We start from the raw sequence: 576,716 nt of genomic DNA, 5'->3' as shown, positions 1-576,716 counted from the left end.
CACCCCTTCCTTCCGCCTCCTTGATTTCTATCTCACCATCTATGGCCGACCTATCGCCCTCACTCCCACCCTTAAGTACCTTGGCGTCACTCTTGACCGTCGCCTCTCCTGGACTCCCCATCTCTGGACAATCCAAGCCAAGGCACGATCCTGACTCCGTCTCCTCAAGCTCCTCTCCGGCCGTACGTGGTGTCTGGACCCCTCCACCATCCTCCACACCTATAAATCCCTCATCTGCCCTATCCTTTGTTACGCCCATCTGGCCTGGATCTCTGCCCCCCCCCCCTACCTTTTATAAATTCCTCCAAATCCTTGAACGCCTCACCTATCGCATCCGTCTCCCCTCCCCCACGCGGATCCTGTACAATCTCATCCCCTTCCCCCACCTCCTCCTTTTCCTTGAAAGGATGCAGATCCTGTACACCTCCCGCAAACTCGATCCAACTCATCCGCTTGTCTCACCCATCCTCTACCACCCCCGCCCGCTGCCGCACCTGTATTCCCACGTCCCACCCGGCCTCATCTCTCCACCCTCCTTACCCTCTCCCAACGTGGCTTCTGCAGCTCCCCCTCCCTGATGATTGTCCTCCTCCCCTCCATCTACCCCTCCTATCAACTTTGATCCTCCCACCCACTTCCTGTGTCCTTTCCTTTAGGCACCCTTCCTCCCATCTCTTTCCTTTTCCCCCGTCCCCTCCCTCCACCCCTCTTCCCCTGGGCTTCCCCTCCCCCTTCCTCCCTCCCCCTTCCTCCATCCCCCTATCTCCCCTGCCCCTGGCATCTCTGCTCTCCCCTCTCCCTCTCCGACTCCCCTTCCTCCTTCTCCTCCTCTCTTGGCAGGTCCCCGGACTCGCACACGCTCAGTGAACATTCGCGCGCCGGAGATCATCACCATCAGTGTCTCGTGTGTGTGCCTTCGTTTGTGCTTAGTGTTTGTTCGCCGTCACGCCACCACTGTTCACGTGTGCCGTTGCCATCATCCATGTTATGTACGCCGTGTCAACTAGTGTTAGTGATGTTTCTCGTCCAGCGTGAATGGCTCCATGTTTTTTTTTTGTTTTTTAGTGTCTACATTTTTTGCCCGCCGTTTTGATTGTATTCTCTGTGCCACCTATATGTACTACTTATTGTCAAACTCAAGGCTGAAGAGCGGCGTACTGTGCTGCTGACAGCCCGCCTTTGTATAAGGTGTTTAAAATCACAATAAAGAAAAAAAATTAGTTGATTATCGTAGTATGTTACCAAACAAAGCAAAGTAGGCGTTGGGTACACTGGTGGGCCCATGCCTTTTGGCTTTGTAAATTTCTAACTCTTCCAGCAAGTCGAGAGCGCGACCCTTCTCTGCCCTGTGTAAAATACGAATATATCTCTCGATATTGTCTACAGTGTGGCCGGTTTCTGCTAAATGCATTCCTAATGCAGTTTTGTTATGTGCTTGCAAATGCTCCCTGAATCTAATTTTAAAGGAGCGGCCAGTTTGACCGATGCAGAATTTGTCATAACTACTACAAATGATTTTGAAAACCCCATAACCGTCAAATTTATCAGAGTCTTTACTCAAACTGTGTTTTAAACGGAGTTTCAGAGTGTTGTTAACTTAAAAACCACATCTAACCTTAGATTTATTCAAACACTTTTCTATTTGTTGGGACACTTTTCCGTAAAATTTCATTGGAATAGTTTTCAGGTTTTCTTTATTCTTTCTTTTTTCTAGATGATTGTGGGTCGGCCTATTATTTACTTTCTGTTTTTTTATCCTATTGTATGGGCGCATAACATCTTTAGCTGAAAAACCGTTGGCTACTGCAATTTGCTTTAATATACTAAGTTCTTGGCGTATTTCACTGTCGGCCAATGGTAATCTAAAAAGTCGGTGAAAAAAGAGGTGAAAAAAAAAGCCCTATTATATCGAGGTGGATGGCATGAACTGGCTCCAATAATAGTATCTGTACATGTAGGCTTTCTGAAAATCGAAAATTTATGTCTGTTATCAGCCTTCTTAATGGTAAGGTCTAAATAGTTAATTGAGCCCGCGTCTTCTATTTCTGTAGTAAACGCTATTTTTTGGTGCATGTTGCCTATGGCTTGAGCAAATGCGGTAACCTCATTCTCGTTCCCCTCTAACAGTTAAATAGGTAACTGCATTCATCTTTTAATGTATCACAATTGGTTTCTATGATAGTCATCAATTTTAATAAGTCTGCTACATGCATTTTATCAAATGTGCTTTTATCAGATTATGTTTTTGCGTAAATGATGACTACATATAAGCAAGCCCACAGTAGCGACATCTAGGGAAGGTGTAGGCAAACAGGTTTCTAGATTATACTGTACCTCAGTAGCTAGTTGGCAATAATCACTATGTACACGATGTGGCCTATTCTACACCATATTTTAAATTTATGTGACGATGCTATGCTGACTATATTTATATGTTTTGACGATACAATTATGGCCGTATCACTTTAGGACATGGTGTAAGAAAAGGTACGTTATACCATATTTTATCTGTAATTTTCCCTAGTGTATGACAGTATATTGTGATACATATTGCTGTTTTATTTTAAAAGACACACTGCTCACCAGTTGTATATATTTATATATTTTAGATCTGAAGATGGTCATTACAGACTGAAACCGGTCATCATCTAAAGAATTCATTTGTGTCAGAGACTAGAATAATAAAGCAACAAAAATGTACACCACACAATACAAAGTAATGCAACAACCTTCAGACGAAACACTGTACTGTGAGTTGATCTTCGTCACTGCAGAACAGCTCAGCATAGAATGTCAAATCAAAGACCTTTCACCCGTCTAAATTCCAAATTTATTTTATTTGGCTACCAGTTTCGGCGATTTACTACGCTGAGCCCCACGAACATCTCTGAGAAGATGGACGTACGGAGAGCTCAGTGTAGTGTCATTGTGTCGCTCTCCCACTGCATTCAGTGAACCCACGCACGAGGGGCATATCGGTCAACTATTCATCTGTAAAACTATCCATATAGCTGTGTATCACTGTTAATCTAGAGCTAGCACTGCCAGAAAAACAAACCCAAAACAGAACCAAACAGCACTGAATGCAAGTTTGAAGGCAAAGAGCAAAATAGATACTCCTGTTGTCAATAGCAGGTATCGCGAGCGAATGGGAACAAGAAACATACTGCATACTGTTGACATTTGCACTGTTGTGAACTATTTTCAGTACAGTTCAGATACAAAGCTAAATGGGGCAAGAAACCAAACGAAACACACAATAATTCTGTAACGAGCCGCACAGAGACCAAAGGTCTCTCACACCAGGATACCCACAAGGTATCCCTGAACAACACCTGAAAGTTTGTCGGTAGCGTTCTCGTTCGCCCTGTATACAGGATGTTCGGAAATACTCGTTACAGACTTCTAGGTCTTGTAGAGCGGAGTGATTACATAATACACTGGTGTTCGAAATTAAAACAACAAACGGAAATTTTTGCAAGGTTACGTTTATTTTGCCACAAAACAGTACAAAGAGGTGAAAGTAAAGTAGTGACAATGTTAAGAATACAGAACGTAAACAACTGCATCATGCATAGAGGTTAACAATCATGTTCTTCGTTTTTTCCAACTTCTCGGATTTGCACACACGTTCTGACAACTGGTTAAAGTTGGGTGTGACTTCCTCTGGCAGCAATACAGGCCTGACAACGACGGGGCATGCTGTAAGTGATGTCATCAGTCTCATGTTGATGCAATAACGCCCGCTCTTCCTGCAGAGCTGCTCGCAAGTCTTGGAGAGTGGTTGGTGGATGCTGTAGTGATGCAACGTGTCTCCCTAGTGCATCCCAGACATTCTCCGTGGGATTCAAATCAGGGGAGCGAGCAGGCTATGCCGTGCGTGCAATATCTTTCGTTTCCAAGGAGACATCAACCACCTGTGCTCTATGAGATCGATCTATCAGTACGAAGTCCTCGCAACAACCGTACGTGAGGTCCCAAGACCTCGTCACGATACCTGACAGCAGTTAAACCTTGCTGATTCACCCATACAATTTCATGAAGAGGTGTTCGATTGCTCAACATAATCCCTGCCCACACCATTAGGGATCCTCCTCGCTATTGGTAAGTTTCCACAATGTTTGGGTACCGAAATCGTATTCCACGTTCACGCCAGATGCGAATCCATCGGAAATCACTCTCCAGACAAAATCGGAGCTGATCTATGACAAGAACATTGGCCCACTGTTCGACTGTCCAGGTTGCATCTTAACGACTCCGCCCTAGACGTGCTCTTCTGTGAAGACGCGTCAGAGGTAAACATACAGCATGTCTGTGACAATAAAGTCCGTCTCGATAGCTGAGTGGTCAGCGTGACGGATTGCCGTCCTACGGGCCCGGGTTCGATTCCCGGCTAGGTCGGAGATTTTCTCCGCTCAGGGACTGGGTGTTGTGTTGTCTTCATCATTTCATCCCCGTCCGGCGCGCAGGGTGCCCACTGTGGCGTCGAATGTAATAAGACCTGCACCAAGGCGGCTGGACCTGCCCCACAAGGGGCCTCTGGGCCAATGACGCCAAATGTTCATTTCCATTTTTTTTTCTGAGAATAAGCAACACTCTGCCGAAGCCTTCTGTACACAATTTTCCTCGATACAACACGTCCAGCGGATGCTGCGAGGTCAGATACCACTTGCTGTGAAGTAATAAGACGGTACCGTTGTGCCCTTACACCCAAATAACGGTCCTCTTCTCTGATGTCACACGTGGTCGGCACTGTCCTGGTCTCTATAAATTGTCGCCACGTCCGAGAAAGAACAGAACGATTCACCTAAGTCACTGGACCACACCAGTTTGCGACTGTCCTGCTTCCAATCCTCCTATGGCCCTCCACCGCAGAGAATCTGGTAGGCGTCTTCTCTGTGCCATACTGCACCGTCTGTGGCCGTGTATACGGTATTGTGGAGGTGGGACTACCCGGCAAACACTACCCTGTTTGAGAGGTACCCTGATGCCAAGGTTGGCATTGTTGTCCGTTGACCAGAATACCATCTTCCGTTCAGAACACAGTCGTAAGGATATCTGTTGACAGTTTGTATGATTACATCGTGAATTAAACACATGATTACATCGTAAATTAAACACATGCCGGGGAAATAGAGGTTTGTTGCTTTAATTTTGGACACCAGTGTATTTTGAATTGGAACCCATGTTCAGAAAGGTACCGTTTCCGCTCTACAACGGTTTTAAATAAGATATGTAACGCATCCACATCTGCTGAGGAAAGTCTCAGAGTTGCTTGTCCTGGTATACAATAGGGTAAACAGAATGACGTTTACTTCGTCAGACGGTCAGTTAATGTCACTTAACGTCTGCCTTGCTGCGAGACCTATTCGACGCCTGTGCATCTCCGATAACAGTATACATGGTTCGGCGCACGTTTTCGGAATACAAAGACATGCTCCTTGTGTATGGCGAAGCTCGAGGTAGCGGAAGAGCTCCTAGTCGGCTGTATCTCGAACGTTTCCCGCAATGTAGCACGCCAGTGCACAAACTTTTTGCCCAAGCTACGCAGCGGCTCCGAGAAACAGGTACCTTCACCGTGCGCAGGCAGGACTGTGGGGTGCTCCATGGCAACGCCGCACGCCCGAAAGATATACTGCATCGCGGTGAGGAGAAACCGTTAATGAGTACTAGAACACTTGTGCGTGCAATGAGTGTTAGTCACAATATCGTCTGGGACGTTCTGCGGGATCAACAATTACATCCGTACCAGTTACAAAGGGCACACGCTATGAATCCAGCTGATTTTCCACAACGCGTTGCTTGCTACACTTGGCACTTGGTTCCTGCACCACTGCATCGACACACCCCCGTTTCCACGTCGAGTTCTGTTCACAGATGAATGTAAGTTCACTAGGGACTGTGTTCTGAGTGTGCGGGATTAACCGAGCGGTCTGGGACGCTGCAGTCATGGACTGTGGGGCTGGTCGCGGCGGAGGTTCGAGTCCTCCCTCGAGCATGGGTGTGTGTGTTTGCCCTTAGGATAATTTAGGTTAAGTAGTGTGTAAACTTAGGGACTGATGACCTTAGCAGTTAAGTCCCATAAGATTTCACACACATTTGGCCATTTTTTTGTGTTCTGAATTCGCGAAATAGCCAAGTCTGGGCAGACGAAAACTCCTGTACCAAGCACGTTCAAGGTTTTCAGCATCGGTTTTTGGCCATGTATTCTGGGCAGTCATGTGATTGGGTCATACCTTCTTCCACTCATGCTAACTGATCGTGCATAACTGATCTTCCTACGAAACGTAATTGACTGCCAGTGAATGTTCATCAGGAAACGTGGTTTCAACACAATGATGCACGACTTCCATTCTCACATGCAGCTCTGATACATCTCAACAGACGATACGGTGAAAGATGGATAGGCCGAGGTGACCCAATCACGTGGCCGCCCCTAACGCGGGATTTAACTCCTATGGACTAGTTACTGTGGGATCTCATACAAATTTTAATTTATCATATTCCTGTAGAGACAGAGAAATATCTGCTGGCACGAGTTCTGGCCGCTTCACTAGAAACTGAAGTGACACCAGTTGGGATGGAGAGTGGGCACCAGAACGTGCTTCGTAGGTACAACGTCTGTAACAACGCTGATGGTCGCCACATCGAACCGCTGTTGTAATGCATCAGTACTGTTCTGTACGTACAGTGTGCTGGTTTCTTTTTTGTGTTGGAATAATGTAAACACCTAACGTTTAAGTGTTAATACAAACACATGTTTTTAAGTGGTAAATGGATGTTTCGCTATGTTTCCTTTCGAATCGTTGTCTAATAATTGTACTGCGTCACGCCTCTCTCTCTCTCTCTCTCTGTCTGTCTCTCTCTCTCTCATACACACACACACACACACACACACACACACACACACACACACACACTTACAGACAAATGGAGGGGCCCCAACAACCATTTCGCCCATCCCTTAGTAAGAAGCGGTTACGAAGTATTTAATTTATATAAAATCCAATCACAGATTCGATCCCTAGAAGAGATTATGATCAACTTAATCACAGATCGGCTACCTTTATAATCAATGAGATAATGAATTTGATAGGAAAATTTCCCCCACAAAAGTAATTTTCCCAACTGTTCTGAACTAACGAAGGTGATGCCAAAGAAAAAGACCGTAGGGTGAAAAGGTCCGAATAATTTTGAGAGTAGTGGAAATCACTTTATTAAAATAGTCAGAAGATGTTGTATTAGTTAAAAAGGAAAAAAAGAAGCCGTTGCATCAAACTTACTTCCTGGTCATTCTGTCGTGAAAGAACACCTTTTTTTCAGTGTCTCTGGGTTGCCGTTACACTGGCCTACTCAAACTAAGAAACTAAAATTCCATTGTTGTTCAGCAATAAAACAGCACAAGAGGCCAGCACAATCTCCCCCGTAAAACTGGTGGTGCAGACTACGTTTTGCAAGAGAAGCACACCGAATGAGGAAAGAAAACCGACTGAAGCACGCTCTCCAGCACACTCTGAAGCAGTATCTAGTCGCAATCAATTGATTATGATTCGTCATGAAGATTGGCGCGCAAGTCTGCTGTCATCTTAGTTGCAACTTGTGCTGAGCATCATTACCTTGGAGTCATAAGTGTCATGGAAGCTGACGATGGACATCTGCTCGTATCTCGAGAAGAGGCACGCTGTTTCCGCGGTCACTGAAACAAGCCTATCAACAGAATGCTAATGCTCCCATGGCAAGTTAAGCACACATGCATCCACGCCCTCGTTCTTGTCTCTACTACTCTCAGGGCCCATTAAATCAGGTTCGTTCTCTCTCGTCGGCAGCTCAAATGTACAGCGAAGTATGGTGCCATAAGAGAAATGGCGGCAAAGGAATGGGAAGGAACGCCATGTGCACTTAGTGTGTCTGGGGGCCTCCGCCAACATCTCGAAGAGGCTATTCCGGCAGCTATTGAGGGAACAGGGTGCAACAGGCTGTAGATTGTGGTGCATGTTGGGACAAATTATGCCTGTTATATAGTCTCTGACACCATACTTGGATCATTCCAGCGATGGTGGAGGTGGTTGAAAAAACCGGCTTTGCTCACGGAGTTTGAATTAGCTCACAACCTGCAACGTTGTCCCCATAACTTATCGTAGCCCCTGAGTCTGCGTCGAGTGGATGGCTTGAACCAGTGACTGCAAAGTTTCTGTGACAAGTTAAGCTGCGACTTCTTAGACTTGCGCCATAGGGCTGAGAACTGTAGTGTACACCTAAACAGGTTAGGTGTGCACCACAAACCAGGGGCTACTATCCAGGCAGATGACTGTTTTTTAGAGAAGCCGACTTTCCAACTGGCCCAGATAACGATAGCTGTAGATGGCCCATAAGTATCAGTGTAAGATCCAAAGAAATGCCCCCACTGGCTACAGTATTAAAATCCTAGTGTAAAATTTCGGAAGCACTCGCAACAAAGTGACAGAGTTTGAAGCACTTCTACAAAAGCAGCAAATTTCTTATAATAATGGTTACAGAAATCTGCTTAAAACACAAAATTGGGAGCAGTGAGATTTGTAGGAAAAACTAAAGTTTATATCGACAGGATTGATAAATTGAAAATAGAGGTGGTGTACTTGTCCCAGTAGATAAGAAACTCAAATTCACCTCTGCCCCAACCCACTCTGCATGCCTCTTTAATTTTCCGACAGCGGTCTTTCCACGGCAGTTCCTGTATTTCAGTCCTTCCTAGATCTTTCTTCCAGAAGTCCTCAACGCCCATATTTCTGAAGTCTTCTGTTACCATCCACACGCGTCATATGATTAAAGTATTCTAGTTTCCTTTCTGAACACAGTACCAATGTATCTATCCCCATCATTAGCTTGATGTCTTCATTCTTTACCCTGTCCAGTACTGCTATTTTGCAGCACTTTCTCCAGTACATCATTTCCTATGCGTGGATTCTTTCTTTCATTTACTTTGTCAGTGCCCCCACTATCACCCCATATAACACAGTCTTTTCCACAAAACTCTTACACAGTCACTGCTGTGGATCTCTGGAGATACTGCATTTCCATAATAGCGTATACAGCTGATTAGTTATAACTTTTTCTCTCCTTATTTTGTTCTGATCGTCTCCTCCATTCCCTGTCAATGTGACGTTCAAGTAGCTACAGGAGCTTATATTTTTAATAAGTCCCCTCCTATGACCATATACCGCGTGTTTTCAACATTTATAACATCGTATCCCTCAACTAATCTTCTGAACATGTAACTTGTGTCTTCCTCATCCTCGGCTGCAGTAACTTAGTCGTATGCTAACAGCAGACTGTATATACTCCCACTTCCTACTCACAGATGCATACTTTGTCATTTCTTCTTCCAGTTTTTATGGGCCTTATCAATATACATTATGTTTTTAACAGTGTATTAGAGATACCCCCTCCCCACCCTACTTTCCGCGAAACATGGACCTTGGTGCTGTGGAGTGGCTTGTGTGCGTCAACGATGGAGTACCGTAGATGCATATGCATGGGAAGGATTGTGTGGAGCGGCCAGACGTAATTCCTGAAGAGGGACAGCAGGAGTTGGAATAGCAGCAGTCTGGACGGTTGACTGATGTGGCCTTGTAACATTAGCCAACATGGCCTTGATGTACGCGTATTGACACTTCGAAAGGGTGAAAGCAAGAGGAAACTACAGTCATATTTTCCTACGATACGCAGCTGTACAGTACAGCTTAATGATAATGGCATCCTTTTGGGTAAAATTGTACCTCATTCGGATCTCCAAACAGACGATCAACTGTAGCGTTGTATGGCTTGGATCGTTGAATGTTAGATCTTATAATCTCATAATAGGTTAGAGAGCTAGTTAAGTACAGTGGAAGAAAGAACAGGATATATGACCAGATAAGTGCAGAATTTTCAGCTCAAAATTAAACAGAAGTAATGCAGAAATGTAATATATAGAATCAAAAGCTAAGAGTGGCAGCGATGTGAACATCAAGAGCTAGAATAGCAATCCACTACTAAGCAATGAAGAGAAAGCTGAAAAGTGGAAAGCGTGTGTGAAAAGGATGTACAGATTGGAAGAGAAAAGAACTTGAAGACAATATTATAGAAAATAGAAGAGAAAGTGGATGAAGATGAGTTGGGTGATGCGATAACGCTAGAAGAATTTGGTAAAATACTGAAAAACTCTTGGGAGGACCAGCCATGAGAAAACTGTTCCACCTAGTATTCAAGAGACATAAAATAGGCGAAATGCCATCAGATATCAAGAATAACTTAATAATCTCAGTTCCGAAAAGAAAGGTGCTGATAGATGTAAACATCACCGAACCATCTAGTGTCACAGCTCATACTCATGATTGCAAAATACTAACACGCATTATTTACAGAAGAATGGAGAAAATGGTAGAAGCCAATCTCGAAGATGATCAGTCTGGGTTCCTTAGAAATGTAGGGACACGCTAAGGAAATATTCTTCCTACGCCTTATTTGAGATGATAGATTTTAATAAGGGCAAACCTGGATTTGTATCATTTGTTGATTTTGAGAAAGCCTTTGACAATTTTGACTGCAATACAGAATTATGAAATCATCAGGGAAAAATACAGAAAGTGAAACGTACGCTACAATTTGTACAAACACCAGACAGCAGTTATAAGAGTCGAAAGACATGAAAGAGCGGCAGTAATTCAGATGGGCGTGAAACAGGTTTGCAGATGTTCTTCAGTTTGTTGACTGTGCAAGTAGTAAAGTAAACTAAGGAGAAGCTGGGGAAGGAAGTAAAAGTTCAGGCAGAGAAAATGAAGATTTTAAGACTTTCCAGTGACATTGTAATTATGTTAGAAACAGTGTAGGGCGTAGAAGATCAGTTGAGAATTGATAGTGAGCAATTAAGTCAGATAATGCTGACAGAATTAAATTAAGAAGTGAGACGCTGAATGTAGTAGATGAGTTTTGCTATTTGCTCAGCAAATTATCTGACGACGAGAAACGTAAAAATGATATAAAATATAGACAGGCGACAACAGTAAAAGCTTACTAAAAAGAGAATTACGAATTATATAGAAATAAAGGAGACGACTTACCAAAAGGTAAAAGCGGTGCGTCATCAATTGGTACACAAAAAAAGGTACAGAGCTATCCTCCGGAATGCACTTCCTTTGTCAAGCTAGTTGATGAGCACAATGTATGGAGACAGGAGTGTGCATGTGAGTGTGTGTGTATGTGTGTGTGTGTTTTCTATATAAGCTTGAAAAAGGAAGTGTATTTCGAAAGTTAGCAAAGGTCTGTGCCTTTTGCTTGTGTGCCTATCGACGATGCTGCGCTTCTGCCTTTCGGTGGGTCGTCTCCTTTATCCGTAAATAATTCGTAATTCTCAACCAGGGCTTACCGTACGTTATTACTAAAAAGAGAATTAGAGAGCGAGAAGTTACGTGTATCAGTCTTTTCTGAAAACTTTTAATTGGAGTGTAGCTTTATATGTATGCGATGATCGGTACAGACTAGAAGAGGATAGAGGCTGTTGATATGGGCTTGGGCTGCTGCAGAACGACGCTGAAAATTAAATAGCTAGATCGAGAAATTAATGAAGAGTTGGGGAGAAGAGAGCTTTATGTTACTATTTGTTGACAGGGCACATCATAAGGCATCAAGAAATTCTGAATTTGGTAAGGAAGGTACTAAAAAGGGGTAGTAAAATGGGTAGACACTGTATAATAGAACCAAGAAAATCAAGTTCAGATGGATGTAGGGTGCCGTTTCTACGCAGTTATGTAGACACACAGGGTAGACTAGAATGGGGAGTTGCAGCAAACTATTCTTTGGAATGAGAATAACAACAGAAGGAAAGATGAAACATAGTCTCAGTCCCTTATTAATGGGTTTTCTGTCTTCCATTGGCTCCCATAAACTTTTAATTGATACATAAGACTTCCTGAAAACAATAAATATTATAAACATTTCCATTCTATATGCAGTCTGATGCAGAATGTATTGCCTATGCATCATGTAACAGCCCTAAATCCACTTCACTGCTCCATATACGTATACAGGATGCTCAGAAACAGTCTGAAAGGCTTGTAAGAGTGTTGCAGGTTATGGTGTGCTGAGAAATGATTATTAAAAAATAAAAAAGTAAATAAATTCGACAGGTTGCGACTTTTCCAAGTTCATTAGGATTTAAGTTAGCGAATCAAGCCGTTTCGCACGCAAATTCAAGTGGTCCTCCATTGACGGGGTCGGGAAACGCATCCTTCGTTTGGTTTTTAAAACCCAACAAGAGATCAGTTCAAAAATTAGCTATCGGGCAGTAGTAAGGATCGGACTTGAGCCAAAGGCTGATTAGTCTCGTGCACTACCATCTACGCTATGAGAACAACTGACACTAATTGTATCTGGCGGGCTACTTGAATTTGAGCCTACAGTGGCCTGATTGGCTAACTTCAATGCTAATCAACTCCGAAACGGCGCAAAGCATCGACTTTTTCTCGTAACAATTATTTCTCAGCACAACCTACACTGAAACACCCTTAGAAACTTTTCAGACTGTTTCTGGCCACCCAGTATACCTGTTGTTCTGTTATTATTTATATCATTCGATCATAGAGTCTACTAACAGATGATTGTTACGTATTACGATATACTACTTATATTACGGTATACACTTATTACGGTATAGTTATTGCAATCTGTTATACCGCCTTTTTTATTAACTGAACTTACATAAGCTAAAATTCATCGCTCAGCGATTTCCTCTCCATTCACATAGGTGTCAAAGACGTCTACAAGAAATTCTAATACCACCTAAGGGGAACTCTTCACCATCTCTATCGGTATTCCTCCAGGGTCAGATGCTTTGTTATTCTTCATATTTTTAATCCTCGGTTCGCCTCTGGTACTCATCCATAATTAACTTGCCCCTTGGCCTGTTGCATTTGGTTGCTAATTACTTAGAAAAGCCTCTTAGCTTTTATCAACAGTTTCCTGTAATATTTTCGCCGTGCGTTCCTCGATCTTGAACATCCTAAGGATCTATAATTAAAAGTATTAATTTAATTCTGGGGAACACTGTGATGGAAACCGATGTTTTCAATAAGATGTCTAGTCAGGATCAGTATTGAACATATCGGCCGGCAAAGTGAAAGCCTGAAGAGTCACAACATGTCTAAAGAAGGTAACTGGGGATTTCACTTGTTTGTAGGAATCTCATCTATGGGTTACTGTTCCAAATTCTTTTCTTTATTCTCTCTGTGCGAGCGCTTAGTAACCACAAACTTGAATGACGCTGTTAACTAATTTTATCCCTAAGCCACTCACTCACTTGCATGAGGGTGATGCACGTTGCCAATAGAACTGTGACGTGTTTTACTTAAGTCCTATTAACAGAAGCAAAACATGTTGTTTCCGAAAAAAAGGAAGATTACAGTTAAGCGTCCTGCTGTTGATTTCTGAAAATAGATCACGTAACTCAACTTTTTTGTCACCGTCCCGTTTTTTCCATAAAATATGCCAGCTGCTGCTTCCCGCTTCAAAGTTTTCAGTAACACAACACTGTATCTGTACGTTTCATACCTTTGGGATGAATGAAAATTGCTTTGAATGGCGTCACGTTATTATCAGTAAACCTACACTCAAGTGACGTAATCAGAGAGTCGAAGCAAGGAATAAAAAGAGCTGCTATGTAACAAGTAAGTTGAGCTGCCACAGGAATGATCCAATGATGAGGATTTTTTTCTGTAGTTTTAGATCAGGGTACTCAACCTTTTTCACCTGCCACGCACTTTTGTACCTCTGTTAGTAGTAAAATTTTCTAACCGCCCACCAGTTCCACAGTGACGCCGATTTATGAAGTAGGGAAGTAACTTAACGTTACAAAATTTTTAAAGCAGAGCTGCAGCAAATTAAAGTATATCATAATAATTACTTACCAAATACTTTGTCAAAATACTATGAAAAATCACTGCTGGAACGTCCAGTAGTGGACGGAAGGGACCAGGTTGACTATCACTGTACTACATGTATGAAATGAGTTTCCATAAAACCACACGTGTGTTTACGTTTCAAGAAAGTTTCAGGAAATTAGAGTTACTATTGCTCACAATATCAGGGAATTCCATTTGTGATTGTGGGTGCAAATACAAGTATAAATCCACATATTCTTATTTATTCAAGACTAACTGCTCAAGATATGATTTTAGCACAGGATGAACGTCACGGAGAATGTAGCGTTTAACTGAAAGGCTTGTGAACGTGTTTCTGGATTCCCCTCATACTCAGTTAAATAACTTCATACAGCTTCGTTGATGGCCATAAAGTATTTAGAAAAAAAAGTCATTTGGATGTGTATTTTTTCTGATTATCTTGTTTCACACAAAACCGAAACGCTTGGAATTTTTTATTTTCTACATCCATATCTACATCTATACTCTACGAACCACTGTGAAGTGCGTGGCAGAGGATACGTCCCATTGTACGAGTTATCAGGGCTTTTCCCATTTCTATTCACGAATGGGGCGCTGGAAAATGATAGTTTAAATGCTTGTGTGCGTGCTGTAATTAATCTAATCTTACCGTCACGATCCCTATGGGAATGACATTTGGGGGATTGTAGTATATTCCTAGAGTCTTCATTTAAAGCCAGTTTTTGAAACTTTGTCAGTAGACTTTCTTGGGATAGTTTACATCTGTCTTCAAGAGTCTGCCAGTTGAGTTCTTTTAACACCTCAGTGACGCTCTCCCGCAGGTCAAACATACTTATGACCATTCGTGCTGCCCAAACGTTCAATACCCCCTCCTAGGCTTATTTGGTATGGATCCCACACACTAGAGAAAGTGTCTAGGCTGGATAGCACTAGTGATTTGTAAGCAATCTCTTTTGTAGATTGATTGCATTTCCGTAGTATTCTACCAACAAGCCGAATCTGTTACCAAAAGAGATGATTTACTTTATTGTTACAACAATGTTTCTATATTCTAGCACTTTATTAAGGTCACTGAAAACTAGGTTCAAGCGATGGCTTGAACAATGAAAATTCACAGCTCTTGGAAATTCATTTCTAATCTTTTGCTGAGCATCATTATCTTTACTTGTCATTGTGATGCTTCCGTCAAACCCTAAGACAATAAGCTTAGTCAGAATAACGTCTGTAATACTATCTGCATAAAATTAATCAAACTGAAGGAAATTTATGAATTCTTCTTTTACTATAGTGCCAACATGAACATGTCTTATACACATCTTATTCCAAAAGTCGCTGCTTACGGCTAATGTCAGCAGTCCCACCACCCGAAAGAGAAAATGTTTCAGTTTCATTGCCCTGGTTTGTGATCGTTTTTTTTTTTAATTATGCAGTCGCAAATACCGATCAGATTTTATGAATATCACAAAATATTACTGTTTTCAAAATAGTCTGAAATTTGGTTCTGTTGACTTGTTACTTCAGTTGTTAAATTCAAATGCTCAGATTTGCTCTTTCCATCTTGACAGAATGACATAAGATTTTGAGAACAGAGTGAGGTGGTGCCGTGTTACGACAATGGAGGAGGGCGATTACAATCCCCGTGTGACAATGCAGACTTGATTTTTCCGTCGTCTCCCCAAATTCCGGGATGGTTGTTTCCCTTTCCTCCCCAACGCGATTTTGTGCTCCTTCCCTAATTATCTCGTCGTCAACGTTGCTTTAAACCACTTTCTTCTTTCCTTCTTACCAGTCAATTTTTCTTGGGACACTGCGATCTGCAATTTGCCTTTGCATCTTCATGTAAATGTTTAAAGTCCTTGCGTGTGCTAAACCCAAACACCTCGTTTTAGAGTTTATTTGAACAATACGCAATGTTCACAAATTTTTGCATTTAAAGAAAGATAATGTAACCAGGTCTACGTTCCAAGTCAACTCCTCTGAACCTGCCGTTTATCTTTAATAAACCAGGATACACCATTTTTCAATCAAAATAAAAGTCTTTACGCGTGAGTTATTTAACAGCTGTGACTTAACGTCATTTGAAGCATATTTATTACCCTAATATTGGGCTGGAAACATTTTGCTGCGTCTTTATTGTAACCGAATTTTTTTAAGGCACAAAAAATGTTTCTGGACAATACTCACATGAGGAAGTTCGTAATGAACTACAGCAGCATTTATATTTTAAAGAAGAAGGAAGATTAGGGCTTAACGTCTCCTCGACATCGAGGTCATTAGAGGCGGAGCACAAGCTCGGATGGGGGAGGAAATCGCCCATGCCACTTCAAAGGAATCATCGCAGCATTTGCCTGAAGCTATTTAGGGAAATCACGGAAAACCCTAAATCTGGATGGCAGGACACGGATTTGAATAGACGTGCTCTCGAAAGCGAGTCCATTGTACACTACTGGCCATTAAAATTGGTACACCACGAAGATGGCCTGCTACAGACGCGATATTTAACCGACAGGAAGAAGATGCTGTGATATACAAATGATTCGCTTTTCAGAGTATTCACACAAGGTTGGCGCCGGTGGCGACACCTACAACGTGCTGACATGTGGAAAGTTTCCAACCGATTTCTCATATACAAACAGCAGTTGACCGCCGTTGCCTGGTGAAACGTTGTTGTGATGCCTCGTGTAAGGAGGAGAAATGCTTACCATTACGTTTCCGACTTTGATAAAGGTCGGATTGTAGCCTATCGCGATTGCGGTTTATCGTATCGCGACATTGCTGCACGCGTTGGTCGAGATCCAATAACTGTTAACAGAATATGGAATCGGTGGGTTCAGGAGGGTAATACGGAACGCCGTGCTGGATCCCAACGGCCTCGTATCACTAGCAGTCGAGATGACAGGCATCTTATCCGCATGGCCGTAACGGATCGTGCAGCCACGTCTCGATCCCTGAGTCAACAGATGGGGACGTTTGCAAGACAACAACCATCTGCACGAACAGTTCGACGACGTTTGCAGCAGCATGGACTATCAGCTCGGAGACCATGGCTGCGGTTACCCTTGACGCTGCACCACAGACAGGAGCGCCTGCGATGGTGTACTCAACGACGAACCTGGGTGCACGAATGGCAAAACGTCATTTTTTCGGATGAATCCAAGTTCTGTTTACAACATCATGATGGTCGCATCCGTGTTTGGCGACATCGCGGCGAACGCACATTGGAAGCGTGTATTCGTCATCGTCACACTGGCGTATCACCCGGCGTGATGGTATGGGGTGCCGCCGGCCGAAGTGGCCGTGCGGTTAAAGGCGCTGCAGTCTGGAACCGCAAGACCGCTACGGTCGCAGGTTCGAATCCTGCCTCGGGCATGGATGTGTGTGATGTCCTTAGGTTAGTTAGGTTTAACTAGTTCTAAGTTCTAGGGGACTAATGACCTCAGCAGTTGAGTCCCATATTGCTCAGAGCCATTTGAACCATTTTTGATGGTATGGGGTGCCATTGGTTACACGTCTCGGTCACCTCTTGTTCGCATTGACGACACTTTGAACAGGGGACGTTACATTTTAGATGTGTTACGACCCGTGGCTCTACCCTTCATTCGATCCCTGCAAAACCCTACATTTCAGCAGGATAATGCACGACCGCATGTTGCAGGTCCTGTACGGGCCTTTCTGGATACAGAAAATGTTCGACTGCTGCCATGGCCAGCACATTCTCCAGATCCCTCAGCAAATGAAAACGTCTGGTCAATGGTGGCCGAGCAACTGGCTCGTCACAATACGCCAGTCACTACTCTTGATGAACTGTGGTATCGTATTGAAGCTGCATGGGCAGCTGTACCTGTACACGCCATCCAAGCTCTGTTTGACTCAATGCCCAGGGGTATCAAGGCCATTATTACGGCCAGAGGGGGTTGTTCTGAGTACTGATTTCTCAGGATCTATGGACCCAAATTGAGTGAAAATGTAATCACATGTCAGTTCTAGTATAATATATTTGTCCAATGAATACTCGTTTATCATCTGCATTTCTTATTGGTGTAGCAATTTTAATGGCCAGTAGGTTAGTTCGAAATAAATTCGCCGGATGTGAATATCTTGGCATTGGTTATATGAGGTATAGATATGCTAACTGTTAATTTGTGCCAGGCCGGGAACTGAACCCAGACTTGCCAATTATTGTCTCCAGCTACCCAAGCAAACCTCCAGGACCGATCCAGATTTCCATGTCACATTGTCTACATCCTTGTACCATAGGCCCTTACATTCATGAGCAAGGAGACGCGCACGGATAGTCGAAGTTGTTAAGGCGACCACTTGCTGTAAGCTGGAAACCTGTGTTCGAGTCCTGTTCCATTACTTATTTTCATATGTCACTAACGGGCGGTACATCCAGCCGATGCTAAGGTATTCACACTGAGTTTATTTCGAGCTAATTTTATACAGCTGTCGATCGGCAGTAATGTCTGTTTTTTCAGACATGCAAGTAAGTATTACATACCAAGGAGGGAAAAAGATGATAACATCATTGGTCACGATTCCTCATAGTCTCATTCTCACTGGTATGGGAATCCAGAGTAATGCTGCGAGCATCAAGTCATAAGTGTAAGGCATTATGGTACAAGGATGTAGACAATGTTACATGTGGAAATTTGGATCAGTCCAGGAGGCGTACACGGATTCGCGATAAGCGGGAAATCCGTTTTCGAGCCCCAGTCTGGCACAAATTTTCGTATGTCACTAAAAGGTAGTATTTCCATACATAATACAGCCAATGACAAGATATTAGCACTCAGTGAATTTATTTCAAACTAATCTTATAATATTGTTGTGTGTGTTATCTCTGAGCATACATGTATCTACTTTACCTAAAAATTTCATTTTAGGTTGGCTGTATTTTTTGTTCTTCATTCTTAATGAATTTATAGGATTCACTTCCGTATGTTACTACAGGAGCAGTCATTATTTTATACAATCTTAGCTTAGTATCAATATTGTCTTGTCATCTAATGTCCTGTGTATACTACCACAAATCATTTCAAATTAGCCAGTTTATTAGTAGCTTCGTTTCCATTCGTGTAGCTAATACCTCAGCCTGAATATCTATGGGGTTCGAATAAAAATGAATGGTGTGAGGGATAAACTTCAGGTTTATGGAATGAAGGGATTCCTCGCAGCGCTCTCCATTTGCTCCAAACATTACTGTATTTCTTTGCAGTCCTCCAGAACGAATCTCTTATTAGTCATGGCTCTGTAATCAGCATTTTGTGAACAAAATATAGTCATCCTTTCAACGACCTTATATCTATCGCTCATATGGCGCCGCGGTGACTGAGAAAAAAATTAAAATTTAAAAGCATTAGAATTTAGTCTCAGATTCCACAACTAAGCTTTCCAGCGTGAAATTTACACTGTAATTCAAGTTCGTTGTTATATGTTTTGCTTGGTGTCTACAAACATTACTTCAGTCTTTGAGTGCAAAAGTTAAAAAAAAACGCAAGTTAGAGATAGGAAGATCAAATAAAGACGGTGTAAGAACTCAGATAGGACAAAACGAAATAAATGTCTGAGCAACCATCAAATCTTCACGTTAATTTTTAAGTTTACTTTAGGGAAAACAGACAGATTCTGAGAAAATGGTGATTACATCTCCATTTACTTAATATTAGAACCTTTTTTTTTTGCTATAAAGTAAATGTTGTGTTATAGTGTTTGTAGGAAGCCTTTTACTTACATTACGCGTGATTTAAGCTACAGCTTTTCAAAGTTGGAGGGAGTGTAACCATTAGAGCTATTATCCTGTACAAGTGCTTCGTACAAGGAGTCCATAAGTAACACAATGTGTAACATACACGATCCTGAAACATCTACCATTTCAGCACTCAGCGAGTTATTTTGTGGTAGGAGGTGAAGTCGTTTGCCAGAGTACGGAGTTCTGCTGTGGCTCAGCACTTATCCTGCAGTACAGCGTGCATGCGGTTATCGTTAAAGCAAATACCATGAATTGCAAGAAAAGCGAAGCCTATCTAATCTTGTGCGTCTACCTGAACTTTGTTCAAGGCAAATTTTGAGTGATATAACTTTGTTTATACAGCCCATAGCTTCTCGAACGATACAATGATAACACTTAATGTAGCAGATAGTACCAAAGAACGCGACATTTAGAGAATGTCGTTCGATTTCGTCCCAATTACGAGCCATGAACTGTTTCATTACTAACAAAGCTAAAATGGAAAATGGTTGTGAAATGGAGATGATTAACGATAGTACAGATGTAAGTTTCCCTTTGTGTAACTTGTCTTGCGTTCATATCTGTGTCAGATCATCAATCGTGGATAATACTCCATCTTCGTGTCGACAATAACGTTTCAAATGATTTTATACTTTAAAAAAATAATGGTCAAGACATTTGCAGATTACTGCGCTAAAGGTACAGGACACGTGAGTAAGTATAGGATACAATTGAGTTTTCAATCACACAGCAATACCACTAATATATTTGAACAAAATAGGTGGTTATAATGTCATTGTGCATCCTACTTGGATATCTACAAAAACATTAAAACTTCTGAAGTGAAACAGTCTCGTGACAAGAACCGCAATACCTTTATCTGGACAAAAAACAAGAAAAGAAACCGGCTTGAAATCCGCATGGTTGGAAGAGTTATGCTTACTTAAGTAAATTGTACTTTTTAACATTACTAATTGTTCCATAGCAAATCACAAAATTACACTAGTTTAAATTTGAGATCAGGAAAACATCTGAATGACATTTTTAATGTACTGATAGTGGTACCCATTAACACAAAATAATTTTTCAACATCTTCGTGTTATATTCAAATGTACCTATTTGCGTAACAAGTTCTTTTGACATGCCCAGTCTTAATTATCCAATATTTATTTAAAAACAGCCACTTCACGTGAGTTATAATGTCGTTGCTTCCTCTGTGCCCAATGCTAAATATCACAATATTCGTTGGACAGTTAACATTCTTACTCAGTCATTCACGAACGAAAAGTTTTGCAGTAGTTTACTGTTTACTTCACATACAAATTTCCCCCACAGTAAACACTGGCAATATTGTAATACCACTTACCAACACCATAGCTGCAAATACTGGAAGCAGCTATGATTTAAACTATAACATATATATCACAGTGATGGGCAATCCTACAAACGAAAACTGTGAAATCCTCGATTCTAACGAGTTCTTGTTGTTCTGGGAAACCGACCTCGGTCTTCCGTTTTCAGTTCTCACCTTGAAGTTCTCGGTTTTCGGTTCTCGCTCTTCATTTCTCGTTTCTTAGCTCTCGTTTCCTAGTTCTCTTTTCTCGGTTCTTAGTTCTCGCTTTTCAGGTCTAGGCTGTGTATTCGTTACTGTTGACCTAAACGAAATCAAAGTTCGCGGATCTCAGATTAGTATTTATTAAACGAATTAGAATGTTGAACTGAATTATGTGTTACAACATACAATAGATTTGCAATAGCAAAGACATATAATTATGAAATGAAATGTTCCATAACATTCAAAAATTATTGTGAAAATGCAAGTGGGTAAAATATTTTGCAAATATGCTGAGATGAAAAGTATTAAGTTGCTTAAGGACTGATGATTTCTGTTTAAAAGGTGATGCATGCTGCACCAGTGTGACAATAAACTCCAACAACATTTCATCTGCTCAACTTCAAATGGCACACACATATAAACAAAATTAATGAAACACTAAAGAAAATATGTTACAGTCTGCATTTACTCTCTGTCAAAGCAAGTTACAGTACTGTCCGAACTGCCTACTTTCCCCAATTCCCAAGCATCCCACTGTACGGAACTGTTTTCTGGGGTAATACACCACCTAGTTCAGTCATCTACTTAACTCAAAAAAGAACTGTAAGAGCAATGCAACATGCTCGACAAACAGATTCTTGCAAACCCCTCTTTCAAAAGTCATCAATTCTCCCTCTTCCCTGCATGTATATACTAGAAATCTGTAAATACATTAGAAAGAATTTAAAAGATGTAAATGAAAATTTTAATATCCATGAACACGATACAAGACAAAAGAAAAAGTTTCATGTCCAGTCAATAAGGACATCAGCCTATAAAACCTCCACAGTAAACAGCGCTATTCAAATTTACAGTAGTCTTTCGTATAAACTAAAAGACATATCATCACTCTTACTCTTTTGTAAAACCGTAAGGGCATTCTTATTGGATCATTGCTTCTATTCAGTAGCTGAATTTCTAGATCATTTAAGATACAAAAGATTTGAAACAAGACAGTGCAGCTACTACTAGAACCTTTGTGGATAAAGCTAAAATACATGTATCTGCTGATATATATATATATATATATATATATATATGTGTGTGTGTGTGTGTGTGTGTGTGTGTGTGTGTGTGTGTGTGTGTGTGTGTGTGTGTGTCCCACAATCTGGAAAGATTTATAGGATGAGTGAATAAATGTTGTAACAGTGGCAACAATCTCGGTTGACGCTCCGCAAATACGGGTAAAAGCCGCCAGGAAGCGTCACATCCACTGGTTTGTCTGCCCAGTCGCCAAGTGAAAAAGAGCAGGGCCTATCTTGTCTCTCAAGGTGAGTGGGGTCGTGGGTTCGATTCTTGCATGGATATGGATTTTGACTAGTTCTAATGGAAATAACCCATAAAATGCTATGCATATTCTAGCAGCGTTGACCAAATTCAAATGTATGTGTGGATACATATTTTTCTGTATTTCTGGAAGGCTTTTACCAATATTAACCAGACTACTCACTATCTGGAAAAAGTACTATGGGAATACGATTATCCTAGAACACTTATTTGGGAAGGGGAGGGGGGAGGGCATTAGGAAAGAACTTGTGTGTATCGAAAAGACATTAGTTTCAAGTCTACAATTATCAGGGCCTCTAGGCCAGTTGATAACATTCCTGATTGTCATCGATTAGAACATTACGAAAATTAATGAAATTCCAACATACTGATGGAGGATAGGACCAGCAACTTGGATATTAAGTTATTATTTTCTTGCAATATCCGTGACTGTTGTGACTGTAGTCATTTCTTTGTAGTGACTGGTTTGGGACCATTACGTCCATTTTCAAACCATGGTATTATACAGTGTTATCATACAATTCCCACCAGTGTACATGTAACAAAATATTTATTATTCCTCACTAGCAATCACAACCACAGCCTAACGTAAGACTGTGGTATGAATACACAGCGAACTTGCGATTGCTATATTCGACTAGTAAGAAAAAAAAAAGTCGGAGGAATTACTTTTCAGCGCGCCTTGGTAATTTCATTTTAATCTTGTATGAAGCACTCTTAATTTTCTATTTGGTTATGTGCCATTTAAACTAATAAAATAAAAAAAGCTCTGTTTACAAAAAATAAATGCATTTTTCATTTTGGTACGGCTCACACTGCTAACAGCGCCACATTTACCAGCGTCAGTTATTAGTGTTTTAACAAGAAGTTGTAACACGAGCTAAATGAAAGCAAAAAAAATGGCTCTGAGCACTATGGGACTCAACTGCTGTGGTCATAAGTCCCCTAGAACTTAGAACTACTTAAACCTAACTAACCTAAGGACATCACACACATCCATGCCCGAGGCAGGATTCGAGCCTGCGACCGTAGCGGTCGTGCGGTTCCAGACTGTAGTGCCTTTAACCGCTCGGCCACTCCGGCCGGCTAAATGAAAGCAATAACGTGATGAAGAGACTGGTAACTCATGATGTGAAGACACTTTTGGCGATATGAATAAAAATTCGTCTGTGGCGAAAATTATATCAACAGAAAACATGTAGTTCCCACTTTCTGTAACTGATCATAAGATATGGTACGGAATTTTCTTGCGTGAAATATTTTCAAGTCCTAGCTGAAAACAAATGCAGCAATTTCAAACTACATTGTACCCTATGGAGGATTCAGTGTCCCATCAACGGTGAGGTGATAGAGGAGGATAGCAAGGTCTAAGTGGACAATTGGTTCGGGCGCGCCCCCTTATTCTCTGTAACGGGACTAGAATTTGAACTGAACGTGAATCCAGTGTGGTGATCAAAGTGGCCCCTACTCGGCCTCAGCTAATGGTTTTCTCGATCTGTCTTTCGATACAAAACACAATGATAAAGACGCAGATCGAATCTCTGTTACAGATAAGAAATTACGCATTATGTATGAAAGTCTGACCTATCATGTAAACAACTGCAGCTATCTTTGAATTATTTTCTGGCGTTTACTGTTTGCGCTCTGAACATTAAGCCAATGTGTGCAAACCAAGTATTGAAACGTAGGAAACAGTATAACGTACGGGAACTATGGAAGAGTTCTGTATTACAGTAACAAATAATAAACTCGTATAACAAGATTGGCGAGGAGTCCCCCAAGAGGGACATACAGCCGCCAGTTTGAAAGACCGTTCAATTGGACGCCACTTCGACGATTTGCACTCCCTGAACCTACCCCAATAATCCCACAGGGGAAATCAGATCCACGGTTTAACGTCGAATCCAAACCACGTGTCGTTGTTGGCACATCTTCACGTCGTTTAGAGGTGAAGACTAGAATAAATGCAGAGTGAGAAACTCTAGTGCCTGGCCAGGTTTCGATCCCGCGATCTTTAGTCTCCAGGTTCCCAATTTGCCACTAAACTATTAAGCCCACATTAATTCAGTATTTACATTATTTATCAATGTCCAGAAATGAAGTCTTATAACAAGCTGGCTGTTCTGTCGATGGATTATTTACATTTACATCTACAACTGTACTTCTCAGGGCGTGTAGCAGATGATGCATAGTGTACCAGTACCGTATTCCTCCTTCTTATTCCATATGTGGGAGGAAAGATTATAGGCACCCTTCTGTATGAACCTAAAATCTCTAATTTTAGCGGAGTATTTTTCTTGACACATTTTGAAACGTGGGCTCTCGGAATTTTCTAGATAAGACCTTCCATGAGGCACAAAATCTTTCTTGTAACGTCTCCCACCGAAATTTGTCGAGCATTTCTGCGATACTCTTACACCGACTACAGAAACCCATGTCGATCTGGGGATAATCTTTACAGAGGACGCATCATGTGAGGCAGAAATTGAAGTGAGGATCCCAACTGCAAATCGATCATACTTCAGTCTGAAGCAGATTTTTAATGCACGCGGTCTCTCAAGGAATTTCGAACTCGAGCTATAAAACACAATGATCCAGCCGTGGGCTATATTGATGCAAAACGTGGAGTGTCTGGAAAAAGACGTAAATAACCTTCTCGTTTTCGAGCGGAAAGTCTTAAGGAAGATGCATGGTCTGCTTGAGGTACCGGTAACTAGGGAATGGAGGATCCGACACTATTGCGAGCTCGATAATATCTACGACAGGCCAAATATTATAGGTCAGATAAGAACCAAGTGGCTTGTATGGACAGGACACATCACAGGGGTGGATAAACACTGTTGGTCTTTGAATCCATGGATTTTACCCCCCATGGGAGAAGACCACTAGGCATACCAGAGAAAAGGCGGAGAGATGGAATTTGTGAGGATTTGCTGCAGATAGGTAGAAAGAATGAAGGATAACTGATAACAGAAAGTAGGAAATAGAAGCCAGTGGAAGAGGAGCCTTGTAGCAGGATGCAGTCCACTGTGCCTGATCATGTGAAGCAAAGAAGAAGGGTATATTCTACCTTCTCTGTCAACCAATTTGGTAAGGACCCCAGACTGATGAACGAAACTCAAGAACTGGTCGGATGCGGGTTTTGTGTGCAACCTCTTTCATGTGAGAATTAGGCACATGCCTCCCTAGGATTCTTACAATAAAACTAGATCTGGTATCTTCCTTCACCAGAACTATGTTTGTGTTATCGTTCCACCTTCAGTCCCCATCGACAAAAGTTCCAAGATACATGAACACTATGACTGATCACCAATCATGTAATAAATCTCCATGTTCACAACTCTGTCATCTGCAAACGGCCATGTAGAGTGATGGACATTTTCCACCAGTTCATTTATATACTGAAACACTACTGAGCATTAAAACTGCAACACCAAGAGTTATTACATTTGTGAGTGATTTGGGGTATGCAGGTTGTGAAATTTAGTACACAGAGTTGCCATCTATGGCCGCAACAATGGCTCTAACCCAGCTGGCTATCAAGTCTCAAACTGAGCTTGGATGATGTGAGTACATCATTCTGTGCTGCTTCAGCTTTATGCCTGAGTTCATCAATCATAGTGGTTGGGAAGTGGTGGCATGCCAGCCTTTCAGCAACCCCTGAACAGATGTTTTCCATCTGTGAGATATCTGGAGAATATGTTGGCTAGTGCAACTGTGAACACCCCTGTATCGAGATTAGTCACAACACATACAAATACTTCCATTGTAATGCTGTACACAGAACTGAAATGGCAACTTGGTGCCATTTCTGTGTCCATTGTTGGCCATAAAGATACTGCACGGAACTGAGCATGGCCCTCTTGAATCCATGGATTCCATATTTGCATGGCAGTCTCAGGATCCTGACAAACATGAGCAGTGAGCAGCACTAAACTGCAGTCTCGATAGCCCAAAATCTTGCCACTGTTGAATTCCAACGCATGCTAGTAGATAAGTCTTCTTCTTAAAGGAGACATAACACAAACTTCTCACAAACAATCAACATTTGAATGTACTTTCTCAATGTGAAACATGCTGCATAATATTTCCTTATATTCAGAATGTGGCAGCATTCCTCAAACCTACTTTGTGTGGTTGCACTGAAATGCTAATCATTTGCATATCTAAGTGTGTAGCACATTTCATGCCAACTTGACGTGTTCTGGATGTCTTCTTCATTGTCTTGTAATTTTAATGGTGAGTACTATACCCCTTCAGTCCAAAACGATTTGAGACTGGATTAATAAAAAAAAGTTAAGATGTTGGTTTTAATATTTCAGGTGTTCTACATAGTACATCTTGAGTACAATGCACAGAAAGTTCAAACAACCATATGAAACTATCAGAAAAATTATTCTCTGGGAAGCTGTTCATCTCATACTCATGTTCTTGAATGTCAGTTATGTCATAAAAACATTAAGCCTCCCTGTGACTTTCTCCACATTATCGATCTGTGGTAAGTCTGTACTGATAAAAAAGAACTGTCCACAGCTTGTGTTTCAGTCAAGTCATGCCAGACATACACATTTTATTCAGCAGTCAAGGTATGTGAAACAAACTTTGCACACACTATTATATTCTTCAAAACATTCTGCAGAATATCTTGAGCACTTGATAAAGAGATGTTGCTCCATTACAACTTGTGCCACAAAGACATTGACAAATGACAGCCACATGTCCACCACTTAACACTGCCTGCTAACAACTGACTGCTCAAATCACATCTGTTGTTTACACTTGCTAGTCAAGTTGCAAACACAGTTACTGCACTGACATTGCCTCTGCACCAAAACTATAAAATTTGTCTCTGAACTTTTTGGATGGATGGTGTATATCGTGAACAGCAGCTGCTATGCCACACAATAATGAAATCAAAATATGCAACTCAGACGTTGCAAATTGGTTTCTCTCAAACTATATAAGAACAAAAGTCCAAAAAACAATTACTATGAATCTTCACACAATGCAGAATAAGCATCAATTAATGGTACTTATAAAGTTATAAACCAGAACCGTGGAAAATGTAAGGCTATAAAGTTTCTTGGAGGATGGAGCCAGGATGATCAAGATGGATCCAACATACAAAATACATAACCAATAAAATGAACACCATCTTTTACTGCATAAAAATTATTTCACACTGCACGTCAAAGGAAAGAATAAAAATATGTACTTTGCCAAACCAGAATGTACAGTGATATGACACAGTCATCTGGAGTGATTTGAGTGCTACAACATTCATTTCAGAGACTGAAACAGAATTGTATGAGCCATGGAAGGTGCAGCTCCAAGGAGCCCATGCAAGCCTATAATTGAAAAACATCAAGTCCTTTCATTGCCTTATTTATATATTTTGCAAGTAATACTCTTCATTACCTCCCCCCATGAACCATGGACCTTGCCGTTAGTGGAGAGGCTTGCGTGCCTCAGCGATACAGATGGCTGTACCGTAGGTGCAACCACAACGGAGGGGTATCTGTTGAGGGGCCAGACAAACGTGTGGTTCCTCAAGAGGGGCAGCAGCCTTTTCAGTAGTTGCAGGGGCAACAGTCTGGATGATTGACTGACCTGGCCTTGTAACACTAACCAAAACAGCCTTGCTGTGCTGATACTGCGAATGGCTGAAAGCAAGGGAAAACTACAGCCACAATTTTTCCTGAGGGCATGCAGCTTTACTGTATGATTAAATGATGATGGCGTCCTCTTGGGTAAAATATTCCGGAGGTAAAATAGTTCCCCATTCGGACTACTCAAGAGGACGTCGTTATCAGGAGAAAGAAAACTGGCATTCTATGGATCGGAGCATGGAATATCAGATCCCTTAATCGGGCAGGTAGGTTAGAAAATTTAAAAAGGGAAATGGATAGGTTAAAGTTAGATATAGTGGGAATTAGTGAAGTTCAGTGGCAGGAGGAACAAGACTTTTGGTCAGGTGAATACAGGGTCATAAATACAAAACAAATAGGGGTAATGCAGGAGTAGGTGTAATAATGAATAAAAAAATAGGTGTGCGGGTAAGCTACTACAAACAGCATAGTGAACACATTATTGTGGCCAAGATAGACACGAAGCCCACGCCTACTACAGTAGTACAAGTTTATATGCCAACTAGCTCTGCAGATGATGAAGAAATTGAAGAAATGTATGAGGAGATAAAAGAAATTATTCAAATAGTGAAGGGAGACGAAAATTTAATAGTCATGGGTGACTGGAATTCAGTAGTAGGAAAAGGAAGAGAAGGAAACGTAGTAGGTGATTATGGATTGGGGGGAAGAAATGAAAGAGGAAGCTGTCTGGTAGAATTTTGCACAGAGCATAACTTAATCATAGCTAACACCTGGTTCAAGAACCACAAAAGACGGTTGTATACATGGAAGAAGCCTGGAGATACTGACAGGTTTCAGATAGATTATATAATGGTAAGACAGAGATTTAGGAACCAGGTTTTAAATTGTAAGACATTTCCAGGGGCAGATGTGGACCCTGACCACAATCTATTGGTTACAAACTGCAGATTCAAACTGAAGAAACTGCTAAAAGGTGGGAATTTAAGGAGATGGGACCTGGATAAATTGACTAAACCAGAGGTTGTACAGACGTTCAGGGAGAGTATAATGGCAAAATTGACAGGAATGGGGGAAAGAAATACAGTAGAAGAAGAATGGATAGCTTTGAGGGAGGAAGTAGTGAAGGCAGCAGAGGATCAAGTAGGTAAAAAGATGAGGGCTAGTAGAAATCCTTGGGTAACAGAAGAAATATTGAATTTAATTGATGAAAGGAGAAAATATAAAAATGCAATAAATGAAGCAGGTAAAAAGGAATACAAACGTCTCAAAAATGAGATGGACAGGAAGTGCAAAATGGCTAAGCAGGCATGGCTAGAGGACAAATGTAAGGATGTAGAGGCTTATCTCACTAGGGGTAAGATAGATACTGCCTACAGGAAAATTAAAGAGACCTTTGGAGAAAAGAGAACCACTTGTATGAATATCAAGAGCTCAGATGGAAACCCAGTTCTAAGCAAAGAAGGGAAAGCAGAAAGGTGGAAAGAGTATATAGAGGGTCTATACTTGAGGACAGTATTATGGAAATGGAAGAGGATGTAGATAAAGATGAAATTGGAAATATGATACTGCGTGAAGAGCTTGACAGAGCACTGAAAGACCTGAGTCGAAACAAGGCCCCGGGAGTAGACAACATTACATTAGAACTACTGACGGCCTTGGGAGAGCCAGTCCTGACAAAACTCTACCATCTGGTGAGCAAGATGTATGAGACAGGCGAAATACCCTCAGACTTCAAGAAGAATATAATAATTCCAATCCCAAACAAAGCAGGTGTTGACAGATGCGAAAATTACCGAACTATCAGTTTAATAAGTCACAGCTACAAAATACTAACGCGAATTCTTTACAGACGAATGGAAAAACTGGTAGAAGCGGACCTCGGGGAAGATCAGTTTGGATTCCGTAGAAATACTGGAACACATGAGGCAATACTGACCTTACGACTCACCTTAGAAGAAAGATTAAGGAAAGGCAAACCTACATTCCTAGCATTTGTAGACTTAGAGAAAGCTTTTGACAATGTTGACTGGAATACTCGCTTTCAAATTCTAGGTGGCAGGGGTAAAATACAGGGAGCGAAAGGCTATTTACAATTTGTACAGAAACTAGATGGCAGTTATAAGAGTCGAGGGGCATGAAAGGGTAGCAGTGGTTGGGAAGGGAGTGAGACAGGGTTGTAGCCTCTCCCCGATGTTATTCAATCTGTATATTGAGCAAGCAGTAAAGGAAACAAAAGAAAAATTCAGAGTAGGTATTAAAATCCATGGAGAAGAAACAAAAACTTTGAGGTTCGCCGATGACATTGTAATTCTGTCAGAGACAGCAAAGGACTTGGAAGAGCAGTTGAATGGAATGGATAGTGTCTTGAAAGGAGAGTATAAGATGAATGTCAACAAAAGCAAAACGAGGATAATTGAATGTAGTCGAATTAAGTCTGGTCATGCTGAGGGAATTAGATTAGGAAATGAGACACTGAAAGTAGTAAAGGAGTTTTGCTATTTGGGGAGCAAAATAACTGTTGATGGTCGAAGTAGAGAGGATATAAAATGTACACTGGCAATGGCAAGGAAAGCGTTTCTGAAGAAGAGAAATTTGTTAACATCCAGTATTGATTTAAGTGTCAGGAAGTCCTTTCTGAAAGTATTTGTATGGAGTGTAGCCATGTATGGAAGTGAAATGTGGACGATAAATTGTTTGGACAAGAAGAGAATAGAAGCTTTCGAAATGTGGTGCTACAGAAGAGTGCTGAAGATTAGATGGGTAGATCACATAACTAATGAGGAGGTATTGAACAGGATTGGAGAGAAGAGGAGTTTGTGGCACAACTTGACTAGAAGAAGGGCTCAGTTGGTAGGACATGTTCTGTGGCATCAAGGGATCACCAATTTAGTATTGGATGGTAGTGTGGAGGGTAAAAATCGTAGAGGGAGACCAAGAGATGAATACACGAAGCAGATTCAGAAGGATGTAGGTTGCAGTAGGTACTGGGAGATGAAGAAGCTTGCACAGGATAGAGTAGCATGAAGAGCTGCATCAAGTCAGTCTTGGGACTCAAGACCAGAACAACAACAACTCTTCATTAGGTAAATATAAGATGATTTAACCAGCTTGTAATTAAAAACCAGTATATTCACTCACACAACACAAGAAGAAACCAGAATACATATGACAAACATCCAAATACAATACTAAATCAAAACGGACTATTCCAAGCATGAAACAAGCTGTCCACTATGATGAAGATTATATATCTACACATGTAAATCTGATTAGAACTTTTTAAAGTGAGTACTCTATGGCATTGGCCTCTTACTTACCTTCCATTTATCATGAATCTCTCACCCAGCACAAAATCCCAAGTGACTGGAGAAAGGGCGGGTGACTTTTGCATATAAGATAACTAGAAGTATGGATCCACAAAATTAAAGACTAATATCTGACAGAATTCTTCAACATATTCTCAGTTCAAATATAATACATTTCCTTGAGATGGAGGAGCTTCTGTCCACAAATCAGCCCAGATTTAGAAAGCACAGTTCATGGGAAACTCAGCTTGCCCTTTTCTCACATGATATCCTGTGGACTATGGATGAATGTCAGCAAGCAGGTTCCACATTCCTAGATTTTCAGAAAGCATTTAACACGGAGCGTCATTGCAGGCTGTTAATGAAGGTATTGCGTATGGAATAGATTCCCATGTAGGAGAGTGGCTTGATGACTTCTTAAGTAATGGAACTCAGAATGTTGTCCACCTGACTGGCAAGGTGTGCGGTACCCTGTGGCTATTTGCTGTGATGTACAGGATGGTGTCATTGTTGAGTGACTGTAGGAGGATACAAGGCAATTAGAAAAAAATTCTATTTAGTGTTATGAATGACAGCTTGCTCTAATTTGGAATACTGTAAGTTAGTGTAAATGAACAGGAAAAACAATCCCCTAAAGTTAAAATACAGCATTAGTAGCGTACTGCTTGGCGCAGCCGCATTGATTAAATATCAAGATGTAATGTTGCAAAGCGATGTGAAAAGGAATGAGCATCTAAGATTGGGAATAGGGAAGGCAAATGATTGACTTCGGTGTATTGGGAAAATTTTATGAAAGTGTTGTTCATCTGTGAAGGAGACCATATATAGATCACTAGTATTTAAATCTGCAAGTTTTTGGAGCCAGTGGCTCCTTTTTCTGGCAGAAGGGTTGAAGGGGAAGGGAGAGGGATGAAGGAAAAGGACTCACAGGAACAGGGCTCTAATAGGCTAAAGACCCAAATGTGTACATTATTATTGTAATAATGCAATGATGCAGAAAATTTGTATAGATTTTGTTAAATGTGAAATGGTTGAATGTGTTGTATGCTGTAGAAATAGAGCTAACTGAACACCTGTGACTACCATTGTCTGCTATGATGAATATAATATATCTATACATATAAAACTCATTAGAAGTTTTTGACAATAATCGTAATGTTTAAATACATATGATTTCTTTTGGATGGTCAGGATTTGTGTATTATGATATAAAAAGGTGACCTGTCCAATTTCACAATGTACATGCTGTCCAAAAATGATTTAAGGGGCTCCGGAAAGGCTTAAAATCATGAACAGTTCAATTTTTACTTTTTTGCGTTTTCTGAATCTGCAGACTATTACCTTTTAATAGGTATATAATTTATTCAATTCCGAAGACTACAACTATTTTTAAATTTTTTTTGAAATGTGTTCTACATGGGCGTGACCCACTGTGGCGCTGTTAAACTGCTGTCAAATGGTGTTATTATTAACGTCCGTGTTCATCAGGTACATTTTAGTGATGTGAGATAAAGTATGTGTTGTGGCTAACCTGTGATGGTTCAATATATATCGCTGGTGTGATTGTCGATTGTTTCATGTTTATTTACTCTGTCGTTATCTCGATTCTGTTTCTTGAGTCTCTGTTTTGTTGAAGTATCATAATGAGTAAAAGTAAAGTTATTAGAAATCCTGTGAAGGCTTTTAAGAAAAGGAGAAATGTTGGAAAGCCAAAGGTATGTGTTATTACTGTAAACAATAAAGACGATAACCAAGTGAGTGAACCTAACCTCTCAAGTACACCTGCCCATAGCAGTCAAAGTGGGAAAGAAATTACTTCACAGAAGAAGCTTGGTTCAATGAGTGAAAACTATGAATGTTTTATGGGCGAATCGGATGTGAATGAAATATTTGATATGTCGGTTCTCAAAGGAATTTTTTCAAACTGTGTAAGATGTATTCATTGTAGTGAAGTTGGTCTGGAACTCTCCATAATAAAGCACGTAGGACTTGCTAGTGAAATACAACTGAAATGTGATAAGTGTTCATACATGACCACCTTTTGGAACAGTGTTGCAGTAACTGCAACTGAAGAAAATGGTAGCAAAATCTGTGAACACAACATTAGATTTGTTTATTCCTTGCGTTCAGTTGGTAAGGGTGCTAATGCAGGTGCAATTTTCTGTGGCATCATGAATCTTCCAAATCCCCCAACCAGGTTTACGATCTATAATAAATTAATAGGGTCTAAAGTAGAAGATGTCTGTATAGAATCTATGAAGAACGCTGTGGAAGAGGCAGTAATGGAAAATAATGGTAACAGAGATTTGACTGCAGCGTTCGATGGTACCTGGCATAAACGGGGACACACATCTCTTCATGGTGTAGTATCTGCCAACAGTATGTATACAGGGAAAGTTTTAGATGTAGTAGTAATATCAAAGTATTGTAGATGTCCACAAAAATATAAAGGTACACATGAAAATAATTGCAAAGCCAACTATAGTGGCAGTAGTGGAGGAATGGAAGTGGCTGGTGTTGCCAGTATATTCCAGCGTTCTGAGGCGTGTGATAAAGTGTGATATGTTAATTACCTTGGTGACGGTGATTCTAAAAGTTTCAAACATGTTCAAGGACTGAAGCCCTATGGTGATGATGTTGTAGTGCAGAAATTTGAGTGTATTGGACACGTACAGAAGCGAATGGGAACAAGACTTCAGCGACTGAAAGCTTCGTACAAAAAACAAAAACTCAGTGATGCTAAAGGGTTGGATGGGAAGGGAAGGTTAACTGACAGTGTAATTGACAAAATACAGAACTATTATGGAATGGCTATTAGGCAAAATACACAAAGTGTCGACGAAATGAAGAAGGCTGTTTGCGCTCTTTTTTTCATACTTCTTCAACCAATGAAAATCCCCAACATAGCTTGTGTCCCAAACAAGACAGTTGGTGTAAATATAACAAAGGACTGCTAATGGTGAAGTGTACACTCATAAGCATAGTCTGCCTCATACAATAATGGAGGTGATAAAACCTATTTTCAGAGACTTAGCAGCACCTGAACTGTTGAAAAAGTGTATTCACGGAAAAACTCAAAACCCCAATGAAAGTGTAAATAGTGTTATATGGTCGAGAATCCCCAAGACTATATTTGTTGGAATAGAAACACTTCACTTTGGTGTGTATGATGCTGTTGCGACTTTCAATGATGGCAACATTGTAAGGTGCAAGGTATTTAGAAATATGGGAATGAAGATAGGTTCTAACATGGTACGAGTGATGCTTGCTTTAGACAAGGAATGCCTTCGGACTGCAGACAGGGCTGTAAAGAGTCTAGAAATACAAGCAAGAGTAAACAGGAGGAGGAACAAGAGGAAGCTGGAGGAGGAGTTTGCAGAGGATGAAGATAATCCATCCTATGGACCTGGAATGCACTAAAAAGTTAATCCAATCTTTGTCACTCGATTCCCAAAACTTTTATTTTCTCATACTAATTACATGTTTTCTAAGGATCTTCCAAACATATTTGTTTCAAACTTTCAGTAAATGTTACACAGTACCTTCTGCATAATTTTACACAGCCTTTTTCCAAAAAACTGTATATTTTTGAATATATAAATAAAAAATTGCAAAAAAATGTTGTGAATTTTCATTACAATTGAAAAAAAATCATCTTTAATAACTGAACTAAAATTTTGTAAAATCCCAGTGTTAAGTTGTAGCCCATATTCCAATAAATAATCTGTAAAAAGTTCAACTTCCTACCTCAAATACTTCGTGAGGAAAGATGTAATTTATAAGCGTTATTTTAACGTGTGTGTGTGTGTGTGTGTGTGTGTGTGTGTGTGTGTGTGTGTGTGTGAGTGACAGAGTGTTTCAAACATATATGTGTTCAGATATTCCATATACATGTATTTTACTCATTAGGTAATGGAACAGAACTGTGTTGAAGGTGTATTTTAGTCATTAGGCAATGTTACAAAACTGTATCAAAAGCTTTCTGTAGCAGCCTGAGCTCCATTATCAACTGCCAAATGGATCGCATGAACAAACAAAGCACAACTGATGATTGCAGAAGCTATGTCGATTCTTACATACTTATGTAAACTGTATAATTATCCATCTGTGATGAAAAAAACTGAGAAAGTGTTACCTGTAAAGGCAGCAACTTTACTGTATGTTTTTGTTGATAAGTCTAGGCAAGGTAGCTTGACAGTCAGTCAAGTCTTTAGCTGTTAGATCATGATGCTGTAATTCTGCTATGTTTCAGTTCAGTCTTAAGATAACATTGAACCTCTCTGGAAAACCACGAGATTAATAAATCAAGAAACAATAGAGTCAGTCGGGTAGAAGCTAAAGTTAGTAGACTGGTTTGAAGTATATAATGCAGCCAGTGTGTGAATCTTTCCTTTTACCTCTGGCATCCTAGTGGGGTAGTATACTTTTATGCACTGCTGGAAAAAAGTTACTACATTCTTTTAGAGGTTTCCTTTTCACTCAAGATTTATTGTTGCAACAGTGCATATGGAGTACATGAAGAGATTACAGTTACAGTTCAATAGCACTAATGGTTCTGAAGTATCAGGTATTGACCCATGCTGAAACTCCCATATTATAACGTGGTGTAGCCTCCATGGGTGGCAATGCAGGCACTGACTCTGGCATTCAGTTGATCATATAGATGGCAAATAATCTCCTGGGACATGTTGTGCCATGCCTGCTCAAACCACTCATGTAGTTTGTTGGTTGATGAGTCACATGAGCAACTTCTCATCCCATATTATCCCACATGTGCCTGATTGGAGACAAGTCAGGATATCATACTGGCCAGGGAAGTTGCTGCACATCTTGCAGAACACATTGTGTGTCATGGACAGTGTGTAGGCAAGCCTTATCCTGTTGGAACAACACATCACCTTCCTGCTGCAAGAATGGAAAAAGAATGGGTCTAACAACTTTCTGCACATACTGAGTGCTGGTTATCATCCCCTCCAGAAACACCAAACATGAACAAAAGTTGCAGCTTATTGCACCACAGACCAAAAGACATGGAATGGGGCCAGTGTGTGTTGGATGAATGCACTCTACGAGACAGTACTCACTGTGCCTACATCATGCGTGCAAACAACCATCACATGCATGCAGGCAAAATTTGCTTTCATTGATGAAGACCATGCTACGCCATTCCATCTCCCACATGATCTTCTGATGGCAACAGTCGAGCCGTGCATGTCAGTGCTGTGGTGTGAGTGGAAGAGGGGCAACAGGTGTGCATACCTGTAGCCCCACTGCTAATAACCAGTTTGCAACAGTTTGTGTTGACATGTCTGGGCTCACAAGCCCTCTTATCTGCACTGTGGTAGCTGTATGATCTGCCACTGCTGCCCTTACAATATGATGATCCAGGCAGGTGTCTGTGCTACGTGGATATCCAGAACCTCATCTTCAGGTGTGAGGATGTTCACGTGAACACTGATTCTAGCATCATTGTACAACTGATCCAGCACATCCAACTTGTGTGGCTATTCTCTGAAAGGACCATCTGATCACTCAGAAGACCACAATTTGACCCCTTTTGAACTCACTCAGTTGGCTGTAGGAAGCATGAGCGCATCTCTGTGGCATGGTTGCCTGCTCATGTCACTCATCTGCACCACACTGAACCTCCCAGCTGTGGGTGGGCATTCCCTATTAAAGGGTAGACACAGACACTCTAGTAGCTATGTCTCTGTGCTGTCTGTTGGCACGTGACACTACATCTACATCCATACTCCGCAAGCCACCTGACAGCGTGTGGCGGAGGGTACCTTGAGTACCTCTATCGGTTCTCCCTCCTATTCCATTCTCGTATTGTTCGTGGAAAGAAGGATTGTCGGTATGCCTCTGTGTGGGCTCTAATCTCTCTGATTTTATCCTCATGGTCTCTTCGCGAGATATACGTAGGAGGGAGCAATATACTACTTGACTCTTCGGTGAAGGTATGTTCTCGAAACTTTGACAAAAGCCCGTACCGAGCTACTGAGCGTCTCTCCTGCAGAGTCTTCCACTGGAGTTTATCTATCATCTCCGTAACACTTTCGCGATTACTAAATGATCCTGTAACGAAGCGCGCTGCTCTCCGTTGGATCTTCTCTATATCTTCTATCAACCCTATCTGGTACGGATTCCACACTGCTGAGCAGTATTCAAGCAGTGGGCGAACAAGCGTACTGTAACCTACTTCCTTTGTTTTCGGATTGCATTTCCTTAGGATTCTTCCAATGAATCTCAGTCTGGCATCTGCTTTACCGACGATCAACATTATATGATCATTCCATTTTAAATCACTCCTAATGCGTACTCCCAGATAATTTATGGTATTAACTGCTTCCAGTTGCTGACCTGCTATTTTGTAGCTAAATGATAAAGGATCTATCTTTCTGTGTATTCGCAGCACATTACACTTGTCTACATTGAGATTCAATTGCCATTCCCTGCACCATGCGTCAATTCGCTGCAGATCCTCCTGCATTTCAGTACAATTTTCCATTGTTACAACCTCTCGATACACCACAGCATCATCCGCAAAAAGCCTCAGTGAACTTCCGATGTCATCCACAAGGTCATTTATGTATATTGTGAATAGCAACGGTCCTATGACACTCCCCTGTGGCACACCTGAAATCACTCTTACTTCGGAAGACTTCTCTCCATTGAGAATGACATGCTGCGTCCTGTTATCTAGGAACTCCTCAATCCAATCACACAATTGGTCTGATAGTCCATATGCTCTTACTTTGTTCATTAAATGACTGTGGGGAACTGTATCGAATGCCTTGCGGAAGTCAAGAAACACGGCATCTACCTGTGAACCCGTATCTATGGCCCTCTGAGTCTCGTGAACGAATAGCGCGAGCTGGGTTTCACATGACCGTCTTTTTCGAAACCCATGCTGATTCCTACAGAGTAGATTTCTAGTCTCCAGAAAAGTCATTATACTCGAACACAATACGTGTTCCAAAATTCTACAACTGATCGACGTTAGAGATATAGGTCTATAGTTCTGCACATCTGCTCGACGTCCCTTCTTGAAAACGGGGATGACCTGTGCCCTTTTCCATTCCTTTGGAACGCTACGCTCTTCTAGAGACCTACGGTACACCGCTGCAAGAAGGGGGGCAAGTTCCTTCGCGTACTCTGTGTAAAATTGAACTGGTATCCCATCAGGTCCAGAGGCCTTTCCTCTTTTGAGCGATTTTAATTGTTTCTCTATCCCTCTGTCGTCTATTTCGATATCTACCATTCTGTCATCTGTGCAACAATCTAGAGAAGGAACTACAGTGCAATCTTCCTCTGTGAAACAACTTTGGAAAAAGACATTTAGTATTTCGGCCATTAGTCTGTCATCCTCTGTTTCAGTACCATTTTGGTCACAGAGTGTCTGGACATTTTGTTTTGATCCACCTACCGCTTTGACATAAGACCAAAATTTCTTAGGATTTTCTGCCAAGTCAGTACATAGAACTTTACTTTCGAATTCATTGAACGCCTCTCGCATAGCCCTCCTCACACTACATTTCGCTTCGCACTGAAATCATTATCAGTACATCTACTCCCTCCAGGTTGCATATGCCGTCATTGGATCAAAAGTGATATTGCCTTTCCAGGTGCACTAATTTTTTTCCAGAGGTATATTTTTCTTGTCTATGATGCCTATTAATTACTGATATATAATTTGTGATTACCTTCTTAAAAGTACTTTATCCATCATGACACTAAAGTTTGTACCAGATTCTTCTCCTACAAACATAATGATATTCTTGGCATGAGTGCTCAGAATGAAGCATATTACTGACTGATAAACCATTAATCTGTTTTACGTTGACTACTGTGGTATATAACGTGAATGATAATTTGTGTTTAGCTATTATATATGTGAATCTGAACAACAAGCTGTAGTGATTCCTTTTTCTCGATGTTGCTTTCTCCACAACTTGATATTTTCAGTCATGCATTTTTCCATACTATGCTATCTATGATTCCTACACATGTCATATGTAATATGAACTTTACAGGATCTCCAATTATAGCCTTGTTTTTTGCCATTATTAGCAAAAACACCAGAAAAAAATGTGTTGCCTATACAAACATGTTTCGTGCTTTCCACCGTAAGTCCAAGAACTTTCGAACACACTTTACATATTACCAAGTTTTTCTTGTTTTCAGGTAGCCATGGCTTGGTCTTTTGCCAATTTTGAAAACTTTATAAAGTAATTTCAAGCATACTGTTACTCTCATTCCTACCTTGAGACTCCTCACAGTTTTCAGTCCCTGAGGATTCACTATATTTCTGTTTGTTAACCCCATCAGTACTATTTTATTTTTTAGACTCAACATCTATTTTAACTTTTGCCAATGCCCTTGCCACAGTGGTAACACCGGTTCCCGTCACATCACTGAAGTTAACTGCTGTCAGGCTTTGCTAGCACTTGGATGGGTAACTGTTCAGGTCTACCAAGCACTGTTGGCAAGTGGGATACACTCAGCCCTTGTGAGGCCAATTGAGGAGCTACTTGATGGAGAAGTAGTGGCTGCAGTCACAAAAACTGACAACGGCCAGGAGAGAAGTGTGCTGACCACATGTGCTTCCATATTTGCACCCAGTGATGCCTACCAACTGAGGATGATTCAGCCGTCGAACAGTACCGAAGGGCCTTCTGAGACTTCTCCATATGGAATTTTAGTTTTATAACCACTGTCAATGTTTGCACATTTTTCACATGTCTCAAATATTGCACTGCTGTTAAACAATGATGAGATTTTTGCTTTGTTTGAAGAAAGACATGCTGAAATTCCAAAGTTCTCAAAAAATCCACAGGTACTCTCTCTCTCTCTCTCTCTCTCTCTCTCTCTCTCTCTCTCTCTCTCTCTCTCTCTCTCTCTTTTTTGTCATCAGTCTACTGACTGGTTTGATGCAGCCCCCCATGAATTCCTTTCCTGTGCTAACCTCTTCATCTCAGAGTTGCACTTGCAACCTACGTCCTCAATTATTTGCTTGACGTATTCCAATCTCTGTCTTCCTCTACAGTTTTTGCCCTCTACAGCTCCCTCTAGTACCATGGAAGTCATTCCCTCATGTCTTAGCAGATGTCCTATCATCCTGTCCCTTCTCCTTATCAGTGTTTTCCACATATTCCTTTCCTCTCCGATTCTGCGTAGAACCTCCTCATTCCTTACCTTATCAGTCCACCTAATTTTCAACATTCGTCTATAGCACCACATCTCAAATGCTTCGATTCTCTCCTGTTCCGGTTTTCCCACAGTCCACGTTTCACTACCATACAATGCTGTACTCCAGACGTACATCCTCAGAAATTTCTTCCTCAAATTAAGGCCTGTATTTGATATTAGTAGACTTCTCTTGGCCAGAAATGCCTTTTTTGCCATAGCGAGTCTGCTTTTGACGTCCTCCTTGCTCCATCCGTCATTGGTTATTTTACTGCCTAGGTAGCAGAATTCCTTAACTTCATTGACTTCATGACCATCAATCCTGATGTTAAGTTTCTCACTGTTGTCATTTCTACTACTTCTCATTACCTTCGTCTTTCTCCGATTTACTCTCAAACCATACTGTGTACTCATTAGACTGTTCATTCCATTCAGCATATCATTTAATTCTTCTTCACTTTCACTCACGATAGCAATGTCATCAGCGAATTGTATCATTGATATCCTTTCACCTTGTATTTTAATTCCACTCCTGAACCTTTCTTTTATTTCCATCATTGCTTCCTCGATGTACAGATTGAACAGTAGGGGCGAAAGGCTACAGCCTTGTCTTACACCCTTCTTAATACAAGCACTTCATTCTTGATCGTCCACTCTTATTATTCCCTCTTGGTGGTTGTACATATTGTATATGACCCGTCTCTCCCTATAGCTTACCCCTACTTTTTTCAGAATCTCGAACAGCTTGCACCATTTTATATTGTTGAACGCTTTTTCCAGGTTGACAAATCCTATGAAAGTGTCTTGATTTTTCATTAGCCTTGCTTCCATTATTAGCCGTAACGTCAGAATTGCCTCTCTCGTCCCTTTACTTTTCCTAAAGCCAAACTGATTGTCACCTAGCGCATTCTCAATTTTCTTTTCCATTCTTCTGCATATTATTCTTGTAAGCAGCTTCGATGCATGAGCTGTTAAGCTGATTGTGCGATAATTCTCGCACTTGTCAGCTCTTGCCGTCTTCGGAATTGTGTGGATGATGCTTTTCCGAAAGTCAGATGGTATATCGCCAGACTCGTATATTCTACACACCAATGTGAATAGTCATTTTGTTGCCACTTCCCCCAATGATTTTGGAAATTCTGATGGAATGTTATCTATCCCTTCTGCCTTATTTGACCGTAAGTCCTCCAAAGCTCTTTTAAATTCCGATTCTAATACTGGATCCCCTATCTCTTCTAAATCGACTCCCGTTTCTTCTTCTATCACATCAGACAAATCTTCACCCTCATAGAGGCTTTCAATGTATTCTTTCCACCTATCTGCTCTCTCCTCTGCATTTAACAGTGGAATTCCCATTGCACTCTTAATGTTACCACCATTGCTTTTAATGTCACCAAAGGTTGTTTTGACTTTCCTGTATGCTGAGTCTGTCCTTCCAACAATCATATCTTTTTCGATGTCTTCACATTTTTCCTGCAGCCATTTCATCTTAGCTTCCCTGCCCTTCCTATTTATTTCATTCCTCAGCAACTTGTATTTCTGTATTCCTGATTTTCCCGGAACATGTTTGTACTTCCTCCTTTCATCAATCAACTGAAGTATTTCTTCTGTTACCCATGGTTTCTTCGCAGCTACCTTCTTTGTACCTATGTTTTCCTTCCCAACTTCTGTGATGGCCCTTTTTAAAGATGTCCATTCCTCTTCAACTGTACTGCCTACTGCGCTATTCCTTATTGCTGTATCTATAGCGTTAGAGAACTTCAAACGTGTCTCGTCATTCCTTAGTACTTCCGTATCCCACTTCTTTGCATATTGATTCTTCCTGACTAATGTCTTGAACTTCAGCCTACTCTTCATCACTACTATATTGTGATCTGAGTCTATATCTGCTCCTGGGTACGCCTTACAATCCAGTATCTGATTTCGGAATCTCTGTCTGACCATGATGTAATCTAACTGAAATCTTCTCGTATCTCCCAGCCTTTTCCAAGTATACCTCCTTCTCTTGTGATTCTTGAACAGGGTATTCGCTATTACTAGCTGAAACTTGTTACAGAACTCAATATTCTCCTGTAACGTTTTCTTCTACTCCTTCCCCTACAACTGCTTTCCAGTCGCCCATGACTATTAGATTTTCGTCCCCCTTTACATACTGCATTACCCTTTCAATATCCTCATACACTTTCTCTATCTGTTCATCTTCAGCTTGCGACGTCGGCATGTATACCTGAACTATTGTTGTCGGTGTTGGTCTGCTGTCGATTCTGATTAGAACAACCCGGTCACTGAACTGTTCATAGTAACGCACCCTCTGCCCTACCTTCCTATTCATAACGAATCCTACACCTGTTATACCATTTTCTGCTGCTGTTGATATTACCCGATACTCATCTGACCAGAAATCCTTGTCTTCCTTCCACTTCACTTCACTTCACTGACCCCTACTATATCTAGATTGAGCCTTTGCATTTCCCTTTTCAGATTTTCTAGTTTCCCTACCACATTCAAGCTTCTGACATTCCACGCCCCGACTCGTAGAACGTTATCCTTTCGTTGATTATTCAATCTTTTTCTCATGGTAACCTCCCCCTTGGCAGTCCCCTCCCAGAGATCCAAATGGGGGACTATTCCGGAATCTTTTGCCAATGGAGAGGTCATCATGACACTTCTTCAAATACAGCCACATGTCCTGTGGATACACGTTACATGTCTTTAATGCAATGGTTTCCATTGCCTTCTGCATCCTCATGTCATTGATCAGTGCTGATTCTTCCACCTTTAGGGGCAATTTCCCACCCCTAGGACAAGAGAGTGCCCTGAACCTCTATCCGCTCCTCCACCCTCTTTGACAAGGCCGTTGGCGGAATGAGGCTGACTTCTTATGCCGGAAGTCTTCGGCCGCCAATGCTGATTATTTATCAAAATTTAGGCAGTGGCGGGGATCGAACCCGGGACCGAAGGCATTTTGATTACGAATCAAAGACGCTACCCCTAGCCCACGGGTACTCAACTAACTAATAATGCGACTTGCCTTGCAAGCTTGCAAGTAATGGATATTGGAGGTTAGATTAAATCAACAATGACAGCACGAGAATGACAATCCACTTTGGAATGTCTGAATACAAATTGTTTTCTTCAAAATGAATGAGCAAATATGTTAATGTTAAAATAGTAATAGTGTACTAATACTTTATGTGTAAAAATAAAATAAATAAACATCTCTGGTTGGGATAGATAATTTAAAATCAAACGATGGGATGGTTTGATACAGAAGGGGAGGGGGTTTGGCTAGAGGGTCCAAACCCCCCTTACCACCAGCAAATCACACACTTAATATAGCAGATCTTAATTTACGAGTCTTTTTGACACTATGAAACTTCCTGGCAGGTTAAAACTGTGTGCCCGACCGAGACTCGAACTTGGGACCTTTGCCTTTCGCGGGCAAGTGCTCTACCATCTGAGCTACCGAAGCACGACTCACGCCCAGTACTCACAGCCTTACTTCTGCCAGTATCTCGTCTCCTACCTTCCAAGGCTGTGAGTACCAGCCGTGAGTCGTGCTTCGGTAGCTCAGATGGTAGAGCACTTGCCCACGAAAGGCAAAGGTCCCGAGTTCGAGTCTCCTCGGGCACACAGTTTTAATCTGCCAGGAAGTTTCATATCAGTGCACACTCCGCTGCAGAGTGAAAATCTCATTCATTTTTGACACTATGTTTCCTAAGGAAAGAGTTAGAGAAAACCAGTGTAACACTACATTTAAGTGATGGATTACTCCAGAGATACAAATTTCATGTAAAATGAAGAAGGAAGTGTATCAATCAGCCAGACTGTCTAACAATTCTGAAATGATGTGGCAATATAAAGTGAACTCTCAGATATTAAGGAATCTGATACAAAAATCCAAAAGTACCTATTTAAAACAGGAAAGTGATAAATCTAATAACAACATGAAACCCATATGTAAACGTGTGAACAATGAGTCATGGAATAGTTCAGCCGCCAAAGAAATGATTAGCTTAAGAAATGGGTGCAATAAAATGGCTGATCCTGTAATGATGGCTAATATCATTTCTTGTTATTCTTCCTGTAGTGGTCTTCAGTCTGAAGACTGGTTTGATGCAGCTCTCCATGCTACTATATCCTGTGCAAGCCTCTTCATCTCCAAGTAACCACTGCAACCTACATCCTACCAAATCTACTTAGTGTATTCATCTCTTGGTCCCCTTCAATGATTTTTACCCACCATGCTTCCCTCCAATACTAAATTGGTGATCCCTTGATGCTTCAGTATGTATCCTACCAACTGATCCCTTCTTCTAGTCAAGTTGTGCCACAAATTTCTCTTCTACCCAATTCTGTTCAGTAGCTCCTCATTAGCTACATGATCTACCCATCCAATCTCCAGTATTCTTCTGCAGCACCACATTTCAAAAGCTTCTATTCTCTTCATGTCTGAACTGTTTATCATCCATGTTTCACTTCCATACATGGCTGCACTCCATACAAATACTTTCAGGAAAGACTTCCTGACACTTAAATCTACAGTGTGTTTCAAAAATGGCCGGTATATTTGAAACGGTAATAAAAACTAAACGAGCAGCGATAGAAATACACCGTTTGTTGTAATATGCTTGGGACAACAGTACATTTTCAGGCAGACAAACTTTCGAAATTACAGTAGTTACAATTTTCAACAACAGATGGCGCTGCGGTCTGGGAAACTCTATAGTAAGATATTTTCCACATATCCACCATGCGTAGCAATAATATGGCGTAGTCTCTGAATGAAATTACCCGAAACCTTTGACAACGTGTCTGGCGGAATGGCTTCACATGCAGATGAGATGTACTGCTTCAGCTGTTCAATTGTTTCTGGATTCTGGCGGTACACCTGGTCTTTCAAGTGTCCCCACAGAAAGAAGTCACAGGGGTTCATGTCTGGCAAATAGGGAGGCCAATCCACGCCGCCTCCTGTATGTTTCGGATAGCCCAAAGCAATCACATGATCATCAAAATATTCATTCAGGAAATTAAAGACGTCGGCCGTGCGATGTGGCCGGGCACCATCTTGCATAAACCACGAGGTGTTCGCAGTGTCGTCTAAGGCAGTTTGTACCGCCACAAATTCACGAAGAATGTCCAGATAGCGTGATGCAGTAATCATTTCAGATCTGAAAAATGGGCCAATGATTCCTTTGGAAGAAACGGCGGCCCAGACCAGTACTTTTTGAGGATGCAGGGACGATGGGACTGCAACATGGGGCTTTTCGGTTCCCCATATGCGCCAGTTCTGTTTATTGACGAAGCCGTCCAGGTAAAAATAAGCTTCGTGAGTAAACCAAATGCTGCCCACATGCATATCGCCGTCATCAATCCTGTGCACTATATCGTTAGCGAATGTCTCTCGTGCAGCAATGGCAGCGGCGCTGAGTGGTTGCCGCGTTTGAATTTTGTATGGATAGAGGTGTAAACTCTGGCGCATGAGACGATACATGGATGTTGGCGTCATTTGGACCGCAGCTGCAACACGGCGAACGGAAACCCGAGGCCGCTGTTGGATCACCTGCTGCACTAGCTGCGCGATGCCCTCTGTGGTTGCCGTACGCGGTCGCCCTACCTTTCCAGCACGTTCATCCGTCACGTTCCCAGTCCATTGAAATTTTCAAACAGATCCTCTATTGTATCGCTTTTCGGTCCTTTGGTTACATTAAACCTCCGTTGAAAACTTCATCTTGTTGCAACAACACTGTGTTCTAGGCAGTGGAATTCCAACACCAGAAAAATCCTCTGTTCTAAGGAATAAACCATGTTGTCTACAGCACACTTGCACGTTGTGAACAGCACACACTTACAGCAGAAAGACGACGTACAGAATGGTGCACCCACAGACTGCGTTGTCTTCTATATCATTCACATCACTTGCAGCGCCATCTGTTGTCGAAAATTGTAACTACTGTAATTTCGAAAGTTTGTCCGCCTGAAAATGTACTGTTGTTCCAAGCATATTGCAACAAACGGTGTATTTCTATCGCTGCTCGTTTAGTTTTTATTGCCGTTTCAAATATACCGGTCATTTTTGAAACACCCTGTATACTCAATGTTAACAAATTTCTCTTCTTCAGAAACACTTTACCTGTCATTGCCAGTCTTCATTTTATATGCTCTCTACTTCGACCGTCATCAGTTTTTTGCTGCCCAAATACACAAAAACTTGAAAGCTATGGTATTCATGGACATGCAGCCAAGTGGATAAAATCATACATCAGCAACAGAAAGCAGTTTCTGAAAACAGAAACTGGATGCAGATCTGAAATCATAAAAATTAAATACGGAATGTCTCAAGGATCTGTACTTGGCCCACTTCTGTTCAGCCTATTTGTAAACAATATTGATGTCAGTGAGAAAGATAAAAAAAAGTACTATAGGCAGATGACATGACACTAATGATGTAGAAAAAAATTGGAAACACTTGAAACAAGTGCATTTATGTTAATAAATAACACAGTACAGTGGCTTATAAAATATGACTTAATCTTAAATCTAAAAAAGACAATGTTCATGGTGTTCACAAACAGAGAAAAGAAGAAATACATAGATATATTCATAGATGAAACAAGACTGGAAGAAGTTACCACTACTAAATTTTTGGGGATTACAGTCGACAATAAACTCCATTGGAGTCAACATATAGATAATGTTGCTGTAAAATTAAGCACTGCAATATTTGTTATGGAACAGCTAGCACATTATGCCAAAAAGGAGCTTGTACGTACAGCGTACCATGCTCTATTTGAGCCATACCTGCAATATGGAATTACTGTTTGTGGAAATTCCAGCAACAAAAATACAAAAAGAATATTTACATTGAAAAAAAAAATACTGACATTTCCATCTCTATACATTTACAAAACAATAATATCATTAATAAAAGGAAATGCAGTACTAGAAAGAAATGTAGAACCTCATACATATGAAACAAACAGTTGAGAGTATACAACACCAACTGAAAGTATCTGAAAAAGGTCCTTGATACATGAGTGTCAGACTCATAAAGTACCTTCCAAAGAGTTTGCAGGACAATGTGATCAAAAAGACATTCCAAAAAATTTTAAAGGATTATTTAATGGGAAAAGAATTTTATAGTGTCAAAGAGTACATGTATCAATGAATGAAAAATGCTACTATTGCTGTTATAGAGGTACTGTAACTAATTGAACACCTTATGATATGTAAATAACTTTAGAAAATGAATACTGAGAGAAAAATGTAAATATGAGTATGATGTAGTATGTAAATTGTTGTGTCTAGACAATACAGCCTAGACACAATGAGAGGAAGCCGAAAGGCACGCACTAAGCTAAAGCTGGATGCCGTGAGGTCTGAAACAGGATACGTAATGAATGCTATAAAGAAAAGTACGTAGCTTGTGGAATACTTAACTTTAATCCATCCTTTTGGTACATCTGGAGATTGTGGAGATACAAGTGAGACTCTTTAGATACATGCAATGTTACTAATGGCGCCTTGCTAGGTCGTAGCCATGGACTTAGCTGAAGGCTAATCTAAGTATCTGCTCTGCAAAGGAGCGAGGCTTCATCAGTGTAGTCTCTAGCAAAGTCGTCCGTACAACTGGGCCGAGTTGCTATCCCGTATCTCGAGACCTGCCTTGTGGTGGCGCTCGGTCTGCGATCACACAGTGGCGACACGCGGGTCCGACATGTACTAATGGACCGCGGCCGATTTAAAGCTACCACCTAGCAAGTGTGGTGTCTGGCGGTGACACCACATAAATAATTTTCAGGACCTAAAAAATGGGTGAAAAATGTGTGCATCATTATTATAAGAATTGCCACTTTTAGGTATTAAATTGCAATAAATAGGTTAATATTGCAAGAAAATAGGTTTATGTTGACTTGTCCTATATGACAAGTACACACTTTGTACAAAATGTAATCAAACGGGAGCAAATAAAAATCAGATCAAATCAAACCACTGTTTAAAACACTGAAAGTGCTACGATTATTATGCATGCATATTATGGATATGTACATTAATGTATATTTTTAATAAATGTGGTTGACAGTGATAGTAGTAAAAGAAAAACAACTGACTTACACAATCACAATACTAGAGCAAAAAGAAATATGCATGTAATCCCAGCTAATACAAGGTGTTTCAGAACGATTGGCCTACATGCTAAATGGAAATAAAATTGTCCTTCGAGTTACCAGAACACATTATATGTATACTAAATATAAACGTGTTTCAAATATCTATTAGAGAGTCTCTACAGTACCATTGCTTCTATTCACTGAGTGATTACATGAACTTCACTATCTGTAATTTGTAATAAGTAAGCCCATATGTAATTTGGGTTATTTTTCTCCATAAACAGGTGATCTGTAATTTGTAATACCATAAGTAAACCCATATGTAATTTGTGTTATTATTCTCCATAAACTGTTGATTGAAGTGCAGCATCAGTTTCTCCACATTTTATGGGTACCACAGTGTCAGGATCTCCACATCTCACTACCTGTTTTTTTGCGGGAAAATAAACTGCTGTGTTGAAATGAAAATTATAGCACTGTTTATAATTATATGCACACAATTATGAAGTATATTTAAGGAACTGAAATAATAGATTACCTGGAAATAATTGTGTGTATTTTTGAATTTTTAGGAACACATTTAATGTAATTATATTTTACCAAACTACAATGACAGAAAAAGAATCGAAACACCAAGAAGGAGTTGTGCGGCATAAATGGATGTTGGTGCTGCATAGTAGTGGTGCTAGTAGTGCCACTATGAGGATGCAAATAAGGTTTGCTTTAAATACATGATATAATGGTCATGAGCACTAGTTATCTTCAAGACCAGATGTGATGAGTAGATGTTAGTCAAGAATGCCTTTAAGTCGACAAAGATGCCATTATAAACATCTCACTGAGTTTGAATGAGGTCATCTAATATGGATATGAGAAGCTGGATGTTCCTTCTGCAATATTGTGGAAAAACTTGGCAGGAACATCGTCACTGTACACGATTGCAGGCAGCAGTGGTCACGACAATGTATGGTCACGAGAAGACCGGCCTCCAGATGGCCAAATGGCACTACACAGAGGGAAGACCGTCACATTCAGCGTGTGGTTCTGGTGCATTGTACTACATGTGCAATAGCAATTTGAGCAGCAGTTGGCACCATAGACACAATGAATTGTTACAAATCAGTTACTTCAAGGACAGCTCTGAGCCAGAGGCCCCGACCCCAAACCACCATCATTTGCAACTTCAATGATGTCAAGCAAGAGCTCATTGGATGTTAGGTTGGAGTCCTGTTGTGTTTTCTGATGAAATCTGGTTCTGCCTTGGTGCCAGTAATAGCCATGTATTGGTTATAAGGAGGCCAGCTGAGGGCTTGCAACCAACCTGTCTGCATGGTAGACACATTGGACCTACACCTGGAGTTATGGTTTGGGGTATGATTTTGTATGACAGCAGGAGTGATGTCATATTTATCCCATGCATGCTGACTGCAAATTTGTATGTCAGCTCAGTGATTTGACCTGCTATGCTGCCATTCATGAACAGCATTCCAGGAGATGTTTTTCAACAGGATAAACGCTTGCCCATATACCACTGTAATAATCTGTCATAATCTACAGAGTGTCGGCCTGTTTCCTTGGGCTACTTGATCACCAGATCCATCTCCAATCAAGCAAATATGAGATGTCATCGGATGACAACTCCAGTGTCATCCATTAACAGCATTAACCATCCCTGTGTTGACCGACAAAGTGCAACAGGCAAGGAACTCCATCCCACAAACTCACATCCGGCACTTGTACAACACTTGCATTCACCATTCTGGCTGTTACGCCGGTTATTAATGTACCAGCATTTCACATTAACAGTGGTTTATCTCATGCTTACATTAACCTTGTAATGTTAATCACTTAAATACGTTACTTAGACAAAGGTTTTCATGAAATTTCAGTACTTTACATTAATTACTTTTTGGAGTTCTGATTCTTTTCTGTCAGTTTATATTTTGCATGTTATAAACTGATACACCAGTTTAATTTATATTCTCTATTCCATAATGGTATTCCATGCATTGTGACAAACCAGCTTCCACATAAATGTTGCCAGATAGCCTTTGTTGATATATAGTCACACTAGATGACATAGGCTGCTCGTATCAGACCACTATTCATATGAATTAAGGTTAGTGATAATTTAACTCACACGCTGCTGTTATTGCAAACCTCTTCTATGTTCCTTTCACTAATTTCCGTTCAGACAGGATATGTCTTCACAGTATGCCTGTCATTTTTCAAATCATTCCTGTGGTTTTCATGTAGGAGAGACTTGAGGAATACTGACATACCAGGCAATGCCAACACAATTGTTTTCTCAAATGGTAGTAGAGGAGATGGTGGTGATACACTTGGGTTACTGGAAAGTGATATCAAAATGACATGTCACTCGATGCAATAGAGGCCATATTGATTTTGCCATATTTTACTGTTTTTTATTGTAATTTGCAGTACCCTGTTTCAAGGAAATGATACATTTAAGATTTATCACTAGCACATTACCTTTGATGCAGTTTCTTGTAATTAAATGCCAGTTAATGATGCACCAACAGTAAAAGCCTTCAGGAGATATTAAGACAAACATCAGTGAAGTTGAAAGTTGTGTGTCTTCGGCATAGCATAGTAGTTAAGGACATGGATTCCAAAGATGAAGGAAGGAAGTTTGTGTCCTGTTATATGTTAATATTTCTTTTTGATCTTGGACTTTTTAACACACTATGCAACTTTCTTATGAATGTAATACAAGTGTATTCTGCAATGTTCAATATTATTTATAAATAAGAGTGCACTCTCTTAGGAATGGGTTTCTTTCACATTCTGTCTAATCAGAAAAAGAAGGATGAAATTTATGTTAGTGAAATGACCAGCAAGACATTTATATTCTTCCTCATAACAAATATTTGGCCATTTTTTCAAAATATCTTGCAATTTCCAGTGGTGCGGTTAGGCAGGAACCTGAGAGGACAACTTCAATTCCTCACCCATTAGGGGAGCTGGTATCAGTGTCACCTTCAGCTTATTCAAAATATACTGCTAGATGCATAAAGATCATTCTGACATCATTTATGCATAAGTTTAGTGTCTGAGTAGCTTCTTCCATTGAGTAGCACTTAAGTCAGTGGGAGAAAGTGCAGCAGTATAGTGGACTATGCCAGAAATAGGATGCATGGGCAATGAGTTTATTTTTAATAATAGTCTTATTGTGACAGTAAAAAACAATTTTTATTGAATTTTAATGTAATATTTTGTTGATGCTTAAACTGAAGTAAGCATTTCAATACTCTTTTAACTGAAATAACTTTAAGGTATTGGTACCAGTAGGTAGATAGCATATTTTCTAGTGTTCCTTTCAGCATGAGTTTTGTAACTTTTCAAGCAATAACAAAACAAACCATGTTGTCATTGTGGCTTTGTACAGTGCAGCAGATGAGATATTACTACAGGAAATAATTGTGCATATGCAGAAGAAAACATCATGGCTGCATTACATCAAGAGCTTCAAATGACTAGAAACCACATTTGCACATTGAATTGCAAATGACACATCTCAGTGATAATTTTTTTTGCGGAAAAAGAATTCAAAGTGATGATTACATCACCCCAAAAAATGCAAATTGTGTGAATCATGATGAATCACTTTTTAACTTAGAATCTGATGATGTTGAAAGAAGACTGTAAGCACAAGGTAGAGAAAAATAGTATAAATACACACACATCACCAGACACTGAAAAGTTGTATTCATGCAACTTAACTGTAAATAAGAGAGATAGCAATCAAAGCCCAGTGAGAAACAACAAGATACAGACTAAATCAAGTTCACATGTGAGTGAAAATCAATCTACATTCTACAAGGCTATGCTACAGGGTAAAAGCTTGACTACAAGTACCGATAAAAATGAAATATTCATTCATTCTGGTGAGCATGGTCGAGGCATGGCAAAAATGAACTGGAAGCCTGTGGATACATGAAATCAAGAGCACCAGTGTGAGAAATAGCAAAAAACATAAACACATGGGAAGAAAACCATAGCAGGAGGGAATGACATCTATAAAAATGACGTGAGTAGCACAACACATAGTCAAGAATCATTGCTAAAACTCAGGGGAGAGAAACATCTTATGGTTGTAGGAATTCCATAAAGCCATAATTTAATTCCTACATCATGCTTAAACACAGAAAAACACAAAGCAAATCAACTGTTCACTGAAATATGTAAACAATACGGTGTGTGTTATATAAACGTGGATTATTTAGAGGGAGACTGTTACACTAAGCTTGGTAAGCACATGAATGGCAAAGACAAGAGAATTATCTCCCAAAAGATTTCTGAAATAATAGCAGCATCAGATCGTGAAGAAGAAATAGACACTGAAGCACTGACAACAACAAACACCTCTGCAGACACAGCAATTTCCACTCCAACCTCTGTGCCAAATCAAACCTCAACAAAACCCACAATGCCAACAGCAGTAGCAATTGAAAATTCACCACTAGCTGAAAGTTTACCAGCAACAAGGACCCCACATCATCATCACCTACAACAGTAAAAGTCACACCTACAACAGCAGTAACAACGTCAACATCAACTACAAACACCCCAGCAACAGGAGGAAGTTAAGTAATTCCAGTGAGAAGAAATGTGAGGCATCCATGTCATCTGTAAGATTTTTTTTTATTTCCAAAAGGCCTCAACACCAGATTAGGATAAAAAGTGCACTTATCAACATCTCCAGTAGCAGTCCTTGCAGCAAAAACAGAAACCACATCAGCATCATCCACACAAGAAGAACCAACAAAGAGACGGGGAACTGCCCCTTTTCACCATCAGGATGTTTTCTTACGACCAACACAGAAAACCAACTCACACTTACAGATGAGAAGGAACATTTCCCACATAATTTAAATTTAGGAATAAAGATAAGTTGTCAGCAAAGTACAATTGGAACAAACTAAAATCTCACCAGGTCACTCTTCTTCATCAGATTATACAGTCACTTAGGAATAAAGTAAGAGAGCTGGAAATCTCGCTATCAAGTGAACTCAGATATGTTAATATACTTTGCTTACCTGAACACTGACTGAAAGAAAATGAGTTAAAGACAGTGAAAATAACGTATTGTGCATTAGCAGCACAAATGTGTAGAAATGAGTTTACACATGGAGGGAATTGCATATACATACAGAAAGATATCAAATTCAGTAACTTAGACAATGCTGAATCCTTAAACACAGAAAGATTTTGAAATATCACACATAGAAATTCCAGCATTAAGTTAATTATAATCTGTTTATATAGATCTTCAGATAGCCACTTAAAAAATTCAACACTCATCTTGATACTTTGCTAAACAAAGTAGGAACAAACCGCAAAACAGTTTTTATATGTGGAGACCTAAATGTAGACTTTAATGAATCAAGCAATTCAAAATCTGAGTTGTTGAACATATTAACAGCCAAATACTTGGAGATTACAATCCACTCCCCTACATGTGAAACGAATCACTCTAGTACCATATAATAATCAGCTCCAAAGAAAATATAAATCATTAGAAATTAAAGCTCGACTGGCAGACTGTCATGCGCAGGCTATAAGCTGTTGTGTAAATACTAATTCATCTTATAAGTCTATGAGCAAGACTACACACATGGGCAGAACTCTCAGTAATGCTATAGTGCAAACATTCCAGAAGTATCTCCAACAAGAATCATGGGAGTTAGTGTATAGTACAGAAAATATTTCTGATAAGTTTCAGGACACCCATGAATATATTTAGATATTATTTTGATCTTGCTTTTCCACTGAAAGCCAAAACAACCCAAACTGCTAATTGCAACAAGTGGATTGGTAGTGGTATAATGAAATCTTGTGCTAGAAAACGCAACTGCAAAAAGTTGCAACACAAATCCAGAGTTTGATAGTTACTTCAAAAAATATAAATCTATCTTAAATAAAATAATAAAGGAGGTAAAGAAATGAGACAATGACAAATACATAGAAAATGCTTCAAACAGAACCAAAGCATTCTCGCAAGTTGTAAAGAATGAAACCCAATCTGAGAAAAATAGAGTTAATAATATGGTACTAAAGATTGGCTTGGAAAACATTAATAACCTAGAGGAAGTAGCTAATATGTTTAATAACTATTTTATAAATGTAACAGAGAAACTACTACAACAAACCTCCAATAGAAAACAGCATACAGAAAAGGGAAAAAAAGTCTCAAGCAAATCAGTGTTCCTGTAAACAACAAATGCAGAAGAAGTCTCAAAACAAAACAATCCACAGGAGTAGATGATATACCTGATTTTATTTATAAAGAAATATAGGGACCTGATTATTGAGCCCTTAACTTACCTATGTAACCTATCTTTTGCTACAGGCACTTTTCATTCATGTTTGAAAATAGCAAATGTAAAACCATTGTACAAGAAAGGAAACAAACTGCTTTCTCAAAAATATTAGAAAGGCTCTTCAATAAGAGACTAATAGACTTCTTAGAGGATAATGGCTTTCTGTCAGAATCTCACCATGGATTTAGAGCAAGCTGTTCAACCAAATCAGCAGTTCAATCCTTTCTATTTGAGGTGCTGTTAGCATTAGACAACAAAAAATTTACCATGGACATATTTTTAGGTTTGTCAGATGCATTTGATTCCATAAATCATGATAAATTGCTAGAAAATCTTGGCACCAGAGGAACAGCTAACAACTGGCTCAGCTCTTATCTTAAGAACAGGGAATAATATACGGAAATAGATCAGGAAAGGGATAATGTAAATAGGAAATATAATTCCAAGCAACCAACTGTTAAATATGGTGTGCCACAAGGATAAGGAATGGGTCCTATTCTGTTCTTACTCTATGTATTTTACACAGAGTACACGAAGGAACTTGCCCCCCTTCTTGCAGCGGTGTACCGTAGGTCTCTAGAAGAACGTAGCATTCCAAAGGATTGGAAAAGGGCACAGGTCATCCCTGTTTTCAAGAAGGGACATCGAACAGATGTGCAGAACTATAGACCTATATCTCTAACGTCAATCAGTTGTAGAATTTTGGAACACGTATTATGTTCAAGTATAACGACTTTTCTAGAGACTAGAAATCTACTCTGTAGGCATCAGCATGGGTTTCGAAAAAGACAATCGTGTGAAACCCACCTTGCGCTGTTCGTCCATGTGACTCAGAGGGCCATAGACACGGGTTCCCAAGTAGATGCCGTGTTTCTTGAATTCCGCAAGGTGTTTGATACAGTTCCCCACAGTCGTTTAATGAACAAAGTAAGAGCATACGGACTATCAGACCAATTGTGGGATTGGATTGGAGAGTTCCTAGATAACAGAATGCACCATGTCATTCTCAATGGAGAGAAGTCTTCTGAAGTAAGAGTGATTTCAGGTGTGCCTCAGGGGAGTGTCTTAGGACAATATACATGAATGGCCTAGTGGATGACATCGGAAGTTCACTGAGGCTTTTTGCGGATGATGCTGTGGTGTATCGAGAGGTTGTAACAATGGAAAATTGTACTGAAATGCAGGAGGATCTGCAGCGAATTGACACATGGTGCAGAGAATAGCAATTGAATCTCAATGTAGACAAGTGTAATGTGCTGCGAATACATAGAAAGAAAGATCCCTTATCATTTAGCTACAATATAGCAGGTCAGCAACTGGAAGCAGTTAATACCATAAATTATCTGGGAGTACGCATTAGGAGTGATTTAAAATGGAATGATCACATGAAGTTGATCATTGGTAAAGCAGATAAAAGACTGAGATTCATTGGAAGAATCCTAAGGAAATGCAATCCAAAAACAAATGAAGTAGGATACAGTACGCTTGTTCACCCACTGCTTGAATACTGCTCAGCAGTGTGGGATCCGTACCAGATAGGGTTGGTAGAAGATATAGAGAAGATCCAACAGAGAGCAGCGCTCTTCATTACAGGATCATTTAGTAATCGCAAAAGCATTACGGAGATGATAGATAAACTCCAGTGGAAGACTCTGCAAGAGAGACGCTCAGTAGCTCGGTACAGGCTTTTGTTGAAGTTTCGAGAACATACCTTCACCCAGGAGTCAAGCAGTATATTGCTTCCTCCTATGTATATCTCACAAAGAGACCAAGAGGATAAAATCAGAGAGATTAGAGCCAACACAGAGGCATACCGACAATCCTTCTTTCCACGAACAATAGGAGACTGGAATAGAAGGGAGAACCGATAGAGGTACTCAAGGTACCCTCCGCCACACACCATCAGGTGGCTTGTGGAGTATGGATGTAGATGTGGTGTAGATATGTAAATGACCTAAACATAAGCAATGATAGCAGTAAAATATTCCAACTTGGTGATGATAAAAGCATTTTAATTACAGGAAACTCATAAAAACTCTTGTAAGAAACATAAGAGAAGCCCCTAACAGGCTAACATGTTACTTTGATAACAATGACTTAATAATATACACTGGAAAAACTGTAGCTATGGTAACACAGCACAAACAAAAAATCTGATATCATCCAGTTTAGAGCTATATGGACAGACAACTGCCAAAACAGCCTGTACCAAATTTTTTGGACTTCATCTAGAAGACAACTTGTAATAGCAAGCATGTATTGAGAAAACAAACAAAAAATTAAGTACTTCTTGTTTTGTGTTGCGGACATTAAAAAAATGTACCACCTACAACACACTTCAGTTTGTATATTATGCAGTCATACAATCTCACCTCCAGTATGCGATTGTGTTCTGGGAAAATTCTGGAGATGCCATAAAAAAATTATAACAATAATGGAAATGGTAGATATTCAAAAATCATGTAGACCATTGTTTCAAAAAAGTATGATCCTGCCTCATTTTAATGTGCTGAAAACAAAACTTACACACAAAAAGACCACCCATCACTCAAAATCACACAGTACACAGCTATGATACAAGACAAAAATTGGATGCATATCTTCAAAGTGCCAACACAAATTTATTTCAAAACAGTCTTATCCATCCTAGTATCAAACTCTACTCTGCATTACCAGATATCATAACACATGTACAGAACATTGCTCATTTCAAATCGAAATTGAAGTTGTACTTGATCGATCAATGCTTTTACACAGTAAATGAATATCTACAGAAATAAATTTTTCTGTGTTAACCCAATGGAGTCTCATACAGAAGATCATTTGTATATTATCTCTCTGTATACATGGTGTTACAAAAAGGTACGGCCAAACTATCAGGAAACATTCCTCACACACATAGAAAGAAAATATGTTATGTGGACATGTGTCCGGAAACGCTTACTTTCCATGTTAGAGCTCATTTTATTGCTTCTCTTCACATCACATTAATCATGGAATGGAAACACGCAGCAACAGAACGTACCAGTGTGAGTTCAAACACTTTGTTACAGGAAATGTTCAAAATGTCCTCCATTAGCGAGGATATATGCATCCACCCTCTGTCGCATGGAATCCCTGATGCGCTGATGCAGCCCTGGAGAATGGCATATTGTATCACAGCTGTCCACAATACGAGCATGAAGAGTTTTTACATTTGATACCAGGATTGCATAGACAAGAGCTTTCAAATGCTCCCATAAATATAAGTCAAGAGGGTTGAGCTCAGGAGAGCGTGGAGGCCATGGAATTGGTCCGCCTCTACCAATCCATCGGTCACCGAATCTGTTGTTGAGAAGCGTACGAACACTTCGACTGAAATGTGCAGGAGCTCCATCGTGCATGAACCACATGTTGTGTTGTACTTGTAAAGACACATGTTCTAGCAGCACAGGTAGAGTACCCTGTATGAAATCATGATAACATGCTCCATCGAGCATAGGTGGAAGAACATGGGGACCAATCAAGACATCACCAACAATGCCTGCCCAAACGTTTACAGAAAATCTGTGTTGATGACATGATTGCACGATTGAGTGCAGATTCTCATCAGCCCACACATGTTGACAGTGAAAATTTACAATTTTATCATGTTGGAATGAAGCCTCATCTGTAAAGAGAACATTTGCACTGAAATGAGGATTGACACATTGTTGGATGAACCATTCGCAGAAGTATATCTGTGGAGGCCAATCAGCTGCTGATAGTGCCTGCACATGCTGTACATGGTACGGAAACAACCGGTTCTCCTGTAGCACTCTCCATACAGTGACGTGGTCAATGTTACCTTGTACAGCAGCAACTTCTCTGACGCTGACATTAGGGTTATCATCAACTGCATGAAGAATTGCATCGTCCATTGCAGGTGTCCTCATCATTCTAGGTCTTCCCCAGTCGCAAGTCATAGGCTGGAATGTTCCGTGCTCCCTAAGACGCTGATCAATTGCATCGAACGTCTTCCTGTCGGGACACCTTCGTTCTGGAAATCTGTCTCAATACAAACGTACCGCGCCACGGCTATTGCCCCGTGCTAATCCATACATCAAATGGGCATCTGCCAACTCCACATTTGTAAACATTGCACTGACTGCAAAACCACGTTCGTGATGAACACTAACCTGTTGATGCTACGTACTGAAGTGCTTGATGCTAGTACTGTAGAGCAATGAGTCGCATGTCAACACAAGCACTGAAGTCAACATTACCTTCCTTCAATTGGGCCAACTGGCAGTGAATCGAGGAAGTACAGGACATACTGATGAAACTAAAATGAGCTCTAACATGGAAATTAAGCGTTTCCGGACACATGTTCACATAACATCTTTTCTTTATTTGTGTGTGAGGAATGTTTCCTGAAAGTTTGGCCATACCTTTTTGTAACACCCTGTATAGTGTAACAACATTTATTCAAGTATTAATTGATGTATTAATGTGTGCTGTTTTACCTAAAAAGGTATAATTATATATAAAATCGTTAATATTAACAAAAAAATCCAAATATCTCTTGAACATTGTGCAGCTGTAAATGAAATGGACCAATAAATCAATAATCAATAAAGATTGACCTCTGTCATGTTGTCTGAGTAGAGCAATTTTTATTTATTTATTAATTTATTTGTTAAATATACATAGAGTTACATAGGATCAAATTGAGCAGCAATTTTCCAAGGTCATGGAACGTGTCAATACATGAAATTACAACATAATAGTAATAACAGATAAAAATAAAATGTTTATAAATCTGAAAAAAGTCAAGCAATAAATTCAAGTAAACACAATCAACAATACAACAAAAATCAGCTTAATTTTCAAGGAACTCCTCAACAAAATAGAAGGAGTGACCAATGAGGAAACTCTTCAGTTTCAGTTTGATTGCACGTGGATTACTGCTAAGATTTTTTAATTCTAGTGGTAGCTTACTGAAAATGGATGCAGCAGTATACTGCACATCTATCTGCACAACAGTTAAGGAAGTGCGATCCAAATGCATGCTTGATTTCTGCTGAGTATTAACTGAGTGAAACCTGCATATTCTTGAGAATAAGCTAACACTGTTAACAAGAAATGACAGTAAGGAATATATATATTGAGAGGTCGATGTCAAAATATCCAGACTCATGAACAGGGGTTGACAAGAGGTTCGTGAACTTACACCACCTATTGCCCGAACTGTCGGTTTCTGAGTCAAAAATATCCTTTTAGAATTGGAAGACGTACCCCAAAATATAATACCATATGACATAAGCAAATGAAAATACGCAAAGTAGACTACTTTTCATGTCAAACGATCACTTACTTCAGATACCATTCGGGGAGTAAAAATATCAGCATTAAGTCTTTGAACAAGATCATGAACATGGGCTTTCAATGACAGTTTACTATCTATCTGAACACCTAGAAATTTGAACTGTTCAGTTTCACTAATCATATGCCCATTCTGTGAAATTAAAAGTCAGGATTTGTTGAACTGCATGTTAGAAACTGTAAAAATGAGTCTTACTGTGATTTAGCATTAGTTTATTTTCTACAAGCCATGAACTTATGTCATAAGCTCCACTATTTGATATCAAACCAATGTTGCACACAACATCCTTTACTACCAAGCTAGTGTCATCAGCAAACAGAAATATTTTAGAGTTACCTGTAATACTAGAGGGTACATTATTTATATAAATAAGGAACAGGAGTGGCCCCACGCTGATCCCTGGGGCATCCCCCACTTAACCGTACCCCACTCAGACCCCACATCACAGCCATTCTCAACACCGTACATAATGACTTTTTTCTGTCTGTTGCTAAAGTAAGAGGTGAACCAATTGTGAGGTACTCCCTGTATTCTGTAATGGTCCAACTTTGGTAGCGATATTCCGTGATCAACAAAATCAAACACCTTACTTAATTCAAAAGAATGTGGCTAGCATTTGAAACCTTTTGTTTAACACATCAAGTACCTCACAGAGGAAAGAGAATATAGCATTTTGAGTTATAAAGCGGCTTTACTACTGGTTACTTTAATCTTTCAGGACACTGACCATTCCTAAAGGAAAAATTACAAACATGGCTAAATACAGGGCTAAATACAGTACTTCAATATTTTCCTAGGCACTCCATCATATCCATGAGAGTCCTTAGTCTTCAGTGATTTAATTATTGACTCAATCTCCCCCTTGCCAGAATCACAGAGGGGTATTTCAGACATCAATCTCGGAAAAGCATTTGCCAAGAGAGTTATATGACTCCCTGTAGAAACTAAATTTTTATTTAATTCACCAGCAATGCTCAGAAAATGAATGTTAATTACTGTACATATATCTGATTTATCTGTAACATAAATATTTTTACTGCAAACTCACGTTATATCATTGAACTTGTGCTGCTGATCAGATACTTCCTTCACAACTGACCATATGGTTTTATTTTTAACCTGTGAATTGGTTATTCTATTTGCATACCACATACTCTTTGCCTTCCTAATAACATTTTTAAGCACCTTACAGAACTGCTTATAATGGGTTACTGTAGCTTAATTGTGACTACTTCTAATATTTTGATATAATTCCCACTTTGTTCTGCATGATATCCTTATCCCACTAGTCAGCCACCCGGGCTGCCTTTTACTGTTAGCACCTCGTTTAGAATGTTCTTATGGAAAGCAACTCTCAAAGAGTATGAGAAATGTGTTAAGGAAAGCATTATATTTGTTATCTATGTTATTTTGCACTATAAACAGCCTGCCACTCTTCTTCCCTGACGAGGTTTAAAAAAACTCTCTATTGTTGTCAGATTAACTTTCCTACATAGTTTGTAATTATATGTGACAAGTGTACAAAAGCCTTTTAGTGTTAAAATTTGTGCATCATGGTCTTAAAAGCCATTCACCATTTTATCAACAAATGAATCTAAGGCAATGTCAATAGAGTGTTGATAATTTCTCATTCTGTAAACTTCATAGAAATGTTTTTTATACATAAGTAAGGTCTTATATCTAATTTCGAATTGCAAAAACGAGAAAACCAGAGAGGGCTAAGAAAAAAACAGTAAAAAAAAGGCACTAAGTTTAGTGAAGTGAGGGAGATCACTGAATAGTATATCAAAGGAACTGAACATACCGAGAATTACACTTTATGAATAATCACCTTCCTTGGGGGAGAAGATTTTTGCTCCTAAACATGAACAATAATTATTTTATGGCATTATCCTGGTTGAGTTGTGGCAAATTGTCTATGACTTTCCTGTTACCAAAATGGCTGAAGAAGACTGTCTGTCTTATTTTAAAAATAGAAATCTTACAAGAAGCTTAAGAAAACCATAAGCTACAAATATCAACAGAGTTCTAGGTTTCAATAAAGGTGAACTTTTTACTGTTTTCAAAGTTGGACAGAATTTCGAAAAATACTTTTTCCAGGCAACAAGAATTTATTGTAGCAAATAAATAGGCGTATCCACAGAATAAGAAAATGGGAAAATTTCAGCACCTATGTATCAAAAAGAGATTGGTGTAGTTGTAAGCTGGGAGAGAGGATGGAATGTTACTGTTGTGAATGCTATCAGTGTTGCAGGAGCTTTCATAACATCAATGTTCTATATCTCCTCTTCGGGAAAAAAGGTGGCCCAACTGGTTTCCTCTACAAACGTTCCTTCAATGGCTGGTCAAATGAAGTTCTGTTTATGGACTGGCTACATCATTTGAGCACAGCACCAAGCTGACAACAGATGACCCTGTGTTACTAATATTGGATACTCATAGCTGCCACATTGTGCTTGAGAGCAACTTATTCCATAAAGAGAACAACATTCACATTATTTCCATTCCACCACACACATCTCACTGTCTTCAGCACTAGATGTTGCACTCTATGGGCGCTCAGAAAGATCTTTGAATACAGCTTGTGACAGGCTCTTGAGGGCTAGCAGGTATCAGAAAATAACTATGTATGACATAGCATCTATTTGTAATGAAACATATCTGAAAGCAGCAACTATGGACAACTATGTACCTGATTTCCAGTAAAAAGAAATTTTTTTAGTCCATCCAGACATGGTGATTTCATTCCAGAACACAAATCTGTAGCATATTTACTAACAGATCACCAGAAACATGAACCAACTACAAATTTATGTAGTGGTGTTTCTCATGATGAAGCTGCATTATCTCCCTATGAGCCAGTCAGTGAAAATAAAAATCTTCAGCAGACAGAATAATCAGTAACTGACTAAGATATGGGGGAAAGATAAAAGGAATACCAAATAAAAATCAACTTAGTAAGTGTAAACTTGATTTTTCTGATATACGCTATGTGATCAAAAGTATCTGGACAAAATGACTTAACAATTCTTGGTGCCCTCCATCAGTAAAGTAATTCAATATGGTGTTGGCCCACCCTTAGCCTTGATGACAGATTCCACTCTCGCAGGCATATGTTCAATCAGGTGCTGGAAGGCCTCTTGGGGAATTGCAGCCCATTCTTCACAGAGTGCTGCACTGAGGAGAGGTATCGATGTCAGTCGGTGAGGCCTGGCACTAAGTTGGCATTCCAAAACATTCCAAAGGTGTTCTGTAGGATTCAGGTCAGAACTCTGTGTAACCCAGTCCATTACAGGGATGTTACTGTCATGTAACCACTCTGCCACAGGCTGTGCATTATGAACAGGTGCTTGATCATGTTGAAAGATGCAATCGCCATCCCTGAATTGCTCTTCAACAGTGAGATGCAAGAAGGTGCTTAAAACATCAATGTATGTCTGTACTGTGATATTTCCATGCAAAACAATAAGGGGTGTAAGCCCCTCCATGAAAAACACGACCACACCATAACAGCACCGCCTCCGAATCTTACTGTTGGCACTACAAACACTGGCAGTTGACATTCACAGGGCATTCGCCATACTTGTACCCTGCCATCTGATTGCCACATTGTGTACCATGATTTGGCAATCCACACAATGTTTTTCCACTGTTCAATTGTCCAATGTTTACGCTCCTTACACCAAGCTAGGTGTCATTTGGCATTTACCGGTGATTATGAGTAGCTGCTAGACAATGAAATGCAAGTTTTCTCACCTCCCACCTAATTGTCATAGTACTTGCAGTGGATACTGAAGCAATAGAGGAAAGTCCACTGGACCTGACGGGATACCAATTCGATTCTACACAGAGTACGCGAAAGAACTTGCCCCCCTTCTAACAGCCGTGTACCGCAAGTCTCTAGAGGAAAGGAGGGTTCCAAATGATTGGAAAAGAGCACAGATAGTCCCAGTCTTCAAGAAGGGTCGTCGAGCAGATGCGCAAAACTATAGACCTATATCTCTGACGTCGATCTCTTGTAGAATTTTAGAACATGTTTTTTGCTCGCGTATCATGTCATTTCTGGAAACCCAGAATCTACTATGTAGGAATCAACATGGATTCCGGAAACAGCGATCGTGTGAGACCCAACTCGCCTTATTTGTTCATGAGACCCAGAAAATATTAGATACAGGCTCCCAGGTAGATGCTATTTTTCTTGACTTCCGGAAGGCGTTCGATACAGTTCCGCACTGTCGCCTGATAAACAAAGTAAGAGCCTACGGAATATCAGACCAGCTGTGTGGCTGGATTGAAGAGTTTTTAGCAAACAGAACACAGCATGTTGTTATCAATGGAGAGACGTCTACAGACGTTAAAGTAACCTCTGGCGTGCCACAGGGGAGTGTTATGGGACCATTGCTTTTCACAATATATATAAATGACTTAGTAGATAGTGTCGGAAGTTCCATGCGGCTTTTCGCGGATGATGCTGTAGTATACAGAGAAGTTGCTGCATTAGAAAATTGTAGCAAAATACAGGAAGATCTGCAGCGGATAGGCACTTGGTGCAGGGAGTGGCAACTGACCCTTAACATAGACAAATGTAATGTATTGCGAATACATAGAAAGAAGGATCCTTTATTGTATGATTATATGATAGCGGAACAAACACTGGTAGCAGTTACTTCTGTAAAATATCTGGGAGTATGCGTACGGAACGATTTGAAGTGGAATGATCATATAAAATTAATTGTTGGTAAGGCGGGTACCAGGTTGAGATTCATTGGGAGAGTGCTTAGAAAATGTAGTCCATCAACAAAGGAGGTGGCTTACAAAACACTCGTTCGACCTATACTTGAGTATTGCTCATCAGTGTGGGATCCGTACCAGGTCGGGTTGACGGAGGAGATAGAGAAGATCCAAAGAAGAGCGGCGCGTTTCGTCACCGGGTTATTTGGTAACCGTGATAGCGTTACGGAGATGTTTAATAAACTCAAGTGGCAGACTCTGCAAGAGAGGCGCTCTGCATCGCGGTGTAGCTTGCTCGCCAGGTTTCGAGAGGGTGCGTTTCTGGATGAGGTATCGAATATATTGCTTCCCCCTACTTATACTTCCCGAGGAGATCACGAATGTAAAATTAGAGAGATTAGAGCGCGCACGGAGGCTTTCAGACAGTCGTTCTTCCCGCGAACCATACGCGACTGGAACAGGAAAGGGAGGTAATGACAGTGGCACGTAAAGTGCCCTCCGCCACACACCGTTGGGTGGCTTGCGGAGTATCAGTGTAGATGTAGATGTAGAAATTTGGAATTCCTGTGTGATGATCTGGATAAATGTCTGCCTATTACACGTTACGACCCACTTCAACTGTCGGCGGTCTCTGTCAGTCAACAGACGAGGTTGGCCTGTACGCTTTTGTGCTGTATGTGTCCCTTCACATTTCCACTTCACTATCACATTGGAAACTGTGGACCTAGGAATGTTTAAGAGTGTGGAAATCTCACATACAGATGTATGACGCAAGTGACACCCAATCACCTGGCCACATTCAAAGTCTGTGAGTTCCGTGGAGCGCCCCATTCTGCTCTTTCACGATGTCTAATGACTACTGAGGTTGCTGATATGGAGTACCTGGCAGTAAGTTGGAGCACAATGCACCTAATATGAAAATCTATGTTTTGTGGGCGTCCAGATACTTTTGATCACATAGAGTATGTGTCAACACACAGCTGAAATTTCTTGTTGTGATTCTGGCCTGAATAATTCATTCCAATAAAAATTCATGAAGGCAACATAAAGGCAAAAACAACAATTTCTCAACAAACTCTTTAGTCAATTTCTTGTATTCTGGAAATAATTTCCAACAAAATGTTGGAAACCACAGCCAGCAAAAAACAACATTATGCAATTCTGACTGGAATTCCTCTCAAAACAGTGTTAGAAAAACAGAAAAGGAAGAAATGAAACAATGAAAAAATATTTAGTATTACTTTTTGACAATCTAAGCAAGAAAAAGAGATCTGCAGATGACAAACTTGCAGTTGTTCGCTATGTATGGGAACTAGTTCTTGACAAGTGTAGAAATAGAATGATTCCCAATGATTTGCTCACAGTTGACGAACAGCTAGTCCCATTCTGTGGAAGATGCAGCTTCACCCAGTATATGTCCCCTAAACCAACCAAGTATGGCATAAAAACATTTTGGTTATATGATGCTACATCTGCATATGCTTTAGACAGAATTGTTTGTGTGGGAAGGAAGCCCCATGAACCTATCCAGAAAAATCTTGGATTGAATGTGGTGAAAGATCTTGCTAAAAGCATTGAAGGACCATCAAAAAATATTACTGTTGACAACATCTTTACTAGTGTGCAGCTGGCAGAAGAGATGCTTCAGAAGCAAATTGCAGTGGTGGGAACAATCAAACAAAATAAACCAGAAATTCCTAATGAGATGAATGTCAAGAGCGATTCATTCCTCTTTTTTGCATTTAGAGGTGACATTACAATGGTGAGTTATGTTCCCAAAAAGAAAAAGTCTGTAGTTCTCATTAGCACAATGCATCATGACAGAAACATTGATGAAACTCATGCAAAACAGAAACCAGATATAATAAAGTTCTATAATTCTACAAAGGGTGGAGTAGATCAAATGGACCAGAAAATTCATTATTACACTTGGAAGAGACAAACAAGAAGATGGCCATTTGCATTATGGATGAATATGATGGACGTCGCAGCAATGAACAGTGAAATTTTATTTTCCGCCCAACATCTGACATACCAAAGTGGAAGAAGTTATAAAAGGCGTTTGTTCCTAAGAGATTTAGCAGAGGAAATGGTAAGACCACTAATGGAACTTTGTATTCAGATCCCTAATCTTCCAAAGAAAATCGTTGTTGCCATGCAAAGATGTGGTATTCAAAAATATGTCATATTGCTGAACCAATTACCTGTTTCAGGAAAAAGAAGAAGATGCAATTGTTGTCCATATAATAAACACAGGAAAAGTACAAGCCTATGGAATAGGTTCATAGATATGTGAGTGTCTCAAAGACTTCTTAAGTTATAAAAGCCAGTAAGTTGTCCTTGATGGTGAGTGTTCATCAGAGACAAGGCTATCATTGGGAGTCCTCCAGGGAAGTGCGATAGGACCACTATTCTTCTCTATATCCATAAATTATTTGACAGACGGGGTGGACAGGGTGCTGTGATGTATGGTAAGGTGCTGAAGTTGAGTGACTGTAGGAGGATACGGGGTGACTTGGACAAAATGTCTAGTTGATCTGATGAATGGCAGCTAGCTCTAAATAAAGCAAAACGTAAGTTAATGGGGATGAGCAGGAAAAACAAACCCATAATATTCAGATACAGCAGTATTAGTGTCCTGCATGGCACAGCCACATTGTTTAAATATCTGGGCATGACGGTGCAAAGCAATATGAAATGAGTACATATTGATGAATAGCAGCCCCACAGTCCATCAGTGCTATGGACACCATGCAGCCTTTAACCAATCCCGAACAGAATAGTCCTATGACCCCAATTCAGCTAAAGTTAGTCTTTGCTGCAGTTGCTAGAAGTTTGCATCATCAACTATTGTTGCAGAAGTCTTTGTGCAGGCAGTGTGGATGTGAAGCAAAGAGCTAGATGAAAACCATTCATCTCTCATATTGGGTATATGTAAGAACTTACGCAGGATCCAGTTGTGGGAGGGGGCCTCATATTACAGAAGGGGCAGAGGTGGAAGAAGCAGTGAAAAATGGTTTATTAATCATCAAGAATTATGATACTAATACTTTATGATAAGTACCTGTTATCTATAACACACTTAACTGAGAAAATATATTTTCTATGAGATTTTGGCAGTACATATTATTTTACTATTAGCCAAGTAATTTTTAAATATGTGCAGACACTATCTATATCTATAGTTTTAGTAGTTTTACCATGAGAAAGGCTTGTGAAATGAATGTACAAAACTACTGGAAGCTTATGTAACCTAGAGCTAACACATTTAATGAATATTATACAAATATAGCTCAAAATTTAATTAAAAACTAATATAATCCAAATAATGGTATTATAATGCCCCAGAATTATACAGTTACTGTAACATAGGTACAGAATGTAATCAGTGGTCTAAAAAAATAAAGCAATTTGGGACACAAGACTTGGAGGCAACAACAAGAGAAAATGAAGATAAGTAAAAAGTTCTTCTTTTGTATATCTTACACCTCTTGAAGCTTTTGAAACTTTTATAGATAGAGAATTTTAATAGTGATGTGTGGGAGGGTAATGTTACAAGTGAATATCTGTAATGAGTTTATTGACATAAAGGGAAAACAGGTCCTAAAAAAAATTATAAATGAAGTTAAAATACCAAAATATTTTTCCATTACTGTTGACAGTATGCCCAATCTGTCTCGTGTTGACCAGCTAACTTTTATAATTAGATACATAAAAGACCAGGTTCCTGTTGAAAGATTCCTGAAGTTTATACAAATTAAAGACCATAAATCTGAGTATTTAAAGGAAATCATCTTGAATTTTTTAGAGAATCATGATATTCCCATAAAAGATTGCAGAGGACAAAGCTATGATAATGTTCAAATATGTCGGGGAAGTACACTGGTCAACAAGCAAGAATAAAGGAGAAATGTTATTTCGTCACCTTTGTACCATGTGCGGGACATTCACTAAACTTGGTAGGTGTCCAAGCTGTTGCGTGTGAGTGGCAACAAAGATTTTGAAATGGTTCATAAAGTGTACAACATTGTTGAGCTCCACCCACCAATGGAATATACTGACAGAACATTTAGGTTCAAAAAAACTTGTTAAAGTCTTTCACAAACCAGGTGGTCAGTCCAAGCTGATGCAGTAAGCACCTTGCATGAAGGTCATAAACAAATTATAGAAACTTTGATGTCCATCACAGAAGATACAGAACAGCCATGCGAAAATAGAGATGAAGCACTTAGTCTGTCCAGAGAAATGGGAAAGCTAGAATTCATTATACTAGCAGAAATATGGAGCTCTACATTGGAAAGAATGGACAAAACAAGTAATTATCTTCAGAAAGAAACAATAACACTGCACTTTGCAACTAATTTGTTTGCTTCACTTGATGATTTTATCATTAACCTCAGGAATAAATTTGATGGCTTTGAATCATCTGCCAAAGAAAGAAACTTGGAACCTGATTACAAGGACCTATCTCAAAGAACAAAATGTAGAAGCTCACATCAGAGTTTTTTGATGGCTCTGCACTGTCAATCCAACTGAATGGTAAAGAGAAATTCAAAGCAAAAAGCTTTCTTCCCATAACTGATACCCTGAGCATTCAGCTAAAGCAGCGATTAACTTCATATGAGAACATAAGTCAACTTTTTTTTTTTTTTTTTTTTTTTTTTTTTTTTTTTTTTTTTTTTTTTTTAATGAAACCCCTGAATTTCAAAGAGCTGAGACAAAGTTTCAAAGAACTTGCTGAAATTTATTATGAAGACATTAACAAGCAAGAGTTGGGAATGGAATGTCTGCATCTAACAGAATATTTTAAAAAATTCATAGTAAAAATGGCGGAACTAATAGTGTATTCGAAATATATCACCTTTTGGAAAAAAACAAAATTGAAGACACATTTCCAAATGTAGATTCACATTAAGAATCTTTTTAAGCATGATGGTAACCAACTGCAGTGCAGAACACTGCTTCTCCAAATTGGAAAGAATAAAAAATGAATTAAGAAGTACAATGCTTTAAGAGAGATTAACCAGTTTTCCCTATGTCCATAGAATGTGATATGCTCAAAAATATAGATTTTGAAGAAGTGATCAACAATTTTGGTCATTTCAAATCTACAAGGGTACCTCTTCAACCAACATAGATTTTTAAGCACTAACATCTTTAAGCACTAACCTGTGAATGCTAGAAGAGTTACTTTTGTGGATTATACCCTGTGTTATATTATCTTTCATTTAATGTGACTGTAAATAAAAATATATCTAGAGCCTTGCTTATCTACTTTCTTTGTCTATACTAACAAAATGGTGCTCTGTCAAGGTCATAGGGGCCCCGTTATCCTAATGTGCCCAGGGCCTCCAATAGGTGAAAGATGGCCCTGCACACCACCCCAAACATTGACACTCCAGGGGCACTGAAGCTTGACTTGCCTTAACCAGTGGGGCTTCTCCATTGGTCAATAATGCATATTATGCCAATTCACTTGATCACAATTCATAAACATTGCTTCATCAGAGAAAAGTACCTGTAAATGAAACTCATCATTGGCTGCTAGTTGTTGTATCCAATTGCAAAAGTTCAAGAGACTTTGAAAATCACCTTGATGTATGGCTTGATGCAACAACAGATGATATGGGTGATATTTGTGTTTATGCAGTATGCACAGAATTCTTTGTAACAAAATTCATGTATCTCATGCAATTTCCTGGGAATTTCATGCGAGGATCTGCAGCAGTTACAGTTAAAACATGTACTGCGAAAATTTCATTCATCAAATGCCTAGTCAGTTTCCTCATGTGGGCTGAGCACTTCCAGTTGCAGTGAACAGTTGGATAATAGTGCAAAATGTTGTTGCAGAAGGAACATTCCTCTCAGGGAACAAGTTCAGATATTGTCGACAACTGTCTCCTCCGTGCCTATTTGATGCAAAGTACAAAGTACTGATATCTATATTCTCTGCAGTTTCCAACATCATTACACACTTAGGAAGAGGTGTTTGCAGTTTGAAGTATGCAGTACAATGTGAGCCACGAGCACTTCGTGCTGCCCTTTACTTGTCCATTATTCATGGTATGGCCACAGTCATGCTCGACACAATTGAACTACATTCTTGCACCCACAGCAAGAGCCTGACTATGGACTGCAATGCATGTCCATCTGTGCATCACATATGGTTATCTGAAACATACAAAATGTACCACAGACAATGGTTAATATATCAAACATTCCTCTATCACTTTTTAATGGTTTTTAACCCATTTTCATTTGTGTCAATTACAGTGCCATACATCACGCAACGATAGAATTGTTCCATACAAAAGTTACATTTTTTTTCCAGAGAATCCAAATCCACAATAAAAATTGGTGGTTCCTATTGAATATTTCAACGTTAACCCTCCTCCATCTCCCTGGGGATGGGGCAGGGGAATCGAGTTTAGTGTTATTGGATGTCCTCTTTCGATACAAACACCTTTTGTTGAAGCCTCTATTTCATCTGGGTTTAGTATGTCAGACATTTCCACTACCAATTTTAACCATCCCACCCTGAATATGAATGAGTATGTTATCTTAAATCACATATGGAATTTTCAACATTAAACAGTCATGTTAACAATTGTGAAACTAGAAGTAGGAATGATTTTCATACAGAAATACTTAGCAAGGCCCTACATAAATCTGAAATAATCTTCAGTGCATGGCTGAAAAAATAAAGAATATAAAAACATTAGGTACATTTAAGAAAGAGATGAGTAAGTTACTAATATCAGATAGCTTTTATACCACTGATGAATACATAAATTATTCACAGTGACCCAGGTCTGCACTTTGTTCAACAATATGAGTAGTGCTGCCTCCCTGTTTAGATTGTTTGAGACAGACAGAGCATTGAAGCATTGAAGTAAACTTGGCAAAGAGGTAGAGTGAAATTATGGGTATGAAATTGTGTAAATGGAAGAGAGAGAGAGAGAGAGAGAGAGAGAGAGAGAGAGAGAGAGAGAGAGAGAGAGAGAAAGTGGAAGAGAGAGAGAGAGAGAGAGAGAGTTTGTGTGTGTTACACATGCATAACTCAAGAAGTTTCTAGTGGTGATATAAATTAGAACATCAGGATTTCATTGTTTTTGTACATAACTGAGATAGCTCAGTGGTTTCTAGCCATCACCACCAACAGTTTCTGACTTCTGATGATCTTTGCATTTTGTTTGGCAGTTATGTCAGTGCAAGAAGGTGCATTCAATTATTCTCCCTGATTTTTATTTAGTGGCTTTCATGTATTTGTATTAATATTTCATATTCACTTCAGGCTTACATAAACTTGGCATCTGTTTCAATTAGGATGGCATGTGGTTATATTTAATGTCAGGATGTTATATTCCTCCTTTACAAATGCTTGCACTTACTTTATTGATATTAGCTCATGCTTTTTCCTAGAATCATGAGAATGAAAATCACAGTTTTTTTTAAGGTGCTTTCTTTTGTGAAGTTGAGTGCTTCATAGATATATAAACAAGGTATTAGCATTATACTGAGACTTTTATATAATGGTCTGTAGGAGTCTCTGTATTTAAGTATTGACATTCATCCACTGAAATCATCAATTCATGTCAAGTTTGCACCTGATTACGATTCACAAGGAGTGACATCTGTCTCCATTCCCTGTTATTTGGGATTGTTTTATGATAACTGTTCTTAGGCTACATTACATGGCTATGAGTGGTACACCACTCCTTGTAGAAACATTGAACAGTCTGGGGCAATACATTGAATTGAATTGAATTTTAGTTGATCCTGTAAGATTACATTGTGTACAGTAAATGTACATGTAATATAGGACATGTCAAAGTATTAACATTCATTATAAGACAGCTTCATTCATGGTGTGGCCATGGCCACATCCAAACTCAATAATACCTTCCTGCCATTGTGTGATGTCTCGATGCTGACCCACCTTGATATGCTGGCATGCACACAGCACTACACTGCCATGGCTGAAATCTGTGGTGGAAGGTCACATGACCACCTGGTATCAGCTCAACACCATCTGCAGTGCTTCAAAATGACCAATGTGCTCTTTTAAAGGGTTAACTAATATGTTTTAAAAGCCTAATATGTTGTCTGGTGAGCAAACAATCCATCTTCAGACCTATGCTGGTTACAGATTAAGCAGTATTTTAGGAACTGAACAGCCTCCACATGTCAAAAGAACACATTTTATATGCAGAGGCTGTTTAGTTCCTAGCTGGCAGGTTACTTCGTAACAAGGATAAACTTGAAGTAGTATTATATGTTATTTCCAAATAGATAATTTGTGCAAGTACCAGACTGTCAAGTAAAACATTTATCCTGTACAGTATTACTAGCAGTGTTTGGATCATACTTCATTGGGGCACATCTGATACTGTTTAAGTGTTCATTGATGACCTTCAGTCTATGATGACATACTGTTTTCTGAAACTTTCTGACAGATTATAAATGTGCAGCAGACTGGCACTTAAGCTTGGTACCTTTACCTTTCATAGACAAGTTATCTACTGACTGAGCTATGCAAGTGAAAACCAAAGGTCTCAGGTTTAAGTCCTGCTGTGACACACAGTTTTGTCTCCCAGGAAGTTTCAAATCAGTACATACACCACCAAAATTTCATTCTAGATGTTGTAGTCTGCTTGTCAAAAAATATCCATAGCAGTGAAAGATATCACTAGATATTCAATATAATAGTATTCTTTTGTACGTGTTGATGTAATCCAAAATTTAAAAAGTTTTATGGGTCATAAAATAAACTCTCCTATTACATTGGTACATACCTCTTAGGATAAGTGTGCTATTATTTCTGAGAGTGTGGTTTGAGTGTCACTTTTTGTCCTCCCAGATTCTACACATGGTATCGGCATGGAGGAAACAATTAAGTTCAGGATAGCTTATAATGTTTTAAACTCATTATATTTTTAGAGATCTGCTATAGACAGTTCTTAGAACGTAGTGTGCTAGTTCTCTAGGTCAGCTCTTTTCTCCTTGTAAATGATTGTAACCAGTTCTTTTCTCCTTGTAGACAACTGTTACCAGTACTTTCTTCCAAACAATATGAACAGTTTTTTGTATGATCATCATGCCCAGAAATTGAGATCAGCCTACTTACAATCCTTTCCATCCCTCCTAAAGTGGTATCCTGGCACCTGCCCACCTTACGCCCACCCAATTTACAGAACACATACTGTCCCAACCCTTCATCACCCTTTGGAAGATGCATTGCAAGGCCTGTCATTACACCTTTCCAGCAAATCCTACTCCTGTCTTGTCATGGGCTTATCCTATCCTATCAGAGGGGGGATCACCTATGATAGCAGTCAAGTGATATATCTGCTCTGCATTAATTGCTGCACAGCATTTTATGTGAGCATGGCCACCAAACAGCTGTACACCCAAATGAATGATTACTTCAAACTGTGGCCACAAGCAGATTTGACCACACTGTAGCAGAACACATCTCTGAACTCAACATGTGTGATTTCAATACACCTGGATCTTTCCCCAAAACTCCACAATCCAAAAAGTCTGCAGGTGATGATGAAATCATCAAAATTATCTGAAAAGACATGTGAGTCAGGAAATAACTGAACCACTTCTGGATATAGCAGAATGGTCATTCATAGGGGGAGTATCTTTTTAAGAATTAAAAATAATCAAAGTAGTGCCATTATACAAGAAAGGCAACAAAGATTACCCAAATAACTACAGACTACTATCTTTAATATCTCAAAATTACTAGAGATGATTATGCATAGTGGGCTAATTACATTCCTAGAGAAACATAATGTTCTGATACTGGCACAACACAATTTCCAAAAATAGAAGTCTACAGAAAAAGCTATCTCCAGCCTAACAGAATCTGTTATAGATGCATCAAACAAAAGAAACTCAGTATCTGCAATTTTTCTGGATTTGTCTGAAGCTTTTGACACAATCACCTATGCACTAAATGAAACATATAAAAGCTATGGCAGCAGAATGAGTAAAATCATATATTGGCAACAGCAAGCAGTGAGTGGCTATAGAGTCCAGATGTGTATATGAAATCAGGGTCATTAAGTGGGCTGTACTTCAAGGATCTGTGCTTGGTCTACCTTTTTTCAACCTCATTATAAACACTAACAGAAAAAAGGGAGTGCACACAAGTATATTGACAGATGAAACAAGCCTGCTGGAAGAAGTTATCCCCCCCCCCCCTTCTCTCTCTCTCCCTCTCTCTCTCTCTCTCTCTCTCTCTCTCTCTCTCTCTCTCTCTCACAGGGGTATCTTTGAAATGTTCAATGGGAACTCACTTTTTTCTTTTAAGATTACAGTTCTATGGCAAAATCTACATACATTCTGTGTGAAGCATTTTCTTCGCTTAGCCACAGATGACACCATAGTTGGAGGGATAGAAACGGGTACACAACCCTTTTACAGGGTTGTGAATGCCTATATGTCTGATGGCAGCATACAGACCGACAAAACAAAATGAAACAAAAGTGTTACAGGAGAAGCTAATGAAGTAGCTGTATTAGCGGCAGTGCACTACAACCCACAGAGAAGCTCCAGGCAATTACACCACTATTCCTGTATGTCTGTAGGTAGTATTGTCACAATGCTGCATTGTCAGAAGCATCACCCATACCATGTGTCACTGAATCAAGAACTTCTTCATGCTGATTTCCATAACTGGGTAGTATTTTGTGAACAACCAAAAAATGCTACAAATAGTTCAATACCTTCTCATGTTGACAGTATGGGTAATGTAAAGGATGATGATAAAAAAAAGGCCAGAATTCTAAACCTAGCTTTCAAAAACTTGTTTACAGGAAAGGACTTCAGCACCATTCCCCGTTTCAATTATCAAACAATCGAAAAGATGGCCGACATAGTGTTTAGTGTATCTGGGATTGTAAAACAGTTAAGATCCTTAGACGCCAGGAAGGCATCTGGCCCAGATGGTATCCCCGCAAGATTTTATGTTGACTATGCTACAATTATAGAACCATTCTTATCTATCATCTATCAGAGATTTTTGGAACAGCGGAAAGTTCCACAGGACTGGAAGAAGGTCCAGGTCATAGCAATCTATAAAAAGGGTAGAAAATTAGATGCACCTGGCCAATTTCACTGACATCGATTCATTGTAGATTCATGGAACCTATTTTGTGTTCAGACATAATGACCTAGAAAGGACTTAGAGGAGCTCATCTGCAGAAACCAGCATGGTTTTGGGAAACAGCGGTCATGCGAGACATAGCTGGCTCTCTTTGTGCAGGATATTCTACAGGCTCTAGATACCGGCTCCCAGGTTGATGCCATATTCCTTGACTTTCGAAAGGCGTTCATCTTAGTTCTGCACTGTCACTTGCTCTAGAAAGTGCACGCTTTTGGTCTATCCAATGACATATGCAGTTGGATAGAAAGTTTTCTAAGAGACAGACAGGAGTATGTCGTCCTGAATGGGGATACTTCAGCAGAAACAAGCATATCATCAGGTGTGCCCCAGGGCAGCATAATAGGTCCACCGCTTTTTACGATTTACATAAACAATGTAGTTGATGGTATTGACAGCGGCATTAGACTGCCTGCTGATGATGCTGTAGTTTACAGGAAATTAGCATCACATGAAAGTTGTGAACAAATCAATGAGGATTTGCAGAAAATAAATGCATGGTGTAATGACTGACATTTATCTCTCAATATTAGTAAGCATATAACAAAGTGAAAATCCCCATTAATGTACAAGTACAAAATAAATGCCTAGTCTTTGGAAGCGGTAACATCCGTCAAGTATCTGGGTGTGACTATTCGAAATGATCTCAAATGGAACCATCAGATTACAGAAGTATTGGGCAAGGTGAACTCTAAATTGCGGTTTATTGGTAGAATCCTGAAGCGATGCAGTCCTTCAACAAAGGAAATAGCTTACAATACGCTAGTTTGCCCAGTCTTAGAGTATTGTTCATCTGTATGGGACCCTTACCAGTTGGGTCTGATTCAAGAGATTGAGAAGGTCCAAAGAAGAGCAGCAAGATTCATGACTGGTACATTTAGCCATCATGAGAGCATTACAAATCTCATAGAAGGTTTGAAGTGGGACACACTTGCAGATAGATGGCACGCGAAATGCAAAGGGCTGCTCACTGAATTCTGAAATCTGATATTTGCTGAGGATGTAGAGCATATATTATTACCACCATACTATCAACTTTCAAATCATGCAATGATCACCATTCAAAGATAAAGGAAATTAGAGCTCGTACTGAGGCATTCAGACAGTCGTTTTACCCTCGCGCAGTCTGTGAGTGGAATGGGGGGGGGGGGAATATGACTTTGGTGCTATTGTGCCACACAGCGCTTGGTGGCTAGCAGAGTATATATGTAGATGTAGATGTAGACATGTCAACAACTGCAAACAGCCACCACTTTCTTTGTGAAGGTACTATTTTCCAATGAGTCAACATTAACAAACCATGGTCGTGTTAACTGGTGTAATGTGCATTCCTGGAGTCTAGACAATCCCCACTGGTTACAGTAAAGTGGTTATCAAAATCCTTAGCCATTTAACACATGGTGAGGCATCATGGGGAACAAACTCATTGGTCCATATTTTATAAACGGCACATATTGAACATGTTTGTAACAGAAACTACCAGTACTACTGGGGTATGCTGCACTGGACATTCAACAACGTATGTGGGTTCAGCATGACGTTTGCCCAGCATATTATGTAACTGAAGCATGGGATGTGTTAGATTGTGTTTACACTGGTCGGTGAATCGGCAGAGGTTGCCCTATTAATTGGCCTGTTAGGTCACCGGATTTGATGTTGCTGGATTTCCTTTGAGCAGTTATTTAAAAGATAAGGTGTACTGGCAAGTGCCAACAGGTTGTGAAGACATGGTTACCACATCAGAAATACTTGTGCTGAAGTTCCCACAGATATGCTTCTGTTCTGTGTATGGTCATTTGAAAAGTGGATCACTAAGTATACTGAAGCTAGTGGTACTATGGTTGAACACTTACTCTAAATGGAAAAGTACAGCAGTGTTCGTCTCAAGCCATGACCACAGTGATATGTTGAGTAATCCCCTGTTCAATATGTCACAGGAACACAATGTTCCAAATGGGGTTTCCAAGTAGAAGTTATGAAATACTGGCCTGTTCTACCCTCACAGTATGGAGGCAGAATCCCATGTGCCATTGGATATTCAAAGGCCATTGAGTAGCATGTCATAAATTATGATTGTGAATCCATTTCTACTCCTCCAATTACAATACCATCTGTGGTGATAAAAAGAAGATGCTTCAGACAAAACATATGTAGATTTTGCCATAAACACATAATCTGCAATAAAAAATGAGGTTTCCCATGGAAGATATCAAAGTTCTCCACCCCTCCCCCCCCCCTTCGCCCCCATATAGGATGAGATAGCTAAGATAGACCAACTCAAATACACCCAGAACAAGTAAATAGGAGGGTGTGCTGTAAAGTAATGTCTCTGAATTTTTTGTGAGAAAACTCGAACATTTTTAAGTAAAACAAACATTCTACATTTTTATTCTTAGAATTGTAGTGAATAAAATGGTGATGTGTAACATAACTGTGTCAGTGTGTGAGAAGAAGCATCATGTAATTGAATTTCAAATTCAAAGAGTTTGTCCACAAATGGAGCACCCTCTCCTTCAGCATGACAGTGCCGGACCACACATGAGTGCTGCGACATCTGCAATGATCCATCACCTCATGTTCACTGTCATCGATCATACTCCATACACTCCTGACTTGGCTCCATACGATTTTCATCTGTTCCCTAAAATTAAAGAACACCTTGTGGCCTTAAATTTGATAGTGATGAAGCTGTTCAAGCAGAGGTGAGGTTGTAGCTCTGTCAACAAAGTCAAACATTCTAAAGTGATGTATAAACAAACTGGTCTCCCATTTGGAGAGATGAAGAATAAAGATGTAGAATATTATTAATGTTTGTTTTATTTAAAAATCTTTAATAGTTTTAACATAAAAATTCAGAGGCATTACTTTTCAACAAGATCTCATATATCAAGGGGTGTTTTTCATTAAATTATAGCAGACAATGTCATAAATTTTCTGATGCACGCAACTAATTTTTAATGCTTATAGCTGTCAAATTATGACAGCTACTTTGCTATGGAACTACATACTTTTTTACGGCACTGCAGAAAGACTTTGAAGAGGATTTCAATGACCTACTGTGTGTCAAACTTGATCAAACAGTAACATAATAACAGCACTGCAAATCTGCCCTACTGTACCAAATACATAACTTGGAAGGAATGAGAGTTAGAGGTTAATAACACATAGTAGATAGCAAAACTTTGAGGTATGTGATCCCATTCAGGTGACATCAGATGACAATGCAGTCCCTGTGTGTTATGAATTAATATTTAGCGAGCTATATGCTGGCTCTGAGTTACTTCCCAGGTACATTTTCTAGGATTAATACCTTGTGATATACGGGTCAGGAAACCAATTCGGATTCAGCATCATGCTGCTCAGTCGACTTTACCAAAATCATGGATTTGTGGTATGGGTAATTATCCTTTTGTAAAATGGATCAGTAGAAAAGATACCAACTATTAAGGGGACATAAGTGACCAAGAATAGTATTAACATAGCCCAAAACTTTAATAGTGTCTGTGGTAACAACCGCAGTTCCTGCATATAGTAATATCACCTTCACCAGTCTATGTAATTCCGTGACTTAGATGTTGAGCAGATATTGGCTTGGGAGATAACATATTCTGACATAACTGGTGATATGGAATAAGACAAAGATTCACCCTACAAGGTGAACCATTTCTATTACTCAATTAATCAGTAACGATGTACTTGCACCCACTGTAATCATAACTGTTGAGATTATTGGATAAACTGAAGCATTCATGTAAGTGACTTGCAACAGTATTGCATCTGTGGCAGTGTATCATGTTCAGTAAGCTCCAGAAGACTCACATGTTCCCCTGCATAATATCACGGGGTCACACACATTAATCAATGTTGGCAATTTATTACACATCAACCTTTCTTACATGAACATCTGAAGAGCTCACAATTTCCATATTACTTGATCATTAACCAGTAAACTATCATAATTCATCCACAGTCGAAGCTTCTTAAATTGATAGCTTTCCCCATCATTCTATACACTTGCATTTGATCAAATGAATGCTCTGAATTCCCACTAGATGTTATACAGGTTTCATTTAGCTGAAAAAGACATGTAAATGGCCAGCATGTTGCCATATTTTCCACCTACAAGATGTAAAACTGACTCTATCCACATCATTGCAAGAAGTCACAATTATGATCCATGGACATGCAGGTAACTAACCAACTAACTAACTAATGCACCAGTACCCTTTAAGTATTCATCCTTTTCATCTATATTTGTGATTCACTATTTGAAATTCACCAATCTGTGTTGGGGCCCTCTGTTGTTCCTGGACTATGTAAATGATTGCTAAGCCATCTGAGGGCAGCAGAAATAGTAATGGTTGTCAGTGACATAAGCATTTTCAAAAAAGAGATGCACTGAGGATTACCTACAGCAGAATGTTTCTGAGACAACAGATGAGGCAGGAAAATGGTTTAGGGCTAACACTTTGGTCATAAATAAGGAAAACAAACAGCATGGCAGAATTTCAGTGAAATTAGAAGTAAAAGAGGTTGAAAAATCAGCCAACCAATTGCAACAGTTTGACTGATTTTTCAACCTCTTCAGATTTACATAGTTGCTGTCTTGCAGCCTTGTTTAAGATTAGACATAAAGCTAGAAGCAGCATAAAAATTGGGTTTGGGAACTACACTATTGCACAAGCTACATACACAAAATTGCTAGGCATACGGGTGGATGTGCATTTCAGATTGGAGAAGCATTTATAAGTTCTGAGTAAAAAACTAAGTAAGTGCTGTTCTGTACTAAGAATGCTTCAGGACTGTTGCAGAATTGAATCATTGTTGTGCGTCTGTCATGCTTATATGAACAGCTTGCTTAGATATGGTGTGATATTCTGAGGTTATACAGTTGTGCCAAAACAAACTTTCAAAACTTAAGAAAAGAGTTATCAGAATAATGGAAGGAGTTCCCCATAGAGAGCCATGCATGGAAATGTTTCTGAAATCTCACCAGAAATGTTTCAATCTTGAATAATCAGGATCATAATTAAAACACAAGAAAGAGAGATGATTTTCAGAGAGACGCCCACAAAAAAAATCCTTTACCAAAAATGTGTGCATTATCAACCCCAAAAAATTTTTGGTGCATTTCCAACTACAATAAAGAAGTTTAAAGTATTTTATGAGTTTATAGTAGAAGTAAAACAATTTGTAGTGACATGAAGCTTTTACAACACTAGAGAATATCTGAAAATGAAAAGTAAAATTATTTACTTATACTGATGTAAGATGATTGTATTTACATGTAAGTTTGTAAATAACCTAAATTTAAGAAATTTTATTGTAGGGGACTATGACTATGACTATGACTGACTATGAACTGAATACATCCTTACAATGTATATTGTTAATGGGTGAATAATGAAGTGAAGTTGAATTGAATTGAACTGAGTTGGTCATATTTAGAATTTCACATAAAATTAATTCAAAGCAAAAACCAATAATGAAGAGCAGCAACAAATAGCTAGTCCTACTGAGACTGAGCTGAACTAAATTATTCTCCAGAATATTGGAAATGCTCATGCTAAACAAACTAACTGCTTACAAGGAAAAATAGAATGTAGTAACTCCATCACAGCATTGATGCCAGAAAAGAAAATCAAGAGAAACAGCAATTGAATCATTAACAGAATTTATTGTACAGGCTTTGAACAACAAGATGACAGTGTCTGGAGTTTTCTTGACCAATCCTAGACATTTGACACAATTAATCATGCAGTCCTAGTAAATAAATTAGAGAATTCATGGACATGCAGCAGACTGGATAACACCATACCTTAGTAACTGGAGCCAATATGTAACCATTAACTTATACAGATGAGAAGCTAGAAGCATTAAGTGTGGTGTACCTCAAGGATATATAATGGGACCTATGCTCTTCAATTTATTTGTAAAAAATGTACAAGTATATGAAAATGAAATAAAATAGTGAATGCAGATGGTATGACTGTGATAAATGTTTCCATCAGTTTTGAGCTACTTAAGAAAAATACTTTTATATCACTCAATAATACAGCACAATGGCTCATGGAAAATGTAACCATTAACTTATACAGATGAGAAGCTAGAAGCATTAAGTGTGGTGTACCTCAAGGATATATAATGGGACCTATGCTCTTCAATTTATTTTTAAAAAATGTACAAGTATATGAAAATGAAATAAGATAGTGAATGCAGATGGTATGACTGTGATAAATGTTTCCATCAGTTTTGAGCTACTTAAGAAAAATACTTTTGTATCACTCAATAATACAGCACAATGGCTCATGGAAAATGGGTTAATAATTAATTTAAAAAAAAAAGATGGTACCAATATTCAACAATAAACAAAAAGAACAACACATGGATGTTTTTTCAGGTGAAAAAGGCTGAAAGAAGTAGCTTCAGTTAAATTTTTAGGTAGAATGATAGACAGTGGGCTAAATTAGAAGCAGCAGATAAATCCTGTTTCAAATAAGCTGAGATCAGTAATATTTATTATGAAACAACTGGCCCAGTATGCACATCAAGACCTCTTGTGCACCGTCTGTTATGGACTTTCTGAACCATGTATGCAATATGGAGTAACAGTATTAAGGAACCCAACCATCACAGGAACAAAAATAATATTCATACCACATAAGAGAGCCTTTTGAATTATATTGAAAAAGAAGAAAAATGAATCTTGTAGCAATACTTTCAAAGATCTTAATATTTTGATGCTGCCATCTCTGTATATATTCAAGATCATTGATACTATATTATGAGATCCCATGAAACTGGAGAACAATGATACTGTTCATACCCATGACATAAGGAACAGAAAACATTTGTGGTGCATTTCACATAGACTTCAGATTTTTGAAAAGGAACCTAAATACTCTGGTATAAAGTTCATACGAACATTGGTGAGAGATTTACGAAACCCAGAAACTGAGATGATGTTCCCTGCAACCCTAAAGAAGTTTATAACAGAAGAAGAATTCTATAGTGTGGCTGAGTACACGAGCAAACGGTGGGCAAATATTCATCCTGTGAGTAACAAATTTCACGTATCACATTAAGAGAAACTAGAAGTAGAAATTAGTACTAGAAAGTAAATTAGAAACAGAACCACTCTTGTATAAAGTAAGATAATACTATGACACAAAATTGAATTTTTTTAACTCTGGTGCTGTAAGTCATTGTCCATTGTGTAACAGTGTGAAAGGTTGTCTAGGTTGTAAGCATAATGACATGTCCTATATTGCAAGTACATAGCTGTACAAAAGATAATTTATGGAACCAATAAAAATCAAAATCACAATCACAATGTAATAGGCTTCATCTCTTATAGGTAATTGAAGACAAAGGCCCTACCAATATACTCAGTTACTTACATAATTATAGACATTTACTCATAGGTTGAATTTTAAAACATACGTGTTTCTCTTCGAAAGGTACAGAGACAACCATCATGTGTAAATGGTACAATAATTTAAAAAGTTTCTTTGTATGTGTTGTTTTATACATTTGATCCCTATGCAACCTATGTCTACATATCATGGTACAGTAGGCCCTCACAAATTCATTATTTCTACCTGGCTCTACTGATTTTAGTTAATGATTTTTAATAAAGAACAATGGTGCTGACCAGCAAATATGTCACAGTAGTTTAAGAATGCTATTTCTGCATTGTATAATCTGCTTTCCAGGTATCTTACAGTCTGGCACTTCTGGGCCCTGGTCAGTTGCTGAAGGCAAATTGAAGCTGGGCTGCTGGAACTGCTGCAATACCATCTGAAATGTGCTGCTACAGTTCTTGAAGACAATGAAAGTTGTTACAATATGCCTTAGACTTGAGGGTTCCCCACACAAAGTAAACACACACTGACAGATCAGGTGACATGGGAAGGCAACTAGGGCTATGACCAGACTGACCTTTGCTAACAACTGTGTCATGTGTGAAGATTGTGTAAATATGCTCCAAAGTTTGGCCAGCTGTATGGGCAGTTGCTCTATCCTGTTGAAAGTAACTATAGGTATTTGCCTCCTTTGTTAATGCTGCCACAAATGGTTTCAAAATGTTGGCAATGTAATGTGCCGAAGCCAGTGTCTGATCAAAAAAGATGGGACCATTAATGTACTGTGCAGACACTGCACACCACATCCCAGCCTTTTGATCATGCTTTGTGGAAGTTATACAGATTCTCCACTATCCATAACCTGTGGTTGTGTAAGTTGACATAACCACTCAGGTGACACCAGGCTTCACCTTAAATATTTCAAAAACCAATATGATACAGTTTCTGACAAAAAATAAAAAAATTAAAGCTCCTGAAATACATGTTAACAATCACAAAATCAATGAAACCACACATACAAAATTCCAAGGTATCCAGATAAACAGTCACCTAAGATGGAAAGAACAAATTGATCATCTGGTCAAGAAACTTAGCTCATCGTGCTTTGCACTAAGAGCTCTCCATCAGTTATCAGACAGAGAAATAATGTTGTTGTCATTTATTTATTTATTTATTTATTTATTTATTCATCCATGGAACAATAAATATTGTATGGATGTCGTCAGTTTACAACACATGAGCACACATTTACATTTACAATGAAACAGGTTTCTCATATTTTGTGTAGTTTTTATAACTAGTCATACACATATTTATAATTACATAATATTTTGGTGATAATGTCATATGTTGCTAATAATCTACATCTATGTTAAATATTCTTTTACAGTATAACAACTTTTACTTACTAAAAAGGTTTTAAGCTTTTGTCTGAAAGTGAGGGGCTCATTTATTTCTTTAATTTCTTGTGGTAATTTGTTGTACAGTTTTATCCCATTGTAAAATATACTTTGTTGCGTCTTTGCCTTGTTCTTTCTATCTAGATGGAGGTGGTGACAAGCTCTTGTTTCATGGTCATATATTAGACTGTTTGTGTTGTACATGTTGAGATTTTTCTTAATGAACATTATGTTCTGAAAGATATACTCACAAGAAACAGTTAGAATTCCTAGCTTTCTAAATAATTCTAGACAGTGGGCCCTGTTGTTGCTATTTGTTATTATCCTTATGGCTCTTTTTTGTACTTTGAACACAGTTTGTATGTTACTGGCACTTGTTCCCCAAAACATGATCCCATAGCTGAGGACTGAGTGTAGATATCCGTAATATGTTATTTTAAGACAGGTATTATTGCACACCGGTGCAAGAATTCTAAGAGCATAGCATGCTGTGGATAATTTCTTTGCCAAAATGTTGACATGGTTTGTCCATTTCAGTTGGCTGTCTACATTCATCCCTAAGAATTTGGTACTTGTTGCACATTCTAATTCATTATTACTAACTTTTATTCTAGTGGCATTGTGTTTTTTGTTCAATTGGAAGTTAATATAGTTAGTTTTCTTTACATTTAGGGTTACTTTATTTTTTAATGACCAGTTGTGGACATCATTGAGAGCCTTGTTAATGTATATAAGAAACAATATTGGGCCTAATACACTTCCCTGTGGGACGCCTATATTCACATTTTCTAGGTCAGACAGGTGTTTTATAAGGGAATTGTTTGAAACTTGTGATATCTCAACTCGTTGAACTCTGTTTTCCAAGTATGATTTGAACCACTTCTTTGTCACACCTCTTATTCCTATTTGCCCTAATTTATGAAGTAAGATTTTGTGGTCAGCTGTATCAAAGGCCTTGGACAAGTCTAAAAAGATACCACTTACATTTTCACCTTTGTCCAGTGCTTCTAAAATTACTTTAGTGAACTGTGCTATAGCAGATTGTGTGCCTTTTCCCAGCCTAAAACCAAATTTTTCATTGGAAAGAAGATTATATTTATTCAGGTAATTTAGCAGTCTCTTTTTGACTAGTATTTCTATTATTTTAGAAATGATAGACAGTATAGAGATCGGCCTGTAGTTCTCTACATTTTCCACATCTCCGTTTTTAAGGATAGGTATAACTTTTGCTTGTTTTAGGTACTCCGGAAAGTATCCAGATTCGAAAGATTCATTAATTATGTCTGTTAATGGGCCCTTTATGGAGTCTATACAATCTTTAATTACACAGACTGGGATTTCATCAAGTCCTACTGAAGTTTTATTTTTTAGTTGGTGTACTACTAGTGCCACTTCCCTTTATGTAGTTGGCAAGAGCACCATTGAGTCTGTTGGCTGGTTCTGAGTAGGTAACTCATACGTATCTGGAAATTTCTGCTGTAATTTTTTTGCAATACTACTGAAATATGAGTTTACAAATTCAGCTAATTTTTAGGGCTACCTACTAGTACATCTTTGTTTTTTATATGTGAATCGAGGTCCTTTTTAGCAGAGTTAGATGTTTCCTGTTTGACGATGTTCCAGGCTGCTTTGCTCTTGTTTTCAGCTTCAAGTAATATTTTGTTGTTTGAAAGTTTTTTTGTGGCTAGCAACACCTTTCTGTATATTTTCCTGTACTTTTTGTAGAATTGCAGAACTTCTGGGTTAGATTGATAATTTTTTATGGAGTTGAGATATCTAAGAGTTTCTGAGGATTTGGTGATACCTGTAGTCACCCATTGATTTCTCTTTGTAGTTTTAATTTGATAAAGAGTTTTGGGAAACATCTCTTCAAATCTGAGTTTAAAAATTGACATGAACTTGATAAATTTCTGATTTGCATTGGTTTCTGCATAGACTTCCCTCCAATCTTCATATTCTAGCTGGGATTTAAACTGATACAGGGCTGATTTGGAAAACATTCTTTTGTATGTACAAAGTTTAGGAGGAGTTTCTAGATGAATGTTAGTTTTTAAGATCTGGCAGAGGTGGTCTGATAGGCCCAGGTTTTGGACAACAATATGACATTTTTTACTATCAATATCTGTAGCTACATGATCTATAGATGAGGAGGATTCTTTCGTTATTCTAGTTGGACAATTAACAAGGGAGGATATTCCATAACAGTTTAGAATATTCACATATATGTTGCTAACCTTATCAGGCTTCATCATATTAATGTTTAAGTCACCACAGATAATTACATTTGCTTTTGGTCCAGAAACCTTGTCTAAGCTTTGATTTAGTTTTGAGAAGAATATATCAATGTCTCCACTGGGTGAGCGGTACACACAAAATATGACTAATTTTTTTGCTATGCCTGGTCCTATTATTTCAACAGCGGAAAGTTCGAAATGTTTGTCCTCACCTAGATCTAAAAGATCGTATCTAACTTTAAATGACATACCTTTTTTTTACATAGATACATGAACCTCCACCATTCATTGAGATTCTGCTATAGTAACATGCAAGGTCCAATGAGGCTAATGCAATGTGTTCAATTTTCTTCCCTTTGCACCAGTGTTCAGTGATACACAAAATTTGGCTATCAAAATTTTCCAATTCTACTTCTAGCTGTTGCGCTTTGTTCTTTATGGCTTGAATGTTTTGGTGAAACACTGTTAGGCATTTGTTTTCACTTATCTTGGTGGTGCGTTTCCCTTTAGACTTGATGCTAAAAAATCCTTTAGATGAGCTGGTGGCATGGTTCTTCTTCTGTTGATGACAGTGGAGGTGAGTCTGTTGCCAGTTAGACTTGGAAGTTGGTGTATCTGAAGGTATCTGCCTTATGTTAGTCTTGTAACTGAGGCCGGGTACCAAAAATCCTTGTTGTAGATTCCTCTGCTTGCAAGCATTTATCTCTTTCACTGTTATGTGCTGTTGTTCACTGTTTTGCCCCAGCAAAAATCCTGGCTTCTCAAGGGTGGCTGCCTTCTTCTGGTGTGATGACTGCTCCTATTACCACTGCTGCTGCTGTGTGCTGTTGCAGTGAATGCCAGTGATTCTGGTTGCTTGGTTATTGATGTTGGAAGTACTGCTTCTGATGTTGCTGTGACTGCTAATGATTCTGGTTGGTTGGTTTTTGATGCTGTAACTATTGCTTCTGTTGTTAGTTCTGCTGCTGCTAATGTTGGTTTGGTAGTAGGTTCCTCTGTTGCTACTGTTTTTTGGATGGTCCATTTGCGTGCTGCTCCTGTTTTTGCTGGTGTTTCTGCTATTGGAGATTTATACCATCCCAGTTCAGTGGCTGTCACTTTGTAATTGCATTTAATTGCTTCCCTTATTAAGTTTCCTAACCTGGCCTTTCCATTTCTGTTAAGGCGAAGCCCATGTTTCGTAAAACATTCTCTGGCAAGTGTGCTTGAGTCAATTAATTTCACATTGCTGAATAGCCTACAACTACTTTTAAGTTTCACATTAATTTTGTGAATTTCCTTATTCACACATGACCATTCAGGTAAATCATGCCTGTGGGTAAAGCTCACCAGTAAAATGTTTGTATTTGACAGTACTAGCAAAAGACTCAAGAGCTGTATATACATTTTCATAGCATTGTTTTCGTAAATGTCTTTAGCTCCTGCACAGATTACAACACTGTCCTGCTTGTCATAGTTATATTTTACGATGTTTTTCGTCACTTCTTTGAAACCAGCACCTGGTTTAACCATGCCTGTGACTGTCGTTGATTTACTATTTACTTGCAGTTCTTGAGAAATTCCTTTGGCGTGACTGTCTTCTTTGTCACGCACGTCGGTTTTTGTTTATTTGTATTTTCACTTTGTTGCAAAATGTCGTATTTGTTTTTATCGCAAAATGTGACAGATTTTACGGAGTTTGTTATTCTTTCAGTGGACAAGGGATTACCTTTTAGTGACACTTTTATCCACTCGGACGTTGTTTCACTGTCTTGCATCACTTCACTAGCGTTTTGCATATCCTTATTGCAGGCATCACTACTATTCGACAGAACACTGTACCTGTTTTTATATGTAATTATAATTTCATTTGCTGCCTTTGATGCCTGTCTATCGCTTCCTTTCTGCTTCTCATAACTCATACTTTGCATATTTCCATTCTGTTCTCTCCTATGGCATAATCTACTGGGGAAATGCTGCAGGTGTTGGAAAAGTCTTCAGAATACAAAAACGAGCAGTGGGGCTAATATGTGGAGTCCCTAATGGGACATCTTGCAGAGGTCTCTTCAAATCTCTCAGGATACTTACCATCACAGGTCAGTATATATACTCACTGATGTTATTTGTAGCGAACAACAGGGAACTGTTTCAGAAAAATTGTGACATCCACAACCATGACACAAGACAGGTGCAAAATTTTCATCAAGGCTCTGCATCTCTCACTAAAGTACATAGGGGAGTTACTGAGTCAGGTATAAAGGTCTTCAAGAAGCTCCCCATCGATATAAAAAAGGAAATAAATAATGTACAGGTTTTCAAAAGGAAACTAAAATTATTTCTCATTGAACAAACTTTCTATAAAATGAATGAACACTTAGAGTTATTATGTATAAGAGTGGGGGAAACTGCCTAAGAAAAGCACTCCCTTAAAGATAAAGTGTGATGCTGTTACTTGTATTTTAACTGAAATTGTGGTGATAAAATGTAAATTTATCTGTTTCATTATGAGAAAATGTGAACTCCCATGTATCCCACTCTCTTGAGCATTCACTTAAACCTCTTCTTAAGGAATGCAGTTTAAAATTGTATTCATTCAAACCATGACCATGAAGAAAATTTATTTCCTTATATATGTCAGTAGCATAAAAATATGCACGTCACTTATTCTACTATTTTAAACAATCATTTAAACTGTTTTTGGCATAATGCAGGCTTTAATACTGCATGCAAGTAATTGTTCTTGTAAAATAAACCAATGTCTGTGCAATGTGATGTATAAATGTTAATGTACTAGTGTAATTGCATCAATTGACTTGTCCTATATTACTTGTACACTGGATGTATAATATGTAATCAACAGGACCAAATAAATAAATAAATAAAATAAATATAGAACAGATCCATGTCCAAGCTATACAGTGTATCTTATTGAACAGCCACTCACAAAACTGAAGTGCTGAGGAGCATCTTCTGGTTTTAATGCATGAATGAGAGATACTTGGTAGGAATGCAAGTGCAGTTCCAGGTGGGGTATTCATCTGCAGGATTGATGTGATATGTCAGTCTCTTGTGGCTGGCATTGGATTGGTTAGGTAGGACTCTGAAGCATTTTCTGGTGAACTGCAGCCACATTTTCTGCTGTGCAAGCACATTCTGGAATGTTTTTTGAATTGTTCAAAACAGATTCTGTTTGACACCATTTTTGTACTAAGCATTGCATGGCACTCTTTGCTGGCACTTTGACATCATTAAACTTCTCAACAAACAACTGTCCACATGGTTTCCATGACTCTTTTGTCATGTAACTTTCCACAATGAACACTGAACATGTGCTGCTCCACTGTGAGTACCCTCATCCCCTTTGCACTGTTCCACTCACAATGACACAGCCTGCACTGTGCTCTGAACAAGTGTGGATCACATGGGGAGCATACACGAGGTGTTCATGTCACAGGGTGAGGTTATATGCATAAATTCACGTCCAATTGTATCCACTCATCTTGCCCATTTTTATTTGCCCCACCCTGTATATTCCATTTTAAGGTCAACTATATCAAAGACAAGTATGAGGCTGCAGTCCACTACACAGCTGTCCTTGTGAAGTGCCTCCAGTACAACTTTTGATAACTCTACCAATACTGATATCATACTTCTGCTGCTTCTGAAGCCAAATTGTGCTTCACCAAAGAGATTATATGTTTTTAGTTCCTATATTTCCATAGTTGATTGTGTTATTTTTGAGAATGATGATAGAAGAGAAACTGGTCTCTAATTTATTGTACCTTGAGGTTTACTTACATTGTGTAAGGATGCAAGTGGGGCATGGTTTAGGTGCTAAGGAGATGTACTGGACTGAAGGCTGAAGGACTCTTTTATTCTTATGAGAGATTTAATCTCCCTTTGTATTCCTTCAACCCACAAACTGCTATTGTGATAGTATATCTTTGCACTCATTGCATGTTTTGACAGATGTTATATCTGTACATAGAAAATATTATTGTAACACTGGAAAACCAGTAATTTAAACAGTTTTCCATGCAACAACTTACCGTAAAGGATTAAAATCTATCACCCTAGTTCCAAAGCAACAACTATGCCTTAGTAGTAACGTGTCACTTACGTCAGCAAAGCTTCACAGTTCTTTTTTATTTTATTTTATTTTATTTTATTTTTATGTTTATTAAGCAGCTTATGATGTACATCCATGGAGCATGTCCAAGTACATATCTGCATTGTCAGTTTTACATGAAAAACATTACTTTTACTGATTCAAACTGCAGATTTGCTTAGATAGCTAATAAATTTTAACCACAATACTTTTTCTGTAAATTTACATAACACATACATAATTTTAGATGTAGTAAGCCAAAAAATTTGATGAGGCATACATATTATAAATACATAAATGAAATAAAATTTAATAGCAATAATTCTACATCATGGTTACATCACTTTAGATATAAGGCATAACACAGTCACATGCATAGAATGTAGTTTATTCGTCTCATTATGTACAGTTATGGGTCAAAGATTTTGCACTGGAGACACATCAAATTACTTTAAAAAAATAAGGTTATAATAATTAACATATTTAAGCAAGCATTTCTGAATTTTTAGACCTGAACAATTTAACAAGAACATAAATAACACTTATGGTCACTTTGCAGCTTGTAATACAATTTATTATACAATACATAAGCTTTATTGTTTCTTTTCTTTTCAAATTGCCAAACTGTACTGCACGAATTCTTCAATTGAATAATTACATTTTTTCACTTGTGTTTTAAATAATCTTTTTAGTGTGTCAAACTCTGTATTTAACAGATTTTTGCCATTTAATTTATTGTAAATTTTTAATTCCATTGTAAATTTTTAAATTATGAGAGGGTAGTTTGAAACTGTGTCTGTGATGTGTACTGTAATTGTGGTTGAAATGAAAATTGTTAAGTGAGTTTTGATTTTTATATATGAAAACAAAATTTTTGTAGATGTACAGAGAAGGAATGGTTAGTATTTTTGATTTTTTAAATAATGGGTGATGTGGTGTTCTTTTTTGGACTAAACACAAGTTTCTTATGATTCTCTTTTAAAGTGTAAGTAATCTCAGATGGTTTGTAGAGTTTCCCCAGAAAATTATTCTGTATCGAATTATCGTTTCAAAGAAGCTGTGATAGACGATCTTCCTGGTGTCCATAAGGGTGGAATCAGATAAGACAGTCATTGCATAAGCTAGGCTATTTAGTCTGTTTGCTAAGAAGTCTACATGTGCCTTCCAATTTAAATTTTTGTCAAGATTTAGACCTAGAAATTTTTCATATCTTGCTTCAGTCATTTCCTGATAAGTGCAAATGATTTTTATGGGGAATGCTGATGATGTTTTAGCACTGAACTGCACTAATTGTGTTTTTGTGACATTGAGTTTTAACCCATTTTGCTGAAACCATAGTTTTAGGTTTCCCTTTATATTTTCCACAGTATTACGAATCTGTTCCAAATTTTCATTTTCAATTAAAACCGACATGTCATATGCAAATAAAATGGGGTGAACATCAATGCTTAAAAGTAAATCATTTATGTACAGCAGAAAAAGATAAGGCCCTAAACTTGAGCCCTGCAGGATCCCTGTACAAATCTTTTTCCTGTCTGAAAATGATTTTTTTTCCATTTGAATTTAAAATAACTCTGTTTTATTTCAGACAATTACGATCTGAACCACTGTAATGCCGTGACCATGATACCATATCTCTCTAACTTTTGTAGAAGTAATAAGTGATTGACCAAGTCAAAAGCTTTGGTCAAATCACAAAATATACCTGTGACCTTTTTACCTTTGTCTAAAGCAGAGCTTATGTTTCCGGTGAATTCCCTGATAGCATTTATTGTATTTTTCCCCTTTTGAAATCCAAATTGATTTTTAACTATATTATCGTTTTCTACAAAAAAATTTTGAGATGTTTTGCATCAATCCTTTCTATCATCTTAGCAAAAACTGGCAGCAGGGAAATAGGGCAGTAATTTCCCATGTCATCTGGTGAGCCTTTCATGAACAATGGTCTTATTTCAGCATATTTTAACACATCTGGGAAATATCCTTCCTCAAGTGGTTGGATTAGATTAGATTAATACTAGTTCCATGGATCATGAATACAATATTTCGTAATGATGTGGAACAAGTCAAATTTTCAAATACATGACATACTTAAGTTAATTTAACAACATAATTAAGTTAATAAAACAACTTTTTTGTTTTTTTTTGAATTTTTTTATAATTTTTTTGTTTTTTTTTTCCTCTTTTTCTTAATTTATATCTAAAAATTCCTCTATGGAGTAGAAGGAGTTGTAATTCAGAAATTCTTTTAATTTCTTCTTAAATACTTGTTGGTTATCTGTCAGACTTTTGATACCATTTGGTAAGTGACCAGAGACTTTAGTGGCAGTATAATTCACTCCTTCCTGTGCCAAAGTTAGATTTAATCTTGAATAGTGAAGATCATCCTTTCTCCTAGTATTGTAGTTATGCACACTGCTATTACTTTTGAATTGGGTTTGGTTGTTAATAACAAATTTCGTAAGAGAGTATATATACTGAGAAGCTACTGTGAATATCCCTAGATCCTTAAATAAATGTCTGCAGGATGATCTTGGGTAGACTCCAGCTATTATTCTGATTACATGCTTTTGTGCAATAAATACTTTATTCCTCAGTGATGAATTACCCCAAAATATGATGCCACATGCAAGCAATGAGTGAAAATTGGCGTAGTAAGCTAATTTACTAAGATATTTATCACCAAAATTTGCAATGACCCTTGTTGCATAAGTAACTGAACTCAAACATTTCAGCAGATCATCAATGTGTTTCTTCCAATTTAATCTCTCATCAATGGACACACCTAAAAATTTTGAATATTCTACCTTAGCTATATGCTTCTGATTAAGGTCTATATTTATTAATGGTGTCATACCATTTACTGTACGGAACTGTATGTACTGTGTCTTATCAAAATTCAGTGAGAGTCGATTTACAAGGAACCACTGAGTAATTTTCTGAAAGACATTATTGACAATTTCAACAGTTAATTCTTGTTTGTCAGGTGTGATTACTGTACTTGTATCATCAGCAAAGAGAACTAACTTTGCCTCTTCATGAATATAGAATGGCAAGTCATTAATATGTATTAAGAACAACAAAGGACTCAAGATCAACCCTTGTGGAACCCCATTCTTGATAGTTCCCCAGTTTGAGGAATGTGCTGATCTTTGCATATTATGAGAACTGCTTATTTCAACTTTCTGCACTCTTCTAGTTAGGTACGAATTAAACCATTTGAGCTTGTCTAGCAGAATTTCATGATTTACACAATCAAAAGCCTTTGAGAGATCACAAAAAATCCCAATGGGTGGTGTTCGGTTATTCAGATCATTCAAAATTTGATTGGTGAAAGCATATATGGCATTTTCTGTTGAAAAACCTTTCTGGAAACCAAACTGACATTTTGTTAGTACTTCATTTTTACAGATATGTGAAGCTACTCTTGAATACATTACTTTCTCAAAAATTTGGATAAAGCTGTTAGAAGGGAGATTGGACGGTAATTGTTGACATCAAATCTATCCCCTTTTTTATGCAAAGGTATAACAATAGCATATTTCAGTCTATCAGGGAAAATGCCCTGTTCCAGAGAGCTATTACACAGGTGGCTGAGAATCTTACTTATCTGTTGAGAACAAGCTTTTGGTATTTTGCTGGAAATGCCATAAATTCCATGTGAGTTTTTGCTTTTAAGCAAGTTTATTATTTTCCTAATTTCAGAGGAAGAAGTGTATCAAATTGCATAGGTATGGCCTCTTCCATTAACTGCCTAGCATCTTCTAATGAACACCTGGATTCTACTATATCCACAACATTTAGAAAATGATTATTACAAATATTTTCAACTTCTGACTTTTTGTTCAGAAAGTCTTAATTCAATTTGATGGTAATAGTGTCTTCCTGTGCTCTTGGTTGATCTGTTTCTCTTTTAATAATATTCCAAATTGTTTTAATTTTATTATCAGAGTTGCTGATTTCAGACATGATACACATACTTCTGGATTTTTTAATAACTTTTCTCAATATAGCCCAGTAGTTTTTATAATGTTTCATAATTTCTGGGTCACTAATCTTTCTTGCTGTCAGATACATTTCCCTTTGCCGGTTACAAGAATTTTAGCCAATGGATGAGAAATTATGTTATAAACAGCCGTGACTACAGTGGTTGGAATTTCACTCATCTGATTTCTTGTCTATTTTTAAAGAAACTATAGCATCTTCTACATTTTTTGGAATCTTTTTTTAATGCAAAGGCTTGTATTTTTTTACAAAGTTGACATCTACCTCGGGTGGGCTATAATATCTACTTCTGATTTTGCCACATTTATGAAAAAAATCATTGAGACAGTTTGACATTTGAAAAGGATCTATAATTATATCACTATTAATTTTAATTTGGACAATTTCTTGGCACTTGTTCTGTACTCCCAATTCAGATTTGACAACACCCCAAATTGCCTTTGATTTATTTTCATGTTTACTAATTTACATGTTGTTAGCCAAATTTTTGCTGCCTGTACAACTTTTTTGAATGTATTCTTATATCTCTTTACATACCCCACAAAGTCAGAATTTTTGTTACATTTTAACTCATTGTGAAGCTGTCTTTCCCTGGCACTAGAAACTTTTATTCCTGGTGTAATCCAATTGGCCTCTGTTTAGCACCAGGCTTGAGGTGGAAAGGTTTTGTTGAAAACAGCTAGGAAACAGTTTAGAAATGTTTTGAAATTTTTTCTCTTGACACACTGTCATCCACATTCTAACTCAATATCCTTTTGAGCTAAATTCTTCAATCTTAACATGCTAGTACCTTCTTTAATGACTCAGAAAGAAATTATGATGTATATTCAAAAAGTAAGGTCTGTTTATTGTTATGAAAATGTTGGCAGTTGAGAAGAAAGCTAAACAAATGCTACACTATCTATTGGTTATTTACAAAATGAGAGAAACAATTGTTTTTCTTCAGTAGTAATTTGACTGTGGCTGAAGACAAAAATGGCTCTGAGCACTATGGGACTTAACATCTGAGGTCATCAGTCCCCTAGAACTTAGAACTACTTAAACCTAACTAACCTAAGGACATCACACACATCCATGCCCAAGGCAGGATTCGAACCTGCAACCGTAGCGGTCGCGCGGTTCCAGACTGAAGCGCCTAGAACCGTTCGACCACAACGGCCGGTGGGTGAAGACAAACAACAATGACTTTGAAAAATGTTGCTCCCACCAATTGAGAAGTGCATGCTATAAATTATTATTATTATTATTATTATTATTATTATTATTATTTCTTTCCTTTCTCAGATTTTATGTCTGGTTAAAAATGGAAAGTGACGCAGACCTTGATCGAGCATGACTTCCTTTTAACTGTATGGTATATGTTACATTGCATTTAGGAACTTCCGGGTAATTGAACATGTATCAATAATTACAGATTTCTGTAGTTGTATACATACATTTGGATGTAGCTGTATTTGCATTGATGTACTGGTGGATATTGTGTGGTATGACTCCTGTAGTTGATAGTATAATTGGTATAATTTCAACTTTATCCTGATGCCACATGTCCTTGACTTCCTCAGCCAGTTGGATGTATTTTTCAATTTTTTCTTCTGTGTTCTTCTGTATATTTGTTGTATTGGGTATGGATATTTCAATTAGTTGTGTTAATTTCTTCTTTTTATTGTTGAGTATGATGTCAGGTTTGTTATGTGGTGTTGTTTTATCTTTTATAATGGTTCTGTTCCAGTATAATTTGTATTCATCATTCTCCAGTACATTTTGTGGTGCATGCTTGTATGTGGGAATGTGTTGTTTTAGTAGTTTATGTTGTATGGCAAGTTGTTGATGTATTATTTTTGCTACATTGTCATGTCTTCTGGGGTATTCTGTATTTGCTAGTATTGTACATCCACTTGTGATGTGGTCTACAGCTTCTATTTGTTGTTTGCAAAGTCTGCATTTATCTGTTGTGGTATTGGGATCTTTAATAATATGCTTGCAGTAATATCTGGTGTTTATTGTTTGATCCTGTATCGCAATCATGAATCCTTCCATCTCACTGTATATATTGCCTTTTCTTAGCCATGTGTTGGATGCGTCTTGATCGATGTATGGCTGTGTTAGATGATACAGGTGCTTGCCATGTAGTGTTTTCTTTTTCCAATTTACTTTCTTCGTATCTGTTGATGTTATGTGATCTAAAGGGTTGTAGAAGTGGTTATGAAATTGCAGTGGTGTAGCCGATGTATTTATATGAGTGATTGTGTATTTTGCTAATTTCTGCTCGTTCTATAAAGAATTTTCTTAAATTGTCTACCTGTCCATAATGTATGCTTGTGTCTGTATATGTGTGGATGGATATGTGTGTGTGTGCGAGTGTATACCCGTCCTTTTTTCCCCCTAAGGTAAGTCTTTCTGCTCCCGGGATTGGAGTGACTCCTTACACTCTCCCTTAAAACCCACATCCTTTCGTCTTTCCCTCTCCTTCCCTCTTTCCTGATGAGGCAACAGTTTGTTGCGAAAGCTTGAATTTTGTGTGTATGTTTGTGTTTGTTTGTGTGTCTATCGACCTGCCAGCGCTTTCGTTTGGTAAGTCACATCATCTTTGTTTTTAGATATATTTTTCCCACGTGGAATGTTTCCCTCTATTATATTAATGACCATAATGTAGGTTTTTTATGTCAATAAATCCCCTTCCTCCCACCTTTCTGCTTAATGTGAATCTTTCTGTTGCTGAATGTATGTGATGTATTCTATATTTGTGGCATTGTGATCGTGTAAGTGTATTGAGTGCTTCTAGTTCTGTGTTACTCCATTTCACTACTCCAAATGAGTAGGTCAATATTGGTATAGCATAAATATTTATAGCTTAGTGTGTTTTCTGTTGACTATGCTATTTTTCTTACATTTGCCTGTTCCAAAAGCCATATTTATATCATTGCTGAATACTTCTGTTATCTTTAGTAATTGGTTGAGTTGTTGATTTGTTGCTGCCAGTAGTTTTAGATCATCCATGTATAGCAAATGTCTGATTTTGTGTTGATATGTTCTAGTAATACTGTATCCATAATTTGTATTGTTTAGCATGTTGGATAGTGGGTTCAGAGCAAGGCAGAACCAGAAAGGACTTAATGAGTCTCCTTGGTATATTCCATGCTTAATCTGTATTTGCTGTAATGTGATATTATTTGAATTTTTTTGGATATTAAGTGTGGTTTTCCAATTTTTCATTACTATGTTTAGGAACTGTATCAATTTAGGATCTACTCTGTATATTTCCAATATTTATAGTAACCATGAGTGGGGTACACTATCAAAAGCTTTTTGGTAATCAACGAATGCATAGTGTAGAGACCTTTGTTTAGTTTTAGCTTGATATGTCACCTCTGCATCTATTATCAGTTACTCTTTACATCCTCATGCTCCTTTGCAACAGCCTTTTTGTTCTTCATTTATAATTTTGTTCTGTGTTGTATGCGTCATTAATTTCTGTGTAATTACTGAAGTTAATATTTTGTATATTGTTGGTAGTCATGTTATGGGGTGATATTTTGCTGGATTTGCTGTGTCTGCTTGATCTTTAGGTTTCAGATAAGTTATTCCATGTGTAAGTGTATCAGGGAATGTGTATGGGTCTGCAATGTAACTGTTAAATAATTTAGTTAGATCTGAATGTGTTCAGGTGAACTTCTTTAGCCAGAAATTTGCTATTTTATCTTTCCCAGGGGCTTTCCAATTGTGTGTAGAATTAATTGCTCGGATGACTTCATGTTGCAAAATTATCACTTCAGGCATTTGTGGTATCATCCTGTATGTGTCTGTTTCTCCTTGTATCCACCATGCATTCCTGTTATGTTGTACCGGGTTTGACCATATGTTGCTCCAGAAGTGTTCCATGTCTGTTATGTTTGGTGGATTGTCTATTTTAATGTGTGTGTTATCTATTGTCTGGTAAAATTTCTTTTGGTTTGTGTTGAATGTTTGGTTTTGTTTCCTTCTATTTTCACTTTTTTTGTATCTCCTAAGTTGTTTGGCCAATGCTTGTATTTTCTGCTTCTTTTCATCTAATTGCTCTATCGCTTCTTGTTGTGAGATTTTACCTAACCTTTTTTGTTTTTTGTCTGATATTTCATTTCTTATAAATTGTGTTAGCTGTCCGATGTCTTTTCTCAGTTTTTCTATTCTGATCTGTAGCCTGTGTTGCCATGCTGGTTTTGTGGGTTTCTTCTGTGTGTTGGTTGGTTCTGATCTCTGTCTAGTGTATATTTAGTGTAGTGAGTGCTCCTATATAGACCAGTAGTTGTAACTCTTCCATAGTTGTATTTTCATTTATTTGGTTGTGTATGATTGTGTAGATAGTTGTTATTGTTGTTTCGACTTGTGGGTTATTTGGTGGTCTATGCAAGAATGGTCTAATAATGTCTGTATTTGTGTCTTTGTATTCTATATATGTCAGTTGAAATTTTTCTTCTATATCTAACATGTGTGTCACTTTGTGTTCTATTTGTGCCTGTTCTGGTGGCTGTCTTAAGATTTCGTTTTCCTCTGATTGTTTAACTGATGCATGTTGTTCTTTGTTTGTTTGCTCTGGGGTGTTTTCCATTACTGTATTTTCTTCTTCTTCTGATTGCACATTATTTTGTTCCAGTATTTGTTGTACTTGTTGTTTGATGTTTTCTAATTCTGACTGGGGTATCCTGTTATTTTTTATTATTACATGGATCTGATCAGCTAGTCATTGTTCTGTTAAAAATTTTAATTCTAGGAATCTGGTAATAAATGTTGTGTATACTTGTGATCTGTATCCAGTTGTCTTGGTTCCTAAGTTTGTTGTTTGGTAATAACAGAACATGAGGTGTCGGTTAACTTGATCTAACCATCTCATCCTCTGTCTTTGTTTTCCTTCTAGAGTGGTTGCAGGAAGCATATCCTGCAAAACACCTCTATTTGGATTTAAATCATTTTCCATGTGGCTAGCAGTGTCGTTACCATTGTGGACGGGCTTAGGGTTCAAGCGTCATCCCTGACCATGACAGCACTTGTCCGAGGCTTCATTAGTTCTGTCCTGAACCAACTAATCACACTAAAAGGGGGGTTAGCCCTATTAGTGGTTTGTTCTTTTCGTCGCCTTTTATGAGTGGCAGAACATACCGGAGGCCTATTCTTTTCCTGGGCCTCCACGGGAATAATAATAATAATAATAATAATAATAATTATTATTATTATTATTATTATTATTATTATTACTACTATTACTATTGCACAAAAGGCTCTAATGCTGCTCAGATTCATGAGGTATTGTGACCAGTTTATTTCTCTATAGTAATGAGTGAAGAAAAAGTTAAACAATGATGTTGAGACTTTAAAAATGATTGTACAACTGTGGATGGTGACGAATGCAGTGGCAGGCCTAATGTCCGGATTGATGAAAGCAGACAACAAGTGCACCTGACTGACAATTGATGCTCTGGAGAGGAATTTCTCATATTGGATGTACCATTGTTTACACAACTGGTGCAGGATATTCACACCTTGTCACTGGATTCAGAACACTTATTCACCAGTAAGACTGTCCCTTAGCTCAGTACTGTCCACAGCTATGCTTCTAGATAATGGGTTCCCCAAGCATATACTCTGAATGACAACCAGTTCCTTTAAGCCTGTGGAAACCAAGGGACTGAGAAACATAATAAACTTCAATGCTTTCTGCCCATGGTATAAGACTAGGTCAATTCTTAAAAAGGAGCTTAGAAATGCAAAAAGCAGTGTAAAGGGGAAAGGACAAGAACCAGACAAAGTGACTATAATATGCAATGGCATTTGCAATTGGTGGAGAGAATGCCAAAGTACCAACAATCTTGGAAATTCAACCTCAATACTTCAAGAGTTCACAGAGCACTCCTTAATGCTCAATTGTTTATCAAACCTGCTGGTAATAAAGCTAGCAGCAAACCTCTGAATTGCTTCAATGTCTTCCTTTAATCCAACCTGGTGAGAATCCCAAACACTCAAACAATACTCAAGAATGGATTATCCAAACAATCTGTAAGTGGTCTACTTTACGATGAGTTACGTTTTCCTAGAATTCTCCCAGTAAACTGAAGTCAACCATTCACCTTCCCTATAACTGACCTTATCTGCTCATTAAAATTCATATTGTTTTCAAACATTACACCTAGATATTTCAATGACATAAATGTGTCAAGCACCACAACACTAATATTGTATTCAAACATTGCAGGATTGTTTTTCTTAATTCATCTCCATTAACTTAATGATTTTCCACATTCAGAGCAAGTCATTCTGTATCCTTCTAAGCGACTCAATGATGGCACTTCCCCCTACATTAAGCAACATCAGAAAACAGTCACAGATTGGATCTCACCCTATGTGACAAACCATTTGTGCATATAAAGAACAAAAGCAGTCCTATCACAGTTCCCTAGGACATTCCTGATGAAACATTTGCTCCTGATCAACACTCTCCATCCATGACAATACACTGGGTTCTGTCACTTAAATGGATTCTATCACTTAAAATGTCTCTAAACTGCCCACGTATCTGAGAAACTATTCTGTGGATTCAGACCATTGTTAACAGTCTGCAGTGTGGCTCTGTGTCAAAACTTTTCAGGAATCTAGGAATGTGAAATCTCCTGTTCTCCTTCATCCAAGGTGGTTTGCAGGATATCATGCAAGAAACGGGCAACCTGAGTTTTGAATGAGTAACGCTTTCTAAATTGATATTGATTTGTGGAAATAAGATTTTCTGTCTCAAGAAATTTTCTTTATATTGAAGTGTGGAATATACTCCAAAATTCTGCAGTAAACTGACATTCAAGATATTGATCTCTAATTTTGCAGGTCTGATCATTTGCCATTCTTATATATGTATAGGAGCCACCCATGCTGGTTTTCCAGTCATTTAATACTTAGTGCTGGGCAACTGATACACACTAAACCCAGTTTAAGTAAGGGTCCAGTGCCAAAATCGAATGTAAAACTGATTTGTAATTCCTCCCTGATCTGGGAATATTTTTTGGTTTTCAACTTTTTCAAGTTTCTTTTCAACGAAAGATTCCTGTTTCTATGTCCTCCATATGGGAGTCTGTACAGTGGTCAATAAATGGTATGTGTGTATGAAGCTCTTGCATGAATGATTCGTTAAACATGAAATTAAAGTTTTGACTTTCTTTTTGCTTTTTCCTATTGCCACATCACACAGGGTGATAACTGAAAAAAATAAAAGGTTTTGAATGGGTTAGTAATTTTAAATAGGACCAGAATTTTCTAGGATTCTTGCCAAGTTCATTTGCTATAGCATGACGGTGGAAGATGTATGCTCTATGCAATGATCTTTTTATACTCACTTGAATTTGTACTCACTGAATTTTTTTTAAACCAAGAGTGCAACAGTCTTCATTTTCTCAGAATTTTCTGAATATTTTTTAAACCATGATGGGTCTTTTCTGTAGTGAACTACTTGATTGACATACAATTCTCCAGAGAATGACTTACTATCAGTTTAAACTTAAAACTTTGTCAATAATACCTCTACTTCAGCCATATTTGAACTAAATAATGTCCACTCATTGTGTAAGTAGGATGCTAACAACTGGTTACCTGCTCTTTCCAGGACAAAAACTCTCCTAGCCTTCTTGGTGGGTTTATTAACTTTGGTAACCATCGTGAGTATGATGACATTGTGATCACTAATCCCTGTCTCCATACTGACACTGTGGTAATGTCAGGCCTGTTTGTACTGAGTAAGTCTAAAAGATTTCCATTGGATGTGGGCTGCAAACAGCAAAAAGTGTTGAGAACCACTTCCTAAGACTGTTTGTCTACACCACCTGCAATCAATCAATAGACATTCCAGTCTTTACTTGGTACATTAAAGTCATCTCCGATTAATACTGCATGATTGTGGTACTCCCACAATACTGAGCGGAGACTTTCTTTGAATCATTCTACGAGTGTTACAGCAGAATGGGTGGCTGGTAAGAACATCTAATGATTAACTTGACTTCACTTACGCTGGTTACATGCATCCATTTAAATTTGTGGTCAGATACAGTTTTGACCTTACTAGACATAATATTTTTGTCAAATGGAATAATTGCTTCCCACACAATGAGCTCTAACCTGTCTTTTTATTACGTTTTCCTAGTATATTAAGTGTATTAATGATATTTTGAATTTATGGTTAAATTGTTCACTTAAAGCTAAAATAATATTAAAATGGAGCAATGTACCGCAGTATAAGTGCATAAAAGCCTCAAGAAATCCAGAGGAGTTTTTGTATAGACAAGAGCATATAAGCAGTTGTTACCAGCCTACTTACACAATGTATGGTCACCATTCAGTTCATTTGGGAGGACGACGGTTCAATCTCGCGTCCGGCCATCCTGATTTAGGTTTTCCGTGATTTCCCTAAATCGCTCCAGGCAAATGCCGGGATGGTTCCTTTCAAAGGGCAGGGCCGACCTCCTTCCCCGTCCTTCCCTAATCTGATGAGACCGATGCCCTCGCTGTCTGGTCTCCTTCCCCAAAACAACCCAACCCAACCATTCAGTTCCAATATGATGGAAGGAGATGGGCAAAGTTTACACTCATAGTAAATCACCCTCTGGAGAAGTATGTACTGGGCAAGTGGATTAAGGATTGAAATGACCCACCATGGTTTCAAAATAAAATTCAGAAAATGCTGAGAAAATAGACATTGTTGCACTCTCAGTTAAAAAAAAGAGTTCAGAACTGTTGACAGGCAAAAGTTAGTATAAATTCACATGTCCGTAAAAAGATTAAGGCATGAAGCATACATCACCTTCCATCTTCATATTTTAGCAAAAGATCTTGCCATGAATCCTTGAACATTCTGCTCATACACAAAATCGTAAGGCAGGTCAAAGGCTCCTGCTCATTCACTTATTGACCAGTCTGGTGCGGGACTATAAGACATAAAAGGAAAACAGAAGTTTTAAATTTCATGTTTAAAGAATCATTCATGCAGGAGTATCATTCAGACATATCATCATCTGACCATTGCACAAACTTGCTTATGGACAACATAGAAATAGACAACTTTGGTGTCGAGAAGCAACTGAAAGTGATGAAAACGAAAAAGCTGCCAGGTTCAAATTGGATACCAATTCAGTTTTGCAGCAAGTACTGCTCAACAAAGGTCCCATTATGTAGCTTGCATTTACTAAAAATCTCTTGCCCAGCACAAAGTCCCAAGTGACTGAAAAAACATAATAATAATAATAATAAAGATTTTATTGTCTTTAGGCCATTACAGCAATTTACAACGTCAAATGAAGTTACAATTTATAATACAGTGTGATAAGGTATTGACTACTGAAATATTTTAGCTTATATTACAATAAATGTACAGTGGGTCATCTATTGGATTACTGCATTTTACAGTTGAAGAATTCATTGATATCATAGAACAGGTGGCCAATAAACCATTCATGCAGTCTTTCTTTGAATGTATGTTCAGGAAGATCCTGTATGGCATGTGGCAGCTTATTAAATAGCTTGTGCCCTGTGACTTCATAGCTATTTATTGATTTTGATAGTCTGTGGTAAGGCGTGTATATGTGTTTGATGCTTCTTGTGTTGTAACAATGTACATTTTCTCTACGTTTCACATCTTGTAGGTTCTTCTTTGTAAAGATTAAGACATTGTATATATAGAGGTTTATTACAGTCATAATTTTTTGTTTAGTAAATAAGGGTTTGCAGTGAAGAATTTGTAATTATCCTAATGGCTTTCTTCTGCAATAATAGGATGTCATGTATATGACTACAGCTTCCCCACAAGATAATGCCATAGGATATTATACTATGGAAAAATGCAAAATAAGATGATCTGATGTATGTTTCAGGTACATAATTTCTGAGTTGTCTTAATAAATAAATTACTCTAGATAGTTTACTACTAATATAGTTTACATGTTGGCCCCAGGATAACTTTTTGTCTAAATAAACTCCCAGGAATTTAACAGAACTAGGGTCATCAGATAGTGGCTTGTCTCTTAGAGTGAAGATTATCTGCTGAGTTTTATTTTCATTTAGCAGGAAACCATTTGCTCTGAACCAATATGCTGCATGAGTGAGTGTATTTTCAGCACAGGTTTTAAGATCATTAAGAGTGTTACTGCTATGGAGAAAAGTCATATCATCTGCATACAATACAGTGGTGGATCTAATAAACGAGGGGAGGTCATTGATCATTATCAGAAACAGGAAGGGCCCCAGTACAGATCCCTGAGGTACACCTACTTTAACATTTTCTATGTTTGACATTTCCTTACCAACACAAACTACCTGCTTACGGTTGTTGAGATAAGCTTTTAATAGTCTGAGACTGTTTTCTTTGATGCCGTAGAATTCTAGTTTCTCTAGTATTGGCATGTGCTCAACACAGTCGAAGGCCTTGCTTAGGTCACAGAATGAGACCTGAGCAAAGCCTTTGTTCTCAAAAACTTTGAGGATGTAACTGACTACCGTGTTGATTGCATCAATGGTCGACAGATTCTTCCTAAACCCGTATTGTGTAGCATTAATTATTCCTAGGTTCTCAAAGTGAGATGATAATTGTTGGTACATGATGCATTCTATTACCTTGGAGAATGCGGGTACTATTGAAATAGGCCTGCAGCTAGATGGGGAGTCTTTATCTCCCTTTTTGTATACTGGGACGATCCTAGACAGTTTTAACTCATCAGGAAAATATCCCTCAAGTAAGCACTTGTTTATGCAATGGGTTAAGGGGTAGAGAATGCGGTCACACACTTTTTTTTAGCAGGTTGCATGATATGCCATATATATCTAAGCTATCAGATGATTTCAATTGTTTTATGACCCCTTGTACATATCTAGGCGATACTTCGGAGAAGGTTACCATGCTTGTATTTAGTGACTGTCTACACCAATTTTGGGAGGGTAACTCTGATGGACTAATGTCTGGTTTGATAATTGCGTCTCCTATTTCCTTCACTGAATTAATAAAAAACTCATTGAGTGTTTGTGGTGGGATATTAATTTTGTCTTTTTTAGTATCTCTGGCAGCACTGTTAATTATTTTCCAAGCGGTTTTGCATTTATTGGTGGAATTATGTATGCTGTTGGCATTGTAGGTTTTTTTGGCTTGCAGGATGGCTTTTTTGTATTCATTCCTGCATTCCACATAGGCTGATTTGGCACAGTCAGACTTCATACCATTGTATATGTTGTACAGTAACAAAACTTGTTTCTTTAGATCTGTCAGCTGTTTAATGTACCATATATTTTGTCTGTTTTGAGATCTGGATTTGTGGCTGCTGTCCATTATTTTGATTTTCTTTATGGGAATACTATGGTCAAATAGGGTCAAGAATGCATTAAAAAATCTATCAAATATTATTTTGGCTGGCAGGTCATTACTTGATGTGTAATGTCCATCGACACTACAATGGCCAAACCAGTCTCTGTCAGCAAGGGAATTACGAAATGTGTTAATTTTATCCTTAGTTATGGGTCTGGTAATCACAACTGTTGGGACAGGTCTGTTTGCATTGCTCCTATTGAGGGGAATTTTACTTGCATAATTTAGAGATACGGAGTCATGGTCAGAGAATGGGAACACTACAACTTCGCATGTGTTTTCAATGGTCTTGAAGCTTACAAAGATGTGATCTAAACATGCTTTGTTTCTTGTGGGCCTGTTATTAACATGATGTAAATTGTATTGTCTTAGTAAGTTTTCCAGATCTGCAACACTACCCTTACATTTAGTAACATCAAAATCAGCATTCAAATCACCTCCTATTGCAATATCATAGTGTAGCCATTTAATATTACTTAATTCACTCAATAGCATGTCCATTCTTTCTAAAAATATGTTAATGCTTCCCTTTGGTGATCTGTACATGGATACTACTATTAGCTTATGACTATTAATGATTATACCCGTAACTTCAAAGTGCTGTTCCTCACACAAGGAATTTAGGTCTAGTTTGGTTATTGTACAATTGAGTGACTGGTTGGAATAAATTGCCACACCACTTCTAATGTGCTATTTACTACACTAAAATTGTCAAATTTGGCAACTGCAAGTTCATTCTCATTAGCCCAGTGTTCACTCAGACAAAAAATATCAAACTGGTTATCAAGACCAAACTCATTTATGATAAGTTCTTTATCTTTCAGTCCTTGAACGTTAAGGTAACATATTTTAAGATCCATGCTCTTATTGCTTACACACTGAACACTATGGTGATTGGTTTTCAAACGTTTTTCAGGGCTTATCTTTTGGATTTCTGCCTCTTGTTGCCTTTTACTAAAAAATTGTTCACTTGGAGTGGTAGCACATCTACTGTTCTATACCTACTATTCCCTCCTTGTGATGATATTGTAGATGAAGCTGCTACTAGAGGAATTGATGGAAGTGCTGTTATCTCCCATGTATAAGAATGGTGAAAAGACAGACCTGCAAAATTACAGACCATGTCTTTAATGCTGGTTTGCTGCACAATTGTTTAGTATATTCTGAGTCCAAATACAATAAATTTTCTCATGACAGAGAAGGTTCAATTCACAAATTGTGACATATAATGTTGGGTTCTTGCATTTGTTATGTTCTTTCTACTCGAAAAAATAACGATTTTTTTAACTAATTTGTATCTTACGTTCAATGCAGTTATATAGGTTATATGTAGCATACGTACTGATAGTCCAAAAGTGTAATTAAGCTTCCCCCATTTCAAATTATTGTTAATTACTTCTTTCAGTTAGGATGGTTCCATAAGTAACATTAGTTTGGCTATAGAGCATTTTAATTAAAAACTACAGTTAATTAAAGTTGGTACTATAGTATGATGGTAAGTGTAAAATTTGGTGAGCTAATCAGTGTAATTCCATATAATGACACATGCCATTATAAAGCTAAGTATTCCAATTTTCAAGTAACATATTTTGAGCTACCTAAAACTAATTAGCTTATGAAATAATTAAACTTGAAGTTCTGAGACACTACCAATTTTAATTGCAGATTTTAGCTTAACAACTGTTAGATTCTCACTTTTGAGTACCTACTTATGTTACCTTAATTTTTCCGTACAATGTGATGCACATCACTAATTAATTAACTCAATAATTAATAATTTCATGTAAACTACTGTAATTTGCAATAATGCAGTCATACACGCAAACAATGGGATCCACATCATGTAAGAATAACAGTGCCCATGTATTTTTCTAAATTTCTGACCAGCTACATTTTCTGTCAGCCAAAACCACATTAGTTCTAGTAGTTCATCCAAAACAGTGAAATGTAGCCTAGCTGATTTTAAAGCATAATGAAGTTTACAAGATAACAGTTTATTCTTATGCCCATTACCCAAGATTGGAAGTCTGCAGTTAGAAAGCCCATAAAAAAGACCGACATTGGGTGGACTCTCAGTGTGAGTCCATCCAACAGTCATGCACATTATTTCTACAGAAAAATATGCACACTGACAACAATGAGACTTATTAATATTAATGTTTAAAAACTTTCAAGGTTTATAGTACCTAAAGTTAAAGAACATTTTAACTGAACTGTGTTATGATTGACACGGAGTGTGGAATGTCATTGTCATCAAAATGGATGACTGTTAGACATGATGTTGCTCATTATGGACTGAATTAGTTGGATTACCACATTGTATTCTCATTTTATACACTATTATGGTACTGTTTGTGAACTGTGACATTTTTGTGTAAATGTGAACTATGGATTGTGCAAACAATCATTATTCAGTTTTACCACAGAACTGTTGATAGTTAATTACAGGTGTTGATCTAGTTCTGTGAGCTAAGAAGTTTTCACAGTTGATAAACTGGTCACCATTATTAATAATCAACCTCTGGAAGGAATAAATGTGTGTTAGTGCAATCTAAATTATGGTGCCATGTACGTCTTTGAGCAAACACCATCTGACACTTATTTAGACTTTCAGCATTGTGGTGCTCAAGAGTGGTGCTACTGAGGACAGACTATGAGAATCACTTTGTGTCACTAGAAAATCAGCATAGATTTACAAAGCATTGCTCATGCAAAACTAAACTTGACACAGTACCACACTGCAGTCTGTCAATGAAAGTTGGAACATATGGAATAGGTGCTCAGATATGTGAGTGCCTCAAGGACTTATAAGCAACAGAACACAATACATCATCATGGATAGTGAGTGTTCATCAGGGACAAGCGTATCATCAGAAGTGCTCTACGGAAGTGTGATAGCATTGCTCTTGTTGTCTATAAACATAAATAGTTTGATGTCCTCCATACAGGAGTTTTTTCAGTGGTTTTCTTGTGACACTGTAACATGCAGGAAAGTGTCATCACTGGGCAACTATAGGAAGATATAGGATGACTTCGACAGAACTTATATTTGGTGTAATGAATGGCAATTTTCTCTAAATGTGGAAAAACGTGAGTTAATGCAGATAACTAGGAAAAACTATCCTGTAATATTTGAATACAGTATTAGTGTTGTGTTACTTGATGAAACCACAGTGATTAAATATTTAGGTGTAATGTTGGAAAGCAATATGAAATGGAACAAGCATGTACAGTTGGTTGTAGGGAGGATGAGTGGTTTACTTTGGTTCAGTTGGAGAATTTTAGGAAAGTCTTACTGATCTATAAAGGAGGCCATGGACAGAACACTTTGCTTAAGTATTCGGGATCCCCACCAGGTCAGATTAAAAGAAGACATTGAAGCAGTTCAGAGGTGTGCTGCTATACTTGATTGTAACTTTGGCGCAGTCTGTCAACCCATGGCTGGTGCACGATGAAGACCTGGTAATAAATGGTATACTTATTACTGGTAGGTAAATGCTCCTTGAACTCAAATGCAAGTATTACAGAAATGCTCCTTGAACTCAAATGAGAATCTCTGGAAAGAACTCCTGAGGAAGTTTACAGAATTGACATTTGTGACATATTGCAGAATGATTCTACAGACTGCAGAATGATACTTATACGGAAGCATAATGGCAATTTTTCCCCCTCACTCCATTTGTGAGTGGATCAAGAAATGGAATGACTAGCAGTGGAACAAGGAACCCTCTAACATGTACCGTATGGTGACCTGTGTAGTATTTATGCAGCTGTAGATTTTATTCTTCAGAGACAAACTGCATATCATTTATATTTCTAAAAAATACTATTGTGAAATGTTCCAGCAAAAGTGTACAGTTATTGGTGTTAGCAGAAGTAAAAATAATTTTGAAAAAAGTAAATTGTTTATTAGCTTTCTATAAGATATAACAGTATTTCACCATAAGACTCAAACATTTATAACAAATCCTACAAGGTGTATACATGGAGTCCTTGTTGTATGATGGTAAAATAAACATGCCTGTCCTATGTGTAGATAACCAGCCTATGAAATAGGAACTCTATTTTATTTCCACTCATGAAAGGTAACTGAAGAGTTATGGTAGTGGAGCAGGTTATCTGGTATGGTTATAAAATGTATGAGCTGATGAATGCTATGAAAAACAGTATTCTGAGGCCAATCATGCCTTCAAGGCAAGTCATAAAAAAACAATACTGTACACAAAACCAGTGGTTCAATATGGATGCACAAAACTCATATCATCACATGGGTATGAGCCAGCATGGAAATGTTTATTATTGGGCTAGAATCTGATCCCAAACAGCTTTTATGTGATGTACTTGTCCATCAGTATAAGGTTATAAAATTCCAGGAAAACAGCAGAAAAATGAATATCACTGTCATTAGAAAATGAGAAACTTACAGGGAAAAAGTGGTGTGCCTAATGCACTTGTGTTAAAGCTGGCAGATCAAAGAGCATTTCCATGATCAATGGTGATCATGTGAAAGAACACTTAATGCTTTTTCTGAAAACTACCAAGAACAGATAGTTTGAAGATCCACTTTCAGTGGAAATATGTTGGTTCAAATAGCAACAAATACAGCTGTTTGAGGGTGTTCATGTTGGAAATAGTATCAGTTACCATGAGGCATTTGTAGTGACAATGATTACCAAAGTATAAAGAGCAACTAAAACAAGAAGAAAGATTTACTTATTTAGTAAACTAGATAAAGAAGCAGTAGTGTCAAACTATAAGGAGGAACTTGAAACATTTAGTTCTGGGCAGAAGCATGTAAAGGAACTATGCCTGAAGTTTAGAAGAACAGTTGACCAAGCACTGGTTAAAAATGTACCCAGTAGGACAGTTTGTGATGGGCATAAACCCAAAGAAATTCTGGTCATGTATAAATGTTGTCAGTGGCACCACGTTAGTATACAGACTCTCATGTATGACATATGAACTGAAATTGATGGGAGCAAAGCAAAAGTAGAAATGCTGAACTCCATTTTCGAATGTCCTTTCAAAAAGAAAATGCAACAGTGTAATTCTCATACCACTAGAAATAAACTATTTGATCAAAATAATCCAGACACTTATTACTAGACATTATATCTTCACATTTATAATGGCTTGAACTCAGCTGAGGCACTTTCAATGATGTGTCTGAATGTCTATTGAGGAATGGCAGCCCATTCTTCTTCATGAGCCTAAAACAGAAAAGGTAGTGATGGTGGATGCTGGGGTATGGAGTGAAACAAACATTCTAACTCACCCAGAATGTTATTGCCTGAAAACCATTGCCTCATGGATGCTCCTTTCTGACATGGTACATTGCCATGCTGATACATTCATCATCTCTGAACTGTTCCTCTACTGCATACAGATATGTGTGGCTTATGAGGGGCTGCTGGACCACTGTACTCCATTCTTTTTAACTCCCTATGCACACTCATTGTGCTAGCTGGACTACCAGTAGCACTTTGGAACTGATGAATCATTCCTTCATCACATAATGTGACTTATTACAACCAACTTCCGAAATGCTTGGTGGTTGCTGTTTGTCAGTACATGAGGTCTGTCTGGTCTTGTTTTAGCTACGTTGGTTCTCTTGTGTTTACATTTCACAATCACATTGCCAACTGTCAACTTGGACTGTTTTAGAAGGTTTGAAGTGCCCTTGTGGATTTTTTTTACTCAGGTGACATCCAATGACTAGTCCATGTTCTAATTCATTGAGCCCTCCTGACCAATCCAGTCCACTGTAACTGCTTGACAATTCAGTACACCCTGCCTCTTGTGACACCTAGTTGTCAATTCTTCATTACCTAGGGGTGTCTGGATGCTTTTGATCAGATAGTGTGTGATTATATAACATAGCAAATTGGAACCACCCCACATGTTACAACTAAACTTTTCCCCTTCTGATTTTTCAACTTTCATCTAGTTGTCTGCATAGTGTATATGCAGCATGTGTCTGAATCTGTCCAAATATTAATTAGTTTTTGCTTCTTGTAGATTTATTATTCAAACCATAGTTTTCAAGATGCAGATCCCAATAATGAATTTAGTTTTGCTGAAAACCATGTTAACTGAAAATATTTGAGAATTGAAATTATAGTGTCCAATGTTAATCTGGACAGAGCTAATAGGCAGTTTTAGAAATATTGACACTACCCATTAGAAAGATCAACAGACAGACGTTACAGTAAGATGTTTTGATTTTTCTGAAACTCATTGCCCTAACAGATAATTAATATTAAAGTTCACACACCCAAAACTTCTATTGGAGGTTTAGCCATAGTACTTGTTAAATTCCAGCTTCTACCACCATACTTTTATTGCTCTAATTTTTATGGACTAAATGACATCATTAATTACTTAAGCTATTAATTAAAAATTTGCTTAATTTCTCATAATTTTCAGCATGGCAACTATATTCATAAATGAGTTATTCCCAACACAGATATAAAAATGGTCCCATACTCTTTTGCATTTTACTAACCCATCACATATTTTGTAAACCAAATTATTGTTCTAATCTACAGCTCATCTAAATTACAAAAATCTGACCTGCAAATTTTTCAAACCATTATGTAGTTTTCAAAATACTAAAATGTTCATATGCCAGTATTTATAAGGCCAAACCCACCCAGGAGTCTTCAATCAGGGCCCAGAAATCTCAGCATCAACATCATTTAGCAAATTCACATAATAAAATCCAACATCTATGTAAGAAGTTTGTGTAAGATCCAAGTAACAAGTACATGTATGTCACCATTTCACATGTTCAGGGTATCCACTTGACTTACTTAATATATCAAATGCAACTAGTGACTGGTGTTAGCTATAATGAAATTTTCCTTTGAGCAAATGTTTGAATAATTTGGTCCAGCAATTTAGTGTGTAAGTGTGAACATAATGTGAAGCCACTATTGTAAGGTGTTTGTTGTGCCAGAATTCAGTTGTGACTGTGTGCTGTGAATATTCTGTCACTGCCATGCCAATGAGAAGTAAAATGAAGGAACTTGCCTGTGTAAACCAATTTATTTATTTATTTTATTTATTTATTTCTTGTTCCGGTGATACATGTTGTGACAGTATCACAGGATATGGAACATGTCAGAAATGAATGGTAGCACATAAAAAAATAAAATGATTTCATATTACAGTAAACAGTAACTTAGGTTCCAGTACAGAAAATCAATTTTGAGGGATAAATAAATATTACAAAATAATAAGTGTTACAGAAAATATATATTGAAAAATATTTGTTTACAGTAAACAATAGTCAGGATTACAAATGTAGATTTGGGCACATATTTGCATTTAGCAGTACAATAAATGCTAAACACTGTAGTCCAGGAACTCTTCTATGAAACAAAATGATCCTTTGTATTGTATTGTATTGTATTGTATTTTTTATTGGTCCTGTTGTCTACATAGCAGCTTATGAATAAGACATTGGACAAGTCAAGTTATAAATATACAGGCTGAAAGTCATTTCAAGGCATACATATTTAAGGTTACAATAATACACTTTACACGTAAGTATTTATATAACACATTCCATAAATTTAAATATTCTTCAATGGAGTAAAAGCAGTGAACTGGAAATGACTTAAAGTTTTTTTTTAAACAAGAGCTCATTTTCTACCAAACTCTTAATTCTTGAAGGGAGGGTGTTAAAAATTTTACAGCCAGTGAAATGGACTCTTTTCTGTACCATACTTAGATTTTCCTGTTCATAGTGGATATCATGTTTCTTCTCATCTCATGACTATGATACTCACTATTCAGTTTAAAAATTGATTTTTCTTTCCTTATGAAGCACATCAAAGAGAATATACATTGCGCAGTGGATGTAAGGATTCCAAGTTTCTTAAAAAGATTCCTGCATGTGGCTCTAGGATGGACTCCATACAATATATAATTCCATATGCCATAATGGCATGAAAATAACCATAATAGGCTGACTTCATTGTTTCCATATTTCTATAGGAATAAACAACATGTAATGTGTAAGTTGCTGAACTCAGTCTTTTGCATGGATCCAGGCCATGGTTTGATCAGTTCAGTTTGCTGTCAATATGCAAGCCTAGGTATTTTGAGGTATTCAACCTGGTTATCACCTGCTCACCTATTTTTACTACTATTTATTCATCTTTGAATGTTGTGTGGAACTGAACGTAGTTTATTTTAGTGTAATTTAAAGAAAGGCCATTAATATTAAACCAGTTCACTGTTTCACTTAAAACCTTATTTGCTGTTTCCTCAAGTTCATGTACTGAATTATCAATAAGTAGTCTAGTGTTATCAGCAAAAATGGTGAATCTACAATATTCCGTACAGAGAGGCAGATCATTTATAAAGATGATAAAAAGTAGGGAGCCTTTGGGCACTCCACATGTGATGGTACCCCATTCTGAATATAATGGGACTCCATTTTAACTATCCACTACAGCTTTCTGTTTCCTGTTTGACAGATACGAGTCAAGCCATTTCCCTGATGAACCTCTTATACTGAGATGTGCAGCTTTTTGTAAAAGAATCTGGTTACTGACACAGTCAAACACTTTTGTTAGTGTCACAAAAAATCCCAACCAGCTTTAGTTTTTTGTTGTAGATTCCAAGACTTTGCCAGCAAACGCAAATATTGCATCTTCTGTTGATGAGTCTTTCTGAAATCCAAACTGACTTTCACTGAGGATATTTTGATTCCTGAAATGATTAACTATCCTGGTATGCATTAGTTTCTCTAAAACCTTTGAAAAACTTGCCAGTAGTGATGTTGGCTGATGACTAGCAGCATCCGTCTTATCTCCCTTCTTATGCAGCAGTTTTACAACTGCATACCTTAGCCTCTCAGGAACTATTCCTAGCTTAAGTGATGCATCAAAAATGTGGCAAAAGGACTTTACTTATATGGCTGCAGCAGTATTTTAATAATTTGCTACAAATATTGTCTATTCCAGAACAGTTTTTACTTTTCAGAGATTTAATAACTCTTTCAATTTCTCGATCAGTGACTGTTGTTACCTTCATGTGTTGTACTGAGCTAGGTACTCTGGCTTTCAAAAGATTGATGGCTTGGTTCATGGAGCCTTGTAAACCTATTTTTTCTGTTACTGTTAAAAAAAAATGTTTGTTTAATGTGTCTGCAACTATTTTTGGATTGCTAACAAGATGAAACTCGTTTTTTATTTGGATATTTTCACTACAAACTCCATTTTCCTTGTTTCCTTCTTTACAAAATTCCAAATAGTTTTTACTTTATTGCTCAAGTAATCAATTTCTGTCTTCAAGCACATGTTCTTTGCTGCTTGTATGATCTTATTCAGAACTTTATTGTAGAGTTTATAGGGCATACACCTACTGGGATCATTTGATCTCTTGGCTACTGCATATAATCCTCTTCTTGTTTTACAAGAAATTTTGATGTCTCTAGTAATCCAAGGCTTGTTTCCAGATTTTAGCAAGTTTTCTCTCACTGACTTTGTGGGAAAGGTTTCTTCAAAAAGACTTGTAACTTCATTGATTAATGTATTAAATTTTGAGTTAACATCAATTGCAGCATACACAGGAGACCAGTCCACTAGCTGCAGTTGCTGATTAAAGCTTTCAATGGTGTGTTTGCTTATAATCCTTAAGTTTTTACAAATGAAATTTTCTTTCCTTTGTACATTTATTTGGTTTAGAGATAGGAATTGCCCTTTATCATTAGAGAGGCCATTTATAATATTTTTCACAGTTAAATTATTGTAAATATCCTTATCTACAAATACATTATCTATTAAAGTGCTAGAACTGGCTGTTACTCTAGTTGGAGTGTCCACCACTGGTACTAAGTGTGGTAAAGTTGCAACTATTGTATTTCGTAGTTTATTGGGTTCCAGGAACAGTTTTAGTTCCATTAGGCAGTTAATTGCTTCGTTTTTTGCTATATCATTTGCACCCGCTATACACATGACGTAGTCATTTTTCCCGACATTTTGAACGTGTAAGTCGACACCAATTACTTCGTGCAAAAGATGGCATGCTCACCGTCACTGTTAGTCTTAATTCTGAACTTAGAGCCTGTATCACCATTCTGCTGATAAGGTTTGTTCAAAAGTTCATGATCCCTTACCTATGCTAAGCGTAAATCCACCTCTTCACTCACGGAAAGAACATGAAATTTGTTTTTAATCCCCAACTGTTTGGCATTTTCACTCCCCGGCGATGTTTTCGTATTTACATTTCTATTTTCATATGGTATTTTCGTCCACTCTTTAGAGTTTTTTTGAGGAAAAGAAATGGACTTTTGTTTGACTAATTTCTTTTCGATGTTTAGACATCTCACTATTCAATACACTGATGATTTGCTGAAGGCTAGAAATGCACTCATTTAGCTTCATAATTTGGTCCCTACAATTTACACTTACTGTATTTTTACAGACACCATTTTCGTTTTTCGCAACAACACCACTCACTTGTACACACAACCGCTCCGCCATCTTGGTTGTTTTTGAACACCACATTTACATCAATTCAACAAACTCTCTTCAATGAGGCTCTGAGTGCAGAATAAGGGTTTACAGTAGGTAAGCTCATAAATGAGAGAGAAATTAGTGTAAGTTGAATTGAGGAAAAGCTGAATTTACTAAAATGAAACAAAACTCCAGAATCCAGTCTAATCCTTATCAGATTCTATACTGAATTTGCAGCTAAGTTGGCTCCTCTTTGAACCACACTATATTACAGATATCACAAGTGACCATTACTTGGAAGGAGGCACAGGTCACATCCGTCTACAACGGCGGTAGCAGAAATGATCAACAAAATTATATCAGCCAGTATCTTTGACATGCACCAATTGTTGAATCTTAGAACATCTTCCAGTCTCGAATATAATGAGGTCTCTTGAACAGAATGACATTACCCAATCAGCTAACAAGTAGTCCAAAAACAATGGTAATGTTAAATACAACTCACACTTTTCCCATGTGACATCCTGAAAGCCACAGTTCAAGGGAGTCAGGTAAATGCTGTATTTTTCTTTACTTTTGAAAAGCATTTTACTTGGTGTCATACCAACACTTATTATCAAAAGTGTGATCATAAGAAGTACCGAATAAAATTTGTGACTACATTGAGGATGTATTGGTAGGGAGGATACAGCGTGTTATCTTGGATATTGTACAGATAGGTTTTTAGGTAGCAGAATTAAGAAGTCTCTCTACTGCTTTCCTCGTCATCAGTGCACTTATAGAGGAAAATAATTGTATTGTATTGTATTGTATTGTACTTATTTTATTCGCCCTCATACACAATTTTTTGTATAAGGTAAAGTAAGATATGGGACAAGTCAGCTGAGAAATAATATGACGGATAAATATTTCTTCGTGATACCATTTGCGCATAATTTCTGTTGACTTCCCTGTGGGTACTTAGTGAAACATGTATACTGGATAAAAACCAGACACTTATGTAGGAATAAGGTAAATAGACATCCAACCAGTCTTTTACAGTGTTTACATACATGAAATGTTGGTTTGATTTTTGTTGCCCCCTCCATTATTCTTTCAAAAACGCACAAAAACATTTAGTACTGCATGCTGTATTGTGCCAAAACGAAATACAACATTTTAATTCAGGGTAACCAAAAAGAAAATAAATGCTTTTCAGCCAACAATTTCTGTTGATTCAATTGGGTTCCATCTAAGATTAGTTTGTAGGTGAATTGCTGGAAATTTTGTGTTGTTTGCTGACTGAATAGTTTTGTCTTTCCATAGTATGTTTATATTCTAGTTATTCTTGTTTCTTGGACTGTAGAAGTTTAATGCTATAGTTTATTTTTTTCACTCACAATGAATAAGTTTTTATTTAACCAATTTCAGGATTATTCAAAGTCTCTCTTATAGTCTTATGGAATGTTTCAACATTATTACTTCTCATTAAGACACTTGCACCACTCTGCAAATCCAATAATATTTTTGCAATATTTATTTGATATCGAGCCATTTACATACAGCTGAAATAAAATAGTCCCAAGCATTGAGTTTAGTTGGCAACAGGTACACAGAGCTCATGAAAGGATTATGCCAGAAAGCTAGCCAGTTTCCTCTCTTTTTGTGTGCGCCTATCAATGTACCAGTGCTTCTGCTTACTGTCAAGTGGTCTCCTTTACTCCATAAATATTTACATTTTATGAGAACTTTCCTTCAAAACTTATTTAAATTGGCATATTTATAAAATTTTATTTCAGTCCACTGTTTCCATTCACTCAAGTGTAACATATGCCTCTTTTTGTTTTGCCCTGCTGCTTATGTTGTAACATTTGTAAATTAATTTTTTGTTATCAATAATACCAAACCCATATTGAGGCATAAACCAGTAACGTGTTCAACACAGTTTAAACTATGGAGTACTTTATTTAAAAACAGCAGGGTCAGTTGATTGTTGTTGTTGTTGTTGCTGTCTTCAGTCCTTCCAATGGAATGTTGTCTACTCCCGGGGCCTTGTTTCGACTCAGGTCTTTCAGTGCTCTGTCAAACTCTTCACGCAGTATCGTATCTCCCATTTCATCTTCATCTACATCCTCTTCCATTTCCATAATATTGTCCTCAAGTACATCGCCCTTGTATAGACCCTCTATATACTCCTTCCACCTTTCTGCTTTCCCTTCTTTGCTTAGAACTGGGTTTCCATCTGAGCTCTTGATATTCATACAAGTGGCTCTCTTGTCTCCAAAGGTCTCTTTAATTTTCCTGTAGGCATTATCTATCTTACCCCTAGTGAGATAAGCCTCTACATTCTTACATTTGTCCTCTAGCCATCCCTGCTTAGCCATTTTGCACTTCCTGTCCATCTAATTTTTGAGACGTTTGTATTCCCTTTTGCCTGCTTCATTTACTGTGTTTTTATATTTTCTCCTTTCATCAATTAAATTCAATATTTCTTCTGTTACCCAAGGATTTCTAATAGCCCTCGTCTTTTTACCTACTTGATCCTCTGCTGCCTTCACTACTTCATCCCTCAGAGCTACCCATTCTTCTTCTACTGTATTTCTTTCCCCCATTCCTGTCAATTGTTCCCTTATGCTCTCCCTAAAACTCTGTACAACCTCTGGTTTAGTCAGTTTATTCAGGTCGCATCTCCTTAAATTCCCACCTTTTTGCTGTTTCTTCAATTTTAATCTGCAGTTCATAACCAATAGATTGCGGTCAGAGTCCACATCTGCCCCTGGAAATGTCTTACAATTTAAAACCTGGTTCCTAAATCTCTGTCTTACCATTATATAATCTATCTGATACCTTCTAGTATCTCCAGGATTCTTCCATGTATACAACCTTCTTTTATGGTTCTTGAACCAAGTGTTAGCTATGATTAAGTTATGCTCTGTGCAAAATTCTACCAGACGGCTTCCTCTTTCATTTCTCTCCCCCACTCCATATTCACCCACTATGTTTCCTTCTCTCCCTTTTCCTACTCTCGAATTCTAGTCACCCATGATTATTAAATTTTCGTCTCCCTTCAGTACCTGAATAATTTCTTTTATCTCATCATACATTTCATCAATTTCTTCATCATCTGCAGAGCTAGTTGGCATATAAACTTGTACTACTGTATTAGGCATGGGATTCATGTCTATCTTTGCCACAATAATGCGTTCACTATGCTGTTGGGTGATAATGCAACAAGCCTAGGTCATTTGTAAGACAGGTTGCTTGTTGTTGTTGTTGTTGTTGTTGTTGTTGTTGTGGTCTTCAGTCCTGAGACTGGTTTGATGCAGCTCTCCATGCTACTCTATCCTGTGCAAGCTTCTTCATCTCCCAGTACCTACTGCAACCTACATCCTTCTGAATCTGGTTAGTGTATTCATCATTTAATCATACAGTAAAGCTGCATGTCGCTTACGGGTTGATAAAGGAGAGGTGCAGAGGACAATCAACTAAAACGGCCTACAAATCAGTGGGTCCAAGCATAGCATGACACATAATCACCAAATGAATACAATAACAGCAATATTATGATGCAGGCATCAAATTATTTTAGAATGTCAGAAAACTTAAGCAATGCAAATGATACAGTATTCAGTTTATTAAATTATTGTTTTCCAGTACTGAAGACAGAAGCAATATACTGAGGTCACAAAAGTCACAGGATACATCCTAATATCATTTCAGGCCTCCTTTTGTCTGGCATAGTACAGCAACTCAACATGGTAAGGGACTCAAGTCATTGGATATCCCCTGCAGAAATATGGAGCCATGCTATTTCTATAACTGTTCATAATGGCGAAAGTGTTGCCAATGCAGGATTTTGTGCACAAACTGACCTCTCAATTATGTCCCATGAATGTTCAATGGGATTCATGTTGGGCAATCTGGGTGGCCAAATCATTTGCTTGAACAGTCCAGAATGTTCTTCAAACCAATTGCAAACAATTTTTGTCCTGTGACATGGTGCATTGTCATCCATAAACATGCAATTGTTTGGGAACATGAAGTCCATGCATGGCTGCAAATGGTCTCCAAACAGAATAACATAATAATTTCTAGTCAATGATCAGTTCAGTTTGACCAGAGACCCTGGTCCATTCTGTACAAACACAGCCCACATCATTGTGGAGCCACCACCAGCTTGCACAGTTCCTTTACAACAATTTGGGTCCATGGCTGTGTGGGGTCTGCGCCACACTTGAATCCAACCATCAGCTCTTACCAACTGAGAAATTGATCGTTCCATGCGTCTAGCTCTAACTACCATTTTGCATTGAAAGTCTGTTAATTCCCATCATGCAGACATAATCACATCTGAGACTTTCCATATGAATCACCTGAGTACAAATGGCACATCTGCCAATGCAGTGCCCCTTTATAACCTGTGTGCACGATACTACTGGCATCTGTATATATGCATATTGCTATCCCATGACTTTTGTCACCTCAGTGTAGATGTATTATGTAGTGTCACTATCAACATTGGCAATAAGGTCTAGATGTAAAAATCTGCATATAAATGATGAGAACTCATCATCACAATACATATATGCAAAATGGTTATCCTCCTTTGGTAGTACAGAGCCTCAGAATCTACTTCCTGACACTTATAATACTATCTGGTGCCATTGTGATTCTCCTTCCATAATCGGGAGGTAATAATTGCCCCTCCCCCCACTCACCCCCTTTCAGTTACTGCTGTATCCATAGCTTTCCAGGAGTTTAGAAAAATCTCTTCATACTCCCTTGCCATTTAGTGAAAGCTCTATACTTGAAGAAATGTGTCTGTGCCTTTCAGTGTTGTGTCAGAAGGTCTCATTTGACTCTTGTACCATGATACTATAGTAGGCAACTTTGCAGAAAGGTTTTCTACAAGTATCACCTCTAAGGTATATTCTCTCATTGAAATGTGCTACGCCACAGCATACAGGTTTTATATACTAAAACAGTTTAACCGTTGGGGCTCTCATGGGTTGCTTCTGATTTCATTTCAATTTTTCCTTGCAGATGACTTTTATCCATTACTAAATACACAAAAAATACATAATTTTTGAAATGAATGTTTTGGGGAAGCTCTCAAAATACTACAAAAAACTTGTGCAGAAATGGAGATATCAGAGCAAAGAAAACCACAATGCTCACAATGTATGTAGGTGATGCATCAAATACAGTACTGGTAGTGGCTCCACTTCTGCTAGAGACAAGGTAAAATAGTGTTCTATGTTATGGCAATATGTGCCGACACCTGTATGAAGATTGGTGTCTTCTTCCCTGATATTTGGCTTTAGTTTTTTGACTGTGTGAGATTTTATATATGTCTGTCCTTCCACCATAATGCAAGAAAATGACAAATTTGGGGTGCAAGATTAAACACTCATGGATATATTTTTCATTCTATTTCTATTTTATAAATCCACAGGTATGATTCAATCTTTGAAGAAATACATTATCTATAATGGTCTACACAAAAACATGTGAGAAGTGCACCAACATTAGCACTGGATCTGTTTTTCCATTTTTCAAGGTTTTGTGCCATATCCTGACAAAATTCACTGCCGAGTGAAATACCAGTTCTGGAAACAGTTTCCTAGCCTGTGGTTAAACCATTTCTCTGCAATATCCTTTGTTCCAGGAGTGCTAATCCATAAGAGTATCCAGGAGAACTCTCGTAGAGCTTGGACAGTACAAGAGACTTTCTGGCAGAGGTGAAGCTATCAGGCAGAGTAGTGAGTCATGCCTCGATAACTCAGCAGGCAAGAGCATTACCTGCATAAGGCACAGCTCTGTGACTGAGTCTTGCTTTGAGACATTGTTACAATCTGCTAGGAAGTTTCAAAACAGTGCACAAACTCCTGCACAGTGAAGCATAGGCTGGAATCTGGACAATACACAAAATTCAAAAAGTTTTATCACATTCTTTGTGTCATTAGCTAAATTAGAGGGGAGGTTCCCACCTAAATTTGATTTTACCCTCTAGTTAAAACATGGAATGTCAGTTGAGATGTAACATCCAGTAATTGATATGCCAGAGGCATCAAAGACCGGAAAAAGGGAGAGGAGGGGCCTGTCTTTACACTACGAAGTCATGTGTTAATGGACAGTGTCCTATCCCAGAGCCACATTTGATTTGATTGCATCCTGTTGGCGTGGGTGATAAGAGGTATACCCAGAGGGATGATACATTCCTCCTGCCATTCAAAATGGAGAACTGTGACCTGTGCCAATTCTTCCACTTTGTCCACTGAGTACATTTGTTGCAATGCTTGTAGAGCATTAAGGAATAGGAGCATAAGAGAAACTATTTGCTTTGACATTTCATCTGCTCATTACCTCCAGGATTGTATGCAGCTATATGACATATACCGTGTATTCAATGAAAAGTTGAATCCTGAATACATGACTGGGGAAAATGACTTAATAGCCAGGGTTCCCTTGCTTCACACCGTCAGTGTATACTACATAAAATCATTATGCATATCAAAAATGTTATAAAAGAAGGACTTAAAATTTAAATCTTGAGAGCAGTTCTTCTTAAAGTTTGCCAGTGGCCTCATGGCAATCAGTGTGTTAAATACCTTTTTCATCTCAGAGTACGAGATGCATTGTGTGACCTTTAACTCCTGAATTTTCTTCTTTCTACGACATCCTCTGCTCCATAGAGGATGATGCTGGAGCATTTAACACACTAGGGCAGAACACTGGATTGTGTATTTGATTTGCATCCAGCTGAACAGTATAAACAATCTTTTGAATGCCAATGCAGTATAACCAAAATGTTGACCTTTAAATGTGTCTAAGGTAAGATGGAGAAAGGCTGTTGCATCCTGCTCATGCAACTTTGCTACAATGAACACTGGAATAAAAGCTGCTGTCTTTTTGGGCTCATCATTTTCTCTCTTTATAGTGTTGTTTAGCTCAGTGACAACTTCACCTTGCCATTATTATTGCATTTCTGCCGCATCAATATTCATGATGTCCCTGTAGCTTACAACACTTTTCCTGTAATTTAACATGGTGTGCCGCTCACTATTTATGACATTCTCCCCAAGTGAATTGGCATTTAACAGCTTGTTTGGTTGGACACATTTCACTGTATCAACCAGGAGTGTGTCTTCATTGCTGTCTCTTGGTGGATTTACGTATCCCTCCATTGCTTTATGTATGTAGAAAGGTGATGGCCTGTCAAATGTACCTTATACATGTTTAATTATAATAAATACATTATTTACCACCAAATATAGTCTTTTACTGGTAGAAGTTCTGTTAGTATTGGCAGATTTCTCTGGTTGACTAGCCACATGAGGTCTTTTTATTGTTTGGATATTAATATGGCCCAATGGACTGCTAAAACTGCTAGAAATGTTTGCAGTTAAAGTATAATCCACTGATGTCCTATGAGCAGCTATGGAAAAAGGGCCCACCCAAATACAGCCCCACTACTCCTTATACAATGGAGGTATGGCAGATGTCCTACAGATAAATGTTTTGTTTAACATCTGTCATACCAATCATCACATAGTACACATTGAAGATTTTTATTCGTGTATATTCATTATTTTATTAATAAGGTTCTGTGGGAACTTGCGAGCCAAAGTTACTTCAGCACTGAATATACGTACATATTACAGCTGTATGTACCTGCTCTTTTCCTAAAGATTAGATTAGATTTACTTTCATTCCAATTGATCCGTAGTGAGGAGGTCCTCCAGGATGTAGAACATGTCAGAAAAACAACAATACATGACAAATATTTACAACTCAAACAAATAAGCTAATGTACCATTCCACAGGTCCCAAGTGGAATGATCGTCATTTTTTAATGAACACTGTATGAAAGGATCATTTTGCAAATGCTAATGCACTGAATTTAAAGTAAAAAAAAGATTTTTTGTTTTTTTATTTATTTATAAGCTAATAGATTGTAATACAACAGTTATAGCTGTTGGTTTTGCAAAGGCTATTTGTAAAACTGTTCCCGCATTTCTTGAAGTTTATTTTGTTTGCACCTAATTGTTTTGTTTGTCATTTCTCCATAGCCAGCATTGATGCATGTGTTTGCCACCTAGCTCACTGCCAAAGCAGGTCAGGCCACTTAGCAGTCTGCCGTCTGTGCTGCTGGTTTCTCAGGCTTCAAATTAGCTGATTTTCAGACTGACATGACATTTCATAGAACTTAGCTGTTTTACGCGATTTCTTATGATGGGGATGCCCGATTCCTCATGCAAGGCCCTGGTCACAAAGTCTCACGGTAAGTGCAAGGTGAGTTGCTTAGCTTTCCCTTGCACTCCTTGGACGAATGTGGGTATCAGCTGCATTTCCCCACACTGCAGACATGTGTTCTAGCACTGGTAATTCCACAACCTGGAGGAAGCCTTGATTCTGGATGTAATATGGGCTAAAATGCCTTCAAACAGGCATGCGTTTTCCTCAAGACCTCATGAATATGTGGTTTCCAGGTTATCTTGCCTATCAAGAGTTACCCCACATACTTAGCCGTGTGAGAACAGTGGATGTGGCCTCCCACGGATCGCAGTGGCTGAAGGTCAATGGGCACTCCACGTCGCATTTTTACGACAGCCTTGTTTTTTGTGGCATTGAATTTGAGACATCATTTCATAGCCAAGGGTCCTAGGCCATTGCATGCTGCCTGTAAACAGCAACAAATAATGTCAATCATTTAGGAACACGCGCTCTCTCCTAAAAACCGTCAAAGAGCTGCTCTAAACTCTTCTGACCATCCTTGTGATGGCAGTGAAGTTGGGCCTTCTGGCCATCTATCAACAGGCAACACAGGCACTCCAAGCCTAATATGGTTCATGGCCTCACCGTATGCACATGGAATACATATGTCCCCAAGTAGGAGAGTTACAGCAGTTCCTTCATGACAAGGCAATTGACATCTGCCTGGTTCAGGGAACCTTCCTAAAACCATGCACCCATGTGTGGGCGGCAAATTTCATTTGTCACTGCACTGACAGGCTCACAGCAGGGGATGGTACTGCAGTCTACATTAAGACCTTGCCCAAACACCACGTTGTGCAGCTTTAACAACTAGCAACAACTGAGACCACTGCTGTTGCAGCAGAGACAATGTCAGGCCAGATTACATTCAGTTCAGTCTACAGGTCACCTGGAAGATTACTAGAGCCCATAGATTTTGAACCATTACTGTATCTCCATGGTAAACTTTTTATTGCGGGGACTTTAATGCAAAACCTGCTGAATGGCACTCCAGGGTAACAAACACCAATGATTGTTGTCTACTACGAGTATTTTGGCAGCACAACGCAGTAGTTCTAGGACTGTACAACCCGATGAAGTACCCAAACAGTACACGCAACCACCCTGATGTGTTCAACATAGCAATGGTGAGGGGAGTGGGCACCTCACTACTGCAACAAGTTGAGTGGCTCTCTCATCTGCCGGTCATTTTCGATATAGACATTGACAGTGTGGAGCCACCAAAACGATGTCGGCAACTAGGGAGGGTAAATTGGGAACAATTTAGAGAGGACCTGCAAGACTCTCTTGCTGCCATCCCAGACCCAAGTATCATCGGTGCAGACAAAATATTGTGACAGCTTACAGTTGAAACACTCTGGGCTGTCGAAGCTGCCACATCTAAAGGTACACAAAGGCCTTCTGACGGATCACATCAGCTTCCCCCTGAAATTTTGCAGGCCATTTCAGACAAGAACCAGCTTTTGCATGTGTGGTAAATTACATGCCATCCTACAACCAAATGTCACCTAAATTATCTGTGCCGTGAAATAAAGGTAGCAGTGGGAAAACCACTGAAATCACGATTGGGCATCCAAAATAGCCATGTTTCGCATTGAACATGGCTCTGCCTGGCAACTAACCAAACAATTCTTAAGAAAAGGGCATCGTCTTTCTCCTCTGCAAGTCAGCAGAGCAGCTGTCTATGAACCTGGTGCCAAGGCCAACGTCTTGGCTGATTGCTTTGTGGACAACTTTACTTTGATAGAAGATGATACAGTTGAGCTGCACATACAAATTGTAAAACAACAGCTTCCTGTTTTTCTTGTGGAGGACGCAGGTGATGCCATCGAACCCATCACTGAGGAGGAAGTTGATGGCCAACTTTGTTCCCTAAACACTAGGAAAGTCTGTGGCTGTGACCAGGTGGAAGCTTTTATGCAGAAACAACTCCTACCTGATGCATTACAGCCGTGTCAGACCAGAACTCAAACCTGGGACCTTTGTTGTCATGGACAAGTGCTCTGAGTCGTGCTCAGATAGTTGGCAGAGTACTTGCACACGAAAGGCAAAGGCCTCAGGCTCAAGTCCCAGTCCAGCACCAGGTTTTAAACTGCCAGTAAGTTTTAAATCAGCACATTCTCTGCTGCAGAGTGAAAATTCATTCTGGAGTTGGTACAGACGTTACAGAATGCTGTTTACAAAACTTTTAAATAAATGAATTAATAAAACACAAAAAATTGAAACAGCATATGAATAAATGACACATTACACACAAATCTCTGAACTACTGCAAGGAGCTTTGTACAGAATAGGAGTGTGCCATGAAGAAACCTTCAACTTGGATTTCAGTACTTGGGCTTTATATTTATTTTTTTCTGTTTGTTCAAAGTCTGTTGAAAATGAAACCTGCTGAATAGTGCTCACACTTCAGAATAATGCTCAAGGAATTGTTATGCAAGTGCATATCATTTTTCAGTCCAGTGTTCACTGAATGAATGTTAGTTTCTTCTGAATGAATCATTATTGCCAACAAAAAAATCCCACAATGGAATATAAGTACCGGGATGGCAGATTTAGAATTCCAAGACAGCTGAACAGCAGCCAATAAAAAATTTGAGAACTGATACTGCATAACAATCTGAGCACCATTTTCTTGCTTAAGAACATTATTGCTGAGTGTACAGAGTTCCCCAAAATATAACACCATCTAATAGAATGAAAGGAAGCAATTATAAACAATCCTTCATGTTTCAATGTCAGAGGAGATAATTCTTATAGTGAAGATAGCATCATTCGGTTTCTGCATAAGATCTTCAGTGTGGTACTTCCAAGAAAACTGTACATCTACTCTCAGTCAAAAGAATTTAAAATGATCAAATTCACCCGCTGACTGCCCGGAGATGATAAAATTTCACTTTTTAAAGATTTCCTTGTCAGAAACTGAATGCACTGTGTTTTTCTGAACTGTTAATATTTTCTCTGAAAGCCACGTACTGACATTACAAACTAATATATTAGCTACATAATTTATATTACATTCCACATGTTTCACATTAACTCTCTTGTCATCTGCACACGGACTTGAAAAATTTAAGGATGCAAGTAATTTTCACATGCTGTGTCACTGCCAAGTAACATACTTCAGTTAAACTGAAACTGTGGATGAAAGAACTGCTACAGTACAATACAGACATGACACTTTTATTCAAAGACAATAATTACACTGGAGTCACTACAATTTGTAGTGGTCCCCTGGACATTACAAAAAGTGGGACATTGTTCTTAATAGGGATGAATGCAACACTGAAAAGATGTCCATGTGGAAAGAGTACAATGTTACAATACCAGTGACGGGTGTGTGTACTGTGTTCAATGATTTGGAGGTCTGTACATCCATGCAACAGCATGCCTTCTCACACCAGAACACCTGGACCAACAAAACGATCATGTTTGAAAGTGTTCCTGGGTACATTACATGTTCCCATGTTTGCCATATGAGGGTACATCCAGCAAAGTCAAATATGATCATTCTGGTGGTCCAGGTGTTATGATGTGGGAAGGGATAATGTTGCATGGGCATACTGACCTCCAAATGTGTTGCGCAGGCATATTGCACCATGCCCGCATGCAGCAGTGACTATCCAGCAGTTGTCAACTGTGCTGGTGAAGGAATGGAATGCCCTGCCACAACTCCTTACCAACCTTGTGGTCAGCATGGGATCTCATTGCACAGCATGCACTGCTGCAGCGTCTCACCTTTTGTAACATCCAGAGGACCGTCGTGAATAATGGTGACTTCAGTGTAATTATTGTATTTGAATAAAAGTGTCATTTCTGTTCATCTCACTGTGTATTTCTTTCAGTTACCTTCTGTGCTACATTGTAGCAGTACTTACATATGTGGTCCAAGTTTCATTACTTGGCAGTGTCACATAATGCGAAAGTTGCTTCTAGCCTTAAATTTTGGGTGCCAGTATATATCGAGAAAAGCAACAGACAAGAACAGAACCCTGTGGCCCCCACATTTACACGACCTGTCAGTTTCAAAACTCTTTTCTGTTTGTTGACAATGGAAGACAAACTACTTCTTCCTACTTTTCAGATATAATGTGAACCATTGTTCAGCTTTTTGTCTAATCCCATAATGTTTCAACTTATGCAAAAGTATTGCATGTTCACATAATCAAAGGCTTTTGATGATGAAAATACCCGTTGTCCTCAACCTGTGGTTCAGCTCTGGTAGTACCTCAAATACCAAAGATTAAATTCCATTTTCTGTGGATACTCCTTTACTGAACCAAAACTGTAAGTCTGGCAGCAGATTGTGTGTACTGAGATGTGCCACTACTCTTCTACATAAAACTTTCTCAGCTTTTGAAAACATTGGTATTAAAGAAATTGGCAGATAATGACATTATCTCTACCCCCATTTTTATAAAACGGTTTAACTAATGAGTATTACAATCTGCCAGGAAATTCACACCTAAAAGACACATTGCACAGATAACTGGAGAGAATGGAGAAGAAGAAAGGAAGAAAGACTATGCAGCTAAAAGCTATGAAATCTTCACGGGTTATCAGCCGAATGGTGTTGTCTTCTAGTCGCTACGTTTCAGTGGATTGCGTATCCACCATCTTCAGGCGTACCCGTCGAAATGTTGCAACTAGAAGACGACGCCACTCGGCTGATAACCCGTGAAGATTTCATAGTGAAATACGTCGAGGAAGCCTGCAATCGCATATATGCAGCTAAAAGTCTCTTAACACTGTGCTAAACACCTTAGTGAGTTGTCATGTTTTGGATTTGAGGGTAAGCAAGGTCAAGCAAAACACATGAATGTTACAGGTTTGTTTTATCAAAACTGAGTTTGAACAGGATATGATTCCAAGAACTTACAATTTCCGACATTTCAGCCAAGTTAGATTTGCCAACATCCACTGCTAGGAATATGTTACTGTGACGTGAAAATTCTTGTCAAATGTTACATAAGACTTCCATCAGTGACAGATGCAAAGAGACAGCTCCCTGCTGTTGTCCAAGAACAGCGGGGCTTCTTACAGTTCTGCTTCCTGTATATTCCCTACAGTCCATTGCCTTCACCATTACCAACACAATCTTGTCATCATACATGCTGTCACACTCAGTTGTTTACATAAACGCATCTTCTTTGTCAGAAGACTCCGATAACTCTGCAAAACCAACATCAAAATCTTATTCTTCCATCATCCTCAGTAATTGCTAATCAGTGAAACAAGTTGTTTTTTGGCATTTACAATGTTGTACCATCCAATTGTTTGATGGTACAGGGTCTATTTGATCTAAAACTATTTATACTCGTAACATGCAGCAAATGTCACAATTTATACCAAAATTAAATTAGCAGTCAACTTTATAATGGATTTACAGCAACACTGAAATTTGTAAGAATATTAGTAGAATCTCTGTCGAAAGTAAAGTTGCAAAAAAATAACATTCAAAATGCTGAACAAGATACTGTATATGATTTCCTGTAAACCAACCTCAACTCACTCAAGACATACAAATTTATGCACAATACTGCACTAAAAAGAGTGGAGCTTGTGAACACCAGTGGGCACAGCGTCAGGCATGAGCCTTCAGTGTGTTAGTGGCCTTGTGGTAGTCATGTTGAAAGGCATGTAAAGTATTGAGAAAACAGCTGTTGTCATTTCAAAGAGAGAGAATGACACTGTATGGTGTCAGTAACGGGTCAGACACCTTTGAGAGGATGGCAGTCTTCCACACCAGATTGAGAACAAAATGCATGAGTTAATTGTACAACACAATACTGTCAAGAAAAAGTGCAATGTGCATTTATGAAAATTAAGAAATTTTGTTGATTCTTTGCGGCAAATTACCCTAACACCTTGTCTGATTTAAGTTTATCCTTTTGTCCTGTACAGTCAGTCATCATATTGCCTTGAATGTAGGTTAATTGCAAGAAAATGAAATGTGTGATCCATGATCAGTTTTTGTATTCCAAAAATATAAAATGTGCCACCAAGATACTGGTCATTGTTCACATTGAAAAAGGCTTCTGTTAAAGTTCAACCACACAAGGAAATTTTAAAGCGTGGTACTGAATTCATATGACATAGTGGACAGAGAAACTTTAGGTACTCCACACAATTTTTAGCGCAGATCAGGAGAGCATGTAGCAGCACGGCGGATTACTAACCAAAGGGGCCCGGGTTCTATTTACGACCGACTCGGAGATTTTCTTCGCTCAGGGACTGGGTATTGTGTTTTCCTCACATTTGTATCGTCCAAATTATTGTTATCCACATATTGTCTGCCTCAGTAGCAATGAGATGGCTGTATGGGGCGTCCCAAGAGCCACTAAATGAACAAAATATTATCCACACACTCATGCTTTTCTGATATATGTAGTAATTCTTGATCTCACACAGTTACTTGAACCTATGTTTATATTGGTACCAGAAAATTCTGACTAAACGACACGAGTATGTCATGTGACAAAAAGGTACTCATCACAGCTCAGTACACTATTTGGGCTAAATTATCATGGTATTTGCTTATCTTCTTTCATATCAATAATGTATTGTCACCCTTCTTTAGAAAAAGAGCCATTTATCGAATGCACAGTTCCTAATTTTGCACACTTATTGTCCCTCGTCTCTATTCAACTTTATAGGCCTTAATTCATCCTATTGTGACACAGATGTACACATTTACTCAACTGTTGCTCCTTAAGTGCCATGGGGTCCAGAAGATATCATAAAAGTGAAATATTTTACAAGGTTAACAGTTTTATAAGATACAGATGCTGTCCACTGTCATTGAAATCTATCATTGTACTGACACAGATTTATTGCCCTTTCAATCCAGTCAAGTTAGGCACTATGCTTTCAAGAGTATGAAATTCATATGGAGTACAAGAATTGTGTCATTTGAAAAAGCTGATAATTGTATCAAGAGTCCAGATGTAACTCGCTTATCACTTTCGTGGTATTTATGAGAAACACAAAAAATACTGCAATGCAATATGCTTATTTGCAAAGGGAGGGGGGAGGAAGGTAGGTGTGGGTGTGTTCCATCTTAACTTTGTGCTTATATATTATAGAAATATCAGAATTATGCACATAGATTACAACACTGATTCTATCAAAAATCCACACTTGTCTACGAAAGCTTTCAAAAAGCAACTGCATTTTTCTGACAACTAAGGTTCCAAATTCTGTAGCAGGGAACATGTAAGAGAGAGGTCTCTCAGTGTTAAGTATTATTGACCATGTTACTGTAACTAAGCATTATTACTGCATACATATACATGTAGATAAGAGTGTTTAATTTCAAATTAATCACCTAGCCAAATGTTCCAAACAGGACACTACAGTTCTTAGTGCATAGAAATGAAACATAGGGGGGCAGATAAAACAGCAGAACAGTGTAGGTGATAATTGCACTATTGGTTTATACTACTGTGACTTAACTTTTCTGGAGAGCAGGCTTAGAAAACATTCCATTTTATTTATATATTGTGCCAATTTTAAGTTGACTGAACTACAATTAGATGAACAGAGAAATGTTAAGACACTTGTCAAAGCTTGGTAGGACATGGTGTTATATAACTGGTAAATGATAGGATGAGGCAAGCATTTGAGAAAAAGCGATCATCAATTTCTCCAACAGATATTTATTGTAAATTCAATATAAAAATACAAATTCAAGAATAATTTCACAAAATATTGTGTGACTTCATATTGCATCATTGTTTTTTATGCATATAATATTTCACAGAATCATATTTTGAGTGTATCAAACTATATTTTCACAAGTCTGTTGGATAGGTAGCACTTGTAAATTTGTCATCATCGTGCGAAACAAAATTTGATCCCTTAGTCACTCTGACTTATCACATGTAGCAATGGAACGACAGTTGCTTTAGTAATTCTATTAACAATACATAGCACCAGTATCGAGGATCCAGGTTCGGTTGCAATATAATTTTCTTCATGACAGCACAAAGATATGATCGAATGACATATCTGAATCACCAACAACATAAAGGATACTGACTTTTCTATCAGAATGCCACCACAAGCCTGAAAATGTTACAGCAGTACGATGGTAAATCAATTTAAAAAAAAAAACTGTTTCTTCACCTTTTTCTTGTGTAATTTCAGTTAATTGTTGCAGTTTTGACCAATTAATTTACAACAAAACATGTAGAAACTAGATTACAGATTCAGTTACAGAGCTTTGGGATGAGTTTATCAAATGGTGATAGTTCAGCAAATGACATTTGAGACTTTTTACATCAGTGATTTTCGTAACATTACATACCAAACTAATTTGAGGTGATAGTAGCTCTCCAATTCTGGAATCATTCTTTCATCTACTGAAACTTGATATACAGCCATTGTATGATACAGATACAGCATTGCAAAATTGCACCCACATTTACCAGAAGATGAAAATCAATGCCCATGACTTTATATATTAATACCCTTTACAAGCCACAAAATACATACCATTTACCTTATGCACAATAACTTTATTTAAGCTGTACAATAATTAGTAAATGACAATGTCATTATGTTCCAATTAATTGACAATATATAAACGTCTCCACTGTAATCCACATGTTGACAGATCTCTGCAAACATTTACAGAAACCCCTGTTCACACCTGTCACTGGAATGATAATGTTATTAGATCTCTTCACTTTACAACTTTGACTTGAATTCTTCAATTCTATCTTTTGCTCGCCTCTGAAGTTCTGGAAGCTTCATTGCTAGTCCCATATTCCCCTGGATTTTAATCTTGCCTTGGAAGAATGCCTTCTGTGGATTCAACTTTCCAGTGATCAAGTCCACAACATCACCATCATCAATAATGAAAGTGACATCTGGTTTGGCTGAAAAATATGAATGTTGTTACTCATATGCACATCAAAATGCATGTTGACAGATCTCTGCAAACATTTACAGAAACCCCTGTACACACACACACACACACACACACACACACACACACACACACACAACTTACTTTTTCCATTGTATTCAACACTTCCTTTCCCAGTCTTTGCATTAATTATCCAATAACCTTCAGCACCTCCTGGGCCATTTGTAACCTTGAAAGCATATACTCCTCTAACTTTCTCAATGAGATTGTCCTTATCATCTTTCATTGCAGCTTCCATAGCTTGGAACAGAACATTTGCCTTGAAAGCTGCTGGGTCCGGGGCAGCAGCGACACGGTTTGCATACACTGGATATGATGGCCTGCAGTATTATAGAGTTCATGTCAGTTTGCGTTGATAGGTATACTTAGGCACACACAGATAAAATACTTGTATAAGAAACAAAATTATGCCTTAGAGACCCATGGTAAAAATTTCATAATCACCTTGGGAAACCATGCCTATAGAGGGCAACAACAACTGCTCCACCAAGCCCAATATTATGCTGCAATCCAAGCTTAGCACCTGCAACCTGTCTTCGACCAGCTTCACCCCGTAATTGCCAGCACAATTCAGCACACTGTGCTATACCTGAAGGATAACCAGTCTTTAATACTCACACACTCCACTACTCACAAAAATTTTTGCTTCAACTAATTTCATCCATAGCACTTGTTCAACAAAATTGATACAAAAATGTAAAAAACCAATTACAATTATGTACAGAACTACTTCTGAAAAATTAGTATCTCGTTATCAGAAGTACTTTAAATATGTGAAAGTTCAAAGAGTCACCAACCAGTGGCCCTTTCCCCTTCCACAAAAGTGATTATTACCTGTGGCTCCCAAAGGATGGCCTTTTGATATCAGACCACCACTGGGATTTACAACATACTTCCCACCATATGTATTTCCATTAGAATCTATCAGTTCACCAGCCTTCCCAGGAGCACATAATCCAAGAGCCTCATAGGTAATCAGCTCATTTGCAGAAAAACAATCGTGCAGTTCTACAACATCCACATCATCGGGCTTGTAGCCAGTGTTCTTAAACAGTCTATCAGCAGCTGTTTTTGTCATATCATAGCCAGCCTAGAAAGTTATAAGTTACTAGATACTTCAGTATAATGGGCTATTAATCAGCAAGTCAACAGTAGTTTTCCATTCAATAAAATAAATTAATTTACAAACTACGGAAACAAATTACTATCTGGGTTATTATTAAGACAAATTAATCTGGACAGTAATAAAAAATTTAAAAATCACCTTCAGAAATATCAGTTTTATAAAGCTATTTTCCACAAATCATTTAAGAAACTAAATACATACAATTTTCATGCAACTGTTGTCTTTGAACGTGGAAGGAAGATCAGTGACCATTTCTATTCCAACAATTTCAATAGCTTGGTTTTCCAGACGATGTGCATGTACAAATTCCTCTGACGCCAAAATGGCAGCCGCTGCGCCATCAGATGTAGGACAGCATTGCAGTTTAGTTAAAGGACCAAATATCTGTGGTGAACTCATTATCTGTTCAAGAGTATATTCATCCTGGAACTGGGAGTACCTATAAAACAGAATTCATAAATGTGAACAATCCATAGGCCAAATAGGAAGGTGGAAAACTATGACTTCAAAGTTAAGTTTATGAAATGTCTTTTATGTTTTCCACACAAACTAATATTTATCTTAGCACCAACTCTGAAAACTTTGTGCTTTTGACAAAACAATTGGTACATACGGGTTATTTGTTGAATGTTTGTGGTTTTTGTAAGCAATCTTTGCTAAGTGTTCAGGTTTAGTGCCATATTTCTCCATATGTTCCTTCCCAGCATTTCCAAATATTTGTGCTGCAATTGGAGAGTTGCTTAGACCTGCGAGGTCAGCCATCAGTTCCACATGTTTATCCAGTGGGTTTGTTCTATCAAGATACTGAAACAGAGAGATATAAATCACCTTCTCTGCTAAGGAAATATTATTTCTTGATTTGTCAACAGAAAAATGGATTTTTTCGAAGTGGAGTCTTACTGATATTTTCAGGATCAGAGACTTCACACAATACACGCCAGAAATGTGAAATGAAAGTTCTTGATATTGCAATTTGCCTTGCAATTATAGTTACTTACAACAAAAACTGCATTAAATTTTTTTTGGGAGGGGGGGGGGAGAGATCACACTCAAGAAAAAGGATTCTGAACATGGAAGCTCACTGCCGGTAGTATGGATAGGTAGAAGAATCAGCGTAACATTTACATGAAATGATGTAAGTGAATTTTTGGGTAAGTCTATCAGGATGACTACAGAAGAACCAATTTCAGTTTGTGTGTTAACTACACCATATAGAACCAATTTTTGACCAATGTTACTTTCTCTTCAAGGGCAGACATATATATACAGCAGTAGTGTTTGCACACATGTTACTTTACACGATTTTAATGGCGCTATGAGAGAGAAATAAAGTACGGGACATATGTAATATTTAGGGGCTGGGATGGTGAGCCGATGGAGGGGGAAGGAGGGGGGGGGGGGGGGGCAGCACCGAGCTCAGATTCATCTGATGGGTAGCATGAACTATCCTTTTTACTGAAATCCAAGTATATATCAGAAATGTAAGTTTCTGAAACTTGCATTTGTCAGCCACATTTTTCTTTCACCTGTCACTTTGTTTTGAACTTTGATTTGCCACAGTTTAATAACTTTAGAAGATACTTTTAAAAGAAGAAAAGTGCAACAGGAAACAGTGTACATACCTTTGCACTAAGGGATCCACGTTCCATTTTTTCAAATCCTAGTGCCAAAACACACTGGTTATTTCCAGATTCAACAAGCTGTTTTGCCATTAATAGTGCTGTTGAACCTGTAGCACAGTTATTGTTCACATTGTATACAGGCATTCCTGTCATGCCAACTTCATATAATGCTCTCTGTCCACATGTAGAATCACCTAAACAGAAATATAGACCTTTGATATTTCAACTCTAGTCATACATTTTTTCAAAAGCATGACAATCAAGCTAACCCAAATATACAAACTTAACAGTGACGGGCAGTAATTTTTTTTCCCCCATATGAAACCACTGAATCCATAAGACTAAGTGTAGTCTTGGTCTGGTTATTTTCTTAATACAAATGCATATTTTGCACTATATTCACTAGTGATACTGTACATGGCACATTCACCTACAGTTACAATTTGAAGGTGGCTGTTTTGTACAAGTAAAACCAAGTGGTCATGTTTTAAATGTCTAACGTAAACTGCAGTCTAAGCAGGAAAAGTTTTTTTGTATAATTTCTTTTTAATTCAAATGAGCATAAGAATAGTAATACACATTACTAAATAACTGTTAAGTATATTAATGGTCAACACTGATCAGGGTTTTTAATAAAGACAAGCATTTCTACCACCTGTCTTCATAACTTCAGACCTCAGCCATTTCCTGTCACAGGCTTCAGACATGTTACAGCGCAATAAAAACTATTTTCAGAAGAGTACGCATTAATTTGGTGAGCCTCCATTCATTTGCTTTGCCACCAAAAATTTTAGGGTACAATTTTCCCACAAACTGTCTGTGATTTGCATTGGGGAAACAGTTTAGAAGAAGAGAATTCCAATAGTTCGTCAGCAAAGCCTATAAAATAATTAATTGCTGGTATTTTGTACAGCATTGTTACAGTTAAACTTGTCCGCAATGCATAAATAGCCCCCTACACTAATATCAGGCTATTTGTCAAAGAGCGGGAGATAAATTATAATCAAATGAACCATTAACAAGAGATACGAGATAATATCCACTCCCAATGGAAAATGCAAAAGGATTACAATCCACATAATGCATCTAGCCAATGACGTGCTGGAAGCCGAATACGACACACTTTTTCTGTAGAACTGCCCATTTGAAGAAATGTTATTAACTACTACTACTACTAGTTAATAACTCTTCCTTGAGAATACGCCACCAATTACTATAAAAACAGTTTAATTCATATTCATGTATTCAGCATAAAGTTTACTGATATGATAAATTAACAGGTATTAAAATACATACCTTGGCTACGTAGTGAACTTCAATTAAATATAAATGGAAAAAGACGACACCAAAGAGGAACTTTCATTTAAGGAAACATCCAGAAAGAAAGAGGAAATGTGTTCAAGAAACCAGACTATGAACACTAAGTGTGACTGAGATATTAATGTCAAAGCATTATAGACTGGTAATGAACAAAACATTATTTTGCTAATTTTTTTCAAATACACCATCTATTATTGCCATTTCAGCCTTGTGACCATTTTTCAAGAAAATGGATACAGCACAATTTTGTTCTTCACACTTACCAAAATTTAAAAAATACAACTTTGACATGTTTTCACATTCATATGATGAACAACAAACTAGGCATAACTGCAATAGTAGATTTTATAAAGAAAATCATAAGGAACAATAATGTCATTCGAACATTTTTATATAACAACCTCAGCCCAAAATTTATTTTCTCAGTGCTAATAATGCAGCATTACCATAATCAAGAACTCGTGAATGTGTGAATTAGCAGGTGTTCATTAGGATAACATTTTCACAGAACATCAAGTGGGTAGCTTTCATGTCAAAATGCAAGTGCTCTATTTATTTTACACAAATAAAGTTTTTCTTCCTTCTGATATCACAGAACACTATTGCAAACACAAGCCATCCAACTCAATACAATTTCCTAACTAGTCTGTGGGTCAGCATTTCAGTTTCACCTATCCACTAAAGCATTCAGTGCATTTACGTCAGTGGAAAAATAAAGGAACATATTAAATTACTGGTTGTATAACTACAAACAAGTACAGACAAGATTACATAAGAACATACATACCATACACATATCCAACACAAGCTTGATCAATATGATCAATACGAAGGCGTGCATCTGATAGTGCCTTTGTAACTGCCTCTTTAACCATTTGAGGATAGTCGAAGTCATCTCTCCTACCTGGCTTTTCAAACTGAAATGAGTGCAAGGAATTTAATTAGATACATCATTTCAAATGACCTGATAGAAATCATGTATATAGGCCTATTTCCTAACTTCATATGGATATACACACTTTGTAAACGGCTGCAACAATAACTTTCGGATATTTGAAATCAGGTTTGAAATTTCTAGAAGTAAATAAACTTTAATTGCTAATACCCAACAGACAGCTGTCAAACAACAGAAAGTTAACATTTTCTCGAACTGTTGAGGGCATGCCCACAACCAGAAAAGCTCCATAATTTTAGGAAAATTTAACAATAACTACTTTCAACAATACGAAAGGAAGAAAACTTTCCTTTTACAGCACGTCAGTAGCATTTCATTTCATAGATATTACTGCTGTAATCAACAGTCGATTCGTTTTAGGCAAGTTAGCCACTGAAATAATGCCACCGGTTTCATACGTACAGTACTTCAAAAGGGACAACGCAGTATAATTAATACTTGCATAGTATGCAAGTCACTGTGGGGTCAAAGGTAGTCTAAGCCATTACCACTCCTCATCACACTTCATAACACAAATTTTACCTATTATACAAATCATGCACAACTTTTATTTCTGCATACTTCTTGCAACGATTATGCACTGTGTGTCATAAAAATCATTTGAAGACGAAGAGCTTTACTACACTAGGCATCTATATCGCAATGAAAACTACTAATAATTTTCCAATTTAAAGTACTTAACCGTGCGGAAAAAAATTATTGATAATGTCTGGAATCTCTGTTACTTACCTTCGTCATTCCAACACCAACTACAAATACTCTCTTATTTGGACCCATTTTTCGAAAATTATAATTCCACTGCTCACAACACAGAACTTCCAGCTACACTACACTGTGGCAACTCAGCAAATGAATATATACCAGAGATAATAAATGACCCCTAGACTTTGACCAGTATTCATTCGCCAATCAAAAAAACAAAGAGACAATTGTGTGAAAAATAAATTTGTCGAAAAGTATGTTCTCTTGAAAATTATGTTATAATTTTTGCGTCAATAAACTGGAAGGATAATGTAACATAGCTGCTAAATTCGCGCACTAGCTTCTGCGGCGCATGTGGGCGCCAGTATGGCAACTTCAAGTAAATTCAGTGATGTTTGGCGCGTCGCGCAGCTGTGTGTGGGGAGAAAATGTATGTTAGCGTTTCTTGAAATTGCTGTTGAAGTGTGTATTATCGATATTTTAAGTAACAGATAATTTTAGTGCTTCGACTTACTTCGGAATATTTGCAAGAATAATTAAATACAGAGTAGGTGACTGTTAGCTGACTCTCACGGAAATACAGCCAACCAAGGAAAAAAATAGGGAACGTTTTATGAATGAAAAATTAAGTGCGTTTTTACCCATATAGTGAAGCGATTGATAACGGTAGTCTTACTTCTTATATTTTCGTGTTTACTGTTTACAAATATTTAAATTTCTCGTTTTGCCCGGGTTCTTCCTAGCCCTTGTGTGCTCTTGTAGACATGGCCACTCTGGTGGTCGAAGGAGGAATTAACGGTTGTGTGTGAGACCAAGAATTAATTTTCGGTGTGAAAAGTGTGACTTACTTGTATGTGTAGTGAAACGTTAATAAGAGAAGTGTTTCGTCCTGTCTTGTAACGGAATAGTGATTTTTTTTGTAAACATACGACTAAAAAAAGAAGTGTTACGCAGTGTTAAGGAAAAACGATGGATGGCGCTGGGGTACCTCAAGTCCAAAATGGGAGTCATTGACATAATGGCTGTGCAGTTTACTTACAAATGTAAAGGAATCTTCCAATGCAAGGAATTCAATATTGTGCGTACATCACATCGAATTATCAATATTTTTACTTTAAGGGTAAGTTCGTTTTCATGAATGTCTCTGTCTATAAGGTGCGAAGCGCTAGACGTTATGGCTAAGAGTATCAACAAACATAAGTTGAAAACATCTAACATTGTCACGATTATTTCACTAGTAGTAACTACGAAGTTTGTAATGTCACCTTTTAATTCTGCTGCGAAGTGTGCAAAATAAACAGAAATTATTTCTATCCGCCATATTCACAGAAAGTGTGTTGCAATTATCGTAACATTATCTTGGTTTAAGATGCTCGAAAATATACGAAAGTTGAAGTATACGTTGTTAATATTTTGCGTGAATAGCGCTGATTTGTTTTTTACATACAAAAGTAACCAAAGGGTTTCATGTTTGGTTTCAAATGTGCTATGTATTGCTGTAAACATACATGGATTGAAATAATTATGATAGTTCTCAAACGCTTTGATGTTTAATAAAAGTCTAAACGATTGGTTAGTCACTGAAATTCGACATTTTTTTATCATCAAAATTCCGCATGACTTTCTAAAATTGGCTAACATATTTTTCATACAGTGTCTCTTGTTATTGGCTGTTGAGGCACACATTATTTAGGATTAAAATGTATAGACCCATTCTACATAGAAATATGTAATACAATGTGATTCGAATATTATTTCGAATTTGGGTTACAGATTTTTTTTTTTTTTTTTTTTTTTTTTTGTTTTAGATATCCGATAACGTTTCGTTCACTATACTTTCTCGATGTAGTACTGGGGGACAGAGCTCTTGGTGATTAAAAGTCAGTTTATTGTAGCTGAATACAATGCTTTGTTTTCAGTTCGGTCCAATTATCATATCGGTTAATGGACATACGTACGTATCAGAGCTGGGCGGCAAAGGGTGTAACTAATATTTTTTAACATAACGGTTATTAATTTCGACCTAGGTGGTGTAGTCCTTATATTTTAAACTATACATAATTTAAAACTACATCCGCGTCAGGTTGCAGGAAGTAATAGTACTCAGCACATAACGGTGTTAATATCAGTTTCTATTTTGCTGTAGAGACAGTGCACGACTTCTTGAACGTGAAAACAATCAGCTGTGTGTTACAGTTTATTATTATGTATCTACATCGGCATGCCCTGGCCAAAAGCAGAATCAACATTGTGTCGAACAGCTCACCAGTGCCGTAGTGTCCCGTTATCTCTTTGCTATTAAATCTTCATCACACCTACAGAAGTAACAGGATTGGACTCATATGCACAAATACTAATATACTTCCGTCTAGCGCAATAACTTAAGGATTTTTTATAAAGTTTGTTAAAATATGCAAATAAGGCTTGAAACATTTACTGGGCAAGCCCATGCATATAAATTAGATGAACCAGCTTGAAATATCATGGTGGCAAGTTGGTTTTGACGTTCCTCCCCATCTTATTTAATTGGAAGTTCCTTGCCTGTGTGTCAGTATATGTAATATCTTTTTCGAATTACACTCGTCTCTCTCGGGAGCTGATGAAATATTGTACAGTTAATAACTTATTGTTACAGTGAGTCAGCCCCTGTGGTTATCATTGCTTGGTATTAACATTTGATTGAAGAATACTACAGCGTAGTAGCTGCGAGTGTTTGTGTTTTTTCTTTTGAAAAATAAGATATATTTACAGGATCTACATTCATAAAAGCTGCTTTTACTCTGCTAGTCTGTGCTGTTTTGTAGGCTGAAAGTTAGAATCTAATTACTGTTGTCTGCTCGTATCTGAAAATCTTTACGTCTGACCCCGATAGTTTCTTCCTTAAATTTCATTTGACGTGTATCATATTACACGTAAAATGTGTTATTTAAAACAGAGATACATATTGTCACTCTGTGTGTCTAATGAACGAAATGGTGAAAACCAAAATTAGGAAAATTTGTGTGATATTCTTTTCATTTTATAAAAGAATTGCAAATAGTGCCAGTTAACGGAAGCAAAAAAGGAAAGTAACCTGTAAAGCCACTGTACTGACTTGTGTACACTCACAATTACTGCTTGGAAACTGGTGAAGCTCGACCATTTTCAAATAATGCTAATGTACTAGTTTTGAACTGTTGTTTGAAAAACGTAATCGTTGATAGATCTAAACAAATATTCTGGGATAAATCTGTAAAGAGTGTAAAATCAGGGAAACAATCTCTTCAATGTGAAAATATCGCTTCAATTTCAGATATTGAGTTGAATTTGAAGGCTTAAGGTCACAAATTTGGTTACGTAGTTATTTATGAAGAACGTAGTAAACGGCTAATAATGAATTTAATTTGTCGCTAATATTTTTTTGTCCCCATAAATGAAAATACTTATCGATGTGCAACTTTCCTCTTGTACAGCATATACTCGTTTGTAGTTGCGAACAGCTGCGGGTGTTTAAAGAGACATCTGGTGGCTGGCTGCGCGTGGAGAAGCGGGAGTTTCGGTTTCAGCCGAGGTCGATCGATAATGAGCAACACCGAATGTTAAACTAGATGTATAGATATGAATCGTTTCTTTCGCTGTCGTTAATTTTAATGTGTGTCGCTTAAATATGAGGAATCTGAAATTCATGGTCGTATGAGTACATACCCAGCCGGCGGAATGTTTACGCCTTTGTTGTACAGACAGACAGTACCAATCTGTAGAAATACACAATACAATGTTTACGCCTTTGTTGTACAGGCAGACAGTGCCAATCTGGAGAAATACACAAAACAGTCATAAAAACTGCCATAAGCAGCCAGTACAACTTCTCTCATTAGTATTTTAAAAAAAAGACCTGAAGCTAGTTTGAGGACGAATTAAGGCCTATAAAGTTGAATAGAGACGAGGGACAATAAGTGTGCAAAATTAGGAACTATGCACTCGATAAATGGCTCTTTTTCTAAAGAAGGGTGAAAATACATTATTGATGTGAAAGACGATAAGCAAACACCGTGACAATTTAGCCCAAATAATGTACTGGGCTGTGATGTGTACCTTTTAGTCAAATGACATACTCGTGTCGTTTAGTCAAAATTTTCTGGTACCAATATAAACATAGGTTCAAGTAACTGTGAGATCAAGAATTACTACATATATCAGAAAAGCATAAGTATGTGTATAATATTTTGTTCATTTAGTGGCTCTCGGGACGCCACATACAGCCATCTCAGTTGTAGAACGTCAATTATGACGATAGGAATGTGAGGACAACACAACACCCAGTCCCTGAGCGGAGAAAATCTCCGAGTCGGTCGCAAATCGAACATGGGCCCCTTCGGGTAGTAATCTGCCGCGCTGCTACCGAGGCGGATAATATGTGGATAACAACAATGAAGAGTCACCAAATGCTATAAGGAGATTAAAGCAGTTCGGTGTGTATGACCAAAAAGCCTGAGGAACATTGTATAGATTCTATAGGACTAAGTGGCAGTAGTTATTGTTTTTTGGACGAGAAATATTATTTCTAATGTCTATAATGGATTGCAATAGTGGCTGTCATGGTTCAGTTCCTCTACAATCTATCTGGCTACAGTTCAGCAATTTCAGAAAAGATAAGTGTTACTGGACCTACTAGAAAGATAGTCTCAGCCATCGTCGTTTATTCAGTGTAAGTGAAAATAATTACTGATCCGTATGTTTCTGCACTAGATCATACTAAATACTTTAGTCTCATGCTAACATACATACATTTGAAGATTCGTCAACTATCTTTCAAATTCGGTACTGAATTATCTGCATTGTTTGAGTTGGTTAAAACATTTTACTAGCTACCTAAACTTTTAATTGGAACTTCCTCGCTCTTACTAGAACAAAAGATACAGGAGTAAATTGTTAAAATAAATCTGCAGTAATTATCGAAGCAGAGAGTAACTATTGTATCTGTAGGTGATGTGCTTAAACTTTAAATGGGATGAACTGCGATAATTCATCCATTGGCAACCTGAAACTTGCGAGGGGCGAAGTGATTAAGCCATTAAACTCACTTTCAGGAGGAACGAACAGCCCGGCATTCAACGTGTAGGTGTTCATAAATCGTTTAATGAATGCCGTTGGAAAGGACACGGCCGATATCCCTCCCTATCCTGCGTCTTACCTCCTTGTTCTGTGTGATGAATGCGTCCTCGATGAGATGTTACACCCTAATCTTGAACAATATGATACATATTTGTAAAACGTAAATTATGTAACTGGTAAAACTTGTATATATAACTAACAAAACCGATTTTTATTATTGTTGCTGTATATGTAAGGAATGGCGAGAAGGAGACTAAACACACCCATGAATGGCAATGGGGAAAGCAGTTATTCAGGAAAGGGGCCAGAAACATTTACGAGGTGGTACAGTATTAAGAAACATGATGGCTGCGGTACGGATTTCAGTCAAGAGTGAGCTCTCGTGGTGGTGTCCATTTACTTTCGAATGGTTTAGAACTTTAGATGGGTCTTCACAACGGACGGTCCTTTCGTGGTCACTTCGAAGGCAAGCTGCGCTCAGTTACTGCTGACTTGTGCTACCGACGTTACGCCATGTGTAGCAACACACTACTTTGAAGGCGTAGACGAGACCTATAAATATGCAGTGTATATCTATTTAATACAAAGTATGTCAGTTTGAGCAGGCGATAAAACTGAACAGATCTAATTACCTGACATGAAAGTGAGGAACCTGTTTGTGATTACATCTCCCCCCTTTAAAGTGCTCCAGCATGTAGATCTATGCTTCTTGTGTGTTAACATCACTCCTCACGCTGGACGTACAGGGATTGAACAAAAATATGGAAACACAGTGAGAAATGCATGCCTGAATATAAATGCAGATACTAGACAACCGTGCAGGTTGTGCCATTGCATTTGACCACGAAAGGCACCTGCGCAATGTCTTCAACACATTGCAGGTGTCGGTCGTGGTCAGAACATTGTTCTGGGTAGCTGTGAGTGCATTATGACTGAGCTAAGAGACTTCGAATGTGGGCAAATTGATTGTGCGCGTATGGTTGGCGCTTCCGTAACCAAGTTATACGTGTTTGGTGTTTCAAGAGGAACCATATCGAAGATTATTCCGCATGCAGAGAGACCTGAACATCCAACATTCGCTTAGTCACAACGGGGACGAAAGTGTGTGTTGAGTGATGGTGACACACTGCCATTGAAGAGGACTGTGACGAACATTAAAGGACACAGCTGCAAAGTCACTGCAGAACTGAATGTTGCACTCGCGAACTCTGTCAGCGCCAAAACAACACGAACGGAGCTCCATAATCAGGGAAATGCAGGTTGAGTTGGAATTCTAAAACCGTTCATCTGTAATGCAAATGCCCGTGGTGCCGAAAGCGTAAAACCATGACTGTGGAACAATGGAAGAAATTCGTTTGGTCGGATGAATCATGTTGCACACTTTCCCAACTTCTGGCCGAGTTTCTCTCAAGAGTGAAACATGGCGGTGGTACGGTGATGATTTGGTCAGCCGTATCGTGACATTTCATGTTCCTGCATGGTAACTCTGCATTATAAACTGCCGAAGATTATGTGACCATTTTGGCTGATCAGGTCCATTCCAAGGTACATGTTTGTTCCCCAGTGGGGATACAGTGTTCAAAGACGATAGGCTCCTGTTCACACAGCTCGTATCGTGCAGGACTCGATTTATGAGCACGAGGATGAATTGTAGTTTGTCTCCAGGCGACCAGTCACCGGATTACAAAATTATGGCGCCTTTGTGGTCAACTTCGGAGAGAAGAATGCGTGACCGCTATCCGCTACCATCATCGTTACATGAACTTGCCACTATTTTGCAGAACGAATCCTGTTAGATTCGTTTGGAAAACGTACAGGAAAACTGGAAGCTATTTTAAATGCCAGTGATTTTCCTGCAACGTACTAGACGTGGCGATGTGTTTTGGCGTTTCCATATTTTCGTCCACCTCGTCTCCGTATGTAGTCAATTATAGCTATAGAGTCGGTGAAATTATTTTTAGAAAACTTTGCATCAGCGTAGAAAGTGGACTCTTTAGGCCAGAAAATCTCAACAAATATGTAAGATTAGTTTGTTGCATCACTCCTGACGACAGTAACCACTGAACAGACTTCATTCATGCGTGGGATCTTGGAATCCGTCCCTCTAACTTCGTTTTTAGCTGTTTTTGTAATAAAGCTTTGAGGTGAGACAAAAAGACGAGGTGCACAGCTCGAATGTCGAGTTTTTACGCATGTTGCAAGGCAAATATTCGTTGAAACCAATTTAGCAACCCTGACCCTTCCCCCTGTTTAATTACTCGTTTAATTTAGTAAATAATCATTTTTTAGTGTCTTGATTAGATGAGTGTGTACTATGTTGTAAAATCGGATGAGTTTGTACATTATGTGATCAAAAGTATCCGGACACCTGGCTGAAAATGACTTAAAAGTTCGTGGCGCCCTTCATCGGTAATGTAACTCAATATAGTGTTGGTCCACCCTTAGCCTTGATGACAGCCTACAAGGGGTGCTAGTCCCCCTCCATGAAAAACACGACCGCACCATAACACCATCGCCTCCGAATTTTACTGTTGGCACTACAAACGCTGGCAGATGACATTCACTCCTTACACCAAGCGAGGCGTCGTTTGGCATTTACCGGCGTCATTAGCAACCGCTCGACCATGAAATGCAAGTTTTCTCACCTCCCGCCTAACTGCCATAGTACTTGTAGTGGATATTGAAGCAATTTGGAATTCGTGTGTGATGATTTGGATAGATGTCTGCGTATTACACGTGACGTCCCTCTTCAACTGTCGGCTGTCTCTGTCAGTCAACAGACGGGGTCGGCGTGTACGCTTTTGAGCTGTACGTGTCCCTTCACGTTTCCACTTCAGTATCACATCGGAAACCGCGGACCTGGGAATGTTCAGGAATGTGGAAATCTTGCGTACAGACGTAGGACACAAGTGACAACCAATCACCTGACCACGTTCGAAGTCCGTGAGTTCCGCGGAGCGCCCCCATTCTGCTCTCTCACGATGTCTACTGACTACTGAGGTCGCTGATATGGAGTACCTGGCAGTAGGTGGCAGCACAATCCACATAATATGAAAAACGTATGTTTTTGGGGTTGTCCAGATACTTTTGATCACATAGTGTATGTACTACTCTACAAGCAGCATATAATCATCCCTAACTAATTAATGTTTTCATTATCATTTTATGCACGTAGTGAAAGTTGTACAACTGTAGTTTGCTTACTTTTAAAATAGTAGATAACGTTGTATAGCAAAAATCACTCTGTTTAACTTCCTAATTCTGACACAGAGTAAAGAACTTTTCCAAATTGTAAACATAATTTTTCTGAGAGTGACAGTAGCATAAAATAATTTTTTCAAGAAAACTGTTGCTTAGCCGCTATTTCCAAGGTTTAAAAGTTTTTGGAAATCATTTTAGTCTCAGATTCTCTCAAATTGTTTTATAGTTCTCGTGGATTATGTTCATCATATGCAGTGTCGTATTTTATTTTAACTTATATCATATGTAGTTTGGAGCTTGTCCTGAAGCGCTTGGCAGTGTATGATCGGACATCTACAGTGAAAATACAACCCCGTAACTGTGTCCTACATTTACCTAGTGCACGTAATGGCCTTCATAAAGAGGGAACAGGAATGTGATTATCTCCTTTCAACAGCTTTGAGTTTAGTTTTCTTGTGGAGGTAGATATTCTGTATACTACCCTGTTCTTGGGATGGTTTTTGCACCCCAATCAATTTAGATTTCAGTTAGAAAACTTATTTCTGATTTTGTACCAGCAAGCATATTAAAAGTATCAGTGCACAGTTTTTCATAAAAACATGTAATCGACCGCAGAGAACAGATTGATAGGACCACTGTTTTTAAATATTACTAGTGTTCTCGAAACGTGAAGATAATACTGTAATGACTCATTTTTGTACTAGTTAATCTAAACGTTATTAAAACCAAGGGTACATGCAAGAAAGGCTGTGCTAATAGTAAGGAACATAAATCGCGGACAAGATATGTCACTTATCTTAATACCGTATAGCGGTACCCTCCATGTAAAGACAAATTTTAGGTACGTTGCTAGTGTTTCTCGTTTCGTCAACTGTTCTGACAGCGCGAACTCGGAAAAATAAACTTCTTTGTTCAAATTCGTCGTGAACTTTATAATGAGGTCCGTCGTATGGATAGTAAACCGAAGTCTGTGGAAACTTCTTCGAATTATTGGAAAGTTAGCGACTCAAACTGAGAATGCAATAGGCACAGTCAAATGAAGTTAGCAAGTCAGAAACTTTTTGCTAGAAAGTAAATAGAAGTACTAATGAAATACCTGCCCACACCAGAAAACAATAGTCTAAATTTTCTAAAATTTAGCACACCCTACCAAAAGAACTAATTAATGCTGCAGTAGAACGAGCAAATACGAGGGACGTTCAATAAATAATACAACACACATTTTTCCGAAAGCAGGTTTGTTCAGGATTCAGTACACCCTATTATTCCCCACTCTTTTGGCTACAAAACACTATTTTTCAACATAATATGCGTTCAGTGCCACGGTGTCACACCACCTTACTGGGAGGGCCAGTATGCCCGCATGGTACCACTCTACTGGTCGACGTCGGACGGAGCCAACGTCTTGCTGCATCAATACCCCCCCCCACCCCACCCCCGCAATAATCCACGTACTTCTTCCCGCGGGGCCATACAAATGGAAGTAGGGAGGTGTGAGATCTGGGCTGTAGGGTAGATGAGGAAGAAAGTCCGATGAAGGTTTGTGGGCTCTCGGCTGCGGAGGCTTGCGTGAGTCCTTGCATTGTCATGGAGAAGTTAGTTTGAATTTTCGTGGCGACGAACTTGTTAAAGTAGCTTCATCAGTTTCCTGAGGGCAGCACAGTACACTTCAGAGTTAATCGTTGCACAATGAAGGTTAACGTCAAACAGAAATCCCAAAAGACGGTCGCTATGACTTTAACGGCAGAGTTTGCGTCTTTGAAGTTTTCCTTCGGAGGGGAGGTGGTGTGTCGTCACCCCATGGATTGCCAGTTTGTTTCCGGTTCGAAGCGACAAACCCATGTTTCCTCACCTGTGACGATGTTCAACAAAAAGTTGTCACGGTTAGCCTCGTACCGCGCAACCAATTCTTCAATGACGTCCTTCATAGTTCTTTATGGTCTTCTTTTAGGGAGCTAGGAACGCTGCGGACAAACATCTTCGGGTACCGTAGCTGGCGGACGAGTGTGTCAGCGCTACCAACAGAGATGTCTAGTTCAGCAACGAGGTGTTTGATCGTGATCCGTCGACGATTACCTGGAATGAGAGTGCCCGCGCGTTCCAACATTGCAAGAGTTCCTGCTGTGTGCGGCCTGCCGGCACGTCGAAGATCTCACAGCTTCGCGCGACTTTGTTTCAGTGATGACAGACGTCTTGCCCAAAGACTCGCCGTGATTTTGTTCACTGCTAGGTCTCCGTAGATATTGTGCAAGCCCCTATGGCATATTGTGGAAGCGCCTATGGATATCTGCTTTTCCGCCATGACAGCTCTCTGCTTGGAAACGGGGGCTGAAGTGGGAGTAATCTACAACGTCGCACAACAAATTCTACATTTTTTCAACCGTAATTGGCCGAGAAAAAATGTGTTGCGTTACCTATTGACCTCCTCTCGTATAATCAGGTACATATAGGGCAGCAACTAAAGATATAATTGAGGACAATAGAAAAAATGTGGTTTTATCAACTTATCAGACAAATACCAGGGCGAGACAGCTCACAAACGAAGAAAAAATACACACAGTGAACAGAATAAGATAACCAATGGTCAAAATACCATACAATTTGTCCCAGCTGAAGAAACCAAATCCCTTGGGGGTGATTATTGAAAGTTATGGAAATCGAACGATCTCATATGTCTTTAGTTTACCAAAGGTTTTTAGTATCAGTCACTTAGAATAACCGAGACTCGTAGTTATATTTTTATTTAAAATTAGTCCGATAACTGTTGCCATCGTTCACACCACAAACAGAAAAGCCGGTTCCGCATAACAACAACAGACTGTTCATACTGTCTATGAAAAATGTAATGCTGATATCCTGGCATCGAAATGATCACCTAGTAATCTAAAGGGACCTGAAGCTGTTGGTATAATGGAACAGCGAAATCGATTGCAATAAAATAAGATCTATAAATACAGCAGAAGGTTTCATCCCTGATACACAATGATATGATTTATTTCGTAGATCACTACAGCAACTTGGTGAAAAAACTACTCTTAATTTCCATTGAATTCCATGTCTTCGTCAACAGATTATTTAATATTTTGAGAATCCATCTATCCTACGATCGGTGGCGCTTCTTTAGTCATTAACTGGGCTGTTATATTTTCTCATCTTCTTACAAGTAAATGTTGGTACCGTAGATGTGGTTAAATATTAGCGTTGTTTACGGGAGTCGCGTATTGAAACAAAAGTACCGTCGTCTTGTACAAATCAAGGTATAATTGTGGTAACTGATGGAAGAAGTTCGAAGGGTGTAGCTTTTGATTGGTCGTAGCTCTAGCGCAGACGCTATGGCAAATTCCAGTTGTACGTTGCGTGTTTAATTACATATTATCGTCGTATCAATGACACCATATTAAAACAAATGACATAATTATAGGAATTACAAACGAAAGACTCTAGAAGAGCCAAAAGTATCAAACAGCTTAAGATAATAAATAGCATAAATAGCCTAAATAGACAAATATCGGGAACTTGTCAAAACTCGTAAATCTTTTTAAATAAAGGAAACGTTATTAACATTCTACATATTTATTCTTCGCATCTACGTATTTGTAGCCCCCTGCCGCTAGAGGGTTCCGAATTGTAGCATATAACATGGTGGTGTGTAACGCAACTATGTCGGTGCGTGAGAAACAGCGTGCTGTAATCGAATTCCGAATTCGAATATTTCGTCCACACATGGATCACCCTCTCCTTCAGCATGAAAATGTCAGACAACACACGAGCTCTGCGACATCTGCAACTATCGAACGCCTTGGGTTCACTGTCATCGATCATCCTCCATAGAGCCCCTACTTGGCCCCATCCGATTGTCACATGTTTCCCAAAATTAAAAAACACGTTCAAGGACTTCCCTTTGATAGTTATAAAGCGGTGCAAGCAGAGGTGAGGTTGTGGCTCCGTCAACAAAGATTCCACAGTTACGATATCAACAAACTAATCTCTCGTTGGATAAAATGTGTTCGTCGCCAGGGTTACTATGTTGAGAAATAAATATGTAGACATTAAAAATAAAGATTTAGAATGTTAATAACGTATGTTTAAAAAGTTTTCATACAAAAAAATTTTGGAGACATTACTTTTCATCACGTCATCGTAGTATGCAGTCCACCAGTCTTCCAGTGACGTCGACACCACATGAACGGATTCATCTTGTCTCACCACTCCTGCACGAATTTTCTGCTCTTTTCTTGTACTCCAGCCATATCTTTAACTGTGCGGTAACTCGCTTAGTCTAGGGCAGTGGTCGTCAGCAGCGGGACGCATGCGGCCCCCGGTTCTCAGCCGAATTTCAAAATATTACGCATCCAGCAACCAACAGCCGAGTCCATCTACATCTCTGTCATGCTCTGCAAGCCACCTAATGGTGCATGGCGGAGAGTACTTCTGGTATTACTAACTGGTCCCCCTTATCCTGTAGGGACCGATGGCCTTTGTAGTCTAGTCCCCTTCAATCCCCACAAACCAACCAACCTACCTTACCCTGTCCGACACGCGAATGGCGCGTGAGGAGAATGATTGTCAGTAAGCTTCTATATTGGCTCTTAAGTTCTTGAGGTTTCTCGACGTGATCATTTGTATTTCTTCTACCATTCCTCTATGGTAAGGATCCCATATTGATTAACGACAATCAAGAATTGGTCGACCTAGTGCCTCATAAGCTACTTCATTCATTCGGGGTTGGGTTGCATTTCATTAAGATTCTTCCTGTAAATTCAAGTCTGGCATTTGTTCTAATACTTTTTTTATATGGTCATGCCACTTAATGTCCATCTAAACATTACCCCTAGATATTTTACGGTAGCTACTTTTTCCAGATCATCAATAGCGTAGCTGTACAGTGGCGGCTACCTTTTCCAGTGTATGCGCGGAATGCTACATTTATTTAAGTTAAGGGTGAACTGCCATAGGCTGCACCGTTCATCAATCCTCTGCAATTGATTCTGCAAACTGATACTATCTTCTGGCGTTTTAATTTGTTTTAGACATCGCATCATCTGGGGACACCTTTAAACAACATCTGATGCTTCCTACTAAATCATTTATATACATTTTAAATAGTAACGGTCCTGTCTCACTTCCTTGGGGTACTGCGGAACTTACCCTTACAACTGTCGATTTCATTCCGTTAAGACCGATGTGTTGCGTTAACCTGCAAGAAAGTCTTGAATTCAGTCGCCAATCTGGTCCAGTACCCAATAAGCTCGGATTTTTTCACTAGACGACATTGCAGGACGCTGTCAAACGCCTTCCTTGAAGCCAAGGAACACGGAGCACCGTTGTCCACGGCGCTGTGCATCTCGTGGAGGAACAGAGCGAGCCGGATTGCACGAGATCTCTGTTTGTGGAATCCATGTTCGTTTTCGCAAAATGAGACACTCTGTTCTCAAAAAACGCCATGATTATTGAGCAAGAAACACATCCCATAATCCAACAGATTGATGTCAACGATATAAGTCTATAATTGTGTGCATCCGTCTGCGGCTCGTCTTGTAAACGGGAAAGACATGCGCTTGTTTCCAGTTGATACCGTCGTTGCTCCAGGGAGCGACGATATACTGTTGCTAGAAGGGGAGAAAGTTCTTGCGCACAACCTTCCATAAACGTCAACTAATTTAAGAGCTTCCTAGGTTTTTCTTTTAAGTAACAAACAAATACTTAGAGAGACTATAATATTTTAAGGTGTGTTTTGATTTTAATTGACATTGTTGAATTCTGCCTTGTGCTAATTGAAGTTGGCAACGTAGCTTAGGGGCAGATAATTTGTCATTGCGGCGTGAGGACATGGGATAGGGGGGAAAGTTTTCTTGTTTGTCTTCCAGTGCTGACAACTCATGGACTTGTGTGCCTCGTACTGATCAACACTGTGGTATGAATTTCAAACGAAAGTAGCGGATTCTTGAATCTTCATTATAGAGGTTATCTTCAAATGGGATACATATGTTTAGCAAGAAATATGAAATTATATTAAGGCTGTTGTATTACACCACAATGAGCAGAAGGAAAATGATTCAAAATATTTAGTGAACATTGTCTTATATTACATAATGCATTTAAAAATAAGTACAATTCCTGTTGATCAGCGACTCCTACTTTGGAGGTATGGAACTCAAAATTAAAATAAATCAAATAGAATGTCAATTAATAGGTTCCTTTGTTTTCGTTTTTTATTGTTTTTAAGTTTTTAAATCTTGTGTGCACAATACAGTTACAAAACTTCAGAGTTCGTGAAAGGGCAACATGAAAGTGAACACAAACAAACCTTACTGAACGTAAATCAATTCCAACTTATTTAAATGTCTTACCTTGAGCCTTGTTTAATATTACTGCAAACGGAACTTTGACTGAGAACTGAAGTCGCTTAAAATGAATGGATAAATCGGTTGGGATCATTGGTATATGTGGTATCAGAGCGACCTATCTAACTGCTGAACCTCTGAGGATAGTACCTTCAATGACATTAGTTTTCGCAATTTTAATCTGCAAACTGAACTGCAAACGGAGGGCTGAGATTGTGTAGTATTATACTACAGGAACGCCGACTTTATGCCTCAAACTGTGTGGCGGAAAGCCAGCTGAATTCAGTGTATTTAGAAATGGTTGTGGCTCTTCAGCTGCATCTTCAGTGGCGATTAGTTTCGGACGATTCAGAGTGCCATAAATAGAATTTTCCCAATATACAGATTTTCTCTTTGAACCGACTGTGAGCAGAAAAACAGCACAGTTATGTATAAATTTTTTGTTTAAAATTATATATACAAAGCAGCAGAAGTAGCCATACTATCAAAGTTAAATCCGACCGCTAGAAAGAAAACGGAATCACACCATACGTTTTGACAGCACAGTATTTTCTTTCTCGCAGTCTGTTTCAACACAATACAGATACAGTGTTATTTTAAAAAACATATAGCCTACGTCAGAGTATTTACCACACTGTCGTGTAAAAACTGAAGTAAGTCGCTCAAATTTTAGAGATTTTTGCTAATAACGTATCTCCTTGATATATTGGTATAGACAGTTAAATCATCCAGTCGTGCAATACAACACTTCATCAGGCAATTACAGAGTCACAACTTTGGTGTCGCTTAGAGTGGTAGCAATATGAAACCTACAACAGTCGACACGAAGTGTTCCGAATGGTACCGACTTCTAACGATCAGTGGTTGGCGACTGACTGCCGACTTACTGTGCCTGTACTATAGCTAGTCTATTGCGTGCTCATAACGTACTAATTTATATAGGTTACCAATTAATAAGATCGTACATGTGCGGCTCGATGTGTCGCCAACAAGTTTGACGACCTCTGGTCTAGAGTCTGTAGCTCACAGACCATTTAGTCTAATTTGTAATACATCTGTTAATTTGTGTTGTAGTTGCAGGAAGTGATGTAGCCTTGGTGGTAGCGGGTGTACCGCGAACCGTTTTGTTTGCAGCTTCTCTTCAGCTGTAAGGTTCACTCCCACAGAAGGTGGAGGTATTCCACCAAAACACAACAGTTATGAATTCATGCCGATGATTCGATTAGTTCCATATAGAGTAAAGTTGGCCTGTCTTGACTCTTCATAACAACACACTGGGGGGGGGGGGGGGGGGGGGTGTGAATTTTACTAGACCTTTTTTACCTCTAAGCGTGTTACTTCTGCTTTTAGGTAACACCAGTCCACCAGTCGTCGTATCAGACACTCCGCCGAGACGAGTACTTGGATAAGATTGTTCGTAGTGTGACTTCATGTGTACTATATGCGAATGTAGTCTTTTTGGGCGTGTAGTGCTGACGAAATCTTCTCTGCCTTCCATCCGGTTGGCAGTGTTGAAATTCCACGACGTTTGGATGAGTGTCATACTCATCGCGTCCCGTATTTCAAAGCAGCCACCCGGATGGAAGCGCGAGAAGATATTTTTCTGTGTACTGTTCTTGCAACGTTTAGAAGATATTGTAGGAGCCAGAGTCGGGCAAAAGTATTTTGCAGAAATTAGTGTTCCAGCACAGGGTCATATTAATATTTAAACCAAGTTACGGCACTGATTAGCAATAACACTGACGTGAACGTCGAGAACACATTTTGAGTTTAGCGCATATGTATTTCAGAGATTTCTCTAACGGAAAATAGGAAGTCTACAGCAAATCTTCCATGTGTGTAATAGGAGTAAGACTTTCTATTGCAAAAGATATCCAAACGACTTACTATAAAATTCCCTAGAGTTTCATAGCAAAAATACTACGGTTGCTCGGTAGCAAAGATGAGGTTAAAGCGTCGGTACCCATCCCACTAGACATTCATAGCTTTGGTATTCCTCTCTGACTTCATGTATGTGAAGAATATGAAATTACGCCGTTTCTCGGACTCTGAGTAGAAGGACAAGTACCTGTCACCTCTTCTGACAGGTCAGAGAACAGCCCCCTCAAGTGATGTAATATTCAGTCCGAAGGCTAGTTTGTTCCAGTACTCCAGTTTAGACTATCCTATGCAAGCATAAGGATCTCTGCATAGCTACTGCAACCTACATCCACTTGAACCTGCTTGCTGTAGTAAAGCCTTTGTCTCCCACAAAGCCGGCCGGAGTGGCCGTGCGGTTCTAGGCGCTACAGTCTGGAGCCGAGCGACCGCTACGGTCGCAGGTTCGAATCCTGCCTCGGGCATGGATGTGTGTGATGTCCTTAGGTTAGTTAGGTTTAATTAGTTCTAAGTTCTAGGTGACTGATGACCTCAGAAGTTAAGTCGCATAGTGCTCAGAGCCAGCCATCTCCCACAAATTTTACCTTCCACACTTCCGCCCATTACCATACAACTCCTTGATGTTCTAGGAGATGTCCGATCATCGTATCTCCCGATTTTGTCAGCTTGTGCCATAAATTTCTCTTCCCCCTGGTTCAGTTGAGTACCTCTTCATGAGCTACTCGATCTAACTATCTTATCTTCAACATCAGTTTATCGTCCACATTTTACATCTGTACAAGGCTAAACTCCAGAAAAAATGTCAAGGAACTTTTCCGTGACTCATGCGTAAGAGCAATGGTCAGTTGCAGAGAAAAAAGTGGTAAGTAGGATGGATGCGTAAGTTTTCTGATAAAAGAAATAGAGGAGGAATGATCTCAATCACTCTAGCAGTAATCAAGAATGGGTCGCACTAGTGTTCTGTACGTGATCTCCTTTACAGATGAACCACACTTTCCCAAATTCTCCCCATAAACCGACCCCGAACACCACAGTATTATCAACAAACAGCCGTAGACTGTACCAAACAAAATGTTGTAGGACTTCTTTTTCGCAAGATTCAGATCTTTGAATGTTCGTGAAGCTCTATATTTACGCTACCTTACAGAATACACGTCTTTTGAAGGGCTGCTTTGTTCATTTTACGCTTTTACTTCCATTGGCAGGCACCATCCTGCAACAATTTTTAAGCTACAGTTTATGAGACATACCGTTCAGAGTACATTATCTCGATTTCGCTTCTTACAAGTTGCATAATTACAGCCTAATCTAATCAAAATATTTCGTAGTATGCGGGTATTCTTTGGCACTTAACGTACTTGTAAGTTCCAACAGCCTGGGCCCAAAATGTAAACATGATCGCCCGACCTTCGAACCATTCCACGATTCGGCAAAGCGGTTTGACGTTGTACCATTCGCGCACGACTTAAGACACGTAAGTTCATGTGTAAAATCCACCTGTTTAACTTTGTGAAGTACTTGATAAATAATTACAACGTCATGGAATAATTGTGTGAGGAATACAAGAAAAGACTTATTATGAATCATTACAATATAATAGAAATCAATACCGTTTATCCCCAAATCCTGAATACATTTGCAATTCACATAATTAGCTCTTACAAAAATCAACCACACAAATGAGTTATCGTGAAGGGTGTAATATAGTTCGAAACACACGGGTACATGCAATGGAACTTCGCATCTGTTGCACTCCCATGTTGGTCACCATGTTTATTTTTTTCGTGCAAACTTTTTCAGTCTTGATGGCCTGATTTTTGATGCTATTGAGCCAATATGCGTAGGAAAATGGGCCCAGTGTTTCACGTGCTGTCTTCTACAGTAAATCTCCGTACGATATTCGCCCTCGTCCTTTATAATCTGGTTCTTGCATATTCTTAAGTAATGATTCGGCTATTTCAATCCTGTAATCAACGTCACACTGTTTTTTTTCCGTTATTTATTTTGTTGCACGAAATGACGAATTTAAAGGACCAATATCGAACAGATAAAAGAAAATTTTTCGATATCCTTTCATATATTTTTGAATGATTGGGGAGCATGGTTAATATTTCGTCTTGCCAATCAATTCCAATCATTCCCTTGTTGTACTCCGTAAATGTCCGCAGCTCGTGGTCGTGCGGTAGCGTTCTCGCTTCCCACGCCCGGGTTCCCGGCGGGGTCAGGGATTTTCTCTGCCTCGTGATGACTGGGTGTTGTGTGCTGTCCATAGCTTAGTTAGGTTTAAGTAGTTCTAAGTTCTAGGGGACTGATGACCATAGATGTTAATTAAGTTCCATAGTGCTCAGAGCCATTTTTTTTACTCAGTAAAACAACTCCCTTGAAACATTTATCTTTCTATTTTTGATTGAAGCTCCTCATTCTGTATTCCGCCCCCCCCCCCCTTTACACAAATATTTTGGCATATCCTTTCTATTCGTACGTACTGTGCCAATGACATTTATTTTAGAGTTGTACCATAGTGTCCTAAATAAATTTTCGTGAAGCTTACCAATTGCCTAGCATGGAGTGTGTCGTGTGTGCAACACAAACTGTTTGACAAAATTTTCGGAGATGCGATCGTCAGTTTATTTTATCATGGCCTGTATATATTTGAAGTCTTAGCAATAACCTGAAACTGACTCACATTATTTTAAAATTTAATGCCGAATCGTGCCGCCCATTTTGATGGATTGAATTGTGTTAAGCCATACATCCCTTATATTTCATGAGCGATTCATCGATAGTAATGTCTTCTTTCATTGTATACACCTTGATCATTCAAATACTTGGTCACAGGTCTTTCTTGCTCAATTTGTCTGTATTAGCAACCAGATCATTATTTCCAAATATCTTTGAAATTTGCGTATATCTTTCTACCGGCGTTGTTTTTCTAATTTTTTTTTTTCTCCTGCGCCACTATTAGATTCTTCGTGTTCTGTTTGGACTGGCTCTAATTTGTTCTGCGTACCGGTTAGTCTCGTTTACAGTATTCCTCCAAAACATGTTACTAAATATTAAAAACATCTGACGCCAAAAAAATCGCAACACCAAGGAGGAGTTGAGCGACATAAACGAAAGTAGGTAGGCTTGTTTCTACATCTTAAAGATGAGGTCTATTCAAATTTCGCACCAGTTGCATGAGAGTATCGCTAGTAGCGCTACTATGAGAACGCAAATCAGTTTTGCTTTAAATAAACGCTTTAACGGCCGTGAACGATAGTTACTTCTGAGACTGGACATGGATAGTTGTTCGTAAAGGAATGCCTTTAAAGGGACAAAGATACCATTAACAACACTTCACTGAGTTTGGAGTAGGTCGTGTAACAGGGCCACAAGAATTCGGATGTACCTTCTGGGATACTGCAGAAAGACTTGGCATGAATGTAACCACAGTACAGTATTGCTGGCAGTGGCGGTCACGAGAATGTACAGTCGCAAGTAGACCGGACTTCGGGCGGCCACGCGGCCTTACCGAGAGGGAAGGTCATTGTGTTAGGCGTATTTCTCTGGCGCGCATAGTACTGCATCTGTAGCAGCAGTCGGCATCACAGTGACAGAACAATCGATTACAAATCGGTTTCTTCAAGGACAGCTCCGAGCCGAACCGGACGCCCTGGTAGTATGCTTTTCAGTGACCCCAAACCACCGCCATTTGCGACTACAGTGGTGTCAAGCGAGAGCCCATTGGAGGACGGGTTAGAGGTTTGTTGCGTTTTCTAATGAAAGCTGTTTCTGCCAAGGTGCCAGTGATGGCTTTGTGTTAACTGAGACGGAGGCCAGTTGCCGGCCTGTAACAGACCTTTCTGCGTGCTAGAAACACTGGACCTGCACCTGGAGTTACGGTCTGCGGTACGATTTCTTATGACATCAGAAACACTCTCGTGGTTATCCCACGCACCCTGACTGCAAATTTGTACGTCAGTCTGGCGATTCAGCCTGTTATGCTGCCATTCATGAACAGCATTCCAGGGGGGTTTTCCAACAGGATAACTCTCGTCCACATACCGCTGCTATAACCCAATAGGTCCTACAGTGTGTCGACATGTTGCCGAGGCCTGCTCAATCATCACATGTCTCCAGTCGAGAACATTATTGGACATCCATCGGATGACAACTCCAGCGTTATCCACTAAAGGCATTAACCGTCGCTGTATTGACCGTCCAAGTGCAACAGGGATGTAACTCAATCCCACTAACTGACATCCGGCACCTCTACATCTACATACATACTCTGCAAGCCACCGTACGATGCGTACAACTAGTTGTGTCCTTTCCTGTTCCACTCGCAGACTGAGCGAGGAAAAAAACGACTATGTGCCTCTGTATGAGCACTAATTTCCTGTATCTTATCGTCGTGGTCCCTACGCGAAATGTATGTTGGCGGCTGTAGAATCGTTCTGCATTCGGCTTCAGATGCCGGTTCTCTAAACTTTCTCGATCGTGTTCTTCGAAATGATTGTCTTCTTCCCTCCATGGATTCCCACTTGAGCCCAAGAAGCATATCCGTGACACTGATCGAACCCACTGATAAAAAGTCTAGCAGCTCGACTCTGAATTGCTGCGATGTCTTCTTTCCATTCGACCTGCGCGGATCCAAACACTCGAGCAGTAGTCAAGAATAGGTCGCACTAGCGCCCTATATGTGGTCACCTTTACAGATGAACTAAACTTTCCTAAAATTCTCTCAATAGATTAAGGGGTTAGTAATAAAGCTGCTATTCTCCTGTCAACCTTAAAATTGGAATGAAATACATAGAAGAATTACACCAAACAATATGGCCTAGCGCTTCTTTGGCAAACAAACCGTGACTGATGAGCTATAGAATTTCATACCATTCTTTGCAGAGAAAAGTGTTAAATTTTCTTGAAAAACGGTTCCTTAATTTTTTCTAATACAGGCTAAAATGGCCCAGTAATAAGATTCGGTTGTTGCACGTTCTCATGCCCGTTAAACCAGTCGGGGAAATTTACAGCACTATGGGCGACACGCATTACCATGGAAGATACAATCCGACCCTCAAAACCATCACAGAACTTCCACGCATCGAATCCGGAATAAAACTGTCTGGACTATACGCTTTCGGTGGTTTTGCCCATACCTAACGTAGTCGTCAGATGGCGAACTGTGTAAAAAAAGACTCCCAGACTACCTCACCACTTTATATTGGTCCGTAGTACATGCTTTGTGATCCGTGCACCGTAGAAGTATCTTCGTTGAATTAATTTGGTTTACAAGATGTTTGACAACAGATCGTTCAGTTTATGCAGTTTCAGTTGCAGTATTTTTGTTAGCTGGTACTTCCGGAGAACAGCCTCATTCATGGCAGTGATGGTCTCATTAGAGGTGACACACCTCTTTTAATGGTCCGCAGTCCGTATTATTAAATTTATTCTTCAGTACTGTTCTTTTTTTTCCATTAACCCTGCACGCAGTCAGGACACTACATTGAGTAGATCTAGATATGCTCTGCAGATTTAAACTGTTGTCTCACATCCTCTAAATAAACAGGCACTGACAATTTATCCTGTTTGAAAGTATGTGAGGCATTAATATTCAAGTAAGCAATTACCAGACCTACTGGTACGTCAGAACTCTTCACAGAAGTCGTAGTAAAAGGGAATTATGAGACACAATCAGTGCGTCATAGATATAGAATACAATAACTTTGCCCAACCAGTGTATCTGTTACATCAGACTGTTTCTGTTCGTCAACAATGTAGCTCTCAGTTTTTGCCATGTTCAGTGTGATGTAAATAGGAAAACTGGACAGAGTGAACATCTGCTGCGAGTTTTCTGCTTATTGACATTATTTTGATGGGCTCTACCAGTATCACCATCATAGAAGATAGAGCAATCAGTGCAGCTTTAGGAAGAAAGGTTTAAATTGTCAGATTTGGGCTGACATTTGGTGGCGTGATTCATGGATGTCGTGATAGCTATCTTCTTTCCTTTCTATTAACTTACCGTTGACAGCTACGATATTAGAGACAGCTTGACCAGCGTAGCAAACTGTGAAAAAACATGTCTTCGACAAATGTTCTCCTCAGGAAACCTTACATCGCAAAGAATTATCCGAATGGCTCCTCAGGAAACCTTGCTTCACGAAGAAATTATCCGAATGGGACGGGAATTTGTTGATTTGGTGTACACACACAGACAAACAAGTGATTACAATTTCAGAAAAACTGGATAATTTATTCAAAAGAAAGAAGTAGTAGAAATTATCTAGCTGAAATTAAAGCCCAGGATGACTGGCCTTGAAGGGCAACAAAATAAGGGCGTATAATATCGTCGACGTACCGTTGTGCTGCAAGGGTGACGCGGATGACAGTCAAAGAGGTTCTGCTATGAAAAGAAATGGCACCTCAGGCCGTCGCTCCTAACTGTCCGGCCGTATGGTGGGCGATTGGAAGACTGGTCTCCTACCGCTGTCTGGAGAGTCTCCAGACACGACTCCGCTGGATATCGGGGCTCAGTTCAAAGAGGGACCGTTTTGTCATCCGGCACCCTTGCAGCACAGCGGTAAGTCGACAATATTCTACGCCCCGGGTTGTTGTCCTTCATGGCAAGCCATTCTGAGCTTACATTTCGTCAAGATAATGCCCACCGCACGAAGAGAGTTTCCACTGCTTGTGTTCATACTTGCTAAATCATACCTAGGCCAGCAATGTCGCCTAATCTCACCCCAATTGAGAACGTTTGGAGCATTCAAATCTACCAATCAATGCCAAGCCGAATAACTGCTTGCATAAGGGCCAAAGGTGGGCCAACGCGTCATTGACTTGCTCAATTTGTGAAGCTCTTTCTCTTCAATAAATCATCCAGTTTTTACGAAATTATAGTCATTTATTTGTTTGTAGATGTACATCACATTTACCCGTTTCCGTCGTATTTACATAATTCCTTTGTGGTGTGTGTGTGTGTGTGTGTGTGTGTGTGTGTGTGTGTGTGTGTGTTTACACCGCTACAGCTATTTACGCATGGTACATGAACAATTTTCAGTATGCCGATATCAATATTTCTGTTTTCCATGCTGTTTTAGTAGATTGTGTATGCACCAACTGGAAAAGCGTTCTGCCAAGGCAATGAATTCGTTTCTGAAGCTGCTTATGTGTTATTTATAAGTGCACAGCAATTCGGTACTTGTTTCTTAGAGAGTGTCTAGTTCTGTTGTCAGATGGAAACTTCCAATAGCTTCTAGTTTATGTATTTTACAAATTAAGGGTAATTGGTTTCCGTCTCTAGTGCTTACGACGTCTACGGTACCTGAAACCTCAACCTTCCTTTTCTCTGTTTTTGTTAGCAGGTTTCTGCTTTACTTTTTGGACTCTGATCCTTAATTGTTTCTGGTATGTAGATGTTGTATACTAGCTGAGGGAAGCCGTTCTAACTTTATCAACGAAGAAATTTACCTTACGATGTTCAACTACGTGCGTCACTTTTTTTGGAAAATTATGTAAGTTTACATTCCTGCCACTACTAAAACAGATGTTGTACTTCCATCACGAACTCTTATCAACCCTTGCTCGTATCAACTCTTGCTGGAAGTTAATACCCAAGCAGTCATGAATGCACTGCTCCAACTTTCCACGCTTTCTGCAGTGGGTTCCCCGTTTTTTAAAATGGAACTACGTGCCAAATTCTGTCGCCTCTAAGCGGACACGGTTTCGATCTTGAAACTATTGTTTACATGTTTCTAACAAGGGAACCTCCCCATCGCACCCCCCTCAGATTTAGTTATAGGTTGGCACAGTGGATAGGCCTTGAAAAACTGAACACACATCAATCGAAAAAACAGGAAGAAGTTGTGTGGAACTATGAAAAAATGAGAAAAATATATAAACTGAGTAGTCCATGCGGAAAATGGGCAACATCAAGGATAATATAAGCACCGCAGCGTCGTGGTCCCGTGGTTAGTGTGAGCAGCTGCGGAGCGAGAGGTCCTTGATTCAAGTCTTCCCTCGAGTGAAAAGTTTAATTTTTTATTTTCAGTTTATGTGACAAACTCTTATGTTTTCATCAGTTTTTTGGGAGTGATTATCACATCCACGAGAAAACCTAAATCGGGCAAGGTAGAAGAATCTTTTTACCCATTCGCCAAGTGTACAAGTTACGTGGGTCAACAACAAATTCCTGTCATGTGACGCACATGCCGTCACCAGTGTCGTATAGAATATATCAGACGTGTTTTTCTGTGGAGGAATCGGTTGACCTATGACCTTGCGATCAAATGTTTTCGGTTCCCATTGGAGAGGCACGTCCTTTCGTCTACTAATCGCACGGTTTTGCGGTGCGGTCGCAAAACAGAGACACTAAACTTACTACAGTAAACAGTGACGTCAATGAACGAACGGACAGATCGTAACTTCGCGAAAATAAAGATATTAAATTTTTCACTCAAGGGAATACTTGAACCAAGGACCTCTCGCTCCGTAGCTGCTCACGCTAACCACGGGACCACGGCGATATTCCGCTTACATTCTCCTTTATGTTACCTATGTTGCACATGGACTACTCAGTTTGTATATTTTGCTTATTTTTTCATAGTTCCACATAACTTCTTCCTGTTTTCTCGATTGATCTTTGTTCAGTTTTTCAAGGCCTATCCACTGTGCCAACTTATAACTAAATCTGAGGGGGGTGCGATGGGGAGGTTCCCTTGTAAGTATCGTTATGACGCCCTAGTATCAAAACAAAAGTTGCTGTTTACTGTAGCAGCCGCAGAAGTGGCGCTGTCCTCTACTTCATGTATGTTGCTTTTTTGGCACGACCCATAAAATTCGTAGTATATTTGATAATTTTATGTTCTAGCAATGTTCAAACACACGTGTCATATACACTCCTGGAAGTTGAAATAAGAACACCGTGAATTCATTGTCCCAGGAAGGGGAAACTTTATTGACACATTCCTGGGGTCAGATACATCACATGATCACACTGACAGAACCACAGGCACATAGACACAGGCAACAGAGCATGCACAATGTCGGTACTAGTACAGTGTATATCCACCTTTCGCAGCAATGCAGGCTGCTATTCTCCCATGGAGACGATCGTAGAGATGCTGGATGTAGTCCTGTGGAACGGCTTGCCATGCCATTTCCACCTGGCGCCTCAGTTGGACCAGCGTTCGTGCTGGACGTGCAGACCGCGTGAGACGACGCTTCATCCAGTCCCAAACATGCTCAATGGGGGACAGATCCGGAGATCTTGCTGGCCAGGGTAGTTGACTTACACCTTCTAGAGCTCGTTGGGTGGCACGGGATACATGCGGACGTGCATTGTCCTGTTGGAACAGCAAGTTCCCTTGCCGGTCTAGGAATGGTAGAACGATGGGTTCGATGACGGTTTGGATGTACTGTGCACTATTCAGTGTCCCCTCGACGATCACCAGTGGTGTACGGCCAGTGTAGGAGATCGCTCCCCACACCATGATGCCGGGTGTTGGCCCTGTGTGCCTCGGTCGTATGCAGTCCTGATTGTGGCGCTCACCTGCACGGCGCCAAACACGCATACGACCATCATTGGCACCAAGGCAGAAGCGACTCTCATCGCTGAAGACGACACGTCTCCATTCGTCCCTCCATTCACGCCTGTCGCGACACCACTGGAGGCGGGCTGCACGATGTTGGGGCGTGAGCGGAAGACGGCCTAACGGTGTGCGGGACCGTAGCCCAGCTTCATGGAGACGGTTGCGAATGGTCCTCGCCGATACCCCAGGAGCAACAGTGTCCCTAATTTGCTGGGAAGTGGCGGTGCGGTCCCCTACGGCACTGCGTAGGATCCTACGGTCTTGGCGTGCATCCGTGCGTCGCTGCGGTCCGGTCCCAGGTCGACGGGCACGTGCACCTACCGCCGACCACTGGCGACAACATCGATGTACTGTGGAGACCTCACGCCCCACGTGTTGAGCAATTCGGCGGTACGTCCACCCGGCCTCTCGCATGCCCACTATACGCCCTCGCTCAAAGTCCGTCAACTGCACATACGGTTCACGTCCACGCTGTCGCGGCATGCTACCAGTGTTAAAGACTGCGATGGAGCTCCGTATGCCACGGCAAACTGGCTGACACTGACGGCGGCGGTGCACAAATGCTGCGCAGCTAGCGCCATTCGACGGCCAACACCGCGGTTCCTGGTGTGTCCGCTGTGCCGCGCGTGTGATCATAGCTTGTACAGCCCTCTCGCAGTGTCCGGAGCAAGTATGGTGGGTCTGACACACCGGTGTCAATGTGTTCTTTTTTCCATTTCCAGGAGTGTATGCTACATGGTATCGTCCCGCATGGAGTGACAGGCCACTGAATTAACCTGCAAGGAGGATTTCGGTAATCATACCCATCTTCGGTTTCCTTTAAACATTTTACACTACACAAGTGTTTCCATCCACTCGTCGTCCTCGAATATGAACCAACAGGTAGCTCTGTAGATAGTATTTGTATGACTTTTGAGCTAGAACTTACTGCTTCTCTGAGTTGCCCTGACCTGTGAGTGCAGTTCTTCGTCTTCAGTGAGGCGTTTCTGTTCTCGCTCATTGCTCTTATTCTTATAGATTTCTGTCGTTGCTGTTTGGTGAATTTCTTTCACGATGTTAGAGATATAAGTGTAGCGCTTGACTGTATGCAGTATAAGCAGTTGTATTCAGTATAATGTCTGCTTTCCCTCCTGTAGCAATGTTTGGTGCTATTGTCCTTTGTAAAAAATTGGTGTGATAAACATTCCTGAAGAGTACGTTCAGCTGTTCCTTGCAATCGACATACACACACTATTTTGGTCTCTTCTTAACTAAATTCCAACTGGTGGTTTTTATCCAGACATGAAATATGGACTAACTTTCTTGTTCAGAGTGTTTAACTGTTACGTTGTAAATATACCCAGTGCCATTTCTATCTCTACTCTGGTCTTAATTTCGTCCTACACAGGTTATTTTCATTTCACTAGAGGCATGGTGACAGTTCTCAGACTAAAGCTACAAAGGCATTACTGGAATACAGCGGTTTTAATCCTCAAAGAGTGCATGTCTAGACATTTTTATGGTTCCCAGCTTCATGGCTTCACCGATGAGTGCGTCTCATACAGCGTACTCTAGGGGGTTGTGCTGTACTCACTGTTAACCTAATTAGTCAACCATTCTGTGCATAATGTTAGGATGACGACATTTCATCGCTGCAGTTTGGTCCTGTAAACTCTTTTACTCGTTCTCCTATCCGCTTATGGAGGGAAACGAGGTATGGCTTGGACAAGGGTGTCTAGCTGACTTGAGACATTGGTATCGTATTCGAGAAGATGATTTAAATCTTCATGTGGTCACCGTGACTGATGGTTTACAAGGTTTACGTAAATCACTTCTAATGTTCGCTAGGATCTATCATTGGGCGGGGACAGATGAGCTTCGTTTAAATGGAGGCTGTTCTTCTTCTTTTCAGAACAAACAGTACTGTTTCTAACTTAGAAGAAGTAAACTCGTGGTATCTACAGCCATGTAGTTGTATTGTAAGTTCATCCATTTTCCTGGCCGCGTAGTACTCCCCTGTTCATACTGTAGTTTTCTTCATCCACTGAGTTCTGTTTTGATGGGCTTCTGTACTTACAGGTATCCATTGTCTCCGGTGTTTTTTAGCAGCAGGAGGGTTATGTGGGAAGCAATCAGGGCCGACTCTTTGGGACCGAGGCGGGAAAGTGCGTTTAGTAAGTCCAAACGCCGTTTTGTTTGATACACGTCGTGAAACGGACAAAGATGTCACGAAAGTGGCGGCAACGTGGAGTGTAAGGAGGAGACGCGAGTATGAATGAAATAAACTGCTTGCGATTACTATTAACGTTAATTCCACAACCTTCCTTCCTTAGATAATAACTTCTCTTAATTAATATACTGTTCCTCCTACATGCTTTAGATTTATTGATTTGTTGTACACACGATATAACTCTGTTGTCTCTTTTATTTTTTATTCTAAATTCCTTATTGTATGCGAAAATGTTCACCCTCGTTGCCGACGGGACGTTAAAACACTAAGTCATTTATTGTTCCGTCTCTGACCATCGAAGTAGATTGATAGGTTACGTTGTTGCAGTCGGGTGTGTTTGTTTCTTGGACATAAGAAACAGTCAAGTCGAACTATAGCGAGCTTCGTGTGGACGATTTTGCGATCTCCTACAGCTGTCAACGGACCAGCCTTCTTGAACGACGTCTTCAAGGATGTCTCGATCGCCTCCACTCTTGGAGAATCGAAATCAGTTCCCGATTTCCTCCCAGTAAGACCGTTTGTGTCAGTTTTTGGCGTCGTACGGAGTTTCTTCCGCCTTCCCTACATCTAGGCCCTGTCGACCTTCCGTTCGCGGACGTCGCTAAATTCTTGGGTCTTATGTTTGACAGAAAACTGTGCTGGGTTTTTATTTATTTATTTATTGTTCCGTGGGACCAAATTAAGGAGAAGTCTCCATGGTCATGGAACGAGTCAATACATGAAATTATAACACGATATTAGAAACAGATAAAATGAAATATAAAAAACCATATTCAGGTGACAAGTCGTAAGTTTAAATGAAGAAAATCAACAATGTAACACTGGAATTTGCTTAATTTTTAGCTGTTCCAAGAGCTCCTCGACAGAATAGAAGGAGTGAGCCATGAGGAAACTCTTCAGTTTAGACTTAAAAGAGTTTGGGCTACTGCTAAGATTTTTGAGTTCTTGTGGTAGCTTATTGAAAATGGATGCAGCAGAATACTGCACTCCTTTCTGCACAAGAGTCAAGGAAGTGCATTCTACATGCAGATTTGATTTCTGCCTAGTATTAACTGAGTGAAAGCTCTCTTGGGAATAGGCTAATATTGCTAACAACAAACGACATTAAAGAAAATATATACTGTGAGGGCAATGTCAGAATTCCCAGATTTTTGAGTAGGGGTCGACAAGACGTTCTCGAACTTACACTACATATAGCTCGAACAGCCCGTTTTTGAGCCAAAAATATCCTTTTTGAATCAGAAGAAAAATCCCAAAAAATAATACCATACAACATAAGCATATGAAAATTTGCGAAGTAGACTACTTTTCGTGTTGAAGTGTCACTTATTTCAGATACTGTTCTAATGGTAAATAAACCAGCATTTAGCTTCTGAACAAGATCCTGGACATGGGCTTTCCACAACAGCTTACTATCTATCCGAACGCCTAGGAACTTGAACTGTTCCGTCTCGCTTATAATATGCCTATTCTGTCTGATCAAAATATCGGTTCTTGTTGAATTGTGAGTTAGAAACTGTAAAAACTGAGTCTTACTGTGATTTAGCATCAAATTATTTTCCACAAGCCACGAACTTATTTCATGAACTACATTATTTGTTACTGTTTCAATATTACACACAAGATCCTTCACTATCAAGCTGGTGTGATCAGCAAACAGAAATATTTTTGAATCACTTGTAATACTAGAAGGCATATCATTTATATAAGTAAGAAACAGCAGTGGCCGCAGCACCGACCCTTGGGGAACGCCACACTTAACAGTGCCCCATTGGGACTGAACATCACTACCACTCTCAATATTGCGGAGAATTACCCTCTGCTTTCTGTTCTTAAAGTAAGAGGCGAACCAATTGTAAGCTACTCCCCTTACTCCGTAATGGCCCAACTTCTGCATTAATATTTTGTGGTCAACACAGTCAAATGCCTTCGTTAAATCAAAGAAAACACCTAGCGTTCGCAACCTTTTATTTAATCCGTCCAAAACCTCACAGAGAAAAGAGAATATAGCATTTTCAGTTGTTAAACCATTTCTAAAACCAAACTGAACATTTGACAGCAAATTATGTGAATTTAAATGCTCCAGTAACCTTGTATATACAACCTTCTCGGTAACTTTAGCAAACACCGATGGCATAGAAATAGATCTAAAATTGTCAACATTATCAATGTCTCCCTTTTTATAAAGTGGCTTCACTACCGATTACTTTAATCGCTCAGGAAACCGACCACTCCTAAAGGAAAAGTTACAGATATGGCTGAGAACTGGGCTAACATACATAGAACAATACTTAAGTACTCTGCTAGATACCCCGTCATATCCATGAGAGTTCTTGGTCTTTAGTGATTTAATTATTAACTCAATCTCCCTCTTGTCAGTATCATGGAGGAGCATTTCAGGTAACAGTCTCGGAACACTTTTTTCTAAGAGCGCTATATGATTCCCTGTTGGGACTAGGTTTCTATTTAGTTCACCTGCTATATTCAGAAAGTGATTATTAAATACTGTACATATATGCGACTTATCAGTAACACGGACATTCCCACTACGCACTGATTCTATATCCTCGACATGTCTCTGCAGACCAGCAACTTCCTTTACGACTGACCATATGGTTTTAATTTTATCCTGAGACTTAGCTATTCTATCTGCATACCACATACTTTTTGCCTTCCTAATACCATTTTTAAGCACCTTACAATACTGTTTGTAATGGGATGCTGCATTTAGATTTTGACTGTTTCTAACGTTTTGATATAATTGCTACTTTGTTCTACAAGATATTCTTATCCCTCTAGTCAGCCACCCAGGCTGCCTGTTTGTGTTAGTACCCTGTTTTAAACGTTCTAACAGAAAGCAACTTTCAAAGAGCATGAGAAAAGTCTAAAGAAAAGCATTATATTTATCGTCTACTGTATCAGCGCTATAAACATCTTGCCATTCTTGTTCCTTTATAAGGTTTACAAAGGTCTCTACAGCAACTGGATCAGCTTTCCTGAACAGCTGATGACTATATTTAACACGTGTTGCAGCACAAAAATCTTTTAAAGTTAAAATTTGTGCATCATGATCTGAAAGGCCATTCACCTTTTTGCTAACAGAATGCCCTTCTAGTAATGACGAATGAACAAAAATGTTGTCTATGGTTCTTCTACTGTTCCCTTGCACTCTCGTTGGAAAGAATACGGTTTGCATAAGATTATATGAATTAAAGAGGTCTACCAGCATCCTCTTCCTTGCACAATCACTGATACAATTAATATTGAAGTCACCACATATAACCAACTTTTCGTATTTCCTATAAAGTGAACCAAGAACCTCCTCTAGCTTTAGCAAAAATGTTGTGAAATCGGAGTCTGGGGATCTATAAATAACAACATTTAGAAGTTTAGCTCCGTTAAATTTAACCACACCTGCACAACATCCAAACACCTTTTCAGTGCAGTACTTTGAAACATCAATTGACTCAAATGGGATGCCGTTTTTCACATACATGGCTACTCCCCCACACCGCAAAGAGCTCCTCGAAAAGCTGCCAGCCAACCTGTATCCTGGTAAAGGAAGCCTCTGAATTATCTCCTTATTTAAGAAGTGTTCAGATATACCAATAATTTCAGAGTCAACATCTATAAGCAGTTCACTAACTTTATCTCTAATACCTTGTATATTTTGATGAAATATACTAATTCCCTCATTACGCGGATACCTAAGCTTTGTCAAAAGTGATTCCCTTGTTAGAGAGACTTCCCTTAAGCAGGAATACCTGTCAGCTGACTTCAGTCTAAAAAAGGTGCAGCTCTAACACCCACTACTGCAGGAATTTTCCCATGAGTGATACCACCAACCCCACCTATGCTGTCACCTATAAGCTTTGCCAACCTCCCCTTCCCATACCTGTTGAGTTGCAGGCCATGTCTAGTGAAACCCGTCCTGCTGATAGACTCCACCGACACCACTGAAATGTGACCCATGCTTTCTGTCATCAGCGCACCCCCAAGTCTTATGTTATTACGCCTGACGGCTGTATTAAGGTGATGCCGATCGTGACGCTGAAACAGTTCCACGAAATTCACATAAGTGTTGCCAGTCTGAGTGGCTATCTTTTCCAGGTCACCATCTATGTTATACTCCCCATCCCTATCAATACTATTACCAGCCCCACCCACAATCACTACCTGATCCTCTTTAGTAAAATCCCTACATAACCCCCCCTATGTTAAGTCACCTGAGCCAACCCTGCATTAGGCTTCACAATGCTGGTGACCTGGTACTCACGCCCCAGCACTTCCTGCAACTGCTGGCCTACACCTCTGCCATGAGAACTACCTAACAGCAGAACCTTCTTCTTCCTCTTCGACTTTGCAACTGTTCTAGGCACAGTAACTACTGAGGTCTGCTGCATACTTCCCACATCTACAGCTACTAGAGATTCCTCTCCACTAGACTCTGACAGTTGGTCATATCTGTTGTAAACACCAATAGTAAAACTATCTGAAAATCTTCTTCTCCTAGCAGATCTCTTGCCAACAGCCAGCTCCCATTCCCCAACCCCCTTCTCCCTCCTCATCCTATCTAGCTTCTCCTGTGCGTTTTTCAACTGCACCTGAAGGGCACAGATCTTACGCTCCTGCTCGTCTATCAACTTACTCTTGCTACATAACCTGCAGTTCCAGGAGAGGATCTCACCAGAATGCCCACTGGCTTCCCCACTGCATTCCCCCCCGTGAAAATACTTCGAACAAGTCTCACACCGCTATCCACTACTCACGAACCTACGGCAAAGCCCACACTTCTCACTCATGGTAAAATTTTACTTTTTCTAAGTTCCGCTTCTACAATAAGAAGTTAAAAACCTGACTACAATAATCACAAACTTACTCTACAAGGGAAGTAACTACTATTATTAACAATATTAATAAACAACAAATGTGAATATAACAAGACTAATACAGAAAGAGAATCAAACGTCTAATGACACAGTAACGAAGCTGAAAACAGTTCCCAAAAGGTTCTTCTGAAATTATTTCACCAGAAAACACCAAGAACACCGGTTGAAGACTACTAAAGTTCCTAAATAAACCACTATACACAAACAATTAATTAGTACTTAGCTTTCGATGCGCCGCTACAGCTGCAACTGGTCTGCGCGGAATGTAAACACAGGCAAGAGGTTAAGTTGCTCGATACGAAACACTCACAAATATCAGGTCACAACACAAGAAAGGCAGAGGTGAATGAAGAAACCACTAATACGTCACTTATATAGTAAATATTATCACAAAACCGTTAAAATATGTATCTGAAACCTAAAAATATATGAAAACTTAGAGAGCGATCTCATACGCAGCCACTCGCTTATGACGTCCTCCCACGTTTCCTATCTTTCGGCTCGCTGTCTGCGATCCGTCAGCACACCCTCCGTGTTCTGAATGGTACCTCCTGGGGAGCGGACAGAGTGGTCCTTCTCCGCCTCTATCGCGCATTAGTGCGCTCGAAGTTGGACTATGGAAGCATAGTTCACTCCTCTGCTCGGCCGTCTATTCTTCGGTGTCTCGACTCTGTCCACCACCGTGGATAGCGTTTAGCGTCTGGAACCTTTTACATCAGCCCTGTGGAAAGCCTTTATGCTGAGACTGCTGAACCTCCGCTGTCCAGTCGGCGAGCTGTCCTTCTGAGTCGTTATGCTAGCCGTCTGTCTTCCATGCCTCCCTCCTCTTTGGATGTAGAGTATGCAGGCCGCCCTTCCTCTCTACTACCAACGGGATTCTGCTTCCGTCAACTGCTACGTTCTCTTTCCTTCCACTTTTCTAAAACTTTCTTGACAACTGGTGGTACAGCACCGCCTTGGCTCCGCCACCGGACCTGCCTGCTCCGTGACCTTTGTCAGCTTCCCAAGGATGGTACCCCTTCTCTCGTTTATCGTCGGGCGTTTGCTGCTCTATGCGCACAAATGAAGGATGCCAAATTTATTTACACTGACGGCTCAAAAACATCATTTGGTGTTGGGAGTGCCTACATTGTTGGACACCCCTAATCGATTTCGGCTTCCCGACCAGTGTTCGGTTTTTACTGCGGAGCTTTACGCTGTTCTCCAGGCTGTCCAATACATCCGTCGCCATCAGCGGATACAGTATGTTATCTGTTCAGATTCTCTCAGCTCTCTCCTCAGTCTCCAAGCTCTTTACTCTGTCCACCCTCTGGTCCACCAGATTCAGGACTGCCTCCACTTGCTCCACTTGGGGGCGTCTCTGTGCTATACCTCTGGATCCAAGGACACGTTGGTAGCCGAGGAAACGAGGCGGACGATATAGCGGCCCAGGCTGCAGTCTCCCTTCTTCAGCCTGCTGTTCGCATGGTTCCCTTCGCTGATCTACAGAGTGTTTTATGTCGTCGCGTTGCTCTTTTATGGCACGCACATTGGTCTACACTTCCCAATACTAAGTTGCAGGACGTGAAAGCTCTTCCCTGTGCTTGGACCTCTTCCTCCCGAACTCGTCGTCTCGGGAGGAGGTAATTTTAACTAGACTCCGGATAGGGCATTGTCTTTTTAGCCACCGACATTTTTTAAGTGGCGATACTCACCCGCTTTGTCCCCACTGCTGCCGGCCGAAGTGGCCGTGCGGTTCTAGGCGCTGCAGTCTGGAACCGCGAGACCGCTACGGTCGCAGGTTCGAATCCTGCCTCGGGCATGGATGTGTGTGATGTCCTTAGGTTAGTTAGGTTTAACTAGTTCTAAGTTCTAGGGGACTAATGACCTGAGAAGTTGAGTCCCATAGTGCTCAGAGCCATTTGAACCATTTTTGTCCCCACTACTCTCAACTGTGGACGGTGAGACACCTTTTACTTGCGTGCCCCTGTTTTACTCCGCTACGCGCCCGTCTACAGCTGTCGCCTGATGTATCTTCCATTTTAGCAGATGACACGCGCTCAGCCGATCGCGTCCTCGAGTTTATCAGTGTCAGTGAGATGACCTCGGTCATTTGAAGCTCTTATTGGGGAAACCCCCCCCCCTTCTATAGTAGTTTTCTAAGCTTTCCTTCTGTGTTTTAGTTTTCCCACTTTTTCAGTTTAGCTGCCATAGCTGCTGATTTTACCTAAGCCACAGACCGGGCGCTAATGACCGTAGCAGTTTTGCGCCCTAAAACCGTAACAAAAAAAAACTAAGTTCCTTTCTCATCTCTGTTCCTTCAGCATAAATTACTTTTTATACACAATATGTTGACTCTTTATTTTGTTCAATATGTACCATCCTATCTTGTTTTCTTTGAGTTTAAAGTTAAGGCTCTCCTTTCCCGCCTATCCACTACTGAGTTTTCTCTTGACTGACTGCAGGTCTCTGTCACTTCGAACAGTTTTTGTTGCTTTCTGGGTGCAGAACATTTTTCATATTCGTGTACATTTCAACTTACTGTAACTTTCAGCCAAATCGCCGCTTTTATTCAGATATTATTGCGTCTTGGACAGTGCTTTTTAGGATCTGTGAGTCACAGTACCAATTGCTTCCTGTGATCTCTGGAGTTCTTTTCCTGATTATTTTGACAGTCTTGATAACTCATGACACGGTCTTATAAGCGATGGTGCCTAAGTTTGGAGAAAAAGGAACGGGGGAAAATTGTTACAGACAAAACACAATATTAGTCGCGAATACCAGCGATTCACAGTAGGCCAAGACATATTTTGTCGTATTATAATGTGACATAAAACGGTGTATTTGATCAATAATGTGGTCCCAGAGCAGTCACGCTGAGACCCTCAGAAATATTACCACTGTCTGCACCCATGGTATTAACTAAGTAACAGTGCGACGGAACTGCAAGGAATACTGAATGTGGTGGTGTCAAATGTGCAATCACGGATGTGACTATGTGAAAGTTTCGGCAACTCTGCTCAACAGGAGACAATGATGATTTTGGACCTACTTTTGTGGCCTCCGTAGACAAATCCTCTATTCTCTGCCAGTCGCAGATTTCACCGAGAAACATTAGCTTACAAAGCTCTACAGCTAGACTATACATAAGCAGTTGAGCGATTGTGAAAACTGCAAGAAAAGTACGAATGCATGTGACTGAAATGACCCATGTACTCTAGAGTAGGTACCTGGCAATTGACAAATAATTGTAATCAATGAACTATACGTTATTTATGACGTTGGAGAATTTCTTGTTGTGTGAAGCCAAATATGAAGCCAAATTTCTTGCGACAGTATTGGAGAGCGTCGATATGTTCCCGAGGAATCGGCTTCCACGCGGTTTGCCCACAAAGTATCAACAGTTGTTACTGGAGGACCAGTCAAGTATGCCGAAGGCTGCCAGACTGCTGTCACTACGGGAACGTGTAACAATTATGCGGCCGCGCGCGGTGTATGTGTGTATTTCATCAGTTAATTTGGGGCAGAACGGTTGTCGTGGCATATGTGGTTGCAGTCGTACTTACTATGTGTAGGATGAGGTGGCTGGCTGGTCTTTTTTTATCTATAGTTACTGTTTAGGTATTCTGAAAGGGGCTCGAACCAGAATTCAGGGTAAATATCCATGGTGTATATAGTGGAGCGTTGCTTATGATGCGATCAAGATCTCAGCTTCTAATTTTGTAGCAGGGCTCATTCTCCCACCTGGATGTAATGAACTGTTGACATTTTCCCCGAAAATATCAGTCTGAAGTCGTATCAGCGAGATCAGGCGAATGAGTTACACAATTTTGTCGGGCAAGCCAACATCATTTAGTTTGCAAGTGTTACTGTTGTCTGATATCGTGGAAAGCTTCCTCAGTATCTAGCTTTTTGTTTTAACATTGTAGTAATCTATGAAATTTTTCCCTTGATCGTCTCTTATTTGCCCATTTGTAAGCGATTTTTTCTGTTTGTAGAACGAAATTTGATGGATATTCTGTGTTCAATGTATAAAATATTTTTTCCTGGCAGAATACTGGAAACAATATGAATCTGTAGGTCGAATAATGTTTTAGATACTGGACTAATGAAACGACTGTACTTGCCAATACATCCTTATCCGGCGTGTATTGAGCTTCAGAACCATGTGCCAAACTCGCAAACTGTCTCTACTGACTGCACTCTCGCCGATTTGCATCTAGAGAGAATCAACACCCAGCTGTTGTGTAGGTATTCCATGATTTGATCCCTCCATAGTTTCATGGGTCTCCTGAGCGGACTTTACCTGTGTCGGTTCTGGCTCTACGATATTTAGACATACGAACCACACCTCTTCACCATACTCTACTTGCCTTCATTTTCTGGGCAGTGGTTGTCGCATCAATTTGTACACTTCCTTGTTCGTCTTTTTTATCCATCCATCTATCTGCATCTCGCGTTGATCCAAAGACCATCCTCAAGCTTTTTCAAACTCGGCAACAGCGTTAATGGCCTCTGACCGTCACAAGGAATTCTGGGTTGCCAACTTGACTGAAAGTCCATTGACAGCAGCTAAGCCCCCCCCCCCCCCCAGGGGGTCCACAACTCTTTTGTGGATACGTGCTTAGCGAGCACGGGACCCCGAGCTAATGTGGCCTTCCTTCCTTTCCGTGCTGCATACCTTCCCTTTCCGCATCCTTCCCTATCCCCCACCTTCGCCCCTCCTCCCCTCACCTGTGGCTCTTTCCTTCCCTTTCTCCCCCCTCTGGGAGTATGGTTTGTGCCTACGTCCGGAGACGGACGCTTGTAAATGTAACGCATTCTTCGCCTTCTCTGCTTGTATGTCTTCATCCTTCCTTTGTCCTTCTCTTTTCCTTACCTCTTCTCTTTACCCTTTTCTCTGCTGCGGCGTTTGAGACCTCTCTTCTTTCCTTTCCCTTTCTTTGTTTTTCCCTTTCTCTTTCTTCCTCCCTGTGCGCGTCTGAAGGCCGACCCACGCATTTTTTGTGCGTAGCCGGTGACGGGGTAACGCGTAATTCCCCGCCCCGGGTAGGCAGGTAGGACACGTATAGACAGGTAGGACACGTACGTACCCCCTGGTAACGGCCAGGCCCAGGGAGGGGTGATTACCCGAGCTGATACCTTCCGAAAGTGCCGATTGGTCCCTCCGTCCGTTTGTCGGGAGGTGTGACCTGAGGTGTGAACAATCACCTAAGGCGGGAGTGCCCTCTAGAGAGGCCCCCCACAAGGGAGGAGCGCGCCATCGGAGACGCCGGTAATCGTGGGGGATTCTTCCGCAATGGTTTCCTCACCTTCCACTATGTCTGCTCACAAGCGTAAGTTCACTGAGTCTCAGCCACAGACAGTTCTTCCATCGTTGCCACAGTCCCTTGTTGTTTCTCGGTCTGACGAAGGTCACGACTTCTCCATGGTCAACCCTTTCATTATTCAGAAAGGTGTCGACGCAATTGCAGGTCCTGTAAAGTCTTGTTCCAGATTACGGAATGGCATCTTGTTGTTAGAAACAGTCAGTGCCCTCCAGGCACAAAAATTGCTGCGTACTTCACTGCTCCACACCTTCCCTGTCCGGGTTGAAGCGCACCACACTTTACATTCCTCGCGTGGAGTCGTTTATACACGCTCCCTCGATGGATTGTCTGACGAAGAAATTCAGCACTACCTGTCTGACCAGGGCGTAACGGCTGTTCATAGAATTATGAAAAGGGTTGACACGAACATCATTCCAACCCGCACTGTCTTCTTGACATTTGACAAAGTTCAACTCCCATCGAAAATCAAAGCAGGCTATGAGATAATTTCCGTTCGCCCTTACGTCCCAAACCCTACGCGTTGCTATCGGTGTCAGCAGTTCAATCACACCAGCCAGTCCTGTTCCAATCCGGCCAAATGTGTTACGTGTGGCAAGGATGCTCATGACGGTGCTTGTCCACCTCCATCCCTTCGCTGCATCAACTGTATGGGTGACCACGCTGCTTCCTCTCGAGATTGCCCCGTTTATAAAGACGAAAAGCTCATCCAGGAAATCAGAATGAAGGAAAAGGTGTCGACCTTTGCTGCTCGAAAATTATTCGCCAGTCGACAGCCCACCGTGCCTCAGACAGGAAAATACAGCACTGTCCTTGCTTCTCCTCGGCCAACAAAGGATGCGGCCACGCAAACTTGCGACCTCTCCTTTAGTGCCACGGTCGTCAGATCGGCCAGCGCAAAGATCGCCCGTTCAACCTCACCACTTTCGCCTGCCCACTCTGTGGCTCACCCTTCATCGGGTTCTGCTAAATCTCGAGCCCAAAAGTCAGACACCAAGACTTCGAAAAAAGAGCATACTCGTGAAGATTTTTTACGTACCCCAACTTCACAACCATCGGTTCCTCCTTCATCTAAACATCATATTTCCAAGAAGGCTACTAAGAAACCCAGTTCATCTCTTTCTCCGCCAAGGCGTGTCCCATCTACAGCACCACCTGGCGGAAATCGCCCTCGGCCGTCTTCTGTGTCGCCGAGGCGCACTGCTGGCGGCCGATCAACCGGCCGATCGCTGGTGGCAGGAGCTGCTCCTGAACAACCTATGGATCAGGATCTTCTGCCTTCGGCTGAATGCCATTCCATGCTGTCGGTCGCAAGCTCTGAGCAGTCGTTGAGGGCAACCTTGGTCACATTCCTCCATTTTCTTTCACCCTATGTCCATTATCCACTGGAATATCCGCGGCATTCGAGCCAATCGGGATGAATTGTCGATCCTCTTACGATCCTACTCGCCGGTCATCTTCTGTCTTCAGGAAACAAAGCTGCGTCCCCAAAACCGCTTTGTTCTCCCCCATTTTTAGTCCGTCCGATTTGATCTCCCCTCTGTTGAAGGCACTCCAGCCCATGGAGGACTCGTGATTCTTCTCCATGATACTCTCCATTATCACCCAATCCACTTAAACACTTCCTTCCGAGCTGTCGCTGTCCGTCTTTCCCTTTCTGGATATACCTGTTCTCTTTGTAGTGTATACATTCCATCGTCCACACCAATGGCAAGAGCTGATCTCCTTCATCTTCTTGGTCAGCTTCCATCCCCCTATTTGCTGGTTGGGGACTTCAATGCCCACCACCATCTCCACATCCTTGTCCACGTGACTCACTATTGCTAGACGTCTTCCACCAAGCGGATCTAGTTTGCCTCAACACTGGGGTCCCTACATTTTTGTCTGCCTCCACCACAAATTTCTCTCATTTGGACCTTTCGGTCGGTACTGTTCCGCTAGCTCGGCGCTTCGAATGGTTCGCCCTTGATGATACACACTCCAGTGACCACTTTCCATGTGTCCTTAGATTGCAGCCTCAACTGCCATGTATGCGCCCGCGACGCTGGAAGTTTGCCCAAGCCGATTGGACACTTTTCGTCTCTAGCGACATTCGATGACCGTCACTTTCCCAGCGTCGACGATGAGGTCACACATATTACCGACGTTATTCTTACAGCTGCGGAACGCTCAATGCCACGCACCTCCGAATTGCCCCGGCGCCCCCCAGTTCCTTGGTGGAACGAGGCGTGCCGTGACGCAATACGTGAGCGGCGACGTGCTCTTCGCGTTTTCCGCCACCATCCTACTTTGGCCAACTGTATCCGCTATAAGCAGTTCCGTGCGCTATGCCGTCGCGTCATCCGCGATAGCAAGAAGGCAAGCTGGAAATTCTTTATTAGCTCATTTAACACCTTCACTCCCTCCTCGGAAGTTTGGAGTCGGCTTCGACGGTTATCAGGCGCGCCTAGTTTCTCCCCGGTCTCTGGGCTCACTGTCGCGCATGATACATTAGTGGACCCCGTCGCAATTTCTAACTCATTGGGTCAGCACTTTGCTGAGATTTCGAGCTCTTCAAATTACCTGTCAGCGTTTCTCCCGAAGAAACGTGCAGCGGAAGTGCGACCTCTTGCTTTCTCCTCTCAAAATCGCGAAAGCTACAATACTGTTTTCTCCATGCGGGAACTCCAACATGCACTCTCTTCTCCTCGCTCCTCCGCCCCAGGACCGGATGGTATCCACGTCCAAATGTTGCTGTATTTATCGACCCATAGTTGGCGTTACCTCCTTCGCCTTTATAATCGAATTTGGACCGACAGTACTTTTCTCAGACGATGGCGGGTAGCTAACGTCGTTCCTGTTCCGAAACCTGGAAAGGATAAACATCTCCCCTCTAGCTATCGCCCCATTTCTCTCACGAGTAGTGTATGTAAGGTTTTGGAGCGTATGGTGAATTGCCGTTTAGCTTGGTGGCTGGAGTCCCGCAGTCTTTTAACACCTGCCCAATGCGGATTCCGAAAGCATCGTTCTGCAGTTGACCGTCTTGTTGCTCTCCCCACTTATATCATGAACAATTTTCTCCGGAAACGCCAAACAGTAGCAATATTTTTTGATCTGGAGAGAGCATAGGATACCTGTTGGAGGACAGGCATCCTCCGCACTCTGTTCTCTTGGGACTTTCGAGGTCGGCTGCCCCTTTTTCTTCGCGAATTTATGGCAGAGCGCACATTTAGAGTGCGGGTGAACACTACTCTCTCCCGTACTTTCTCCCAAGAAAACGGGCTACCCCAGGGCTCCGTGCTGAGTGTTGTACTGTTTGCCATTGCCATAAATCCAATTATGGATTGTCTCCTTCCTGATGTCTCGGGCTCCCTCTTTGTGGACGATTTTGCGATCTACTACAGCTCTCAACGGACCAACCTTCTTGAACGACGTCTTCAAGGATGTCTCAATCGCCTCCACTCTTGGAGCATCGAAACCGGCTTCCGTTTTTCTCCCAGTAAGACCGTTTGTGTTAATTTTTGGCGACGTAAGGAGTTTCTTCCACCCTCCTTACATCTAGGACCTGTCAACCTTCCGTTTTCGGACGTCGCTAAATTCTTGGGTCTTATGTTTGACACAAAACTGTGCTGGTCCTCCCACGTTTCCTATCTTTCGGCTCGCTGTCTGCGATCCCTCAACACCCTCCGTGTTCTGAATGGTACCTCCTGGGGAGCGGACAGAGTGGTCCTTCTCCGCCTGTATCGCGCCTTAGTGCGCTCGAAATTGGACTATGGAAGCATAGTCTACTTCTCTGCTCGGCCGTCTATTCTTCGACGTCTCGACTCTATCCACCACCGTGGATTACGTTTAGTGTCTGGAGCTTTTTACACCAGCCCTGTGGAAAGTCTTTATGCTGAGACTGCTGAACCTCCGCTGTCCAATCGGCGAGCAGTCCTTCTGAGTAGTTATGCTAGCCATCTGTCTTCCATGCCTGCTAATCCAGCCCATGACATTTTTTTCGACGCCTCCTTTGATGTAGGGTATGCAGGCCGCCCCTCCTCCCTACTACCACCGGGAGTCCGCTTCCGTCAACTGCTCCATTCTCTTTCCTTCCACTTACCTAAAACCACCTTGACAACTTGGGGTACAGCACCGCCTTGGCTCCGTCCCCGGATCTGCCTGCTCCCGTGACCTTTGTCAGTTTCCCAAGGATGGTACCCCCTTCACTTGTTTATCGTCGGGCATTTTCTGCTCTATGTGCACAAATGAAGGAAGCCACATTTGTTTACACTGATAGCTCAAAAACATCGTTTGGTGTAGGGAGTGCCTATATTGTTGGCGACACCCCAAATCAATTTCGGCTACCCGACCAGTGTTCGGTTTATACTGCGGAGCTTTACGCTGTTCTCCAAGCTGTCCACTACATACGCCGCCATCAGCGGATACAGTATGTTATCTGCTCAGATTCTCTCAGCTCTCTCCTCAGTCTCCAAGCTCTTTACCCTGTCCACCCTCTGGTCCACCGGATTCAGGACTGTCTGCGCTTGCTCCACCTGGGGGGCGTCTCGGTGGCGTTCCTCTGGCTCCCGGGACACGTTGGTATCTGTGGAAATGAGGCGGCCGATATAGCGGCCAGGGCTGCAGTCTCTCTTCTTCGGCCAGCTATTCAATCGATTCCCTTCGCCGATCTACGGAGCGTTTTAAGCCGTCGTGTTGTTCTTTTATGGCACGCACATTGGTCGACACTTCCCCATGATAAATTGCGGGACGTGAAAGCTCTTCCTTGTGCTTGGACCTCTTCCTCCCGAACGCGTCGTCGGGAGGAGGTAATTTTAACTAGTCTCCAGATAGGGCACTGTCTTTTTAGCCATCGACATCTTTTAAGCGGCGATCCTCCCCCACTCTGTCCCCACTGCTCTCAGCTGTGGACGGTAAGACACCTATTAATTGAGTGCCCCTATTTTACTCCGTTACACGCCCGTCTACAGCTGTCGCCTGATATATCGTCAATTTTAGCAGATGACACGCGCTCGGCCGATCGCGTTCTCGAGTTTATTAGTGCCAGTGAAATGACGTCAGTCATTTGAACCTTTTTTTGGGGACAACCAACCCCTTTCTGTAGTGGATGTTTAAGCCTTCCTTCTGCTTTAGTTTCTCCAATTTTTTGAGTTTCGTTCCCATTGGTGCTGGTTTCCATTTTCGGATTTTTACTGTTTCCTAAGTCACGGACCGGGCGCTAATGACCATAGCAGTTTTGCGCCCTAAAAAACAAACAAAAAAAAGCAGATAAGCCACGAACAGCAGTAATAGTGGAAGTTTAACCTACCTAGTTACGGTCTGGTACACTGGACACTACAAACAGTTTCGTGGTGAATTTATTGAGTGCACCTAATAAATGAAGAAAAACCACTGATAGTGATTATCGCACTGCAGAATTGATTCTATAATAAATTGTGGTTAAAGAACAGATTGCACCTTCTGTTGCCTCTTACTTTATCAAGAAAACAATTAAAGAAACAAATCTAAAATATCTACAGCAGCTTCAACAACATTTTAAACTACGTTATATCGTAGTCAGAATAGCGAGATGTTATATTGTAGTGAGAATACCGAGATAAGTGAAATAAAATGTCCATTACAGAACAGATTATTGCTCTGAACTACTTTCTACTGCACATGACGGCTTGACAACTAAATAAGTGTTCCATGAAAATTACAAAATTAATTTCCATTCCATTCAAATACCTTTTTATTCAGATGTTTCACTGTGACTGCCTTCGGAACCGGAGTCACTGGATGTGGGTGCCAGATTGACGATTAACGAATTCATTATTTCGTCTGTAACAACTTCTTTCCGGCAATCTTCTTGCAGTTTATGACGTAGGCAAGTTTCCCGTACAGCAACGGTGATTTTTGTCTGTTGCTTCATGGACCAGCCTTTCAGGGTCGGCTACTATAAACGTAGTATTTTTATCTGCCACTTAATCACTTCACCTGTGCCCATACCAGTTGTACCGGATTATAATGACAATGTTATAGAGGTGTACTCGTATCACCCTGTGACCATGTTGCAGAGCTGTGGAGTCAGTTGCGTATTTTTTACCACTGTCTTTTGAAATCTTACCGAGCTCCAACAGCTATGCTCGTGTTTGTATTTCCATATGTGGTATACAGTTACTTCGCAGCCAATATCACTTCTTGTGTTTGCAGTGGGTGTGACCTGTCGAGAAACGGTGATAGCTTTCGTTGTCCATAGCAAAAAGCGTGGATGCAAGTAAGGCAACAACTGATTCTGAAACATTATCGATATATTTCTCCAGTAATTTCGTAATGGTAGTCAGAGTTGGTTTTAAATTTTGATCGGAAGACAAGGTTAATTTGAGGCACAAATTCGGTAGCAGCGGAATCGACGTGACATTAGAAGACGCCCTCCTTTTCCCACTGGAACTTTCAAGACGCTGTGTGCCTTTGTTGTTTGCCAAATAAAATTTCTAGTTTGGTTTTGACTTCGCCAAGTCTCGTCAAAGTAATGCACAGATGACGTTACTTTTGATCTGGCTTCATGCATTGTTCTTAGAAAATTCATCCTTCCAGCAGCAACATCACGACACCTCATTTAAAATTTCCGTCCGTCATTGGATTTGACATATTGAAATCCGATGTTTTTCAGTATGCCTTGCATTGACCTTGCACTCCCTTGAAGCCCAATTCGTACCTTTACGCAAAACTGTGAGCGATTTCGCTGCTGTGGGGAACTCGCCTCTTTCATAAAATTCGAAAACCTTTCGTCGTTAAAATATCGTGATCGAAATCGTCGATTCCTGTTACCGGCATTTACACGTTAGGGTTTTTTCAATGGAGACGAAAATTCCACATTTCCACTTGCCGGCTGAGACAGGTTGGCCTCCTGCACAATTCGTCTGACAGTTAGTACACCAGTATTGCCACAAGCCACTGCAGTTCGTTCCTGCACCTTGGCAACCTCGCAGACCAGCTCGCCCTAAACTGATCTGCTTCACGTTTGAAGAAAGAGTACATTTTAAAAATACGGTTCCTTGCCTCTTTGTGAAACACTTGGTGCCTTCGCGCAGTGGCTAGCACACTGGACTCGCATTCAGGAGGACGACGGTTCAATCCCGCGTCCGGCGATCCTGATTTAGGTTTTCCGTGATTTCCCTAAATCGCTCCAGGCAAATGCCGGGATGGTTCCTTTGAAAGGGTACGGCCAACTTCCTTTCCCGTCTTTCCCTAATCCGATGAGACCGATGACCTCGCTGTCTGGTCTCCTCCCCCAAAACAACCCAACCCAACTTGGTGCCTTCTAGGTGTTTTATCGATTATAAGAAAACACATAGAATAACGCAGAAATCAGTCAATCGTAATTTCGTGGACAGAAGACACGATGAAACGCTCAAATACAACGGAAGTTCACACAGTACGGAACACGGAAACCGAGTGAGTGCTGACCAGCGGCGCATCTGTCTTGTGCATCCCCGCCCAAAGGCCATCAACGCCGTTACGGACTACAGCATTGTCTCGTAGCCCGTCTTAGAGATACTGAAAAACCTTATTTCATATAACTGCACTGGAAGTATTATTGCATTTTATGTTTTGTGTTTGCTTTGGTGGGAGATATTGTGACATGTCTTTCTTTTTTCACGTTGAAGTATGTTCTGGATGCATTAATAATGCAGTAATAATCCGCTATTTTATCTTGAAGGTTGTTGTTGTGATTATTAAAGCAGGTGCCCGTGTACTTAGTTCTCTGCCTTGGTCACCCCAGGTTTTCCATTATGCAGTGATACTTTCAGAAATGCTTCTGTGGGCAGCACCATCACATCGTCTTCTCAGCGTTCATTTTCAGGACAGCACTGCTCACATTCTGGACTAGGTCCTTCATTGTCTCCACATTATCGCCTTCCGACTCTGCCTAGGCTGCGACGTTGTCTGCGTATGCTAACACATGAGTTCATCCAGTGCTGTCCATGTCTTGGGTAACTTCTTGAAGCATTATTTTAAACACTGTCGGCGAGATATCATCTTGTCGCAAATCTGTATGTACAGGGTGAAACTGAATTCCACTGACAAAACTTTGGAGGTTGTTCAGGCATTTTTTAAATATGCAAGGGACCTGTGGTCTTCGGTATCTCGATACAGTGTAGGGGCCTCATTGCATTTCCTTTGATTTCAAACCCCATATATCTTTACCTGCTCTTGACAACAAAAACGCTCACTTTGCTGTTCGTCCACACCTCGCATTAAGTACTGCTCGGGGGTTCTGAATCATGTCTGGTTTTTTTTCCAGTAGTAGTGGTGGTGGTTCATCAATAGTTATACATAGCAGTATGCATACATTACTGATGAATAATTGGTCGATATGCACGTCGGGGCCGGCCGGTGTGGCCGAGCGGCTCCAGGCGCTACAGTCTGCCTGTCGCAGGTTCGAATCCTGCCTCGGGCATGGATGTGTGTGATGTCCTTAGGTTAGTTAGGTTTAAGTAGTACTAAGTTCTAGGGGACTGATGACCTCAGCAGTAAAGTCCCATAGTGCTCAGAGCCATTTTGCACTTCGGGCCTGGATTCATTGAATGCAATTGAATAGCGTTACACGACGCTATGCTATAGTTGTTGCCGCAGTGATAGCATCCACATCACAGTACTTATTACGTCTTTGGCTGTACGTTTTCGTGATTGCGTATTATAGGGTTTTCGCCATTGAGAAGTTATTTTAACAGCAACAGGTAGTTGCGGTTACAAACAGAATAACTCGTACAGTAAGCATATTATTACTTTGTAACGAGCCACCTGAGACCACGAATCCCTTACGTCAAAATAGAAAAAGAAATCCCAGAACATCCTCCGAAATTTTGTCGTCAGAGTTAAAGTTCAGTGTATATACTTCCGGGTATGTAACCTTTCATCTCAGATGCGCATACTCACCACGTACCAAGAAAGTTCCTTGATGTATTGTATTCCGCGAGGATGTTGTACAAGCTCCGATTGTGGATAATATTTATGCTGAATGGTCCCAGAATGGTTTTGCTGAACTCCGAGCATTTCTCCCAGATTTGCGTATCTGTAGATGATTTTCTTGTCAGTGCTAGAATGATAGGGTAGTTAGTTACATAGATCATTTGAACGATTCTTTTAACGAAATGGTGTGAAACGAGTCAGTATTAGTTAAGACGTCGGGGAATTACTTTCAAGGTACTAGAGGAAGCCATTGAGGGTAAAAATTGTAGGGGAAGACAGAGACTACCCAACAAATAATTGAGGGCGTTGTTTGCAGGTGGTGCTGGGACATGAAGAGCTTAGTACCAGAAAGAAGTCGTATCAAACGAGTCACAAGCCTGATAAAAATACATAGAAAAATCTTGGTGTACGACACCATGCCAGGTAATTTCCAACTACCTGTTAAATCTGGGAGTTCCTCACGTCTTCGTATTCAGTGATTGAGATTATACAATGTCTCTGCTCTATTTTTCCTCTTGCTTTCAAAGTTTCTGCTGTTATTTTTCCCTCTCAGGGGAGATTCTGCTTTTTAATTTTCGAATTGCTGTTCTCACATTCTCCGCGATGACATAAACTTCACTATCGTCTTGCTTCCATACTTCAAATCCGGGAAATTGTGTCCTCGTGAACATTTGTCCGCCTTGATTGTTAACGCGCTTTTGTATAAATACGTTATCTGCCGTATGTTCTGTAACTGGTCTAACTAAAAGAAACTCCATAGTCGTTGTCGTCGTTTTAGTACATTGCCCCGGTGATCGCTTACTTCCCATTGTTGTATTGACATGCGGTCAGCACATTCCTCTCAGAGAATTTAGTGTAGACTTTCAAAATTAGAGCTGCTCAGTTTTGTTTTATGAGTCTTTATGAACTCCGTTCCAGTCTCCCCATGAAGGAAAATCCTCAGCGTTATGCGGATGGAACACACCTCGCACTCATAGCAAATAGATACGCAGACATCGCTCAGCGACCTAGTGGCGATAGTCACACACAAGATTACAAGGCAACGCAGATTTTCTTGACTAATTTTGCGCATAACAAGTTTTTCTCGGGAAGTAACAGCGTCGTCTTGAAGCAGCGTTTAGGTAAATTTTATATTCATCTGCAGGTGAAGCTTGCGGACGACACTGTTACTCCGTTCATAACCGCAAAAGATTTTACACCAAAATACATATCGCTTATGAAGTGTGCTTTGCGAACATGGCAGTGAAAGATCGAGATTTTTTAAATATGTCAGTAGCACCAGATGAAAGTTACCCTTTAAGTCGTGTCTGTCGGAGGGTTATGAGTACACAATACGAGATAAGCTTAGGTATTTTCCTGTGTTTTTGCGTTCCTCCGATCTGTGTATCATGGCACACTGCGAATGCACGCGGGTGAAAACCCGGGCAACGTTTACGGAAAAGCATTATGTGGCGGCAGACTTCAATATCTCCGTCAGAATAATTGATAACCATGACCAGTATCCCTTCTCGACATATATTAATAGACTGCTTCTGATTTGACAATACCGTTATAAAATTTCAGCGAGGCCACGGGAAAGAAACAGCTGAGAAAATTCTTCTTCGGCTTTACTCGGAGGCTAAACGCGAAAAAAACACTGAACGATTTTCGTAAATAAGCGTTTTCAATCCTCGTATTCAGTGAGACTGTAGCGAGAAAACGACTGAGTTTTCTCAACCACCCATGTTCATCTGTCTACTCAGTCAGCTCTTCCTCAATTCATTCTGCGTGTGCAAGGCTGTAAGGTCATTTCTTGCTTTTGGCCAATCAGTGAATGGTTTGCCTTGTATATGGAAATACGGAACACAACCAATCTGTATGTTACAGTAACCAGCTGCTTGAAAACTGCGCATGACGTTAATAGGTGCAGGGAAACCTAGTGCCAGGTATGAAAATACATGTTTAACATCCTGTGCAGTTTTTTAATTATAGATCGAAAAACTATCATTCGTCTGGGAAACACTAGGTGTGGTATCTTGGGGTATTATCACAATTAATTTAAACATTCTCTTTTTTTAGACGAACCGTTTTTTCACTCTGTACTGGCTGGACAGAAGATACGGGGTGGGCTCTTCAGCTTGACAGCAACTCCTGTGGGCTAAAACGTCTGAGAATATTGTGGAGGGGCGTCTACGAAATTCAATACACATCTGCATTTCTGTGAACAATGTACTGTAAGTTCATTTTCGTAGGCTTTAACAGTTTTTTCAATGCTAGTAAACAGTCTTTCATGTATGTCCGCAACTCGTGCTTCAGTAATTAGCGTGGCTGCCTCTACGTTGTAGTTTCTCAGTTTAGATTACCGGGCGGGTCAGGGATTTTCTTCGCGCTTGGACTTGGGTGTTCGCGCTGTCTTAATCATTTCATATCATCTCCATTACAAAGACGTGCAAGTCGCCGAAGTGACTTCAGATAGTAGGACTTCAACAGGCGGCCGAACAATCCCAGTCAATGATGCCATGGAATGATTTCATTTCGTTCATGTATGCGATTTTTCATCTTTGTGAGCAGAAAACGTAATCCCTTTGGGCCCTGTTAGGACTGAAGGAAAAGATACCACAGGCTTTACTTCGCGAGGAACTAAAACGGCGACACGCGAACATTTTCAAAACTAGCCGTTTCGGAAATGCTTTCACCCTTGGCCCGAAAGCCAATGATTGTGCCCTTTTGGAAGCCGGGTAAATTGCTCCGTTTCCGCATTACGACAACTGCCTTGTTTAGCGCATCCCTCCAGACACGCTTTATATACCCTCCCTAGTGCTACCACCGGTCATCTGTGAGTGGCTATTGCACATTGACGTCGAATATCAGCAGTGCTCACATTCACATCACTGGAATTTCTATAACACATTCATAAGCAGCTAACTGAAAGACAAGAGAGGTGTTAATGCTCTGCCTAGAAATACCTCTCTCTTTTGACCTTCTCGCTATCGGGGTTTCCTGAAATAGGAGCTAAATGAAAGGCAATAATAATGCGGTCAGTTGCGACGAAGCCTTAATTCATTTGAACTGGGACGTGGCAAGTACATGGCAATGGCAGTGACTACGTCGACACCAATTTCTACGTTTAGTGTCAAATTGTGAGACACGTTTCACGTCACTTGGTGTATAGCGCGAACACTAGTTTCTGATTTCCCGCGAAACGCAAAGCGAAATAATGTTAATGGTATACATGTAACTGAATGCTCAGATGGTAGGAGGTCCACATTGAGAGTGAAATCATCCAGAAGTCCATGAAGGACAAGAAAATGACCCTTACTGCCGGTTCACATGGCTTACCAGACATCAGTGAACCCAAAAGCCATAGGAAGCAAAGAATGCAGAGCAGCTGATCTCACTTAAGATGGTATCATAACTTTTCATTGTCATGTGAATACTTTAAACAAAACGGGCCACGATAAATTATTGCTAAAATACATTACGTCACCAAAACGCAGGAACATCACGAAAGAAGCAAAAGCGAAGAATAATGTTTCTATAAAGTACAGTCTAAGGAGAAAAGATGAATCAGACAGTATCTGTATATACCGCAATGTTGCAAGTAACCTTAGGAATATCCAAAGACACACTCCCAAATTTTGCCAGTAAATTTCTTTTAACAGGGAAGTTACCGACTGAAAACCGAAGGGGAAACCGCTGCACTACTAACAAGGGAACATCCCCATCACACACCCCTCAGATTTAGTTATAAGTTGGCACAGTGGATAGGCCTTGAAAAACTGAACACAGATCATTCGAGAAAACAGGAAGAAGTTGTGTGGAACTATGAAAAATAAGCAAAATATACAAACGTTCATTGACGTCTCTGTTCACTGTAATAAGTTTAGTGTCTGTGTTTTGCGACCGCACCGCAAAACCGTGTGATTAGTTGACGAAAGGACGTGCCTCTCCAATGGGAACCGAAAACATTTGATCGCAAGGTCATAGGTCAACCGATTCCTCCACAGGAAAACACGTCTGATATTTTGTATACGACACTGGTGACAGGATGTGCGTCACATGACAGGAATATGTTGTCGACCCACCTAACTAGTACACTTGGCGAATGGGTGAAAAGATTCTTCTACCTTGCCCGATTTAGGTTTTCTTGTGGATGTAATAATCACTCCAAAAAAAAGTGATGAAAACATAAGAGTTTTTCACATAAACTGAAAATAAAAAATTAAAATTTTCGGTCGAGGGAAGATTTGAACTGCAGACCTCTCGTTCTGCACCTGTTCACACTAACCACGGGACCACGGCGCTACTAGTCTCATACTGCCCTTAATAGTGCCTATATTACACATGGACGACCCAGTTTGTATATTTTGCTTATTTTTTCATAGTTCCACACAACTTCTTCCTGTTTTTTCGATCGATCTGTGTTCAGTTTTTCAAGGCCTATCCACTGTGCCAACTTATAACTAAATCTGAGGGGGGTGCGATGGGGATGTTCCCTTGTAAGGATGAGGAAGTTGCACAAGCTACAAAAGAATGGTAGCAAAACTTATAGGTGGGGGGAGGGGGATAGAGAGAGAGAGAGAGAGGGGTAGGTTAGGTTAGTGTTGTTTAACGTCCCGTCGACAACGAGGTCATTAGAGACGGAGCGCAAGCTCGGGTTAGGGAAGAATGGGGAAGGACATCGGCCGTGCCCTTTCAAAGGAACCATCCCGGCATTTGCCTGAAATGATTTAGGGAAATCACGGAAAACCTAAATCAGGATGGCTGGAGTAGGGATTGAACCGTCGTCCTCCCGAATGCGAGTCCAGTGTGCTAACCACTGCGCCACCTCGCTCGGTGAGAGAGAGAGAGAGAGAGAGAGAGAGAGAGAGAAGGAAAAAGTCCAAAATAGGATATTTACGATCTGAGCTGAACACAAACAAAATCTGGAGACATTTCTGTAAAGAAATGGAGTCGTCAGGCCTTCCTACTTGTTCTTTATCGAACTACAAACGTTTTCTATTACTGCTGTAATCTGTCATTCATATCTTCCCACGCTGATACACGCTCAGCATGCAAGATTGCTGTACTAAAATTAAAAAATGAACATGCTATGGAGAAAAACCGTCAGTAATAACATGTTACACAAACTTCGTAAAAAAAGTTTTATGCAATAAAATGGAGAAGGTAAATTCAAATGTGGTTAAAGTATGTTTCGATATACAACGAAATCAGCCAGTGCCTATGCTCTCAGTCGGTGAAGTATTCTTTTCAAGACAGACTTACTACACAATTTGTGCATTGTGATTCATTCCTGAACGCAGACAAAGGAAGGATTGCATTTTTATACTTGACCTGAAACAAGAAGACATAAAGGCGGCAACTACGTAGCCTCTTCGGCTGTATTGGGTTTTCTCAAAAATCTTGAGGCGTCTGTCAGAAAAAGGTCCAAATGAAATGCGTTTATTTGCTGATTCCATTACCATTCAAAATAAAAATGCCGTAATGATGTGCACACTAATGACCTGCATGGAAGAGAGCAGAACATTGATAAGGTGTTACATTATTTCCCTATTCGTGGTCACAGTTATGACTCCTGACGGAGTGGGAAAAGACTAACGAAAAAGTAAGATTCTTTCAGCGACTGGATATTATAAAATGCTGGAACAACAGGACTCAATAAAGATTGAGAAGCAAAGGCTCACAAGTTCAGTGCACTATAAGCCCTACGACCGAAGATGGCTTTCACAATAACTACTCAGCGGGTGATGGTGTATGAAAAGTCTAAGAAGAATGTAGTGTTGTCAGCATCGGACATTATGGAAATTCCGTAGAGGTTAAGGTACGGAAATCTAGACACTACAGCCAGGAGATGAGGAAAACAAACACCTTGGGAAACAAGAACATGGTCAAGAAGGAAAAGAAAGAAGAGGAGGAGGATAGGAGGATGTCTTAAAACTTTTGTAGCATTTTAATGTACCAGAAGTAGCATGAGTGTTTTATAAGGACATTTTTGAAAACGATAAATAGATTTCCAGTTTAGTAAGGTTGTAGCCTGTATTTTGTGTTGTATTTCAATAACGTTTGTTGCTATATTGCACTTCTGCTTAGCAAACATTTATGGAAAAGTATGATACTAATGTGTTATATTGTAATACATAATTGTATTTCTATACAAAATGAGCAATAAAATAGATCCTTTGTAATTAAAGGTAAAAAATAAAAACCACGTTGAATGCATATATTAAGAAAAAACTTTAACTTCTATCTTTACGTTTATCAATTTAAAAAAACCGCTCGTCAGTTAGTTCTCCAGCAGTCTAACCGAGCGACGTGTTGCAGTGTTGGAGACAATAGACACCGCTTTCGGGCGGACCACGGTTCAAATCTCTGCCCGACCATCCAGATTAATGGTTCCCTAAATCGTTTGAAGACAAATTGCCTGCTAGTTCCTTTGAAAAGTGCACAATAGATTTCCTTCCCTCTCCTTTCACAATCCGAGCTTGTGATCCGAGTCTAATGACACCGTCGACAGGTTACTGAACCCGCATCTTCCTTCTCCTTTTCCATCTAGATATGTCAGATCTAGAAGGCTACAGATAGGTTCGCTCTGATTTCGTATCATGTCTCTTGACTACCGAAAAGAGTTTGATTGGTTGCTTTTAATATGCAGAGATAAGTATTGCGTTTATAAGTGACATAAGTTAGAAAAGTACTAAATACTTGGTCCAAAAAAAAGGGTATCTGCAGCATCATAGAAAAAACCAGCTTAACAGCCTGATTTGTTTTTATTGATCAGTCATCTTCAGGCAGAATGAATCTCGTCTTCAAAGCAGCCAATGCAGAAAATCCGTTTTCGCAAGGTTGGGTATTGAAAATGGTAGAATACGAAATGATCTCATTTTCAGTTTAGAAAAATGGTCAATCACCCTGCCCAAAATTCAGAGCGCGACTTATTACTAAATTGCCCTTTGATTCTGCCACGTGCTGTGAAGTCTATGAAGGTTTCTTCTTTGGCAGTTGAGAGGCCTTTGGGAATATCGTACTACCTGTAAGAGAGACAGCAGTAGAGGGTCATGGGTTCTGGTTTTGTTAGTGCAGCGGATCGGCACAGCGAAATAGCAATATATGTACTTACTCTTGGTAATTTGTAAGGTTTGGTTTGTAACTTTGTAGCACTAGCGATACGTATTTTTTAACGACCTTCAGGAGAAAAAGTAGTTTATATCCAGGACATGAAGCTCATTATTAGTCGTCTTACAGAACATTACAGTGTATGACGTCCCACGTGGATCGTGACGTACCAGTCATAGTTTACATAGTTCTCCGTTGATGACCGCCCCATACCGCTCAGAGCCATTTGAACCATTTTGTCGCTGCCAAGATAGTATGGGTGTTGTGCCACCTTATGCTGGAGTTCCAGTCCCAAGCCCGCTACCCCTATTGGTGTGTTTTTTCAAGGCCTGCTTAGGCCTTCCACGAAATGCCAAACCACGCGGCTATTTTATCGTCTGATGAGATGATACAGGACATGTTAATACATTGATTGTCGGAGTCCAAAACTTGGATACTTTGGATTCCCCCTCGTTGTTGTTGTTTCTGGGATCCACATTGAGACAGAATTCTTAATTAAGCTGTTCCACAAGTATGAAGGCGGCGCGATGATCCTGGTCTGTTCTTACATCCAGTTCATTATTATATTAAAGGTAGTGATTTCCTTTAGCCTGGGATATTTCTCTGGGGTAGAACTGATGTTCCTTGTACGTGCTTTCTCGATTCTTCAGAGTCTCACATCGTCAAACCACCTGGGGAAATCCTAATAAAAACGAAGAAAACCGCAAAAATCACATTTCCTTTCTTGACACTTGTTGTGTCAAGTGTTTGACTTTCCTTGCTTATTACTAGGCAAATTATTGCAACAGAGGGTCCTCAACAAATCCGCTTATGTACTAAAAGATCGATAAAACTAATTTCCACAAGGAAGCTCGACCTAACGGTAACGGGCTCAAATATTCGTGGTACAAAATTTGCAATCGATAATTTTTCGATGGGTGCATTAGAAGTGCCTTTGAATGACGCATGACATTGTTGATACTTACTCGCCTGTTAAATGAAGAAGCTAAGCTCGGGGGTTACGTTTCTGCTACCGAAGAAATTCTGGTTTCGAATTACAGCTTTTTCCATATCCTTCATCAGTAACGCAGATACAGTAGGGGGGGGGGGGGGGGAGATGGTAAATACAAAAAGGATTCGCTTATGTTTCGGTCCTTATTAGAGTGTTCGTGATCGTTCACCGTCGTCACTGTTCTATCCATTGAACTTTTCAACTGCGGAGCCAGTTTATGAATGCATTTGATGTTTATCCTCTGTCAGATGCTACTGATGGACTGTACGCCTGAATACGGTTCTGGCAAATAAATACTTCTGAAGTCCAGGTCGTGTCTTTTTTTCAAATGATATACAAACTGCGGAGCACACAGCATAAAATGATTTTCACATGTTTGTAACATAGGCCTTGGGTTTCAGCAACACGCAAACATCACCGTTAGTCGGTAAGTGCAGATCACAGTGCTGGTACAGTTTTCCATATATTAGTCAACTATTAAATATACGCCAAGAATCAAAACTGAAATTACATTTAAGGGGGTTTCGATTCTCTTGAACATAAAATTGACTTCCTATTAAATCTAACGAAATTCAAATGATGCTTGTAACCCCCATCCCCGTCTCAAATTTATCCACGAGTTTCACATTGCGGAGGAGTCCTGTAAAATTGAATTCTTCGTTTGAGAGTATGGCGTTGAGGGGCTGTCGATGAAGTGTAGGAAGTTAATGGGGTGACACGTGAAAGTAGACGATGCTTAGGATTTTATTATTATTTAGAGAGACTAAACATTTATGGTCATCAGTCTCTTCGTGCAAGTGTGAGAAAGGTTTCTAAATGTTTGCATAGCGTGTATCAAAGGCGTGACATAGATACCAGCCCGATATTTACGTAGTGGCCGGCTCACGAGCTCTAGTCGTTAATCGATCCGGGTCAGGCTCTCCTCCACTCCGTGTCCCGGAAGGGGCTCGTTAACGCACTGGGCTGTCCTGGCGGATAAGAGAGTTACACTACTCACGAACATGTGCTGACCCTGTTCTTCGGCTTAGTCAGTTTGATCCGAAAATCGAACTTCATCATTTAATCTAGTATTGCAGAACGCAAATGTTCTCAAGTCTAAAGCTTTAGACGACTCGTGTAGATAGACGAGTTCCATTTTCTGAGTGGTATATAAGAAAAATCCCAATTATACTACTGCGTGGTTCCGCCTATTTGTGACAACTCCAGAGGATTAAAATTTCATGTATCCACTCAATCTATGTTAGTAAGGTTCTAATGAATTTTATAGCCGCTCTCTGTTGTACGAAACGAAGGCATATCACGTAAATGGTTCGCTTTCCCCCCGAATGTCACGATATGTGACATACCTCTAATTCGAAAATTTAAATATTCAAACAGCATTAATCCGCTCGAAAAGTAACAAAACTTCAGTATACTCTTGGCCACCCCTCGTTCGGTGGTTTACAGAGTACTAATGTACATGCAAAAAAGAACGCTGGGCACTGGATTTAATTTGCTTTTCTCCGATAATGGTTCAGTCTCTCCGCAGCAGTACCAATTATCCACTGTTAAAAGCACTATGGTTACCAGTCTGCCTGCAGAGACGAACAACACGAGTAAAGTAGACGCTAGATGTCCCATCAGAATCCAGACATTTAGTTCTTGGTATGAAATTATAACTCGTCTAGTGAAGACGCTGAAATTACGTGTTACTAAACGCGGCAATGGATGTTTATGGCATTGCTAATAAAAATTATTTGCATTCGTCGTAGTAACAATCCTCCTCCTCCTCCACTACAATAGTGCTCCTGGTTCAAATGGCTCTAAGTACTATGGGACTTAACATCTGGGGTGATCAGTCTTCTAGTCTGAGAACTACTTTAAACCTAACTAACCTAGGGACATCATACACATCCATGCCCGAGGCAGGATTCGAAAATGCGATCGTAGCAGCAGCGCGGTTCCGGACTGAAGCACCTAGAACCGCACGGCCATTAGGGCCGGCAATAGTGCTCCTGGATCGAAAAGAAATTTCTAAGGAAAAGGCTACAGCAGCTTCGAATGTACGCAGTGAACGGCACTGAGGGGCGTTAAATTCTTGACACGAATCAGTAAGGCTTACATTTCGTCGGTGGTCGACTTACAGTAAAAAAAGAATAAATAAGATATAAATAAAGTATTGAACCTTCATCAGTTGCAAGGTAGGCGCGTGTTTGCGATGTAATCGTGTTCGTGGAGTAGGAGGGATAACACGTACCACTTTTTCACGATTTTTTTTAATAGAGTCCGTGCAGACTGATTGATTAGCTACGCCGGCAAATTGTTGTTCGCTATAGTTATTTAATTTTGAAGAGGACGTTCCTGATGTTGGCTTCCATAGCTCAGTAGTCAGAGGGACTGTGGCTGCTGTACGAAGGTCCCGGGTTCGATTCCCAGTACCGCTAGAGATTCTTTCTTTTGCGGAAGGAATGAAACGGGGACCACCCAGCCTCGTGATGCCAGTTGAGGAGATATTTGAATGAGAAATAGCGGCTTCAAGGTCAGAATATACGATAATGGACCGGAGAGCGGTGTGATGACCCGGGACGCCTCCATACCGCATCCAGTGACACTAAGCAGAGGATGACACACGGCGGTCGGTCGCGATTCGCCCATCAGGGCCCGAGCGTAGAGCTTTGCTTTTGCTTCGGATGTTCCTGATGAGTTTCCTCGTTGGTTTAGCAAGAATTCTAGAACAATCTGTAATCATTTGTCATTTGAAACACTTCCTGAACAGTCTTAATACTGGCTGTGAAAAATCTTATGGGATATCTTGTAATATTACTTTTACACAATAGCGATAAACGCCCACTACTCTTCGTATATTCGGACACGTATCGCTGACACTTCATGACATTCTCGTGCACATCCTCCACAGTTTCTAGTTTCATTTGCTTGTCTCTGTTCCAGTTGTGTGAAGAAATAAATATAAAAGATCATTTATGCGCTGTTATAGGCAAAGGTGGACATTTTGTTGGTATGTTACTCCATTCGTTACAATTTTGTAGCCTTTCCCCCACAAAGATATATATGAACTACAGCAGATATTATTGTCTAAGGTTAACAAAATATAACTGATAATGTATCCGAATAATCATCTAGACGTCGTAGTTTACCGAACAGCCGTCACCCTAATTGGTAATTATTAGGATGCGGCGATTGCGGAGGGGGTGGGAAGGGGTGGGGGTGGGGGGTTGTTGAGCACACTAGCTACACGATGGTTGGTATGTCATGTGCAACTAAAACTTAAGTGCACGCCTTATGTGTTGATTATTTTTTAGATAGGGGAAGTGGTGCCGTATAATAAGACAAAATTGAATCTCTAAATTAGTGAAGTCTTAATTAAGATAGCGTAGATCGTTACGTACTCCTTGGACGTGGCCATGATGAGCCGAAGCCAGTATTGCTTTGGACAGAAACAAACCAAATCTGAGATGAAAGGAATATTGAAATATGGATACGTATAATAGTGATATGGAAAGAAAGTGCAACAAGTTACAGAACATGTTGAAAATCTACAAGAATGTATTTGCGTGGTCGCTATTCAGAAGCCAGAACTTTGACAAACCGATAAGTGAGTACAACGAAAGCCATAACAAAATATGTGAACAAAAGCGTCAAAATGAGATGACGTCTTTCTGGAAGACGACGTGGCAACCGTGAAAAAAGAAACCGTAGTGATTAGAAAATATCGAGCTTTCACCTACAACGAATATTGTTAATATGAAGTTACGAAATAATTACGCAAATAGAACTGGGTAAATAGAGGGAATAGAGAGATTAAGTTTGTAGGGTTCGTAGGCCCAGACCGTTGAAACTTGAAGCCAGTACAAATGGCCTGTCCAGTGTTAAGAACAAGTTTGTGTAGAACAGGCAGATGTCTGGATGCCAACGATATGCAGACGACAATGATCCAGAGATCAAGTCGTGGTAGGTGGCGTATAAAATAGAACAATGAAATTTCCGGTTCAGTGAGGTACTTCAACAAAGTCTGCAGAATCTTGACAAAATTTGAGGGAACTTTAAAAATGAAGAAATGACAGTCATTAAATGATAGAACTAAATTAATGCAACAAAAATGACTCCTAACACAAAGAGCACAGAAAAAATTTGGAACAAATAGCTTATGCCTGGAACTTCCACTTAAACCTTGGAACTTAATCTCATTAAGCGGATTGCTGAAGATGACTGAACTAAACTGTAGCCATACAGACGAATACTTTCAGTGTGTGTGTGTGTGTGTGTGTGTGTGTGTGTGTGTGTGGTAACCTTTTTTTTAGCTATTGTATTCACTAATAGCTAACAAAACAGATGATTCCTTTATCTTTGATCCAAACGACTTCTGTCACAGAACTTCTAGGGAACACACCTGTACTTTTATTCAAATATGAAGAAAAGAACTAATCTATATGTAACATGCATGAATGACAATTGTTGAAAAATGTGCAACAACATATTACTCAGTTTTAATGACATGTTATCTTTTTTTTTCTTTTGCAGTTGTGAAACGGCGCTGGAATTCAAAGACGTCTCCGGGTTAAACGCACGTTTCGATAAAAAAGACATTGTTTGGAGCCTTCCTGGTTGTTCTTCGTGGATGTGACCAGCAAAGCATGTGCGAATCATATGCGTCATTCACATTCAGTGGAGATATTTTGTGTTGTGCGCAGTGAAAGTGTTTTTCAGCCAGTAACGTTGTTGTGCAGTCTGAGAGGACGTGGATTAAGAATCTGCAGTTGCGTGTGCAAAAAGAAGTCAACAAACTCCGGAAACAATATTGACGGAGTGTCTTTAATGTTGTTGGAGTAAATAATATAGTAGTAGCGTAGTATAGAAACAAATTATCAATAACAAATGTTAGGCAGATTGCTGGTGTGTGAAACCAAAAGCAAATGTGGATAAAGGCTTTACTATTCGTTATATCGGATATGTGTAGGTGATATTGGGGATGTGTGAAGGGCGTTACTCACAGTTCGACTTTAGAACAACAGTGCAACGAAGTCATTCTCGTGTATAATACAAACAGCAGCGTTGTTAGAGTGAAAAGTGGATATATCTGTGAACACCAACTTCATGCACACGGCGCCCCGACATCTGCATATGGTTCGTATCAACTGCTTTGCTAATTGTGTATGTCTTTTGCAGCATTAACACATTAACAAATTAACAAATACTGCTGCATTCGAAGCTGGGTATGCCGTCATTCCTGTAACATCACTAAACCTTTCTTCTGTAAACTTTTCTTAAAGCACTGGCATAAGACTTCATTGTACTGGTGACCTCCTGGGAGTTACAGAACAAGCATTGGTGCTGTACTTCGCCGGTGGATGCAGCTGCAATGAATGAACAGGAAAGAGATTGCTACAGCAGCCATGGGGGAAATCATCTATAATTGATTATCTCCATTTCGTTGAAGCAAACAGGAAACAGTTTTTTATTTATTTTCAGTGTACAGAGATAATACATATTTTGATGACAAATGAGCAGTGTCAACCAAAGTTATTGCCAAATTGTTACACATCTCGAAGGGACAGTCATCTAGGTGATTAGGCAGCAACATATTCCTCTCCAAACTTTGTTTCCACAGTTTGAAAAGGAATATTTCATGATCTGATAACCAAGAAGGTTGTTCCTTCAATGTCAATGGCTATGAAAGCCTGCTGACTGACATATTACTTATGTCAGAGTGAAAAACACACACACACACACACACACACACACACACACACACACACACACACACACACACTTGATTAAACTCTCTACTATATGCATGTTTCCTCGGCTTCCTGAAGCCCTGCTTCAGAGTGATTTGTAATTGAAAATTATCACAAAACTGCAGTTTTATTTTATTGTATCCATTTGCATGCAACCCAGCCATGTGTTTTTATTCTTTCTTCTCAGCATCAGAGTGAATGGAAGCTGGTAGGTGCTTTTTGCATGTATATATTTTGCTAGGATAAGTACCAAAATCAATGAAGCTGTTAAACTGCATCAGTCACTGCCTTATTCTATATTTTGTCATATTCATTATGGGAAGCATTATGTGCACAACTGTGTATGACAGTTCAGTGATGAATAAAAGTCGCATTGAATGACAAAATACTTTTTGTTTCCTTGATTGGTATTCAGTGTGTAAATGACCAGCACTCATCATCAAGTTTCTCTGAATAGGAAACTATTCAGAGAAAGAAACTATGTGATGCATAATACACTCCTAACTGTTTACTGAAAAAAAGAGATGAGCTTAAACATCAGCTAATTAGCCTTTAGATGTGAATATTATTGCCTTGTGCCACACGGGCACACACAACATCCACAAAGGAATATCTGTGAACAGTAAAATTGTGCACTGGGCAGGGTCTCTAAATCTGTAACCAGCACTGGTGGTCTGTGCACTTCCATCCGTCTGTGGAAATTTCACAAGACTGTATAATTTGAAGTGCCACTTTGTCATGAACTTGTTCAGAAAATATTAACATCACCCCACCTAGGGAAAGCAGCTCTAAAGCAGCAAAATATATTTTGAAGAAATTTTGTGTCCTTCAATATAAAAATCATCTATTTCGTTCCTTTTCTAAGCTAGTGCAGAATATTTAAAACTCTTTGTAAAGGTTCACTCTGTAGCCTTTGCCAGTTTTATGAAGTATCTCTCGGTCAGTTTGTACATCACTAAAAAGTGGCCTGATTCGTACATGTGGGTGGTCAGCACAGATCCCTGTGCCAGTAAAGCCAGAAGATGTGTGTTCATCATATTTGATTTTGGAACCTCTTCCAGTATGGTCTATGTACAGTGACTTACATATTGAACAAATTGTTCATAAATACCAATGTTGAACAGAATGGGAAACAATGCATCAACATGAGAAGATGCTTCATGAAGTCAGATCTCAGTTTGCAGTTGAGAACCAGAATGATTCAGCTCTACACATTCTCTGGTCTTCTATGGGTGTGTAAGTTGGAGCTTGGATTGAACTATAGGAAACATATTTGAGACCTTTGTGATGTATTTCCACTGTCCAAATTTTTTGCCCTGGCCCTGGATACTGAAAGTATGATGTTGTTCATTGCATGAAAAATAAAAAAAAGAACTGTGCTTCATATTACAAGACAAAAGTATACACAGTACTTGGAGACACATTACGGGGGCTAGAGGCATAAAGTAGTAAATCTTTTGATTTATGACAGAGCAGCATTGGAAGATGGAAAAACTTGTGACTGTGAGAAACTTTTTATGCACTGTTGTAATGATGGATCACCAATGTTTGCCAGGAGATGGCGTTTTAAGAACAAGAAAATTGTTGCTGTACCTGTGTATTAGTTGTTATTTTCTGCAGAAGGAATTGGATACCAGAAATTCTCCACTGACGATGTGTCCAATAAAATCAAGAAAGATATCGCCTACCAATATACAGTCAATTGTATTATGTATATTGGAAATATATTACCAAAATGAACTACTCAGTTTTTTTAAGTAAACAGTTAGGACTGTAGCAATTCACTATAGATAATTTTGTATCACAGAATATTTTCTTCAGAACTATGACAGAGTGGCACATGACTTTGTTTAATAGTAATGTGATGATGAGGGCATGTTCTAGAGATGTGCTGATCCGCTCAAGGAAGTAAAATATAATAAACACTGTAATGACTGACACAGTTAAACAACTTCTTTAGTTTAAATATTCAGTTATGGAACTTACCATCTCCACAGATATGGTGGAGAAGATCAACAAGCATTTACATCTTTTCCCATGAATTTTATTTGTCAGAAGAAGAAAATCAAATAGGTGAAAGGAAACTTTGAAAATGGGAATTAAGAATGAATATAAAGAGAATAAAATTAAAGTTGAGGAAAATTCAGAAGTGATTACACTAAATTGCAAACGTTACGTGTGTGTGTGTGTGGAGGGGGGGGGGGGGGGTGTATGAAGCAGTGCAAGTGGTTGTAGTTGTATGACAGGTCGGAATTAACGTGAACTCTTCTGTCAGCTTGCTAAGGTACAAAAGCACAATTGAAAATCTGTAAGCGTGGCTTGTTAACGTATCTTATCATTAACAAGGAGTTGAAGATGACAAGGAAGATTGTAACTGGTAGATAGATATACGTGGTGAGTGTTGCATGGATGAAGTAAGAGATAGTAAACTGTTGTGATCGTCATGGGCTGGGGGTGTCGTGCAGATTTAGGAAATATAAGGGAGACAAGTAAAAGTCCTCCTCGAATCTTCAGTTCAACAAAAGGCATCCTGCCCCTCTGTTTGCTTCCATCTGTTCATACATGTATCACTCATAACTCTTCTGCTGTAAGCATTAGTTGGTTAGCATTTCTGTGTAGGAAAGAATAATAGACAGACTTGGTGTTTTCTCGGAAAATTGATCAGTATTTCTAGATGATATGTCCAGTACTTGGAGATGATTAGCCATTTCTCTCTCCCATGCTGAGATGGTTGAGCTACTTTGGAAAGGGCACACAAGACATAAATGTAATATTTCGCCCTCAGGTCGTCATCTTGCATGAATCACAAAAAAGATTATTATTACAGTACATAATGTAATGCAGGAAGTTTGTGTCATTACCACCAGATCAGAGGAAACATTGGGCTTCCCTCTTCTTCTGCAGCGTCATTCAAATTTGCTATTCTGCTGTAAAGTGAGGAAAAGTTTCTTTTATAATAACATACTCCACGACACAAGGAGTGGAAGGAAATACGTAAAATGAACATAAAAGTGCATCTGTGGCATTAGCATCAATAAACTCCGCGAAAAACTACGATGTTTTTAGAGGCAAAAAACTAAATGTTTTTAAAGATGATGGTATATGAGCCACAAGGATGTCTGCAAGGGATCAGTGATTTGTCCCTCCACAATATTGGGCTATCATAAAACCGTCTTTAGGAAGAAAGAAAGCAGACTAGCGCCGCCATCCTTAAATTTCCGAAACACTTACCAATCCTCGGTTAAGGTCCAGAACAAACATTTGCTTGTTTAATCACATGCCCCCCATACTCTGGAGCATGCATCACGCCGCAACATAAAACATCGTAAGGGAGGGGATAGGTGGCTGGCCAGCTACAGAGATTTCTTATACCCCATCCTAGCAGTGTAATGCAAACATTGTCGAAGTACGTAACATTGTGGACTAGAATTCACTTAAGACATTGTAAGATATAATACAATAGGTGTTGTACAAAAAGTTGGAAGAGAAAACATTTTGTTAAAGGTAGTAACAGAAGAGCTGCAGAAGAAATACATATGGAGTAACGCCGCGAGTACTGTTCATAAAACACACATTAGTGTGTCCTTGTAAATTCATGCTAATGTAGTCGGCAACTCAGCTTGTAGGTTGACTGACATAGAAATAGTGTCAACAACAGTTAATTTAAGTCCATCGATGTTTGATAGGATAGAGCCAAAATGCTATGTTGAGACTCTGTAAGAGAAAGAATGATTTTTGAAAACCTTCTGCCGGCAGTTTTATTAGATTTTCTGTAACACGAGAATGCTTCGCGTGAACAAAACGGGAATTACAGACTACATGATTTCATGTTGTGGCCGAAAAGTTGCTGTGCTCCAAGAGAGGTTTACATATCGGTAACAGCTAACAAGGAAGAAATTATAGGTACTGTACTGTGAGAATTCCCTGTTCAGTGCTGGTATCGCACGTAGTTATTTAATGCATTTAGCAGCAAACTATCCAAGATGTAAACCTTCGAAACATACTAGAAATGATCATATCACTAGACATTCTTTACTAATTTAACAGTTATGGTGGTATGGTAAAACTAAGATAGGGGTAGGTATCGAACGTTCCTTCGAACACTTCAGAAGCACGCATCAGCTTTGACAGTCTAGCAGTGTTATCTGTAGTCAGCAATACATTCGAAAGCACATAGAGCAGTTTTTTTTGTGCAATGATGCTTTACCTATTTGTAAAACAGAAGTGAAAGTGTTTCGAGTGTAAGCGGCGGCAGTACTTTGTGTCACGCCACGAAAATACAGACTATCGTCCCAAATTTTTATGCTTGAAACGTACAGGATGTTCATTTTAACTGAGGACATTGGAATATCTCGAAAACTACACATCGGATCAAAAAGCTATAATTACAGTTTGGCTCGGAGGGGAACATCGAACGATACCACACTCGACTTCCCCCACACCATCCCGCGCGTGAGTGGCGTGAGGTAACTTTGAAATCTTAAATGGAAACGGCTGTTTGATTGTATATTACGATTCTACGGCAAAATCTACATACTTCTTGTCTGAAGCATTTTTTCGTTTCGCCACAGGTGGCGCTGTAATCGGAGGAATAGAAATGGGTACATACGTAGTTTACGACATGCTACTCAATGCCCTTTGAATATCCAATGGCACGTGGGACCGCACCTCCATGCTGCGAGGCTAGGACAGGCCAGTATTTCATTACTTCTAATTGGGAACCCCATTCGCAACGTTATATTCCTCAGAGATATCGACCCAAGGGGCCACTCGATGTGCCACTGGGGCCGTGGCTCGAGGCGTATGCTATTCTACTGTACAAACAAGTGTTCAAACTTTGCACCGCCAACTTCACTACACTTACGGACTCGCTTTTCAAATGACCATACACAAGACGGAAACATATCTGCTGGAATGTCACCACAAGCGTTTCTGATTTGGTCGACCATGTATTCACGGCCTATTGGCACTTGCCGGTACGCCTTATCTTTTAAATACCCGCACAAAAAGAAATCCGGCGACGTTAAACCTGGCGACCTAGCGGTCCTATTATTAGGGCCACCTGTGCCGATTCATCGGACGGTGTAAACACCGTCTAATACCTCTCGTGCTTCAATTGCGTAATGAGGTTAGCAGCCGTTATGCTGAAACCACATACGTTGTTGAACATCCCGGGTAACATCTTGCTGTAGTACTGGTCGTTCCTGTTCCAGAAAGTTCGATATTTGCGTCCATTCAACGTGTCGTCGATAAAATACGGACTGAGTTTGTTCCCCATGATGCCACACCATACGTTAACCAACAAAGGACGTTGATGGTGAACTTGCCGTAACTAGTGAGGATTGTCTACACTCCAGTAATGCATATTATGCATGGTTTGTGAATGTAGACTCATCGGAAAATAGTACCTCGGCCAAGAACGTAGGGGTCGGTTGCATTTGTTGAAGTACCTATCACAAAACACTACCTGGTTATGGAAAATGGATGCCATGAAGTTCTTGATGCAGTGTCACCTGGTGTGGGATGATACTTCAGACGATGCTGTACTGTGACAATACTACCTACAGACATACCGGAATCGCGGGGTAACTCCTGTGCGCTTATCCGTGGGGTGTGGTGAAGTGCCGTTAATACAGCTATTTCGTTAGGTTCTCGTGTAACACGTTTGCTTCGTTTCCTTTTGCCGGTCTGTACGCTGCTATCAGACATAAAGGCGTTGACAACCGTGTAAAAGAACGAACGAGAGCGAGCTTGCTTCTGGAAAACGCTCGGCATAAAAGGCAACAGCAGCCTACACATTTCTCTTACATTCTGGGTAAATCATGATAATTTTAACTTTTTCTTCTATGGTTGTAACATTCATCGTCCACTTGAATGTCTGTTCTCCAACTGATAGGTAGGTGTGCAGGCAATAGACGCCGCAAAAGTATTGTTCTGTTCAGAGCCACTATCTGTTCGACGTTTTCACGATACGTGAGCTGCGGTCGCAGTGTACTGCTTGTTATGATACGTCATAGTTCGCAACACGGCCACTGTGGCGCGTCGAGTAGTCCCCTGTTCGATATGTGAGAGGAATACGATGTTGAGAATGGTGTCTCCAATTAGAAGTTATGAAATACTTGCCTGTTAGACACTTGCAGCATGGAAGTGGGGTCCCACGTGCCATTGGATATTCAAGGGCCCTTGCGTAGAGTGTCGTAAATAATGATTGTGTACACATTTCTATTCCTTCGATTAAAGTTCCATCTTTGCAGAAACGAAGAAAATGCTTCAGAAAAAACGTATGTAATTTTGCTGTAGACCCGTAATCTGCAATTAAAAAAAAAAAGATTCCTATAGACTGACATATCTCGAAAGGTGCGTGGGTGACATGGAGCATCTATGCAATGTCTTACAGTTAAAATGAGCACCCTGTATAATTCAAAGAATATAGGAAAATGAGAGCGCTTTTGCAGAATATTAGGCACAGTAGATGATGTCATGTGTACATCTGAAATATTTTCTCACGTGGTCACAACGAAGAAAGTGGGAGTGCAGACAGTTCGCAAGTACAGTGCTTTGAAACCAAGAAAAATATATATCGAAACCGAAAAAGTAATACTGGGTAAGAAAATAAGAGATGATTGTGTGGGTGGTTATATGTAATTAAACTTTTGCTACTTCGGCCATTGTAGACGGAAAACTAGAAGATGATTCAAAAAGAAAGAATAGATTTCAGTTGTTTATTACAGAAACTCTACGAAAGATAGGAACTCATTGCTCATGTCTCTGGATAAAGGAAGGTTCAAAGTTGTCTGTTCGCACAGACATCATACCATACACTCAGCAAGAGCACATGCGTTGCTCGAGAAACATGAAAACGGTAGTCCATTTCGTTCCATACATGAATCAACCAGTCCTGTTTACTGAATCGACAGCCTCAATAATTGGATTTCTCGACTCTTGAAGAGTAGCTGCAATAGATGGGACAAAGAGCCTGTCTTTTACGCTCCCCACAGAAAAATATCGCAAAGTGTGAGGTCTGATGACCTGGAAGACCAAAAGCAATGAAAAAGATCTTGCCCACCTCTTCCAGTTCAACGTTGGGGGTGGTGTTATTAAGATAACGCAACATCACGAGGTGAAAGTGAGATGGGGCGCTGTCAAGCATAAAAATGAAATCACTGGGACATTCTTGAAGTTGAGGAAACAAATTTTGCGGCATGTCACGTTATTGACATTCCTGTCACAGCTTCCTCCGCATAAAAGAAGGGTCCAAAATCTTTGTGAACACAAACGGCACAAAAGACATTCAGTTTCGGGGAGTCTCCTTCATTCGTTCGAAAAGATGAGTCGTCCAGAAAAGTGTCCTCTGCCATATCCTAGAGAACTGAAATGCGAAATGAATACCTTGTGTTATGGTTGCTGTGATGCAATTTCTGCAGTAACTGCAACTTGTAAGACTACATATACAGGCGTCATTTCAGAAACGCCACACCGTTATTTGAGGAAGCTGAAGTTCCTGGCCTGCCCCTCTAATAAACTGAACGTATCTCGGATACGCATGACATTTTCATCAGACGTACGTGGCCAACCAGTGCTATTCCATTTGCATATGCAACCAACTTCGAAGAATTTTTTATGCCAGTCATAAATCTACTTGGGCAGAGGTGGCTTCTTGCTGAATCGACGGCGGAATGCGCGTTACACTTGAACAGTGGATTGACTTCTCACAACTTCAAACACACACAATGATTTCTCTAGCGGTGTAGTCACTTCAGTAGTGTAGTTGCTACAAACAAATTAAAGTACAGCTGTGTCAAATCTATAAACCTTCCTCTAACCAGTGACATTTGCAATGTTTTTCTATCGTGTATAGTTTGTTTGCAACAGACAACTGATACGTTATTTCTTTTCGCATCACACTTTGTTTACTGTACGAGTACCCAGGATTTGAGTGTTCGGTCGTGGCTTGCCGTTAGGCAAGGGTGCTGGAACGGAACTCGGACAGCAGGGACATGCAGCGTGAACGGCACACTATACTGTGATCTGCGAATATTTGATAACCTGTTCTACGGGCGAGAGGTGCCTTGGACTCAATTGTTTCGATGCACATGGACCTCCACCTCACATTGCTCTTGAGGCCACTCGGCACATTTGGAGAAAACCGAATCATTGGCAGACTGGCCGTGCTCCACCACAGAGATAAACACATCTGAACCAGTATAATTTCTGACTGGGGGGAAACCAGGACAGGGTTTATCAAGTAACTAATACACGTTGGAGGTTGAAGTTTTAGCATAGCACGGGAGGTAGCAAACATCCCATCTGAGATGTAGCAGAGCAACCTGTAGCGCGGTTCCAGGCTGACGTGGATGCAGATGGTCGTCACACCGACCAGCGTTTGTAACCTGCAACGTAAACATGGTATGCAATAAACAAATATTACCCTCTCATGTGCAAACTAAAATGTGTTTATTCGTTATTTTTCTATCGCCTGACCTTAAAAATGTTTTCACAAAGTTTTATTATCCTATGATCACTCAATTTTTTATGGGGAGACGGGGGGGTCGCCTCAAGTAGCGAAAGTTTAATTATAACCACCCTGTATGCAAGGGAGGGAGTATCATGTGAAGGCAGTGAATGTTTGAAGATATCCCAAAAATTGGAAGAAAGGAGTATCAAAGTAATTAGTTTCAGGAACTATCTTCCAGAAAGTCTGAAAATAATTCTCCCCTTTAAATGCATTTGAGCTTACTATAAAGCCTTTGTAGTTATAATGTACGAGTTGACGTTATCCGTGCGAAACACCAACAAGGTGCGCTAGAAAATTGTGCAAGTTCCTTACTGGTTTGTAAGGGGTGCGTGGTATGTAGGAATTCATTAATCATGTGAGTAAAAGAAGACCTGTCGGAAAACGGGGAGTGTGTTATTTTCTCAGTGTGAAATAATTTCAAATCTGGGACTGTAGTATTTACTGCAGGCAGTTATCTCAAGGATCTGAATCACAATAGAGGCATTTGGCTGTACTTGTAGTACCTGATCCTTCTAGAGGGCAGCTGTCTTTCCGCATATGTCTTTTTGTTTTTCATCAATTTATCTATGGAACATGAAGCCACTCCCTCCGTTAATGATAACCAACAATGGAAAATACATTAAGACACCAAGAGAGACTTGTCACTCATGGTTTTCTTGAAGATCTGATTCTTAATCAAATAGTTACGCAGCAGACTTCATTCACAGGCACTAAAGTAATCATTCCATATTGAACAGGTAAATAGCGATGTCTTTCCATTCTCTGAAAGGCACCACAATAGGGATGAAATAGCATTTTCTGACGCACACACCAGAACAATAAGAGCGAAATTGTAAAATGGAAGTATTCTTACCAGAAAGGTGCGGCATATAGATGGTCACGAAGCAATTATCTAGCTGTTGAATTAAGTGCACATAGGAAACGAAAATAATTCCAGAAAAGGAACAGAACTAAGAATATAAGGTAATTAGGTTTAAATTTATTGATGAGAATATCTTTCTGACCGAAATTTAGAAAGATGTATAGCTAGTTGAAGAATAAATTGACTATACTCGGTAGTCGACAAAACGAACCTCCTTGTCGACGGATTGTCGGTCCCTATCATCAGGAAGTGTCTTGAAAACAAATGGATTAACATTGCTGAAGGAGTTTTAGAAGGAATATCCCGAGAAACAAGTCCTTCGAAGTGGTTAACACGATTGCAAACTTCGTTTCTTTGCACACAGAGATGGGAGCTGCACGTGGTAACTCTCCAAATATCTTGATTATTACTATGAATGCGTTAGCGTAAAACAAATGTTGCCGAGACCACCGTAATTGTTAGTTCAAGAGGTGTCCATTTTTTGATAACGTGTGCTGTTGGCAACGCACGTGGATATTATATGGCTCTGAAATGGTGGAAATGATATGACTTGTAATTCGAGAAGGGTAAACTTATTTTTAGTAAGTGTACGAAAAGGAGGATGAAAATGGTTTAAACAATGATTGCATCTAGAAAGAAAGTGCTCATATCAACATAGCAGTCTTGAAAGGGAATGTTTCCGTATGATGTGAATTTTTATACGAGCCCTATTTCGACATTGGAAGCTATAGTGCACGCAATTTAATTGGACGTGCCAGGAGACTACTGCCGATATTTCATTACAACTTTGCTATGTCCTACCGCTCCCGTGCATAATTAGCATTTACACGTACCTAATCAATTGATCATGCAGTATATCTGTTGTTGATTAACAAGGTTCGTAAACTTTTGGTATCAAATCCTGTAGATTCGACAAGGAGAATTTTGAGGCGAGGAACCAATTATCGAAAATGAATATTTCAGGTGATACGAACTCTTGAACGAGCAATGCGTGTGAGGCATGTGTTCTTGTAAACTGTTTATGTTTCATGACAGAAAATTGCATACTACAGCGGCTTTGGGGGTAACTTTGAAAATTACGCAAGCGTCCGTTGTGCCCACCGTAGAGATTACTACTGTTTATAGATCATCACTTGTCGAAGATGGAGCGCTAGTCTTTATCGTAGTGACCGAATGCAGAATGACTTGCAGAAAAAATTTTCGCTACAGGCATAATCCTAATTGGCAGAGATTTATGGCAGTGGATAGAAACTGGGCCTCCAAAGCCAAGGCTGTCGACAAAGAATGGTTCAGCCAGCAGAATTTGAGAGGATATTGCTGGCTTTAGTAGAACAATATTATTAATAAGTATCAGCCAACTTGTCTGTGGCAAGCACTTTTGGAAGAATGCAGTGTGGAGAGTACTAGTGGTTGTGAATCTCAGTTACATGTATATTATAACAGTTGTGCGGAAGCAAAGGGCGCAAGTGATTTTGAACACAGAGTTCTGTTCCCTCACTGAATTATGTTGCATTGGACGCACTGAGACTGGCAGTCATCACTTTGAACAGTTGCTGTGAGCGTAAAGTTGCAATATGGTGTAAGTTGGTTGTCAATAAAAAACTACCGTTAATTCCTTATTTTGTAAAGTGATACATAATGTTGGAAGTATTAAGGTTGACTAAATATATTTTTCGTATTATCATCAGCGTGTAATAGTCTAGTCATGTGTTGGGATGCTTGTCGATTAGAGATTTTGCTATTTTACGTTTCAAACTTACTCCAAAAGCAGTTACGTTGATACTGTGTAGTGTAAAACAGTAGCATTTGACTATGTAATGCTTCTCCAAACATTGCTTCCATCGCTGCCTACCGACAAGAAATCTGGGATTATGATGGGTTTCTGAACGTTTGAAAATCTCGTACTTTCCGTGTTGTTCTTTATTGGTCCGACAAACACAACAGGGCGCTAAGTGAATTACTGCCGCTCGGTGCTTCCCGTCTCGTCGGTAGGGACCACTAAGGTAACAAACGAATCACAGCTGTTATTGGCAATCATAAGGCGACAATGATGTGTCTGCAGCAGCTTGACGTAGGTTTTCTCTGGGTGGGAGCATGGCGTGGTGTACCAGAGAGAGAGGGGGGGGGGGGGGAGGCGCAAATAGTTGTAAGATTTCGGTGACTAAATTGGAAAGCAATTACTAACAATGTGCACTATTTCATTAGAACTGCTTATTGCATAAATATTTCATATTCCACGTGTTTCTGTCTTTTTCAGTAACTCTTCTACAGGTTATTTTTATATTCAAGGAAAAGTACATGTATCAAACTCAGTGTTTGTTTGTGCATTACTTAGTTTCACCTGATTCGGCAACACGATTTGAATTAATTTCTCATGGTTGGGATTCACAGTCATATAATGTATCTTAAGACATCATAGTCGCCGTTGACTGTATTATTTATTATTGCGTTTGCAATTTCGGTCTTAGGGCCATTTTCAAGTAACACTGCAAAAGTTAGATTCTGTAAGAATGTAAGACTATCTGACATGAGTACATGTCGCCGTCAAAATGCAGCCTTTCGACTGCGAGAGTCTCACACGATCCGATGAGTACGACACTTATTACATAGTAAAATGTTGTTAAATATGTGCTGAATGGTCACTGTTACCATCTTTCTAATACTCTATCACAAATGAAAGCTCAGGTGCAGTGCAGTTAAGACAGTTCATGCGGAGCGCACGGATGTAGATACCACCTGTGTTCTCGTAAATTGTAATAGCCTTTAGTGCGCGTAATGCGAAATCATTTATATGTGACAAGAATCACGGATGAAACTGGTATTTGAATTTCTGCAGTCTACACCCCAGTATTCGTGTACTATAATTCAGGAAGCACAGAAATCCGAAATCGCAGCCTTAAAGCTATGGTTCTTCCGTCTTTCATTTTATCGGCTGCGGCTATACGGTCGACGATACAAGTGCATCTACAAGTTGTACTTTAAGTAGTCGTCGTTAGTTGTGTAATGAAAGGAAATATATAGATCTTTATATTTGTTATTTTGATTACCGGTTTCGATCATATTCATATTCAAATATAGTACAGTAAAACTCAGTTTGTGCAGAAAGGGCAAGGATGAAACAGTAAACCGTTTACTGTTAAATCTATAACTTTAAATACAAAGTAGGCTTTGCAGCACTTGTTTTGGATCTGAAGATGATCTGTTCATCAGATCGAAAGTGGTTATCAAAATAATAAACATATAATAAACATAATTCTCCAAACGACGCTGTCATGCATTATACGAACAGTGGACTCAGATTTTGTAAGACTTCATGTCTTCAAATATGAAATATTGTTGCATATTTTGTTAGTCACTATTTCGTAGTAAAGGTTCAGTTTAATTATAATAAGACGACGGAATAACGTGGCGTATGACAGTCAAGTCACATAAAGACAAATCATATAATTTGTAGTCAGTAGCGTCTTGATTATTCCTAATAACGTGATGGGCGCTATAACTGTTAAGTAAGTGTCCTGCTTTTTGTCAGTCCTGAAAATGAATGGCTCAAATGGCTCTGAGCACTATGGGACTTAACATCTGTGGTCATCAGTCCCATAGAACGTAGAACTACTTAAACCTAACTAACCTAAGGATATCACACATATCCATGCCCGAGGCAGGATTCGAACCTTCGACCGCAGCGGTCACGCGGTTCCAGACTGAAGCGCCTAGAATCGCACGGCCACACCGGCCGGCCCTGAAAATGAGAAGCGGTGTTTACCATAAAAGAATTGACGAAATAAGATCTTGCTGGATGAAAAAACAGTATAAAGTTTTCGTTTTCTGGCGTAGGGAAAAATTATATACACGCACATAAGGCACATCCCAATCACTACCTTTATATTACTCTCGAAAACCATGTAAATTTGTCTGCAGTTGACTACATCGATTTCACATTAAGGCGTGCGTTAAGGAAAGCCGTACTGGGCGTAAACAAAGGCGTTCAAGACCGTGCGATGGGAGATATGAGGTCAGCCACATCTACGGCGGCGACCTAGAGCGCAGTCGGCTGTAGGCCAGCTGCTGCGACGTGGCACCCCTCTTTGTCTGGCCAGCTCTTCCCCTTCCTTCTCCCCTCCAGACGGGCATGCGCAGCACAGTCTGAACGGAACGCCAATATTCGCGAGCTGGCACACCATCATGCCGCTCACCTTGGCTTGTGTTGTTTGTGGGCGCCGTGCTCTTGACCATTGACCAGTGAAGTATACACGACGCAAGTCAGACTGTGAAATGGCTCCATCGATAAAACGTACCAACCATTGGTGTGGATATGCAAATATCTACCGCTGTTGTTATTGTTGTCCGCAGCTCGTGGTCGTGTGGTAGCGTTCTCGCTTCCCGCGAACGGGTTCCCGGGTTCGATTCCCGGCGGGGTCAGATATTTTCTCTGCCTCGTGATGACTGGGTGTTGTGTGATCTCGTTGGGTTAGTTAGGTTTAAGTAGTTCTAAGTTCTAGGGGACTGATGACCATAGATGTTAAGTCCCATAGTGCTCCGAGCCATTTGACCCATTTTTTTGTTATTATTGTTATTGATAATGATATTATGGACGGACAGGACTGATTTAGCCCTTACACAGAGAGCAATGCAGAAATCGCACTTTAGTGTCCTGGGTAAGGTCCTAGTGGTTCGCCGTTCTCCTTCCCCTGACCTGTTAACAAACTGTCAAGCGTGTAGGGTACCTCTGTCGTGTAGATGACGGCGACGAGTGCTTGGGCTGTTATTGATGTTGTGGATCACACCAGAACCAAACAGCAGGATAGATGTTGCGGCTTTCCGAATAGCCCCAGGGATGGTCACCGAGGTGTGTGGATTCAACCTAGGCATATCGGACGTCGAATTACTTCCTTGACGTAATATCAGTGTGTGTGGCTTCATACGTGTGCAGACAGAATTGGAACAGAACACTGACAATAATTACTGTGCATCTGTGTTACTTCTTGGACTGTAGGTCGTGGAAGATTGATCTCTAGTCTAGAAGGAGATCTTGATGCCGGCCAGAGTGGCCGAGCGGTTCTAGGCGCTACAGTCTGGAGCCGCGCGACCGCTACGGCGCAGGTTCGAATCCTGCCTCGGGCATGGATGTGTATGATGTCCTTAGGTTAGTTAGGTTTAAGTAGTTCTAAGTTCTAGGGGACTGATGACCTCAGCAGTAAAGTCCCATAGTGCTCAGAGCCATTTGAACCATTTTTTTGAGATCTTGATAAAGTTGAAAGATGGTTGTGAGTTTGTGACACCAACGAATGTACCACGACAACAAGCTTGCTTTCTAAAATGAAAATTGTGTTGAGATGTTGGTCTGTAGTGTAGCCTGAGGTCGAGGTTAAGGATGTGGAAGGTGGCAGTTTGTGAGTTGGCGAAGACGAAGCCTGTGAATACGGAGTCTTAGTTGTGGTGGGTAAATGTAGAGTTCGATGAATACACGAATTGGATGTACCATTGGTAAAACCAGACGGTTTTTGTTGGCAGGTTCGAAATTTTTGCTGAACTTAAGTTACCTCCAGTGGACGGATCAACATAATTACTTGCCCTCACTCCAAAAGACGAGTGAAAAAGAGTTTCAATGATTTAATCAAAGACATTAGTGAGAGGTCAAGTGATCAGTAACTTTATATCACCAGTTCTCCTCTCGTTGGGTACCAAAATAAAATCCCTCCGTTGGGTACCAAAATAAAATTCCTCACACCACCAGTTTAAACGGGCTATCACCTGTTAATTGCCACAACACTAAGTACAAATTGTCGAAGATATTAAATGCGCAAACAGTTGAAAGTCGTGCTAATATGCCGTAGTGTTTAAATTGTTTACATTCAGTGAAGAACGTCCAGCAAGCTTGCGTGAAAGTAAGGGATATTTTCGGGATGAGGTAACGGCCATCTTCATAAGTGGCACCGAGCGAGGTAGCCGCAATGGTTACGGCACTGGGAACGTATACGGGACGAATGTGATACAAATTCCTGATTGAGGTTTTTCGAGGCTTCAGTAATAGGATTAAGGCAGTTGTCGGGAAGGTTCCTTCGAAAACTTTCCTTCCCCATTCTTGTCCCCTCCGAGCTTGTGCTCCGTCACTGATGACATCGATGGGTCGCTTATCCCCAAACTCCCTGGAGGAGAAATTTCGAAGAAACCGATACGTGATCGCACGGGATAAGAAAGGGTGCGTGACCGTTGATGCCCAGCGCGTGGGACAATGAAGTACATCCCTTATACAGGCAATATGCGTCCTATGAAAACTGCATTGAAGGCATTATTTTCTTGCATGCGCAGTGTTGTGACTAATGCAGTTACACCACGGTGTAACCGTTGGTTAGTTGAGTGGCCGAAGAATCTGACAAGTAACACTTTCTGACACACAGCGTGTCCAGAAAGTGTGTGTTTCTGGGCAACTAAAAACAATAAGCGCGTCGGAGAAAAACCTTCATTCTAAACTAAAATAGAGGCCTTGATTGTTTCAACGCAGTTGCCATTTGTAATATGACATTTGTCATAAAGCGATACCATATTTTATAACGAAAAGCGATGTTACCTGCATACATAAGTGGTAACGTTAGACAGCAACATGACCATGAAATCTCTTGGCGAGAAAATCATTGAGGTACCCACACACAGAAAGATGACTTAGACCAAATTTCTAGTTGTAAGTTAATGCGGGTGAGTAGCAAAAACATACCCGTAATGTTCTGATTCAGTATTGGTAGTGTCCTGCCGGACACAGTCATGTCGTTCACATACCTGGGCGTAACGTTGCATTGACGGTACGAAATGGAATGAGCAAGTGAGTATTGTGGTAGGGTAGGCGAATTGTCAACTTTGGTTTATTGGGAGAATTTTAGGGAAGAGTGGTTCACCTTTAAAGGAGACCACATATAGAACGCTGGTGCGGCCAATTCTTGTGTACTGCTAGTGTGTTTGGGATCCGTACTAGTCCAGATTGGAGGAAGACATCGTAGCAATTCAGAGGCGAGTTGCTAGATTTGTTACCAGTAGCTTCGAACAACCTACGTAAATGCTTCTGGAACTCAAGTGGGGAATCCCTGGAGGAAAGGCGACGTTATTTTCGAGAAACATTATTGAGAAAATTTAGAGAAACGGCATTTGAATCTGACTGACGAACGATTCTATTGGTGTCGACATACATTCCGCATAAGAACCACAAAGATAAGATTCGAGAAATCAGGGGTCATACAGAGGCATATAGAACGGTCACTTTTCCCTCATTCTATTTGTGTCTGGAATAGGAAAGGAAATGACAAGTAGCGGTACAGGGTCCCCTCCGCCACGCACTGTATGGTGGCTTGCGGAGTGTCGATGCAGATGTAGATTTCATTTTGACACGGCATGAAGGCCTAATCATAGAAAATGTTTCCCACAACTCATCCCATCCTCGTCTGTCATTCAAGGAGATTATGCAGGCTATGGTACATACACGTAATACTTGTGCTTGTTGTTGTTGTTGTTGTTGTTGTTGTCTTCAGTCCTGAGACTGGTTTGATGCAGCTCTCCATGCTACCCTATCCTGTGCTAGTTTCTTCATCTCCCAGTACCTACTGCAACCTACATCCTTCTGAATCTGCTTAGTGTATTCATCTCTTGGTCTCCCTCTACGATTTTTACCCTCCACGCTGCCCTCCAATGCTAAATTTGTGATCCCTTGATGCCTCAGAACATGTCCTACTAACAGGTCCCTTCTTCTCGTCAAGTTGTGCCACAAACTCCTCTTCTCCCCAATTCTATTCAATACCTCCTCATTACTTATGTGGTCTACCCATCTAATCTTCAGCATTCTTCTGTAGCACTACATTTCGAAAGTTTCAATTCTCTTCCTGTCCAAACTATTTATCGTCCATGTTTAACTTCCATACATGGCTGCACTCCATACAAATACTTTCAGAACGACTTTCTGACACTTAATCTATACTCGATGTTAACAAATTTCTCTTCTTCAAAAACGCTTTCCTTGCCATTGCCAGTCTACATTTTATATCTTCTCTACTACGACCATCATCAGTTACTTTGCTCCACAAATAGTAAAACTCCTTTACTACTTTAAGTGTCTCACTTCCTAATCTAATACCCTCAACATCACCCGACTTAATTCGACTACATTCTATTATCCTCGTTTTGCTTTTGTTGATGTTCATCTTATATCCTCCTTTCAAGAGACTTTCCATTCCGTTCAACTGCTCTTCCAACTCCTTTGCTGTCTCTGACAGAATTACAATGTCATCGGCGAACCTCAAAGTTTTTATTTCTTCTCCATGGATTTTAATACCTACTCCGAATTTTTCTTTTGTTTCCTTTACTGCTTGCTCAATATACAGATTGAACAACATCGGGGAGAGGCTACAACCCTGTCTTACTCCCTTCCCAACCACTGCTTCCCTTTCATGTCCCTCGACTCTTATAACTGCCATCTGGTTTCTGTACAAATTGTAAATAGCCTTTCGCTCCCTGTATTTTACCCCTGCCACCTTTAGAATTTGAAAGAGAGTATTCCAGTCAACATTGTCAAAAGCTTTCTCTAAGTCTACAAATGCTAGAAATGTAGGTTTGCCTTTCCTTAATCTTTCTTCTAAGATAAGTCGTAAGGTCAGTTTTACCTCACGTGTTCCAATATTTCTACGGAATCCATACTGATCTTCCCCGATGTCGGCTTCTACCAGTTTTTCCATACATCTGTAAAGAATTCGTGTTAGTATTTTGCAGCTGTGACTTATTAAACTGATGGTTCGGTAATTTTCTCATCTGTCAACACCTGCTTTCTTTGGGACTGGAATTATTATATTCTTCTTGAAGTCTGAGGGTATTTCGCCTGTCTCATACATCTTGCTCACCAGATGGTAGAGTTTTGTCAGGACTGGCTCTCCCAAGGCCGTCAGTAGTTCTAATGGAATGTTGTCTACTCCCGGGGCCTTGTTTCGGCTCAGGTCTTTCAGTGCTCTGTCAAACTCTTCACGCAGTATCGTATCTCCCATTTCATCTACATTCTCTTCCATTTCTATAAATTGTCCTCAAGTACATCGCCCTTGTATAAACCCTCTATATACTCCTTCCATCTTTCTGCTTTCCCTTCTTTGGTTAGAACTGGGTTTCCATCTGAGCTCTTGATATTCATACAAGTGGCTCTCTTGTCTCCAAAGGTCTCTTTAATTTTCCTGTTGGCAGTGTCTATCTTACCCCTAGTGAGATAAGCCTCTACATCAGGGCTTAACAACTGGCCGGTTTTGAGCGCGAGTACTCGCGTCTGCTCAGGCACGTGCTCGCGAGTAGGCGCAAGGTCGCGGAGTAGGGAGGGGGGGAGGGAGGGGAAATGCGGGCGCACGTTTGAATGTGATCTCGCGTTCATAGCAGATTTAACTAGCCATCTGAATGCTTTGAACATTTTACTACAAGGTAAAGATCTGCTAATTACTCATTTCATAGATCGAATACGAGCTTTTAAATGAAATTGACACTTTGGGTGAGTCAGCTGGAAACAGGAAACCTAGCTCATTTTCCTAAATTATCATCCATGTAAGATGTTCACAAAGACTGTGAACGTTATTCACATAGTTTAGTTGATCAGCGCTTTCAAGATCTGACAGCACTAGACAGTGATTTTGATCTGCTCTTTCCATGTTCAGCGAATATTTACGAGATTCGCCCTGAGCTGCAGCAAGAAATTATTGACCTGCAGTGTGACAGAGAATACAGAGACAAATTTCAGAACAAGAAAAAAACATTTTGGAATTCTACAGACACTTACCTCAGGATAGATTTCCTCGTTTGCACAAACTGGCGGCTACAATAATATCAATGTTCGGTTCCACGTATGTTTGTGAACAACTGTTATCTGCAATGAAATGTAACAAGACGCGCCTGAGAAACGCATTGTCTGATCGAAATTTAAACTGCACGCTGCGCCTAAAATGCACAAGAACAATTACTTCGAACATAGACGCAATTGTAAAGGGCAAAAAGTACAAGGTAACCGAGAATCCCACACTTCAGTGACACCTTTTATTGTGTAACAGTTCACAAATTAATGCGAATGTAGAGGCATACACTAAGCTAATAAAATTATGTGGCATGTGTACATTCTCCTTTATTTGTTTCATTTGTCGCAGTAATAATTCGTGAGTGATATCCCTGCAGGTGGCCGCGGATTTACATTGACTGGCGGCAGTTGTTGTGTGTCCCACGTGACTTTCCCCCCTCTCCGCTCTGGTCCGGTAGTGGGGGTAGCGTGCTCGCGCCTTGCTGCTCACAGCTTGCTCCGTGAGCACGTATGTTGTGAAGCCCTGCTCTGCATCCTTACATTTGTCCTCTAGCCATCCCTGCTTAGCCATTTTGCACTTCCTGTCCATCTCATTTTTGAGACGTTTGTATTCCTTTTTGCCTGCTTCATTTACTGCGTTTTTATATTTTCTCCTTTCATCAATTAAATTCAATATTTCTTCTGTTACCCAAGGGTTTCTACTAGCCCTCGTTTTTTTTTTTTTTTTTTTTTTTTTTTTTTGCCTATTTGATACTCTGCTGCCTTCACTATTTTATCCCTCAAAGTTACCCATTCTTCTTCTACTGTATGTCTTTCCCCCATTCCTGTCAGTTGTTCCCTTATGCTCTCCCTGAAACTCTGTACAGCCTCTGGTTCTTTCAGTTTATCCATGTCCCATCTCCTTAAATTCCCACCTTTTTGCAGTTTCTTCAATTTTAATCTGCAGTTCATAACCAATAGATTGTGGTCAGAGTCCACATCTGGCCCTGGAAATGTCGTACAATTTAAAACCTGGTTCCTAAATCTCTGTCTTACCATTATATAATCTATCTGATACCTTTTAGTATCTCCGGGATTCTTCCATGTATACAACCTTCTTTTATGATTCTTGAACCAAGTGTTAGCTATGATTAAGTTATGCTCTGTGCAAAATTCTACCAGGCGGCTTCCTCTTTCATTTCTGTCCCCCAATCCATATTCACCTACTATGTTTCCTTCCCTCCCTTTTCCTACACTCGAATTCCAGTCACCCATGACTATTAAACTTTCGTCTCCCTTCACTATCTGAATAATTTCTTTTGTCTCATCAACATTTCATCAATTTCATCATCATCTGCAGAGCTAGTTGGCATATAAACTTGTACTACTGTAGTAGGCGTGGGCTTCGTGTCTATCTTGGCCACAATAATGCGTTCACTATGCTGTTTGTAGTATCTTACCCGCACGCCTATTTTATTTTATTCATTATTAAACCTACTCCTGCATTACCTCTATTTGATTTTGTATTTATAACCCTGTATTCACCTGAGCAAAAGTCTTGTTCCTCCTGCCACCGAACTTCACTAATTCCCACTATATCTAACTTTAACCTATCCATTTCCCTTTTTAAATTTTCTAACTTACCTACTCGATTAAGGGATCTGACATTCCACGCTCCGATCCGTAGAACGCCAGTTTTCTTTCTCCTGATAACAACGTCCTCTTGAGTAGTCCCCGCCCGAAGATCCAAATGGGGGACTATTTTACCTCCGGAATATATTACCCAAGAGGACGCCATCATCATTTAACCATACAGTAAAGCTGCATGTCCTCGGGAAAAATTACGGCTGTAGTTTCCCCTTGCTTTCAGCCGTTCGCAGTACCAGAACAGCAAGGTCGTTTTGGTTATTGTTACAAGGCCAGATCAGCCAATCATCCAGACTGTTGCCCTTGCAACTACTGAAAAGGCTGCTGCCCCTCTTCAGGAACCACACGTTTGTCTGGCCTCTCAACAGATACCCCTCCGTTGTGGTTGCACCTACGGTACGGCCATCTGTATCGCTGAGGTACGCAAGCCTCCCCACCAACGGCAAGGTCCATGGTTCATAGGGGGGGAGGGGGAGACTTGTTCTTAACCCACCTCATTTAACAATAGACATCAGTTGTATACCATTAAAACCCTGTTTTTAATTATCTTCGATTTTTCCATCCCCTGCAACGCCGGAACTGTTAGTTCTACGAAAAAATGGTAGGAATTTTAATAGTTAATTTCGTATAGGATAATATTTTTGCTTGAAGCCACAGTTTTCAAGATATTCAATGTATACCTAAAAAGTTACCTTTATACTTCCCTCCGCCCCCACGCTTACTCCCCTCCGGTCAGACTTCTTAGTTGCTGTTCGTGGCGTTCTCCCCTACCATTGCAAAATAAAATTTGCGGCTACTCGAATTTTTCCCCCATTCGCGGTTTTTCAGTTGTCTGGGCTAAATGTTGCAAGCAGCAATATAAGGTTTTAATTGAAAATGAGACCCAGAAAGTGGAATCCTTCTGATGCGGGACAGTGCCCTTTTTTAAAAATTCAAATTTTATACACACATTTCGCAGTAGAAAACTTAAAAGTAGTTCTATCCGCTAAGTCACTTAACATCTTAGTATTTAGTTATAATTGACTCATGGTTGCTTAATGCTGCAGGAAAGCATAAAAACGGGAAAGTCTTCAACACTAAGGATTAGGAAGATGCTTCACCGAGAACTTCGCAGTATTAATTTGAACTTCGCAAAAAGTTGCACAGACCACATTGCCATAAGTGCTGTAATTATCTTGTCCATTACACTGATAAGTCTTGGCTCTTTACATATTTGCAATAGCGTTGTAAGATGGAAAAGATGTCCAAGGGAATATCGTTTCTGCAGCTGAATATTATGCTTACTGGTTGAGTCTTAAGTGTTCACAAAAGATCCTATCACTTGGTGACACCTGCGGAGGAACCCATTTGTATAGCTGTCTGCAGAGGATCATTTTATATGTGATGTACCGAGTAGTGTCGAAAAGACAGAAATAGGGTTCTCCTTTTGTTCAGCAGAGATTCGGGCAACAAGCAACGCAGGTCGTCAGAGCACAAAATAAACTAATCTGTACAGTAAAAGTAATAAGTATTCAAACATCTACATATTTGGATTATAGAGCTTCATACAGCACAAACCATTATGGCCACGAGGACATAAAACAGATCTTTATGTCTGCAATGTAGCTTTTCTATATGAATCACGAAAGAAGTTAAAAACAAAGCACCTTGCTTGAGATAAAAATTAAAGCAATCCTCTGGATCTGGATGCACACTCGGAAAGACAATGTACTCTTCAGATGCGGCCGAGCGGTTCTAAGCGCTACAGTCTGGAACCGCGCGACCGCTGCGGTCGCAGGTTCGAATCGTGCCTCGGGCATGGATGTGTGTGCTGTCCTTAGGTTAGTTAGGTTTAAGTAGTTCTAAGGGACTGATGACCATAGATGTTAAGTCCCATAGTGCTCAGAGCCATTTTACTCTTCAGATGTACTTCGTACAAACAGTGATGGTTTTCTATCGTGTTACTTTCACATAATGAACTAGGTAGAAATGAGCGGTCTATAGTCCTCTGTATGCGCCGTATTCTTGACGCTAGATGTAACAGATTTTTTCGCACTTTCTTGATCACGGGCCATCTAAATTTAACCAGCAGGTTTTTTTCGAGAACAACGTAGTCTTATTTCCATTCTCACATGTAAGGTCTCTTGAGTATCTGTGTTAAACTGTCATATGCGCTATAAGGAGCTACTGCCAACGAAATTTTCTCGATTCTTTCATAGTCTGTCGTCACACGTACTTGGTAAAGACTTTATAATAGGACTAGTGTGTTGAATGTTTCCTTTACAGGTGTGCTACTGTATTTCAGTACCCTCCCAACAATTCTGTCCTCCATGCACCTTCTCTACTACCCATTGTGTATGTTCGTCCCGTTTCATGACATTCGTAACTCGAAGTGGAAAATTTATCTTCCTGAATTGGTTCCAATAGATTTCTTCTAAATAACTTTTCTGCTACTAGTTACGATTTTCTTTAATTTATATTTTACACAACGCGTTTGGAAAGTAATTCCCATATTCAAGTGAGTTTTTCTGTGTGTACTACGCAATTTTTTCGTAGTATTTTTGATGTAGGTTCTGTATTGTTTTGTTGACTTTTGTTTTCTTGTGGTCCACTTGTTGAGTGTCTCTCTCTCTCTCTCTCTCTCTCTCTCTCTCTCTCTCTCACACACACACACACACACACACACACACACACACACACACACACATTAAACATCACACTCAATTTTCTGTGCATCTAGGATAAAGAACTTGCATAAACAGACAGGCATTTAGACTTTGTATATTATGTTGGGTTGAATTCCTTAGTTCGTGTCAAACAGAGAAAGCAGAAATTTCCTCAAATAAATTGCAATCGCGCGTAATTGTACGTATTAGATACGCGTCAGTATCTGTCACACAAGAAATAGTTCTTCCACGATTAAAGCGAAGGGGAAAAAGATTATTTGGCAGCGATGTGAAATAAGTCATTGCAGTAACTTCTAAGGTAGTTGAAAGACCTCATATGAAGTGGAAAATCACAGTCTCTCCAAGCAGGAGATCAGGAGCTATCACTGAATTAATGAAAGTAGAGAAAAAGTTATCAGAAAGAATTGTGTGCAGTGAACAAGGATATCACTACATTTTAACTAGAAATAAAACACTGTTGAAGCAAATTGATAAAGGGATCAGCATTCGCCACTAAATATCAAACTCACACTGTATAATTCAGGGATATTGTGAGATATGAAAATACGTTTAACATGCTTGCATCTGGTAGGAGACTAACAACCTAGTTCAAGAATAATTTATCAAAGGAGCCCAAAAGTCTTCAGTGCAATTTGATTTTATTGAAGTAATACTGGACAACATGACTTAGGAAAACACACACTGAAGTTCACAGAAATAAAAAGAAGGCAGTCTGGAAGACAAAATTATCAAGTAACATAATGACTATGAACACGCTGGCCTGCATACGATGATGTTTGACACAATGTGTGCTCTGTTTTTAATTTTATGTCCATAATTATGTAAGCATGCGTCACACTACGTAGAATTTTCAGTCTTTCATGTATGTTGATGCACAGGAATCTATCTGCACACAACCATAAAGGTCAAAACGTATTTCTACCAGAATACATTTTGAGATTTCCAGCGTATCTACTATCCAAATTTATAAATCAGTTAATCTATCTTTTGTAGAGTACGTTACTTATTCAAATAGACTTCTGCAAGGTTTAAAAAATGGCTCTGAGCACCATGGGACGTAACTTCTGAGGTCATCAGTCCCCTAGAACTTAGAACTACTTAAACCTAACTAACCTAAGGACATCACACACATCCATGGCCGAGGCAGGATTCGAACCTGCGACCTTAGCGGTCGTGCGGTTCCAGACTGTAGCGCCTAGAACCGCTCGGCCACTTCGGCCGGCTACTGCAAGGTTAGCCATGTTTGATAAATGTGTGAAACTGTGCTAAAATGAATCTGGAAGAGCTTTAATGCTGCTGACAAGATAATTTCGGTTTTCGACTCCTATGCTTTCCTGTATTTCCTTATTAATTATATTCCAAAAACATGGTTATAGTGAAAACGAAATTTAACGTGTTCGGGTGACCCTTGTAATTCGGTTACTCGAGGAGCGCGGCATACACTTCAAAACAGAGAAAGAAAGAAAAATAGATGTTGTTAGCAGTCTGGAGACTGGTTTGACCGAGTTTCCTACGCTAGTGTATCTTGTGGAAGTCTCTTCATATATGGATAACTACCGCACATTCCGTCCAATTGAAACTATTTACTGTATCCATGTCTTGGTGTCCGTGTATTATTTTTACGCACCACACTTCCTTTTACTGTTTCTCCCTTTCTTCTAAATATTCCCTGACAATCATGAGCTTGCGCGACTCGTACTCAACAGCTGCTATGGTATAAATTTTGACACGGTAATAACATGGATTCCAGAATGCGCGTTATAGAGACAGTCATCTTAAAATGCAGTACATATTTGTAGCTAGAAATTTGGAAATAGATTAAGGTTATTGTAACATAATGCAGGTGATAGAAGAAAAATTACATTCAAAACATTCAGTAAACATATGTGACCATGTCTCATCTGCTCGCTCAGACAACACACCACCACCTCGTCAGGCAATTACATTGTCACAAATTGGGGTCACTGGGAGTGGCAGCGTTCTGAAATAGAGAACAATCGACACGAAGTCTTCCGATAGGTGCTGATTTTTAACAAGTAGTAATCGGCGGCTGGCGGTCAACTTACTGCGCTCCTAATATAGCTAACCTATTGGTGACGCGTCACATACTAATTTATGTACCGAGTGGTTATAATTAATCTTTCCCTGTTGAAAACGCTGCCTTTCGAGAATATCTCCGTCTGAAAGGGTTACGGAAGGGTCCTCTTTCTCCATCTGCTGTGCAGAGCATGAAGTAGTAGTTCGAATCAACCGGAGAACAGGGCGTCGCTCCGGGAATAGGCCGACCACCGGTTGCACCACAGGTGGTTGATGAAATCGCTATGGCAGACAACGCTGCGCGCAATTCTCTATCGTCAGGTAGTGCGCGTGCTGTGTCACGACAGCTGAAGATACCATGGTCCACTCTGCGAAAGGTGATTCGAACCATTCTCAAATGGTGTCCGTACAAGATCCATATCGTACAGTAGGTTGCGTGTTGACTTCGCTCTCCACTTTTTGCAAGGACTGAAGTTGAAGAGCTCTGGTCCTGGACCATCCAATGAACAGACGAAGCTCATTTTTCTGTGACGGGTGAGGTCTACACACAGAATTGCCCAGTGTGGGGATCTTCAGTCACTGTGAATGAAGTTCCTCTGTATGGCCAACGTGTCACCGTATGGTGTGGCTTCACGGCTATGTCCATCATTGGTCCATTTTTTTGAACAGGTTGGCGCTCAAGGACCAAAGACGTGCAGTGTGACTAGCCAGCGTTACTGCGGTATGCTTCGCCAGCATGTCATACCCCCTACAGGAGAGAGGCACATTGAACTCAAGTTTTCGTGCAAGATGGGGCCCCCACCGTACATACCTCGTTAAGTTCACCTGCTTCTCCGAAACACATTTGGAAACGATCGAATTATCAGCCGATGGTTTCCAAATACTTGGCCACCCCGATCATCTATGTGCTGATCTGAAGTGCAGCATATCGACAGAGGTAGCCAGCATACCTACGGACATGCTTCGTTGTGCTGTGCAGAATGCAATCCTGCGCTTTCAGACTCTTCTGATGGGCGCCATATTGAGCCCCTTTTGTAGCAGTAATGGTACCGGTATGTAACGGTATGAGGTACCGTAGCAGCACAGTAAAAGTGTTTCAATTGAATTGATTCTGCATTATTTCTCTTCCCCGTGTCCTTGACATTTATGCTATCAAGTTTGGTACTCATACGGTAATAAGTTTCCGTGTTATAACGTGTTAAATAGGAAAAGTTTAATTATAACCACCCGACAGATTACCAATTAAAAATAACATCGTTACATATGCGGCCAAAGCCGCACAATTTCAGTATTGGCTCATGAGCAAAAAAAGTTTGACGATCACTGTTCCAGTATTCTGCTGTCTTTACATTGTCATCTGCAAAATTTTCAGTTTTTTTATCTCCAATTCTCTTTCGTATCTTGTGTTGCTTATTGGATGTAAAGATTAAACAGTAAGGGGTTAGGCTATTAACTCGGTCCCACTCCTTTTCATGTTCTTCGACTTTTAGAACTTCGGTCTGGTTTCTGTTAAAGTTGCAAGTGCACTTTCGCTCCTTTTATTTTATCCCTTCTATCTTCGGAAATCCAAACATGTATTCCAGTTAACAGCGTCAAAAGTGAAAACGTGTACCTGTAGAGATTGTGTGCATACAGTTACACATTTCGAGCTAGATAGTCGGCAAACAAGCATTATCGAAGTAGTGTGTGTGTGCTTGCTAGTAAATCTATTCAGTACCTGTTTTGCCACGTTGTGGGCTGGTGGGTCTGCTAGTGATTGCGTTGAGAGAGTAAGCAGCTAGCCTGGAGCTTGACGGCCGGAAGCGACCGCTTCTGCTCCCCTCACCAACCCACTAATCGATAAGGTCGCGCCCTGAGGTGGCAACATGGCTGATCTCTGCATACGGTAATCCGGACGGTAGAGATTATGACGTTGTGAAAGTGCATGCGTTATGATCGAGAGTTTGAATCTCGACCCTAATATCATATAGCAGGCCAGCAATAAGCGTGACGGTAAGATTAAGGATAAAGTTCGCTATGTCTGCTGATACTAGGACAATTTCATGGATACGGAAAAATAGTGTTGGACGTGATGATGGGAGGATGTAATTACACGAAAGCTAGACTCAGCTTCGGTTTTGTGGTTCAAATGGCTCTGAGCACTATGCGACTTAACTTCTGGGGCCATAAGTCGCCTAGAACTTAGAACTAATTAAACCTAACCAACCTAAGGACATCACACACATCCATGACCGAGGCAGGATTCGAACCTGCGCTCGGTTCCAGACTGTAGCACCTAGAACCGCACGGTCACTCCGGCCGGCTTCGTTTTTATAGTTCAGATTGCAAAGGATTACTTCGTTGTGCATTTACATAAAGCTATTCTGCTGTTACATACAGGTTCGTTCCCACTGTGAAGCACCGTAGCTGGATTTATGATAGAGGTTCCCAAATCAGAAATATCCATCTGTTCTGTAAGTCACTGCAGGTAACGCAGTTCTTCGTACTCGTGTTTCCATAACCATAATCAGCTTTCGCTGCTTCGCCAGCCATAAAGAAAGGGATCGTCACGGATTCAAACCTTCTTTGTGGTAAGTCAATAACAAATGGTTCAAACGGCTCTGAGCACTATGGGACTTAACATCTGAGGTCATCAGTCCCCTAGAACTTAGAACTACTTACACCTAACTAACCTAAGGACATCACACACATCCATGCCCGAGGCAGGATTCGAACCGTGCCTAGAACCGCTCGGCCATCGTGGCCGGCAGACGTCAATAACACCCCTCTCCCTCCTGTACACTAACGACAGATTGTTATCTTAATTTCAGGACGACATTACCTGTATTTGCGCATAGCCTCTGTCTCGTTGATTCCAGTTTATTAATGAACGACTGAAGGAAAAGAGATCAGGGTTTAACATTTTGTCGGCGATGATGTCTCCAGAGGCTGACCACAGGCTCGAGATGGGGAAGGACATCGACTGGGTCTTTTACGAAGCAACCATCCCACAATTTGCCTTTGTAGTAAAATATCGGAAAACCTAAATCCAAAAGGTCGGACGGGGATTTTACGCGCTGTTCCCCCGAATACGAGTCCGGTGTTCTGCCACAAGGCTGCTTTGCTCGTGTCAAGAAGTTAGCACAGTTCCGTAGGCCGTGTTATTAATTGCCTTTCGACAGACAGTGTAAATCCCCGTCACACACACTCACATACTCGCACGGTAACACGCGGATCATTGGTTTGAAGCACACATTTATTATTAAATAGAGCTAATATTTGTGTATTTGTTCATTGTTGAAAATGTAACAGGCGTTTCCTTACCAGCAATTTTTTTTCCAGTCCTAACTGTTTTGGTGAAACTATCCACGCTAGTCTCTCCTGTGCAGTTCTCATCATATCTGGAGAGCTATTGCACCGGCATCCACTTGAAACTGCTTATTGTATTCAAGCCTCGTTCTACCAGGCACTTTCCCTTTCATTCCGTTCTCCCAGTTCGTCGTATTACAATTTTTTCTTTTTCTTTTCCTATTATCCCCCATTACAAAAAAAACGTCTCTCTTAACATAATGAATAATGTCATCACACATTTCTTCAGCCTCATCATCATCCGTGTAGCAAGTTGGTGTATGATGGTCTTGGGTTTGTCTCTGTCTTGGCTGTGATTACGCGTTCACTACGCTGTTCATGATAGATCACTCGCATTTCTAAATTTTGTTCCTTATTAGTCCTACTCCTTTATTATCCCACGTTGACTTTGCATTGATAATCCTGTAATTATCGTACTAGAAATCCTGACATTCCCACAGTCGCACTTTAACTATCGCCAATGTATCACTTACTTCAATCCGTCCAATCTACCTATCTGGTAAAGGTATCAAACATTTGACACTCCAACTCTTTGAATGCCAGATTTGTTTGATAACAGCATCCTCCCGAGATCTGAATGTACTATTGTTACCTTCTGAATATGTTACCTAACAGGATGTCATAGTCACTGAGCCATACAGTAAAGCTGCATATCCTGGGGATATATTACGGCTCCCTTTTCCTCTCGGACTCAGCGCTCCGGAGAACCTACGTTGGTCATGTTTATCGACAGATCAGCCAATCCACCAGACTGTTGCCTCTTCAGTCTATCCCTTCTTTTTGTCAAGTTGTGAAACAGAGTTGCTTTTTTCTCAGTTCATTTAGCTACAGATCATTACCTACCCTATTTGGAATGATAATGTATAATTAAGAAAGAAGGATATATATTGAAACTTCACTGGGGACATTAAACGAATGAATATGTAATTTGTATGTATGTTAGATAACGAAGTAGCAGAGCAGCTGGAGACCAAATCAATGTAATGCAAAAAAAAATCCACGCATATAATCCTCACAATTTTTCTCATATTACACTTCAAAAGCTTTTATTCTCTTCTTGACTGTATTTGCTATCGTACACGTTTCACTTTCATAAAGGCTTGACTCCATAGAAACTTTCAAGAGAGACCCCCTAACATTTAAATTTGTATTCGGTATTAACACATTTCTCTTTTGCAGAAAAGCTTTTCTTGCTGTTGCCGTAAGCAAAACCTGCTTTAACTAGACAAAACCCCGTTATCTTCTTTCTAATTTTAATTCATTATAAAATCTCCTAAAACCTCGACTAGTCTCCTGTTCCGTAGAAAAAACACAACGAAAATTCACTGGACTACAGACTTAAACTGAAGTCGTGACTGGATCTTTGTGTCTTTATTTGTATTTTACAGCCTACCGAGCATACGTATGTACAAACCTCTCCCTGCCTTCTTAGCCTTCTTAGTAAATTTTACTTTTTTCATTAATTCATCAATACTCCTATTATGATAACGCATAGGCTGCCCGCGCTGTCTGGTTTGAAGCGAGGGAAAAAGATCAGACACGTTAAAGTTCGCCAGTGCGTCGCGGCCCGCAGACGAAAGTGGTCAGACACGAAGCGACCGACCTTTTCGGCGAACAGGTTGAAAGCGTGCACCTGCTTTCTCCACGGCGTGCCAGTCCTGTTCTCTTGCTCCATCAATTCCCTTGACTGCACGTTTGCTTTGGCTCAAGGCCGGCCTCTTCCAAGAAAAACTGGAGCTTCACCTGTCACTGGGAGATACTCATTTTTGATAAGCATACCCGTTTACCTTCAGACACCGAACCTGTCTGTTGAGCGTTTTGGGAGGGGGTGGGAGCTACTCTTGCATCTACTAAGAGTGAAGAAAATTATCAGTTGACTTGGTAGCAGGGAATAGTTAATAATTTGGTTATGGCGGTGAGGTGAGGGGTGTGTGTGTGTGTGTGTGTGTGTGTGTGTGTGTGTGTGTGTGTGTGTGTGTGTGTGTGTGTGTGTGTGTGTGTAGGGGGGGGGGCGGGAGGTAAAAGGTATAGAGGGAGACCAAGGCTAGAACACAATAATCTGGTTCATGCTACAGAAACTATGCATGATTACACAAGGTAGAATAACGTTGACGCGGGCGTGCTTATGCAGTCCTCGGGCTGACGACTAAAGCAACAAGCATTCGCATGGTTACCACTTGTTGAACAAAGTGAGAATATTATTAATCTTGAAATTAAAATTAACACAGCTGTTATGGTACATTTCTAACTCACTTTCCACGACGCCCTGGGTCCCATGATAGGTGATAACTTAGGGGGAAAAGATGTGCCTTGGTTTAATAGTAGCATTCGAAAACTGCTGAGAAAACGTGTTATTGCACTGGTGGTACAAAAGAGAATATAATGAAATAGAGAGACAATAGTTAATAGCAGCTCCTATGTTTTTAAGCGTCATTAAAAAAGAGCAACTGGAAAGTTGCTTAGCGGAACGAATGTTTCATTAGGTTGGTGCTGGAATCCCTCTCTTCATTTTAATACATTGTATGATTCTAACGTTTAACAGCCACGCATTCTGAAGTGAATGTCATCAAGATAGCTGCCCGCTGTGCTCAAAACAGCTGAGAAAGCGGAAAACGAATTAGGCCGCAGGCCGTGATAGAATATCTGTTAGTGTTGCGTGAATTACGTTGCAGACTTGGCACTTTACTAGCTCGCATTTATTGCGAATACTTCAGGCAGCGAACTGTATATGCAGAAGAGAAGGTTAGCCCTATTTATAGCCAAAAAAGTAAATGAATAATAGCGCAAAATTATGAAACAATATCGTTACTGTCTGAGCGTATGCAAGAGCCCTGAACGTCCGTGGTGTCACAAACCTTTGGGGCCAAAATTATACACATGGTAGGGGATTCTACTACATAAGTTCGTAGCAGCTGTTTAGAATTAATGCTCGCATGAATTACAGCGGTGCATTAAAGTTTGCCACACGGTATAAAAACATATCGTGTTGTACAGTGAAACAGACAGCTTGTAAGCTAGTACCATACCAGTGAGGGGTTTCACACTCCACCGTGGATGTAAAAACGTAATGACTTACAAACACGTGCCTCGGGCACATTGCTAATTCAGGACTTCTTGCCGCCTGAAATTTTCTTTTCCTTCCACCGCTTCTTCATTTCAGAACACTTAGTGCTTTCTTGAAGCATAGGTAATGTGGGAAGCGTTTTAGGGAAACGTAACGAGACAGCTCTTTTTTATCATATAAAGTTGTAGCACAACAACAGTGCTGCAGGACAGCAACTTAGTTACGTTTCAAACGGGAATGCCTGTCCAAAAATGTGTGGTTTGGGTGTTGTGGGGTTTCAAAACTTGATAAAGGGGATTTCAGATGTGTTTGGTGTAAAACACATTATCCATCCGTGTAGTAAGAATGGACGGTACGTGCTGAAGAGCTCCCTTGCCCATCCCTTAGTCAAATGTCCTCTACGTGTGCCAGGGCAGTGCAGTATTTTTTTAGGTGTGCAAACACGCTGGGTGGAATGGATATGTTGTTGTTGTGGTCTTCAGTCCTGAGACTGGTTTGATGCAGCTCTCCATGCTACTCTATCCTGTGCAAGCTTTTTCATCTCCCAGTACCTACTGCAACCTACATCCTTCTGAATCTGCTTAGTGTATTCATCTCTTGGTCTCCCTCTACGATTTTTACCCTCCACGCTGCCCTCCAATACTAAATTGGTGATCCCTTGATGCCTCAGAACATGTCCTACCAACCGATCCCTTCTTCTGGTCAAGTTGTGCCACAAACTTCTCTTCTCCCCAATCCTATTCAATACTTCCTCATTAGTTATGTGATCTACCCATCTATTCTTCAGCATTCTTCTGTAGCACCACATTTCGAAAGCTTCTATTCTCTTCTTGTCCAAACTATTTATCGTCCATGTTTCACTTCCATACATGGCTACACTCCATACGAATACTTTCAGAAATGACTTCCTGACACTTAAATCTATACTCGATGTTAACAAATTTCTCTTCTTCAGAAACGCTTTCCTTGCCATTGCCAGTCTACATTTTATATCCTCTCTACTTCGACCATCATCAGTTATTTTGCTCCCCAAATAGCAAAACTCCTTTACTACTTTAAGTGCCTCATTTCCTAATCTAATTCCCTCAGCATCACCCGACTTAATTAGACTACATTCCATTATCCTTGTTTTGCTTTTGTTGATGTTCATCTTATATCCTCCTTTCAAGACACTGTCCATTCCATTCAACTGCTCTTCCAAGTCCTTTGCTGTCTCTGACAGAATTACAATGTCATCGGCGAACCTCAAAGTTTTTATTTCTTCTCCATGAATTTTAATACCTACCCCGAATTTTTCTTTTGTTTCCTTTACTGCTTGCTCAATATACAGATTGAACAACATCGGGGAGAGGCTACAACCCTGTCTTACTCCCTTCCCAACCACTGCTTCCCTTTCATGTCCCTCGACTCTTATAACTGCCATCTGGTTTCTGTACAAATTGTAAATAGCCTTTCGCTCCCTGTATTTTACCCCTGCCACCTTTAGAATTTGAAAGAGAGTATTCCAGTCAACATTGTCAAAAGCTTTCTCTAAGTCTACAAATGCTAGAAACGTAGGTTTGCCTTTCCTTAATCTTTCTTCTAAGATAAGTCGTAAGGTCAGTATTGCCTCACGTGTTCCAGTGTTTCTACGGAATCCAAACTGATCTTCCCCGAGGTTGGCTTCTACTAGTTTTTCCATTCGTCTGTAAAGAATTCGTGTTAGTATTTTGCAGCTGTGACTTATTAAGCTGATAGTTCGGTAATTTTCACATCTGTCAACACCTGCTTTCTTCGGGATTGGAATTATTATATTCTTCTTGAAGTCTGAGGGTATTTCGCCTGTTTCATACATCTTGCTCACCAGATGGTAGAGTTTTGTCAGGACTGGCTCTCCCACGGCCGTCAGTAGTTCCAATGGAATATTGTCTACTCCGGGGGCCTTGTTTCGACTCAGGTCTTTCAGTGCTCTGTCAAACTCTTCACGCAGTATCGTATCTCCCATTTCATCTTCATCTACATCCTCTTCCATTTCCATAATATTGTCCTCAAGTACATCGCCCTTGTATAGACCCTCTATATACTCCTTCCACCTTTCTGCTTTCCCTTCTTTGCTTAGAACTGGGTTTCCATCTGAGCTCTTGATATTCATACAAGTCGTTCTCTGATCTCCAAAGGTCTCTTTAATTTTCCTGTAGGCGGTATCTATCTTACCCCTAGTGAGATAGGCCTCTACATCCTTACATTTGTCCTCTAGCCATCCCTGCTTAGCCATTTTGCACTTCCTGGCGATCTCATTTTTGAGACGTTTGTATTCCTTTTTGCCTGTTTCACTTACTGCATTTTTATATTTTCTCCTTTCATCAATTAAATTCAATATTTCTTCTGTTACCCAAGGATTTCTACTAGCCCTCGTCTTTTTACCTACTTGATCCTCTGCTGCCTTCACTACTTCATCCCTCAAAGCTACCCATTCTTCTTCTACTGTATTTATTTCCCCCATTCCTGTCAATTGCTCCCTTATGCTCTCCCTGAATCTCTGTACAACCTCTGGTTCTTTCAGTTTATCCAGGTCCCATCTCCTTAAATTCCCACCTTTTTGCAGTTTCTTCAGTTTTAATCTACAGGTCATAACCAATAGATTGTGGTCAGAGTCCACATCTGCCCCTGGAAATGTCTTACAATTTAAAACCTGGTTCCTAAATGTCTCTCTTACCATTATATAATCTATCTGATACCTTTTAGTATCTCCAGGGTTCTTCCATGTATACAACCTTCTTTCATGATTCTTAAACCAAGTGTTAGTTATGATTAAGTTATGCTCTGTGCAAAATTCTACCAGGCGGCTTCCTCTTTCATTTCTGTCCCCCAATCCATATTCACCTACTATGTTTCCTTCTCTCCCTTTTCCTACACTCGAATTCCAGTCACCCATGACTATTAAATTTTCGTCTCCCTTCACAATCTGAATAATTTCTTTTATTTCATCATACATTCCTTCAATTTCTTCGTCATCTGCAGAGCTAGTTGGCATATAAACTTGTACTACTGTAGTAGGTGTGGGCTTCGTATCTATCTTGGCCACAATAATGCGTTCACTATGCTGTTTGTAGTAGCTTACCCGCATTCCTATTTTCCTATTCATTATTAAACCTACTCCTGCATTACCCCTATTTGATTTTGTGTTTATAACCCTGTAGTCACCTGACCAGAAGTCTTGTTCCTCCTGCCACCGAACTTCACTAATTCCCACTATATCTAACTTCAACCTATCCATTTCCCTTTTTAAATTTTCTAACCTACCTGCCCGATTAAGGGATCTGACATTCCACGCTCCGATCCGTAGAACGCCAGTTTTCTTTCTCCTGATAACGACATCCTCTTGAGTAGTCCCCGCCCGGAGATCCGAATGGGGGACTATTTTACCTCCGGAATATTTTACCCAAGAGGACGCCATCATCATGTAATCATACAGTAAAGCTGCATGCCCTCGGGAAAGATTACGGCTGTAGTTTCCCCTTGCTTTCAGCCGTTCGCAGTACCAGCACAGCAAGGCCGTTTTGGTTATTGTTACAAGGCCAGATCAGCCAATCATCCAGACTGTTGCCCTTGCAACTACTGAAAAGGCTGCTGCCCCTCTTCAGGAACCACACGTTTGTCTGGCCTCTCAACAGATACCCCTCCGTTGTGGTTGCACCTACGGTACGGCTATCTGTATCGCTGAGACACGCAAGCCTCCCCACCAACGGCAAGGTCCATGGTTCATGGGGGGGGGGGGGGGGGGGGGGGGGGGGGGAATGGATATAGTATTCGTAAACCTCCTTCACTGTTCACTGGCTATACGGAGACGAGCAGCCCGATTATATTACGTAGGTTAGCCAGTGCGGGACAGGGACTCGTCTAGCTTCGAATAAGAAAAGAAAATTACAAGTTGAATATGAAAAGGTGTTTCGAAAATAGAATGGTATGAGATATTTCCCAGCTGTTGACGTTGATATAGTCATTCACTTAATCTTCAGGCCCTGTATGCGTGGCATTAGAGCGTTTCGTAAAAATAACTAAAAAGTAGAACAGAGTAAAAAAGTCTGTAGTGGGAAACGGAGACTTCCGCATGGCAAAAAACTAACAAAAATAAGTTTATGTAAAAGAATGCCCTCGTTCCCCCTTTCATTTCAGTGCTCATAACAGCAGTAGAACAACAAAGAAAAACAAAGTTCAACACCGGGTGAAACTGGCGATTCTTAGTAATACACTAAACAATAGTTAATACATTAAACTATTGTTAACTGCAGGTTCGATCAACACGCATGTATTGCAGAAACGCTTCGTGAACTCAAATCGGAATACCTGAAGGAAAGAAGACTTCCTTTTTTGCGAGACATTACTGAGAAAGTTTAGAGAACTGGCATTTTCGACTGACGGCAGACCGATTTTACTTCCACCAAGGTACATCTCACGTAAGCACCGCAAAGACAGGGAAATGAAAGAAAGTTGTTTTTCCCTCGCTCCGTTTGCCAGTCCGTGTCTAATGACGTCGATGTCGACGGAATCTTAAACCCTAATCCTCCTTCCTTCCTTCGCCAATGGAACAGCAAAGACGACGTCGACTACTACTAGCAGTGGTATAAGTTGCCCTCCGCCATGCACCATACGGTGGCTTGCGGAATATATATGCAGCTGTACACGTAACTGAATATTCCATAAGGAATACCCCTGAGGTCTAAATCCCAAGTGCATAGCTTTAGCCAGTCGAGGTCGGTGTGCTACAACGTTAACTTGGTGTATAGTTTCTTTAGGTATTCCTTCCGCCTGTTTGTTTTTTTAAGGACGGCTTTTTAACGATCACCTTTTACATTCTTGCACTTAGCGCATATTTTACTTCCAGTCCCCCAATAGTTTCCTCGGTGGAAAATTGGTTCATGAAATATGTTCGGGTGATCACTTCTCCACACAACCGTAACCGCACCCCCCCCCCCCCCCCCCCGATCACTCACACACACACACACGTGGCCGCTCAACGAGACAGATTGGAAGCTATGCAAGCAATTGGCTCTTTTCACAGCACAGCATGGAGACAGCCTACAGAAACATGTCGATTTTGTTGCTAGTTTGCTTTTGCGGCGCTCGAACAGCTCTTTCGTCGTTGGAACAAAATATGGCAGCTTACGGCCATAACCAATTTGGCTGCGCCCTGAAGCTATAAAAGTGGGTAACATAATATTTAACACAGCAGTTTTCGAGCTGCAAGAACTTGTAAAGAGATCAACAAGTCAAACAAAAGCCATTACAGAAATTCTTGAAATTCACCAGTTGTTCCACATAATCTCGGAAACGACGGGTTGTCACCCAGTCGATCTCGAGGAAAGTTAGCCCAATCGTTAGAACTTATTCACCACATAACAAACCCTTCACTGAAATACCAAAGGAGACATTGCAAGTTGAAATCAAACTGTGTATCACTTTTTTTCCAGCACGTATGTTACGTTTCGTCCTTACCTGGAAGGTAGGAGCGGGCTTGTGTTGTACTACGCCTCTGACAACAACAATGTGCCCCTCTTTCGAGTTGAATGTGCGAGGGCGCCTCGTGGTAAAACACGAGAATCTTATTCTGTAGGACAGCGGTTCAAATACCCGTCCGCCAAATCGCGATTTAGGTTTTCTGTAATTTCTCTTAATTGCTTTAGGTGAATGACAGGATGGTTCCTTGCCGATGTCTTAATTCGAACTTGCGCGCTTTCTGTAGTGCCCTCGTCATAGACAGGAAGTTAAACCATAATCTTCTTTACAGTTGATTCACGCTGCATTATCTGATGTAAAATGAGAAAGGTAGTGGTGAAGACGCTAGATTTGAATTGAAGAGGACCAATGTTCAAATGCTTATGCAGTCATCCTGATTTACGTTTTTCCGTGCGTACTCAATACTGCATTTAATGTAATTTATCTAGATTTTTTGACTTGTTTGCATTTTCGCCATGTAGTAGGTAAACAAGACAAACACCACTTGACGTCGTGGATGGGTTTGCGTATTTCGTGAATTAACCAACCCACAGGGAAAAAAATAGAGATCACATGACATGCTATTTAATGGAACACTCCTTGTAAATCTTTCGTGATAAGTGAGAAAAAACTAAATATATTAAAAAGATCCACTAACGATAGCAAAACACTTCTAAAACTAATCCAAATAAACCAAGTTTTTTAAAATACTATTTTAGGTTTCTACCTTTAGAAAACAGAATATCTTGTAGTTTGCCATTTTCTATAAATGCTCGGTGACATGTGTAAACAGTAGTGGGTTTCCATGTATAATTGATGAAAATACACGCAGGATGGTATATGGGTCATCAGTCACAAAAATGATTGTACAAAAATACCTTATCAACTCATTTGATGGTTCTTGGTGCACAGCTCCAGGACTCCGTGCTGTTGTACTGATTGCCATCGCCATAAATCCAATTACGGATTTTCTCCTTCCAGATGTCTCGGGCTCCCTCTTCGTCGACGATTTTGCTATCTACCACAGCTTTCAACGGACCAGCCTTCTTGATCGACGTCTTCAAGGATGTCTCGATCGCCTCCACTCGTGGAGCATCGAAACCGGCTTCCGATTTTCTCCCAGTAAGACCGTTTGTGTAAATTTTAGGCGTCGTACGAAGTTTTATCCGCCTTCCCTACATCGAGGCCCTGTTGCCTTCCCGTTCACGGATGTCGCCAAATTCTAGGGACTTACGTTTGGAAAAAACCTGTGCTGGTCTTCCCAGGTTTCGGATGTCGGCTCGCTATCTGCGATTCCTCAACACCAAACACCCTCCGTGTTCGGAGTGGTAGCTCCAGGGGAGCGGACAGAGTGGTCCTCCTCGGCATATATCGCGCCTTAGTGCGCTCGAATTTGGACTATGGAAGCATAGTTTACTCCTCTACTCGGCCGTCTATTCTTCGGCGTCTAGACTCTGTCCACCACAGTGGATTGCGTTTGGAGTCTGGAGCTTTTTACACCAACCCCGTGGAGAGCCTTTAGGCTGAGACTGCTGAACCTCCGCTGTCCAATCGGCGAGCTGCCCTTCTGAGTCGTTACGCTAGTCATCTGTCTTCCATGCCTGCTCATCCGACCCATGTCCTGTTTTTCGACGCCTTGTTGGATATATGGGTATGCAGGCCTTCGCCCTTCCTCTGTACTACCGCCGGGAGTCCACTTCCGTCAGCTGCTGCATTCCCTTTCCTTCCAATTTCCTAAAACTTTCTTCACAAATGGTTTCTTGACGTCACCTTGGCTTCACCCCCTCACCTGTCTTCTCCGTGACCTTCGTCAGCTTCCCAAGAATAGTACCCCAGCCCCTATAGTTTACCGTCGGGAATTTGCTGCTCTATGCGCAATAATGCAGGATGCCACCTTTATTTACACTGACGGCTGGAAGACCACCTTTGATTTCGGGAGTGCGAATATTGTTGGCGACACCACTATTAGATTTCGGCTTCCCGACCTGTTTTCAGTTTTTATGCGGAGCTGTACGCTGTTCTCCAGGCTGTCCAATACATCCGTCGCCGTCTGTGGATAAGAGTATATTACTCCTATATGCTCGGATTCGCTCAGCTCTCTTCTCGATCTCCAACCTCTTTATCCCGTCCACCCTCTGGTCCACTGGATTCAGGACTGCCTCCACATGCTCCACTTGGGGCATCTCTTTGGCATTCCTCTGGATCCCAGGGCATGTTGGTATCCGTGGAAACGAGGCAGCCAATACAGCGGCGAAGGCTGCTCTCTTCCTCGGCCTGCTTTTCGCATGGTTCCCTTTGCCGATCTACAGTGTGTGTTATGTCGTCGTGTTGCTCTTTCAAGGCACACACATTGGTCTGCACTTTGATAATAAACTACGGGACATAAAACCTCTTTCCTGTGCTTGGGCCTCTTCCTCCAGGCCTCTTGGAGGTAATTTTGACTAGACTCCGGATTGGGCATTGTCTTTTTAATCACAGACAAGCTCTTTTTGGGGAAAAACCGCCCCCCCCTTCATTAGCAATTTCCTAAGATTTCCTTCCAATTTTTAGTTTCCTTCCTCCTTGAGTTTCGTTCCCATTGCTGCTGATGTAAATCTCGTTTTTTTACGCTTAACTACGGCCACAGCATAGGAGCTTATGACCGTAGAAGTTTTGCGTCATAAAACCATAATATTAATAATAAAAAAAGCTCCACATCTTCAACAAATTTTTTTGCGTTGCTATATGTACTATTACACGAAAAATTTAGTGCTAAATGGGGATTGGTTTTCGAAGCTATTTTCTCCGTTTGCTATGGTTACTTAGGCATCGGCCCTGCCGCAGTGGATACACCGGTTCCCGTCAGATTACTGAAGTTAAGCGCTGTCGGGCGTGGCCGGCACTTGGATGGCTGACCGTCCGGGCCGCCATGCACTGTTGCCATTTTTCGGGGTGCACTCAGCCTCGTGATGCCAATTGAGGAGCTACTCGACCGAACAGTAGCGGCTCCGGTCAAAGAAAACCATCATAACGACCGGGAGAGCGGTGTGCTGACCACACACCCCTCCTATCCGCATCCTCAGCTGAGGATGACACTGCTTTCGGATGGTCCCGATGGGCAACTTGTGGCCTGACGACGGAGTACTTTTATGGTTACTTACTTCCTTTATTAATTCTTAATTTTATTTATTTGCCTTTATATCATTCGTTCTAAGATTTTGTGATAGATTGCGGAAAAAGGCCTGCTCGTGTGTGACCTGAATTGGAAATACTGACTGCATTAACTTAATTTTTCGTGATGTTTTTCAGCTGATAACAAATCAATATTTTGTATGCTCAATAAATACTTATCCGCCTACATGGTGGAGCCGTTCCACATGTATTTACCACTCAAGCAGACATGGATGTAAATAGTGAACTTTCTGAAGAAAATAAATCAGTACGAACAGGAGTAGTGTTGCATCAAGGCAAACTCCTAAATTGGGCGTTGCGAGGAACGTCAACATTATGTTACACGTCTAAAATAAAATTCATAATAATAGCCGGCGCCATCAGCTATTTATCGCTCACTGCTATATATAGGCCACTTTGGGAGTCCTTTATTGGACTATCGTCTTCAGATTCTCGCATCCACGTTTGCCCTGCTTGTTCTTTTTTTTTGTCATCAATCAATCGTCGATTAGATCGTCTGCACGACTTTTCTTATCACGAGGACTCCAACAGAGAATCACCTTCCTCCATTTGCTGTCATTTCTTGTCGCTGTATGCCCATTCCATAACTATTCAATTTTTTTTTTTTTCTGTCGCCAGAACGTCGTCAGCTCCTGTCTTTCCTCTTACGCCATTGTTTATCTTTCTGCCCAACAGTTTCTTTCCATTTCTCATCGAACAACCAATAATTGTAGGCTAATTTGCTTCAGTGAGTTAGTACTTGAAGTATGCACTGTTCAGAGGCTTTCCGATTAGGGCACATGGGGATTTTTCTTCTGAATATCGTATTCCGATTCCCAAATGAATTCCATGTTTTTTGACCGGTCTGCTTGTGTACCTGTTCACCCGCTTGTTGTCAGTTGCGGTACATGTACAAATTGACAACTCTTGCTATAAACTGAGACGACTAAAGTCACGAGTACCTCCTAATAACACGTCGGACCTCCTTTTTCCCGGTGTAGTACAACAACTCGAGATGACATAGACTCAATAATTCGTTGGTAGTCCCCTGTAGAAATAAAGAGCCATGCTGACTCGGTAGCAGTCCATAACTGGGAAATGGTTGCCGGTGCAAGATTTTATGCACGAACTGACCTCGCGATTATGTCCCATAAATATTTTGATGGGTGCATGTCAGGTGATCTGGGTGACCAAATCATTCGCTTGAGTTGTCCAGAATGTTCATCAAACGAATAGCGAACAACTGTGGACCGCCGTTTGCCATCAATAAATATTCCATCGTTGTTTTGGAAAATGAAGTCCATGAATGGCTGCAAATGGTCTCCAAGTAGCCGAACATAACCATTTCTAGTCAGTGATCGATCCAGTTGGACCAGACGAACCAGTTCATTCCATGTAAACACAGCTCACACTATCATGGAGCCACCACCAGCGTGCTCACTATCTTGTTGACATCTTGGGTCTATGGCTTCGTGGGGTTTGCACCACACTGGAAACCTACCAATAGCTCTTACCAGCTCAAATCGGGACTCATCTGACCAGGCCAGTTTTCTAATCGTCTAGGCTCCAACCGATATGGTCACGAGCCCAGCAGAGGCGCTGCAGGCGATTCTCTGTCCTTAAGGATACATTCGTCGTAATTTCTGCGGTTATTTCACGCAACGTTGCTTGGCTGTTGGCACTTACAACTCTTCTCGAACGCCGCTGTCCTCCGTCGTTAAGTGTTCACCGTCGGCCATTGCGTTGTCCGTGGTGAGAGGTAATCCCTGAAATGTGGTAATCTCGGCACACTCTTTACACTGTCGCGGAATGCTGAATTATGTGACAATTTCCGAAAGGGAATGTCGCATTCCTTTAGCTCCAAGTAACATTCCGGGTTCAAAGTCTGTTAATTCCCAACGTGCGGCCATAATCACGTCGAAAACCTTTCCACATTGATCACCTAAGAACAATAGTACCGCTCACTGTATGTGTGCATATCGCAATCCCATGACGTTATCATCTCAGTGTAACATGAGCATTAATTTTTACCATCGTGCTACCGGTATATTTATCGTAAATTAATTTGGTCTTATGGTAGTTAAACCAGGCCCACTGTCATAGTTTCTCCTCCAGTTCCTCCAGCGTTTGCTGATTCGAAGCAAGAAAACAATTTATTCTCGAAACCAAAGTGTTCCAGATACGAGGTACGATCCTTGTATATGTATTCCCTTTTTTATCTCATTTTAATTATTTGAAAGTATTTTCCAAGGCCGCAAAAAAGTGAAATTGAGCCACCTCCTTCATTAGTTCTGAATCTTTCACTTTGCCGATAATTACCTTATACAAATAACTTTTACACCAACTACGATAGGCTTAAAAGATGCTTTAATCTTATTTTTTGTGTACAGAATAGCTGCAACTGGTAAAATTCGTAAGATATTAAACCTAACGGTGCAGGGAGAACTGTCACCAGAGAGTATCAGTCCGCTAAGTGTGTGCTTCGTTAGTGTGACGGGAGGATAGGCGTTAGGCCGCGTGGTAGGGGTAGGGAGACAAGGCCGTTAAACGGGTCGTGTGCGCGGCATAACGGTGACGCTGCGGCCGGAAGCGCTGGCGGTGAGATGAAGAGGCGCGTGCGCGTGCGCGCTGGCGGCGGGTCGGCAAGGCGACGTTGCCAGTTGCTGCACGTGCCGCGCTGCCTAGCCTCTTCACAGCCGCTGCCGCTGGGACGCCCAGCGCTTTCGTAACAGCAGCACCGCCCATGTCACTAGTGGGGCCACTCACACCTGTCACCCAAAACGATTTCGTGTGTAAAACTACCACGGTTCAGCAAACAAAAAGAGCCAGACACTATCCGATTGCAAGACTTGCAGTGCAAATAAAGAGCACATATTTAAATGTGATACAAAAAAGCGATATTAAATGGAAAGGCCACATAAAATCAGTACTGCGGAAGGCCAAGAGAAGACTTCTCTTTCTTAAAAAGGGTTTTGAGAAAGTGTACATATACCTACATGGTACTCTGCAATTCAGAATAAATGCCTGGTAGAGGGCTCATCGAACCACATTAAAAATTTTACTCTACAGTTCCTTCCGCAGCTAGTGGTCTATTGGCCGCCGGCACGGTAGCTCAGGGTGTTCGGTCAGAGGGCTAGCTGCCCTCTCAAAAACTGAGTTAATGGACCAATGATAAACTTGTACGAATGTCATGGGGCGAACGGAAACCAACAAAATGGAATCAACAAAAAAAAGTGTTTAGCGTTGCTGCCTCTAGATCATTGTGTCTCGGGTTCGATTCCAGGCCGGGTCCGGGAATTTCCTCCGCTCTCGGGGACTGGATCTTTGTGTTGTCCTCATCATTTCTTCATCAGTCGGGAAAAATGGCGAGACTGGACTGTCAAAAAGATTGGGAATTTGTACAGGCGCTGATAACTGCGTCGCTGAGCGCCCCACATATCATCATCATCATCATCATCATCATCATCATCATCATCATCATACCTACATCTAACGTTTCACTCTCGAACGGCGCGCGGGAAATATAAGCACTTAGATCTTTCTGTGCGACCTCTGATTTCTCTTATTCTGCCATGATCATCATTTCTCCATATGTAGGACGGAGCCAGTCTGATGACAAAGTTGATAATTGAGATTTCACGAAATGGTCCTGACGCAACGAAAAACCTTTATTTTAATGATTGCCAGTTCAGTCCACGTATCGTGTCCGTGGCACTATCTCCCCTATTTCGCGATAATACAAAACGAACTGTCCTCCTTTAAACCTTTTCGATGTCCTCCATCCGTCCCATCTGATGTGGATCCCACACCGCTCAGCAGTACTCCAGAAGAGTGGAGTTTAGTATTGGTGTAGATGACTTCGCATTTCTCATTATTTAGAGTCAGTTACCACTTTTCGCATCATACAGGCATCTTGTCTAAATCGTTTTACAATTGGTTTTGATGATCTGATGACTTTTCATGATGTAAATGTCTGCATCTCCTGAAAACAATCTAATAGGACTGCTCAGATTGCCTCCCATGCCGTTTATGTAGATCACGGACAGCAGACAGCCTATAACAATTCCTTGGGAAACGCCAGATATTACATCTGTTTTACTCGATTACTTCCGGCAATTAATACGAATTCCATTTCCTGCCGTCAATTACTATGAACTGTGACCTTTCTGACAGGAAATCACGAATTCATTCTCACAACGGAGGCGATACTCCACAGGCACGCAGGTTGATTAGAATGCGCTTGTGAGCAACTGTGTCGAAAGCGTTCTGGAAATCTAGAAATGTGGAATCATTCTGAGAGCCCCAGTCGATACCACTCATTAGTTTGAGAGTGAAGAGATAGTTGTGTTTCATTAGAGCGATATTTTCGGAATAATGTTTGAAAACAGTATATGTTCCAAAATTCCACTGCAAATCGACGTTAGAGATATGGGTACGTAGTGGTTTTCATTTTATAATTTTGAGCCTGTTTCCCATCCATTCACTGGAATCAGAGTTTTGACTGCCACTTGCACGGTTCAGTGTCGTAGGGAGCGATGTTGTTTGGTCGTTATTACTAGCCAACTCAAAATGACTGCGTCGCCAAGAGCTACACGCTTAGTTACTGAATACGTTCACAGTTTATCCGTCATCCTGCTACAACAGCCTCACCATTTTCCAAGGTTTTTTTTTACGGATCACTTTCGAAACAGCTCATGACAGAAACGAATGCGGACAACTAAATTACGAGCTGCAGCTATCGTTTGAAATGTAATAGCTGAGGTTAACAGAGTGATATGACAACGGCGAACAGGACAGAAGGGTTTGATCGGTTGTTGTTCTGTAAAAGCCCTATAAACAACGAGTTGTTAACAACCTTTAGTTATTTCGATCCAGGTGTAGTATATCTTAAACGGTACTTCTTCGTTGCAGTTTGAGATAAAACCGGCAGAAAATTCAATCTACTGCCAAAAAGAGAGACATTTGTTACAGTTCGTGAATCATTTTTTGTTGTCTTTGACTCGGAAGCAAAAGAATCGTATGCAGAAGGCCAGTTGTGTGCTTGATGATAAAATCTGGAGTTGTTAGGCAACGTCATATTCGTGTACAGACTTTCGAGTACCGTGCTGGGATCTTTTTCAGGATGCTGCTGGCGTCACCGGGTAGCTGAACATGAGCTCTTTTTCGGAGCTACTGGGTATAAATCTTCAGCCTGCTATTGGTGTACCGCTGTCATTGTATAAATAGTGTGACAGCAGATACTGAAAGAGGGCGTAGTACATCCAAAATACAGTGCGTTTATAAATTAAATATGCAAAAGTAACCATTGTGAGAAAGTTAAATAACTTAGACGCGTTTGATACGGTACAGAATGCTGTATATCTTCAAGTTTTGTTCACAAATGATTAGTGTGGTTACCTATTGTAACACGACAAAGTCCCTTCTGTAATCAGTTTCTTGCCAGATCGTATGAGCCAAATCTTGATGTATGATGGCAACTGTGTATGCTATACTTTGTCGCAGCTCGTCGACGTTTCCTGGATGCGGAGAAACATACACTTCGTCTTTAATGTAATTCCGTTTAATGTAAGTCAGTTGGGGTGATCGTAATGGCCAGGATATTGTTCCACAACGTCCAGTCCAAGTCGCCACATTCCTACCGAGATACGCGACTGCTTCACGATGATAATGTGGTGGCGTGCCATCTTAATGGAAAATAAATTCTGTGCCCATTTCTGTTGTAATTGAGGCATTAGGTAATGTTCAAACATGTTGAGGTACGATAGGCCAGTTAAAGTTGATTCATAAAAAAAAGGACCTCAAATCTTGTTACAGCTTACAGTGCCCCAAAAAAAAAAAAAAAAAAAAAAGAAATCGCGGAAAGATTGTACCAGTCAACAGTTAGTCTTTGAGGTGGTCACTTACTACATTTAGTCGTCAGTTGTCTCTCAACTGTAGTAACTGATTTGGAATCATGAAACTAGAACAATAAAACTGGAAGATACGCTGCATCCAGTGCTGTATCAAACTTTTCTGTAAGTTACTTCCCCTTTTCACAATTAAAGGTTACTTCTGTATAATTTATAAACACCCTGTATTATTACATTGGGACATCTCGATTGTCTCCAAGTAGTTGTTTATGATAATCGCTCGCCGTGACTGGGTGTTTACTTCCGTGATAGCGGGTAGTCACGAAGACTGAGTCCTGTAGGAGTTGTCTCTCTAGAAATTTTACTCATTCTTCGACATTTACTGCGCCACGCATTTTCTTCTCTAAATACTACTTTCTTTGGCTAGCACGCGTATGTTCTTGTATGACGTTTGTCCTCTTCAGTGTGCTCTTTGAGTGTCCTTTCCGTTTCGCCGACATACACTTCACCACAACTAAATGTCACTTCATATGGTCCAGTAATCTGGAGACAGTCAGGAACATATTTTGTTGACCGAAAGAAATCTCTTACATTTTGTAGAACGAAAAAGCTACTCACGTTGAAGACAAAATGTAAAGTCAGCGGTAGTGGAGCACTAAGAAGTGACGGGATTATAGATTTTTAAGAACATAAGCGTACTATCCAGAAAAGATACTATTTACAGATGGGAAGTCAGGAAACGATAGAGGTGGCACAGCAATAATAATTCGTATTGCCCCCACTATTTCAGCATCAACCTAACGACCACGGCTAATAGCGACCTGAAGGTAATTCCGAAAAAAGTGTGGGAAGCAGTGTTCAGCCACCTGGGATACAGTGCAATCCTGAAGAAGATCCCAGTAGAGAGATCGAAACGTCGATCACTGAATAAAATGGAAGAGGAATATGACGCGGTATGACGACTCAGGAGATTTTAGGCCAATGACGACGACCACAAACGCCTGCATGGTTAAGAACTCGCGGGCTACACTGCGCGCGGATTCAGACTTTCTTCCGGCTTACCGGTGTGTGGCGCGGGTTGTCTATGCATAGCACGAAACCAACAAATCGTCTGTGCACCATGTGCTCGTCTCATTCCCGGTAGGAAACCGAATTAAAGTGATTTTCTGAGATCTGGGGGAGGAGGAAAGGAGAGAACACAACGTCCACAACAATTTACGACGAATTCCGATAAAATGCATAATTTGACTCCATGTCTGTTACCCGGTGAAATTCTGTGTAAGAAATGGAAACCAGCTACAAATACTTTGCAAACGTCCATACGTTATTATTATTATTATTATTATTATTGCTCTATCTAGTTTTGGGTGGCCAATCCCATAGCGACATTACGACATGTTGAATACTTCGTTCCGTAGTGAAGGGATACGGTGAGTCAAAGAATGACAGCAGGCTTTTTAAACTTTTTTCACATCAGTGGTACACTCATGGGATACCTTCTAATATCTTGAAGGACCTCCTTTTGCCGAACGTAGTGCAGCTGTTCGACATGGCTTGGACTCAATAGTTGTTGCAAGTCTCCTGCAGAAATAAGGAGCCATTATGCCTATACAGCCGTCCATAATTGCGAAAGTGTTGCCGATGCAGGATTTTGTGCACGAACTTATTACTCGACTGTGTCCCATAAATGTTCGATAGGAATCATGTAGGGTGATCTGGGTGACTAAATCATTCGTTCGAATTGTCAAAAAGTTCTTCAAACCAAACACAAACAATTATGGCACGGAGACGTGGCGCATTGCCATCCATAAAAATTCTATCGTTGTTACGGAACACAAAGTCCACGAATGGCCGCAGATTATCTCCAAGTAGCCCAGTATAAACATTTCCAGTCAATGATGTTCAGGTGGCCCAGTGCATTTCATGTAAACAGAGCCCACACCATTATGGAGCCACCACCAGCTTGCACCGTGTCTTGTCGACGACTTGGCTACGTCGAGTCTGCACCACACGCGTACTCTACCATCAGCTCTTACCAGCCGACGTCGGGACTCACGTGACCTGGCCACGGTTTTCCAGTCGTCTAGGGTCCAACCGATATGCTCACGAGCGCAGGGAGAGGCGCTGCAGGTGATTGTCGTGCTGTCAGCAGAGGCAGTCGTGTCAGTCGTCTGCTGCCATAGCCCATTAACGCAAAATTTCGCCGCTCTGTCCTAACCAACAAGTACGTCGTAACGTCCCACATTGTTTTCTGCGGTTATTTCACGCAGTGCTGCTTGACTGTTAGAAATGACAACTCTACGCAAACACTGCTGCTAGGTCGTCAAGCGAAGACCGTCGGACACTGCGTAGTCCGTGGTGAGACGTAATGCCTGAAGTTTAGTATTCTCTGCACACACTTAATACTGTGGATCTCGGAATATTGAATTCCCTAGCGATTTCCGAAATGGAATGTCCCATGACAGTAGCACCAACTACCATTCCACGCTCAAAGTCTGTTAATTCCCGTCGTGCGGCCATAAATCACGTCGGAAACCTTTTCACACGAATGAACTGAGTACAATTGACAGTGCTGCCAATGCACTGCCCTTTTATACTAGGGTTATTTGCAAAGTAAGGAACGATCGATCGCGAAATGGAAAATACAGTGAAAATCTGATGAAGCTTTGCACAGATGCTTTGGATACTGTGTCTAGTAGGCGCGTCGACCGCATCATGTCGCTCTTTTCAGTTCTGAGCGCACAGTGAGAACGTAAAGATGGCTAGAAATTAGCGTCTCCCGCCAAGTATGAGGGCCTGGTGAAAGATTACGCCTGAAACTATGCGATCCACATAACTGTCATGCGGTTCGATCTACACGACAATTCTCGGCCGCACTCTGCAGGGGCAATGAAGATGCTCCTGCAGCGTTTTCGATGGGAAGTGTTTGATCACCCACAATACAGTCCGTAATTGGCTACCCATGAGGTTCATCTCTGCTCGAATGAACCGCTCGCTATGAAGACAATATTTTGATACAGAAACGAGCTGCAGTCCAGAGTAGAAAATCGTCGAAAAGCACTGGCACTGTCTTCTGTAACGAGGGAATTGAAAAGTTGGTGTAACGCTATGACAGATTTTTAAGTCTGAGCGGCGAGTGTGTAGAGAAGTAGCTGGAATGTGTAGCTAACCGTTGCAAATAAAACAGTTTTGATTTTCACTGTGGTTGCCATTTCGCGACCTATCGTTCCTTACTTTCCGAATAACCCTCGTACCCTGTGTACGAGACACTGCCGCCATCTGTATATCCTGTCTAATCTTGGTTAGTGGATTTCCACGTTTTGTGTGAGTTACAGAATTTATCACATTATCTGGAAACAATCGTGAACGTCCATATGAGTACGGCAGCGCTTCTGTTAAGACATGAAACAGCATTAAGGAGGGATGTGGTTCCAATTTCCTTACTATCATGCTGATAATGGTTTCATTTATTTTTCATAATTGCAGAGAGTGTTTCTTTAAACTACCAAGAACGCTCTCTCTCTCTCTCAGTAGGATAACTGCTGTAAGTACATTTCTACCCATCTGGTGGAAACTAGACATGAAGTAGAGAGTATAATCTTTCAAAATATATTTACATTTTTTGTGACGTTATCACTTGTCAATAGAAAGCTGTTTGCTCGCAGCAACAGGTGTTGTGACCTTTCCGCGCTGACGGCTCATTACTAACAAGGGAACCTCCCCATCGCACCCCCCTTAGATTTAGTTATACGTTGGCACAGTGGATAGGCCTTGAAAAACTGAACACAGATCAATCGAGAAAACAGGAAGAAGTTGTGTGGAACTATGAAAAAAAAGCAAAATATAGAAACTGAGTAGTCCATGTCCAAGATAGGTAACATCAAGGATAATCTGAGCTTAGGAGCGCCGTGGTCCCGTGGTTAGCGTGGGCACCTGCGGAACGAGAGGTCCTTGGTTCAAATCTACCCTCCAGTGAAAATTTTAATTTCTTTATTTTCGCAAAGCTATGATCTGTCCTTTCGTTCATTGACGTCTCTGTTCACTGTAATAAGTTTAGTGTCTGTCTTTTGCGACCGCACCGCAAAACCTTGCGATTAGTAGACGAAAGGACGTGCCTCTCCAATGGGAACCGAAAACATTTGATCGCAAGGTCATAGGTCAAAAGATTCCTCCACAGGAAAACACGTCTGATATATTCTATACGACACTGGTGACGGCATGTGCTTCACATGACAGGAATATGTTGTCGACCCACCTAACTTGCACACTTTGCGAATGGGTAAAGATTCTTCTACCTTGCCCGATTTAGGTTTTCTCGTGGATGTGATAATCACTCCCAAAAAAGTGATGAAAACATAAGAGTTTGTCACATAAACTGGAACAAATGAATGCAACAGTTTCACAGTTTTCCCTGTGCTCTGTCAAAACATATGTTTTTAACGTTTTCAAATTTTTCCGTGTGTAGACCGTCAAATGCTGCATATGCCCAAGCAAATCTGAACAAGTCCTGGAATTTTGGAGAGCGAAGTTGATTATGTGTGAGTGCCTGAACTTTGATAATTGTCTGAAAACAAAAAATTAAACTTTTCACTCGAGGGTAGATTTGAACCAAGGACCTCTCGCTCCGCACGTGCTCACGCTAACCACGGGACCACGGCGCTCCTAAGTTCACATTATTTTTGATGTTGCATATCCTGCGCATGGACTACTCAGTTTGTATATTTTGCTTATTTTTTTCATAGTTCCACACAACTTCTTCCTGTTTTCTCGATTGATCTGTGTTCAGTTTTTCAAGGCCTATCCACTGTGCCAACTTATAACTAAATCTGAGGGGGGTGCGATGGGGAGGTTCCCTTGTAAGTAACCAACTGTTGAGTCAGTGCAATGTCACGCACGTTAACTCTTAATTTATGTAACGTGCCGTAGTACTCAGTCTGTCCTGAATTAGAAACTCGCTGTATCATACCTAAACCCATAGCAGACTTGCTCTAGGAGTGGCGGACGTGGAGTCTGTATTATATCCCAATGTAACCTTTTTTGTTGAAATTTGAAGTTCATAAGAAATATTTCTTGTTTATAAGTATTGAACATCGTTGCTTTTCAGGAAATTCATCTCTGTTGTCGGTACTGTGGTGAACAGTCAATGTGGTTCCTTAACATTGCCTGTGTGTGTGTGTGTGTGTGTGTGTGTGTGTGTGTGTGTGTGTGTGTGTGTAAAATGTATAGTACCTACACGCTCAGTTACTTCTGACTAAGACCATATTTATTTCAATTGGTTTCAGTATACTGCTATCTGACGCATTGGTCACATTATGTAACAGGACCTCACCCGTATTTTAACTATCGTATGACACACACTTTGGAGCTTTTACGCACTTGCAATCATCTGTTCGTGCCGTTTTAAATTTTTAGGGTTCGTCGAGAAGTGAAATAAATTTTACTGGAGGTGCGCGACTGTGGATACGTATGTATGCTTCTTTGAGATTTTATGTAAACCTCTTATCTATTGACAAAAGATAAATTCCATGACAGCTTCTTAAGAAAAGTAATCATTCAGTGGCTCCATGAAACTTAAATTATTGCATTTCCGAACAGAAAAATAAGAGTTTCATGTGGCACAATAGACAACTGAACATTCGCTTTAAACATTGAAAGGTTTATAAGTATGAAACTGAAGATGATCTAATGTTGGGTAATATCTCAGTTGGTTTGCTGTCGGACCAGTAATACAGATATGGGAAAGAAAAATTTTTCCCAACTTGACTATTACATTGTTTGATATATCTGATATTCTGATGAAATCGTTGGCGTCCCTCTGCTGGTGGGTCCCGAGCTGTAGAAAACTAGGGAACAGTATGTTCATCATCTTCAGTGTTTGTGTTCATGACAGCTTTGGTTTAGATGTTAGAAATAAGTTCTGTAACAGCTCCTGAATTGTCCTCATGAAGCTGATTACTTTCCGTTACAGTCTTTCCACCAGGCCAGGGAGTAGAACCTGGATTCTCCGTGTTGCAGTGAACACACACACAGACACAGTTACGAAGGTCTCTTGTGTAACTTCAGACATGACTTAATCTTAAAGGCGAAGTTTCTTCGTATAATTTTGTAACCCCCCCCCCACCTTCTCTCTCTCTCTCTCTCTCTCTCTCTCTCTCTCTCTCTCTCTCTCTCTCTCTCTCTCTCTCTCTCTCACACACACACACACACACACGGCCAGTAGATTCCAGCAGGATAGTCTTGTTAGATTATGGTCGTAAGTTGGTACCGCGCCCATGTTCAACGATGGTTTCAAAGTTCCTGCGTATTTAATTTGCCTCCTTCATTTCTTCCGTCTTACACTCACACTAGAGTAGAGTATCCTATACACGGTCCAATATCATTGTGACCATCGCCTAAGTTAAACGTGAACGTGCAATAACCACTCACAGACGGCAGGTGGCAGCACTAGCAATGGAGGGTATATAAAGCGTGTCGGGGGAACTAGGGAAACAGTAAAGTCGTTGTCGTAATGCGGATACAGAGCTATTTATCTGACGTCCAAATGGGCATGATCTTTGGTTTTAGGGCCAAGGGTGGAAGTATTTCCGAAACTGCAAAGTTTGGGAACTGTTCTCATGCTGGCGTTGTTGAAGTATACCGTGCACGGCAAAATGGCGTTATCCAAAGTCGTCGCTGAGGCAAATGTGGTGCACCACGGGTCGCACGTCACAGGGGAGAACGACGGCTGCTGAGATGTGTACTGACGAATAGATGTGCAACTGTTGAGCAACTGGCCGCCCAGATAAACTACGGGCACACCAGCTGTGTCTTCTCAACGACCATTCAGCGAGCATTAATACGTATGGGCCTCTACAGCAGGCTCTCGGTTCATGCACCCATGATGACTGCTGCTCATTGGCAACGAAGGCTGGGATTTGCGCGCCAGTACCGCAATTGGAAGCAACCACCTTGCATACGCTATGGTCTGTGGAAAGTTTTCGTGACATTCCCTTGGTGATTTCGTCATTGTGAAAGGCACGATAGATCAACACAAGTATGCATATAACCTTGGGGACTATGTTCACTCCTACTTGCAGTTTTTCCTCGGCGCGATAACACCTATCAGCAGGACAATGCAGCGTGTCAAACAGCTCGCAGTTTACGTGCGTTGTTCGAAGAGCACCAGGATGAGTTTACCGTACTCCACTGGTCACCAGGCTCCCCGGATTTAAACCCAGTCGAGAATCTGTGGGACCACCTCGAACGTGTTATTCATGGCATGGGTCCTCACAGGGGATACTAGGATAGCTGGCCACGGCACTGAAGTCGGCATGGCTCTACATCCCTGTCAATGCCTTCCAGAACCTCACTGACACTCTTCCTGCACGTCTTGCAGAGGTCTGCGCTGCAAAAGGTGGTCATTCGGGCTTTTGACAGATTATTTCATTAATGTGACTGAATGTGCTTCATGTCGAAATGAAAGGGTTGGTTAGCTCACTTTTGTCAGCTGCAGTCTTTAGTTGCAGTGGAGTATTATATTTCGCGTATTGTTTAATAATTATTAAAGTATTTTATCTGCATTATCACCAGTGCGACCCGACACAGTTTTCTACCAGAAAATATCGTCGTTGGGAGATCGTTTCAAAATTCAGAGCGACTCTGACAGAATGTCCACTTTCTCACAAATGATGGCACTCTTTAAATGTGGATAAAGAAGAGAATGCTCATAACAAAGAGAGAATTTTGTAGTATCAGATTACGAGATCAACGATGAACTTCTGGAGCGTATTGCAAATTTGTAAAGTTTTTGGTGATAATAATAATAAGCGATATGAAATGGGACAGACAGGTAAAGTCAACAGTAGGGAAGGCGGATGGACGACTTAGGTTTGTGTTGGGAGGTTTTTGGGGTAGTACAGTGCATGTATTGAGGAAATGGGATACAAGCGTTACAGCGACCTATTTTAGAGGAGTGTTCTGGTATTTGAAGCCTTTATCAAGTAGGCATGAAAGACGATGGCGGGATCGTACCAGGTCGGTATTGCCCATACGAAAGTGTAACAGAATAATCAGTGAAACTTAAATCGGAATTAGTGGGATAAAGGCTAAACCCTGTCGGATAAATTCAGATAAGCTGTATTGAATTCAAGTAAGGGTGTGCGTCTTGTCTGCTTCCTGCGCCGTATGTCTCACATAGAAATCGTGTGCATAAGAGAAGTGGGATTATGGCATTGAGACATTCACGTCCTCTCGCTAAGTACACACAAGGAATAACAAAGCGAATCGCCAAGACTGATACAAAATGCCCTCCACCCTGCATTATAAGATGACTTGCCGAGTATAAGTTATATGCAGATAGATGTAGACGTAGTTCGTTTAGAAGTGGGTTAATGCTTGAAGAACGTTTCTTATACCTTGCTGCATAAAAATCGTATATTTATACGTACAGCAACAGAAACTTTCATATTTGTTTAATAGCAGAAATGGCGGTTTCCGAAATGTCTTTGAATACTTTCAGTGAAAGGCTTTCGAGAAACATAAGGTATGCCAAGCTAGTTAAACACCTGTTGAATTGGAAGCTGCTCACAATGGTTCGTGCGTAGCTGAAATGAATGAGCCACGCCAGTGAAGTAGGACAAGTTGTCTGTCCATCTTACTAAGCATGATAAAAGCTTTACCTTGTATCAAACATTTCACTATACAAAATTATTGCTAAGGAAACGACAAAAAATAGTGAAAATGGAACAGCAGTAGATGAAAAACACACTAAGTGACAAAGTATGCCTAGTGAGGCTGGAACGATTACATAAGGGAAAAATGTTCCTGTCCTTGTATAAGTGAGGGTTATCCTTATCGCCATTTTAGTGAATGAAATTGACTTTTGAACTGACCTAACAACCTGCCAACTACACAAAGGCACTAATATCGACATGAAGGTTCACTATCAGTTGCAAGAACTTGAAGTTAAAACAGTTACCTATGTCGACCGAGGTATTTACTGTTTTATGATACCCGGTATCTAATTTCAGACTCGGGGTGACAATAGTACGTCGCAATATTTGATTTACTGACTAAGAGACTAACACCAAAGCAGCACTATTGGAATTTTCTTCCATGGTTGTTACGTTTGGTACTAGCGTTATTATGCACTATTTACAGAACATGTCGTCCCCCTCCCATTATGGATGCTCTACTTTGTTTCGCCTTAGCTACACTGGTGTGCAAAACTTCAGGGCGAAAGTGACTTTCATATAATGTCGCTTCTAAGTAACATAACTCGATGGAACTGCTGCAGTATAGTAGAGAAGGAACCGAAAGAATTACGCAATGGGACGAACAGAAATGACACTTCCGTTCAAAGACAATAGTTAAACTGAGTCGTTATGGTCGCCTGTACATTATAAAAAGGCGGGACAAGGTTTTTAATAGGATATGTGAGCACGACGGATGGCAATGTATGCTCTGCAACGTGCTCCCATACTGGTCACAAGGTGGTAAAGAGTTCTTGTGGTAGAGCCCGACTGGCAACTGCTGGATGGGCGCTGGTGCATGTGGGCGTGGTGTAATACGTTTCCCCAAAGCATCCCACACCTGCTCGATGGTGATTAAGGAAGGTCCATTCACTGAATATCCTCTCATTCCAAGAGTTGCTCCACCTGCGCTATTCGATGCGGTCGAATATTGTCATCCATAAAAAATTAAATCTGAGCCGAATGCAGCCCTGGGAAGACGCACACGGTGAAGGAGTACAGTGTCACAATAACTGGTCAGTGTACCGTGTTCAAAGATTTGAGGGTCAGAACGCCCATGCAACGTTATGTCTCTCTAACATCATAACGTCTAAACGACCAAAACGATCTTGTTCGACAATATTTGTAGGTGCATTACATGTTCCCACGTTTCGCAATATGAGGGTGCACCCAGCACTTTTGAAGATGCTTGTTTTGGTGGTGAGGCATACTGACCTCCAAATCTTCGAACACTACCCTCACCATTCAACGTTATTATGACACGTACTCCCTCCCCATGTGCGTCTTTCTAGTGTTGCATTCGGCCCGGATTTCTTTTTTTATGGATGAAAATGCACCACCGCAACGAACAGCGCAGTTACAGTACCTCTTGGCACGAGAGGATTTTCAGCGATTGGGATGGCCTGCCCCATCTCCCCGTCTGTCAAGGAAAATAGCATATATAAAAACCAAATAAAGTCAAATATACGTCTCCAGTATACATCTAAGGAGAAACTAATAATTCTAAAACAAGATAGGAAATGGCAGCAACGATATTACGTGTAAGAGCACCTGATACTGGCAATATGCGGAAATGGGCTCATCGTGAATGATTTAAAAAATAAAAACCATTTAACGAGCAGTATAGCCGTCTGATATTCGTAACACTCATGTCATTAGAAGTAATAAACAGAACTGTCCGCACGAAGCATATCCCAAATACAAAATACGTAAGTAGTTGCCATCTGGCACATATTATTACTTTTTCTGTAACAGGTGGCGTGTGAAAGTGAACAAAGCCCGAAATTAGTTATCCAATAAATAAATAGCTGCTTTGGTACAAACAATTAAAAACGCTTTTCTTCAACATTTGAGAGCGGCAAGACGCGACGGCCTTAAAATCTTAAAAAAAAAAATTAAATAAAAAATCACTAAAAGCATGCTCACAAGCGTAAACACAACTGGCACTCTCAGATTCAAATGAGTCAGAATGGTGTCCAGGTGAGACTCCCAGGTGAAAGAGAAGCAATTTACTGTGTGATCTGGATACTGTTCGTATTGGCTTGAAGTTTGGAAATATTTGTCTGTGTACACATCTGAATTTGTTGTTTTTGGTTGAAAATTAAGAAGACTAGAAGTCTCAATCGCAATATATAAACAAAATTGACAGTAGTAACCGGAAATTGTCTTAAATAATTACACGAAGGCTAGTACCCAACCCACATGAAACTGTTTCTTTATAGCTATTGTATATTAGTTCTCCCCTGTGGTATATTACGAGAATACACTGCAAGCAGTGGAAATTAGTAGCGAGGAAATAGAAGATTGGGTATTGCAGTTCGAGACGAATGTTAAAGGATTACAGTACATACTGTAAGAGGCGGTACGCAAGTACCGATGCATTTTATCTGCTACACAGTATACTGTGCTCTTAGCGTCACTTATTTGAGCGACAAACTTCCCTTTTTCAGCCATATTCATTTCAACTGACCGCCTGTAACGATCATACTTTCAACAGAATGTTAAACCCCAAGTCGACGCTCTTAAGGGCTATATTACGATGACAGTTGTTTCGCTGCTCAGCGGCAGAATTCCATAAGATTCTTGGGTATTTCTTTCTCCGCTGCGGTTCCAACATTTCGCGGACGAAACTACTACCGAGCACTTTGAGAGCGTGCAAAAGAACCGCTCACAGAGCGCTATCGACACGAATTACTAGTTGGTGGTTCGCGCACCAAGTGTATAATTTGAAGTGCCCTTAAAATCTTTTACTAGTGAAGGTTATTTTTCGATCTGCTGAAGAAATATCAGTGATATTCCAATGATGGAGAACTGAGTTTACTAAATTGTCATTATGGTCATTTAATAGGTCTGTTGCAAGCTTTGTATGATAATGCTTATTTCTTAAGAGTATATTCGCATAAAAGGGGTTTTATTTTGCAGTTAATGGTTACACGTATTAATTACCCATAATCACAATTGTCGTGGTATTGCTCTGGTCGTAAAGATACATCTCAGTATCGCGTGCCGTTTCTTCTAGACACTTTCGACCTATATTGTAGAAGTGCTAAAAATTATGTGCTACCATTTGTGCACTGGGAAAAAATATTTATCACCTGTGAAAGACATCAACGTAAAGGCTATTCATATTGTCAAAGATAACGGGTGTAACAACTGGTGTGAACTATGTCTTCGGACACAGTGTCTGAGCGCAGGAGTCGCCCGTCTTCAAACAACCCACTTATGGTGATCGACCAGTTGGTGCACATGGTCCCTGTTGACTCGCAAATTATAAACAGGAAAAGAATGCAAAATTCTGACGGCTGTGTGGTCTTCCTATGAGTGGAGCCACAAACCACACTGCTACACTCTCTCTGCCAAGGAGGGTCATGTTACAGCTAGAACAGTAATCTGCTGTAAAGCACTGCTTGACTTATTTTGAAATGTCTCAAGTTCCATAACATGAAGCTGACCTACTTGGGTTACAGAGAGAGCCTCTTCAGATGTTGGGAGAGCTGGGCTAGGGTGATGCATTTGATAGCCTTCACGCTACGAAAAGTATTCTATCTATTGATAATGGAGACAATCAAACCGACATTGTCGAATACATATTGCAAACATGTTACATGTGGGACAGGCTCTTCGGTGTGATAAGACACCTAACAGCTCCAGCTGTGGAACTTATTTTACATAAGAGCTCACTTAGCAACTGCAAATAGGTACTCACTTAATAAAGAGAAAATAACTCCGCTATATGAACAGGAGCTCAGTCAAGTTATTTTGTATACGTAAGAGAAATGAACAGGAAAATCCTGAGGAAGTATAGTCTGTAAACTGAAAAGGGAGTAGCGCTAGTGGGAGGAGGAAGTCGCCTTTTCCGGAAGAACGATACAACTGCCATACAAGGTGACTAAGAATCCGTCTCACCTCTAACGGTGTAGAACAGTGTGCAGAGACATATGTAGATTGTGTCCAGATGGGTTTCTTGAGTTAGTATTATTGGTAAGTTACATATCTATTGCATGTAATGTTTACACACTTAGTGGAAAATATACACACCTGGGCATGTCTGCACACAGTGTGGCCAATGGTTCATAAGACAAGTTTTGATAAGGTCGGTATAACTGTGAAAAACCTTGTATTTGTAGTTGACGTTTATGACGTACCACTAGAAAAAGTTCTGCCCCTTAATACGGTTTACTGCACTTAGATGTGGTACACACATTTAATAACTGCTCTTAACACACATCATTTACAATAAACATAAATTTTGTACTATTACAGCACTATTTTTAATAATCTGCTGTGTCTCCATCCGCTGCAACGTAAAATCTATTAGGCACAGAGGAAAACGTGAATAGTAACTTTCCCATAAGGAAACTTAATGTCGTTTAATTTTGTACTCGGAAACATTTTCGCTAGAAGCCGCGGTTTTTGTGTTACTCAAAGCGTAAGAAAGTAACGTTTAAATTGGATCTACGCGCAAGCGGACATTGCATTTCGGAAATCGTTAGGCAATTCAATACTCAGAGATCTACAGTGTCAAGAGTGTGCTGAGAACTCCAAATTTCTGACACTACCTCTCATCACGGACAACGCAGTGGTTGACGCCTTCACTTAACGACCGAGCGGTGTTCGTGTAGAGTTGTAAGTGCTAACATACAAGCAACACTGTTTGAAATAACCGCGGGAATCAATGTGGGACGTACGACGAACCTATCCATTAGGAAAGAGCGCGCGAAATGTGGCGTTAGTGGGTTATAGCAGTAGACGACCGACACGAGTGCCTTTGCTAACAGCACGACATCACCTGGAGATCCTCTCCCAGGCTCGTGACCATATCTATTGGACTCTAGACGACTCGAAAACAGTAGCCCGGTCATATGAGTCCCAATTTCAGCTATTAAGAGCTGATGATAGGGTTCGAGTGTCGTTGACACCACGGAGCCATGGGCACAAGTTATCAACAAGGCGTCCCGGCGGAGGTTCGAGTCCTCCCCCGGGCATGAGTGTGTGTGTTTGTCCTTAGGATAATTTAGGTTAAGTAGTGTGTAAGCTTAGGGACTGATGACCTTAGCAGTTAAGTCCCATAAGATTTCACACACATTTTATCAACAACGCACTATGCAGGCTGTGTTTACATGGAATAGACTGGGTCCTCTGGTCCAGCTGAAGTGATAATTGACTGAAAATGATTTTGATCGGCTACTTAGAGACCATTTGCACAACGATTGAATTTTTATGGATGACAATGCGCCATGTCACTGGGCCACAGTTGTTCGCGAATGGTTTGACCAACATTCTGGACATACGAGCGAATGATTTGGTCGGATCACCCGACATTAATCCCATCGAACATTTATGGGATGGAGTCGAAAGGTTAGTTGGTGCACAAAATCTTGCACCGGCAACACTTTCGCAGATCTGGAGGGCTGTACAAGCAGCATTTGTGTGGCGATTTGTTGAGGCCTGCCACACCCAGTTGCTGCACTACGTTGGGCAAAAGGGATGTCCGACACCATATTAGGAGGTATCCCATCATCTTGACCATCATCTCAGTGTAGTTCAAAACTGGTTCAAATGGCTCTGAGCACTATGGGACTTAACATCTGTGGTCATCAGTCCCCTAGAACTTAGAACTACTTAAACCTACCTAACCTAAGGACATCACACACATCCATGCCCGAGGCAGGATTCGAACCTGCGACCGTAGCAGTCGCGCGGTTCCGGACTGAGCGCCTAGAACCGCTAGACTACAGCGGCCGGCTTCAGTGTAGTTCAAAATATTTCCAACAGTAAAACTTTTTTCCTCCTAAGGTCCTCTTGATGGGCCGTTGCCCTTTTTATTAATCTTTCGTACCAATATTTAGGTAACTGCGCGCCTAAACACGACACTTCTCACACTCCTCACGCTGATGTGCTCTACCTCATCCCACTGGACACAAAATGTTTCTATCTGCTCTGGCGCATGTTCTTACTTGTGCGCTGGGAACGGTCGCCTGGCTGTAGCTGAAACGAACCGCATGATTACTCAATGAAATCGCCATAAAATTTTGGGCGATATGAAAGGAAACGTAAGTCTCCTTCGTTGCTGATTCTCAAGCTTTGGGCCGTAGTTTTTCAAGTTAAAGCTAAGTTTTCATATGAAACACGGTCTCTCTCTCTCTCTCTCTCCCCCTCCCTCCCTCCCTCCCTCCCACTCCCCCCCCCCTCCGTCCCTCCCTCTCTCCTCCTTTCCTCATTGTACGTTCTGATCGTGTGTTTGCCACCCATAACTTGGTTCTTCGTTTACCCAAGTTACTTCACATATAAGACCACGAGTTCTGCAATTTTCCCTGTCTTCTTAGGCCGCTGCTGGCTCATCAAACCAATGAACCTGATATTAATGTATATGCCCCGAAGTTGTAACGCATTTGAGAGGTAAAATAGTAGGAGGCACTGTACTGTATGAGTCACATTAACACAATAAGCTCTGTTATTCCCTATACGTATGTACGTTGTGTTTAGCTTTTTTACGATTAATTACATTCGCTGAAAGTGTAACAGATGCGCTGAAATATATAGAATTTGTCATTCTACGGGCAGGCCAGTCGGCTCAGTGTATCGTTTCCCGAGGATGGCAGTCAGGTGCCTTTCCCCGCCGGTCCTCGGAGCACCCCACTGCGCTCCCCACCATATTTCCTATCCCCTCTCCACGCCGTGGCTCATTCCCCGCCATCTCCCCCTTAGGGCAAACAACTGAAGGCTCATTCGTGTTGTGACTATCGGGAATAGTGCATGGTAGCCGTGTGAATATTCTCGCTAGAAGTGAGTTCGAAACTGTACGGAGCTGGCCCCTGTTCGCTGCTTCAGATTTATCCTCATCCAGTAAATTTGTAAGGTAAGAAGCGTATTAATATTGATCAGCTTGTACACCATTCAGTCTTGTATTTCGGCACCAAAGAGATAGTGGCAGTTCAGTGGCCAAAACAAAATGTTTGAAATTTGCTGTTGAGCATATGAGCTAATATCACGAGTTGTGCCTATAGACTGCTGCACGTAATAAGGCTTGAATCTAAATGTATCCAACTGAGTAAGTTTGGTTGGACTCTCTGGCTATATGCAAAAAATGTTCAAATGTGTGTGTATTCCAAAGGGCCAAAACTGCTGAGGTCATCGGTCCCTAGACTTAAACACTAGTTAAACTATCTTATACTAAGAACACCACACACACACACACACACACACACACACACACACACACACACACACACACACACACGCCCGATGGAGGACTCGAACTTCGGGCGGGAGGGGCCGCCCAGTCCGTGACACAGCGCCTTAAACAGCGCGGCCATTCCACGCGGCGGCTGTACGCAACAAGTGCTGAAGACTTATTTGCGACACACAACGTAATTTATACACGACAAACTGCAGCTTGGTCTTGTGCATATTACAATAACGAAACTGGAAACTTCGTTTCTTTGGATGGCGGTTTTCCGCAACAGCTGTTACACAAAATTTTCTTTTCTGTCGTATGGCAAATTAAGAATGTGTTATAACAGAGGCGTTTCGCTTTTATTGAAAAGCATCATCATTGGTGACTGACGCTTATTGATCATTTATAAATATTTTGAAATCGACAGTGTTTTCCTCCGTTGCTAGCAGGGCTTTTAGAAACCGCGTTTTCTTTTGCTGCATTAGCGTTCTTTACATTTAATTTTTACAAAACTTCTCATAAGTTGTCTCTATAAATATGTTGCTGTGAATTTCACCTGTTTTGAACTCTTCTCAGTGACTAAAACCCTTCTGTATGCAAGAGCAGCATTATACCTTCCGATCATTTTACTGTGCCATCTTAAGTACCATGGAGAATTCCTTGATAGCTATGCAGAGCTGCCACCTACCCCTGAAGAAACGAAAACTACAGCCTGCCTTCGATAATTAAAAAGTTCGCACCATTTTTGCGGATAGTGGGCAGATGAAAACGTCTTTGGCAGATTATAACTCTCACATCTCGAAGCCTTTGGTCAGTCGTGAGGCATACTGCAGAAGCTAAGGCAATGATTCGCAAATATCCAATTACGCTTCAAAGCGAATTAGTGAGAATGCAGGTTTTGCAGTTATTTTTGCTTGTTTGCGTTCTCACGCGAGAAAGTTTCACTGCATCAAACCAAGGACTCAAAGAGCAGGAAAACTAAATTTACACAACGTTAAGGTATCCTACTGATTGGCGAAAACATGTCTTCTGTTAACGCGATTTCAAAATTCTATAGTAGTTCTGAAAAGTTATTACGTAGTATGTTTCCCCCCTCGTCTGTGCTAAGTTTTTTGTGGATTAATGAACTGTACAAAGGTCAGTCCGAAACTTGAATACAGCCACTGACTTTCTTCACACTGTTTCCCTGTCGAGAAATGTGTGTTGATAAATAAAAATTTCAATGATTAAAGCCAAGTGAGTATGTGATAGTAATGATATAAATTAGTTGAATTTAATGGAAACCAGAGTCTCGCAAAAAGCATGTATTGAGAGAAACCAGACAGTAAATTGAATGGGTAAACCTAATTGGAACTGAAAGTGAATAGTGTTATAATGGGCTTGGATTCGTCAGGGTGTCATATCGTTCGCTTCATAAGTTCTAAATTAATTTAGGCGTCCGTAGGCGTCTTAACCTACTGCTCTAGAGTTAGGAAAGTACTCCTGAAATGCTTTGGTATCGGGAAAGTACTCCTGAAATGCTTTGGTATCGGAGTCGCCGCGCGGTTTGAGGCGCCATGTCACGGACTGCATGGGCCCTCCGGCTGGAGGTTCGAGTCCTCCCTCGGGCATGGGTGCATATTGTTCTTAGCATAAGTTAAAGTAGTGTGTAAGTCTAGGGACCGATGACCTCAGCAGTTTGATCCCTTAGGAATTCACATACATTTTAACATTTGTATCTGAGTCACTACACTTTGAACATCACTCCACGATATCTTTTATAGTGGTAACGCACTGGTCACACTTGTTAGGAAGCCATATATAGATTCCAGTCAGTCTGTCCTCTCACAGTATCTTTGTTTTTATGTAATATTCCAATTAGAATTTACGAAAATATCGATTTATCTACCCTAAAACCCGTGGCATCAGGCTTTAAAGTTTGCGTAGCCTCTGACCTAGGTTGCTGGAGCACTTGGAGGCTCACGTGCAAGATTTTCTTCTCAATAGGTCGCGTGGTCAAACATAGAGAAGGCGGAGTGCGCGGGTGTGGTGAATACATCAAACTGATGTAAATATTTCTTTGTTTTTGAGCTGCAAGGTTCGCATTTACGTCTTCAGCGCTCCCAGAAAATGACTAGCTTTAAGACAAACTATCTGAAAGCATCAGTTTGTCTAATCGATGCTCCGTGATACACAGAAATCATCTTCACACATTCCTTTAAAAAGACAAACAGAAAGTAGGGTCGTTCATTACTTACTTGGCACGCAAATCCCAATTACAAGTTCGCAGAAAGTTCTATTTATATCTATAAAGGTTTATGCGATGGTGACTCCTCTATCATCGTCCATCAATTAGACAAACTAATGCTTTCAGCTGCTTTGCTTATTAGATCCAGATCCGTTGACGATTTCAAAGAAAACCAACTCACAGATAAGTGGCTGCAGGATTTCATAATCATCTTTTCAAACATAAACGTGGAAAAATGTCAGAATAAATAGATTCGGAATAGGCTGTTGTCCTATCCACAGTTGCCTCCTTAGATTTAAGGACTGACAAGGATGCCATGTCAGCAGCGTAAGAAAGATGTTCGCAAATAGCGTACTTTTTTATTCAGTAACACAGCGTCATGGTAGTGTGCCTTTGTCAGCACTGTATCCCGTATACAACATGTATAATAACCACATTTTTTCACATGATTGGTGTAGTTTTTATTTTCCGGACTATTGTTATTTGATCGATAGGTGGTAAAGTGTTCGCGATAACTTTTGTAATGTTGAATTTACCATAGTAACAATACGTGGAAGTTGGGGAAACATTTACAGACATGCCTGAACTCTTGATGCTAACCAACGGACATGATGCACTAGATCGAAGACAGTATTTCGAATGGTCCTACCGATTCAAAAGTGGTCGTCAATCTATTGAATATAACCTGGGCCAGGAAGACCCACAATCTAGTGGAGCTAGCATTCAGTTATGTGCGCATCAGCTTTCGTCTGTCGGAGAACTTGCAAAAGAAATTCGTTTCGTATCATTAGATTTGATACTGAGAAACTGAGTTTGCAGTGAGTTGCAGCAAAGTTTTTAACTTGTTTTATGACTGAAGAACAGAAAGAACGTTGAGTGAACGTTTGTACTGAATTCCTCGAACAATCTAACGACAACGAATCATTCATTAAAAAGATCATCACAGAAGACGTATTTAATTTACGGCAAGGACAGTGAGCCAAATGTCAAGCCATCACACTAAGTCGGTAATGGATCTTTACAAGCAGAAAATCGTGAGCGAATGTCGAAGTGTAACTCTCAGTTTTGTAGGAATTGATACAGTTGTGCATTTCTAATTTTTGTCTTGAGATGAAAGAGTGAGTTGTAGTTACTATGCAAACGATGCAAAACGTTGCTGGAGAAAATTCACAAGAAGGACCACTGTTGTGGCGAGACAACAATGTTTCTTCACCATGAAACCGCACCTGTCCATCGACTTCGTCATTTTGCAGGTTCTGTGACGTGTGTTGAGCTGGACGTCCACCATAAACTGTCAGCCGCCACACAAAAGCTCAATGGTGAGTTATCTCATGTCCCTTTATAAGTTCCTTTTTTCTGCTACGTTTTTCTGTATTAGTCAGGAGCTTACACTCGTGTATGTATGCTCTTACAAAGAAAGCAGTGAGATTTTAACCACTCTAAATTTCTAATACTAGTGTTAAAAAAAACTTTAGCACACGAGACATCTAACAGAGTAGAACACAAACGATCAATCAATTAAAACTTTGTGGATGCTAATGCCATTAGCCGTCATGTATCGTCAATATAACCAACCAAAAATGAAATGTGACATATAGGATATAAATATACTTGTTTAGATACTTGTTTGTGAACAGTGATTGTTCTGAGTAATTAAGAAAATTTTGTGCGTAAAGACTGGTCTGAGTATGACGTAGCAGATCCTATTATCGTGGCGAAGTTTAGTGTCCATAATGGTACGCCTTTAAAGCTGCTGCATAGTGCCTACACACGACAGCAATAACGTTAGAGACCCGAGGAACAAAGAAACGTTATCTCAAAGGTGATAACTTCTCATTTTCTGTGGGACTGTAGAAGCTGCATTTACCGTCGTCGAATGTTGATGGTGGAAGGTGGACTGAGGACGCAAGCTTAGCAGTATCCAGGCGGGAAGCGCGCTGCAGCCTGCTGCTTCAGCAGAGATAGGAGCGCAGAGGAACGAAAGTGCTGATGCCACCTCTAGGTATCTGTAGCGGTGGGAGAGACGCCCGTACAGTTCAGCGAAAAGGACTTCGCTAATGGCGGTATACTGGAAAAGCTTCCTCTGCTTCTATATAAAATAAAGAAAGAAAAAACACTGCATTTCAGTGTGTGTCAGGCCAGAACACACAAGAGACGGGGACGTATGTTCTTGTTTCTATATTTCGACGAGCTTATTGCGTAGGGGTGATAAGAAAGATTCGTGCACTCTGCACTTATCTCTTAGGAACTTTCGACGGTGTACTGAAATGATTTTGTTCGTTGTGGTGGGAGGCGAACTAGGTGGTGTAACGTTTCAGACACTGGACTCGTATTCAGACGAAGCGGGGTTCAAAGCCTAGACTCATCGGACTGGTTTTGGTGTGTTTAGTTTCCGAATTCAGCTGGTGAATCGTCGGGACGATTTCTTAAGCTGACACCCAGTGTTTCCTTCTCCGAGCATTCATCTAGCCAGGTATTCCTATCTAGTGACAACAGCGTCGTCGAGATTTTAAACGCATCCTTCGTCTTTCTACGAATCAGCACGCGAGAATAGTAAACCTAATGTGCATCATATTTCTACGCTCAGTTTTTGAGTTATGTACCGTAAAACATAGTCACAGTTGTTTTCCTTCGCGTCCTTGCAATCCTGCTCGTTCTACGGGACTGTTAAGTCAATCCTTTGCGTTTTTACGTTCTTCCTTTTTGCCTTTCTTCTTTTCTCAAAGACAATGTGAAGCAATTGGCTCCGTCTGCGATTCCTCTCATGCCACTGTAAATTAATCGCTTTTCTCATTCGTTGTCTTGACGAGTCTTGGGTATGAACGTATTGGGAACATTTGGAAGTGGGTTCAGGTGTTTCACATGAGGCTTACTGAAACATTTGGTTAATGTTTAATGAATTTCTGAGATATGTTCTTTACCTCACTATATGCGATATCCTCAGTCAAAGCTGAAGTCTTATTTTCACGTCATGTGACTGAAAGGAGGAGGAAATGAATAGATACTAAGTTAGACTGAGTATTTCTCTTACCAACCAGTCAGTTTTTCCTGGCGGAATATTTATGTGACGCAGCAAACCAGCCTCTTTACCAGCCAGTAGCACATCTTTCATCGTTGTGGTTGTTCTGCTTGAACCGTCTTGTCGGCTCTTGCCATCAGAGGAAAGCTATACGTGACAAGTTGACGAATCCATGACTGTAGTTGCAAGTCTTTCGGGTGTGTAGTATCATATTTCATACGGGGGAAAATTACGCAATAATGAAAGGAAAACCTAAACGTACTCATACACTCACGAGAATATTCAAGAGGGTTGTTAATACTATAACAATAATGACTGCTGACACTAATTTGTATGAAAGAAAACAATGCATTAGGAACAAATCCCTCTCGAACGGGATGAATGAATGCAGAGAACAGACGTCAGTAGTGCAAAAGCAATATATCTAGATCTTCAGCCAATGTAAATGTTCAATGTTTTTCTTCTAGTCCACTTTTATGCTGTTCCCTCCTTACGACATGTTAATGTGCGAACATAATTATGAGTTTCCAGATGAACACTTGCCCTCAAAAGGCAAAGGTCCCGAGTTCGAGTCTCGGCCGGCACACAGTTTTAATCTGCTAGGAAGTTTCATCATTCGGAGTCTTTATCTTTCAACTGTGGGCCATTTTGAAGACTCTGCAACGGTTTGACCGGTTATATTGCTGTTTTCAGAGACCACTAAGGTCACTCTGACTTCAATATAGCGTAAGGTCTATTGAAAGGTAGAAAACATGAGACTTGTGAAAGAATTATGGGCGACAATGTGCACTCGGTGGTATGGGAATAATTCCTGTAATCGAAGATGATGGTTCCCTTGAACTTTATGACTTAATGATGAATTCTCTCTTATCCGGTGACATCCACAATCGCTGGTTTTTAATGTCATTGCTCAGCTGCAGTTTGTATGGGGGAAAACAATTAAAGCCCCACTGAATACATCTAGAATCTTAATAGTAAACTGAAAATTTCTGTACAAGGAATAGTATGAAACAAACAACCTTTATTCGGGGTTTGTATGTAATGACCCGTAGGAAGTTGCAGGCCGTCTATGACATCAAAGATTCGTACGTAAGTTCGCATAGTGCCGTTAAATTGCCCGTTGCTTACTGCCACTTTCACGCCGCTACGACGATTTCAGATATTAGTAACCAATCGACCGGTCTTGCTTCCGTAAAGCGTTTTCAACTAGAACGCGTTTCTCACAAATCAGTTTGTTGACTACGCTAGCTCAGGTGGCTTGTTTGTTGTCGTTATCATCTGCCGAAGACGGTATGATGCAACTCTTTACGCCTGCCTATCTTGTGCAAAACTTATAATATCTGTGTAAATACTGCACCCTAAATACATTTGAACCTTTTTACTGCATTCAAGCCGTGGTTTGTCTGTACACTTTTTACGGCCTACACTTCCCTCCATTACCGAATTAATTGTTGCTCTATAGCTGAGGATGTACCTTATCAGTCGATCCCTTCTTTTAACCAAGTAGTGCCATAGCAGTCCCTTCTCCGCAGTCTATTTCAGTCCTTTTCATTAGTTACTCGATCTACCTATCCCATCTTAAGCATTTCTCTGCAGTACTACATATCAAAAGCTTCTACCCTCTCCTTGTCTGCACTGTTTCGACTTAACTACATTCTAGGGAAATACTTCCACAAAATATTTTTCAACTTCATCTACATACATATGCCGCAAAATCACCAAACGGTACATGGGGGAGGGTACCTTGCAACCTTTCCTGTTGCATCCGCAAACGGGACGAGGGAATACTCGCGTGTTGACCTTACCTATAGGTAACGAATATAGCAGTATGCCCCTAAGTTGCTTCGATGTCTTTCTTTGATCCGACTTTGTACGGGGCCTCAAACATTCGGTTAGTAGTCAAGAATGATTTGCACTAGTGTTCTATATGCGGTCTATTTTGTAGATGACACACTTTGTTAGTATTCTCCTAGTAAACCGAAGTCGATCATTCGCCTTCCCTGCTAGCGACCTTACGTGCTCGTTCCATTTCATATCGCTTTGCAACGTTACGCCTAGATATTTAATCGAACTGACTGTGTCAAACAGCACACTTCTAATATTGTGTTCGAACAAAACAGGAGTGTTGCTTTTTATGCTCATCTGCATAACTTACATTTTTCTACCTTTAGAACGAGCTGTCAAACAGAAATTCTGTCCTCCTTTATCTTGCTCCAGTCAGCCGACGACGATACTTTCCCGTACACTACAGCTTCATCAACAAGCAGTCGTACATTGCTGCTCATCCCATCCGTCAGATCGTTTATTTATATAGACGCATTCATGACGCCACCTTCGTCTCTGATGAGCGAAGTACTGGTCGCTATTACTAAAGAAGTCTTCTAGCCACTTACATATCTGATAACCTATTCTATATGCGCGGACCTTCCTTATCAGTCTGCAGTGTGTCACTGTGTAAAAAGCTTACCCGAAACCTAGGGATACGGAATCTGCCTGTTGCCTTTCATCCACGGTTCGCAGGCTATTGTGAAAGAGAAGGTCAAGCTGATTTGTGGACAGACGCTTTTCAGACTCAATGAAATTATTATATTCAAACTCAGAATATGCTAAAGAATTCTACAGCAAACCTATGCTATGTTGAGGATATTGGTCTAATTTTGTGGCCCCAACCCTTACGCTGTTAACATATTTCGCATTTTCAGTCTACATTTTATATCCTCTCTATTTGCGCTGTCGTCTGTATTTTGCTACCCAAACAGTAAAACTTACCACTCGCTTTGAGTGTCTCATATCCTAATCAAATTCCCTTGGCATCAGCAGACTTCAGTCGACTATACTCCATTACCCTTGTTTCACTTATAGCGAGCGCAGTGAGAAGACGCTGGACTCATATTTTGGTATTTGGGTGGGCTATGGTTCAAATCCTTGTTCGGCTATCCCGATTAAGATATTTCGCGATTTCCCTAAATCACTTAAGATAAGTGCTTAGATGAATCCTTTAAAAGGCGTGGCCAATCTAGATCCCCATCCTTCTCCAATTTGACTTAGTGCTCAATCGCTGATGACCGCATCGTTGACATTAAACCCTATCTGCCTTCCTTCTTACTTGTACATACGTTTATCGAGTACCCTCTTCTCAAGACGCTATCAGTCCGTTCAAATGACCTTACAAGTCATTTGCCGTTTCTGACAGATTAAATGCAGCAGAAAACCTTTTAGTATTTACTCGTGCCGGATCTGTACTCGAATCCGGATTTCCCGCTTATCGCGAGCGGCCGCCTTACCATTTGGCTATCCGTGCCAGACCCAAAATTCCATATGTCGTCAACCTCCATTCTAGGAGGCGTCCTTATTCGCAATTGCGAATTCATTTGATGTGTTTCATAACGGCTGTGGTCGCCACAGTGCTTGTTCCTTTGGGTATGCATTTGTGTCCAAAGGAGCTTTGCATCGTAATCAGAATAACACAGGCACTGCAATATCGTATTTATTTCCTCACCCAGAAGAAATCTGCAGTTGGTTTTCCTTACTGCTCCCTCCATGTACAGAGAATGACTAACATGGGTGATAGGCTACAGTCCTGTCCCGTTAATTTCTAAGTGTCTACCTTCCTTTCGTGTCATCATGTGTGTTAGGTTCCATTGGTACGCACCTTCCAAGAAATGACTGCTATGTGTGTATACAAGAAGCGGTAGCAGCTTAGGAAACGACATAGTGACACATTTCCTCGTGTTTACGACTCGGACTGGGCGTCAGATGCCGAGGAGTATTCTTAGTATCAGTACGTTCCATTGGTACGCACCTTCCAGGAAATGACTGCTATTTATGTATACCCGAAGCGGTAGCAGCGTACGACACAGCATAGTGACACATTTCCTCGTCTTTAAGACTCGGACTGGGCGTCGGATGCCGAGGAGTATTCTCAGTATCAGTACAGTGAGCGCAGTTTCCTTTGTTGACATGCCATTAAAGCCGTGAGCAGTCGGAGCGGCTATCTGGTGATAACTTTATTCCTAGAAGGTCGGCAGGGCGAAGCGTCGCGGCTGCGTGCGAGTGCCGCTCAGCCTTCCAGGAACCACGTGGAACAGTCGATTGTGTGGGGTCGGTCGCGAGAGGCGAGTAGCGATTGCATGACTCAGCGATCGCCGCAGTCGCTGCTTCCAGAAATTCCCCTCGCAAGGTCAGCCTTCCCCTTAACGCCTGGCGGGGAATGCCTGCCTCGCCTGCTTCCGTAAACAGAGACGTGCTGGCGCCACTGCGGCCGTTCCCCTCTCACCGCCGTACTAGTATCTGCAGCAATCAACCGTTTTCACTCTTTGAGGCAGGTACATTCCTTGTAAGCCTGCCCCCCTCCCCCCCCCCCCCACCTCTCTCTCTCTCTCTCTCTCTCTCTCTCTCTCTCTCTCTCTCTCTCTCTCTCTCTCTCTCTCCCCCTCTCTCCCCCTCCCCCTCCCCCTCCCCTCCGTGTCTCTCCCTCCCTCCCTCTCTCCGCCCCTACCCCTCTGAAGCATTAACGGCGCGCTTGTATGCGCTTATTATGTACCTATGTTTGAAATTTTGATTAGAAGAAAAATATCTGGTGCACATGCCACGTAACATTACTGGCGGTACGCTGCAAAATGGGCGAAATGTTCTCAACGGTTCAGTTTGTTTTCCTTTTCTTTTTGCCGACCACAGGACGTAATCCAATTATCAGGACGGCGATTTTGCTTTGTTGCTATTGTTAACTCGAAGTATGTCACTGTGAGCAAGTCGCACTACTTCGCACCGACCGTGGTGGCGCAGTGATTAGCACACTGGACTCGCATTCAGGAGGACGATGGTTCAAACCCGCGTCCGGCCATCCTGATTCAGGTTTTCGGTGATTTCTCTAAATCATTTCAGGCAAATGCTGAGATGGTTTCTCTGAAAGGGTAAGGCTGGCTTCCTTTCTCAACCTTTCCTAATCCGATGGGACCTGCGACCTCGCTGTTTGGTCCCCTCCCCCAAATCAATCAACGAACGAACTACTTTGCAATTAACTTAAGAAAACGAGAACCGAAGCCTGAATGATCACTGCTAATCTAAGAAACATGCGTTTTCAAATGTGGACCCGTACTTACACGTTCTTCTTTATAAAACTGAAAAACCCACCTTTGCTTTTGTGTGTAGGACGATTTCATAGCTACGTGACAAATTATCGCGCCCACATTACTATTCATCGCTATCCACAGTCATGCAGTGGGGAACGGACCCCGAGCACGAGAACCAACGGACTGAGGTCGAAGAGCTCAACATGGGAGACGCGATCGACGGACATTACAACAATACAATGCCCTTCCTCACCTTTCCTCAGAGTTATTTGTAACAAAATGATTAAATATATTTCTATCCGTCAACGAACAGTTCAACTTTCCCTAGAGTCTTTGGAAATTACCCATGTGATTCAGAATCTCCTAATATCCACCTGACTTTTCCAGTAGGTTTAGTTTTCCTCTGAATCACCATTTTTTTATTTTTTCCAGGCAGGTCATCAATTTAATAGTAGATGGGACACAAAACCGTTGGGAACTAACTGGAGAAAACATCTATGACGTGTGATTTCTATTTAGTATACACATTCGTTTAACTGAAGTTAATATAATATCAGTTATTTTTTCATTGGAACATACGATTTAATATAGGACAAGAAGATTAGCTCCTACATTACAAATTTTCCTAGTCCTTCTTACATAGACATATATACATTTGAGTGGCGTCCGAGAGAACAGACACGACTTGTGATGACGCGGCACGGTCCGACACGAGATTTTCAAATGTCGTCTTTGTCTTTCCAAGATGCACTGTGTGTCTGGAAGTCATTTATTCCGACTCATTCCTTCCCTTTCTTTCCCCATTCTCTTTTTATGTAGCAGACTTGCCTGCTGGGTTATCCACCGTTTTTTCTTGTTTCCCCTGAAAAGGTGAAATTCCTGCCGTTCGGCCGAGCGGTTCTAGGCGCTTCAGTCCGGAACCACGCTGCTGCTACGGTCGCAGGTTCGAATCCTGCCTCGGGCATGGATGTGTGTGATGTCCTTAGGTTAGTTAGGTTTAATTAGTTCTAAGTTCTAGGCGACTGATGACCTCAGATAATCAGTCCCATAGTGCTCGTAGCCATTTGAACATGCTGTTCGCCTCCTATGCGTTTTCACTTCCGTTCCAAACACCGAGCTAAGTAGCGCACTGATAAGATACTGGACCCACATTCGAGAGGACGGCGGTTGAAATACCCATCGGGAAACACAGATTAAGATTTTTTGTGGTTTTCCTAAATCGATTGAGGAAAATGCATAGTTATTTACGTTGAAAAGGACAGGATTTATTTCCTTCCTCGCTCTTCCCACTCTCGAGTACGTGCTCCTTCTCTTGTCTTCTTTCCCTCGTTCCAAATCGCTCGTGTTTCAAATGGTAAATGTTGCTTCATTCGAAGTTCAGGGCAGCACAGATTCTGAAATTCTGTGCTGCTAACTTCATCATCGTCAAGTCTGTCTTGCTTACAAGGGAACCTCGCTATCGCATCCCCTCCCCGTCAGATTTATTGATAAGATGGCCCAGTAGATAGCCAGACAGGAACTGAACACAGATCAAGTATGAAAACAGGAAGATGATGTACTGAACTACGAAAAAAAAAGGCAAAATGGAAGCAGTGAACGGTCCAAGTTTAACAAGTGCAACATCGAGTGAACTGGGCGAGCCACGGTGTCTGTGTTGGACTGCAAAGCGGGCGAGTCGGGTTCAGAACTCCCTCGTGCCATTTATTTTTAATTTTTTTCGCAACGTTATGAACTGTCTATGCGGTCATTGAAATGTTCTCCTTTTTTTAGCCTTGGCGGTTGTCATACTATGCACTGCTAATACAATATGTCATGTTGTAGGAATACACTACCGTTGCAAGTAAATATGATGAATAGCGAGAGCAGGCGAGACACCACATAGACGAAAACAACAAATAAACGGTAGTGAACTATGTTACAACAAAGGAATTCAAAAGTCAAAGCTTCCGAAACGGAACGCTAAGAACATACATTTTGACAGAGCACAGATAAACTGTGTGATTGTGGAACTGTTGCGTTCATTTGTTGCAGCTTGCGGGACTATGTTTTCATCATTTCCTCGGGAGTGATCACATTCACATTCATACGAATACCTAAATCGGGCCAGGAGGCATATCTCCCTCATTCACTAGGCGTACAAATCTGGTGCGCCGATAAGAAATTCCTATCGTATGACTCACGTACTGTCACTAACGTTGTTTATGAGACACCAGACGTGTTTTCCGGTGGAGAATTCCGTTGACTTGTCGCCTTGTCATCAAAGGTTTGCGGTTCCCATTCGAAAGCCACTACTTTTCGGTTTCTAATAGAGTAATTGTGCAGAATCAACTTTCATTACAGGTCCCTTCCTTATACCTCTGTTGCAAACGGACGTTACCCCAAGACGTAGACGCCAATTTGAATAGCGAGAGAGAGAGAGAGAGAGAGAGAGAGAGAGAGAGAGAGAGAGAGAGAGAGAGAGAGACTGGGGGCTTTGAACACGGCTCTTCCGTTTTGCAGTACAACACCGTGATCACTTTACCACTACGCCGTGGCTTCCACACTGCTCTATGTTGCACTTCTTGTGCTTGGATCGTTCACTGTTTCTTATTTCTGCTTTTTTTTCCCACAGTTCGGTACACCTTCTTCCTCTTTTCACGCTTGACCTGTAATCAGTTTTTGACGGGCTGTCCACTGGGCTCTCTTACCACTAAATTTGAGGGGGATGAGATGGGGAGTTTCCCTTGTTAGTAGTTACCCTACTGTATGCAGTTTATTTAATGTAGTTCAATAGCAAAGTGTCACATTGTTTAACGCGTTCATTTGCCTTGGTGCATTAGTGTCTTGTGTCAGTAAGTCTCTCCCGCTGGTTGGAAAACGACGTTCCGTAAAACATTTAACAGCGCCATTTGCCTAATACCTTATAATAGTAATATCTTGTGCCTCAGTGGACTGGTGCAAGTCTTTCAGTTGGACGCCAGTTCGGCATCATGCGTGTGCCTGCTTAAAACCTTAAAACATTTATCGCTATACCAGAAATAGCAGAGGATGGAAAAACAATTTTTGTATTGCAAATGATGTAGCATTAACAAATAGTTCTAAAACAGAATTGATCAGAATACAATAAAGTTATTACAAAATCACGGAGAAAACAGGATTCCTTGTTAATGAAGAAAAAAGAATATTTGTTCATAATTAAGAAAATCCGAAGTAATGTACTTTTTCTGTAGGTTGATTCACTTTCAAGACAGTTGACCGCATAAAGTACTTAAGAAGTCTTTTTAGTAATAACAGTACAACAGATAGGGCAATAGATGCCCGTCTTACGGCAGTGAACGAAGCACTTTTAGTAAAATCTTAAAGAAAAGAGCATTTAATGCTAAATTCATAATCGTGTTGTATACTTTTATACCTGTAACATAATACGGATGCGAAGCATTAATATTTAGAGAGGAGGGTAAAAAAAAACTTAATATTCGAAAGAAAAATGTACAAACGGTGCACCCGACAGGAAAAAATGGAAGAGGTTCGTATTGTCGATAGAGCCGTTGCCACATTTAAAGTAAAGTAAAATATTTCAGATATGGACGCTTGGGATTAGATGCTGTCAAGTCAAAAACGAATTCGGCATCTGCCAATAGCGATTTTACCACAGAGTATTCAGCAGGGTTTTGCTTTGAGTTTTTAAATAGTGATGACGTGACAGTTCTCTTGCAGCCACCTTCAGTTAAGTCACCCATCGATACTATCCAGCAGCAGTACATTTCGGAATGTTAAATCCTGGCGACTCGAGGTCCTGCTAGAGGAGTCTCATCATCATACGAGTGGTGGGAAGTACTGTTCCAGCTTGTAGCCAGCATATTCTGACGGGGAGAAAGAAATACAACCACAACAACTCTATAGATACAATGGATGACACGGAGAATAGTAGTGAGCTAACCGTTACGCATGTTAATCTTTATTACAGGATTGTTGTCTGGACGCTTTTGGCTGCGGTCATTCCTCTTCAGGCTACTGCCTCGGGATGCAGCGGTGACGGAGAATCGGGCGCGTCGCATGTTGCTTATTTTGCCCCCGAGCTCTGCTTCCGAGGCACCTCTTAGTGCACACGACGCGGTTGATCCGCCCTTGGAGCAGGATGAGTGACGAGTGGTAACGCGTTCGCGTCTCTCGAGGCGGACGGCCAGTGTAGAGACCGGCCGCCTGCCTTCGCCCATTCACCCTGTGAGTGGACAGGTGGTCGCTCCTTCAGCAGGGTCCGAGCATACGTACAGGGGGAGGGTTTTACTAGTTATCGGGAGCTCCAACGTTAGGCGCGTTATAGAGTACCCTGGGCAGGTAGCGTTCAGAGCTGGGAAGAAAGCCGACGTACACTCGGTATGTCCGCCGGGGGGTCTCATCCGAAATGTGGAGGCGACCTTGTCTGCGGCTATCGAGCGTGCAGGGTGCAGTGGTCTGTAGGTTGTGGCTCACGTCGGCACAGATGACGCCTGTCGCATGGGCTCTGAGGCAATCCTCAGTTCATACAGGCGGCTGGCGGGGATGGTGGAGACTGCTGGCCTCGAGCGCGGGGTGCAAGCAGAGATCGCAATTTGTAGCACTGTTCTCAGAGTTGATTGGGATTCTTTGGTTTGGAGCCGAGTGGAGGATCTCAACCAAAGGCTCCGTCGACTCTGTGACGGTCTTGACTGCAGATTTCTAGACCTGTGTTATCGTTTGGGGATTTGTAGGACTCCCCTTGACAGGTCAGGGATGTACTACGCAAAGGAAGCAGCTACTCGGATAGCAGAGTACTTCAGGAGTGCGCATGAGGTTTTTTTTATTAAAGGCTAGACTGAAGTTTGAAGGTGTTCCGATCAACAATCGGCAGTCTATATGCAGTAAGGGAAGTCAGACGGAGTTTAGAATAAAGACACTTAGACTGTCAAAATTTTTATCGGTATACTGTCAAAGTATTCGCAATAAAGTTCCCGAATTCATTACCCACCAAGGAAGTTCTTGCGCTCAAATTATTCTTGGGACCGAGAGCTGGCTGAAACCCGAAATGGAAAGCTCTGTGATATTTAGCGAGTCGTGGAACTTATACCGGAAAGACAGATTGGAGGCCATGGGAGATGGAGTGTTGATTGCAGTTGAGAAAAATATTGTTTGTATTGAAGTCGAAGGGTGAGTATGGCACTAAAGTTATTTGGTGGCATATAACAGGTGTAGATGAAACCAAATTAATTGTATTATTTTTTACCGGCCATACGATTCGGCTGTGACAGTTCTAGAGTCATTCAAAGATAGTCCACAATCAGTAGCGCGTAAATACTCAGATCATACAATACTAGTTCGAGGCGACTTTAACCTGCAGAGAATAGACTGGGATGCCTATGGATTCTTTGGGGGGGGGGGGGATATAGACAAAGTCATGCGAAATACTTTTGAAGGTGTTTTCTGAAAACTGTCTTGAGCACCTAGCTCGGCATCCCACGCGCAATTGAAATATCGTAGACCTTGCAGTTACAAAGAGGCTGGACCTTATCGATAATGTCAGTATAAAAACGGGTATTAGCCATCATGATGTCATTATAGCAACTATGGTTACGAAAGTTGATAAATCAGTCAAGACTAGGAAAGTGTTTCTGTTTGATAGAGCAGATAAGCAGTTGTTAGAATCTCACTTACACAGCGAACTCACATCATCACTTAGTTCGAATAAGTTGGATGTAGAGGAATTGTGGACAAAATTTAAGCAGAATGTAAGTCGTGCTTTGGAGAGTTATGTGCCTGGTAAGTGGATAAAGTATGGAAAAGATTCAGCATGGTTTAATAATGAAATTCGGAAGATACTGAGGAACCAGAGGCTGTTGCACTCTCAGTTCAAAAGAAAACGCACAAATGACAAGCGAATGTTACTAGAGATCCGTGCATCTGTGAAAAGATCTATGTGCAAAGCATTCCCAAACAATTAGCACCACAGTCACACCTTAGCGAAAGGTATGGTAGAGAACCCGAGAAAAATCCGGTCCACTGTAAAACCGCTAAGCGGATCTAAGTTTTCCATTCAATCCCTTGTTAACCAGTCAGGTGTGGCAGTTGAAGATAGCAAAACGAAAATCCAAGTTTTAAATTCCACGTTCACACAGGAGAATCATACAAACATATTGCCATTTGACCATTGGACATACTCCCGTACGGACGACACAGTAATAAGCATCCCTGGCGTAGACAAACAGCTGAAAGATTTGAAAGCAAATAAATCACCAAGCCCACATGGAATCCCAATTCGGTTTTGCAAAGAGTACTGTGGAGCATTGACGCTTTACCTAGCCTGCATTTACTGTGAATCTCTCGTCTATCAAAAAGTCCCAAGAGACTGGAAAAAAGCGCACGTGCCTCCAGTAAATAAGAAGGGTAAAAGAACGGACCCGCAAAATTACAGGTCAATATCTCTAACCTAGGTCTGCTGTAGTATCATTTGAACATATTCTCAGTTCGAATATATTAAACTTTCTTGATACTGAGCAGCTTATGCCCGCGATTCAGCATGGTTTTAGAAACTATTGCTTGTGCGAAGCTCTGCTTACCCTTTTCTCACATGATATTCTGCTAACTATGGATGAAGGGAAACAGGCTAGATTCCATATTTCTAGATTTCCGGAAAGCATTTGACAATGTGTTCTATTGCAGGGTGTTAAAGAAGGTACAAGCATATTGAATAGGTTCAGATATATTTGAGTGGCTCAAAGACTTCTTAAGTTATAAAAAATCAGTAAGTTGTCCTTGACGGTGAGTGTTCATTAGAGACAAGCTATCATCGGTAGTGCCCCAGGGAAGTGTGATAGGACCACTTTTATTCTCTATATCCATAAATGATTTGGCAGAAAGGGTGGGTAGTAATCTGTGATTGTTTGCTGATGATGCTGTGATGTACGGTAAAGTGTGGAAGTTGAGTGACTGTAGGAAGATACAAGACGACTTAGACAAAATTTCTAGTTTGTGTGATAAATGGCAGCTAGCTCTAAATGTGGAAAAATGTAAGTTAATGCGGATGAGTAAGAAGAATAAACCTGTAATATTCGGATGCAGATTGCTAGTATCCTGCTTGACACAATCAAGTCGTTTAAATATCTGGGCGTGACGTTGCAAAGCGATATAAGATGGAACGAGCATGTGAGAACTGTGTTAGGAAAAGTTAGTGGGTCGACTTGGCTTTATTGGGAGAATTCTAGGAAAGAGTGGTTCACATGTAAAGAAGACCACATATAGGACGCTGGTGTGACCTATTCTTGGGTACTGCTCGAGTGTTTGGGATCCGTACTGGATCGGATTGAAGGAAGACATCGAAGCAGTTCATAGGCACGGTCATAGATTTGTTACCAGGAGGTTCGAACAACACGTAAGTATTACCGAGGAGCTTCGGGAACTCAATTGGGATTCCCTGGAAAAAAGGCGACGTTCTTTTCGAATAACACTACTGAGAAAATTTACGGAACCACCATTTGAAACTGACTGCCAAACGGTTCTATTGCCGCCTACATACACTGCGCGTAAGTACAACGAAGGTAAGATACCAGAAATTAGGGCTCATACGAGGCATATAGACAGTCGTTTTTCCCTCGCTGTATTTGCGATTGAAACAGGAAAGCAAATGGCTAGTAGTGGTACAGGGTACGATCCGCGACGCTCCGTTCGGTGGCTTGCGGAGTATTGATGTAAATGTAGGTATTCCAACCACAGGAGATAATGTATTTGTTCATTAGTGTGTTCCGTTATTCTGGTCCAACTCCTTTCCTTCTTTCGTTTCGTCAATATTGTCCACACAGTCGCTCGTTCCCACAGGTCTTAAAATTTTCCGTAAACATTACAACAGTCGAAGATCACCAGGAACGGCGTCCGCATGAGATGACTCATAATTTATCCGCATATCAAACTTGTTGTTGCGTATACAATGGATACACGTAATGACATCAATTCACATACCAAGGTGTTATTAGCACTGTATAAAATAGTACGCGAGTTTCAGTTTATTGGCAATTACGAAACCAGTTGTAACTGCACTTGCTACTCGCCGTCTCTTGGTTGAAGTAACGAAAGCTGTCTTCTTGACGTCCGGGTGGGGTGCCGGGAGGGGGGGGGGGGCTACGAGGGAGCTGCGGCCGAGGGAAGACTCTAAAATTCCTATTTTTGATACGAATGAGTTGGTCAGTTTCAAGATGTGTCATGCCACATGAACTACATTTTGTAGGTGATTTTACAATTTGCTAAATAAGAGGTTCAGTAGCATCACGGGATATCACTGAGACTCCGACGTGGGACTGATGACCTCGCCGTTTGACTGAGGGGCGTTGTGGGCCCAATCATTGAGACCCCTGTAATGAATAAAAACTCTTTACTCCATATTTCAGGACAGAGCAAACCCTCCCCCGTCCCCCACTTTCCGTACGCCTATGGTTATATAGCGCGAATTTCAGTCACGCTAAGTGTACTAAAGTTAAAACATCTGCCAAATCGATTAGCTATAAAACGTATTACATATTGGTAAAGTACATAGTCGAAAACGCCATATTAAAACGAAGTGTCAGTCCATCGCGAATAGTGAAATTCGTATCAAGTCAATCAGCTGGCCCCTAAATAAGCAGAAATGGTAATTGCTGGACTAAAGGAACTGTGCAATTCCAGACGGTAACTTAGTCTTAGTTTGGGTTCAGTACGAAAGTTACTGTCTGTAAGGTAATCGAAAACGTACTTCAAATGCATAATAAAAGCAAATACCGTTCGTCTAGGATCACTCTGTTTTTTATATTTAATTTCCTATAACTTGCCCATTCCCAGCAAAATAATCAGAAAATATAAATAGTAATGTAAGAATGAGATTTTCACTCTGTAGCGGAGTGTGCACTGATATGAAACTTCCTGGCAGATTAAAACTGTGTGCCGGACCGAGACTCGAACTCGAGTTCGAGTCTCGGTCCGGCACAAAGTTTTAATCTGCCAGGAAGTTTCAGTAATGTAAGAGTCTACAGGTTGCACGCAGCTGTGCATTACGTTAACACGCGCTCGGCAGCCGGCCTATCTGGAATGCTGACAATCGCTTGGTCATTTGACACGGGTCCGGCCGCACTGCGACGGAGAGTACGCAACTGGCCGCCGTCCGCAGCGGACAGTATTACCTAGCTCGGCCTCGGGCGCGAATATGTCTCTTTTCTTAGCTCACCATGGAGCCTTTCGATACGACCGTAATTAGCCGGTGTTAGGATGTCAGACACAGTGATGATGGGTGCGCGTAGCGTGCGTGTTTTATAATCCGCCTTTGTTAATGAAACAGTTTAAACTTACTTCTCGTGTACACGTATTGCCGTACCTCCAGGACCCACCGCTTACAAATCCTGACAAATCATTATCCGGGGCAACAACACAGACTAACCCCCTTATAGTAAAATCGTTCAACTTCTTAGAAAATACTATCTTATTCATGGCAGAAATGTATACAAAATAAAGTAGAAAACAATCTATAGAACCCCCAGAACTATAATCATAAAAGAAATTACTCAAGTTATACTAAATCATGACAGTACCATCCATGACAAATGGAAGCGAAACGTTGACTGTTACAAAAAGAAATTAATAAAGAATACAGGCGTCAGACATCTTATTCCTAAACACTGTACTAGTCACCGGGCTGGAAACCGCTACCGCTTTGTCAGGGTGCATATCGAGGACCTGTGTGGCGTCGCTAGAAGCAATAAAACTGTATTCAAGATCATTCCATTTATTAAGTCGGTGCTATGTCTTCTGTGCGGCTGGTGGCCACGTAATCCGGACAGGAATTCGCTGAATCCAACAGCCGACTCAAGGCTACCGAGGACGCTGCATCATCTCGGAGTGGAAGGAGGTGACAGCCTGGTGCGGCGATTTGCCGCCCGCTGGAGAGGTAGACATCCCCATCGGTAGCCCTACTTGGAGATGGCGATAACCAAGACGTGTGCGTTTGATTCACATGCCGTTTCGGGAATACTCAGTCAAAAATGGCTCTGAGTACTATGCGACTTAACTTCTGAGGTCATCAGTCGCCTAGAACTTAGAACTAATTAAACCTAACTAACCTAAGGACATCACACACATCCATGCCCGAGGTAGGATTCGAACCTGCGACCGTAGCAGTCGCTCGGCTCCAGACTGTAGCGCCTAGAACCGCACGGCCACTCCGGCCGGCAATACTCAGTCCCTCTCAGATAACTGCCCGCGTTGTTCCATGAGGAGCACCGCGATTTCGGATGCCGTGATGCCGTGCTGGATGCTTGAACCTGGCCCGCATGTACGGTAGACCGTCAGACACGTGCGACGCTGGAATTTCAGGGCAGCTTTCTGCCCTGGACTGGAGACCCATCAGTGTTAGCTGCTATGCTGACTTCAGTGACTGGATGCTGGTAACCTGTTTTTATAATTCGTTAATGAATTTCTAATTGAAACAACCAGCAGTTGTTTTGTTTCCGTAATCATTATTTAAATCACACTAACGTCACTATAGCGAAGGTATTTTTAAGCTAGAAATACGTCGTCTTTCAGCGAAACGTGTGTACTTGACACTGGAAACACGAGTTCCACTTGTTACAATTCGCAGTTAACGTACTTCATACAAGAAGTGCACACAGTGAGGTGATTAAAGAACTACAGTTAATTAAAAAATTACAAATTTATATTTGTAATTTTTTTGCCCTGCGTGTGCGTGTCAGAAACGTACGTGGTAAATGATAATTTATGCCTGTGAGTCGTCGTCCTACTGTTGTTTTAAAAAGTAATCAGTACCTATTCTATAGGTCGTCGATAGAGCGGCACTAGAGTCGAGATAGTGTACCGTCTTATAATTTAAAAACTAAGAAACTTCCATTGCCTGTGCGAAACAATCTACCATATTTTTGAAGAGGCTTAGAAAAGAGAGAGGTTGTGTTAATGTGCGGAACGTCTGAACGGGCTTTGAATTCTCCAGTTCTGTTAACTGCACCATCCAGCAGTTTTCTCACCGAAAAATCAGTAATATTCCAATATTTTTCAAAAGAGACATTACGCCAGTTATCCTCCATGACAGGAATGACGTCTTTCGTTTCGACTAGAGTGCCCGCACTCAAAATCCTCACTACACAAACCATTGAGGAGATACGTAATTCGTCGCGCGGGATTAGCCGAGCGGTCTACCCCGGTGTAGTCATGCACTGTGCTGCTGGTCCCGTCGGAGGTTCGAGTCTTCCCTCGGGCATGGGTGTGTGTGTTTGTCCTTAGGATAATTTAGGTTAAGTAGTGTGTAAGCTTAGGGACTGACGACCTTAGCAGTTAAGTCCCATAAGATTTCACACATATTTGAACATTTAGATACGAAATTTCATAAATGCGTAGGGAACGAATTCGGGTAATACCCCTTCGATATGTTTTTCACCATTTTTTAACCCAATGATTTATTATTACCGTTCTGCTTCTCATGAGCTTCAAACATGGCAGATACACTATCCTTTATAAAGTGTCTGATATTGCAGTTCGGCAGTTCTGGTGGTGGGGGGAGGGATGTTTTGAACTACAGTTGCGTAAGACTCTTGTAGAGGGCGGACCTGGACTACATTCGTTACACTGACAACCTCAATAAAGAATTACTTTGTAGTTTTACCGAATGATTGGTGGACTCTGCTTTGTGTTGTGCGTTGCTCGTTGTTTTATTTTGAATTGGGTGAAGAGACTATTCCTGGTTCATGATGGCGTTAGAGAAAGAGCCTCCTAAATCCGGAAGGGATCGGCGCTCTCTATGGGCATTATGAGAGTTTCGCTTTGGCAGGAGCACAGAACACGGACGTAGCTGTCAGCCCGGCGAGAGGGAAGCGGGGCCTGTTCCCTAGCGCCGCTCCTCTCCGCTCGGTGTCAGAGTTCACGCTTTACACTCGCAGCTGAATGCCCCGTTTCGCAGCTGAATGCCCCGTTACAGCGACCGCGCGCGAATTGTGAATGCAAAAGTTGCTGTTGTCCAAAGTTTTACACATCACATGGTGAAGCAAAGGCTCATGACCTTTTTTGTGTTTTGGCGTCTCGCAGACATCATCTAAGACAGTGTTTTTGGCAACATACGTTTATTCGAAGTTGTTCATTTAATTTGGATGTTAATTTTAGGAACGTTTTACATTCATTAAATGCGGCGCAAGGGTTGGTTCGTGCAGGGAGTCATCATTTTAACCAGAGAAAGTTGGCACGTTAGGAACAACTATTCCGGACAGCTTCAGGCACCGGCATCTCTCCGCGTAAACTATAATTAGCATAGCGTGGAATTTAAGTCTCGTACTGTGACTTTCAGAAGGTGTTTAGTGTCCAGTCTGGCTATATGTGTTTTTGTCCTCACCTAAATATGAGTTTAATAAAATAATCAGTCTTAGTCGCAAAACGATTATTTATTTATAAATATTTTATTTATAAAGAAAACATCGTGATCAAGACTGATTATTTTATTAAAATTAGATTTAGATTGCAGTGTTTTCCAAATAGGCCTACGTTACCGTAAATATAAAATAGTTTTATGAATATTAGGGTGGAAACATTGGTCCAGGATGCTTCAGCCAAAGGGTGACACCAATGAGAATTTTCGCTACTGAAGAAAAGGCAGTGAATCTTGCACAGCACAGCTGATTGGCCAAAGAGCTGAGTACTGAACAATTTTCATAAGCTGCTGAGGACTCGAGAGACACAGGAGTCTGCCGGTGAAGTGTGAGAGGTTTTCATTTTGGGACGTGAATGAGAGCAAAGGGAGTTAATCTTTATCAGATGGAAACGCTTTTGCGATCCACTGATTGTTGGCGACTATTTAACAGGCCACTGGACAGCCTAAGTTCAAATCTGTCCAAGGAGTGGGCTGATTTTTCCCACTTTCTTGTGGAAAGTGTTACTTTTCGTCAGGTGTGCTACGTTAAGTTATATTGAGAAGTTACGGCAGTAGAAGGTGGTCGCAATTGTCGCCAAGACCAGGGAGTTTCCGAACGATATTCTTAGGCAGCCCGCAAGCTAAAGCACTTGTTAGAATTTCGTGGTATGCGAACATATGAATAGAAGCAAGAAGCCTGTTTTATCCCTGCTGCTATAAAGTTTACGGCTTTCGAACTATTCAGGGTCCCCTCTCAGATACGTCAATAATTGACGCTTTGCTGGGGAGTGGGGGGGAGAGAGAGAGAGAGAGAGAGAGAGAGAGAGAGAGAGAGAGAGAGAGATTAATTAGTGAATTAATTAGTGAATTAGTTTCTTAACAGAACAAACTGTTGCCGTCAGTATGTTTGTTGCTTTGATACAAGCACTCGCTTCCGTGAAACAGCAGTGAATATTCCGTGGCAACGCGCACGACGGCTGCTGATACAGAGACGAAAATTAGCTCTGTACTGCACAGTAGTGAAGGCATCGATCATTTCTCAATGGACATCGTAACCGACTGCGCATTGTAATGGTTTCCTAAGTAGTAGTGAGAACATGAATGTATTGATGCGTCTGTTGCCATCACTCATCTTGCAGGTGACGTTTCTCACCTTACCCGTCTCAAATCGTCATAGAATTTCACAGTTGACTTCTTCAGTCTCCTGAAAGAATGTGTTATTGTTGCCCGGTCGTGGACCTTTACAACTTTCTAAACAATCACTGTTTACAGTCCAGTTTTGAGAGTCGATGCACGGCATGTTGTTCGGCTATAGTCTGTTTCCTTTCGCAGTCCGATCTTGTGGTCCTCTTCTCGTGACCTACATGTCGCCGGGACGGTAAATTTTAACCTTCCTCCCTTTTCTAATTTTCTTAAGTTAATGGTTCAAATGGCTCTGAGCACTATGGGACTTAACATCTATGGTCATCAGTCCCCTAGAACTTAGAACTACTTAAACCTAACTAACCTAAGGACATCACACAACACCCAGTCATCACGAGGCAGAGAAAATCCCTGACCTCGCCGGGAAGCGAGAACGCTACCGCACGACCACGAGCTGCGGACTCTTTAAGTTAATATTTAATAATTAATATTCATTAAACGTGTACCATCGACGCTACATATACTATTAATAAACTTATTTTTCATTTGAGACGTCTCAACCATGTTTTTTCAGTCCCTTATAACAGTGTAGTTTTTGGTTTACCCCAAAATTGTACGCTTAATAGTTTCTAGTAAATCATCAGAATAGTCATCAACAAAATTCGCTGATTGATAGTGTGTCAGTCAGGGTCTTTCTTGTCTTAGGCCATGGCGTAGAAATCAACAAACACTATCATTCAGGTTCTTATACATCATTGATATCCTGCAACGTAACTAAAGGCAGTCTCCAACGGGCATATTTCATAGATACGTGTTCCCATACATAAATAAGAAATATAGAGTCTGGCAGATTCGAGTGGAATTTGCGCTTCATTTATTGTTATTGACTTGATAAGAGATCTTTATAAATAAGCAAACAAACTTTGTTAAACAATAGACGTAAGTGCGCTGTTTGTGTTAGGAAAGAAGAAAAAGAAATCTTAATGTCTGTGACGAGTGAACTGTCTCCTGTAACAGGCGGTGTAATTTAAATCAGTCCACTCAAGTATCTTTGCCAAACAGTAGCTAGTGCTCCGCTGGCGACTGGTGCACCCAGCTGACTGCTGTTGTAGTAAGGAGGCCGGCAGTGTTTGTTTTGTCAGTGGCGGGGTAGGTGCCCCCACCCGGCGGCCGGCGCGCTTCCCCTCCCATTGAGCGGCCGAGTTGCGCAACCACCTTGCGGAGTGGCCTCGCCTCGAAATAGCCTCTCCTGGCGAGCGACCACACTTCCACGGCTGTCTACATACTAGGGGCGCACCATTCAAAACCAAGTGCTCGCATTTTATATCCTACTTTTTCAAGTTTTTCACGGGTTACAACTGTCAGTCCAGGATGTTCTATGTCCATTGTGATGATCTAATTTGATATCAGATGCAACCAAAACAGTTTGATTTGATTTTCTGTTGCTATGTTGTGCATTTCGGACCAAAGGCTGATTAGATGCAGCTCTCCGCTCTAGTCTAATGCAAGCTCTTCATCCCTGCGCAAATACTGCAACTAACTTCGATTTGAACCTGCTTACTGCAGCCAGGTCCTGGTGTACACCTGCTATTTTTACTCGGTTTGCACTTCCCTCCCTTACCAAACTGACGTTTCCTTAATGCCTTATGATGTGCAATACCGACCGATCCCTTCTTTTCGTCGTGTTGTACACACAAATCTTTTCGCCACTCAGATACTGTTGAAATGTAGCTATCTAAATAGTCAGCAATATTTCGTAACTCTACATTTCAAAAAGTTTTCTTCTTCTTTGTAGTCTTTGTAGCCACGTATGACTCCCATACAGGGTGATTCAGCTGCCCCTCCCTATGGGTTTTACGCAACCCGCAACGTATTGAAATACAAAGAGCAAGATTTTCAAGTTCTCTCACTCGCCAATTGCAAACTATTAGCCCTACAGAAAAAATGAACAGGAACTTTTTTAGAAAATGTAATGCAGTTCAATTTTGTTTTGTATAAATTTTGTACTGGGATACGTTTTCCCTAGAGGCCGTAGTTTCCGAATTATTCAACAAAAACCTGGAAGAGTTACCTTCAGACGCGTTTTCCTCGAATTACTAGAAAACTGTGGTCCATAGCGAAAACTTACCCCAGTACAAAATTTAACTACACAAAAATTTCTTACAGATAGGTCCTGTTAATTTTTTTGTAGGACTAATAGTTTGCGCATAGCGCGCGCTCGTGCGAGAGAGAGAGAGAGAGAGAGAGAGAGAGAGAGAGAATGAAAATCTCTCATGTGGTTTTCCAAGGCGTTGCAGGTTGCATGAAACCTATAGACAGGGGCAACTGAATCACCCTGTGTAAGACTAGGCTTCAGACAAATATTTTCAGAGAATAATTCTGAGCACTGAAATTTGTATGTCAACAGATTTCTCTTTTTCGGAAAATCTTTACATTTATACGCAGTCCTTACAACTTTCGCCATCGTCAGTTACTTTGCTACCCAAGTAGCAAAACCCACCCGCTACTTTCAGTGACCGTCCTCTAATTCAATTCCCTCAGAACCACGCGATTTAATTTGACTGTATTCCACTACACATTTGATGTAGATGTTAAAGACAGATGATTTCAATATGTGATTGTCCCTCATCAGCACACTTCACTAAAATGCGCTGCTGTCTGATAAAATTATTACAATTAATTTCATCCTTTTGATACATCGGACTTGTGCATATAATAATGTGATGCTACACGATCCTTTTAATTAGACACAGTTAGCCACCTTGGTGACGGTAACGGCCCATCGTGTCAAGAAATGTACGAGAGCCGTGTGCTGTCCGCTGCACGTCGACACTGGACGAAGCTGTGCTAGAGAAAACCGATGTGGTGATGCATTTTGTCGTTCTGGAGGTACTAAAGCACACGATTTGAAAGCAGGTTCCTGTCTCGTTAACCGGTGAGAGGCTATGGCAGAGAATTAATCCTATCGGAAAGTTGCGTTGTCGGCAGGCGGAGTGCATAGTCTATTCTGCTTTCGACAATTGTTTTTTCGCGATTCGTAAGTCCATGTCGCGCATTTTCATGCTTGGAGCGTCCGGTGACAGTATCCCTGCTATAATGTGACGTAAGATGAGCAGAGGTGCAGGTTGCGAGGCTTTGTTTTTCTGAATGTTATGACTGCTGCTGTTGGTCAGTATTGTATTACTGCGTAATATTTTGCTCTGTGCCCCCTTAATGTACTGTCAGAGCCCGCAACTGAAGATGGAGGCCCATATCTCCGCGACAACAGACACTGTCGGCGAAAGTTAACTCGAACCGAGGTAGCTTTATGCTTGTACGTCCATTGAGATGTAATGTACACGATGTAGTTACGTTAAAGTGCGCTGATATCGCGCGGTTCTTACACAGCTCTTGACTGTCGGTGTAAAGTCCGATGACATCCCTGTTACGTGACACGTCGAACCATTCCAGGAGCTCTCTTCGCTCTCAAACTCCGTAACTTTAATTCATTTGCTCAGGAGTATACATTATGCTTAAATATATTTGCAAAAGTTTTTAATTCATTTATGAACCGAAAGTTTCTCGAACCCATCAGGAACGTACAGTACCTTGTGCTACGTAGAATTTGACATCGCAGTGGCCAGTACTTAAATAGCAACTAGGTTCAAATCTCTGACTAGCCGCGTTTATCTAAGGTGTTCTTGGTTTGCCTACGTAATTTCAACTAAATACTTGGATGTTTCCATCAAAATGGACATGCCCGGTTTCCCTTCCCTTCTTTGTCCAACTGAGCTCTAGTAGAGTATGCGAAAGATGATGCCTGACAGTTGCAGTGGCTTGATGCTACTGCTTCGCGCATCTACCAAACCAGTCACGTAATTCGATTTTGTATACGTCACTGTGGTAACGCCTCACTGTTGTCGCGGCTCTATAGATGACAGTAATTGTTGTTTTCGCCTGCCGCCATCTGTGCTTCGTAGCCGACAGCTTGCAGTTATCTTCTTTCGCTGACTTTGCCTTAGTGCTCCGTCTCTAATGATACTGACGTCGAGGAAGGCGTCCCTGCTATGAACTTCATTCTGCCTGACCGTTTATCGATTTATATACAGGGTGTTTTACAATTCTTGTGGATGTTGTAGAGGGGACTTACCAGATGAAGTTTTACATGGCAACCCATGCCCAAAAACTTCATCCAACGACGCTACAGAACGTCAAAGTTATGGGTGACGGCGCCTGTAAATGTATGTATATACAGGGTTCAAATGGCTCTGAGCACTATGGGACTCACCATCTTAGGTCATAAGTCCCCTAGAACTTAGAACTACTTAAACCTAACTAACCTAAGGACATCACACACACCCATGCCCGAGGCAGGATTCGAACCTGCGACCGTAGCAGTCCCGCGGTTCCGGACTGCAGCGCCAGAACCGCACGGCCACCGCGGCCGGCCGTATATACAGGGTGATTGCGTGATTCCGTTATGATGTTAAAAACTTTCAAGGATGATTGAGAAGGATAAATATATCAATTTGAGGTAAGGGTACCTGGCTCGGAGAAAAACGAGTCGAAAGTTAAAAGCGAAAACCGTTCTGATACCTCTGATAGTAGAATGCGTGTACCGGCGTATGTATTGCTAAGACTGTAAGGTAGACAACTTTCAAAGATGGTATTATGGACCAAAACAAGAAAAAAGTCTAGTAAACATGGGCTCTAAATGGGCATACCTTTTAAGAGCTATGAGCACTAGTTCGATAAAGGAGACGTGTTGCACGCTAGCGAAGGGGACAAGTGCTCATAGCTCCTGAGATATCCATCTTCTGGAGGTTGCATACCCTACATTCTTACTAAGAACCGTACCGGTACATACATTGCACTGTCAGAGGTTTCAGAAAGATTTTCGCTTCTAACTTTCGTCTCGTTCGTTTCCGAACCAGCGACTCTTACCTCAAATTGACACATTTATCCGTTTCCATCGTTCTTGAAAGTTTGTATCATCATCACGGAATCACCCTGTACATAAACAGGCGCCGGGGCCTGTAACTTCCACGCTCTGTGATGTCGCTACAACCTCTAGAAGTATGTAACATGAAATGTGAAACACCCTGTATAAACACAATAAATACGTCATAACGATCTTCGGTAAAACAACAGGTTGTGCATCGCCAATGATTGCTATTTTAACGGGCTTTTATTCTCACTATTATTTCGTAGATTGAGCTTATTTTCTATCCGTGAAGATATTTTTATCTATATGACATTACAGCCCAACCAAAATAATGGACAGTTCACAAAAACAATAAAAACTATCATCCCAAACCTTTGTGGTATTTAACGAGATTTGTATTTCGTACTGTAGAGAAGTTACAGTTTCACGTCACTGATACAATCGCGAAATTCAATTTTTGTTTCTGCCTTTCCAAATGAAGGCATATTTGCATACTGTTAATTATATTTAACAGTATCAAATTGAAAAGAATGGTTGTAGTGTCACTCTCGCTATACAGGGCGAATCACGTTAAAACGTAACACATCGTTTATTTCGTGAACGGTTTCAGATATCTAAACGAGGTTTTCGGGAAATGATAGCAAGCTAGGGGGCACGTACTTTGACACGTAATATGTAATCTTAACTCTTGTATCGATTTAGTTATCGAAGCAAGTACAATTTTTTTTAAATAGGATGACGTAGCCTACTTTGTTAAGGTTTGTCAGTGTTGAGGTTGAAATATTCTGTAGTGGAAAAGCAAGTAAGCTGAAATCGACTATTGCGTTGTAAGCACGCTCATGCCAGGGTACGTCGTTGTATAAAGCCTTTCGACCGTTCACTAGTCTGCACTGCAGAACTAGCAAGACCTGTGTTGTCTATCGGCGGGTCACTCTGCTTCAGCATTCTCGTATGCAGGCACATACACCAATGAGGAGGAGTTACACATGCTACTTTTATACGGCGAATGTCAAACAAATGTTGTTGTCGAAATGGTAATGGAAAACTGCCGGACGAAACTGTAGTTTCCACAAAAACCTGGAAACAAGCGCACATTTGAAATAATTTTCCTATGCCCCGTCTGATGCGCCCGAAGGTAGCATATGCCATAGTTCCATATATAAAAATCATAGCTTACGTTGTGTCCATGTCGTATACGAAATGAGATTTTATCTTCGCAGAGCTGACCTGCCTTGCTGTATGAAAGGACGGAGCGTGGCAGGAGAGCTCTCTCTGCGTGTCGGTGTTTACTCCGCAATAGCTCACACTGGCCGCATTACTTCCCAGTTTTAGTGCAATTCTCGGACTCTTTTTTTTTTTTTTTTTTTTTCGAAAAATTTCAACTTTAATAGTAACAAGCGCTGTAACTGTGTTTCCAAGAGTTGCTGAATGCAGTTATGGTAAGTATACGGTTCCAAAAAAAAAAAATACTTGTTTCAATATCTCGGTTGATGCCTGAGTTCAGTGCATCATCCTTACAAAAACATTACGTGCCCCTCACCATTCTGTCAATTGCGTAAAACGTCGTTCGGGTATCTGGAACCGTTTAGGAAACAAAAGCGGTGTTAGGTCTTACGTGACTCACCCTGTAAACGCAAATGTCTGTAAGCAAGTTGTCCCGTTATCTTTCATCTAAGCTAACAAATTCGTGTATGACGTCCGTGGCTATCCAAAACGAAAGACCGTCGATGACTGCCCTAGTTTTTCAAATTTCGTATGAAGTTTCAAATTATCCAAGTGATAAAAGCCGCCCGTGTATATCTGTTGTAATCGTTCGTCAGTTCCCTACATTATTCTAAACATACATCGCGTTAATGGTAACTGAATTTACTGCGGCCACACTGGCTTATAGGGGAACGGTGGCTAGTATGGTTTAAAACTGCACAGAACTTTTGCTTAAACTTTTTTTCGTGTAATCGATGGAAAAGATTTCTAACTAAAACGACATACAGCAAGAAAAGATTTTCTTGACCTGCAATTAGAGCTGTTAACAAAAATTTTGGGTAATGTGGGCCATGCAGCAAAATAAAAGTTTTTAAATAAATGTGTTTTTGTGGTTCACATACAAACTAATCTGTCTGTACATCAGAAGTACAAGGTAATAAAAACAGTGCTTTTCCACAGTGGGTTAAAATGGAAATTAGGGTCTGACGTTATTTTCTTCACATGTTGGTTTGAAGAACCCCATGTGAGCTGTTATAAATGTGTTCTGCTTCTCTAGAACTGATATTAATCTCCTTTGTTGTGTAACTCTAGGACCATTGAAACGATTGACAGGAGCCCTTCTTGTTATTTAACCTCCCAAAACACTTTATTTGCTTCACTGCGACTGGTTTCAAGGCTTCTTTGCACGTAGAACTCCACACGTTGCTCTTAACTGAACGAAATCAACAGATATAAAATTAATTTCGGGGTTACCCATAGGAAGTGTAGTAGCACCATTACTGTTTATAAAGTATATAAATGGTCTAGTGCAGTGCGTCGGAAGCTCTCTAAGGTTCTTCCCAAATGATGTGGTACATACATAGGAAAAGAAATCCGCTACTTTGAAACTACACTATTGATTACAAACCGCGGGAAACAGCAACCACCGTAAAATTTGTAGGAGTATCTATCCGAAGCAACCTTACGTGGATTGACCATATAAAATAAAATAAATACAAGGAAAAGCAGATGCGAGACTGAGATTCACAGGAATAAATTCAAGGAAATGTAATTCAGTCACTAAAAAATAGTAATTCATTCACTAAAAATAGTAAGTCATTCACTAAACAAGTGACTTACCAGGCGCTTGTCCTGCCGATCCATGAGTATTGTTCGTCCATCTAGGACCCTTACCTGGTAGGACTGACAGAAGATACAGAGAAGATTCAACGAAGAGCAGTGGGTTTTGTCACAGGATCGTGTAGCCGGTGCGGGAGCATTATAGTTATTCTCAACAAACTCCAGTGGCAAAAGCTACAACAGAGGTGTTGTGCTTCACGGAGAGGTTTGCTATTGAAATTTCGCGAGAGTATTTTCCGGCAAGAGTCGTATAAAATACACTCCTGGAAATGGAAAAAAGAACACATTGACACCGGTGTGTCAGACCCACCATACTTGCTCCTGACACTGCGAGAGGGCTGTACAAGCAATGATCACACGCACGGCACAGCGGACGCACCAGGAACCGCGGTGTTGGTCGTCGAATGGCGCTAGCTGCGCAGCATTTGTGCACCGCCGCCGTCAGTGTCAGCCAGTTTGCTGTGGCATACGGAGCTCCATCGCAGTCTTTAACACTGGTAGCATGCCGTGACAGCGTGGACGTCAACCGTATGTGCAGTTGACGGACTTTGAGCGAGGGCGTATAGTGGGCATGCGGGAGGCCGGGTGGACGTACCGCCGAATTGCTCAACACGTGGGGCATGAGGTCTCCACAGTACATCGATGTTGTCGCCAGTGGTCGGCGGAAGGTGCACGTGCCCGTCGACCTGGGACCGGACCGCAGCGACGCACGGATGCACGCCAAGACCGTAGGATCCTACGCAGTGCCGTAGGGGACCGCACCGCCACTTCCCAGCAAATTAGGGACACTGTTGCTCCTGGGGTATCGGCGAGGACCATTCGCAACCGTCTCCATGAAGCTGGGCTACGGTCCCGCACACCGTTAGGCCGTCTTCCGCTCACGCCCCAACATCGTGCAGCCCGCCTCCAGTGGTGTCGCGACAGGCGTGAATGGAGGGACGAATGGAGACGTGTCGTCTTCAGCGATGAGAGTCGCTTCTGCCTTGGTGCCAATGATGGTCGTATGCGTGTTTGGCGCCGTGCAGGTGGGCGCCACAATCAGGACTGCATACGACCGAGGCACACAGGGCCAACACCCGGCATCACGGTGTGGGGAGCGATCTCCTACACTGGCCGTACACCACTGGTGATCGTCGAGGGGACACTGAATAGTGCACGGTACATCCAAACCGTCATCGAACCCATCGTTCTACCATTCCTAGACCGGCAAGGGAACTTGCTGTTCCAACAGGACAATGCACGCACGCATGTATCCCGTGCCACCCAACGTGCTCTAGAAGGTGTAAGTCAACTACCCTGGCCAGCAAGATCTCCGGATCTGTCCCCCATTGAGCATGTTTGGGACTGGATGAAGTGTCGTCTCACGCGGTCTGCACGTCCAGCACGAACGCTGGTCCAACTGAGGCGCCAGGTGGAAATGGCATGGCAAGCCGTTCCACAGGACTACATCCAGCATCTCTACGATCGTCTCCATGGGAGAATAGCAGCCTGCATTGCTGCGAAAGGTGGATATACACTGTACTAGTGCCGACATTGTGCATGCTCTGTTGCCTGTGTCTATGTGCCTGTGGTTCTGTCAGTGTGATCATGTGATGTGTCTGACCCCAGGAATGTGTCAATAAAGTTTCCCCTTCCTGGGACAATGAATTCACGGTGTTCTTATTTCAATTTCCAGGAGTGTATTACTTCCTCCCACATACGTTTCGCGAAATGACCACGACGAAAAAGACTCGATGAATTAGAGCTAATACAGAGGCTTATAAACAATAATTCTTCCCAAGCGACATTCGCGAGTGGATCAGGGAATGGGGGATTAGTTAGTGATACCAGAAGTACCCTCCGCCACACACCGTCAGACGGCTTGGGGGGCTTTGATGTAGGCTTGGACCGCTCCGCGCAACCCTCACGGACAGGCTTCTTCTTCAAACTTGTCATCTTGCCCTAAAAACAAAAACAAAAACATAATTACTTAAATGGTCCAGGGCATCCGAATTTGGTATTGCCCATACAACCCGACTGACATTGCGCATTAAGACATGATAGAAACAAGACTGGCTTGAGTGAACAGAATTTCATTATTAAGATAGAATCCCGTTAGAGTACTTAGATATTGATGCTAGTATGACAGTATTACTTCTTAACGTTAAAAGTATACCGATGTAGAGAATTATATTTTCAACGGCCTCGACGCTCAAAACCTAATAAAATTTACTTGTGGCACACTCAGCAGCTACAGCGCTCAAGTTCTAACAAATGACGGAAAGATGTCTGAGCTTTATTCCAAGCACTGAATGCGTCCACAGTTTTGGGACAAACCCATGTTACCCTCCGTTTCCACAAACTTCTGTGGCTATCCCAATGGTACCGAACGTGGTGTGCAGTCGTTGCGCTGCGGTAGTGGGCTGGAGCTACCAATCACCGTCCGTCTTAAACCGCAGAAGGTGAATACTTGGATGCTAACCATCGGTTTGCTTTCCCAGCCTTGAGCTTGTGCTATGGCGTTTGTGACGGTTTGCCATCTTTCTCTGGTGTTTCCTGGTGATGGAAGGATTAGTCTTCACGCTAGTTCAACGTTTCCAGGGTACGCCCGTTCTCTATACATCAGTCATTCGTGGAGGCTCCTCGCACTTGTAGCCGTAACATCTGCAGCTATCAGACGTAAAGCAGCCGTGAAACGGAGAGAAAAAACTGCAGACAGCCCCATGGCACTTAATGTAAAACGACTAGAGGTTATGAACGAATCTAATGTTGCGGGTTGCATACTTTACAACCAGAGTCGCCACTGTAATATCAGAGCTATCACCGCCCTCCGCTACGGCCGCAGGTTCGAATCCTGCCTCGGGCATGGATGTTTGTGATGTACTTAGGTTAGTTAGGTTTAAGTAGTTCTAAGTTCCAGGGGACTAATGACCTCAGCAGTTAAGTCCCATAGTGCTCAGAGCCTTTTGAACCATTACCGCCCTCTTTCCTGTTGTAGTTCCGCGAGTACGAGTCAGTGAAGTGTCGCCGCGTTGCGGTCGCTTAATACCCATCGCTTTCTGTTACTGATGCGTGCAGGAGTGTAAAGTTAGATTATATAGCCTTTAACGAGGCTGTTTCCTGTGAGACTGTGGAGGGTTAAGACGAAAATTCACACAATGTATACAACTACATGTATGTTTTATTAGAGGAGTGATATCAGGAAGAAGTTCGTTGTTATAGTTCTGCATCAGACGAAAAAATACGTATTTCGTCCAGTGCAGACAAAGTGGATGTAATCTTGTTCATTCCACCTCCAACACAAGAAAACCTGTGTGCTGTGTCAAACGAAATCTGGGCCCAGAGCAACATCACTGCTATGTCCCCGCAATCAAACAACGCCCTTTTTCTGTAGTCTTTCGGTCATGGCAACTTGCGTTTAAGGGTTAACAGCAAGCTGTGTACATTATTCACTTTTATTAACTTTTCCATCACTGCTGTGAATTTATTTAATAATTAATCACCATTTAGAGAACGCACTTCAACCTCTTCATGTTTTGTTGTACTGTCGTCACAGAATTGGTAACGCCTCGAAAGCGTGTACGTCAACATAATTGTTTGACAGTCCCTGAATAGACATTAAATATTAAAATAAACATACAGCAATCCCAAAAGTTACATTCATGTAGTGCTAGAGGGTGTCTCAGGAGGAATGGTCAATATTCAGATACATGACACGGCTCATTTCAACCATTAAACTTCATATGGACGTGTGTCCTTTTCCCAATGGTTTCCGGGATAGAATACATTTCACGTACATCCGTTTTTGGGCTAGTGGCTTGCACGTGTGTGTCTTACTCTCCCAGCCGCTCTGACGTTTTATTCTAGCCCAATCTACTTTGTTGATTTCGATCTCTTTGCTCAGGGTGTCTTTCTGCTATTAAACTAGCCCGTTGAACGCGCAGTTGTTAATGATGTGTTGTGAGTGAAGTAGTCCGAGGGACAGAGTCAGATAGAAGCATCTGTTAACAGTGTTTGTATACTCTCTGGCTGAAGAGTCGCACGTCTGTACTAATGAAGAATATGCAGATGTGCCGTGTGTTTATAGCAGCAGCAACTGCACTAGCATCGTGGAAGCACGATGGTAGTGCAGCTGTTCCTGCTGTTGAAGAATACCGTCGGCATTTTCTGACACCTCGATTTCCTTATTGTAGAGTGTTTGGAGTTTTCAGCACACTGCGCGAATAAGATATACTTCCAAGTTCCCATTTTTTCTTCTAAACGTGTGGTTAGAGAGCCTGTGCAAATTTGACAATGTATGGAATAATATAGAAAATAAGTAACAATGTACGTTAAATATGTTCTATCTCTGGAACCATTAGGAATATGGCATATGTCCATATGAAGTTTTTTGCTTCAAATGATCGCCGCCGTCATATCCCTGAATACTGACCGTACCTTATATATACACTAGGTACCGAGCGAGGTGGGGCAGTGGTTAGCACACTGGACTCGCATTCGGGAGGACGACGGTTCAATCCCGCGTCCGGCCATCCTGATTTAGGTTTTCCGTGATTTCCCTGGATCACTTCAGGCAAATGCCGGGATGGTTCCTTCGAAAGGGCACGGCCGATTTCCTTCCCCATCCTTACCTAATCCGAGCTTGTGCTCCGTCTCTAATGACCTCGCTGTCGACGGGACGTTAAACATTAATATCCTCCATATACACTAGGTGTAACGTGTATAAGTGCAGCTATTTTTATGTGTGATACCTTAATATGCACACACATAAGTGATTTTCTTTTTTTCCTCTGCGTTGGACAGTATTCCCAGAAACACGTCACAAACTTTACAACCTAGAGTTTTCTGCATAATCGTAAGTGTTACCACCAGATGGACTACACATGTAAGTATATACGAGGGCCGTTCAGAAAGTAACCTCCGGTTGATTTAAAAAAATACACCAAGTTAAATAAAAATAATTTAATATATACATCTTACAACTACATCTTTGCACTATTTTTCTACATAGTCTCCATAGCGATTGAGGCACTTATCGTATCTCTTCACAAGCTTTGAAATTCCTTCTGCATAAAAATCACCCGCTTGTGCCTGGAGCCAGCCTGTAACCGCATCTTTGAGCTCTTCGTCGTCATCAAACCGCTGTGACCTGAGCCATTTCTTCAAATGCATGAAGAGGTGATAATCACTAGGCGCCAGGTCTGGGCTGTAAGGTGGATGGTTGATAACGTCCCACTTGAAGGACTCAAGAAGGGCCGTTGTTCTGCGAAGGGTCGTTGTTCTGCGAGCAGAGTGAGGACGGGCGTTATCGTGCAAAAAAACGATACCGGAAGTCAGCATACCATGGCGTTTGTTCTGTATAGCCCGTCGTAACTTTCTTATTGTTTCACAGTACACGTCTTGATTAATGGTGGTACCACGTTCCATGAATTCAACCAACAACACCCGTTTGGCATCCCAAAACACCGTTGCCATCAGTTTTCTGGCAGAAAAATCTTGCGAGGCTTTTCTTGGTTTGGTAGGCGAATTTGAATGTGCCCACATCTTTGATTGTTCTTTTGTCTCAGGGTTCACGTACTTAATCCAGGTTTCGTCACCGGTCACGATTCTGTTTAACAATGGTTCTCCTTCGTCCTCATAACGTGACAGAAAGTCTAATGCAGAGGCCATTCTTTGAGTTTTGTGGTGGTCGGTAAGAATTTTGGGCACCCATCGTGCACAGAACTTACGGTAACCCAATCTTGCTGTCACTATCTCGTACAAGAGAGTCTTAGAAATCTGTGGAAAACCAGTAGACAACTCCGACATTGAGATACGTCGATTTTCACGAACTTTTGCATCAACTGTCTGAACGAGTTCGTCAGTCACCAATGATGGTCTACCACTCCTCTCTTCATCATGAACGTTTTCTCGTCCACTTTTAAATAAACGTACCCATTCACGGACAACTCCTTCACTCATAACTCTTGGTCCATACACGGCACAAAGCTCACGATGAATAGCTGCTGCAGAATATCCTTTGGCTGTAAAAAACCTTATGACAGCACGCACTTCACATTTGGCGGGGTTTTCTATTGCAGCACACATTTCAAACTGCCACAAAAACTAAACTAGCGCAGGTACAACGTTCACTCGACCACGGCTTGATGCCGACTGACCTGTTGAGTGCGTGAACGCACAGATGGCGTCGCTACTCCACCCACAACCCGCACTGTGACCAATCGGAGGTTACTTTCTGAACCGCCCTCGTACTTGCCGTTTCGCGTCCATGCGTCCACATTTTAGCACCTGACTTACTGCCCGGGGGACAATAAGCATTAATATCTTACTGTCGACGCACATACTTGGAGGTACTAACCAACCTAAATACATACGACTTGCAGTAGCTATAATTATTAGCCTGCAAATGACATAAATACCGATGTAAAGTTGTTAAGTACACAGTCATCAATCACCAAAAGGAATACATACACTTACACCCGCTACACTCTGTATACTCATAGAATAGATACCATGCCCAGCGGCTACACTCGCGAACTCCTGTACTCGCTCTCCTTTCTACGCAGGACGAGTGACAAGTTTTCGGTTAAACGGGCAGCGGAGGAGACTGACTAGTCGTGTCTACACACGGCGAAGGCGAGTTCGGAGATGACGTCGTATGAGCGTAAAGCGAATATACGGAGCTCATTTTCTGGTCTCTAATAACCACCAAGCATTGCAAATCGTCTTAAGGCAGAGAAGAGTTTTATCCAGCGGACTGATCCGCTAGAAGGCCGATCTGAGACACGCTTCAAATCTTTATGTTTGGACATTCTGTAAAATATAAACCTTAGCTCGAAAGAGGAAATCACACAAGGACAACTACTGCAGTATAGTACATGGAAAGCTCTGAATAGACTAAGAATTGAGTCGCAAAAGTAAAGCAAACATGGTTAAGTGGGGTGCCCTGCAGATGACCAGTGCGAATGCGGGGAAATACAGACAATTGAATATTTGCCCAAGGATGGAGTTTGCTTGCGCAGCGGAAGATCTGTTTCTATGCGATGACAAGACTATTAAAGCTGGTGAGTTTTGGAAAAGGAGAGTTCAGATGTTCTTGCCCGGACACGAAAAGTAAAGAAGTATGTGACGGTAAACACAATCTACATCAATTTCAGTTATGCAACAGTGCATCGAAACTAGTCGGGACAACCAAGGATTTTTTCTATAATGGTGAGTTTCCGCGATGAAAAGGCAAAATTGCAAAGGAGCATTAAAGTAGGAATATGGTCTGTAATGACGGCAACGGAGCATAACAGTAGGAATATAACGTCATGATCCTTGGTTCGGAAGTGCTTCAATCGAAAGTTATATGAGAAAGGTACGTAGTTTCCGGACTACATCCTTTTTCGTATCTCAGTAGGTCGGCATGTTGTATTGTTTTCCACCCAGGATGTGAATATACAAGGCTATGAGACAACTATGGCGGACTGTACGATCTGGTGTCTTTAGTCTGACAATCTGACATTGATTTGAAGAACTGCAGTAGCGTGCTTCAAAAACCATGGGATACAAAGGAAGTGAAGAAGTATAACCATTTTAGCTTTTCTTTGGACCGACAGCCTCAGCTAGAGGCTTCAGTTAAATATGGTGTTCCATTAACCTAAATAATAGTCTCGTCATTTAGTTAATTACTAACAAAAATGGATTAACGAGATTTATGGTGGGATTTGTGGATAGTTTAGCTACTGCCAGTAATTGTTCATCTTATACCTTGAACAAGGGAAATGTGTACTTGAAAGGATAGTTGTGCGTTCCGGAAGATACTCTACTTATCAAAAGTATCCGGACACTTCTATGTTAAGCGGAATTAACCTTTGTATGCCAAGAGACGCAGACCCGCCAATACAAAAGGAGGCCGGGAGTATTATGTTGTCAGCAGTATCTGCAGTTAGGTCGTTCAAGAGAGCTCAAAGACTTCACACTTAGATCAGTCATTGGATATCACCTGAGTGACAAATTCATTTGGAACATTTCACCCTTCTCAAACCTGCCCAAGTCGACTCAGCGACTGTCAAGTGGAAACGCGTAGGACCAACCACAGCTGAATCAAGACCAGGCAGACTGCGTGTACTGACGGGTAGGGACCGTCGAGCATTGTGGAGAGTGATCGTAAAAAATCGCCACAAATCTGCAGACCGAATCACACGTGAGTTCCAAAGCGGTACCAGCAGACCAGCCAGCACAATAACTGTGTGGAGGGAAATAAAAAAGAATGGTGTAAAACAGTGGAGCCGCACCTAAACAGCCAAACATTTATGCAGCCAATGCAAAAAGACGCATGAGGTGGTATAGACTGCATGACCACTAGACAGTGGATCACTGGCAGCTAGTGGTTTGGAGTGATGAATCACGCTATGCCCTGTGGCAATCCAGTGGATGAGATTGGGCTTAGAGAATTCCTGGAGATCGTTACCTGCCATCATCTTTAGTGCTAACAGTGAAGTACAGAGCAGGTAGTGTTACGATAAGGGGTGTTTTCTGGGGTTAGAGTGTGGTCTCCTTCTTGCGCTTAAAGAAACGGTAAATACGGTAGGATATGAATACGTTTTACAGCACTGTGTATCGCTTACAGTAGAGGAACAGCTTGGAGACAATGACTGATTTTATCAGCATGACAATGCTGTGCGAGACAATGGTTTGTGGACGTTTAGTGAGAACTCTGACACGCTCCAGACCCCAGGTTCCTACACAACTACTATGCTTTCTCTGGTTTCGACTCTTTAGCAAGAACGGGCTGCCATTCCTACACAGACATTCAGACGCCTCATTGAAAGTGTGCCCACCAGAGTTCAAGCCACCATAAAGGCGAAGGGTGGACACACCTCAAATTAATGTCCATTTATAAGTGTCCGGACACTTTCGATCAGATAGTGTGTGAAGATACAGCATTTAAGCCATTTATTTTTCGTTTTGTACTACATTAATCACTTATAAACGGGAATAACAAGGAATAGTAACGATACAGGTCGAGGTCCGTCACGAATAATGTATGTCATATTTTTTTAGCTGTACTGTGCTGCCCTTAACGCGTGATACGCAATTAAGGGAACAAGCATTAACAGCTACCGTGCCTTTTACTCTCTTCCTGAGGAGAAGTAATATAGAAAAATAAGGAACAAAGGTACCGTGACATTTACAACTCAATTTCCGACTCTGTTACTGTCTGTCCACTCAACACTTGAATTTGTAGAACGTTAGCATGATAACCTGCTAATGTTCCTAAGAAGCACGACGGCTTGTTCTTATAGCTTTTGCCATTTACTCTTTCATTGTTAGCTTGTCGGATGTTGTTACTTCCTGCCAGTTTTCGTTTGATTATTGACTTTTTGAAAAGGAGTTACCTGTCGAGATCTCTACGTCTCGTAGTGCAAACTCGGTGCTTGTAAAGCAACCTTGAAAGTTTGTCTCCACCCAAAATTTGCTGCATATTTGTGGAAATGTGTTGCTGTTGGTGAGAAAGTAATAGCATGACTTACAGTCGAATATACGCAGTGTCTGTTGTTTCGGACATGTCCGAAAGAACACACACAATTTTTGATCCTGCAGCCAAATACGATTATGACTCAAAGGAAATAAAAACATTAGTTGACATTGGGCATTGAAATACATCAATGGGGAACGTTGGATTTTCAGTTTTTCGCGAAAGGTCGCACTGACCGCCTCGGCCATCTAGCCACGGTCCGTGACACACTAAAATTCCCAATTTACCCGCACAAAGGTGAAGTAGCGCCCCTGCCCATCATCCTTGGTACTCGCAGCGAGTCGCTGATTCCCGTAAGAGTCCGAAAGAAAAGACATCGCATATTTTTAACTAGGATGAGACGGCCCAATGATCGCATCAGTGTAGATTCACAAACACGCTCTCTTACGGGAATCAGCGTATATCTGCGAGTAACGAAGGTAATGGGCAAGGGAATTACGTCAGTAGTGCGTGGAAAGTTGAAAATTTGAGTCGGTCAGGGACCGTGTTCGAATGGCCGAAGAGGTCAAGGCGACCGTTCGCGAGAAATGGAAAAATCTGGGTTCAAGTCCTGGTCTTGAACAAATTTTCAATCCCCCCATTGATGTATTTCAATGCCTAATAGCAATTAATGTCTTTATTTCCTGTAGATCACAATTGTAGTTAACTAGCATGCTTTGCAAACTGCCAGAGTCTCTGCCATCGTGATATCGGTCTTCCCTTGTTTTCCGAAACCGCCGCACGCTGTTTTTCGGTAAGCAAGAGTACGGAAGATGAGGCAGCACAGTGATTTTTGTGCGATAGTCACGCACCAACAGGGATGAATGCGCGGGTGCGTTATCGTGATGCAAGAACCATGAAATGTCTCGCCACATTTCAGGCAGTTTCCTTCTCACATTTTCTCGCAGCGCGTCGCAACATGTCCCGATAGTACCATCGATTAACAGTTTGTCCCCGTGGCACGAATTCATGATGAACGAATCCTTCAAATTCAAAGCAATCTACCAGCATGGCTTTGAAATTTGACCTGACATAACGAGCGTTTTTTGATCTTGGAGAGCCTTATCCGACCCATTGTGAAGATTGGTCTCGACCCATGTCACATCGCCAGTTATGATTCTCTTAGTAAACATCTCGTTGTCATTTGCACGACACAAAATCTCTTCACAGATTGAATGGCGAAGGAGGTCTTTCTGGTCGTGGCGGCAACACGATGCATTCAAAGCTTCTGTTTCCGGATTTCATGACATGATACATCTGCAGTCGCTAGGACAGTCTTCGATTGGCACGCACAATTTCGTTTACGTTGCTGACATGAGCGTCGTCGTTAGAGATCGAAGGGCTTCCTGAAGGAGGGTCATTTTTAACTTCCGTCTGGCCATTTTTAAAGCGTGAGAGTCATTCTTAACATGGAGTACGGCTTAAGCACTCATCACTGTAGGCTTCCTGTATCATTTGGCGTGTGTCTGTAAAGGTTATATGGAGTTTCACGCAAAATTCAATGCAGAAACGTTGCACCTCTAACTCTGCCATCTTGAAATTCGCAAACTGTGCGACACAACGTTCTACTCAATACGGTACTGAACAATAACTAACAGAAATATGACAATGAAACTTCCGGCAGTTACACTTTAAACACCGGCGTGTGCAGGGATGCCAACCGCATTTCGCTCCAACAGAATATTTGTGCGAAATTACGAATGCTCCGGAATTTTTTGAACAGACCTCGTTCGTCCAATTTCATCCTCGAATCATGCCTTAAACGGAAAGATACTAGCTCTGTATCGATCTCATTAACAGTTTTTGCGCAATATGTCAGTTTCGCGTATGATAGCTGATCATTTCGTACACACTAACAAATGTTGATAAAGTGACAGCTCTGTACGTAACTGACTCCAGAAAACCATACAGGCCAACACTTTAACATAGATACATACATACATACATAGAACTGAAAATAGTAACTACGCCCAATAAAGGAAACATACCTGCGACTATTTGGTTAGTGTTATCTCTCATAAATATCCACGTAACTTTAAACCGCAGTAGCTGTTTGAAAATAAAAAATTTAAGATTAGTCAATTTCCTTATGTGTAACACATTTAATATTCTAAAGGTACTCTAATATATTCATGCACTACAATGTTTCACGTTGTGTGTGTTCTCTTACACGGGTGAAGTAAAATTATTTTCATCTTCTTTGTTCGTTTTTTGTCGTTCCTTAGTTGCTGCAAAATTCATGGAGGTCTATTCTGTCTAAGCAACTAAATGAGAGGTGTTTTTTTGCAGTACGCGTTCCGCTTCTTTTATTTGTGAAGCACATTCAGTAACCTGGAATACACGTTTTTTATACATATAATAAACGTATTATGTGTTAGTGCAGTATGTTACTGTGTTACATTTTGTTATTCAAATTAGAAACAACTTTTGTAGCACAAATATCGTGATGTTAAATTATCGTTAGGTGTTACTTACGGTTTCCAGTGTTCTTGGTCCATATTAGTCGATATGTGTGATCCTGGAGATGCGTTCATTCGGCTACCTGGAGCATGAAGACCGAATGAACACATCTCCAGGGCCACACATATTGACTATCAACACTGGAAATCGTAACACCAAACGAAATCTAACATCACGATATTCGTGCTACAAAAATTGTTTCTAATATGAAAAACAAGAGAACAACCTGACAAAATATAACACAGTAACATTTTGTACTACTACATAATATAATCATTATATAGGGCTATTACAAATGATTGAAGCGATTTCATAAGTTCACTGTAGCTCCATTCATTGACATATGGTCACGACACACTACAGATACGTAGAAAAACTCATAAAGTTTTGTTCGGCTGAAGCCGCACTTCAGGTTTCTGCCGCCAGAGCGCTCGAGAGCGCAGTGAGACAAAATGGCGACAGGAGCCGAGAAAGCGTATGTCGTGCTTGAAATGCACTCACATCAGTCAGTCATAACCGTGCACCGACACTTCAGGACGAAGTTCAACAAAGATCCACCAACTGCTAACTCCATTCAGCGATGGTATGCGCAGTTTAAAGCTTCTGGGTGCCTCTGTAAGGGGAAATCAACGGGTCGGCCTGCAGTGAGCGAAGAAACGGTTGAACGCGTGCGGGCAAGTTTCACGCGCAGCCCGCGGAAGTCGACGAATAAAGCAAGCACGGAGCTAAACGTACCACAGCCGACGGTTTGGAAAATCTTACGGAAAAGGCTAAAGCAGAAGCCTTACTGTTTACAATTGCTGCAAGCCCTGACACCTGATGACAGTCATACGCTTTGAATTTTCGGCGCGGTTGCAACAGCCCATGGAAGAGGATGCGTTCAGTGCGAAACTTGTTTTCAGTGATGAAGCAACATTTTTTCTTAATGGTGAAGTGAACAGACACAATGTGCGAATCTGGGCGGTAGAGAATCCTCACGCATTCGTGCAGCAAATTCGCAATTCACCAAAAGTTAACTTGTTTTGTGCAATCTCACGGTTTAAAGTTTACGGCCCCTTTTTCTTCTGCGAAAAAAACGTTACAGGACACGTGTATCTGGACATGCTGGAAAATTGGCTCATGCCGCAACTGGAGACCGACAGCGCCGACTTCATGTTTCAACAGGATGGTGCTCCACCGCACTTCCATCATGATGTTCGGCATTTCTTAAACAGGAGAGTGGAAAACCAATGGATCGGTCGTGGTGGAGATCATGATCAGCAATTCATGTCATCGACTCCAAGCTCTCCCGACTTAACCCCATGCGAACTGTGGGGTTATGTGAAAGATTCAGTGTTTTAAACATTCTCTACCAAGAAACGTGCCAGAACTGCGAGCTCGCATCAACGATGCTTTCGAACTCATTGATGGGGACATGCTGCTCCGAGTGTGCGAGGAACTTGATTATCGTCTTGATGTCTGCCGAATCACTAAAGGGGCACATATCGAACATTTGTGAATGCCTAAAAAAACTTTTTGAGTTTTTGTATATGTGTGTGCAAAGCATTGTGAAAATATCTCAAATAATAAAGTTATTGTAGAGCTGTGAAATCGCTTCAATCATTTGTAATAACCCTGTATGTATAAAAACGTATATTACAGGCTACTGAAGGTGCTTCACAAATAAAAGAAGCGAAACGCGTAAGGGGAAAAAAAGTGCCTTTCATTTAGTTGCATAGACAGAGCACACCTCCATAAATTTATTTATTGTAGTCTTCCGAGTGCCGATGTGCAAGGGGCGGGGGGCGGCGGCGGCGGCGGCGGCGGCGGCGGCGGCGGCTGAGAGAGAGAGAGAGAGAGAGAGAGAGAGAGAGAGAGAGAGAGAGAGAGAGAGAGAGAGAGAGAGACCACTGCTACATGTTTTAGTGTGAATTCTCATCACTTTCACGGATGTTGTCAGTATTTCGGATTTCTTATGCATTCGTGCTGAAATATATCGGATATAAGGTATATGCGAAGCTTGTAGGACCTCGCTCTCTGAAGCTACACTGACGGAAAAAAAAAATCCCGATACCAAGGAGTTGTGCGACATAAACGAAAGTTTATAGGGGTGTTCCTACATCTCAGTGATGATGTCTATTCCAGTTCCGCGTCAGTCGCGTAAGAGTGGCGCTAGTAGCGTCATTATGAGGATTCAAACCAGGTTTGCTTGAAATATATGCTGTAACGGTTGTGAAAGTTAATTACCTTTGAGACTAATGTTAGTCAAGAATGCCTTTAAGGCGACACTATTAGTACCTCCCTGAATTTGAACAAGGTCGTGTAATAGGGCTACGAGAAGCTGAATGATCCTTGTGTGATGATTGCTGACAGCAGTGGTCACGGTAATGCAACAGCAGCAGGAATTTCAGCAGCAGGTAGCACCACAGTGGCACAATGAACTATTTAAAATCGGTTACTTCCTAGACAGCTCCGAGCCAGACTCCATTTCGACTACAGTGGTGTGAAGCGAGAGCTCATTGGAGTGCAGGGTGGTGGTCTGTTGTGTTTTCTGCTGACAGCTGGTTCTGCCTCGGTGCCAGTGATGGCCATATGTTAGGAGGATGCAAGTTGAGGGCCTGCAACCAATCTGTCTGGGTGCTAGAAACAATGGACCCACACCTGGAGTTATGGTTTGGGGTGCGATTTCGTATGACAGCAAGCGCAGACTCGTGGTCAACCCACGCACCCTGACTGCAAATTTGTACGTCAATCCGGTGATTCGACCTGTTGTGCTGCGGTTCACGAACAGGATGCCAGGAGGTGTTTTCCAACAGTATAACGCTCGTCCACGTACCGCTGTTGTAATCCAACATTCTCTACAGAGTGACGATTTGTTGTCTTGGCGTGATCGATCGCCAGATCTGTCTCCAATGGAGCACATAATGAATCTTCGGACACTACAACTCGAGCGACATTCACAACCAGCATAAACCTCCATGTACTGACCGAGCAAGTGCAACAGGAGTGGAACTAACGTCGGGCACCTGTACAACACACTACATGCGCGTCTGCATTCCAAGTTCTGGCGGTTCACCGGTTAGGAATGTCAGCAATTCAACTTTTCAATGGCTTTATGTCGCGCTTACATTAACCTGTGATCTTGCGATGTTTAAATGGTTCAAATGGCTCTGAGCTCTATGCGACTTAACTTCTGAGGTCATCAGTCGCCTAGAACTTAGACCTAATTAAACCTAACTAACCTAAGGACATCACACACATCCATGCCCGAGGCAGGATTCGAACCTGCGACCGTAGCGGTCGCTCGGTTCCAGACTGTAGCGCCTAGAACCGCACGACCACTCCGGCCGGCTTTGCGATGTTAATCACTTCAATAGTTTTCATAGACAAATGTATTCCCGAAATTTCATTACGTTAATTATTTTTTTGGTGTTGCGATTTTTTTCCGTCAGTATATTTTGCTGCATTGCTTTCATTGGCCTAACATCATTTCTATATCCTGAATGTGTAGCCGATAGACCCGCTCATTAGTAAAATCAAATGGTTCTGAGCACTATGGGACTTAACATCTGTGGTCATCAGTCCCCTAGATCTTAGAACTACTTAAACCTAACTAACCTAAGGACATCACACACATCCATGCCCGAGGCAGGATTCGAACCTGCGACCGTAGCAGTCGCGCGGTTCCGGACTGAGCGCCTAGAACCGCTAGACTACCGCGGCCGGCAGCTCAATAATAATCCGGGAAGATACATTAGTAATCCAGAAAGACGTGTCAAGCGGGAAGAACATGTGGCTGCATGCTATTTTCCGTACCTTAAGATCCCTAAGTTTATATGTGGAAATAAGTGATATAGAAATATTCCATGAAATTATGGACAATTCTGGAGTTTCTTTTGTGAAACTACATATGAAAATTATTACTGACTTTAGGTGCCTTTACCATTGACGCGTCATCATTGCGATCTATGATACATAATCATTACGATATCTAGTTTCTTCTTACCTTTTTTCTCATTGCAGTTAGGCAGGCAGAGTAGTATTCTCGATAAATTTTACCATTTTCGTCTCATTGCATTACTGAATTGTGAGGCCCCGTATGTAATTTCTTCATGTTTTGTATCCTGTCTGTCCGTACGTTTCGCAAAAAAAAAGGGAAAGGAAATCATCTTAAAATTTGGGTTTTAAGATTCTACGGAAAGAACTTAATTTGGAAAATCTCTCTCTTTCTCAAGAATTTGGAATGAAGATGATAGCTTTTTACATTCATATGAGCTACTCGTTTGCATTCAGGATCCTGTACATTAAAAAATTAAGACGAAAATGCAACCGCCGTTCGAACTTCTATCTCTTATTGCAAGTATTCTAAGCAGGTAAAAGTGAAAGCTGTCGAAGCTGTGATCTAGTCTGAAAGGACAGTCATTTTGTTTTGTGTGATATGGCTAGTTAACTGGGAGACGTCGGTGATGTGGACGGTATGTGTGAAGGTAATCGGTGCTTGTCTGTGCCCAACATAGGTTTGACATTGTCATGGCAGAAATGATTGTACTGTAACGCAGCAGTATTCCACAGTATTTTATCAATATTACGCGGCCGGCCTGTGTGGCAGAGTGGTTCTAGGCGCTTCAGTCTGGAACCGCGCGACCGCTACGGTCGCAGGTTCGAATCCTGCCTCGGGCATGGATGTGTGTGATGTCCTTAGGTTAGTTCGGTTTAATTAGTTCTAAGTTCTAGGGGACTGATGACCTCAGATGTTAAGTCCCATAGTGCTCAGAACCATTTGAACACAGCCATTGGGAAAACGAGGTTTTCATTTGCAGCATTGTCAGGTATGTTAATTCGTGAACATGAAATTAATTACAGTTCAGTAAACTGCTGAACATCATGGATAAAAGGTTTTAATAGGAGTTGCTGGTTGTGAAAGTTTGAGTCCGCCCTACATCAGTAAAAATTTCCGCTCTGTACTTTGATAATGGACAGTTACTGTATTGGATACTGTTATAGCCCGGCCGCCCTAGCCCTAACATATCAATTGGTGCCATCGCACACGCCCACAGCTGACATCTCCTAAGTTTGTTTTGTAAATGTAGGTTACAATCACTATGTATACAAGCCGTCGCATAATAATGTGTACCTAAGCACAACAAAGAACATGCCTGCGACAATGGGGAAAACAACTAGAGAGAGAGAGAGAGAGAGAGAGAGAGAGAGAGAGAGAGAGAATTTGATAATACACGAAACCGTGAAACAACAACAACCGCAGTTAACGACGTTTTTCCCTTACAACTTCATCTATAACATACCTAGGCGCCACAGGCTTGTTTTGTTTCACAAATGAATATTTTTGTGGAACGAAAGTGTCAATGCTGCTGAAAAAGACTAATAAAATTGTCCTTATTCGACTGATGCGTGGTTCTAGGGAGGCACACACACACACACACACACACACACACACACACACACAAAATCACACACACACACACACACAATGAAAACGACATAGAATAGTGAATAGTAAAATATATTAAACTTTGGTAGCCCTCAGTACCAAAGTGGTACTGATCACAGTGGTATGCACTGTCCGTAAGACTGAATCCATAAGTGTCATTATTTGATATTTAATACGCATATTGTACTATGAAGACACGCTATTGACAGATTTTCATTGTGCCGTAGCACTGAAACAGTATACTGTCGTAGTGCTCAAGTAATGACAGTAAAAACATCAACTACAGGGAGCCTTTACCTACCGATCTGTAGTTTCCTGTCATACTACTATAACAAGCCGTAGCTAAAATGAAGCGTTTTCGAGAGATCCTTATGCTTCATACCATGTACTCTGAGAAAGAAAACCCACTAAATACAGTTTTTGACGCCATACAATATTACGGCTCCTATGTTCTGCTTGTGACGTAAAGTGCTGCAGAATCTTATTGGCCACGTTCCTCTGGGCGAGACAAAAATCTGACCTACCGCATTCTAATTCCACGCTGTGGCGCTACCAGCTCTTTGTCCACGTGCGTTTTCACGTCTCGTAAGAGGACGGCTTTAAAGTACATGATTCGCATTCGGTAGAAGAGGGTTCAAATCCCGTACGGCTATCGAGAATTAGTCCCCATGGTTTCCCTAGATGTCTTAAGGAAAGTGAGGTACAGTCGATTATCGTGTCCTTGCTTTTCCAATGCGATCCAATTCAAGATTATGTTTGGTCTTATTGGTCTTAAACGACCGTCCATTGATCGTTAAACCACAGTCTTTCTTCCTACTTTTTTGAGAGACTTCTTTCCATGGTGAATATTTTATTCTGTCCGCAGTGACTTCATCAGTGTTGGTATAATACTAGTCACACAACATATAATGTCATTTATCTGGTCGCTAATCGCTCTCGCAATGCACTGATGAACCAAGTAACATAGTAGTTGCTTGTAGTGGAAGAACAGCTCGCTCCATACCAAGGAAGACATCAAAGAACCGACATTTCCAAACGTTTATGATAGACTGCACTTTTGTATTGATCTCTAAACGAAACTATTTCATATACTTGAGGTTTATCGCTACTGCTCGTACATAGACTCTCATTTAGTGGAGATGGTCGTGGATTTAAAGTACGAAAGCATTGCAGCTGTTCACAATGTCTTCTGCACATGTCTTGTCTCAGCTGTGTATGTCATAACTAGTCTCACTATTGGTTTGCATGTTCTTGCCTTGCATCTTTTCATATGTTAGTTTTTCCAAATAGTATCAGTTAAACACACTGCCACTTTGTTTCATTTTGGTACTTTCTCTATAACTTCCTTTTCGACATTTCCACTGCTGGACAGTTCAGTACCGAAATATTTAAATACCATTGTCTGTTGAGTAATTTTTACGTCCACCTCCAGTTTGCATCTAATTGGTTCCACATAAGTGGTTAAACATACGGTTTTTTGAGTGGATGTGATCATATTAGGTTTTCGGTTGCCATGTTAAATATATGCAAAACTTACTGTTTGCCAGCAGAACTGCATCGTCAGCACAGCAAATGATTTCTGTTTCTTCGTCACCCATTCTGTAACAACTAACAGCTAATACCTTATTTATCACCTCGTCCATGACTATTAAAAAGTAGCGGGCTCGAAGAGTCACGTTGTTCAGTACCACTATTAACCGCCACGCAGCTAGTTAACCTGGATCCAATTTTCGCCTGGCTGTAGTTGTTGAAATAAATATCGTAAATGAAACACACGTTTACTGGATCCTATCGAAACCCTTCTGTAAATCAGTTAAAAAAAATTAGCTGGTCTGTTGTATTCAATGGTTTTCTCTGTTGTATTCAATGGTTTTCTCTGTTGTATTCAATGGTTTTCTCTACAACATGTCTAGGACAGAATACTGCACCTGCGCATGACCTACCGGATCTAAAACCATACTGCTCCCCTGAAAGGGCTGTAATGTTTATTATTTCCTATAATTTTTGTTATGAGTTTAAGAAATGAGGTCAGTGGATTTATCCCTCTTTAATTGGATGGGTATTTCTTATCTGCTTTTTTGTTCATGAGAATTGTAATACTAGTTCTAAAATCATTTGGAATTTTATTAACAGTTATGATATTTTTAACTAATTTGGTTGATTTTTTCAGTTAGTGGATATCCTCCATACTTCATTAATTCACAGGGAATTTTGTCTTTCCCTGGAGACTTCCTGTTTACTATCATATTTACAGCTTCTACCTCTGCATGCGAAACAGTTACAGCTTCGTTTTCTGGTTCAAATGTGTGTGAATTCCTAAGGGACCAAATTGCTTAGGTCATCGGTCCCTAGACTTACACCCTACTTAAAATAAGTTAACCTAACCCATGCTAAGAACAACACACATACCCATGCCCGAGGGAGGACTCGAACCTCAGGCGGGAGGGGCCGCGCAGTCCATTACATGACGCCTCAAACCACGCGGCCGTTTTCTGGTCTTATTTTACCTTCATACAACTCTGTTAAATATTTAACCCATGGTTCCTCGTTCATGTCGATCATTCCACTCTGCTGTCTTATCAGTCACCAAATTTGTTTCTGCGGCATATAGAAATCATTTTCTAAATTTTTAGAAAAGGTTTCCCAATGTTTATGTTTGAAATAATTCACTAGCGAACTTAAACATACGAATTTCAGCAGAGCATACTATTACGTAGAAATTATTGGTGATGTGATTAAAATTACTACAATCCATAATAAGAAAACATTTGAGCGTGTAAATTAAAAGTTGAAGAGGTTTAGCCTACACGTCTGCATATTTTTCTTCTGTTGTAAAATAATTAAAAAGTATAGATTTTCAAAAGATAGAGTGGTTGGAGTTACAGCTTAAAACGACAGTAATTCTCTTCAGTTCAGTTCTTGCTATATATAATTGGAGGTACTCTATTTCTTAACAAGACGAGTTGTTCAGCGAGAGAGGGGTCACCGCTGTTAAAACAAAGAGCGGAATCAGTTACTTAAATTACGTTTGATATATCAATGTTGAACGCCGGAGCTACATCCGCCGACTGCGCTGCCTGTTGCTTTCGCATGCTCTATAAATGGTATGCGATGCTCTCCCCAATGGTTGTTCCCCCTCTCCCGCGCTAACCCCCTCTCTTCCCCACCTGTCAGCTGCCCTCCCTCCCTTTCACTCCTCCCCTGATCAGCCGTGTGAACAATACAGCGTAAAAGCTTGCAATTAGAATCGACTTTCCTACTGCACATTTTCGAACTAAACGCAGATGTGAGACTGCCGACTATAGCGACAGTCCAACTTACTCCGGAGTTACACTCTCGGCAGTGACGCTGCTATCATTTCTGATTACTCCATAGAAATCCTGTCCAATAATGAGGCGGCTACCAAGCCACCCGACTAAATAAATTGAGTATCAGACTGGAACGATATATTGCACCGAAGAAGTGCAGCGGCGGAAGAATACTTGGTAAATGATGACATAATCAAGCCTGTGGGTACTTCGGTTAAAACATCTGAGGCGTAATTGGGCAACGTCAATACATTCTTGCATTGTTATTAAAATTTAGGCAGTACATCATTTATATTTGACAAGATTTAGGATACGTATGACACTGCACTTGACTATCGGTGCGAATAGTGAGTGTGTTCATATCTGTTCTGACACACACCACACCAATGGGTTATAGAAGCATGTATTTCGTCAGATTTTGCAGTTTAGAAGCGCATATAAACTTATTCAAGCAAAATGTAAAACTATTTGATGTTTGAGTCTATACTTCCGAAAAAAAAATACTTCTGCTGTAACCATTTTTTTCTTACAGTTAACACAACGATAGACGTAACACGAAGTAACTTCATGCCAGACTGCCAGCCGCTGCCACGGCTTTCATTAGGCGTTTTCATTAAACCGCTGGTATATGCTCTGTATCGTATATTTTAGAAACAGTCAAAATACTTCTGTTAGAGAGATTTTTTCCCTCAGCTGGACACACACAAGTGTATGTGTTACTTGAATAAATGCATTATTACCGTACTGTGCAAGTTAGGAAACTTGATGCAGCAGTGGTCGGACCATGCAGCGACAGAAATGTGCTCCAACAAGGATATGAATTCGGTGTACGTCTTTCTTGAGACAGTAGCCTAACGGAAACTAACACAGCTGCGGCTGTTCGAGGAGGCGAGCTGATGTCTTGGTCAGTCGCCCTCTCTCATTGACTTAGGAAGGCGCAGTGCTGCCTTACCGCGCACACGAGCGCGCGTTTCGTAGATTGTACTTGACGGCTCCCGTGACCGTTTCTTCCCTCTGGAGGCTTCTTCACTACACTGCGATTGGATTATAAGGAGCACAATTATAGCTTGAGCTTGTCAGCCATGCAAGTATAAGGTGAAATACACTCTGTCTCGCCTAAGAATAACGATTCAGGTAGATTGCAATTTCAGTGCTCTATACGAAAGTACGACTAGACATCGAACTAGATTAATCTGTTCATATACTTAAGTTATTTTTAGAGCGTATACACTTGTAGTATTTCTTAGTAATTAGTATTGTTTCCCTTTTGGTTTTAGCCCCATACTCTTATTGCATTCACCAGGGCAAAATATTTAGTGTGAGCCTTCTGCAAATCGTAAAGCTAAAGATTATTCAGGTTTGCGCCCATATGGCCATGCAAACACACATTCGCCTAATGTATCCTTCATCCAGTTTTAACTTAAAAATTGAAGTTAGTTTTCAGAATTAGTAAAGAATAACTTAGTCGAACACAGAATAGTTACAGCGGTGTTGTTTTATAATCAAGAGAAACCCGTAAGTGTCCGATATGGCTAAAATAAAGTTGTCTTCAGCCCGAAGACAGGCATGTGCACTCCGTTTCAATACTAGTCACGGTCCTATTAGAAGTGATGTTCATTAACCCGCCTCCAAACTCTGAACTGACTTACCCAGATAGTTATGGGGGAAACTACAGTTCAAAGTGGACCTCGAATGATTGCGCAACGTGGCGTTTTTCACATACGTAAATAATGACCAGAAATGAAAGAAGCGGGTATGCGAAATCTTAGGTCCGACTGAGGATTGATGCCTGAACCTTTTCATTTGTGGTCTGACGCTTACCCTCCGAACCACACCTTTGTTGCTGATATACAGGACTTTTAAAATACCGCTACAAACTTCTAGGGCTTAATAGGAACAGCATAGCTACCGTGTCTGGAAAAATATTTCCGCACTACACTGAACATAGGCCATCTGATCAAAAGTATTCGCACAGTCCTATGTGATGTGAAATTGAAGATCACTAGGTGCCACGGGAGGCGGATACGCCAGTACAGGAGGAGGCGGGAGGTATTTCGTTGTCAGTAGGGAAGCAGCATCAGCGGAAGGGGTCGGTTAGGAGTGTTGAGTGGCTTGGAACGTGTTATACATTGGACGTCACCCGAGTGACAAATTACTCAGGGTCTTTTCAACCCTTCTAAATCTGCCCTAGTCGACTGTTGGTGATGTGATTGTGAGGTGAAAACTCGAAGGAACAACCACAGAGAAATCAAGACGAGGCAGATCTCATGTACTGACGGGCACGGGCAGTCGACCATTGTGCAGGGTGGATGTAAAAAATCGCATGAAATCAGCAGAAGGAATCATTCGTTCTGAGGTGCTACCAGCAGTCCAGCTAGAGCAGTAACTGTGCGGAGGGAGTTCAACAGAAGATCGAGCAGCTCCGACGCTTGATGTGGTGTAAGGAGCGACGCCACGGGACACTGGATGACTGGAAAAGGAGTGCTTTGGAGTGACGAATCGCGCTTATCCTGCGGCAGTCCGATCGATGGGCTTTGCATTGGAGGAAATAACTTTGCTGTTGAGCGTCTTGCACCATATCCAAAACGCTCCTTCTTTCAGTCTGACTGATAAGTGCTATTAAGAAGGCAGCAAAAGCTCGTAAAGAAGCTTTCAGTAGCACTGCAGTAGAAGGTTTCATACAGAATTAAAAATTTCGTTTAGTACAGGAATCTGAGCGACGTAAAAGCAAATAACAGCTCGTGTTATGGATTATTTTTATCTCAATGCAAGTAGTGCACATTATTTTCATCACGTCGGAAAATGATACGTAATCTGGATCGATTTTTCATTTTGCTCGCCGTTAGGCTATTGTACTATCTTATATTAGGTAGAAAAGAGGATTGGCGAACAGGAATTCAGAGTCTGGATGTGATGCCTCACAACTCACAACCCAGACTTATACTCTTCTCCATTCCGTTGCTCGCAACTCTTCCTCATCTTGGAAAGAGCCCTTACATTTCTAGTCTGGCGGTCTTTTTTTTCCGTTGCGCTATAAATATCAAGTATACTTTAGTACTGGAACTCATTTTGCTTTATGTGCTTGGAAGGAAAAATTACCTTGTATAGCACAAAACGTGTAATTCAATTACCTCATTATTTAACCCATACATGTTACAGTATCCCCTGCACTATCTCCAGTAACTGCCATGGAAGTTGTGAAAAATCACGGTTTTTCATATGTTGCTCAAAGTAAACCCAATCCCGTATTTTGTCAGCATAGGAATTTTGTTTGTTTCCGTATCAAAAATAACAAGCGATTAGAAGATTGCTATTAACGATTTGTTGCTGGTCGTAGACTTTTTCCTCTTGCTTTTAAAGCAACTCTTCGTCTCTAAAAGTGCTTTTTTTTCGGAAATAGTTACACAATGCTTACGATACAGTAAAAACTGTAGTCCTTTGTACCAAGCTTGCGCCAAGAGTTGTTCCGTATCCGAGGGGCGAGGGGGACAGTAAGAGGAAAGTGTCCTGCGCTCACAAGTAACACAAGTAGCGAAGTTCTAACTGAAAATACCAGCCGCCCCATTGCTGGCGCTCTAAGTGCGCCATTGCTGGCAGTTCATGCAGCAACGTCAGCAGGGAACACAAGGGGTCAAAAAACAACTGCAGGGATTGGACAAAAATGTTGAAACACCACTAGAAATGCATGCTTGAACATACATGCAGATACTAGCCAAACCAGCAGGTTGCGCTGTGCAATGTTGCACGGCACCTGTGCAGTGTTAATACAGGGTGTTTCAAAAATGACCGGTATATTTGAAACGGCAATACAAACTAAACGAGCAGCGATAGAAATACACCGTTTGTTGCAATATGCTTGGGACAAAAGTACATTTTCAGGCAGACAAACTTTCGAAATTACAGTAGTTACAATTGTCAAACTCTCTATTTTCCACATATCCACCATGCGTAGCAATAATATGGCGTAGTCTCTCAATGAAATTACCCGAAACCTTTGACAACGTGTCTGACGGAATGGCTTCACATGCAGATGAGATGTACTGCTTCAGCTGTTCAATTGTTTCTGGATTCTGGCGGTACACCTGCTCTTTCACGTGTTCCCACAGAAAGAAGTCACAGGAGTTCATGTCTGGCGAATAGGGAGGCCAATCCACGCCGCCTCCTGTATGTTTCGGATAGCCCAAAGCAATCACACGATCATCGAAATATTCATTCAGGAAATTAAAGACGTCGGCCGTGCGATGTGGCCGGGCACCATCTTGCATAAACCACGAGGTGTTTGCAGTGTCGTCTAAGGCAGTTTGTACCGCCACAAATTCACGAAGAATGTCCAGATAGCGAGATGCAGTAATCGTTTCGGATCTGAAAAATGGGCCAATGATTCCTTTGGAAGAAATGGCGGCCCAGACCAGTACTTTTTGAGGATGCAGGGACGATGGGACTGCAACATGGGGCTTTTCGGTTCCCCATATGCGCCAGTTCTGTTTATTGACGAAGCCGTCCAGGTAAAAATAAGCTTCGTCAGTAAACCAAATGCTGCCCACATGCATATCGCCGTCATCAATCCTGTGCACTATATCGTTAGCGAATGTCTCTCGTGCAGCAATGGTAGCGGCGCTGAGGGGTAGCCGTGTTTGAATTTTGTATGGATAGAGGTGTAAACTCTGGCGCATGAGACGATACGTGGACGTTGGCGTCATTTGGACCGCAGCTGCAACACGGCGAACGGAAACCCGAGGCCGCTGTTGGATCACCTGCTGCACTAGCTGCGCGTTGCCCTCTGTGGTTGCCGTACGCGGTCGCCCTACCTTTCCAGCACGTTCATCCGTCACGTTCCCAGTCCGTTGAAATTTTTCAAACAGATCCTTTATTGTATCGCTTTTTGGTCCTTTGGTTACATTAAACCTCCGTTGAAAACTTCGTCTTGTTGCAACAACACTGTGTTCTAGGCGGTGGAATTCCAACACCAGAAAAATCCTCTGTTCTAAGGAATAAACCATGTTGTCCACAGCACACTTGCACGTTGTGAACAGCACACGCTTACAGCAGAAAGACGACGTACAGAATGGCGCACCCACAAACTGCGTTGTCTTCTATATCTTTCACATCACTTGCAGCGCCATCTGTTGTTGAAAATTGTAACTACTGTAATTTCGAAAGTTTGTCCGCCTGAAAATGTACTGTTGTCCCAAGCATATTGCAACAAACGGTGTATTTCTATCGCTGCTCGTTTAGTTTTTATTGCCGTTTCAAATATACTGGTCATTTTTGAAACACCCTGTATGTTGCAAGCCACAGTCGTGATCAGAACAGTGTTTTGTGTAGTTGTGAATGCATTATGCCGTAGCTATGTAAATTCAAACGTGGATAAATTGTGGACGATGCTCGTGTAGTTCAAATGGTTCAAATGGCTCTGAGCACTACGGGTCTTAACATCTGAGGTCACCAGTCCCCTAGAACTTACAACTACTTAAACCGAACTAATCTAAGGACATTACACACATCCATTCCCGAGACAGGACTCGAGCCTGCGACTGCAGGCTGTAGCGTCTAAAACCGCTCGGCCACCCCGCTCGTGTAGTGGGTGCTTCCGTAACCTAGGTAGCTGCAGTGTTTGGTGTTTCAAGAGGCACCATATCGAAGATCATTCCGCATACAGGCAAAGCGGGAAAACAACATCCGCTAAGTCACAATTCAGATGAAAGCGTGTGAGTGATTGTGAAAGACTGTCATTGAAGAGGGCTATGACGAAAAGTAAGGGTCGACAGCTGCAAAAGTCACTGTAGAACTGAGTGTCGCACTCGCGAACCCGGTCAGACCAAAACAACGCGAAGGACACTCCATAAGGAGGGAATTTCGGACGAGCTGGAATTCCACAACCACTCAGTCAGTGATGAAAATGCCCATAACAGAAAAGCGTTGTGCCGAAGCCATAAAATCTGGACTACGGGTCAATGGAAGAAAGTCATTTTGGTCGGAGGGGTCTTATTACAGTTTACAACTTGAAGCCGAGTTCATGTACCAATAGTGAAACATAACGAGGGATCAGTGACGATTCAGGCAACCGTTTCGTGGAACTACATGGGCTGCACGATTACTCTGCAAAGTCGCTTTACTGCTATGGACTACGTGACCATTTTGACTGATCAGGTTCATTCTGTGGTACAATGTTTGTTCTCCAATGGTGAGGTTGCGTTCCGTGAAGACAGGCCCCCTGTTCACACGGCCTGCATCGTCCAGGACAACTTTTGTGAGAACGAGGATGAATTGTCACATCTCCTCTGGCAACCAAACTTATCAGGTCTCTTAATTGTTGAGTCTTTGTGTTCCAGTTTAGAGAGAACCACCTCCCTCATCTTTATAGGAACTTGCCACTAATTTGCAGGAAGAATGCTATTACATTGCTTTGAAAACCATACAAAACACAGTTACCTTTTACGAAATGGCTGGAAGCTGTCTGCCAAATGGTTTCCTACAGCGTATTAGGCGTGGTAATGTGTTGTGTTTTTGGTGTTTCCGTATTTTTGTCCAACCTCTGTATTTTTGTGCCCCCCCCCCCCCCCCCCCACATCCGTACTTTGATTAAGGAGGCATAGCATTATATGGTCGAGCTCCACTAGAACCAGGTGGAGAACTCATCCCCTGTGAAGATCCCTAGCGAGCTATACCGTCGGCGCCAATCCAAAGCCTTGTGCACTTAAAATATACCTACAAGCTGCTGCGACGTCTCCTAATGCACGTGTAACTGGCTGGATGGAACTGCTGTCTGGTCGGGGAGAGGCGAGACTAGTAGAACCATTGCATCCGTGTGTAACTAACCGCAGCTCGATGATTGTCTTTAGTGACACACTCGAAGTAGCTCTACCTGTAAAGCATTCAGTTCCAGACTGAAAGGCACTAGCTTCAGTCGCAGGTAGGGGACAAAATTTTCTTTCATTCATTATTCTCTCCAAGCATTTCAAAAGTAGACTGTGCTGATGTACGCGGGTGTGTACTAAGACTTCTTTTCTTGTTGGTCAGGAGGCACTCATATCATTGTTCTTATGACGCGATGCTCTCGCAGGTGTCAAATAGTGTCAGGTGCAGTCTTCCTTCCATCTGTCTCCCTGCAGCCGCCAGCAGTGGTGAGCAGCTCCGCATACTATTTCAACTCACCTTCTTTTTCCTTACCCAACTATAAATAACTGTAAAGGGCACAGGTTTTTCATGTGCACATTTTGTGAGGAATAAAGCACGCCCATGGTGACCCTAGAAACCTATAAGTCCCAGCTCTTTTGTACACCACGATGTTAATTCTGTTTTTTTTTGTTTTTTTTTTCATTTTCTTTCCCTTTCGTAAGTTCTTCGCCGTTCCTTTCGGAAACAACGTGATCAAACATACACACCCCGTCGTTAAACCGAAGACACCACACTCTGCAATGGACGCATGAACGCGCAGTCGCAGAGATCAAACCTAGTAGGGGTAGTACTGCTTTCATTTCGAGTGACATGGTTACATCAGAGACATTAAAAATAGCGACATTAAATGAACTGATTTTCTTAGAAATTGCTACCTTTCCAACAGATTAAGGGGAAGATGGCTACGACATCAAAGAGACAGCTACATAAAGTAATTCTTTACAGGAACCTCAGTAATGTGAAGCTGTAAAGAGTAACGACAATTTCAATATGAGCTATCAATCAAACATGGCAGCGAATCATAAATACTAAATTGCGAAAAATAGCGAGAGGATACTTTCTTTTGCTCATTCCCGCTTTCGATAAAGTCGGGAATTAAAACAGGCGTAAAAAATCCTGAAGGGATTGAATAAATGATGTTACATACATGCATTGACTATTTTCTCCAGAGCAAATGGAAATTTTGTCGTAAGGATCTACTAGTACTGCTATCCCCCTAAGCTTTGAGAAAACGTACTATATTCATTTCTGTACAAGAAAAGTCACAACCACAACTGATGGAGCACATGAACAGGAGTCTGTAAATATGGTATAATGCTTTTGGGTGTACATGCTGATGGAAGAAATATACACTCCTGGAAATTGAAATAAGAACACCGTGAATTCATTGTCCCAGGAAGGGGAAACTTTATTGACACATTCCTGGGGTCAGATACATCACATGATCACACTGACAGAACCACAGGCACATAGGCACAGGCAACAGAGCATGCACAATGTCGGCACTAGTACAGTGTATATCCACCTTTCGCAGCAATGCAGGCTGCTATTCTCCCATGGAGACGATCGTAGAGATGCTGGATGTAGTCCTGTGGAACGGCTTGCCATGCCATTTCCACCTGGCGCCTCAGTTGGACCAGCGTTCGTGCTGGACGTGCAGACCGCGTGAGACGACGCTCCATCCAGTCCCAAACGTGCTCAATGGGGGACAGATCCGGAGATCTTGCTGGCCAGGGTAGTTGACTTACACCTTCTAGAGCACGTTGGGTGGCACGGGATACATGCGGACGTGCATTGTCCTGTTGGAACAGCAAGTTCCCTTGCCGGTCTAGGAATGGTAGAACGATGGGTTCGATGACGGTTTGGATGTACCGTGCACTATTCAGTGTCCCCTCGACGATCACCAGTGGTGTACGGCCAGTGTAGGAGATCGCTCCCCACACCATGATGGCGGGTGTTGGCCCTGTGTGCCTCGGTCGTATGCAGTCCTGATTGTGGCGCTCACCTGCACGGCGCCAAACACGCATACGACCATCATTGGCACCAAGGCAGAAGCGACTCTCATCGCTGAAGACGACACGTCTCCATTCGTCCCTCCATTCACGCCTGTCGCGACACCACTGGAGGCGGGCTGCACGATGTTGGGGCGTGAGCGGAAGACGGCCTAACGGTGTGCGGGACCGTAGCCCAGCTTCATGGAGACGGTTGCGAATGGTCCTCGCCGATACCCCAGGAGCAACAGTGTCCCTAATTTGCTGGGAAGTGGCGGTGCGGTCCCCTACGGCACTGCGTAGGATCCTACGGTCTTGGCGTGCATCCGTGCGTCGCTGCGGTCCGGTCCCAGGTCGACGGGCACGTGCACCTTCCGCCGACCACTGGCGACAACATCGATGTACTGTGGAGACCTCACGCCCACGTGTTGAGCAATTCGGCGGTACGTGCACCCGGCCTCCCGCATGCCCACTATACGCCCTCGCTCAAAGTCCGTCAACTGCACATACGGTTGACGTCCACACTGTCACGGCATGCTACCAGTGTTAAAGACTGCGATGGAGCTCCGTATGCCACGGCAAACTGGCTGACACTGACGGCGGCGGTGCACAAATGCTGCGCAGCTAGCGCCATTCGACGGCCAACACCGCGGTTCCTGGTGTGTCCGCTGTGCCGTGCGTGTGATCATTGCTTGTACAGCCCTCTCGCAGTGTCCGGAGCAAGTATGGTGGGTCTGACACACCGGTGTCAATGTGTTCTTTTTTCCATTTCCAGGAGTGTATATCGAGCCGCTCAAACAATTAAGTTCGGCAATTTTTGATGCTCGTGTTACTGAAAGAAAATGGATCGGCCTCATAATACATTTTGCGTATTCCCACTAAATAATGTTTTACGGAACAATTCTCTGGGGTAACTCATTATTTTGAAAGAAATAATCACAAGAAAGCGAGCAGTAAGAATGATATCCACTGGTGTCCAAAACTAAACAAACAAACCGATGTTTCCCCTTCCTGTGTCTAATTCACGATATAATCATACAAACTCTCAACCAGATGTCCGAACGAACGTGTTCCGCACGGAACATGGCATTCAGGTCAGTGGACAACCCCGCCAACAATGAGGTCAGGGCACCTATGAAACGAGGTAGTGTTTGCCGGGTAGTCCAACATCCACAATCGCGGTGTACACATTCACAAACGGTGCAGTATGGCACATAGTAGATACCTACATGACTCTTGAGGTGGAGGGACATAGAAAGAAAGGAAATACGACAGCAGCACACTAATGGGGCCCGATGGTTTAACGTGAATAGTTCGGTTGTTTCTCGGCTGTGGCGACAGTTTACACATACCGAGACTGTATCCCGAAGACCACGGCAGGGCCGACCACGTGTGACTTCAGAAGAGAGGACCGTTATTTGACTGTAACGGCACGTCAGTACCGCCTTAGTACTGCTCGGCAACTAGCATGTGAGCTCGCAGCATCCACTGTAAGTGTTGCATTGAGGCAAACGGTAAACAGAAGGCTTCGCCAGAATGGCCTTAATTGTTGGTTCAAATGGCTCTGAGCACTATGGGACTTAACTTCTGAGGTCATCAGTCCCCTAGAACACAGAACTACTGAAACCTAACTAACCTAAGGACATCACACACCTCCATGCCCAGGCAGGATTCGAACTTGCGACCGTAGCGGTCGCGCGGTCCCAGACTGTAGCGCCTAGAACCGCTCGGCCACCCCGGCTGACCCTTAATTGTTGGAGACCTGCTGTATGTCTACCTCTGACGCGTCTTCAAGGAAGGGACCGTCTAACGTCGAGTCATCAACATGCCACGTGGCGCTGGATGGAACTCAAACATTGTGGAAAGAGACAAGATCGAGGAGGATCCCTAATGGTGTAGGCAGGGATTATGTTTACCACATGAACCCCTCTTCAGGAAATTGTACTTGTGAATCGACAACTGTCAGGTATCGTGACGAGATCTTGGGACCTCATTTGCGGTTGCTGCGTGGTGCTGTGGGTCCAGACTTCGTATTGATGGACGATAATGCTCGATCTCATATACAGGGTGTTACAAAAAGGTACAGCCAAACTTTCAGGAAACATTCCTCGCACACAAAGAATGAAAATATGTTATGTGGACGTGTGTCCGGAAACGCTTACTTTCCATGTTAGAGCTCATTTTATTATTTCTCTTCAAATCATATTAATCATGGAATGGAAACACACAGCAACAGAACCTACCAGCGTGACTTCAAACACTTTGTTACAGGAAATGTTCAAAATGTCCTCCGTTAGCGAGGATACATGCATCCACCCTCCGTCACATGGAATCCCTGATGCGCTGATGCAGCCCTGGAGAATGGCGTATTGTATCACAGCCGTCCACAATACGAGCACGAAGAGTCTTTAGATTTGGTACCGGGGTTGCGCAGACAAGAGCATTTCAAATGCCCCCATAAATGAAAGTCAAGAGGGTTGAGGTCAGGAGAGCGTGGAGGCCATGGAATTGGTCCGCCTCTACCAATGCATCGGTCACCGAATCTGTTGTTGAGAAGCGTACGAACACTTCGACTGAAATGTGCAGGAGCTCCATCGTGCATGAACCACATGTTGTGTCGTACTTGTAAAGGCACATGTTTTAGCAGCACAGGTAGAGTATCCCGTATGAAATCATGATAACGTGCTCAATCAGGACATCACCAACAATTCCTGCCCAAACGTTCACAGAAAATCTGTGTTGATGACGTGATTGCACAATTGCGTGCGGATTCTCGTCAGCCCACACATGTTGATTGTGAAAATTTACAATTTGATCACGTTGGAATGAAGCCTCATCCGTAAAGAGAACATTTGCACTGAAATGAAGATTGACACATTGTTGGATGAACCATTCGCAGAAGCGTACCAGTGGAGGCCAATCAGCTGCTGATAGTGCCTGCACACGCCGTACATGGTACTGAAACATCTACATCTACATCCATACTCAGCAAGCCACCTGACGGTGTGTGGCGGAGGGTACCCTGAGTACCTCTATCAGTTCTCCCTTCTATTCCAGTCTCGTATTGTTCGTGGAAAGAAGGATTGTCGGTATGCCTCTGTGTGGGCTCTAATCTCTCTGATTTTATCCTCATGGTCTCTTCGCGAGATATACGTAGGAGGGAGCAATATACTGCTTGACTCTTCGGTGAAGGTATGTTCTCGAAACTTTAACAAAAGCCCGTACCGACCTACTGAGCGTCTCTCTTGCAGAGTCTTCCACTGGAGTTTATCTATCATCTCCGTAACGCTTTCGCGATTGTTAAATGATCCTGTAACGAAGCGCGCTGCTCTCCGTTGGATCTTCTCTCTCTCTCTCTCTCTCTCCTATCAATCCTATCTGGTACGGATCCCACACTGTTGAGCAGTATTCAAGCAGTGGGCAGACAAGCGTACTGTAACCTACTTCCTTTGTTTTCGGATTGCATTTCCTTAGGATTCTTCCAATGAATCTCAGTCTGGCATGTGCTTTACCGACGATCAACTTTATATGATCATTCCATTTTAAATCACTCCTAATGCGTACTCCCAGATAATTTATGGAATTAACTGCTTCCAGTTGCTGACCTGCTATTTTGTAGTTAAATGATAAGGGAACTATCTTTCTATGTATTCGCAGCTACTGGTTCTCCCGTAGCACTCTCCATACAGTGACGTGGTCAACGTTACCTTGTACAGCAGCAACTTCTCTGGCGCTGACATTAGGGTTATCGTCAACTGCACGAAAAATTGCCTCGTCCATTGCAGGTGTCCTCGTCGTTCCAAGTCTTCCCAGTCTCGAGTCATAGGCTGGAATTTTCCGTGCTCCCTAAGACGCCGATCAATTGCTTCGAACGTCTTCCTGTCGGGACACCTTCGTTCTGGAAATCTGTCTCGATACAAACGTACCGCGCCACAGCTATTTCTCCATGCTAATCCATACATCAAATGGGCATCTGCCAACTCTGCATTTGTAAGCATTGCACTGACTGCAAAACCACGTTCGTGATGAAAACTAACCTGTTGATGCTACCTACTGATGTGCTTGATGCTAGTACCGTAGAGCAATGAGTCGCATGTCAACACAAGCACCGAAGTCAACATTACCTTCCTTCAATTGGGCCAACTGGCGGTGAATCGAGGAACTACAGTACATACTAACGAAACTAAAATGAGCTCTAACATGGAAATTAAGCGTTTCCGGACCCATGTCAACATAACATCTTTTCTTTATTTTTGTGTGAGGAATGTTTCCTAAAAGTTTGGCCGTACCTTTTTGTAACACCCTGTATAACGGGTGGTTGATGTCTTCTTGGAAACGGAAGATAGCCGCGCGGGATTAGCCGAGCGGTTTAGGGCGCTGCGGTCCTGGACTGTGCGGCTGGTGCCGGCGGAGGTTCGAGTCCTCCTCCGTGTGTGTGTGTGTGTGTGTGTGTGTGTGTGTGTGTGTGTGTGTGTGTGTGTGTGTGTTTGTCCTTAGGATAATTTAGGTTAAGTAGTGTGTAAGCTTAGCGACTGATGACCTTAGCACTTAAGTCCCATAAGATTTCACACACATTTGAACATTTTTGAAACGGAAGATATTGCATGCATGGCGTTGCCTGCTCGCTCTCCCGATTTGAATCCCATAGAAGATGTCTGGGATGCACTAAGAAGGCAGCTTGCATCACGTCAGCATCCACCAACCACTCTCCAAGACTGCGAGCAGCTCTGCAGAAAGAATGGGCGTTATTGCCTCAACATGAGACTGATGATACCATTCACAGTACGCCCCGTCCTTGTCAGGCCGCTATTGCTCCCAGAGGCAGTCACACCCCATACTGAGCACATTAACCAGTTGTTAGAATGTGTGTGCATATCCTTTAAGTTGGAAAAACGGAGGACTTTTTGTCTACCGTTATGCATGTTGTAGTTGTTTACGTTTTGTATTCGTTAAATTGCTTTCCCTTTACTGCCACCTGTTTATACTGTTTTGTGGCAAAATAAACGCATCTTTGCATAATTTCCGTTTGTTGCTTTAATTTTGGACACCAGTTTATACTGTATAATTCACTAATAATATGCGTAATAAATAATCCTACACAATTCGAGTAGTTATGATGCCCTTACCTACGAGACTAGAACAACAACGTTAGTAGCCGTTACTGGAGCTGTGATTGGCTCAGATATGAGTTCTATATGTACCAGCGAAAAGTTTTTGTCATTGCGGAAAACAATAATTGTCTGACAGGCAACAAAACAAGTTTTAAACTCAAATTGTTTCTTCTGGGCTACTTCTTCTAGTGCACGAATGAATATTGATTGAAAAAGTAGCGGCATGTTAAAAAACAACTGGCTTTGTGAGTGGAGTTGTATGGGTCGGACTGAAAGATACGTTCATTAATGTTAAAGCTAATCATGTGTACATATCCTGTAAAGCGACTCGTTCCATATTTCGATAAAATATGGTTCAAATGACGTGTGGAACACGTAACTACGTACGACTGTTTCCTGTTCGTCTAAAATGAAAAATTTAGTTAATTTAGTTAAGTGGTGAAAACTACAGGTATAGAGGACTCTGTCAGTATTCATGAGGAGGCTGTTGTAAAAAGGAAGATATGCTCATTTTAGTTTGTGAGCGTAAAATGTTTATAATTAAAAGCTTTAATTTAAATAAGTAAGTAAGTATGTAGCTGTTCGATAGGAAAGCCATTATATTCAGCACTTTGAGTTCCACTTTTGAGGTCCTCGGACGCTACGCTAGTACTAAATAGCTACAATTTATATTTTCCCATCTAATTCGATAGCGGAATGAAATCTGGAAAATCTTTAGATCCAGCACCACACCGGTGCTTGTTGCACAAAATACACAGTTAACAAAAGTTTTGCCTCACCTCGACATGTCGTGTAGGTGTTACTGTTCCTGTACCGATCAGAAGGTCATCCCTGACATCGTTTGTAAACATATACCCAGTTACCAAGAGCACTACCTCTAGGAAGAACACCGCACTTGAATGGATTTCAGCTGAAAGTGAGGCACTAGTAAGGACATATAATGCACGAAGGGCAATCGCGTCGAATGATCGGGTTCGCATCATCACGTCACGCACAGGCTTGTCATCAGGGAAGTTGCTCGACGTGTGCACTGAAGTCTGGGTGATGTGCGGACATGTAATCGGTTCCAATTGGCATGTCTGTAATACGCGATAGCAAGGTCAACAGGTCGTGTGACTGTATGATAGAATGCACGTCTACCATGTGTGTGGCAAAGCTTAGATTCCCAAAAAAATTTAAACAAATGTGCATGTTCCATGAACATTCCCCTGAAGCGTAAAAAACCTTAGGATGAAAGATAATTTCATGTTTTTTTATTCAAACAATATTTTTTTAATAGGCCAGTAATCAAGAATGCATATTTGCAATAAAACTGGATTTTTGTGTCCGATATGTAATTAAAATAAGAAAACATGCACTTTTCATAAAAATAGAAATTAGATATGCCACTTAGCATATAATTGATGCAGTTTGTATTCGAACTGTACGAAAAAACAACGAAAAAATTAATGCCGAAAACTAGACTGGAACCAATAATTACTAGGCTCGACCGCTATTGATTTTCTTTCTTTTTTTCCCCATCTTTGTGTAGGAAGCGTGCTGAAATGTAACACCTTCGAATTCTTACGTAAAAACACTTCAAGCTTTTCAAATACACCAAACGTTATTAACATCCTACATCTTTATTCTTCATGCCTACATATTTATTTTTCGAGATAGTCACCCTGGCGACGAACACATTTCTCCCAACGACAGACCAGTTTGTTGATACCGTCAGTGTGGATGGTTTGACTCTGTTGACGAAACGAGAACCTCACATTTGCTTGCACCGTTTATCATCATCAAAGTGAAATCCTCGAAGGTATTAAAGTTTTGAAAACAGATGAAAATCGTATAGGACGTAGTCGTGACTGTATGGAGGATGATCGATGGCAGTGCACTCAAAGCGTCGGATTGTTACAGACGTTGCAGAGCTGCATGTGTGGACGAACTCTTAGAATTCGTCAATCAATTACAGCACGCTGCTTCTCACACACCGTCACATCACACGCTACAATTCGGAGCCGTCTAGCGGCTGAGGGCTGCAGATATGTAGACATGAAAAATAATTATGTAGAGTGTTAATAATTTTTTTAAAAAAACTATGAATTTTCTCATAAAAGTTTGAAGACATTACTTTTAGCACGCCTTCGTATTTTCAGCTTTACGGAATTGCTAGTAGGATAGGCACCTCTGTTTTAAAAATTTGTATCAGCTAGGAACGGAATCTACGACCACAACGTAGCAGGAAAGCAGTGGTACACAGCCACACGCCCTGTCGAGAAAAATCGATCTTGCTTTAGGATATTAAAGACTGTCGGAGAACTTCAAAGGTGACTTTCTCGAGAATTTTTGAGAGTTGCATCAAACTATTTTTGTGGATTAATATTTGAGTTCTGAACTTCACGGTACAAACACAAAAAATTTAAAAAAAAATCCGATTGACGTGTGATCTCCTTGTTAGTGGTCCTTAAAGCGAGAGTTGGCGAGAGCAGAACAATTCTGCAGCAGCTACAAATGCCAGTTCTCTAAATGTAATGAATAGTTTTTCCCTCCTGGGATTTCCGTTTGAGCTCACGAAGCATCGCCGAAATATTAGTGTTCATTGAATCTGCCGGTAACAAATCTAGCAGCCCACCTCTGAATTACTTCGATATCTTTCCTTAATCAGACCTTGTGAGGATCCCGAACACTCGAGCAGCACTCAAGAATCCCAGAATTGTCCCAATTAACCGAAGCAGACAATTTGCCCTCCCTACTGTCGACCTTGTCCGCCGCCATAGCTGAATGCTCAGCGCGGCTGACTGCCATGCGGAACAAATGGTTCAAATGGCTCTGAGCACTATGCGACTTAACTTCTGAGGTCATCAGTCGCCTAGAACTTAGAACTAATTAAACCTAACTAACCTAAGGACATCACACACATCCATGCCCGAGGCAGGATTCGAACCTGCGACCGTAGCGGTCGCTCGGCTCCAGACTGTAGTCCCTAGAACCGCACGGCCACTCCGGCCGGCCATGCGGAACACCCCAGTTCGATTCCCGGTACTGCCAGGGATTTTTCATTGCTGGGAGGACTGGTACTGGGTGCAGCCAAGTGAGGAGCTACTTGAGCGATTACTAGCAATTTTAAGGTCCAGAAGCCCGTCAATGATTGAGGACGCTGTACTGACCACATTCCCCTCCATACCGCATCCAGTGATGCCATTGGCAAAGGATGATACGGCAGTCGGTCGCTCCGATTGGCCCGTCTAGGGCCAGAACACGGAACGTTACTTACTTTTTACGACCAGCTTTAATTTCTCGTTCCATTTAATATCGCTTTGCAACGTTACGTCCAGATATGTAATCGATGTGTGTGCAAACCACTAATACCGTATTTGAACATTACAGGGTTGTTTTTCCTACTCATCTGCATTAATTTTTCTACATTCAGAGCAAGATGCCATTCAGCTCACCAAATAGAAATTCTGTCCTAGTCATCCTGTATTTTCGGACAGTCACTGAAAGACGACACTTTCCGTACACTTCATCGTCTTCAGCAAACAGTCACAGATTGTTGTTCATGCTATATGCCACTCGTTTATGTACTGGGTGGTCGAAATTAAAATCAAAGTTTTAAAACGGCGTAGAAAGAGAAGCCACTGCTCAGAGTGTCGAATTTCAACAGCATATTATTGACGCAGGGGGAAACGTAATGAAACAGAAAAGAAAGAAAAATTTACCAATAGATGGCGCTGTAAGCGGCTTAACACAAATGGGGGCGCATACGAGTCAGATGAATCGCATGTGACGGATGGTTTGAGCTGCACAGTACACCATCCGTACTGTTATTTTTGCATGATTGCACAAGTTCGGCAGTCAACAGTTGTGGCACTGTTAGGCAAGTCCATCCACCACGGCAAGATCGTACCACATTGGATTGGGAAAATCGGTTTTTAATTTTCCTGGCGCAAAAAACGGCATAAAAATCAAAATTACATAGGTTTCTAATTGTCCTGGGACCTAAAATCTCATAAAAAGCAAAATGACATCGGTTTCTAATTTCCGCAAGACTTACGCAAGACATGTGCAATATGCTGTCCACATTTTCTGCTAAAAGATGAAATCGAGAAACAGCATGTTCCACGACAGATGGGAGTGGCTTTGCGAGATCACGTTCATAATGCGTTGTACAGTGCTTGCCTTCAATTCAGCTACGTTCGTAATTGGAGCACAGAGCAAACAGATAAGCGCACTGCCAGAAGTCGTACGGATTGAGATCATCTGATCTGGGAAGCTAGACTGTAGGGAAATGACGGCCGATGGTTCTCGCATTTCCGAAAAGCCTTTGCTGCCGCCGCTTCACTGACTGTTCAGTGGGCGGAGGAGCGCCACCTTGCATAAAAATGATATTGTTACTTGGAAGATTCGGATAGCGTGTACTAATGGCGGTTTAGGTAAAAGGACTCGCAGGACTGATCTCATCGAAAAATGCGGCCCTGCGATAAACGATGCCGACAACCCGCACCACACAGTCACCTTAGCAGAATGAAGTGGTAACGGTTGATGTGCGTGCGGATTTTACGTTGCCCTATATTCTGTAGTTCTGCGTGTTGACATGCCCTTGGAGATGGAAATGGCCTGAACATGAGTAACTTTTTATGGATAGCCTTGGAGATGGAAATGGCCTGAACATGAGTAACTTTTTATGGATAGCATTGCAGGGTGTTTCATAGGATTTTATGCACCTTTCCTGAAACAGGGACTGCGGGTTTGCAATTTTTATTTTAATCAATATTTGTGGAAACAAGTTCAGTGTTACGCTCCTGTTCTTGCCTAAAACAAAAACAAGGAAATACATTGTTACTTAAGAACGTGTTCAGCTTTAGTATGTTTACCCCTGGAGATGTTGGATGGTAGTTGGCTTAGTATTCAGGAGAGCACGTCTGAAAACCAAAGGCTTCAGGACCAGTGGCTCGATAACGAGATATGCTAAAAGAAATGTCGAATTAATGGGGAAAGTGTCTTCGTACTAAAAACGTCTCTGAAGGATGGAACCGAAAGACAAACATATATATCTGAAAAGTTCATCCAAATGTGTACTCCTTAATAAAACATCTTCGAGAAGGCTTATAGTAATAAAGACCACCGTTTGACCGATTGATTTCAGATCTCGGTGGGATCAGAATAAATAAGTCAGCAACTAAGACTGACGAGACAACTGCAAAGGCTTTAAAAAGACTCCAAATTGACGGTAACTTAAAATCATTTCTTATTTGGGTGGCCCACTCACAGAAATTACAGTGAAGAAGAAAACGTCACAGCCACTGGGAGTTGCGTAAATTCATAGTGGTAGTTTTATGACGTTATATTCATTGGCAATCATGCAAATACGTTTAACGGGAGCGAAAGGAGAGTACCTCGTGCTTTTCCTTAGAAATGACGCAAAGTCAACTAAATGTCTAGCCGGCCGGGGTGGCCGAGCGGTTCTAGACGCTACAATCTTTTCAGGTTCGAATCCTGGATGTGTGTGATGTCCTTAGGTTAGTTAGGTTTAAGTAGTTCTAAGTTCTAGGGACTGATGACCTCAGAAGTCAAGTCCCATAGTGCTCAGAGCCAGCTAAATGTCTATTACAGTTCGTTAAATACTCACTAATGGTGACCGACAAGACTGTCTCCAAGGCCATCTCTCTTCTCGGGAATCATAGCTGGATTTCCATTTAGAGTTTCTATGAATAAAAATCTATGTGGGTGAAAACGGAACACAAAATCGTTACAGCGGAAACGCAGGCCAGTGACATACTATTTCAGTAATTTATTCTCCTTCCGTCTGAAGATATGTCGTAGACTACAGCACACAGTGCAACAACTTCTTTGTGTGCCTGTACGTCTGAAGCTTACCTAGCAAGTCCCTCGGCTCCGTAGAAGCGTCATTCTGTAGTTTTCCAACCCCGACCAGGACAACGTACTCTGTTGTATCACTTAGTGTCTTCGAGCTACTCACAGATCTGGGAACCTGTTCCGTTTGCTCCGACCTTCGTTAACAGTGGGGCACCGTGTCAAACGCTTTCCATAAATCTACGAATACGGAATCTGCCAGTTGCTCTTCATCCACGGTTCGCAGAATGTCATGCTACAAAAGGGCAAGCTTAGTTTAGCACGAGCGACGATTTCTAAATCCGTGCTGATTTGTGGACAGAAACTTTTCTCTCTCAAGGAAATTTATTATATTTGAACTGGGAATATGTCCAAGAACTCTTCGACAGACCGATGTTATGGATACTGGTCTATAATTTTACGGGTCCGTTTTTTACCCTTCTTATCTACAGGAGTCATCTGCGCTTTTCCCAGTCCCTTTATACTTTGCGTTGGGTGAGCGATTCGAGACAAATGCAAGATAAGTAAGGGGCCAGTGCAATGGTCAAACGACGGAATGTTTGGTGGCTACGATTCTCCTATGTGAACGATTTCTTAAATACGAAATTTAAAACTTAGTTTTCTCTACAACAGAATCGCACAGCCCGTCGAGAAACAGGCTATCTGCAAAACAATGACAAATAATATCTACACACATGTCATCGCACAATTCTTGGTGGAGATTACTTCGTACCAGTATTATAGACTTTTACGTAATGAGCTAGAGAAACACAGTTGCCGATTTGCCACTATACGTATTTTACTGTCACGGGTTGTACTCTTAGTTATTCACGATGTTGCAGAATTCCTATTAAAGGCTTCCAGGGGTTGTAGAGGGGACTTAGAAGATAAAGTTTTGATAAGGAACGCATGTTCGGAAATTTACTGTTTGGATGTGAAATAACTTTGAGGATAGGATCACTTTCAGATCGTCTGATTCATGCAGGCGCACAAACTGAGATGAGGGCGCTGTCGCCATTCCTTGTTGTAATTACGACGTCATGTAGCATTTTTGTTAGCCTACAACTGCTGCGAGAATGTGGTGCGTTCGCAAAAAAAGGTTGACGTTCATCGTCACGTTGAAGAGAACCCCACGACGAGTACGCGAAACATTTTAATATGAATGAGAGAAGTTTGGTCAGACTGAACATCAATATAAAAGCTCTTACTTGAAACGTTGCCCATGCCACGGTCTCATATAGAACACGAAGATCACAGCTCGTCGTCTCCACAGTGTACGTAACTTGAACTGGGAAATTGAAAGTGTGTGGGCGGTATATTTCCGGACATGAGCTCCTTCTTAAAGCAATATTTATTCTGTCCCCTCCACAACTCATAGAAACTTGTAACTGGAGTTTTGAAACACTGTATATTGGTGGCATACAAGTGTCGCACAGCCTTTCTTGAATTCTGGTTCTCTAAATTTACACAACGGGGTTTTACGTAATTAGTTATTGTTCTGCAGTTCATTTGAACTATTCTTTTATCGAAATGATCCGAACGGATACAGACCCTGAGCACGATGGGACTTAACTTCTGAGGTGATCAGTCCCTTAGAACTTAGAACAACTTAAACCTAACTAACCTAAGGACATAACACACATCCATGCCCGAGGCAGGATTCGAACCTGCGACCGTAGCGGTCGCGCGGTTCCAGACTGTAGCGCCTAGAACCGCTCGGCCACCCCGGCTGGCGAACGGATACAGGATAAGCATACATGAGTAGTGATAATATCAATGACCAAATTTTTAGTTCTACTCATGACACTACATTTAAAAATTAGTTTTATTTTCGGGCTGCAAGTTTTTAAATAGGAAATCGTTTCACTGAATTGGAGTTGTCTAAGAGAAATGAACTTCGGTTATACACTCCTGGAAATGGAAAAAAGAACACATTAACACCGGTGTGTCAGACCCACCATACTTGCTCCGGACACTGCGAGAGGGCTGTACAAGCAATGATCACACGCACGGCACAGCGGACACACCAGGAACCGCGGTGGTGGCCGTCGAATGGCGCTAGCTGCGCAGCATTTGTGCACCGCCGCCGTCAGTGTCAGCCAGTTTGCCGTGGCATACGGAGCTCCATTGCAGTCTTTAACACTGGTAGCATGCCGCGACAGCGTGGACGTGAACCGTATGTGCAGTTGACGGACTTTGAGCGAGGGCGTATAGTGGGCATGCGGGAGGCCGGGTGGACGTACCGCCGAATTGCTCAACACGTGGGGCGTGAGGTCTCCACAGTACATCGATGTTGTCGCCAGTGGTCGGCGGAAGGTGCACGTGCCCGTCGACCTGGGACCGGACCGCAGCGACGCACGGATGCACGCCAAGACCGTAGGATCCTACGCAGTGCCGTAGAGGACCGCACCGCCGCTTCCCAGCAAATTAGGGACACTGTTGCTCCTGGGGTATCGGCGAGGACCATTCGCAACAGTCTCCATGAAGCTGGGCTACGGTCCCGCACACCGTTAGGCCGTCTTCCGCTCACGCCCCAACATCGTGCAGCCCGCCTCCAGTGGTGTCGCGGCAGGCGTGAATGGAGGGACGAATGGAGACGTGTCGTCTTCAGCGATGAGAGTCGCTTCTGCCTTGGTGCCAATGATGGTCGTATGCGTGTTTGGCGCCGTGCAGGTGGGCGTCACAATCAGGACTGCATACGACCGAGGCACACAGGGCCAACACCCGGCATCATGGTGTGGGGAGCGATCTCCTACACTGGCCGTACACCACTGGTGATCGTCGAGGGGACACTGAATAGTGCACGGTACATCCAAACCGTCATCGAACCCATCGTTCTACCATTCCTAGACCGGCAAGGGAACTTGCTGTTCCAACAGGACAATGCTCGTCCGCATGTATCCCGTGCCACCCAACGTGCTCTAGAAGGTGTAAGTCAACTACCCTGGCCAGCAAGATCTCCGGATCTGTCCCCCATTGAGCATGTTTGGGACTGGATAAAGCGTCGTCTCACGTGGTATGCACGTCCAGCACGAACGCTGGTCCAACTGAGGCGCCAGGTGGAAATGGCATGGCAAGCCGTTCCACAGGACTACATCCAACATCTCTACGATCGTCTCCATGGGAGAATAGCAGCCTGCATTGCTGCGAAAGGTGGATATACACTGTACTAGTGCCGACATTGTGCATGCTCTGTTGCCTGTGTCTATGTGCCTGTGGTTCTGCCAGTGTGATCATGTGATGTATCTGACCCCAGGAATGTGTCAATAAAGTTTTCCCTTCCTGGGACAATGAATTCACGGTGTTCTTATTTCAATTTCCAGGAGTGTATTTAAAACTTGATTTGCTAGCCGTCAGGCATGTTACGGTATTACATAAAATGTATTCGCGGTTGCGAATATGAACCTTCTCGGGTATAATGGAATGACGACAGTGAAAATTTGTGCCTGGCCAGAACTCGAACCCGGATTTCCCGCAATACTCCAGCGGCTGCATCAAGGATTTTGGCTATCCGACCACAATCCACGGCCAGATCCATACTTCCATATGTCGTCGTCCAGGTGTCGTACCTGTACTCGTACGTTCCATTAATGTCATTTCCGTACTGGTGAGACATTTTATTTGTATTGGCCGATAAATATGAAATTACAGAAGTACGAGTTGTGAAGAGGTACGTTGCAATGTTCCTTCGGACATACATTCGTGGACGACGACATATGGAAGTTGGGGTCTGGTCGTGGGTCGTGCTCTGGTAACCGGAGCGGTTAAGGCGACCGCTGGCGTAAAGGGGGAAATAAGGTCTTGAGTCCAGATACACAGAAATTTTCACTGTAGTCATTCCATTTTACAGCTAGAGGTGGTCCATGATCGCAACTACGAATACATTTCACGTGCTTCATAGCAGCAGCTGTAGTCGCCGTAGTGCATGCATGCCTGAAGGAACATTGCATCGAACATCTTCACAACACACAGGCACTGCGATTTCTTTTTTTTTAATTTGTTGCTGCATATTGAACTCCACTGACATTTAACCCTCGCAATACCAGGGGGGCGGTACTTTACGCCCTTGTTTTGAAAATATTATAATCTTGCAGTTACTTGACATTTTGAAATTTTGAAAAAAATATTGTTTTTAATGAGTTCTTCTATCAGGGTCCATAAATGTTTCAAATTTTTCAGTTAATATTAACCCAAAAATTTCAGTCTTAGAAGTAGATGACGCTTTCCCAGTGAATGTTTTATTTAATATTTTCAGGTTCAGGACTTTACTTGCACATCAGTCTCTCTTTAAATAGCACTTTGTGAGTAAAAGTCAGCATCAGTTATTTTCAATTTTTTATTGCTGTGGACATAAAGTATCTCTCCCCCCCCCCCCCCCCCATACACGTCACTGAAAGTGCGTTGGTTGGTAATATGATTACGCTAAAAGATATCTTGAGGTTCTGGATCATACTTACACAGCAGTATGCCTTTAAAAGGTATGTTATTGCTATAAGTCAACAGCAAATTACGAACTGTTCTTTTTTTTCAGTTTTGCACGGTGCGCATAAATGAGTTGTTATTGTTAGACTGAATAATGACTAACAAAGGACACTTTTTCCTCAAGTGGTGGTAGTGTGGGTATCATCGTCCTCAAATTGGGGTGGATTACTTATGACGAATTTTATCATCGAATAAACGTATTGTGACAGTGCAGTTAAACTGTGTAAATCTTTCACGGGTGAGCACCACATATTATTGTTGCTGCTCGCTTATGTGCAATCAAGAGCGATGAGCTACCCAGAAAATCATTCCATACGACGCCACTGCGTGGAAATATGCAAAATCTATCAGGAGGTTTGTTTCCAAGTTCAACATTGGGAGAACAACGCCGTCTTTCATTCAAAGATTCCTATTTAAGTTCCCCAATCACCTCTGTTCCAGTTTCTTGTTGGGTACACCGACATGTTAAGAGTCTAACACACTCCGAATTCACATGTTAAGAGTCTAACACTCTCTGAATTCGTTCGATATCTTGTGTTATGAATACTCGATAAGAGTTCAAAACCTACACCACAGTTGAGTGTTGTATGCCATTTTCTTAACAGTTGCACTGTACTTTCCCGGAACTCTTCCAAGAAGTCGTCGATTCGACTCCCCTACTAAATTTCACATGTTCGTCCTGTTTTAATCGCTTCTTATCCTAAATATCGCACCATGGACCTTGTCTTTGATAGGGAGGCTTGCGTGCCTCAGCGATACAGATAGACGTACCGTACTTGCAGCCACAACGGAAGGGTATGTGTTGAGAGGCCAGACAAACATGTGGTTCCTGGAGAGGGGCAGCAGCCTTTTCAGTAGCTGCAGGGGCAACAGTCTGAATGATTGATCTGGCCTTGTAACGTTGACCAAAACGGGGTTGCTGTGCCGGTAATGCGAACGGCTGAAAGTAAGGGTAAACTACAACCATAATTAGTTAAAAAATGGCTCTGAGCACTATGGGACTTATCATCTGAGGTCATCAGTCCCGTAGAACTTAGAACTACTTAAACCTAACCAACCTAAGGATATCACACACATCCATGCCCGAGGCAGGATTCGAACCTGCGACCGCAGCAGTCGCACGGTTCCGGACTGAAGCGCCTAGAACCGCACGGCCACCGCGGCCGGCCCATAATTAGTCCCAAGGACATGTAGGTTTACTGTAGGGTTATATGACGATGGCTTCCTCTTGGATAAAATATTCCGGAGGTAAAATAGTTCCCCATTTGGATCTCCGGGCGGGAACTATTCAGGAGGACGTCGTTATCAGGAGAACTAAACTGGTGTTCTACGGATCGGAGCGTGGAATGTCAGGTCGCTTAATCGTTCAGGTACGTTAGAAAATTTAAAAAGAGAAATGGATAGGTTAAAGGTAGATATAGTGGGAATTAGTGAAGTTTGGTGCAGGAGAAACAAGACGTCTGGTCAGGTGAATACACGGTTATAAATACAAACTCAAATAAGGGTAATGCAGGAATAGATTTAATAATGAATTAAAAAGTAGGAGCGCGGATAAGCTACTACGAACAGCATAGTGAACGCATTATTGTAGCCCAGATAGACACGAAGCGCACACCTATCACAGAAGTACAAGTTTATATGTCAACTAGCTCCGCAGATGATATGAGATTGAAGAAAGGTAGGATGCGATAAAAGAAATTATTCAGATAGTGGAGGGAAACGAAAACTTAATAGTCATGGGGGACTGGAATTCGATAATAGGAAAAAGAAGAGAAGGGAAAGTAGTAGGTTGATATGGATTGGGGGTAAGGAATCAAAGAGGAAGTCGCCTGGTAGAATTTTGCACATAGCATAAGTGAATCGTCGCCAACACGTCGTTTAAGAATCATGAAGGAAGGTTTTATATATGGAAGAGACCTGGAGACACTGGAAGGTTTCAGATAGATTATATAATGGCAAGACACAGATTTAGGAACCAGGTTTTAAATTGTAAGACATTACCAGAGGCAGATGTGGACTCTTACCACAATTTATTGGTTATTAACTACAGATTAAAATGGAAGAAACTGCAGAAAGCTAGGAATTTAAAAAGATGGGACATGGATAAACTGAAAGAACCAAATGTTTTAAAGAGTTTCAGAGAGACCATTATGCAACGATTGACAAAAACAGGGGGAATAAATGCAGTAGAAGAAGAATGGATGGCTATGAGAGGTGAAATAGTGAAGGCAGCAGAGGATCAAGTAGGTAAAAAGAAGGCTAGTAGAAATCGTTGGGTAACAGAAGCGATGCAGAATTTAATTGATGAAAGGAGAAAATATAAAAATGCAGTAAATGAAGCAGGCGAAAAGGAGAACAAACGTCTCAAAAATGAGATTGGCAGGAAGTGGAAAATGGCTAGAGGACGAATGTAAGGATGTAGAGGCATATCTCACTAGGGGGTAAGATGGATACTGCCTACAGGAAAATTAAAGAGAGCTTTGGAGAAAAGAGAACTATCTGTATGAATATAAAGAGCTCAGATGGAAAAACCAGTCCTAAGCAAAGAAGGGAAAGCAGAAAGGTGGAAGGAATATATAGGTGGTCTATATAAGGGCGATGTTCTTGAGGACAAAATTATGAAAATGGAAGAGGATGTAGATGAAGATAAGGGAGATATGATACTGCGTGAAGAATTTGACAAAATACTGAAATACCTAAGTCGAAACAAGGTCGCAGGAATGGACAACATTCCATTAGAACTACTGATAGCCTCCGGAGAGCCAGCCATGACAAAACCTTACCATCTGGTCAGCAAGATGTATGAGACAGGCGAGATACCCTCAGACTTCAAGAAGAATATAGTAATTCCAATCCGAAAGAAAGCAGGTGTTGACAGAAGTGAAAATTACCGACCTATCAGTTTAATAAGTCACGGCTGCAAAATACTAACACGAATTCTTTACAGACGAATGGAAAAACTGGTAGAAGTTGACCTCGGGGAAACTCAATTTGGATTCCGTCGAAATGTTGAAACACGCGAGGCAATACTGACCCTATGACTTACCTTAGAAGATAAATTAAGGAAAGGGAAACCTACATTTCTAGCATTTGTAGACTTAGAGAAAGCTTTTGACAATATTGACTGGAATACTCTTTCAAATTCTGAAGGTGGCAGGGGTAAAACACATGGAGCGAAAGGCTATTTACAATTTGTACAGAAATCAGAGGGCAGTTATGAGGCGAGGGGCATGAAAGGGAAGCAGTGTTTGATGAAGGAGTGAGACAGGGTTGTAGTCTATCCACGACGTTATTCAATCTATGTATTGAGCAAGCAGTAAAAGAAACAAAAGAAAAATTCGGAGTAGGAATTAAAATACCTGGAGAAGAAATAAAATCTTTGAGGTTTGCCGATGGCATTGTAATTCTGTCGGAGACAACAAAGGGCCTGGAAGAGCAGTTGAATGGAATGGACAGTGTCCTGAAAGGAGGGTATAAGCAAAACGAGGATAATGGATTGTAGTCAAATTAAATCAGGTAATGCTGCGGGAATTAGATTAGGAAATGAGACACTTAAAGTAGATGAGTTATGCTATTTGGGGGGCAAAATAACCAATGACGGTCGAATTAAGAGGATATAAAATGTAGACTAGATATGGCAAGGAATGCGTTTCTGAGGAAGAGAAATTCGTTAACATCTAGTATAGATTTATCAGGAAGTCTTTTGTGAAAGTATTTGTGTGGAGCGTAGCCATGTACTGAAGTGAAACATGGACAATAAATGGTTTGGACAATTTCGAAATGTGGTGCTACAGAATCATGCTGAAGATTAGATGGTTAGATCACGTAACTAATTAGGAGCTACTGGATAGAATTGGGGAGAAGAGGAACTTACGGTGCAACTTGATTAGTAGAAGGCGTCGGGTGGTGGGACACATTCTGCGGCATCAAGGTATCACCTACTTAGAATTGGAGGGCAGCGTGGAGTGTAAAAGCCGTGGAGGGAGCCAAGGAGATGAATGCACTAAGCAGATTCAGAAGGATGTAAGTTGCAGTAGTTACACGGAGATGAAGAAGATTGCACAGGATAGAGTTGCATGGATAGCTGTATCAAACCTGTCTTTGGACCGAAGACCACAACATCCTGTCCCAAATATTTGATAGCTGTGACAGACTGCATAAACTTGCCACCAATCTTGCAATCAGATTCTTTCCGGAATATTGTAACAGAAATAATGTTGCTGTGTGTGTGTGTGTGTGTGTGCGTGCGTGCGTGCGCGCGCGCTATGATGTTAGCAGATGTGCAGAAGCAAATCTACGTAAGGATGTGACGGTTGTGAATTGTGGCGTTGCCTCGCGGGCACTGCAGTCGTTGGCCCTGCCGTGTGCCTGCTGGCGGCTGCGCCAGTGGAGGGGGATAGGGGAGGATTGGGTTCGGGAGGTACTTGCGAGGCAGGGGGTCCCGGCCCTCGCGCGCGCCTGCGCCATTGGCCGTTGTGACAAAGCGGGCTGCAGCTGCGCCGCTCCACATACCCCTGCCCGTGCTTCCGTGACGATGCTAAGGCAGCCCGCCCGCTGTTGCCACACCGCCACGGGGAGTCACTGTGCTTTTTGTCACTGTATGCTTTTGGTAGTTTCGAGTGCAGCGGATTTAATCCAGACCTGGTAGTGGCTCTTATAAATCGCGAGTCGTTTATCGGAACACATTCGTGCTTCAGATGTTCAGTGTTAAATCTAGTGCTACGTACTGTTTTCGTTTTGGAAGATTTTTGTGTCATTTCGGTACGGCAACATAATGTGAACTCCAGTATTGCAGCCGAGAAATGTGGGAACCCACTATAAAATATGCGTATAAGATGACGTCATTACCGATTCCGGAGAGGGCACGAGAGGCGCTGTCATCAGCAAATAAGTAAGTGCGAAAGTTGACTGCAAACACCACTAAAAAAGAAGAGCTAGCAAGCTGATGAATGGTTAAATTATGCCAACAAGTGGACACGCGAAGAAATTTAATACTGTAGTGTATGATCAGTAGCGGACCATCAGTGCGTTACTAACGTTCGAGTACCGACTAATGGTTTCAGAGTACGTGAAAATGTGTTTTTATATGTGGCGTCAGTTCGCATGGAATTTTCGGCCGAAATGAAATTTCGCGCCCGCGCGCCTCTCTCTCTCTCTCTCTCTCTCTCTCTCTCTCTCTCTCTCTGTGTGTGTGTGTGTGTGTGTGTGTGTGTGTGTGTGTGTGTGTGTGTGTGTGTGTGAGAGAGAGAGAGAGAGAGAGAGAGAGAGAAGCGACAGCATCTCCGGCTGTGTGTGTGTGTGTGTGTGTGTGTGTGTGTGTGTGTGTGTGTGAGAGAGAGAGAGAGAGAGAGAGAGAGAGAGAGAGAGAGAGAGAGAGAGAGAAGCGACAGCATCTCCGGCTCCTTCCAAGCTACTGATTTTAATTACGCTGCCTCCATTTCCGAGATGGTTCTGTTCTGTGGGATGTTGCGTAATAGTATCGATAATCGATGTTAGTTTACTTTTGGAATTCCGCCTACGTTATGTAAACTGCTCTAGTACGTGGTTCACAGCCGTTGCTGTAGTCTCTGCGAAACATAACCTAATAATTTGGTTATGCTCACCTCGGATGCCGCACAATACTGGTTTTCCGAGATTTCTGGAAGGTTACAAATCGCGTACAGGGGTCGTAACTTGCGGAAACCTTTCGGAATAGGGAGTATGTCCATATGAAGTTTTTTTGCTCCAAATGACCGTTCCTGCCCTATCCATGAAAACTGACTATTCCTCCTCGGACACCCTGTAGGAAGTGGTTGAAACCACGAGTAGACGACTTGATGTTTGACGTCTACGCCTCATCAAGGAACGTGGAGGGGCGGAGGCTTGCCCGCTCTGTAAAGCAGAATAGCTGGTCATCTGTGGCAGATATGACGACAGAGAACAATGCTGGTGCAGGCACAAGTGTTTCGGAAGACAGCTTTCTGCGCACATTGTAGGACGTGGGGCTCCGCAGATGATGGCCGGAAAGTGTTACCATGTTGAGCCATTAACGCTGTCAGTTAAGACTGCAGTGGTGAATCATCGAGACTGGACCGTGGGTCAACGGAAATGTGTCGCCTGGTCGGATGAATCACGTGTCTGGTTACACGCGGACGATGGTTGTGTCTGTATCCTCAGTCACTCTGGCGAACGGCTGCACCGCACCATGGACGCAGGCCATTGCTATATGGGACATTAACCTGAGCTACCGTGGGATCTGTGGTAATAATCGAAGTCACCGTGAAAGCTATGGAGTACTTTAACATTATCCCTTTGCTCACGAGATGGGGTCTCTCATACCGCGCGAAAATTTTCGAACTCGCTCTCCAAGGTTTTCCCTAGTTGAGTGCTTTATAATACCTCTACCTCCTCAAATCGTCAACCTTGTAATATTTTGTTGTCGGTGGCATTATCGCCTTCTTGGATTGTTGATGACACGTGTTACTGACACGTGTTACTGACACGTGTTGGGGACTCCAAGGCCGCGCCTCGTGAACTATGTACCTGTTTTCTTCAGTATAGTACAAAATGTGTTTGGAGGAACGTTTGATATATATATCTCGAGCAATACACGAAAAAAGATGACTTTACAATAGCCAGTGATCACAGTTCTGGTAGCGAATAAGACATTCAGAGGAAGAACTTAAGTAGAATTGGGATGGGGACCTTATTTTTTTCTCCAACAAAGTACTTCACGTGGTAGTTAAAATAAAGTGTGTTCTGAAGTGGTGATAAAGAAAATTGTCGATCCCAGCAATGAATGTCAATTTTGCCAACCTCTTTTCTGTAACTATCGAGAGAAATTATTATGCTTAAGTTTAAACTCTGGAATCTAGTTTTATAAGCGCATTTTCATACAAGGATACTAAAATTGTTCTGAATGTAATATTCAGTTTCCCAACTGTTCGTTTATGTGTGTTATTTGAAAGAAAACGCACGAAAGTATGTGATTTTGTGTGATAAAATGAGAAATACTGCAAGCATTATTTAGTGAAATAAAAACAAGAACGTTACGTAAGTTTGTAAACAACATAAATATCCTCGAGTAAACAACTAGTCTCCAGACTTGAATTTCTACAGCTGTCAGATAATTAAAAAAATGTTTAATAATATGCGTGCAACAGCAAATTATCAACAACTTTAAAACTTTGCGGAAAAAATATTACATCCAAGAACTACAGACAGCAATAGTGGTTTTCTCAGTGTTGACATATGTCCATCTACAACGTCATAACATGTACTAATGAAGAAAATAAAGCCGAAATAATCTTATACACTAAAGTGTCAAGCAGCATACTGTCTTCCAATTCTCTGCACAACAGTTATATAAGTGCTAAAATAATTGTTATGCAACTTAATTAAAAATTTGAAATATGTTGCTCCTTAAATTTCTGTTTAAACATAGGGTTCCCACAGACCCCGTCTCCTAGTACACATTGCAGAAAAGTCACCTCGCGAGTTAAGGATTATTACGGGCCACATGCATCCCTTCATGCTCGATGTCTTCTCCACTGGCGATGGCATTTCCAGCTGGGTAACTGTTCGTGTCACAAGGCCACAATCTGGCTTCCGTGGTACGAGGAGCAAAAATAGTAAAATCAGTTGATGTCTTTGCCACCAGATTCGACTGATCTTAACCCGATAGCACACATCTGGGACGCTATCGGGTATGCGTTCCGTAATTTGTGGAAACTGCGTGGCAGGTGCGTAGAGATCAGGTTCCATATGACTCCGAAAACCGAGCAAGGACTTGTCGAATCCAAGCCATGCAGATGCGCTGCTATATTGCATTCGAAAGGTGGACCAGTACGCCGTTAAGTAGGTTGTTATAATGTTTTGACTCATCATTAATATGTAGTGTCTCTACACTGACGAACGAGCAGCGGTTGTGGTGGGATAAGTAGCCTTTTCCGGGATAGGGCTACAGCTGCTATACACGATGACAAAGAATCTGTTTCCGGTCGTGCAGTGCAGTGGGCATTACGTAGAATCTGGTCTTAATCTGTGTATTCCGTATAATGTTACCACGTTGATAGGAAAAGTGTCGGGGCACTGCGTAGCCACATGGTCGGTATAAGTTTGTGGAACAGTTTGTAGGTACTCCTTGTGCCGTAGCTAAGCGCAGAGAGTAATGTTTCGCTTGTTCGCCGTTCATTTTATAGCTCGCCTATAACAATAATGCATTCGTCATGATAGTTATCAATAACCTGAAGGGATACTATTTTTATAACTGTTTTCTTCTGAAAGTGTGACACGTAGTCATCATATTTAACTGACTTAGTCTTACTTTGTGAATAATGTAATTCAAGATTTCGCGTTGTGGGTGGCCCTCGCGAGCTCATGTGATATGTGTAAGGAGCATGGTGTGAACTGTCGGTAGCAACAAAACAGCCCTCGTGAGCTTCCTTTTCCGCCAGACCAAAAGGGATTTGTAATGACAGCTGTAAATTTTAGAATGTCATTTCTGAGATGTTGTGCACGTGCTCCTGCAGAGGTTGTTTGAGCAGCTTTCCAAAAGTGACAAGGCCATTAACATTGCTAAACCGGCGTTCCGGCAGAAATTCCGACTACTGCCAGTTGCTTATAACAGAAAACTACTGAAATACCGGCTCAAAATTGATCATGGGCAGTTGGTAATTGACAGAACGAGTCCGAGGATTTTCCTCAAAGTGCAAATCACGTGCGTGCGCAGGGCTGCTATTTCATCCCGTGGTCGCGCTACGTTTTCGTTTCTTATTCAGTTCGTGTCTTGTGCAGCGTAATTCAAGGAAAGTCGTATTCGTCGTTGGATTTTACTTTCGTGGTGAAACGGAGGTAAGTTTATTTCATAAACGTCGCCTAATGCAGTAGCCTAAGAGAACCGTAGTATTTGGGATAGTAGAGAGATGGAGAAAAGAATATTTCGAAGGAAGTAACCTCAACAACGCCCTAAAAGCTGCCGGTACACCTGTACCCGTTCGCCGCTACGACAGTGCATAAACTTCGGTACAGACACCTACTCAAAAGACGCAACCTAAATAAAAATACATCAGTGTGAGTTGAGCCAGACCTACGCGACATGCTTTTTCCAGTAAAAACAGAGAAGTGTGCAGTCTACTCCTAAGGACTTTCTTTCCAATTTTGTCAGAACATACGAATATGATTGTGTGTTCCGCAGTTTGAAAATGACGTGAGTGCATTTTTGTAGTGAAAAGAAAAGTAATTGTTGTAGCTTATTTATCAATGCAGAATACGACATTGTAACGGAAAATTATTATTCGTAGTTATCAGTCTTTGATAATAGACTGAAGCGCCCCATTAAGCGTTGGAAAAAAAGTTCACATTTGTTTGCTGGTATAGCTGAGATACTTCATAGAACGTTTAAAGCGTTGCCAAAATATAATGCAAAAATCATCAAAATACTGACTGTGCTTCTTAAAATGATTACTTTTTTATTGAAGCTGGATCTCAATTAATATGGTAAACTAAAAATTCATTATATAATGTCTCCCTTTCTTAAAGCTGGCAAAGTTTGTATATTAGTACACATTCTGAAATGAGAACAAAGAAAACGGGAATGTCTGAAAGCTTCGCAACACATTTTACTTCTGTAAGTGCCCGCATTCGTAAAAACTAAAAGCTTCGGGAGAGCCTACTATTCGGCCACGATATGTTGACCATGGTTACTGGTGCTGCAAGTAGCGGTGAAAATCGGAGTTGGAAGATATTCATTTGTCTCATAGCGCTGCCAATATTTCCGCTCGTGTTACCTTTGCTTTCGTATAGAAACGAAACACGGGTAATGGTGCCAGCACTGCGTGAATGTCAGTGCTTCTTTCCTCCACTTCTCCTCGCCCATCGGTAGTCGTAATACAGGGGCAAGCCGTTCTCGACAGCCATCATGTGAACGGAGAACTACCGTGGCCAAATACGAGCAAGAACGGGAGGAATGACCAATAATCGAATGCGGCCTATTTATTGGCACTCCGTTATATTGAACAGTGACAGCAACTCACATCAGTTCACCGTATTCTTGCTAATATGTTACAGTCGTCACACTGAATGAGTTATATTTGTTACATTATCCATGTACACTTTACATTGCTAACATTTAGACTGGATTCTTGGAGTGAGGGAGGTGGTCATATACTTCACTAACCGTAGGGCGCCAAAACACCTTGAGCCGACAGTGGTACCTGACTGTTTTTTTTTCAAATACCCACATATCTTAATCGCTTGCTGTCTGGTATCCACAGAGTGCAGGTGAAAAAAATGTTCAAATGTGTGTGAAATCTTATGGGACTTAACTGTTAAGGACACACACACACACCCCCCCATGCCCGAGGGAGGCCTCGAAAGTGCAAATGAGAATTGTGCAAATTGAACCAGGGGTTGCCTAGTTCGAAGATGTGTTTTGTTACTGATATTGAGTTGTAAATAGTAGACAACTGCTTCGAGTTGGTGAGTGCGAAGAAGAGACTGTGAAGCGTTGTAGTTTTGGCCTTGCAGTCTACACTTGAAGGCACATATTAATTATTACCGCGATAGAGAATAATTTTTGCCATAGCAAACTACCTGTAAACACTGTTTGCTTCTCCTATTTGATTTCTATTGCCCAAACATTCGAATTACCCTTTCCTGCTTTCTTTCCTTCTGGAGTTCCAAAGGTTTTTAAAATTAGTAGACTCTCCGTCCAGTTCAGATAATGAAAGCCGTAAGAGATTCGGAAGTGTCCGTATTCTAAAAGAGGACGGACAAGCGTAGTGTAGGCAGCCTCCTTAGTAGGTCTGTTACATTTTCTACGTGTCCTGCCAATAAAACGCAGTCTTTGGTTAGCCTTCCCCACAACATTTTCTGTGTGTTCCTTCCAATTTAAGTCGTTCGTAATTGTAATACCTAGGTATTTAGTTGAATTTACGGCCTTTAAATTAGACTAATTTATCGTGTAACCGAAGTTTGAGTTCCTTTTAGCACTCATGCTACCGAAAACTTCACAGAGTGTTTCAGTTCCTATATACGTGAATTTCCCAATCATACTATAATCGTTGGAGGAGACTTCAATTATCCAACTATCAACTGAGATGATCAGTTTTCTTAGTGGTGGACGTGAAAAGACAGCCTGTGAAACATTACTAAGTGCCTTCTATGAAAGCTACGTAGAACAGAAAGTTTGGAACCTCACTCGTGATGGAAATACATTATACCTAATGGCAACAAATAGATCTGACTTCTGTGCGGATTTCCACAGCGACATTGGTACCAGTGACCATGAGGCAGTTGCAGCAGCAATGGTTATCAAAGTACAAAGGGTAACTAAAATTAGCAGAAAGATTCATATGTTCAGTAATCTAACGAAAGAAGCAATGCTGTCATATCTCGACGAGGAACAACTCTCTTAGCTCGGGACGGGAGCCCATGGTGGAACTATGGCTCAAGTTTAATGGAATAGCGGACCATGCACTGTATAGATGTGTACCCTCCAGGCATAGTCACTGTAAATAAACTTATAAACAGACTACTGCATAACAGGTGTAAAACAAAGTTACAGACAAAGAGAAAGACTGAATGAATCGCGATTGACTGTCAAGAGAGCAATGACTACCGTAGCAGAATATTGTCGAAACCCAAACAGATTCTAGTCGTATCTAAAGGCACCAAAGTTAGTGTCCAGTCACTCATGGATGATACAGGAAAAGCTGTATTGCTTGAACCCATTTTCAGATGTTTCTTTACAAATCAAAACTCATGAGAATTGCCCCAATTTAATCCTAGTACCACAGAAAAGATGAATGAAAAAAGCATTAGTGTCAGTGGCTTTGAGAAACAGCTGAAATTATTAAAATTGAACAAAGCGTCAGGGCCGACACAGTCCCTATCAGATTCTGTATCGAATGTGCACCTGAGTTAGCCCCTATTTTAACTATAATCTACCGTGGATCCCTCAGATAAAAAAAAAAAGGTGCCCGAAGTTGAAGAACGCATACCCTTTTTACAAGAAGGGTAGCAAAGATGATCGACAAAACTACCGTCCGATATCCTTGACATCCATTTATTGTAGAATCTTAGAACATATTCTCAGTTCAAACATAATTAATTATCTCGAACAGAATGAGCTCCACGTCAATCAACACGAGTGCCGAAAACATTATTCTTGATAAACCCAACTCATATTTTCCTTAAATAACTTACTGAAAGACGTGGATCAACGCAGTCGATAGACGCAGCATTTCTCGATGTCCGAAAAACATATGTCTCAGTATCACATCTACGCTTCTTATCAAAAGAACGATCATTGGAGTATCAAGCGATATTTGTGATTCGACTGACGGTGTGTTTCGTAGGAAGAAAGCAGCAATTTATCTTGGATGGAGAATCGTCGACAGAAGTAGAATTAACTTCGGGTGTTCACCAGGGAAATGTTTTAGGACCATTTCTGTTCACGTTTGATATTAATGACCTTTCAGACAATGTTAATACTAACCGCAGACCTTTCGCAGATGATGCGGTTATCTGTAATGAATTACTACCTGAAAGAAGCTGCACAAATATTCAGTCAGATCTTGATAAGAAATTAATGTGGTAGAAACACTGGAAACATGCTTTGAATGTACATAAATGTAAAATTATGCATTTCACGAAACGATAAAATGTATCCTCTGACTATAATGTCTTACAAATAATTGGGTGTAACACACTGTAGGGATATGAAATAGAACGATGACATAGGCTCAGTTGCAGGTAAAGCAGGTGGTAGACTTAGATTTATTGGTAGAGTATGCAATCAGTTTACAAATGAGATTGCTTAAAAATAACTCGTGCGACCCATCGTAGGATACTGTTAGTGCGTAAGACACGCACCAGATAGGACTAACAGGGATTAGTGAACGTAATGTGTACAAAAATGGCAGCACGAATCGTCCCAGGTTTGTTTGATCCATGGGAGAGCGTGGCAGTGATGCTGAAGGAACTGAATAGCTGACTCTTGAAGATTGTCCATCCCAAAGAATGCTACTTACAGAGTTTCAAGAACTGGTTTAAATGAGGAGTCTAGAAATATACTACTACCTTCTACGTACCGCTCGTTTAGGGATCACGAAGACAAGATTAGATTACTTAAAGAGTGCGAGATGCGTTTAAACAGTCATTCTTCCCACGCTCCATAGATGACTGGAACGGGAGAAAGCCCTAATAACTGGTACAATGGGACGTACCATCTGCCATCCACTTACACTCTGGGTGGGCGGAGTATAAATGTAGATACGGTAACGCCAAATTCCTTATCGCCAATTTCCATAAAGCAGTGCGTCTCTTAGACGGGGAATATCGCGTGTACATGTTTGTCGAGAGGTCACGATCATCAGGTTTCTTACTAACGCTACTATAAGCAATAGTTTGAAAGTTTTTCAGCTAAAAACTGCGGTGTTCTATTTGCCTGCGCTTTGAGCTGCTCACAAATCTGATTCAGTATTTAACACCTCGAATTATTATTTTATATCACGTTAATTCTTCTTTGGATTCATCAAAATATTACAATTCACAAACAAAGGACCGGTGGTATGGGGCAGGTGGCAAGCGAAAGCACGCAAATGTTGAAGGAGCTGTAGTGAAGTACGTTGGTTGTTCAGAATGTGTACCTAGGTAGCAGAACAATGCAGGGAACCTTTCCAATGAAGTTGCTACTGGTTTCCCACAGAGAACAGAAATGGCAGTGGCAGTTACAGTTTTCTAATTGGGCCTCTAGCCAGAGGGCATCTGTGTACGTGTTGTAGCCTAATATTCTTACTTTAGAGCGTCATCTGTTTAGATTTCTCGCCATACTGTCAGTTATCCTGCACTAGGCCACAAATAGCCCACATACAGCTCTCAGTTGGTGAATCTGCTTACTGTATTCATCTCTTTGTTTCCATCTACGATTCTTACCCCCACACACTTCCCTCCAGTACTAAATTGGTGATCCCTTGATGTCTCAGAATGTGTCCTACGAACCGATCCCTTCTCCTACACACGTTGTGCCAAAAATTTCTATTCTTCCCAGTTCTATTTAGTACCTTCTCATTAGTTCCGTTATCTACCCATCAAATCTTCAGCATTCTTCTATAGCACCACAATTCAAAAGCTTCTTCTCTCTTCTTGTCTAAACTGTTTACCGTCCATATTTCACTTCCAGACACGGCTACAACTCCATACAAATGCTTCCGGAATATACTTTCAGAAGAGGCTTCCTGAGCTTAAATCTGTACTAGATGTACACAAATTTGTCTTCGTTAGAAACACTTCTCTTGTCATTACCAGTCTACGTTTTATATCCTTTCTACTTCGCTCATCACAAGTTATTGTGCTGCTCAAATAGCAAAACCCATCTACTACTTTAAGTGTCTCATTTCCTAATCTAATTCCCTCAGCATCACTTGAATTAATTCTACTACATTCCATTATTCTCGTTTTGCTTTTGTTGATGCTCATCTTATATCCTCCTTTCAAGACACTGTCCATTCAGTTCCACTGCTCTTCCAAGTCATTTTCTGTCTCTGACAGAATTACGATGTCATCGGCAAACACAAAACTTTTATTTCTTCTCCTTGAACTTCAATTCCTACTCCAAATTTTTCTTCGGTTTCTTTTACTGCTTGATCCATGTACAGATTGAATAACATCGGGGATAGACTACAACCATACCTCACTCCCTTCTCAACCACTGCCTCTTTTTCATGCCATATGGCGTCTGTACAAGTTGCAAATAGCCTTTCGCTCACTGCATTTTACTCCTGGTACCTTCAGAATTCCAAAGAGAGTATTCCAGTCAGTATTGTCAAAAGCTTTCTCTAAGTCTACAAATGCTATACACGTAGGTTTGCCCTTCCTTACCCTATCTTCTATGAGAATTCGCAGGGTCAGCATTGCCTCGCCTGTTCCATTTCTCCGGAGTCCAAACTGATCTTGTATCAGTTTTACATTCTTCTGTAAAAAATCCGTGTTAGTGTTTTGCAACCATGGCTTACTAAAGAGATAGTTCAGTAGTTTTCACATTTGTCAGCACCTACTTTCTTTGTAGTTGGAATTACTGCATTCTTCTTGAAATATGAGGATATTTCGCCTGTCTGATACATCTTGCACATCAGGTAGAATAGTTTTGTCACGGCTGGCTCTCTTGGGGATATCAGTAATTCTGCCGTCTTACTCCAGGAGCCTTGTCCTGAGGCCCTTCAGTGCTCTGTCAAATTCTTCTCGCAATATCATATCTCCCATTTCATCTTCATCTACGTCCTCTCCCATTTCTACAATATTGCCTTCAAGTACATCTTCCTTGAATAGACCTTCTATAGACTTCTTCCACCTGTCATCTTTCCTTTCTTTGCTGAGGACTGGTTTTCCATCTGAGCTCTGGATATTCATACAGGTTGTTCTCTTTCTCTGTAAAGGTCTCTTTAATTTTGCTGTGGGCGATATCTATCTTCTATATATGCTTCTAAATCCTTTAATTTGTCCTCTACTCTTTCCTTCTCAGTCATTTTTTGTACTTCCTGTCACTCACTTTTTAGATGTTTGTACTCACTTTCGCCTACTTCATTTACTGTATTTTTATATTTTCTCCTTTCATCAATTAAATTCAATATCTGTTCTGTTACCCAAGGATTCCTAATAGCCCTCGTCTTTTTACCTACTGATCCTCTGCTGGCTTCACTATTTCACGTCTCAAAGGTACCCATTCTTCTTCTACTGTATTCCTGCCCCCCCCCCCCCCCCCCGTTCTTGTCAATCGTTCCCTAATGCTCTCTCTGAAACTCTCTGCAGCCTCTGGTTCTTTCAGTTTATCGAGGTCCCATCTTCTTAAATTCCTAGCTTTTTGCAGTTTCTTCAGTTTTAATCTGCAGATCATAACGAATAAATGGTGGTTAGAGTCGAAATCTGCCCCCTGGAAATGGCCTAAAATTTAAAACCTGGTTCCTAAATCTCTGTCTTACCATTATATAATCTATCTGAAACCTTCCAGTGTCTCCAGGTCTCTTCCACGTATGTAGCCTTCTTTCATGATTCTTAAACAAAGTGTTGGCGATGATTAAATTATGCTCTGTGTAAAATTGCTCTAAACAGCTTCCTGTTTCATTTTTACCTCCCAATCCATATTTAAATCCATATTTACCTACTATTTTTCTTATCTTCCTTTTCCTACTGTCGAATTCTAGTCCCCTATGACTATTAAATTTTAGTCTCCCTTAACTGTCTGAATAATTTCTTTTATCGCATCATACATTTCTTCAGTCTCTTCATCATCTGCAGAGCTAATTGGGCATATAAACTTGTACTGTTGTGCTGGGTGTGGGCTTCGTGTCTATCTGGGCTACAATAATGCGTTCACTGTGCTGTTCACAGTAGCTTGTCCGCCTTCCTGTTTTCTTATCCGTTATTAAACCTACTTGTGCCTTACCCCTGGTTGATTTTGTATTCACAACCATCTATTCACCTGGCTAGAAGACCTGTTCCTCCTGTTACCGAACTTCACTAACTGCCACTATATCAAACCTATCCATTACCTGTCCGTTGAAGGAATGTGACATTCTACGCTCAGATCCGTAAAACGCCATTTTCGTTTCTCCTGATAACGACATCCTTATGAGTAGTCCCCGCCCGGAAATCGGAATGGGGGACTGGAATATTTTACCTAAGATGAGATGCCATCATTTAACCGCACCTGCCTGCGCTCGGGTCCCCTTCCATTCAGCCGTTCGCAGTACCAGCACGGCAAGGCTGTTTCGGTTGGTGTTACAAGCCATATCTGTCACTCATTGTGACACTTGTCCCTGCAACTATTGAACAGGCTGCTGCCCTTATCCAGGGACCACGCGTTTATCTGGCCTCTCGACAGATATCCCTCCGTTGTGGTTGCACCTCCGGTAGGGCTATCTGTATCGCTGTTGCACGTTAGGCCCCCTATCTCTGTTTCCAGTATTTTACCATTGATTCATCTCTCCCACTCGTTGCTTTTCTTTAGTTATTGGATTTATCCTTCAGCCGTTTTAACAGTTTCTCACGTTTCGGTCTTGGAACAAAATTGTTTACTTTCAAGATGAGAATAAGACGTGGTTGATGTACTTGTATTTAAAACGGAATAAATAATTTAGTTCTAGACACTTTGCCTAGCGAGGCGTCTGCCACAACGTTGGAAACTTTTAACACTGTTTTCTTAAGAGTATGCGACCATGTTAAATTAATTTGCTCACAATGGTTGGAAAGAAGGAGCGGCATCAAAATATGTCCTCAATTTATAGAAAAGCTGCGTCTGGATAAATAGCGGTTCTCATCTAATCAGTTTTTCAAAACCTGTTAGTGAAAGGATTATTGCTCTTTTCCACTTGAAGACCTTTTATGATGCGACTTTATCTCTAAATCTAAACCAAGTACAAGACGACATCTCGTTCAGTAGTTTTATTTCCTTTTAGAAGTAATTTATAGCAGACGTTGTCGGCAGGAGCTTCTTTTGAATCGGGAACGCATTTTCCTGTATCACCAAGAATGCTTAATGAGCAGTTTTAGATCCAGTTTTAAGATCAGCATTTTCAACTAGTGTAGTTCATAAATACAGTGAAGAGTGAGTGAATGAATCCGTCTTGTGTGATTTTCACTATGGAGTTATGGAGCACAATTTCTACCGGGAATGCCCCTTCCCACACACAAATCAGTGTTGATTTGCAGGAATTGTCACCCAACACCAACGCTGTTTCCGTGTTACAGCTCTCCATAAAGAGTTGTATAATTTTTAAAAAATGAGTCGCACAGAAATCTGAAGATTTGCAGCCTCATTGTATTTTCTCTTTTTTTTTTTGTCTTTTGTTTCAGTACCAGTCGCTATCTCGGTTTCGAACGTTTACATCGCTAGATTGCAACAAACAATAAAGTGAGAACAGCAGTGTTGTGAAGGAATCGTGTCTACATACTGTCATATATTAAGTTGACTCATAACTATTACAAATGTAGTTAAAGTTCTTATGGGTAAAGGTTATTCCACATCTAATTACAATGATACTGTACCGTGCCACAGGTACTCATAACTCGCTCAGCGGGACAAGCACACCTGGCATTGACGAAGGAACTACCGGAAATTTGAGTGAAGACGATCGAACAGGGATTTGTTCGTATCTCCATACAAGAGTCCAGCCTCAGATCTCCCTTGCTTGGTACTATCTCATTTTATAGAAACTTTCTTTAATGTAAGTAGTGGATTTCTTGAATAATTCACCGAATAAATAGCACATAAACACAACAAAATCTTGTTTAAGTACTTACTCGATAGGATATAATACCACACGCTTTGTTACTTCCTTCGAAGGAAACGTTTGGTTACAAGGGATCCAGTATGTATCGTAGAAACTGGAAAGTTCTTCCATCAACCACATACCGTGGAGGAAACACACCTGTGGATCAAACACAATTATCTCATAAATAGAGCCCCGATTTTCATGCACTATCAAATCGTAAAACATGCACAATATACGGTATAAAAATTCAGTTCTAGGTTTATTTCTATTTACTTCTAAAACACTAGACAAAACCAATTTCTCCACATTTTCTTCACTTACGCACATGGATGTATCAGAACATTTTTGTACATAGAAAAGACATTTCTACGCCACGAGAAGTAACAGATGCGTACTTAAATAGAGAAATTTCGGACAGTCATATCAAGCGGAAAGTCTTTAAAGTTTCCGCCGCAAAATACTTTTTGTCAACTTCATAAACTCAGGATCAGGATTTGACCGGATAACTTCGTTTATCGTATCTATTGCTGCAACTTGCGCTTATGCATAGGATGATTGCAAAGGATTTTCAACCTCTTCAGTAATTATCACAGACTCCACGAGTTACCCACGGCTTCCAACTTCGTCACTACAGCAGGCAAATGAGCAAAATTTGATTTGATGTAAACCAAGTCTTTCTTTAATTTTTTTTAGTGGCACATCCACAAGTTGCATTAGTAGTTTCGAAAGTGCCTGTGACCCAAAACCGGAGTAAAACAATTAAGGAGGGTAGTAACTTAATTTTCAATAGAATGAAGCAATCAGACGTTAACTTCAATAAATTTCCCGGAATTCACGGTTTCTTGCCGACTTAATTTCAGCAGAATTATCGCAGTAAAATATGGCAGTATTTATCCAGGTATCAATTCTGGTTAAAATAGGTCGTAGTGGCAAAGCTAAAACTAACAGTAAATCTCTACTTGTGGCAACATGACAGGTGCTTTGAAGAATACCTTGAGTAGGAAAAAAGTCAACGTGTTATTTAACGCTGTCGCAGTTACAAAATCTTTGGATTTTGTGCGGCTATTTACTTCGTTTGTGGAGGATGTCATCGTATTCAAATTGTCATATTTTAGACGTACTGTTTCAGCTACACGATGTAGTGCATGGCCTGAAGCTAAACATGTAACGTGCTTCAGGTAAGGATAAAATATTTTAATTGCTTTCCCGGCCATCATATACTGGGCAGCAGCGCATAACAACAATATTGGGATTTAAATTTATGGGCTTGAAGTATATGGTCATCTACTAGGCCGAACCGGGTCACTTGAGCTCACTATGAAGTTTACAGACTTCAACAAAATTCGCGATATTCCTCATGTGTTGTACTTTTGGCAGAATTCATATGAAAAAACATCAAATAAAGGTGGTAACATGCAAGCTTTTGCAGTATAAGTGTTGAGGTAAGAAAAATGATATGGAGGGTGTTCCAGAAGGAATGGTCAGTATTCAGGGATATGACAGGAATGACAATTCGAAGCAAAAAGAGTCTAGTAAACATGAGCTCTAAAATGCATACCTGAAGAGCAACGAGCTATGTTTCATCTTGCGAAGATGAGGAAGTGCTCACACCTCTTCACGTAAGCACTTTAGGGCCCATGTTTACCAGACATATTTTCTTGCTGACATTTTTTGCTGCTGCCTCCTCTCAAAATATGGAAAGCAAAGAGCTTGCAGTATATAAGATTTGTTTCAAAGTATAGAAAATTACGTGCACATAGCTTTTAGGGTATGCATTTTAGCTCGTGTTTACTAGAATCTTTTTGCTTCGAATGATGGTTCCTGTCGTATGCCTAAATATGGCCCATTCCTCCTTGGACACAACGTTTACATCCCAAATGGTAAAAATATGCAAATATACATGCAACATACATTTGCTTGAAGATCCGGGCTCTACTCATGAGATTTCTACCTCACTTCCTAGTCATAAACTTCGATATTTCTTTCCCCAGAAGGTACTAAAGAATTGTAAAACCTAATTAAAGATGCCACAATTAATTTGAGTACCTGTGGAATATTGGCCCATTTTCAATGCACCTCCACCTTGTCGATGCTTTTAGGGACTTTTATGCTCGCATTGCAAAATCAGATCTAGTTTTTAGATGGTTCAGAACATGGTATTTCTAGTGGAGGCAATTTAAAAGCGCTTACACAAGACTTTTTTCATTTAAAAGTAGACCAAAAATAGCCTTTTTGGCGTTTTCACAATGAACGTCATCTTTGCCATCAATTTGTAAACTGTGGGAAACAGTGGAAGATTGAAATTTTATATTCGAATACCATTTTATTGGTAAGTTTAAACGTGCAAGGTTTCAGGTTTATCCCTCTGTTACTTTCGGGGATATGAAAAGGTAAACTCAACATTTTTTAAATTTTTTTTTTCAAGCATCTATTTCTTCGACCGGTTTTGCCTCAAATTACCAATATGAAAATTGGTCAGGAACCCTTTTACTGTTATTTCGCTCATGAGAGAGCGCAAAGTTGTACATAATGGCATACTTTTCTTTCTTTGAAGAAAATAATGCCGGAGGTATCAAGTCTCAAAAGTTGACGAAAACTCAGGGGTGCACTTTCGATATAATATTGGCGAAAGTAAGACATTACACCATTGTTCATTGGGAACATGTGCGAATGTTCACACAAAATTTCAGGAAAATTCTTGATGGCCATGCGGGAACTGTTTCCGAAATTAGACCATTTGGCACGGAATGGCCCTATTACATGTATTTTACCCTGTAATTTCGTGTCACATGTACTAAAAAGTTATTTCATTGCATTTCTGTGACACAAATCTGCTATTCTGACGTATAAAAACATATTTCCAGTAAAGAAACAGTTAATGTCTCTTCTGGGTTTATAATGACGTTTAGAAAACACGTTGGTCATTGTTTCATGATCTCTGGTTACTACTAGTCTGTGTTAAAAGAGAATACAACTATCGTGAACGAGTCAAAAGTTATTTGAGGCGAGAAAGTGAAGCGTCTCATTTTACAATGATGCCTTCCTTTACACATCGAACATGAAGTTAAAATGACCCATTGGAAGTTGTTTTGCAGGACACGCAGAGTGAGTGAACAGCCACTGTCCTCGCGCCACAAACTCGGATGCTAATGTAGACACCTGGCAATTCGTACAGACTGTCGAGCCTCATTACCATGGCGACCTGTTTGTGTTTACAGAAAGCTCCATTTCCAGCATACACACCAGTAAGGCGCGCGTTTTTAATCTCTTAGGCGGGTATTGATAGGACCCCGCGGGTATTCAGGCAGTTGGCAGAGGTTACACAAAGCGATGTTGTCACACAGCTAGTCCACTGCAGTAACCGAATCGCATCAGATGACGAACTGTATCCGCAGGAAATTGTATGGCGCTTCATTTTGTGAATGGTTAAAGTTCTAGTTAAGAGATATCTATTAAATGTATCCCTAAACGAAGCACGGGCCATGTGCATTACGTGACTGTTGATAGTGTTCTCAATGATGGTGATAAAGGCAGTGACTCAGTTTTTGACAATTCCAAGCAGTAGTTCAAAATGAATCTAGTTCATCAAGTTATTCTTATATTTATTATTTTCTTGGCATGGTATTTTCAACTCCTCCATTGTGCATCACATGATCAGAGGAGAAAGAAAATGCTACACAGACTTCAGGACCAACGTCACACAGCAACCCTGCTTGTGTGCACAGCTACCTAAGTACTCAGCTACCTAAGTACTCGCGCGCGACCACCCTTAGGATACTTCAGGCAAAAACATAGGCTCATTTCCCAACGCACATACCCCAAGTGAGAAGGAAAAAAAAAAGTCACACAAATGTGTGTTCTGTGCTATTCGAGAGGAAAATTAAGTGAAAGTACATGGCAATGTACAAAGTGTTGCGTAGTTCTATATTTAGAAAACTGTTTAGGGTTGTACCATACCCAACAAAAATACTAGGTGATATGGATTAAATATGGTTTCACAGCAACCAGAAGAATCTCACTGTGTTAATACTGGGGGGAGGGAATGGGGAGAGTGGGCAAAAAAGTACCCCGCCGCGATGCAGTGTTGATATTGCTCTTACAGCCATTTGTGGTGCTTGCAGCTTTATGACATCGCCGATCCCTCGCAGAAATAGACCACCCTGCCCAGGGAAGATACATATAAGGAACCTGCGGTGACGCCTGAAACTTTACACAGCACCAGATGTGTAGGACCCAATTTGAAACCAAATTTCCTGCGATCTCGAGTAGTTGCTTTAACCATTACACTATCTGAGCAGGTCTCCCAGTGTAACTTAAACTTTCATGTTTCTATCCATGATTTTCGAACACTACCACCAGATGTTCTCTCATGGAGTTCGTAAGAATAGCACCGCTGTAGAACGAAGACTGTGGCTTTCCCAGCCATAAGGGATATACTTGTGTATGAAATGGAATCGACTGCACTAAAGTGGAATGAGGATGCAATGACATCAAATGTGCAAACCGTTCATACACTCAGCCTGAAATGCGATGAACCTATAAAAATTCCAGTCTGGCACAAATTTCCAAATGTTATGAGTGCATTCAAGTTCTAAGGCCTCCAATTTTTTTTCTCCGCACTGGGAAGAGATAGAAACATGCGCATTGTTTTAAAATGAGGCCGCACTCATTGTCAATATGTCCCAGAGATGGCAGCACCGTACGGCAGATGGAATTTTACCGCCAGCGGCGAGAATGAGAACTGTTTTAAATACTTAAAATTGCGACGTTTTCCTTACTTGAACAGCGTGCAATTATTCGTTTTCTGAATTTGCATGGTGTGAAACCAATTGAAATTCATCGACAGTTGAAGGAGATATGTGGTGATGGAGTTATGGATGTGTCGAAAGTGCGTTCGTGGGTGCGACAGTTTACTGAAGGCAGAACATCGTGTAACAACAAACCAAAACAACCTCAGGCTCACACAAGCCGGTCTGACGACATGATCGAGAAAGTGCAAAGAATTGCTTTGGGGGATCGCCGAATGACTGTTGAACAGATCGCCTCCTGAGTTGGCATTTCTGTGGGTTCTGTACACACAATCCTGCATGACGACCTGAAAATGCGAAAAGTGTCGTCCAGGTGGGTGCCATGAATGCTGACGGACGACCACATGGCTGCCCGTGTGGCATGTTGCCAAGCAATGTTGACGCGCAACGACAGCATGAATGGGACTTTCTTTTCGTCGGTTGTGACAATGGATGAGACGTGCATGCCATTTTTCAATCAAGAAACAAAGCGCCAGTCAGCTCAATGGAAGCACACAGATTCACCACCACCAAAAAAATTTCGGGTAACTGCCAGTGCTGAAAAAATGATGGTGTCCATGTTCTGGGACAGCGAGGGCGTAATCCTTACCCATTGCGTTCCAAAGGGCACTACGGTAACAGGTGCATCCTACGAAAATGTTTTGAAGAACAAATTCCTTCCTGCACTGCAACAAAAACGTCCGGGAAGGGCTGCGCGTGTGCTGTTTCACCAAGACAACACACCCGCACATCGAGCTAACGTTACGCAACAGTTTCTTCGTGATAACAACTTTGAAGTGATTCCTCATGCTCCCTACTCACCTGACCTGGCTCCTAGTGACTTTTGGCTTTTTCCAACAATGAAAGACACTCTCCGTGGCCACACATTCACCAGCTGTGCTGCTATTGCCTCAGCGATTTTCCAGTGGTCAAAACAGACTCCTAAAGAAGCCTTCGCCGCTGCCATGGAATCATGGCGTTAGCGTTGTGAAAAATGTGTACGTCTGCAGGGCGATTACGTCGAGAAGTAACGCCAGTTTCATCGATTTCGGGTGAGTAGTTAATTAGAAAAAAAATCGGAGGCCTTAGAACTTGAATGCACCTCGTACAACAGGTTCATTACACAGCAGGTTCAGTATACAGCGTGAGTCACTAACTATTGCCTCCTAGAATAACTCCGAAAGTATGATACCAGCTGAAAACTTTGTGGGACAAATGTTGCATGGGGCAACGGGGGCCATAATATGACGTTGGTTTTTTTGCTAGGTTAACTTTGTTTTTTTAATAGGATGCTATAGTTTGGTACTTAGTTTCTGATAGCTGCTAGCGAGGCAGATCCAACGATGTGCAACAGTAAGGTCTTTGAAGGTCAACTCAGGTCAAAAAGTGACATGAACGTCCATTTACAGAAGGTGTTCCAAGTGATAACCGTCGGTATCAATGCAGTGCTGCTATCTTCTTATTACGGATTGAGTGGTATTCCTTATTACTTCGGCATTAATCGAAGCACATGCTCTGACAAGTCTCTCTCGTGTATCGTGCAAATAGTAAATATTCGCCGAATACGGCGTATCCTTCTAACGTGCCATTAAAATGTAAATACCATTCGACGGTTTCGCAATACAACACTAATAGGAACGGCAAGATTAGTATCGTCGAGTCAAGCGAATGTGAATGATGTATTCCTTCGAAGATCAAGTCGATATGTTTCTCATTTACTGAGACTGCCAACGAAATTCAGTGAGAGCTAGAGACTTAAACGCTGAAAACATACCCTCGATATACTCACCCTGCACGTCGTACATTTAAATATGTGTATGATAAATTGAGAACTGGATCTTTAACGCATCGGAAACTTATCCGGCAAAGGAAAGTTACTAACGAGGAAACGGAAATTGGTACTGTTGACACTGGTTAGAGATCCTTGGGTTAGATCTCGTCAAATCGCAAGGGAAACTGGCATGAGCCATAGTAATAGTGTTCGTGTTCTGCATCGCTATAAATGTCATCCTGACCATATCAGTCTCCGCCGAGAATTAACTGGTACGGATTGTATGCGTCGCATTGAATTCTAACGATGGGCTCAACTTCAGATTCAGCGGGATTTGATTTTATTTACCGACGTGGCTACATTCACTAATCATGGAAATGTTAATTTGCATAACATGCGTTATTGGGCAACTGAAAATCCACGTTGGCTGCGGCAAGTTGCACACCAAAACCCGTGGTCGGTGAATGTATGGTGTGGGATTCCGGAGGACAGAATTCTAGCCCCTATTTCATCGAAGAAATCTTTGGTAGGAAGTACACTAAATTTCTGCAAGAAACGTTAGATCTGTCATTGGAAGAAATACGTTTAGGAAAAATGAACAGAATGTGGTATCAACACGATGGGCGTGCGGCACATTTTTCGCTTATGGCTAGAAATGAGTTGCAGAGACGCGGAGGTGGTGTGTCGTGACCGGCTCGTTCGCCAGACTTGACGCCTCGGGATTTTTTTCTTGTGGGAATTCGTAAAAGACATTGTTTATAGAGATGTTCCAACTACACCTACGAACTGCGTGGCCTGTGATTCATAAGGCGAGCTTCTGAAGGGTCAGTGTAACTTCGTGAAATAACTTGTAGTTGCTACTTGTGAAGAAGTCGGGTAGAGAGTCAGGACTCGCCTACTCGTTCTTCAGTTCGCAGACCTATGAAGGAGGGAAGTGTATGACCACAATCCGGCGGTCTACCGTCCACTCCCGCCCCCACCCCCTCTTCACGGCACACGCGTTTAATATTTGTTCTTAACCCGCATATAACAACAAACATTAATTTCATACCATTAAAATACTATTTTTAATCATCTGCGATTTTTCCATTTTCCGCAACACAGAAGCGTTTATTTCTATAGAAAAAAATTTTTTTTGTGCAGAATTTGATGTAATTTAATTGTGTACTGATATACATTTTCGCTGGAAACTGCGGTTTTTGAGTTATTCAAGAAAAACATAAAAAAGTGACCTTCACAGCCACCCCCTCCCCCTCTTCCATCCCCACGCTCACATCCCTATCGGTCAGGATTTTAGCATGTTGTTCGTGGCACTCCCTCCTACCAATGTACAAAAATTTTCGTCTACACGATCTTTTTTTCGCTAGCGCGACAATTAAACTTTAAACTGGCACTTTTGTTTGATAATAGTCCTCGCACACTATCACAGTGACATCTATGTATATTAATGTCTATGTATCAATATTTCATTTGAGTAAGTCATTGACCTCTTTAATGTTTATTTCTTTCGTAAAACTATACTGTAGTATACCGGTTTTGAATTTACGTGGTCACATTCACACATTATTCGTTTATTATGGTGCTTTTTTAACACCAGATCCCATAGCCTAAATATTATTTCAGAATGTTTACTTGTCAGCCTTAATCATCGTTTCCGTGAAGGAGAAGCTGTGAAATGTTCACAAAGTTGGTAAAACGTCGTAATGTCGCAGCAACAACTGCTTAATAACACATTTAGTAATATCCTCCATGGAATATGTATTGTGTATACTTAGCTACTAATTCTTGCGGAGCTACTTAAATCTCAGTCCGTCTTCTTCCTCCTTATAGCTAAAAATTTTAATGGATCATTTCCTGTGATCAATTTGCGTGCTTGCTCTGGGTTGTAGCAGCGTGCACTATTAGATCTGGAATGTGGCTGCTGCTTGTCATGTGTCCAGCTTGTTTCACGCTACGCCTGGGTCTACGCGATTGGCTTTGTCTAGTAATATCTCCATTGGTGTACATCATAAGCTACGTACTACAGACGTCTCTTCTCAGACATACCCGTAATAAAGCATTAGTGAGTAAGTGGTAGGCCGGCCGGTGTGGCAGAGCGGTTGTAGGCGCTTCAGTCTGGAACCGCGAGACCGCTACGGTCGCAGGTTCGAATCCTGCCTCGGGCATAGATGTGTGTGAAGTCCTTAGGTTAGTTAGGTTTAAGTAGTTCTAAGTTCTAGGGGACTGATGACCTCAGAAGTTAAGTCCCATAGTGCTCAGAGCCATTTGAACCATTTGAAGCAAGTAGTAAACCCCATGATTCTTAAAAAATCGAACTCCCATGAATACAACTACGTCAAACGCGTGATTGGTTTACAACTGAATTAATGTGTTACATTTTTGCCTTTAAGCATGTAAGCAAGAAAACGTTTACGAAAGATTTGAAATCGTGCTTAAGGTTTGTTTGAAGTCACCAAGTGCTCTCGATACGAAACATTGGATGAACATAGTCTGGATAATTTGCGCTCCATGTGAAGCAAAAGCAAGTTTTCCACGCGTCTATAATTTCCCAGATACATACAGTGATACCCTCCCCCCATGAACCATGGACCTTGCCGTAGGTGGGGAGGCTTGCATGCCTCAGCGATACAGATGGCCGTACCGTAGGTGCAACCACAACGGAGGGGTATCTGTTGAGAGGCCAGACAAACATGTGGTTCCTGAAGAGGGGCAGCAGCCTTTTCAGTAGTTGCAGGGGCAACAGTCTGGATAATTGACTGATCTGGCCTTGTAACATTAACCAAAACGGCCTTGCTGTGCTGGTACTGCGAACGGCTGAAAGCAAGGGGAAACTACAGCCGTAATTTTTCCCGAGGACATGCAGCTTTACTGTATGATTAAATGATGATGGCGTCCTCTTGGGTAAAATATTCCGGAGGTAAAATAGTCCCCCATTCGGATCTCCGGGCGGGGACTACTCAAGAGGACGTCGTTATCCGGAGAAAGAAAACTGGCGTTCTATGGATCGGAGCGTGGAATGTCAGATCCCTTAATCGGGCAGGTAGGTTAGAAAATTTGAAAAGAGAAGTGGATAGGTTGAAGTTAGATATAGTGGGAATTAGTGAAGTTCGGTGGCAGGAGGAACAAGACTTCTGGTCAGGTGACTACAGGGTTATAAACACAAAATCAAATAGGGGTAATGCAGGAGTAGGTTTAATAATGAATAAAATAAAATAGGCGTGCGAGTAAGATACTACAAACAGCATAGTGAACGCATTATTGTGGCCAAGATAGACACAAAGCCCATGCCTACTACAGTAGTACAAGTTTATATGCCAACTAGCTCTGCAGATGATGAAGAAATAGATGAAATGTATGATGAGATAAAAGAAATTATTCAGGTAGTGAAGGGAGACTAAAATTTAATAGTCATGGGTGACTGGAGTTCGTCAGTAGGAAAAGGGAGAGAAGGAAACATAGTAGGTGAATATGGATTGGGGGGAAGAAATGAAAGAGGAAGCCGCCTTGTAGAATTTTGCACAGAGCATAACTTAATCATAGCTAACACTTGGTTCAAGAATCATGAAAGAAGGTTGTATACCTGGAAGAATCCTGGAGATACTAAAAGGTATCAGATAGATTACATAATGGTAAGACAGAGATTTAGGAACCAGGTTTTAAATTGTAAGACATTTCTAGGGGCAGATGTGGATTCTGACCACAATCTATTGGTTATGAACTGCAGATTGAAACTGAAGAAACTGCAAAAAGGCGGGAATTTAAGGAGATGGGACGTGGATAAACTGAAAGAACCAGAGGTTATAGAGAGTTTCAGGGAGAGCGTAAGGGAACAATTGACAGGAATGGGGGAAAGAAATACAGTAGAAGAAGAATGGGTAGCTTTGAGGGATGAAGTAGTGAAGGCAGCAGAGGATCAAGTAGGTAAAAAGACGAGGGCTAATAGAAATCCTTGGGTAACAGAAGAAATATTGAATTTAATTAACGAAAGGAGAAAATATAAAAATGCAGTAAATGAAGCAGGCAAAAAGGAATACAAACGTCTCAAAAATGAGATGGACAGGAAGTGCAAAATGGCTAAGCAGGGATGGCTAGAGGACAAATGTAAGGATGTAGAGGCTTATCTCACTAGGGGTAAGATAGATACTGCCTACAGGAAAATTAAAGAGACCTTTGGAGATAAGAGAACGACCTGTATGAATATCAAGAGCTCAGATGGCAAACCAGTTCTAAGCAAAGAAGGGAAGGCAGAAAGGTGGAAGGAGTATATAGAGGGTTTATACAAGGGCGATGTACTTGAGGACAGTATTATGGAAATGGAAGAGGATGTAGATGAAGACGAAATGGGAGATAAGATACTGCGTGAAGAGTTTGACAGAGCACTGAAAGACCTGAGTCGAAACAAGGCCCCGGGAGTAGACAACATTCCATTAGAACTACTGATGGCCTTGGGAGAGCCAGTCCTGACAAAACTCTACCATCTGGTGAGCAAGATCTAGGAAGCAGGCGAAATACCCACAGACTTCAAGAAGAATATAATAATTCCAATCCCAAAGAAAGCAGGTGTTGACAAATGTGAAAATTACCGAACTATCAGTTTAATAAGTCACAGCTGCAAAATACTAAAACGAATTCTTTACAGACGAATGGAAAAACTGGTAGAAGCGGACCTCGGAGAAGATCAATTTGGATTCCGTAGAAATGTTGGAACACGTGAGGCAATACTAACCTTACGACTTATCTTAGAAGAAAGATTAAGAAAAGGCAAACCTACATTTCTACCATTTGTAGACTTTGAGAAAGCTTTTGACAACGTTAACTGGAATACTCTGTTTCAAATTCTGAAGGTGGTAGGGGTAAAATACAGGGAGCGAAAGGCTATTTACAATTTGTACAGAAACCAGATGGCAGTTATAAGAGTCGAGGGGCATGAAAGGGAAGCAGTGATTGGGAAGAGAGTGAGACAGGGTTGTAGCCTCTCCCCGATGTTATTCAATCTGTATATTGAGCAAGCAGTAAAGGAAACAAAAGAAAAATTCGGAGTAGGTATTAAAATTCATGGAGAAGAAGTAAAAACTTTGAGGTTCGCCGATGACATTGTAATTCTGTCAGAGACAGCAAAGGACTTGGAAGAGCAGTTGAACGGAATGGACAGTGTCTTGAAAGGAGGATATAAGATGAACATCAACAAAAGCAAAACGAGGATAATGGAATGTAGTCAAATTAAATCGGGTGATGCTGAGGTGATTAGCTTAGGAAATGAGACACTTAAAGTAGTAATGGAGTTTTGTTATTTAGGGAGTAAAATAACTGATGGTCGAAGTAGAGAGGATATAAAGTGTAGACTGGCGGTGGCAAGGAAATCGTTTCTGAAGAAGAAAAATTTGTTAACATCGAGTACAGATTTGTCAGGAAGTCGTTTCTGAAAGTATTTGTATGGAGTGTAGCCATGTATGGAAGTGAAACATGGACGATAACCAGTTTGGACAAGAAGAGAATAGAAGCTTTCGAAATGTGGTGCTACAGAAGAATGCTGAAGATAAGGTGGGTAGATCACGTAACTAATGAGGAGGTATTGAATAGGATTGGGGAGAAGAGAAGTTTGTGGCACAACTTGACTAGAAGAAGGGATCGGTTGGTAGGACATGTTTTGAGGCATCAAGGGATCACAAATTTAGCATTGGAGGGCAGCGTGGAGGGTAAAAATCGTAGAGGGAGACCAAGAGATCAATACACTAAGCAGATTCAGAAGGATGTAGGTTGCAGTAGGTACTGGGAGATGAAGAAGCTTGCACAGGATAGAGTAGCATGGAGAGCTGCATCAAACCAGTCTTAGGACTGAAGACCACAACAACAACAACATACAGTGATACATACACAAAGGTGACAAAAGTCATGGGATAGCGATATGCAGAAATACGGACGGGGGTAGTATCGCATACGCAATGTAAGCGAAGCGCATTATCAGAGCTGTCATTTGTACTCAGGCGATTCGTGTGAAAACGTTTCCGACGTGATTATGGCCGCACGACTTTGAACGCGGAATGGTTGTTGGAGCTACATGTATGGAACGCCGAATTTCGGAAATCATTAGGAAATTCAATATTCTGAGATACACAGTGTCAACAATGTGTCTAGAACACCAAATTTCACACCACGGACAACGCGGTGGCCGACGGCCTCGACTCAACGTCAGAGAGGAGCGGCTTATGCATAGTTATAAGTGGTAACAGTCATGCAATACAGCATGAAATAACCGCAGAAATCAATGTGGGACGTACGACGAACGTATCTGTTAGGACAGTGCGGCGAAATTTGGCGGTAGTTAGCTATGGCAGCAGACGACCAACGCGAGTACATTACTAACAGCACGACAATCGCCTGCAGCGCCTCTGCTGGGCTCGTGACCATATCGATTGGACTCTAGATGTCTGGAAAACCATGGCCTGGTCAGAAGAGTCCTGACTTCAGTTGGGGTGTGAAGAACATTCGGGATAGTTCTAGCAAAAGATTGGCCACCCCGATCGCCGGAAATGAATCTCATCGAACATTTATGGGAAGTAATCGAGAGGTCAGTTAGTGTACAAAATCCTGCACCGGCAAGACATTGGCAAGTATGGACGGCTATAGAGGCACGGCTCAGTGTTCCTGCAGGGGACTTCCAGCGACTTGGTGAGTCCATGTCACGTCGATCTGCTGCACTGCTACGGACAAAAGGAGGTTCGATACGATATTAGGAGGTATGTCATGACATTTGTTACCTCAGTGTATACAGATACTGCTTGAGAATAGTTTTAGTAATAAAAAAGTAATAAATTAAAATGTTGTGCCTTATGCTGAAGTTTAACGGTATGGTGCGTCTTCAGTTACGCTGTCCCAAGGCAAACACACAATTTCTTAACTGTAATAATGGTATTATTGTGTTAAATTGTTAGCATGGTATTATTGTGTTAAATTGTTAGCATACTATCATCATACCTCTTAATGAGTACATATACTTCATTTCAAATTTTTAACTTCGGTTAGTAATTACACGAAATATTGTTCAGAGTTCCGGGATAGCCGCTTAGTGATATAGATTGATTAGGCACTCCTATCTAGCAGCGAGCAGTAACTGCTTCCACCCTTATGACAGCGACGTCTCAAAGGCAAACCGAAAGCGCTGGGAACAAACACATTCTGACCCATGACTACTTTACCACCGAGCGAGGTGGCGCATTGGTTAGCACATTGGACTCGCATTCGGGAGGACGACTGTTCAAACCGGCGTCCGGCCGTTCTGATTTGGGTTTTCTGTGATTTGGCTAAATCGCTTCAGGCAAATGCCGGCATCGTTCCTTTGAAGGGGCACTGTCGACTTCCTTCCCCATCCTTCCCTAACCCGGTGGGACCGATGACCTCGCTGTATGGTCCCCTCCCCCAAATCAACCAACAAACTAACTGCTTTACCTGCGCCCACAGCTCATGGAGACTGATCCGAGATAGGTCCAAGACAAGCACATCTCGCTCAATGGCGTCCCGGATATACTCGATACAACTGAACCGAGTCACACAAGCACCCTTGCCCGTAAGTGCGGTACTCAAAACATTCTGACACAATTAGTGAGTGTTGGGATGACGCATTGTCTTGCTGGATGTAGATGACACTTCTGGGGAATTGTAGGCAAACAAATGGAGGCACATTTGTGCCGGTGTCGTTAGCCTATGAGAGAGAATGGCGTACGTACCGAGGGCACTATTTAATGTCGTGTAAAGATTATCCACATGAGTATACATGCTTCACCGTCTCGAACGGTTCCATCTTGGTAAAAGGGATTAATCAGCTCCTGTGGTTTTCAACTTAGAATTACTATGCTGTCGGCGTGTGCCATTTAGTGAGCAGAGCGGGGGTGGGCTTCGGTATCCCGTGGCGTGGAGGTGCTTGTGTCTGGAATGGCTGCTCATCATTTTTTGCCCAGCAGGGACTTGGCGACTGATTTTCTGCAATGTGGCCCGTCTGTTCGCTAGTGCCACCAGGGATAGTTTAAAGCGACCGCTGTCATCAACGGCATTTGAATCTGATGGAGTTGGTTTTCCCGGAATCCAGGTACAGAAGATACATTTTCGATACGGTGCAGATGGAAAGTTTAGAGTGTGGCCATAAGGCGCACTTCACATGATCGGCTTTCTGGTCCAAAGCGGCTACTCGTGTAGAGTGAGCGTCTCGTGCCTGTTTATAAACGTGCCGGCAACCACGTCAAGAGTGCGTCAGTGACGTCAACGGCCAGGCGACTGTGCCGAGGGTAGAGCACAAATCCTGAATATATATATATACTAAGATGGTATCTGTTCTTTCGGACATGTCCGAAAGAACAGGTACCATCGTTGACCATGCAGCTCGTTAGAATGAAATTACCATGAAATGAACACCCTTAGCTGCTTATAGGCGTTGACATACGTCAACGGGGACAGATGAAAATGTGTGCCCCGACCGGGACTCGAACCCGGGATCTCCTGCTTACATGCCCCGGTCGGGGCACACATTTTCATCTGTCCCCGTTGACGTATGTCAACGCCTATAAGCAGCTAAGGGTGTTCATTTCATTGTAATTTAATCCTGAATATACTGAAGACTACGCATACGCAGAAAGGAGGGCATGTGGCGTCACCTGCCTACATCGTAGGTTTAACTACGAGGGTTAGGGTTGGAACTTAAATAGTAGCAACTATTTATTCACAACCGATACAAAAGAATTACATGTTTGCTCATGTTACTGTACTTCAAAGTAGTCGCCAGCGTTGTGTAGAACCCGTTGCCAGCGATGTGTAAGGCTTAGTATACCGTTAGCAGAGCCTTCTCTGTTGACGGCGCGAATGGAACAATCCACTACCTGTCGAATCTCTGGAACAGTTCTGAACCGAATTCGACGAAGTGGCTCCTTCATCTTCGGAATCAAATCAAAGTCACAAGGACTTAAGTCGTATTAGAGTTCGTTTTTGGAGCATCACATGCGATCAGCTTTGCGAAAGAAGCGGCGATACTTTCTGCGCAATGCACCCATCATTTTGCACGACAACGCTCGGACGCATACAGCACAAGATGTGGCTGCTTTGTTCGGTCGATGGGACTGGGAAGTACTGTACGATCCACCATACTCCCCGGACTTAAGTCCTTGTGACTTTGATTTGATCCCGAAGATGAAGGAACCACTTCGTGGCTTTCGCTTCAGAACTGTTCCGGAGATTCGACAGGCAGTAGACCGCTCCATTCGCACCATCAACAGAACAGGCTCTGCTAACGGTATACTACGCCCTCCACGTCGATGGCAACGGGTTCTATACAAAGCTGGTGACTACTTTGAAGGACAGTAACAGGTGCAAACATGAAATGCTTTTATATCGGTTGTGAATAAATAGTTGTCACTATTTAAGTTCCAACTCTCGTATGTTCTCCGCGGTGCTGAATCATGTTACGGTAATCGATTGTGTGTCTTCTTAATCTGTATTTTATTTCTGCTTTGTTTGCGTGTTACAGTACGAAGTTTATATGAAGATGATGCTTTTGCTTCCAGTGTTGTCCCCAAAACACATGCTGAAGGCAGAAACATACCGGGTGGTTATAGTTAAAGCGCCCAGCTATTCCCAGAGATCCAGTATAGGCTATAATTCTTGTATGGTAGCGAAACTTGATAGATATACTAAAGCGTCAATGCGGACCCGACTTACGCATGTTAAAAATTAGTTCCCATTTTGGCCAACAGGTGCAAATCGGGCGCTGGGAATGTAAGAAAGACGCATAGAAATATTTCCATGTGTACTGGATTAACAACGGAAAGTGGGTAGAAAACGTCAAAAAAATGAGAGAGGTTTCGGCTGATTTTATTATTAACCGTCGCTTAAACAATTTGTTCAATACTAGCACCGGAGATGTCGACGAGATGCTGTAGAGCGCCAGATTTGCACCTGTTGACTAAAATTTGAACTACTTTTTTCCCGGTGTAAATCGGTTGCGCATTAACGTATTAGGATACCTACCAAGTTCCGCTGCCATACGATAATTACAGCCCACACTGGGATTCGGTGAGTAGCTGCACATTAATTATAACCATGTATTATGTAGGTTTTACAATACCTGGACCGAAAAAAATCCTATAGCGTGCTTAAGAACGCAAACAGATGAACAACATTTGTGATATAGATTGTTTCACAAGTGAAAATTCCGGTTCCTTGAACGAGAAAAATAATTTTCGATGTTATTAGGGAATTAGAAAAAAAGTATAAAGGTTTTTATTGCCTTCTAAATTTTGTTTCACGTGTTTATTCTTGTTCGCTTTTCTTCGAGCAAATGAATATTTCTTGAAATGTTTGGATGACACTTGTCCTATACTTTCAATTCTCAGCAGTCTGGAGAATTAACACCAGACCTTAGACAAGATAATTAACGATAGATTTTGCTTTGGTCATTGACAGACACTTTTCTTTGTGAATTTCTTAATTCTGTTGCCGTATTTTGAACTTTTGTAATACGGATGGTTTCTCATAACCAAACTTTCACCGTCCGGATACCAAATCGCTCAACAAACAACTTTCACAATACACGAAATTTTGGCGCTGATCGTTTAAACAAAGACAACCACTAGTGACAGGCGCTGCCATGAGAGGTCGACAGAGACGAGAAAGTAGCTTGCGTAAAAGGGGTTTTAGAGGCAGATAACAAGCTCGGCTAGGGGGGCTGTTTCCCTTTCAAAGGACCCACCCCGGCTTTTGTCTCGTACTACTGGAAAAAACAACACAGAAAACCTAAATCTGCTTGGAGGCAAGGGCAATGAATCTCAAATCATCTCGAATAAGAGTTGATTGTCGGAATACATGCGTCACCTCGCGCGATCCTTCACTCGACTGACACGCCGACGGCCTGTGCAAGCTCTAACATACCATGCGACCCGCTTTCCCTTCACACAGCAGCTATCTGATTCAATGTGTAAGAACATAAGCCAGGGAGGCATATAAAGTGAAACGTTAGGAACGGTTCCTCCTTCCTATGTCGCAGGGGCACAACAGATGTGACTACTGAATTAGCCAGTCCAGTTACGCGACCAGTAAGTGCAGAACACGTGCAGAGGTGGAAGTACGGGTCGCGTTGCGTTTAGAAGCAACCGTGTACTTGAGCGCGCCGTAGCCAAGCTCCGCTGTTTTAGTAACACAAGTGAGAGTAAGATACACGAACATGAACAGTGGCTATTGGTTACCGACTTGATAAAACAGCGAGTGACAGTAAGCAGATGGAAAGCCATGTGAGTAATCAACATCTGCGGTGTAGATTGCTGTGAGACTTTTCTTAAAGAGCAAATAACTAGGTAAAAGAGGGAAAGCAAGCGCACAAGTTCCTGCTGTTGACGCGTTGAGTATGTCCAGTTAGTTTTCCAGCTAATCCTCCGATGGGAGGTGTGTTGCATGTTTTGTTGTTTAGTACATGGTGAGAGTTCTAGTCGCCCTAGATGAAATACATGCTCAAAGTGCAGAAACAGTTTCCTACTAACCATGTGTTGACAAGTGGCTTTTTTATCATAGAGGGAGGGGAGTGCTGCCTGTCGTATGCTATGCCAAAATCACGGATTCTCCATTAATCAAGTCAACAATCGCCAGGCCATGATTATCAGCTTCCAGTAATGACGACGATCTTTAAATGCAACGGATTGAGGAAAGACATGAAGATCCTGGACTCGTATTCGGAAAAACCAGGATGTAATTTCCCATCTAGCCGTTCAGGTTTAGGGTCCCCATGATTTTCTTAATTCCCATAAGGAAAATGCAGGACTGGGTCATTTCCATTTCCTGTACTGTTGTTTTTGCGAAGGCGTCGTTTTTTTTATCATTTGTGTGCAGTAATTAACAGCTCTTTTCTTTAATCATACTCATCAATATTAATGTTACAATTCTGTCGTTTTGCTCGGGAATTTCTCTCGAAGAGGTTTCTAAGATGCTACTGTTGAGTACTACGTGACCAAGCTATACGTAGCCAAGATATCCCGTTACATACAGAGAGGACAGAGTGGCCTACCGCCACCCATTCGTACTGCAGGAGAAGGAAAAATTCGGTGAGTGACAAGTGCAGCATTGATCCTGCGTAGTCCCTTCGCAGCACGGTTTTCGGAAAATACTTCGTTCTAAACCACTGATAGGTTGGAACTTGGCGACTAGTATCATGATGATACAAAAGCTAATAGGGCGCATTAAAGTGTAATATCCCGACTGTAAATTCATTTTCGGACAAGGTACTATCTGGCGAAAATAAAGGCAAGGTCGTTGGTGTGGTATCACACCCACATAAGCTCACCGGAAGGGGAAAAAAAGACTTACCTAGCTGTAAAGTGTCAGACAAGTAACAGTTCCACAGTGTGTATTATACATTTCTCGGCTGACAAACCACGCACATCTGTCCTATGCAGAAGGAAAAAACGTAATTAATCGAACATGGCTAATCATCCTCAATTATTAGCATCCAATTTCCGAAACAAACTTAACGACTGTTAGACTTTTTTCACCGATTCACAGTCGTGACCACGGGCGGCAACACCACTCGTCTCTCTCGGAGCCTCATACATAGAAAGGGTTGTTGAAGTGAAGTACTGTGCTAGCTATGAGTCTGTGTGGGCCTTGATTTATTCGGACAGTGAGCTGTGCTACCGTAGCATGCTGACTGGTCTGTACGGTGTTTCTTTGTGTCCGTTCACCTCAGCCATCAGTGGAACGTCGAGCTCGACAGTTTTTCTGTGGCTCACAATGGTTTCTACACCCGAGAAGACGTCTACCTCAAAGGTACGAGCACAGTTCACATACTCCGCCGTTCCAGAAATTTTCTTCCATTTTTTTTACGATCTACAACTCCTGTACCTTGATAGCAGTGAGCATAGTGCATGTCCATTGTCTGACAATAAAAAGTGAAGCTGCCGCAAGGGGAGGAAAAAACACAGTGAAAATTCATGAATTGAGAGGGTATGTGATGATGGTATTTCAGTTATTACAAAATGGAGTCAACTTAATAAAGAACCTAGCATTTAAATTTATCGATTTTATACAGATTTGTTTGGGGTCTGCGTCTGTATTGTAAATTTGCTGGATTGCCAGTGAATTTGTGTAACGAAATATAATCCCGTAGAGATAGTTACATTAAATGAACCTCATCACACTATTAAGTAATGTAATGTACATGTAACTATAATGTACTTTATGATTGCAGTATGCTGCCGAATCGTGTCTTGCTAATAAATACACTCCTGGAAATGGAAAAAAGAACACATTGACACCGGTGTGTCAGACCCACCATACTTGCTCCGGACACTGCGAGAGGGCTGTACAAGCAATGATCACACGCACGGCACAGCGGACACACCAGGAACCGCGGTGTTGGCCGTCGAATGGCGCTAGCTGCGCAGCATTTGTGCACCGCCGCCGTCAGTGTCAGCCAGTTTGCCGTGGCATACGGAGCTCCATCGCAGTCTTTAACACTGGTAGCATGCCGCGACAGCGTGGACGTGAACCGTATGTGCAGTTGACGGACTTCGAGCGAGGGCGTATAGTAGGCATGCGGGAGGCCGGGAGGACGTACCGCCGAATTGCTCAACACGTGGGGCGTGAGGTCTCCACAGTACATCGATGTTGTCGCCAGTGGTCGGCGGTAGGTGCACGTGCCCGTCGACCTGGGACCGGGCCGCAGCGACGCATGGATGCACGCCAAGACCGTAGGATCCTACGCAGTGCCGTAGGGGACCGCACCGCCACTTCCCAGCAAATTAGGGACACTGTTGCTCCTGGGGTATCGGCGAGGACCATTCGCAACCGTCTCCATGAAGCTGGGCTACGGTCCCGCACACCGTTAGGCCGTCTTCCGCTCACGCCCCAACATCGTGCAGCCCGCCTCCAGTGGTGTCGCGACAGGCGTGAATGGAGGGACGAATGGAGACTTGTCGTCTTCAGCGATGAGAGTCGCTTCTGCCTTGGTGCCAATGATGGTCGTATGCGTGTTTGGCGCCGTGCAGGTGAGCGCCACAATCAGGACTGCATACGACCGAGGCACACAGGGCCAACACCCGGCATCATGGTGTGGGGAGCGATCTCCTACACTGGCCGTACACCACTGGTGATCGTCGAGGGGACACTGAATAGTGCACGGTACATCCAAACCGTCATCGAACCCATCGTTCTACCATTCCTAGACCGGCAAGGGAACTTGCTGTTCCAACAGGACAACGCACGTCCGCATGTATCCCGTGCCACCCAACGTGCTCTAGAAGGTGTAAATCAACTACCCTGGCCAGCAAGATCTCCGGATCTGTCCCCCATTGAGCATGTTTGGGACTGGATGAAGCGTCGTCTCACGCGGTCTGCACGTCCAGCACGAACGCTTGTCCAACTGAGGCGCCAGGTGGAAATGGCATGGCAAGCCGTTCCACAGGACTACATCCAGCATCTCTACGATCGTCTCCATGGGAGAATAGCAGCCTGCATTGCTGCGAAAGGTGGATATACACTGTACTAGTGCCGACATTGTGCATGCTCTGTTGCCTGTGTCTATGTGCCTGTGGTTCTGTCAGTGTGATCATGTGATGTATCTGACCCCAGGAATGTGTCAATAAAGTGTCCCCTTCCTGGGACAATGAATTCACGGTGTTCTTATTTCAATTTCCAGGAGTGTATTAGTAAAAAGTTACTGTAGCAGTACAAATCATTTCATTAAACATCTTGGCAGTATGTGCATACTTATCAGTATGACGTTCCATCACGTCTGGCCTTGATGCACTAATTTGATTGGGAAGGATATCATAAAGCCGTTGTAGCCTCTCCGGTCTCAGCATATAGAAAAGTCAAAATAAGCTTCGGTGAAATTAAAGGCAAGGATGGTAACATTAAAAGCGCAACGGGAATTCGCTCTTAAATGCAGAGGAGAGAGCGGATAGGTGGAAAGAGTACATTGAAGGCCTTCATGAGGAGGAAGGTTTGTCTGATGTGATTGAAAAAGAAACAGGAGTCTATTTAGAAGAGATAGGGGATCCAGTATTTGAACCAGACTTTAAGAGAGCTTTGGAGGACTTAGGATGAAATAAAGCAGAAGGGATATACACTCCATCAGAATTTCTAAAATCATTGGGGTAAGTGGCAACAATACGACTATTCACGTTGGTGTTTAGAATGTGTGCGTCTGGAGATATACCATCTGACTTTTAGGAAAATATCATCCACCCAGTTCCGAAGACTGCAAGAGCCGACAAGTGCGAGAATTATCACACAACAGCGTAACAGCTCATGCATCCAAGTTGCTGACAAGAATAATATACAGAAGAATGGAAAAGAGAATCGAGGACGTGTTGGATGGCGATCAGTTTAGTTTTAGGAAAGGTAAAGACACTAGAGAGGCAATTCTGACGTTTCGGTTGTTAATGGAAGTAAGACTAAAGAAAAATAAAGACACGTTCATACGATCTGTCAACCAGGAAAAAGCGTTCGACAATGTAAAATGGTGCAAGATGTTCGAAATTCTGAGAAAAAGATGTGTAAGCTATAGGGAGAGACGAGTAATATACGAGGGTTGGAACTTTAATAGCAGCAACTATTTATTTACAGCTCACACAAAATAGATAAGTGTTTCAAAGTTTTACTGACCTTCAGAGTAGTCACCAGCATTGTGTATAGTTCCGTTGCCAGCGATATGGAAGTCATAGGATACTCTTAGCAGTGCCAGTTGTGTTGACAGTTCGAGCGGCGTGGTCTATTGCCCGACGAGTTTGTAGCAGTTCTGAAGCAAATGCCGTGGAGTGTTTTCTTCAGTTTAGAAATCGATTGGAACTCAAGAGGGCTTAAGTCAGGGAAGTGCATTAGATGGTATAGCACTTAGCAGACCCATCAGTCAAACAAATCAGTAACAACTTGCACTGTACGTGCTTGAGCATTGTCCTGCAAAATGGTCAGGTCCTGCAGAAAGTGTCATCACTTCTGTCTCTAAGCTGGTCGTAGGTGGTGTTCCAAAAATGAGTAGCATAGAGACGGAAGTGATGACACTTTCTGCAGGACCTGACCATTTTGCAGGACAATGCTCAAGCACGTACAGTGAAAGCTGTTACTGATTTGTTTGACTGATGGGGCTGCTAAGTGCTATACCACATGCTGCACTCCCCTGACTTAAGCCCTCGTAAGTTCTACTCGAGTTCTAAACTGAAAGAAACATTTCACGAAATTCGCTTCAGAACTGCTACAAATTCATCGAGCAATAGACTGCGGCACTCGAACTGTCAACACAACTGGCACTGCTAAGAGTATCCTACGACTTCCACATCACTCGTAAGGGGTTATACACAATGCTGGTGACTACTTTGAAGGTCAGTAAAACTTTGAAACACGGAACTATTTTAACTATTTTGTATGAGCTGTAAATAAATAGTTCGCACTATTAAAGTTCCAACCCTCGTACAATATGTACAAGAGCCAAGATGAAGTAACAGGAGTGTATAACCAAGAACGAAGTGCTCGGATTAAAAAGGATGTAGTCTTTCGCCCCTATTGCTCAATCTGTGCATCGAAGAAGCAATATTGGAAATAAAAGAAAGGTGGAATTAAATTCAAAGTGAAAGGATCTCAATGATACGATTCGCTGATGATAATGTTATCCTGAGTGAAAGTGAGGAAGGATTACAGGATCTGGTGAATGGAATGAACAGTCTAATGAGTACATAATATGGATTGAGAGTAAATCAAAGAAAGGCGACAGTAATGAGAAGTAGCAGAAACGAGAACAACGAGAAACTTAACACCAAGATTGATGGTCACGAAGTAGATGAAGTTACAGAGCTCTACTACCTAGGCAGCAAAATAATCAATGGCGCACTAAGCAAGGAGGACATCAAAAGCAGACTAGCACTGGCAAACAGTACATTCCTGGCCAAGAGAAGTCATACTAGTATCAAACATAGGCCTTAATTTCTGAGACTGTACGTTTGGAGCACTCCATTCTATGGTAGTGAATCTTGGACAGTGCGAAAAGAGAATCGAAGCATTTGAGATTTGGTGCTTTAGTCGAATGTTGAAAATTAGGTGGACTGATAAGGTAAGGAATGAGTTGGTTCTGCGCAGAATCAGAGAGGAGAGGAATATGCGGAAAACACTGACAAGGAGAAAGGACAGGATGATAGGACATCTGCTAAGACCTCACGGAATGACTTCTATGGTGCTAGAGGGAGCTGAAGAGGGCAAAAACTGTAGATGAAGGCAGAGATTGGAATACATCCAGCAAATAATTGAGGATGTAGGTTGCAAATGCTACTCTAAGATGTTGAGGTTGGCAAAGGAGAGGAATTCGTGGCCGGCCGCATCAAATCAGTCAGAAGACTGACGACAAAAAAAAGCCTCTCCTGAGTCAAGCTGGCCAAGATTAGTTTTATCAGATCCTTGATAGAATGGGCACTGGCACTCATTTGACGTCCGAGCTGGTCCCAGACATTGTCGGGGCAAATCTGTGGATATTACTTACTATGGCAGTACTCCAGCATTATGCAACGTGCCATGTATGGACGAGCATTATCCTGGTCGCATGCGAGATAACACATAAGATGCATGGTATCTGTGGCGTAGCGTTGTTCTGTCATAGTTCCCTCAGACACTACTAGCCGTCGCCTGAATTTATACCCGATGGCTCCCCACATCCTGACGCCGATTTTAACACCGCTGTTCCTCTTCAAAACATTGGGATTTTTGACGTCTTCCCAGGTCACTGCTATACTCGCCGACGATGGTCATCCGGCATAGTGCAGAACCGTGATTCATCGCTGAACACAATGCGACGCCATTCATCAGCAGTCAGTGCTTCCTGGTTCACGCCACCACTCCCAAACGCAGCATTTTGCGTGACGTTGTTGCTGGAGTTTATTACTTCTTCTCGGATGGCAGACGGACATGCGACTGTGTTACGATATGCTTCGTGCACAGTAGAGATCCTCCATCGTGGTGGTCAGACGTGGTCGACCGGAACCTGGCTAAGAGTATGCCTGCCTTCACGTTCCCATGCACTTCATCATCGGGCCTCTGAGACATCCAAATGCCCCTCAAATCTGCCTCTTGCACGATGCAGATCCACACTGAGACCCCTTTCAAACTCTGTGAGGTGCTGATAATGCTGTGAATCGGCAGAAGTGGCCAAGCCAGTGGCTTTCCTGCCATACAGTGGGACAAGGAGCACCAAGTTAATACGTGTGCTGCTCAGACATGGAATGAGACCAGTGTTCCGGCCCGCCTCCTTTTAGTATCTCTTGCGAATGCGGCAGCACCTGTATTTTAAACAATTCGCACAGTTGTGGAGCGTTGTACCGAGCACAAGCGACATATGAAAGAGGGGTAGCTTGACAAGCCGGCCATAGCTGGGGATTGCTTGGAAAACGGACCCAAAATACAATTTGGTAACAGTCTTGGCTCACGCACCTACATATTAGGATTCAGTCATAAAGAAGGCAGCTGAGATTAGAATAAACACCAGCAATTTTATCAGAGATCGTGGGTAAACACTTAGTAGGGCCTGGCGGCTTTGAACATCGAAAGGAAGCAAAGACGAGTGCTTGATGATGCTTTTAGGGAGGCGGGAGCAGCAGTTTCAAACGTGGCCCCGCGTGGCGTACGATATATACAGGCTTGCGTACACGTGTGTGACGTCAGCAGTTTAGTGTTCGTGGCCAGCGATAAATAGTTATCAAAGCTTGACAGTGTAGTAGGGAAGTTTTTAGCAAAGACCGTGGATAAAAGCTACAGCGAGAGCCTTGTTTACAAGTCGATTTGCTTGCTTTAGTGCATTCAAGCTATAAAATGACGAAGTATATTTGGTGCGTGGCTACCATCATAGTGGTCATTGAAGAGTGTCAGTTGTTCATAACACAAAGCACACTCACCACAAAAACCGTAATAAGCAGTTGGAATCTTACAAAAAAATAGCTGAGCTCAGCTGCATTCGACATTGCTGCACTGTGGATGATGTTAAGGTTGTGGAAAGAGATGCAGATGTGAAAAGCCAAGTGCGTTCGAAGTGTACATAAGTGAAATAACTGTATTTATTTGTATTCTAAATAACCTGACTCAACCTTCATAAATTGATCGTTAGGTAATTATATCTGTACATGTTTCTGGAATAATATGGGTCAATCCATACCAAGTGGTCCAGCACGGGTTGCTTGACCATCTCAGAAAAAATTAATATTTACTGGGTAAATTCCCCAACGTTTAGTAGTCACAAAAATATTTTTAAAAAAAATTGTTTATTATTTTGAAATGGCGGCAATATTTGTTCCAGGCCGCATGCATTTTTTCGCATTTGCAAGCATCTAAATTTTTTACAATTATTCAGTAGTAGGTTGTCCTATGCCTTTCAGATAACATGCATTTAGTTCAACACACTCTGGGCTACAAACCAACATCATTATCACTTAACTGAATGTATTCTTTAATATATTTTTGATAGTGCAAAGTTATCAGCCACAAATTAAAAAAATTCAATTTTTGAACAGTGGTTTTCCAAAGAAAAATTAATTTCTCAGCTTTAATATTTTTCTGCTCTTACACTGTATAGTTTAGTTATGTATAGTTTAGTTACTTTTTATAGAGTATCGATGGTGAGCAGCTTACACTTAAAAAATACACTATTTAAAGAAATGGATTTTTTAATTTTTCCGTTTTGTGGCCTGCAATATCTTTGTTGGGGGACAGACAAAAATCTGAAAATTTCACAGTTAATAGACCTTTATGATATCAAGCTTCAGCATAAATTTCAACTTTGAGTTTCAATTGGAAGATTACAAACCTGAGTCAAAAATAGGTTTTTTTAACATCTGCGATATCTGGTAGGCTAATCAAATAGAGTATACCAGTTGCATATTGTAACACACCACATTACACTAGCTAATAATTATTTTTCGAAACAATGCTGTGGTAATTCTTTCAGCAGGCTAACAAATGCATCTGCAAGGCTATAAAAGTCTGATTGTTGTCTTCCTCCTTACACCAACAATTGTCTACTCACTCTTATTTAGCTAGAAGTTCTTGAAGTATGCAGGCGAAAAATGGTCTCTCAGTGTTCTGTTGTTGTTATTAATGAAGCATGTCATAAAATTGTGTATGGAGTGTATCCTAAAGTCATTAGTTTAAAGTTTAATCGAAGATTACAGTGAAGAAGAAAAAGCGTTGTTTTACTTGTCAAATCAATATGCAAGTGCTATGAAATGAAATACTTAAAAAAATTTCATCACCTTTTTTGTCAGTCTTGCATGGACCCTTTTGAGAAACATAAGAAGCCTATAACAGAAGGTCTGCGAGAAATAACATTTGATCATTATTCTAAAAATAAAAGCACTTTCGTCAATCTCATACCAGGAAAATCATTGTGTCCAATATGTTATTCTAAGATATTTGTAACTCAGAAAGAAAGGATAGTGAAACCTCAGATAGAGAATTTTGTGACTTAGCAACAATTAAAAAAGTAGATACAGCTTGTGAAATCCTGGCTATATCGCCTGCTAGTAAAATTAGAAAACTAAGTCAAGATAAAAGACCAAGTGCCTTGAATACAAAAATTCAGAAAGTGGCAGCTACAGTCAAAAAGAATTTGGAAGTTTCATTTCAAAATACAATTTGTACTAAAACAGATGGAAGTTCTGAAATTTCGCCAACCGAAGGTGATGATTTGATAGAAAAACTAAAAACTAAATGCAGTTCTTAAAAAAAAGAGGTTAAAATTGAGATTATCAGTTTACTGCCGAAATCCTGGAGTCGAGCAAAAGCTAGTGATGAATTTGAGTCAGAAGGTCTTGTTAAGTTAACAAGGCAATTAGTAAAAAAACAGCGAATTTTACCGGCATTATAAAATAAAAGTGCATATAATTTATTAGATGAAAATACAATCAATAAAGTTGTTAAGTATTATGATGCCGACAATAACAGCCATTTGATGTCTGGCAAAAAAGACTGTATTTCTGTGAAAGAAAATGGTTCTAAGATCCAAAGACAAAAAGGTTAATGTTGTGTAATTTAAATGAACTATTCACTGAATTTAAAAAAGAAAATCATGACATTAAAATTGGAAGATCAAAGTTTTGCGAGTTGAGACCAAGATGGTGTATTGTTGCAGGGGCATCTGGCACCCATAATGTTTGTTTGTATCATCAGAACGTAAGGTTGATGATAGATGGGGCCAATCTTAGAGTTGACTATAAAGACCTGTTGGAAGTTATGGTATGCAATATTGACAGTTGAAATTGTATGATCAAGGGAAAATGTGAAGATTGTCCAGGCAAACAAGCCTTATTTGACAAGTTTGAAGAATCCGAAGAAGACGACTGGATGCCTGACAATATAAAATACAAGCAGTGGGCGACACAAGACAGAACTGAAATGGTGACAGTCATAAAATCACGAGAAGAGTTTTTTGAAGTGTTGGTGGCGAACCTTGAAAATCTAAAAATGCATCATTTTATTGCAAAAGCTCAAAGTAAATTTTTGAAAGACAAAAGGGCAAACCTTGGCAGCTGATGAATGCTTAGTTCTTGCTGACTTTTCGGAAAATTATTCCTTTGTTGTTCAAGATGAAGTACAAGGGCACCACTGGGTAAACAAACAGGCCACAGTTCATCCATTTGTATTCTATTATAAAGATGAAGATAAACTAATGAGCCACAGCTTTTGTGTCATAAGTGACTACCTTGAACACAACACTTCAGCAGTGCACATTTTTCAACTAAAATTAACAAACTACATTAAACAGCACCACCGTTCCATAAAAAAGCTGATTTACTTTTCGGATGGGGAAGCAAATCAATTTAAAAACAAAAATTATTAACATCTCCTTTCATAAAGAAGATTTTGGGTTTGATGTAGAATGGCACTTTTTCTTCATGCCATGGGAAGAATGCTTGTGATGGTGTTGGGAATACAACAAAGTGAGCTGTCATAAAAGCAATTCTGCAGCGGACCGATGACAATCATATCATAACACCTCAAGAAATGTTTGAATTCTGTAAAAAACATATCAAAGGAAATACCTATGTTGTTGTACAATTTGAGGAAATACAAGAAGTCTATGACAGTGTCTTGAAGGAAAGGTATAACACTTGTCAGAAGATTAAAGGCACTCGATCTTTTCATTGTTTTGTACCCCATTCACACAACTTACTGAAATGTAAGATCACATAAACTTCGCCTGATAGTGTACTTTATCGGTGTGGAAAACTTGTACAACTGGTTCTACGAAATAAAGACGCAGTGGCTTGTGTTTGCGATGAACAGTGGTGGGTTGGCGAAGGTGATAATATTGACTGTCAAAACCAAGATGTACATGTTGTATTTCATCACCGTCCAGGACCAAGAACGTCTTTTAAAAAAATTGAGAAGAATCAAGTTTGGATGCCACTTAAAAAATGCACGAGGGAAGCTGTCTCCCATGGAATTTACAACTGTGACTGGGCGAACTTATAATGTAACGCCCAAACAGAGTGAACAAATTTCTCAAATGTTCAATGAGCGATGTACTAAAAACGAATAACAAGAGAACAATATAATGTAATCCGTAGGCTTATTTTCAATAAAAAAAAGTAAGTAATCATAGATATGATTAAATTATATACTGTAACTGATATATTTTATTCCATAAGCCTAGATGTCGCAGATGTTAAAAAACGTATTTTTGACTCGTGTTTGTGATTTTTTTCCACAACTTCCAATTGAATCTTAAAGTTGAAATTTATACTGAAGTTTGGTATCATAAAGGCCTATTAACTGTGAAATTTTCAGATTTTTATCTGGTCCTCCAACAAAGATATTGCATGCCACAAAAGGAAGCTGTCTCCCACGTGAATGCCCGAATGCAGTAAACTATAACAACGCATGTGCAGGGCAAGAGAGGCAGGACAACACGCATACAAACACCACATAAAATACCTATATGAGTATTATGTTTTGATAATGAGAATAAATTCTCGTAAAACGTCATATTAAGCATGGAAAAAAGATGTAACTAATGCGGTGTTTCATTACTTAAATCATGACTGGCACAGTTGCAGGCCTTCCAAAAAAACACTGAATATGGTGAATGAAATTAAGTAACGACACTTGTTAAATGAGTATTGTTTATGTAAATATGAGGTGCCACTTTTTTCATGAGGGCAAATTAAAACAATTGCTCGCACATTTTCAAATAATTTTAGTTACTCTTTATGTCCTCTCACTATAGCTCACAAACCTAATTGTGGTGAACACTTTGAGGTTCTGCTCTCGCTATGTACAGTTTCACCCACTGTTGTTTCCATTTCCCTTTATTTTCAAGCAGCGCAGCCGACATTAGTGTATGCTGTTGTTAATTGTTCGGCAACAATTATGTTTAAAAATTTTACAATCATGTAATAACTCCAGTGAAGTAGTCTGGTCAAAGTAGTCTGACGAAATCTTTGACAAAACATATGTTTTGTCGGCCAGCAGTTAACACTACATTGCTGACGTCACACAAACATGTGCTGAGGCCCGTAATTATCGTTGGCCACGGCCCTGCGGTGGGTCGGAGCTGCTATGAGCTGCCCAACTCACCTTCCGCGCACTCGTCGTTTAGGCCTCATCTGATGTGAGAACCGTGCCGACCCTCAACCGTTCGTAGTTCTTTTACTCTTGATGACGATGGTGGAGACAGTCAGCGGAAGGTCGAGCATTTTATTCGAATTGACACGGCTTGAAAACAGAAGATTTTATTCAGACATGTCGGAGCGAAAGACTACGAAGAGAGAAATCGGTTAACATACTTTGTTTCCACATTGGGCCATTTTCGCCGGCCGGTGTGGCCGTGCGGTTAAAGGCGCTTCAGTCTGGAACCGCGTGACCGCTACGGTCGCAGGTTCGAATCCTGCTTCGGGCATGGATGTGTGTGATGTCCTTAGGTTAGTTAGGTTTAATTAGTTCTAAGTTCTAGGCGACTGATGACCTCAGAAGTTAAGTCGCATAGTGCTCAGAGCCATTTGAACCATTTTTTGGGCCATTTTCTGGGGTAACTGAGTAGTAAGAAAGAAAGCCTTTATTTTGAAAAAGAGCATCGTACCACACTCAGCCACTATGGTCTTGTATACAGTTCTTAAAGGGGTTAGATATTTCAAATACATCATCACAGTACATATTTTCTCTTATGAAACGTGTTTTAAATAATCTATTAGAGCACAGAAGGAATAAAGAAGTACATAAATACAATTCTAGAAGAAAAATTATTTCCATCAAAAGTGACATTCGCTCAGAAAGGGTTGAATGATGACGCTACTAGATTATTTGGGCGCCTACGTACCCAGTGATGCCTGGGAAAGAGCAGAGCTAAATTCGAATGGAAGCTCAAATCAAATTTTCATCAGTGTAATTAATTGTATTCTAAATGAAACAAAAAATATATTTGGGAGCTTGGGCGCTCAGAAACTGAACAGTAGCGTCCTAACCCGAAGTAAGAGATCACTTGGAACCGTGTTGCATAATTAGCGCGAAATTATTAGACACAGCGAAATTTAAACAGGGGTTACTAAAGTAACATCTAAAATGATTCTCTCCACGCCATTACGTTCGGTCGTAGAAGTGAGTCCTTGGACGTGTAAGTCTCCCTATAGTGTCGTAAGAAACTGGACAAGAAAATCGAGGATGCTGGCATAACGAATGGCGCCATGTTTTGCTCTAGTGCGTCGCGATTAAGTATCAAAGGTAGGAGTGTTCGATATTAAGTTCGTTTTGACATCAGCGCAGGACCCAAGCTCAACTGGGCAAACATAGAGAGGAAATAGGTGACGGTCTGTCAGGAACCATCTCTCCGTCAGCCTTGAAGTAGTATACGACGTCGTGCTGAACATTAATGCCTTCGAATTTTTTATGTAAGAACTCTTGAAGTTTATTGAATAAAACAAACGTTATTAACATTCTACATCTTTATTCTTATTGTCTACGTACACTATGTGATCAGAAGTATCCGGACACCCCCAAAAATACGTTTTTCATATTAGGTGCATTGTGCTGCCACCTACTGCCAGGTACTCCATATCAGCGACCTCAGTAGTCGGTAGACATCGTGAGAGCGCAGAATGGGGCGCTCCGCGGAACTCACGGACTTCGAACGTGGTCAGGTGATTGGGTGTCCCTTCTGTCATACGTCTGTACGCGAGATTTCTATACTCCTAAACCTCCCTAGGTCCACTGCTTCCGATGTGATAGTGAAGTGGAAACGTGAAGGGACACGTACAGCAGAAAAGCGTACAGGCCGACCTCGTCTGTTAACTGACAAGAGACCGCGGACATTTGAAGAGGTTGTAATGTGTATTAGGCAGTCATCTATCCGGACCATCACACAGGAATTCTAAACTGCATCAGGATCGACTGCAAGTAGACACATCAGAAAACGTTTTGCATCACCCCGGTTACCAGAACTCCTGAACATAGACGTTGACTGTGGATGTTTTATCGCAGACACAGTCGCTTCGACTGTTCAGAGATGCCACTAAACACGCCCAAAGATGTAAACAACCATGCATGAGCAGCGCCTATGAGACAGACGGGGTTCGACAGCCGATCAGTTTCTGTCATTCCACCAAGGAGGTGGTACACGGCTCGTGTTGCCTTTAGTTCAACCATTCTTAGACGGTCAATACCGCGGTTTGATCGCGTCGGCATTGTTACTTTGTGGCAGGAAGGGCTCTCAACAAGGGAAGTGTCCAGGCGTCTCGGAGTGAACCAAAGCGATGTGTGGACATGGAGGAGATACAGAAAGACAGAAACTGTCGAAGGGATGCCTCGCTCAGGCTACTACTGCAGTGGATGACCGTTACCTACGGATTATGTCTCGGAGGGACCCTGACAGCAACGGCACCACGTTGTATAATGCTTCACGCGCAGCCACAGGACGTCGTGATAAGACTCAAACTGCGTGGAATAGGCTGCACGATGCGCAACTTCATTCCCGACGTCCATAGCGAGGTCTATCTTTGCAACCACGACACCATGCAGCGCGATAGAGATGGGCCCAACAACATGCCGAATGGACCGCTCAGGATTGGCATCACAGTCTCTTCACCGATGAGTGTCGCGTATCCCTTCAACCAGACAATCGTCGGAGACGTGTTTGGAGGCAACCCGGTCAGGCTGAACGCCTTAGACATACTGTCCAGCGAGTGCAGCAAGGTGGAGGTTCCCTGATGTTTTCGGGTGCCATTATGTGGGGCCGACGTACGCCGCTGGTGGTCATGGAAGGCGCCGTAACGGCTGTGTGATTCGTGAATGTCATCCTCCGATCGATAGTGCAACCAGATCGGCAGTATATTGGCGAGGCATTCGTCTTCGTGGACGACAATTCGCGCCCCGATCGTGCACATCTTGTAAATGACTTCCTTCAGGATAACGACATTGCTGGGCTAGAGTGGCCAGCATGTTCTTCAGACGTGAGACCCTATCGAACATGCCTGGGATAGATCTAAAAGGGCTGCTTATGGACGACGTGACCCACCAACAACACTGACGGGTTCTACGCCGAATCGCCGTTCAGGAGTGGGGACAATCTGGACCAACAGTGCCTTGATGAACTTGTGGACAGTATGCCACGAAGAACACAGGCATGAATAAATGCAAGAGGACGTGCTACTGGGTGTTAGAGGTACCGGTGTGTACAGCAATCTGGACCACCCCCTCTGAAGGTCTCGCTGTATGGTGGTACAACATGCAATGTGTGGTTTTCATGAGCAATAAAAAAGGCGGAAATGATGTTTACTTTGATCCCTATTACAATTTTCTGTACAAGTTCCGGAACTGTCGGAACAGAGGTGATGCAAAACTATTTTTGATGTGTGTACTATGACAAGCGGGAGGTGAGAAAACTTGGATTTCATGACCGAGCGGCTCCCGGTGTAAGGAGCGTAAACATTGGACGATTGAACAGTGGGAAAACGTGGTGTGGTGTGACGAATCACGGTGCACAATGTAGCGAGCCGATGGCAGGGTGTGGGGTGGCGAATTCCCGGTGAACGTCATCTGCCAGCGTGTGTAGTGCCAACAGTAAAATTCGGAAGCAGTGGTGTCATGGAGTGGTCGTGCCTTTCATGGAGGGCGCTTGCAACCCTTGTTGTTTTGCGTGGCACCATCTTGCTTCCCAATGCTGAAGAGCAATTTGGGGATGGCGATTGCACGGCTTGTGGTGGAGTGGTTACACGGCAATAAAATCCGTGTAATTGTCTGGCCTGCACAGAGTCCTGATCTGAATCCTCACCTTCGGGATGTTTTGGAACGCCGATTTCGTGCCAGGCCTCACTGACTGACATCGTTACCTCTGCTAAGTGCAGCACTCCGTGAAGAATGGGCTGCCATTCACCAAGAAACCGCCCAGCACCTGATTGAACGCATGCCTGCGAGAGTGGAAGCTGTCATCAAGACTAAGAGTGGGCCAACATCATATTGAATTCCAGCATTACCGATGGAGGGCACCACGAACTTGTAAGTCATTTTCAACCTGGTGTCCGGATACTTTTGATCACATAGTGTATTTGCAGCCCTCTGCCGGCAGAGGACTCAGAATTGTTGTGTGTAACATGGCGGTGTGTAACGTAACTATGTCGATGCGTGAGAAATAGAGTGCTGTAATCGAGTTTCGAATTCGAAAACTTCAGCACATGGAGCACTGCATCTGCAATAATCCGACGCCTTGATTTCATGCTCATCGATCACGTCCATACAGTCAGACTACGCCAGATCCGATTTTCATCTGTTTCTAAAACAAAGAACACCTTCGAGGATTTCACTTAGATTGTGATGAAGCGGTGCAAGCAGAGGTGAAGTTGTGTTTCCGCCAACACAGTCAGACCGTTCACAGCGACAGTATCGACAAAGTTGTCTCTTGTTGGGTGAAAAGTGTTCGTCGCCAAGGTGACTGCATTGCGAAATAAATATTTATACATGACAAACGATGTAGAATGTTAATAAAGTTGGTTTCATCTAAAAATGTTTAAGAGTTTTCTCATTTAAAAAAATGCGGAGGTATTACTTTTCAGCACGCCCGTGCAGGAAAGCTCCGGGAATTTCAATGCGGGTCGCCGGACGGTTACCTTCACCATTGGCCACCGAGCACAACTGAGTAGCTTACTTCTAGCGTGGACGGCAAAATATCCGAATATCGTGGTAGCATACTGATATCTACGTCAAACGACTTGACTGCTGTAGCGTATTTTGTTTGGGGGTCACGAATAATATTCGGAGGGCAACGTTAAGTAACGGAACATCATTACTTTCATATAACTTACGCGATGAAAGCAGCAAACGCCAGGAAAGATAAAAGACAAAATAAGGAAGTACATATTTAGCCCTTGTTAAAGCACGTAGATGTAATGTTGGGACTATTCTTTATGTACTTAAACGAAGCATAGTTGCTACTTTGAACAGATTTTAATCAGTTGCTTCTCCTAATTTACCTCATTTTCTTGCTTATTCTTACGTGTGTTAAGTGAAAATTTTCATTCGCCTCAGACCATCGTGAACGACTTGTTTCATAAAGTCCTACCGGTTTCCATAATTGAGGACCTCTTTCACTGTTAGGATTCAAGCACCCATTACAAGCTATTTAATTAGAGACGTGGATTAGCAAAACTCTGAGAGGTGTAAATAAATACATCCATAAATGCAATGACGTATGACTGCAATCCGTTGCTCACCTCGACACCACTACACACGAGCGATTTGCAAAGCAATTTCAACTAACATTACAAACGCCACTGTGTCGAGTTGTTATGCTACCGAAAGAACTGCAGTGGTGGGTGACCTCAGCACCCCCCACGAATATATACAGAAAATTAAATTTTAAAAAATTTGTGAACTCAATCCGGGTTCGGAACATAGATTTTTCGTCAATCTCGTCAATACTGTGCTTACACACAGCAGTATAAGCAGTATAATGGTTACCAAATATAAAAGTCTTTAGGTTGGAATGTCGCTGGCCGTCGTATGCCCGGTTGGCCAGCTACGTACAATAATTGCTTTGCGCCATTTTTACCATTTCCTTTTCGACGCTGCCGTAGATTTTGCATTCGCTTGGCATTGGACTTTCTAGGCTTTTTGGGTTCCTTTCGACGTGCGCTTTCTTTTGACTCGCGTTTTCTATAATCCAGAGCATATTTATGAATCATATTGAGACGACATACTTCTTTATTCCTTGATTTCCAATTTAATACCGATTTTCACAATTTTTCTGGCGACTATTTGTTCTTACTTTGGGTTCTAGTAGTGCTCCGCAAGCTCCTCACACGGACACCCGAATCAATGTCCTAGCTACACTCTCTTTCACGCTACACGAATTTATTACTCACTGACTGATAACAAATAGTGCGCGACAAAAAGTGACAGACAATCGTGGCTTATCCGTTGTGGGCTCGACAAACGCTTGACCATTGTTTACGCGTTTGATTATATGAAATGACAAGAAACTTGAGTGTAACTGTATGATAAATTTGTCCTCAACAATTAAATTAGGAATTTCCACATGATATTACGTTAGGTCAGTCTGTTTAGAACGTTGAAAACTTAAATAATGCTTGTAATCGTTTCATAAACAACTCAATACTACCAAACGGAGCCCAGTATATCGTAACTATTACTATGAACTTTCCATCAATTGTACTTCCGTAGCACAAGCTTCAAAATGCTGATCATTCAAAATCAGAGGGCGTCAGTCTTTTTCTAATATATATTTGTATTACTTTTTAATATAAAAGGCAGCCCTAGCCACGTCACATTTCTCTCTGAATAACTACACATTCTAACGGAAAGTTCTTACTCAACGTGGGGAAAGCGAAACGAAACGAAACTATACAACCAGTATTTAACATCTAGACAAACGAGTTGCAACCACGCAGTTATATTGCCACACATCGCATGCGATTATCAGTGTCTAAGAGAAATTCAAGCCATCAGCTATCGATCACAGAGATCTGTAGACAGATCGCACGACCTGACGACAGATTGCTGCGATCCGACGCTCTTGTCTGGGACCCCTAAGGAAACTAGAAATGTGACGTTCATATGGTGGACGACTGAATGGCCCGTTGTTTTACTGTAGCGCCACCTTGCTTGATGAACCGAAATTAAATATTCCGGCATCAAGTTAAATTAACTGAAAGCACGTACTTGTACAACCTACCACTGCAACTTTAATAATTATGGAACAAGTGTGAGAACTTACCTTTTCACAATTGCAGTCGTGACAGATCTGTGAGCGATATAATTCCATTACGTGAAGTAGTAACTGTAGTAGCACGGAAAGAAAACTATCCAGTATTTCGTTAATTGGAAGTATTAAAAAAAACTGTACTTTCGCAGTGTAACACAGTTTCACGAGTGGCGGTTAGAATCGCCTTTAGTCACAGCTGAGGGCATATTAGTACACACAAGCTTGCTATCCTTTCGTTATGTGGAAATAGAAAACATATATGGCAAAGTCTGAAGAAACACAAGAAACAAACCCAAAATCTTCGACCCTTTCTTAATCATCATGCAAACCAATAATAAATAGTTACTAATTAGATAACCTCTGGCCATAGATGATGTACAACAGTAGTGCCAACTGAACTTTCACATTTTGTAAATAGTATATTTGAAAACACCCATTCACTGTAAAAACATTACAGACAAACTGACGTGAAATAATTACTCTTACAAGAACTCTTCCCTTATATGTGAACTCATGAGCTACCAAAAAGTAAAATTTTCCCTGCTGTGCTAAATGAGAAACTGCATTTCCACTGAGCTGCTCCCTATTTTCTTCTCTGCAGTAGTTACTGTGAAGATAAAATTCGCATCATGTATACAAAAAGAGTGAAACATATCAAGTAAACTAGCACTACCAAGGTCCCCTTATCCTACGTTTTTTTTTTCCTTACAATATGCGGAAGATTCCAAAATATATGACAATAGACACTGGCTACTCATGTTCGTATGGGGTTCCCATTGTTATGTTGCTGCCTCCTCGCCATCTCAGCTAGAAATATTGGTGTTAGGGGAAAATACATTACAGTGTAATAATGGCTTCAAAACTACACTACAGGTATCTCTTACACTTATCACCATTATTTTTTAACCCACTACGCCTCTAACACTTGGAACAGCAACATATAAGGAAAAAAAAAGTCTGATGAATGTGTAAAGGCGGGGAAATAGATATTTAAATATTTATTCAGATGGCATTTAAATGGCACTATTTAGAAATTAATTCATCCATTCATTTAAGATGAAGCAATGGGAGTCCAGATTTCAATCAGTTGCTTCTCCTAATTTACCTCATTTTCTTACTTATTCTTAGGCGTGTTAAGTGAAAATTTAGTCCACCTCAGACCAGCATGAATGATAGGGAACGAAAACTTTGGGAAAGCAAGAGAGCTGCATTTGCTAGCTGAAACTTTTGTACAGTCCTATGAAGAATGCTTGAATGATATGATTGGCAGAGTTGTGCTAATGAAATGCAGTGATTGCCTCAATCTGACGCACTATCTTTGATATGTATCAAGGTTTCATGAATCATCCTTTTCGTCAGAATAACAGAGAATCCGATCGCCACCACATGAGCAAGAATATTCCCTCCTCTTCTGCAGATACACAGTATTTTAGAAGGGGGAGAGGGAGTTGCAGACTAACATTAGTGGTTTTTCACTTCAGCATTGATGGCAAACTATACTTTGCTCAATCCCTCTTTTAGTCATTTAACCGACAGATCGTTAAAGTTCCACATATTTTCTGGTGAACTCAAGCACAGAAAATCACATTGCTATTTGTCGCTTTGTGATGATATACTGTGAACACGACTCTGGTGTTCAGAACTGAAGCACACAAGAAATTAGAGCATATTTTTATGAATATGACATAATCAATGTCAAAAAGTTCCCTCTACATGCAGTGTGGCATAGTTTCCACGAGATAGAAACTATTGGCAGTATATCCCATCTCAGAAAATGAGATGAACAAGCTGTGTGTCATTAAGGAGACGATGAATGTGTGGAAGTCTTCCACACGGTCCTCTCGCAGGGAATCAGTTGTCGCCGGCCGGAGTGGCCGAGCGGTTCTAGGTGCTACAGTCTGGAACCACGCGACCGCTACGGTCTCAGGTTCAAATCCTGCCTTGGGCATGGATGTGTGTGATGTCCTTAGGTTAGTTAGGTTTAAGTAGTTCTAAGTTCTAGGGGACTGATGACCTCAGCAGTTGAGTCCCATAGTGCTCAGAGCCACGTGAGCCAATCAGTTGTCCTCTGCGGGTTCCGCCTTGGCCATACATAGCTAATGCATGGTTACCTACTCCGTCGCGAGGAGCCACGTCAGTGTTGCTGTGGCTCCCAAATGACAGTCGTCCACCTCTTGCTGAACTGCCCACTTTTAGCTGCTCTTCAGCGGACTTTTAACTTTCCCAGCTCCGTACCTTCGGTGTTAGGTGACGATGCCTCAGTAGCAGCTTTAGTTTTACGTTTTATCTGTAAGAGTGGGTTTTATACTTCTATGCAAGTTTTAGCGCATGTCCTTTGCCCCTGTGTCCTCCACCCTAGTGCTTTTAGGCTGGAAGTTTTGATGTGTTGCAGAGTGGCTGGCTTTTCCTTTTTATTCTTGTGGTTGGCTAGCCACTGTAATCTGCTTTCTTGTTTTACTCTCTTCTGTTTGTAGCGTCTCTGTTGTTTTCTTGTCCTCATTTGTTCCTTTTAGTGTTTGTTGCCTTTTCTTCCTTCTTGTGGTTTTTCCATTCTTTCTGTTTCGTGTTATATGTCTCGTCCATTTTATTCTCATACTTGAGGCATTGTTTTATTAGGAACAAGGGACCGATGACCTTGTAGTTTGGTCCCTTTCCTCCCCCCCCCCCCCCCCCACTCCCTCTTTTAAACCAACCAACCAAAATGAGATGCGTGTGGGTCTACAAATGTCTTTGGTGGTGCTTGGTAGACCTAAGTTAGTCTCCCAAGGAATCCCAGAAATGATCTGAGCAATTTGGATCCAGAGATCTTGCTTGTCTGTCCATACCATGGACATTTCAGTAGTCTTGACCAATTGCACCTCTGGAAATTTGTTCCATGGTGTCAGTAACTCATCTCTGTAGATCTAGACATTGATGGTTTTCCAACTTCCAATGAGCATGTGAAGCTCTATGTGAGGACCCCTCATGATACCTTCGCACATTAAGACCCCTCCATCACACTGGTCCATTTCTGTGACATCCCTATGATTGTATCTATCAGTTTCCACCTTGATGAGCATGCATCAAGAATCAGTAGCAAATAATTGTGTGATTGATTCATCTGCCAATAAGACTCCTCCTCCATTCATGTACATAGAGTGAGGTGATGCACTTGGGAACGATTGTGTTCAGAACCCCACCTAGTTATCCAGATTTAGGTTATCTGTGGTTTTCCTAAATCACCTACTGCAAATATTGGAATGGTGTCTTTGTGGAGGACATAGTCCACCCTTGCTCATTTTGAGCTTGTGTTACATATCTAGTGACCATCATTGATGGGACATTCTACCATAAACTTCGTTCCTTTTCATTATTACGTGGTCTAATCCACAATCAATTGGCATATCTATGCATTGCTGTGAGCAGTACATACATTGTGAGGTGTCTGTGATGCAGACGTAATGCTTTGAGCCACCATTGTGAAGATTTGGTGAAATGAAACTCTTGGGACAACTGCAAGCTCTGTATGCTAACTGAATTTTGTACTGCAGTTTTAGCTATATATTTGTAATGATTACTCCTGTTTGAACTTGGAAGGAGGGTAGAAGGTTAGGGCTCAACATCCTCTTTTTTTCCTATTACAAATTTAAAACAATGTAACTACTCCATAAATTGACCAATATCTGGCTTTAGCTGCACTACAAAATACAATGAAATCTTCATTGCTTGCAGATGTTTTCCATAGCAGTGCACAGATCCCTCAAGAATGGAAGGTAAGGAAGATTAGGATTGTGCGTCCCGTGAATGATGGAGTAGCTACAGGCGGAACACAAATGAGAACTGGGCAGGGATGGAGAGTGATATTGGCTGCATCCTTTTCCAAAGATCTAACCCAGCGATTGCCTAACAGGATTGGGGGAAACAACAGAAAACCAAAAACTGAATGGCGAGATTGCTTGAACCCTGGTCCCCTCGAGTGATTGTCCAGCATCTCACAATTGCTGTGCATCACTCAATTTATCTGAACTTGTACTGTCCTACAGCAAAAATTTACTTTGTCTCTGACCTGACATCAAAACTTAGAACTGTAATTTTGTGACACATTAATTTTTGATAAGATGGTGTTCTGTATTTGACCAGCTTCTAGATGCCAGAATATTCTACATTGTGCAATAGGGATGAAATGAGGTCTTTCTAGCATTATATTCTACACTTCATCGTGGGCGGCTGTTCACATCCAAAGTGTAAACATTACAGAACTGGAAGTGTCTCATTCAATTACCCTCTTTTTATCATGTCTTGACTGCAATTATAATAATTAATAGTGCCTTATGTGTAAGGTGGGCTAAGTGTAATGAGAAAATGGTTAAGTCAGCAGTGTGCAATAGCACTGCAAATGCTAGTGTTGAAGCTCCTATATAGGAAACAAAGCTTTCATTTTTGGGGTCAGTAATTTACTGTAATTGCTCACCTGTTCTTATCCCATTTGGACAGAAATATGTTTCAAAGTATTGGCCAAGGGAAATGGTAAAATGCCTCGGACACTGTACGGATATTTGGGAGAAATATGGTTCAGATCCATGTCTGTCCATTATGAGTAAAGCTCTCCTTGAATGACTTCATGCTGGATTAGTTTCTTGGAGAATGCTATGATAAGGCCCATCACTTCCTTATCAGACTGAGGTAAAGGTCTGCCTCTAATGACTTCATCTCAAATCTTCTTCATTTAATATATTCTAATAAGGATCCACATGGCAGCTATTTTGAGAATGAAGGTGTTTGTCATAGAGGTCAGACTCAGAGTTAAGATTTATTTCTTCTGAATCCATAAAATTTTGTGCTGGTTAAAGATCATAATGGACCCTAAGAGGCAATTATGTTCATGGCCCAAACCAAAGAAGGCATGCTTAAAAAAGAAAAAGTCTTCTAGTTTAAACAGTATGTGCAGTACCATTCAGAAAGAAAACAGTCTAGACTGTTTGGTCTGTTGCATAAATGTAAAGGAACAACCCAGTTCTTGGCTTTTGCAGGGTGTCACTATCTCACAAATTTTTTCAAGGCAGTATATTTCTTGGTGGTGGTGGTGGTGGTGGTGGTGGTGGTGGTGGTGGTGGTGGTGGTATCATCATCATCTGCTCTAATGAAACTTCCACAGGCTGTGCCATAGGATGTATATATTATGTATCCAGCAACACTGCTTGCAAAATCTCCTTGGATGGCAGTTAGTAGAGTTTGGGATGAGTTTCAGAAAAAAGTTGGTATAATGATTCCTTCCAACCACGTCAGAATGAAATATACGTCTATATAGACACTATGCAATCCACCATACAGCGCATGGTTGAGGGTACCCAGTGCCACTACTAACCATTTCCTTTCCTGCTCTACTCACAAATAGAGAGGGGAAAACAATGGTCCATATGCCTCTGTATGAGCCCTAATTTCTCAAATCTTGTCTTTGTGGTCCTTATGCACAATGTATGCTGGCAGCAGTAGAATAATACAGCAGTCAGCTTCAAATGCCAGTTCTCTAATTTTTCTCAGAAGTGTTTCTTGAAAAGAATATCATCTTTCCTCCAGGGATTCCCATTTGAGTTCCCAAAGCATATCTGTAACAGTTACTATGTTGTTTGAACCTCCTTGTAACAAATCTAGCAGCCCATCTCTGAATTTCTTTGATGTCTTCCTTCAGTCCGACCTGGTACACTTGAGCAGTACTCAAGAATAGGTTGCACTAGTGTGCTATATGCAGTCCCTTGACAGGTGACCCATTCTTTCCTAAAATTCTACCAGTAACCCTAAGTTGACCATTTACTTTCGCTACCACAGTTTTTACTTGCTAATTCAATTTCATATTGCTTTGCAGCGTTACACCCAGATATTTAAACAACTTAACTGTGTCAATCAGGACACCAGTAAAACTGTAACTAAACAATACCGGTTTGTTCTTCCTACTCATCCACATTAATGTACATTTCTGTGCATTTAGAGATAGTTGCCATTCATCACACCAAATAGAAATTTTGTCTCAGTCTGGAACTATTCTTAAAAATAAATAGCTAGTTTCAGAGCTTTCTGTATGCTTATGTAACTTTTTGTGAGTGAGTGATGGTTTGATCAACAATTTGCCGTATAACTAAAAGAAATTTATAAGATGACTGTACAAAGCTTTAATTCTCCTACAACTGTGCAACTACTGTGGTAATTTTGCAACTTGCTGTTTCTTTTGATTTAAAAATGATAGAAGTATCCTCTGTATTGCATTATGTATAAACACTTCATGTGTTCTCCCTTTATGACACTTTCATCAGACCACACTTCAGGTTTGGCACCCTTCCCATCAGTAGATCTTCACTCTGCTATAGAACTCTTGCTGCACTCATCAGTAGAACTAAGTAACTTTGAGGAACACTTGATGTCAGGCTACACATCCAAATATTTTGGTTCCACCCCTATGGGTCCTACGACTTTTCTAATGGCTTATTTCTGTTTCTGCCTCTGGCAGTAACTTGTTAATATAAAAACAAATCAAGTTGCAACATGATTCAGAGTTCACATTAAACTATAAGTCCCTCATAACTGATTAAGTCAGGCATAAAACAATGATGTCCAATAGGGCTGAGCACAGTAAAACACGGTTGTGTTCAAACTAATCTTAGGTTATTTATGGCACAATTTTTTTTTTTTGTTGTAGGCATGCTATTGAGAATTTGGCAGTGTTTAATGCAGTAATTCAATGGACTCGTTTATGTGGCAAACTTTTGTGTTGTGGTATCAAAGAGTTTGAGGCCCTTATTGTGCACTGTCACAAGTGACAATTTTGTGTGGCAAGAAGAGGGACATCTCAAGGTATTGACAGTCTGATAATACAGAACATGTGTTAGCTTACTTGTGGCCACTTTCCAATGATGCTGACATTAAGCAGTGAATGTTATCCACTGTGGTCTTCACCAATGACTATCACCATTTATTTACACAGTAGCTTATCATCGTACATTCACCAAACATTGGCAGCCCATACAGCTCAGAGGTTTCTGACCACAACAATGACGACAACGATGACGACAACAACAACAACAACAACAACAATGTATTCATGCATGAAAATAAAATCAGAATGGTAGTTTACTTCTGATATTGTTGGAAGTTGAATGCACTTAAATCACTGCGTATCTGCAAATTAAAACTATATACCTCCTGTATCCATATGTCTCCCCTTAACCATTAATGGTAAGTGATGATTATTAGTGTTTTAGGGCGCACAATTTGTGGTAAGTAATGATGGTATTAAAACAGTGTACTTCCTGTATATTCTTCATTTATTCTTTTTTCAAAGATTGCTGATGTTGATGTTAGTGACACAGAGCAAAAGAATGCTTGAAATACTTCTGAACAGTGTGCTGAAATCTACAGAAAATTAATGTTTTGTGCCTTGTGTTGTTACATAGGTTGCCATCTAAAACAGTTGCATGTTTTCAGGTCTCTGGGGAAGATCAGATGGAGGTGGGCCATGCAGTCTGTTCTGCTTAAGTGGCCCGATGCTGTCATCCTCAGAAGGAAAGAAAGATAGAATTTTCTCTACATTCCAGACCGAGCAATGATGACTGCAATCATGAATACCAAAAAGCAGTACTCTATCTTTCAGTCAAGAGTTATTTAGAACTGGAGCAAGTTAGTTGTTTCACTTATGTAAAACATAAATCTAGAGTAATATTAGAGGAAATAATTTACAAATTATTCCATTCTTTGAGTTATCTAGCCGTACCAGTGATGTAATTTAGAAAGTCTCTCCTTTTGCATGTACTCTCGGTTTTTATAAATTTCAGCAGCATTTATCAGATTTAATATTCATTTTGAGACATAAGAAATTCTCCATTCTCATTGTAGACGAACATGGTTTTTAAATTTTTGTGTAAGAGTTCTTCACATTCAAAACAGCAGTGCACAATCTGATTAGAGAGCCAACTGTTGAGTTTTTCCAGCATAATGTGAATGACTACGAAATATGTGCGATATTGATCATGACACTAGGACAAAATTAATAGAAGAAATGGAAAACTTTTAATATTATTTCCATGCATTAAGCAATAATGGCTCATAACAAGTATTTAGCCACATTTGAGAACTGAAGTATTGCATTGGCCTTTCCTGATAACACTCCCCCCTGCCTGCCACTCTCTCTCTATGGGGCCTCTCTTCTCCTGGCAACTGTTCCCCCATTCCAGCATCTCTCCTGGTATCCCCCCCCCCCCCCTCCCCGCACCCCCATGGGGCCTCCTCATGACTGCCCCTCCCAATCCCAGCCCTGGTAGCTGCCACACACCCCACACTGGGGTCTGTCCTGATAGTGTCCCTATCCCCAACACTCCCTGTAACAGCCCCCCTCCCCCACATCCCTTCTTGTGACCTCTTCTGGTAACCCCTTCCCTCTACTCTTTCAGGGGGCCTCTCCTAGTCTGTGGCCCCTTCTCACTGCTTCTGAGTGTCTTTCCTTTCAGTGAAACAAACACACACACAGACAGACAGACAGACAGAGTTGTCATCTTATCTCTTTAGGTGCTCTCTTTTCCTTGTCAGCCAGCCTATTTCTTCTGGCCTACGTCTCAGTGTTTTTGTGTTTGTCGGTCTCCTCCATCTGACTTCCTTTCTCCATTTTGCAATTCTTGATGCTCAGGGGGAGGAAGTTAATGGCTGGAGAATAAAATATTATTGCTAAAATTAAAATTTTTGCATTGTTCACTCTTTATCATGATTGCAAATGATGATGTGTGGTGTTTCAGGTATAATGCCTCAACATGTGGGTGAAGTAGTACGTTCTTGTTCAAGATGAATGGTGACATACCAAGTGTCCCGATAACCACACTGGCAGGCATCGCAAGTCTCACTGACTGTTAGTATTGAACCAAGTTATCTTTATAATTTTAAATAGATGTTGTGTTACTACAGTAGGAAGGTTTGTATCAGTGAGAGAGAGAGAGAGAGAGAGAGAGAGAGAGAGAGAGAGAATGGACTCAGCATTTTATGGAGCTGAGAGTCAGTTTTTACAGGCACTTTTTTCCCTTATTGTTTGTATTGTTAAGGCATTAAATTTTTTTTGTTTTATTTACAATATTTATCTTTGATTTCCGTTGTTAATTTTTCTCACTGTTAATGAAATTTGCACAGGTACAATGTCAGCAAATTTTAAAATTTATTGCAGTGTTGCCAGAGATGCCTCTACCATCACCCCTTCCACAGACTTTGAGCAACAAATCATTGCTGTTCCATCCACGTGTGGCAGAGGAAGCGCAAATACTCCTGAGTGTTAGAGACGAGGCTCTAGTACCACAATTGATCCAGTCATTGTCTCAGACTTCATCAGATCACATGTTTGTAATCATTTCTGTACTCTTGCATGCATTTTTTGATTTATTGTAGTTATTGTGTGTGTGTGTTCCTCAGATAAGCCAGTAACATTTCATTGCCAATATTGCCTGGAGTTGAAGCTATTAATTTACGTTCAGCAAAAACTCCTAGTTTGACAAATTAAGTTCTGTCATAATGTATATGATGTAAAAACTGATTGGAAGCATTTAATCATGTGTATCTTACAGTTGGAAGTTGTTTCAGTATGATAGCTAATATTGATTCAACCTATTCTTGATTGACCTTGCAGTCGTAGGTTATTTTTTAAGTATAAATTAGTAAACACTTGTTGAAATCTCTGAGAGTTTAGTTTTAGGTACTTCAAATTATTTATATTAAGAAGAATGTGCATATTTTGTCTAAAATTAATAATTTTATTGTACAGAGAGCTGAAAGACCATTATGCATGTTCAGAAACTCCACTTGACCAGCAACAAAATATTCCAGAGCTGCTGAGAGCAATTCTTCAGAGGAATCCGAATGTTTTCAAGGGACCACGTGGTTAGTATATGACGACAGTTTATCACCCCTCTTTGCCATCTCCCTACATGTGATGATAGAGAATGCACTTCTATTATCTCTGAACTAGAGCTGGCACAGTGCTTATTACATATAATCTCTGATTCTTTTCATTAACTCAAACTTGCACGCCATCTCTAACGACCTCATGTCAACAGGATTTTGAACTGTAATCTTGATATTTTCCTTCTTTCCCTCTCCTCACAACTGGTACGTCTCTCTAATCCTAGGGCTTGAGTAACCTGCCCTTTTTTGTCTCCAAAAAGGAATGTTTGGGCCTGAAAGCAAGGTGGAGTATTTTCTTCTTTAAGTATGTTGTATTAGGAATTATGCCTCTTGTAGATAAGTACTGGCCAGCCTTGCTGTCTCTCTCTAATTTTAACAGTCATTGTGGTTACTGCTGTAGACTTCCAGTTTTAAAGATTTTTTTTTATACTTGTAAAATAAGTTTGTTGTTTTGCCAGGCTCTGTGAGTTCATCACTATGTGAAGAAATCAAACCTTTAAAATGGAAACCTATCCTTGTTAGTTAAAAATGGTGCAGATCAGTGACAGGCAAAACATACATAGCTGAAACTTATTGGTCATCTAAAACTGTGTGCTGGACCATGACTCAAACATTGAACGTCTGCCTTTTGTGGGCAAGTGCTCTACCAACTGAGCTACCAAAGCGTGACTGATGACCTGTCCGGACAGCTATACGTCTACCAGCACCTCATCTCCTACCTTTCAGACTGAGTTGTTGGCAGAATTAATGCTGTGAGGATGGATTGTGAGTTTTGCTTGGGCAGCTCAGTTGGTAGAGCACTTGTGTGCAAAAGGCAAAGGTCCAGGGTTCGAGTCTTGGTCCAGCACACAGTTTTAATCTGCCAAGAAGTTTCATATGATGGCACATTCCACTGCAAGGTGAAATATTGATTATGTACGGGGTGATTATAATTAAAATTAAACTTTCAAACCGCTGTAGAAATAACACCACTGGTCAGAATGACATCCAATTGCAATGGAATATTATCGGAGAAGGGGGAAACGTATGGCAGAAGAAAAATAAATAGGTACAAAATGTAGCAATTTAATAGAGGTCACCTACAAATGACAAATGAATCATACAACAATGCTTAAGATGTACATTTGATGTTTAACAAACTGTACTACTCTGTATGCATGGGTGTATGGGTGTGATACTGCTGGTTACTTAAGCCCATCGACCATGACAAGGTCATATTATACCGGATGGGAAAAATCTGTTTTTAATTTTCCTGGTGCCAAAAACCGCATAAAAACAACACTCAAAATCAAATTGGATTATTAATTTCCATGTGACTGGCGCAAAACATTTTTAGTATGCTGTCCACCGTTTTCTGCAACAAGTTGAAATGGAAAACAGCATGTTCCACAGCTGATCGAAGTGTTTCCGGGGTCACGTTCAGAATGTGTTCCACAATGCATGCCTTCAATGCAGCTAAGATTGCTATCAGAACACTGAACACATCATCTTCCAAATAGCCCCACAGCCAGAACTCACACAGATTAAGATCAAGTGCTTGGAATGACCACGCTGTAGGGAAATGGTGGCTGATAATTCTAGCATTTCCGAAGTGGCACTACAGCAGCTGCTTAACTGCATTTGCAATGTGTGGAGGTGTACCATCGTGCATAAAAATGATCCCATCCACTCGTCCATGCTGTTGGAGAGCTGGAATGACACTGTTGTGGTAAAGACACTCGTAGTGCTTACCAGCGACGGTACAGGTAACAGGACCAGAAGCACTTGTATCTTTGAAAAAAATATGGCCCTGTGATAAATGATGTCGTAAACCCGCACTACACAGCAACCTTTTCAGGATGAAGTGGTCGTGGTTGATTTGCATGTGGATTTTCAGTTGCCCGTATTTGACAATTTTGTGTATCGACATATACTGTCAGATGGAAGTCGGCTTCGTCTGTCCACAAAATCCTCCACGGCCAATCATTGTCCACTTCCATGTGAACAAGAAATTCTAAAGCATAGTTCTCTCTTGCTGGCAGGTCAACATGAAGCTGCTCGTACACATGGGTAATTTTGAATGGATAGCAAAGAAGGATGTTTTGTAGGATTTTATGCACCGTGGTCACGGGTATGTCCAGTGTTTGGGCAATTCTTCGTGCACTACATGTTTGCACACCACCACTTGTCTCCTCCTGCATTGCTGTGGCCACTGACATCGAGTTGATTCATTTTCTCCCTCTACCAGGTTGCACATCAAAAGAACCCGTATTTTTGAATTTCCAAATCATTTTCTCGAGACCCACAGCAATCATTGGACCAGCACCTTTTTTCAAACCCTTCAGTGTCCAGAACTTCTGCAGGGTGACATGTGCACCGTCGTCATTCTTGTAATACAGCTTTACAAGCAGAGCACAATCTTGCAATTAAACTGTCTTGGCAGACGCGGAAGGAAGAAAAGATGTGTACCTGGCGTGTTTGTACCAACTTCAATGGGTCGTGTGCATGACAGGTGTTTCCAGTTACATATTCTGACACATACAGCACCATCTGTTGATTATTTTTTACACTATTTTTTTTTTCTTCTGCCATACATTTTCCCCCTTTTCTGATAATATTATGTTGCAATTTGACATCATTCTGACCAGTGGTGTTATTTCTACAGCAATTTGAAAGTTTAACTTTAATTATAAGCACCCTGTATAATTGACTTCCTGATATTTTTATATACGTATGGCACCCATCAGATACCTGCCAATCTGTTGAGCATATGCTTGTCTATAGTCAACTATTTTGAGACTTGGTCAAAAAAGGTTTTGTTACAGGGAGGGTATAAAGTGTTGGGCTTGTAGTTTTCTGGCTCATCATTTGAATTCTGTTTTTGGGTTTAATATTTCTACAGCTGGCACACATTTTACTTACAAAACATGTTAGGCTGACAAGAGAATTTATAAGTTCCAGTTGTTGGTAGTTCACTTCAGTTGTTAGTGCCATTTTTTTAAAAACATCTGTGTAGTTGTTCTGTGGCATGTTTTGCAACTTTTGTTAAAGCAATTCACATCTGAAGCTTCTTTCAGGTTACGTTTGTGTATTTTCCGTATCACCACGTATCCAAATTTTAGACCACTGTGAATTAGTTATTCTAATTTCATATTGATACATAACAACAAATCATTTGACATTTAAGAGAGAAACTTTTCCTCTTTCAGCTAACTCCCCAAGACAGCCTCATTGGTCAGCATACAACTCGAGCTACACTCAAGTTGGACAGCTGAATCAACTAGGCCAGGTGGGCCAAGTGGGTCAAGTTGGCCAGGTGGGTCAAGTTGGCCAGGTGAGCCAGGTAGTACAAGTTAATCAAGGAGTCTCACTCAGTCAGGTAGGCCCAGTAGGACATGTTGGACAACTGGGCCATGTACCAACAGCTTCAGTGAGTCATGTACCAGTAGCACATGTTGTGCCTGTTGGTCATATTGGACATGTCGGGTCAGTTGGTCAAGTAGGACCAGTGGGACAGGTAGGGTCTGTTGGTCAGGTAGGATCCGTCAGTCAGGTGGGTTCTGTGGGACAGGTAGGGTCTGTTGGATCTGTAGCACAGGTGGGAGCTGTAGGGCAGGTAGGTTCTCTTGGACAAGTTGGATCTGTGAGTCAGGTTGGACCTCTGGGGCAGGTCGGGTCTTTGGGACAGGTTGGACCTGTTAGTCAGGTTGGTACAATAGCCCAGATGAGCTCAGTGGGGCATATGAGTCAAGCCAGCCATTCAGGTTCTGTACAGCACGTAGGCCCAGTCAGTCATGTAGGCCAAATGGGCTCAGTGGTACAAGTGGGACATGTGGGACATATGGGACAAGTTGGGCCAATCGGTGGGCAGGTTGGTCCAGTAGGTCACATGGGAACTATTGGTCCTGCGACTCATGTGGGATCGGTTGGCCAGTCGTCATCTCAACTCGGCCCTTCTGTTCAGCTCGGTCCCTCTGGAATGGGCCAAGTGAGCAGAGTGTCACCGTCCCCCTCGACATCAAACTACGGGCAGGCATCGGCATCCCCAGCACCGTCCTATGTGACACGACATGTGGCACAGACGAATGCTGCACTTTCCGCTGCACGTCTCAATGTCCCATCAGACGGACGCCTCAATGTCCCACCTGATGGACAAACTCGTCTAATGGCACCCGCACCACCGCAGAGGCCTTCAGTCATCACCGAGCAACCCCGAGTGGTTGCTCACAATGGTGGTGATGCTTGTGCATTTTACAGTAGTGGTAGACAGCAGACTGTGGTACACAGTGGAGGTGGAAGTGAAGTGATTAATCGTGAGTGTGATGTTCGAAACATCAGAGATGATAGGAAACAGGAATTTTCTATGAATGCGAGTAGTAGTGGAGTGACCACAAGGCATATGAAGAACAGTAGTAATGCTAATGTCAGTGGAAATGTCAATGTCAATTGTGCTACAGGTGGCATTTCAAACACGGGAACAAATGTCGCTGCAAATGCAAATGTGAATACAAGTAAAAGTGGAAGTGGTAATGTCGGTATCCGTGCCATTGCGAGTACCAGCACAAGTTCAGCTGTGACCACAAGCATCGGGACTAATGCAGCACTACCTCAAGCACTTTCGAGACGGATGCCAGATAGTGCACCTTTGTCAAGTATACCGAGAACGCAGTCTACAAATCTCTCAGGTAAGTCCAACAAAACACTAGAATTACATTCTCCCAGATATATTTATTTGTTTTGTGGGTAGAAGAGTAGTGTAGTACAGTAATTTATTCTTCCGAGAATCATTTTTTACAGTGATATAGGATTTGTCAATGTAATAAAAAAATAAAACCGTGTATGTCATAGAAAAATCAGTATAGTATGCAGGAAATCAGCTTGGAGTGCAAATGCAGAAGTCCTGCATTTCCTCCTTGAGCAAGATTTTAATGAAGTTAATTTACTGTTGTCTTCCTTTGACCTGTTATGAAGTGATGCTTGTGTATGTGTGTTGAGTGGATGACTGTGATGAGTGCTTTTACAATATAGGGCTGTGTCTGTATTGTTATGAATGAATAGAAGATGTGGGGTGTAACCCAGTACTGACATATACACTCCTGGAAATTGAAATAAGAACACCGTGAATTCATTGTCCCAGGAAGGGGAAACTTTATTGACACATTCCTGGGGTCAGATACATCACATGATCACACTGACAGAACCACAGGCACATAGACACAGGCAACAGAGCATGCACAATGTCGGCACTAGTACAGTGTATATCCACCTTTCGCAGCAATGCAGGCTGCTATTCTCCCATAGAGACGATCGTAGAGATGCTGGATGTAGTCCTGTGGAACGGCTTGCCATGCCATTTCCACCTGGCGCCTCAGTTGGACCAGCGTTCGTGCTGGACGTCCAGACCGCGTGAGACGACGCTTCATCCAGTCCCAAACATGCTCAATGGGGGACAGATCCGGAGATCTTGCTGGCCAGGGTAGTTGACTTACACCTTCTAGAGCACGTTGGGTGGCACGGGATACATGCGGATGTGCATTGTCCTGTTGGAACAGCAAGTTCCCTTGCCGGTCTAGGAATGGTAGAACGATGGGTTCGATGACGGTTTGGATGTACCGTGCACTATTCAGTGTCCCCTCGACGATCACCAGTGGTGTACGGCCAGTGTAGGAGATCGCTCCCCACACCATGATGCCGGGTGTTGGCCCTGTGTGCCTCGGTCGTATGCAGTCCTGATTGTGGCGCTCACCTGCACGGCGCCAAACACGCATAAGATCGTCATTGGCACCAAGGCAGAAGCGACTCTCATCGCTTAAGATGACACGTCTCCATTCGTCCCTCCATTCACGCCTGTCGCGACACCACTGGAGGCGGGCTGCACGATGTTGGGGCGTGAGCGGAAGACGGCCTAACGGTGTGCGGGACCATGGCCCAGCTTCATGGAGACGGTTGCGAATGGTCCTCGCCGATACCCCAGGAGCAACAGTGTCCCTAATTTGCTGGGAAGTGGCGGTGCGGTCCCCTACGGCACTGCGTAGGATCCTACGGTCTTGGCGTGCATCCGTGCGTCGCTGCGGTCCGGTCCCAGGTCGACGGGCACGTGCACCTTCCGCCGACCACTGGCGACAACATCGATGTACTGTGGAGACCTCACGCCCCACGTGTTGAGCAATTCGGCGGTACGTCCATCCGGCCTCCCGCATGCCCACTATACGCCCTCGCTCAAAGTCCGTCAACTGCACATACGGTTCACGTCCACGCTGTCGCGGCATGCTACCAGTGTTAAAGACTGCGATGGAGCTCCGTATGCCACGGCAAACTGGCTGACACTGACGGCGGCGGTGCACAAATGCTGCGCAGCTAGCGCCATTCGACGGCCAACACCGCGGTTCCTGGTGTGTCCGCTGTGCCGTGCATGTGATCATTGCTTGTACAGCCCTCTCGCAGTGTCCGGAGCAAGTATGGTGGGTCTGACGCACCGGTGTCAATGTGTTCTTTTTTCCATTTCCAGGAGTGTAGTTGGTACTCCTTTACAGTGGGTACTACTTTACTAGTAGCATTAAGGGGATTGCCAAACTTAAGATCATCATCTGACTGATGGTTCACCACTGGCAGTGTTACGTGCCCTCGCTTAGTGAGACACTGTGAAGAGGTTGGAGTTTAACATAGGATATTAGCGGAAGCTTTTTTATTTTTTTAATAATTTTTTTTTTATTATCAGGAACTGTTCACTATCGCCTTTCGTACCTTCCCTTTGCCAGACAAGTAATTAAAGTTGTAATTTCTTTCACCACCAGGAATCAAACCAGCCACCTCAAAGTCGAGCCCCCACTGCATGGGGTTGTTTTAGTGATTTGAGCTATGGAGGTGAGAAAGTGATATACACAGATATATACTACATTAACAAAGGAAGTCCCCAGAGGGGACTTGGGAAAACAAAACGAAACTTCACAGGTTGAGATGGTATGTGATTTTACTTCAGCAGTTTCAAAATCGAGTCAAATTTACAAAGAATTTGGCAGTATGAGCCTACTTATCAGTATGACATTGGACTCCCTCTGACCTTGAGGCAAGTACAGATTTGCTTAGGAAGGGTGTCATAAAGCTGTTGTATCCTCTCCTGAGACAAGCTGAACCACAATTGTTGTAACTGTATGAACATGGTATCTGTTCTTTCAGACATGCCTGAAAGAATACATACCATTGGTGATCTTGCAGTTCTTGAAGAATGAAATTACAATGAAATCCAGACCATTAGCTGCTTACAGTTGTTGATAAATATCAACGGGGACAGTTGAAAATGTGTGCCTCGACCGGGCCTCAAACCGGGATCTCCTGCTTACTTGGCAGACACACTATCCAACTGAGCCATTGACAGCACAGAGGATAGTGCGACTGCAGGGACTCTTCTTGGGCACGCCCACTGTGGGACCCACATTTCCAACTTACTGCCCACAAACTACATTTGTAGTGCCCTTGCCCACTATACTTACTACTCACGGCATTCAATCTACCGATTCCTGTAAGAGTGTGAGCAATATGCATGCATCCACACTGAAGAGGATCATAGGCTGGTAAGCCTTTACCTATATGAAGATGGTATCTGTTCTTTTGGACATGCCCGAAAGAACAGATACGCTATGTGATCAAAAGTATCTGGACACCCCAAAAATGTACTTTTTTCATATTAGGTGCATTGCACTGCCACCTACTGCCAGGTACTCCATATCAGCGAACTCAGTAGTTATTAGACATCGTGAGAACGCGGAATTGGGTGCTCCGCAGAACTCATTGACTTCGAAAGTGGTCAGGTGATGGGTGTCCCTTCTGTCATACGTTTGTACGCGAGATTTCTACACTCCTAAACATCACTAGGTCCACTGCTTCTGGTGTGATAGTGAAGTGGAAACATGAAGGGACACGTACAGCACAAAAGTGTGCAGGCTGACCTCGTCTGTTGACTGACGGAGACCGCTGACATTTGGAGAGTGTCGTGATGTGTAATAGGCAGACATCTATCCAGACCATTACACAGGAATTCTAAACTGTATCAGGATCCACTGCAAGTACTATGACAGTCAGGTGGGGGGTGAGAATACTTGGATTTCATAGTCGTGTGGCTGTTCATAAGCCACTTGTTACCCTGGTAAATGCCAAACGACGCCTCGCTTGGTGTAAGGAGTGTAAACATTGGACAATTGAACAGCAGAAAAATGATGTGTGGAGTGATGAATCATGGTACACAAGGGTGTGGGTATGGCGAATGCCTGGTGAATGTCATCTGCCAGCGTGTGTAGTGCCAACAGTAAAATTCTGAGGTGATGGTGTTATGGTGTGGTTGTGTCTTTCATGGAGGGGGCTTGCACCTTTTGTTGTTTTGTGTGACACTATCACAGCACAGACCTACATTGATGTTTTAAGCACCTTCTTTCTTCCCAATGTTGAAGAGCAATTTGGGGATGGCGATTGCTTCTTTCAACACGATCGAGCACCTTTTCATAATGCACAGCCTATGGCGGAGTGGTTACACGACAATAACATCCCTGTATCGGACTGGTCTGTACAGAGTCCTGACATGATTCCTATAGAACACCTATGGGATGTTTTGCAACACCGAGTTCGTGCCAGGCCTCACCGACTGACATTGATACCTCTCCTCAGTGCAGCACTCCGTGAAGAATGGGCTGCCATTATCCAAGAAACCTTCCAGCACCTAACTGAACGCATGCCTGCGGGAGTGGAAGCTGTCATCAAGGCTAAGGTTGACTGAAAACCATTTGAATTGCAGGATTACCGATGGAGGGCGCCATGAACTTGTAAGTCATTTTTGGCCATGTGTCCGGATACTTTTGATCACATAGTTTAACCTCTTCATGTAGATAAGGCTTACTGGCCAATGATCTTCAGTGCGGATGCACTCAGATTGCTCACACTCTTACGGGAATTGGTAGATTGACTACTGTGAGTAATGAGTATATTGGGCAGGGGCACTACAAATGTAGTGTGTGGACAGTAAGCTGGAAATGTGGGTCTCACGAGGAGTATGCCAGAGATACGTCCCTGCTGTCCCACTATCCTCTGTGTCCTTGATGGCTCAGTTGGATAGAGCATCTGCCATGTAAGCAGGAGATCCCAGTTTGAGTCTCGGTCAAGGCACACATTTTCAACTGTCCCTGTTGATATTTATCAACGCCTGTAAGCAGCTAATGATAATCATTGTAATTTCATTGTTGTGACTGGTCGTTGATATCCTCAATAGTGGCACTGGGACAGAACTGACGTCTGAGCTGGTCCTCGCATGTTCAATTGGAGGCCGGTTTTGGGATCTTGCTGGCCATGGTTGTATATCAACAACGCACAGACATTTCACAGGGACAGATGCTGTGTGTACATGGACATTGCTCTGTTAAAAAATATCACCATGATAATGTTGCATGAGAGATGACACACGAGGATGCAAGATGTCTGTGACATACCGCTGTTCAGTGAGAATCCCCTCAGTCACTACCATCCGTCATGTGAAGTAACACCTGATGGTTCCCCACACTGTAATGTCAGGAGTAACACCACTGTGCCTCTCCAAAACGTTGGAAGAATGTGACTTCTCCCCAGGTTGCTGCCATACTCACCAATGACATTGATCTGGGGTGGTGCAGAATTGCAGTTTATTGTTGATCACAATGTGATGACATTGGTCAGATGTCCATGCTTCCACGCCATGACATCATTCTAAATGCAGCTGGTTGTTGTGTTAATGGCAGCCTATGTGTGGAATGGTAATTCCATACTTCAGCTGCTGCCAGTCTCTTACCAATAGTGCAGAATGACAGAATGTTGCAGTGAATCTATTAACTGTACTCAGATGGAGATATGAAGGAGTCACGATGTGCTTAGCGCACGATATGGCAATCCTCCCATTTGGAGGTCAGACGTGGACGACTGAAACCTTGCCAAAGAGTATATCTGTCCTCCAACACCAGACCAATGTCACAGTCTAATGGCCTGTAAATGTATATATAGTATGAGTTGACCAGCCAGCCAAATGAGACCTCATTCAAAATCTGTGTGTTGCAGATAACACTGTCTCACATGAGTGGGTGGCATCTCTGTGGTGTCCTTCAGTCATCACTCAGCATCTGTTGCTGATCATGCCCCTTATATCCCCTACCAGATGGGGTAACAGCACTAAACGCAAACAACACTAATGCACTCTGATGGCTGTTCTACCTGTTAGAGAGAGTTGCAACTCTAATTGTTTACATACCCGCCAACAGCGTGATTTACTATTTTTGTCAGACAGTATATAAATACAGACACATGTGTTTATCAAAAACAGGACAGTTAGTCAACTGTGGTCTTGCTGGAGAAACCACTATGATATATGTGTGAAATGAATGCTATGGATGACCAATGGAGCCAAAATTACCACATAGGACATTGGAGCCAGTATTGCAATTTGTGGCCACTGGAACCTCATGGAATTGTCAGGTCAACTCTTTGCCGAATGTTTTAAACTAATGTGATGGAAAAAGTGCATCGTTCTATGATACCAGGAAGACCACCAGAAACAGTTCACCTTACAAGTGACATTCTAATCTTAGGAAAACAAACATATTTTCCAGGGGTCATGATTTAACTGGTATTCACATCATGGTTTTTCTAGTTTCTATAAGAAATTAACTGTTCATTGGACCCAGTACTTGGTTTTTGACACATCTACTAATTCAGAAGTAAACTTTCACCTAAACCCATAAGAAGAATCACAGTGGTCTGCAGCAGTTCATGACAGTATTTTAAACTTATTTCAGTTGTTTTAGGTTAATTGAAATGTAATTTTTTTCAGAGTAGTACTGCATTATTACTTGATTCTAGCTGTTAACCTGTGTACTTCCATGTTGTGCTATGTAAAGGAGCAGAGTTGACTCTCAGTACATCTCATGTACATGTTGTGGAGAAGGAAGGAGATTAAAGTTGACTTCCTCCACTGCAAAATACATCTCTCTGAAAAGGATAAAATGAGGTCTGGACATTGTAAGGGTGGCATGAACTGCTGGAGATTTTAATGTTAAAAATTCCCTGATTCTAGTTTTAACTTATTTTTATAATGGATACATGTTTTAGCAGTATTTATTACCTCCCACTGAAAATTCTACGTTAACCCTGGAGATATTTGGATGTGGGTACATGTGTTTTCAGATACTAGAAAATGTGTTTTAATATCTTACTAAAGCATTGTCACTTCCACATCACCTTGTACACAGTGATTTGCATTGATCAGTCAGAATAAACATTATGACCACTGCTCTACCTTTGGGATGGGCGTGCCTAAGTCATTGTGTAGAGCTCTCAGTAATTATTGCCAAAAATCTAGATACATCATATACAGAGATCTTGAAAATATACTCTGTTAATTGACTTTCACAAAGAACTGATTGTGCTGTCTTTTATGTATGAGGACCAAACACCCATCACAACAAGACCATGGAATGGTTCCATTCAAAAGTAATCGCCACATACATTGAGACACAGATCCCACTGGGAGACAAGATGATAAATTCCTCTTTTCTTGAACATGATTGACCACTGACATATCCACAACCTCACCCCTCTTGCCCTTCCTTATCCAACTGAAACCAATGTCCACACATGTCTTTCTTCATGTCATCAAACATGTGTAAGGAGGGTGTTGTAGTGTTTCCCAATCAAACTGCTGCAGTGTACCCTTTATCCAATTGGCAGTGAGAGGCAGATGTTATCATGCAACAGGATGATTCTGTCCAACGGCCCAAGGGCAAACTGCAAAGCCAACAGTGAAAACATCCCACATCTCCCTCGCCAAAGAAATTCTAAACTGTTAACACAAGTTCTGGTAAGGTCATGGTGACCACCTCCTTTTGACTGTAGGACTCCCTGCTAATAGAGTTCCTTGAGCATGGAAGTGCAACAATGTTCTGTGCTATGGACACAATTTCCAGAAACTGTAACATGCCATAGAGTCATAACACCCAAGAATACTGTTGGACAGATTCATCCTTTTACACAATGACACCTGCTGCCACACTGACAATCTGACAAAGGCTACGCTTCAGCGATTTGGTTTGGTAAACTGCAACATCCTCCGTACAGCCAGGATCCTTCACCATGTTATTTCACATCTTTGATGACCTGAAGAAAGACATACAAGAGAGAGATGTATTTTATGAAGAGTACTCTATGGCATTGGCTCCTTACCTACTTGCATTTATTGTGAATCTCTTGCCCAGCACAAGTCCCAAGCTACTGGAAAATGGTGCAGGTGACTCCAGTGTATAAGAAGGGTAAAAGAACGGACCTGCAAAATTACTGACCGATATCCCTAATTCTGTTTGCTGTACAATTTTTGAACGTGTTCGCTGTTCAAATAAATATACCTTCTTGAGTCTGAGAAGCTTATGACCATAAATCAGCATGGTTGTAGAAAGCATTGCTCATGTGAAACTTGACTTTCCCTTTTCTCACATGATATACTGCAAACTATGAATGAATGGCAACAGGCAGATTCCATATATCTGGATATCCGGAAAGCATTTGACATAGTGACCCACTGCAGAATGTTAACGAAGGTATTAGCATATGGAATAAGTTCACAGATATGTAAGTGGCTAGAAGACTTCTTAAATAATAGAACCCAGTATGATTTCCTTCACGAGTGTTCATCAGAGACAAGGATATTGTCAGGAGTGCCCCAGGGAAGTATGATAGGACCGCTGCTGTTCTCTGTATACATAAATAATTTGGCAGACAGGGTGTCAGGAATATGTGGTCATTTGCTGCTGATGCCATGGTGTATGGTAAGGTGTTGAAGTTGAGTGACTGTAGGAAGAGCAAAATGACTTAAATATCCAGTTGGTGTGCTAGTCCTAAATGTGGAAAAAAGTAAGTTAATGCAGATGAGTAGAAAAATCAAACCTTTACTGTCCGGTTATCCGGTTACAGTATTACAAGTGTCCTGCCTGACACAGCCAAGTCATTTAAATATCTGTGCATAACATTGCAAAGCGATATGAGAGGGAATGAGCATGTGAGAACTGTGTTGGGGAAGGTGAATGGTAGACTTCAGTTTGTTGGGAGAATTTTGGAAAGAATCCCTTACCTGTAAAGGAGACAGCATACAGGGCACTGGTGCGACCTATTCTTGAGTACAAGGTTGGACTGAAGTAAGACATTGAAGCCATTGAGAATCAGGCTGCTAGATTTGTTACCAGTAGGTTCAAACAACGCATAAGTGTTACAGAGATGCTTCGGGAACTCAAATGGGAATTCCTGGAGGAAAGGTGATGTTCTTTTTGAGAAACATTATTGAGAAAATCTAGAAAACAAGCATTTGAATCTGACTGCTGAACGATTCTGCTGCCACCAACATATATTGCACATAAGGAACATGGAGATAAGATACAAGAAATAAGGCCTCATATGGAGGCGTATAGACAGTCATTTTTCCCTCGATCTGTTTGCAAGTGGAACAGGAAAAGAAATGACTAGTAATGGTACAGGATACCCTCTACCACACACCATACGGTGGACTGCGGAGTATCGATGTAGAGGTAGCTGTAAGTCTCAGTCTGACAAGAAAGTGCAAGAGTGGGTGCCACTAATCACATCCTATGAAACAGGAATTGATCATCTCTTCTTCCAATGGGATAAATGTCGTAGCATGAGTGGTGATAACTTTTGAATAGAACCATTCCATGGACCTGTTATGATGGGTGTTTGGTTTTCATTTGACTTCCCTTGTACAAAAAGCATTACAAATTATACTGAAGCATCTAGGCAATGATCTAGCTTTGGATGCTCATCTGTGATTTGAGACTGTGGAGGTTCAAGGCTTATACATTCTCTGAAACAGATAAGATGGCAGTTTACGCACAGAAGAAAGTAGTTTTATGTACTGCAGGTAACCAAAATGTTCCGTAGCAAGCGGTTTGCAACATAGTTGCAGAAGGTCTTATGGTCTTATGATCTGAGGACCTCTATCCTGATAATATGTTAAGTTCTATCCTTCCTTCTTAATTGTGTTTGGTAAAATATTTTATTTATGGCAGTAAAGGTTATTGCACATTTTCAAATGTGTGTACAAATAGCTTCATCTAAATAAATGCATCATGGAGTTCTTGCCACTATAGTCTCAAGATTTTGATTGTTTCATCTATTGTCATTGTCAGGAAATACTTCAGTAGTATGTTAGTTACTTAAGTTGGCCAAATTATGTTATGGAGTATCCATACACTACCAGAGGTAAATAAAGAACTCTGGTAGTGATGCTGATTGTCTTAGTTACCCAACATTGTCAATTTAGACACAGCAATCTTTTATTGCAATGAGTGTTGATTTCTTTTTTTGGTAAAATCTTTATTATCAAAGAGCACGTATCAGCAGCTTAGAAAGACAACCACATATCTCACAAATAAAACAAAAATATTTTTATTTCATTATTAGGTAGAAAACCACATATCTCAGGTATTAGTAAGCCAACAATCTGCACTCTAGTGAGGATAAAAAGAAAACAGACATATTGACAGTATTATTAAAAGGATAGATTCATACTCCCTGTATAGTGGAGATGTTGAGTCTCAAGACAGGCACAAAAAGTCTGCTAAACAAGTAAACTTTTGGCCTGTGTGTGTGTGTGTGTGTGTGTGTGTGTGTGTGTGTGTGTGTTCATTTCAGGAGGAGGCCTTTTGACTGAAGCTTATTTGTTTAGCAGTCTTTTGGTTGTGCCTGTCTGCGACTCAACATCTCCACTATATGGTGAGTAGCAATCTGTCCTTTTCATAATATTGTTAGTATTCCATCCTAGATTTTCCATTGTTTGAAAATACATATACTTTTAGGCAATCATATTAAGTGAGAAAATCATATATAACTTTTCTGGGGTATTGGTTTTTATTATAAACTGACAATATGAGACAATACATAACTAGATTCCACAATTTTTGGTTGTCTTCAGATCTGAAAGAATTTGAAATGAAGAGTTACAAGACACAAACTGCATTCAACATTAATGGTATTCACAAAACATTTTAACAAAATTATTGAACAGTTCACACCAAAATAAAAAAGTCATGTCTAAGATAGTGGGCACTTTGTGAAATGGATGTTAACAAGGGAATGTCAGCTGTAAAATATATACGTCAGCTGTCATAAAAAGATGTAAAAAGCAACATTTAAATGTATATATGCCATAAATGGCAAGATAATATCATAAAAGCATAAAAACATTACATTACAGGCATACCTTCGAACTCCTGTTTGTAACATGTCATATACACATGGGGTACCATGTGGCTGTACCATCTACCTATATTATTTGCCATCAGTGATTAATTTTGTAGGGCAGTATTGTATAGTCACTGTTTATACTGACTGTTATTCTATTGTCCACTATGTTTCTGGTGTGCATAGCACACAGTAGTTGGATGTATACAGTAATCTAGACGTTGGTAACATATCACCCAGACATGGGGCACTGGTTTGTTGTACCATTGACCCATACTTACTTAATTTCATTGTTCTTAACCTTTTGCCTTACCTATGGTTTTTTATGTTTTAGATGTATCATTTTTTAACAGACTGCTTATCTTTACTGCACTGTAATCGGTTCAATACATAAATTGTTCTACAATATAATGGAAAAATTGCAGATGATGGATACACACAGATAATCTTTACATGTTCTCTAATGCCCACTTAGGTTTACTATTAGATGTATATTTGCATAGGTTTTGTCTCATGCGATAACTGTGTAAGGCAGAGCTTCACATTATGTAAATTTTTACTGTTGTAGGGGCATACTATGATGGTCTTTCTTGTTTCAGATTTCACATGTTAGCTGCATCATGGCAGTTGTCACTATCTATTTTTGTTTATCATTTTATGTCTGTGATGTAGCTTCTTCATGACGATCACTATAGTGGTCATCTTTATAGTTCGTGTGACTTTAAGCTGATCCTTGCTAATGTGATTTCATTTTTCTGTACACATGTAAAATCTGTGTAGAACATATCTGTATAAATTATTACACTATTAGGCCTTCTGAACTAATAAAAAGTTCTACAACAGTGTGGCATCTGCAAGAAACTCTATATTTAGAGCTTCAAGGTGTAACTGTATGTCCCCTATTATATTACTCAAAATTTTGTGTTCTGTGCTGCCACCATCTGGCACTTTCTTTACCTATGTTCCTGGGCATTTAGCATTTGTCAGTCTGTTTATGATCATCTCACGGAAACTTTGTCGCTGTCACCAGAGAGCATGGCTATTTTCTGTGTTACTCTGAATGCATAAGAACAGTTCTTGTCTATACTTACTACATTCTTGTTACAAGCACAAGTTCAAAGGTATGCATATAATCTAATATTTTTCATGTATCTTTTCTGATATTATCTTGTTATTTATGGCCTATTTACATTTACATTATGAAGCTTGCGTTGAATTTTATGTCATTTTATGACAGCTGATGTATATACTTCACGGTTGACATTCCCTTGCATAGTTAACAGCCATTTGACAATGTGTCCTCTTAACTTACACAGATTTTTATATTCTGGTATGTACTATTCCATAATTTTGTTAAAATCTATTGTAAATGCCATTAATATTAATATTGAGTGCATTTCCTATCTTGTAACCCGGCATTTCAGTAGCTTTCAAATCTGTATGAGCAGAAACCGAAGAAAATAGTTATGTATCTTCCTATATGTGGTCTGTGCTAATAAAGATTTTACAAAAAATGAACATTCACTGATGCTGCTTTTGTTAGTGGTGGATGACACACGTTTCTCTGTTGCCTTTCTTCATTAGGCACCTGTTTCCATGCACAGATAAGACATGGAAATGGGCACTCAATGCTGAAAGGCAACAGAGTCATAAGTGACTCACCTTCCATCTAACGAATTCAGCATTGCTACCACTTTTCTTCCTCCACAGACATTGATGCAATATCTGGTAGATAGGAGATAGCATATGGACTTCTATAACTCTGTGATGTCTTCAGGAAGTTGTCAAAAGTGCCCCCACCCCTCTTCTCTCTCTCTCTCTCTCTCTCTCTCTCTCTGTGTGTGTGTGTGTGTGTGTGTGTGTGTGTGTGTGTGTGTGTGTGTGTGTGTGTGTGAGAGAGAGAGAGAGAGAGAGAGAGAGAGAGAGAGAGAGAGAGAGAGAGAGAGACCTTGTTTAAATTTCAGCTATTTATTCACTGTGTTTGGTGTGGAACTAATTTATTCTGTGTGATGTTTTTGATGGATAAATGGCATTAGGTTATGCTTATTCTAATATTACAGGTTCTTCTCCTGCACAAGCAAGTGTAGCTCCCCCTGCCCCTGAAAAAGATGAATCAAGATTACTTGGAGCAAAGGACAAGAAGGTGAACACACTTGCTCCTGCTCCTGCACCTGCTTCTGCTCCGTCAGATACCAGACTGCCCGTAGTGCGACTAAATAGGCTCTCAGAAGAGGTAATTTGAGATATAATTTCATTTTTTACCCCAAAAAATGTGTAGTCTTATGTGAATATATATAAAAGTGTGTGTGTGTGTGTGTGTGTGTGTGTGTGTGTGTGTGTGTGTGTGTGTGTTTTCACTACAAGGCACATCTTTTGTTTGAAAATGCTTAAGAACTGTTTGATTTAAAAAAGTGCCACAGCATTGACGTATTTAAGTGACTTGTATAAAATATGTCTACCTAAGTAAACTTGATATTCTGGAACCATAGCTACATGTAACAAACAAAATTTTTGAAGTTGTTCCTGGATATATTCAGAGTATTTTGGCATAAGGGACCTCTGATCTCCTGTGACTTGTTACAGAGTAATTGAACACTGCTGGAAAAAAAAAAAAAAAAAAAAATTAGGGCACATGGAAAAATGATGATGATTTTGATCTGATGATGGCATATGCCACTTGGGGATAGTAGATATACTAACACATACACGCTTGTGCTTCCTACAGTCTAATGTGCAAGTCTGAAAGAGGTCAAATTTTGGCCTACAACTACCACAGCAGACAAGAGGGCTTATGAGCCCAGACAAGTCAACACAGACTGTTGTGAACCAGGTGTTAGCGTTTGGACTGCGGACACACACACACCTCTAGCCCGTCTTCCACTCCTGCCACAACATCAATGTGCATGGCTTGATTGGTACCATTGGAGGATCACTTGGAAGACAGAATGGCTGGCCATGGTCTTCGGTGATGAAAGTTGATTCTGCCTGCATGCAGGTGATACTCATTTGTGCGTACGCAGTTGACCTGTTGAGTTCTGCCTTGTGGGGTGCATTTGTCCAAGGCACTCTGGCCCCAGCCCAGGCCTTATGGTCTGGGGTGCAATAAGCTATGACCCTTTCACGTTTGGTGTTTCTGGAGGGGACGCTAACCAGTTGTCGGTATGGAGTATGCTGTTAGACCCAATCTTTTGCCGTTCTTGCAACAGGAATGTCATGTGTGCCAACAGGTTAATGCTCCCCAGACACTCCCTGTGAAACTCAACTTGCTTTGCAAGATGTGCAGTAGCTTCCCTGGCTAGAAAAATATCCAGACTTGCCTCCAGTCGAGCACATGTGGGAAATGATAGGACAAGAAGTGACTTGGGTGACTCGTCGGCAAACGACTCTTCCAGAACAACATGAACAGGTTAAGCAGGCATGGCATAACAAATCCCAGGACAGTATTCGCCATCTGTATGATTGACTGGATGCTAGAGTCAGCACCTGCATTGCTGTGTGTGGAGGCTACACCATAGATGTTTCAGCATGGGTTGATACTTGGTACCTTGGAACTGCTTGTGCCATTGATCTGTAAATGTAATGATTTTCATGTAGTCCAGAGACATTGTTGCTATAATAAATCTTGAATGAACTGTAAACCTCTAAAAGTGTGGACTAATTTTTTTTACAGCAGTGTATTTTGTTTTAATTCTTACTCATTTGTTTCTGTATCTGTATGGCATCGAAAATACGTACACAAAATTTGTTCATTCATTTGCAGTTCTTGATGCTGATAGTAGTAATTTCCAATCTCCTCTTCACCCTCAGGCTTGCATTCAATAGTCCTCAGTTGTGTTTACGGTCTGTTTTACCAACTATGTTTGTTGCATGTCAACAGTAATACGCAGCAACATGGCTAAGTTTACTGGTGAAAAGTTGGCTGATGTGCACCTTGTGTATGGTTTCACAGAAAGCAATCAAAGATCAGCATTATGGCATGATGACAGTGTACCGAATTATTCCCACAGTGATGGCAAACACAGCACAGTACTGAATCTATACGTAGGTGCCAGTTAGAAGCTGTATCCTTTCATGTTAGAATGGAAGATAATGACTGTCTTATGTCATTGTTGTGAAGGTGTTTTCATGGAAACAAAAGTTAACTGAAGTTAAAAACTGAACAAATCATAGTCACATTGTTACTATATAATGAGCCACCAGAGACTGCAAGTCCCATGTACCAATATTTATGGACACCCTCCAAAATTTGGTCGGTGGAGCTTGGATTCTTTGTGTATTATGTTAATAGTTGTTAAGATATGCCACCTAGCACAAGTATGCTCGCTCGACACATTCATTGTGGAATGTTTATAGGCAAGTGTTCGAGAACCTATTGTAGTTGCAGAAAGTGTTGTACACTTTATGGAGTCTGCCAGTTTTGTTGCTGACGAGTTGCTTGCCCTCCCCCCTCCCCCACTGCACCTCCCCGTTACCCTCTTTTTTTTTTGTGGCTGATAATGTCTGCATAGCATGTGATGCTTCATTTAAAGCTCAGAACTACAGTATATCAATTGAAGGAACACAAATTAATTCCCATCTGTCTCATGGGCTCCAGATTCACTAGATATCAACCTTATAAAATTTGTCTGGCCTGTAATTCATCGCTAGCTCAGAAATAAAAAAAAAAAAAACCACCACTTCTTAACCTACAGTACTGGATAGATTTTGTGAAATGCCATAATTGACAACAGGGAGATAATTAGAGACAGAGAACTAAATTAATTGTAATGGGCTGTAGTAGTAAACTGGTGGTAGTATGTTTCAGGAGCAATGCCTGCGTTCACATACAGGGTGTTTCAAAAATGACCGGTGTATTTGAAACGGTAATAAAAACTAAACGAGCAGCGATAGAAATACACCGTTTGTTGCAATATGCTTGGGACAACAGTACATTTTCAGGCAGACAAACTTTCGAAATTACAGTAGTTACAATTGTCAACAACAGATGGCGCTGCGGTCTGGGAAACTCTATAGTACGATATTTTCCACATATCCACCATGCGTAGCAATAATATGGCGTAGTCTCTGAATGAAATTACCCGAAACCTTTGACAACGTGTCTGGCGGAATGGCTTCACATGCAGATGAGATGTACTGCTTCAGCTGTTCAATTGTTTCTGGATTCTGGCGGTACACCTGGTCTTTCAAGTGTCCCCACAGAAAGAAGTCACAGGGGTTCATGTCTGGCGAATAGGGAGGCCAATCCACGCCGCCTCCTGTATGTTTCGGATAGCCCAAAGCAATCACATGATCATCGAAATATTCATTCAGGAAATTAAAGACGTCGGCCGTGCGATGTGGCCGGGCACCATCTTGCATAAACCACGAGGTGTTCGCAGTGTCGTCTAAGGCAGTTTGTACTGCCACAAATTCATGAAGAATGTCCAGATAGCGTGATGCAGTAATCGTTTCGGATCTGAAAAATGGGCCAATGATTCCTTTGGAAGAAATGGCGGCCCAGACCAGTACTTTTTGAGGATGCAGGGACGATGGGACTGCAACATGGGGCTTTTCGGTTCCCCATATGCGCCAGTTCTGTTTATTGACGAAGCCGTCCAGGTAAAAATAAGCTTCGTCAGTAAACCAAATGCTGCCCACATGCATATCGCCGTCATCAATCCTGTGCACTATATCGTTAGCGAATGTCTCTCGTGCAGCAATGGTAGCGGCGCTGAGGGGTTGCCGCGTTTGAATTTTGTATGGATAGAGGTGTAAACTCTGGCGCATGAGACGATACGTGGACGTTGGCGTCATTTGGACCGCAGCTGCAACACGGCGAACGGAAACCCAAGGCCACTGTTGGATCACCTGCTGCACTAGCTGCGCGTTGCCCTCTGTGGTTGCCGTACGCGGTCGCCCTACCTTTCCAGCACGTTCATCCGTCACGTTCCCAGTCCGTTGAAATTTTTCAAACAGATCCTTTATTGTATCGCTTTTTGGTCCTTTTGTTACATTAAACCTCCGTTGAAAACTTCGTCTTGTTGCAACAACACTGTGTTCTAGGCGGTGGAATTCCAACACCAGAAAAATCCTCTGTTCTAAGGAATAAACCATGTTGTCCACAGCACACTTGCACGTTGTGAACAGCACATGCTTACAGCAGAAAGACGACGTACAGAATGGCGCACCCACAGACTGCATTGTCTTCTATATCTTTCACATCACTTGCAGCGCCATCTGTTGTTGAAAATTGTAACTACTGTAATTTCGAAAGTTTGTCCGCCTGAAAATGTACTGTTGTCCCAAGCATATTGCAACAAACGGTGTATTTCTATCGCTGCTTGTTTAGTTTTTATTGCCGTTTCAAATATACCGGTCATTTTTGAAACACCCTGTAAATGATTTGGGACTCACAAAGAATTTCTCTGCTTGTATGTGGATATCTGGCACCTTCTACTTCTGTCATTTGTCAGTGACTTTCAGACTATATGCCATGACAAATTGCAATGTTTTTGTGTGTCAATTTTGGCCCAACATACTATTAGCTAAATGTTAACAATGGTGTGGCTGATACGTGTAATTTTAAATCTCAGTGGTTATCATTGAGGTATCTTCAAAGTTACAGAAATTTGAAGTGTGTGAAGGTTTAGTTCATTTTTTGTGAAATGACATAACATCATATTTACAGGGAATGATTTTCCCATTTGATAAGAGGCTGAGATCTAAAATGCGAGGACTAACCCAACAGGCATGAAATATTGGATTTCTCTTTGGTTATTAAGTATCATTTGTAGCACAATTGATAAATTATTGCAGAAACAACACCCATTAATGGCACTGAAACTTGACGGAAATTGTGGTACAAACATAACGATCATAAATAAACACATATTTTCAAAGTTGTATTTAATGAAAAGTAGTTCAGAACTTTCTGTGTAGGTATGAATATGGCAAGGGAGAGTCATTTGTAGAATATAAATAATTGAAGGAGTAAAGGTAACAACTAATCAAATGGTTAAAGTGCTGAGACTCTGATAGGCCACTAAATGAGAATGAGAATGTTGCTAGCTTTTGGAAGAAAAGCTGCCAAAGATCTCAGCCTTGTTGACATGCCTATGAATGTCTCGGCTGCTCAACTACGCTATGAATTGCTACCTTAACTCCTTAAATTATTTTTATATGTACAAGCTTCTTTTATGCAGCATAAACAGACAGTTGTTGATGTTTATTGTAAACAATATTTTTATCATTGCAGGATCAAGCTCTCATGCAAAGAAGCTTAAGAGCATTTGCAGAGAAGTCACCAACTCTTGCAAAGAAATTAGGAGTCACTCCGAACAACAGACTTCGACAAAGAAACGTACAGCATATAGAGTCTGGATCGGAAAGTGATGACGAGCCAAAAAATAAATCAAAATATTTCAAAGCAAGAGAGAAGGAAAGAGAAATACAAAGGAGGAAAGGTGAGAAACTAAAAATTTTTTCCTACAAATGGTGTAGAGAAAAAATATTTTCTGTTATCAAAGAGACATTTAATTTTCAAATAATATTCTGTATTGAAATATCACTGATTAGTATTATCTTGTTATTGGTAGGTATTATAATTTTCTTTTGCCCACAGCACTAAACTGGTATTGTGGTAAGTTTCACAGTGAAATTTTCAGATATTTAGAAGATTGCAGTACTCGTGTTTGATCTACCTAGTGGCAGTTGGAAAATGTTTTCTCTGTGATACAGAATGACTGTTTCACACAATTCTTGTCTTATTATGTTTGTCGATCTTGAGCTTTTGATGACTTACGCTGTTGTCACTGTCAGGAGATAAGATTTTAGTAGCCTGTTACATACTTCAGTTGGGCAAATTAAGTTGTGGAGACATCACAAAGTCAAAGAACGTCCATATGCTACCAGAGATTATGTTGATGTCTGTGACTAAAGGACATTGGTAGAAATGCTAATTTCATTAGATGATGGAAGGTGCAGTTGATTTCTCTGTTGCCGTAAAACGTGAATCACCCATTTACATGCACAACTAAGGGGTAGCCACTGTCTGGGTTAAAGTTGTTGTTACACATTCCGATTCCTGTGTAGTAGATATGTGGCATAATATTTTTGTTTTATCAAATATGTTAGTTCATGAGACTGTGCTCACCAACATCAGATTTGTCAAAATTGCAATATTTAATATGGTGTTGGTGTTCTGTGGGATGTTCTAAAATTGTTCTTATTGTGTGACCATGGTAACTGCTACCCCATTCACAAGGTATTTTACAAATTCCAGAAACACAGACTTTGAGGTTGTCATTTTGTGGGTGCAGTATGTATTTAATTTTCTTGTGTGGTGAGAAAATGAGTTGAATACAGTGATGGCTAGGCCTCTGTCAAAAATTTTAGAGTTTTGACATGTGTTGAAGCAAAATCTTTTGCAGTACCACTTCAATAGTGACCTCAAGGATGAAAACTCAATTGTGTAATAAATAATCTTTTAGTCTACAGTGAATATGACATCCTTTAAAAACTTCTACATGACAATGAATCAAAACTGTGAGAAGTTGACCATAATTTCATCTTGATTGAGTCTAATTTGTTTCATTAGATTCACAAACATTTGAGAGTTTTTAATGTGATGTTCATAGCAACTGACAATTGGTTTGAGTAACTTGGTTAGCTATTTCACTATGTTCACGATACCTTTGTTACCTGGCCACATGGAAATGAAGCTAATAGCCTTTTTTATTGATCATATGGATAGCTTGCCACCCACTATAAAGTTCGCTGCAGAGATGGAGGGAGAAAGCAAATTACCATTTTTAGATAGTCTACCCAAAGAAAAGATGGGCAGCTAAGGCACTGTGTTTACCAAAAGCCAACACATGCTGGCCTATATCTCATACACAAAGCTTCCATCATGCAGCCCATAATAAATCTGTTAAAATATGCTGGCTCTGCCAAGAAACACACAGATTTTGAGATCAGATACCTAAGAAAAATATTGCAGTAAAGCGCCTATAGCGACTGGGATATTGAGTTAGCCATCTCCAAGAAACAAAAACACAGAGCTACTTTATTATCAGAAGATGATCAGTCCATAGTATTCCTTCCTTTCTTCAGAATGATGACAAATAAAGTAGTCAGATTCCTGTACAGACATTCCCTGAATGTCCAAGAAAATCGGAGAGATACTGCACTCAGCAAAAGACGTCCTTGATCTCTCTCTTTTCCTGAAATTTATAAAATACCTTGTGAATGTGGTAACAGTTACATTGGTCAAACAATCGGAAGCAATTCAGAATGCCCTCCACAGCCAGCTTAAATACCAAAATTTCAAAAAAAAAACCCTGATGCCGAACACAGCCTCATGACAAACGTGTTTGACAAAACGAAAATATTATCCCATGTGTCTGCTTACTGGGATTCTGTCATGAAAGAAGCCACTGAAATCAGAATGTTAACTACTACTTCAACCTGGACAATCACTGCACACTTAGTGGTACATGATACCGGTTTCATGATGCTGAAAGACAACAGAGGAACCAATTAAAATTAAATCTTCCATCTCTGGTAGCATATGGAACTTTAAAGTCTTTGTGATATCTCCATGACATAATTCAGCCAACTAAAGTACCTAGAGGCCTTATGTAATCAAATCTGATGATGACGATGGAGGAACAACTTGTTGAAAGCTGTGAAAAACTATGATCTCAAGTGTCAGCTGTCTCTCATTTGTAATCCTTGACAGTATACTACACAATCACACTAAAACAACATGAGACATTACATTTATGCAGACGGAGAACATTGTAGTTGTATGGGTGTTCTAGTAAATGCCATTTTTTGCACACAATGTACTTGAAGTGAAACTAGGAGTAGCACTTACAGCTGTTTCTTTGATGTCATTATGATTAATTTTTTTAACTGTTCTATACAGCTGTGTCCTCTGTGCAGTGAATGACAAGTCCATTGTAAAGATATTAGTTTTCCCAAAGCTTCCTCAGGCAAACATTGTTCATTCTTAATGTCACATTTCGTGGAGCTTTTGAGTAATTTAGCTATAACCACAGCCTTTTGATCCCATTGTAACTGCTTTTCGGACTGGTAGTCTTCCTCCCCCCCCCCCCCCCCCCTGCCGCCACTGCGCACGGCGCACGCACACACACGCGCACACACACACACACACACACACACACACACACACACACACACACACACACACACTTGACTCAAGTCTTGCCATTGAAGTTCTGTGAAAACTGTCACTGTCACACTGATTTAGATTGATTAGCTTTTTGTAGTTTCTCCTTTTTACACTGGATGATTTCCTAAAAAATTGGCCCACTTCAGAAGTGGAAAATCCTTAATTCTTTGATTTGCATCAACTATTTGATAAGAGTTTCTTCACTACTACTGGTATAATTCCATTCCATTTCATAGCTGGAAAATACACGGATAGTTTGGCTTTTAAGTTTTCAGCACTATATTTTTTTAGAAACATGTATTTTCATATTTTTGTATAAACATGCTGATATAACATTATGCTCACTAGAAAGCTAGAATGTGTCTGATAGATTTATAGCAGGTTTTTGAAAGTGCCAAAACATTTCTGATGCAGAAACACTTTATTGCCAGTCCCCCTGTTTCTCTTCCTTCTGCCTGTGTCACCCCTCACTTTCATGGCAAGAACAGAGACACTAAGAACCTCATTCAAACTTAGTTCTTACACTTTAGTAGAAAATAAATGGATCCAGAGTGCTATGCTGCTGTTCCATTAAGCCTGCATGCAGTCCCAATGTACATAAAAATCCGCATTGTATTTTTCATGCCAACTCCTTTGCTGTGGGTTGTGATATGGTTCTATCTTTACAGTACCTATCTTTCATGAAATGGAAAAAATGCGGGTAATATTGTTTTAACTGGGTTTTCCTTTTATTGTGAGTGAATCTCCAGAGATAAATTTAGTTCGCTGTGCTTCACATTGATGTTTATGAAAGGTTATAATAAAAATAAATGGAACAGTGTACTATTACTACTTATAACAAAGCCTTCCAAACAGTTTGTAATGAATAACTGCTAACACATCACATCCCCTTATGGATTAAGAGTAACTAAAGTCTCCACTGATTATACTTTAAAAAACTCTGCTATATGTATTTACCTAAATTGTTGCTGTTCGTACATGATGACCATCATGGTACCATATAGAAAGTAACTCTGCCAAGCTTCCATAAGTTTTGCGTGTCTTTTAGTTGGTATAATAATTACTGACAATGTAATTTCACCTACTGGACATATATTATTTTTCATTTAAATGGTCAGTGAGAGTGATTGCCCTACTTTACTTTCATACTTTCAGATAAAGAAGAAAGAAGGAAAGTTACTTCATCATATGATGAAGATTATTGTCCAGGTAATGAGAATTCAAAGATTAAAGGCAGGAAACGCAACTGTGCAAACCATAAATCGGAAAATGTTGACTCTAGTACAGTTAATAATTCTGAAGGTAACTATTGCAATTTTGCTCGCTATTTTAAATACAGACTCAAACATTTATAAGTGGAGCAAGTAGTGAGTGCACATGAAGTTTTTGCATATTCTTATAATATGTAATATGATGATAAAAGTATGTTTTCCTGCTTTGCCCATGTTATAATAAATTGAAGAGAGTAGAAATACAAGAACAAGAGATAATAGGAACTTACAGAAAGAAATTGTCATAAATAACTACACATTTTTAATTGCAGCACCTATTAATGTCACACTGCATTTATTTATATTTCAGAGGTTCCATTTACTCCAAAACCTAAACTACGGAAGGTTGAGAGAAAGCTAGTGCCTGTGTTGGAAAAGTTGAGTGTTGAAGAGTTAATGGAAACAAATACCTACCAGAGATTCAATCGATCAATAGAACTGATATTTGAAAACACAGAAGATCTAGATTTAACCACAGATTTTGGTAAGTATTTTTTTCTTTTTTTTTGTTGTAACATTCATTTCATTCCTACTAGTGATTGCAAGGTCCTAGAGTGGCACAGGCACAGGAACACACTCCCTCTTCAATACAGCTGCTGCCTCATGTGCAATTGGTAATTAGTGTCTGTTGATGTGCTGCCCAGTTTGTTCACAGATTTTGAAATTGTAATTTCACATTACAAAGTTTTGCAGCACATTCTGGTATGATACACAAGGTGTTCTGTGCTGATAGATACATATTTGCCATTCTCCATCACCTCTGAGACTTTGTATCAGTTTCAGTAGATAATCCGAGCCTGGAAGTGACAGAGTCAAAAGCTGTAATGGAAAAATCAGAAAATGAGCAAATTTACTATTGGGCAACTGAGAATGGTATACACCAAAATACACATTTTTAAAAAAAAATTTCTCCACAATTAGCACAAGGTCTTACGTTCAGCGTAGTCTTTCAAAGTGACCTCTACACGCTACTGTGTGGGCGTGACATCATTCCACAAACTTCTATTGTACCCATGCAAACAACCATAGTGTTGATGCTAAAATCTTGAGTTGTCAGGTTGTCTCATATTCCTCTTCGAACTTTTAGCATGCTTGACAGTTTGCGGGGGTCTTCCTCAGAATTGTTCTGGTTTCCCCAGACAGCTGAACATGCAACCTTGGTGTTGTTTGAACAATGTCACACATAGAAAAAATTTTTGACATTCAATCTCTACAGGCAGACACAAGACTTTCCTCATGATTTGTAGGGTGGTAATCAAATAGGGTCCAAGCAGGGGAATGTGCTGGCCCAGAAATATAACCTCCCCCCCCCCCCCCCCCCACACACACACACACACACCACCTCTCTCTCTCTCTCTCTCTCTCTCTCTCTCTCTCTCTCTCTCTCTCTCTCTCTTTCCCTCCTCCCCCCCCCCCCCCCCCCCCCCAATCCCCACCCACCCACCCACCACCACCAAACCTCAAACTTCTTCCGTACCTCTCCTGACCAATGATTCTCAATTACAATTTTGAATTTCTTTCTGTTCCAGAAACTGTCCTATGTGATGCCTATTACCTGAAATTGACTTTTCATTTCAAGTATGAGAATTAGTACAGTGAATCAGGCTGTTTTGATGTAACACTATTGCTTTTTATATCAGAATGGTCAAGTTTTAGTGCAAGGGATTTATGTAAAGAGTGGTGTCTGTTAATGTTCGTTCAATCAGTTCTCTAGTTTTTCTGTTGTAAATGTCCAAATATATATATTGTATTACCTCTTTTTAAATGTACTATTCAAAATTTGTTTACACCCAGTTAATTTTTATAATTATTTATTTCCTTCAGTGTTCTTTCTTTTGTATATTAGATTAGATTGATTTACTTTCATTCCAATTGATCCATAGTGAGGAGGTCCTCCAGGATGTAGAACATGTCAGAAAGCAATAATACATGACAAATATTTACAACTAAAACAAATAAGCTAATTTACTTTCCACAGGTCCCAAGTGGAATGATAGTATTTTTTTTAAATGAATGTTATATGAAAGGATCATTTTACAACACTCATTTACTAAGATCACATTAATGCACTGAATTTAAAATTTAAAAAAAATATTTTTGTTTGTTTTGTTTATAAAGTAATGAATATATATTAGAAGTACTACAATACTTATTTACAATGAACAAATTACTGCATTGAAATGGTGCAACACACACACACATACACACACACACACACACACACACACACACACACACACACACACACACAATTTTTGTTGGTAAGTTTCATAAGTTAGTGTGTTTTTAATTTACTGTAGACTGTTAACTTACACTCTTGATTTGTTGTAGATACAGAGGCGGACACACCACCGGAAGTTCTTATTCCTAAGTACCAGTTACAGGACTTGTGCAGTGAAGCAGCAAAGCTCAAGACTCTTGGGGCCATGGAATCGATACCACCAGAACGTCTTGTTCGCATGCTTACTATTTTGGAAAAGAATATACGTGATGGAACGAGAATATCACCACTTGCAGATCCTGTAAGTTATTTGTTAGGGTTCTCACTTTGTGTACATGTAACTATCCGTTACATTCATGTTTCTGAACATTTTCTTTATTGAATAGGTTATGTTAGATTTTTTTAGTGTCCTTCCATATTGAGGAGATCCTCATTGATGTGGAGTGTCTGAGAATAATGCTTTAATGAGTACCTTCTGCAAAATGCCTCCAGAATGTCAATTATTTTTTAAGTTACATGTATCTATTCTTTGATTGGTGTGTGGCTGGTTGGGTAAGCGTCGGACTAAAAATCCAAAATTTCAGGGTCAATCATCAGTTGGTCCTAGAATTTGGTCTCACTCGTATCACTTCTTTCTCACCTGGCAATGATTTGTTAATGTGAAAAATGCCGAGTTGCTTTGTGGTTTGAAATTAGTGTTGAACTGTAAGTTACACCGTAACTGACTGAGTAAATTCGTTCAGTGGTCAGAGACCTAGTGAGGTGGTATAGTGGTATGGCATGGGACTCTCATTCAGAAGGATAGCAGCTAAAATAATTACTGTTCAGCCATACAGAGTTCGAGTTTCCATAATTTTTCTAAACAAATAAAGGCAAATGCTAGGATGGTTCCTTTCAAAGGGCTTACCTGTTAACCTGCTCCATCCTTCTACTTAAACCTGTGTTGCCTCCATAGCTGGACACAAGACCTTTTAATCTGTTAATTGTTAATTATCGAAGTTAACTTTTCAAGTAATGGATTACGTTTTAAGTTAATTTTAGAAAAAAAGTTAATGGACTCTTTAACTCCTGTTAATTTTCTTTGAGTCTGTTAATTGTTTATTATTTACCTACCATTTATGACAAAAATGACACCACACCACCCACAGAAATCTTGTTCTGACAAGTTTGGGTCAAACAGGTGTGTGGATACATGAGGGTATGCACAATTGAATGTGAGCAGGAATAACTGAACGTTGGCTGTTTATTGTTGTTTGTTTACTGAGTTTGCATTAAGTACTACTTTTTGTTAGTGAATTGACTGTGAAAACTAAATCATGGAATTGGGTTCTAACCCTAACAACCACCTAAAGGGAAACCTTGTTGTAACACATCTGTAAAAAGTAAAGCTCAGAGTTTAGTCAAAATGTGTAGAAACGTGAAGTCAAAACACTCATTTAACAATGCAGTACAGTACAGGAGGCAAGCCATAGTCACAGTAAATTACAGAAAGTTTACGTGACTAGTTTCGCGGCAGCTCAATCACCATTATCAAATGTACAAAGTATAAAATAATTCTGCTGTTAATTATGAGAACCTGAAATATAAGTAAATATCTAACTCCAATACCATCATCATTGAAAACAATACTGTGAATTTATTGTGTTAAATTAAACGTAGTTTGCACTAATGCAAAGAAGTGTCATTGATTGCTGTGAAGCCTTTATCCATATGGAGCATTAAAGTCTTAACTTCATATATTTTGGATTAGGATCAGCGTTGTCCAGCTAGTTACATACTGAACTTGACAGGTGAAAATCCTGTCTTATTAATCTTAGCAGTTCTGCTATTGTTCTGAAACATACATTGCTCAAGTATGAAGTGGAATCATTAACTGAAGTATCAGAATGCACCTTGATAAAGTTAATAAAATAACATCACCCATACATGAATACTGTATATTATTATCTGTATATAGTGTCTCCAAACCAATTGGTCAACTCTGAGACAAAAATCTCCACATCTCGGTGCCTTAATGTTTACTGTGAGTATGGCTTGACTACTGTACTAAATTCAAATAAATTTGTAAAAACTTACATTTAGTCTTGTTCCTTAAGACAGTCATCTCTGATAACAAAAATGCAGTATTTCTTGGGGAATAGGCTTTAGTAAATTAATTTATTAAGTATAATACCCATATACCCTCGAGTGCTGCAGTTAAATGACTTTTTTCTGTGTTCATTACTGAATTCTCCAAGTTACTGGAGAATAAGAAATCTGAGAAATTCATTTCAATGATGACAATAGGTGATGTTTTCTTTGCTTCATGCTGGCTTTCTCCACTAAACCAAAATCACTATCATTTGGCAAGTAAGAATAACGTAAGTTCATGATAGAGACAATGACACTTTAATGTTCTTGTTTTGGCTAGTACATGTGTCTGAATAAAAGATTATTTTATTATGTATAGAGGTTGCACATCCTTCAATATCCCTCTCCAGTCCTTGAGAAATATCTGTACCTAATGTCTTTAGGATTTCTGGAACCAACTTCTTTCCCGTATCTCATAATTGGACCTGAATAAACAAGTCCATGAAGATGCCCAGTTGCCAACTGTAATCACAAAGTTTCCAGAAGGAATCAAATGTATTTTCTCACTCTTCTTCTTTAAATTGATTTAAGTTGAGCATTGCTATTTGCAGCAGGTGGCGTTAACAAGAAGGCTTTTAGCTGGAACTGTTGTGCTCTTGCTTGTAGTACACTCCTCTCCGCAGTACTGCTGCTGTTGCCTTATACTCCTCTTCCACTTCCCCGGATGTTGATAACATCATCTTCCTCTGTTCTCTGCTTCATTTTCATTGCAGACATTTTGTCAGCTGCTGCAGAAGCACTGCCTTCCTCAGCAGCTGTGTTCTCTCCTGGATTAAAAGGAACCACACAACATAACATACAATGACTGTGAAAGTACCAGAAGATATAATGAAAGTATCGTAACATATTATATTTAAACTCAATAGCCCATTCTGGTTATTAACTATCACTTATCAAATTTAGAAAGTAATTATTAGCTTACCTAGATGGCTGACATTCCACTGCATTATCTTCTATGTCTTCAGATGAATCACTCATAATCATCAGTACACTTTAATTAGATCTAACACATTGACCATGCAAATTGTGACCAATGGACATGTTCCAATTGTGCTTTGAGCAAAGGACTGCTTCCCTCCATACTCAATGGTGTTGCCAGTCCTAGAGCAGTTATTTACATCTGGGCATGAATATTTTATGTTCTGAAGGCAACTTCATAAATAGTGCTGTGTGGGAAAAAGTCCAGAATGACCAAAAATGGACTCGATTCCCTTGTGCTCTGAATGACCCATATGTAACTCTCAGCAAGCTGTAGACAAATGTAGACTCCACAGTATAGTTACCAAAGCTGAAGGCGAAACTGCACACCAACACACCAATCTATAACACATCAGTATCCCAAGAGTGGGTTGACATGTAATATGCACATTAGAAAGAAGGAAAATTTGCTGCATTTACTGAACGTAGACACCTATGGTGTATGCAGATTTCTATACTGGGGAATGCGAACATTGTTCCTAATGTATGACTATAGCTGTGCCCTTCATAAAGCTTTTCCAGTCACAAACAAATTGGCAGTAGGTCCATTATGCACTACTGACCTCATCATATAGCAGTGGGGGGGGGGGGGGGGGGCAAATTAGTTTTTGCCAAATAATTTCAACCATGGGTCATTTTTTTAAACACAAAAGAAATGAAAAGAAAAGAAAGGGAAGAGAATTCAAGACTCTCCAACACTCTTGTCAGAGGGCACAAATTCAAAATAATGTAGTGGGGAAACACTAAATTATATTAACAATAAGGTTGTTCAAAACTAGGTCTATGTGGTAACCCCTGTTATTTTACAACTGTTCCAAGATAGTACTGAAACAAGACTTTTTTCCAGGGATAATGTATTAAAGCTACAAGTGTTGTTTACCACTTCTTTGATTTTTTTTGTGTGAAAACTCTTTAAACCTTTTTAAATAAAACAAATGTTATTAACATTCTACATCTTTATTCTTCAAGTCTACATATTTGCAGCCCTCCGCCACTAAATGGTTCCAAATTGTAGCGTATAACAGAGTGGTGGGCAACGTAATAATGTCGGTGTGTGAGAGAACAGCATGTACATTATGGAATATATTGTATATCACCTACTTCTATTGGAAGAAGTAACAAATGTAAATGTCTTTTGAGAAGTATATCTTTCAATAAAAAAGGAAAAAAGTGACACAATTGCTTCAGTATCTTGCTAAATAAAAATTCTGTAGTCATAATGACAGTAAAATACTTGCCTCAGTGTGTACTGTACCATGACCAAAATGATAAGAGGTGGTGTAGTGGATAAGGCCCTGGAATGGCATTCTGGTTTAATAGGTTCAAAACTCATTTCAACCCTCCAGATTTATGTTTTACATGGTTTATTTAAATTGCTGGAGGATGCCAGCATAGTTCCCTTTAAAAAAGGTATGGTCTCCTTTCTTGTCCTATCCGAGCTTGTGGCCACACTCGTGCCTTGTCCTCAATGGAATGTTGAACCAGGGGGGGGGGGGGTGGGAGGGGGGGGGGAGACAGAGAGAGAGAGAGAGAGAGAGAGAGAGAGAGAGAGAGAGATTGATTTGGCCTCTTCTGAAGATAGTCAACTATTTCTTTTGACATGGCTATCAACCACTCGGTCCTTCACCATTGAGGATTGTGATCACCTCACCTTTGTTATTGCTAAATTGAATCAGTACGACTGATCATATCCTGCTGTTTAGCTTCAAGATACTGAAATAATTTCATTGCAGAAACACTAAAAGTTGCTTAATGAGCGTAATCTTTAGTAGAAAACTGTTTTCAGCTGCACAACCATTACCAAGTATAGATGTCACACAGAGTTTGCATCAGTATAAGGAAAAGGACAGTTGCTGCTCACCATATAGTAGAGATGCTGAGTCACAGATAGGCACAGCAAAGAGACTGTCACACAATAAACTTTCAGCCAACAAGGCCTTTGTCAAAAATATGAAAAACACACCCCCACTTCCTGCTGTACTGATGATACAGAAAATTACATACAGTTCTCAATGAGGATATAAGTTGTGTAGTATAACAGGTTGCAGTAAACGCCACTCAGAGCAATACTTATGAATGCAACAGTCATGTTCCCACTGATGTCATACAATATGTGACATGACTCGTGATACGAACAAGCAACAAGATGCACGATTCATATCTCAGTTTCACTTGCAATTGTCACCTCTCTGGAAGAGAATATTGTTGTAGCTGGTCATTATTTAAAGCTGAAAAACTACTATGAATACTATAAATATCAAACATAGTTCATCTGTGGTTTCTCATGAGGTCACTCAGCATGAACACTCGTACCGCAGATTGAGTCCAGACAGTTTCCACTTTCTGGAGTACCAAATATCATCTACTCTGATAGAGCAGGACACAAAATTTTGACTCGCTATTTCTCCTGTTGAGAAGCTACTCTTTGCAATAAGCTAAGTTAGTGAAAGTGTGCACGATGTTAAAAATGCTACCATGTAAAGTTTATTTTTTGTGGGACCACCTACTATGGTTCATTTCTGAATGTGGTACATTTATAAATAATGGTCACAGAGAAATAAAACTAGATGAGTCTTTCTACAACTGTTTAGTTTTACATAGTAATATGTGACTGAGCCTGAGGAATATTCAGAAGAAATTCCGGGTCCGAAGTGAGATCAGTCGCCATCGATGTTGTATTAGCAGCATAAGAACTCTGTGTAGCACCAGTTAGTGTGTTTGAAGAAATGGAAGAAGCTCGTGAGGTTAAGGAAACCTTGAGTGTCCTCGGCTACATCCAGCTGCTCATTCAGAAGTAACCTGAATTTAGCTTTCAGATCTGTTTTACACCTGTTGCAAAGTTTCCTGAAATGAAGAAGCATAGATAGAAAAACATCCAGTCAGCATTAGCTGATGACTCCCAGTGTCATTTTATTTCAATTAGTTCTTTTCATTTCCAGCCTTTGCTTTTATTGATAGCATATGAAAAAGAGAAATGTGAGGCAGTTCCGTACTGTACATAACAGATGGCAATAGCCTTGCGTGTGGCATGCAGACAACCACCTGTATATCTCACATATTTTGTGGACAAGGGAAAGAGGTATAGCTCTCCTTCCATTGTTAAAAACAGTTTCAGTATGTTTCAACAATGCATGAGCTAAAACCCACCAAATGTAAACTGGATAGTGACTACACAGTCTTCACTGCAAACTGCTCAAAATATGCCCGATGGTTCACTTATTTGTGAAGTATCACAATAACTATGGGCAATAGTGAAAAGAAAACAAGTTCATTATCAATCTCTGATGTGGGAATGTAGAAAAAATGATTTTTTTACTGAATAGTTTCTTTAGAAGTGAATGAGTGTGTGTGCATAGCGGAGAACGCATGCAAACCTAACAGCTGTAGTTTTTTTTATTTTTTATGCAATTTATTGAGAAATCTAGTAGAGAGATGGATGTAGCTTTGCCTCATTTACAGGAAACAAGTTTTTTCAGGGCACTTCTAATGACTTGAAATTAGTATCATATGATACCATTGCGTAGAGCAACCAGAAGTCCCTGTTGTGCCAGGCAATGCTACACCAGTATACATTTATGTCAAATTGTTATTGTCACAAAGTGAGACAGTGAAGCCACTTGAACCACACTTTCATGTGAACCACCTATATGGGTTGCTTCTGAAGCATATCACGAATTATATCGCATATTGTATCACATAGCCTGCCGCCTCAGTGAGAACCGTGCCATACTGACTTCCTTTTGTCAAAATGTGTGTGTGTGTGTGTGTGTGTGTGGGGAGGGGGGGGGGAGAGAGAGAGAGAGAGAGAGAGAGAGAGAGAGAGAGAGAGAGAGAATGAGCATGTTAGCTTAAGTATATATTTAACGTTGTTGCTATAAATGTTTCAGGATGATGATGAGGATGAAAGCAAACTTTGGTTAGAGCTAACAATGGAAAGTGTTATGAGGGCTGTGGATGCTTCACTAACTTCACTCAACATACTTACGTCCCCAAATATGCCAAAGAGGATATATTTAGAAGATGTTATTGACAGGATAGTCTTGTTTACCAAATATCAGTTACAGAATACTATCTACCCATCATTTGATCCTGTTTACAGAGTGGAGGGAAAGGCTAAAGGTAAGTGAAAAGAAATACTACACTATTTAGAAGTACATTTATTCTATGAAGGCAAATTTGGTCCAAAGTCCCTGGATTAATTTTCCATGGTACTACTTTTATTAAAGAGAAAGGTGAAAAGTTCTTTGCCAGGTTATGTTTTTGTTATGGTGGTACACCTTGTGCAAAATGTAAGTCACATATAAACTCGATCTGCAGGTTAGTTCTATTCATATGGCATCACAAAATAGCGAGGGAAATAGATAAACTGGAATACTTTGCTGTCATAAAATTTTTTGTGTAGGACACTTTATAGCCTACTGAAATTTAATCTTAGTTCCTGATTATATGTTGGTGTGCAAAACTGAAGGGTGAAAAAAACTTGCACATGATGTGTCAGTGCCAAGTTACCTAGCTTAATGAAACTTGGGCCATACGAAGGAAGAACAGCTGTAGTATAGGACAGACGGTAACTGAAAGAATTTACAATAAGATGTACAAAAATGACACTTTAATTCAAAGACAGTAATAAAACTGAATTCAAGGGGATTTATGTGGTCCCTTCATCCTCAGGGCATGGTTCTGAATTGGGGGAGTCATCACCATGGACAGCAGTGCTTGCTGTGCAATATGTTCCCATACTGGCTCCAAGGTAGATAAGGAGTTCTTGTTTTAGGGCTCTGCATTCCTCCAGCAGTGTGGTTGAAAACTGTAGAATGGTTGGTGGTGCATGATAATGTGCTGCTATACACCTCCCCAATGCAACCCACATGTGCTTGATGCAATTGAAGTTAGTGTAATGGGCAGGCCAGTCCATTCACCAAATATCCTCTCATTTCAAGAAGTCCTCCACCTGTGCTGTTCAACATGATTTTGCATTGTCATCCATACCAATGGTGTCAGGGCCAAAGACCCCTGGAAAGGAGCACTTGGGAAGGAGTACAGTGTCATAATAATGCTGACCAATGTGCAAACAGTGTCAAATATTTCAAGATCGGTACGCTCCTGGGACTTTATGCCTACCTTCATCATAACACCTGGACCACAAAAAGTCACATTCCACATTGTTGCTGGATGCATTACATGTTCCCACCTCTTGCCATACAAGGATATGTTCCAACATCAAAATGGTTCAAATGGCTCTGAGCACTATGGGACTTAACATCTGAGGTCATCAGTCCCCTAGAACTTAGAACTACTTAAACCTAACTAACCCAGGGACATCACACACACCCATACCCGAGGCAGCGAACCTGCGACCGTAGCGGTCGTGCGGTTCCAGACTGAAGCGCCTAGAACCGCTCGGCCACTCCGGCCGGCTGTCCCAACATCGTTGAATATGATCATTTTGGTGGTCCAGGTGTTACGGACTGTCCAGCCTGTTCCCCGACTTAGACCTCATTGAGTGTGTGTGGCATGCATTGGGGAGATTTATTGCATCATGGCAACATGCACAAATGACACTCCAGCAGTTGTCAACTATGCTAGTGGAGGAGTGGAATGCCGTACGCAGAACAACTCCTTACCAACCTTGCAGCCAGCATGGGAGCATATTGCACAGTATACATTACCCTCTTTGGTGATCTCACACCCTATTAAAAACGATAGCCTGCCGTTTGTAATGTCCAGGGCACCATCACAGATCGTGGCGACTTAAACGTACTTATTGTCCTTGAATAAAAATGTCATTGCATATTTCTTTCAGTTACCTTCTGTACTATACTGCAACAGTTCTTTTTATGTATGACCCTAGTTTCATTGAGCTATGTTGCTTGACAGTGACAAGCCACGTGAAAATTATTTTCGTCCTTGAGTTTTCCACACCAGCATATAAAGGATGTGACAAGCGCTGCTCACAAACTTACTGTGGTTGTAGAGGATGCCTTAAAGCACAAATTCAGGATAGAAACCTACATAGGGAAATGTCATTCCAATGATGTTCAATACTGCTACAATGTGTCATAATTGTAGGGCTACACCACACATTCAGCAGCAAACACGAACTCGTAAGCTGCTGCCTCTACCTCTATTGTACTGAGTCTCTGCAGTGACATCATGACAGTTGTGGATGATTTCTATGCCATATGACATCTTGAACTCTTGCTGATCCATTGCCAGGCACTCTAGTTTCAATCCCACAGCATACAAACTCATATTTGCTGCTGCAGGGATGGCCTTGTGACAGGTGTTAATCACTATATGTTTGACACTATGTAGTGTTGTTGTATGACATTTCTAGATATAGGTCCCCATCCTCAATTTGCTCCTCAAGACACCTACAGCACCTTAAAGATGTTTGTATCATTTTGTAACATGCTGTGTAAGGAGTGTACTCATTCACTTTCAGCAGTCCTTGAATGGGTGGCTGAATTCAAATGTGGCCCTACTACTTCTGAAAATGATGCACATGAATTGTATTTGAAAACTACAACTACAGCTGAAAACATCGAGAAAGTGTACAAAATAGTATTAAAAGATTTTTGACTTAAGATATGTGAAATAGCAGATGCATCAAGTGTATGAGAAAAATGCAAATTGTAAATTTTTGGTCCATCATTTCATGATAGAAATGAAAGACTGTTAAAGCTGATGATCTTGCATCAAATTTCATCTCCTTTAAATGTTATGATCAGATTTTGATGAGATTCAGTAGGGATTCTTCTTATTGATGACCTTTCAAATGCTAAAACACTAACTGGGAAATACTATGACAGTCTGTTGGGGAAAAAAAAGGGGGAAGCCTTTCTGTATTAGCCTAGATAAAAAATACATTTCACCATGGCTACGAATCTCCTTACTAAGGTGCAATGACAATAAGAAAATTGAGGTATTCAATATGCCAACTGTCACAAAACTTACCCTGTTTGCCAGATTTTGTATTTTTTTACTTCCACCTGGCCCCATATGTAAGGGCCAGCTGGTGTGGCCGAGTGGTTCTAGGCACTTCAGTCTGGAACCGTGCGACCACTACAGTCACAGGTTCGAATCCTGCTTCAGGCATGGATGTGTGTGATGTCCTTAGGTTAGTTAGGTTTAAGTACATCTAAGTTCTAGGGGACTGATGACCTCAGCTGTTAAGTCCCATAGTGCTCAGAGCCATTTGAACCAACCCATATGTAAGGAAATCTCTGATTGGAAGTTCCAGTGAAGTGGTCAAATTGTTGTTTTAATGTTATTGTAACTGTGCATAAAGAATTTTAATTTTCGATTAGTCTGTTCTTGCTGCTGCATAAGTGAAATTTATGTTTACGTAATTCTGCTTCTGTTAACTTCATCTTACTGTAGTGCTGTCTGCTATGCTTACACCAACTGTAAGAACAATAATATTTTTGCAAGACTGTTATCAGTGCTATATCCATACCAAGCCCAGAATAAAGCATATTAATATAGCCAGCCAAAACAAAAACACACCAAAGATAACACATAAACTAGGACCATTATGCTGGCTGCAGTCCTGTTCCACTATTGTATATAGACTCAACGCCACCTCACATGATCTGTCGTGGTGGATGGGAACGTGTGTGTTGTTTGCCTTACTGCTCTCAGTGAAAGAACTCTATCCGGTATGCCGCTTGTGGTGAAAGCTGACAAATACTTTCGCCTCTGCATGTTTCTTTATTGTTTTGGCTAAAGATTATCTTTTCCCTGGAGACGGTGTATATGACTGAGACTGTGATGGCTATGTCGTGGAGGATTGGAGACAGTTGATAATGGAAGGTGCCACATCCATAAAATTGTTAGATTTCGGGGCGAGAGAGAGAGAGAGAGAGAGAGAGAGAGAGAGAGAGAGAGAGAGAGAGTTTCTACAGGAACTTTGTCAGTTGTAGCAGGCTGCAGTCTCAAAGTCCAGTTATTGTGGAGAAGCGATAGCTTTGTGGGTTGTGTTGTAAAGACAGCAAATGCTACAAGTGTGATGGTCAGATATTTAATACAAGTTGTAGTGAAGAGCAAGGTGTGATAGGGGCAGTGTTTAATCTATAAGGGACAGTTAAATGAAAACAAGTCAGATGGAAAAAATTTAAGTAAAGTGTTAATTATTTGAAAAGTAATTGCTGTAATGGCTATACAGTTATCCCCTGTGAGACAAAATGGTCAGTACCTTCATAGAAAAATGTCAGTGCTTGCCTACAAAATCTTCATTGTACCCAGGCATGCACATCTCCATCCAAAGCAAATCAACAGTCATGAATGTCTTTCTTCAGACTCCAAAAATGCAGAGAGACAGGGACTGTATGGTGGATGTGTAAGGGCTTCCCAGTGTAACTTCTGCAGCATACTCAAAAAGGGGGTGGCAACTGAATTTAAAATACAAACAAAATAAGTTTTGCATCACCTCAGTTCCAAGAGTTCTGGAACATGTACTGAAAATAGGAATGGAGATCAACATAAACATCGTTTCCACCCTTTTTATTGCTCGTGAAAACCACACATTGCATGTTGTACTACCATACAGCAAGACCTTCAGAGGTCGTGGTCCAGATTGTTGTATGCACCGGTACCTCCGATACCCAGTAGCATGTCCTTTTGCATTGACGCATGCCTGTATTCGCCGTGCAATGCTACCCACAAGTTCATCAAGACACTGTTGGTCCAGATTGTCCCACTCCTCAACGGTGATTCGGCGTAGATCCCTCAGAGTGGTTGGTGTGTCACGTCATCCATAAACAGCCCTTTTCAATCTATGCCAGGCATGTTCGATAAGGTTCATATCTGGAGAACATGGTGACCACTCGAGTCAAGCGATGTCGTTATCCTGAAGGAAGTCATTTTACACGATGGTGCCATGAATTGTTGTCCATGAAGATGAATGCCTTGCCAATATGCTGCTGATATGGCTGCCGTATCGGCTGGAGGATGGTGTTCACGAATCGTACAGCTGTTACGGCACCTTCCATGACCACCAGTGGTGTACATCGGCACCACATAATACCACCCGAAAACAGCAGGGAACCTCCACCTTGCTGCACTCGCTGGACAGTGTGTCTAAGGTGTTCAGCCTGACCGGGTTGTCTCCAAACACGTCTCTGACGATTGTCTGGCTGAAGGCATATGCGTCACTCAACAGTGAAGAGAAAGTGATGCCAATCCTGAGTGGTCCATTCGGCATGTTGTTGGGCCCATCTGTACTGCGCTACATGATGTCGTGGTTGCGAGGATGGACCTCGCCATGGACATCGGGAGTGAAGTTGCGCTTCATGCAGCCTATTACGCACAGTTTGAGTCATAAAATAATGTCCTGTGGCTGCACAAAAAGCATTATTCGACATGGTGGCATTGCTGTCAGGGTGCCTCAGAGCCATAATCCATAGGTATTGGTACTCCACTGCAGTAGTAGCCATTGTATGGCCAGAGTGAGGCATGTCGTCGGCAGTTCCTGTCTCCCTGTATCTCCTCCATGTCCAAACATCACCACTTTGATTCACTCCAAGACACCTGGACACTTCCCTTGCTGAGAGCCTTTCCTGGCACAAAGTAAAAATGCGGACGTGATCGAACTGTGGTATCAACTGTCTAGGCATGGTTGAACTACAGACAACACAAGCCATGTACCTCCTTCCTGATGGAATGTCAGGAACTGATCGGCTGTCAGACCCCTCCGTCTAATAGGTACTGCTCATGCATGGTTGTTTACATCTTTGGGCAGGTTTAATGACATCTCTGAACTGTCTAAGGGACTGTGTCTTTGTCTGTGATACAATACCCACAGCCAATGTCTGTCTTCAGGAGTTCTGGGAACTGGGGTGATACAGAACTTTCTTTGATGTGTGAATATTAGACATGTCATTTATTTTAGTTATGGTATGTCATGTCATTAATTTTTCTTCTCTAAATATTTTCAGAAATTTATGTTGGCAATGCCAGGAAGAAACGTGCACATGCAAAAGAAGTTCGTGAGAAAAGCATTTTGACCTTATACAACAAACTGAATGAAATTGTGGGACTGCTTGCAGAACTGCTTAATATTCAGGTCCTCACAGATACAGCTGTATTGCATGCATCATCATTGGGTGTGGCACCATTCTTTGTGGAGAATGTCAGTGAGCTTCAGCTCTCGGCTCTGAAGCTAGTGACAACAGTGAGTAATTTTCTTGCCTTTTGCCATACTTCAATGTAAAAGGATGAAAAAGTGATCTGTGTTATTGTAAGTGTGATAGCCATATTTTCATCACAGTAGGAGAGACTTAAATGGTGTCTCCTGTTTGTGTTACTAGTTTGTGCATATCCTTAAGTGTTCGTAAATGTTGTCTTCTTATTATTAGACTGTTGGAAACAAGATAAACATATTAAGTGCTCCAGAACCTAGTTATCTCTTTCTCTGTTGCGTGTAATTTGTGATACTTTGCCCCACACTTTATAGTTCGTATTAGTGTGTTACTCTTTTCAATGTCATGCAAAACTGCTTGTTTCTTGTATTTTGAATTAAAAGAATGTGATAACTGATAAAGTAGGCTAAACTATAGTAATGGTTTTTATTGTTTTTTGGTAAGAGCTGTATTTTTTAAGAGAATCTTGTATAAAAATTTCTTCTTAAAGAGCTAAGATGGAAGTTCAGCTTTAATTTTTAAAAGTGAGCTTTATTCAACACTAATTTTTCTAAATGTTTATTTTCAAAAATGTTACAGATTTTTACCAAGTACGAAAAACACCGGAGACTGTTGCTTGATGACATTTTGGCATCAATTGCTAGGCTACCAAGCAGTAAACGTAGCTTAAGGACATATCGACTCAGTTCAGAGGAACACATACAGATGTTGACTGCTTTAGTTCTGCAACTAATTCAGTGTGTGGTAGTGCTTCCAGAACGTCTCCAGCAACCTGAAAAGAAAGATAAATTCAAAGAGGAAAAGAAAGATGAAAAGAAAGACAAAGAAAAAGAGAAGGAGAAAGACAAGGATCCAAAGGAAAATGAGGAGGAAAACAAGGAGAAAATAGTGAATGTAAGGTTAACTCTGTTGTTAAGGGCTGTAAGTTAAACTGTTTCAAAGTATGTTCAGAATGGGATATGTGTATGAAGCTACAATGGCAAATCTTGTAGTGAAAGCAGTACCTTCTTTACCTTCCCATAGACTTGCCCATGCATAGCATTGTTCAGAACAATCACTTGTTTAGTCGTTAAGGAGGTTGGTTAAGAGGAATTCATTTCTCTTGATTTTCTTTCCGTTTCAAAAAACTGTCACATTCTACTCACAAAATATTTTAAAATTTTCACACTTAACCAAGCACTGTAATGAGATTTGTGGGCCAGAATTACTGATGTAACAGAAATTTTAGTTGTGAGGAAAACTTACTTTGCTCATAGTAGTACAATGTTTCAATCTAGAGAATTTGGTCATGATCAATTGCATGTTTGCAGTTTTGAAATCTAACAGTGTTTCATGTAATAAAATATGGCATACAGTCAAAAAGGGAATGCCATTTAGTCACAGAAAATATTTTTGGTAACTTTTATTTGTGGTTTCACTGTCATATAAACCTACTTCAGTTTTCCACATAATTTCCCTTTGCTTCTAAGCACTTTCTGCAATGTCACACTAACTTCTTCTACTTCTCTCCACCGAAGTTTTCTGCCAGGGAATTGAACTAGTTAACAATATTTGTATTTGATGATGAACTAGTTTCAAATAATGAAGTTATGTTGTGTCTCCGATCAGTGTGCGTCTCATTTTGTTGTGCAAGTGGTTCTTTTCACATTCTCACATAACAATCTGTAAATGATGAGATCAGTTATGTTCATTGTGAAATTTTTGACAACTTATGTGCTGAATTTTTCTCTTTCTACCTATACTGTTTAATGTGATTGTTATGGTGAATAGTAATTTCAGTGTAGATATATTTATTTCTAAGAATCTGAAATGTTTGATTCCAGATGGATCGTGATGTTCTCATTGTGAGTAAATATGAAACTGCCATGAGGACTGCAGCAAATTTCCTTACTGTCTTCCTTAACAAATGTGGAAATAAAAGTGAAGAAATTGACTACAGACCATTGTTCGAAAATTTTGTCCAGGATCTGCTTACAACAGTCAACAAACCTGAGTGGCCAGCGACTGAGCTCCTTCTCAGCTTGTTAGGGAAACTACTTGTAAGTGAAGCATAATTTGCATATATCAACAATTAGTTGTTCACACGAATCAAATTACTGCAAATATTTTGAAAATTTTGTGCCATGTATTTTCTTTGCATGTGCAGGGAAAGATGCTTTTAAAAGAAATTATTGCAGTGACACATTGAAATTGCTGATAGGGAACACACACATTTAAAAAGGGAAGAAAACCTTGAAAATTGCCATTTTAATTTACTCAGAAATACATGGATTTTTTTATCTCTAGTGACTGCCGTTTTGAAACATAATGCATTCAAAGTTCTACAGAATGTACAATAAGATATGCAGATATTGACATTCGAGTTTTGCAGCATGTTTTAGGGCAAAAGCTTGCTTTCATCTTTTAGTTCAAGCAATCACATTACAAAATATATGTATAAAACTGGATTGTATACTTCTTTTTCTTTTCAAATGGGTCAACTAAGGACAATGTGCTAATTTAAATTCCTTATTCTTTCATGTTTTATTTTCTTCCTGTACTCATTCATCTGTAAACTGTTTTTTTTATGTCTGTCTTCTGACCACTTCAGACAAGGGTCTTTTTTTTTCACTCTCCTACCTTAGAATCTCCCTAAATTGGTTAAGGTAAATGCTAGGATGGTTCCTTTAAAAGGGCATGGCCGAATTCCCCCCCCCCCTTTCATTCCCTAATCCAAACTTGCGATCCGTCTCTAATGACATCAATGTTAACAGGACATTAGATGCTAAATCCTTCTTCCTTTCCCTTGGAATCCTTCCATATTCAATACTTGTTCCCTCAACATTTTTCTGTCAGTTGTTTCTTCAGCTTTTCTGTTACTTTTTGTAAATCCTTCTTTGCTTCTGGGATTCATCTTGTTGTTGACTTCCTATCCCACGAGGGGACAGGCAACTGCACAGTTTTTTTGTCGGACGGCAGATTTCGCAGGTGACGCTGTAATACTCATGCTCTTTCTTCACTGATGTTTCATCGCCAATGTTTGTTACCATTGAGCAGAAGCCAGCTCAGCCAGAATGCTGCAAGCCAAGTGCATTTGTCCTGTAACCAACAGTAGCGAAGGTCGGCTGTCATTTTCCCAAGCAATGTATCTGAAGAAATATTCCATTGTGGCAGGGTGATACAGCTACTGGTTTTGAATTATTTCAGAATAAAAACAGTCTTGCTTGTGAAATTATTTACTAGCAATAATGCGTTTCACCCTTTTGTGGCATCATCAGGTTGAGTAAAAGTAGCTGGATATGTAACCCACCCATCATGAGCAATAGAAAATGGAAAATGTATGCAACAGTAACTGGATATGTAATCCATCCATCACAGAAAACATATAAAGTGCAAGATGGATCTTGAGCACACGAACTGACAAATATTGTATGCGTGACTGACAGACATTTTCTTGTGTGTGGCTCATGCCACATTCATTTTGTAAGTTTGCCCTATTTTGTACTGCTATGATGGTGTCACCTTGTGTGCTCAAGGTCCATCTTATATTTTGTGCATTTTTTTAATGATGGATGGATTATATATCCAGCTACAGTTGCATCCCATTTTCCACTTTATATGGCTTTATGGTGGATGGGTTACACATCCAGCTACTTTTACACAATCTGATGATGCACAAAAGGGTGAAATGCATAACCAATATTATTTAATTTCACAACCAATAATGTTTTTTTATTCTCAAATAATTTTTCTTGAGTTTTCCATTGATGAATGCAGATTAGTTCCAGTAATTCTACAATTCAATTTTATTTTTACTGTAGGTATACTTCTTCCACTCACAAGCAGAATAAATGAATAAAAATCAATGAAAAGTAACTGCTGTAAACATTTCTTGTGAGCTAGTGGCTGTATTGCAATAAAAGCTTTCTGATGAATTGTTAGATTTATACAGTTATTTAGTTTATACACTCATTGTGCTCCATGGTGTGTGTTTATTCTCTGTTGTGAAGTTCGTTTGCTGTGGTTTTTTTTTTTTGTTTTTGTTGTTGTTGTTGTTTTGGTCTTCAGTCCAAAGACTGGTTTGATGCAGCTCTCCATGCTACTATATCTCGCGCAAGCTTCTTCATCTCCGAATAACTACTGCAACCACATCTTTCTGAATCTGCTTAGTGTATTCATCTCTTGGTCTCCCTCTATGACTTTTACACTCTACGCTTCCCTCCAGTACTAAACTGGTGATCCCTTGATGCCTCAGAATGTGTCCTACCAACTGATCCCTTCTTCTAATCAAGTTGTGCCACAAATTCTTCTTCTCTCCAATTCTGTTCAATACCTCCTCATTAGTTATGTGATCTACCCATCTAATCTCCAGCATTCTTCTGTAACATCACATTTAAAAAGCTTCTCCTCTCTTCTTGTGTAAACTATTTATCGTCCAAGTTTCACTTCCATACATGGCTACACCCCATCCAAATACTTTCAGAAGAGACTTCCTGATATTTAAACTATACACGATGTTAAGAAATTTCTCTTTTTCAGAAACACTTTTCTTGCCATAGCCAGTCTACATTTTATATCCTCTCACTTCGACCGTGATCGGTTATTTTGCTCCCAAATAGCATAACTCATCTACTACTTTAAATGTCTCATTTCCTAATTTAATTTCCTCAGCATTACCTGATTTAATGTGACTACATTCCATTATCCTCGTTTTGCTTCTGTTGATGTTCATCTTACACCCTCCTCTCAGGAGACTGTCCATTCCATTCAGCTGCTCTTCCAGGCCCTTTGTTGCCTCCGACAGAATTACAATGCCATCGGCAAACCTCAAAGTTTTTATTTCTTCTCCAGGGATTTTAATTCCTACACTAAATTTTTCTTTTGTTTCCTTTACTGCTTGCTCAATATAGATTGAATAACATTGTGGATAGGATACAACCCTGTCTCACTTTACCTTCCCAACCACTGCTTCGCTTTTATGTCCCTCAACTCTTACAACTGCCATCTGGTGTCTGCACAAGTTGCAAATAGCCCTTCATTCACTGCATTTTACTCCTGGTACCTTCAGAATTCCAAAGAGAGTATTCCAGTTAACACTGTCAAAAGCTTTCTCTAAGTATACAAATGCTAGTAACATAGGTTGCCTTGCCTTAATCTATTTTCTAAGATAAGTCATAGGGCCAGTATTGCCTCAAGTGTTCCAATATTTTTACAGAATCCAAACTGATCTTCCCCAAGGTCTACTTCTACCAGTTTTTCCATTTGTCTGTAAAGAATTCGTGTTTGTATTTTTCAGCCGTGACTTATTAAACTGATAGTTCGGTAATATTCAAATCTGTCAATACCTGCTTTCTTTGGGATTGGAATTACTATATTCTTCTTGAAGTCTGAGGGTATCTTGCCTGTCTCATAAAATCTTGCTCACCAGATGGTAGAGTTTTGTCAGGGCTGGCTCTCCCAAGGCCATCAGTAGTTCTAATGGAATGTTATCTACTCCCGGAGCCTTGTTTCGACTTAGGTCTTTCAGTGCTCCGTCAAACTCTTCACGCAGTATCGTATCTCCCATTTCATCTTCATCTACATCCTCTTCCATTTCCATAATATTGTCCTCAAGTACATCGCCCTTGTATAGACCCTCTATATACTCCTTCCACCTTTCTGCTTTCTCTTCTTTGCTTAGATCTGGGTTTCCATCTGAGCTCTTGATATCCATGCAAGTGGTTCTCTTTTCTCCAAAGGTCTCTCTTATTTTCCTGTAGGCAGTATCTATCTTACCCCTAGTGATATATGCCTCTACATCTCTACATTTGTTCTCTAGCCATCCTTGCTTAGCCATTTTGCACTTCTGTCGATCTCATTTTTGAGACGCATATACTCCTTTTCACCTGCTTCATTTACTGCATTTTTATATTTTCTCCTTTCTTCAATAATTCAGTATCTCTTCTGTTACTCAGGATTTCTACTACCCTCTGTTGGCTTCAATGTTTCATCTTTCAAAGATACCCATTCTTCTTCTACTGTATTTCTTTCCCCTGTTTATGGGGAAACTAGAAAACCTACAGTTTCATCTCGGCTTCTTTGAATGTAATCAGTTAATTTATTCACACATATTAAATACACATTGACTGATGTAGCTACAAATAAACAATTGTTAACTATTGGAAACAGATCAGTTTTCAGAAAGTCCTGTAGAAAATTAGACTACAGCTTTTCTTAGTACTTTTGAATGCCACTGCTTGAAGCTAAAATGGACATGTACAATAAAACACAGAGATTTGACTGCATCAGATAAAAATTTTGCTGATGAACAACAGGAGAATAATGCTTACTATAAATGATAATCAAGTAAATGATTTGAGCACAGCTCCTGCTTTGAGTGCAAGGGTCATTTTTATAATAAGAACCCATAACACACTGTGTCCATGCATCTCGTCACGTGACGTCTGTTCATGGTCAGCCACTCTTGGCTAGTCTCTCACTAAGTAGCCATTATGTTTTACGTCTCATCCAGTATTGGTTGTATGGTTATACTGCTTTGATTGTGGATATGCCAGTCAGTAATCCTGCCGATTGTGAAATGTGCTCTGTTATTCTGTTCTTAAATGCCAAACAAATTTGTTCTGCTGAAATTCAACAGCAGTTTGTTGAAGTTAATAGTGCAGGTGTAATGAATGATGGAAATGTGCATAAATAGTGTAGGCTGTTTAATGAAAAACGAACAAATGTTCGTGTTGAAGAATGATTTGGATGGCCTATTGTCACGAATGAAGGCTTGACCCAAAACATTGATGAGGCACTTTGCTAAAGCAGGCTCTTCACTATTGGTGAGCTGAATCAGAAATTTCTCCAAGTTTCAAGATCAGTAGCTTTTCCCATTGTTACTGACAAACTTCACTACGGAAAAGAAAAAAAAAAAGTGCAAGATAGGTGCTGTAAAAGCTGGCAGAACAACACAAAAGAAAGCAAATGGCACATTCTTGTTTGTTTTTGGAGTACTATCACAAGGATGGTGATGAGTTCTTGGTCACATTGTGACCAGTGATGAAATGCAGATTCCGCACTACACTCCAGAGAATAAATGTGAGTTTATCCAGTGAGTGGCATCATTCAAACTCCTTGATGAAATTGCAGAAATTCAATCAAGAACCTTCAACATGGAAAATCATGATCATGGTTCCTTGGGACCAGAAAGGCATTCTTCTGTTAGACTTTTTGCCAAAAGGACTGACAATATATGCTTAGAGGTACTGTGAAACATTATTAAAGCTCAGGTGCATTATTCAAAAATGCTGGTGAGGGCTGCTCTTTAGTGGCGCCGTTCTGCTTCACGGTAATGCTCGGTTTCGCATTGTGGCAAGAACAAAGATGCAACTGGACAAGTGTCATTAGGAATTACTGGATAATCCACCATTTAGCCCTGGCTTAGCATCATTCGACTTTCATCTGTTTCCAAAACTGAAGGAATGTCTTGGTGGAAAGTGCTTGGAAAATTATGACATATTGAAAGAACTTGTTACTAAGGTGCATATTGTAGTTTGTGATACAATTTACGTTCATAAGTAAAGTTTCTCTCTCCCCCTTACAAATTGGTTCTTGCTTTAAAAATGACCCCTGTACGTCATGGGTATCATGTCCTGACACTATGGACATAATCCTTCACTTCGCATAGAATGCCTAGGGTTTAGGTAAATTATAATGACAATATGTTTTTCACATAAAGACAGTAAACAAGTTTAAGGAAAAGTTTTTTGCTTCCTTTATAAGTATTGCTTTGTACATATTAACCACAACCACAGTTTGTATCTGATTACAATTATATTACAAATGCCTCTCTGTGTGCTGTAATGTAACTGATCTAGTCCTCATGATCTCTGTGGGAGTGATATGTGAGGGGTTGTAGTATATGCCTAGAGTCAGCACATCTGCTGCTATAAACAGTACTATATTGCTCAAATTTAACATGTTATTTCCTTGGAGCACAATGAGGTAGAGTGATGAAGGAAAGACAATAAAATCCATTAGTGCATTGTAACTAAGATCTTTTTATTTCGCACTTCAACACAATATAAATAAACCACATATTTTGTTTCCTTATGTTTTGGGAGAGCTCTAAGAAACTTTTCTTTGAAAGTTGTTCTGAAACTATAATATGATTTACATTTAACAAGGTAATTTAAAATAAAAAGTCTATGTTCTTCATGTTCCTCATCATCCAGCCAGTGAAAGATCCTAAACTTTATATTTCTTTTAAAAATAAACTGTACAACACAAGACTTGCATGCCTGTAAAGACATTTCCATAACATTGCTAAACTTTGTAGTTAGAGCTCTGAGCCCAGTTGAAGACTCATACACATTACCAGCTACATAACTTTTATGGAGAGTAAATAATTCTCTCTTCTGTTGAAGCTCATTGCTACAAGTGTATGTCTCTTTACACCTCAACCAACCATTCTTCTAGATACATTTACCTGCTAGGAAGCCAGCAAAGTATGCTACAGCCCACTGTTTGGAAGAAATGTCTTTCTGTGAGGAGGAAGGAGGATATTCTTCAGTATCTATTGTACTCCCTTCTCCATCTGCTGAGGCAGGATTTTCTCATTTCCAGAGCTCTTCAAAAGCTGAGGTTCATCATCTTCCTTTTCCATCTCAGTTGTTCAGTAACAGTACCTGATGAGTGTCATCCTCACATTTAAAGGTGTCAGAAGGTTTGATAAGTGAGTTAATAGTGCTAGTCAGGAACAGGCATCTTAGTAGGCTTGCTGTTGGGTTCTGGTTGTAGCCACCTTTCTGACAGTACACTGAAAATAAATTCTCTGACATCTTGATTTCATCTGATTGTTGGGAAAAATCGTTAATGCTAACTATTTGTTTATCTACAAAAAATTAGCAGTAGTATTAACAGCCTTTGTCATGTAATGCACAGTGGTGTTGTGATTTTACCTATATTTTTTGTCAGTTTTATGTACAGTACTTAAAACTTCTTCTGCCCTTTCTATTGTTTCCATTACTGCTGGGCATTGTTCTGATAGTGCACACCTAACTGGATTAGAGAAAAATGCTGCCCTGCAATTCAGACACCAAACAGATTGCTCATAAATTCTATAAAACAAACTCTGTTTTCTTCTGTATCACTCTGCAATACTTTACTGCTGTAAGAGTTCTGATGACTGCAGCAGCGTAGTGGCTGAGAAACTGAACTGCCATTTTCACATTTATTTTCTGGAATTTGCTATCAGAGCCCTTTAGTTTCAAGCTCTGTTGGACATTAAATATTTAGATGTCCAGATCATTACATAATGAAGTGCATGTTCACAGCAAGGAACAATTTAGTAGTGAACACAAAATCGCAATGTTTGCATGCATTAGTGTTATCTAAATCTTGTTCTGTCATGTTACCTTACTACTGAGTAAATTCTTGGGAGCCAGACATAAAGTAATAGAAAGAATGGCAGAGAGCACTAACACATTGCTCAGTTAGGCCTGACTTTCACCAGAGTGAACACAAGCAAACAAAAATTTTCTCTGGTGTAAACAGTGGGGGAGCGCAAAAAAATTTGTTTCTGTTCAGTACGTATTTACTGATGGTTGCTCATGTTCATCTGCTTGTCAGTTTTTTAGGGAAGCATCAAAGGAGGAAGATTGTGTCCTATTACAGAGAGTATTCATCTGTTGTTTTGCATGTGAACTACTTTGTTATTCATTGGTAATTAATGCTCTGTTTTTAAATTTCTTCTTAAAGTGTTAAGAGGAACTACTGAAAGGTGTCAGCCGACATATGTGCCATGTTTTAGAATAATGCAAAAGAAGGCTACAGCTGCATTTCAGTTTTAAGAGCAGTGCCTCCACACATTTCGTAATTATGTACACAGTAATACTTACATTCCTACTCCAGTTAGCTTGCTTTGTCAAAAATAGTGGACAAAATAATCCTATCCCAATATCAATGATTCATATCATAGCTGTAATCAGTGTTATCGTGTGAAACCTGTGTGAGTAGTAGTAGAGTTGGCATGCTATGCTTGTTCTCTTATGTTCAATTGCCTTCCCTCCAGTGTAAATGCTTGTTCCAGGTACACAGGAATGTTTGTGAACACTGGCAGATTGTCTGTCAATGCTCTTAACTTGTATTTGCTTGCATTCACTGTGTTGTAATTGAGGCTTTACTCTCATTCACTCATGTTCACTTCTCTTTGCTCTAGAATATAGCAGGCTATAGAACACAGAAATGATATCATACAATGATTTTTCCTTTGTTGTGAACTTTTGTCATAATATATTTTTTAAATCAAATCATTGCTGCCACCTCACTAAATTTTTATTATATGTTTATTTCACTATAATTATTTTTACTGGAGAACTATATTAAAATGCAAGGTGAAAACTGAAGTAGTGCTCCTTAAACCGTGTTGATCAAATATTACCATGTTATGCGCTGCACTTTGTTATTCATACATTTTATCAGTTTCAATTATTTACTTGCACTTGAAAATGGCTCTACAGCTGAGTTCATGATAGCGGAATAAATAATGAAAAGACAGTGTCACATTTGATCCACAATCATGTGGATATTTTCAACCTTGTACTGCAAAACTTGCAGATTTTCAGCATTACTTTCATCACACTGTCCTCGATCTCGTCTGTTACTAATTAAGTTAGCAACCTGAAGTATCGCAAAGGTTATATAAAGCAGCAGCAGTAATGCAGTGATAGCTTAATGACATTACTCTGTTTATTAAGGATTCCATAATGTTAAAGCAATTATTCTAATAATCACATCTAATGTCTTTTTTAAACACCATTATTCATTGTCTTATCAGGTATGGTTACAACCACAGGTGTTTTGCAAATTTAGGTGTACTCATTATGATTCAATTTATTTGCAAATATCCTTGTTTGAAAACCAAAGAAATAACTCAAAGTAATAGTATTAATTAGTAAAACACTTCACTTCATGAGAGTTCAGTGAGAACTTTCAGATTAAAATTGCTCACATCACTTTAATATTTTACACATTTATAACTAGAATTATGTGTGTATTATAAACAGCACTGCGTGCGGAGCATATGGATGAACCAATTTATTAAAAATCTGCAAAAGACTTTACAGGAAATAGAAAATATTTAAAACAATATTTGTTTTAAAGACACACATGTGCTGCAGTGCAAACATTTGGTGTTGGCACAAGAGAAAATAATTATCCACCATAAAAACTCAATTCTAAATTTAAAATAGTCAATTTACATGGAAGCACACCATTTATACTAGAAATGGGAGAAAAATACACAGTAAGATTTGTTGATCTAAATTTCTCATTGAAAGAGAGAAAACATACATAACATTTTTTAAGAAATAAACATATGCGAACTTGTCTATGGACAAGTCTTTGTATCACCATAGAACAAAGGTAATGTACCTACAGACTACTACTACAAACAGCAGTTCACCATCATTAAGTAAAATCAAGCTCTAGTGAAGACTGCAACAGTAACTATTCTGCAAAAACCAATTCCCGAATTATTCACATCAATTTTCAATCAATTTCCACAAAATTAAGTTGTTGTAAGTCAAAATTACCACTTTGTGAGAACACAGCTGCAAAACTCTTGTTGCTCTTGCCCCTGTTTAAGACATTAACCAAGCATTCATCATTAAGGGAGCTATATGAAAATTAAAATAAGATTTGAACCCAGAAACTTCCAAACAACAATGGTAGAGAGAGAGAGAGAGAGAGAGAGAGAGAGAGAGAGAGAGAGAGAGAGAGAGAGAGGAAAAGCCCTGTGATGTGAACCACAAATAGAAATCAAATTTCGTACTACGAACCTTATCTTATCTGTGAATTTAAATCTCAACTTTGTATTTGTTACAATGGCATACTGAAGGGACACTAAACACCAAGTGTCTGTTTAGTAAATGCAAATGGCAGACTTGGCTTGAGCAAACCTGAAAATTGTGGAATACTTGCAAAACATTTTGATCAGTTTCTTAATTGTTCAAAACCAGTCCATAAGCTGAAATCCTCAAACAATAAAATCTAAAAGAAAATTAACCTCTGTCTATCAAAGAAACTGAACAAGTAACTAAAATCGTAAAAAAAAAAACAATGAAGCTAGAGGAGAAGCCTATTAAAGTGAAACTTTTGAAACAGTGAAAAAAGAAAAAATAATAGAGAGCTATTTAAAGAAATCTTGAAAATGAAAAAAATCGCAGGTGAGTGGAAGGCAGCCTAAATACATACACTACATAAGAAAGATTATAAGCAAGACATTTAGAACTACAGAAGAACTTGACTGTTGTGAGTTTTACAATAAATAGTTTCCAAGATTCTAATAAAGTGGAAGCAACACTGGACAGTCATTTTGGTGAATATCAATGTGGTTTTATAAAAGGCAAATTATTCATGGATTCAAAAGAGTTTGTAGCAATGTTTGCAGATTTCAGTTAGACCTTTGTTTATATTAACAGACAAACTACTTACAAAATAAACTGAGAATTTGATGTAAAGTCCAAGTGAATAAATCTCATTCATGAAACACTTACAGACAATATCTAAAGTAAAATTTAAGGGATAACTGTCTCAGCCTTTCAAGAAACATAGGCTGTTCATCCAGGTCACAACAGAATCCTTCAGAGCTTCATCATTTGTGAAGCATTTACTGACAAGATGCTCCACCAGTTTCTGAAATGAGAGAAAGACTGACAGTGCCACATCCAGACTGTAGGGACCATGTTGAAAAATGTCCCACTGGAATTTCTCATGCAGTAAGGCTTGTCTCTTCTGGGCAGTATGTGTGCATGCACTGATGTGCAACAGAAAAATTCCATGAGAGAGCTCGCCTCTTCTGTGGTTCTGGAGAATGCTAATGCAGTGTCCATTCTCGCAGCTTTCTGGTCATCTGTCAGCATGTGTGGCACCCACTGTGCACAGATTTTTTGGCACACTAAGTGCTGAGTGACAGTTTTGTGTGCACTGAATGAATCTCTTCCTGACATTGTTCATGAGTGTTACTACTTGTGAATCATCAAGTCTCTTGAATGAATGATGCACTCCAGCTTTTGTTTTTGTGACAACGGAGAGTAGCCTTGATCTCTCTTCATCTTCCATTCGTAAACATTTGCTCCACATTGAGACACTAGCTGTATTCATTACACCTTCAACATAAATGGTAACAAGTTTGTGCTCAAAGTCACAGGGTCTTAACATTTTCTGCCTGCAGAAAACAACTGAAACCTCCCACCTCACAGTTGGTGGGATTGGCTGTCGGCACAGCCATGGTGGCAGCTACCTCTGCACTTACCATGTGACAAAGTCCAACTTACAACCACATTTGGCAACTATCTACATAACACTGAACACCAGAAACCAATGAACAGCTGCCACAAGACAGGTGTGCAGACTGTATGCAGAAATGTGGTTTACTTCCTGAATGGCACTCGGAGATGACATTTTCATACAATTGTTTTCAAAATTTTATGCAGGGGTGATGAATTAAAACAAAGAAAGATGCTAAAGAATTGTGCTAATGCAATTAAAATGTAATAGTGTATCATACTTCAAAGAAAAACAAACTGTTGGAGCTACTTACGTGAAAAACTCAGTGTAGTGTCCAAAAAATTGATAATGTATTGCACATAGTGACAAATAAGAGGGGGAAACAGTTATTCCGCTCCACATTATGAAACAAACATGATGTACAGCACCATACATGTCTCAGTATTTCACATAGTCTGTTACTTTCAAAAACTGTGAAAACTATTTGATTGCCACTGTTTTAGCTGATGATTGGTACCTGAGTAACAGCTCTGTTTGCTAAAAATAAATTGGTAGATAATTCTGATTGGTAATAGTCGGCATCATTTCAGTGAGAACTACCAAAAGATATGACAATACTGACATTAGCATAGGGAAATAAGAGCAAGACAAAGTAAATAGGCACCACCCAAGAAATTGCTTTTATGTGGAGAAATAGTGTTAATATAAACAAACAGTGGCAAATGAGTTTATTGATTATTTGTCATAAAGGGTCTGAGGTTTCAAATAGAAGCCTTAAATTCGAATTTGGTAAGTGTCTTGATAATTTATCATTCCAGTGTAGGATAAGTCTTGTAATGGCTGCTGATTTCTTGCTGTTCTGTCCAACTTGATGGATTGTTCTGCCCCATTGATTGGTATTATTCACTAATGTCAACAGAGGATTTAGTGTTAAAACAGCTGTAGAGAATCAGAAGTTGCAGTGTTGTGTTTGTCTAAATTCCCTCATATATATTTTGAGATCAGACTGAAAATTGCAGTCTCCATTTCTGCTTTTTGTTTAGTTCCTATAAGAATTGTGAATCAAAATTAAATAAGTGTCTATGTAACTTAAAATGTGAATGAGTTGATTTGTAACATTTCACTTTGAACAGTGAGTGACTGGAATTAATGGTTCTTGCAGGTCACAAATTTCAGCAATAAAGGAATAGATATGTCTCTCAGAGTTGCATCATTGGATTATCTTGGAGTGGTTGCAGCAAGGCTTAGAAAGGATGCTGTAATCTCACAGCTGAAATTAAATACAATAGACCAGATAATTCAAGAGATTAAAGCTGAAGAACAGAGAGAAAATGAGGATAATTGCTCAGGAGATAAGAAAATCAAAACAGTAAGTATCCACATACTGAACTATTGCATTTAAATGGAAAGTACATCTTACATTTACAGTAACACCACCCATTTCTTACAGGAAAAGAATGGAACAGAGTTAGATCCGGAGGAAGAAAGAACGCAGTTCCTGCAACGTGTTTTGCTTGACTATTTGGCAGTTAATGGCCAGAATGACCAGGCACTGACATATGCAAGACACTTCTACTTAGCTCAGTGGTACAGAGATGCTACTGCAGAAAAGAGTCGTCCATCCACAGGAGCAAAATTGTCTCCAAATAAAATGCTTACAAAAAAGAAGAAAACCAGGAAAAAAAGAAAAGGTATAGAGCAATTCAGTTGCATTGTTAATTTCACATTATGTACTTGTATTTTGACTCCTGTCAACAGAGTTCACAAGAAGTCAGTTACCTTTGTAATTAATCCTTTTTGTATTTTTATGATATCGTGGTGGTGGTGGTGAAATATTAGTATATTTGCACATTACTAACAACACAAATGTCATAGTCTTCTTACATGAACAAAATATAACCATCTTAATCATTTTGTAATAATCTGAATTTGCGAGTCACATTTGAGATTTTCAGTATATTGTTTCAATAAAATTTCTCAGGCAACATTAATGTTTGGTTAGAAACAAAATACTCAAATCAGAGTAGACTCAGCTAACTTCTTTGTGACCATTTTCAGGAGAAAGTAGTGAAGAAGACAGTCCAAGCAGCTCTGATATAGAAGATGCAGAAGATTCAAAAGTGGATAATGAAAGCAGTGAAAAGAAAGCACAGTTATACAGAGTAATTGAACTAAGAAAGCAGTTTCTCATCAGCAAAATAAGACCATTTGAGGACAATGTTGGTGTAGGAAAAAGAACTCAAGTTCTACAAACTTACATTGACTATGAAAGTGCAGAGCTCATTTCTAGGTATTTAGCATCAAAGAGACCATTTTCTCAAAGTTTTGATGCCTATCTCAAACATGTAAGTATATTATTTCTCTCTCTCTCTCTCTCTCTCTCTCTCTCTCTCTCTCTCTCTCTCTCTCTCTCTGTGTGTGTGTGTGTGTGTGTGTGTGTGTGTGTGTGTGTGTGTGTGTGTGTGTGTGTGTGTGCGCGCGCGCGCACGCGTGCACTTTCTTGGTTTCAACTAGAAGCTAGGGCACTAACACATAGGTTGATATGCTGGAGTAGTGGGTAACATGAAAATATTTTTTGAGAAGTGTAGAATATACACCCATTCACATCTTCCTTAAAAAAAACAGGTTTGGCAGCATTTTTTTTTCAAAACAAAAGAAAGTGTATGTTGGTATCATTATAAATGCCCATAAACAATGCTGTCTCTCTACAAAATTTTCCTACAGAACCTTCCCAAAGAATGTGTAATGGAATCTTTACTATTTATGTTGTTTGAGAGCATGTGTCAGCCCATACAACTTGAAAGAATTTTGTAAGAACACACGGAGATAAATTTTCTGGAAAGCAATGATTTGTATTACTCTCCCAAAACCTTGTGATGTTACAGTGGCATTTATTTATGTACAGCACCATCAAACTCAAGTTTTTACTGTCATAGGTACAATAAGTGTTCTAAAGATTTAGTTTAGTAATTTTCTTAGGAGATGGTAATGTAATTTTAAAGTGAGTTTACACTGCAGGTTTCTTAATCATATATATTATAGTTAATCATAAAATACCCATCAGGATATAACCTTAAATTTGTCGTGTTTATTGTTTAGATCATGACACTTTTTCATAATGTCTGCTTCTGAAGGCCACTGTAAACGAGCAAACTGAATTGTCAAATTCATTGTTCCTTTCCACTGGTTCCTCCAACAAGCATGCGGATATAACACCAAAGTTTTTCTAGTTTAACCTCACTTCTGAAGCAGTGGTTCTGCTGTTGTAAAGTGTTTTGACACCAGTAGGAATGGCTACCAATGCAGACAAAGCATTTCTTGGATCTATTTTAGCACTGAATATAAAGAAGAAAAAGGAAACAATACGCTAGTCCAGGGAATGGTTGAAGTTGAGAAATAATTATATCCATGGAAAACTAGTGGAAATTTCATTGTCTGTAAAAGAACCAGAGAGCTTATTTATTTATTTATTTATTTTAATTACATTCCCACTGCATAGAATACTTATTTTCTTCTCAAGGTCATCCTGTGTAATATGTGGCTAGGAAGATGCAACACCTCTATCATTTTGGCAATTGTCACTGCTATTTGTTTTTAACTGTATATTCTTTTGATCATAGTTCCCGCAAATGTGGAAACTCGTGATACAGTAAGAAAAGCTCTTTTCTCATTAAACATGGAAAGTGAAAAATCAACAAAAAAAAGTTGGACATCTTTTCAAGTCAGCTATCAGTCAGAATTTCTTTCACACACATCAGGTATAGTCTAAGTTTGACAAACATGTCAAACAAAGCCACACATTGCCAAATAATTTGACAAACTAGTGGAGTTTGACAAATTGTTTTATTGGTACAGTGGCCTGTATGGTGTCAGAAAGCAGATATGTCTGATTACTAAAATTTTGATAGTATTGTTTCTTTTGTTCCAAAAGCATTTTAATTTTTCTGCCAATGTCCCATATTTATGTGCATGCCTGAAAGAACAGATGCTGTTGATGACCCACAGCTGAACAAAATACGTGAAAATTTCTTCATTGACTGTGAATTTCTTGACATTAGATGTATTAGGTATAGATTTACTACCAGATAGTGAGGCATGAAAATTTGTGCCAAACTGAGACTCAAACTCGGATTTCCTGCTTATCGCAAGTGGCCGCCTTAACCGATTTGGCTACCCATGTACACTCCCTGTACTGACCCAAACTTCTTTATGTTGCACTGTCTATATCCTTATTTTGTAGTCCTCTATATTAATTACCTAATGTTTGCAACATTACTTGGTATTACAAGCCTAGATGGCCATACAATGATATCAACCTTGTTCTTGATTCCTCATTGTCTCATTGTCCGTATTGCAGGAAGCAAAGTAATGTTGTGAGCATCAGGTGATGAATTAAGTGGACTAAAATATAAGGTTGTAGACAGTGTGATGAATGGATGTTTGGGTTGATCCAGGGATTATTCTCAGACAGCCAAATTGGTTAGAGTGACCACTGATGATAAGCAGGAAATCTGGGTTCAAGGTCCATTCTGGACAAATTTTCATGTGTCACTATTGGGTAGTAGATCTATACCCCCACCCTCACTTTCCTCTCCCAAATTACGTTCAACAACACACGTAGTTATTAGATGTTCATACATAAATTGCATGTAGTGTCTGCATTGACCACGTAATGTTTTATGCTTGTCCTGGAAAGTGATCTGTCGACAAGTATGTTTGTATCCTCTTTATGCAGACCTAAAAATTATAGTTCTCTGATATGACTAAGGAGACATGGTGTACTGGAAATCAGAAACATGAAGTTAGTAGTTTATAATATAAAATTATCATTCCGAGATGAGGACTGTCCTCTGTAAAATTTATATGTTCATTTAGGAAGAACAGAATTTTTTTTTCCGAGGTCTGCCACTGCATATTTAACTTAAACCTAGGTAACCAGTTGTGTTGTTTGTCATTCATTCTTGTCCTTCGTAGGGACCCAGACTTCTCGATACATCTAAAGGGAAGACAACAGAAATAGTGTAAGAGTTCTTACCAGTCTTAAATGTTACGTGCTTGTAATTATCGTAATGTAGTAAAAAAGTTTCAGACATTTCAGAGTTAACAGTTAACAGGGTAGACCGAGTGATAGCCAAATGTAGCATTACTATTTAGTATTTTGCTTTTTGTGTCAAGTGAAGGGAAAAAAAAGATACTGAGTAATGAAAATGAAATGGCTGATGTAAGGAGTATGTGAAAAGGTGACAGGGTAAACATGACAGGATTGACAGATCACTCAAAGTTACATCTTGAGAGAGATACACACTCTGAACAAGTGAAATAGAAGATGAACCTGTTTCAGATGCAGTGAAATTATCAACACTATAGGGGAAGTAAAGTCAATGGCTAGTCACATAATAGTTTCACAATGCAAAGGTAAATTACATTTCACTATGAAGTAAGTAGTGTAATAGTTGTAAAGAAAAGAAGCACAAATGCAAACAAGGATGAAAGAAAGAGACTGGTGCTAATAAGGCAGAAGGATATGGCATGAAAGGGGCCAAAGAGGAGCTGATTAATAAGGGATGATGGGGTGTAGGTATAAATAGCTCAGGTCAACAGGATGATTAAAACCTTCAATATGTTCCAGAGCTGTTTATCATATTTTTACTTCTGATGAGCAGGTATTGAATAAAAGGTGCAAATGATGTTAATGGTGAAATAATAATTGAAAGAGTTTGTGAATTGTAATGCATATTGGAGTACTACTTGCTTTCGCTACATCCTATCTGTAGATATGTTGTATTGCCATTGCCCTACTAAGAGTTCTGGGTGTGGAATACTACATGGTCACATTACAGTACTACACAAAACTGCAGTTGTTAATTTGTTTACTTCATTTCTGTTCAAAGGCAGCTCATTCTACATCCTGCTTTGTTTTGAGATGAAAGACATGGACCTTTGCTCCAAATTGATACAATCCTTTGTGTGATTGTTTTGTTAAATTTAAAACTGTATCTCAAATTTACCATCAGACATTGAGCTCAATGTTTTATTTTTTCCATACAGATTTTGTGTGTTCTCACAGAGAGTTCAATAGCAATTCGAACTAAAGCAATGAAGTGTCTCACAATGGTTGTAGAGGCTGATCCAGCAGTTCTGGCTAGAATGGATATGCAGTGTGGGGTTAGCCATTCCTTCCTTGACCATTCCACATCTGTTAGAGAAGCTGCTGTAGATCTAGTTGGAAAATTTGTCTTGAGTCGGCCTGACCTTATTGACAAATATTATGACATGCTTTCAGCAAGGATATTGGTAAGTACAAATTTGTGTGTTTGTGATAATGGTCTTATCTGTTTTTTATGATTATCTTTTTTATGTGGCCCTTTGAGTGAAACACCTTGTGTCTGGCATTTTCTTTTCAGTTACTGAAATACTAACATTTTTATTTTCATGGAGGTCGTAATCTTGATGCTTATAGTGAGCATGGTTAAGGCTTTACTATTGAAATATACTGTATTTATCTGATTAGAAGACAGGATTTTTTTCTGAAATTCATTATTCAAAAAATACAGGGTCATCTTACATTCACAGATTAAACTATTGCTGCTGAGTTTAAGATTTTTACATTGTTTAATAAAGTACAAATGGGTTGTGTTAGATTCATAGACGAAGCTTTGTCAACTGAGGTCACGTGCAGATTTATTTTGAAGAAATATGAAGGGCAGGCTTTTCAAATGATATTCATATTTGAAGATGCTCAAGATTTTCCAATATGCTGAAGCGCTCGATACAGTATCGACATTGCTAGAAAAGTTACATGACATTTGACTCGCAAGACGCTAGTGCAAGGGATACGTGAAAAACTATGAACTACCCACAACAGAATATTGCTCTCCTTAAAAGTTCACAAGTCTGTGGAACACAGGAGGGAATAGTAGTAAATTCTATCATCTTAAAAACTCTTGTTTTATTTGAACGGGTGTGCTATAAAAGTTCTAATGCATGTATAGAAACCATGTACAAACATAAATGCTGCTTTTTAAGGAAAGGTGTCATTCAAAAGCAGAAATTTTGTCCTTCAAAAAACATTACTTTATTGCAAATGGAAAACAATATTTTATTTCTTTATGAATGGCTGTACTGATCTTCTAAGTGGTTTCCGAGAAATTTGGTTGATGCTTGTCTGTTAGAATACCGTGTAAAAACGTACAAGCTTTTAATCAGCCTTAGTATATGACAGTGATATTCAGATGAAACAAGTATGAAAATTAATTGAGAGTGAAATGTCTGATAAGGAAACTAAATTTCTTTAAACTGATTGTAATTGTTGTCATGAGACTAAATTACAGCAGCAAGATCCATTGTGGCGATAGTACAAACCGATGTCAGTAGACCGCAGGGTGAGTGAAAGTTCGAATATTGGACTGAATCATCGATCTTTTATTTATGTATTAGTAGTTGTTGTTACATATGACTTCCATCCTCGAAAATATTGCAGTCCATGTTTCACAATTGCTCAAGCACAGCCCTATGGAGAAGTTGGAGGGGGAACACCTTATACCATCTCGCCTGAGAACTAGATGAGTGGGGAGAGGAAGCACTGAGCATGCAGCAAATTACATCATGTTGCCAACCGTGGGAATCTGTACCGTGTTCTTAAGGCTTTTTAGTTACATCTACCATGTTTAAACTGCAGTTTGCCTGCATTCATTTGTATTCAGAACTGAAGTAACTTTAAAATTGGACAAATACTGAACAACAGTATTTATTTCTGCAGGAGATGGTAAAAATCTAGATAGGGGCCAGTGGCATACTTAAACATTTTGTGCTGCAATGTTGTCGACACTTACTGTTACATGTGACAGGAACAAAAGGGGCAGACGATATGTTCCGAAGCAAGAGACTCTCACATCGGTCGAGAAGCAAAATCCGATACGTACTCAGATAAAAACAGCTGTGTTCTCAGGTCCCACAGTAATGACAACCTCAGAAATTGCAGCATAACTGGAAGAAATGGCCAAATATTTGTGACAACAAATATATAAATTTCACAGCTGTACCACAGATATCAGGATTAGTAAGCAAAAAAAATGTAGAAGAGAAAATAGTTTATACTAATTTGTGAACTATTTCTTCTCATTAATTTTATTTCTCCTTTTCTTATTTCTTACCAAAATGTAGACAGTCAATAAATGGCATCTTATATTATCGTATACTTGGGTAAATATGGTAGCTTCACTGCTAGACAGTTCTGTTATGTAGAAATTGTTTGCTAATGGAAAAAACCTGCTGAAGACACAGTGTATAATTAATAGACCAACTTTTCCTGTTCTAGGACACTGGAGTAAGTGTGAGAAAGCGAGTCATAAAAATTCTTAAAGATATTTGTATGGAGTGTCCAGATTTTCCCAAGATACCAGAAATCTGTGTTAAAATGATACGTAGGGTAAATGATGAAGAGGGTAAGTAGCTGAAAAATGATGAAGCTCTCTGTTACAGATGATGGATATGAAATTGTTTCTAATGGTTTTCATGGTTGCAGGTATTAGAAAGCTTGTTATGGAAGTGTTCCAAAACATGTGGTTCACACCAGTTCGTGAGCGACCTTCATTAGATACTACAGCACTTTTGAGGAAAGTGATGAATATTACTGATGTTGTTGCTGCTTCACGAGATATGGGTCTGGAGTGGTTTGAACAACTTTTACTTAGTGTAAGTAACATTTTTGCTCCTACTTATTTTTTACATTTGCATATGTAAAGAGAATAATTATCTTGTTTTTGAAACTTAATCTTGGGAAATTATTCAGATGTCAGTTAACTTTATGGTTTTTGTACCAAGATCACTAGTGATGCACAATGGCACAGACACCACTGCAGAGTGAAAGATTCATTCTTTAAATCCTTAATGATAGAAAATATATGTCTTCAAATGAAACAATACAAAACATTGTTACAACCAGACCAGTTAAAATTTGCACAAGTCACTTTGTGATAATGTAGTGAGACATCTAAGGACATGAATGGAGTGCCCAGCAGGCAAGGTGATGCTCACCATCCTTTTTGATGTCCGAGGTTCAATACTGATTGGAATTCCTCAAACCATTAAGTGATGTGTGCTGTTCGTATGCCGGTCTATCAAGAATGAATGGCCTGGACTGCTCACTGAGGGAGTGATTCTGCTCCAGGATAACATTCTTACAAATGTCTCTAAGGTCTAAGGTCACACAAAGTGTAATAGCCAAGTTCAAATGGGAGCAACTTGAGCATTTGCATACAACCTAGACATAGAAATAAATTCTTTGAACAGGGTATTGTTCAGCTCATGAAAAAGAGGGAGTGTTGTGCTCAGGCCTGTGGTGATTATTGTGATTACTTTGAATAAAGACTTCAGTTATACCCACAGTGTTGTTTTGTGCCTTCTCTTTGAACACGCTTTGTATGTAATGATGCTTATGCACTTGAATGAAAATAGCTGAGTATGGACATGTGCTCCAAATTTGTATATTATTGTTTCATAAATTATTTTCTATTAGACACAAAGAATGTTATAAGAAGCAACAGTACCATTGTATTGTTAGATGCCCCAAGTTAAAGAGTCGTTTTTTGGTGCTCCATTATTTTCACTGTTTTTAATGAGATAAACTGGTGCTACATGGTTGGACTGGGAAGAACCTTTACATGTGCTACAGTGCTAAGTACTTTCTGCCACGCACTTCACAGTGGTGTGCAGGCTTTGTCTGTAGAGATCTTAATTTCAGTATGTAGACACTGCAAAAATTGTTATTTGTACTGAACCTTACATTAAGACCTGTAATTCTTGCAGTAGAAGTTAGCACTTGGTTGTGGGCATTTATAGTTAGCATCACATTGTTGAATTAGTAAACATGATAGTCCCACTAATAATAGTTTTACCTAAAGAAAGTTTGTTTCTTTGTACTGTGTTACTTCTTGTGCAGCATTGTTGGTTAGTGGGTTCACATTTTTATTTTCTGTTGCAAGATTTGGTGTGGTACCATCTTGTGACCTTACATAAACAAGAAGAATCTTGGGGCTACTCTTCTAATATGCTGGACCTTTATTTGAATTTCTGTCATTGCTGTTCAATTGCTACACTTTTGCCATGCTCCCTACAATAATATAGTGATTGGTAACAGTAAGAATTTGGTTTCGAAGCTTTATAAATGCTACTCACACTAAGTTTTCAGTTTTAAAATCATTGGAAAATATCTCAAATAAACATGCAATATGTTTGCATATGAAAATGTGAATAAGTTGGTGATATCCAAGAGATAAGGTAAGAGTAAAGCTCTGCCTTCTTGCCGTAGGTGTGCCAGTCGATACAGGAAGTAAGGGAAGTTTAAGTTCCACCTTCTGCTCCTAGGTGGGCCAATCGGGCCTGACCCACCACTGTGACATCCTCTGCCAATGGCAACATTTGCAGTATGGAGGGATAAATGGTCAGCAGACTGCTTTCCCGGTCATTATTGTGTTCATTGCTTTTGGGCCTGCCACTAATCGGTCATGTAGCTCCTCAGTTGGCCTCATGAGGCTGAGTGTGCCCCCTATCAGTCCCCTCACCACAGAAAAATTGGGAATTGAATCCAGGTTCCCCACATGGCAGTAGGACAGTCGGTCGCTCTGAGAACTCGACTATAAAGTCGAATAATATACAGGAGAACATTACCAGAAATTACATGATAGAACTGGTGGCAAATTTAAAATTGGTTATATTTATGAGACCTGGTGTCTTTCATGCAGTAATCACATGAAAATCTAAAACATTTTCTCTCACATTGTGGACATTATTCCAGAAACAACTTGCCATGGATTATATTATACACTACACTTTACATATTCCTCAAAACATTGACAGGGAATGGAGATGTCTGTCAGTGAAATTTATAATCTACATACTTTATCTTCATCTGGTCACCTTTCTTCTCATTTACATCATGTTTCTTCAAACATGCTTTTATGAGTGAAACAACAGCCAGTGACCATCGTATCAGTTGAACACCTTGTGTGTGTGTGTGTGTGTGTGTGTGTGTGTGTGTGTGTGTGTGTGTGTGTGTGTATTCTGCTTTGGTGGAGGGCCTTTTTGTCCAGAACTTAAAAGTTTAGTAGTCTTTTCATTGTGTGTGTCTGCAACTCAACATTACTTTCTCAGTTTAATGTACTGTATCATTATGTATCAGTCCCCACTACAGTTGGTGGAAACTACTGTAGTGGCAGCACATTTTGTGCATGAGATAGACAACTGGAATGTGCTTCTTGGGATTGAGCTTGTGAACAGACATTTCAAATGTACATAAATGAAAAAATAATTAATTATAATATTTAAGTACAATCTGATGCTAAGTGGCTTGCCAGTTGTTTCTTAGTTACAGGTGCTCTGGGGTGACTGTTAATTGTTTTTCTTGATGTCAAGTCTCCAGAGTAATATTTTAAAAGTAATTGATCCACAGAATGTATTGAGTGTTAAACATTTTGTAACTAAATATTATATTTTGAGCATTGATTTCTGTATTGTTGTTTCTTCAGTCTGAAGACTGGTGCGTGATACAGCCTCCATGCTAGCCTGTCCCGTGCAAACCTCTTCATCTCTGTGTAATTACTGCAACCCGCATCCATGTTAATCTGCTTGATGCAGTCAAGCCTTGGTTTCCCTCTACAATTTTTCCCGTCCAGCACTTACCCCTGTTACCAGTTATACAATTCCTTGATGCCTCAGATGTATTGCATCAATTGATTACTTCTTTTGGTCAAGTTGTGCCATAAATTTCTTCTCTTCTCATTTCAGTTCAATTTGATACATTCTTATTAGTTATCGGATCTACTCACCTAATCTTCAAAATTCTCCAGTAGCCACATTTCAAAATATTCTGTTCCCTTTTCTGAGTGATCATCATCCACATTTCAATTCCAGGAAGACTACATTCCAGACAAATATATTCTAGAGAGAGTTCCTAACTTCAATTTGTTTTAGATGTTAACAAATTTCTCCTCAGGTACCATATGTTAATCTGACCTCTCTACAGATACACGTATGATGGAGTTGCAGCTGTGGTGTGGGCAACTGTATTATTGAGGAACATGAGATATTCCAACCCCCCCCCCTCCTCCACTACCACAACCTGCCCCCCACCCCCACCCCTCCTGCTTCAAGGTCTATGGTTGATGGGAGGGGCTGGGGGATATATTCGTTCATATTTTTTATTACTTCCCAAATACTGTTGCGCATACAGAGGTTTTACTTGTTCACAAGAGTCGGAGCTGGTGTTAATACTCATCATCTCTCTACAATTCATTGAAATATGTGTATCCTCTGTGTTGTGATAAATAGTGAATACCTAAATCATGTTGCCAAACTTAGGGTTGTTACCACTGGATGCTGATGAGAGTTGCTGTTGCTCTAAGCTACGCAGCTACTTTAGTAGCCATTATTTGACAGATTGAGGGAATATTCTGTATTACAGGAAGGTGGATATTAACATTTCTGTCTGGTTCCAGAATAATATTGCACCCTTCAATTGTAAGCTGAAAAAACTGTCCAAATATTAGTTAAGCAAGTCACAAAGGAGATGGAAAGTGTTTTAAGTTGGAACTAGTGTAAGTTCACATGGTGTACTCTTACTGAATTGGACCTACTCAGACTTCCAGGATAAGCTACAGGGAATTTTTTTATCCCCAGCCTGCTATTCCACCAAAATGAAGCATTTTAATCAACATTAAGAAACTTCCAGCATGGTAGCCATACTGCTTGTGGTTACCAACTTCTCAAGCAAACTTGAGTGCCCAGGACTCAAGTGATCCGTGTCGTCCAGTTGTACGAGTCACGTTTCTTGTTACACCTGGTCAATGATCATATCAAAGTATGCCATCATTGTGACAATTGGCTGCTAGAAACATGTATCACACCAGTAACACAGGCTGGTGGGTGCAGTATTATGCTATGGATGACATTCTGAGAAACTAGAATTCTATGGTATCAAAGGAAACAGTCTCAGACTATTAAAAGCTTATCTCAACAACCGTAAACAGGTAGTTTGTGTTGGTAAGGAAATGTCAAACATAGAAAATGTTAAATTAGGTGTGCCTCAGGGATCCGTACTGGGCCCCTTCCTGTTTCTGATTATGATCAATGACCTCCCCTTGTTTATTAGATCCACCACTGTATTGTATGCAGATGATATGACTTTTCTCCATAGCAGTAACAATCTTAATGATCTTAAAACCTGTGCTGAAAATACACTCACTCACACAGCATATTGGTTCAGAGCAAATGGTTTCCTGCTAAATGAAACTAAAACTCAGCAGATAATCTTCGCTCTAAGAGACAAGCCACTATCTGGGTCAGATAGTTCTGTTAAATTCCTGGGAGTTTATTTAGACAAAAAGTTATCCTGGGGCCAACGTGTAAACTATATTAGTAGTAAGCTATCTAGAATAATTTATTTATTAAGACAACTCAAACTGTGTACCTGAAACATACATCAGATCATCTTATTTTGCATTTTTCCATAGTATAATATCCTGTGGCATTATTCGTGGGGTAACTGTAGTCATATACATGACATCCTATTATTGCAGAAGAAAGCCATTAGGTTAATTACAAATTCTTCACATAAGGCTCACTGCAAACCCTTATTTACTAAACAAAAAATTATGACAGTAATAAACATCTATATATACAATGTCTTAATCTTTACGAAGAAGAACCTACAAGATGTAAAACGTAGAGAAAATGTACATTGTTACAACACAAGAAGCATCAAACACATATACAAGCCTTACCACAGATTATCAAAATCAATAAATAGCTATGAAGTCACAGTGCACAAACTATTTAATAAGCTGCCACATGCGGTACAGGATCTTCCTGAACATACATTCAAAGAAAGACTACATGAATGGTTTATTACTCACCCATTCTATGATATCAATGAATTCTTCAACTGTAAAATGCGGTAATCCAACAGATGACCCACTGTACATTTATTGTAATATAAGCTAAAATATTTCAGTAGTCAATACCTTATCACACTGTATTATAAATTGTATCTTCATTTGACATTTTCAATTGCTGTAATGGCCTAAAAACAATAAAATCTTTATTATTTTTATTTATTATTACTATTCATTTGGGTTTCCATAGGACCTATGGTAGTAATTGGACACCATGCCAGCTGTAGATTACATGAAAATTGTTGCAAACCACCTGCATCCCTTCATGCTTGATGTCTTCCTTGACTGTGATGACATGTTCCAGCATGATAACTCTCATTGTCACAAAGGCCAGAAATGTGCTAAGGTGGATTTGAGGATCATGATAGTGAACTCACATTGATGTCTTTGTCAGAAAATTCACCAGAACTGAACCCAGTGGAATACCTTAGGGACAAAATTGGTACCAGGTCTGAGCTTACAAACCAGTGGCCCTTAATTTCCAGGAGTTGTATGACATGTCTGTAGACACCGGGTGCCACATACTTCTGGAAGCCTATGGAGGACTTGTCTGATCCATACAATGCAGAATAACTGCTGTATTGTGTCCCAAAGGTGGAGTGCATGCTATTGAGCAAGTGGTGCGATACAATGCAGAATAACTGCTGTATTGTGTCCCAAAGGTGGAGTGCAAGCTATTGAGCAAGTGGTGGTGGTGGATTTGTTGGGTTTGCAGCTGGTATACAGTAGCTTGACACAGTATTCCAGTGCTCTGTGTGGCTGCCATCTTCAAGTGAGAGCAGCATTCTGACCTGAAGATGGTAGCCACATGAACCTCTGAAATATTGTGTCAAGATAACTGTAAGACGTTGTTGCAGACTTTGCAATAATATAATGAATCAGTACACTGGAATGTTTATGTAGTCACATTGGATGATCATAATGTTGTGGCTCATCTGTGTATATTAAAACTGACAGACTGATTGACATATAGCTAAAACCATTGGTCCAAGAAAAATGAAATTTGGAGGTATTGTGGGCATCAGCTGAGACAGGATTTTTCAAAGTCGACCACTAAGTATATGAAATTTTGCTTGTGAGACTAACTTGTAGCACTGCCTGTCCTGTTATAGTTTGTGTGTAGATAACAAAATAAAGACAATATGGGATATAGTGAAGGAGGAGACCGGTAGGACCAGACATGAAGAGGAACAAATAGCATTAAGAGTAAATGATACATTGGTGACAGATGTGTATAGTGTTGCGGAACTTTTTAACAAACATTTTATAACTGTTACTGAAAAGATGGGGTTGTCAGGTTCGGTAGATGCTGCTATGGATTACCTTAGACCAGACATTTCAAGTAATTTCCATAATATGAATTTGACCCTCACTACCCCAACAGAAATAATGTCCATCATAAAATCTTTAAAATCAAAAACATCTAGTGGGTATGATGAAATATCAACAAAGTTAATTAAAGAATGTGATTCTGAGCTAAGTAACATATTAAGCTATCTGTGTAACCAGTCGTTTATCAGTGGAATATTTCCTGAATGGCTGAAATATGCTGAAGTTAAGCCACTGTTTAAGAAGGGAGATAAAGAAATAGCATCAAATTTCCGTCCAATTTCACTGTTACCAGCATTCTCAAAAATTTTCGAAAAAGTAATGTACTGTCGTCTTTATAACCATCTTATCTCAAATAACATACTGTCAAAGTCACAGTTTGGATTTCTAAAAGGTTCTGATATTGAGAAGGCTATCTTCACTTACAGTGAAAATGTGCTTAATTCATTAGACAAAAAATTGCAGGCAACTGGTATATTTTGTGATCTATCAAAGGCATTTGACTGTGTAAATCACAATATCCTTTTAAGTAAACTAGAATATTATAGTGTAACAGGAAATGCTGCAAAATGGTTCAAATCTTATATCTCTGGCAGGAAACAAAGGGTGTTATTAGGAAAGAGCTTGATACATGTCTATCAGGCATCATCCAACTGGGAACTAATTACATGTGGGGTCCCACAAGGTTCCATTTTGGGGCCCTTACTTTTTCTTGTGTATATCAATGACCTTTCATCAGTAACATTACCAGATGCCAAGTTTGTTTTGTTTGCCGATGATACAAACATTGCAATAAATAGCAAATCAAGTGTAGTCTTAGAAAGATCAGCCAATAAAATATTTGTGGACATTAATCACTGGTTCCTAGCCAATTCTTTGTCACTAAACTTTGAAAAAACACACTACATGCAGTTCAGAACTTGTAAGGGGTGTACCAAGAGTATATGTCTAACATATGATGACAAGAAGATAGAAGAAGTGGACAGTGTTAAATTCTTGGGATTACAGCTTGATAATAAATTCAATTGGGAGGAGCACACCACAGAACTGCTGAAGCGTCTTAACAAATCTCTGTTTGCAATGCGAATTTTGTCAGACGTAGGGGATATAAAAATGAAAAAGCTGGCATACTATGCTTACTTTCATTCCATAATGTCATATGGGATTATTTTTTGGGGTAATTCATCAAGCCAAGCTAAAGTTTTCCGGGCACAAAAACGTGCAGTAAGAATTATATGTGGTGTGAACTCAAGAACATCCTGCAGAAGCCTGTTTAGGGAACTAGGGATACTAACTACAGCTTCCCAGTATATTTATTCCTTAATGAAATTTGTCATTAAAAATATGTCACTTTTTCAAACCAACAGCTCAATTCATGGAATCAATACTAGAAATAAGAATAATCTTCACAAGAATTTAAAGTCACTTAGTCTTGTACAAAAAGGTGTGCATTATTCAGGAACACACATTTTCAATAACTTGCCAGCAGCCATAAAAAGCTTAACAACCAATGAAATTCAGTTTAAGAGAAGCCTAAAGGATTTATTGGTGGCCAACTCCTTCTACTCCATTGATGAATTTCTTAGTAAAACCAACTGATTTGTATATAAGTACAACATAACTTCTGCACAATTTCAGTGCAGTAATGTGTTCACTGAAAATTTGTGTGTGTGTGTGTGTGTGTGTGTGTGTGTGTGTGTGTGTGTGTGTGTGTGTGTGTGTAAGTATAATCTAACTTCTGCACCATTTCAGTGCAGTAATGTGTTCATTGTAAATAAGTATTACAGTAGTTGTATTACATGTTTATTACCTTATAAATAAATAAAAAAACGTTTTTTATTTTAAATTCAGTGCATTAGTATTTGTAAAATGACTCTTAGTGTTCATTAAAAATGACGATCATTCCACTTGGGACCTGTGGAATGGTACATTACTTTATTTGTTTTAGTTGTAAATATTTGTCATGTATTGTTGTTTTTCTGACATGTTCCACATCCAGGAGGACCTCCTCACTACGGATCAATTGGAATGAAAGTAAATCTAATCTAATCTAATCTAAAAAACCTCTGCTATGAGGATTGCACAATGGCCCTTGTTTGTATGGCTTTCACAGTGTGTTCAGAGTATATCACTAGGAGAAAGAATGTATACCTTTGGACATTTGTAGCAAAAAGCATAAACAAATAAGAGCTTTACAATAACTCTGAAAATGCTTATTACAGTAGTCTTGCAAAGCTGTTGAAAAGTAACTGTCACCAAAAGTGAAGCAGTGTTGGTGAAGTAGCCAAAACAAAGCAGGCCGTGCTGAGGGAATTAGAATTAGGAAAAGGGATATGAAAAGTAGGACACCCATTTTGTTGTTTGGGCAACAAAATAAGACAATGACAGAAGTAGGCAGTATATAAAATGCAGACTAGTAATAGCAAGAAAAAGTATTTTTCAAAAGAGAAATATGTTAACATGTAATATAAATTTAAGTGTTAAAAAGTCTTTCTTGAAGGTGTTTTTCTGGAATGTTGGCTTATACAGAAGTGAAACACAGATGATGAACAGTTCAGACAAGAAGAGAATAGAAACTTTTGAAATTTAGTATTCCAGAAGACTGGATAGATAGACTGGATAACTAATTAGGAGATACTGATGTGAATTGGGAAGAAAATTTTTTTGTCATACCTTGATTAAAAGAGGGAATTGGTTGATACGACAAATCCTAGGGCATCAAGGAATTTAAGATTTGTTGTTTAAGGAAAGTGGAGAGTTGCAGTAAAAATTTTAGAGGAAGACCAAGACTTTAGCATAGTAAGCAGCTTCAAATGCATGGATGCATTAGTTATGCAGAGTGAAGAGGCTTGCCTGAGATAGACTAGGGGGGAGAATGCATTAAACCTATCTTTCAAGTGCATAGTTGATGAGAGATTGGAGAAAATGAGATTTCATGGTGAATGGGAAGTTCATTGTATAGTTTGATTCCAAAACTACATTAAAAAACAGTTCTGGAAATTTATCCAGGAGATGGTCACTCTGCATTTTTGGGACCATCTTCTTCACAGACTACAGAAATTCTACTATGTTTCAGTGTGGAGGTGAGTGAGAAAGTGGACTGGACAAAAAGTTGTTAGAAATATGTCACATTGTTGATGTCTCTCCCATCGACTTATTTTGTCTCTTATGTAGAGGATGACGAGAATGGGTGGCTGATTTTGTCAGCTGCAGCTTGTGTTTCTTAACTTCTAGTCATCCAATTGTAATGCCCCTTTTTCCGCTGTCACAGGTGGTACAGAATAGTGCAATATTGAGGTGGGTGAAGACACTGCATCTAAGAAAATAAGTTGTCAAAAGGACAGTGGGAGACATTTACTCATATTGTTTTTAAATTTATATTTGTTCCTTAGAAGGTATCATGCCTCATTTAGGTAAAAATAACATCATGAGTAAGTCACAGAATTATGTGAATCATTTACGTAAGTCTTTATTGTAACAACAGTATGTAATAGGACAGACTGATACTCACTACATGGAAGAGTCATTTTGTGGCAGACAGATACACATGAAGGACATTTAAAAGTAGAATAAGCTATTGCACAAAGTTCTCCTTCAGGGATAGAAAGTTCTCTTTCAGGGCTAGAAAGCACCCCCCCCCCCCCCACACACACACACATCTCTCTCTCTCTCTCTCTCTCTCTCTCTCTCTCTCTCTCTCTCTCTCTCTCTCTGTGTGTGTGTGTGTGTGTGTGTGTGTGTGTGTGTGTGTGTGTGTGTGTGTGTGTGTGTGTGTGTGTAAAGGCTCGACTGCAATGAATGGCAATTTTTACGGTCATTAGTAGTGGACATGTGTGTGTATGTGTGGGGAGGGGGGGGGGATAGCAGGGTAGGTGTGGAAAAGATGTTGTCTGTCGGAGTGTGCAAGCATGTGGGAGAGACAGGATGGGGGCGTGCAAGTTTTGCCTATGGGAGCATGTAGGAATATGGCAGGGACAGGATGGTGGGCAGTAGTGTTGCCTATGGGAGTGTGCAAGGACATGGCGGGGACAGGATCACGATGATGGACTGCAGTGTTCCTGTGGGTGTGTGGAGTGACATGGCATGGGCAGGATAGTGGGCTGTAGTGTTGCCTCTGGAAGTGTGCAGGGATGTGGCAGGGGCAGGACTGTAAGCTGTTCTGTGCAATGTTGGGGCTGTACTGGAGGGGGGAGAAGCAGAGAAGGAAAAAGGACATGAAGGTGCACTGGAGAGAGGGCTGAGAGGCAGGTGGCACCAGGGTTTAGTGAAGACTGAGGACAAGTTGGTTTTAGGACTGACAGAAGTTGTAAGGAGAGTTCCCACTTGTAAAGTTCAGATATGTGGGTGTTAGTTGGAAGTATCTAGCTAGCATGGGCTGTGAAGAAGCTGTTTAAATTGAGCACACCATGTCAAGTGGCACGCTCTGGCCACTATTTAGCTGTGATCATTTGTGTGGACAGACTGTTTGTTCATGATCATGCCCAAATAGAGTGCCACACAGCGTTTGTAATAAAATTGGTAGACCACATGGCTGCTTTCACAGGTGTCCCTGCCTTTGCCGGGGTAGGGGTTCGTGTATGACAATGCAGTGTACTACTGAAGGTAGTTGCTGTGCAAACATTCTGTGAATGAAACTTCAGTTATTACACATATTCATTTCCAGATGTCTGTTCACCTTTTGAAACGTATGGGGAACTATTACCATATTTGAAAGAAGTCAAAAGTGTGAGTCCCAACCCAAATAACCCATTCATTTTCCTTGTGGTAAAAATAGTAAGTGTTTAGACTGATAAACTATTTTGTTTAAAAATACATTATTATTTATAGGGTTTTTATTTGTTGCAGCTTTTTAAGCCAAAGGAGGACAAAGATGACTCGACAAAGCCTCATTCAGAACCTCCAAAGGCTTTGCTGACTGCCTGTAAACAGATTGTAGATTGTCTAATTGAAAATGTGTTAAGACTTGAAGAGACAAGTTTTGCTCCTGACAATGAAGGTCGTGGTTCATCTCAGCGGCTTGTTGCTTGCCTCACTACACTATACCTCTTTGCAAAAATACGCCCACAGCTTTTGATAGATCATGCAACAACATTGCAGCCTTATCTCAGCGTTAAGTGCCAGGTAAGAATAATGTGTGTGAAAATTTGGTTATTTATCAGAAGCTGCTTTTTGTGTGTGAACGGTAGTAAATACATTATCTAATAAATTTAGATACTGCCTTGGGTAAACAAAAATGACCATTTAACATACATTCAGAAAGTAGTACCAATAGTGTATAGTACTGTGTTGTCATTTTATTAGAAGTACAAAATTAAATTTGATTACTTCACCACATAAACCTGACTATGTGAAGATGACTTTGTCTTATAGATTTCCTTGTGTTGATAAGCCTTGACATTTATCATACATGCATTGCCAACGGCTGTGCATTTGGTATTCTGTCAGTGGTCTGTATTTTCAGTGCTAAGCGCAGCATCTAAATTATCATAATCTATTCCACTCTGGGTATTTCTACCTAAACTGTCTTACATCCTTTGCAACACTGTGAAGTAAATCTCTCTGTGGTGTGGGTTATTTGTGATGAGAGCTTGGGTAATTATGTAAGTGAGAAGTAGGAAGAGGCCGAAACATTTTTACAGTATTTCATTTTATAGATTAAAAACAGCATCTCTCCCCTTCTGTGCTGCAAAACGGCCTCTGACTGTTCCTTTAAAATTTGGATGAGTCAGTAGGTCTTATTCAAGCTCATGCTTGAAATTTTTGCCTGATAAATTGCACACTGAATTCATGTTCTGCTGTTTTTAGACTTGTGGTATGCTGCAGTTATTCACAAGAAAATAAAACTCACTATAATTTGGGCACAGTGCACATGTGAAAAGAAACTTGCCAGTGATGGTAATGGGACACTTTTCATATGTGTAGTTCCTCTATTAATTCATGAAACTCTCACTAGATTGTGACACTTCATACTACCATACTCTAGTGCTCTCCAGCAAGACGTCTACAGCCTTATTCCTACAGCAGATAGAATTGCCAGTGACAGGGGAAAAAACATATCTAAAACACTAGCCAGACATTAGTAATAATGTCAAAAAATGGCACATGAAAATGTAATAGAGATAAACTGAGATGGGGATCCGATAACAGTTTCAGTAACTCTGTTCATTCCCTTTTGATGTACACAGTGGAACGTGAAAATTGTGTGGAAATGGTATGGATCCCTTAGTCTCTGCTAGTTGAGCCTTCTGGAAGCCCGTAAGAGCTGTACTTTGTAGAAGACACACCCCCAAGTTTCTTTGCTTATGGCTAATGGTCATTTCAGGGCACAGCCTGAAGGCTATCTATGACCTGTTCAAAAAAACTTCAGTCAATATCAACAGTTCCAAAAACATTGACTTTCGCTATTTGTGTGTGAAATATTTTAAATGCTTCAGATAATTGAAATTCTGTAACACATTACTGAGAAATAAATATATTGTAATATGTCTCACAGGGTGGCTCTTGTTTCAGAGCCTTTATCTATGAACCACACCCGAAGTGAACTAATATGCATTAGGTAACCTTAGCTATTGAATCAAATAATCTTGCTTTACTCACCTGAAAATATGAAATAAACTGCTTGCTGAAGAAATTTGTTTAGATATAAATTTTTAAACAGTCGGCCACAATGTTACATTACCTAAGATTGTACCAGTCGTTGGTTGCTCATTCTTGCTGTTGTGATCCAGTAAACACAGAACAGTTTTGTTAAATGTGTTAAGTCAAAATTTGAGACTTCTAGGCAAATCTGAAATAATTTATCAAATGAGTCCATAAGTTTATTCTTACTCATTCAGACAGACAGTGTGGATATATATTTCCATAGGCTTATGACTGAAGAAAATCATTTTAAGTTGCTCATTTTCATTATGCATTTAAAATTTATAACCAGGTAAGATGACCTTTTTTTGAATTATTCATATTTCTTATCTTTCTGATTAAGAGAGAAACTCTGTTGCCACATAAATTTTCTCTTTGTCATATTGCATAAGATTATCTACTTGCAGAACCTTCCACATTTGAATTATATACAGTGTAAAATTGCCTTCTGTCATATCATTGTAAGATGTATTCTTTTTTCTGCCCATTAAGCTGTATCTTTTGAAAGGCCAATTGTCTCTTTTGCTGTTTGTTTTCTGAGTACATGATAATATCATTTGAATTTTATAAAAGACATAGCATAAATGTTTATCATATACTGTTATTTGGTATTACCATCATGTAATTGAAGAAAATATATATATTTTTAAATAAATTGATTAATTGTTCAATAATTGTCTGTGTATATGGACATTTTTCATTTCCAGACACAGGGAGACTATCAGATAATAAGCAGTGTGGCTCGCACATTAGAGTTAGTGGTTCCACTTATAGAACATCCGAGTGAAACATTCCTTGCTCAGCTGGAAGAAGATTCTGTAAAGCTTATACTTCAACATGACCGTGCTGTTGTTCAATCATGCTTGTCATGTTTAGGTTCTGTTGTAAATAATGTCACCAGAAATTTCAAACTGATTCGTGACTGCTTCAATAAATATTATGGTAAGTGAATTAAATATTTACTGTAACATTTTGAAAGCCTTCTTTTTGTATGTTGTTGTGGCTTTGTTTTCAAAAAGTTCTTACTTCATTCAGATAATGAATGTGTGCTTTAGTGTATTTCAGAATTTTGAGATTATTCGTATGCATGAGTTCTAATTCTCATAAAAACTCAGATTTTTGTTAGATTAAAAAACCTAACAGGTATTTTTGAGTTCAATTAAATGATAATCGAGTGAACAGTTGTTTCCACCAACTCTGTACTTTTACGAGTCACATCACTATTGGAGTTATGTGATATTCACTTCCTCTGACCTGAGAACTGTTTCATTAACCCAGTTATAGGAGATGTACAATTAAATGTTCATCCTAATTTTTATTCATTTGTTTTGCATGTACAAAGATGAAAGACATGATAAATACCAGAAAAAAAATCTGACGACCAACATGAGATTAAAGTGGGGATCTAGGGGTTTTTAGTCTGGCATGTAGCCATCAAACCACATTATAATATGAACATTTTAAGGGGAGGAAATAAATTTATCATTTATGTGGTGACCAAAATGTGCTATATTTGTAATAAATAGATGTGTATACAATGGAAAACAGTTGCAATTAAAAGCATGCTTCTGTGCAGTCCACCTCAGAGACGCAAGAATAAAGAGGATAAGAAACCTACAAGGGGAAGTTAAAAAGCTACCGGATCATCCAACACTCAAGTTGTCTGATAAGTCTGTAGAGTATATGTCCTTGATGAAATGGGCCAAGATACCTACTGAAAGAAATGGATCAGTCTCTGCTTGAGCTTTCAAATGCTGTACAGTAACAGTATTAGGTGTAACATTACAAATGCAATTTGCCACGTAGCTAATGCATCCATTTTACAATCTTCAGGTGAGCTACCAAGACAACCAATTCCCAGATGGAATGAGGAATGCCACTTACCAACTCAGAACAGTTGTACACTTATGCACAGTTGTAAATGCTGACTGATCCCAAAGAAAACTTGAATAACTCTTACGGAGAGCAAGAAGAGCTCATGGCAGGTGTTCTTAGTCTTGTTAACTATCTACTTACACGAAAGATGTGAAACAATCAAAAGGATTTGAAACTACCTGGGACCTTTGCCTTTTGCAGACCCAACTGAGTTATCCAAGCACAACTCACGACCCACCCTCACAGTTTTACTTCCACCAGTACCTCAAGTTTGCAAGACAGGAGTTTAGGTACTGGCAGAAATAAAGCTGTAAGGGTGGGTTGTGAGTCTTGCTTGGTTAACTGAGTCAGTAGAACACTTGCACACAAAAGGCAAAGGTCCCACATTTGAGTCCTGGTCCACTCCACACATTTTTGATCTGCCAGGAAGTCTCAAATCGGCACCCACTGCAATTATGTCTCCAAATGACTGGAGACATTGCTCGGACAATGGCAAAGCATTTTGCTAAGGCTAAGGTGAGAATTTAAGGAGATGGTACCTGGATAAACTGAAAGAACCAGAGGTTGTACAGACTTTCAAGGAGAGCGTAAGGGAACAATTGACAGGAATGGCGGAAAGAAATACAGAAGACGAATGGGTAGCTCTGAGTGATGAAGTAGTGAAGGCGGCAGAGGATCAAGTAGGTAAAAAGACGAGGGCTAGTAGAAATCCTTGGGTAACAGAAGAAATATTGAATTTAATTGATGAAAGGAGAAAATGTAAAAATGCAGTAAATGAAGCAGGCAAAAAGGAATACAAACGTCTCAAAAATGAGATCGACAGGAAGTGCAAAATGGCTAAGCAGGCATGGCTAGAGGACAAATGTAAGGATGTAGAGGCTTATTTCACTAGGGGTAAGATAGATACAGCCTACAGGAAAATTAAAGAGACCTTTGGAGAAAAGAGAACCACTTGCATGAATATCAAGAGCTCAGGTGGAAACCCAGTTCTAAGCAAAGAAGAGAGAGCAGAAAGGTGGAAGGAGTATATAGAGGGTCTATACAAGGGCGATGTACTTGAGGACAATATTATGGAAATGGAAGAGGATGTAGATGAAGATGAAATGGGAGATATGATACTGCGTGAAGAGTTTGACAGAGCACTGAAAGACCTGAGTCGAAACAAGGCCCCGGGAGTAGACAACATTCCATTGGAACTACTGACGGCCTTGGGAGAGCCAGTCCTAACAAAACTCTACCATCTGGTGAGCAAGATGTACGAGACAGGTGAAATACCCTCAGACTTCAAGAATAATATAATAATTCCAATCCCAAAGAAAGCAGGTATTGACAGATGTGAAAATTATCGAACTATCAGTTTAATAAGTCATAGCTGCAAAATACTAATGCGAATTATTTACAGATGAATGGAAAAACTGGTAGAAGCCGACCTTGGGGCAGATCAGTTTGGATTCCGTAGAAATGTTGGAACACGTGAGGCAATGCTGACCTTACGACTTATCTTAGAAGGAAGATTAAGGAAAGGCAAACCTACGTTTCTAGCATTTGTAGACTTAGAGAAAGCTTTTGATAATGTTGACTGGAAAGCTCTCTTTCAAATTCTAAATGTGGCAGGGGTAAAATACAGGGAGCGAAAGGCTATTTACAATTTGTACAGAAACCAGATGGCAGTTGTAAGTGTCGAGGGGCATGAAAGGGAAGCAGTGGTTGGGAAGGGAGTGAGACAGGGTTGTAGCCTCTCCCCGATTTAATTCAATCTGTATATTGAGCAAGCAGTAAAGGAAACAAAAGAAAAGTTCAGAGTAGGTATTAAAATCCATGGAGAAGAAATAAAAACGTTGAGGTTCGCCGATGACATTGTAATTCTGTCAGAGACAGCAAAGGACTTGGAAGAGCAGTTGAACGGAATGGACAGTGTCTTGAAAGGAGGATATAAGATGAACATCAACAAAAGCAAAACAAGGATAATGGAATGTAGTCGAATTAAGTCGGGTGATGCTGAGGGAATTATATTAGGAAATGAGACACTTAAAATGTAGACTGGCAATGGCAAGGAAAGCGTTTCTGAAGAAGAGACATTTGTTAACATCGAGTATAGATGTAAGTGTCAGGAAGTCGTTTCTGAAAGTATTTGTATGGAGTGTAGCCATGTATGGAAGTGAAACACGGACAATAAATAGTTTGGACAGGAAGAGAATAGAAGCTTTTGAAATGGGGTGCTACAGAAGAATATTGAAGATTCGGTGGGTAGATCATGTAACTAATGAGGAGGTATTGAATAGGATTGGGGAAAAGAGAAGTTTGTGGCACAACTTGACTAGAAGAAGGGATCGGTTGGTCCTGAGGCATCAAGGGATCACAAATTTAGCATTGGAGGGCAGTGTGGAGGGTAAAAATCATAGAGGGAGACCAAGAGATGAATACACTAAGCAGATTCAGAAGGATGTAGGTTGCAGTAGGAACTGGGAGATGAAGGGGCTTGCACAGGATAGATCAGCATGGAGAGCTGCATCAAACCAGTCTCAGGACTGAAGACCACAACAACAGCTGCCACCACAAATGTCGATGTGGCATCCTGTTTGCTCTTTGGAATTTTGAGACCCTACAATGCTAAGATATGTAACCGCTGCTTCTTCATGTAGGAGCTGTGTTCTACCCCATATGAGACACCATTACTGCATCCAGTCATGACTAAATAAATTGCAGCATGTTAAAGCACCTTTGTGACAAAAAACTAGAACTTTTTAGGACAATATGACAGACAGGACAATTTTTCAACTCGTGGATGGAGGCTAGTTTGGTCTCTAATCTTCTCAAATCAGGAAAAGTGTGTAAACAGCAGAAGTGTTGCATTCACTAGCTGAACCATTGACTGGTCCTGTGTTAGCAACCAAGAAGCTCCTAACCCACTTTGAAATTGACCCCCAGGACTGTTACCAACTTGACCCTACTGGAGGCATCTAGGTCTTTCTTACGCAGATAGCATTTTATTGGAACATCCCCCCCCCCCCCCCCCCCCCCCCACATAAAAACGCATATGAAACTACTTGTTGTTCATATACCAAGTTGCTGAAGTTCCATGTGATGGATTTGAGCTGACAAATAACATTCCTCAAAGAAGAAATTTAATTGTAACAATCTTTGCCATTAATAGTTAAAAGTAAAAAATTCAGAACTGTAATTTTAGTTTGTGGATGGCTTTGCAATATTTAATTAATCCTCGAATTGGGCAACAATGACTTGCCAGTAGGAAGAGAGGGAGGAGTGGGACAAAGGCTTTCGCTTTAGAGCATAGATGCAAATGTGTGACACAATTCTAAATTTTGAACATACTGTATGATGAGATTCTGAGCTTTAAATATGATTCACAGGTGCTGTAGCAACCACACTTGATGGACCTAAAGAAAAGATTCTTGACTGAACATGTTTAACTGCTTATGCCACAACTCATGTGAAGCCAACTGGGCATGTTATATAAAGCTTTTGTGTAATCTTAGCTAGATAGGGATGTGCAGGATAGGGCGCAGCAAGACCTATTTATCTGAAGACAATAGATGCAATCTATTATTAAAGGATTTGGTTGGCCACCACTGCCTACAAAAGCTTCTCAATACCCAACCTCAACACCAAGGCTGGGGAGCCACCACTTGACATGTGACAGCAGCTCCTCAAGGGGTATGTCATGTGCAGAGGCTCTTTGCTATTCCAGGATCAAAGACATATTAAACTACACTCCTCGAAATTGAAATAAGAACACCGTGAATTCATTGTCCCAGGAAGGGGAAACTTTATTGACACATTCCTGGGGTCAGATACATCACATGATCACACTGACAGAACCACAGGCACATAGACACAGGCAACAGAGCATGCACAATGTCGGCACTAGTACAGTGTATATCCACCTTTCGCAGCAATGCAGGCTGCTATTCTCCCATGGAGACGATCGTAGAGATGCTGGATGTAGTCCTGTGGAACGGCTTGCCATGCCATTTCCACCTGGCGCCTCAGTTGGACCAGCGTTCGTGCTGGACGTGCAGACCGCGTGAGACGACGCTTCATCCAGTCCCAAACATGCTCAATGGGGGACAGATCCGGAGATCTTGCTGGCCAGGGTAGTTGACTTACACCTTCTAGACCACGTTGGGTGGCACGGGATACATGCGGACGTGCATTGTCCTGTTGGAACAGCAAGTTCCCTTGCCGGTCTAGGAATGGTAGAACGATGGGTTCGATGACGGTTTGGATGTACCGTGCACTATTCAGTGTCCCCTCGACGATCACCAGTGGTGCACGGCAAGTGTAGGAGATCGCTCCCCACACCATGATGCCGGGTGTTGGCCCTGTGTGCCTCGGTCGTATGCAGTCCTGATTGTGGCGCTCACCTGCACGGCGCCAAACACGCATACGACCATCATTGGCACCAAGGCAGAAGCGACTCTCATCGCTGAAGACGACACGTCTCCATTCGTCCCTCCATTCACGCCTGTCGCGACACCACTGGAGGCGGGCTGCACGATGTTGGGGCGTGAGCGGAAGATGGCCTAACGGTGTGCGGGACCGTAGGCCAGCTTCATGGAGACGGTTGCGAATGGTCCTCACCGATACCCCAGGAGCAACAGTGTCCCTAATTTGCTGGGAAGTGGCGGTGCGGTCCCCTACGGCACTGCGTAGGATCCTACGGTCTTGGCGTGCATCCGTGCGTCGCTGCGGTCCGGTCCCAGGTCGACGGGCACGTGCACCTACCGCCGACCACTGGCGACAACATCGATGTACTGTGGAGACCTCACGCCCCACGTGTTGAGCAATTCGGCGGTACGTCCACCCGGCCTCCCACATGCCCACTATACGCCCTTGCACAAAGTCCGTCAACTGCACATACGGTTCACGTCCACGCTGTCACGGCATGCTACCAGTGTTAAAGACTGCGATGGAGCTCCGTATGCCACGGCAAACTGGCTGACACTGACGGCGGCGGTGCACAAATGCTGCGCAGCTAGCGCCATTCGACGGCCAACACCGCCGTTCCTGGTGTGTCCGCTGTGCCGTGCGTGTGATCATTGCTTGTACAGCCCTCTCGCAGTGTCCAGAGCAAGTATGGTGGGTCTGACACACCAGTGTCAATGTGTTCTTTTTTCCATTTCCAGGAGTGTATTTGCTTAGCTTGCCATAGAATTGATTTTAAGTTACCTGTGAACATTGGAGTTACTTGGTATCCACACGAAGCAGTTTGTGTGTTACAAACATTGACTTTAGCTTGGAGATGACTGCCTGTCTGGTTATTGATGACATCTAGAATTATTTTAGGTTTGCTATTCTGTGGCAAAGACTTCCCTCCTAAATATGCTGTGAGCTTCAGGTTTCCATATAATTTTTAGTTAGTGTGACCAAAATCTAACAGTATTCACAGATGTGTCAAAGGAAGAAGAGTATCTAGGCTGCTCTGTGGTTTTTATTGACTATTTCCACAAGATTTGCTTACCAAATGAATTTTGCAGTATTTTATGTACAGTTACGCACAATCTCGTGAGCAATAGAGCAGCTGAGATATATTTGCGCTGAGAAATTAGCCGTCTGCTGCAACCCGCTGTGTGTGCTATTCAGTGCATATACATAGCTGATATGCAAGCCCAGGAAATGCAGGATTATGTTCTCCATCCACAAAGGTGGTGAAGGGTGTTGTCATTTTGCTGAGAAACAGTCCATGTGGGAATTGAGGGAAGTAGAGTAGTAGGCATCATCACAGCTGAAAGAGCATTTGCTATCAAGAATTAGCATCCAGTAATGCCTCTTCCCCACCCATTTGTGCAGTTGTATTCTCCCACTTGGCAGCCTGTAAAGAGATCCATGACCCCTTAAACAGATATATATATTATGTTCCAATCAGGTTGCATAGGGGGAAAATAGATTACCAAGTGCCTTGTCCACCAGGTCAATGACATTGTTTTTGCTGAGTAGAGAATGGAGCACATTTGTATTGTTACTATGAGTAGGTAGTGGCTGAGTGTGTTCTTTTCCACCACGGGCTGGTCCCTCAGCAGATCAGTATAATTACTGCTAACTAGTGAGAAAAGTGCATTTATTACAGTAAAAATGACTACCATTATACCGTGGTATCTTCGACTGAGCCGGGCAATAGATTGTAGTGTGGATTACATGGAATTAACCAGGAATATCGTGTGATGAAATCACAGTGTATTTGAAAAGTAAGAATGATCATGTATGATTTTAGGTTTTGCTGGTGTAGGAAGATTTTTCTCAGAAGGTATTTCTTGGGTATTCAGGTGGGTGACATAGTGCAGAAGGTATGATATTTCAGCAAGCTGACTTTTTGTAATCTTCAAGCATTCCTGATGACTGACTGTCTTTCGCCAACAGCCTCTAGCCAGACATGTCTGGGCACAGTGTGGTGCAGTGATGGGGGAAGTGCATCACTGGGGTTCAATCCAGTGTACTCATTCACACTACTGCCAGCGCCGGACAAGAGTCCCTACTTGCGTGGTGACAATACATCCTCACCCTCTTCAGTTGCCGTGATGGAAGCGAATTCCCATGTAGATTACCCTGTGCTTTGACCATGGTTAAGGCTGTGTCTCAGGCCTTGCAATATTGAAAACCACTTTTTATTTATTAGTTTGTTGTGTAGTCAGATCTTTACAGCCTCTGTTAGATTACAGTCTCGGAAGGTGTTGGGCATTGCAACAATTTTGTGCTGTCGTAATTCACAACATGTCTATGGGAGATGCAGTGCTCTCGTCACTGTGGACTCTTTTGGCTGCGTGTTGTTTATGCTCAGCATATCAGTTGCTAAACTGACAATGCCTCTTGCAGTGCAGGTGAAATCTGATATCATGTGGTTCAGAATTCAGAAGAATTTTATTTATGCACACACAATTCATTTGTTTTTAACCTGTCATGTTAGTTACTTTTTAGCTGAGGTGACCTCCGTTGTTTTACATTTGTCTTCCAGGAATAAAAAGGGAAAGTGTTGTGCAGTAGCAAACAGTTGAATGGTGTGAATATGTGCTGGTCTTGTCTTAGTTTGGTTTGGGCTGTTCCTGACCATCCCATAACTTTTTTGTGACAATGAGTCAGAGTATGACAAGAATACACAGTGTGTCTGCTGTCTAGAAACTGTCCACATACGTGCTTGTGTGTTTCTAAGCCATGTAACAACATAATGAAAGATCTTTTTATGCACCTCCTGCCCACAGCTAAAATGTACATTATGTAATTGCCCTCAAATTACAGTTGTATTGCATTGTAATTTGGTTGGTATTGAAAAAGATTTAATTGTAATCCATATCTACATCTATGCTCAGCAAGCTTGTGTGTGGTGTGTACTACTAGGTTCATAGTCTACTGGTATCACTTCATCGCCTTTCTGTTCAGTCTGCAATAATGTGTGGGTATAATGATGTAAGTAATGTTCTTTTAACTCGTCTTCCAACATAAGCTCTTTGAATTGTAAGAGAAAGCCTCTCTGTGATGCACAATGTCATCTCACTATCATCATCATCATCTACTGGAGATTGTTGAGAAACTCTGTGATGTCCACACACTGAGTTAATTAACATATGACATTCCTGGAAATTATTCCTTGAATTTTCTGTATCTTCCATTAGTCCAGTATATACTCTTTGGTATGAGTATTCCTTTCCTTTCCTTTCCTCTCCCCCCCCCCCCCCCTCCTCCTCCTCCTCCTCCTCCTCCTCCTCCTATTTTTCCCCTCAGATAGTTATTTAAACACTCCTCTCCTACTTCTTAGAAATTTAAGATCTCACGTACTTCAAAAATGAGACCTGAGTACATATTCACATTTTGGAAGATAATGATTAAAGGTATGATGAACTGGTTTATGTCTACATCTCTTTACTCTGTAAACCACTGTGAAGTTCATGACAGATGGTATTTCCACTGTACCATGTGTTAGGGTTTGTTCTCATTCCATATGTGTAGGGGCTGCAGGACTAATAACTTCCTAATTGCCCTGTACACGTTGTAATTAGTGTAACCTGGTCTTCGCTGTTTCTGTGAGAGCATTACTTCTGGAGCTGTCATATTTCCTCAATTCCTTGATTAATACTGGTTACTGAAGCATTGTAAGTAGGCTTTTGCAGGATAGTTGACACGTGTCTTCAGGCACCTGCCAATTCAGGGTTTACACTACGTCTGTGATGCTCTCCTGTGTATCATACTAACCTGTGATCATTTTTGCTGTCCTTCTTTGTAGAAATTCAGTATCTCCTGTTACCCCAGTCTGGTGTGGGTCCCACACACTTGAGCAATAGTCAAGGATGGTTCACAGAAGTGTCTTGTAAATAGTCTTCTGTGTGTAGACTGATTGGATTTTCCCAGTGTTGTACAATTGAACTGAAAAACTACTACCTGCTTTACCTACAACTGAACGTATGTGACCAATTTCACATCACCACAAATGGGTATACTCAGGTACTTATCTGAGTTGACTGATTCCCATTGTCTGGTAAATTATTAACATTCAGCATGAACAGCAAGGGTCACAACAAACTTCCATGGGCCACGCCTGACGTTTCATCTACTTCTGTCTATGACTCTCCACTGAAGATAACATGTTGTATTCTCCATCATAAGAAATGCTCAATCCAATCATAAATTTCATTTGAGACCCCAGATGATGATAATTTCATTAATAAGCATTGGTGTGGTATTGCGTAAAATGATTCTTCAAGGCCAAGAAATACTGTGTCATCCTGATTACCTTGATCCAAATCATTCCAGGATGTCATATGAGAGAAGTAAGAGTTGTGTTTCTCATGACCACCATTTTCAAAATCCATCCTGGTTGACATGGGTGTTTCTGTACCCACTTTCAATTTTAATTTCTGTGTCATCCATGACTGTCTGAACACTAATTGTGGTGCTACTGAGAGCATTTACATAGGACAAGAATTTCTCTTTCCAGTAAGATCCTGATACGATAGTCTTTTGAATTTTCACACTTCCTTTCAGTGTTGCAATGCTTCATTTTCTGTTGAAAGATTTGGGAAATATATTGCCACCTCTGCTGTTACTCCTCTAATTTGTGTTCTAGGGTCACACAGTGTTACTCGCCACCTTCATCAGTAACAATGAATTAATATGGATTAATATTATGGACATATGGAGTGCACAAATTCCCCTCCATAAATTGTAATTTAGTTTGCCCATACTTTCCCTAAATCACATATGACAAATGAGGTATTTGTTTCCCTCCCAGTCCGTCATCTAAACTAATGCTTTGTGTTTTATGGCCTTTCTGCCAGAGAGATGTGACAGCTAATCTTCCTAAATAATGTATTGTTTTAGCAGATTTGTTCTAATTGATTTTGAGCTCAATAGAGAATGCTATGAAATTCTTTGCATGTTGGTCATTTGAGATTTAGAGCAGTTTCTTTCATATGCCTTCGTGTCATGTGAATAAGGCCTATAATTTTTGTGTCTTTTATACAGTATCCCTCTTTCACAGAGCATTTAAAATATTAGTTATTCCCGTATTCAGAAGGGTAAAAAATCTGTCAGACATTTTGTTGTATGTTCATTCAACTCTACCATTGAATGATTTTCCATTTCTTTTAATAGGTTGATTCAGTAATGCAAGCTCTTTGTGTCACAGCAAAACAAGGTTTTACTTTTCATTTGTAGCATTTCTTGGTCTATTTAGTCCAGGAACAGGATACTTTTTGCTTACCAAAGATGAGGCAATAGATTGTATTTTCTAATCTTGTAGATATAGTTGAGAGTATGGTGGATCAAAGTTTTTGATCTTCCAATTCCTTGGGACAACTTTTTGTGGCAGAAAAAACAATAAATTTTGGCTCCCCCCCCCCCAGATTTACTGTCACATAATGAAGGGGCATTAAATTTGGCATCAAATGACCTACTTAAGTGTCAAAATTGGTACAGTCTTTTGGTTCCAGTCAGTTGTCAAAGTTGGACCATTTTTACCAACTTGGCTAAAAAGTTGTCTCCAACACACATAACTCAGAAACAGGTACTCCAAATAAAAAATATCAAGTTATCAAAGTTGTAGAGTGTGAAATTTCATGTTACAAAAGCACCTAGTTTTTCAGTTTTAGGTACTATTAAGTGTTCACACACCTGAAAGCCAAAGTAATTCGATTTTTAAGTCAAAGTTATCCAATGAAATAAAATTTCCAGAGGGAAGGTGGCTCTCTAATTAGCGCACATGTGTTTTGTATGTATATCTTTTTTAATTTTCTTCATTCATGTGTGTTTTTATTCATATTTTATCCATGCCTTTCTTGGTAAGAATGGGTCACTAAAATGAAAACAAAGTACATAGTAATGGCCAACACATGTTTATGTGTGGGTAATATAAAATTTTTTACAAATGAGCAACTAAAAGGGCATGACAATATTAAAAAACACAATTTAAATATCAGAGATTCCCCTTTTATCAAATTTCAATCCCATTGAGGTTGTTTGGGAGACTGTGACAGGTCCTGGTTCAGCAACCAATCTTCTGGATCCATTGTGGCACCTTCACCAACTTCCTCATCCTGTAACATACCTTCGATCTCTTCCTCATCACTGTCTAGCTCAATTTCTGGGGCGTTCTCACAAGATAAGCCGCAACAGTGTTTGCATCGAGTAGCAGTTCAGTCCAGATTTGTGGCATCCACATAATGCTATGTATTCTGTTTATCATGCACAGGGAACTATCTTCAGTAGCGTGTGCGGTACGACATCTTTCGTAATCCTCACAGGAAACAAGCTTCATAAGTTTTTCTTCTATCCCCACTGGCATGGATCAGTTTTCTTCCCCAGCCAAGACTGCACTTGATGGTAGGATAGCAGTGAGTGCCACCTTGCTGCATCCGATGTTGGCAATAACATTTCAAGTTTGAAAGATTTTCTTGGGGCAGACTTCACAAAAAGCTTGTACCTGAGCTCATCCAAATGTGCAGCTGGGATTCCCATATAATGCTAATATCAGCTGTTCCCCTGCCTGTATTATTACATCTTTAGAGACTGAGGGTTTAACAAATTCAGGGTTTAACTAATTCAGCAGGTTGCACTTCGAGGTGTAGCTGTTGCTCCATAAGGTTTAGTAATTTCACTTTTCCTTGTCCCAAAAAGAAGGATGTGGTATCATATCCTATGAAGGCATGGTTAAAAAAATTACTAGAGTATCACACTCCTGCTGTTTTCCATCTTCCCTGTTTAAGGAAGTAAAAGGTGTTGAAATTATTTCCTCAACCTGTTAGAAGAAAAGCACATCAGTGTCCTTGGTTAAGATTGTCACACTGTCAGACTCAGAAGCCTGAATAATAGTGTTTCCACAATCAATGAATCTGCATATTCTGCTGCACTTGAATACCTCCATTCTCAGATTCCCACATGAGCATAAAAATCAAGCAGTTCTTGTTGCTTTTATGTTGTGAGAAACTTCTCCTGTGCGACTGCAACATTTGTACCTTCATCAAAAATTCTATCTGATGAAGAACCTGGTGTTTTTAAATGAAGAGGTCTTTCAGTCCCCATTGGAAAGCATCACTTGGGTAATCACTGAATATAACTATGATTCTCAAATATGCTGCGTTTTTCATATAAATGGCTCCAAGCTTTTCTTTCTTATGCCAAACAACTTTATGGAGTAGATGACCACCATATACCACAAAGCTTTTTATTTTGGGTATTTCATTCTGTTGGAGAGATGTGAATGCATCACAGAGAAGTGATTTTGTACCCTTACTGAGACTGTCTTCTGTGAACAATGACATGGGGTATGGGGAAAGTTCAAATGAGAAACAAAACTTAGTCTTTATCAGACTGATTGATAACAATCAATTTGTGAAACAATGTTAATGCGTTTATGGTACGAACCCTCTTTTTCCCTATCTTTAGAGCCATAGTGCAGGATGCACATGTTATAACAAATGTTCCAATACTTTGCAAGCCCAGTCACCACCTCGCCTTTCAGCTACCCCCAATAACAGTATCTCTTAATTCAAGTTTCATCATTTTATGAACAACATTTCACTTTGCATAGGGAAGTCTACAAAGTTTCTCCTAATTACCATCAATCTCCTCACCACAATAAAAGCAGTGTTTATTAAAATCAAATGCCTTCTTGTATGGTCGAAGATTCAACATTGATGGTGCAGGGCCTTTTGTCAAAGGTGATCTATTGAGTTTTGGGTTATTGTACTACTTCTGACATGCACTGTGCACTTAAACTTCAGCCAGACCAGTTAATAACTTACGATGTGCCCACCTCCGTATGATCCGGAGCACTCATTTTAAATGCACAGACTGTACAATGAAAGTAAATTCAAATTAGGAAACAAAGATTTTTCAAGGCACGAGGAGTTAAAACGTGTCTGTTGCACGACACAGGAAGACTGGGTATGGCTAGCAATGGAAACAATAAAAAGGAATGGAGGGGCCTTGGCTGTTTACTGCATGCCATTCAAGGTAGATCTTTAGCTACCCCTACACCTGAAGGTGGGACAGATTTAAGTATTCCTATTGGAAATTTCATTTTTATTGAAGAGCTTTGACTAAAAAAAGGAATTATTTTGGATTTCAGGTGTATGAATGCTTAATAGTCCCTAAAAATGAAAAACTAGATGCTTTTGTAACAAGACATTCCATGCTCTGCAACTCTGATACGTAATTTTTCATCTGGAGTAGCTGTTTTTCTGTTGCAGGCATTGGGAGCTGACTTCTTAGCTAAGCTGATAAAAGTAACGAACTTTGACAACTGATTCTGGCCAAACGGTGCACCGATTTTGACATTTTAAGTAGGTCATTTGCTGCAAAATTTAATACTCTTTCATTTTGGGACAGGTAATATTTTCGTTAGGATACAAAATATCAAAGTTATAGGTGAAGATCTGAAAAAAGTGCCAAAATTTCTTGGTTTTTTGGCCACAAAAATTGTCACAAGGGTTTTGAAGGTCAAAAACTTGGATTCTACATACTTTCAAGTATATACATAAGATAAAAGAATAAAATCTTCTACCTCATTTCTTGCAAGCAAAGGACCTTTGTTGTGACACCATTATTGGACTAATTATAGCAGTTTATCTAGTATAACAATCAATTGTGTTGTGTTGTAAAATTTGCTAATGCCAGAGATATTTAAATTCAGCCTGTAAAGCACCAAGTGCTAGCTGTCACAAAAACTGCCTTTTCCTTCAGGTCATAACAATATTTCGCATATTGGACTTAGTTTTTGTTATAATATTTAGTCAGATTTTTGTGTTAACATCATCTACATGGTAAAGCATAGGTCATGGGTGATAAAAAAAAATGCACATTATGTAGTCAGCTGGCACACTCTGTTCATGCTGTGCTGGGGTTGTAAAAGCCATACCAAAGTAAATAAAAAAGGTGATAGGACCCCTGGTCCTGGTTTCCTGTATACATAAATGATGATGCAGGCAGGGTGAACAGCAATCAGCAGCTGTCTGCTGCTGATTCCGCCCTGCACCCTATGGTGCTTGTAGAGTGTGTATGTAGACGGAGATATAGAAATAGAAAAAGTATTCTGCCCCTGGCAACAAGTGTGACCACAACTTCCTCCACTTTAACTCTCTCTCTCTCTCTCTCTCTCTCTCCCTCTCCACATTGACCAGAGCTCTGAACGCAATGCATTGGGCAACAACACTAAATGGCAACTCTCGATTTTATGAAAGAGGCTGAGGCCACAGATCCATGAATGAGATGAAAATAACAGTTTCGTATTAATTTTACTCCTGAAATATTGCTGAAAGAAACTGGTTATTACTGTTCCAACATGAACCTACAACAGGGACAGAGTTAATCAAATGAAAGGTAATGGGCACAGATAAGTCTGTGTTTCAGAGTCATACAGGTCACAGTTCTGTGTAGTCAGAAAGTTCACTTACTTGCATTATCTTCACTGATTTTGGAGAGATGATGCCAGGCAGCTCCCTACTTGCTTGGTATAGTTCGCTGCTAGATTTTCTGCCAGGAGATTTGCAATGATGTCAGAATCAGTAATTTATAATGACTTTGGAAGATAATACGAGGGGGTGCCCAATAAGTAAAGCATCAATTTTTTTTTCTGAAAGCAGGTGGGTTTTATTCAGGCCATATACTGCTTACTATGGAGTGCATCCTTCATTGGGTCATACAGATGGAAGTCGGAAGGTGCAAGATCCGCGCTGTTGGGTGGATGAGAAAGAACAATCCAGTGAAGTTTTGTGAGCTCCTCTTGGGTGCACAAACTTGCGTGAGGCCTTGTGTTGTCATAGAGAAGGAGAAGTTCATTTGTATTTTTGTGACGATGAACATGCTGAAGTTGTTTCTTCAATTTCCTGAGAGTAGCACAATGTACAGCAGAGTTGACAATTGCGTGATGTGGGAGGTCATCAAATAGAATAACCCCTTCAGAGCCCCAGAAGACTGTCACCATGACTTCACCAGCTGAGGGTGCAGCTTTGAACATTTTCTTTGGAGGAGAGGTGGTTTGGTGCCACTCCATGGTTTGCTGGTCTGTATCCAGTTCGAAGTGATGAGCACGTTTCATCATCTGTGATGATATTGACAAAAAATTGTCATAACGAGCCTCATAATGGACAAACAATTCTGCACGTATGGTTGTTCTTTGCTCTTTGTGGTCTTTCGTTACGCAGTGAGGAACCCAGTGGACACAACCTTTTTGTACCCCCAACTGGTGGATGAGTGTGTCAGCACTAGCAACAGAGATGTCCAGTTGTGCACTAAGAAGTTTGAATGTGCTCTATTGATCATCTCAAATGAGTGTGTCAGGACAGTCCGACATTGTAGGAGTCATAGCTGTGTGCAGCCGGCTGGCACATGGGAGATCACACAGGTTTGTGCGACCTTGTTGTGTTGATGACAGACACCTCTCCCAATGACTCGCCATACTTTTGTTTGCTGCCAGGTCTCTGTAGACATACTGCAAGCACCTATGAATATCTGTGATGTTATGGTTTGAACACACCTCTGTTACAGATGCAATTTTGAAGGCTGTCTATAGCGCTGCCCTCTATCAGAACTTCATGAAACTCCAGTGGCTGAAGCAGAAATATTTCATGACGTCCCACAACAAATGCTGCATTTTTTCAACCAAAATTGGATGAGAAAAAAAAAAGTGTTTCATTACTTGTTGAACGTCCATTGCAAATCACTGCTTCAAATACCTTTACTGAATGATTTATTATCAGTAAAGATGGAAGCTTCTGTAAATTTAGTTCTGAACCATTGCTACAACAGCAAGATCAGATTCTAAATGTTCTCCCAGCATGTCTTTGAAGCTACAAAAGTCCTTTCACGAGATGGTGGTGGTCCCTTCCTTTGTGTGGCACAGCAAATAGCAGCTATGTTTACTTTCAAAATTAATACCCATCTAATTCGTAAGACTAATATGCATCTAATCCATGTGGCCTGGGCATTACAAACTGAATTAATACAGAATTGATGGTGAGGTCTCAAAAACAGCAATGGATGCATCGCATATGATGGTAACTGATATGATGGACCGATCGCAGTTCTCTGGTTTGGAGCCGAGTGGAAGGCTTAAACCAGAGGCTCAGACGATTCTGCGGAGATCTGGGGTGCAAATTTCTCGACCTCTGCTATCGGGTGGAGAAATGTAGGGTCCCCCTGAATAGGTCAGGTGTGCACTACATGCAGGAAGCGGCTACAAGGGTAGCGGAGTACGTGTAGAGTGCACATGTGGGTTTTTTAGGTTAGAGAATTCCCTCCCTAGGCCCGACAAGACGCCTCGTGAGACGCGGAAAGGTAGGAGTAGGCAAAATGCAACAGGGAATAACAATATTAATGTGCTAATAGTAAACTGCAGGAGCGTCTATAGAAAGGTCCCAGAACTGCTCTCATTAATAAACGGTTACAATGCCCACATAGTACTAGGGACAGAAAGTTGGCTGAAACCAGATGTAAACAATAATGAGATTCTAAACTCAGATTGGAGTGTATACTGCAGAGACAGGCTGGGCAGTGAAGGGGGAGACGTGTTTATAGCAATAAGAAGTGCAATAGTATCGAAGGAAATTGACGGAGATCCGAAATGTGAAATAATTTTTGTGAAGGTCACGGTTAAAGCAGGCTCAGACGTGGTAATTGGATGTCTCTATAGGCCCCCTGGCTCAGCAGCTATTGTGGCTGAGCACCTGAAGGATAATTTGGAAAATATTTCGAGTGGATTTCTCCACCATGTTATAGTTCTGGGTGGAGATTTTAATTTGCCGGATATAGACTGGGAGACTCAAACGTTTATAACGGGTGGCAGGGACAAAGAATCCAGTTAAATTTTTTTAAGTGCTTTATCTGAAAACTACCTTGAGTAGTTAAACAGAGAACCAACTCGTGGCGATAACATATTAGACCTTCTGGTGACAAACAGACCCGAACTATTTGAAACAGTTAACGCAGAACAGGGAATCAGCGATCATAAAGCGGTTACTGCATCGATGATTTCAGCCGTAAATAGAAATATTAAAAAAGGTAGGAAGATTTTTCTGTTTGGCAGAAGTGACAAAAAAGCGGATTTCAGAGTACCTGACAGCTCAACACAAAAGTTTTGTCTCGAGTACAGATAGTGTTGAGGATCAGTGGACAAAGTTCAAAACCATCGTACAATATGCGTTAGATGAGTATGTGCCTAGCAAGATGGTAAGGGATGGAAAAGAGCCACCGTGGTACAACAACTGAGTTAGAAAACTGCTGCGGAAGCAAAGGGAACTTCACAGCAAACATAAACATAGCCAAAGCCTTGCAGACAAACAAAAATTATGCGAAGTGAAATGTAGTGTGAGGAGGGCTATGCGAGAGGCGTTCAGTGAATTCGAAAGTAAAGTTCTGTGTACTGACTTGGCAGAAAATCCTAAGAAAATTTGGTCTTATGTCAAAGCGGTAGGCGGATCAAAACAAAATGTCCAGACACTCCGTGACCAAAATGCTACTGAAACAGAGGATGACAGACTAAAGGCCGAAATACTAAATGTCTTTTTCCAAAGCTGTTTCACAGAGAAAGATTGCACTGTAGTTCCTTCTCTAGAGTGTCGCACAGATGACAAAATGGTAGATATCGATATAGACGACAGAGGGATAGAAATACAATTAAAATCACTCAAAAGAGGAAAGGCTGCTGGACTGATGGGATACCAGTTCGATTTTACGCAGAGTACGCGAAGGAACTTGCCCCCCTTCTTGCAGCGGTGTACCGTAGGTCTCTAGAAGAGCGTAGCGTTCCAAAAGATTGGAAAAGGGCACAGATCATCCCTGTTTTCAAGAAGGGACATCGAACAGATGTGCAGAACTATAGACCTATATCTCTAACGTCGATCAGTTGTAGAATTTTGGAACACATATTATGTTCGAGTATGATGACTTTTCTGGAGACTAGAAATCTACTCTGTAGGAATCGGCATGGGTTTCTAAAAAGACGATCATGTGAAACCCAGCTCGCGCTATTCGTCCATGAGACTTAGAGGGCCATAGACACGGGTTCCCATTTAGATGCAGTGTTTCTTGACTTCTGCAAGGCGTCCGATACAGTTCCCCACAGTCTTTTAATGAACAAAGTAAAAGCATATGGACTATCACACCAATTGTGTGATTGGATTGAAGAGTTGCTAGATAACAGAATGCAGCATGTCATTCTCAATGGAGAGAAGTCTTCCGAAGTAAGAGTGATTTCAGGTGTGCCACAGGGGAGTGTCATAGGACCGTTGCTATTCACAATATACATAAATGACCTTGCAGATGACATCGCAAGTTCACTGAGGCTTTTTGTGGATGATGCTGTGGTATATCGAGAGGTTGTAACAATGGAAAATTGTACTGAAATTCAGGAGGATCTGCAGCGAATTGACGCATGGTGCAGGAAATGACAATTGAATCTCAATGTAGACAAGTGTAATGTGCTGCGAATACATAGAAAGAAAGATCCCATATCATTTAGCTACAATATAGCAGGTCAGCAACTGGAAGCAGTTAATTCCATAAATTATCTGGGAGTATGCATTAGGAGTGATTTAAAATGGGATGATCATATAAAGTTGATCATCAGTAAAGCAGATGCCAGACTGAGATTCATTGGAAGAATCCTAAGGAAATGCAATCTGAAAACAAAGGAAGTAGAATACAGTATTCTTGTTCGCCCACTGCTTGAATACTGCTCAGCAATGTGGGATCCATATCAGATAGGGTTGATGGAAGAGACAGAGAAGATGCAACGGAGAGCAGTGCGCTTCGTTACAGGATCATTTGGTAATTGTGAAAGCGTTACGGAGCTGATAGATAAACTCCAGCGGAAGACTCTGCAGGAGAGACACTCAGTAGCTCGGTACGGGCTTTTGTTGAAGTTTCGAGAAGATACCTTCACCCAGGAGTCAAGCAGTATATTGCTCTCTCCTACGTATATCTCGCGAAAAGACCATGAGGATAAAATCAGAGAGATTAGAGCCCACACAGAGGCATACCGACAATCCTTCTTTCCACGAACAATACGAGACTGGAATAGAAGGGAGAACCGATAGAGGTACTCAAGGTACCCTCCGCACTCACCGTCAGGTGGCTTGCTGAGTATGGATGTAGATGTAGATGTAGATGTAATGTGTAGTGGAGTCGAGTGCTACATCCTCCCTTGCCGGAGCAGACCAGAGAACCCTTGCTGGCTGCTGCTGCTGCTGCTGCTGCTGTTGCTGCTGCTGCCGCAGCTGTGTTGTGCCTTGCCCACACACAGTGATGAGCCTCCATGTGTGGCAACCTTATGGTTCTGTCTGCCACAAAGGACTCACTCTTGTGTGTCTGTCACTGCTTGTTGGCTCCCACAAAGAAATGATCTCATCGGCTGTCTTTCACCTTATTTAATTCTGTAAGAAAATTCCAGTAGAATGTTAATACTTAGGAAGTAAAGAAGGCCACTCGCTGGAAAGCAGAAGAATTGGGTCTGAGACAGCCACAAACAAAACAGAATGGAGAAGCTGGTTAGCTTTTGGAGCACGTGCATGTGCCCACCCTCCCAACCACACACACACACACACACACACACACACACACACACACACACACACACACACACACACACACACACACAAGGTGACCTGGGGAAGTGAATTGGGAAGGCATGATAGGATGGAGGAAGGGGTGAAGGATTTGGGCACAGTACATTACTGGAGACTGAGGCCAGGACTTTTACAGGAGTGAAGGATGTGTTGCAAGGGTAACTCTCATCTGTGTAGATCAGACAAGCTGCTGGTGGTGGGAAGGGTCCAGATGACTTGGGTTGTAAAGCAGCCATTTGAATTAAGCATACTATGCAAAGCTGTATGTTGTACCACTGGGTCATCAACTTTATCCTTGGCAACAGTTTGGTGATGGCCAGTCGTGCTCCTGAATAATTGGTTGATAGTCATGGTGTTGTCGTTGTGGTCTTCAGTCCTGAGACTGGTTTGATGCAGCTCTCCATGCTACTCTATCCTGTGCAAGCTTCTTCATCTCCCAGTACCTACTGCAACCTACATCCTTCTGTATCTGTTTAGTGTATTCATCTCTTCGTCTCCCTTTATTATTTTTACCCTCCACGCTGCCCTCCAATACTAAATTGGTGATCCCTTGATGCCTCAGAACATGTCCTACCAACTGATCCCTTCTTCTGGTCAAGTTGTGCCACAACCTTCTCTTCTCCCCAACTGACATATAAAGCTGTGCAGTGTTTGCAGCAGAATTTATATATGTCATGACTGCTTTAATAGGTGGTCCACCCATTGGTGGGGGTAGGGTAGTTCTGTAACTTGACTGGAGTAGTAAGTGCTGTGTGGGTGGCCAGGTCTTCTACAGAGAGAGAATCCCTGTGTCAAGAGGTTGGGAGAGGGAGTGGCATAGGGATGGAGTAGGATGTCTAGGTTGACTGGGCAGTGGAACACCACTCTGAGGTTGGGAAGGATCTGGGGTAGGATGTCCCTCATTTCAAGTCATTTTGATAGATAATCAAAGCCATGAGAGAGGACAAGTTCAGGGTGATACTGGATGGTGAAAGAGGGAGGACTGCTCCTTTGTAGCTGATTCTTGACTGTGGTGGGAGGATTGGGGTGTGTGAGGATATGGCACAGGAAATCTGGTTGCAGACTGGGTTTGGGAGATAGTGCCTGCCTGTGAAGTCCTTCATGAGATGTTCAATGTATTGGGCATCTGAATTCCTTTCACTGCTGATATCTTGCCCACGGGCACTGGGCTGTATGGGAGGGATTTTTTTGTGTAGAAGGGGTGGCAGCTATAGAGATGCAGGTACTGTTGATGGTTAGTGGGTTTAATGTGAACAGGGTGGTGAAGGGAGCCATTGGAGAAGTGGACTTCAACCTCCAGGAAAGTGGCACATTTGTTTGAGGAGGATCAGGTGAAACAGATGGTAGATAACATGTTGAGGTTTTAAAGGATTGAGGTTAGGGGTCTTGACCCTGAGTCCAGATCATTAAGATATCATCTGTGATACTGAGCCAGACTGGGGGTTTGGACTTTTGGTAGACTAAGAAAGCTTCCTAGGTTGGTATAAAAGGATACCATCTAGGTCACCATCCTATGCCAACCTGTATATGGGCCATCTAGAGGAAATCTTCGTAGCCTGGCAAAACTCCAAACCCTCAGTCTGGTTCAGTTTAATGGATGATATCTTCATGATCTGGACTCGGGACCAAGACACCCGATTCTCATTCCTTTACAACTCCACCTTCTGTCCTATTTGCTTCACCTAGTCCTCCTCACCCCAGCATGCCACCTCCCTAGTGTTTGACTTCCACCCCTTTGTCCATATTATACCCACTAACAATCAGCACTATCTGGATTTAGACAGCTACCATCCCTTCCACAACAAAAAATCTGTCCCATACAGTCTGGCCCTCATGGGTAATGTATCTGCAGCAATGAAAACTCCCTTACTCATTATACTGAATGGCTCACAAAGACCTTCACAGAGAGACTACCACCAAACCTAGTGCACAACCGTGCGGGTTAGCTGTGTGGTCTAGGGCACCTTGCCACATTTCGTGCGGCTCCTTCCCCCCCCCCCCCCCCCCCCCCCCTCGCCATTGGAGGTTTGAGTCCTTCTTTGGGCGTGGGTGTGGGTGTTGTCCTTAGTGTAAGTTAGCTTAAGTTGGATTGGATTAAGTAGTGTGTAAGCCAAGGACTTGATGACCTCAGCAGTTTGGTCCCATAGAACTTACCACAAAATTCCAAATTTCCTAGTTCACAAACAGATTCCCCGTGCCATATCACGTGCCTCCAAGGCTTCCACCAACACCAAGAATCAATACAAAGGTGCACCCCACCCCCACGCAGTATCACCATGGACTGGAACGGTTGAATCATATCCTTTGCCGTGGCTTTGATTATTTATCATAATGCCATGAAATGAGGGACATTCTACCCAAGAGCCTTCTCACACTTCTAAAATTGTGTTCCATTGCCCACCCAACATATCCAGCATCCTGCTCCATCTTTGTCACTCTCACTACCAGTCCTTTGGCACAGTGCACCCTGGTGCAAGATCTGCACTATCTACCCATCCAACACTTCCTACTCCAGTCCTGTCTCAGGCTTCTCTGAACTATGCAGGTGAGTGTTATAATTGCAACACAGCCTCTACTCCAGAGTAACAATCCTGTTCTCAATCTCTGGTAACACACTGTCCCCACACCCTTCACCCAACAGTTTTTCCTTCCTCCATCATGTCACCCTCTCCCAGTTTAAGTCTTCATGTCACCTGCAGTATGCCCCCTCCCTTCTGGGTCTGACAATCATACAACACACGCCCAGCCAATGCACCTGCCACTCCTCCCTCTCCTCATTCCTAGCCAGCAAACTGCCTGCCTCTTTCCAGTCTGCTAGCCACCCACCCCCAACCCTTCGTCCTTCCTCCTGCCCCCCCTCTCCCTCTCTCTCCCCCTCTCCCTCTCTCTCCCCCTCTCCCTCTCTCTCCCCCTCTCCCTCTCTCTCCCCCTCTCCCTCTCTCTCCCCCTCTCCCTCTCTCTCCCCCTCTCCCTCTCTCCCCCCCTCTCCCTCTCTCTCCCCCTCTCCCTCTCTCCCCCCCTCTCCCTCTCTCTCCCCCTCTCCCTCTCTCTCCCCCTCTCCCTCTCTCTCCCCCTCTCCCTCTCTCTCCCCCTCTCCCTCTCTCTCCCCCTCTCCCTCTCTCTCCCCCTCTCCCTCTCTCTCCCCCTCTCCCTCTCTCTCCCCCTCTCCCTCTCTCTCCCCCTCTCCCTCTCTCTCCCCCTCTCCCTCTCTCTCCCCCTCTCCCTCTCTCTCCCCCCCTCTCTCTCCCCCTCCCCCTCCCCCCCTCCCCCTCTCCCTCCCCCTCTCCCTCTCCCTCTCCCTCTCCCTCTCCCTCCCTCAATCCACTCCACCAGACCAACACTGTCACCACCCTAGTCCATTACAAAAATGCACTGTTAGCATTGTGCATCCAGCAGGTGCCATTTAGGAAGTAACTTTTACAAAAAAACTACTGTGTCAAAATATAGAAAAACTTTGATAGGGGTAGAAGCTGAAACAATGAACTAAAATTTGTGCCATGGTCTGGACTTGAACTCAGCTCTTCTTCTTATTAGGCAGATGTGCTAGTGATTACAGCAGTGTAGTATTGTGGCTATCACAGCTGCACAGACTGCCAAATTCCAATGCCCTCCCTAGCACAAACTTCATTTCAGGTTCTGATCATGGTACAACTTTTAGTTCATTGCTTCAACTTCTATCCATATCGAAGATAAATTTGAGACTCGTATGTCTCCAGAAAATGATATTCCATCAGATCAATAAGATCCCACATGCCTGGGGTACAGGTAGAATTTCCCCATTCTCTATTTTCTTTTCTTTTTCTTTCTTTTTTTTTTTAAATAAGATATTTAAAATACTCACACTACATGTCAGCTGGATACTGTTCCATCCAGGTGCCATTCTGAAATAAAACTAGTGAATTACTGTAAACAGTATTCTTTAATTGGGTTAACTGTTTCCAGAAAATGAATTTTCTTTGTAGGCCACTTGTTTGTGACTCACTGTTATCCACTTACTGTTACTGATGAAAGTGGCACAGGGTTATGGAAATGGTCTTGCGTTAAGGATGACCAAAGTTCAAATCCCTGTCCAACATTAACATTCTAGACTTAGGTTTTTGGTGGTTTCATTCAATTCTTCAAGACAAATGCTGGAATGATTACTTTGAAAAAGAAAAGGTAGATTCCCATTCCTGTCCTTTTGCAATCTGAGTTTTGGCTCCATAGTTAATCATCAAGTGGACATCAACCCATAATCTTCATTATTTGCATATACCATTTGTTATGTTTCTGGTTAAAATGTTAAACTTTACTTTTTGTGTTGTTATATTTATGTGAAGTGAATTGTGTTAAGGTACCATGAAGTTGTTATGCAATCAGACCACAAGATGGATTTACTGAAGTTGCTTAAACAGTGATGATGTATTTTACATTTCAGGTCACCTTAAGGACTTCCAGCAGTATTGTTTGCATGATCCTTCCAATCCATTACTTGTGAGATGCCGTCCATTTTTTCGAAGAGCTTTGTTCACAGTTGGACTACTACTTAGGCATTTTGATTTTACAGATAAAGATGTTATTCAAGGTTTGCCTGTAAGTAATGAGCTCTTTATTTACGTGAAATTAAAGAACATGATATTTCAGTGCTCTTAATGGAAATTTTCCATTCACAGGTAAATGTTAAGGATCAAGTGTTTGAGACACTGATGTTCTTTGTAAAGCAACCAAATGAAGATATTCAGAACTATACTCTAAAAGCCATTGGTTCATTATGTATCCGTCACTATGAATTCATGCTTGGTCCAGAACTGAAGGCTATGTATCATCGCCTGTTGACTACAGATGACTCACCACTATTAATGAGAACACAGGTTAGATATCTCAAATTACCTCTTGTTAATCTAAGATTCTGTGGAACTTGTTTGGAACAGAATACAAAGATGTAGAAGCTGTTATAGGAATAAACAGTGTTTGCAAATGGCTCAGAATATCCATACCCATTGTTACTTTTAGTTAGAAGAACGGAATTTTTGTTGGAAGTCTCACATGTTAAGAAAGTCATTGCGTTTTGAAGTATGTGTCACCTCATAAAATTATAAGAAATGAGGGAAATTCTTACTTATCAGTCACTGAAACTGAAGCTACAGGGACAGTTCTGATAGAAGAAGAAGAAATAAGATTGCAGAAGGGCTACTAGATTCAGAGCTTGAATGTTAAAGATCTGGACTCTTGCCATTTGAATTGCCCCCATCCTAATAATCAACAACCATGGCAGTTTTCAAGTGGGTTTAGAATTTCCAGTTAGTATCATATTGTGTTTGGAACTGCTTAAGCAAATGTGCTCTCATGGACAAAGTGAACATGTATGTTACCATTACGTAAATATTATTGAAATGTGAACAACTGAATAACAGTAATACAAAGATAAATTTTTGTAGTTCCTATATAATGGATATATTGTAAATATGCTTACAAATAAAATTTCGTTTGGGAAACTACTACCATTCTGCATGGGGAATATCAGTAAAGAAATTTCTGGTTTTCACAATAAGTTCAGGACTTATTCTCCTTACCCAGTAAATGAAAGTGCAATAGACAGCATATAAGCGTACAAATTAAAATAAGATGCAGAGTTTTTGCTTAGGTATTAGGATAGAACTATCAAAAGACATGTACTCCTGCTGCTTAGCTACATACGTGAAAGTAGTGCAGTGAACAAACATGACTTGTTTAGGAAACAAACAAATATACAGAACACATTTCAGCATGAGAAATAACTGATGTCATTTGTGTGAATAATAAATGCATGTGGATATGAAATTAATAAAGCTTTTATATAGGCTGAAGTTTGTCTTGAGAGCTTTAAACTTTACATTTTACAGTTCTGTGGAGAAAATCAGTTTTGACATCTGAAGTTAATAGATGCCTCTATGTTGGGAGCTTTGATGAATACTTATTTGCCACTACATCTAGGTGATATTGAATTCTGCAAAATTGTAAAAACAAAGTCACAGATATGTCAAATAAATTTAAAACAAAATATTGAAGGAGAGAACTTGGAGAAATAAAATCCTCCCTTGAAATTGAGATACAAATAACATGTGGGAAACCATTGCTTAGTCTATATGGTTATCTCCAAAACACACTGAAAAACTTGTATGAGAAGTACTGCATGTCCTGTAAAATGCTGATGGAATGAATGCCAATAAAAGTAATGATAGAGTTATAATAGCTGCCAGACATAGTTGTTGCAGCTATTTTAGCAAAGCTTAAATCAAACTTACAGAATTATAGTGGAAGTTTTTGAACTCCCTTCATGCCTTAAAGGAAAACTTCTGTGTTGGTATGTGTTAAAGAATGGTACATTCAAGTGGTTATTTTTGTTGCATCAACTGTGACTGACGGAGTGAAGAGGACAGTTGATATAAAACAAGATACATATGCAGAAGTTCTTAGAAATATTGTGTGTTTGGTTACAAGAAGAAAATGATTTTCATATCTATCTTTGATGATAGCAAAATCAAACAATAGAAACTCTTGGTAGGAATATCAACAATGTAGGAAAAGATAGATTGCTACTTACCATAAAGCAGATGTGTTAAGTTGCAAACAGGCACAATTAAGGCACTTACATGGAGCTTTCGGCCATAGCATTTGTCAGCATGAGAGAAACACACACAATGCTGTAATGTAAGTGTCTTTTTAATTGTGCCTGTCTGCAACTTAACGTGTCTCCTTTACATTAAGTGCCAATCTGTTGTTTCCTACTTTGATGACAGCAAATACATTGACCTGCAAAACTTCCGGATGATGTAGATAAAATAACATGACATAATAGCTATTGGATGGAAATGAAAGAAAGTGAAGGAGACTGTTGCCAGATGTCTCCCATTCATGCACAGAAATTAGACTTCACTTGATGTGAGGTCAGCGTGACTATAGCATGAAGTGGGGCTGAACCTGCAACATAAAGCACTTGAAGGAATGGGAAAACAGTGGGTGTCAATCAGTGAGCAGCTACAGTGCACTGTGGTGACGTTTATGACTTCAAAATGGGGAAGAACCATGAGAAAACTGGAAGGAGGATGAAGTGCGATGTGTGTAGCCCAAGGTTTTGGTATTGTTCACAGCATTGTTTCATGTACATGGGAAGTGTTCTGAATCACAGGCACTGCTGCCCGAAGGAGAGAATGTGGTTGACCAAGGTAAACTGTGGCAGCAGATGGCCACTACATTGTGCAACAGGCAAGAAGGGACCCACATCAAACAGTTTAACATTTTTAACAGAACTGCAAGGCATGCAGTCTCCTACTCTGCAGTGGCATGGCAAATGCATGTGGATGGTTTCTTTGCCTGACAACCAGTAATTGTGTTCCGTTGACACCCGCACATCGTCAGGACCATTTGTGATGGTGCTAAGAGCATAGGGACTGGACCAGCGAGGAACGGGATTATGTGCCTTTCTCATATGAGAGCAGAATCAGTCTGTGTAGTGATTCAGGATATACCCTTACATTGCAAGAGGTGGGAGAGGGATCATTTTGGTGGTCAAGGTGACATGGTGTGGCGAGCATTGTATTGCATTAGTGTACTGACCTCCAAATCTTTGAGCACAGTACACCCACCAGCCAATGTTATTGTGATACTGTACTCCTTTCCCATGGGCATCTTTTCACAGATGCATTTTGCCCTGACTTCATTTTTATGGGTGACAATGCGTGACTGCCTCGAACAGCACTGGTGGAGGATCTCTTGTAACGAGAGGATGTTAAGTGAATGTGAATATCAGTGAATGCCTGTCTCCCCTCCCCCCACCTTGAATCCCATAGAGCATGTGTGGGATGTGTTGGGGAGAAGCACATGAACATTTTGCAATACATTAATGACCATCCAGCAATTGTCAACCATGCTGGTGGAGGAATGGAATGCCCTACCACACGAACTCTTTACCAACCTTATGGCCAGCTTGGGAGAGTGTTGCAAAGCATTCACTGCTGCCTGTGGTGGTCATGCACCCTATTAAAATCTATGCCCCACCTTTTATAATGCCCAAGAAGCCATCATAAATTGTGGTGACTTCAGTATAATTATTGTCTTTCAATAAAAATGTAATTTCTGTTGGTATGTATATTTCTCATTGAATTTTCCTTTCTGTTACCTTCTGTAGTACACTACAGCAGTTTTTGAGCAATGTTAGTTGGCACACACATCATGCAAAAGTTACTTTTGTCCTTAAGTTTTGCAAACATTGTATGTTACTATGGCAACAGCAAAGACAGAAAACTACTTTGGTGAAGATTTTATTCAGATAACTTAAAATATTTGTGAAAAATTCACCCATTTTTGAGACAATCGTGTGTACAGAAATAAGAAATGACTGAAACATATTGACATTAAATACAGTTTTATATTCCAGTTGTACAATGCAGGATAGTATGTCAGTTAAGAAGAACAAGTGGCCAATAATTAGGCAAAAACGGGTGTATTTACAGTTAAAACAGATTGTGCATGATGATGGGAGTAGTGAAATGGGGAAAAAACTGATTTCTCTGCCTTTGGAATATTTCAGTAGAGTTATTAAAATGAGGAGGAGAGGACTTGAAGAGGGAACAGTTCAATAACTGTATTACAATGATCAGCTTACATTTGTACATATTCCCTCAAATACCTCTGACAGTTCTTTTCCACTGTTCTGTTGTTAAATACACACATTGTAGATATTGTTAAAAATAAAAGTTTTGTGCTTGTCAAAATTGTAATACCAGTAAAGAAATGTCTAATTCTCACAATAAACAGGGATGCTGTGTCTCAATGGTAAGTATACCCATCATGAATTTTCCATTGTTTGATTAGTATGTAGAACATTATTTGTAACTATAAGAGAATGCTGCTCTAAATTTTGGTGTCCAGCTTTTCATTTATTCAAAACCAGTGTAGTAATAACATTCATCTTCTATTTTGCAACATATACAGCTAAGTGTGTATTTGAAATTGCACTTTGATAGTTGCAACCACTCAGGTTTCTACTCTGTTTTTGTAATTTTCTGAGTGTTACTGTCATAAGCTTTCAAAGGACTGTATATGCTGTTAGATCTCAAACTTAACAAATTTCCACATGAAAATTTCTTCCTACTGTTGCACTTCAATACAATAAAACATAATTGTATTATGTACTCTTTACAGGTTCTTAATAACATAGAAATGTACTTGCAAGAAGAGGAAAGTCGAATGATAAAACAGGACCAAGAATGTGAGTAAAGTTGAAATATGATTGAATTTAAAATTCTTTTACTTTGGAAGTTGTACATTGTTGTTTCCTATTCATTAATGTACCTGTCTTACTCCATTTGCTCCTTATGAGGTTATTGATTAGTGTATGAAAAAGATCCAAATATTTTCTCACAATTCTCATTTTTGTCTTACTTCGAACAGCTATTATTTCATGTGCTTCACTGTGAGAGAGATTCAACTCAGTTCTCCATCTGTGAAATCAGTGTAGTACTAATATTGTACTGCATTTGTATCCTATTACTTTACTTTTTGTATGTTTCCTTGTAAACAGATTTCAGACAGTTTTGTGCATGTAGACCTCATTATACACAGATTAGTTATTTGCAGTTTCACATAATTTAGATTTTAGTTTTAAGCCAAGTGCTGCCCTCTGTTAACAGTATGCAGAAGAAGTAATGCTTCAGTTCATCTCAGCATGCATCTTCTGTCATGCTTGTCAAGATCTAAATCATCAGTTCAGGTTGGTAGAGCTGTGAAGTTGCATTTGATGGGGTCTCTATTCAAAATGTCAAGTAAAAGGAGACAACATGTGCCTGTTGAGGGAAAGAAGCATGCACAAAAGTCATATTCATTAGGAACAAAGTCAGAAGCTATGGATCGCTATGAGAAAGGTGAACATATTGTTCAAATTAAGCATGCTTTGGGACTTGGTGAATACACTGTGAGAACCATAGTGAAAATGCAAAATCAATTCCAAAAACTGCTCAGTCTTCAACTAACTTAAGTGCATCTAGAGTGAACAAATTTCACTTGCAGTCTGTGGAAATAATGGAAAAAATGTTGAGACATTGGTCTGAGCACCACAATCAGCAGCACATGCATCTCTTTGGATCTTCTATTCAAGTTAAAACCAAGAGTTTGTATGCAGATTTAAAGAAAGAAGGTGATGATTCAACACCTTTCTTGGTCAGCTCAGGTTGGTCTGATTGCTTCAGGTAGCCTTTTTGCCATGCAAGACATTTAAAATGGCAGGAAAGGCAACCTTCAAACTTTCTTAAAGTGGACACAAAAGCCACACTGTCCAGTACCAGGTTCAGATAAAAAGAGGAGGATGGAAAAAAGGCTACAAAAGTATTAAGGCATTTACAGTGCCTGACTTTGAAGAATCTATGCACCCACACACAGTTTCAGATGTTGAAACATCTGTTTAGGATATGAAGTACAAAGAGTTAAAAATTATGAGCAACCATATTATATTGATTAAACAAAAATGATCCCTTGTTATAACACAAAAAAATGTTAAAACAGCTACAAAGAGTGTTAGGATACCTAGATTTTTTGATTTTAATGTTTCCAAGGAACAGTTTATTGAGCTTATGTGCACAAAATGTATTTCTGCACCTCCAGAGACTCTTCCTATCAATGGAGGTCTCGTATTCGAATGTCATTTGTGGGCTAGTTGAAGCTTTATTTGAAACTCAATGACAAACTGCCAAACAGGCTGGTGGGAGCTGTCTGACACATTGCCTATCCAGAATATTTATACTATATAAACAGTCTGTTGTAGTCAGTGTATGTCAGTCATCTGTATGCAGTGAAATGGACTATGTTGTTCTACATAACATCCTCAAGTAAGCCAGATGATCTGTTGCAGACAGTAATATGCTACATCTCTTCCACATGAAACAGTAAATTGTAATGAGTAATCCAAAGATATCTTGACTTACTACAAGTAAGGAGAGAGTGCGGAATGACAGGTAATTTGAATGGGTAACCAGGAAGAAACCCAGAACTGTCAAGGCAATGGTCAGACTTGTCATGTTTGAAACATGTTTTGATCTTTTCTTCTTCACTGTTAGTCAACTTTGAAAATTATCATACGCAAAGTTTCAGTTAAGTTATCAACAAATCATTGTTGTATGACATTTTTTGAGTCTTTTCTGCACTTGATGCTGCCTGGTGAACAGCCCTGAAATCTCAAGCTGTGCAATGCAGCATTCTATAGCAACTGCTGCTATTAATTTGGGAAATAAGTGCTGAATCACCGACTATAACCAGTTGAAACCTAATTTAATTGTCATGGTGAAATAAAACTTATACACCACAAAGGAATTATCCAGAAGGGACTCGCCACTCCATCACACTCCTGGCCTTGTGACATGGCACAGTATCTTGTCGAAAAATGCAATAGCTGTTGGGAAACAAGAGTGTCATGAACGGGTGTATGTGGTTTGCAACCTCCTTGGCTCTCATGGTTCCTTGTTTTAAGAGTCTACCCAGCCTACGTCGCCAGACATCTGTAATGAAGGGTAGCTGCCCAACCCCACGGCATCTGGACATGGTTTCACCTTGGCTTCGCCACATGTTGAATACTGTCATGGATTTCAAAACTAGTATCATCTACTTCAGAACTGGATTCTTGAAGCAGCCTCAGAATCTCATCATCAGTCAAACTGTCCCCCCTTGTACAACAAACTTTGTGATTAAGACAACTACGGAAACACACTACAACTACAAACGTGTGGGATCTGATCACACGTATAGTGTTTCTCAAGTCATATAGCACTATCTGGAAGCAGGAACATCCATTTAACTGTTTCCCCAAAGTATTAAGAGAGTGAACAACTGACTTCAAGCTGTCACTGCTCGTAAATAATGCATTGTTAAGTAACAATCGGGAAAGTTGCACTGGAGATTCTTAGTGTTTAATGTTAGAGAAATCACAATGTGCCATACTTACTGTGGGCAGCAACCAGAGTGTGTTAAGTGCAGGAGGAGGGAGGGGGAGAGGGTGAGGTGTGGGTGAAGCAAGCAAGCTAGAGAGAGGATTGCTACAGAAGAAGTAAATATTGGAACAAGTGCCTACCCTCACTGTGGGTAGTTAGCTTCCTTTTCTGAGGACTAGTGGGTAGTACTCACAATGCACTGATAACTGTTTCATCATTCTATAAGAAGAGTTTGATTAGAAATAAACAGTAGCAAATGTCTCATTAGCTCGTGGTTTAATTAAATGCGTTCAAAAACTAAATAAAATTTTTCTTTCATCATTTTAAAATGAAAGGTATTCAAAGGAAATTATTTTTCATTCTAAAGTTTAGTTAGGCACTAATTTGATGATGGCAGGGGGCAAGGGGTGGGAGGGGTACTGGCTAACATCTGGTTGCATTCTGAGATAGTGGTCTTCGAAAGTTTGGGAACAACTGGTGTAAGTAGTATTTGTTCTGCTTGGGAGCAAATGGGAGGCTGCCAGTAATGACAGGGGAGTTTATCTTGTGAATTTTTGGGTAAATCTCATGATGATACTTTTCTTTCTGTAAAGTGTTGTTTACCATTGCCTTGCATTATTCTATATTTTTAGTCTTCCAAATTTATTAGAGGTATGAATTTGACTTGCTTATGTTGGTCATGGAGATGACATTATCTAGTGCCAGTGTTCATATTTATCTGGATTTTCTTATATTTGTCATATGTGTGTGTAAGAGAATTCACCCCTGTAATTTTCTCATCATGTCTTCTCTGTTGGTCTTCAGTGTACAGTTTGGTCTTCCCAGTTCCGCACCACATTACTGTGGAATCTTTTGTTGCAATATCTAATTCAAGGCAACTAGTATTAACCTTTTATATTCATGTAATTTCACTTTTCATTTATAAGTTCTGCAGTCTTCTTGTTGTAGTGTGCTCTGTTATAATGTTTTTACAGCAATTTGTTGCTTTTACATGTCTTATCAGATGCAATATAATGTAATATTGTGATTCATTTCAATGTAAATTTGGTGTACAGCATTATTGGAAGTATGGGATGTTGCTTATTTACATTTTTGTGGTTATGTTTACACCCCGTGAACAATTGTACTATGGAGGTTCAGTGGGCAGTCCTATGTGTAAATAAAAGTGACTTTTTCCTTGAATTGAAAACTGTGATGTTTAAATGCATTTAATAGCATTAATGTTGGGGTATCAAGAATTCTGTCATTAGCATTCTGCATATTGCTTGTGTACATCACAAAAATTTACTTCAAAATAACTGTGATTTGTGCCCGATGTGATCCCCACAGTTTTGCTATGTAATAAAATATTTTGAAATAAAGGGAGTTGCTAATTTTGTATGGAAAGTTGTAACGCTAGTCCTGATGTTCCAACTATGGGATTAAAATACGTTTGACTAACTTGTATGGAGATATAATTGTTTTTCTCTTTTCTCAAATTTTATTGAAATATATACTTGTATTATTTCAGAAACTGTGACTTGCCATTCATGAAGTAATTGAATTGCATGTCACCTTTCATACCCCTCCTTTTTGTATAAATATTAATGGAAGAGATGCTTTTCCTTTTTTTTGGGGGGGGGGGGGGGGGAGGAGATGAAATTGTTTTTGTAAGGTTTTGCTTTTATTTTTAATTAATAGGTCACATTGACAGTTGTACTACATAATTTTGAACTGAATAAGACAAAAAATTGCAGAATCTTCCAACATTTTATTGTATCCATTCTTCTGCTTTTTCTGTCATACTTGTTAGAAACCGAGTGAGGCGGCGCAGTGGTTAGCACACGGGACTCACATTCTGGAGGTCAGTGGTTCATACCTGCACCTGGCCATCCTGATTTAGGTTTTCCATGATTTCCCAAAATCGCTTCAGGCAAATGCTGGATGGTCCCTTTGAAAGGACATGGCAAACTTCCTTCCCCATCCTTCCCTAGACTTATGGGACCAATGACCTCACTGTTTGGTCCTCTCCCCTGAATCAACCAATCAACTTGTTAGAAACATTCTTAGACTGAATTGTTGAAAATAATATTTGTGTGTATTGGCCATTAGTTGTGACCTACATCATCATCATCATCATCATCATCATCATCAGTAATTTGCTCAAAGGTAGGTTACATATGGTAACTCTCCATGCTCTGCTGTCTTCTGCCATCCTCTTCCAGACTGCGCAATTTCCACTTCCCTGTGTGTCACCTATCATCTTGTATCTCCTCCTTCCTCTCAAACTCTTCCTATGATCTAGACCTTACAAAGTATCTTTCAGAATGCAGTCCCATCTCAGCACCTGTTAGGAAGCAGTCCCATCTCAATAAATGTCCCTTCCAGTTCTTCTTTCTTTCTCTTGTAACCTGCAACAGTCTTTTCCACTCACCATCCCTTTCCAACACTCTTTCTTTACTCACTCTTCCCATCCAGCTTACTCTCTCCATTCATCTGCACATGTACATCTCAAATGCTTCTGTAGTCAGATTAACGAATGATGGCAATTTGTGCAGCTCAAGGTGGAACTACGTTGTTGCCAGTTCAAAGCAACAGACACATACTTTGAGCTTGAAGAAAGTGTGTATCCTACAAATTACGCATCTTGATTGCTTCTGTATGAGTTTTTCACCTACCGCCACCATCAGCAATCACTACTCGCAACAAATAGAATAAAAATTCACTAAATAACTCACTATGATCATGTTTAATGCTTGCATTAGCTACGCACGACATTCACAGCAGAGTGCTCAGAACAGTACAGAATGTTCATTGTGGGAACTGGCCACAGAGTTGTCACAAGAAAGTTAAAATTTAAAATGTAAATGATGGCAATTTAGACCCTAAATTCAAAGAATTAACCCAAGAGAGGAGCATATTTAATTGCACGAAACACAATTTGACATTTCTATGTTCACTTTACTGGGCAACTAACTTGAGTGTGACCAGTTTCTTCGTATAAGATTATGTAAATCTTTACCTTTTTTTTTTTTTTTTTTTAACACTCCAAAATTAATGATTGTTAGGAGCCAAGGAACTGATATTCTGGAAAGATAAGTGTTGCGAGGACCAGAATAAGTATTGAATTTATTCAGTCCAGCAGAGAGATATCAATTAGATTGTTATTAAAAGTTTTCCTTAAGTGGTAAGAAGAGAACAGTTAAAAACTATACAGTAAACTCTGAAATAGCTTCTGTGATGGCTGGCATTCTCCCTATCCAGATGTATTGCACAAAATACTATGTGTATCCTGTACAAGACTATCAAAAAGAAGATGTAAGGTGGCAATCATGAATAGTGCAAACTGGTAGTCAAATGTCGCCAGTTCTATCGCTGTAGCAAGATGGAGCAAGGCTGATAAAAGTATGCTAGTGCTGCATATATTTACCAGTAATAACTGCAGCTGTACCCAGTGTTGCCGTCGACTCCTTGCATTGCTCAATGGGTTACTATGTGGATGACCAATGGAGCTGCAACTGCGATAATGTGCAATCAAGGTAAACAATGTGTTCATAGGTAAAACTACTGTCTCCGTACTCTGTAGCAGATAACAAATAATACTAAGACTGCTCACTAAAGCAGTCAGAACATGAACCCCTTCTTCTCTGATTGAGCATAGCCTCAGTTTCTCCAAGTCTGCACCAGCGGCTGCCCAATCGTGTTCTTGCAAGAAAATTTCTGCCAATCCCCTGTCTTACCCCCACATTGTGTGCGCACGAATCATCGCCCCACATCACACGATTTCAGCCAATGGCTGGCTTCTGGGAGGCATTTAAGTTGAAATGTTCTTGAGGCTTCTCCATCGCTACCAGAACTATCGGACTGTTTCTGCAGAATCCCATGCCAAGACCAGGGGTGTGAGGGGCTGTTCAGGAGCACACCTCGCCAACAAGACCCGTAGCAGCACCAGACTAATTTTTTGTGTTAATACGATGCCTTGGCCACAAAAAAGTGAATCTGGACCAGCTTTCCAGGTAGCGGAGAAATCATAGGTTTGAGTTTTACGGTGTGGAACAAGGGTGCCATCCCACCCCCATCCTATATAAAGCCTGCCAGCCACCAACAGCAGCGTGTCCACTGGCTTTCTCTCAGGCTACCAGTGGAAGCTGCTATAAACTGCCCCAACTCGGCCTTTCCCTAGTTTCATCACATAGGGCACGTTGCGGTTCGTTCACAGAAACTGAAATTAGCTGAATTATTTTCATCTGCTACAAAATTTGCTATTAGCATGAAATGCGACATTGTCACCTCTTGCCCCACTTGGGCACTCCCATGTGAAGATGTAGAAATATTCAGAATGATTCTGCAAAACCATATGCAAGGTGCATAATTGTTTATTAAAAATGTAATGTGGGCTAGTGATGTGGGTCATGCACTCATTGTGGAGGGAACACATTGATTGGCACTTCGCAATTGGCTGTTGGAGAATGCGTGATGTATGTGTGCAGAACCCAGCTCAGACTTGACTACCATTTTCGTGACTGCAACTATAGCCTTTTTTCATCCTCTGACCTCATTGTCTGCAGTTCTGTCCCATAGAGTGCCACCCTCCAGACAAAACACTTGCCAAGCATTTTCCTTAGACCTTTATCTAGTTTGCCACATAATAATCTCCACTTTCTATTGAAAGCTTCCTTTGTAATATCAATGCGAGTTTAGCCTGCTGATGACATCTCAAGTCTTCAGTGATTGTGCTTTGAAAATATTTAAATGCTCTTACTTGGCAAATAACAAGTTGTTCTATCTTAATATTTGCTAGTCTCCATCCTTTGCTGATCGCCATAATCTTTGCTTTTGCTGTTTTGATTCTTGTCTCTCACACAAGCTTCATTCAGATATTTTAGCATTTTATTTACAGTTAATTCTGTTTTTGCCACTAGTACCATGTCGTCAGCAAATCTTGTGCATTTCGTTCTCTTTCACCCAATACACTCGCCTCTCTTTCTGTCTAAATGTTTTGCAATTATCTCCTCCAGGCATAAGTTGAACAACCTGTATTGTAACCACAATTTATTTATTTATGTACAGGGGCCAAGATGTCAAAGCAAGAAAATCTGAAGGAAATGGGAGATGTTTCATCAGGGATGGCAAGTACTGTGATACAGTTGTACCTGAAAGAAATCCTAGAATCTTTTTTGCATCCAGATATTGGTGTTCGCCATGCTGCACTTAAGGTTATCCAGTTGATTCTTCAGCAGGGTCTTGTCCACCCTGTGCAGGTAATTTTGTTAAGCTAACACGCATATTTGTGATACAGTTTTATCAACATTTTACTAATACATTCATTGAAGTGTTTTAAGGAGTCAGCGTAATCATTTGAGCATATTTGCCAGTTTTGATTTTTAATTGAAAGTGCAAGTACATTATGTTTATCTGTATAAATCCACATAGTAATGTAATGTTATTTGTTTCACAGATAGTACCTTATTTGATTTGCATGAGCACAGATGTGGAGAAAGTTGTTAGTCATAGTGCTGACAAACAACTACAAGATATAGAAAAGAAATATCCTGGGTTTATTCATATGAAAGCGCAGCTAGGAATTCGCTTGTCATACAAACTGCAAAAAATTCTTCAAAATAACAGTATGGGTATAGTAAGAGGCTTTCGTGCACGTGAAGGAGAATATCCCGGTGCTCTCAATGGTTTTTTGTATTCCATATTGCGAGGAACAAAGCAGCAGCGCAGAGCTCTTGTACTTTCTATTCTGAAGCAGTTTGATGAGCAGGTGGTTAGTATTGTGTTTAAAAATCTGTTAATACTTTAGTGATTGGATTTAGTTTAAGCATTTGATGTGTGTTTAACACTTTAGACTTAACTGCTTGCTGTGCAAAATTCAAATAGTTTCTATATAATTTCAGAAAACAAGTCTTTCACAAATGCTATATCTATCTGACAATTTGGCATACTTTCCTTACCAAGTCCAAGATGAGCCACTATTCATCATTCATCATATTGATATAATGATATCTGTGTCGGGAACGAACCTTCTGCAGTCATTCCGTGAGGTAAGTTCTGTTTTAGTTTATACATTGTTTTTATGTAGACAGTTACATTATAAAAAGCCATGTTTCTAAAGCAGCAACATTTAGTGAATCCACCTTCATAGAGCAGAAATATTTGCACGAATCTTAATGCCTAGTATGCCATGAATGCCAATACTAGCCTCCAAATTTTCCTTTTTTTGTGAATAATCTCCTTCTGCTAATTTTTGTCTATATGCTCTGTGTCTGAAGAACTGATTACAATTTCAGAGGGGTTCGTGGAAGATGTGCAAGGCCATCCAGGTATAAATCAATCGTATTACACCTCAGCTGAATACAATCGTGGTGTGGGAATCGCATTGGGCACATCAGTTTTGGATAGTATTTGCCTCCAAATTCAGAGTAGACAGACAGTGTAGTCATTGAGATTGATCGTCTTCTCACTTTTGAATGACTAGATACGTCAAAGTCTGTGACTTAATCATCATCATCATCATCCCTTGCAGTACTGCGTGGAGCTTAGTGCATCATCTGGGAAAGACACCATATCAATCCAGTTTAGTGGTACTATCTGGTCTCTCCATATCACTGTACAGTAGGTCTGATGGCCTTGAGGAATTTTATCTGTGGAAGGAATTGAGTGGCACTATTTGTTGAACAGTCTCCTGTGTGCAGTAGTCCATGGTAAATGCTGTCATCAGTACTGAAGTTGGATAAGTGTTACACACAAACCACTGGTCTCCTGGCTTAGTTGCACCTGTGAACCCTTTTATGAAGAGGAGAAGGTTGTCTGTTCCACAGACTCCTGCATAGGCATTCCTGACAAGAGAGAAGCAACTAAAGGAGTTGAAAAGAAATAAGTCACCAGATCCAGATGGAATCCCAATTCAGTTTTATAGAGAGTACTCTGTGGCATAGACCCCTTACTTAGGTTGCATTTATCATGAATCTTGTGCCCAGTTCAAAGACTCAAGTGACTGGAAAAGAGTGCTCATGACGGCTGTATATAAAAAAGGTAAAAGAATGGACCTGCATAATTACAGACCAATATCCTTAAAATCAGTTTGCTGCAGAATTCGTGAACACATTTTGAGTTTGCATAGAATAAATTTCATTGAGACAGAAAAGCTCCTGTCCACAAATCAGCACGGATTTAGAAAGCATCACTCATGTGGAACTCGGCTTGCTCTTTTCTCATCTGATGTCCTTCAAACAGTGGATAAAGGGCAATGTGCAGTTTCCATATTCCCAGATTTCTGGAATGCATTTCACACAATGTCCCACTGTAGACTGTTAAAAAAAGGTCCAAGCATAGAGAATAGGTTCTCAGATATGAGAGTGGCTCAAAGACTTTGTAAGTAGTGGAACCTAATACATTGCCTCAATGGTGAGTGTTCATCAGAGACAAGGGTAGTGTCAGGAGTGTCCCAGGAAAGTGTGATAGGGCCACTTTTATTCTCTATATACATACCATATTTACCTGATTATAAGACAAGAAATTTCCCCAAATTCACCATCTGAAAAATATGGGGTCATTTATATTTGCAGATTAAATTATTTCTGCTGAGGTCACTGTATTTAAATTATTTAATGGATGAATATAGAGGTCATCTGACATTTACAGATGAAGCTTTCTGTATTGAAGGTCCGTACAAATTTATTTTAAAGAATTCCAAAGTGTACGGCTTAGCAAATGATACTTTCGTTCAAATATGCACGAGGTCTCCAGATACACCAAAGCACTCCTGCACTCAATACAGTATCGACCTTGCTCCAACAATCACATGACATTCGACTTCTGGCACCAGTGCCAGGAATAGTGGAGAAATCGAACTAACCACTCCTTATGACAATCTAATCCTCCACTTAAAAACTGACAGCTTTGTTAAACACAGGAGGAAACAGCATTAAATTATATCAACTTATTAACTTTTGTTGGATTTGAACAGGTGTGCCATAAAAATTCTCATATATACATGGATACTGTATACATACAATTATGCTTATTTTTAAGTAAAGGGAACGTTTAGAGGAGAAAATCTTTTCATTCAAAAACCATTACATGATTCTGAACCCAAATAATATTTTACTGGTTGTTGGAAACTGTAATGATTTACCAAGTGTGTTGCAAATGAGAAATTTGACTGCTGTTTATGTCTTAGAATACGATGGAAAAATTTGGAACAAGGTGGCGACATTCAGGTGAAACGAGAAAAAAAATTAAGCCAGAATTAAATGTGTCACAAATGAAATAAATCACATTATACTGACTAAAATTGTTATTACAAAAATGAATTACAGCAAACCTGTTGTGGACCAACAGATGTCACTAGATCATGGACTGAGCAAAAGTTGAGAATTGCACTGAATCATGATTGCGATCATTTAATTATGAATTTGTTGTTGTTGTTACATATGGCCTGCACCCAAGCAGTTATTGCCGTCTGTGCTTCACTGTTGTTACAGCACATATTTGGAGGGGAAACAATGACACCAGCTTGGCTGAGAAGTGAGAACTATGATGAGTGCGAGGACGGGGGTGTTGAGCAGGTAGCAAATTTCACTGTGCTGCCAGCCATGGGAATCAACACTGTGAACTTTGGATTTTAATGAACATCTGCCACATTTAAAAATTGCAGTTTGCCTGAATCTATTTGTACTCAGATTCAAACTAACTTCAAAATTGGACAAATTCTCAACAATAGCACACACATCTGCAGGAGATGGTAAAAGTCTAGATTGGGGCTAGTGGTGTACTTATGTGTTTCATGTAACAATGTTGTCAACGCTCACTGTTGGGAGTGACGGGAATGATAGGGCATGGGTCAGCTGCCGGCCAATGAGGGAGCAGCAGACTGGCTTTATGTTTGGCAGCAAGATATATTGTAACATTCTCACATAAGTATAGAAGCAAAATCTAGGTTGATGTGGATGACTAGGAAAACCAATCCTATATTGTTTGAATACAGCATTAATAATGTGTTGTTTGACACAGCACAGTGATTAAATATCTAGGTGTAAGGCTGCAAAGTGATATGAAATGGAATGAGCACATCTAATTGATAGTCGGGAAGGACTTCATTTTGTGGGAGAATTTTGGAAAGTATACCTCATCTATAAAGGAGACAGCATATATAATGCTAGTGCAGCCCATTCTTTAGTACTGCTTGAGTGTTTGGGATGCCCACCAGGTTGGTCTAGAGGAAGACCTCAAAGCAATTCAGGGGCATGCTGCAAGATTTGTTACTGTTAGATTTGATCAGTATGCAACAAAAATGCTTTGGGAACTCAAATGGGAATCCCTCGAGAGAAGGTGACACTTTTTGTGAGATGCTATTGCAGAAACTTAGAGAACCAGCATTTGAGGCTGCAGATCAGTTCTACTGCCATCAACATACATTTTGTGTAAAGATCATGAAGGTAAAATGAGAGAAATTACGGCTTATTCAAAGGCGTATAGACAGTCATTTCTCTCTCACTCTGTTTGAGAGTGGCACAGGAAAGCAAATGACTAGTAGTGGTATGTGGTAACCTCCACCACGCATCGTACGGTGGCTCGTGAAGTATGTATGTAGATGTAGATATTGGCTGACCAGTGACAGCCACAATACAGTTCACTGAAAAATTATTGCCTTTTAGTGATGCAAGCAGTTACTACAATGGGGTACTACAAAAACACTTTTATTTAGCTTCTGAGACGTTAGACATACAGACGTGCAAAATCGAATCTTGCAGTGTATACAGTTTTGGCTAGTTCATCACAGCTCCATGGAATGCATTTGTTACTTATTCTTTTAGGTAGTCTGTTTGTAAATTTGGTTTTTCCAAATTCATTAAGGTCAGTACAACTTTTTGTTATATGTTATTTCATTTATGATGCACACTGTAGTTTATGGACAGCTATTTGTACAAATACATTAAAATCTAGCCTTTTTTCCTTCCATATTGTTATTTAAGTTACCAGGTCTTTGAATTTCTTCCTGATCCTCTCACTTTCTTTCAACTCGCCTTCTCCCCCCCCCCCCCCCCCCCCCCCGTCACCCCCCTCCCCCAATTGCTTCCCCCTTAAAAAAATTTGTTGACCACATTTTGTCTGTGGACTTAATCTTGTTGTGCCTGCTCTCGTTATTCTGTTCCATCTGTTCCCATGAGTCTCCCTACTTAGTTACCTGGTTTGTCTCCGGCAAAATATCAACTTCTCTCTGAGAATTACTGTGCAGCATACACCTACACCCCCCCCCCCCCCCACCACCACCACCACCACCACCACCACCCTCTCTCTCTCTCTCTCTCTCTCTCTCTCTCTCTCTCTCTCTCTCTCTCTCTCTCTCTCTCTCTCTGCTTTTTGTCACATTATTAATATTTTACAATTGCCTTTTTAGGCTCTCCTGCCAAATAATAATGAACCTCAGGCCACAAAAGTGAACCCAGAAACAGGAAATGCAGTTCCTGTTTACTATGAAGAGGAGGATGATGATGAAGATGAAGACACACTTCTTAGTAGAGTTCCAGAGGATACTACAGTTTTACAAGAGTGTGTAACTGCATCTCAAGGTTGCCTGCTGCTGCTTGTTTTAAAACAGCACCTCAAAGACCTGTATGGAATCAGTGATGCGTAGGTGTTCAGCTGTGTCATTTATTGGAAAGCCATTCTTCATAGTGCACTGAGACTCTGGTTAATTTTGTAAATTTTATTACAGGAAAATAACACAATATTCTCCATCAGAGTCTGCAAAAGTATATGAAAAAACTGTCAATCGTCGAACAGCATCACATTTTGATCCTAAAAATACACTTCAAAAATTAAGACAAGGTTCACCACCACCAGTTCTTGATGAAACAGCAAGAAGAGCTCTTATTGAGCAGTACTTGGATGTAAGATTTAATTTTATTTTTATTTATTTTTTTTTTTTTTTTAATGTTCTGGTGTGGAGTTTAATGTATTACTTCACATTGTTAATTTTTTGTTTAGTTCAAGCAGATGATGTTGAAATTCGATCCTGAAGATCCTGATGATGATGATGACCGTATAACAACTTCAAAATCATCTTCAAAACCAGCAGAAGATGCCAAAGAAAACAACGAAGAAAATCGAACTGACCGTACGACACAACAGACTGAAACAGCACAGTCAGAAGTAAAGGTATGGCATTTGTAATGTTAAACTCTTGTCATAAAGAAAAGTAACTGTAGTTGTCAATTTACGTAAGGTAATTGTAGCATTAGTATTCACCCGTACTAGAAACAGTTTGTTAGCCTGCTCCTTCTTTTCCTCAAACTTCCTTTTAACCAGGTACACAGTCTACTGAAGACATAAAGGAAATAAAGCAGATCAGCTGAAACTATATTGAAATTTGCACGGTTGTTTACATTGAGGTGACAAAAGTCATGGATACCTCCTAATATTGTGTTGGACTGCAGTTTGGCTGGCATAGTGCAGTGGCTTGACATGGCATGGACTCGACGAGTTGCTGGAAGTCCCATGCAGAAATAATGAGCTATGCTGCCTCTATAACCATCCATAATCGCGAAAGTGTTGCCACTGCAGGATTTTGTTTATGAACTGACCTTGCAATTATGTCCGATAAATGTTAAATGGGATTCATGTCAGGTGATCTGGGTGGCAAAATCAGTCATTGGAATTGTCCAGAATGTTCATGAAACAAATTGTGAACAATTGCAGCCTGTGATATGGCATATCGTCATCCGTAAAAATTCCATTGTTGTATAGGTACATGAAGTTGATGAATGGCTGCAAATGGTCTGCAAGTAGTCAAATGTAACTATTTCCAGTCAGTGATTGGTTCAGTTAGACCAGAGGATCCAGTCCATTCCATGTAAACACAGCCCGCACTATTATGCAGCCACCTCTAGTTTGCATAATGCCTTGTTGATAACTCGGGTCCTTGGCTTCGTGGTGTCTGTGCTTCACTCAAACGCTATCATCAGCTCTTACCAACTGGAATCAGGACTCGTCTGACGAGGCCATGGTTTTCCAGTTGTCAAGGGCCAAGTATATGCTGCAGGCAAGGTCATGCTGTTAGGAATGGCACCTGGGTCAGTTGTCTGCTGCTATAGCCCTGTTATGCCAATTCTGCTGCTCTGTGTTAACAGATGTGTTTGTCATACACCCCACATTGATTCCTGCGGTTATTTCAATCAGTGTTGCTTGTGTGTTGGCACTAACAACTCTACACAAACACTGCTGTTTTCAGTCATTAAGTGAAAGTCATCAGCCACTGCATTGTCCATTGTGAGAGGTAATGCCTGAAATTTGGTATTCTTGGCACACCGTTGACACTATGGATCTCTGAATTTAGAATTCGCTAACAGTTTTCGAAATGGAATGTCCCATGAGTGAAAGTGTTTGAGTTGTAACTCCATTTTAAGGTGACAGTTGTACATTTTAATCAGCACAGGTTTCAGGAATTTTATGCATTTTTGTTTTATTAGTCATATGTCTTGTCAATGAAAAGTGTTACATCCAGATGCTCTTCAGAATAATGAATGTTATACACAGCAAAAAAACTGCTCGACTGCTACGGTCGCAGGTTCGAATCCTGCCTCAGGCATGGATGTGTGTGATGTCCCTAGGTTAGTCAGGTTTAAGTAGTTCTATGTTCTAGAGGACTGATGACCTCAGATGTTAAGTCCCATAGTGCTCAGAGCCATTTGAACCATTTGGAAAAAAAAAAACTGCTGAAAATGTAATGGTGTTACATTCCTGAGAGCTGCGTAGGTGAAGTAAAAACTAAAGAGGTTTTTCTCTGAAATGGAGACTACACACTTTTGTGTGTTGGGTTTCAAACAGTTTGAAACTTGACAGAGAGTGACCACCACAAAGCACTTTTATGTCTCACAATAGTGAATGGAAGTTTGAATGATGTCACTGTGGTATATGCCAGTACAGTGGGCAACCTACCCTGCTGACAATCCACCATGCTGTAAACTGTCAATGTGAACATGGTCTAACCTTGAAATTACCCTTAGAGACATGCTCACAGACTGAACAAGTTACACAAGCTGCATGTTGTGGAGATGACACAGTGAACTGAGAATGCAGGTTTACTTTTGTCTGTTATGCAGTTGGCTGTACATAAATAGCCCCTTGGTTCAAAAGAGTATTGAGTGTGAGGTTTCAAATGAGGTGGTGCAAAACCTTTTTAAGATGTGTATGAACAACCCATGTTTAGTTGCTGGTTGGTCCCTCCCTCATCTACTGTTAATTTTACTTTTGTAATCATCATCATCTTCTTCTTCTTCTTCTTCTTCTTCTTCTTCTGTCTGGAGATTGTTTTGATGCAGTTCTACACGATAGTTTATCCTGTGTGAGTCACTTCATCTTCACATAACTATTGCAACCCACATCTGCTTGAATTTGCTTACTGTAGTGAAACCTTGATCTTCTCTACAATTTTTGCTCCCCCTCCCCTCATCCCCCACTTCTATTCATAATCAGTTGGCTATTCCTTAATGCCTGAGAATATGTCCTATTGATGGATTTCTCCTTTTAGTCAAATTGTACCATAATCTTCTTTCCTCACTAGTTTCATTCAGTATCCCTACATTACTTATCCTATCTGCTGATCTAATTTTCAGCATTCTTCTGTAGCACTTCATTTTAAAAGCTTCTCTTCTCCTTAATAAACTTAAATTTATATTAGACATTAATTTTTTGCATTTTTATAAACACTTTCTTTTCTGTTGCTAGTCCGCATTTTATACCCTCTTTATTTCCGCCATTGTCAGTTATTTTGCTGAGCAAATAGTAAAACTCATCTACTACTTAGCATGTCACTTCCTAACCTAATACATTCCAGTCAACTGATCATCCAAGTCTTCTGCCATGTGCTGGAATTACAATATCATTAGCAAATGTTACAGATTTTATTTCTTCTCAATGAACTTCAGTTCTGTTTCCAAATTTCTCTTTAGTTTCTTTTGCTGCTTACTCAATATACCGACTAAATAACATCAGGGATAAGTTACAGCCCTGTCCCACTCCCTTCTCAAACTACTGCCTCCATTTTGTATCCTCAGTCTTAAAACTGCAGCCAAGTTTGTGTGCAAGTTGCAGATAACATTTTGCTTCCTGTATTTTATCTCAGCTAGTTTCAAAATTTGAGTGTATTCTAGTTTACACTGTCAAAACCTTCCCCCAAATGCATGAATGATACAAATGTAGGTTCATCTGTATTCATTCTATCTGACTTTCCTTTTCTCAAATCTGTCTGTCTGTCTGTCCGTCTGTTACAGTAAATGGCATTTTGTCATATCTTTTTTTCATATTCACAAGGCCTTCTTTGAATTTATCTCTGATGTTAATGTGGGAATTCACACCTTTTGCTGTTTATATTATGCAGTGGACTCATAAAATACCTGTGAACTGAAAAGCTGAAAATTAATGGTATTTGTCTTACTTTCACCCTTTTGTATTTTGGATGAATATTAGTAATTTGTGGTATACGGTGTTTCTCAGTCACAATCTGATATCAAAAGTACGTGTAAATAATGTACAAAAGCCACCACATAATGTTAAATGTAAGAATGGCATGCCACAATGACATTTCTGGTTGTTTCGATGACATCTACTAGTATATGCATGAACTGTGTGTTCAAGACTTACCAACCAAAATCAAGTATCACTTCTGGAAAGAATGACATTTTGTTGTCAGAGAATGTGATTGTTTGAAATGTTCACACTTCATTTTCTTTTGATAAAATTACAGAATGATTCAAAAACGTAACTGGTTCATCTTTCACCTGTGTGCTCTATTCAATATGAGAAATCATTATGTTCCATTGTGATCACTGTTTGCAGTTATCATTGTAGTGGCTGTCAAACTTTAATGTATTATTTATTCATTTATGGAATATTTCATTAGTTCTTGGAGAAACAGAAAAATATTAAAACCTGAAATACATAATCAGTTGTCTGGTGATGACCTAAAAAGCCAAAAGCTTTTTCACAATAAAATATAAAATAAGTATTATTATGGAACATTAATACTGTGTGTTTCATTTTTAATATTATTTCTTCATTTGTCTATGCATAGCATTGGTAAAATATAATAAACATACTTTTTCTGTTCTCTCTGTTCCTCTCTTAGGTCAGAAAGTGGTCAGTCTAAGTCGTAGTAGTTAATGTTTTGAAACTTTCTGTGATTCAGTCAAATGGAAATAACATTACTAGTTGCTGAATCTTTGTGTAATGTTTGTGTCATGCAGTGATATTCAACATAAATGCATCACCTTGATTTCTGAATGCTTGTTATTACAACAATGTTGTTTCAGGAAACACCACAGAGGGTACCAAAGTTAACCATTGTACCTCCTAAACCACCGGAATCTCGGCCACATCGTGCTCACAAAGCACACAAAACAGAACGGCATAAAAAACACAGGCACAAAAAGAAGAGACGGAAGATTGCTGATGAGGATAGTGATAATGAATACAGTGATCCTGATTTTCTTGTGTAAAAAAATAAAAAAATAAAAAAAAATTGTTGTGTACAGTGATGACAGTTTTTTCTGATAATGTGTACGAGATGTGTTATCACATCTGAACTTTTGCAAAACTTTTGAAGTGCAATGAACGGACTGTTTCACTAATTTATTATGAAGCACAAATTAATTTGAGGTATCTTGGAAAGTGAAAAGTTAATTTATTTAAAAACTGGAAATGTGTTTCTTTAAAAAAAAGGACTATATAAATATCAGAGTATGTTTTATTATTTTTTACTGAAATTTTATTTGACTTACCTTTTTCAATCATGTGCACTACTAAAGACTGCACAGCAGCCGACTATTCCAGATGGTACAAAAATCATTGTGTTAAGCAATATGGTAGATGAAATGAAGAGTCAAATTGTGGCTGTTGCTATATTCTGCAACAGCTGCCCTTATATTTTTAATCATGGGACCCTTCTTTCTAGGAAAGAAAGACCCTATTTCAAAAGTAAGGTGTGTGTGAAAGTGTGTTCATGTATGCACGAGCAAGTGTACATATGCGTGCATACATGTATATGTGTGTAGTGTGTATATGTCTGTGTGTGTGTATGGATGTGTGGTGTGTAAATATAAATATATATATATAAAAGTATATATATATATATTTAAATCTATAAAAGTGTAAATTCTTCTACAAAAGCCAACTATGGCTGTAAGTTTGTAAAGTAGCCAGGAAGTTTTTTTTTTTTTTTTAATTACCTGGCATAAATTCTATCAGAGCTTTCATAGTATGGTGTATTCCTTTTTTCCCCACTTTTTTTTATTTTTATTTTTTTTAAATCATTGCTTGTATTATTTTTACTTGCGGTCAGTCGCTACTGGGTAAATCCGTATATGTACAGTTCTATAATTTGAGATGGAAATGTTTTGTTGTCTGATATGAACATGTACTATCAATAATATTCATTTTGAAAAGTATTAGCTAGTGATTTTGAAACAAAAATTTCATGAATTTAATTTATTATTGATATTAGTTTCTTCCTTAGAATGGCATAATAAAATGAATAGAACTCGTATATATGCCACCTTGTTAATTTTTTTTTTATTATTATTTTACTTGAATGTGTTTGGCGTGTAGCACAGGCCTTAACCCGTTATCCTAAACCTCTCAGTTCTTGGCGGCAAAGATCAAAGACCAAGGTAAATTCATGTTTAGGCTGTTAAGAGAATGTAAACCAATTTGCCAGTATGATATTACAGGACAATTGTGGATACTTAATATCAAGTTTTCCATAATACTTGCGTGCAGTTTTTAAACATTTGAGTACCATTTCAGAAAACTATTTTTTGACAGGTGTGGTGTTACTGAACATTCAAGAGACAAAGTCAATGTGAATTTATGTATTTTTAGAAATTTTAATTTACACACATGCAGCCTATGAATAGCTGTTATGGAAACATCAGGCTTTTTGATGAGGCAAATTGCAGTTACTAATTTACTGTACACACAGCAAAATTTGGAGCCTCTGCCTTGTTTAGTTTACAAGTTTTATAAGTTTCAGGACTTGATACATCATATTTTACTAGCAGGCAGGCCCTTTGTTTTCATAGAGAACCCCATAATATTTTTGTTACCTCCTTCAGATGGTATGATCGTGTTTGTTATTTCAGTATGTTGTTCATATTATAGTTAACAAATTATAGTTTTTAATATGCTGGTCACCCATACTTTTCATGTCACTGTCATTGACTAAAATGTTAATTTCAACAACAGTGATTCATTATTGTATTTTACTGATTAAATCTTTTCAGTGAAGGTGTGTAGTGTTGGTCATGCAGAAGCCAGAGAGTAAAAGAGTTTATTGTGTTTTGAAGCTTAAATAAACCATATTCTACACAATAAAACATTTGATCAGTTGATGACCTCATATGGACTACATTTCAAGAATGTATTCATTTTTAATAAAATGTGAGATTTATTATAGTACACTGTATTTTGTTGTTTAATCCCTATTAATAAAATTGCAATGTTACATGACTGAAGGGTCTTTAAAGTATTCCTTCATGTAGGATACATTGGTATTTCATAGCAGAAAATTTAGTTAGAATAATGGCCTGAGAATTTGTGTGATATAATTGATATATGATTTAATCGTGAAAGTCTGTATTTCAGTAGGAATGACATTTTATTGTAACTTGTCTTGTTTTGTTGGAATAATCTGTTAATTATTTTATATATCACCTCATTATCTCCAGTGTGTAACAGCAAGGCTTGTAAGTCACATTGATGGCACTTTAAATGCTCCTGAGGAGAGCTGTGTGATATCGAAATAGTTAGACTGTTTGATTTATGAATATTTTTCTGTTAAAATGTTGCAGAGCAAACTTCAATGTACAAGTTAATTAAATTTACAAGTTTGGACATAATCGTAAATACGTTTGGTACTATCCATAAACTGCTTTAATCATTTTTGGGTATCATTAGATGGAGTGATATATTATGACAACACAAATGAGTAAACACCCAAGTAATGCTGTTCATTGGTATGGGCTCCTGATATTTATTACCATCATCTGAATGAATAAATGAATGAATGAGATTTCCCTCCGATTGCTACAGGTATATTCCCAAGGAATTAACCGCAAAGCCTACACTCAATAAAATGAATTTATTTGCCCTTACATATTTCAATATGTTTTGTAAAATTCTTCCATTATATTAAGTCTTTTGTGTAGTGTGCATGAACTTCGGTCTTGTGGTGAGGTTGTGAATGCACATTAAGCCTAATGATACACCTATGACAGATACACATTTCACAGATCTTTGTGTGTGTTAAGCATTGCTGATACTGACTGAAACACATACTTACTGAAGTGCCAGTATAAACAAACACAAAGTAATAAAACCCTGTCCATTGTCCTTCATCAGTGAGTGCCCCAGGGAAGTGTGGTAGGGCTGATAATTCTCTATATACATAAATGAATTGTCGGACGGGGGGAGGAGCAGTCTATGGCTGTTTGCTAATAATGCTGTAGTATACGGGAAAGTGTCATTGGCTGGCTGTAGGAGGGTACAGGATAACTTAGACGGAATTTCTATTTGGTGTGATGAATGAGAGCTTGCTTTAAATGTAGGAAAATGTAAGTTAATGCAGATGACTATAAGAAAAAAAAACCATGTATTGTTCAAACACAAAATTGTGTTGTAGTTGTATGGAGATGAAGAGGCTTGCACAGGATAGACATCAGTCTTCAGGCTGACGACCACAACTACTACAACATTGCAAAGCAATATGAAATGGGACAAGCACTTAAGGTCGGCAGTAGGGAAGATGAATGGTAGACTTAAATAAGACCATGTTTACAAGGGTGGTTTGAAAATTTCTCAGAATGGAATAGAAAAAAAGTACTTACATCACTGAAACTTTTTTATTTTTCAATGTAGTCTCCTTGTAGATTAATGCACTTGGTCCAACGATGTTCCAGTGCCTTGATCCCATCTCGAAAATGAGTTTCCTCCAGGCCTTCAAAATAGATGTCAACTCCAGCTATCAATTCTTTTGAAGTGAATCTTCGTCCACCAAGAAAAATTTTCAGTTCTGGGAGGAGATGGAAGTCTGACAGCCATATCAGGTGACTAAGGCTGGTGTCGCAACAATTCGTAGTTTAGTTCGTGTAATTTTGCCATGACGACAGCACATGTGTGCGGGCACACATTGTCTTGATGGAAAATGACTTTCTTCCTTGCTAAACCTGGCTTTCTTTAGTGTATCTTTTGTTGCAGTTTGCCCAGGAGATTAGCATAGTATTTTCCAGTTGTTGTTTGCCCAGTGGGGAGATAATCTACAAACAGAATTCCCTTCACCTCCCAGAACACTGATGCCATGACCTTTCCCACCAAAGGACTTGTCTTTGCTTTCTTTGGTGGTGGAGAATCTGCATGTTTTCACTGCTTTCACTGTTGCTTTTTCTCTGTGATATAGTAGAGCACTCAAGTTTCATCTGTGGTCACAATCTTGTTTGTTTCTCCTAAAATGGGCCAAACATTGTTCTGATATGACCATTCTGATGCGTTTTTGATCCAGCGTCAAGACTCACGGCACCCATCTTGCAGATAATTTTTTAATTTCTAATTCCTCAGTTAAAATGTGATATACCCTTGCAGATGACATCTGGCAAGTATGGGCAGTTTCAAGCACTTTCAGTCAGCGATCCTCCATGATCATTTTGTGCACTTTTGCAACGATTTCTGGAGTAGCAACACATCTTGGCTAACTACTGTGTGGATCATCATCGAAGCTCTCCCAACCAAATGTAAATTCATTTGTCCACTTGGCAACAGTTGAATGGCGTGAATGTCATTTGCTTTTATACCTTTCTTTACGAAGTACTTAATCACTGCTTGAGCCTCAATTTTTTTTTCCATCTTCGCAAATTACTACGCGGGAACAACAACAGCTCTCTTTGAAGAGCACTGATGTGGCACGTGTTTACAGGCAACAGTCCAATGCATATCACATGAACAACTCGTTGCACTAGTACTGACCTCTCGTGGTGATTTCGAGAACTTTTCAAAGCGCCCACGACCCATACAATTAATATGTATTATGTGAATGTCTAGACTGTGTGATCATGATAGTTATTTTCGGAGAACATTTCTGAGTGCCTGGCTAGAAGTTTCACGATAGAACTTGTCCTGGAGCTCACAACTGTAGAATAAAAAAATCAGTTATCATACATGTTATGGCTCATTTAATTCGTAATAGTTGGTATTTAGTACTGTTCGAATGCTTGGGATTGCCACCACGCTGGATTGGAGGAGGACATCGAAGCAATTTAGAGGTGTGTTGTTACATTTGTTACTGGAAGGTACACTTAACATGTAAGTACTATGTAGATCCGTCATGAACTCAAAAGGGAATCCACGAGAGAAGGAGTCTTCCCCCCTCCCAAAGGAATACTATGTAGAAAATTCAGAAAACAGGCATTTGAAGCTGGCTGCAGAATGATTCTACTGCTGTCAATGTACATTTTGCAGAGGGGCCATGACGATAAGAAAAAATTAAGGCTCCTATGGAGGCGTATAGATAGACTTTTTCCCTCACTGTTTTTATGAGTGGAGCCAGAAAGGAAATTACTAGTAGTGGTACAAGGTATCCTCTGCCATGCACCATATGGTGGCTTGTGGAATATGTATGTAAATGTAGATGTAAAAACATAGTATTAGGGACCATGCCAGATAAGCTGATTTTGGGTTACTGTATTGGCAGTACTGTTTCTCATATTGCTGAAAGTGAGTGTGACAATATTAAGGTGTCAAGTTGTTGTTCTTATTGATGCAGTCACCATGCTGCTCTGAGAAAACTGAATGTAAAAAAGAATTACTTCAGATTTTGTGCAGATCCATAGAAAGGAATGAGAACTCATTTTGATTCAGAACACCATGTTGCGTGGGACATTGAATTTGTTTGAAACTTGATATAGCCAACAGTTACTTTTTCAGTGCTAATACTGGAGTCTGCTTATGACACAACTGTAATGTGTGACTTTAGTGGTGAACAAGCTACTCAAACAACAGTTATGGATGATACAATTAATATGTATTATGTGAATGTCTAGACTGTGTGATCATGATAGTTATTTTCGGAGAACATTTCTGAGTGCCTGGCTAGAAGTTTCACGATAGAACTTGTCCTGGAGCTCACAACTGTAGAATAAAAAAATCAGTTATCATACATGTTATGGCTCATTTCATTCGTAATAGTTGGTATTTATGCTTTTAAGATTGTGCATGCATTGAAGGTGATAAGCAGTCAAAATATGTATGCATTTTCTTGTGGGATCTCCAGTATGTAAAGCTGTGCATACTGTTGCATACCTGTTTTAGCCTACCACCTAACTTGCATAAGAGATTGTTCTGTCACAGTTTCTTCTTTTGTTCCCCTGAGACTAGAACTCTGCCACATCATCCACTGACTTGTATGCTTTATCTGTACCAGTCCTCCTGCAGCCAGTGACTTGTGTAGTATACAGAGTGTTCCCACAAGCAACTGAAAATAACCTATTGTTTATGATCCACAGCAGTTTCTCTTTGAGCCAAGAAAGTTCACCGACAGAATGGGATAGTTGCCAGAATGTCAGTGGCATCTACTTGCATTTTTTTTATCAGCCATCTCTGGAAAGACTTGTACAGCAGCAAACTGTGCATCATTTTGTATCTGATTGAGACCAAAAAGAAATTGATATGTATTGCCATTTAATGAAAAAGGGAAAATTCTTGACAGAGTCAGGAATCAAACATGTTTTCTATGGCAGTGAAATGAAATGTGCAAACAGTGTTAGACGCAGGCAAAACTGACAAGTGTGTCTATCACACCACTCAACTCATGACTTCTGTGTTATCAGTAATTTGTTTCAGCTGATACAGCTAACTGGGTGTAATTTCCACTAACCCATGGCCAGCAGAGCAGATGTGACTTACCAATTTTTTGTGCCTATTCACCAATATAGCTATGATTACTGCACATTTACTGGTAACAATTGAAATTGTGTTGGAGTTTGATCACATGAACATCAATGTACACTTGTTACTCATAGTTTCAAAATTAGACAATTGAATAAATGTTCCAGCCCCAGCATATTTAATGTAATCAATTCTGCCTTCTCTGCATAAAAAATACTAAAGAAATTTTCCTCCTTGTCTATTTCTTCAACACAACAACACATCAGAGAATGAGGTTCTCTATCACTGTCTGTTTTTGCGTCTTCATTCATGTGATTTTCATTTTTATTTCTCACCATCTTGAAATTCTTTCAAATATTTTCATAGTTCATCATCATGTGGCAAGTGTTTGTCCCTCGTAAATATGCAAGGGCCAATCACCCCTTTCTTGAGCACACATTACTATTAATAGCCTGTTCAGAAATTAACTTATTTTTTTCTGTTTTCTTATCAACAGCATGGCAGATTTGCCATTGTTTGGCCTCACTATAGGAAAGGTGACTCCACAGATATCAGTAACTACTCTGTGTCACTCCTTACATAATTTTCTAAACTTTTTGAGAAGGTAATGTATTCCAAGGTTGTCACCTATCTGTGTGGTAATGGAACACTTAACCAATCGCAGTGTGAGTTTCAGAAGGCCCATTCTACTGAATCTCCTATTTATACTTTTACTGAGCACATAATAAAATCTGTAAATGATGAAATACAGCCAGTTTATATCTTTTGTTGCTTACTGAAGGCGTTCGATTGTGTAAACATCAATATTCTTTTAGAGAAAATACATTTTTAAGGAATACGTAGTTCAGCACATGCCTGGTTTGCTTCTTATTTAAGGGGAGTACGTACGTCCTATACCCACAGTGTTAAATTTGCGATATTGATGACCCATTATCTCAGAACCTGTGACAGATAGACATCTGAAGTTTTTGGGATGTATAGTATCACTCCTTTTCTGATTACTGAACCAGAATCAAAATGTACAGAGAAATAATTAGCTAGTTATTATTTTTTAAAAGTTGTTCAATATTTTGTTTTAAAAGTCCAGTTTTTCTTCCGTAAGTAAAAAACCGTTAGAGGTAGAGATGTTTTGGGAGGTTCAGTAGCTGTAGTATACTAAATGGTAACATAGTATAAAATTAGAGATATGTATCTGTAATAGTTCCTGAGATAATGGGTCAAATAATTTTAAAAATGTCATTTCTGGCAAATCAAGTTCAAACATTTTATTTGATATTAACTTACACATGGAGGCATGCCAGTTTCTAGAAACAGCCAGGCCATAATCAGCATTATCTGAATCCTGTGCTTGACTATCCTGCAAACCTAGAAGCTTCCTTCTTTTCCTGCCTCTTGCTTCTTTAATCATTTCCTCTGCTGCATGTTGGGCTTTCATGATCCTAAGTTGATCCATTCACTGAAAGGCTTGCAGTGTGTTGGCACCTGGAGTGATACCAAGTTCCTCTAGTATCCCAATTCTTCCCTTTATACCATCATTAAACGTTATCACAGCATCACAAACACCCAAGCATAGAGTTTTCCTTCCTACAAAGACATTTTTTGGTATGCGGGTCCAAATTACATTATTGAAAGACTCATTTGGGTTTTGTGTTCGACCATGGAGACATTTGGAAAGGAGGTCAGGATGAGCTAGTTCTCTATATATTGGTTTAATAGCTTCCATCACTGCAGACAGTATGCTATTTTTGTGCCTAAATTGTTCCTTGCTACCTGCTGCCTGAGCTTTGCGGTACTTGCACCATGAATCAGCACCAGGTGGACAAAGACCATGTATAGGTGTAACATCAGTGGAAGATTTGTGGAAGAATGTAGCCCACACTGCTCATTTCATCCCTTGTAGGTCATGTGTATTGTTTCGTATTGCCATTCCATAATAATACTGGAGTTCATCAATGTTTTTGTCTGTAAGTCTTCTTTTACCATTTAGAGTCTTTCTATCTGATAACTTTTCTTTTCATTTTGTCTTCTTCAATTTTCGGAGACGTGTTACCATCTGTTTTTGAACGTGGCCCACACAGTCAATCTTAACAATCTGCTTTCCACTACTGATTTCCAAGCTTTTAAATCACCATACTCAGTGTAACACACACCTCTCTCCTGTTGTGAACGTCTGAACATAGAAACAACTGCTGTAGCCACCATACCCCCCCCCCCCCCCCCACTAGTTCCCTCACAATTCTTAGCACAATTTGTTTTATGGCTTTCACTTGTTTCATCAATTGATTTACACTGAATGTCTAAAACTTTACTTGTGTCAACACTAGTGACAGTTGCAACTGTATTTTTTGATTTGTGACCTTTTTTCTGCCATGTGCCAGCAACTGCCACAGATAAATCTGCTGTGTTACTTAATTCTACTGCTTCTTTAGCAGCAGCTTTCATAGAAGCAACAGATTTGACACATTCACCAATTGCTTCTGTGTACTTACTTGATGTGGTTGGTGGGTTTGGCAAGTTCAGTGTTGCACATAATACTTCAGCTGCAGTCAATCCTTTCCCAATGCACCTCATTCCATACAGGAATCTAACATTGCTCTCAAACAAGTCATTCTTGCATTTTTCAGAAGTCCAAAATGATGTCGAGAGCCTGCAAATTTCGCAATGAATATCAAGTTTGTTTGCCCACCGCAAACCTTACATGACACAGCATCTTGCAAAACTTGTCCTAACACACTCAAATCTAAAAGAATATAACCTAAACTATTTTGATCTTTGCCAATAAATAAATCCTCATGGTCTCAAAGTTTCCTCTTTGAAGCACTAGTAGGTGTGTCCTTACCACGGGTCTGTGAAAAATCTATTTCAGGATCAACACTGGATTCAGATTTTGTGATATGCTGATTTCCATGGAAACGTCGCTTCTTAAAACGACCCTTTCTTTTCGTCATCTTGAAAAGAGGTATAAGAGTGTATAATAACACACCAAACCACTATGTTTTCAGTTCAAAACTTATGAAACATGACAACAACAAAATAAATAAACAAAATGCATGTGCTATAGCGCCATTTCTGTTTACACAGTGCATCCAACCTCTTAACACAAACATTAACATGATTTCAAGGAATAAATAGCTGAAAACCACAACCTTCTAGATTGAATAGTTCAAGAGATAGAGATACTTAGGCAAGTCAGTGTAGAACGACTGGATAATTTTACACACGCACTATTAACTTTGAAATGATAAAAACTACACTTCCTATTGGAATTTTTTGACAAATAATTCATCAAATTATTCAGGAGAGATCAAATATTAATGAGATAATAATCCGAAAATGTCACTTTTTGACCAATTCCGCCATACATACTCCCCTTAAGAAACAAAACACAGGAAGTTATCCTAGGTTGTTTGAATAAAACAAAGAGAGACACATCATCTGTGTGGGGAGAAATTACAGTGGAATTTTCATCTTGGCACAGTTCTGTTCTTGTTTTATGTTCAGAACTTGCCATTTTATTTGAATCAGGAGTCAGAATTAGTCCTGTTTGCAGATGATACAAGCATTGTTGTGAAGTATAGTAAAGAAGCATCAACAGAGAAAATAATAAATAATGATTTTAAGAAAATTACTCACTGGTTTTTCATAACTGGGGGAGCCTTAAACTTTGAAGGGGAGGAAAAAAAAACCCACACACTCATCTAGTGTTATACTGTCAAGAATATCCCATTTCCTATTAACCTACTATACCAACATGACATAATAAACAGGGTGTAAAGTTCTAAGTTTTTAGGTGTACACATTGATGAAAAGTTAAATTGGAAAACTGTACAGTGGACATAATAGAACACAATGCTTGATTTGCAAAAGAGAAGGTTCTGGTACTGTGACCTTTCAGGGGATGTTTTCAAGCTTAGACTTATTAAAATGTTATTTTAATACTTTTCTGAGCATTTCAAAAGTGTGAATAAAACTTTTTTTTTTACATTGCTTCAATCACACCAAAAGCTTGATCACACCTTATCTCAGAAGCTGCAGTTCTAATTTTTTCCAGCAGAGGTACCAGTATGGTGTGCCAGTGCTAGCGTCACAAATCAAGCATTACTAAAATGTATAGATCGAGCTACTTTTGCCATTAGAATGATTGCCAACTTTGGGGATATAGAAGTCAGTAACTTAACAAATTTTGCCCGTTTTCTTTCACTGATATATTCTGGGATAATGTTTGGGGGTAACTTCTTAGTTAGGGAAAAAGTATTTGCTGCACAAAAGAAAGTAATTAGAGTGATGTGTTGGGTGTACACACATATATTTTGCAGGCATACCTTTTAAGCAGCTGGGAATATTAACCACACCCTCACAGTAAATTTATCCACTTATTCATTTTTTTTATAAAATATCAGAGATCCTTTAAAAAATCTAACTTTGGTACAGAAAGGGGTGAAATATGCAGCTATAAATCTCTTTGACAATCTACCTATTGAAATAACATATGTCAGATAGCAGGAGTGTTTTCAAGTGCCTATTAAAGATGTTTCTCTTTGACAACTACTTATACACCACAGAGAAATAATTCCTGAATAGAAATAATTTGTCATTTTTACAGAAAACCCCAATTAGTATGAGGTAATATAAATATTTTTTGTTGGCACATTTTCTCTGGTGTTTTAGCAGATATTTGCAGTTTTGGTTTTGCAATGCTTAGATGGGAACAGTCCAAACAGATACTGGTGGAGTACTAGTTATTCTTCATCTTTTACAGTCCCTGTTAAAATATATTGCTGAACTGAATATTCCATTAGATTAATCTGGGACCACTCTATTGAACAGGCACATAAAATTCTACTTTAAATGTCATTTTGTTTGTACTGGAAAACAAACCAATATTTTCCATTGACACTGGATGTTGCACGAAACATATAGAGTGGTTCCAAATTAGTCTAATGTGATATTCAGTTCAGTGACGTGTTTTAACACGGACTGTAAAATGTGAAGAATAACTAGTACTCCAGCAGTGACTGAGTAGTACTGGTAGCAGACGACGTGGGGCAGGGTAGCACACAAGATTGTGGAAGTGAGGAGAAATGACTGCTGCTGGAGTACTGTTTATCATCTTCCTTTACAGTCTCTGTTAACACACATCACTAAACCAAACTCCAAATTAGACTTTTTGGGACTGCAAATTATTGGTACATCAAAATCATGGTTTCCAGCATTTTCTGTTATTGGTAATTCTTCTGGTCAATAAAAAAGGGCCAATACCGTGTCAGTCTTATAAATATTTTCCAGGCTAATTCCATTTTACCCCCCCCCCCCCCCCCTGTGCAAAGACCTGGGTGTAACAACTTGCAAAGATGTGAAACACGACGATGAAACATGTTCGGTCATAAGTCAAGCAAGTGGCAGACTTTGGTTCATGTGTAGGCTACTGGGAAAATGCAATCGGTCTTCAAAGGAGGCTGCTTACAAATCACACATGCAGCAAGACATCTCAGACTACTGCTCAAACATGTGGGACCCTTACTAGATAAGACTAACTGGGGATACTGAATGTATACAAAGGAGTGCAGTATGAATAGTCACAGATTTGGTTGACCCATGGGAGAGTATTACAGATATGCCAAGAAATTGGTACTGGCGGACACTTAAAAACAGATTCTGACTATTCTGTGAAAGTCTGTTTACAAGAACCAATGCTGAGTGAGGAATCTGAGAATGTTTTACAGTCTCTATATATCACTACCATAGGGGCCATGAAGACAAGATCGGACTAATTACAGAACACAGTTAAAAATAGAAATTTTTCTTACAGTAAAATGATTATATGAAGCATATTTTACATGTAAGTTTGTTCCTTTATATCTCCTTCACCCAGGCAAGCGAACATCTTGTCATCTGAGATATTGTATTTAAATTATCACATAAAATCACATGATGCAGGTAGTCCATGTTCTACCGATAGTAAACATTTTCTAATGTTGAGTAATAAGCATGATAAATAGTGATTAAAAGTTATATTTCATTGTGGAGAAATTAATTAATAGACACAGCAGTTAAGTGAGTGCTGAGTTCTTGTTTTAAGTGAAAGTAATTCACTTTGACATTATATCATACACTAGAAGTTCCAACCTACAGGCCTAATTTTTGCAGCCCATTAACAACAAAAATTTGTGCAGTGTAAAGTGTGTTGCATGATTTAATTCTATTTTTAAGCATTTAATCTATGTTGCATTCTGTGGTAAATGTGACTGTTGCCATAGGGTAGTCAGACTGAGAGTGTTATGTGTAGATTGTAGTTTGGAATTCCATTGGGGTGACTGTTGTGGGGGAATGGGGATCTCAATGAGGATCTTCCATGGTGCTGTAGGCTGTGCAAAAAAGACAAGAGAATCACTGACCAGGAGGCAAAGATTTAGGCCCTTCAGGCTGAATTAGGTTACATGATATTTGAACTAGAGAGGTTGAAGAGAGGAAAAAGATTGTGGGAACTGGGTAAAGATAACAAGCACTGAGCAAAGAGAAATGGGGTCTTCTACATCTCCATCTACATTTGAGCTGACACTATATAGTAAGTTTGACGTGGTACCTGAAATAGAAGGGGAGGAACCTCATCCAGCGGTAGGTCACAGTAAGGTGCAGCAGACTTTAAACAAAGAAACTAAGTTTGGGTCAGTATCAAAAGAGAATAGAATGAAAAATGTTTTGCTCCTAGCTAGTGGCCATGGGAGGCCAGATGGCACAAGACAAATTAGAAACAGGTCACCAGGTCACAAGTATTTTGAAGCCAACTGCTAGCCTTAGCCAGATGACAAGAGGACATAGGGAATATGTGTAAAGATTTTGGCAAAGAGGATCAGGTTATTGTAGTAGGTGGAGCAGGGAACAGCCTGGCTAAAGACAGTAATTACAGCATCAGGAGTAATCTGGATGAAGTAGGATTAGCAACTACACACATAAATGCGAGTTTTTTGGATGTCCTGCAGCATCATGACCAGCCGTGGGATAATGCTGCTGTGAGCAGTGTGGACACTGAGTTGAGCAGACTGCTGCTGATTGAAATGAAATATCATATGAGTGCAGTGCCTGTTGCTACATTGGTAGATGGGGATATGTGAGAAATGGCCTACGCCTGAATAGGAGAGAGAAAGATAGGTTAGCTGAGCTTCTTGTACGTAATATACAGGAGGCCACCATCACACAGAACCTGTGGTTAATTATGTACGAGAGCTACCGTATTTAGGTTAGAATCAGGATTCAGGAACCCTGTTATGAAAGAACTTAAAATAACAGAAGAGCCACACGAAATGCTTAAGACTGCTTAGAAAAGTAAGGTTAGCTTATTTCATCAGAGTGCTGGAGGACTGAGCAATAAAGCAGGAGAGCTTCTTGTGTGTTTGGCAGATTTAGAGAGCTCTGAAAAGAAAGACATCCTGTGCCTATTTGAGCACCACATGGCCACAGGATTAGAGAAATTCAATAAAGAGGGCTAGACTCTAGCATGTTACACACGTAGAACTAATATGAGGAAATTAGTTTTTCCATATACAAGTCAAATAAGAGTCCTTATCCCTATTTTTTACTAGCCAAAATAAGTTACATAAAAGTAATTACAAATATACTTACCATTCAATGTACCTTGCACTACTTTTCCACAAAGTCCCTACACCGGTTCAGATATTTGTCCCAGCGCAGTACTAAATTTGGGATGCTCCTGTGGTAGAATACGTCTGGCTGACAGTGGAACCACCATCAGACTGCTGGTTTGGCTTCATAGTTGCACATGAATCATTGTCCTGCCAGGAAGTTCTTCAGCAGACTGAAAATGTGGAAATCTCTATGGGGTGGGGTTCAAAGTGTATGGTGGATGGTCCACACTCTCCTAGTGCAATGACTGGAGCTTGCTGGCAGTTTTGACTGCAGCACATGGTCTCGCATTATCATGAAGGATAACGATGTTGTCAACATCGAGAATCCCTTGGCATTTTGTTCCTGATGGCAGCCCACAAAGGGGACTGTGAAACAATAATTACTGACATTGATGATCGCAGCTTGTGACATGGAATCCAGCAGGAACAGTCCACTGCTATCCCAGAAGACCATTAACATCATTTTTCCCAACAGATGGCACTGAATGACATTTTTTGTCACATGCAAACCGCATGTTTCCACACCGTACTCTGCTGCTTTAATTTCAGCATGAAATACAGTAGCCACATTTCATTGACAGTGTGGTACAGGAAACTGTCATCCTTCTTGGCATACTGTACCAGGTGATTCAGTGAAACAATTATTCCCTTACATTTCATCCCATCATTCAATTGCATAGGCACCTACTGACATGAAACTTATTGGTGCACCAAGGACCCACGAATGATGATGTAAACACCCCCATACAAAGCGCCAAGCGTCTGAGAAATGTCATTGAGGTGCACACTCTGATCCCCTTTCACCACTGCATTCACACTGCAAATGTTATTGTCAGTCAGCAATATAAGCGACCTCCCCAAACACTCATTGTCACGCAAGTCTTCATGGCCTTTTGCAAATTCACAACACTCCCCATCTCAAAGTGAGACACTTTTCCTCATGTGTGGGCTACATTTCCCTGTGTATTCGGATGGGCCTTTGTCCCTTGCCCCACAGAAAATCAAACATACGTTGTTGCTAATATGCCGCGGACGTGTGAAGCACAACTACTATCTTCAACAACTGACAGCAGCCCACGACACCACCACCTCAAAGTGAGACACTTTTCCTCATATATGTGCTGCATTTCCCTGTGGATTTCAATGGGCATTTATGCCTTGCTCCTTAGATAATGAAATGCACTTCATTCCGCATACACCATGGACGTGTGAAGCACGACCGCCATCTTCGACAACTGAGAGCAGGGCCATACCTTGGAGCTCCAGCAGTAAAGCCAGGCCAGCCCAAGAAAGTTCCACCAGTGGGAATGAATATGTTGACTTCACATTTACAGACGTAATTCGCGCAAAAAAAAAAAATAAATAAATAAATAAATAAATAAAGACTTTCTGATTTTCCCTCGTTTTTAAGATAGAGCAAAAGTTCAAAAACATTGAGACAAGTAGATTTTTCAGTGATCATCACATAAAAGTGTGTGCTTGTGAATTAATACTGAAACCGGTTAACTTTTAATTGTAACTGTATATATATTGCCACTGGGTAATTTTAAACTCTTTGTGAGGAATTTGGATTCCTTGGTATGCCATCTGTCAGACAGAAACAAGTAGTTAATAGTCAGTGATAATTTCAGTGTCGATTTTTTAAAGGGTTCTGATAGGAAAAATTATCTGGATATTTTATTTGGATCCTATAATTTGATCTCAATAAGTATCTGTGCTACATGGGTAGTTAAAGACAGTAGGGCCCTAAATGACAATGTTTCCTTTGATGAAGCTCAAAGCAAGAAAACAACTGTATACCCAGTAACAAATGCACTCTCTGATTATGACACATAGTTACTTAGGATAAATAAGATAGTGCCTTACAGCAATGATACTCCTCAGTGGAAATCAGTTAGAATAATTAATGACTCCAGAACAAATGTTCTTAATAATAAGTTACCAGAGATGACCTGACATGAAATTTTTAATGGATCAAATGCTGACATAAAATTTAATCTGTTCAATGATAAGTTCATATCATTATTTGAAAATAACTTTCCACATAAACTAACCAGAAGGATATTTAACAGCCAGTATAGATCTGATTTTCATACTTATTCTAGTTATATTTCCATAGTCTGATTGTGATGTAAAAATAATGGTGTAGCTGTTCCTCTGGGAATGCACTAAGAAGCAAATATAGGGACACTCCTTGTTTTTACCTTATGGCCAAGCGCAAACACTCTGGGAAAAACCTTGGTTAGGAGCGGTTTCACATGTATTTTAACCAAAAGTTAACTAATGAGGTCCCTATCCCAGCAGGTTACTTATACAGTAATTTTGCACATCTATTCTTATGACTGGCAAACATATCAGTTACTACTGTGATGTTGAGGGTTTATAATTTCACTGGTTTCCTCCTTATGAATGGAGAAAACAGCCAGTGGGTTCAGCATTCCCTGACCCACACTGATCCTGAGGAAGGGTTTAATTCTATTTAAAATGCTGAAACTGCATTCTGCTCCTGCTATTGAAACACATGTACGCAGCCCAATTTGCAATGTTTTTTGCACTTCAATGAATGATTCTTCAAAGGAATGTTCCACAAGAAAGGTGAACAGCTCACAAACCAATGTAATGCCTTTAGACATATAATTGCAATAAATCACTGACAGTTCATTTTTCAATTTATCAAGTCAAATAAAGGGACTGTAACTAACAAAAAAGTATTGACTAAAGTGGCTGGAAAATGTTCTTTGAAATAAGCAAACTTTTTTGGATTAATAATTTCGAAGTAGCTGAATACGTGAGCGTTTTGGAACCTCCCTTTCAATCGGTTGGCCAAAATGTCACAAACTTCTTTGGCATCTGCTGCCAGTTTAGGTTCAGTGCTATATTTGGACATTTTCCTTAAGTACCAAAAGCTTCACTTCAGAAACTCATTCCCTTTCAATGTTATCTCACATTTCAGAAACAGTTGATGCAAAATGACATAATGCATTGGATATAGTAATGGCATTTGCACTCTACATCTGGATTGCGTTATACAAAATATCAACATGTTTCATAATCTCGTAGAAAAAATTTAGAAGGAATAAAATGTATGGATTGTGAAGTAAATTTCTTAAAGCAAACGCTTCTCTTAGTTCAATATCATCCCAAGTATCTTCTTCCTCAATCTTATCAAAACATTCCAATAAAGGTAATTTGTTTTCTTGAACATTAGTTACTACATGAGACTGGATGTTTCATCTAGTTCAAGAGACTGAAAGAAATCTCTTATTGCAGAGTGTCCATAAAAAAACTCATCGTTTAGGCAATGAAGGGAAAAATGTTGTAAGTCCAGAAATATTTGCGAAGAACAACCTAACGGACTTTGTTTTTACTACAATCATTCTGAATAACCAAATTAATGTGGTGCACGTAACAGTGGACATACTAAAAGTTCATTTTGTATCATGTGTGACATATATTTACGTACAGAAGTACTAGAACTGCTGAAGTGGTCATTTAACACGCTGTTGAGATTTCTTAGAAGAGATAACCAATCTAAGAGATTGTCATGGTTTGCTGACTCCCGTTTTTCATTGTGAGTCCTTAGTGCTAACTCATGAGTTCCAAAAAACATTAAGCACTCTACAATTCTGCCTAATATGTGTCCATTCTTCTTAAATAATTAATTATGTTTCTGAATTGACATTTTATATGCTGACTCAATCTGAGCAGCAATGTTAATTGTGCCAAAAATTTCGTATTTACAGCATTTTCTAAATGTAGTCTACTTCCTTCATGTTTCTATATTCATTTTCTTAAATGCTTTAGATTCCTACGGCCAACTGTTGTTCACAATCCTTCACCACCAAACAACACACAATAGAAACAAAATAATTTTTGTTTCTATTCACTCACTGTTAACCAAGACTTTTTATGGAAACATGTGTTGCAGAAAGTTCTCTTCTTCTTTCCATCGAGTTGAGACATCAAGAAATCTTTTTGTTGATGTGCACCTAACTGTTTGATTTTCAGCTTCTCTTCTATGCATATTAAATGAAGCAGCATTTAAAGCAAACAATCTAATTTATTCATTTTAAAATCACTGTATGAACACTCAAGTTTTAACCACACAGCTCCAGAATACGGGACACTATTGAGAGGTGGCCTCGTTTACTATTTTCAACATTTCCTGTTGATGAATGGCAGTACGGGGGGAGGGGATGGGAGGGAGGGAGAAGGAATTCAGAAAGGCACATGACAGCAACTCCAGTTAGGTGCTGTGAGACCAAGGTGTCTGGCTCCAAACATTGTGAAGAACTGTGGAGAGGTAGGTAAGAGGAGGAGAGTGAGAATGCGGCAGGGACAGCAGGGTTCACTGGGGTGTAGGGAAAGAGGGGTATGGGTGTGGAGGTCTATCCACTGGGCCCACTTGAGCTGGCCCTAAGCTACACTGGGATGTGGTCTGAAGTGGAGAAAGGGAAATAGCTTGGTCACATCACTGCGACTGCAGTTTCAGGAGTTGGGACTGTGGGGGGAGTAAGGGTCACCTACCGCTGACCCTATGACATGGCTGGGTTGTAGGGAAAGGGGTAGATGTATGGTGGCCCGTCAAATGGGACCCGTGCTTCATGGCCTGCTGCTGTGCATCAGCAAGGGATAAGGTGGAGAAGGGAAAACCGCTTTGTGCATCACTGTGATTGCAGGCCAGGAGTGTGGAGTTAGTACGGAGCTATGAGCCAACTGCCACTGGCTCTCAGCTTTGGAAGAATGAGATTCAGAAAGAAAAACTGGTTTGACACTGTAGAATGGTACACTTGACATGTGTCTACAGAAGGGAGAATATTCCTGATTACATCGAGTTTCTGTGTATCGTGCTACACCACAATCATGTCATACTCGAATTTTTTTATCTAAAACTGAAAAATATACATCATAAAATTTTTGGTGGGGCCAGGCCCCTCTGGCCCTTTAGAACAAGCTGCCCTTGGAGAAATGTCTTCATTGGCAGAAACAAGTAAAGATCTTGAAGTAGTTGCACACTACCAAAAATACTTAAAATTACTAGGAAAAGTTATTTAAAAAAAAGCAAGAAACATGTACATTGTCAGAAATTAGTAATTCTGATAACAGACTTAGGGCAATATGGAATGTAGCAAAATGAGAGACAGGACAACTGGCCACAGAACAATGTAATGACACTATTGAATTAAACGTAAAGGCATGAATGACATGTTGCAAATGTTTTTCATACTCATATAACATACAGGGGCAAACAGTTCAAGAAAAGAGTAACAGCAGTATGTTGGAAAAGCAGCTCTCATAAAATTCAACCATATGAATGTATCGCCAACTTCTCCTTCAGGAATTAAGAACATCATACACTACATGATCAAAAGTATCTGGACACCTGGCTGAAAATGACTTACAAGTTCGTAACATCCTCCATCACTAATGCTGGAATTCAATATGATGTTGGCCCACCCTTAGCCTTGATGACAGCTTCCACTCTTGCAGGCATGCATTCAATCAGGTGCTGGAAGGTTTCTTGGGGAGTGGCAGCCCATTCTTCATGGAGTGCTCCACTGAGGAGAAGTATCGATGTCGGTTGGTGAGGCCTGGCGCACAGTCGGCATTCCAAAACATTTCAAAGGTGTTCTACAGGATTCAGGTCAGGACTCTGTGCAGGCCAGTCCATTACAAGGATGTTATGTCATGTAACCACTCTGCCACATACTGTGCTTTATGAACAGGTGCTCGATCGTGTTCAAAGATGCAGTTGCCATCCCCGAATTGCTCTTCAATGGTGGGAAGCAAGAAGGTGCTTAAAACATCAATGCAGGCCTGTGCTGTGATAGTGCCGCACAAAACAAGAAGAGGTGTGAGCTCCCTCCATGAAAAACACAATGATACCTTAATACCAACGCCTCCAAAATTTACTGTTGGCATTACACACACTGGCAGATGACATTCATCAGGCATTTGCCATACCCACACCCTGTCATCGGATCACCAGATACATCACTCCATACAACGTTTTTCCACTGTTCAATTGTCCAATCTTTACACTCCTTACACCAAGTGGGATGTCGTTTGGCATTTAGCGGCGTGACATCTGCCTTATGAGCAGCTGCATGACTATGAAATTCAAGTTTCCTCGCCTCCTGCCTAACTGTCACAGTACTTGCAGTGGATCCTGATGCAGTTTGGAATTCCTGTTTGATGATCAGGATTGATGTTTGCCTATTACACATTACGACCCACTTCAAATGTCGGCGGTCTCTGTCAGTCAACAGTCGAGGTCGGCCTGTACACTTTTGTGCTGTACGTGTCCCTTCATGTTTCCACTTCACTATCACATCAGAAACACTGGACCTAGGGATGTTTAGGAGTGTGGAAATCCGACAGTGCAGAAGTGGCAGCTGAAACAGCCAGCTGGTGCCAGGGCAGCATTTTTGCAGGCAGGAGTGATTGTGTTAGCATGGCCAATGATGGTTAGGCAAAGGCTACACTGGATTCCAGAGGAAGCTCGAAGGCATCAAACTTTGGATACTGAGGAGTATCAGCAGCAGCTGTCCAGTGGAGCTTCTGTCAAGATGAAACATGCAGGTTTGTTGCACTCTGTCACTGAACACCTCGCCACTGGTAGGTCACTGAACCTGCCTATTCGTAACAGCTCCATACCAAGTTGTTTTCTTGTCTAGTGTGTTTGACACATACAGCCTCTTGACACAACGCTGTATCGACACATTGTTACTGAAGTGTTGGCACATATTGACTTAACAAGTCTCGTGATTTGCAACTAGGTTGCATCGTCAGCTATGTGCCTTTGGAATGATGACTGGATCGTTGAGCTGAAAAATTACTGTGCTTCATAGTATTCAATCTGCACCTTCCCTCTTTGGAGAAATGTGGTCCCCCAATTTAATGCGGTGTTACTCTGATGAAGGCATTGAGACACATGTATTAACAGGAGGTTAGTCTATAGTTTTCACAATTCTAGTCTCTTTCTGATTAAAAAGCTGTATGTGTGTGCTGTGAAAGTGAACTAGAATAAATGATAAGTTATACACTTTCACTCTAATGGTAATGTGGGACTTTAGGTTGCAGTGACAAGAAATAACTACCTGGACCTGAAGGACAAATTATCTACGCATTTCTTCCTTTAATTTCTCAATGAAAATTAATTAAATTAAATAATCTGAAATAATATATACAAATATTCAATTTGAGCGTGAGGACGCCAGAATAAACAGTGCTGTCGCAGATAGAGAACGAATTATGAGTAGTCTTTGAATAAGATAGGTATATCTCTGAGCCGAGGTCTTCTTGTTGTGGTTGTTGAGCCCAGGCAGACATCACGGACCTTCAGTCATGAGTTGTTAGTTAGTGGGACAGTATGGAGATGGCGGGCAATGTTGTGTCGTATTAAATTTAGTGAGACTTGGAATGTTTATCGGCAAGACAGAGTAGATGCGTTCATTGCAGTTGACAAAAATTTTATCTCAACTGAGGCTGAAACTGAGTGGGACAGTGAAGTCATCTAGTCACATATAACATGTCTAGGTGAAACCAAGTTAATTGTTGGATGTTTTTATTGACCATCCGACTACGCTGTGACAGCTCTAGAGTCATTCAATGAAAGTCTATGGTCAGTTGTGCATAAATACCCAGACCAGCAATACTAGTTGGTAGTGACTTTAACCTATCGAGTATACACTGGGACATGGATGGATTTACTGCAGGGGGTATAGACAGTGGCGGATTTACATATAAGCCCAATAGGCACGGACCTAGGGGCGGTACCTTCAGGGGACGACATTTTTTGCTCTGTACAAGCTTGGAAGTATACATAGTTTATGTGGTGACTGAATGTAAACTTAACATTGGGTTTCCGTCTGGTATCATCTTCCTGATTGTTCAAAATATTTTGAATTAAGCTGACAGGATGGCAAACTTCAATACAGTGTTTGAAACATTATTATTCCGAGACTGTTGTTGGCTTCTACTTAACCCTTCTGTATTTTCTCCGTGAAAAGCTGTGATAAAACTAATCAGCAGTTTCCAGAATGAAATTTTCACTCTGCAGTGGAGTGTGCGCTGATATGAAACTTCCTGGCAGATTAAAACTGTGTGCCGGGACGAGACTCGAACTCGGGACCTTTGCCTTTCGCGGGCAAGTGCTCTACCATCTGAGTTTGGACTGTAGGAGACGAGATACTGGCAGAAGTAAAGCTGTGAGGATGGGGTGTGAGTCATGCTTGGGTAGCTCAGATGGTAGAGCACTTGCCCATGAAAGGCAAAGGTCCCGAGTTCGAGTCTCGGTCCGGCACACAGTTTTAATCTGCCAGGAAGTTTTTAATCAGCAGTTTCTTAAATAGTGTAACCTGTGTGGGCCTCAGTATGTAAAACCCGACTCTACAGTAAATTTCTTGTAGAAATTAAGGTAAGTATCAAGTCAACTCTCCACTACTGTAATTAATGTGAAAGCTCTGTGGTCTTCAGTATCTGAGCTTTGATTTAATCACACCCGTTTAACAAAATGTATTGACACTGGGAATGTTTTACATTTTTAAACACATGTTTATACGAAAAGAACATAAACAGAATATCTAATAATGTGTGAAATACACTTCACAACAGTTCAAAAATTTTATTTATTTATTTACTTAGTTACTTTTATTTTGGCGAGAAAAGAAGATGAAACTAACTTTCGTTTGTCTCATTTATTGTTCTGCAGCCTGCACGATATCAAAGTTCCCTGCTGTGCAATCGAACAGTACGTGGCATTGCAAATTTTATATTAAAATTCTTAACTAAGCTCTTTTTCCTTCGAGGAAAGGTTATTTTTATTTTATGTTGGAAAGGTGCATTTGCGTGTAGACATAATGGCGGTGTTCACACAAATGACAACACACCACATCAACTGCCAACAAGACTACTTAAACTTTGTAGTCTGTCTTCTCTGCCTACAGAAATCGCTAAAATGTTATAAGAATAAGTGGTATAAAAGTCGATCCAGTACACCTCACTGCAAGAAATTGCGAACATTATTTGCTTTTTAACTCTTAAAGACTGTGTCAAGAATATTCAGAACATATTTGCGTCCTAGCCAAAATTCCGGCGACGCAGGAAACAGAAGCCAAAAAAGGGACTGTCCCGTTTTCTATGCGAGACGAATTCCAGCCAGCAAGTGTGCTTCTACTGTTCACTGACAGCAGAGAAACAGGCGACAATGACCTTGAGGTCACTTGCTAGTGAATCTACTTCAAACATTCGAATTTTTCCGTCTTAAATCAATATTTAGGGTTTTATGAACAAAATGGTAGTTAAATGAATCGATTTGGACATCAGGAACATCTTTAAAAATAAATTTAAATATATGTCGGTATGCGACAACGACCGTGTTTCCGCTGCGGTCGGATGTCAATGGCGTCATTATTAATTTGCCAGTTCGAAAAGATACACTGCTTAACCGTTTTTTGAGTTGACAGCCCTTTTAGCACACACGCTTTCCGATGCTCCTTTGTTTTCCTTTGTGTATCTATGGTTTTCGAGAGTTCTCTGTGTTCAAACTTTTGTACATTATTGAGTTGTTGGTGCTGTGTCATTCTCGGAAGTAGTTATGTCTCCAAAAATGTGTTTTGGAACGGGAAAATGGAAGTTTAATGGTAATCGGTTTACTTCGTTGGAAAGTAGAGACTGTGTAATTATGTCCACAAACCAAATGGCTGTTATGTCGACTCTGTCAAGTGCCTCAAGACAGAAGCTAAAATATTTGAGTACCCAGAGTGACATTTCTATAAAATATGATCAAAACACTGTTACAGAATGTGTTCCCATAATTGCTGAATTGAGTGCTTTATGTTCGCTTCTAAAGAATGCTGGAGTGTGTGCGCTTTGGGGAAAAGGTGGTATTAAAATCGTGAAGATTTTTAAGGCAGGAAAGGTGTGGCTAGTAAGTTACAAGTGTTTTGTGATTTTTGTGGAGTAACTAAAACTGGGCATTCTTGTGGATTGTGCAAAGGAAGAGTTTATAACACAAATATCAGGCTTTCATATGGAATGAGGTGTATTGGGAAGGGCAGAAAGGCAGCTCAAACATTTTGTGCTATCATGAATTTGCCCTCACCTGCAAGATTTGAGAAGTGCACACAGTTACTTCTTGAAAGTCTTGGTCAAGTGAATGCTTTGTCAATGAAGAAAGCAGTAGAAGAAACTGTGTTATTCAATGAAGGTGACACTGATATAGCTGCAGCCTTTGATGGGACGTGGCAGAAGTGTGGTCACCTATCATTGAATGGTGTTGTCAGTGCAACATCCATAGAAAATGGAAAGGTGATTAACAAAGAATGCATGACAAAGTACTGCCATGGTTGCAAAGGATTTAACCAGGATCATGTTTGTGTTCAGAATTTTTCTGGGTACAGTGGTGGAATGGAATCAGAGGAAGTTCTCAGAATATTTCATAGGTCATAAGAGAATTATGGTGTACAGTATGTGAAGTACCATGGAGACAGAGACTCCAAAGGGTTTGCAAATGTGTTGGAAAATATGCCTTATGGAAGAACTGTAAAAATTGAACAGTTAGAGTGTGTTGGTCATGTCCAAAAGAGGATGGGCACACGTTTATGTAAGCTAATAAAAGATATCAAGGGGAAAAAGCTCAGTGATGGCAAATCAATTGGTGGTCGGGGTCATCTTACTAAGGAAGAGGTGGACAAACTTCAGCTCTGTTATGGTTTAGCCATAAGAAGGAATTGAGACAATATTGAGGCCATGAAGAAAGCCGTATGTGCTACCTTTTTCCATAAAGCTTCTACAATGACCATCCACAGCATGCTCTCTGTGACAGTGGTGTAGACACATGGTGTGGATACAAAAAAGCAATAGCAAATGGTGAGACTTATGCACACCATCACTCCCTGCCATTTGAGGTATTGGAAGCAATTAAACCCATTACGGGGACCTAAGTGACACTAAACTATTGTCATGGTGCTTACATGGAAAGACACAAAATGTTAATGAATATTTCAATCATTTGATATGGGAATGCCTGCCTAAGACTGTATTTGTTGGTTTCAATACCATAGGATTAGGTGTATTAGATGCAGTTATTTGCTTTAATGATGGGGCAGTTAGCAGATGTGATGTGTGATATGGGAATGCCTGCCTAAAACTGTATTTGTGGGTTGCAATACCATGGGATTAGGTGTATTAGATGCAGTTATTTCCTTTAATGATGGGGCAGTTAGCAGATGTGATGTTTTAGAGTTGTTGGGACTAACTCCTGGTCTCAATATGACGCAAGCACTGATGGCAATCGATTCCTTGAGAGCGTCCGAAGGAGAAAAATGGGTTCTTGAGGCAACTAAAGAGGCCAGAATGGCAAAGAGGAGCAATAAAAGGAAGAGACAACAAGAGGAACCCACAAGCCAAGAATATTATGCAACTGGAGGGTTTTAAGAACAACAGAGGTGAGTAACAGATGAAATGTTCCTTTAAACTGAATTTCCCAAGAATCAAATTTTCTGACATGTTTATTTTATGCAAAAAAACTATTTGAGTTAAGGGTCTGAAATTTTTTGTGACATTTCAGGCTGCCATTTTGAGAAAAGTGGACCACAGACACCAGCTTACTATCTCCAGGAGGAAAAATATAGCCTTATTAACTATTAAAAAAATTACCTTAATTTTGATTCTCTAATTCATGTATTTATAGTATAAAAACAAATTGATTGAAATCATTTGATTGTAACCTACTTTTTAGATAAAAATGCCATAAATGTGTGTACAAAGTTTTAAGCTTCTAAGAAAAGTAGTTAATAAGTCTATAGACTTCAAAAATAGACTGGCAGGAAAACTTTTAAATTACGTTACTTTAAATTATTCTGCATTGTTGTTCTTTCATAACTCAGTTACATCAAGTAACCCGAGCTGGTCAGTTCATCGCTCCACATTTAAAGGAAAAATCTTTGTGCTCATGTGCCATATTTGAAGTAAAAAGCTTTGTGCTCATGTGCAGTGTAGTATGACTGGAACTGGATATAGTCTTTCTTTCTTTCCTTTTACAAATATTTTTCCTTTGCTTTGGCCATTGGTTGACAATTTTGTAAGTGCCTGAAAATGAATAACAGTGAAAAAAGCAAATGTGCAAAATTAAGTGGAGTGGTATTTCAGAAATTATCGAAGGAAAGGCGAGAACAAGAAGCCAATGTTCTAAACACGCTTGGCAGAGTAGATACATTTTTCGCAAAAAATGTTGCTGGTACGAGTTCGAGTTCAAGTCATGCAGATGATATTTCTGGCGCTGCAACTGTTGTAAAAGAAGTAAATACAGATGAAACAAAAGTTAAAAATGAAGAATTGTTCCTGATTTCGAGTTTCACGAAAAACTAAGTGTCGTGTCAGACATTACAAAAAGAAATAACCTTGTTAGTGAGGATCTTGCCAAATGGTGTGCCATCTACATCTACATTTATACTCCGCAAGCCACCCAACGGTGTGTGGCGGAGGGCACTTTACGTGCCACTGTCTTTACCTCCCCTTCCTGTTCCAGTCGCGTATGGCTTGCGGGAAGAACGACTGTCTGAAAGCCTCTGTGCGTGCTCTAATCTCTCTAATTTTACTTTCGTGATCTCCTCGGGAGGTATAAGTAGGGGGAAGCAATATATTCGAAACCTCATCCAGAAACGCACCCTCTCGAAAGCTGGCGAGCAAGCTACACCGCGATGCAGAGCGCCTCTCTTGCAGAGTCTGCCACTTGAGTTTGCTAAACAACTCCGTAACGCTATCACGGTTACCAAATAACCCTGTAATGAAACGCGCCACTCTTCTTTGGATCTTCTCTATCTCCTCCGTCAACCCAATCTGGTACGGATCCCACACTGATGAGCAATACTCAAGTATAGGTGAATGAATGTTTTGTAAGCCACCTCCTTTGTTGATGGACTACATTTTCTAAGGACTCTCCCAATGAATCTCAGCCTGGTACCCGCCTTACCAACAATTAATTTTATATGATCATTCCACTTCAAATCATTTCGCATGCACACTCCCAGATATTTTACAGAAGTAACTGCTACCAGTGTTTGTTCCGCTATCATACAATAAAGGATCCTTCTTTCTATGTATTCGCAATACATTACATTTGTCTATGTTAAGGGTCAGTTGCCACTCCCTGCACCAAGTGCCTATCAGCTGCAGATCTTCCTGCATTTCGCTACAATTTTCTAATGCTGCAACTTCTCTGTATACTACAGCATCATCCACGAAAAGCTGCATGGAACTTCTGACACTATCTACTAGGTCATTTATATATATTGTGAAAAGCAAGGTCCCATAACACTCCCCTGTGGCACGCCAGAGGTTACTTTAACGTCTGTAGACGTCTCTCCATTGATAACAACATGCTGTGTTCTGTTTGCTAGAAACTCTTCAATCCAGCAACACAGCTGGTCTGATATTCCGTAGGCTCTTACTTTGTTTATCAGGCGACAGTGCGGAACTGCATCAAAGGCCTTCTGAAGTTAAGGAAAATAGCATCTACCTGGGAGCCTGAATCTAATATTTTCTGGGTCTCATGAACAAATAAAGCGAGTTGGGTCTCACACGATCGCTGTTTCTGGAATCCATGTTGATTCCTAAAGAGTAGATTCTGGGTTTCCAAAAACGACATGATACTCGAGCAAAAAACATGTTCTAAAATTCTACAACAGATCGATGTCAGAGCTACAGGTCTATAGTTTTGCGCATCTGCTCGACGACCCTTCTTGAAGGCTGGGTCTACCTGTGCTCTTTTCCAATCATTTGGAACCTTCCGTTCCTCTAGAGACTTGCAGTACACGGCTGTTAGAAGGGGGGCAAGTTCTTTCGCGTACTCTGTGTAGAATCGAATTGGTATCCCATCAGGTCCAGTGGACTTTCCTCTATTGAGTGATTCCAGTTGCTTTTCTCTTCCTTGGACACTTGTTTCGATGTCAGCGATTTTTTCGTTTGTGCGAGGATTTAGAGAAGGAACTGCAGTGCGGTCTTCCTCTGTGAAACAGCTTTGGAAAAAGGTGTTTAGTATTTCAGCTTTACGTGTGTCATCCTCTGTTTCAATGCCATCATCATCCCAGAGTGTCTGGATATGCTGTTTCGAGCCACTTACTGATTTAACGTAAGACCAGAACTTCCTAGGATTTTCTGTCAAGTCGGTACATAAAATTTTACTTTCGAATTCACTGAACGCTTCACGCATAGCCCTCCTTAAGCTAACTTTGACATCGTTTAGCTCCTGTTTGTCTGAGAGGTTTTGGCTGCGTTTAAACTTGGAGTGAAGCTCTCTTTGCTTTCACAGTAGTTTCCTAACTTTGTTGTTATACCTGGTGGGTTTTTCCCGTCCCTCACAGTTTTACTCGGCACGTACCTGTCTAAAACGCATTTTACGATTGCCTTGAACTTTTTCCATAAACACTCAACATTGTCAGTGTCGGAACAGAAATTTTCGTTTTGATCTGTTAGGTAGTCTGAAATCTGCCTTCTATTACTCTTGCTAAACAGATAAACCTTCCTCCCTTTTTTTATATTCCTATTAACTTCCATATTCAGGGATGCTGCAACGGCCTTATGATCACTGATTCCCTGTTCTGCACATACAGAGTCGAAAAGTTCGGGTCTGTTTGTTATCAGTAGGTCCAAGATGTTATCTCCACGAGTCAGTTCTCTGTTTAATTGCTCGAGGTAATTTTCGGATTGTGCACTCAGTATAATGTCACTCGATGCTCTGTCCCTACCACCCGTCCTAAACATCTGAGTGTCCCAGTCTATATCTGGTAAATTGAAATCTCCACCTAAGACTATAACATGCTGAGAAAATTTATGTGAAATGTATTCCAAATTTTCTCTCAGTTGTTCTGCCACTAATGCTGCGGAGTCGGGAGGTCGGTAAAAGGAGCCAATTATTAAACTAGCTCGGTTGTTGAGTCTAACCTCCACCCATAATAATTCACAGGAACTATCCACTTCTACTTCACTACAGGATAAACTACTACTAACAGCGACAAACACACCACCACCGGTTGCATGCAATCTATCCTATCTAAACACCATCTGTGCCTTTGTAAAAATTTCGGCAGAATTTATCTCTGGCTTCAGCCAGCTTTCTGTACCTATAACGATTTCAGCTTCGGTGCTTTCTACTAGCGCTTGAAGTTCCGGTACTTTACCAATGCAGCTTCGACAGTTTACAATTACAATACCGATTGCTGCTTGGTCCTTCATGTCCTGACTTTGCCCCGCACCCTTTGAGGCTGTTGCCCTTTCTGTACTTTCCCGAGGCCATCTAACCTAAAAAACCGCCCAGTCCATGCCACATAACCCCTGCTACCCGTGTAGCCGCTTGCTGCGTGTAGTGGACTCCTGACCTATTCAGTGGAACCCGAAACCCCACCACCCTATGGCGCAAGTCGAGAAATCTGCAGCCCACACGGTCACAGAACCGTCTCAGCGTCTGATTCAGACCCTCCACTCGGCTCTGTACCAAAGGTCCGCAGTCAGTCCTGTCGACGATGCTGCAGATGGTGAGCTCTGCTTTCATCCTGCTAGCGAGACTGGCAGTCTTCACCAAACAGATAGCCTCCAGAAGCCAGAGAGGATTTCCACCAATCCATAGCGACACACATCATTGGTGCCGACATGAGCGACCACCTGCAGATGGGTGCACCCTGTACCATTCATGGCATCCGGAAGGACCCTTTCCACATCTGGAATGACTCCCCCCGGTATGCACACGGGGTTCACATTGGTTTTCTTGCCCTCTCTTGCTGCCATATCCCTAAGGGGCCCCATTACACTCCTGACGTTGGAGCTCCCAACTACCAGTAAGCCCACCCTCTGCGACTGCCCAGATCTTGCAAACTGAGGGGCAACCTCTGGAACAGGACAAGCAGCCATGTCCGGCTGAAGATCAGTATCAGCCTGAGACAGAGCCTGAAACCGGTTCGTCAGACAAACTGGAGAGCCCTTCCGTTCAGCCCTCCGGAATGTCTTTCGCCCCCTGCCACACCTTGAGACGACCTCCCACTCTACCACAGGTGAGCGATCAGCCTCAATGTGGGCAGTATCCCGGGCAACCACAGTCGTAGTCCGATCTGGGGATGTGTGGGACGAGCTGGCCGTCCCCGACAAACCCCCATCCGGACCCCCACAGTGATGCCCATTGGCAACAGCCTCAAGCTGTGTGACCGAAGCCAACACTGCCTGAAGCTGGGAGTGAAGGGATGCCAACTCAGCCTGCATCTGAACCAGTGAATCAACGATCGACATTCTCTTATAACGTGGAATTAATCAAAATTGTAATGGTGATTTTTACAATTCAAGAAGAGCAATAGGCGATAAAACCAGATATTTGAACAAAAATGTATTTTACTGTAAGCTTTTAAATGATGAATCAGCTTTGCATGATTTTCTAGTATATTCCTGTTGCACCAGTGCTGTTTTTTGTGCACCGTGTAAATTGTTAGGAAATAAGGCCGCAATTGCTACTAATGGTATTACAGATTGGAAAAATATATCTAATATTTTATCTCATCATGAGAATTCATTTGAACACAAAAATTCTGAGTTATCACTCTTAACAAGAAAAAAGTCACTTGGAACAATAGGTAATCATTTTGAGTCATATGTTCAGACAGAAAAAATGTACTGCCACTGTGTTGAAAAGGGTGTTTGCAGTAGTGAAGAAGCTGACAAGTCATGGACTTCCCCTACATGGACACGTTGAAAGATTCCATTCATTACATAATGGGTAATTTATTATGTCTCTTGAATTTATAGCCGAGTTTGATTCATTTCTCGCAGAGAACATTGAATGATATGAAAATCCAGCGCAGGAACATACAAGTTATCTTTCTTCAACAGTCTGTGATGAAATTATAGAGCTTCTTTCTGAATGAATAAAAAGAATTATCATAAGTGAAGTAAAACAAGGCAAATATTTCTCTATAATAGTAGATTCTACTGTGGACATTTCACATATTGATCATTTATCGTTCATATTAAGGTATGTGAACGAGAACGGTGAACCTATTGAACGTTTCCTTCAGTTTTTACCAAAATTGGAACACAAGTACGAAAACTTCGCTGGGGCAGTACTAAAAGTCCTGTCTACAAATTCCATTGATATTATTGACTATAGAGGTCAGTCATATGACAACACCAGCAATATGTCAGGAACCTACACTGGTTTGCAGGTGCGCATTAAAGAACAAAGTCTGAAAGAGCATGATGTGCCATGCGCAGCACATTCTTTTAATTTAGTCGGCACTAGTGCTGCAAGCTCTTGTTGGGAAGCACGTTCATTTTTAAATCTAGCGCAAAACCTTTATAACGTTTTCTCTGCTTCTACACATAATAATTCCTAGATAATAATTTTGTCAAGTTCTATATGATCATCTAAAACAGATTCTTCGTTATCCAAATGATTTTGGTTTTCCATTTTGAACAAAATTAGTTGAGAGACAAACACTAAAAAATGTTTCACACAACATAGTCATTGTCTTTACAAGTGCACTGAGAAAATGCTATAGTTATAGTACTTACCTTTTGATGTCTGCGATCATAATAGCCTACAAATTAATTCCAGTCTTTCATTTTGATTTTTAATGTTCTTCCTTCCAAATTCTTCTCTTTTCTGATACAGACCTAAATCTAAAAAGCATGGATCTGAGAGTCTAAGTAATTCACTAGGCTAGAAGTCAACGCCTTGTAGGAGAGAGCATGAGGTTTTGCATCAGGATGTGACTGTTGCAGAAGGTGGTAAACTTCTGGACCCACATTGGCGAGAGAAAATGCGCGACATTGAACGTCACCAGTGACATCATGAGCAATAAAGTGTTGTTCCAGACAAGCCATGTAGTGGCCCCAAGGCTCAATGGAATCGTCGAACTTGGGAAACGCAGGGGGCGCGGCACAGAGCCCCAGAAGCGGGGAAGCTGGGTGGGACCCCTGCATAGGCACCCCGAAGGAGGTGCTGGACATCACCTGTAAACAATGAATAATGAGCTCGTTCGTTTGTTGCATAATTTCCAACAGCGCTATGACTCACGCTGAGGGTTCATCAATTCCTGAGATACCGTCTGCCATAGTGGACAACAACCGAGCAAACGTGGGAAACTCTTTACCACTAGTGTATCTGCACTAGCAGAATAGAAATGCGGCGGTTTGAGGCGTCATGTCACGGACGGAGCGGCCCCTCCCCCCAGAGGTTCGAGTCCTCCCTCAGGTATGGGTGTGTGTGTTGTTCTTAGCATAAGTTAGTTTAAGTAGTGTGTGAGTCTAGGTACCGATGACCTAAGCAGTTTGGTCCCTTAGGAATTAACACACATTTGAACATTTTTAGAAATGAGGAAAACACAAGTCTGAAAACAATTTATTGGACTCACCAAAACGGAACAATAATAAAATCCCGAAAAGAACAATGGGCTCGATCCCAGCAGAGGATCGTCACAAACATAAATTAACAAATAATAATAGAAAAGACCAGACTCTTCACGAGGAGAAATCACAATAAAACAATTCTACAATGTGAAGATGTTCATTGACTATACCAAGTCCATCTGCAAGAGATCAAGAGATCGGCCAGCTAGAAAAGGCGTCTGGCTGTTGTTGCAGGGGTGGCAGCTCTTTATACTTCCAAGTGGTGTGTCGAACTGCCCTTTGTCAGCAGTTTGGCGGATGTATCTGCTGGAACTATCGTGCCTGGCATATCAAAGTAGTTCCTGGGCTAGCTGCGAGCTCTGGTGAAGCTGTTCTGCAGCACCGTGAACGAGTAGCGGTCCCTGGCGACTGTTGATGGAGACCTGGTGTTGTGTTGTGTTGTGGCCACTGGTAAATATTTGCATTGACAACACGGATGATGTACGTTTTCCTGGTGAATATATGCCCTGTGATGCAGGCATCCTGTGTTGGTTGGAGGCGAAGTGGGATGTTGATGCAGTAGGCTCTACCATGTATGAAGTGGGTGGCTACAGTAGACCTCCCCCACAACCTCTCCCCGAACGTCCTTCCCCCCCCCCCTCCGCACAGGGGTGAGCGGTAGGCTCATCTCGACATTGGGCCCCAGGCCCGTCGGCGACAGGAGACCAGGGTCGGTCGTGGGCACAGGATCCACCTCCATGGGCATAGGGACCTCTACTGGAGGGTCCGCCTGGGGTATAACCGGCAGCGATGGCGAAGGCGGCGGTTGGGTGGGGACAGGAGCACCGTCATTCCCGAGGGCCAACAGCCATGGAGATGGCAGAGGAACCAGCTGTGGCCCACACTGGGGGTGAAGCTGGTTGGTGTGCTTCCGGCACACCAACGTCGTCAAGGGTGACTGCCGCCATAGCGCGGCTGATGAGTGACGAGACCCTGGTGGGGCCCCCCCGAGGACGATTCTGGGTGAACACCATCGCCCAGACCGGATACTGCAGAGAAAAATGGGGCTGTGCCAAACATGGAAGAGGTAGGCAGGGAGAAGACAGAAATATGAGAGACAAGTGTGATCAATGAGGGCAGCTGTGAAGTTTTCCAGCTGCGGATGACCCATCCTGTACAGTGGATGGCTAGGAGGAAAGAAATCTGGTAAGGGCGTAGTTCAGGGAGTGTTGGGACGCAATTTAGAAATCTGAACTTCGAATGTACGGACAAACTGTTTAGCTAATCTGTTAGATTCAGGATGAAAAGGAGTGGTATGAATCAACTGGGTGACCAGGGTGGTGCAAAGGAGATAAATTTAGCAAATGTAAATTGACTGCTGTTGTCGGTCACTACCATCCCCGGAAGGCCCTCAATGGCAGAGATGCAGGAAAGAGCTTGGATAGTATGGGCAGATGTCATGGAGGACATGTGGGAGACATAAGGAAACCCATTGCTTACGTCCACAAGGATAGGCCAGGAGGAGATGAGGAAGAGGCCCGCAAAATCCAAGTGCAAATGGGACCAAGGAACAGGAGCAGGAGGCCACTGTAACAGGTGTCAAGGGGGCGCTGACTGGTGCCATTGACAAGAGGGACATGAGGCCACCATGTGGGTGATGGTGGCGTCCATCCCCCTCCAGTAGACATGCTGGTACACAAGCCATTTCGTCTGGACAATCCGCCAATGACCATAGTGCTGGAGCTCCTAGGCCCACTGGTGAAGGAGGGTGGCAGCACAACCTGCCAATGATCATTGTCACCCAAGAGGAGGAGGACCCCATGTCTGACAGACAGGTCCCGGCAGCAGTGCCAGTAGGCCCAGACCTCTGACTGGAGCAGCTGATGGCGATCTGATGGCCACCCATGCTGAACATGGTGCATCAGCACCTGGAGGGTCTGGTCACCTGCCATGCGATGTGCAACTAGCTTGGCATCCAGTGCAGATCAGCTACTGCCTCAGCAGCGTCATCATCCAGGTGGAAATGGGCAACCAGGTCAGCATCAAAGTCAGGGTCAGTGCCCACTGGGAGACAAGAGAGAAGATCCACGTTGGCATGGAGAGCTGTGGCCTGAAAACGGATGTCATGGGAATATTGCGTGAAGAACAGTGCCCAGGACTGGAGGTGGCGAGCAGTCCTCGTGGGGATGGCGGACATAGCACTGAACAACGAGACCAGATGCTTGCGATCGATGTATAAGGTGAAGTGACAGCTATAGATGAAATCGTGGAATTTCTTAAACCCAAAGATGATGGCCTTCTCAATTTGGCTGTAGTTACACTGAGTGGGGGATATCATTTTGGAGACAAAGGCCACCGGGCGCTTGACTGTCAGTGATGTGAGACAAGACAGCCCCCACACCTTAGTCAGACTTATCAGCAGCCAAGGTGAGAGGCTTCGTAGACTCATAATGGACAAGGCAAGCTGGCGTCAAGAGAGAAGACTTCAGATGGTGGAATGCCCTATCACAAGCCGGCGACAAGTCCCAGGTAACATTTTCATGGAGGTAGCAGTGAGGGAATTCTGCCAGAGCTGCGGCATGTGGGATAAAATGGCGGTAGTAATTCAGTTGACCCAGGACTGACTTGAGCTGGAAGATGTCCTTTGGGGGCGGCAGCTGCTGAATAGCATCAACATACTGGGGTGTCAGTTGAATGCCATTAGTTCCCAACACATGGCTGAGGTAGGTCACCTGAGGAACAAAGAAAAGACATTTCTCCTTGTTGCAACGTAAGCCGGCACCCTGAAGAACACAGAAGAGGTGCTGGAGGTCCCGGGCCAAGTCTGGGGTGGACAAACCAGCGATTAAGATGTCATCAAGGTAGTTAGCTGTCCCTGGAATGTCTCTTGTCACTGTTTCCAAATAGACTGGAAGATTGCTGGAGCACTGGCGACCCTGAATGGGAGGCAGTTATTACAGAAGAGCCCATAAGGGGTATTAATTACCTAGATCATTTTTGACGACTCGTGCAAAGGCAACTGGAGATGGGCATCCCATAGGTCAATTTTTGCAAACACCTTGCCACCAGCCAACATGGACAGGATGTCATCAACCTTAGGTATAGGATAGGAGTCAATAATAGACTGAGTGTTGACAGTGACCTTAAAATACCCACAAATGCGAAGAGATCCGTTTGGCTTCTCAAGGACCATGATGGGTGTAGACCAACGACTATGGTGGACTGGGGTCAGGATGGCCTCAGCCTCTAGGCGACGAAGCTCGTGCAGCAGTTTGTCACAGAGGGCGAACGGTACCGAGCAAGCCTTGTGGAAATTCGGGACTGCTAAGGGGAGGAATTCGATATGAGCTTCGAACCTGGAGATCCCTAGAGATGTGGCAGAGAACACGTCTGGGAAGTCATCCAGAAGCTGCTGAAAGTGATTGTCTGCTGACAACGACTGGATGGTCAGGCCCAAGTCATGCATCTCGAGGTCCAGTAAGGGAAAAAGATCCATTTCCAATAAACTGGTGGCCTTGGGGAAGGCAAGGACCAAAACTCAGGCTGTGACATTGTGTGTGAGGGACCCGACCTGAGCCAAAAACCACTCCTGTTGTCAGATGACGTCATTGCTGTAGCTCTCAGGGAAGTATGGAATGGACGTAGCGGCAGTGGACCCAACTGACAGTGGGAATCGCTATTGATGATGGTGGCGGAGGACCTCGTATCCACTTGGCAAGGGAGGAGAGTGCTCTCCAACTGCATAGTCAGAGTCATCACTGCTATCGTGTGTGGAAAAACCGACTGCACAAAGGAAATTGGCGGCAGTGGGATAGTCTCATCCACCGCAGAGTCGGTGGTGTTCACAGCCATCAGTGATGACGACTGACAGACCTCGGCTTTGTGACCCTGCCTTCCACAGGCCAAACAGGTCACCCTACAGAAGAGGCAATCTTGCTGCTGATGTGTGACAAAGCATTGACTGCAGGAGGGTAAACATTTTCGCTGCTGCTGCTGCCACTGCAACCGCCGTTGGCGCAGGTGGGGACCAGCACCCTGGTCCTGGAGGGCGGGCACGGCCTCAGGAGAGGGCCCCTGGCACTGCTGCGGTGGCTGTGGTGACGTGAACTGGCGTCGCAGGGGGTGGGCGGCGAAGACCTGTGCCAGGGACTGGAGTATGGAAGCAGAGCGAAATGACTCCTCATGAGCATGAATAGTGGATAAACAGGTGTCTAAAGAGGGATCTTTCATCTTTAGAAGATCAGCCCATAGGGCATCATCTGGGGCATGGACAAGAATCATACCACAAATGAGTGCTGGACCATAAGACTACTTGCGATGGGGGTTGCCACAGAAAAAACGACAATCACGGAAGAGACCTTGCAGCATAGTAATCCATCCCCTGCATGAATGTGTGGGACGCTTCTGACAACAGAAGAACTTGTGACGTTCCACCGCCACATGCATCTGAGAGTCTAAGTAATTCACTAGGCTAGAAGTCAACGCCTTGTAGGAGAGAGCATGAGGTTTTGCATCAGGATGTAACTGTTGCAGAAGGTGGTAAACTTCCGGGCCCACATTGGCGAGAGAAAATGCGCGACATTGAATGTCACCAGTGACATCATGAGCAATAAAATGTTGTTCCAGACAAGCCATGTAGTTGCCCCAAGGCTTAATGGATTCGTCGAACTTGGGAAACGCAGGGGGCATGGCACAGAGCCCCAGAAGCGGGGAAGCTGGGTGGGACCCCTGCATAGGCACCCCGAAGGAGGTGCTGGACATCACCTGTAAACAATGAATAATGAGCTCGTTCGTTTGTTGCATAATTTCCAACAGCGCTGTGACTCACGCTGAGGGTTCATCAATCCCTGAGATACCGTCTGCCATAGTGGACAACAACCGAGCAAACGTGGGAAAATCTTCGCTACTAGTGTATCTGCACTAGCAGAATAGAAATGCGGCGGTTTGAGGCGTCATGTCACGGACGGAGCGGCCCCTCCCCCCAGAGGTTCGAGTCCTCCCTCAGGTATGGGTGTGTGTGTTGTTCTTAGCATAAGCTAGTTTAAGTAGTGTGTGAATACGGGTACCGATGACCTAAGCAGTTTGGTCCCTTAGGAATTAACACACATTTGAACATTTTTAGAAATGAGGAAAACACAAGTCCGAAAACAATTTATTGGACTCACCAAAACGGAACAATAATAAAATCCCGAAAAGAACAATGGGCTCGATCCCAGCAGAGGATCGTCACAAACATAAATTAACAAATAATAATAGGAAAGACGAGACTCTTCACAGGGAGGAATCAGAATAAAACAATTCTACAATGTCAAGATATTCGTCGACTATACCAGGTCCATCTGCAACAGATCGGTCAGCTAGAAGAGGTGTCTGGCCGTGGCTGCAGGGGTGGCAGCTCTTTATACTTTCAAGCGGTGCATCGAACTGCCCTTTGTCGACAGTGCGCTGCCCTATAAAGCCCGTTTGGCGGATGTATCTGCTGGAAGTATTTGCGATCACATGCCTGGCGTATCAAAGGAGTTCCTGGGCTAGCTGCGACTTTTGGTGAAGCTGTTCTGCAGGCTCTGCGAATGAGTAGCAGTCCCTGGTGGCACTCGTGGAGACCTGGTGTTGTGTTGCGTTGTGGCCGCCGGTAAATAATTGTGTTGCAACACAGACGAAGTAGGTTTTCCTGATGATTATATATGCCCTGTGATGCAGGCATCTCGTGTTGGTTGGATGTGAAGTGGGATGCCGATGCAGTAGGCGGTACAGTGTATGAAGTGGGCGGCCACAGCAGGTTCTCAACCCCCACTCCTTCCCAACCTTCAACTTATAATTTGTAAACAGAACAGAAATTATAAATATTGCAATTGTATTCAAAATGATTCTTGAAGTATTATTTATTTAATGAAGTTCTATTTGAATGTAACAACAAGTTTTACTGGCCACAGTGACTGGTGACAGTAAAACTTGTTGGCTCATACAATTTCATTAACAGTCACGCTGAAGCCTAAACTAAAATGTTTGCATTTAAAGTAAATACTAATCAACAGAAAAAATCAATGCACAATGCAAAAACTGTGTTCTACTTTGCATGTCGCGAAGTAAATATATTTAACAAATCAAGTAAATCTACTTTACAAGTCATGTTTCAGTAAAAATGCCAAATAGGGATACTGGTATTTGTAAGTCAATCTCGCAAGACTGTTGATGTTAAAGTTTCAATCTGTATAAAAAAGGTAAGATCATTACAACATGATGATCTAGGAAGCGTAACAAGCAAGTGAAAAACCACACAATCTCTGGAATTAGTCCTCTTGTTCATTTATATATTTTTTTAAACTTCAACAATAGCCTTCAAGTTTTTCGCCTGCCCATTCGTCTCTTCAAAACTTACAGAAACACAGTGGTATCGTTTAGCAGTTTCTCTCCATGAAAATAATTGTGCAAAATTTTGCAATTTCATCTACATATGTAGGATGCCCAAGAGTATATTTTTCCAACATTATAAAGAATATATATATATATATATATATATATATATATATATATATATATATATATATATATTGTGGTGGAGTCATTGTCAGATCGCTCCTGATTAACGCAATCAGTTGGTCTAAAACTTCAAAATATGGTTTTCTGAGAAATTATTGAGGTGTTTTGATTTTCACGTTTTTGTTATTAACTTCATCGAAATATTTTGAGCTTTCTGGATGCAGTGCTAGTACTTCAAGATCAATATCATCAACAATTTGAAAACTTTTACACCAAATTTCCTCAAATTTAGAAATCACGAGAGGTACTTATATCATCCATTTTTTCATACAATTCGATTACACTTGGATTAGACTTCTGTAAACCTGTGTTTAAAATTTCTAATTCATGAAAAATTTCTATAAGCATTGTTGAATTAAAATAGCACTCGATCCTTTGCAAATAATCATAGCATATTGACGCTTTGGACGATACCATACTATTATTTCCCTTGTCAATAGAACGCTCTGTAGAGGACAAGGGGCTATTTTTAGGAAATATGCTGCGAAACTGTAATTTAGTGTGTTTCAGTGCGCGACGTGCCAGCCTCACGGCAGTCGATGGACGAAGGCTGGCCAGCATATTATGCACGTGACACAGTTTTGCAACGAGCGTTGGTATGTGTGTACGTGCGCGGCAGCCATCAACAGCCAGAACGCAGCATTAGCATAATTACGCAGGCGCGGGCCGCATGTGTCGCGGTTGCGTTAGCCAGCTCATCGAAAACCTTCTAATAAACACAGCGCCCCGTAACTGACGAAATCAGCAGCGGTCTGCTCTATTTAAGGGCATCAGAGGTGGGCGTCAGCTTTTGGTTCGACCGATTGGGCGTTTGGTGGCTGTCACGTCGTCGTCATCAGTGACACTGTCCCCAAAGACCGGCTGGCGGAGGGCGTTGCCGCTGCTGCACCAGCGACTCCCGGCGTCGTCACGAGCTGCAGCATCTGCAGGAGGCAGGCGAGCTTGGCCGGGACTCGTGCTGCTAACCTCCTACCGCCTGCGCAGCCACTGACCGGGCACGGCGTCGCGTTCCCTGGGGCTGCGTGCATCAGCACGTATCCACCACGACACGAGTGGTGGGGCTGAGCTACCGGAAAATGTGCTGGAAGAACCAACAATAAAGAGGAAGATTGCTAAAAACAGCCACCTTCTTCTACCCTGCCACGCCCAGCAACCCCGATCACGTCACCCGCTCCAGTCATCCGATTACAGATCATAGAAAAAATGTATCAGTTGCTCAACCTTACTGCCTTCAGAGACTATATTTTTACTATCAACCTGTACAATAAAAGTATAGACTGGTATATAAATATAATATAGACTTTACTTTGTGTTCTGCCTTACGACAGGTCTGGTCATGGGGAAAGCCTCTTGAGAGAGGTCCACTGCATGAGCGTCTAGGTAATTGATTCCAGTGGTGGTTTCCCGTTGCCTTCCACTGATGATGATCAAATGATAATGAGGACAACACAACACCCAGTCCCTGAGGATAGAAAATCTCGGACCCAGCCTGGAATTGAAACCGGGCCCCTTGGCGATACAGACTGTCAAGCTGACCACTCAGGTATCAGGGCAGACTATTAACCTAAAAGTCAACCACAATTTAATAAAACTCTTAATCATAATATTGAAAGGGTACAGTACCGCCCGACATTGAAAATAGGTACAACATTTTTCGTTATTCTTGTCAGAACAACATATTTTTTCTAATAATAACTCAATTTCAGTTAATACAGCGAAGTCGGATACCAGTGTAGGAAAGAATGACAATTTATTTATTTAATTGATCACATGTGCACTCCCACGAAATAAATCCCTACATCCAATTTGGTGAGATCTGCGACATAAATGAATGTATGGTCGTCTGCTAACCACAGATAGTGAATGTGAATATATGATCATCTCTGAGACGGTACTTGGGTCACCTTTGGTGGGACCAAAGAGATGAAATTTACCTGAGCTTTGAGCGCCTGAAATGTGACTGACTAATACGGTAGCACGGTGCTCTCCCACCTTGGCGGAGGTGCGAGATCGGCCAGGTTTCATCACTCTGCCGCTGGATCTAGTGTTGGTAAGACCTGTCTTAGATGTGCTCCGTAAAGACAAAAGAGTGGAGACATGGTATGCATAAATATAAAAAGAGTAGTTCGGAATAATAATTTCTCTATTTCAGGAACTTTTGTGGGGAGAATTAAATGTCAGGCAGGTAATATTAAGGGGATCGTAGTAATCTTCGGAAGTGACCAACGGTCACAATGAAACCACATGTAGCAATAAGTTGAAATACTTCCGAGTCCATAAGTTAAGCTGAATTACTAGTGTGTGTACTATAAGTTGGAAATATTTAAGAAATGGCGTGTGCAGGACTTGAAATTAGAGACGAGTACTTCCACGTGGTGAGTACTGTGTGAGTCTCAATCTGTGTATGAGACAAAGGATAAAGAGAAGTACTCGTCCATGGTATCAGTTGAGGACTCGCGTGTGTGATGAATATGTTCTTAATATTACTTTGCGTGTTATGTTTCCGTGTGACGCTTGATTCAAACTATAATACTCTGAGAGAGAAGCAAGGTGAGTCAGCCGTCTATCCAGCAACGCCACTTGGCTTGCATTGCACAGGAAGACATGCATATATCCTCCAAAGTTCGTAGCAGGAGAGAAAAGTTACGAAGTGGGCAGTGTCGTGTGAAACTGGTATGAATACCAATTGAAGTGGGAAAGCTGAAAGTGATGTGATTATAATGTTGTGACTATTCCTTGTGTTGTATTCCATGTTGCAGTGTGGTGTATGTCATGTAATTTAAGTATGTGTGGTTTGCATGGGAGAGTAGCAAGATAGTTTCAGAGGCAGTGGGTTATGCATGTTCCTTTTTGTACCACTCGGTCTGGAGGAAAGTTTCGTGATGATGGCTGTGAGAGTCGAAGTGTGAGATATAGCAAAAGATCCACCATCCTATCCAGAAAGTGCACTGTAGCGTTAAATAATTACGAGACCATAAGATAGAGAATCACCAATGTAAAGCCATGCCCACTGGGCGGAATTTCTCATGTGTTATTGTTGTAGGTTATAGAATTTGTGTGTTTAGGTTTTAGAATTTATTGGAATAAATAAGATAGTGAAAAGAAAAGGATTGGTGGCCTTTTCCTTTGAATAGTATGTTGTTATGATACCCAGAATTTATAATGTGTGCGCCATTCATATTCAGTGTGATGGCCATGTGTTGATCAAAGCCGTAGAATAAGAAAGAAAATGTGGTATTGCCAGTGCATAGTGAACAATCAGAGTTGTGTAAAGTTTTAATAGTCAGATGTGCGTTATCTGTTTCCATTGGGTAATATTCAAACAGGAGAATAACATGTAACTTAATTGCGAGTACTAGAGTTCATGTTACTCGATAAATAAGAATGAGTCCACTCGCTTGGCAGACCACTCATCTTGCAGGCCTGACTGCTTGATGCCACAGTATGAGCAAGGCATGTGGGTGCCTCTCATAATTCGACCCTGCCAGGATTTTGCTGTTAGGGTTTGCTGTTAAGATTTTTTTTGATGGAATATATTGTGAAAGTGCTAAGAAGTAAAATTTTTTTTGTTTGCAATTTCTTTCTGGATTGGTGAGGATCTTTTATTTTTTTTATGTAATTAATTGCTATATCGTCCAAGGCTGGAAGATTGTTGTATAATTTTTTTTTTGCATAATGTCCGTAGTAACTAGGTTGCAGTCGAAAAGCGTTGTCACTATGGAGGAGAGTGATTCTGGGGTGAACGTAGCAGTGGAGGAGGAAGTAGGTGTCGACGTTGGGTTAATGAGCGAGAACAGCAAACACTTGGAAGGGGCTGAATTGGTCAGCGGACCACAGCTAGGTGATCCTTTAGGCAGCGGGCTTTGTCCACAATCGGGGCCTTTTCCCAACGATGTGGGCGAACCGGGACTAGGTCCAGTATGCAGTGAAAGTGTAGCTACCTTTAGTGAAGCTACGGTTTCTCAGGCAAGCGAGGTGAGCGCACCGAAAGTAGCAAATGGCAATGTGCTACTTCAGTTTTTACAGAGGATGGATAGAGATAATAAGGAAAAATTGGAAGCGATGGATAAAAATGATAAGGAAAGATTGGAAGCGATGGATAAAGATAATAAGGAAGATTGGAAGCAATGGATAAGGGAAGTAAAGAGGCAATGAGGAAGCTACACACAGTTATAGATGAGCGTCTGTCCGCAGTTAGTAATCGGTTAGATGAGGGGGAGAAGCATCTGGGTGCGTTGAAGCAAGTATGTGACGCTGTGAAAGAAAAAGCCAATAATTTGGAGGTATGAATAATTGCAATTACAGAACGTGTTGCCAGATGAGCGAATAAAAGAGGTAGTGGAGGACTTACTTGCAGATAAACAAAGGGCATTAGACAGCGTGGAAGCTCAAGTCACCCGGCGGGATGTGGCGCTAAATAAACACAGGGATGAAGTTGCGGAGGTAGTGGTCAGAATGAATATGATTAGTGAAGATGTAGAAAAGATCAGTATAAGAGGCGAAACAGGCTCTGACAGTACGCAGCGAGAGTTTTATGCCGACCAGGAGGAGATACAATCACTATTACAGTTTAAAGAGGCACAATTGGAAATAAATAGGAAAAATAGGGAAGAACTAGCACAGTTGCAATTAGCGTGCAGTAGCGAAGGTGAAACACCACCAGGTAGATTGCAGAGGGAGAGTGAGATAAATTCAAAAAACGAAAATAGGCAGAAAGAGGAAGACGAACTCAGAGAGTTAGAAGAACGGTTGTGTCGGATAAAACAGGTGGCAAACCCAACTGGGTATAGTCCATGGTCAAAAAACATAAATGCGGAAGAAGAATGTAGGAGGCACTTCGTGTCAGTACAAACGTACACTTGTTTTCCGGATTCTGATAACTACCAACATCCATGCCTGTGGCTGTCTCAATTTCAAGATTCATTACCTTCATCTTGGGGGGACCGCTCCTCAAAATGAAGTTTGTGTGTAACCATTTGAGGGACGAGGCTAGAGCGAAAATGCAGGAAGTTATTAAAGACTGTAGTAGCTACAAGATATTTTGTGACAAGTTTTTAAATGAATTCTGGTCGAAAAGTAAGCAGGACCAGGTTAAGCAAAGCATATTGATGATGCCAAATTGTAACGAAGGTGGTATAAGAGATCCAGTGGCGTGCTATCAGGAAATGCTGAGACGAAACAGGTATTTGGATGTGCCATACGAAACTGGGGAACTCATTGGGATCTGTATAACGAAGTGGCCAGTGAGATTGCGCAGAGATATAGTGATAGCAGGCAAAGGCTTAGACGATTCTGCGTCATTTCAGGACTTGTTACAAGAATTGGGTAATGAGAGCAACATCGAGAACGGAGACACGACTCATAGGTTAGACAGTGTCGAGGATAGGAACGGCAGAAACTATCAGAATGACAGGAGAGCATGGAATCCTGGCATTTCATTCTTGTCATAATGGATTGATGGATAGGAGAAACTAATCCAACATATCAGCCCTTAGCATCTTGCGTTAAAACATATGCCGCTGGCACTGAAAATTGTCTATGTAGCAGACATACTCAACTGATATGTAGGAATGCAAATACCATACTTCTGATCACAGAATAAAACACCAGTAATGGAATCTGTTAGGCTGGTCTCTCATAACAAAATTTGCAAATTTTGATTTGGAACACTAAAGTAAAAGGACTGTTTCCTCAAAAAACCAGTTGCTAATAATGTTATGTAATAATGCCAATGAGTCCAGTTTAATTAGTGCGATTTGACTATTGCAGGTACTTAACATGTAATGTAAAAAGTCAACATTGTGATCTGTATGGAATAGGGTACGTTTACACTGCTGTTACAGGTAACATCAGCAATGTGATCGAAGTTTTTAGATTACCTGTCATCTGATCTATAGTATGTCATTGTCGTGGTGACAGCTATAATGAAGTGCTGCGTATGGTTTTTCGGAATCTGGTATTAGAGAAAGAGGCCACTAGCTCCAAAGTTTCTAACACTTGTGCTGTACCTTTCTCCCAGCTTGTATGTTCTCTGCACACATTTAATTTTCATGTAAGCACAGATTCCTAACTAGCAAATTATTTACTGTGTATAGTGGACCATTCAGAGTGAGGCGGATTGTCAATGAAAATGCTGTACTGATTGAGACGATCAAGGGAAAACAATCGCGTGGGCTTCATCACATTTCTAACATCAAATTATGGAAAAGTTGGATAGATCGAAAGTAGGCAAGTTATGGTAGATAGTCAGCGTATTTATTTGTGGTGTGTAACGTTGTGCAGGATCATATCGAACATAAGAATTTTCAGGCGGGATGTCAGGAAGTATGATGGAATAGACTGGTCGAATGAGTCATGAACAGGAGTTGACAGAGTGGTGTATGTACGTATTTTTTTGTCATATGAATAAGGATCAAGCAGAAACGACGTGATGATTAATGAGTGGATAAAGATGGTAGATAGAGAGAGAAGCGACGTGATAAATAGTAGTGGATGAAGGTGATATTTAAGGAGAGGAGCGACGTGAAGCAGTGTGATTAATAGAGAGAGATTCGACGTGATGAAACAGTGGTAAATGAAGGTGAGTAGAATTAATAATGTGGAGATGTCTTAGATGTATGTTACAGAGAGGCCTGTGTATGCTGCAATCGAGATTGATGCGAATGGCGAAGGAAGACCAGGAAATGATGGAGTAATGGACAGACGGAGAGCCGAAATACGAATGAAGAGATGAGGACAACCGCACAACGTGAAAGGACATAAAGGGAGTATGAGAGCCAGATGTTGAACATTGTGGAATACTGACGTAAGATGTAATACAAGTGTAAATGTAATTCTTACCATAACATTTGCAATATGAAAAAAATAATTTTTGTTGTTGTTGTTGTTGAAGCCTGGTACCAGTATAACTAATCAAAACGGTACCAAGAATGTGTACAGTTATTTTGCAGGATGAATAATTTGTGTATTTTTTGTTCTTAGATGAAATGTCGCAATTCTAAAGTGATATTTAGCAGGACGAATAAGCGGTAAAGTGAATGCAGAGGTAAGCCAATGGAGAGAGGTGCCAGAGTGAA

At 40.7% G+C, this 576,716-nt stretch overlaps 2 protein-coding genes across 2 annotated transcripts; one reads left to right on the top strand and one right to left on the bottom strand.

Annotated features, from left to right (window-relative positions):
- Positions 1 to 133,144: 133,144 nt before the first annotated feature.
- Positions 133,145 to 140,339, bottom strand: LOC126470480 (sterol carrier protein 2). Its single transcript, XM_050098350.1, has 9 exons — positions 140,191 to 140,339; positions 139,294 to 139,423; positions 137,187 to 137,380; positions 136,178 to 136,368; positions 135,766 to 136,003; positions 135,273 to 135,528; positions 134,883 to 135,027; positions 134,523 to 134,758; positions 133,145 to 134,388 (listed from the first exon to the last, which is right to left on the bottom strand). Exons 1-9 carry the CDS (start codon positions 140,236 to 140,238, stop codon positions 134,198 to 134,200), a joined length of 1,629 nt encoding a protein of 542 aa, XP_049954307.1. The 5' UTR covers positions 140,239 to 140,339; the 3' UTR covers positions 133,145 to 134,197.
- A 107-nt stretch (positions 140,340 to 140,446) lies between these two features.
- LOC126470479 (nipped-B-like protein) lies at positions 140,447 to 533,056 on the top strand. Its single transcript, XM_050098348.1, has 34 exons — positions 140,447 to 140,593; positions 200,195 to 200,797; positions 402,524 to 402,715; positions 403,825 to 403,934; positions 404,244 to 404,412; positions 404,835 to 404,950; positions 408,163 to 409,638; positions 422,266 to 422,438; positions 427,440 to 427,647; positions 431,535 to 431,681; positions 431,961 to 432,134; positions 433,982 to 434,172; positions 440,867 to 441,098; positions 446,918 to 447,153; positions 447,701 to 448,015; positions 448,945 to 449,160; positions 461,535 to 461,741; positions 461,823 to 462,063; positions 462,431 to 462,717; positions 466,421 to 466,666; positions 468,690 to 468,816; positions 468,897 to 469,066; positions 480,496 to 480,771; positions 482,997 to 483,231; positions 507,649 to 507,803; positions 507,884 to 508,081; positions 512,394 to 512,460; positions 520,217 to 520,407; positions 520,605 to 520,919; positions 521,050 to 521,196; positions 525,555 to 525,787; positions 525,873 to 526,047; positions 526,145 to 526,315; positions 530,467 to 533,056. The coding sequence occupies exons 4-34, from the start codon at positions 403,871 to 403,873 to the stop codon at positions 530,650 to 530,652; spliced, it is 7,344 nt and encodes a 2,447-aa protein (XP_049954305.1). The 5' UTR covers positions 140,447 to 140,593; positions 200,195 to 200,797; positions 402,524 to 402,715; positions 403,825 to 403,870; the 3' UTR covers positions 530,653 to 533,056.
- Positions 533,057 to 576,716: the final 43,660 nt, after the last annotated feature.

Source organism: Schistocerca serialis, chromosome 3, assembly GCF_023864345.2.
Source record: "Schistocerca serialis cubense isolate TAMUIC-IGC-003099 chromosome 3, iqSchSeri2.2, whole genome shotgun sequence".
Taxonomy (NCBI): domain Eukaryota; kingdom Metazoa; phylum Arthropoda; class Insecta; order Orthoptera; family Acrididae; genus Schistocerca; species Schistocerca serialis.
The sequence above is the reverse complement of the archived record's forward strand: the minus strand, read 5'-3'. Positions and strand labels throughout refer to the sequence as shown.

Coding starts and splice junctions, on each gene's coding strand:
- LOC126470480 (XM_050098350.1), bottom strand. CDS start 140,238: ATGGGTCCAAATAAGAGAGTATTTGTAGTTGGTGTTGGAATGACGAAG. Junction 137,381..139,293: donor TTGTGTTGGATATGTGTATG/GTATGTATGTTC, acceptor ATTTCTGTTTAG/GTGATTCTACATGTGGACAG. Junction 135,028..135,272: donor CCATCCTTTGGGAGCCACAG/GTAATAATCACT, acceptor GTTATCCTTCAG/GTATAGCACAGTGTGCTGAA.
- LOC126470479 (XM_050098348.1), top strand. CDS start 403,871: ATGAATGGTGACATACCAAGTGTCCCGATAACCACACTGGCAGGCATC. Junction 427,648..431,534: donor AGAAATACAAAGGAGGAAAG/GTGAGAAACTAA, acceptor TCATACTTTCAG/ATAAAGAAGAAAGAAGGAAA. Junction 431,682..431,960: donor TACAGTTAATAATTCTGAAG/GTAACTATTGCA, acceptor TTTATATTTCAG/AGGTTCCATTTACTCCAAAA.